The sequence below is a fragment of the Balaenoptera ricei genome, chromosome 5 (assembly GCF_028023285.1).
Source record: "Balaenoptera ricei isolate mBalRic1 chromosome 5, mBalRic1.hap2, whole genome shotgun sequence".
In the NCBI taxonomy this organism is placed as follows: Eukaryota; Metazoa; Chordata; class Mammalia; order Artiodactyla; family Balaenopteridae; genus Balaenoptera; species Balaenoptera ricei.
The window spans coordinates 42,322,818-42,899,533 of NC_082643.1; the positions used below are offsets into that span (position 1 = coordinate 42,322,818).

The window sequence follows — 576,716 nt, forward strand, 5'->3', positions numbered from 1 at the left end:
CTACAAACAACAAATGCTGGAGAGGGTGTGGAGAAAAGGGAACCTTCTTGCACTGTTGGTGGGAATGTAAATTGATACAGCCACTATGGAGAACAATATGGAGGTTCCTTTAAAAACTAAAAATAGAATTACCATTTGACCCAGCAATCCCACTACTGGGCATATACCCAGAGAAAACCGTAATTCAAAAAGACACATGCACCGAATGTTCATTGCAGCACTATTTACAATAGCCAGGTCATGGAAGCAACCTAAATGCCCATCGACAGACGAATGGATAAAGAAGAAGTGGTACATATATACAATGGAATATTACTCAGCCATAAAATGGAACGAAATTGAGTCATTTGTTGAGACGTGGATGGTACTAGAGACTGTCATACACAGTGAAGTAAGTCAGAAAGAGAAAAACAAATATCGTATATTAATGCATGTATGTGGAACCTAGAAAAATGGTACAGATGAACCGGTTTGCAGGGCAGAAGTTGAAACACAGATGTAGAGAACAGACATATGGACACCAAGGGGGGAAAACTGCGGTGGGGTGGGGATGGTGGTGTGCTGAATTGGGTGATTGGGATTGACATGTATACGCTGTGTATAAAATTGATGACTAATAAGAACCTGCAGTATAAAAAAACAAACAAACAAAACAACTAATACTAAACTTTCATTGGGTTATTTGTATGGAAATATGCTAGTATAAATGTTTCAGACATTACATGAAATTTCTAAAACTCTTATATGTTCTGGTATAATGTTATGTCATAATCCTAGTTATTACTTTAAAATGTATATCTCAGAAATAACTAATTTTCTTGTCAACTGCATTATTATGAACTTTCATCAAGTCTTTAACCGTGGTCATTTTTAAGTCTTTTGTCATTTACAGACAGTTCTGGGTGTACTCTGATGCTTTTGCAAATATGTTCCTATAAAACGGTTTCATCTTCAAGAAATTCATGGAAAAGACTCTGACAAGTACAGGTTTCTGGTAACTGACTGTACTGCTGAACTGAATGAATAAGCATTTTCAGAACTCTAACGAAAAACTGATGAACTCATGAAAGTGCTAACAAAAGATCAAGATGAAAAAAAAGAATTAATTACATGGGACTGAGTGAACTGATGAGGATGATTATAATTTTTGTGACTTTCTGTTTGAATTTAAAAAAAAATCCCACAAGGACTCAGAGGCAAAGAATATACAAATCAATTTTCACTGCAAAGTAAAGGAGCTGCTACAGTGGAGGATTACTGGACTGAACGTCAATATTATGACATAGTATGAGTGTGTTTCATGTTTGGTAATTGCAATCATTGTTGCTTTTGTTGTGGTAATCCACGTATAATGCTTGGTATCAGTCTATTTATCTCTTGTAAAAATAAAATACAGTGTGTGTGTGTGAAAAAAAAAAAAAAAAAAAAGAACATTGATGATCAGGATCTTTGTCTGAGATCCCCAATCCTGGTGATGTTATTACAGACACTGTGAGACTTCAGCAGGATACTTTCACTTAAATTTCACAGTTACCAAAGAATAAGCATGGCTAGAATTAGTTAAATATAGGACAGTAGTCACTGCAGCAACAGTGATAAGCATCTTTATTTCAAGAGAGCTAAAGAAGAGATTACTAGAATCAATGATTGAGTACAACCAAGTGATACAAAATGAGGGTCAGCCTGAGAAAAAAGTACCACAAACTAAAAGAAAAAAAAAACTTGAAAGAAAATTATACAAATACAGATAGACAAGATTCCAAATTACATGTATGTTCATAGAGCATTGGGCTAAGAGATATAATAACTGGAAACAGTGGGTGTCAAGTATCATCAAAGTTGTGCATGAAAAGCATTCTATATTTTTCAGTATTTTTCAAGTATTTTCACACACATTGAAATTAGAATTCTCTCTAGTCTTATAAAAATATGTAAAGAATTTAAGAAAAACTTAAAACTGAAGACCTCAAGAAATTCCTTCATAGAATTTCAGTGCATCTTTGGACAGAATATGCTGCAGTCTTTGTAATTTTATGGAACTCAAAAAGGAGCTCTGAAATGTAAATTGTGCCTTGTTTTTAACAGCAGATTTGTATTCACTTTTACTATATTATGCCCAGTGGTAGCATGACAGTCGCCATCCTAAGAGCTTGTGAATGTTGCCAAAAACAATAACCTGCAGCTTTGTTTTCTCATTAAGAGAAGGGAATTGAAAGACAGCAACTGTAAGATTCCTGTTCTGATAACAAGTGGAACATTTATTAAAGCCATTCTAGAAGTAAACTGGTGTTAAAAAAAACCAAAAATCAATAACGTATGAAGATAATCCAACTCAGCCTAACCTCTGAGAGAGAATTGAGATTACCTGTTGTATCTTTATGTTAATTTTTGAAAAATAACTGAGGATTCTAAAAGATTATATTAAGTAACACCACTGATTTTAATAATTTTAGTACGATAGAAAACATTTATTTTGCTTAACACACCTAGGGTAAGTAACTTTCTCATGATCTCACAGCTGTTAATTAGCAGAATCAAGATTCAACCCCAAGTAGTCAGGTCCCAGAGCCTGTGGCCTTAAACAATATGTTGTTTTTAAAAGAACAGAGTAACTCTGAATTTCAGGAAATGAAAGTGTTTCAGGACCTCCCTTGAGGTATTCTGAGGCTGGATTCCTATTTTCCTTTAAGGAAACCTTACTGATTTTAAGTGTGGAGCTGTCAATATTCCCTGAAATACTCAGATTGATTCTGAGGATCTCATAGGAAGGACAGGAGTGAAGAGAATGCATAGTCACCCTTCATGGGAACAAGCATTATCTACTGGACTTTTCACCCTTACTTTTGGTACCTCATTAAAAGGAAGAAGCTGGACTTTCCTGCTGGCTCAGTGGTTAAGAATCCACCTGCCAATGCAGGGACATGGGTTTGAGCCCTGGTCCAGGAAGATCTCACATGCCGCGGAGCAACTAAGCTTGTGTGCCACAACTACTGAGCCTGCACTCTAGAGCCCGTGAGCTGCAACTACTGAAGCCCATGTGCCTAGAGCCTGTGCTCCGTAACAAAAGAAGCCACCTCAATGTGAAGCCCGTGCACCGCAAGGAAGAGTAGCCCCCCCTCGCCACAACTAGACAAAGTCCGTGCTCAACAACAAAGACCCAATGCAGCCAAAAATAAATAAATAAAATTTTTTTTAAAAAAGGAAGAAGCAAATTAATGTAAAGTAGATGTTAAAAAAAATGAGTAGAATTTGAATGGATAACAGCTGGTCCAATGGTCCAATGGTCTAATATCTTAGGCTAAACTCTATTTAGCCCATATTTCAGGCACACCTGAGAAGTTCATTCTGTATTTCTTGGGCAATACAAAAGGTAAAATATTTCATAATGGACCAAGTCACACAGTGGACTAAGATGAGGTTCAGAGGACTAAAGCATTGGGCACAGAGCCCTTAAACTCTTGCCTGTTATTCCTTCATGTGTTAACAACTCTTTGGAATTTTCCTCTAAGGTGAGTAATGGCAGGTAAAGCTAGACAGAAGGCAACAAATAGGATGCCTGTAGGTCAAGTCACAATTACTCAAATGTATCTTCTCTTCCCTTCTCAAACTTAGGTACCAGCACTTGTATATCTTATCTTCAACCACATGTAGTCTAAAGACCTTAGAGTGATGATATTCTGAGCCTGTGTGGTAAGAAAGCGGTGATGACATAAAGAAGAGAAAAAGTCCCCTTGAGCAATTTGATAAATGAAATTAATGTGATAAATTATTTTCAAAGCTATAGCTAATGCAAATATATTTCTCATTCAAAAATATAATCTGTGTATATTTATAAATATATTAGAGAATCCTTTCCCTTTGAGAAATTAGCTTAAGGTATAGTTTCAGTTTATATGAGTTATATGCCTTCTAAAAGTCAACACTTTTCAACAGTTCTTGGAGAAACTCAGGTGAAGAAATGGCCTAGAATCACACCTTTAACACACTTTACACAGTCAGGTAACTTGGGAGCCCTGAAGAGTCATTTCTTTGCTAGTTGATTCTCTATCCTTCTGCTTTCACAATAACTTTTTTTTAAGTCACTAATTGAATCAAATGCAAACTATTATATATAGGATGGATAAACAACAAGGTCCTACCATATAGCACAGGGAACTATGAATATTCAATATCCTGTGATAAACCATAATGGAAAAGAGTATGAAAAAGAATATAATATTTATAACTGAGTCACTTTGCTGTACAGCAGAAATTAACACAACATTGTAAATCAACTATACTTCAATAAAATTTTTTTTAAAGTGACTAGTTGAGATTTGTGCCTGCCCCCTTCAAAATCTTCCAACAGAAGTATCTAAACACTACCAAGTTAAAATGTTAAAGCTTTATTATTTTCATGAAGAAACCTATACGTCCCTGAACAGGAGATTGTCTCTGATAGAAAAGTCGTCCGTTCTGTTGGACTGAAAGATGCACAGTGCAAGTTAAAGGGCCAGTGCAGAGGACAGGAGCACAGACATGCACCTAGCCTCACAGGTTGAATAAGAGAGCCAAAAGTGTTGTCAAAGGCAAGTTTTAGATAAAACAAAGAAACAAAAGTCTCCCTCACTTTATGTTCTAGTGGCAGAGTCCAACATGTCTTTATCATTCATTTTTCCTCAACACAGAATACTGTATTTCACTAAGCTATGGACTTGAAGCTATTCTATCACCATCAAAAACCCAAATACAAGATTGGTGGGTTAGAAAAGGTGCTGTCAAATCTCAGAATTTCCAGAAGAGTTCAATGTAAAGTCCACCTAAGAAAACTGTCACAAGAGGGGATGAGAGGAGACCCACCCTAAAACTGAATTTATTTCTTTGTTTGTTTGTCGGGGAAGGAGCATCATAAAAAACGTTAATAGAATCTTAGAACGTAAATGTGTGCGACAACTACAGCAGGATCATCTTTCCACTTAACTTGGTCCTTTGGTTCCTCTGAAGCACCAAGCAGGGAAGAAACTGGCTATGAATTGCCTATAAATTCACAAACATAAAAATGCAAAGCCTTTAAAGTCTACTTCTGGTCATAGCATTTTTATTTTCAGCAGCCACTAGACAAGTGGTTGGGCCTTCTATTAAAATATAACTTAATTTTTTTTCAAAAATAAAATACCTTTTTTTTTAAGGATCCTAATGACTTAGAGGTAGATGATACCCTTATCAGATAATGAAGTAATGAGATGTAAGATATAAAAATGATGACACATAGGGAAAGAAAGCACTAATTTGAAGTTCTCTTCCTTTCAATTCAGATGGAAAAATTAAGATCACTTCCAATTCAGATTTCTAAACACGAAATCCAGGTATGTCCTGTCATGATCTCGCTTCCTTGATTGAAGATGAACTTGGCACCTGATGGAAAGAATCCACACTCTCCTGGAACAGCAAACCACAACATGGTTGTCCCCGTGAAAAAGCCAGTAACTTTGCATTTGATTTTTCCACCTTGGCTTATTTCCGGCTGTTCAGGATTTGGATTCCTAAAGTCTTCTTCGGCAATTAGCTAACTCTTTGTTGGTTGAAGGGGCTGGGACTGTTTCTTTACACATAAACTGATCTTTGTCATAAATCATGGTTATAAAGAGAGCGCAACTCAGATACATTGCCATGCCTGCCCCATTCTCCAAATCGTCATCAATGATGGAGATGTCATCCCCACACAGGTGAGGATAGAAATAAGTCTCTGATTCCTCATCATGTTGGAAGTCCTCAATCTCTATCTTGACATGAAACACCAGGCCAACAAAGGGCTGTCACTGCCTCTACTACTCAGTAGTGAGTAGTCACTGAGTGTCAATGACACTACTCAGTTGATCTAACCTCCCCATCAGGGGCCAAGCCTGACGTAGTCGCCATGCCCTGGCACAAGAACTCTAAAGCATAAATTTAAATAGAGTTATGAAATACTGAATAGACGTGGAGACTATGAATTAGTCAATCATCCTCTTACTATTTAATTTTTTTAAAAATCGTTTGCTAAGCTGTAAATGTTACAAGAAAAATTTCACTTTATCAACAAACATATATAAGGTAAAATACATCTGGCTTTCCATGTTTCTGGCTCCAAAGCCAAAACAACTAAGCTAAGAACAACTAAGATAACATCATGGTTTAAAATTATGTATATTCATAGATAGCAAAGTCACATCTTCCTGAAATTGAAATCTCATATTAATAATTTAGTCAGGACCTTACTCCTTTTCTCTTATAATGTTGCTAAACCATGCTTTCTCCACCTTTTATTTCTGCTAGTTAATCTTTTGGACACCAGTTTGACCTTAAAATTAAATTTTATTTAATTTAGTTAACCAATGAAATTTAATTTTGTTTGATTTGGCCCATCTCTAGCCTGCCCTCATACTTTGCAGTGCTGGGTCTGCCATCCAACTGAGCTAAGGTCTCCCCCTTAGCTTTTGGACCATCCATAGGCAGGCTGTGCAAATTCTGACAGGGTACGTTTTACTTATGCACTAGGAATGGGTTCCTTGGAACAGTGGAAACAACATGCAGATGTTATAAAAACAGAACCTTACAAAGTGTGACTATAAAGTAAGGTTTTGAGTAGCAATGGAATTAGGATATCTGTATAACTTCTCAAGATTTGTGCTATCATTTTTTTCTCCTATCTTTATTGAGATATTATTGAAAGATAACTTTGTGTAAGTTTAGGGTGTACAACATGATGACTTGATGTATAAATATATTGTTAAATGATTACCCCAATAAGGTTAGTTAACACAAGATTTGTGCTTTTGAATGCATTTATTCTGGCAGGTTTGCTTTAAAGTTATTTAAATTAACTTAATATATTTGCCTCATTTATTGATATGCCAGTCAGCCAATGTGTCATTAAGAGGCAGTCTACTTAGTATGGTATAGTAACTCTGAAGTCTAAATCTGGGCAAGTAAAAAATTAATAAATAAAAGACAATTACTTGCTAGAGTCCAGTCTCAGTGGTAACAAAGGCTGTTAACATTTGGATTCAACTCAAGAAGTAAAACCAGACCAGTGGCAGTGAGCTCACAGCCAACAGGGATGGGACACTGTACATTCAACGAGGAGGTGGGCTTGGGGAGACACAGCTAATGCAGGATTTAAGAGAAGGTCATTACAAGAAAGTCTTAACTAAAGAGATGAAAGCAGAAACATGAAGTCAGACAGTAATTAGAGCTGAAGACTGGGCAGGATGATCAAAGAAAAAACCAGACAGAATGTGTGAGCCATCCTGAATTCCCGTGATATAAACAACCAGTTGTTAGGGAACCTAATCCACCACGACTAATTAAGAAAAACAGCAGAGTATTTTCAGGCTGCTAGCCCTTTAGTACCACACATGTTCAATAATTCACCTGAAATGGGAGGACTTGACCTTTAGCTGTATATGACCTTACAGGAGCCCTTGGAGGATGGGGAATACTATAGGCTCTCAAAGCCCTAGCATGTGTCAGCTGAAGGTAGGCAGCATGCTTACCTGGCACAAGCGTAACCACTAAGGTCATACCTTCAACTGAGTGGCTCCTGACACATATATAATTTTTAATTTTTAAAAGGTGATATTAATTTTAATATTTTATTTAACTTTATATATCCAAAAAGTGTCATTTAAACATATGATCAATATTAGGGACTTCCCCGGCCGTCTAGAGATCAAGACTCCACGCTTCTACAACCTTGGGTGTGAGTTCGATCCCTGGGGTCGGGGGAACTAAGATCTTGCATGCCACACGGTGCGGCCAAAAATAAATAAATAAAATTTTTAAAAACATATAATCAATATTTAAAAATTAATAAGACATTTTACGTTTTCATACTGTCATAAAATCTTGTGTGTATTTACATTTATAGCCCCTATCAATTTGGACTAGTCACATTTCAAGCACTGAATAGCCACATGTGGCTAGTAGCTACCATACTAGACAGTGCAGAGCTGAACCATCACTCAAATATGGCTGTTATATCCTTCAATCAATATATGAGGAAACAAAAATAATGACAACTGTCTTTTGTAAATCATATTATAGTCTAAGAATTGTAATCCCCTAGGATCCAAAACAATAATTTATGGTGTTAGTATGACAAATATTACCTCTAGCTGACAGGTTAGAGAATATAATAACTTAAAATCTTCATAAGTTAGGATCACAATCCTTTAGTTCACAAAATTTGAACACAAATTTTCTTCTATCCAGGAATTAGGCTGCCTCAGAGAAATTAAGTGAATTGCCAAAGGCTAGCCAGCATGTCAACTGCAGAATATAAGTGAAAATCTGGGCCATTTTGCTCCCAAACCAATGCTCTTACTACTATAACAATACTGCAGAGGCCCTCAGACTTATATATACAAGTATCTTAAGACTCTCTTCCCCTGCAATTGGTCTGAAAGTCGATACTAATCACATTACTAAAGTTTGGGTTCTTCTTCGTTGACCAAGGGCTATTCAGAAGTGTAATATAATTCTTCAGCCCTCTCTTCTCACTTATGTGACACAACAGTCACAGGAGTGTTTAAATGGGTTCTTATTTTTTTAAATGGCAAGAATAGGCACCTGCAATTTGTAGAGGAAGGATTCGAGACAAATTGCTACAAGTATTTTTTTATATAGTAAAATACACATGACTAAGCATAATGTGATCCCATTTTGTAAAACAATCCATGACAAAGTGCTCCTCTATAATTAAATAATTGAATAAATATAACACATATGTAGCACATGCTCTTATAATTATAATAGCATGCAGAAGATAACACAGCAGATTATTACTTTGGGGTTGGGAAAACTATGTGGTAGAGGGTGAGGTACAAGTAGGGAAGAGAGAGGCAAATGAAAAATAAGAAAGGAAAAAAACTGCATCTATAACATGACCTTGTTTATGTAAAATATAAGCTTGTATGCGCATACAGATGTATACATATTTTGTGTGTGTACATATATAGATGTATACATATTTTTGTGTGTGTACATATATATATATACTATATACACACAAATGTGTATATTTTTAAATAATCCCTTTATAGTCATGTCATATGAATAGTTTATAGCTGAGAGCTAGGTACCAGAATGATTGATTAGCCTTTTAAAATTGGAAGCAGAAAACTAATTTGATTGTTGGGATTTTAGGAATACAAATTTTTAATAAATCCCATATAGTTTAATAATTACTCTGAAAGACAAATTCCACAGACTGAAATATCAGTCACTAGAAAATATTTATTGGCCCCTACTGTGTGCCAGTTACTGGTGCTAGGGACTCAACAGTGAGCAAGACAAAGTCCCTGCCCTTGAAGAGTTTATATTCTAATGTGGGGGAGAAGACAGTAAACACAGAAAATTTAATTACAATAATTTCAGGATCTTTTAAGTGTGCATAGTAACAATTTGTTTTTGGTTTGCAACACTGAAAATGATGAGATGTGGTCAGATTCAGAATACAACTCAGAAACACAGGCAACTGGACTTGCTGGTGGATTCAATGTGGGCAGTGAGAGAAAGAGAAGATTTAAAAATAATTTCCATGTTTTTGGTCTGAACAACCACTGGTTGGATGATGGTACCATTTACTAACATTTGGAAGGATTGAGAGAGGATAGATTTTTTTTTTTCTTTTTGAGAAAACTAACAGTTATGTCTTGACCATGTTAGGTTAAAGAAGCCTAGAAGACACCCAAGTAAAAATGTTGAGTAAGCAGTCAGATGTATTTTTCTGATGCTTAAGACAGAGTTCAGGGTGGAGTTGAAAATTTGCGAGCACTTAGATGGTATTTAAAGCCATGGGACTAAACAGGCTATCCTGAGAAATATGTAGCTAGAGAAGATTGGAGGGCTGATAAAATAAACTCTGGGGCACTCTAACATTTAGAGATGTGCTAAAGAAATGGAGATGACAAACCTAAAAACAATTTGAGAAAGCAAACTGATCAAGAATACAAGCCAAGAGCAATAGAGGAGGAAGGCAGAGTATGTGGACATAAAGACAGGCAGATAGTAGAAAAAATAGGTAATTCTTGTTGATCGCATCTATTTTCTCTAGGAAAAATAAGGCCAAGTCATCAATTGAGAGTAAGAAAGAATAAGCAGCATTTTGAGGTTAGAGGGGAGAAGAGAAGGTGTCAAATAGTCACCTAAGGAGGATGAAGGTGAATTTACTAGAAAAGGAAAACAGGATTTTCTTACAGTGTTCAGTGTTTTGAGATCTGGGGTCAAAACTTTGCAGCGAGGCCAACCAGCGTTGTAGTGTGATTGTTAGCCAGCACTGTTCAGCTGCTCCAGTATAGGGCCAGGATGCACAGATAACCAGGCTTAAGGAGGGCTGAAGTTTGGTCAGGTGCATACAATGGAGGGATTAGGGAAGTCAGGAGAATTAAAGATTTTAGCAGAATGGTTGTGGTGTCAAAATATGGAATCTAAGTTGGGTAAAAAGGGGAGGGAGGACATTAAGGGGTTATGAATAACAAAAATGTGGAGGGTCAGTTGATAAGAAATCTTTAAGGGGTAGAATTACCAAAGTGGAAGTACAGGAGTTGGGAGTTAGTAGGCTGGGAGACAAAGTCTGAAGGGAAAATGGGATGTTGGAGGTGGTACAGTCAGTAGTGATACCCAGTGTGCATATAACTGTAGGCATGAGTCAGGAAGTTGGAGAGGAAGGAGAGATTCCTGGAGCTAAGAAAGTCAAAAGCAACTGATCATAGCCACAAGAGAAGTGGAAGAGAGAAAGGAATGAGCCATGGTTATGTTCATCCAGGAGTGAGAGGAAGCAGCTGCAAGGAGGGCTATAGTAAAACCTGAAGCCATGAGCTAAAAAGGAAATGAGAAAGAGAGGAAGGTTTGCAGGCAGTGATGAAGAATAAGAGGCCATCTACTCACCGCCAGACCCTAAAGTTCACACTGAGTATGAGAGAAAACACAGTTGCCCCTGAAGTGATTGCAGAGGAAGTACAAGCTGTTGTCACTTGAACAAGAATGTGATAGGAACAATCAGACAAGGGCTGGAGGATGTTGAGCAGTTTCCAGATGACTGATAGACCCTGGGTTCCTGAGGGAAGAGTGGGAGGGTTTGGATGGACAGGGAAAGGCAGGAGATGGCACCAGACCAGGGTATGTCCTGAGGAAGAAGAGGAGAATTGTCTTGAAATGATGGATAATCTGGGAGACCTCATCTTTTAATGGTAAAGCTGAAGGTAAGCAGGGATGTAAGGCTTGTTGGAACTAGTCCTGGCACTCCTGGAGCCTTCAGCTCATGCCCATGGGAAGAGACGTTGTCTTCCAGGAGCTCTCAGTGGTTCCCGCCCACAGCTGGAGAGGTCGAAGTAATGTCTTCAGGTCTGGCTGTCCTTTTATAGATAAATGCTATCTTCCCCTCATCAAAACAGCCAAGGACTAGGCTGAAAACTAAACAAGGCAATAACCTAGGGCCTGAGAGGCTAAAATAGAAGTAAGGAAATACTAAGGAACAAGTCCTAGGACACTATTGCTTTCTAAATGTACAAATTGATGTAATTTGCAATTTAAAGAAAAAAGAAGAAGAAAAGAACAAGACCTCCTAAAGCCCAAAACTGTTCTTCTTGATAGTTAAGTCTGGGAGGAACTTGGGCTAGAAGGTGAATAAATCATGTTCTCTCTCCAGCCTATACCCATTATAACCCATTCGCTGCTAATTTCCTGGACATTATTACTGCTTATATCTGGAATCTTTAAAATCTCAAATGCAAAAATAAGTATCAAAAACATATTAAATTTGGGAAGGAGGAGGCAAAAAAATAGAATGAATGACTGAAAGAAAACACAGAAAGATATGTTGTGCATATTTTGATTAAGTAAACAATTTCCTTTTATAAGAGACTAGAGACTGTCATACAGAGTGAAGTAAGTCAGAAAGAGAAAAACAAATATCGTATATTAACGCACATATGTGGAACCTAGAAAAATGGTACAGATGAACCAGTTTGCAGGGCAGAAATTGAGACACAGATGTAGAGAACCAACATATGGACACCAAGGGGGGAAAGAGGCGGGGGGGTGGGGGGGTGGTGTGATGAATTGGGAGATTGGGATTGACATGTATACACTGATGTGTATAAAATGGATAACTAATAAGAACCTGTTGTATAAAATAATAAATAAAATAAAATTCAAAAAAAATTTTAACAGTAAATTCTCAGAATACTCAGGGGAATTGATTGATTAAAGCTTAGTAATTACAAACGAAAAAAAAAAATTAAATTGACCATTAATTCTATGTGTTTTAAGTGGCATGATGAGAGTTCCTATATTTATGTCGAACAAATTAGTTTTCCAAATGTAAAGGTCACTTATTTCAATAGTTGAATTTTCAGACTTTTTCCACTTATAAGACCAATGTATGTGGAAAATAAATAATAAAGTCCCATTATGGTAATGTTATAACGTGTTACAGGAAAAGCCAGAAAAAGTCTCCTGGGAAAGTCAAATAGGCAGCCTAATTAAATGATATTACACTTGTGTTACTGTCTAGGCAATTTTTTTTAAATTTGGAAATGCGAAAACTAGCTCTAAAGACAGTTTATTTTCTAAATATGATTTTACTCAACAATTGCCAAATAATTATATCTACAGTGATACATACTTACCCAAATGTTCTTTAAGCTGGAGAAGCCCACCATCTGCCGTACACACCATCTGGAATCAGAATGGCTATTCCCAAAGGCTTCTGGCTATACACTGCCAGGCTCACCTCCTCACTCCTGCTGTTGAAAGGCAGGCTGATGACCTCAGAACTGATTCCTCCTTGAGTCACAAAGGACCTGACATCCTTAATACCGTCAATAGTTTGGGTCAGAGGATGCTCACATTGTAACACACACACACACACACCCTTAGTTTTTCCAATAAATAAAACTTTAAACGGGATTTATTGAAAACATGCCAATAGTTAGTGCTAGGAATATTGTTCCCTTATGAGAAAGCATGTTCTCACAAGTTAAGTTTACTACAGCTCAGGCAATGCCCAATTTCAAAAAGCAGTTACCCCCCTATTATATGAAACAATTCAAGAACTTCACAATCGTCCGAAGGAGACAGATAAAACCCAAGTAATTATGGAATTGTGTGATTGCAATTAACTGGGCATTCTCTAAACATATATTAACTGGTCTGCACGTGAGTCAGCCTTATTGCTGGGATAGAAAAATTGAATGGAATAATGAATGTGAATTGACTGTTGAAAGGATAGATCCCACTCAACCTATGGGGATTGGAGGGTATTTTAAGTTTACATCCTCAAAGTATCTAAGCAGGTCAGGATTCCTATGAATAAGAACTGGATTTGAAAAGCCAGTCACTATCACACACTCCATCAGGCAGCAGTCACACAAGCATTAGCTTAGTCTTTCCTTCTTTCTTCTGCTCCCTCCTTCTCCATGACTACATGTGGCCAACAAGGCAACAAGTCCCAAGTTTACATGATCTCCTGGGTCCAGTGCCTACCACTGTCTATCTGAATCAAGCTCTGTTTCTCAACTCCAAATTCCAGGCTCAGTCTGGGTCAGAGGTCCATCTATGGTCCAATCAGCCACAGCATAGAGAATTAAGTCATGTGGTACAGAAGGCTACCCCTTCCAGGGATTAAAGGAAGGCAGATTCCCTAAGGAAGGGGATGTGTCATTCCCTCCCTAGGGAGAGGATGATTGGCATCTCCACCATAAAGGCATTCATTCTTCATGTCCCACATGTTCCAGACTTTGCACTTGGACAGGTCTCAGCACACCACAGCATGTGCCAATGATTAACTCAGGGGTGAACACACAGTGGTAACAATCAGCCTTGGCATGGCCTTGGAAATGTAAGTAATAAAACACCTCCATCATACGACTGTGTGTTAATTAACGTGTGTGAGGTCACATTAGACTCTCTTTTGGACTCTTGGTAAAATTCTTGCCACATCCTCTATAATTATCTCAATGGGAAGCAAATATCCCACATTCATAAGTCAGGCTTCCTAAAAGCACACAAGAGAAAATAAATAACTTTACTACAAAAAGAAAGAATCATACAGTTACCTGTATGCAGAATAAAAACAAATGGGTGTGTGTTGGTTAATGAGTGATTTCCTATATTTTTTGATTCTTCTCAGCCACCTGAGGTCAGTTTCACTTCCTGTCATGCTGAAGTCCACAGTCTCTCAAAACCCAAAATATTTCTACATCTGATCCAGGTTGACTTTCCCTTTCCCTGTCCCTCTTGGACAATTCTAGCTAATGTCTTTTTTGATTTCCAGATCCTCATACAGATCCCCAAGTTCTCTTTGAGCCATTTCTCAGGGTCCAGAACCATCTGTCTCCACTATATAAACCAATCAGTTTATTCCCTTATTCACTACCAGCTTCTATTCCTATTGGTTATATATATATTCCTATTGGTATATATACCAATATATACCAACAATAATGCTGGGAGTAATTAAACACCTGATTTTCCTGGTCTGGATAGTAATTACAATGGGAAAAATTCATATTTTGTCCTTAATTTATTGGTACTAGCTGTTCTCAGGTCAAGATCATCATAAATGGCTCTGAAAGTATTTCATTATAACAAATATGAGCATCATATTCTACTCCTCCTCCTGAACAGCCAAGCAACAAAATCCTTTAAACTATTGGACCAAATGAGAGAATAAAAAAACAAAAGATCTTTTTTTTCTGAAATAGAGACAGGTCATAAAAAAAAATCTGAGAATAAATAATAGATATATCAAAAAATGGCAACTAAGGAAATGTTACTTTCATACATTTCAAAGCAATGCTATTTATTCAGCACTTCAAATAATTATGACTTAAAGTAGAGCAGAGTCCATGTATTCATAAACACCATTCATAAATGCCTACCTTATGCAGATGTTATGCAGGGCAAATTAAAAATTAAAATTCTATGCCTTGGGAACCATAGAGTCTAATTGAGGCTGGGAATGCATACTAAAGAGAAATGATCACTCTCAACTCTCAGGGATCCTGAACACATTCTATCACATTTTAACCAGCTAAAAGCACTATGCCTTTTTTCTACCCACTTGATTCATAGCTTAGCTGAACATAGAATTCCAAATTGGAAATCATTTTCAGTCAGAATTTTGAATATGTCACTCCATTACCTCTTAGCATCTAAGTGTTGCTCATGAGAAGTGTGCAATTTTTTTTCCTTCATGGAAGCTTTTGGGAGTTTCTCTTTATTCCTGGTTTTCTGAAATTTCATGATGATGTACCATAATGTGGATCTTTGCCTCAACCTTTGTTCTGTGGTCTCTTGGTGGTCCCTATCAACCTGGCAATTCATATCCCTCAGATATATTTTCCTGATATTTTTCCCCAGTTGTTTATTCCCCTCTGTCTTCTCTGTTCTGTTTTTTCTATTACCTAGACAGGGAACCCCTTGGACTTACTTTTTAGTTTTCTTATACTTTCTCAACTATTTCTCACCTCTTTGTTTTACTCATAAAATTTCCTCAAATATACCTTTCAATCATTCTATTGAATTTTTAATTTCTAATTCCATAGTTTTTATTTCTAAGAATTCTAGTTTGTCTACTCAATGTCCCTTTTTGTTTCATGTATGGAATATATTTTGTCATGTATTTAAAGATTTTTTTTTTCTATTTGGCAGTGCTGGGTCTTAGTTGCAGCATGTGGGATCTAGTTCCCTGACCAAGGATCAAACCCGGGCTCCCTGCATTGGGAGCGCAGAGTCTCAGCCACTGGACCACCAGGGAAGACCCCTATTTTGGGATATTAATTACAGTTTTCATCTTTCTTCTTTACATTTTTTATTTACCCTATGTTCTTTATTTCTGCTTATTTGGTTTGGCCTCTGCATGTTAAGAGCTGCCTCAAATGTCTATCAATCCTTGATTGCCTGCTCATTTTAAGAGTGAGGCACTAAAAGCTGAGTAGACGCTCTGTGTGTAGACGGGACTTGTTGACTGCTTCATTGATGTGGATCTGATGGTGTCATTTCACTGGGCCTCCAACTGTCAACATCTGTAGACATTTTCTCTTGGACTGGTAAATTTCAGCAGAGAGGAACTTTCCAGTTCACCTAAGAGTCTGGCAGTATTATCAGAGCTGATTTAGGAAATGAGAGGAAGGGAATGTCATGGCACAATATGTAGATTTTAATTCAATGTATTTGTTTTCTGTATGCTTCCCCTGCTTTAAATTGTGCCCAAGTCCAGAGTCTGTTTGGTTCAACCTCTCTGGAAATTAAACCTCTAGTCTTCTGTCAGCATGGAGAAGGGGCTCAGCAAACTGTGAGAGGGGATCAGGGGATCTAACTGTTTTTATATGGACTTTCAACCAATCCTTATATTTTTGACCCTACTTGTACCCCTTTCCTCTTTTCAGAAGTACCTGAAATACCTAAACCTTTCTAGGGCTCTGTGGCAGACTCAGCTGACCCTATGTTTCCATCACTGCTACCTTGGGTTTCAGATTCCTCTTGTCTCCTAAGTCTGTTATTATTCATATATCTAGGTAATAGATTAAAGATGGTCATAAAGTTTTGCCTCATTGTTCTATTGAGACTACTACTTCGACTAACAAAATATGGCAGAAGTGGAGCTGTGCCACTTGTCAAACACAGGCCTTAACAGTGTGACACCTCCATATCCTATCTCTTGGAAACTTATTGTAGGTGCCCTGAGCTGCCAGGTGAACAATCCAACCACCCTGCAGAGAGGCAACATGCAAGGCCCTGACTGAGACTTCATGGAGAGGGAAAGAGATCCAGCTGAGCTCAGCCTCCCAGTTGCCTCTGCTAAGGTGCATGAGTAAAGTATCTTGGATAGTCCAGATCAGCCCTGCTGCCAGATAAATACCCCTGAGGTATCACAGTCTTGCTGTATGAAATGGAAGAATCACCCAATTGAACTCTGCCCAAATTTTTGACCATAGAAAAGTGTGAAGTACAAGATAGTTGTTGTTTAAATCCATTAACTTTTGATATAGTTAATTTTGCAGCCATAGATAACCAGAACCATCTGCTTCTCCCTTCCAGACTATGTTGTACTTGTCCCTTCTCTTAGTCTTTTTGTCCTTATGACTTACAACTTTTTTTTTTAATCTCTACAAAGTTTTTAGTGGAGGTGGTAGTGAATGCATATATGCTATCTATCATGCTTAATGAGAAGTTACCTCATTTATTCTTCCATCTCTTTTATATTCTGAAGTATGATTTATTTTTGGCATATTTCATTGTTAGGTTTTTGGTAGATTTTTAAAACCTAAATGGGAAATTCTGATGGTATAAACTATCCCTTCCATTAATTATACTTCCACAAACCAATGTCATTCTGATAAAACAGTTACATTCCTTCTGGTCTACCAACACATTTGTGATATTACGATTGAGCTACATTTCTAATAAAGTTGAGCATTCATTATTCTTCCCAGAAAACCCAATGACAGATAACAGCCATGAATTTAATGCCACATGTCAACTCATTTTAGAGAATAAAAGAGAGTGTCCTTTTTTTAAATCTAGTTAAAGAAATGTCTAATCTCATCTTTTAGCCCTATTCCTGACAGTATCCATCAGCACATGGTAAAAACTGGATCAAATTCATGCTTTCTGGCATGCATTAGCAGCCAGCAAGGTCATTCATTAGTGTGAGAAATACACGAAGCATTTCAAATAGACAGAAGTGCCACTTGAGAAGGGAACACACTACTGCTTCATCCCAATCACTCCTGCACCCCAACCCAAGTTGTAACACATGATCCTCTTCAGGAGTATGTCATTCGGTGGAAGTATAACCAGTAACACGTATTCCAACTGCTATTTCCCTGGAAGTAGGCATGCCACAGACATATGGCTAAACAGCAATTATAGTGATTTAGGGGTTTACTTGAGTCAGTGACTCCTGCTACCAAAAGCCTGATTATAATAGAGAATCAGCGAGTGGGGGAAGAGAAAAGAAGGATAACCCTAGCTATATCTGTATTTCTAGATCAGTACTCAATAGACATTAGTTCCTCCTGCCCCATTCTTTTGTGCCCCATGACACTATCTGATGAACATCATATCTGGAGCCAATTCAGAAGAAGGGAAACAATGATGATTCTGGAGAGTGTGCTGTAGTCCAGAGCTTCTCAAATATAATGTGCACACAAATCACCTAGGACCTGGTTAAAATGCAGATTGATTCAGTAGGTCTCATTGGTGCTGAGATTCTCCATTTCTAACGGATCCAAAGTTATGCCAAGGTTGCAGGTCCACAGAACATACTTTGAGAAATAAGACCATAATCAGTTGTTTATGTATGTCTCTTCCCTCGTTAAATTTCACAACTTATCCTCCCAATGTACCAACAAAATTCAAAAAAGGTTTTGCTGAAGATTTAGGGCAAAATACCACAGCATAGCAACTTAAAAACTAAACATGTATGTATCCCTGAATATCTCATTATTTTGTTATACTTTTTGAGCTTTATAAAAAATGTTATTATCTAGTATATAATCTTCTGAGACTTGCTTTTTTAGTTCATGTTTCTAAAATGTATCCATACAGTTGCCGCTACAACAATAATGATAATGTTCTGATTCTTAGGCGGGGGTGATAGGTCCACAAGTGTTCCTTTTATTATTACCCTTCAAAAATTAAACTATATATCACTGTATATTCTTTTATATGTACCAAGTATTACTTTCTAAAAACATTTTAACTAAATATTTGGCACCTCCATTCTTAAAGTTCCTACAGACATTAACACCTCCAACAATATATTATTTCTTTTTTTTTTAATATTTATTTATTTATTCATTTATTTGGTTGTGCCTGGTCTTAGTTGCGGCACACGGGATTTATGTTGCCGATTGCAGGATCTTTTAGTTGCAGCATGCATGCAGGATCTAGCTCTCTGATCAGGGATCGAACCTGGGCCCCCTGCATTGGGAGCACAGAGTCTCAACCACTGGACCACCAGGGAAATCCTTGCAATGTCTTATTTCTGATCATCCCTTCCATGGAGCCCAAATTGAAGACCACCTTATTTGGTTCCAATCTCCCTCCCTCTCTCCTCTCATTTGCTTTCCTCTAATTCCAGCTCTTTTTTTTAAAATCTTTTGGCCACACTGCACAGCATGTGGGATCTTAGTTCCCTGACCAGGGTTCAAACCCTGGCACCCTGCATTGGAAGCATGGAGTCTTAACCACTGGACTGCCAGGGAAGTCCCTAATTTCAGCTCTTAACCTTTCAATCTCTATCACTGATTTTTCTACTGTATTATTCAACATTAACTTGTGACAGACAACCCCAGTGTCTCAGCAGCTTTATACAACAATACAATATTCTTGCTCTTATAAAATCCAGAGCTAAATTTCCTGGCCAGGAGATCTCCTGGGCGGCTCCTTTAAGCAGTCAACTCAGGATTCAGGATATTTCTATTGTGTGTTCCACCATCTCAAAAGCCTCCTTTTCCTACTATATGGTTGGGGGGAAAATCAAGGCAGATCACATAGGGACTTTTTATGTCCAGGCCTGGAAGTGGCACATCATTTCCACTCACCTTCCATTGGAAGAGCTCGGTGACACAGTCCCTAGACTCAAGAAAATAAAGGGAAATATGTCTTCCTGTGTGCCCAGGGTAAATATAAAATAATTTCATGAACTAAAGAAAAAAAATTACCCATGCTGCCTGCCACTATGCATAACAGTGCTTAAAAGCTAAATTCTCAGCAATATTCATGAAGTGAATTGGCATGGGTAGTTATCCATGAACAGGAAAATAATCTGACTTCATACACTCGGCTACTGAGTAATTGCAAAATATTTAGAAACTCCGTATTGTTTTATTGTTTATTTGTTTATTTGTTTTATTTATTTAATTTTATTTTATTAAAAAAATGTGCCATATATCAATACATACCTCTTAGCTATTGCAGGTTCAGTTCCAGATTACCGCAATAAAACAAATGTCGCAATAAAATGAGTCACATAAATGCTTTGGTTTCCGAGTGCATATATGTTACACTATAATGTAGTTTATTAAGTGTGCAAATAGTATCATATCTAAAAAAACAATATAGGTACCTTAATTTAAACATACTTTATTGCTAAGAAATGTTAATCATCATCTGAACCTTCAGCAAGTCATAATCTTTTTTCCTGGTGGAGGGTTTGAAATATTGCAAGAATTACCAATACGTGACACAGAGACATGAAGTGAGCAAATGCTGTTGGAAAAATGGCCCTGATAGACTTGCTCAATGCAAGGTTTGTTGGCACAAACCTTCTATTTGTAAAGCACGCAATATCTGTGAAGTGCAATAAAGCAAAGCACAATAAAATGAGGTATGCCTATAACTGAAACTCAATAAAATATTCACTGGGCACTACATTAGCACCTTTGGGTAATACAAAAAGGAAACCATAGTCCTTGCTCTCTGAAGGCTTATGATCCAGTTAGAAAGAAAATATACTAGCTGTGCAACAATATCAATACATAATCTAAATATCAATTTTAAAGTAACATAAGACCAATTGCCAAATAATTGTTGCAGGTTTATGGAATATGAGTTTTGATAAGGAAATAGTAAATTATGGCTGGGGAAATCTGAAAGAGTTTGAAAAGATAGATAGATAGATGATAGATACATAGGTAGATAGATAGAAAGAAATAAGAGAATCTTTTCTCCAAGTACAAGGCACTCTTGTACAGAAGAGTACAAATAGACAGAACTTAACATCTTTTTATTTTATTAGCTTGACCTATGCTGCAATAGACCCATTTACTCTGTAGCTCATCTCCAAGTATAGTTTATGCCCCAGTACAAATAATATACTACAATGTTCTTCTCTAACTGTTATGCTTCCATTTTATATTTAAAGTTCCCTTGGTCATAAGAAAACAGGCAGGTTCATTTATTCTGCAGGGCCTCTAAATTCAGTAGACAACATCCTGTTTTCCCCTTAAAATTCAGGCACATCTCAGAGTGCCTCAAAATGAACTTTAGCAAATAGTGCAACTGTGATAAAATTTTCATATCAGATTTTACAGTGTATTCAAAGCTTCTATTTCCCGCATCTCAGCACTTCTCTCCTAAATGAGATTGTACATATCTGGTAAGAACAAAGGTAAAGTGCACAGCAAGGAATGTCAGCCTTAATAAAAGGAACATATATGTGACTTTCTGTCATCCTCTGGGATCACAGTAACAGTGTTTAAGCAGATGGTGAAGCTGCAGTTAGATTCACAGTTGCTGTTTGGGGCAGGACACACAGGTTATCCAGCAAGATCAGATTTTCTCTTACTGGCAGTATCTTCAACAGGATGATGGAGCATTTAGAACTATTGAAGGGAAAAGTTGTGACTCATTAATCAAAATCAATATTATCCCAAATTCTAAGACATCAGGACTAGGCAACGAAAAAATCCAAAGGGAATCCACCCTAACCTTTCAATGGCCTCTCCCATCCCCATGACAAACTCTTCTCTCCTGCCCCTCATTACAAGCACCTAATGGCCTCCAGCTCTCTTTCTCTATCAAAATGTTCTCTTAGAAAGAGATCTGCTACCAGCAAGTTGTCTATCTGTACTTTTCAAGGAAGAACGAACGCGGAGCAGCTGCTGGGGAACAATGTAGCTGTGGGTAGAGAAAGTCTCAGAGTAAAACTCATGCCATGCATTGAGAAAGTCAACTTGATTCAGAGTAGAAGACTTTGCTATTAAAATAAACACAAAAGCAGAATATCTACTTTAAAATTAATTCTAGAGATAAACTCTCAGTTCAGGGCAGATTGGCTTCCTGATCCATACCACTGCTACCTCCAGGTCAGGTCCAGATGGATATATTTACCTTCCTCTACCCTGATGGATGCTTAGGAGGAAAACTTTGAGAAGCGCTATCTCCATACTTGTACTATTTGGGGATGAATTTAATTTTCAGTCCAGTCCTATTACTTTCCAATGAGTCAAGAAACAGATCTGTATAGGAAGCTCTCATTTCCATAGGGCAATGGTTCTCACCTTTTTTTCTGCATGAATACACCTGGGGATAAGACACTCTTCCATAAGGAACACTTACAGAGAGTGATTCTCAGCAGGATATCAGAATCTTGGCAAAAAGCTGACTGATCATTCCCTCAGGAGGGGGGAGGGAGTGTCTCTATTATCTCATTCCATTCTTCTACCTGTTTATTTAGCCAATCAACATTTATTTTATTTTATTTTATTAGCATTTTAGTTCATTTATTTATTTATTTGTTTGTTTGTTTGTTTATTTTTGACTGTGTTGGGTCTTCGTTTCTGTGTGAGGGCTTTCTCTAGTTGCGGCAAGCGGGGGCCACTCTTCATCACGGTGTGCGGGCCTCTCACTATCGTGGCCTCTCTTGTTGCAGAGCACAGGCTCCAGATGCACGGGCTCAGTAGTTGTGGCTCACGGGCCTAGTTGCTCCGCGGCATGTGGGATCTTCCCAGATCAGGGCTCGAACCCGTGTCCCCTGCATTAGCAGGCAGATTCTCAACCACTGCGCCACCAGGGAAGCCCCAACTTTTATTTTTTAATTGAAGTATAATTGATTTACAATGTATTAATTTCTGGTGTATAGCAAAGTGATTCAGTTATACATATATATATACATATTCTTTTCCATTATGGTTTACTATAGGATATTTAATATAGTTTTTTGTGCTATACTGTAGGACCTTGTTGTTTATCTATTTTATATATAGTAGTGTGTTCTGCTAATCCCAAACTCCTGACTTATCCCTCCCGTACTCCTTTTCCCTTTTGGTAACCATAGTTTATTTTCTCTGTCTGTGAGTCTGTTTCTGTTTTGTAAATAAGTTCATTTGTGTCATATTTTAGATTCCACATATAAGCGAGATCATGTGGTATTTGTCTTTCTCTTTCTGATTTACTTCACTTAGTATGATAATCTCTAGGTCCATCCATGTTGTTGCAAATAGCATTATTTCATTCTTTTTTATGGCTGAGTAGTATTCCATTGTATATATGTACCACATCTGCTTTATCTATTCATCTGTCAATGGACATTTAGGTTGCTTCCATGTCTCAGCCAATCAACATTTAAAGTCTGTTCTCTATAAGTGAAGTGCTGTGCAATCACTAAGAAACATATTTTTTAGGTTGGGGATAAAGAAGACAGTGAATAGTCCATTGTAACATAATGCAACAGTAAAAATTTATAGATCTTTGGAAACAAAAATAAAATGTGTCTGAAAACCAAGAGAATAAAAAACACAATCAGAGCAGACCCAGAGATGATTCAGATACTGGAATTAGCAGAAATGTTCCCTTATAGTCTTCAGCCATCACCTCCCCTTGTCTCAACCCAGCCATAAATGAGTTATATGGGAGACTAGGAAACAGCCTATAGGGTTCAGACCCCAGCTTACAACACAGACCAGGGTATGAACGAGAAGGAATCTGAGGACAGATAGTCCCTGGACCAGCAGAGAAATTATATAGAAAAGGACTATAGAGAGAACATTAGGTTTGGCAAGTATGAAGTCAATGATGACTAATCTTGAGATAACTAAGAAGTACTTAGAGTTTGTGGGGAAGAAGGCAGAGAGTAAAGCATATAGTCCTGGAGCAGATAGAGAAAGTGGATTTAAGAACACAAATTAAAGGATTAACCTTGGGCGATAAGGGTCAAAATTTGCACCCTCCCACTCAATTGCGCAAAAAAATTTAATGTATATTTATTTTTATAACTAACTTTATTCTGTTTTGATCCCCCATTCCTATACAGTAGCAAAACAAAACAAAACAAAAACTTTCATTTGACCACTTAAGTTATCTCAGTCTTTAGAATAACTCAGACTCTTTCAGATTAGTCTTCAGGGGTGTCATCTCAGGGATCACTTGTTTAGGTCCTCCCTTTTCTGCTTGATCTAAATCTTGGGACCTTACTTATTATTGTGGCACCAGTACAGGGATGTCTGATATACTCTTGTCTCTGCTTTTCAGATCTTTCTCACCTCCTCGAAAAATGTCCTTCATTTCACATGATACGCAACATCTGCTGCACTGGTATCTGATAAAATATGACTTTTTCTATAGCATCCCTAGCATCTCTAGGCTCCACACTGCATCCGCTTTGCCTCAACCACAGGGCTTTTCTAGGCTACAGCAGACTTCCTTATCCCCCATAGGAAGCCTGATAACATCAGGCTTCTCTCTTAGTATCACACTGAGTATGCTCCATCCTCAGCCCACAATACCCTCCTCAACCAGCTCTAATCTCCCACTATGACAGTGCCATGTCATTTTGGTACCAGGCAGAATGCGAGAAGGGGCTTGAGAGTTTCCTAGTATACACCCTGGAAAGGAAGAAACAAGACACTTTTGTTTTACCCCTTGCTCTCTCTTCCTCTCCCTCTCTACTCATAACAGAGGGTTTTCAACTTCCCTTTTTTATCTGACAGGAACTCCAGACAAGTTCAAAAGTGAACAGATCCTCTTTCCCTTATTGGTAAATAAAGGAGGAAAGTTACAACAACATCGACTCAATTACTAAAAAATAAATGAGACTGTGAAATGGAAATTTTATTAAATATTATTCTTTAACACTTGGAAATCTTATGTGGCAGGTCATGTCCAGGTCTGCTAGAGGCCCAAAACACAACAAAAAATAAAACACAGACATATGTGACTGAGGCACAGGTAGGAATGTCTTTAGTAGCAATAAGTGGACCACTTATGTTTCGTGTCCCCACACCCAGACTAAGTGTTTAAAAGTCAGAGAAAGGCCTGAGGTTTCTCATCTCCTCTAAACTGGTGGTTTTTAAATTTCCCATAGGCAGCACTGATCACAGGATCTAGGTGGCAGATCCTTAAGTAACAAGGGAAGGCATCAGGTGATTGCATACATTCCTTTGTGTACTTTTCTGGTGGACACAATTTACATAGTTCATCTAGGCAATCAAAGTGAAAGTAACCTTGAGCCATTTCCTTCATGGTTCTGGTGGGTCTTTAACTAACACCAACTTTCATAACCTTGCCTAGCTCAGCTTTTCCCTCCACTGATCCTCTGTTAGTCTTTTTTTGTGTTTCTCTTCCATCTTCACCTTGCCCTTTAGGTTTCTTCCTCCTTAAGACTTTGACTTGTCATAAAGAACTCTTCACCTGAACTGCATCTTGAAAGTTCCTTCTTGGCTTGTCCTGATCCCTGCCATGCCAACTTTTCCCTTGGATATCATCCCATAGACTCTCCTCTCACTGGTTCTCCTGGACTCAAAGGTGGAGCAGACCACCTTTTTAAAGATATCTGTATCAAAAGGGAAATAAGAGTGCAATCAACCAACCACCTTAAGCTAAATTTCAGGAATTTCTGGCTTCGACGTGTTTCAAATCAGACTATGCTTGCAATATTCCGTCACTCTACCTGTGTGTAAGACGATTATAGTTTTCTATGGTTGCTGTAAACATAAACTTGATAACTTAAAACAACATAAATTTATTCTCTGACAGTGTTGGAGACCAGAAGTCTGAAATCAGTTTCACATGGCTAAAGTCAAGGTGTTGGCAGGGCTGATTCCTTCTGGAGGCCCTGGGGAGAATTCATTTTCTTGTTTTTTCCTAGCTCCTAGAGGCCATCTGCATTCCTTGGCTCATGACTTGTCCCTTGAATCACTTCAATCTCTTGCTTCCATCATTACATTTACTTCTGCACAAAACCCTCTCCATCTTCTTTTTATGAGGTCTCTTGTGATTACATTTAGGGCCTACCCACAAAACCCAAAATAATCTTCCCATCTGGAGATCCTTGACTTAATCACATCTACAGAGTCCCTTTTGCCATATAGGGTGACAGTCACAGGGTCCAGGGATTAGGACATGGATATTTTTGGTCAGGAATTATTTGGCCTACCACAGCCCGTAGTATATAATAACAGAAAAATGCCATATGTCAATACCACCATGAAAGTGAAAGCAACTACTATAGTCACAATAAGAAGGTAACAAAAACAGTCATTAAAAGAGTCATTTTTTAAGAAAATAACAATATTTTCATAATATTGACAATACAATTCATTGACTACATTTAAAGAGTTTCATAAATTTTTCTTTAAATACCCAAGTGGGGAGGGCTCCATGAAAAGTCACTTTTCTTTTCACTATTAAAAAAAAAATCTAACCTCACCTCACTTACAAAAAGATTAATATAACAATTTCTATGTATACAAGGTGTAATTTAAATAAAGCCATGGAGTAATCACAGTAGGGCAATACACTGTCTAGAGTCCCAGAGATGATAATCTTTTTCTTCATGTCTTTTGATTATAATTTATGATTATAATTTTGATTATAATTAGTATAAATATGGGTGGAAAAAAAAATATGGGTGGATATTATCAAAGTAAAGGTCATCAAAACAGCAAGGGAAAGTAAACAAAGTTTTTAAAACGTCATTCAAAGGTGGCTTTCAGAAAATTATTCAGGTAGTCACATTTTGTTTTTAAACTACATCCTTATTCTTATGGTAGGTCAGCTTGTCAGCAAAATATAGGTGCAAACTTTCATAATGGCATTAAAAGATAGTTTTCATGAGAAATATCATCTGGGATCCTACAAGGTATAAATATGTACCCTCTGTAAGAACTTGTCAAACACTGTGAATAACAGTCTTATCTCCAGAATCATAGGGCATATTCTGACTTAAGAGCAGTATAACCTTTATCTCCTCTGTGCTTCAGTTTCTTCATCTATAAAATAAACATGGTACCTACAGCTTAGCATTGTTGTGCAACTTAAATAATACAAAAAAAAAAAAAAATACTTAAGAGTAGTTCCTGGCAAATAATACACTCCCAGTAAATTTTAGTTATTTTCATTTTCTCAGCTTTTGGATTCACCAGTTTAGTTTTTAAAACATGAAAAACCTGGAATGACCAGAGTGAATTCATTTAAAGTGCATGCACTCATCACTAAATTAGATGACAAAAATAGACTAGTAATAAACACATAGATCAATGAAACAAAATAGAGGACCCAAAAATGCTCCCACATAAATATGCTTAACTGATTTTTGACAAAGCTACAAAAGCAATTCAGTGGATAGCCTTTTCAACAAATGATTATGCAGCAATTGGACACCCATAGGCAAAGAAAAATAAACCTTGATTTAAATTTATACCTTATACAAAAATTAACTCAAAGTAGATCATAGACTTAAATATAATACCTGAAACTGTAAAACGTTTAGGAAAAAATATACAGAAATTCTTTGGAATCTAGAGGTAGGCTTAGAATTGGTGCCAAAAGCACAATCCTTAAAAAGAAAAACTGATAAATAGGACCTCATCAAAATTTAACATTTTTCTCTATGAAAGCCCACGAGAAGAGAATAAGCAGACGGCAAATAGGCACATGAAAAGTTGTTCAACATCATCAGCTATTAGGAAAATACAAATTTAAATTAGGAGTTTGGGGTTAACAGATACACACTACTATATATAAAATAGATAAACAACAAGGACCTACTATATAGCACAGGGAACTATATTCAATATCTTGTAATAACCAATGACCTATAATGGTTAAGAATATATATGTTCTTTTTGCAATCACTTTTGCTGTACACCTGAAAATAACACAACATTGTAAATCAACTATTATTCAATTTAAAAAACAGAAGCATCCAAAAAAACAAAACAAAACAAAACTACAATGTAATTTCACTACACATCTGACACAATGGCTAAAATAAAAAAGTGACAACACCAAAGGCTAGCAAAGCTGTGTTCAGAAACTGGATCATTCATACATAGTTGGTGGGATTACAATCATACATTTTGAAAAACAATTTGGCAGTTTCTTGTAAAACTAAACACTAAACTATCATACAATCCAATAATTGTGCTCCTAGGCTTTTATCCCAGAGAAAGGAAAATTTACAGTCGCATAAAAACCTGTACATGAACATACCTAGCAGCTTTATTCATAACAGCCAAAAAAACGGCATCAGCCCAGATGTCCTTCAGCAGATGAATGGTCAAATAAATTGTGGGATACTACCAGCAATTAAAAAAAAAAAAGAAACTATGCATACATGCAACAACCTGGATGACTCTCTTTCACTGTGTGAAAAAAAAGCCAACTACAAAATCCAACTATGATATGTATGATTCCAAATATATAACATTCTGGAAAAGGCAGAACTATAGAGACAGTAAAAAGATCCATGGTTGCAGGAACTGGGGGAAGGAAGGGATGAACAGGCAGAGCACAGAGGATTTTTAGGACAGCGAAACTATTTCGTGTGATACTATAATAATAGACATATGTCAGTAAACATTTGTCCAAATACATAGAATATACACTACCAAAAGTGAATGCTATGTAAAATATAAAAACTATGGACTTATATATAAACCACGGACTTTGGGTGATAATATGTCAGTGTAGGTTCATCGACTGTAATATATGTGTCACTCTGGTAAGGGATGTTGGTAATGTGGGAGGCTGTGCATGTGGGAGAGCAGGGGGTATATGGAAGCTCTCTGTGTTTTCTGCTCCATTTTGCTGTGAACCTAAAACTGTCCTAAAAAATAAAGTCTATTTCTTTTAAAGGCTACCTAGTGTATGATTCCATTTGTATAACATTATTTAAATGACAAAATATAGAAATAAGGAAGAGATTAGTGGTTGTTTAAGGGGGACGTGGGGGCAGGAGGGAGGTGGATGCGGTAATAAAAGGACAACACGAGGGGTATTTATGGTGTTGGAACTGTTCAGTGTCTTGACTGTGGTGGTGGGTACCAGATGATAAAACTACATAGGACTTAATATGCACGCATTGATTCAATACAAGGGCATGCTATGTGCAAGTATAAGTAAAACTGGGGAAATCTAAGATTGTCAAATTGTATCCACGTCAATGTCTTGGTTGTTATTCCACTATAGTTTTCCACTGGGGGAAAATAGGCAAAGAGTGCAAGAGATCACTCTGTATTATTTACTACAACTGCATGTGAATTATAATTATCTCAATTTTAAAACCGGACTACCTTAAATTCTCCAACAGGTTTTACTAACGCCATAGAAACCTGCCATCACCCTCTTAATTTTGCTGTTTACAGTCAATGTTGACTCTGCAGCTAAGGTCATCAGCAAATGAACGGGACATGCTTCTACTCTTTGAGAACAGAAAGCTATTCTGGCCTTAGAAATTGCCTGTGTCCCAGTATTGGAGTCTTGTGTCACCTTGCCTGCGAGGTTGTGCAGCCCTACCTTCCAGAGATCAAAAGAATCAAAGTCCACACGGCATGCCCTGCCAGTGTTCCGTGGCTCACAGCTTTATTGATGTCACTGAAACATCTGTGAAAGGGATCTGTTTGACTGGGTTGAAACGGCGACTTACGTTCCAAGGAAAAAAAATTTTATGCCATGGAAAATTAAAAAGATGCAGCCAGCCACCAACAAAAATATTCTGGCATAAAGCAGGGGGTAATGAGAATTGGAAAGAGCTGTAAAGAGAATTTCTTTCTCCTCAGTAACCAAAGGGGTGCACTTCTGGCATTCTCTCAGAAATAAAAAGGGAATCAAGCTAGATGCTGGTAAGGTAGCCAGTGCTTAAAACTGAATTTCGTTTGAACCATGAAATTGCCTCTACTATCTAAAGTGTAAAATGTAAAGATTTTGGAGGGATCTAACTCATCCTATCTGACAAGAAATATCAAATTTTAATATCAATAGAAGGGAAATGTTGAATATTAAACTAAGAAACATCAGAGTATTAATGAAAGACCAAGTATGGAAAAACGGAGTATATTCACCTTCTTATTTTTTTTCTTTTTCTCCCTTTTCTCCTTCTCCGTCTACTTCTCTACCTCTTCTCCTCCTTATTGTTTTTTGTGTGTTTGGTTTTTGTTTTGAAGATTCCTCATTCAACCCCATCTCCCAGCTCTTACCTGAATGGTTCATTTCTAGGCTGCAGGCATGACTAAAGGTTCTGACAGACGGGGAAAAGGGTGAAGGAGGGAAATATAGAAATCCATTTACATTCAGGACTGAGAAGAAGCACCTGGGGTAGGAATATGTTCAAAAAACATAAATGATTTGGTCCAATAAGAAAACCTTAGTCATCAACAAAGAGAAAGCAAAGTGTATACCATAAGCCATCTGCCCTGACCCATTGACTCAGTCCCAGCTATGTTTACATTAATGTGTAATCTTTTCACTAAAACCTGTAAGGCACCTAGACCAAGGCAGCACCAATTTGATATCCACATGACGAAACAAACCCAACATGGAAAAAAGACACCCTCCTACTTTGGCAGGGGGAAGGTGAGTGTGGATGAGGGCCCTACATTTCACTGAGGTCTCACATAGCATGGTGCTGCCTTAGGACATCCCAGGGCAGCAGTGGCACCTGGTGGTGGTGCCCAGTGGCAGTGCTGAGTAGGAGGCCATGGGCACCAGAAACAACTAGCCAAATACCTTACATAAGTAGCACTGCTTAAAAGAAATAATTGTGAGGTCACAGGAGACAACCCCTGTTGATGTACCTATACACCCTAGATATGTATAGAAGAGATATGAGGGGTAATGTAAATAATGGAATAGTAAATAGTAAAATATCCAGAAAAAAAGCATAATTTACTGTAATGAACATAAGTACATTTATGCCCTTAAGCTGGATTAACTCAGGGAAAGACAAGATTCATGTACATACAGTATTACTGAATTGGAATAAATTGACCTTGGTCTCCTCCCATATCTACCTGAGTAGCCCCGATGTATGTCTTCCTATTAATTATATTGTTAGTAAGATAAAGCTTTCTCCACTGACAGGTTTTTTTTTATACCAGCATATAAATATGCTTGTAAATAAAAACTTTAAAATGTAATTTCATATTACAATAATTGATTGCATTGAATTAAATGCAGCACGTAACATACTACCAGCTGCCCAATAGACATGACCTTTTACCTCTGAGCAAACTATAAGCTATACTCCAAAATATAAAATAAAAATTCTGAGAGACCATCAAGATGGCGGAGTAAGACGTGGAGATCACCTTCCTCCCCACAAATACACCAGAAATACATCTACATGTGGAACAACTCCTACAAAACACCTACTGAATGCTGGCTGAAGACCTCAGACTTCCCAAAAGGCAAGAAACTCCCTGGTACCTGGACAGGGTCTTGGTGCTCCAGTGTGGTGTCAGGCCTGTGCCTCTGAGGTGGGAGAGCTGAGTCCAGGACACTGGTCCACCAGAGACCTTCTGGCAACAAGTGATATCAAATGGCGAAAGCTCTCCCAGAAATCTCCATCTCAACACTAAGACCCAGCTCTACTCAACGACCAGCAAGCTACAGTGCTGGACACCCTATGCCAAACAACTAGCAAGACTGGAACACAACCCCATCCATTAGCAGAGAGGCTGCCTAAAATCATAAGGTCACAGACACCACAAAACACACCACCAGACGTGCCTGCCCACCACAAAGACAAGATCCAGCTTCATCCACCAGAACACAGGCACTAGTCCCCTCCACCAGGAAGCCTACACAACCCACTGAACCAACCTTAGCCACTGGGGGCAAACACCAAAACCAACAGGAACTATGAACCTGCATCCTATGAAAAGGAGACCCCAAACACAGTAAGTTAAGCAAAATGAGAAGGCAGAGAAAAACACAGCAGATGAAGGAGTAAGGTAAAAACCCACCAGACCAAACAAACGAAGAGGAAATAGGCAGTCTACCTGAAAAAGAATTCAGAGTAATGATAGTAAAGATGATCCAAAATCTTGGAAATAGAATAGACAAAATGCAAGAAACGTTTAACAAGGGCCTAGAAGAACTAAAGAGCAACCAAACAATGATGAAAAACACAATAAATGAAATTAAAAATTCTCTAGAAAGAATCAATAGCAGAATAACTAAGGCAGAAGAACAGGTAAAAGTGATCTGGAAGATAAAATATTGGAAATAACCACTGCAGAGCAGAATAAAGAAAAAAGAATGAAAAGAATTGAGAACAGTCTTAGAGACCTCTGGGACAACATTAAACGGACCAACATTAGAATTATAGGGGTCCCAGAAGAAGAAGAGAAAAAGAAAGGGACTGAAAAAATATTTGAAGAGATTATAGTTGAAAACTTCCCTAATATGGGAAAGGAAATAGTCAATCAAGTCCAGGAAGCGCAGAGTCCCATACAGGGTAAATCCAAGGAGAAACACGCCAAGACACATATTAATCAAACTATCAAAAATTAAATTCAAAGACAAAATATTAAAAGCAGCAAGGGAAAAACAACAAACAACATACAAGGGAATCTCCATAAGGTTAACAGCTGATTTTTCAGCAGAAACTCTGCAAGCCAGAAGAGAGTAGCAGGACATATTTAAAGTGATGAAAGGGGAAAAGCTACAACCAAGATTACTCTACCCAGCAAAGATCTCATTCAGATTCGACGGAGAAATTAAAGCCTTTACAGACAAGCAAAAGCTAAGAGAATTCAGCACCACCACACCAGCTTTACAACAAATGCTAAAGGAACTTCTCTAGGCAGGAAACACAAGAGAAGGAAAACACCTACAATAACAAACCCAAAACAATTAAGAAAATGGTAATAGGAACATACATATTGATAATTACCTTAAATGTAAATGGATTAAATGCTCCCACCAAAAGACATAGACTGGCTGAATGGATATAAAAACAAGATCTGTATATATGCTGTCTACAAGAGACCAGCTTCAGACCTAGAGACACATACAGACTGTAAGTGAGGAGATGGAAAAAGATATTCCATGCAAATGGAAATCAAAAGAAAGCTGGAGTAGCAATTCTCATATCAGACAAAATAGACTTTAAAATAAAGACTATTACAAGAGACAAAGAAGGACACTATATAATGATCAAGGGATCCATCCAAGAAGAAGCTATAACAATTGTAAGCATTTATGCACCCAACATAGGAGCACCTCAATATATAAGGCAAATGCTAACAGCCATAAAAGGGGAAATTGACAGTAACACAATCACAGTAGGGGACGTTAACACCCCACTTTCACCAATGGACAGATCATCCAAAATGATAGTAAATAAGGAAACACAAGCTTTAAATGATACATTAAACAAGGTGGACTTAATTGATATTTATAGGACATTCTACCCAAACACAACAGAATACACTTTCTTCTCAAGTGCTCATGGAACATTCGCCAGGATAGATCATGTCTTGGGTCACAAATCAAGTCTTAGTAAATTTAAGAAAATTGAAATCATATCATGTATCTTTTCTGACCACAGTGCTATGAGACTGGATATAAAGTACAGGAAAATATCTGTAAAAAATACAAACACATGGAGGGTAAACAATACACTACTTAATAACCAAGAGATCACTGAAGAAATCAAAGAGGAAATCAAAAAATACCTACAAACAAATGACAATGAAAACACGACCACCCAAAACCTATGGGATGCAGCAAAAGCAGTTCTAAGAGGGAAGTTTATAGCAATACAATCCTACCTCAAGGAACAAAAAACATCTCAAATAAACAACCCAACCTTACACCTAAAGCAATTAGAGAAAGAAGAACAAAAAACCCCTAAAGTTAGCAGAAGGAAAGAAATCATAAATATCAGTTCAGAAATAAATGAAAAAGAAATGAAGGAAACAGTAGCACAGATCAATAAAACTAAAAGATGGTTCTTTGAGAAGATAAAAAAATTGATAAACCCTTAGCCAGACTCATCAAGAAAAAAATGGGGAACACTCAAATCAATAGAATTAGAGATGAAAAAGGAGAAGTAACAACTGACACTGCAGAAATACAAAGGATCATGACAGATTACTACAAGCAATGATATGCCAATAAAATGGACAACCTGGAAGAAACGGACAAATTCTTAGAAAAGCACAACTTTCCAAGACTGAACCAGGAAGAAACAGAAAATATAAACAGACCAATCACAAGCACTGAAATTGAGACTGTAATTAAAAATCTTCCAACAAACAAAAGCCCAGGACCAGTTGGCTTCACAGGCGAATTCTACCAAATATTTAGAGAAGAGCTAACACCTATCCTTCTCAAACACTTCCAAAATATAGCAGAGGGGGGAACACTCCCAAACTCATTCTACGAGGCCACCATCACCCTGATATCAAAACCAGACACAGATATCACAAAGAAAGAAAACTACAGGCCAATATCACTGATGAACATAGATGCAAAAATCCTCAACAAAATACTAGCAAACAGAATCCAACAGCACATTAAAAGGATCATACACCATGATCAAGTGGGGTTTATCCCGGGAATGCAAGGATTCTTCAATATACACAAATCAATCAATGTGATACACCATATTAACAAATTGAAGAATAAAAACCATATGATCATCTCAATAGATGCAGAAAAAGCTTTTGACAAAATTCAACACCCATTTATGATAAAAACCCTTCAGAAAGTAGGCATAGAGGGAACTTACCTCAACATAATAAAGGCCATATATGACAAACCCACAGCCAACATCGTCCTCAAGGGTGAAACACTGAAACCATTTCCACTAAGATAAGGAACAAGACTAGATTGCCCACTCTCACCACTATTATTCAACATAGTTTGGAAATTTTAGCCACAGCAATCAGAGAAGAGAAAGAAATAAAAGGAATCCAAATTGGAAAAGAAGAAGTAAAGCTGTCACTGCAGATGACATGATACTATACATAGAGAATCCTAAAGATGCCACCAGAAAACTACTAGAGCTAATCAATGAATTTGGTAAAGTTGCAGGATACAAAATTAATGCACAGGAATCTCTTGCATTCCTATACACTAATGATGAAAAATCTGAAAGTGAAATTACGAAAACACTCCCATTTACCACTGCAACAAAAAGAATAAAATGCCTAGGAATAAACCTACCTAAGGAGGCAAAAGACCTGTACTCAGAAAACTTAAAGACACTGATGAAAGATATTAAAGATGATACAAACAGATGGAGAGATACACCATGTTCTTGGATTGGCAGAATGAACATTGTGAAAATGACTATACTACCTAAAGCAATCTACAGATTCAATGCAATCCCTATCAAACTACCAATGGCATTTTTCACAGAACCAGAACAAAAAATTTCACAATTAGTATGGAAACACAAAAGACCCCGAATAGCCAAAGCAATCTTGAGAAAGAAAAACGGAGATGGAGGAATCAGGGTCTCAGACTTCAGACTATACTACAAAGCTACAGTAATCAAGAAAGTATGGTACTGGCACAAAAACAGAAATATAGATCAATGGAACAGGATAGAAAGCCCAGAGATAAACCCACGCACATATGGTCACCTTAGTTTTGATAAAGGAGGCAAGAATATACAATGGAGAAAAGACAGCCTCTTCAATAAGTGGTGCTGGGAAAACTGGACAGCTACATGTAAAAGAATGAAATTAGAACACTCCCTAACACCATACACAAAAATAAACTCAAAATGGACTAAAGACCTAAATGTAAGGCCAGACACTATCAAACTCTTAGAGGAAAACATAGGCAGAACACTCTATGACATAAATCACAGCAAGATCCTTTTTGACCCAACTCCTAGAGAAATGGAAATAAAAACAAAAATAAACAGATGGGACCTAATGAAACTTAAAAGCTTTTGCACAGCAAAGGAAACCATAAACAAGATGAAAAGACAAGCCTCAGAATGGGAGAAAATACTTGCAAATGAAGCAACTGACAAAGGATTAATCTCCAAAATTTACAAGCAGCTCATGCAGCTCAGTATCAAAAAAACAAACAACCCAATCCAAAAATGGGCAGAAGACCTAAACAGACATTTCTCCAAAGAAGATATACAGATTGTCAACAAACACATGAAAGGATGCTCAACATCACTAATCATTAGACAAATGCAAATCAAAACTACAATGAGGTATCACCTCACACCAGTCAGAATGGCCATCATCAAAAAATCTACAAACAATAAATGCTGGAGAGGGTGTGGAGAAAAGGGTACCCTCTTGCACTGTTGGTGGGAATGTAAATTGATACAGCCACTATGGAGAACAGTATGGAGGTTCCTTAAAAAACTAAAAATAGAACTACCATATGACCCAACAATCCCACTACTGGGCATATACCCTGAGAAAACCATAATTCAAAAAGAGTCATGTCATAGTATGAGTGTGTTTCATGTTTGGTAATTGCAATCATTGTTGCTTTTGTTGTGGTCATCCATGTACAATGCTTGGTGTCAGTCTATTTATCTCTTGTAAAAATAAAATACAGTGTGTGTGTGTGAAAAAAAAAAAAAAAAAGAGTCATGTACCACAAAGTTCATTGCAGCTCTATTTACAATAGCCAGGACATGGAAGCAACCTAAGTGTCCATCGACAGGTGAATGGATAAAGAAGATGTGGCACATATATACAATGGAATATTACTCAGCCATAAAAAGAAATGAAATTGAGTTAGTTGTAGTGAGGTGGATGGACCTAGAGTCTGTCATACAGAGTGAAGTAAGTCAGAAAGAGAAAAACAAATACCATATGCTAACACATATATATGGAATCTAAAAAAAAAAAAAAAAGGTTCTGAAGAACCTAGGGGCAGGACAGGAATAAAGACTCAGACATAGAGAATGGACTTGAGGACACAGGGAGGGGGAAGGGTAAGCTGGGACGAAGTGAGAGAGTGGCATGGATTTATATATACTAACAAATGTAAAATAGATAGCTAGTGGGAAGCAGCCGCATAGCACAGGGAGATCAGCTCTGTGCTTTGTGACCACCTAGAGGGGTGGGATAGGGAGGGTGGGAGGGAGCCGCAAGAGGGAGGAGATATGGGGATATACGTATATGTATAGCTGATTCACTTTGTTATAAAGCAGAAACCAACACACCGTTGTCAAACATTTATACTCCAGTAAAGATGTTAAAAAAATTAAAAATAAAATAAAATAAAAATTCTTCATGAAAGAACATCCAGGTCATACTTGCAACACCCTCCAATTTGTTCCATGATATTACCTAACTATCTAATAAATTCCTTCTCCCTAAATGGTAAATTCCATGGTCCTTTGGCCATTATTTCCACATATGAACTGCACTCTCTTAATAACATTCTTTAAATGTCAGTCCGTTGTATTCTATTTCATGCCCTCTTGCTTTTGAACTATTATATCCTTGAAGAGTTTCCTGTTATATACCTTTTTTATACACGAAACTTTATCTGCATTAGTCATGTTCACCTTTCCTTTCCTTCTCAAAAATGAACACTGACCTCATTTTTTAGTCTCCACAAGGAGCTATGACCTGAAGATCCTTTATCATCATGGCGGTCTTTATTGATGATTCGTTACCATACCTATCATATAAGGTTCGGAATCATGCACAAAGTTCCAAGGGGGATAGCTTCCCAGCCCTTTAAAAGGCTTTTATAATGATGTGTACCTGAGTTCCATTCACTGTCCTGATTATTAAGATGCTACTGATCCCTTTTTGTTTCATCTCACCTATAAATCTTGTTACTAATATCCCCTAAAGAATTGCTATTTTGGGCCTCCCTGGTGGCGCAGTGGTTAAGAATCCGCCTGCCAATGCAGGGGACATGGGTTCGAGCCCTGGTCTGGGAAGATCCTACATGCCGCGGAGCAACTAAGCCCGTGAGCCACAACTACTGAGCCTGCGCATCTGGAGCCTGTGCTCCTCAACAAGAGAGGCCACGATAGTGAGAGGCCCGTGCACCGCGATGAAGAGTGGCCCCCACTTGCTGCAACTAGAGAAAGCCCTCGCACAGAAACGAAGACCCAACACAGCCAAAAATAAAAATAAATAAATAAATTTATTTTTAAAAAAAAGAATTGCTATTTTAATATATATTTCTTTGAAAGCCTTGGCCTAATTCTTCATTTTTCTAGAAGTTTTCTACATGGTTTCTAATATGACAGGTAACAAATGCAATGATAAAAACATTTTCTTTAGTACAAAAATCAATAAAGTAATTATGTTCTAATTAAATCAATTTACATAAATGTTTTATCTCACCAGAATACCACGTAAATGGTCTTCTACATGGTATTTGTCACAAAGGGGAAGGGAGCCAGGAGAAAGGAAACAATGGAAAGAGTAGTATAGAACTATCCCCCACTGGAAGAGGAACCCAAGAAACTATATTACCGATCATGGACTCGTACAGCTAGCTCTATATAAAGAGTATATTGTGTGGATTTTTCTGCAAGTATTTACATGACTTGAAAGTGTTCACAAAGCAATACAAAAATACAAAATTTGCAACTAAACAATAACTTAAAAACTCAGAGAAACTGTACTTACTTATCAACTTTGGTTTTTGATACTTTGATTGAATTTCATTTTGGTGTTGCTTTTATTTTACAGTTCTGAGAATTAGGTAGTGAAAAATCCCCAAGCACAAATTGTTCAAGGTCACGTACAAGTTGATTACTCAACTGGAATGAGAAGTCATAGCAGCCACATTCACATTGCGGATAATCTTTTGCCTTAGTACCTTATAACACTTTGCAATTTTGCTTTCCCTGTTTCACATTCCAGGAAAAATGACAATTAGTGAACTCTGAGATGTGTCATCTTTTTCCTTCCTCACTAAGATGGAAGGAAACTAACATGCTCAAAATTACCTATCACAACCATATCTTATCTGCAATGTTCAAAGCAGAGGAAAAAGATCCTTGGGCACTGTCTCAGAAACCTAGAAATAGGCCACTAGTATAGGTAAAATAGGAACCAGTCAGTCAGTGGTCATAACAATCCATCTTCTTGCTTGCTTCTTTTTATTTATTTGTTTCTTTTATATATATTTACATTTTTCTCTTACACTTCCCACCCCAAACCGTACTTATCTAAGAAAGTTCCTACAGAGATGTACCTCTGTTCACTGAAACCCATTTCTGCCATTCTGGAGAAATTTCTGCTAGATTCTAGAAGTGAGAATTGAAAGAGGAAGGGCATATCTTATTCATATTTTTAACCCCAGGATGTAGCAAAATGCTTGTCACATAATTGGTACTCAAAAATGTTGATGAATAAAATATAATGCGGGGCTTCCCTGATGCCAGTGGTTAAGAATCCACCTGCCGGGCTTCCCTGGTGGCGCAGTGGTTGAGAATCTGCCTGCTAATGCAGGGGACACGGGTTCGAGCCCTGGTCTGGGAGGATCCCACATGCCGCGGAGCAACTGGGCCCGTGAGCCACAACTACTGAGCCTGCGCGTCTGGAGCCTGTGCCCCGCAACGGGAGGGGCCGCGATAGTGAAAGGCCCGCGCACCGCGATGAAGAGCGGCCCCCGCACCGCAATGAAGAGTGGCCCCCGCTTGCCGCAACTAGAGAAAGCCCTCGCAGAAACGAAGACCCAACACAGCCAAAAATAAATAAATAAATAAAGTAGCTATTAAAAAAAAAAAAAAAAAAAGAATCCACCTGCCAATGCAGGGGACACGGGTTCAAGCCCTGGTCCGGGAAGATCCCACATGCCACGGAGCAACTAAGCCCGTGCCACAACTACTGAGCCTGCATTCTAGAGCCCGTGAGCCATAACTACTGAGCCCGTGTGTCGCAACTACTGAAGCCCACGCGCCTAGAGCCCGTGCTCTGCAACAAGAGAAGCCACCGCAATGAGAAGCCCACTCACCACAACAAAGAGTAGCCCCCGCTCGCCACAACTAGAGAAAGCCCGCGCACGGCAACAAAGACCCAACGCAGCCAAAAAATAAATAAATAAATACACCTATTAAAAAAATAAAATAAAATGTGGGTATGCTATGGTCCACTTCCAAATCATGCTTACATTTGACATCTCACTGCCAAATTATTGTAAATCATGTCAAATATAGGTAGTGAAATAACTTTAGATGATTTTTTATTTCTCTCTTCAGAGTTTACTATCATGTTTTATCATTAAAACTTCTACCACCTGTGAGAGACAACAAACTCCATAGAAACATGAGCTGCATTTTGCATAGTATTGTGGTTAAAAGTGCTGACTCTGGGCCAGACTGTCTGGATTCAAATCCCTGCTCCACCACTTGCCAGCTGTTGATGTGAGGCAACCTAACTAATTACTCCATATCTTAGTTATTTCATTTGTTATAACACTACCTACTTCACCAAGTTGTATGAGTATTAAATGAGCTAATATTTATAAACCATTTAAAATAGTGTCTGGCACATGCTAAGGATTATATAAATGTTTGTTTTTAAGTTGTTTTCTGAGATACTACCATCAATTAGTCAACCAAGAAGAATTTACTAAGTATTTGTTATAGAAAAAAAAGTCATGGTAGGCTACTAAGGCTACTAAATATTTCTATGAAAATATTTAATGCTAGAGGTAATATTTTAATTCATTGAGCCTATAGAGACCTAAGAATAACTGATTGCATGATGATGGGGATAAGTCATAAAATTAAACTTCTCTTCTCCATCCTCCTCTCCCTGTTCATATTCACACCAAAATTTTTGAGCAATATTTCCTCTTAAAATCTGGAAATGCTCTTTAAAGCAGGTTTTGTTTCTCCTTGCCAAATGAAGGAGGCTTTGGCCTCTGGCAATATGGAGAACAAGATATCCTGAGAAATCCTTCCAGACAAAACGCCAATGCGAGATGACTTGCACTAAAGATTCTTTTAAATACATAGCTAAGAATCCAAAAAGTAAGCAGAAATACAGTGTGATAAATTGGTACTCAAATGACTTCTGTCCTGAGGATACGTGCTGACCCCTGGAACCTAGAGCCTTACGTGCTAAGGCTACATTGGATGGATTAGAAAGAAATTTGCCACAAGACAGCAACTTTTATTATATAGCTAGATAAATATGACTGTTTAGTAATGCTGCAGGGATAGACAAATAGATTATCAATAGAACAGAAAAGAGTGTCCAAAAATTAACACACACATATATAAATGACAGAGGCATTATTACAAATTGAGGGAGAGGTTATTAACAATTGAGGGAAATGGGTCATATGACAGGTGTTATTACAAATTATAAATAAAGGGTCTGGGTACTGGTAACTGGGTACCTTCATTTAAAAAAGCTCTGCCTCCTGCCACAGACTAATGTAACCTCACAGTAAGTTAGAGACCTATGAGGAAAACAAACTAGAAAGCTTTCAGAAGATAATATAGGAAAATATCCTCAAGATTTCAGGAGAGGGAAAGACATCTTAAGATACATAAAATTACTAACTATAAAAAAAAGAATGATACATTTAATGACATTAAAACTAAAAACTCTTCATTAAAAGACACCATAGAAAGAGAAGGAAATGAGTAAAAAAGTGGAAAAAGACATTTGCAACACATATAATTGACAAAGGACTAGTATAAAGAAGACATAAAGAACTGCTACTAGACTGAGTGAAAGAAACAAACTACCTAATAGAAAAAATGGGCTAAAGATATAAGCACTTTAGAAAAGAAGGATCTTAATGGTCACTAAATATATGAAAAGATAATCTGCCTCACTAGCAATCAGATAAATGCAAATTAAAGCGCCGTGAAATACCACTGCATACCTCCCAGATTACCAAAAATAAAGGAAGCCGAACAATATCAAGTGCTGGTGAGAATGGAAAGCAAAGAAAATTCTCATGTGCTGCTGGTGGGAATATAATTGGTAAAGTCATTTTGGAAAACAGTTTGGCATCAGCTAGGAAAGTAATGATGCACATACTCTGGTTGAAAGGAAAGTGGAATTTTTTAAATCTTGATCTATTCAAAAGAAGGTAGGAAAAGAGAAAAGAATCATATAAAAAGGACAAATAAAAACTCTAAAATAACATGGAGGAATTAAATCCAAATATGTCATAAATTACATTAAGTATAAAATTCAAATATAAATATTTAAGTTTACCAACAAAGAAAGATTGTCATGTTAGGTTTATAAAAATTGTTCAGCTAGATGTTGTTTACAAGACATATATATATGATCAACATAAAGATATAGCTTTTTTAAGAATAAAGAACATGTTCCAGATAAAAATCACTCAAAGGAAATCTAGTAAGGCTATATTAATATCAGACAAAGAGAGATCTTAAGGCAAAAAGAACAATCAGGATTCACTACATAATAAGTTTTTTTTATTATAAAGGAGCATCTAATATTTCCAAATATGTATCCTCCCAATAACACTGTTCCTATGGCAGACAAGCCAGCCATTCACCAAATGTTGGACTACAGTCGGACTATATTTTCCAGCCTCCCCTATGTTAAGTGAGGCCATTTGACTAGATCTCACCAATAGAAATATAGTGTTTCATTTCCATGACAAAGGGATGGTTCTATACCACATACAATCATTTATTTAGTAATTCACATTTATTGAATGCTGATTGAATATTAGAGATACTTAGATATTAAGACAAAGTCCTAACTCTCAAAGAGTGTCAGGATTTTGAGAAGACATATATAGAAATAAGCAAGTATAGTGCAATAGTAGTTGCTATAACATATTGGAAATATGTACAGAGTACTATAAGAACCAAGAGACAGAAACTAACTCAGTCATGGCCTCATATCACAGAGGAACTGACACTTATCACAGAGGAATTGAGCTAATTAATGAAAGCAGATAAAATAAAAAGATTGAGAGGCCAACACAAAGGCATGAGAGACTATGGCTAGTCTGGAGAAGAGCAAGTAATTCAGAATGACCAGAGCACAGGACCCATGTGGGGAAATGATGATCTGACCTACAGGCAGTGGCAAAGAGTAGAGGAAAGACTGTTCCAGCAGTACTGAAGAAGTCAAGGGAAATTAGTGACTTACTGAGAAGTAAGGAAGGAGGTGGCACGCAGGATTACTCACAGGTAGATTGTAGTGGCATTATCTGAAAATGAGATTAGGAAGTAGGTTATGAAGCAGTTGTGTTTGAATCTGAGGAGAATGCTTTAACTAAGGATCATTTGTGTATATTTGGTAGCCGGGGCAATGGGCTTACGTAAATTTGCCTGGAGAATGTGTAAAGTAAAAGAATAAGAGTGCCAAGGATGACCTCGTTTTACCTCAGATGCTTAGCAACCTGGAGCTAAGTACCAAGAGAATCTAAGGGTCTAATCAGAGGGTGAATCAGAGGGTGACCAAAATCCTAATCATTTGTACAATTTCTCCTCAGTAAACTAGCAAGCAGTCTGAGGTGGTACAGCATTTCTAAATCTTTGCTACCAGATTCTCTGGGGGCATTCTAATCTTTTCTCATAGAAAAGCAATCTGGGCCAGGGAAAAAAGAACAAGAAAATTCACTTTGTGTTTTAATTATTTTTATTTAAGGCCCAGCAGAGCAGAACTGTCTATTGTATGCAGAATATTGAACTGTGCTTGGGCTCAATCCTTTATGGAATCTTCCATATCAATCCTGGGTGATGTCCCAGGCAAATTCCTCCCTGCTTCAGTCCCTCTCATGGCCCAGTGTTATTTCCGCACTGTAAAAGTGCCAGGACTAATTTGCATGGAGAGAAAAAACAATTAACCTACCAGGGGTCTCAAACTACAACTCAGCCACCTGAGCAAGCTTGAGTTAGCACAGTAGAAATTGCCTGTATTGATATATATATACATATATAAATAAAACATAATCTGGCCTAAAGGTTTCTTACTTTAGAAAAAGTTTGGGGCATAGTGTATAAAAACTGGAATTGTAAAATCTTTGTGGTAAAAAATACATGCTTATATTTGTATTCTCAAGACTATTTTTAGAAGATGGGAGTATATGGCACTATGTTCTTTGATATACTAAGAAACACTAATGAAGGTGGAAGAAAGCACTTCCAAAAAGATCTCTTCTGGGAACCAAATATCCTGATAAATTATCTAGTTGTTTGTTGATGTACAAAGACAATCATGAATAAATAGATATTAGCTATGTGATATTTAGCAAGTATAGTTCACGACTAAAAAAAGGTATATTTGTGGAACTTGAGTAATACATTAAGGCCCCATTTGCCAACAAGCTGATTAGTTGAAATTCCCAACCTGGAGACCCTATCTAGAAAAAGAAGTACTGTTTTCAGAAGTCCCCTGTGCTGGGTGCTTTCATTTGCCCCTCCACAATCACTTTCCAATTTCTCTGCCCCATTCTGCGACCTGAGACGTTGACCTCTATGTACCACATTCACAGGCTCCCTTGACTTTTGGCTTCTGGTTAAGATCTCCCCAGTGGGAAGCAACATCAGGAAACTAGACTATGAAAGGAAAGAAAAACCCGCATATTTAATCCTGGCCCTCCCCCTACACACACCAGCAGCAGCAGCCTGGAGCCTCGAGTGTATAGTGACTGTCTTCTTTTATTTATGTCCGCAGCTCCTCGTGGGATGCCCCTAGACCATGGCAAAGGGAATAGTAATAGTTTCATCACTGTCAGTAGTCCCAGGGTGGGTCCCTACCACTACTTGATGTTCTCTCCACTTACCCCATTGAGTATGCCTTCTGTTTCCTGTTCAAATCTTGACCACTAGAACCTCTATGAAAATACACTTTATCTAAGAGAGGAGAATGAAACAAGCTGAGCCAGCTCTCCCGTTAAAACCTAATCCCTGTTCATACATGGGCATGGGTTTGTTTCTTGATTAGCAAATATATGGAAAGAACTCAAAGTGCTGACTCTAAGAGGATGAGACATAGAATAGGCATGTTTTGATAAATGTACAAGTAAAATGAGTTTGCTGAGTGCCCACAGTGGTGACCATGGAGCAGCTGGGAGAAGGGACTTTCCAAAAGCGAATGGGGAAAATAGAGAACTATCTATTTTGGTCCTACAGGATACAGAGAGAGGGATTAATCCACCACTCTGCAGTTTTGCCTGGGGATAACTTTACTTACCCTATGGTGTCTCCTCGTTTTTTAACTCAATAGTGAATGACTTTGACTAATAAAAACTATAGTTCTTTTTTTCTTTAATTGTTCTTAAACTAAGAGCTTAATGCCTGTTTTCTATTTTCTTATATGTAGTTCATAAGTGAAGATCCAAACAAAATGTATATTCTCCCTGGTGAGAGTTTCCAAGATTAATATACCTACACACAAAGATAAGCTAGGGTGCAGGTAAATATCAGCTATTAAACTTCATATCTGGTAACACTACGGCTTTTCAATTTGCAACTCATGCCACCTAGTGATAGAATTTGGTCTTACAGCTTGACAATACCAAGAATAATGATTTCAGCTCTGAAAAAGACAACTTGAAATTCTTAGGTTCCTACTTAAATTAATGATTCTAAGGAAATTTCTCACATTATGCCATCATATGGTAAAAGTCTTCCACAGAATGGTACTGGATAAAGGCCTTATTTTTTAGAATTAAAGCTAATTGAAAATAAATATTAAAACAAAAACATTTTGTTTTATGAATCTAACTACCTCCTTTCTTTCCTTAAGGTAAGTCCAAGAGCTATTCAAGTAAATTGAAAGCAAACCTGTCTGAAAATCAACATTAAGAATTGACCTGCTTCTATCACAGTTTTCTTATAATAGTGATGAATTCTCCATGTTTCCAGTCAAATCGTTAGCGTCCCCCTTTCACGTCACATACTGCAAAAAAAAAATTTTTTTTTAATATTCTTCAATTCCAAAATACAGAATGAAAGAAATAGACCACATTTTATTTTTCCATGTACAACATTCTTTCAAATTCAATAAATATCTATCATTTTGTGCAAAGTACTGTTCTAGGTTAATGAATTAATGGGGAAAAAACAGACAAAATCTCTGCCTTTACTGAAATTATTAATTATATTCTTGAATACTCTTAGAATTATAGACTTGTATAGTTAGGAAGATATCAATACTTGTATAGTTGGGAAGATAGAGATTAGTTCATTCAACCTAGTTGTTTCATTTGTAATTCATTATTTACAAAGAGGAAAATACAAATGCAAATGGTAGGAACAGAAGTACTCAAAGACCTATCTTTGAGCATTCACAATATTTTGGGTTTATAGCAAAGTTTTATTTCCAACCACACCTGGTACTTGTTATACAAGAATAAGACCTGGGTGTAGACTCCAAGCCACTGCTTTTCCAATTCCCATCCCCGCCTTGTACAGGTCCCATCCATATTAGACTCCTGCTTGCCACCATCCTATGCTCTTCCCAGTGAATCTATATACTTTGCTAGTCTGCCTCAGCACTAGGGTCTAATACTGAAAACCAGCCTGCTTGAGTAAGGCCCTGAAGCCCCATCTGGTTACTGCCAGTCTTCCCTCAGCTGCAGGGTCAGATCCTGCTTCATACCTGCCTTGGGTGGGCTTCCTGATGAGACTGGAAAGAAGTCCTCCAAGTCTACCTGGATTTGAGTAATACCTACCTACTCAGTTATTTAATTCATTTGCCAGATCCAGGTAGCAAACTGACATGAAAACTTAAAATAATCTACTGCCCTTAGAAATAGCATACTCTCCAAAAGCATCTCATGGAATAAATAGATAAATAATCCCCTTTACATTCAGCATTATTCACAATAGCCAAAAGGTGGAAGCAACCCAAATGTCCTTTGAGAGATGAATGGATAAAGAAAATGTGGTGTAAACATGTAATGGAATATTATGCAGCCTTTAAAGAGAAAGAAATCCTGTCACATACTACAATGTGGATAAATCTTGAGGACATTATGTTAAAAAAAATAAGACAGTCACAAAAGGACAAATGTATGATTCCACTCTTATGAAATACCTAAAGTAGTCAAAATCATAGAAACAGAAAATAGAAAGATGGTTTTCAAGGGCTTGGGGGGGGGAGGAAAAATTAGTGTTTAATAGGTATAGAGTTTCAGTTTTGCAAGATGAAAAAGTTATAGCGATTTTTTGCACAGCAATGTGAACATACTTAACACTGCTAAACTGTACACTTAAAAATGGTTAAGTTGGTAAATTTAATACTATGTGTTTTTTACCACAATAAAAATAATAATAATCCCTTTTAAACTGGCATTGGCTCTTAGAATAAACAAGATTATAGATTTCCTTGTTTTCAACTTTCACAGGTAAATATTTTATCTATTTGGTCCCTGTGTTAGTCAGATAGGGCTGCTATAATCAAACACCACAAACTGGGTGTCTTAAACAGCAAAAATTTATTTCTCACAATTCTGGAGGCTAGGAAGTCAGAGATCAAGGTAGCTGGGGATTTGGTTACCAGTGAGAGCTCTCTTCCTGGTGCTGGTTTGCAAAGCGCCTTCTTACTGTGTCCTCACATGTCAAAAGAGAAAGAGTGATCTCTCTCATGTCTCCTCATATAAGAACACTAATCCAATTGAATCAGGGCCCCACCTTTAAAACCTCATTTCACCTTAATTACTTCTTTATTCCAAATACAATCACGTTAGAGGTTAGGACTTCAACATATGAATCTGGGAGGACAAAATTCAGTCCATAGCATTCAGCCCTGGCCCTCAAAAATCCATGTCCCTATCATATGCAAAATACGTTCATTTTATCCCAACAACCCTAAAGGGCTTAACTCATTCCTGCATTAACTCTATAAAGTCTAAAGTCCAAAGCCTTATCAAATATCATCTAAATCAGGTATGAAAGAGACTTGAGATACTATTCATCCTGAGGCAAAATTCATCTCCAGCTATGAACTTGTGAAACCAGACAAGTTATGTGCTTCCAAATACCATGGTGGAACAGGCATAGGATAGACATCTCCAAACTAAAAGAGAAAAATAAGAGAGAAAGAAGGGATGACAGGTCCCAAGTAAGTTCAAAACCTAGCAAATCACATTCCATTAAATCTTAAGGCTTGAGAATAATCCTATTTGGCTCAAAGCCCTGTCTTCCAGTCCTGCTGGGTGACAGCATCACCTCTACAGCTTACTGGGGTGGCCCCACCCCTTTGGCTCGGAAGGGCCCCCCCCCCCCCCCACCTATACAGCTTTGCCAGGGCCTTGTCCTCTGAAACTGAAGAGGAAAGCCTCCCCTGGGCCTGTGATGGGAGTGGCAGCCCTGATGACTTCCAAATTGTCTTCAGAGTCATTTTTTCCCTTTTTTTGAAGAATAGTGCACATTCACACCCAAATAGCTCTATAATCTTGTCCAGTAGAATTCAAGAAGTTTGACAGCCTTCCTTCACTGTACCCCTCTCTGTCTCCTTCTCAAACTGGCAGTGTTTCTGTTTGCATAATCCTATGAGCTCTTCATTGAGTGATAATCCAGCTACACTACAACCTTGTTGTTCTTTAGAGCATACTTTCCCATTTTTTGTAATACAGACAGGCTGAGAATTTTCCAAATCATTAACTTCTGCTCCCTTTTTGCTAGCACATGTTTCTTCAATTCACCTCTCTCCTCTCACATTTTACTACAAGCAGGCAGGAGGAATCAAGCCCCTCTTTCAACACTTTTCTTAGAAATCTACTCAGCTAAATATCCACTTTCATCATTTACAGGTTCTACCTTCCACAAAACACTACAGCAGAGTTCAGTCAAGTTCTTTGCCACTATATAAGAATCACCTTTCCTCCAGTTTCCAATATGTTCCTGATTTCCATCTGATATTTCACCAGAATGATCTTTACCATGCATATTGCTACCAACATTCTGTTCATGATTATTTACATATTCTCTAAAAAGATGGAGGCTTTCTCTGAAGTTCTCTTCTTTCTGCACCCTCACCAGAATGCCTTTCACATCCATATTCCTACCAGCAGTCCCTTCACAGCAATCCAGGGTTTTTCTAGCATGCACCTCAAAACTTCTCCAAACTCTACCCATTACCCTGTTCCAGAGCTGCTTCCACATCTCTGGTATTTGTTACAGCCGCACCTCCACTTCTCGCTATCAAAATCTGTATTAGCCAGCTAGGGCTGCCATAACAAAATACAATAGACTGAGTGGCTTAAACAACAGAAATTTGTTCTCACAGTGCTAGAGGTTAGTAAGTCCAAGATCAAGATGTTAGCAGATTTAATTTCTGGTGAGATCTCTCCTCCTGGTTTACAAACAGCCATCTTCTCACTGTGTCCTCACATGGCAGAGAGAGAAAAAGCAAGCTCTCTGGTGTCTCCTCTTACAAAGACACTAATTCTGTTGGATCCAGTCCCCACCCCATGACCTCATTTAACTTTAATTGCTTCCTTATTCCAAATACAGTCTCATTGGAGATTAAGGTTGCAACATAAGAACTTTGCGAGGACACGAGTCAGTCCGTAGCAGCCCCATTGATTGATATATAAAATTTTCTTACAGATGTGCACCCATGTAGTTGTAGATATATAGTTGTAGAAGGAATATAATTCATACAGCTTGAGTTTTAAGTTTACTGGTACAAACACCAACAGAATTTATCATGAAATCATAGATGCACTAACTCATGACAGTAATTTTAATGTAATAAAAAGTAGAAAATGCACCTGTTTGACTCTTTATAAAAAAGAAGTTCAGATCAGCTGCAACAGGAGACAAGAAAAGCACAGATAAGTAACATAATAAAGGAGCAAAAAAAATTATTTCATTCAATAATTTTGTATTGTCTCCCCTATGGATTTCTATATCGCTTTAATGAAAATGGCTAATCTTTCCACTAAAAGTGTAAAAAAAAAAGTTATAAGGAATCTTACTTTAGTCTCACTTTGAGAGTCCTCTGGTCCACCCACTAAACTTTCAATAAACAACAAAATCAACAGTGTTTAAAGAAAAAAGAAATGACATGACACAGACACAGACATGACACCATAAATCTCCTAGAACATAGGCAAAACATTCTCTAACAGAAATCATAGCAGTGTTTTCTTAGGTCAGCCTTCCAAGGCAATAGAAATAAAAGCAAAAATAAACAAATGGAACCTAATCAAACGTATAAGTTTTTGCACAGCAAAGGAAACCATAAACAAAATGGAAAGAAAACCTAGAGACTGGGAGAAAATATTTGCAAATGATGAGACTGACAAGGGCTTAATTTTCAAAATACACAAACATCTCATACAGCTTAATATCAAACAAACAAACAAACAAACAATCCAATCAAAAAATGGGCAGAAGACCTAAATAGACATTTCTCTAAAGACATACAGATGGCCAATAGGCACATGAGAAGATGCTCAACATCGCTAATTATTAGAGAAATGCAAATCAAAACTACAATGAGGTGTCACCTCACACTGGTCAGAATGGCCATCATTACAAAGTCTACAAATGATAAATGCTGGAGAGGGTGTGGAGAAAAGGGAACCCTCCTGCATTGTTGGTAGGAATGTAAATCGGTGCAGCCACTGTGAAAAACAGTATGGAGGTTCCTTAAAAACCTAAAAGTAGAGTTGCCATATGATCCAGCAATCCCACTCCTGAACATATATCCAGAGAAAACTGTAATTCAAAAAGATATATGCACCTCAATGTTCATAGCAGCATAATTTACAATAGCCAACACATGAAAGCAACCTAAATGTCCACTGACCAATGAATGGATAAAGAAGGTGTGGTATATTAGTGATAACTCACTAATTAGATAAAGCACCTCTGACTATTCAAAATTCACAGTTGTAGTAACATATTTTATGACGGTTATATCAGTTGACTCTCATTTATTTCTATATTATTATTGACTGCTCTAAAATTTGCGCATGACATACCAAAGATGAACAGGGTAGTTTGGAGTTGAGAAACTTCAGGGGATGGGAGGCTATTTACAAACTCTGGCAGAGTTTCCCAGTGGTTCCGAGTGTTGAAATGTCCTATGTTCCTAGGAAACTAATAGCATCACAAAAATTAAAGCACTGATTCTATGACATTTGGCCCTTAATGACCAGTTCATCAATGCCAATATGTGTCATAATGCTTTACTGAGCCCAGAATGTTCAGAGAAAACAATAGACTCTTCCCGGCCCAGGTGCTCCATGGAAAATAAGTAATCTGGAGAAAAAAGCTCTGTGTCAAACATATTTGGAAAACCTAAGCTAATCTCCTTTGTAGTTTTACAATGCCTATTAGCATAGTTAAGACTTTAAGAAATCCCAAATTAATTATTTTAATTGTGTTTAATTTTGTTAACCCTTGTGCTTCATATTATCTGTTAGAAACTCAGCACCATTCCCCACTCTCCTACACAACAGGGGCTGAAGGTCAGGGAACAATATTTCCCAGAATCCCTTGCTGGCAAGGTTCTGGGTTATAATCTACCAGGGAGAGATGCTCTCATGAGATTTAGAAGGCAAAAGAAAAACAGAAGCAACTGTTTCACTCTAGTATTTATGTGGGCAGATACATGAGCATTGAAAGACATGAATCCCTTAGTGTTTGTCTGCAAATTACCCACTTCTTAAGGAGCTGATCAAGTAGTAAAAAGAGACATAATAATAATTTAAAACATTTATGAAGTCTTTACTCTGCCCCATCATTTTCTTAAGGTTTTACATGTATTAACTCATTTAACCCTTACAATAACTCTTTGGGGTAGGTCTTACTATTTAGGTGAAAGCTACTGATATTTATTATATAGGAAATTAAAACTGAGAATTTTATAAAATTTTCATTTAAAAAAATTTAATTCATTTTAAAAATAATAGATCTATTATGTATAAACACAAATTATACTTTTATGAAAATAATTACATTTTCCAAGCAAAAAAAAATGTCTTAAGTGCTACTGTTTTATATTTTTGCCAATCTCTATAGCGAATGACCTAGCAAAAGAGAGTTGTACACTTCCATCTGCTTCTGCATTCAATCTGTTGCAATATGCTGTTGTGGTTGAATATATGAAGAAAATCCATCCTCACACAGATAAGCAGTTGAAAAAAGGAGGCAATTGTGGATACTACCTTAATACTACCAGCAAAATTCAAAAAGTGGTAGTTTCCTAAAGGTTAGTTGCAATGTGGAATCTGAAATCATATCAGTCAATTTTTTTAACTTGAATACACTAAATTTCATTGGTTTGTCTTGAACTTTAAATGGATTTTTTTTACCCATGCATTATTTTGTAACAACCTGCACTAGCCACTTGGAAAGTATTACTTCAATGAGTTATACAGATCTTCCAAATATTGACAATTTTCATTCTACATAATATAAATCACACTAGTTAATATCGATACTGATCTCAACAGAAATGTGTCTAAGTATTGGGAAGCTGTCCATCTCAGTGTGGCAGACAAAAGTTTTCCAAAGTCTAATTTTTACCTGAAAGGTCAAATTTTGTAATTGGCAACAAATGTTGTCAGTTGTCTTCTTTGAAATGACAGGCTCACTCTGTTTGTTTTGATTAACCAATTTTACTTTACTTTTTCCAGCTTTATTGAGGTATGATTTACAAGCAAATGTGATACATAATGTGATGTTTTGAAGTACATATACATTGTGAAATGATTCTTCCAATCAAGCTAACTAACCTACCCATCCATTTTGTCTCTGAGAACATGTCTACCAAGTACCTCCTATGAATGACCATAGTTTGCCTTTATCTCAAATGAAAAATGATGTTTTATTTTCTTTTAAAAAGTGGATAGGGGCTTCCCTGGTGGCACAGTGGTTGAGAATCTGCCTGCTAATGCAGGGGGCACGGGTTCGAGCCCTGGTCTGGGAGGATCCCACGTGCCGCGGAGCAACTAGGCCCGTGAGCCACAACTACTGAGCCTGCGCGTCTGGAGCCTGTGCTCCGCAACAAGAGAGGCCGCGACAGTGAGAGGCCCGCGCACCGCGATGAAGAATGGCCCCCGCTTGCTGCAACTAGAGAAAGCCCTCGCACAGAAACGAAGACCCAACACAGCCATAAATAAATAAATAAACAAACACTTAGGAAAAAAAAATTTTTTTTTAAAAGTGGCTAGGTCAGCTTACCTCAAAGCAAGTGCATTGTCTTAAGAATATTTCATCATATTTCAGTATGCAGCAGTGCTGTATGCATACTTTCCATTTTGTCACAAAGAACATAAAGATGCATACTCAAGAGTGAGACAATAAAATTAATCATTTTTACAGCTTCGTCAGGGACATTCTTAAGCAAAACTGACACTGCAAGTGTGTGGTGACAAAGAATCTAATGACTATTAGCACTATTTGGTGTCACTGCTTTGATTCATGCAAAGATGCCACCCACCACTGTCTTACCCATCACTGCTTTGTATTATCAGTGCAAATGTCAACATAGTGAAAGAGGTAAACAAGATTTTAGTATTATCATGAACATAGATTTCACTTCACAGATCCCTAAAAAAGTCTGGGGGATGTCCAGGGGTCTGTGGACCATACTTTGAAAACTGTTGCTTTAGTCTTCCTGTATCTTGCAATTAGGTTTTCCTAAATGATTGCTTTCTTCCTGGTTGATTGTTCTCCATCACCTATATTACAGAGTTCCAACTGCTGAGCCAGCTTTTAAAGAAGGTCATTCTCTGACATCAATCTATCTTTCCAATGTTGTCTGCCAGAAACCGTCTACAGTAACCAAACCCTATTCTATAAGTGGGTCTAATCTATTTCCTAGATTTCCACTTGCCCTCACTTTAATATTACACAAACTATTTGCTTGTATGAAACGTCGCACCCCTTCCTCAATGGCCATAAAATCACAAGCAGCTGAAGTTCACCTTCCTCAATAATGCCTTCCTGATTTCTCCTACCCACAGTAATTTGTCCATCTTGTACATTCAGGATTTATTGTCTAAATCATTCTTTTAGCACTTCTTACACTATCTTTGTTGAAGATATCCTTTGTAGTTTTCTTTTTAACAAATTAGTCACACTTTTATAGACTGATACCTTGTCTTCCCAGTTCCCTAAGGGCTGAGACCATGTGTTACAAATCTTTGTACACAGTGCAATAGGGGATACATAGGCTCAAAATAATTTTTGAACAAAAGTTGTGGTTGTCCCTGCTGGTCTGCTAAAAGCCAACTCCTGACAGTTTTTAAGGAAAAGTTTGCTATCTAATCATTGATGAATATCTTTTATGAAATGTCAAAATGAAAAAAAATGGGCCATAAATTTCAGCCACAATTATTTGTACTCCTCTAATGTGGTCCCTAGGACTACATTAAGACAAACATTTCTTAAAAACTATAAGCTTGACAAAGAACATGCACATGTTAATAAAATATCTGATGGCCATTCTTGTTGATGATAATTCCTGTTGTCCCAGTGCAATGAAAAAAAAGACTAATTAGTGCTGGTTCTGGTTTGTGTGTTCATGATTAGAGATATTCTTACTCACCAGCCGTCTAAAAACTGTGCTGCGTCTGGACATATTCTGACAGCTTCAACTTGCTGCAGGTTTATCATAGAAGAAACAAACCAAAGGATGCTCCAGCCATTATAAGTGCTGAAAATGTCTTTTCTCTCCTTCTCTAGGCAACAAGATTGCATTGTGTATTCAGCAAATTCTATCAGGAGGCCTTGAATTTCACAATACTTTGAGGTTCTCATCAAGGCTATAACACTGCAAAATGGAAGTGTATTTTTTAGTCATCCAAAAATGTTTTTAAAAGTCTAATCTTTTAAGTGAGCAATTATGAGAGAGATAAACATTCTCCAGCCTGATTTTAGTTTTACAGAAGTTAGCATTAGAAAATCACCATGTTGGTAGTTTGTCATCTCCACCTCAGGTCTATCCTGAAGAATCAAGTGAGTGAGGAGGATTATGTGTGTGAAAGGTAGACAGGATATAGGGGAAGTGGGCAGAAAGGTACTGAGACAAATTTGGAGATGAAAACTTTACATTTGTCTGAATATAATTTAATTTTCTTGATAGCGTACGTACACATACCTAAATCTTCCTTTGTATAGCTACTGTGAAAAAGAAAGGAGGAGGGGGTATCACCAACACTTTATCTGCACTTTCAGTCTCATGTGTAAGAAACATCTTACACAAAATTGAGTCTGGCCCATTTCTTAATGTCAGAATCAATTCCTGAGGATGGATTTTCCAACTTTAAAAAATATCCCATTTAGATATTTTCATTTACCTGTTCTTTTAAAGCCATATTTAAAGAGAATTTATATCATATAAATCTTAAGGAAATTATAATAATCTGCAAATAAGCCTTAAAAGAGCCCAGAGATTATTTACTCAAAGCCATGTGATTTCATGGAGGGAAAAACAGAGGTTCAAAGAGGTTGCAATTTCTCCAGAGTCATAAGGTGATTATATGACTATATAATCAGAATAGCCACATGGTTGTGATCTAATTCCAAATGCAGCTTTCATGTCATTAAAATAAATAGAGCTCGGACTAAATCCCATGCTCCTGATTCTTGGTTCAGGACTCCACTTCAGCGTACTGCCTCTTTCATATCACATTTGCATAATCAAGTATTCCCAGGCATGATGGTTATTACAAATGCTAATATTTATTATCCACATTCTCAATATTTCCTAAATGAATACAAATTTCAAAAATATGATTACTGCAAAATGAAGAAACAAGCTTTTCTCTTTAGCATAGTGATACCTAAATTAAACTAAATTGGAAGAAATACTTGTCTGTATTAATAAAAGGCTGAATGACAAAGTGTCTTGCTTATAACATATCTCATTTCTCACAGAGTATTTGGGGCTGCTTATGGAGTGTAATTGCTAAATATGAATAAACATTTATCATCAGAACCACTGAGAAAAGTTGGAAGAGACAATTAGAAACTGGTGGCATTAAGGGAGGGTGATGTTGAGAAATCAGAATACCTATGATGATCAAATTTATGACTATTTTTCAGTTATCAATTTAATACAAAGCTACCTGAATGCCAAAATGGAAAAGGAAGCATGGTAAGTTACACATTTAACATTATCCACTATGATAAAATAATTCTCCAGGGAAAATAAACATTTCCTACATCTCATGCTAAAATTAATTTCTCACATGGGTCATATATCTCATCTGCACCAATGAACAGCTAAGGTTGTCTATAAGTTTGTAACGTTAGTAGTAATTAGTAAAATTAGATTACGTTTATAATATTAGTAAATGCCACATATATAAAATCTAAATACAAGTGTTTCTCAAAATATGATTGTGGTACCACCATCATCACGACCACCTGCTGCTTGTTAAAAATGCAGATTCTTAAGCACCTCTCTAAATCTAAAGAAACTGAATTTCTCCAGGTGAGGTCTGAATTTGACAAGTGCCAAAGTTGTTTCATGTGTATTCTAAAGTTTAAGAACCACTCATGTAGACCATCTAGAGCTCTGATGAGAAACTCGTTCCATAGGGATCCAGGGAGCCTCTCCATCATGACCACAGGGTTGCGATCTAATTCCAAATGCAACTTTCATGTCATTAAAAATGCAGCAATCTGGGGGCTTCCCTGGTGGCTCAGTGGTTGAGGATCTGCCTGCCAATGCAGGGGACATAGGTTCGAGCCCTGATCTGGGAAGATCCCACATGCCGCGGAGCAACTGAGCCCGTGAACCACAACTACTGAGCCTGCGCGTCTGGAGCCTGTGCTCCGCAACAAGAGAGGCCGCGATAACGAGAGGCCCACGCACATCGATGAAGAGTGGCCCCCACTTGCCGCAACTGGAGAAAGCCCTCGCACAGAAACGAAGACCCAACACAGCCATAAATAAATAAATAAATAAAAACTAGTAAATTGGCCACATAAGGTTAAAAAAAAAAAATGCAGCAATCTGAAATCAGCCATTGGTCAGAGTTTCCCCTTGGGAAAACAGCTGATCATTAGAGTAGTTTAAACAACCCTTCCATCAGTTAGAGTTTTGGCAAGTGTTAGACAGTAGACCATTTAGCTATAGAACAGAAGCTCATGAAAGCAGCCGCTTTGCTTCGTTTACTACTACAGCCTCCATGCCTAGAGCAGGGTTGGGCCCAGAGAAGACACTCAGTTAATATTCATTCCCTCATGATTTGTCAAGGACCGGGAAAATAAGTATTCAATGTTATTGAATGTATATTTTAGCAATCAATTTCCTTTCAGAAAATTTTTGCTCTCCTTTTAGGAAATTCTATCACCATCATATGGAGACTGACTAGAATCCCTTAAAGTGACAGTTGTTTTCATTTAAGAACATGAAGTGGAAAAATTTAGGTTAAATCCTAGAATTAATCGGCAGCTAACAATAATTAATGATGTTTGTAATTAGCATTTGAAGTCATCACCATAACAAGGAGATTTTTCTTATTTTATTATTATAATGTATACATTAAAACTGATTCTAAAATTATGTGTTGCCTTAGGTAAATATTCTTTGTATGATCTTATTTTACTGTAATATTTTATAGCTACCACAGAGGTCAAATTACAAGAGACCTCAGAGGTGAATACTAAAACAAATCTATTGCATATAAATTATTGAGATTTTTTTTTCCTCATAGTTTATCTTTTATGTTACAACAAAATGTGCTAAATTAGATGGCTAGGGTTGGCCACTAAACTTTTACAAAAACAATGATGACTGTTGATACTAATGCTACTAATATCATTATCATTTTCTTGAAAAACATTTTGTTTTCCTGTGGAGATAACATTAAAACCGCTCAGTTAAAGCAATGAAATTAAAGGAATATATAAACCATGATACTATTTTACTACATTCTAAAAGTTTCAAGCAAATTCTAAAAGGTACCGCGACCGTGTAAAAATGGCAACATTGGGGGCTTCCCTGGTGGCGCAGTGGTTGAGAATCTGCCTGCCGATGCAGGGGACACGGGTTCGAGCCCTGGTCTGGGAAGATCCCACATGCCGTGGAGCAACTGGGCCCGTGAGCCACAACTACTGAGCCTGCGCGTCTGGAGTCTGTGCTCCCAACAAGAGAGGCCGCGATAGTGAGGCCCGCGCACCGCGATGAAGAGTGGCCCCCGCTTGCCACAACTAGAGAAAGCACTCGCACAGAAACGAAGACCCAGCGTAGCCAAAAATAAATAAATAAATTAATTAATTATTTTAAAAAAAGAGTGTTAATGATTCCATAAAAAAAAAAAGGCAACATTTCTTCTGCAACATCTAAAGCTAACAACTAAAATACTCTGCATATCACATAATAAAGTAAAAAAAGAATTGTTCACATGAGCCATTCATATGGCTGTCAAGTATAAACCTGGGTGATTACCACCTCTATAAACTGATCACTGGACATAAGTACAGTTTACAGCCTAAAATGCACTGGTTATAGCCTGACAGCAACACAAGCAATTGCATGAGGCTAACAGACATATGTATGACAGCAATCAAGAACACTAAAATCAGGACTTTCCTGGCAGTCCAGTGGTTAAAACTTCATGCTTCCACTGCAGGGGGTGGGGGTTCAATCCCTAGTGGGGGAATTGAGATCCCACATGCTGCACAGCATGGCCAAAAAAAAAAAAAAAAAAAAAGCACATAAACAAAAACAAACCCACTAAAATCACAACCAGAAAGAAAACATCAGCTACTCATGAAATCAAGTGAGATACAGTAACTGGTAAGGACGCAGGTAAACGTGTAACATCAGGAAAAGCTCCATCTCAGTAACTGTGGACTTTACCAACCTTCATTATTACGTTAAGATTACAAATCAGAAATTAACCCTTATGTATGATGATAAACAATTAACATAATGCTCTGAGAATTTAGGACTATTTTGAAAATAGCTGTTACAAGATGTATTCAATACTAACGACTATAGAACTGACCAATGAATCTTGGCCAACATACTAAGAGTCCTGAGATTCAATAAAATAAATATGAAAAGCACTGTTCTAGTTCTACCACATAGCATAACTATACCAAATGAAAAAGAATAATCTCTAAACTAGGTATGGAATTGAGTACTTATCATCTTTAAGGAAATAGTCAAAACTTTTAGACACTTGCATTTTCATCCAGAAATTTCTATCCCAAGAGATTACTGACATGTTAAGTTATGAAGAATTAAAATAACCCACATTTACCTAATGAAAGATTTTGTAAGGTATTGTTATTATTACTTTGTATGGATCTCTTTAAATCACTTTTGCATACATTATTAAATGTATCCTTTAAAGATTTCCATAGGAACTAGCTCAGAAATATATTATTTCTACTTCTTGACAAAAAGGCTAGGAGAAATTTTGCAAAAACTTTGAGTGAGTTTAAATCCAATTGGCATCAGAATGATAGATCTAACTCAGTCTAAATATCCAAATCCTCTAATTTCCAGATTCTGTACTCATGTTTCTATAATCAAAGAAATTTGGAAGGTTATTACAATTTACAGACAATACAAGCCATAGGTCATATTTACAAAACAGACAAAGAAACAAAAAGATTCAGTTAGGGGGTTTGTTCACTTACAAAAACAGTTCTTGGAGGATTCCTAGAAATAGCATTTTAAGAGGGAAAGGAAAGTACCCAAGCTAACTATGAACCAAGTAGGTTTTTAGGCACTTTTCATGTTTTTCCTAATTTTATTTTCCCATTAGTCTGAGAGGCAGGTATTATTACACCATTTTACATAAACTAGCTCAGAAAGCTTCAGCAATGATGAAGTTCAGTGCTTTTTCCATTGGCCTGCTGTTTCTTAACCTCCACAGTGCCTCAGAGGGCAGCGGTAGAGAGAGGGTCCCAACCTACCCTTCCAGCCTTGTCTCCGGCTGCTCCACTGACATTAACACCCTTGTTGTACCCACACACAATTTGTTCATACACATACAAGAGCACTGACGACTCTCACTGTGGTTTATTTACTTCCCGTCTACCACGTCACTAGCCTTTGAGCTCTCCAAAGGTGGAGACCTCTCTGATTCGTTCTGATATCTCTAGTGCTTAGCATGGTTCCTGGGACAAGATAGATTTTCAGTACGTAGCTGGTGAATGGAAGTATCACTCATTTGTAGGTAAAGTAGAAAGCCTATAACCGCTGGGTTGTTTGAATGCAAATATGCTTCCAAATTATTTCTGGGTAGAGAATGAGTGAATAGATAAAAAACAGTGTTGAAACGTGACTTCTATGATCTTCTTTTCTCAACCTATTTACTCTACCATTGATTTAAGACCTGGCTAGAAAAATTTCATCCAGCCTAAACTATGACAAATGGCTAGTGAATGTCATCCAAATTAATGAGGTATGAGTGTTTCTAAGGGGAAAAGAGATACTAAGAACTGGGATGCCACAAAATACATAAGTAGTTGTTTTCTTTTAATAATCAGATTTAACTAATCTATTCCACATTTTTTATCCTGTTACGATGTAAATACATTTGAATAGTCTCGCACAAACAAAAACCCTAATCCATGAAACTAATTTTTATAAAGAGTTTAAAAAGTAGATGTTTTTAAAATTCCAAACATCAGTGTATATCTTTTACAAAGTTTTAACAAAGCATACCAAGTAAAACTTCTATTAAAAGGAAGAAAGAAGTAGGTATCATTGTCCTCTTGTTACTCATTCATCTCCTGCTAGCCTTAGGGAAATATGCATTTTCATGGAAATTACACACATTTTCAAAAACTACAAAGCAATGACAAGATAACAAGATAAAAAAGCTTTTCTCCTTTACTGAAATCAAAAGGCAGTTGATTTCCTATACTTCAATGATTTTTTCTAGCTAAGATTGTTGCTCTAATAATTTCAACAGTAACAACATTAATAATATGTTATAAGACGTGATATTCTTTATGGAGATTTGTTTAATTATAGGGTTCCCCTACCCCAAGAGCAGCAAATGATCCCCCGACCACCTGAAAACAATGGCACTTTTTGAACCAGGCAACAAGTACCACAGAGGGCTCGAGTAGAATTGTCAGTCTTCCTTTGGCCCTCAGAGTCACTTTTATAACAGTAGATGTCGAAACATGAAGGAAAGAACCACCAAAACCATGAAGCCCACAGGAAAAGAAACACACTAGTCTGAGAAATACTCACTGATTTCTGAGTGCGTGTGGCTGAAAGCTATAGCCACCAGCCCTGGCAGAAGGGCTTCTTTGAGGGCAGAGTGAAGGGTCAACCTTTTGGGCATTAACTAGCAAAATCCAAAGAAGGGAAGAAAGGGAAAAAGCAGCCCCCTGAGATTAACTGCAGTAGAAATAGCATCCAGTCTCCAGCTTATGAAACTGTTCCTGTAAACCCACCTGTTGATGCCCCTTCCTTCTCCTTTCATAGGATGTGAAAGCAGCCAATCAGAAGCAGTTGTAGGTGCCACCCATCCCACCACTGATGCCTTGTAGGTTGGCAATAGAAAGTGAACAGGAGCTAAGTGCCACCCCCTCTCCTGCCTTTGCAGACAGGGTTAATACTGACAATCATTTGGTCACTAGCAAATTGCATTGCAATTGCCTTCATGGTAACACCGAAATGGCTCAAAGCTTTGTTTTGCCTGACCTTGTATAGATGACATGCACTTCTTCATAATCAGTCACTACCTACCATCCGTATCATCCTTGAAGAGTGCCTGGGTAATATCCTTTTCTCTCAACAGATGTTCTAAAAATAATCAGGATATTGTTTTAAGCATGAGCATTTATAATATATACATGCAAAATATGTACATATGCATATGTGTGTATACATATATGCATGCAAATTGATTATATGTGCCTTTCTTTATGAACTGTTTGGTTGCTGATCATTCAGCTTTAAATGTTTTTATAAACAGCATATTTTCATGTTGACTAAAGATGAGAATTTTAGCTCCATCTGTAAAGGAAGCTCTCTTTTTTTTTAAACATCTTTATTGGAGCATAATTGCCTTACATTGTTGTGTTAGTTTCTGCTGTATAACAAAGTGAATCAGCTATGCTATACGTATACATATATCCCCATATCCCCTCCCTCTTGCGTCTCCCTCCCACCCTCCCTATCCCACCCCTCCACGTGGTCACAAATAGATAGCTAGTGGAAAGCAGCCGCATAGCACAGGGAGACCGTCTTTAAAGGAAGCTCTTAAATTGCAGCATCTTTATGTGGTGAGGCTCAGTAGCTGGGAAAGTCGAAGTGCGGGCTTCACTAACAAATGTGATTTGCCAAGTACTTTCATAATATTTGAGACACTAAATTAGGCACTTCCTGCAGCCAGAAAAAATGGCAGTCTTTCCCTATTTGGTTTATATTCTAACAGATATCACCATCTGCTATTTATTCTCCTTATTTCGAACATGGCATCAAAGAGACACAATAAATTTAAATATATTTGTAAGATTTCATAGTTAGCTTATTCCAGCCAGGGAACTGGAAAATTTTTAGAGGAAGGAAATGAGGTGTTTTATTTTATTTTGTTTTTTTAAAAAACTCCAAGTGTTTTTATTTTTTAAATTATTTATTGGCTGTGTTGGGTCTTCATTGCTGCATGTGGGCTTTCTCTAGTTGCGGAGAGCGGGTGCTACTCTTCGTTGCGGTGCGTGGGCTTCTCAGAGCGCAGTCTCAGTAGTTGTGGCACACGGGCTTAGTTGCTCTGTGGCATGTGGGATCCTCCAGGACCAGGGCTCAAACCCGTGCCCCCTGCATTGGCAGGTGGGTTCTTAACCACTGCGCCACCAGGGAAGTCCTAGAAATGAGGTCTTTCAAATACACTTTTATTGGAAGACATTCTCTCACTTACACTGGTGATTTAGAGCACAGACCATGAAAGCAGATTGTCTAAGTTTAAATGTTACCTAGTTCTACCATTTGATGATTGTGGTAGCATCCTACTTAACTCTCAGTTTTTCTCATCCACAAAGTGAAAATGATATCCACAGCTACTTCTCAGAGTTGTGGTTAAGGATTAAATGAGTGATTATATATCAGGATCCAGGTTCACAGTAAATACTGTGTCAGCGTTAATCATTACCCATGAGCTGGGAAGCTACCCAAAAGATACGTCCTATAAATTCAATGTTCAAGTCTACATATCCATCATTTCTATATATTTTAATACATTTTCAATTACAATCACAAGTCTAATTTAAATGTGAGTACACACATTTCCTGAGTGCCTACTGTGTGTGTCTTTACCTGTTCCAATATGGTTAGTTGCCTATCCAATATCCAATCTCCACTTTTTCCTTACCAACATGACCCTTTTTATTTTAAGACTAGCAATATGCCCGGCTAAAAGACAAAAAACACATTTCCCAGACTCCTTCCCAGATGGGCAAACGTGTGAAACAGTTCTGGCCAATGAGTTATAAATGAAAGTTTTTGGTTGAGTCTTCTCAGAATCTCTTTAAAGGGAGGAGACTCAGTGTCATGTGGAGTTTGCTTTTGTTCATCTCCTTTTTCCTGCCTAGAAAGCAGATGCAATAGCTGGAGCTCCAGCAACCACCACATGACCATTGTAAAAGGCACACACCAAGGCTGGCTAAAAGAAAAGGTAGAAAGAGCTTGGGTCCTGATTTCATAGTAGACCTGCCATGCAGCCCTGGACTACCTTTCTTCCAACTGACTTACTATTAGGTAAAAAAAGATAAACCTTTATCCTATTTAAACTTCTCTTATTTGGGTTTTCTATACATGCAGCCAAACTCAGATTCCTGACATAACCACTGATATAAGTGGGTATCATTGTCCCCATTCACAGATAAGGTTAAGAAACATCCTGTAATGACACAGCTTGGAGATGACAAAACTGGATTTGGAAACTAGGCAGACTGGTTCTTAATTATACGCTATATATCTCTTTAAAGATTACCAGTAGGATTAGATTCAGGAAACAAAAGTTTACTTCTTCTCCTATCTGTACGCTGCCTTTACTTGATCCACCATTCACTCCTTTGGACAACCAACAACCATCGAATGTATTAAGTGCTAAGTACAATGTGCTAGGCACTGGAGATACCACACTGAACAAGCCAGACAAGACCCCTGCCCTCGGAGAGCCTACAGCTGTGCAGAGATAGAGATGAGAAAATAGACAATCACAATATTGTAAGCGCAGTTATGTGGAGGATACAAAGCACCTTGGGGAAACAATGGAAGGGGCTTACCCTGGCCAGTTTTCTCTCCCTCCTGCAAAATATTCAGTTACTAATTGTCCTGAAGTGCAGGAAAAATTCCACAATAGTCAGCTGGTATACTTGAGTATCTCATAGATGATTTTTCTCCCCAAGGAAAGGAAAGCAGGCTGGACAATTTTCTCTTGCACCTCTTGGCTTGACGTGGGATTCCCAAGGCCTTTTCCACATGTACATTGCATCCACTCTTTCTCCGACTGATAAGTATTTTTCCTCTTGATGTGCAGAGGTGAGAAACGGTTCCCTATGCTGTTACTCTGTTATAGGTTGGTCCTGCCCGTGTCTGTCTACGAGCTGTGTTACTCTCCACACTTAGAAGCCACCCTTAAGTCTATTTTGTTTAGAGCTGTCACCACTCAGCTTGCCCTTGCTCATGCCTATCACTCCTGGATTGGATGGCAATTGATATGGAACGATAAGGACATTCCTTTTGAATCTTCAGCATCAGATCTGAGTAAAATAATTCCCTTCTCCATATCATAAAGCCGGACCTTTTCTTTTGACCCCACCTCAGGCTTCGTCTATGATTAACATAATTAATATGTAAAGACTTCCTTTTGTTTATCACTACATCAAGAAATTGAGTACAACGATAGACCATTCTCTTTTGTTCTCACTCTCAACATTCTTCTCTCTCAGTAGAGCAATATATCTCATAAGTTTCTAAAAAGGAAAGGCAGAATGAGATTGTCAAAACCTCTACTGGATTTTGATCTTATTTTATATTGCACTCACCATTTGCCCTTTGAGTAGGAAGCATGGAAACATCTAACTTCATGGAAACATCAAGCTCTCTTCTATGGTTTCTACCAGTGACAAGAGCCACAGTAGAGTCACTTGACAAACCTAAAAGCAAGGACAGTATTCAGGGAATAGAGACAGCACAAATAGCAACAACAATGAAAAAAAAGCAAATATATAACTTTATTTTACTTCTCCTTAGTGGCTTAAAAGCATGGTACAGACTATGTTTCTTGCATGAAAAATGGCACCTTTTGCCTTCCAGCTTTTTGCATCAATGGACTTCTATGATTGTCTCACCTAACATTTTATCTCTGGTCACTCCATTTGTCACTGTAATTGTGTGACTCAAAGGGCAATAATCTGATGAAACAGGACTGTGAGTTCCTATCCTGACTAAGCAAATAACTTCTCTTATGACCTTGTAGGAGTCATCCAAGCTCCACATTCTCATCTTTAGAATGGCAGTGACGATAACCTACCTCATAGGTTTACGTGAAAACAAGTAGAATTTTTAAATTATGATAAAAACACTTCATAAACAAAGGGCTTTGAAGCTGCATTATCATTCTCAGGCTTGTGCTGCATTTCCAGTTACAGAGTAAGTCAGTAACTGATTAATCATGACTAGAGCAGTAGTCCTTTCCCATGAAGTGCAGCCATGGGGCAGAAGAGAGTCAAGATGAAATATGCATTGAAATAGTGCTCTCACAACTTTAGATATCAAAAGATGCCATCAGCTCTTTTCATTGTCACAAAAAACACCTGAGCTCTTTGCATCCTCACAGAAAACTGAACATGGGGAAGCTTGATAGAGAGGAGTCAAGGATGAGAACGCTGATTTCCATCATTTAACCTTGCCACGTTGGAGGAGAATCAGTAATAAACATGAAATTGGGGCTGCTATCTTCCAGTATACTCACCTGTGCTCAGTGGCTGGCAGTAGCAAAGCTTAGCAGGTTGGGCAGCAAATGCAGATTCAGATGGCAAAATTGTGCTCATCTCCAGACCCTATTTTGCTGACCCTTTTCACCTTCCTTCCAGCATTCTTTGTTCATTCGGGAGTCTCTGACTAGATTTTTGTGCACTCTATTGTTGAGCTCCAGGGTTCTGGACCTTCTCCCTATTCCCAGAATTTCAGGGGAAATTGCCACTTGTGAAAGCTTTATTTGTGGTGAACATTTACATTTATTAGAGGCAAAAGATGGTAACAGCCATTAAACTTAATCCTGCTGGAACCTTCTGAAATTTTCTGTGATTTCTGCCTCAACGTTTCCTGCTTCTCCTGGCCCTCACCACATCTGTTAGCTCCTTTCCCTTTTCCCTTGATCCATAATCCTTTCAGATTCTCAAGTGAGAGCTTCGGGTAACATGAAAACATTAGGAGCATGGAGGACAGTTGCCAAGCCCGTGTGTCCTTGCTTCCAGGCTTGCCCCTTATCCCCCTTTCACGTTTTTCTCCACGAAGCCACCAGGAGAAGCTTTTGAAAATGTGAATCAGATCATCTCACTCGTTTACTTAAAACCCTGCAATGGCTCCCCATAACACTTAGAATGAAATGCAAAGTCCATTTCATGACCCATAAATGTCACCAGCAAAGCCCACAGGGATCCCCAGGAAAAATAAGATAATATCTAGGAAAAATAAGATAAAGTCTAAGCTCTCCTTTTGTGCTTAGTCTGGTTTCACTTGCCTATAGGGACCCCGTGTGCAGAAGCCTTGCACCTAACACATTGGATTAGAGTTCCCGACGCAGAACTGCTGCTGCGACATACCAAATTTGCTGGCTGTGTGCAGAAGTGCTGAGCGTGACACCGCAATTCAAGATGGCAGCAGCAGGTCGTGCGCAGAGACTCTGTGCCCGGCGCTGTGATTGGAGCGTGAGCAGCACAGCTGCTCCAATCCTGTGAGAACACTCCCCACTGTCCCACCCCCACGAGATCCCTATAAAGCAGCCCCGCCCACGGCCTGTGGCGGGGAGTGAGTGCTCTAGAGCGGGAGCGTGCACCTCTCCATTCTCTGATCAAAGAATAAGAATAAAGCGCTCCTTTGCTTCTGAAAAAAATGTGAAGTAGTTGTCTACGAAAATGAGAGACTGAATGGGCCAGAACAATTGCCTGGTAGCATTATGGTTTGTATGTTTAATTTAAAGTGACACTATCATTATAGTTGCAAGTTTTTCTCCAGCAATACTCAGCTGCATGGCCCAGACAAGGAAGGATTTAACCCAAATGTAGTTTCATGAAGCAGTACAAAGAAGGGAGAAATGGGGCAAGGAAGACAAGAGCAAGTGTGAGGGAGATTATTATGATTGCCTATGGATGAATCCGGGTAAGAGGGTAATGAAGATGTCACAAGGAGAGGGACAATTTAGGTTAATGAACTGTAGGTCCCAATGGAGGTCAAGGATGGCTGGATGTGAGCTGGGAGAGGTACTGGTTAGAGAGTGGGGTATAAGAATATTGAGATTGGACATATATACACTACCAAACGTAAAATAGATAGCTAGTGGGAAGCAGCCACATAGCACAGGGAGATCAGCTCGGTGCTTTGTGACCACCTAGAGGGGTGGGATAGGAGGGGTGGGATAGGGAGGGTGGGAGGGAGGGAGACTCAAGAGGGAAGAGATATGGGGACATATGTATATGTATAACTGATTCACTTTGTTATAAAGCAGAAACTAACACACCATTGTAAAGCAATTATACTCCAATAAAGATGTTAAAAAAAATATATTGAGATTATATAGGGTTTGCATTTATGGTAATCTCAAGGTCTAGGATATAACCAAGAGAGTGAGGGGCTGCACTAAGCTGGAGACAAGTTCTTTGAAGAAGAGTCCAAGGAACTAACAGATCAGGTTGTTGCAATGATTCCTTTAGTCTACATTAAATTAGCAAGAATTGTGAGTGTATTACAGATAGCAAGAATGAGCCAGGAGTAAAACTGTAGAAGGTAAGAGGAAAAGGCTAGAGAATCAGTAGATGATAGCAACAATAAGGGGTAATGAACGACATAATATGATGGCATGGGATTCAATGTTAAAAAGTTGTAGGGAGGAAAAAGAGAGAATGGTGTGGAAGCAGCAATGAGGTACAAGGAGACCTTCTCCACTCTCAGGCCCAGAGGTGGGAGAGATGAATAAGAAAAACACCCAACACTTGAGACAGCTGTCAGGGAAGCAGAAACTTCAGGAGAGTTCCAGGTTTCTTTTTCTTTTTTTTTTTTTTTTAATTAATTAATTAATTTATTTATTGGCTGCATTGGCTCTTTGTTGCTGCGTGCGGGCTTTCTCTAGTTGCAGCGAGCGGGGGCTACTCTTCGTTGTGGTGCGTGGGCTTCTCATTGCGGTGGCTTCTCTTGTTGTGGAGCACAGGCTCTAGGCATGTAGGCTTCAGTAATTGTGGCACACAGGCTCAGTAGTTGTGGCTCGCAGGCTCTAGAGCGCAGGCTTAGCAGTTGTGGCGCACAGGCTTAGTCGCTCCGCGGCATGTGGGATCTTCCCGGACCAGGGCTCGAACCTGTGTCTCCTGCAGGCGGATTCTTAACCACTGAGCCATCAGGGAAGCCCCCAGGTTTCTTTTACAGCAAGAAGATGAAAGGACTATTCAGAGGATAGGTTGAGGATACAGGAGATTTTAATTCTAATGGAACTGGGATTCCTGAGGGCATCATGGAAGAATTTTAGGGTAGGGAAAGAGACCAGAATGGAAGTATATGGAACTCAATGGGGATTAGAGTGTGGGAGAGAAGAGGTAACCTGGATGTCTAGGGACTCCTTTGGTGGCTGACATAAATAGACATAAATGGAATATTAGAGTACTCCCAGTAGACATGATGCAGGTGCTGATAGGTTATGAGTATTGATGGGTAGGGAAAGATGGATTTCTAGGTCTTCCTAACAATGAGAATAGAAGGCTAGCGGAAAAATGATCACAATCTAATGTACCATTTCTCTCTTAGCCTCTGTTGGGGAAAGGGCAATTTTATTTTAAGCCTATATCATCATCTTGACCCCTATGGATGGACTTAAGGGTTTTTGGAGTAGCCAGTTACCACACCAAGCTATGCTTGTTCTCCCTTTTCCCCTCCCTAACTTCATTAGCTCACCAAAGTAATGGCTCAGATAAAGAGAATTTTGAGAAAATTAGAATGGAAAATGTTGTCATGGCAGACAAGCATGGATAAAAGTTTAGATCAAAGAGAGTTGCCTTGTGTACCCCTCAATCTATTGTGACTGTGCACTTAACTTTCTAGTAGGATGAACCCTGACTCATCCTGCTCTATGAAGTCTCTGGGATCTCTTGCATTTTTCTCCATACATATAAATTCCATGCTTCCTAATCTTTTCTTAAAATAACCATAGGAATGTAATTCTGAAATGTATCTAGCCCTTTAGAACGTATGTATGTTGTTAATTACAGCAGAAGCAATAATAAAAACTTCCAGTTAAAATTTTCAATGTAAACGAAATTATTTTCTACTTTATGCATTGTAACAACAAACACTGAAGGTACAAAAAGCTGATAGGAAATAACCTAAAATCTCCAAAAATAGAATTCACCTACTTATGAATGAAAAGTCTTCTAAATTAATGAATTACAGTCGACCCTCCATATCCACAGGTTCTGCATCTGTAGATACGGAGGACCAACTGTACTACATCATTTTATATATGAAACTTCAGCAACTGCAGATACCAAGGAACGACTGATTTTATCTAATTTTAAACAAGGCTAATAAGTTACTAAAAAAATACTTCCTATAATACTCAGTTTGAGCTAAACTAAATGTGCTGACATTCAGTTGATTAACTTTTTAAAGTAAATTACTAATATAGGCACTGACAAGATAGGTGAAAATGCAACATGTGCTGCAAAGCATAATCTTGGGTAACCTTATCCAAGCCTCAACTATTACCTATGTTCTGATTCTGATTCACTTATATTCTCAAATAACAGGAGATTAATCAGAAGTATGATCTCTTCTCAATGCATATATTCACCTACCAAGAAAACAACTTGGAGATCTGTATCAGTCAGATTCTTCATAAACATCAAATAGCACCCCAAAAATGGATACTGAAGAGAGCTTAATACATACCTAATTTACAAAAGTGTGGTCAGTGATAAGGGGAATCCAGTACGGACTAATGAGTCTAGCAAAAGTGAGAGACAACTACTATCCCTCTGTCTGAAGGCGCAAGAAGAATGAGCAGTTCCAAGAACCTACTTGTTACGCCTTCTTAATACTTGTTAAGTTTTGCAAGAGCTATGACACTCTGTAAAGAAATTCAACCACTACCCATACATGGCTCAGCAGGGAGGTTTCCATAGGAATAAATACATCAACTGTACCTTCTTCCCACATTCCAATAACCTGCTGATGCCTCCCATTGTTCAAACCCAACTTCTGGAAGCCAGGAAGCTTGTGCTGCCATCTGTTAAAACCACCCTCCTGGGGCATGCAGCAGGAAGAAGAAGGGTGGAAAGTGAATCTGCAGAGACAAATGGAGAATATCTAGCACAGGGGCCAACACATGATAGAGTTCAACAAAGTTATAGGAGACAGAAAATAGATGAAGTAGCGAGGAATAAAAGGGCCAATTGAGTTTCAAGAAGTATGAGTGAAAAAGTACCCACACACAGTTATATCACCTCCCCCCTACTTCATCAGAGATACATCATTATGAATGTTCATGAGACCAAGAATAAAAGGAAAATCCTAAAAGTTTATAGAAGTAGGCTTCTCGTGAGCAGCGCTGGGTGTCAGAACATAATGGTGCAATGTCTTCAAAGTTCTCAAGAAAAAAAATATTTTAACCTGGTGTACTCAACCTAGCCAAATAAAATGTGGAGACAAAATATGGGCATTTTCAAACATGTGAGAACTCAAAATTTATACACACTAAACTTTTTTTAGGAAGTTGTCTGAGGATATGGTCCAACAAAACAGGAAAGTAAACCATGATAAAAGAAGAAATTGAACCATTGGGAAAAAACAACAGTTAAGAGAATTTTCAAGTTGTTCAGCAGGCATAGAAAATAAAGAACTTAAGTTGGAAAAGAAGAGTGGAAAGCTCTACCAGGAGATCTTTAAGGGAAAAAGGGATGGGGGAGAATTCAACATAATTGATAGTATGGATGAGGGTTTGAAAAAGCACAAGACTATGCAAGTAAATAAAGAATGAGAGATAAATCAGCAAACAGGAAGAAAAAAAAAGCTATAAAAGAAAGGCAGCTTAAGTTTAAAGGAAACTAAAACACGACATAAGTTTGAAGAAATGATAAAAAGAAATCTTTTGAACTTGATACTAGGTTTATTCTCTGGTAGGTAACAATGGATCCTGACTTTGTAAACTTAGAGAAGCAAGTATCATGAGAGTGCATTACTTGCTTCACAGAGCAATATTTTTTTTAACAGTTGAAAGACTCTGAATGTTGTGTGTTGGCCTTCAATGTTAAGAATTTACCTATAATATGATTTCTTTCATTTTTAATTTTTCCAAATTAAATTTTATCCATATTTTTTTTTAATTCTAAGAAAATAAAACAGGGTTGATACATATATGGAGGTGAAAGGGAGACAAAGGTGGAGCAAAGGGAAAGAATGACAATGTTCTCACATTACAAGGTTAGTAGAAAAAAACATATACTTTCCTTAGGTAATAGAATAAGAAATGAGAATTAGGTACATAGTTTGACATTTTGCAGAGTGACCAGTGGAGGAACTGAGAAAGGTGATATTTGTATCAAGGGGAGGTGGAAGGGGCATGGGAGAAAGAGAGAAAGCAATGGAAGTGACAGCGGTGGGGGGGTGATATGGAAATACACTAAATCCTCATGATCTTAGAATAACCCATAAAACCATCAGGAAGGCTAAAATGAGAAATAGTAAAAAAAAAAAAAAAAAATAGTTTTAAAAATAGTAAAAAGTTACTGCCTCTGGAGGGTGTCATTAGTTTTGTGAGAAGTAGAAAAGATGTATCAGTCAGGGTTCAATCAGAAGAGAGAAACATCCCAGTAATCTGAAGATGGAAAGTTAAATACAAAATGCTACTAACTATAACAGAATTGAAGTAACAAAAGATTGACTAGTAAGAACTGAAGAGGACTCTGAAGAATATAGGAATAGCGTATAAAAAAAAGAGCAGCCCCTCCGCTTAGGGCTGAGCTAAAGTGCTTAAGGAAAGTCTCTTCCTCAGAGCCGATATCCAGACCTTGCAGGAGAGGGCACAGCTGTGGCTCACTGGATGACAGAGGAGTTGCCATGGTGCCATGCCAGCAGAATTTTCTGGAAATCTGTCACCAGGAGCTGGCTGGAAATCCACCCTCCGAGGTGCCAGAGGAGGGCATTCATAGGTAAGCCCTTTACAGGGAGGTGCTACACCTAGGAACTTGCCACAAAGCTGCCAGAGGAGGTGTCTGAGGAAGCTGCTGACCACCGTGTGCTGGAGAAGCTGTGCACACGGCCAGGCCTGGATCTGCAGAAGGCCACTCAGGCTTTTGGTGCTGGATCCTGCAGAAGCCACCCATGCTGCAGGAGCCGACTGAAGCAACATCAGGAATCAGTAAGAGAAATCCCTTCCTCTTCCGGTGTCCTTCCAGTGCCCTCTGCTGTGAAAGCGTAACACTGTGCTTGTTGCAAAAGGGAAACGCTTCGAGGGTCCAGAGCTGACAATGGCAGATGGATTTGCAGCCGAGAGGCTCCAATCCATAACTGCCACACTGTAATCATGGTTTTTCTTTCTAAGCCATTACTGATAAATTGATGCTTTTAACCACGTGCATGTTTTACTTTGATTAAAATTTTAAGTAGAATTTTATTTTCTAAAACCCTGTTTATCTGTAATGTTAATTCCCAGATTTTCAGGCCTACCTATTGAGTATTTCCTCTTATATTTCATACATAAATTAAATTTATGAATGAGCCATCCTCTTCCATCACTCCCCTCCAGAAATCCTGTTCCTGATTCTCCTCCTGTCTTTCTTATCTCACCTGGTAGCCCTAAGACATAAAGATAGCCGTTAAACTCCCTCTACACAGTTGCAAGCATTGCCACACACACACACACACACCACACACACACACACACCACACACACACATATACACACCTCTACATCAAGTCTGTCACTAAGTAAAATCATTCAGTGTTCTTATCTGTCTAAATTAGTCCCTCCTTTTCTTTCCTACTGCCTTACTTTAGGTCCTCATTATCCTAATAAGTCTCCTAATAGTCTCTCTCACCAACATCCAACACACAATCTATATTGTACACTGCTGCCAGGGAGCTTTTTCTAAATTCGAATCTTAGGCTCTCTCTCAACCCTCCCTGTAAGTCATTAATCAATCTCCTGTATTGCTTTCAGAATAAAATCCAAATTCCTTAGCATGGCATACAAAGGCCTCCAGGATCTAGGTACTCGTCCAGGCTCACTTTTGAAAGTAACTACCCCCAGTTACATTTTGTGCTCCAGTCACACCAAACTTCAGGCATATCTCCAACAGAACAAGCTTTTATAATGGGAATTAGATATAATGCAATCAACTAGTTATGAAACCTACTTTGCACTGTGTAAACTACTATTGATTATAAGTCAATCTCTATTAGGAATTAATAGCTCAGTAGTAGAGGGGGGGAAATTCATGCAGACAATGCATGGAAACACATGACTGCTTTGACTGCACGGCCAGATGCTCTGCCAACATCCTTCCGTGGACTTCTGTTCTTGGGCTGTTTTCTTTACCTTTGGCAGCTGCGATAAGCGTAGCAAGCACAATTGTGAGGCCAGGACTCAGCAAAAAAGGAACTGAGGCTGCGTGGACCAAAGAGTAAATGAGAAACTGTTTAGTTTTGATTTTGCCCATTTTGATTTTTTTGTTGTTGCTGTTTATAATATAAAAATACCCTTATAACAGTAGAGATATCTTTATTACTGAAATTTCTGCAGGAGAAAAAAACCTTACTATTACAATTTTGAAGTTCTCTAGCATCTTACTTACCTTTTTTCATTGAAGAAGTTATAATGTGACTTTTAATAACAAGACGTTTCTTAGGAATGCAGCCAAACTCTACTTCCTCTAATTTGCCTAATTTCTGCTCCTCCTTGAGGTAACAAAAATATCATCACCTTTAGAAAGTTTTTCTCTTATTCTCTTGACCTAAATCCAGTGTTCTTTATCCCTGCTACCATGGCACTCTGGACACATTTCTAAGTGTACTTAGCACTCCATGTTATAATTGTTAATTTAACGTTCTCTTTCTCCTGCCTGTTTAAAGTGGGAACACGAGAGCAGAAGCCCTCCTTTGTTTGTGTATCGCCATGGCCTTAAGTGGTATTTCATATATAATACATTCATGACATGTTTGTTAAAATGAAGTGATAGATTAATTGTACAATGGCTATTGATTGATTATATGATGGTTATTCTTGTTTATTTTGTGAATTTTAAAATGGTTCAGGTGCCCCTTCCTTCAAAATTTTCTCAGGGGCTCCAAATTTCTAAGTTACAAGAATTTGCTCCCAGCAATTGTTACTGTAACTCACATGCAAATTGGGATACCACACTGTGGGAAATCATTCTATTCATTCACATTCAGGAAGCTGGATTACATTCAAACCATCATCCGTCCTACCTGATAAAAAAAGATTAGCTGGCATGGTCCTCTAAGATCTGATTCTCTTGCTAAACTGGGAAGAAGACATTTAGAAATCAATAACTCATAAAACACACTAATAGCATCAATTAGTGGAAGTCGCTGGATAACATGTTCTCTATCCATCCTCTCCCACACACATCAAGCATTAAATCACCAACTGTGTATATTTATTTGTTCATTTGTTTACTTAAGATTTATACTCTACCTTCCTTAACATAATTTTATAGGAGTGATTAGCTAGGAATACCATTAATATCGATATTTTGGGGACCTTATGATGTATATGTGTGTTGTAGTAGCTAATAACAGCTTGGTTCTAAATTAGTAGCTTAGTTTTATGTCTGCTTTCACTGGCCTTTGTATCAGCAATTTTTCAAGAATAGTTTTTGGATCAAGAATACTGTGATATCACACAGCTTGTGTGCAGAAAGTATGGAGGTACTCTGTGTGAGTCTGTGTGTATAGAAAACAAAGAGAACGTATTTAATGCGTTCCTATATAACCAAATGATTGGTAAGTTTGTTTTTTTAATTAATAACTACAGCTGAAAATTCAAGAGAAAAACATATATACAGAGTAATTTTACTTTCTGAAAATCAATAGCTATAGCAAACTGCACACTTAAAATGAATGCATTATCTTGTATGAAAATTATGCCTCAGTAATTTGGAAAAAATCAATATCTGTAGTGACAGAAAGTAGATTGCTGTTTTCATAGGGCTGGGGAGGTGAGGATGATATAAAGCATCATAAAGGAGTTTTGGGGGGTTATAGAAATGTTTTATATCTTGATTGTGGCTGATGATTATTCGGGTGGATATATTTGTCAAAATTTATCACACTTGAAAGAGGGTTTATTTAATTTTATGTAAATTATACCTCAGTGAAATTGAGTAAAAAAAAGTCAGTAGCTAAGCAATGCAAAATTCTTGTTTTGTTCAAACCCCATTAAATTGTTGTGAATATTTATAATAAATTAATGGTAAGTTCTATATCTTATGGCGACTTTTCTTTGCCAGATATGTCACAGACAAAAATAATGCACATAGATCTCATTAAATGAATAACATCATAAAATGTCTTTCTCTATGAAGAGAAATTATTAATGTTCAGTAATGTAAGGTCACTGAGTTGCTCATGTATATTAAAATGTGTATAACATTCCATGTGTATAACAACTTACCACCCAGTTCTGAGGCCTGCTCTAAAAGAAAAGCAAATAGCTGATAAACTTGTGAATTCACAAATATAGTTCATCTAAATATGTTATATTTAGATGGAGAAATTGTCACTTCTAAATGGAGGACATTTAACAGTAACCTTTACTTTATATTTTTTAAATAAATTTATTTATTTTATTTATTTATTTTTGGCTGCATTGGGTCTTCGTTGCTGCGCGCGGGCTTTCTCTAGTTGCGGTGAGCAGGGGCTACTCTTGGTTGCGGTGCGCGGGCTTCTCTTCTGGCAGAGCATGGGCTCTAAGCGCACGGGCTTCAGTAGTTGTGGCGCACGGGCTTATCTGCTCCGTGGCATGTGGGAATCTTCCCGGACCAGGGCTCGAACCCGTGTCCCCTGCGTTGGCAGGCTGGTTCTTAACCACTGTGCCACCAGGGAAGCCCTACAGTAACCTTTATCAATTATATGATATCTGGATAAGAAACTCTCACAGGTATTAGTGAAATGCTGTAATTGGTAAGTGTGCATGGCCCATTATAGTGAAGACTTCTCACACATGGCCTCCCATCATCTTTTCAATAATATCCTCTATATTTTATGTTTCTTCATTGTGAGTTTTGCCCTCCCAAGATAAAATCCAGAAAATCTATTTTGCCACTATCCTAGGCATCTAGGATGCAAACAGATGACCTTGGTTCCACCAGTCAGGGTCACCCACATGAGGTTTCAGTTCATAACAAGAGGATACAGGCTAAATGTTGGACATCTACTTTCCTAATGCCAGTGGCAGTTGAGTAGCTTGCTTTAAAGGGTAAAGTAGAACCTGCAGTAAAGTTGACTACCTGGCATCTAAAGCAATTTTAGAGATATGTAAAGCAATTTGAGAGAAGTTGAGTTCCTGGCATCTAAAGTGTGGGTTGTGGTAGCAATGACAGTGGCAGTTCCCACACTAGGCAAGTTCTGCACCGTGCTTCTGGGGTCAGAGGCAGCTGCAACAATATGCTTATCTGGCCAGTATGTGGTTGGTTCTGGACGTAGTTGCTGGTATTTGACCTGGTGCCTACTTCTTCAGCCCTGCTGAGGATTCTGTGAGCTACCTGATGTTCTCTACTAAATTCTTTGTTAGCTTAAGCAAGCTGGAATGGATTCCATTTGCTTCTTTGACCAGTATGGACGTCCTATACAGGGATTTGATCAGCTTCTTAGGAGGTTAAGAACATGTGGAGAAAATTCTAATCCAGTTTATTTAGAAAACTCAATTTGACTATAGCGGCCACAGAGTGGAAACTATTTCACAAACTCTTCCAGGGGGACATCTGCTTACCCCTAACTGGGCAGTCTTAGTGTTTACTCAGTAACTTAGATTCTCTTTATTGGTAGCTTACCCCAGAACTCCGGGCATACACTGAACCCCATGCTATGTGTAATGGAAATTGTATCTTTCGAGACTTGTCTACTTCTACTCTCTCTTTCTCTCTGAGTGATTTCATAAAGTCCAGGGTTTTAAATATTGGGTTGGTCAAAAAGTTCATTTCTGGTGTTACAGAAAAACCTAAATGAAATTTTTGGCCAACCCAATACTATCTGTACACTGATTGCTCCCCAATTTCTATCCAACTGATCTCTCCTCTAAAGTCCAGACTCACTTTCAACTGCCTATCTCCATTTGGTGTCTAATATATTACTAAAATTTAACGTAGCCATTTCTTAGATATGACATTGAGAGCAAAAATGACAAAAGAAAAAATATAAATTGGACTACATTAAAATTTAAAACTTTTGTGCTGCAAACAATACCATCATAAAGTTGAAAATCCAACCCAAAGAAGGGGAGAAAGTATTTGCAAATCGTATGTCTGACAAGGGGCTGGTATCCAGAATATATAAAGAATTTGTACAACTCAACAATAAAAAAAAAACCAATTTTAAAATGCACAAAGGATTTCAATACATATTTCTCCAAAGAAGACATACAGATGGCCAATACGCACATGCAAACGTGCTCAACATCATTAGTAATTAGGGAAATGTAAATCAAAATCACCATGACATACCACCTCACACCCACTAGGGTGGTTACAATAAAAAATACAGACAATGACAAGTGTTGGCAAGAATCCGGAGGAATTAAAACCCTTATTCATTGTTGAGGGGCATAAAAAATGGTGCAGCCACTTTAGAAAATAGTTTGGCAGTTTCCCAAATAATTAATCACAGAGTTACTACATAACCTAGCAATTCTACTCTTGATTATTTACTGAAGAGAAATGAAAACATATATCCAAACAAAAACTTGTACACAAACATTCATAGCAGCATTATTCATAGCAGCCCAAAAGTAGAAACAACACAAATGTCCAACAGCTGAATGGATAAATAATAGGTAGTATATATCTATGATAGAATATTATTCAGCAATAAAAAGGATTAAAGTACTGATTGATTGATACATGCTACAACATAGATGAGCCTTGAAAACATTAAGTTAAATGAAAGAATCCAGTTACTAAAGGCTCACATATTGTAGCATTTCTTAATATGAAATGCCAAAATTGGAGAAATTTATAGAGACAGAAGGTAGGTTAGTGGTTGCCTAGGGGCAGGGGAATAGGTAAAGGGTTTTTTTCTGAAGTGATAAAATATTCTAAACTTAGATTGTGATGATGATTCCATGACTCTGTGAATACACTGAAAAGTCCTTGAATTGCTTCAAATGTGTGAATTATATGGTATGTGAATTATATCTCAATACAGATATTTTAAAAAGACCTTAACGAGGTTAAAACTGAACCCTTAACTGCTTACTCCCTCAAACCCAAAGCTGGTTCTCTCCCAGTTTTCCCCTAGGTGTCCAGGCCAATAGCATAGAAGTCATCCTTGATTCTTCTTTATACATTCCCACATCCAATCCACCCACAAATCCAATTGTCATTGCCTCAAAATATGTCCCAATTCTGACATCCTCACTCCTTCTCAGCTCTAGTCCAAGTCACCATCATCTCTATGTAGATGTAAATGCATTCTAACTGGTGTTTCAGCTTCTGTATTTACCTCTATGGGTCTGTTTCCTCATTACAGCTAGCTGAGTTTTTAAAACCTGTAAATCAGACCATATCATCCACTGCTTAAAACTCTTCAATGAATTTCTATTGCACTTAAATGCAATTCACTCTCCTTTCTGCAACCCACCAGTCCCTACAGAATCTGGTGTCTGCCTTCCTCAACAAATTCACTGCGTGTACTCTGTACGCTGCCTTCCTCCTTTTCCTTGAATAGGCCAAATCTGTTTGGGTCCCATGACCTTGGCACTTACCATTCCTTCTGATGCTCATGGCTGACACGTGCCATCATTCAGGCCTCAGCTCAAAGTCACTCTCTCACAGGGCCTTTCTAAAGTAGCATTGCCTCTCAGGAGCTCTCCTCTTATCCTGCTTTATTGTCTTAATAGTACTTATAATTAGCTGAGATTATCTCAATTATTTCTCTTTTTTATTGTGTTAAGAAATACAAAGCATAAAATTTACCATCTTAACCATTTTTAAGTACTCAGTACAGTTGTGTTAACTACACGAACATTGTACAAGACATCGACATTTCCACCTTGCAAAACTGAGACTCTAAATCCACTGAACAACTTCCTTTTTCCCCACCCCCTGCCCCTGGAAACCACCATTCTACTTTTTGTTTCTATGAATTTGACACCTCCACATACCTCATATTAAGTGGAATCAGACAGTATTTATCTTTTTGTGATTAACATAATATCCTCAAGGTTCATACACATTGCAACATATTGCAGAATTTCTTTACTTGTTAAGGCTGAATGATATTTCATTGTATGTATGGGCCACATTTTGTTAATTTCTCGGTCAATCTGGTTATCTGTTCCCCTGCTAGTCTGTAAGCTTCCTGAGAACAGAGACATTTTCTAATTTGTTCATTGCTGTATCCCTTACACCTAGAACAATTAAAGGAAGTTCCATAGATATGGCAAAACTGGAGTTGATACTAGGAGCATATGATTAAATAGAGGAATTAGTATTCCCCACCAACAAAGAACAGGAATGTTGGCATAGATGTTGAAATGAATATGGCCTGTTTGTGGCATAAAGAGATTTGTGCAATTAAATAACAATTAGATATTAGTGGGAAATAATTTGATATAGGTAGTTAGAGCCAAACTTTCATGATCTTGACTATCAGGCTGAATTTCTAGATTTTATCCCGGAAGCAACAAAATAATGAAAAGTTTTTAACAGGAAAACGTATTATTAAATATCGGTTCTAAAAATCTACTCTATGCTACATACTCTTGCATACATTATTTCATTTAAAACTTACAACAGCCCTGTTGTTACCTTCATTTTCCTGAAGAATATTTTGGACAAGCAATTAATTAGTGAGGATAATTCAGTCTACAGCAATAAGAGTAGATGCATTTAAATATCAAATTTTAATTTTTAAATATTTAATTTTTCAAAGAGAAAATTAGACAAGGTAATAAATTGTGAACAGAGAAAGAAAGATAAGGAAAAATTATTCCAAAATTCATTAACAGGGTGTTGATTGGGACAGTTCAAAGTTTGTTGGAAGAAAAGTATAAAGTTTTAGCAGAACATCTAAACAGAAAAGTACAGGCTTCCCTGGTGGCGCAGTGGTTAAGAATCCACCTGCCAGTGCAGGGGACAGGGGTTCGAGCCCTGGTCCGGGAAGATCCCACATGCCACGGAGCCACTAAGCCCGTGTGCCACAACTACTGAGCCTGCACTCTAGAGCCCGCAAGCCACAACTACTGAAGCCCACACACATAGAGCCCGTGCTCCACAACCGGAGAAGCCACCGCAATGAGAAGCCCACGCACTGCAGCAAAGAGTAGCCCCCACTCGCCACGACTAGGGAAAAGTCAGCACGCAGCAAAGAAGACCCAATGCAGCCAAAAATAAATAAATTAGTTAAAAGAAAAAGAAGAAAAGTCCTATAGAGATGCAAAAGAAGTGGCACTGGAATATTCACAGAAGATCAAAGCTGGAGATAAAGAATTTCAGTATCCTCCCCACCAAAGATGGTGTTATTTTAAAACTGAATTAATAACTTGGCAAAATTAAAATGTTGCCTTCTTTGTGTTTGATATGTCTAACAAAAGCAAACTCTAACATACTCCTAATGATTCTACAAAATTCTACCCACTTGAGGTCTAACTTTAGACTCAGCCTCTAAAGTTGACTGGCTTGAGACACTCACATGGGAGGGAATTCATATGGAATGAGATCATATAAACATGGAGGAAGGAGGAAAAGGATGGTATGGTTTCAAATTATTGTTTTACAAAGCCACACTTGCTCTGTAGACCCAAGATTACTTTTAGGTTTCCCAAAACCAAACAAATAAAGCAGGAGTGTTCAGGTGTCCCACAAGCCACTCTCTGTTACTGAAACCTTCAATGGTATTTCAAAGATGTTACAACCTGAAGTCTAAAAAGCATTTTCTTTTGTTGTTTGTTGTTTTGATAATCATTACTTTCTTCTTCTTCAAGTGTTTTTCCTATCTGCTACCCCTGGGACATTGTTTCCTGCTTGTATTCACAGCCAGTTAAATGCTAATTACTCTTCAACACCATCTTTCAGATTTTCTTTTCTAATAGTATTGCGTTGGGGAACTTGAGATTTTAAGGAAGCTGTGAAAAGGCTTAACAGCAGTGGATAAAGATAAAAAAATAAGCTTTGTTAAATGTGTGCTCCCATTAGGTTTTTCCAAAGTTGAAATTTGAGTTTTATGTGAATATATGTGAATACATTAAACTTTCATTTTTAAAGTCCAGTTGTCATTTACAGGTATGACCTGTGAGCATGTGCACACACACAACACACACTGGACACTTTTAAATCATTTTTTCATTAATTTATTCAACATTTCTTGAGCCTCTCCCTGTGCAGTAGGCATTGCATTCAATGTTATTCCAGAAACCTTGTTCTTCCTCATAGTATTATCTAATTTAAGGTTAGTCCTTCTCTAATATTCCTTTATGTTTTCTTCCCAAAACTAGCTTTGCTACTAAAAATAACAATATTAAACATTAATCCAGCTGTGATTCTTAATGATGTTCTATTAAAACTTTGTTGTATTGCCAGAGTTGGTTTCCCTTCAAGGATTAATGAGCACCTACTATATGCCAGGTACTGTGCCTAGTGCAGACTAATTCCAAAGAGTGGGGTAGTCCAACAGCTAAAAGCAACACTATTCCAACAACGCTTGCATGTGGGCCATATTACAACTGAGCCCCAGTCTGCCTTTTTGACCACATCTTTATTTCTCTACACACTCATGGACTCTCTATTCCAGCCATATAGAACTATTTTCCAAACTGAGTACATGAAAGACTTTAAGCTTTAGATCTTGTAATCAAGCTCTTAAGATACAAGACTTACATTCAAGATTGGCTCTATTTCTGATTCAAATTAAATGAAATGTTAATATCTAAGAGCTATCACGTACTCCAGAAAAAAATACAGAAAAATCACAGAATAATTGTTTTGTACAGACATTTAAGCAGGAAAACTGTAGATTTCTTCTCAGTAGGGGGAAAAAAGAATTTTAATTATTTTTCACAATAGTTTAGCATCCAAATAGTACCACACTTACAAAGAGTCCTAGTGAATATCGTATAATTGGAATGCCAATATTTAGGAGGACATTGGCCCAGCATAGCAATAGTTTCATAACAGAACCAAATATTTAAACTAGAAAAATTAAGCTATACTGATAGATGTATATAATAGAGATAGAATAGCATAGCAAGTAGGAAGGCTGCCTCTTGAGTACACAGTACAGAGAAAGAATCCGGGGCTATCACTTAACTACCCGTTTGACCTCTGAAATATTAACATCTCAAAGCCCCTCTTTCCCAATCTGTAAAGTTTAGCTAGTCACACAGTGGTGATGAAAGTTAAACAAGGGTGTAATAGAATAAATAGAACATAGAAAGTACTCAATAAATGTTATCAAATGTTTTGTTTCTATATCTTCTCTGAGCATATTTAAATTTAATTGTTATACTTATATATCCTTATCACCTCTACCCTTATCTATCCCCAGAGATTAGAGTCCGGGTTTACTGCTTGGTCCATTACTCTAAGCTTCTATTAAACACCTATGCTTCCCCATTCCCTCTTTTTTCTCTGAAGAAGGCAAGTATGACTTTTCATTGAATTGAAACAGTGAGACTCAAGACTCTGGTTTGAGTTTGGGGGTGGAAATGGACCACGTGAACTTAATTTGAGGCTCTGTTATGATACCAGGTATGATAGTCCATTAAAATGCTGGATTAAAGTATTAACTGATTGGATGCCATTAAGATAAAATTAAGATCCATTATGGTGGTCTTTGCTAACACACACAAATACCCAAACCTTCCTTAACCTACCTCTCCCCACAATGTTGTAAAGGAGGTATATGTGCATATGATGAATCAAAACAAAGTCGCTTTATTACTGCCTGGGTCCTGTCACAGACTCCAATGTTAAGCCCCAATTTTCTAGATTAGACCAAGTACAAACCCCTTTTCTACACTAGATAGGCCTAAGGAGCCCTGAATCAGGAGGTCTGCTTCATTTATTTCCACTCCAAAATCAAGTCCAAGTCTCAGATCTTATTTTGTCAATTTTATACAGAAAGCTGAGAAGAGGGAGGACAAGAGCCTGCTGTCTTATTCATACCTTTCTGATTAAGCTTCACTCTAAAAACGTGGCCTGGATAATGTCTTGATGAATCCCATTCAACTGGGGGAGATAGAAAATATTCCCCAAAAGGTCAGCAAGAGGTTTTCTCATTAACTTTAAAGTGTTTAATAAAATAAAACTATGAGGATCTACAAGCCTTCAGCTCATATGAATTAATTTTAATGTGTTTATGACCACTGCATTTGCAGAAAAATATGGAACAATAGATATCTCTATATAATCCTAAAATAGATAGCGAAGCTCAGGGCTCCAGGAACACTGATGTTAAGTATCAATAAAAATGAAGTCAACCTACTAGATTAAAGAACTAACTGAAACCTTGCTATGTCCACAGTCATAAAGATCTCATTACCTGTTAACGTACAATCCATAGTCCAGCATATTGGAAATGATTCGGCAGTTAATTGACAGCCTTTTCCAAAGCAAAGCATAGTATGGTTAGTGGGAAATGGTGAATACAATATTTATCATTAAAGAGGAGAGGGAAATCCAGTTCAGAAAGGGGCCTTATACCTGTCGTAGACATTTCCAGCTACTGTTATTTTTGCGACATAAAGGGCCTAGGCTCAGCAAGCATTGGCTGATCATATTTGAATTCCTTTTCCAAATACTATCACGTGCCTTTACAATATGATCCTCTCATGTCCAACGCTTCATTTAAGTACAAATATAAAACATAATAAGGTTTTTCTTCTCATCCTATAACATTTTCTCAAAAATAGTGTTCCAAAAATCTGATACTCTGATCGTTGATACGTTTTGAAGGAAATGACAGGAACCAATATACTTTGATTCGTTCAACTAAAGAATTACAGATGGTAAAAACTAATCTCACTGACTGAAATGGGAGGATCAAGCAGGAAGATGTCAGTGAAAACCATACACTTTGGACATCAGCAGTTATAAACTTGTCTCTGAAGGGAGACTGGATCTTCAGCTTCATCAGTAAAATTGTATTAAAACAAAATTAACTTTTGAAACAGAGTGGGAACATGGCAAAAATAATAAGTGCCTAGGGAAAAGAACTAATACTCTCCACCTAGGAACAGGGGCAAGAATAATGAGCTGTGTGTAAAGCTGCTTTATAAAGTTCTAAATAGGTGTTAGCCACCAGTCACATTAGAAACACTTAATAAAAGTTTTTTGAAGGAATAATTGTCAGTTAACTAAATAATTAGTTAAAATTAATGCAAAGTGAACCAGGGACATGAAAGATATTGTACTGAAAGATGATTTGTGCTACTCAGCCAATTTTCTCCATTCTTATGAAGGGTAAAACTATGATTCCCATTCTAACAGATTTTCAGCACAGCTCTCCTAACAACATTACTTTTATGCTCATAATATGACCTATGCAATTCAGTCAGAAGAGCCAAGAAGCAATATTGATATTTTACATTGATCAGAGGAAATGAAGTTAATTGACTCAATTATTTAACTCAGCATAGCAACACGTCCCCTTGAAGTATTTCTCACTTGAGGATCTCAAGGCACTTTATAAACCTTTAGTGCTAAGTATCTCCTCTCCATTTTAATAGGAAGAAGCAGAGGCATACTTAATTTTAATAAAAATTTTCCACAGGAAAGTGATAGGTCTTCACTCTGAATTTAACACATTAGAATGCTGTTGCCCACAGTATTTCAAGTTAGTATTAAATAAAACATTGCAAATAATGAAAAATTCTCCTCTGTAAGGTCAACCAAATGTCTTTTCCCCCTTAAGAGTATACTTCAGAGGAGAGCAGAAAGGAAACTTCCAAAAACGTCTTTGTGGAGCTTTGTGGTAGTTAAGGGCAAGGGCTAATGAGCCAGGCAGACCTGGGTTTAAATTGTAGAACCAAGGCTTACAAACTGTGGCTTGGACAAGTTATTTAACTGTTACAAGTCTCAATTTCCTTGTCGATACAATGATAATAGTAGCAGTAATTCCCTCATAGGGTTGATGTGAGGATTAAAAGGTGTACACTGAGTAGCACAGTGTCTGGCACATGCTAAGCACACAATATAGTGTACCTATCACCATCGTCACCATCATCATCACCATCATCATCATCATCATCATCATCATCATCATCACCATCATCATCATCATCATCATCATCATCATCATCATCATCATCATCACCTGTGATGGATAATTTTATGTGTTACCTAGGAGGGTGTTTTTGGATGGTAACTAGCATTTAAATCAGTGAACTTTGAGTAAACAGATTGCCCTCCAATTAGACTACATCCAGTCAGCTGAAGGCCTGCCTCCCCAGGCAACAGGGAATTCTCCAGATGATTGCCTTTGGACTTCATCTGCACTAACAGCTCTCCTGGGTCTCCATCCTGCCAGCCTTTGGACTGGAACTGGAACATCAGTTCTCCTGGGTCTCTCTCTGCCTGCTGGTCCACACTGCAGATCTGAACTTGCCAGCTTCCGTAATCCTGTGCACCAATTTCTTATAATAAGTCTCTTTCTCTCTATATACACATCCTGTTGGTTCTGTTTCCTTGGAGAACCTTGGTTAATACAGCACCATATACAAGTCTGAGAACCTAAATCATAAAATAGATTTGATGGTATAAAATAGGGCACTAACGTCACTTGGAATGTAAGATTCTTGAGGGCAAGGATCAACCTTTAAGTATTGACCATGAAACACATATTCAGTAAATTCTTCAAGAATAAATTAATCGATCAGTATATTTTAGCATAACATGAAAATATAGTGTCATTTTTTAAAGCATATGTGAACTGATACCATACATTAGGCAGAGCCTTAGGATTATAAAGTTAAAAAGACATAGATGAAGAAAAGCTCAAATCACCAGCTATTCCAGAAGGCTGTTAGAGTGTTTGAGCTGCCCCAAATGTCATCCGAGGGAACAGAATGTCCTAAAAGAAACAGAAAACTAAGGAATGGATGAATCACATCTGCCATTGTCATGGATACTGTTCATCTTATCTATGTGACCTTGAAAACTGAAAGCCCTATAGAATAGAGTGACTGGCTATCTAATTGAAGCCTCACCTGTTTACTAAAAGACCTAGTCCAACAGAGAAATCCTTAATGTTTAATAAGCACTCAAAGTGTAGTTGGCCTTGGGCAAAATGTACAAAATGTACAAACATAGTTTCTTTTCTATTGTACAGTTGTTCTCTACTCTGGGTGCTCATTAGAATCATCTGGAGAACTTTTTTTTTTGACAGTTTCAGATGATTATTTAATTTGTAAATATTGTACAAATTTTAATAGCTTAAATTGTATATACAGCCAAATAAAAACTTGCATTAATGACTGGTGGAACTGGTGTGATAGGATCAGTGTGCCACGCTCCTTTTTCTTAATTCAGGCCGTAGACTCAAGAGTGGCCTGGAATCTCCAGGAGTGAGGGTTTAGTTATACAAGCCAGCACTGTTCTTGGGCACAGTGTTGAATATTAAGGTATTAGGAAGATATACTCATTTTACATATGAAGAAACTGAACCCCAGAAAGGTTAAGTACCCTGCCTTAGGTCAGAGCAAGTAGGGAGCCAGGCTCTGAACCCCGTCTTAAGCCAGCTTGCTGCTGAGTGGGGTGGGAACTCAGGCCTTTGGCCCTTGTGACTCCCAAGGATGGGGCAAGTGTGAAGGTTCCTTAGCTGGGGTGGGATAGGATGGCAGGGACAAAAGGTCAGCATCTTCCTGCCTGCAAACCCCCTGTCCAGCCTTGACACTAGGTCAGCAACCTGGGAAGGATGGCTCTGTGCTGGGCTGCTAGGAGCTCTCAGGGAGCCCCTTGTGGGCAGAACAGCTAAAGCTAACCATTTAATTCCCTGGAGCTGGAAACCCAGTCAGATCCAACTCTAATATGGAATGGAATACAGGTGACTGGCCTTTTTACCTCTCCATGGGTAAAGGAATGAGCCGAGGGGCTGACGTGCACTACATTTGGAACTGAAGACTTCCAGGACCCACGCCTGAGTCATGTTGTGCTCTCTGTAGGCTCTACCAAGTTGGGTCTGACCTAGAGCAAGGGCTCAGTGATGTTTTGCAGCAGACAGGGTCTGCGGGCCTAGGAAGGAATGTGCCCAATGGGTCTGCCCTGTGTTACCCTCCTGTAAACTGGGCTGGGCTATTGCTTCCAACAGAGGGGCAGTCAACAACCTCTACAACTTGAATACCTGAGTCCAAGGAGCTCCAATGAAGGGAAAGCAGGAACACGCCAAAGTTGGGGTGGGGGACTAACGCTCCCTCCTAGCTTGGCTGTTCCTGGTGGGTCTCCAATATTAGACAGCCCTCCCCCAGTGCTGGCACCTATACAGAGTCCCATTTCCTCCTTTATGCAAACAAGGCCTGCCCCAAGGCCCTCAGCCCCGGTCTCTGTACCCCTTTCTCCTAGCTGCCCCGACAGCCACTTCCCCCCTCCTGAGATCCCCGGGGCTCCAGTCTCAGGGGGACGCTGGGCATGCAGGTTGCTCAGCTGGGCTTCAGAAGCACTTCTCCAGGAGCCAGGCTTTGAGCTGCTGGTCAAAGTAGCCCTTGACCCGAAGGGTACCTGTCACCTCATTGACCTGGGTGATAGGGGTCTTCCCCAGCAGCGGGCTCAGAAAATCTTCCACCTCCTTCTGCAGGGCCCAAATGTCCCCCTCCACCTTCCGGATCACAGTCATCTGACGGTTTCCATGCGTGATGTCCTTGTAGACCGGATGTTGTGCATACAAGAGCACCGCACAAAGAAGGGCAGGTTGGGTGGGGGGTCTCTAGGAGTGGGATAATGTTCATGCTTTGGGGGCTTTGGGATGCTGGTGGGGGGTAACAGGTGCTCCACAAAACGGTATTCATCCACAGACTCCACGAAGCTGGGGTAATCAGGAGGCCCCTGGGTCTGGCTCAGTTGCTGTAGCCTGCAGCCCGGTGGGACACCGGTTCTCATCTGAAGATCTTTTAATGAACTTGATGAAATCCCATCCCCAGATATTCTGACTTGGTGCTATGGGGTAGGATCCGAGCCTGGGTATTTTTAAAACCTCCCCAGGGACTTCCCTGGTGGCCCAGTGGTTAAGAATCTGCCTGCCAGTGCAGGGGATACGGGTTCAAGCCCTTGTCCGGGAAGATCCCACATAACGCGGAGCAATTAAGCCTGTGTGCCACAACTACTGAGCCTGCACTCTAGAGCCCGCGAGCCACAACTACTGAAGCCCGCGTGCCTAGAGCCTGTGCTCCACAACAAGAGAAGCCACCACAATGAGAAGCCCGCGTACCGCAACAAAGAGTAGACCCCACTCACTGCAACTAGAGAAAGCCCGTGCGCAGCAATGAAGACCCAGTGCAGGGCTTCCCTGGTGGCGCAGTGGTTGAGAATCTGCCTGCCAATGCAGGGGACACGGGTTGGAGCCCTGGCCTGGGAAGATCCCACATGCCGCGGAGCAACTAGGCCCGTGAGCCACAACTACTGAGCCTGCGCGTCTGGAGCCTGTGCTCTGCAACAAGAGAGGCCGCGACAGTGGGAGGCCCGCGCACCGCGATGAAGAGTGGCCCCCACTCGCTGCAACTAGAGAAAGCCCTCGCACAGAAACAAAGACCCAACACAGCCAAAAATAAACAAATAAATAAAGTAGGTGACTTAAAAAAAAAAAAAAAGACCCAATGCAGCCAAAAATAAACTAATTAATTAACCAAAAAATAAATAAAAGCTCCCCAGGTGATGCTAATATTTGGCAGCAGGGGTCAAGATTTCTCTGAGCTCCAACTGTCTAAGTGATGCACACAAAGACGTGTAACATACACACACATTAAACCCCTTCACATATCAACACTCTTCATGATCGTTCACACTTCTAACTCAAATATTCAGGAAATGGTTAGCTATGACAATTTTCTGTCTTAATGGTTGAGATCCTTGCTATCTTCCAGTTATTTCAATGCTCTTCATTTCCCCTTTCAGAGAGTTTATCAAGGTAGTAATATAGGCACATGGGAGGTAGAGATTTTACTATTGATGAGAGGTTAGATAAAATAGGGGCTTGAAGCTAATGGTTAAAATCAATGGCTCTGTTAACCTGTGAATCTTAGGACAATCACCAAAAAATCCAAAGACTAATACAAGTCAGAGACAAAATAAATTGTGCCTTTTTAAAAAAATTATGTAAAAATAAACTCATTTGTGAAAATATATTTATAATATTATAAATCTCTGGAACATCTGTACTTGTAGGAATTCATAAACTTTTGAATGGCTTTGGAAAAAGTTGTCTTGTTTTGACCATACCTGTTGACTAAGAACTTTAATTTGTAGAACAAGGCACCGTAATATCCCGTAAAAACATTCAATTTGCCATACCTTGTCAAATTTTTTATCTAGAAAATTTATATTTGTATGTTTAGTGATTTGTTTGCTATGTATCCTATACTAAAGGAATTTCTTTCTTTTGACCGGTTTGGTTCACTCATAACAAGTAGAATAGTACTCCTTAGTTTAATTTATTTTCACTTTTCAGAAACAAATGGCAGTGAGCAATTCCACTTCTGAATATATATCCAAAGTAACTGAAAGCAGAGGCTCAAACAGATATTTATACATTCATGATCATAACAGCATTATTCACGATAACCAAAAGGTGAAAGCAACCCAAGTGTCTATCGACAGAAGAATGAATAAACAAAATGTGATATACATATATAATGGAATTTCATACAGCCTTGAAAACAAAGGGAATTCTGACACATGCTACAACATGGATGAACCTTGAGGACATTATGCTAAGTGAAATAAGCCAGTCACAAAAAGACAAATACTGTGTGATTGCACTTATATGAGGTTCCTAGAAGAGTCAAATTAATAGAGACAGAAAGTAGAACGGTGGTTGTCAGCGCTGAGGGAAAAGAAGAATGGGGAGTTGTTGCTCAGCGAGTATAGAGTTTCAGTTTTGTACAATGAAAAGAGTTCTGGAGATGAATGGTGATTATGGCTGCACAAAACATGAATATATGTAATGATGTTGAGCTGTATACTTAAAAATGGTTAAGATGATAACTTTCATGTTATGTGTATTTCACCACAATTAAAAATAATAAAAAGTAAAAATACCAACATCAGTCATTTATTCTGCTCATGAACCCACAATCTGGGCAGAGCTGGTTGTGGATGGCTCTCTCCTGGTCCACGTGGTATGAGTAGGGGCAGTTCAACTACACCTGGAGGATCCACTTCCATCAAGGCTTACTCACATGCCTGGCAAACTGGTGCTGCTGTTGGCTGGGAGCTCACCCCAGGCTATTGATCAGGGGCCTTAGTTCTCTACATAGGCCTCTCCATGAGCCTTTTGGTGGCATAGCATGTTGCTTATTTCCCACAGTAAGTATTCGAAGAAATGGGAATTGGAAGCTAACAATCTCTTGAGATTCCAAAGTGGCACAGGATCGCTCCCACTGTATTTTAAGCAGTGGTCAACTGGTCAAAAAAAAAAAAAAAAAAAGTCTACCTCACCTTTGACAAAGTGTCAAAGAATCTGCAACCATCTCTAATCTACTATACCAACTAGCCCAATTTTTTTCTCTCTTTATTCTGGAACTTTTCTCCACCTGATGACTTCTGCTTATAACTTAGATTGCCCTGACTTTTCATAGACCTAAATCTAATCCCTCATATATAGCTCCAAATCTATCTCAAGGGCTTCTCTCTATGCATCTTTGGCTTCAAACTCACTATTAACTGTCTGATTCTCTCTTTTCTCAGTCATGTAAGTGGGAGTAAGAATATGATTGGCCCAGATCATCATTTCATGCTAAGTCATGCATGTCATAGGTTACAGACAGATCTATGCACTGGCTGCCATTAGATCAAGTGCTCCTAATCCAATACCTGTAGCCAAGGGTGCTATTTTATATTATATGACTGTTTTGGCTTATCTTTTTCATATACTCTGTGAGTATGGGGGTGAGGGAGATGGGTAGAGTTGTGCAAGGGTTGTGAATGCAGCAAGCACCGTAATCCATTTTCCTAGAATAAAGTGGAGCCTTTACTGGTTCTGAAAATACTTATCCACTGCTTCCTCAGTGATTAAGGTATTGAAGATATAACTGGTTTATTGTTTCTCCTTTTTATACCTCCTTCAAAAAAAAAGCATGTGGATTTCCTATAACATTTTCTTTTCCCCTTAAGATTGCCTTTAAGATCCACTTAATGCTATTGTCTCTGAATAAAATCATAGTGTGATTTTCTCTGGACCCTGCATTCTACACAGATTAATATTTCCTATTCGTGTTAGCAGTAAAAAGGTAGCAGTACATATGTGACCACTTCTTCCCGTTGGACAAAAACTCTCTGTTTGGCCAAACTTTAGTCAGGCTCTTCTAAGCCCTCTTCTCAATTAGGCTTTGACCTTGGGCTTCAGTGTCCATCCTGGCTGGGCCTGCATACCCAGTTCAGCAAGAATCCATTAGGTCAGTTTAGAGAGAATCCTCTACTCTCTGTATCTGATCAAATTCCTCATTTCTCACCATCCTCCAGGTGATATCTGATCACCCTAGCCTGTCTTCAGCAAGAATCCTGTCAAGTCAGGTTAACCAGAATCCTTCCTTATGCCTGATGTTGCTTCTTAGTAATTTTCCAGACACTGACCCCCACCTTGCTCCTTGGCTATAAAGCCCCAGTTGTCCCTGTAGTTTTCTTCAAATCATTCCTGGCACCACTTTTGTTAGTTTGGGTCCTCCACAAAGAAAATGCCAAGATGGGATTAGATGTACAAAAGATTTATTGGGGGAAAACCCTGTGAAGGAGAAGGAGCTGGAGGAGGTAGGAAAAGTCTTCAAATCATGATGCAGGTCTGCCCCCTGTGAGAGAGAGGGGATGGAGGAGGATTGTATAGGCAGGGTCTCAGATGTGGCACAGTTCTAAGAAAGTCTCCGCCAGGCAGAACTCAGGGGAGTCCTCTGGCCAAAGTCACCTATTCAAGGACTCCTGTAACTATAAGAATGGGCACGCATTAGAACAAATCCCCGTGCTACTCAGACTTTGGCTGAGAGAAGGCTTTGGGAAACATGGCCTTTACGTGAACACAAGAGTGAATCTAGAAGGACAGCATCTGGGGCCATCAGTCAATTATGCTTCCTGTGGAAGGAAACATGAGTGCTGTATTTTTATGACCACAAATGAGTAGTAGCTACAAATGAGGCCACAAAGTAGGTAGGCAAGGGTCAGATGATAAAGGGCCTTGTATTCAAAGTTTATAATTTATCCTGTAGTCCTATAGTATAAGAAAGGGGATGGGGAAAAGAAAACAGAGTCAAGAGATAACAGTGAAGTGGGATTAACTGGGCATGATGGCAAATTAGACTGGACAAGAAGAGAGCCTTGACTCCCAGGTTTCTGTCTTGGGAGGTGAACTGAAATTCATCACATGTTACCGGGAGGAAAACTGCACCCAGGCTTAAAGCACTGGTATTATTGCTGACCCAATCCAACACTATTAAATACCAACATAAACAATCCATCACCTCTGTGTTCCTTTAACACAATAATAATTGCACACTATTAAAAATAATAACATACTATAGTTAAAAGGTAAACTAAGGTTGATTAAACTCTTGAAAAGTTTCTTTGAGCATACAGTGATTCAAATCAGGCAGCACCAAACTGAAAATGATTAGGTTCCCTCCCCAACAGGAGCCAGGAAAAGGCTTTTTAGAGAGCAGATGAAGAAACAACACAAGGAAATTATTTGATTGGCTGTAGCTTAAACCCTGCCTTATTTGGGAAAGCCTAGTTGGCTCTTTGTGATTGGTTGTCCTCAGGTTTCCATTTCTTGACCTTGAGGCATCTGCAGAAATTGACTCTGGCTTAGGTTTTGGTTTGTTTACATGGGCAGCCCAGGCATTAGAGACACCTTGGTCTAATGGCTTCCTTGTTAATTACTTTAACACTACAACTTTATGAAGCTTAACATGAGTGTCGTATTAATGGGTGTGTATTAGTGTTGTATTAATATTCTTCACATTAGGAATAGATTGGTTTTTGGAAGAAAACTAATATACGTAAAGTATATTTGTACTTAGGTGAATTCTGGAAGAAAAGAGCCTCAGTCATCGTTGGTGGAGAGCCTGAAACAAAGTCAGACATCCCCCAACTCACTGCAGCTCTGCAGGGCGGCCTCCCTCCTACCCCTTCAGACCAGGAGTCTCAAAGCAGAAGTAAGGCCTTTGGCAGATGAAATCTGCTACAGGGGAGCTGATAAGAGGCGTGAAAAGCTCTGGGGCCAAGACCCCCTTAAGATTCTCCCGGCAGGTGGAGAGAGTTGGAGTCTCCCCAGGGAGTACTTGATGAGGGGACTGAGGGCAGGGGACGGTGAGAGGAGAGCAAATTGGGAATGAAGATGAGAATGGGTCAGAAAAAGGCTTCGTCACTCTTCTGTAGACCATAGGAGAACAAACAGTTAAAGTTAAAACTCCCACCTTCCAATGTTATACTCTAGGATAAACATTTCAGCTTAAAAAACGAAACAAAATAGAACAAAACTGTCTTACCGTATGTTGGTTCACAACCTCAGGGCTTCTCCCGGATGAAATTCGAAACTGGCCCAGAACACAGAGGGCAAGGAGAGACAGAAGAATGAGACAGACCCTTCCGTTGTTGGTTGGCACCCTCAGGGGCTTCCCAGGTGAAATCTGAAACTGGCCCCTGTTCACGGAGGTGGGGGAGAAACCCAAGAAAGCGGCAGCAGCGCCAGGTAGGTGGCGAGCTTAATAAGCTAGGGAATTACATACGAGGCTTATCTTGGGCGGCTGCTAGACCAGTACGTCTTCGCACCTGCCCGCCAGAATCTTGAGTTTTTATGGAGGCCTTAACGGGATTCAGTCACATATTCTGTCCAGAAGATCTTAGCAACACATTGCTCTCTCAAGGCTGCATCCTTGAAAACGGCTCCCACTGTGGGAACGGTAGGCAGAAGTTCATCCCAAGGACGGGGAGGGGGCGAGGAGCCTTCCACTGCCCAGGTCCAGTTCACAGGTCAACCGGCAGTCACGTCCTCTCGCTGACCTCCTCCCACACCATGGAACACAAGACAATAGTCAGAAGAGAGGTAGCATTCAAAAAGAGGGCAGTCTGACTCCCTGCTACCTGCTGTCTGGTCATCAACAGCCTTGCCCTTGCGCATTAGTAGGGTCATGGTTTCTGCAAAAGGTATTGAGGAATAGTCTCTGTACTTAATACTACTGTGTGACATGAGAGAATGACTGTCAATTTTGAATATTAAAGTGCAATGATTATTGTAGAGGCTCGATTAAAATAACTAATCAAACGAGTTAGTGTTTTCCAAAGTTCATTTGAATTATGATTTTGATTTAATTTAAAAAGTTAATAAACTTTTTTTACTCAACTGTCACACACTTTGTTTTAAAATATAATAAATAATTTGTGATGCTTTTTCTAGAGATAAGAGTAAAAGAACATGCTTTTACATTATGACAGGAATAAATTCTCAACGTTTACATTAAAATTACAGATCTGATGAACTAGAAAAATGTTGATGGATTATTTCTAAATTATTAGTCACTTACATTGTTTCTAAAAGTATGAGTTACTTACATTTTAGCAATTTTTCTGTATTTACGTTACAAATGTAGAAAAATATCTTATCTTTTTATCCCTTCCCTTTCCTATCCAGCGCCTGGCAAATTGTAGACATTTAATAACACTGGAACAAATCAGAGATATTGCTGATATGTTAAGACTAAATAATAGAATAAGGAAAATGAAATTGACAAAAGGAAATGTTAAAGAAAGATGATTTTAGACAAATTAGACTATCCAAAATTGAAAGCCTGCAAACAAATTATTATTTGTTAATTGTAAGTAATTATTCCCTAACAAAATATATTTTATATCTTAATAATGTCTTCTATTAAACAACATTGCTGATTTGTTCTGGTGATTCTCTAAATCTGCTTTTACAGAACTACAGTTGTGAGAGCTGAACCGAGGTATTATGCTGGTTAACACGGGATAATGGTGCTGATATTTTTATATGTTCTAAACTTGTAGTGCTGATAAAGAATTTATTGTGGAGGCTGAAAGTCTAATACATGATTTATATTGCCTCAGAAGCAGAATTGCTACTGAAATTGCGAAGTGTTAACAGCTATTTTTAAAATGACTTTTCTATATCTTAATTCGTATTCTGATTGCTTTGTTTGTTTTTTTTTGTCTTGCTGTTTCTCTGCCAAAAATATAACATGCTATTTCAGTTGAGAGGCTCATATTATTACCACTGTGGGAGGTTTCATGCAGATTAGGCAAAACAATGTGGTTGTTTTGTGCATATGGTAATCAAGTTTGAAGCCTTCTCATGACAAGTCTCATTCTTTGAGAATTTTCCCCTCTGTATGTTAGAAAAATCAAAGCACAAATGCTACACTGATATCTTTTCTTTTTAATGCTGAATATTTTTTTAAAGATTTATTATTTATTTATTTATTTTATTTATTTTTGGCTGCGTCAGTCCTTAGTTGTGGCACGCCAGATCTTTGTTGAGGCATGCAGGATCTTTCGCTGTGGAACATGGGCTTTTCGTTGCGGCACGGGCTTCTCTCTTATTGTGGCATGCGGGTTTTCTCTCTCTGGTTGTGGCGCACAGGCTCCAGGGCGCGTGGGCTCTGTAGTTGTGGTGAGCGGGTTCCAGAGCACGTGAACTCTGTAGTTTGCGGCACTCAGGCTCTCTAGTTGAGGCACACAAGCTCAGTAGTTGTGGCGTGCAGGCTTAATTGCCCCACAGCATGTGGGATCTTAGTTCCCTGACCAGGGATTGAACCTGTGTCCCCTGCATTGTAAGGTGGACTCTTTACCACTGGACCACCAGGGAAGTCCTGCTACATGGATATCTGATTTCAATACCAAACACATCTTCCTCCAAATCTCCATATCCCTTAATCTCACATTAAGAATTACAAAAGCAAATTAGATTAAAATGTATAAATGATCAATATGTTAATGTTTTCAATAAATCCATAAAATACAGAGCCTATAATTTTCCATATGGTAATTTATCTTCCTTATTTTTTTTGAAGTATAGTTGATGTACAACATTACGTTACTTTCAGGTATACAACATAGTGATTCAACGTTTAAATACATTGCAAAGTGATCACCATAATGTCTAATAACCATCTGTCATCATACAAAATTATTATAGTATTATTGACTATATTCCTTATGCTATGTATTGCATCCCTGTGACTTATTTATTTTACAACTGTAAGTTTGTACCTCTTAATCCCCTTCACCCAAACCTGCACTCCCCTCCCCTCTGGAAACCACCAGTTTGCTCTCTGTGTCAGTAACTCTGTTTCTGTTTTGTTTTGTTTGTTCATTTGCTTTATTGTTTAAATTCCATATATAAGTGATACCATATGGTATTTGTCTTTCTCTGTCTGACTTATTTCACTTAGTGTAATACCTTCTAGATCCATCCATGTTGTCTCAAATGGCAAGATTTCATTCTTTTTTATGGTTGAGTAATATTCCATTGTGTGTATATACATATATCACATCTGTTGATGGACACTTAGGTTACTTCCATATCTTGGCTATTGTAAGTAGTGCTGCACTGAATATAAAGGTGCATATATCTTTTCAAACTAGTATTTTTGTTTTCTTTGGGTAACTATGCAGAACTGGAATTGCTAGATCATATGGTAGTTCTATTTTTAAATTTTTGAGGACCCTCCCACAATTTTCCATAGGGGCTGCTCCAATTTACATTCCCACCAACAGTGCACGAGGGTTCCCTTTTCTCCACATTCCCGCCAACACTTGTTATTTGTTGTCTCTTTGATGATAGCCATTCTGACAGGTATGCAGCAATATCTCATTGTGGTTCTGAGTTGCATTTCCCTGATGATTAGTGATGTTGAAAATCTTTTCATGTGTCTGCAGGGCATTTGAATGTCTTCTTTGGAGAAATATCTATTCAGATTCTTGGCCCATTTTTTAACCAGATTGTTTGGGGTTTTTGATATTGAGTTGTATGTGTTATTCATATAATTCGGATATTAATCCTTTATTGTCTATACCAGTTGCCAATATCTTCTCCCATTCAGTAGGTTGCCTTTTCATTTTGTTGATGGTTTCCTTCACTGTGCAAAAGCTTTTTAGTTTGATGTAGTCCTATTTGTTTATTTTTGCTTTCCATTTGTGGTTCCTCAGTTATGGAGTTCTACTTCTTGTCTCTTGCTCATTTTTCTATCATAGATGTTCAAGGGCTTTTATAGAAAGTGTTGGAACTAGATAAAACCGAGTGAGCAAAATATTGATATCTGCTGAAGCTGGATGATGGCACAAGAGGGATTTCTTATGCTACTCTCTCAACTTTTAGGTATGTTTAAATTTTTCTATGATAAGAAGTTAGCTCTGTCTACTGAAAAGGTCTAAAAATCAGTGACCACACCTAGTGTCAGGTTGTGAGCTCTAAGTATCATTCACCAATAAAAAAAAAACTAGGGGTCCTTACAGAAATGGCCAGATTCAGGTTCAGTTCAGGAAATTTATAAGATGAGCCTTAGATATCTTGTGCCAAAAATCAAAGAAGCCACCAAACTATAATAGGGTTATGTCAAAAGGACATAAGAGCCAGCTTGGCCAAAGATGGAATAATCTAAGCATAAAAATAATCACTTCAATTCACTGAAAATAATTGTATAAAAATGTATGAGTCATAATGATATTCCAAAAGAGAGAATGAGAGAGCAAAAACAAAAAGTTAACAAGAACTCATCAGAAATCATTAGAGGTAGTTAGAGCACTGACTTTTTATTTTGAAAATGACAATTATAGAGAAAGAAATAAGCTTTTATCTCATCAATCCTATGTAATTTATTTAAAATAGCCCTAGCTGATGAAGGAAAGTTACTTAGAGAAAAATTGCAGAAAGTAAATGTAAAAGAAATGGTAGAATGAGAAAAAGCCATTAAGAGAAAAAACTATCAGTTTTTTCTGACAGACCTTAACAATGGGAGGATCAACTTGCCACCACTAAAACCAATGATCCAACTTAAGCATCACTAAAAGTTGGTCAACCACTTACTATGAGTCTTTAAGTATGATGCAATATGGAGTAAACAGCATAAGTAGTCTTGTCAAAAAATTCAGTTTAAATCTAATTAAAGCTTTCATACCAACTTCTAATTTAAGAAATATAGGAGATAGAGACAAGTTAAACAATACCACAAGGAAGCAATACCACAAGGAAATAAGCAGACAAATGCAGAATATTAATCATTCCTCAAGACCTGAGACAAATGACCCAGTTTCTCCAATAAATCAATGGCAAAGGGGAAAAAAGGAGGTGAGACTGTTCTGGATTAAAATAGAGCAAATAATCTAATAAGTGTGATAATAACTGTGAATCTCATGTGCTTCCTGAATCAAATAAATCATCCATGAAAAAAGACTTTTTTATGCAATTGGAGAAACTTAAATGTGGACTACATATTAAATGATATTAAGAAAATATGTTAATTGAATTTAATATGATGTTAGCAGTGTCTTTATGTCAGAAACAAACCCTTATTTTTTGGTGGTACATATTAAAGGATTTATGGATAAAGTTACCTGGTGTCAAGAATTAATCTTAAACATACACAGAAAAAAGAAGGGGAAAGGAAAGAACAAATTGGCAGATAAAACAAGGATGGCAAATGTTGATAATTATTCAATCTGGCAATGGAAATATGGTTCATTATTAAACTTGCTCCACTTTGGAGTAACTTGGAAAAGTGTACAGTCTTTTTTTCTTTTCGGATACCTAAATTCAGTCTGTTGACGTTTGATATAAGTAATAAGGTGCCCAATATAGCTCAATTCTCCACTGAATATGGGTGGATGTTAAAACTTTTTTAATGTCAAGAATTCCCAAGAGTGTAGATTAAAGATCTCTCCAGACAAAGGACAAAGAGTTCAACCTCACTTGGAAACATTCTCTCACCTCCCTATGGGAGTAGTGGAGGAAGGCAGGATAATTATCTATCTATATTATTATAGAGAATTCTCTGTAATGAGATAGATAGATAGGTATTATAAGGAATTTGCTCACATAATTATGGAGGCTAAGAAGTTCCAAGATCTGCAGGCAGCAAGCTGGAAACCCAGGAGAGCTGATAGTCTGTGTTCCAGTCCTAGGGCAGAAGACCTATGTTGCAGGTCAACCAGGTTCCCTCTTACTCGGCCTTATTTTTCTATTCAGGTCTTCAAATGATAGAATGAGGCCCACCCATATTTGGAAGGGTAATCTGCTTTACTCAGTCTACTGATTCAGATGTTAATCTCATCCAGAAACACCCTCACAGACACCTAGAAAAATGGTTGACCAAATATCTGGGCATCCTTTAGCCCAGTAAAGTTGACACAGAAAAATTTTTTTAAATTTTTTTATTTGGTCTACTAATTAGGCAAATATTTTTGTTGAAATTTGAAGGATAAATTTTGATCTTCCATAATTTCAACCAGTAAACTCTTGCAAAATCTATCAAGTTAATTTTTATATTTTTAGTAAATAAGTTCAAAACCATTGGAACTCTTCATATAGGAGATTTTTAAACAGGCTAAGAAAATCTGTTTCCAAATGTTCAGGTGTGCATAGAGGGTTTACTAAGTGATACATTGTGGCAGTTTAGGTTCTCAGAAGGGAGACACTTCTGAGTTTGGGGAGACGATGTTTTTCAGGGACCAAAACCTGTAAAGAGAAGAGAGAAGAAGCCAAATGGGGCAGGGGAAGAAGTAGAACTTCCATGGAGCCAGCAATGCCTAGATTATCCTTTTAACAGGGAAGTCTGGAACAGGTATGTCCTGCATGGGTCAAAGAGAACTAAGCCTTTAAACTCCCACATCATTCAGTTACCAGCTGAAGCTGACCTTGAAAGTGCTCACAGCAGGAGGCAGTCAGCTGACCTCAGTCCTCACAGCTGGGCAGCAGGTCCTTCTTTGATCTGGTCAGCTCATCTCAGAATCTCCCCCACACGTGCATCATGTAAAGATGGAATTATTCCAAACATTCATTATTTTTAAATATTCTCTTCATAATACAACTTCCTTCAAAAAAGTACTAATTTTCTTTCTTGTTAAAATACGACATTTACCTTGAAGGGGCAGATTAAGTAAAATTTTTAAATTATCATTATCTGATAGGAACAGGTAGTGAAACAGTTTAATAGACAGCTGTGCTTGTTATATAAGAAAGGAACCTTTATCTTTTTTTTAAGAAAAGTGTATACTGATCTATAAGTTCAACTCTTTTAAAGTCTCTGATACAAGATAACCAATCAGTCTCACTGCAGTACAAAAGATTTCCATAATCATGCCACCTGTGATTACAATGTTTAGAGCTTTTATTATAGGTTTAAATTTGTTATTTTTATGAAATCGATCATGTTGTGACACCTGCTGTGCATGTGTGACTTCCATTTCACTTTAAGTGTTTATGAATGATAGAGTAAATGAATTTGCCATCTCTGAAACTCATCTGTAACCTAGTAATACTTTTTAATTCCAGGCACTGCAGCTTGGTTATACATAATGCTTGTAGAAAACAGTGTTTTGATTAATGAAGTCATTTATTATTGAGAAAGATCTTTTCTGGTTCATATACCTTAGAGGCTTACACAAAAAGTAGAACTTTTTTGTAGATTTAATTATTGAAATAGAACCTAGCAAATACCACAAGCTTAAACTTTGGAGAAACATTGGTATTTTACTATATATCATGTCCTCCTTTACTGTGTAATTTGTTGTAACTTTTTTCATATCTTCAGCAATGTTCACTCTGCATCTTCTGATAATTCTTTTTTTTTTTTTTTTTTTTTTTTATTTTTGGCTGTGTTGGGTCTTCGTTTCTGTGCCAGGGCTTTCTCTAGTTGTGGCGAGCGGGGGCCACTCTTCATCACGGTGCGCGGGCCTCTCACTATTGCGGCCTCTCTTGTTGCGGAGCATAGGCTCCAGACGCGCAGGCTCAGTAGTTGTGGCTCACGGGCCTAGTTGCTCTGCAGCATGTGGGATCCTCCCAGACCAGGGCTCGAACCTGTGTCCCCTGCATTGGCAGGCAGATTCTCAACCACTGCGCCACCAGGGAAGCCCTGATAATTCTTTACGTAAAAGGAATGCCTGTTGGTTTGGTGGATTCTTTCAGGCATTTTACTGTAACAGAGTGAACTGCTTGTTGCCTTCGCAATTAAATAAGAAATGTTAAAGGAGGCTCTCAATGTTTTTATTAATTTTTAGCGAAGTTTTATAAAGTTCTGGATTGAGTATAACTTCAGACATTGCTGAACAGTTATCGAATTTGTCTTCCTGTTCTAGATACTTAGTGTTAAAATGGCCTGCTGATAATTAACCAGTGTCCCAAGGGAAAATATACACCTCATGTGATATTCATGAATAACGACAGAGGATGTAAATCTCTATTTTAAATATTATTGTCGATTGTTAAAAAACTTTTTGGGAGCCTGCGGAAGGCGGCGGCGGTGGCACCCGCGGGCGGAGGCCCTGTGACAGCCAAGTTGCGGCGGGGCCCGCTGTGCCGGCGGCCCTGACATGGGCGCCCGCGGCTCCCAAGCTCGGGGCCTGTGGCCCTTCGCCTGGGCGGCGGCCCGGAGGCTCTGTCGCTGAGCAAGCTTTGGTGCGACCTCGAGGCTGAGCCGTGGCCCCCTTCGTATTCACGCGCCGCGGCTCCATGTTCTAGGGCGAGGATGGGGATCTGGCTCACGAGTTCTATGAGGACACAGTCGTCACCAAGAACGGGCAGAAGCGGGCCAAGCCGAGGCGGGTGCATGAGAACCTGATTCCTCAGGGCATCGTGAAGTTGGATCCACCACCCGCCCCCCGCCCCGCATCCACGTGGATTTCCCTGTGATCCTCTTTGAGGTGTGAGCCTGGGGTGGGGGGGGGGAGCCATAAACACCCCCTGCCCCAGCAAGAAACCCCCAGGCTCCAGGTGTGGCTTCCATTGAGGAACCTAGGCTGGGACCACAGCATCAATAAACTCCCGTGGCCCGGAACCTTCACCTGTGAGCAGGGCCGTCCCGCAGTGCTGGTTGGGTGTTACTTTGTGTGTGGACGGGAGGTGGCTGGTGGCTGATGGCGGAGTTCCCAGTCTCCCTTTCCCAGCTATCCCTCCGAGGAGCATGGCAGGGCATGTGCTGGTCAGGAATGCCTGGCTCCTGTGCCCTCGCCTGGCCTGCATTCTTGCAAGCTTGCCCAGGGCCCAGCCCTGCTGGAGGCTACGTCACTTTACAAGCAAGGTCTGCCTTCTTCCAGACCCAGGATGTGGGAGCTGTGCACAGTGGGAACTTCCTTTCCCTCTCATTGGAGCATTTCAGCCGTTTGCTACCTCAATTCCTCCTGTGTTGGACCGAAGCTGGGGGCAGAACAAGCCTGATTCTTCCTGCCTACCTGCCCGTCTGTCTACCCTCGCCCCAGATGGATGGACAGTTTGCTGGCTGTTAATAGGTTTGGGAGGCTTCTCCGTCTACCCCGGGCTGGGCCCATCCCCCCACCAACTGCAACTAGCTGTTGACCCCACCCCAAGTTGAGAGGGCATAGGATGGGGATCAGGAAGGGCTCTGGATTCTTGTGCATATGGGGTGTTGCCGCATCCCACCTACCGTGTCTAATCCCCCTTGCCCTTACGCATCCGCCACCCTGTGGTAAGGGACAGCACCCTAGGGCTGGTGCCAGTAGCTCTGAGGAGCCCACCACCCCTTGCCCTACAGCATACCCATCCCTTCAGGATCAGTAAAGGTACTGGAGCCCCTGGGTAGGGACAGAAAGGAGAGAACGATCATAAAGGAATACCTGAAATGTGAAAGCTTGTAAATAGTCTAGTCCGTGATGTTGGGGCAGAGTGTGATTTCTACACAGAAATGACTTTTTTTTTTTTTTTTTTTAATTCCTTACTGTGAAAACTCTGTGCTTTAAGTGTGTGAGAAATGGCTTGGGGAGGGTAGCCCTCAATCTAGGAAGGCTGTTGTGTTATTTGTTCAATAAAATTATTTGTAGACCCTGCCAAAAAAAAAAAATTTTGGCCAACTGTTCTTCAGATTATTATTTTATCTTATAATGTGACTGATAAAAATCTCACATTTTGAGTAAGAAAAATGGCAGTTTTGTTATTTTCTTATTTGTCTGCTTAAACATTGTTAGTCTTCCAACTGGGATTTTCTTTACTGGAAGCTCTGTATTGTTATTTGTTCATTTTATGAGGATGAGTTTAGCCCAAAATTGGTCATATAATCCATAAATCTTCTCAACTGGACACATGCAAGCTGCTTTGTGACACAATACACTGAGAGTGAGCAAACAAGAGAGGGGCACTCTGTGAAGTCATCTTCAGGAGCTCCCACACTTCCTTCTGGACACCTCCTGTACCCAAAGAGCCAGGAAGCATGACCACCAGACATACAGACTGTTCATCATATGAGGATCAGTCTGTATATAAAATATCAGTAAAATTTAACTTCTGTCTTATTTTTAGATTTAAAATATAGAACTTCTCATTGTTTCTCACATCCAGTGGATTTTTTTGTGTGTGTGTGCATACCTTGATTCCATTGATTAGAGACTGCTGGAGCCCATGAGCCATCAGAATAAAAAGAAAGAAGTAAAAAAAAAAAAAGAAAAAACTTAGGAAAGTTACTTAACCTCCTGAAGCTTCATCTTATTCATCTTTAAGATGGTAATTATAGTAATGATAATACCCTGCTGACAGATTTACTATGAACATCAAATTGAATATTATGTAAAAATACGTGATAAAACATTATGTAACTGTTAGTTAATACTAATAAACATTTCAGTGGGAGTTATAAACCTGCAGGCTTATAACTTATGTCTTGAGACAAAAGTTGAGTAAAAAAATTATGTGAGACAATTTGCATAATGTTATTTGTATAAAAGTTTAACTTTCTTAGACTTTTTAAAACATTGACATTAAGATGCCCTGTTATTGCAATAAAACTAGGTGGAAAAAAGACATTCTGATATTATAATATGGAATTCAAAAAAATGGCAAATAATAAATTTTCTCTAAGAATATATGTTTAAAATTTTTATATAAAATACATATGGGAATAGAATAAAATAATAAATAAAAATATCCATGTATAAAATTCAATCTCCCACTTAGAAAACTATGAAGGATGGATGAAGTGCCTTCAAGCATCCTTAGTTCCATCAGTATAGCTTAATTCAATTTAAGACATTTATTTAAAGAGATTACCACAGAGGTCCAAAATGGTGGTGTAGGAAGACCTTGAGCTCACCTCCTCCCACAGATACACTGAATCTACACCTGCATATAGAGCAATTCCTCCTGAAGAAGACCTGAGGGCTGATTGAATAGCTACTGCACATAGAAGGACCACATAGAAGCAGTAGGAAAGAGAGAGATACAGTACCCATGGTAACACCACCGCCCATGGTGACCTGCGGTAAGGAGGATATTGCTGAGGGGCCCAAGTGCAGACTCGCCAACCTGGGACACAGCAAAAACAAAAAAACAAAAAACCCAGCAGTTAAAAGGGCACCTAGAAATGCAGGAAGGAAATGCATTTACTCACCCTAGGTTTTCTGCCAAATGGGCAGGGAACTGCTGGAGCTCTCTCCAGGGTAAAAGGTGCCAGTGAGCACCATTGTTTGACTTCCCACCAGGACTGTTCCAGGCCCATGCCAGCACCAGCCATCCTGCCAATGTTGCCTCAGTGTGGCACTCCCCAGGGACTGCCCCCAACCCACACCTCTAGCTCCAATTAATCTGCCAAAGCAGTCTACATAGGGGACTCTCCCACACAAGGCCACTTTTTCAAGACCAGTAGAAGTAATTGTTTCACCTAATTCATGGAAACTAAATCCAAAGAAAAGGTCATAAGGATGTTCAACAAACTCAGGAGAAGAATGGAGGAACTCAGTGAGAATGTCAACAAAGACTTAGAAAATGTAAGAGAGAACCAATCAGAGTTGAAGAATACTGTGACTTAAATAAAAAATACACTACAGAGAATCAACAGCATTTTAGATCATACAGAAGAATGGACAAGCAATCTGGAAGATAGACTAGTGGAAATCATCCAATCAGAATAGCAAAAAGAAAGAATTTTTGTAAGTGAGGAGAGCTTAAGGGACCTCTGAGATGACATCAGTATACTAACATTCACATTGTAAGGGTTCCAGTAGGAGAAGAGAAAGAGAAAAAGGCAGAGAACTTATATGAAGAAATAAAACCTTCCCTCATTTGGAGGAAAAAATAACCAGACATCCAGACCTAGGAAGTGCAGAGAGTACCAAACAAGATGGACCCAAAGATATCCACATCAAGACATATTATAATTACAATGGCAAAAGTTAAAGATAAAGAGAGACTCTTAGAGGCAGCAAGACAAAAACAACTAATCATATACAAGGGAAACCCCATAAGACTATCAGCTGATATCTCAGCAGAAACTTTACAGGCCAGAATGGAGTGGCATGATATATTTAATGTGCTGAAAGGTAAAAACTTACAACCTATAATACTCCATCTAGCAAGGTTACCATTCAGAATTGAAGGAGAGATAGAGAGTTTCCCAGATAAGCAAAAACTAAAGGAGTTAATCACCACTAAATGAGCCTTACAAGAAATGTTAGAGTCTTTTTTTTTTTTTTTTGGCTGCACTGGGTCTTCATTGCTGCATGCGGGCTTTCTTTAGTTGCAGTGATCAGGGGCTACTCTTTGTTGCGGTGCCCAGGCTTCTCATTGTGCGGTGGCTTCTCTTGTTGCAGAGCACAGTCTCTAGGTGTGCGGGCTTCAGTAGCTGTGGCATGTGGGCTCAGTAGTTGTGGCTCGTGGGCTCTAGAATGCAGGCTGAGTAGTTGTGGCGCATGGGCTTAGTTGCTCCGCGGCATGTGGGATATTCCAAGACCAGGGCTCAAACCCGTGTACCCTGCATTGGCAGGCGGATTCTTAACCACTGCGCCATCAGGGAAGTCCCTCCCATAGGTTTTGGATCATCATGTTTTTGTCGTCATTTGTCTCTAGGTATTTTTTGATTTCCTCTTTGATTTCTTCAGTGATCTCTTGGTTATTTAGTAACGTATTGTTTAGCCTCCATGTGTTTGTGTTTTTTACGTTTTTTTCCCTGTAATTCATTTCTAATCTCATAGCGTTGTGGTCAGAAAAGATGCTTGATATGATTTCAATTTTCTTAAATTTACTGAGGCTTGATTTGTGACCCAAGATGTGATCTATCCTGGAGAATATTCTGTGCGCACTTGAGAAGAAAGTGTAATCTGCTGTTTTTGGATGGAATGTCCTATAAATATCAATTAAATCTATCTAGTCTATTGTGTCATTTAAAGCTTCTGTTTCCTTATTTATTTTCATTTTGGATGATCTGTCCATTGGTGTAAGTGAGGTGTTAAAGTCCCCCACTATTATTGTGTTACTGTCGATTTCCTCTTTTATAGTTGTTAGCAGTTGCCTTATGTATTGAGGTGCTCCTATGTTGGGTGCATATATATTTATAATTGTTATATCTTCTTGGATTGATCCCTTGATCATTATGTAGTGTCCTTCCTTGTCTCTTGTAACATTCTTTATTTTAAAGTCGATTTTATCTGATATGAGTATAGCTACTCGATTTTATCTGATATGAGTATAGCTACTCCAGCTTTCTTTTGATTTCCATTTGCATGGAATATCTTTTTCCATCCCCTCACTTTCAGTCTGTATGTGTCCCTAGGTCTAAAGTGGGTCTCTTGTAGACAGCGTATATATGGATCTTGTTTTTGTATCCGTTCAGCAAGCCTGTGTCTTTTGGTTGGAGCATTTAATCCATTCACGTTTAAGGTAATTATCGATATGTATGTTCCTATGACCATTTTCTTAATTGTTTTGGGGTTGTTTTTGTAGGTCCTTTTCTTCTCTTGTGTTTCCCACTTAGAGAAGTTCCTTTAGCATTTGTTGTAGAGCTGGTTTGGTGGTGCTGACTTCTCTTAGCTTTTGCTTGTCTGTAAAGCTTTTGATTTCTCCATCGAATCTAAATGAGATCCTTGCTGTGTAGAGTAATCTTGGTTGTAGGTTCTTCCCTTTCATCACTTTAAGTATATCATGCCACTCCCTTCTGGCTTGTAGAGTTTCTGCTGAGAAATCAGCTGTTAACCTTATGGGAGTTCCCTTGTATGTTATTTGTCATTTTTCCCTTGCTGCTTTCAATAATTTTTCTTTGTCTTTAATTTTTGCCACTTTGATTACTATGTGTCTCGGTGTGTTTCTCCTTGGGTTTATCCTGTATGGGACTCTTTGCACTTCCTGGACTTGGGTGGCTATTTCCTTTCCCATGTTAGGGAAGTTTTTGACTATAATCTCTTCAAATATTTTCTCGGGTCCTTTCTCTCTCTCTTCTCCTTCTGGGACCCCTATAATGCGAATGTTGTTGCATTTAATGTTGTCCCAGAGGCCTCTTAGGCTGTCTTCATTTCTTTTCATTCTTTTTTCTTTAGTCTGTTCCGCAGCAGTGAATTCCACCATTCTGTCTTCCAGGTCACTTATCCGTTCTTCTGCCTCAGTTATTCTGCTATTGATTCCTTCTAGTGTAGTTTTCATTTCAGTTATTGTATTGGTCATCTCTGTTTGTTTGTTCTTTAATTCTTCTAGGTCTTTGTTAATCATTGCTTGCATCTTCTCAATCTTTGCCTCCATTCTTATTCCGAGGTCCTGGATCATCTTCACTATCATTATTCTGAATTCTTTTTCTGGAAGGTTGCCTATCTCCACTTCATTTAGTTGTTTTTCTGGGGTTTTTTCTTGTTCCTTCATCTGGTATATAGCCCTCTGCCTTTTCATCTTGTCTATCTTTCTGTAAATGTGGTTTTTGTCCCACAGGCTGCAGGATTGTAGTTTTTCTTGCTTCTGCTGTCTGCCCTCTGGTGGTTGAGGCTATCTAAGAGGCTTGATGGAAGGGACTGGTGGTAGTTAGAGCTGACTGTTGCTGTGGCGGTCAGAGCTCTGTAAAACTTTAATCCACTTGACTGTTGATGGGTGGGGCTGGGTTCCCTCCCTGTTGGTTGTTTGGCCTGAGGCAACCCAACACTGGAGCCTACCTGGGCTCTTTGGTGGGGCTAATGGCAGACTCTGGGAGGGCTCAAGCCAAGGAGTACTTCCCAGAACCTCTGCTGCCAGTGTCCTTGTCCCCACGGTGAAACAGAGCCAGCCCCCGCCTCTGCAGGAGACCCTCCAACACTAGCAGGTAGGTCTGGTTCAGTCTCCCCTGGGGTCACTGCTCCTTCCCCCGGGTCCCGATGCACACACTATTCCATGTGCGCCCTCCAAGAGTGGGGTCTCTGTTTCCCCTAGTCCTGTCGAAGTCCTGCAATCAATTCCCACTAGGCTTCAAAGTCTGATTCTCTAGGAATTCCTCCTCCCGTTGCCGGACCCCCAGGTTGGGAAGCCTGACGTGGGGCTCAGAACCTTCACTCCAGTGGGTGGACTTCTGTGGTATAAGTGTTCGCCAGTCTGTGAGTCACCCACCCAGCAGTTATGGGATTTGATTTTACTCTGATTGTGCCCCTCATACCGTCTCACTGTGGCTTCTCCTCTGTCCTTGGATGTGGGGTATCCTCCTTGGTGAAGTCCAGTGTCTTCCTGTCAATGATTGTCCAGCAGCCAGTTGTGATTCTGGTGCTCTCGCAAGAGGGAGTGAGAGCACGTCCTTCTACTCCGCCATCTTGGTTAATCTCCCCTCTACTAGTTATCTATTGCTGCATAACAATATTACCAAAAACTTAGTGGCTTAAAGCAGCACATACTTGTTATCTCACAATTTCTGTGCGTCAGGTGTCTGAGCACAGCTTATTTAGGTCCTGTGCTTGAAAGTCTCAGAAGGCTGCAATCATGGTGTCAGTTGGGGCTGCTGTCTCATCTGAGGCTTGACTGGAGATGGATCTGCTTTCCAACTCAATTTGGTTGTTTACAGAATTTAGTTCCTCGAGGGCTGCCAGACTGAGAGCTCCATTTCCTTGCTGGCTGTTGCACCCTTACCTCCTTGCTTTGTGGCTCTTTCCATATGGCATGGAGCTCACAACATGGTAGCTTACTTCTTCAAAGCCAGCAAGACAGAGTCTCCCAGCAAGATGGATTACAATGTAATGTAATGTAATCACATATAATAATCATATACATCCTATCCATTTACTGAATTCAATTCGTTAGAAGCAAATCATAGGTCCTACCTTTACTCAGTGAGAGAAAGTAACACAAGGGTATAAACACCAAGGGGCAGAAATCATGAAGGCCACCCTAGAGTCTGTCCACCACACTCATGCTGTATGTAATTTCTTGGAGACTGTATTAGTTTCCTGGGGCTGCCATAACAAAGTACCACAAACTGGATGGCTTAAAAAAACAGGAATTTATTGATTCATAGTTCAGAGGCTAAAAGGCTGAAAACAAGGTGACAGCAGGGCTATGCTCTTTCTGAAGGATCTAGAAAAGGATCCTTCCTAGCCTCCTCCTACCTTCTGGTGGCTCCCTGAAATTCTTGGTATTCTTTGGCTTGTAGATAATCACTCCAGTCTCTGCCTCCACTAATACATGACCTTCTTTCCTATGTGTGTCTCTGTTTGTCCTCTTCCCTTATTATAAGGATATCAGCCATTTGATTTAGGGCCCACTCTAATCCAGCATGACCTCGTCTTAACTAATTACATCTGCAGAGACTTATTCCCTAATAAGATCACATTCTGAAGTTCTGTGTAGACATGAATTTGGGGATGACACTATTCAGCCCACTACAGAGACTATGAGGAAATGCATATTTTAACTCTTGGTCTATTTATTAGGTAATTTATCTTGCACTGTATTCTCTCTCTCTCGTAGTTCATTTATCTTCTCTTTGTCTCCTTTTTGTTTTTTTTTAAATTTCTAGATTCCATCCTGCCTTTTTTTTTTTTTTGTAGTGGCAAAAATTGCAGACTCACTCACCTTCTCCATTGTCTGTCTGTACCACAGACACTGTAATAGTTGTGTGTTTTCCCTGCCTTCCTTAGAGCTAGTGGTTGCCATGACACAGAGTACTCATCAATGAGTTATTGGCAAAAATCTGTTTAGGGGTGGGGAGTGATCTGAGATTGCTGGCTCCTTTCTTCCTTTCCTCATTCTGCTTTAGCTCTAGCAATCGCCAACAGGCTGGAGGCTGTAAAGATGTCATGACAGCCTGGTGTCTTCTTTAGTTCCACTTCTCCATCAAACTAGACATTCCACTTTTCCTGAGGCTCTTCCAGGCCCAGATCTTGCTATTCAGATCACAGTTTTTCAGGACTGTTCCTGTTTCTTGGTGAGAAATCTGTGTCCTGCTCAAGGCTAGAGAAGGCATGCTTTGGTTCTCAGCACTCAGCCTCTTCCCACATTTCACTTCATTGCTTGGTAAACCTGCTTCCTGTTTTGTAATTTAGGGCTGTATCATTTCCTTATTTCATTGAAAATGAGAGATTTTTTTCCCCCCTTCTGCATTGTTTCTCAATTTTTTTTTTTAACAATTAGTAGGTATCAAGGAAGGGAATGAAATAAAAATGTCTTTATTTTTCCATCTTGAACTACAAGCTTCTACTAAACTATCTTCAAGAATTTTAACATAATTATTTAACCTTACTTAATATTCAAAGTTCAGAGTAAAATGATATATTTCTAATTCTCTCTATTTGATACAGTGAATTTTGTAAATTTTTCTCTTTTCCTTATCAGTTTTGCTAATACAATATGGAATTTAGATCCAAAGTGTTACTATATGAATATTTTATATCTCCTTTTTAAGAATTATTTATGATATTTGCATTCAGTTTATAAGCAGATTTGCAATGCTTTTTTTCAGATATCACTCTTTTACCTAGTTTCATTGCTTTCAGACAGTCATTTCATACCCTCATTTCTCATTGACTCTCATATTTCAGTTGTTGGAGAAATATTTAAGGCATTCATTCTTAAAACTCATATAAAGATTGTCTGATAGGACTTGCATATCTGAGAATGTCTTTCTGTTGCCTTTGTACACTATTAATTACATGGATGACTGTAAAATTATTTGGTTAAAACTTCTCCAGTCCCAGATCAGTCAGTATAGGCTAGGATTTATTATGTTAACAAATGACCCCCAAATTTCAGTGACTATAATCTTCAGGTTTTATTTTCAGTCATGCCACTATGGCGTCACCTTCATGCCAGCACCTGAGCTGATGAAGCATCTAGAATATTGTTGATTGTCCTGACATAGGGCAAAAAGAACATGGCAAAGTGTGTTCTGGCTCTTAAGTATCTGCTGGGAAGTGACACAGTCATTATGCTTGCATTTTATTGGCCAGAGCAAGTCTCATGGTCAAATCTGCTGTCAATAAGGCAGGAAAGTATGACTGTCCCCCAGGGATCAACAGCAAATACTTGTAAACAATAATGCAATTTACTACACCCTCCATATGTCACAGAGATTGCCCCACTATGCTGGCATTTTCATTCTAAAAAAAAAAAAGGTCAAATGAAGACTATTACAACTGAAATATAGGAAATAGGAATAGAAATAGGTTTAGGGGAAGATAATTTCAGTTTTAGAGATTGAGTACAAAATATCTAACAAGTAATTGGATATGAGACTAAAAGTATGGGGAATGGTCTAGGTTGGGGATATCAGGTTATGTAATCAGTGTATAGAACTGAATTCATAAGAATTACTGACAGGACCAGTGGAATGACAGTGTCAACTTGGAAAGCAATAACTGTAAGGATCAAGCAGAAGAAATAGATTTGGTAAAAGAAACAGAAAGAATGGGTAGAGAATTTGAGAGGAATCCAGAAGCAGTGCCACATAAACTAAAGAAGAAAGTATCAGGGAGAGAAAGTATTGGGTTGGTCAAAGGGTTCATTTGGTTTTTTCCATAAGATGGCTGTAATAGCATCTAGTTGTCTTTAACTTCATTCGAAACAATTCTGTTAGATTGTACGTGACAGCTGTCATAACAGGTGGCATTTAAAAAAAGACTTATCAAAATTGGTGAATTTTTGTGTAGCCATTTTAATATTGAGGATGGAAGAAAAAAGCAACATTTTCAGCATATTATGCTTTATTATTTCAAGAAAGGTAAAAACACAACTGAAACGCAAAAAAAGATTTTTACCGTGTACGGAGAAGGTGCTGTGACTGATCGAATGTGTCAAAAGTGGTTTGCAAAATTTCATGTTGGAGATTTCTCACTGGGCAATACTCCACAGTCGGGTACACCAGTTGAAGTTGATAGCGATCAAATCGAGACATTAATTGAGAACAATCAACGTTATACCACTCGGGAGACAGCCAACATGCTCAAAATAGCCAAATCAAGCATTGAAAATGATTTTCACCAGCTTGGTTATGTTAATCACTTTGATGTTTGGGTTCCACATAGTTAAGCAAGAAAAACCTTCTTGACCATATTTCCGCATGTGATTCTATACTTAAACATAACGAAAATGTTCAGTTTTTATAACAAATTGTGATGGGTGATGAGAAGTGGATATTGTACAGCAATGTGGAATGGAAGAGATCGTGGGGCAAGTGAAATGAACCACCACCAACCACACCAAAGGCCGGTCTTCATCCAAAGAAGCTGATGTAGTGTATATGGTGGGATTGGAAGGGAGTCCTCTATTATGAGCTCCTTCCAGAAAACCAAACGATTAACTCCAACAGGTACTGCTCCCAGTTAGACCGACTGAAAGCAGCACTTGACAAAAAGCATCCAGAATTAGTCAACAGAAAACGCATAATCTTCCATCAGGTTAACGCAAGACCACATGTTTCTTTGATGACCAGGCAAAAACTGTTACAGCTTGGCTGGGAAGTTCTGATTCAACCGCCATATTCACCAGATATTGCACCTTCGGATTTCCATTTATTTAGGTCTTTACAAAATTCTCTTAATGGAAAAAATTTCAATTCCCTGGAAGACTGTAAAAGGCAGTAAAAGACTGTAAAAGAACTGGAACAGTTCTTTGCTCAAAAGATAAAAAGTTTTGGGAAGATGGAATTATGAAGTTGCCTGAAAAATGGTAGAAGGTAGTGGAACAAAATGATGAATACGTTGTTCAATAAAGTTCTTGGTGAAAATGAAAAATGTGTCTTTTATTTTTACTTAAAAACCGAAGGCACTTTTTGGCTAAATCAATATCAGCATTTCCAAAATAAGGATAGAGAACCTCTAGTTTAAAATGGAAATCATTTGATGTTGCACTAGGAGATGATTGGTGATTTTGGTGAGAGTAGTTTCAACAGAGTGTTAAAGTCAGGCAACTGATGACTATTAGGGATTTGAGTGGAGAAATTGAGTATAAATGGAGTATAAATAGGCCACCCCTTTGAAAAATTTGGAGGGAAAAAAAGAAGAGGTTGGGAGATATTCCCCCACATTTGAACAATGAAGAGACTTGGAATTAAAGGACCAAGGATTTTGTGTGTGTGTGTGTGTGTGTGTGTGTGTATTCAGTCTTATTTTATAAACTGATGGATATGCAAGATGACATTGCATGGAATTTAAAACCAAAATCAATCAACATAACTATGTTTAAATAGTGTAAAATCCAGGTACCTATAGTCCGTCTTTAATGTCATGGTATGTAATTAGTCTGGGTCCTCCAGACCAATACAAACAAAACCAGTAGGAGATATATATATGTATAATATATAATATATATATATTATATATATATATAATCTATAGATAAAATGAAGAGATTCAATATAAGGGATTGATTCACACAGTTATGGAGGCTCAGAAGTCCCAAGAGCTTTAGTCAGCAAGCTGGAGATCCAGGAGAGTCAATGGTATAAGTTCCAGTCCAAGTTCCAGTCCAAAGGAGGAGAAGACCAATGTCCCAGTTTGAAGACAGTCACACAGAGAGCAAATTCTCCCTTACTCTGCCTTTTTATTTTATTAAGGCCTTCTACAGATTGGATGAGGCCCACCTACTTTGGTGAGGCCAATCTGCTTTACTCAGTCTACCAATTCAGATGTTAACATCATCCAGAAACACTCTCACAGACACATCAAGCATGTTTACCCAAATATCTGGGTACCTCATGGTTCAGTCAAGTTGATACATAAAATTAGCCATCAGTATATTATTAAATTAAATTTGGTTTATTTAAAGAAAAACTAATATTTGCTATTGCATCGATTGATGCCATATAACCTCAACTGATTTTATATAACCTCAATTTAAATTCAGAATGATTTAATTTCTTGACCAGGCAAGAAAATAGAAATCTATTTATTAGTGATTGGTTCTATCTGAAAACCCAAGCTACTGAGAAAATTTTAAAAATAAAACGAAGAAGCTGTAGGTTGTGTTTTGGTTGATTTGTTTGTTATTGCGTCCCTCTATTCCCATCCCACTGGCTGGAAATTTCAAAAGTACAGTAAAAAAGGAACTTGATTTTTAAAGGCACATAATGATAGCAGAAATGTCAGGAGATAAGAAAGAACAAAAGAGGAAGCACAAAACATTTCAATGATGGAGAAGATCTAGAAAATATTAGGTCCATGTTTTACTTTATTTGTAGTTCCTCCCCCAATATAATAATGTCTTGAAGATAGTGCACCCCCAAATTAGCAAGCATTCTGATTAAGATAACCAGACTCAGTAGGCAAATCTTAAAGAAAACAAATATGTTTTCTAGTCTTATTGTGACATATAGGAAAGAAGCAGGAAAAATAATAAACTAAATTAGTGTTTCAATAAAAGAAAATAGTGTGTATTTGGAATCATCAATAATCCAGCTTATTTTATTCATCCTTTTTATTAGCATACTTTATTGAGTTATGATAGTTCTTAATTGCTTGATTCAAAACTTTTCTATATGAATTGGAAAATTTTTGTAATGAAAAATGATGTTGATAAGTTTGGAACAATAAAGAGCCAAAACAGACACAGTCATTGTCCTCATTGAATTTACAGACGTAAGTCACTTAATAACATATAAAACTATAAAATTGCATCTGTGATGAGTGGTATGAAGGAAGCTGAGTGGTTCTATGAAAGTGTTTAATGGTGGGATTTTGTGATTTAGGTAGTTAGTTCAGTGAAGGCTTATTTAAGGTAGTAAAGAACAGAGTGACAGGGAATAGACTGTGCAAAGGCCCTATGGCAGAGGGAGCATGCCAAGACAGAGGAACTGAAAGCAGGCCAGGGTGACAGCAGCAGAGAAATTGCAAGAAATCATGGTGTGAGCTGATGCTAGAGAGGTGGTTGGTGAACCAACCATGCCAGGTCCTGAGAGGCACTGAGATTTTTAAGTGGGAACAATGGATTGGAAGGGATCCAAGTGAATGTGGGTAGATCAGATAAGAGGTTATTGCAGTTGTGATAGTGAGCCTAGGGTAGTGCCAGAGAAAATAGAAAGAAGGTTAATGTTTAAGAGATACTTAGGGCTTCCCTGGTGGCGCAGTGGTTGAGAATCTGCCTGCCAATGCAGGGGACACGGGTTCGAGCCCTGGTCTGGAAAGATCCCACATGCCGCGGAGCAACTAGGTCCGTGAGCCGCAACTACTGAGCTTGCGCGTCTGGAGCCTGTGCTCCGCAACGAGAGGCTGCGATAGTGAGAGGCCCGCGCACCGCGATGAAGAGTAGCCCCCGCTTGCCACAACTAGAGAAAGCCCTTGCACAGAAACGAAAACCCAACACAGCCAAAAAATAAATAAAGTGAAATTCTTAAAAAAAAAAAAAGATACTTAGGGAGTAAAATTGTACCTGGCAGTAGACTCGATGCAAGAAATGAGAGAAACTGAAGTGCTAAGGATATGTTAGCCTTTTGAGGTTTCGGAGTAAAGCAATAGAACAAAAACACCATGCGGGGAGAAAGTTTTAAAATAAAGTTCTTGCACAAGTCAGAGGATTATTTATAGCAGTTGAGGACAAGAACAAATGCTTATTATATTTCAGTTTATACGAATTGTTGATAATGATTTGTGTGTCTCACTAGAGCAGAATGAGGTATTTCTGTACCATCCTGTATATGCTCTGCTATAGTTCTTAAGACATTATAATTTCAGGTTTACATCTGTCTCCTTCACTAGATGGTGAACTAAATGAGGGCATACACTAGGTCTTATTTATATCTCCTGCAGGCAATGAAGTTCATGGCCTAGCAGTCCCTCACATATTTGCAAAGTGAAATACTTAGGTCAAGAATCAAACTTTAAAATTTTCTATTTTCCAAATTATTTTTAGTGTGATTATACATTTAGAAACAAAAATCTTTATATAAAATTTATCAAATTCAAAATTCCAGGTTAATAACTTCATGTACTCATTTGCATTTTATCCATAAAACTAAATGTGGTTTTAGCCAAATGGCCACATTTACTGATATGATCAGATTTAACTGTTGGCTGGATTTTGAATAATACTAACAATCACAAGCTAGTACAGAATACAATCTGAAATTTCCATATAGGAGGTTGATTAATTTTACATCACCAGCATAGTACTTTTTAGCATGATTAAAAGACATGTGGAGGGACTTCCCTGGTGGTGCAGTGGTTAAGAATCTGCCTGCCAATGCAGGGGACATGGGTTTGATCCCTGGTCTGGGAAGATCCCACATGCCACGGAGCAACTAAGCCCACACGCCACAACTACTGAAGCCCAGGAGCCCTAGAGCCCACGCGCCACAGCTATTGAGCCCATGCGCCGCAACTACTGAAACCCGCACGCTCTAGGGCCCGCGTGCCGCAATTACTGAGCCCGCCTGCTGTAACTACTGAAGCCTGTGAGCCTGGAGCCCATGCTCCTCAATGAGAAGCCTGCACACTGCAACGAAGAGTAGCCCCTGCTCATTGCAACTAGGGAAAGCCCGCATGCAGCAACAAAGACCCAATGCAGCCACAAAAAAAAAAATTAAGAAAAAAAAAAGACGTGGAATAAATTAATACCTATTTCTTGAACTCCTTTATCTTCTCATAGATGTGTCAAAGACCAACTACTTTTTTCATTCTGGTCAGCAGATGGCACTGTTTTACTTTATTTAGCTAATAGAGGTGTTTTTGTTGTTTTGGTTTTTTTTCTCCTGAGTCCTTAGACTCTTACAATTTAGACTCAACCTATTAAATTACACAGTATTTTTGAGAGTTAACTTTACACTTTTTGATCTAAAAATAAATATTATAGAATGGAGCTGGTCCAGATTAAAAAATAATTCACACTTTTTTTTTTTTTTTAGTCAACTTGAACTTTAAATTCTTTTTATTTTTTAAAAATTGTTCTCATTTTTGTAAACAACAGGAAAACCCAGTTTATTTTACTTTGTTCCTTGGCTTTATTTCTGAGAAAGGTCAGTGTTGAACAGTACTTCTGGAAATAAAGTTTAAATTATATTTAAACTAATGTGGCATAGTTAAAAGTTTCATCGGACTTCAGTTTCTCACCTGTGGGATTAATCGTTTCAACTCTGAAGTTTTTGAACTAGAGAGTGAGTCGGGAGATCTTGGTTTTATTCAGAGTACCCCCAAATATACACTAAGTGACCTATAATAAGCCATTTGAATTTTCAGCCAAATTTTTTTAATGAGTTTAATAAATCTAGTCTGCATACTACTATATTTAACTTGTAAAAACATTGTCAAGGTACTGTTTTAAAAGTCTGAACTCTCTATAAAGAAATATTGATATAAGGAATTGAAAGTTAAGAGAACCTTCAAACTTTAAGTAGAAATACAAATCATTAACAATGAAGTGTTCAGAAACCCCTGTTTCTATTATAATCATGATCATTATGATGAGCAAAAGCAAAATTGTTAGTATTCAGTTTCCTCATGTGGTCATGTTACTCTTCAAAATCTGAAGAAGCTTTACCTTGTATCACTTACTTAAGTAAAAATACAAAAACAATATACCAAGCTACAACCTAACCTCCCCTCCACCCCCCCCCGACAAAAAAACCCACAAAACAGTACCTCTTTTGAATGTATGTATAAGAAGAACAAAAAAAGTCTCTAATTAGGACTTTCTAAAAGCATTTCTCCCCAATTAGAGTGCAGTAATGACTCTAAATGGCACTGTCTGGAAGACAGCTCGTCAGTTAATTATAAGGAGTTCTCTAAATTGAGTGAAGAATGATACTAAATTTCAACCAGTGCAGATAAATATGGCTTGCCATTATTCACTTGATGTTTTAGACAGTCCATCTAAAGAGGAAGAGGTGGAGCAGAAATATTATTAACTGTCTTTTCTAAAAGAACAGAGATTATGAGAATAAAACTGAATATTTATCCAAGACTGTATTCTTGTCTGGAGTACGTTTTTTATAGTCATTCGATTCCCATGACCCCCAGAGACTTTCATTTGCTCGCCCTGTTTATTTTCCATTTGGCTCTGTCAAGCAAGGGAAAACAATATGGCATTTCTATTGTTGTACCTAATAGCCTGGGAAAATGGACACATATTTGAAAAATAATAGTTATGTAATTTAAAAATATGTTGATTGAAGTTTCAATTCCTTTTAATTTTTGTGTTCCAGCATAATTTAGCATTCTGTATCCTGGTGATAAACATCTTAAAAATTCTATAACTTACTTATGTTTATCTGTGAGATAATTCTACCTGTTCAACTTTAAATTCTTAGTGTTAAATGCAAATGTAAAGAAAATAATTGTTTAAATAACAAATTGTCAATACATATTATTTATCCTAACAATTTTCCATATTTGTTATTTTCTACTATTTTTTATTTTCTTCCACTTACATTTCAATATTTTTCATGAGCCAAAGTTATGCTTTGCTTATTCATGTTCCTAGAATTCTCAATCATGTTAAAAACAAATATGGGTTTTGTTTATTGTCACAGATATTCTCTTGATCGTTATTCTCCACAGTCACTTTATTCATGAATTGTAAGTTGGGGACCAGACTCTGCTTAGAAATAGCCCTTCGTGTTTGCTCCTCTATTCCCAGAGGGGTTTGTTGCACATGTCTCGATCCTTTTCCATCTGGCCTCTGCACAAAGGGTTTACCCGACTTTAACACAATTCTTTGTTTTACAGAGGACCTTGAGTTTATCTGAGAGTGAATACATATGAAACAATAACCATGTTGCTGGAGAACCTGATCTGACCTTTTTTATTTTTATCCCCGAACCCTAAGATGACAGAGAAACTACACTTAGCCAGCAACAAAGACTAAAGAAGGTAAGGGCTGTAATGATGACAGATCTGAAGCAGAGCTGCAAAAAAGTGAATATGAAGGGTCTGATTTTTCTGGGTACTGTCCATTATTACAGTGCTTATGTTTACATGGCTTCAGTAAAAACAGAAAAAGCTTGCTACATTTTTATCACTTTTTTATCAATATTTTATCTTTTGTCAATATTTATTTATTGTTTATTTTTACACATCTTTATTGGAGTACAATTGCTTTACAATGTTGTGTTACTTTCTGCTGTACAGCAAAGTGAATCAGCTATATGCATACATATATCCCCATATACCCTATCGCACCCCTGTCAATATTTATATCACTGAAGAAACTTTGTGAGATTTTTAGTTTGTAAGACATTAACAAGAAAGGGCTACATTTGCATACTGATCTATCCATGCACTTCATTGTAGTGTATTTTCTTCAAAAGAAAAACGTTTCTAATTAAAGTGTTAATGAATTTAAAAATGTAGAACTCTTCTTTCTTCGGTGTAAATAAAATCACAATAAGTTTCCTGAAACCTCATACTTAACTGAAAATCCTCCTTTTAAAATGCATGCTGCTCACAGTGTTTAAGTCAACTGATTTTCTTACTCTGTGTTCATGTTATCCATTTTATTTTCTCTGAAAATATTCACTTTTATAAGGAAATAGTTAAGAATCAAGAATTTTGTGGTAATTTTGTCTAGTAATAAACTGGAGAAACACAAAATCTAAATAAAGAATAAACACCTAAAGGCCAGAAAGAAAACACACATGCACACACACACACACACACAGAGCCTTACACCATGTAGGTGCTTTGTTTTTAATAATTTATTCTAAAATGTATTATACAAAGCTGTCTCAAAGACTTTATTTGGGTTTAAAAGAGTTTTAGATGTTGATACAGGTTGTTGATTTCAAATAGAAGAATTACTGGTATTGAAAGATGGCAACTGAAATCTGGAACCAAACTAGGTACAGGTTACTTTGTGAGGATCAAAGAAAAAGATTTGAACCCCACCTCCCTGCCCCCCACAGTATACCAATGTTTTTTATTAAAACATATTTTTAGGTTTGTTTTGACATATCCTTTTCAAACAGCTTGAAACACATTTTTATAACATAATTTTACATTTGAACTTAAGAAAATTACTTTGAAGTAGAATATAAAACTACATTTTAAAACATTTCCCTCTATAATTGGCCTACGGAAGGGAATAACCTTTGAACATGTCTACTCATCTTATGCTTCAAGGGCAAGGTGTTTTTTTTGGTAGCCACTGTGATGCTTCCCCAAAGTGCTCACATATAATATCCCCTGTATTTGTCAGCCATGCTGGATCTTGAAGTAATCTGTGAGCGAATCCTTACAAATGGGTCCAATTTGCCAAAGGCCAAGTGGCTAAAAAGAAGCAAACAGCAAGTCCAGCTTGCTTCATCTTTAGTAGAGGAAATTCACAAGCTTCTGTAGCTTGCAGTGTTAGGAAAACCAAGTTTGTCATTAGTACGATATTACCACTTCCCCACTCTAAGCCGGCTTACGGGAGTCCACTCACAATTGCCGGCTCAGCTTGCCTCCATTGCCAGAACTACAGGATGCCCCAAACTGTCCACTGCGTTGATTAGGAACAAACAGAGGGGCAAGCTGATGACCACCTAGCAGCTCTAGCTTTACCAAAGCGTGCTCATTGGGTCTAAACACTTTGTTTGTTAGGACTGCAAAGGTATAAGTAATGCCCTTTACAGGAAGGGGGGGGGAAACCCTAAAATCTTAAGGCGACCAGTTCAAGGTCACTGAGGGAAGGCAACCGAGGCTGGGCTCTTCAATTCCTCGGTCCTTTACTGGGCCGGAGCCAAACACGACACCATCCAGGAGTTTCAAAGCTGCGTAGTAAAAGAGCTAGCGTGGGCAGTCCTTTTGTACTCCAGCTTGTGTAAAATCAACGCAGCCTCCCGTTCTTCCGTCGCTGCCTGACGGCATCCAGCAAACGGGTGTAGGGTTAAGGAGAGCAGAACCCAGCTGTCCTTTCTTAGCTGAGTCTTTTGACTAATTGGGACCGAGGAGGGTGAGAACCACGGGAGAGGGAAACGGGAGCAGCTGAGAGCAGGACGGGGGAAAGGAAGGAAGCTGGGCTGTGTGCCTCTTGGAAGGGAAGGGAGAGAGGGACAAGAGTGAAAAGGGGGGCCAAACTCAGGCTAAGAGAATCGGAGCCCGCTGCCTGCAAGAGGGGGCGAAGCCAGCTAGTAAGAGAAGGGTAAAAGCGGGAAGCAGAAGGAAGGGAAGGAAGTAAGGAAAGAGGAAGGAAAAGCAAGAGGGTTAAGAGGAAGAGCGGTTGCAATTTCTGCGGCCGGCTCAGTAGGAGGAGCAGGAAGGGAAAGAGGAGGATCCAGAGTCAGTCAGTCAGGCAGCCAGCGGGAGGTGGAGAAAGCAGGAGGAGGAGGAGGGGGAGGATTAAAGATGGCCACCAACAGCTGCGGGAGACGGCAACAGCCCCTCACTTTCCGGGATGGTCCCTGCGGGGCGGCCCGGCCTTGATGGAGAAGAGAAGCCCGAGAAGCGCCCAGGCTGAGGCGGCGGCGGCGGCGGGGACCCAGCGAGGAGGAGGACGCGGGGGAGCAGGGAGCGGGGCAGGAGAAGGGAGAGGCGGCGGCGTCGCTACCCCGGCCGCCTAGCGCCGCTGCACGCCTCGGCCGACCGGCTCCCGCACCCCCCGGCCGCAGCATCGATCCCGGCCCGAAACCCCGTCCCCCTCAGCGGGGCTCCCGGGCCCCACCGTGGACGCCGCGCCCGCCGCCCCCTCCCCGTCGCCAGCGCGCCCCCGGCGCGGAGCCCGGCCCGCCGCGGTCCCGCTCCGGGTCAGGCCAGCCCGCGCCCACCCGCCCTCCGGTGAGTGCCCCCTGCCCGCCGCCTCCCACCCCCAGCCCTGCGCCCGGCGCGCCGCGGCCGCTTTGTTCGTAAGGGGCGGAGGCGCTGCCCACTCGCGGCCCTGCGCCCGCTGCCCCTGGGGACAGGCCGCGGCCCAGCTGCCGTCCTCCCCCGGGACCGCGCTGCCCCAGAGCCACCGCCGCCGCCTCCAGGGCTGGCGGCCTGGCCTGTGCCCTCCACCGCGGCCTGGAGAGGGCGCCGTAGCGGACGGGTCGGGGTCGGGGTCAAGGGCTGCGGTCGGTGGGGAGCGATGCTGGGGTGGTTCGGGGGATGTGGGAGGAGGGGGCTGGACGTTACCTCCTGTAAGCAGTGGGGGCGTAACCTGGCGATACAGGAATCGGGGTCCGGTCCGGGTCCCTCAGCCAGACCCCGCGGGGTCTCGGCTTCCGGAGCCCCCCGCCCCCGGGCGCCGTCGAGCGAGGCCTCCATCCCTCGGGCGCTGTCTCCGCAGACTGCGGGCCTCTCCTGGCTTATTCCCGAGCCCTGCTCTTCCTCCCCCTCCCCCCCCACGCCCTGTGCTGGAAACCTTCGTTTGTGGAAGCAACCAGAGATGCTCTCGCGGAGTGTGTTTGCCCTTTTATTCTCTTGTACGGGGGATGTGGTGGCATCGCGAACATTCACGGTTACCGTGGGATTTAAACAGCAGATGTGACCTTTCCGACCAAAAGCCATTTGGCGGACCTGGCCAGTGTGTGATCCTCAGGTGCAGCGTTTCATTGATTTTTACCATTGAATTCCGAGATCTACGGTATTAGGTTTTCCTTTCACTGAAATAATCAGATAAAACCGATTGAAAGGATGTTTACTATGTATGTGAACCCTTGCCTCGACTTCCAGTGCCTTAAAAATCGTTGTTTCCTGTGGGAAAATGGTGCTACTGCATGCGAAAAACTATTTTTTGTTCAGTGATGGGCATGAGTTGGTCAGTGCCAAGTGGTTATTGTAGTATGAAAACGAAACAATTAAAGGAAAACAAAACCTTTTGCTTTGAGATAGCAGCATATTTCCAGGTTGGAATTATTTGATAGCAGGTTTGGAACAGCTTCCACCATCAGACGGGGTAACAAATAAACAACATAAAACAGAAGCAAAAATATGTTTGATTAAAAAAATAAATAGATGTGCTAGTAGTGCGTACATCTAGGAAAATATAAATCTCGCTTGAAAAGAAAAATAAAACTTTAACATGGGACGCTAAGCATAGGAATCAGGTTTTTTTGATATTTAAAAATATATATTGCATTAGACTGACTTGGGAACCCTTCCTATGATATTTGAGCATCAGTGGTGCATGTTACACTATGAACCATTCATTCTCTGGCTGGTAGAAATATAGGTTTCGACTACTAGTGTCTTTTTCTGAGTTGAAATTGATTCATGTAAAAAATGTTATGCTTCTAATTTAAAATTTCTGCAGAAAGGAGATATGAATTAGAAACATGTTCCGGTCTTACTTGCAAAAGAAAAGTTTTTTTTAAAAAAGTAGATGACAGTGTGCTGTTTCAATATTAGTTGCATTCTCTACTTTGACGATTCTTAAAATCCACTGCTCAACTTGGTAATTTTAAGAGTTTACATCAGACATTTTTAATTTCATGCATGAGCTTCAGAGGGTCCTAGAATCCTTGGGAATCATATGAATGTAGCATATATTTGCATTTTTTCTGGGTAAAGGGTCCATGGAGTCAACACATTCTCAAAAAGATCTGGCTACGCAAAGAATTATGAACCACTGGATATATAATTAAAGAATAAATCTGCTATATTAGGAAAATTAAAATTCTTAGGATTAGATTTGATAATTTATATCTTTCACTTCCAATTATGCATAAGAAATGATTGTTATTGATAGTTTAGCACATAGAAGTCATATTTCATGCATTCTTATTGAAACCTCAGGAAAATGTTAATCCCATTTTACAGATGGGGAAATAGATATCGAGAGAAGCTTGTTCAAAGTCACAGCCACTGGCGGGCCAACATTTGAGCCCAGACTGTGTAAAGCCAGAGCCAGCACGACAAGGCTACAGTTGGCTCTAAGTCAATGACAGCATTTGCTTGATGTTAATATTAGTAATTGATGTTTTGTTACAGTTGAAAAGTGGATCTGACATTGTCATAACACAAAATATCATGGGATTTTTGAGCCACTGACTCTGAGTAGTAAGAGACCTTAGTAATACTAACCTCTCGTAATGATACTAGTCTGGAATGGCAAAGTAGGGCCATTTTTACATTATTCTTGGCAGGATTATCCCAACCCTGTTTTTTTACTTCCTGTGATTACAAGTTCACTTTTTTTTTTTTTTTACATTTTTAATCTTTTTCTATTTATGTGCGTTGTCTATTTCCACTGAGTTCCAGTTCTCTCTTTGTATGTGTGATGCCTTTGTCATCCATAAAAGAATTAAGAGATAAATGACTTCTATAATTTTTTTGTAGTCAGGTTTATTGGGTGTAATTTACATGTGGTAAAAGTTTTGGCAGATGTATACAATTGGCTGATCACCACCACAATCAACATATGAAACATTTCTATCATTCCAAAAAGTTCTCTCATGCCCCTCTGTGGCGAATCCGTTCCCTCTACCTCCAGGCCTTGGCAACTGTTAATCAAATTAATGTCCCTGTTGTCTTTCTAGAATATCACATAAATCGTACAGTATGTATTCTTTGGTGTCTTCTTTCATTTATCGTAATCCTTTTTTTTTTCAACATCTTTATTGGAGTATAATTGCTCTACAATGGTGTGTTAGCTTCTGCTGTATAACAAAGTGAATCAGCCGTAGGTATACACATATCCCCATATCCCGTCCCTCATGCGTCTCCCTCTCACCCTCCCTATCCCACCCCTCTAGGTGATCACAAAGCACCGAGCCGATATCCCTGTGCGATGCAGCTGCTTCCCACCAGCCATCCATTCTACATGTGGTAGTGTATATACGTCCATGCCACTCTCTCACCTCCTCCCAGTCCACCCCTCCCCCTCCCCGTGTCCTCACGTCCACTCTCCACGTCTGTGTCTTTGTTCCTGTCCGCCCCCTAGGTTCTTCAGAACCATTTTTTCTTTTAGATTCCATATATTTATCATAATACTTTTGATATTCATTAAGTTGTTGCATGTATCAGTAGTTTGTTAAATGGTATGCTGATAAACATTGTAACGGCCTGCTCTCCAAAAAAAAAAAAAAAAAATCCCTGATTGGTAGCATCTGCTAATTATTGCAGTGTATATACTCTCAACGTGGCCCCTGTTAAGCTACCTAAATCAGCTTGCAAAACTCCTGAAAATTAACAGTGGGCTTTCGTAAGCCGTACCAGTCAGCCCTAGCACGCCACTAAATTTGTTCCTTTGTATTGTTGAGTAGCATTCCATTATATTGAGGTACCACGATTTGTTCATCCGTTCATGAGTTGGACATTTGAGTTGTTCTCCATTTTGGACAATTATAAATAAAGCTGCTGTAAACAATTATGTACAGGTCTGTGTGTACGACAGATGTTTTCAGTTTTCTTGAGTTGTACCTAGGAGTGGGATTACTGGGTCCTATGAAAAGTGTATATTTATCAATATTGGTAACTATTTGAACTGCCAAACTGTTTTCCAAAATGACTACTGTTTTGCATTCTTATCTGAAGCAATGTAAGAAAATTTCAGTTGCTCTGCACCCTTGTTGACACTTAGTATTGTCAGTTATTAGAATTTTAGCTGTTTGTTATATCTAGTGGTCTCCTTTAATGTTTTTGACTTCTTAATTCTTACTTTCAGTAGTATTTGAACCAGCGTAGGAAGTTTATGACAGACATTGCTAAATAATTTTTTTTTTTTGGCTTGGTGATCGGTCATGATCTCAATATGAAGGCAGTAGCACTTAAAGGATGTTTCTTTGAGTTTCTTATTGTACAGTTGGCTTTCATTTATTAAAATTGCTTTTATAAAAGAAAGCATCATTAGAGAATTCTGATACTTAGCTCTTAACATTTTTTAATGTGGTTTTAGAAAAAGCTAGGTAAAGTTTTGTTTCTTTAAGAAAAATTTAGAATTAAAAAATTCTCAAATGATGAAGCATTTCTTCGATTTTTACTTGGACTTAGAGGGAAAACAATAGACTGAAATAATTCAGTCAAGTAGTCTTTGAAGTCATCCCAGATCTTGTAAGGATCATTAATCCATGAATAATTGCAGCATTACTTTTCAATATTTAGAAAGCCAATTTTCAGTTAATATTACAATGTGTGTTCCCCTCTGTTAAGGTGACTTTTGAGCAGAGGTTTGACACATTTAAGGGAGTGAGAGAGTTTTAGATCTGGGAGAAAAGCAGGTGCTGAGGCCCTGAAGCAGGAGGGTGTTGAAATGTTTAGAGAACAGTAGGAGGTTGGCTGGAGGGAGGTGAGAGCTGAGGTCAGGGTAGTGGAGGCCCACGGACCCTGTAGGCAGTGTAAGGACTTCTGATCTCAGTTTAAGCCTAGAGCATGTCCTCTGCATGGACAGAGAAGTGTTCTGTTTCCTGCTTGAAGTTTCTGAAGTGTGCCACCCTCTCCTGCCTGGAAGCTGGTCCTTTTACCAGGAGTAGTGCTTGGTTGTCCCTCCCCTGTGTGTTCCCTTAGCACATTTTGTCATACCTCTACTTAATAGCTGCTTTATTTATCTGTCTCCTCCCCCTAGATGGAGGTCATAGATTTTTCTTTTAAACCTCTGAATTCCTGTTTCATTGGATGAATGCTTGTGGAATTATGGAATTGCTGAAAATGGTGTTAATCGTTAAAAACTGGGTAAGAGATAACCCAAGAGTATTGCTCATGTAGACGTGGATTCTGTCTGTTTTGCTGACCGCTGTACATTTAGTGCTGGGGCAATGAGCTGTGCATAATAGGTGCTCAGTAAATACTTGGTGAATGACTGAATGGACATCCATGTGCCAGCCTCTCCTCTGCTTCCCTTAAACATTTACCATGGGCAAATCCCTTAACGTGTTTCCCTATGGCCTTCCTTCTTCTAACTGCATGCTCAAGAAATGCCAAATACTTAGGAAATTCACTCATTCATTCATGCTAAACAAATGTAATAATAAAGAAATGTAGATAATTTCTCTCCAAGCTAAATAGGGTTCATTGCACAATGTTTTTGTTCATTCACACTTCTGTTTTCCTTTCTTTAATGGGAATTTTTGAGGTTACTTTATAACTGGGCCCCTGAATCTTTAATAAACAAGACACTGATTATTTAATAAACAAGACACAAGGTCTAGAATATCACTTCTGTAAACAACTGAAGCAGAAGCCCTGCAGAGTGAGAAAAGTCTAGTATAGCAATAAAGTCGATATTTTGTAGTGTTTCATTTGGTTGAACAGGCAGTCGTAGCTGCTGTATTTATTCGACTGTACGGATGCAGAGCTTTGGGGTTTTGTGCTCACCACTGAGACTGTAGAAATGTCAGGCTCCAGCACAGATACCCTCAACACTGGAACATCTAGGTTATCATCTTAAGCCTAGAATTGTTAACAGTAACTGCGAATCCCTCCATCCTTACATCTCAGGCTTCCTCGTTCTGTCTGATTCCCCAGTACCTGCATGTCTTTGAACCTGCAGGAGAAGGACATTGGGAGGTGCTAAGTATTGCATCTGCAGAAGCTGTAAGACTTGAGGAAGAATATTTAAAGTAATGTTTTTTAGTGATATGAGTCATTTTCCCTCCATTTTTGTTTAGCCAAAAAATTATTGTGTACAATAGATTGTTTTGTGTGTGACAGATCATAAATATTGGATTATTGATCTTCATAGTGTTGTAATCCATTGTGACAAGTCTAGCAGTGATATGCCTTGTAGTTCTTTTGTATATGAAATACTTTGTATATCTTAGCCTGCTTAATGTAGATACTATTTGTATTTTGACCAACTACACTGTGCTTTCACTAAGTGTGGAAAGGTTGTTTTGGGTTTGGGTGTTTTTTTTTTTTTTTGCTGTTTTAATGGTTATGTGTGAGTAGGGCCTTGGTTTTACTTCTCTAGTAGAACAGTCTTAGTATTAAATTTGCACATTGGTTTCCTTAAGTCAAGGAAAATTATTAACAACTTAGATTTAAGTTTTCTTCCATAAAGTTTGTTTTTAAATTTTTGTCACCTGCTTCGATTTGTGTATAGTATATTAGTATGTGGCTTGGCACAGTGTTGATGCAATTAGTTATTTTAAGTTTAATATATCATTGTTTTGTGATCAGGTGCTGTAGTACCCGCGCAAACTTGAGACTTTGACATGTACTGTGGCAACCCTTTTTATCATTATGCCAACTCAATAACAGATACTTTTAAGTCTTAAGAGAACTGAATCCCTACTCAGTAAAGAGAAGAGACTTAGGCGGTACTTTAGTTACGCATTTTGGTGAGATTGCAAGCTTAGATGAGTAACTTTAAATCAACTAGATACATGTGAAGCCACAATGGATTTAAAGCACTGCTGTACTGATTTTGGAGTTTAAAAGACTACTGAATGAGGATTTAAAAAAAATAAATAAATAAGCTAATTACGGTTGTTTGATTCTTTTGTGTGTGGCCTAATCCCTTTAAAGTATTTGTTATTACTACTTATAAAAGATAAGTGCCTATTTATAATGGTACTTCAGAGGCCCCCAAATTAAGAGATTTGAATTCTTGTTCTGCCTTTGCCCCTTGAAAGCTGTGTTACTTTGGGTGGGTCACCTGTCCTGTTTGCCCTCTGGTTCTTCATCTGTTGGCAGTCCTTTCTACTCCAGGTCCCTTACATAATAGTGATCATTGAGTTCTGACACTACTTCTTTTAGCTTTCCTTGTTTCTTAAGCCACTGGTACCTATGTTGTGAGAGGTGTCATGTTACAGCTTGATCTTTGACATACCTTTGATAGGTATATCTTCAACACTTGATGAATCTGCCAGGCCTAGCTTCCTCTTCCTGTATAATGTTTCTTCCTAGTTGTGTCCCTCTGTTCTCGAGCCAGTATGGACTTCAGGGAGACCAATTAATTTAATATTAGCCTAAGAAAAGTAGGAATCTGATACACAGTCATTATCTGATATTAGAAAGTCATACCAAAATTATTTTGTGTTTGCTATTTTTTCTTCAGGGGCGACAACTAGTTTATCAGCACAGAATCTTTTAGGTTTATTGCCTTGCTCTAAGTAAAGCATCCACTAAAAAAAAGCATGTAAGTAAAATTTTGCTTTATAAATTATATAACTTAGGAGGTGATTAATTATTGTAAATATATAGGACTCAACACTTTGAAAAGAACCCCACGAGTGTCTTCTCAAAATATCCAGATTTCTTAGTACATTTTGAGTGTTTGAGTTTAGAAAAGCAGCTTACTAGTTTTAATTTCCCTAACATTTGTTCAAACTGCATTACCTTACTGATATATTTTTTAAATTTTGAAGAAATTATAAACTCACAGGAAGTAGCGAAAATAGTAGTCCCATGTACCCTTCACCTATCACTCTTGACCAGTGGTAATATCTTACATGACTATAGTACAATACTGATTTATACTTTATTACTAAAAGCACAGTGATCTTGCTAGCCTTGAAAAATGTTGACAAATACAAGAATGTTTATATTTTTGTTCTCCCCAGAGAGTGAAGAGGTTAGATTCTATACTTTGTTTCCATGGGCCAGCAGACCAAGGGTCTGTTTCTTCCCTTAATTTTCTGTGAAAAGGGCAACAGGTAACTAGGCAAATGGCTGATTATTTTCTACCAAGTAGGTCATTCACAGCCCCGATCTAGTCAGGTAAAATTCAATCACATGGCATTCTTTTTGCTGTGCTCTTTTATTTAATCACTACTATATTTGCTTATTGGGAACTTTCATTCTTAACAAGTAACAATATAAAGAAAGAAATATTGGACAGTTAGTCAAGGGATGGTATTTATTAAGTACCTGCTATCATTTTGTTGAATAGAGAGGAGATTTCAGAAATAGAAGGGGTGTTTTTAGTATAGTTGTATAAACTGCTGTAGAACATTACCATATATTGTATAATATATTTCAGCAAATTTTATTCTCTCTCTAAATACACATAGACATGTAATTGGCCTTCAGTAAGCACTGAGTGAATGAATGTAGTTAGGTAATAAGGATGTTGTCAGAAAATTATGTAAGTCTTAAGAAAATAAATGTTTACTGTCACTCCTAGGAATTCTAAGACTTCATTATCAAGTGAAAGAATGATAATATATTTTTTTTATGTTTCCTTATTCTCTTTGTCCTAGAAATCCCTCAGTAAATTCATAATCAGATCTTCTTGATTAAAGCCTGGGTTTCTCTGACTCTAAAGCCCAAGTTCTTTTCCTGTGGCACACTGCTCATTAAAACACAGTGATTTAGATGATAAATTCCACAGTTAAGTAAACAAGTATGAAATAAAAATAAACTCAGTATTTTTAGAAATATCATTGTCGATTGATTGCCTAATAATTTTATTTAATCTGATTTATTTGTTTAACACCTAGTGACTAAATTAGACCAAATATAAGGGATTCAATTTGCTCTGGGAACCTACTTCTTATTTCCCAAAATGATAATACACTGTAAGTGGATTCTCAAATGATGCTATAATGTAAATTAATAATTCTATACTTTTTCCTAATTATTTATTAAATGTTTTATTGTGTGCTGTCCTGAGTACTCTGGTAGATACATTGATGTTTAAGACATGGATAGTTCTGCTCTCAATAACTTTATAATATAATGGAGATAAGATGGATGCATAAATAATTGAACAGTATGTGATTAGTCTGTCTGAGGGGTACAGAAGTTCTATGGATACTTAGAGAGCAGAAAGATTACTTTTAGTTGAAATGCTTAGGGTAACCCTAAGATGAGGTTTGATCTGAATATCAGGTGGATTCGTAGAAATTCCTTGGTGAAAACTGTGAGATTTACTTATATCAGAATTACAGAAAATTATAAAATCAATCGATTTCACCATCAATGAATCAGATGAGGTCTCTTGGGAAAAAATTAGTCTGAATTTATTATTTAAGTAATGAGGAAAAGGAATACGGATAAAGTAAAACATTTAGAAGAAAACATATTTTTAACATGAAAACCTTAGTTTTGCTCCTGAAGCATTTTACAACTAGGTCACCATGAAAATTGTACTAAATATGACTTCCCTAGCATGTATTCTTTTTAAAGATAACTTGATCTGTTGGACTGATGACAGATGTGCTTTATGTATTTCATTTCATTTGCTAAGTCCAGAAATAAATTAGATGAGTTACCTCTTTGGTCAAGATGAAAACTGATTTGTTGCTGTTTTATTATTTCTGAAGTCTGACCAGTGTTTAAAGTATTTTTATTATCTCGGAGTGAAGTAGCATTGAAAAAATTATCTTGACATTGTGAACTTCAAAATTGCTAAGAGGTAGCTATTGGTGGCGGGCTTAGAGCAAAGGCTGGAGAAGGAAGGGAAAGGACAGTGTGGGTGAGTGGAAACACCATTGGGGGGAACAAGGAGAGAGAGAGAAAATAAAGAGTTCCCTGTAAAAGGGACTTGTTCTGCCCAGGGTCATTCAGTCTAGCAGATGCTGACCTGTATCTAGTCAAACCTGGAGCATTTCCGAAAGCTTGTTTCTTCGTCAAACTTATAAAAGAGCAGAAAATGTTGAGTTTGCTTCAGTTATACAATAAATATTAATGAAAAATGGTGTCATAACATGCATTTGTGTTCTCTGCCTCCTCTTCCACAGAGACCTAGATTTAAATCTGAGTCACCAGAGTAAATAAGTTCAGTGATTCCCAGCTTGAGTTAGGTTACATAACCACCACATGCGTTGGCATAGGTGTTTATACTTTAAGGAGGGTATGGGGAATCCTGACACGACATGGCAGCTGCTGAAAAGGCATTAAGACCACTGTAGCACCAACATGCACTTGTGTAGTTGGGAGAGGGCAGGGGGAAAATGTGCTGAATAGCCTTTCTGAGATGATAATACTAGTGATCTCTATTCATAGCTAGGGGTATTGTGTCTTTCTTAGAAAGCTTATTCTTTTTTCTCTTTATGGATTTTCATGAACTCTGATTTTTCTCAGCCTAATGCATTCATCAGAAATGAGCCATTTTTTGACTGTTGTTTGCCAGCATTAAGAGATCTTTAAAAGGATCCCCATATTCTAGCCTTTCTTCTTGCTACTCAGCTTGTTGACACCCACTTTAGTGCAGAATTTAATAGTTGCTTTGCACATCCTAATGTCATCCAACAAAGCATCATACCAGTCCAGTGAAGTTCTGCTCAGCAAGTGCTATTTTAATGGAAGAAGACTGGTTGCATTCCAGGACCTAATTGTTACTTTGGTCTTGTTATTTAACATTAAGCAAGCATACATTATAGATAGTAATCACACCTGGGAGTGCTTTCTTGTGTTTTGTTAAAGTTTAGAAATGCTCTTACATGATTAACATAGTGGTGACACTGATTTGTATTAAAAATTTTTTTATCTCATTTTTCTAAGTAGCAGAGGTAAGTACTATGCACAGGTTTTGAGTTAAGACTTTTGCATTTTGTCATCTATTATCATTAAGAGATCAATAAGAAAGTCCTGTTTTTATTTAAAAAAAAGTTTAAAGATGGCAGAGTGACTAGTAAAGAATGCTATAGCTTATTGGAGTTACAGTTAAAACTAAATTTTGTTATTATTTTCCTCTTGGGACTTCAAATCACTAGAAAATGTCTATGAACAGCAATTTAGAAGATAAATTGGCCAGATGACTGAAATAGAGAAGTCCTACCAATGTAAACAAGTAGTAAGGTGAATTTTTAAAAGATAAATATTAAACATAGTGTTTGAGGAAAGTGTTACAGTAATATTAAGTTAGAATAGAGGGAAATAATTACCTGGTGAAAAGTTAAGAGCAAATGAAATTAATCCATCATGTGAGCTGCATTTTGCCTTGTGTTTATCGACTAGTAGGGAGTGTTTTGGGGGAAATGGGACTTAAGACTCATATTATACTTGGTTTTCTTCGAGTAAGGTCCTGCCTGGCAGTTGTCATTCCACAGTGGCTTTATTACACTGTAAGATGAGTACATTTGACACTGTTTTACTAGCCATCTGAATCCTTGATTTTTTTTTTGTTTGATTTTTTTCATTCAACAAGAGAATATTAACTGTCTACTTTGGATTCTGAAAATAATAAGATGATAAGATACTATTTCTCCATTCAAAGAGCTAGTAAACTAGTTTAGTTTATGAACAGATAATTATTAAATAAGGTGGTAACGACATCTGCTTTGAGGTTTTATTGGCTTTCCTTTCTAGCCACAGTATTTGGAGTTCCTTATTATCCATTGTACTTGTTCTTACTGCAGCCCTCTTGGCTTGTAAGGGGCCTGAGGTAAATACACACACCTTTTCCCTTGAATCTTGGGCTATTTTGCAGTTTTTTGTTAGGTCCATGATGATCCCATTTGTAACTTGATCTTTAGTTAGGAATCAAGGTAGAGAAAGCCAGGAGGGGAAACACCTTTAATGAGGATATACTATTAATAACAAAGCTAGACTTTGGAGAAAATGATGGGAATCCCATTTTTTGGCAATAGATGGAATTAGAAATTTAATCATGTTTCATAAAGAAGAATTTAGCATTGCTCAAAAGAGATACGAATTTATATGGTTAGATGTATATACTTTATTGCTTTGATGTACCTTATTTGTTTTGTGTCAAGAAATTTCTGCTTGAACTCTTGGGAATGAAATGGTCATTTCTGTATGCTATAATAGAATATAGTTACAAAATGTAATTGTTTTTTTCTCTAGTTTTAGAAATTATAATCTGATGATTAAAAAAAAAAATTTTGGCATGTAAATGTCCAGGATTCATATGATGTTATTTTAATATCACTGTATTACAAAGTTTCCAATTCATACCATTTAGAAAAATTTTCTCATTTATTTGTTTTGTTTCTAAATTATGTTAAGTTTGCGTACTTTTACCATATCTCAAGATTTGATAGAGTTTTGTTGTATTTGTGATATGACAGAGCATGGCCAAGTTTTAGAGTAGGGCTGAGCTTACTGTTATACAGGACAGACTAGAATGAGTCCACATTTGAAAGACTGCTGCATGTTAGAGCCAATCTCACCTAAACTACAGGCGTTTGAGAAAAAGTTCTCTTTGGTAGCCCATGTCAGGGATAGAACAGGCAGGGAACAATCTGCACAATCTATTGCTAATGGGAATTCAAGGTGAAGAAACACATAGAATTGAGAGAAAGAGAGAGAGAAATTAATGAGTGAGTTCATAAATTTATACATATATTTATATGATTGGCTGCCAGAGAATTCTGTCTGGGTACTGGACTCTAGATAATGGCCTGATACCAGTCCTTGGGATTGGGACTGGTAATCGAAAGTAGGCATCCCAGTACTAGGAAGACACCAGGCAGGGACCAGACTAGGAATCTCCAGAAGTGTTAGAACAGAAGCCTAGTTACAATAACTGAGGTATAAACAGGGCTAGAACAGCAGAGAGGGTAAGAGTAGAACACAGTGGGTATCAGAACAAGCTAGGATCCCTAGTAATCTAATCTGGGATGTAAGGCTGGGTGAATTAATGTTAATAGTGACTTGATCCAGAATTGAAGATTAGGGCTGAAACTGCTTAAGCGTCCCTTGTCAGAAGTCTATATCTAGGATATATGTGACCGGAGAAGCAAGGCACGTGGAGAGCACAAAGAGACTAGGCTTGAAATTTTTTTTTTATATACTATTGTCTTTTAAGGACAGAATTCATTTCCATTGTTAATCAGTAATCATTCACTTTGCTTTGTTGGCACTAGTATGGGATCACGAGATGCAGAGAACTGCTGACATTTCAGAGTAATGTCTTAACACGGAACTGGTGCTAAAATGAACAGACTGAAGCTTTGGGGTAAATGTGCTTTCTTGCAAAATAGGAGGATATGAAAAAGCACGTTAGGCATGAGAGTTCTAATGTCACAAGTCTGAAGGCAAAAGTACACTATGTTAGTTTAGTTTTTGAGCGGGCTAAGAGGAAGCAAGGAAGATGTACGATTGTGATAATTTGACGTTAAAATGAGAACCTTCCATACCTTTTTACTTCCTAGAAGAAGTCAGTAGCATTTTGGGGTTTCAGTCAGCTGATACTCACCAGCTTAAGGGGGACCAAAAGGCATTTTTGGAACCCATACTGGAAATTGATGAATGGAATGAGTGGGGCTTGAACAGAAGAAACCAGAGCAGCTCTTGGGAGCTCATCAGCAGGAGTTTTTATACCTTCTTTCCAGACCCCTGCCATTAATGTGACTTCACTGTAAAGATTTATTCTCTGCCTTGCCTTTTCAATTTTTATATTCCAACAAGAAATGATTAGATTAGCCCTTTTCAGCTCAGGGATCTGTCTCCTAGAGCCAGAGGACCCACGGTTATGATGTACAGTCATAACCCCAGGAGTCTGCCCTTGTGTGGTGGGGACCATCCCCACAGAAAGAGAAATGGAAAGCCGGGCAGCCCTCCTCGGGGGTGTCTAGAAGATCTCACCCATTAGTGGTTTAACTACCCCTTTTCCTTCCCTTCTCTTCTTTCCCCTCACTTCCCTCCCCACTTTTATAAATGTCGAGATAACCCTCCTATATCCCATCCATGGAGGCAACTTTTCTAGTGGGAGAAAATCTAAATGCAAGCTGAAGTGCCACATTCAGAGGCAGAGGGCTACTGATTCGGGGTGATATCATGCTGCCCCTGGTTCCACTGTGATTCTATCTTGATATTTTACAACTTAAATTTAAATCCTGTTTACTTGCCATCTTCATGATTGGGAGAAAGGAAATAAAAAGAAAATGTATTTAAAGGGAAAGATGGGGGTACTTACCATCTACCAGTGACTAGTAAGGAAATTAATGGTGGCTACAAGCCTTAATATTGTATCAGTGCACACACCCTGACCTGTTTTGCTTCAGATTTCATACCTTCTGCTAGCATCTCGGCTTATCAGGGTTCTTTTCCTCACAGCCTGACCCAGTCCTTCATTCTTTTTTTTTTTTTAATTTTTATTTATTTTATTATTTATGGCTGTGTTGGGTCTTCGTTTCTGTGCGAGGGCTTTCTCTAGTTGTGGCAAGCGGGGGCCACTCTTCATCGAGGCGCGCGGGCCTCTCACCATCACGGCCTCTCCTGTTGCGGAGCACAGGCTCCAGACGCGCAGGCTCAGCAATTGTGGCTCACGGGCCCAGCCGCTCCGCGGCACGCGGGATCTTCCCAGACCAGGGCTCGAACCCGTGTCCCCTGCATTGGCAGGCAGATTCTCAACCACTGCGCCACCAGGGAAGCCCCAGTCCTTCATTCTTGAAAGCGTCTGAGCTCCTTGTAGCTCTGACTGTATGGTATTGTGATAGGCTTCCACTAACCTTAACACTACATAGTACTACCAGAACTTAATCCAGTGGATTCCCCTGAGTTCTTCTCATGGTATTCCTAGCCCCCAAAGGTAGAGTAGCAACCTCTCTCCCCCTTGATAGTCATGGACAGTCATTCTTAACCCATCCTGTAGCCTTCATTTTTGCTTGTTTTTCTACTGTCCTGAAGAAATCAAACTGAACATGATAAGCTCAGCTTTCAGTGGAGTAAAACAGTTATTTTGTCTCCTGGTAGAAGTTTTTTTTTTTCTTTTGGTACTAAAACTTCTAGGTCAGCAGATTCCAGAGTTCATAAGATAAAAAACAAAACTTTGAGAGCAGAAAAGACACCACTCCACTATTACTGTTTGGTTCCCACATCCAATATATTCTGGAGATGGGAGACAGCATATTTTGGTAGATGGTTCAGAGCCCATTTTGTATCCTGCAGGACAGCACCCCAAATTCAGAAGTTTTTAGCTCTGGCAATAACTTTTACATCAAGCTTCTATAATCATTGCTTCCTACTGTGGGGACAGCTGTGTCTGAATAAGAGTCTATTTGATAAGATTAATCAGGCCATGTGCATCTACCCATTGCCATTTGAAGTGAATTCCTGGTTCAGGGGCCATGTGATTTATAGGAAGCATTCAGTTAATTCTGCATAGTGGTGCTGGCAGAGGCAAATTCCAAATTGATGACTCTTACAGCAAGGATCGGCCATCACCATTTCTGTAATCCAAGGGGCTTGATGCCTGCTAAGAGGTAGTGCCTGCGGGGGACTCAGGCAATTGGCTTCTCAATAGTAGAGGCAGTGAGGTCAGTCTTAGTGAGTCAATGTAATTGATCCCTTGCATAACTGCTTCTCCTGCCAGCTGCTTGTGGTTATTTTCACTGAGCAAGGACTAGGCTGGCTAGAGAGGGAGTGTGACTTGATCTATGATGAGGGTCATCTTGTCCACCCGATTATTAAGAGGCTTTATATTTTGATTTGTTTGCATTGATTGGCAGCGGCAGGGTTCTGGTGAGGAATTTTTTAAAATTGCGGTCCTGTTGTGAGAGATTCATTCAAATAGCCATTCCCTAAATCTACCTATTAGTTTTTTCTCTGATCTTTTTCTTCAAAGCCATTGATCATGGCACAGAAAAGGGAAGGGACTGTAGGCACTCCAGCTACTCTAAGAAGTGTCTACAACAGAAATAATAATATATTCTGTAAGTTCTCAAAACTTAAGCAAGATTTCAAGTCACATCCAATGGCTGTGTTAAATTTTAACCTATTTTTGTCTTACTTGACTCAAATCTTTTCCCCTTTTGATTTCATGTTTTACAGTTCCTCAATCATAAAAGCCTCATTTAAAAACTTTAAAAATTTTTGGTTAATAGAATTTTAAAATGTCATATATCCTGTATTTGTGATGGCGTGTGTGTGTACGTGTGTGTACCTATATATACTCATTTGAGCAGAGAAAATGTCTAAAGTGCATACCAGACTGTTAAAGACTATCTTTGGGGCATGGGTTAGGGAAAAAGAAGAGTTGGTGTTGTGGTGGAGAGCAGTTTTATTGTTTTGCTTCAAAAAATGTGTTCTACTTGACATTTTATATTCTACTAAGCATGTATTTTTATTAATACAAAAAATGCCAACATATAATTTTTGTTTCTTATAATGTTAGGAGAGATAATTTTGGGATGATTAAGGACTAATAAATAGTACTTACATATAAAGCTATCTGTGCTGCCAACAAAAGCGTATGTAATTTTTGTTTAAATTGAAGTATAGTTGATTTACAATATTGTGTTAGTTTCAGGTGTACAGCAAAGTGATTCACCTGTGTGTGTGTGTGTATGGATATTTCAGGTTATTTTCCATTATAGGTTATTATAAGATATTGAATATAGTTCCTTGGGCTATACAGTAAATCTTTGTTGCTTATCTATTTTAAGTATATGTAATGTTTAAAATTTTTTTAGCATATGTATTTGACAATCAGATGTTTATTGAAAGTCACTGCATTAATTAGTTTTTTATGTAATTACACTAAAGTTGAATCTCTTTGCTTTTCTCATCAACATAAAGTTTCCACTTAAAACTATAATTGACAAAAAGTATAATATATCCTAATCTGAAATGTCTAGAATTCAGAGGTCGAATTGCAATAAGGAATTGCAGATGAGAGGCCCTCAACACAGTATTTTCCTTTGCTAATTTTAGTTTTCATGCCTGGGCATCTGATAGGACCTGGATGCTATGAAGGGCTCTTAAATTATATGGATATATTTTCTAGTTTTTAGTATTTGCAGACCATTTTGCATCATCTTCAGACTACTGGTTGATGATGACTTTGTCACCTTTCAAAGAACCATCCATTATCTAGCTCCCTCTTTCTCTTTTTAAATAAACCTATTCCTTCAAGTATATACATAAATAAAAGTGAAGAAATTGTAGGTGTACAGCTCAATGAATTTTCTCTAAATGAACATTCTGTACCATTAAAAAAATGAAAAGGCTAGCCAAAGACTGGGAAAAATATTTGCAAAACATATATCCAACAAAGCATTTGAACCAGAATATCTTAAGAACTCTCATAATCTAATAATAAGACAAAGAACCCTGTCAAAAAATGGGCCAAGGATTTCAACAGACATTTCACCGTGGGTATATGAATGGCCAATACATACCACATAGAAAGATATAACTACATAGAAGGATGCTCAACATCACTAATCATCAAGGAAATGGAAAACTTCCCTAACATGGGAAAGGAAGTAGTCACCCAAGTCCAGGAAGCACAGAGAGTCCCATACAGGATAAACCCTAGGAGAAACACACCAAGACACATATTAATCAAACTAACAAAAATTAAATTCAAAGAAAAAATACTAAAATCAGCAAGCGAAAAACAACAAATAACATACAAAGGAATTCCCATAAGGTTATCAGCTGATTTTTCAGCAGAAACTCTGCAGGCCAGAAGGGAGTGGCAGGATATACTTAAAGTGATGAAAGAGAAAAACCTACAACAAAGATTACTCTACCCAGCAAGGATCTCATTCAGATTTGATGGAGAAATCAAGAGCTTTTCAGACAAGCAAAAGCTAAGAGAATTCAGCACCACCAAACCAGCTTTACAACAAATGCTAAAGAAACCTCTCTGGGTGGGAAACACAAGAAGAGAAAAAGACCCACAAAAACAAACCCAAAACAATTAAGAAAATGGTCATAGGAACATGCATATCAATAATTACCTTAAATGTAAATGGATTAAATGCTCCAACCAAAAGACACAGACTGGCTGAATGGATACAAAGACAAGACCCGTATATATGCTGTCTACAAGAGACCCACTTCAGACCTGGGGACACATACAGACTGAAAGTGAGGGGATGGAAAAAGATATTCCATGCAAATGGAAATCAAAAGAAAGCTGGAGTAGCAATTCTCATATCAGACAAAATAGACTTTAAAATAAAGACTATTACAAGAGATAAGGAAGGACACTACATAATGATCAAGGGATCAATCCAAGAAGAAGATATAACAATTATAAATGTTTATGCACCCAACATAGGAGCATCTCAATAAATAAGGCAGATGCTAACAGTCATGAAAGGATAAATCAACAGTGATGCAGTAATACTAGGGGACTTTAACACTCCACTTACACCAATGGACAGATCATCCAAACAGAAAATAAATAAGGAAACACAAGCTTTAAATGATACGATAGATCAGATAGATTTAATGGATATTTATAGAACATTCCACCCGAAAGTGGCAGAATACACTTTCTTCTCAAGTGCACATGGAACATTCTCCAGGATAGATCACATCTTGGGTCACAAATCAAGCCTCGGAAAATTTGAGAAAATTGAAATCATATTAAGCATCTTTTCTGACCACAACGCTATGAGATCGGAAGTTAATATCAGGAAAAAAACTGTAAAAAACACAAATACATGGAGGCTAATCAGTGCACTACTAAATAACCAAGAAATCACTAAAGAAATCAAAGAAGAAATTAAAAAATACATAGAAACAAATGACAATGAAAACACGAGGACCCAAAACCTATGGGATGAAGCAAAAGCAGTTCTAAGAGGGAAGTTTATAGCAATTCAGTCTCACCTCAAGAAACAAGAAAAATCTCAAATAAATAATCTAACCCTACACCTAAAGCAACTAGAGAAAGAAGAATAAAGAAAACCCAAAGTGAGTAGAAGGAAGGAAATCATAAAGATCAGAACAGAAATAAATGAAATACAAACAAAGAAAACAGTAGCAAAGATCGATAAAACTAAAAGCTGGTTCTTTGAGAAGATAAACAAAATTGGTAAACCCTTAGCCAGCCTCATCAAGAAAAAAAGGGAGAGGATGCAAATCAATAAAATTAGAAATGAAAAAGGAGAAATCACAACTGACACTGCAGAAATACAAAGGATTATAAGAGACTACTACAAACAACTATATGCCAATAAAACGGACAACCACGAAGAAATGGGCAAATTCTTGGAAAGGTATAATTTTCCAAGACTGAACCAGGAATAATTAGGTTTCTATCACAAGTAATGAAATTGAAACTGTAAATAAAAGTGCTCCAGCAAACAAAAGTCCAGGACCAGATGGCTTCACAGGTGAATTCTATCAAACATCTAGAGAAGAGCTAACACCCATCCTTCTCAAACTCTTCCAAAAAATTACAGAGGGCGGAACACTCCCAAATTCATCCTCAAAGCCACCATCACCCTGATATCAAAACCAGTAAAAGATATCACAAAAAAAGAAAATTATAGACCAGCATTACTGATGAACATAGATGCAAAAATCCTGAACAAAATACTAGCAAACAGAATCCAACAACATATTAAAAGGATCATACATCATGATCAAGTGGGATTTATTCCAGGGTTGCAAGGATTCTTCAATATATGCAAATCAATCAATGTGATACACCGTATTAACAAATTAAGGAATAAAAACTATATGATCATCTCAGTAGATGCAGAAAAAGCTTTTGACAAAATCCAACACCCGTTTATGATAAAAACTCTCCAGAAAATGGACATAGAGGGAACCTACCTCAACATAATAAAGGCCATATATGACAAACACACAGCAAACATCATACTCAGTGGTGAAAAACTGAAAGCATTTCCGCTAAGATCAGGAACAAGACAAGAATGCCCATTCTTGCCACTCTTATTCAACATAGTTTTGGAAGACCTAGCCATGGCAATCAGAGAAAAAAAAAGAAATAAAAGGAATAAAAATTGGAAAAGAAGATAGAAAATCCTAAGGATGCCACCAGAAAAGTACTAGAACTAATCAGCGAATTTGGTAGGGTTGCAGGGTACAAAATTAATGTACAGAAATCTCTGGCATTCCTATACACTAACAATGAAAAATCGGAAAGAGAAACTAAGGAAACAATCCCATTTACCATCGCAACAAAAAGAATAAAATACCTAAGAATAAACCTGCCTAAGGAGGCAAAAGACTTGTACTCAGAAAACTATAAACACTGATGAAAGGAATCAAAGATGAAATAAACAGATGGAGAAATATACCAGGTTCTTGGATTGGAAGAATCAGTATTGTGAAAATGACTATACTACCCAAAGCAATCTGCAGATTCAGTGCAATCCCTATCAAACTAGTAATGGCATTCTTCAAAGAATTAGAACAAAAAATTTTACAGTTCATATGGAAACACAAAAGACCCAGAATAGCCAAAGCAATCTTGAGAAAGAAAAACGGAGCTGGAGGAATCAGGCTTCCCGACTTCAAACTATACTACAAAGCTACAGTAATCACGACAGTATGATACTGGCACAAAAAACAGAATTATAGATCAATGGTACAGGATAGAAAGCCCAGAGATAACCAACACACATATAGTCACCTAATTTACGACAAAGGAGGCAAGAACATACAATGGAGAAAAGACAGCCTCTTCAATAAGTGGTGCTGGGAAAACTGGACAGCTACATGTAAAAGAATGAAACTACAACACTCCTTAACACCATACACAAAAATAAACTCAAAATGGATTAAAGACCTAAATATAAGACCATACAGTATAAAGCTCTTAGAGGGAAAACACTCTTTGACATAAACCACAGCAAGATCTTTTTTGACCTACCTCCCAGAGTAATGAAAATAAAAACAAAAATAAACAAATGGGACCTAATTAAACGTAAAAACTTTTGCACAGCAAAGGAAACCATAAACAAGATGAAAAGACAGCCCTCACAATGGGAGAAAATATTTGTAAATGAAACAGTGGACAAAGGATTAATGTCCAAAATATATAAACAGCTCATGGAGCTCAATATCAAAAAAACAAACAACCCAATCAAAAAATGGGTAGAAGACCTAAGTAGACATTTCACCAAAGAAGACATACAGATGGCCAAGTGGCACATGAAAAGCTGCTCAACATCACTAATTATTAGAGAAATGCAAATCAAAACTACAATGAGGTATCACATCACACCGGTCAGAATGGCCATTATCAAAAAATCTAGAAACAATAAATGCTGGAAAGGGTGTGGTGAAAAAGGAATCCTCTTGCACTGTTGGTGGGAATGTACATTGATGCAACCACTATGGAGAACAGTATGGAGGTTCCTTAAAAAAACTAAAAGTAGAACTACCATATGACCCAGCAATCCCACTACTTGGCATATACCCTGAGAAAACCATAATTCAAAGAGAGACATGTACCACAATGTTCATTGCAGCACTATTTACAATAGCCGGGACATGGAAGCAACCTAAATGTCCATCGACAGATGAATGGATAAAGAAGATGTGGCACATATACACAATGGAATATTACTCTCCATAAAAGGAAACAAAATTGAGTTATTTGTAGTGAGGTGTATGGACGTAGAGACTGTCATACAGAGTGAAGTAAGTTATAAAGAGAAAAGCAAATAACTGTATGCTAACACATATATATGGAATCCAAAAAAAAATGGTACTGATGAACCTAGCGGCAGGGCAGGAATAAGACGTAGACGTAGAGAATGGACTTGAGGACGTGTTGGGGGGAGGGCAAAGCTGGGGTGAAGTGAGAGTAACATCGACATACATACACTACCAAATGTAAAATAGCTAGCTAGTGGGAATCAGCAATATAGCACAGGGAGATCAGCTCAGTGCTTTGCTACAACCTAGAGTTGTGGGATTGGGAGGGTAGCAGGGAGGCTCAAGAGGGAGGGCATATGGGGATATATGTAAGCATAGGGCTGATTCAGTTTGTTGTACAACAGAAACTAACACAGTATTGTGAAGCAATTATACTCCAATAAAGATATATTAAAAAAAAAAACAACATGGAGATACTACTATACACCCACTAGCATGGCTAAGAATCAAGTCTCAAAATGTTAAGATTGATGAGGATGTGGAGCAACTAGAAGTTTCCTCTCATACATTGCTGGTAAAAGGGTATAGCCACTTTAGCAAATAGTTGGTTAGTTTCTTACACAGTTAAACTTATTCCTTATGAGCTGTAAATTCCATTCCTCGGTATATATCCAAGAGAAATGAAAACATATGTCTGCAAAAAAGCTGGTTTTCATAGCAGCATTATTAAAAATGGTTTTAATTTGCTTTTCATGAGTAAGTAATGATATTTACATCCTTTTATCTGCTTGTTTACCATCTACATCTGGTTTATTTTAGAAGTATTGACATCTTTTGCTCTTTTGAAAATTAGGCTGCTTGGGAATTCCCTCGTGGTCCAGTGGTTAGGACTCTACACTTTCACTGCCAAGGGTGCGGGTTCAATCCATGGTTGGGGAACTAAGATCCCACAAGCCACAAGATGCGGACAAAAAATAAATAAATGAGTAAATAAAATTAGGCTGCTTATTTTATTATTATTGAGTTTTAAGAGTTCTTTATATATTTTGGAAATACCGGTCTTTTAGCTGGTATTTGTTTTACAGATACGTTCTCCCATTTTTAAAATAGTGGCTTCATTTTTAAAACAGTGTCTTTTGAAGAGCAAAAGTTAATTATGATGAAATCCAGTTTCTCAGTTTTTTCTTTTACGGTTTGTGCTTTATATCCCATAGAACTTTTTGCCTAACCCAAAGTCACTGATTTAGCACCATTTTATTCTAGAAGTTTGATAAGTTTAAGGTTTTACATTTAGGTCTATGATCCATTTTGAGTTAAAGGTTGTATGTAATGTGATGTATGGGTTGATTGAGATTTTTTTGTTTTGTTTTGGATTTTTGTACGTGGATGTCCAATTGTTCTAGGACTATTTGGTGAAAAGCTTTTCTGTTCTCCATTCAGTTGCTTGACATCTTTGTCAGAAATCAGTTGACCATGTATGTCTACGTCTGTTTCTGAAATCTTTCTTTTCCATTGATTTACTGTGGCTTTATAATAATCTTGGTATCATGTAATATGAGTACTCCAATTTTGTTTTGTTTTGAAATTGTTTTGGCTATTCTAGTTTCCTGGCTTTTCTATGTAAATTTTAGAATCATTCTGATGGTTTCCAAAAAAAAAATATCTGCCTGAGTTTTGATTGTGGTTGCATTGAATCTGTAGATAAATTTTGGGGAGGAGTGATAATTTAACTATGTTGAGTCTCCCAGTCCATCAATATGGTATATCTCTTCATTTACTCACATCATCTTTGATTTATCTCATCAGTGTTTTATGGTTTTCAAAATACAGATCTTGCATATAGTTTGTTAGATTTATCCTTAAGAATTTCATGGTTTGGTGGTGGTATTATAAATGGCAATATAGTGGGTTGGCCAAAAAGTTCATTCGGGTTCTTCTATAACATCTTAACGGAGAAACCCAAGCGAATTTTTTGGCCAACGCAATATAAATATGTAATTTCCAAGTGTTTCTTTGTTGATATGTGGAAACATGATTGATCTTTATATATTAGACTTTGTATACTACAACCTTGTTAAATTCCCTTATTATATCTAGTAGGCTTTTTGTTGTTGTTTTTGTTTTTTGTAGATTCTTTGGGATTTTCTGTCTATATAGACAGTCATGTTGCCTGGAATAACGAGTCTTATTTCTTCCATAGTAGTGTATGCCTTTTATTTCTTTTTCATACCATATAGCCCTGGCTAGTACTTCCAGTATAATGTTAAAGACAGAAAACATTCAGCCTTTCACCATTATGTATGATGTCAGCTGTATTTGTTTTATTTATTTATTTTTAGTTTTGGCTGTGTTGGGTCTTTGCTGCACGTGACTTTCTCTAGTTGTGGCGAGCTGGGGCTACTCTTTGTTGCGGTGCATGGGCTCCTTATTTCAGTGGCTTCTCTTGTTGCGGAGCACAGGCTTTAGGTGCATGGGCTTCAGTAGTTGGAGCGCGCGGGCTTAGTAGTTGCGACATGCAGGCCCTAGAGTGCAGGCTCAGTAGTTGTGTCGCACGGGCTTAGTTGCTCTGTGGCATGTGGGATCTACCTGGACCAGGGCTCGAACCTGTGTCCCCTGTATTGGCAGGCAGATTCTTAACCACTGCGCCACCAGGGAAGTCCCTGTATTTGTTTTAAAGATGCCATTGTTCAGCTTAAGTTCCGTTGTATTCCTTGTTTACGAAGAGTTTTTAAAATCATGAATGAATGTTGAATTTTGTCCAATGCTATTTTTGCATCTATTGGAATCATCATATGGTTTTTCTTTATTCTGTTGATATGGTGAATTATATTGATTAATTTTTGAATGTTGAACCAACCTTATATTTCCAGGGTAAACTTCAGTTGGTCATGGTGTAATATCCCTTTTATATATTGCTAAAATTCTGTTAAAATTTTTTGCATCTGTGTTCACAAAGGATATTGGATTTCTAGTCTTCTTTTCTTGTAATGTCTCTGTCTGGTTTTGGTATTGAGGTATTGCTAGTCTTATAAATTACTTTGGGAAGAGCTTCCTCCAGTCTCGATTGAGCTGGTTAGTGTAAACACACATATTAGTTTGCTATCTTTTGTGAAAAAATGGCAGGGGTGGGGAGTGATAAAACGCACTCATATCTGCTTAACTTCACAAAAAGAAGGGGCAGTAGAGAACAAAAATTTATGGGAGGGAATGACACTTCTTAAGGCTATATACCTTTTTATATAGTTTTGACTTTTCAAAGCATATTATCTTCCATATTGAAAATAAAGATGGGAATGGGGAAAGTCCTAAACCACCAGAACAAATGAACCTGATTGTACTATAAATTAGTACTATACTTACATTGAAGGGGAAGAAAGAGTGACTGTAAGTAATTTTTTAACATAATATTTGACTGTTTACCCTCATCCTGGGTAGCGGTAAGAGAGAGGGATTGCAAACAAATCCTGAACTCTTTCCTCTAGAGTTTATTTTTTGTAGTGATATGAACAAAGCAACTCTGGGTCATTTTTAGGTATATTATGGATTGAGTAAATGTTTTCAGGTTGTTGAAGCTAGGACCTGAGGAAGGAGGGACATACAAATATACATTTGGAGAAGGGAAAAATGAATCCTGTGGGGATGGATTGGAATTGAAGGTATCAGTGTAAATTTATTATTTTTGAAACCAGTATGTATACGTGCACATGTATATGTGTGTATGAACATATATATATATTTATATGCATATGTGTATATGCATGCATGTATTTCCTAGTAGTTCTGTCCAAGAAAAAGGCAAAGAGCAGTGGGCACACCTAATCCCCCAATCTCGATCTCTAATAGTATTCCCAACACAAAGGGACTGGAGTTCCTCAGAGGAATGGCTGATTGCAAGGGTATATACCAGGTGAATCTGTACCTTTTTTTTAATGCTAGAAAATAAAATGTTTTTGAAAAATATGGGAGCATGTCACAAGCCTGTTGGAGGTCCTACTGGTCTAGTCATCAGATAAGTATGGTAATGAATTATGAACCATTAAAAATAGAAATCCATTATCCATAATGATAATAAACCAATAAATAAATGAACAAATAAAGAAGAGAGCTCTCATGCTTACAGTAGAATTCTGAATTCTAGAGTTGGAAAATCATCATTTTGCAGCTCTTATTAGGCAGGGCAAGAATCATAACAAAATCTAGGGGGGGAAATATTGATGAGGAGCAGGGTATTTCCATAGAGTTAAAGTGTCTCCCCACCGCCTGTGTATTATTTGCAAGGTTTAAAATAGGGATTATGCATTGGTGAAATCCAACAACAACATGGGTACCATGTGAATCTAGATATGATGCCCTGAGGGGATATATCGTCATCTGTGTAGTATTCTGGCCAAGACTACATAACCTGAATCTGGAGGAAACAATAGACAAACCCCACACGAGGAACATTCTACGTAATAAAAAGGGGAGGAGGCTGTATTCTTAAAACAAAACAAAACAAAAAACAATGCCATAAAAGACAAAGGCTGTGGAAGTGTTCCAAATTATGGGAGGCTTAAGAAAGATAAGCGTAGGTATTGCATTAACTGCAATACCTGACCCTGGACTGGATCCTATACTGGGTGGGGGGAAAAATACTACTATGAAATGATTATCATTGGATTAATTGAAATAACTTGGAGTACTGATCCTAAATACAAATATTGTAGCAATGTTCAAATTACTGACAACAACTGTACTGTGGTTATGAAAGAGAATATCTCTAAGGAAATACACATTGAAGCAAAGGCGCAAAGAACCATGATATACATAATTCATCCTCAGTTGCTTTAGGAAAAAAAAAGACAGCTCAAGTGTGTCTGTCTGTGTGAAGGGAAAGAAAGTTCATGAGCACAAATGACAAAATAAAGAAGGTACCGTTAACAATTGGTGACTTTGAGTATAAGGGTGATTCTTGTATTCTTATATTTATAACTTTTCTGTAAGTTTGAAACTATTTCCAAACAAAATAGTTAAAACACTTAAAAATATCTGTCCTTTATTTTTAGACTTTCCTTATTTATAAAGAGCTCAGTTCTTTATCTGGAACAAGTTTGGAATGAACATTTTAATAATATTTTCCTATGTGTGTTGTGGCTCTGCAAACTAACCATTGTTGAATATGGTAACACATGGGAAATAAATGTCACCCTGTGGACAGCCAGAGACTAAAACCTAATCTGGCAGGGGGTTGGGGGGGGGTGGGGAACCATTTATTATAGTGGTTACTTAAAGTTTATGGAAGTATTGGTTACAACATCTACTGAAGTCTTTGAGTTATTGTTGTTATCACTTAACTATTGAGGAAATATTAGAATGATTCTTTTACATCAAGAACCTAGCTATTGTCTCCTGATTATTTATTTTCTTTTGTAAACTCAGAAAGATTGTCATATTTAGCCCTAAGAGTGTAACTATTCATTTCTTCATTCAAAAAATGTTTATTGAATGCCTACTATGTGCTGGACCCCTTCCTAAGCATTGAAGATGTAGCACGAAACAAAACAAAGCTCTTGCCCTTGTGGATTTTATGTGTTGGGGGGAGGAAATACACAAACAGGAATAGAAGTGAAATAAATGAATATTAGTAACATTGGAGAGAAATAAATCAGGGAAGTGTGTTAGGAATGCTGGGAGCAGAATAGTTACAGTTTAAAATAGACCAAATAGGAAAGAGTTAACTCAGACATTTGAGCAAAGATCTGAAGATAGCAAGGGAGTGAGGCAGGTGGAGATAATCATCTCAGAGTAGATTTGAGGGAGAGAGAACAGTAAGTGTAAAGGCTCTGAGGCAGGAGTATGCCTAGCCTGTATAAGGAATAGCAAGGAGGTCAGTAGGAAATGAGGTCAGAGGTAATGGGGGCTAAATTATGTAGGTTCTATTTTGCTATTTCAAAGATTTTGGCGTTTATGAGATGAGAAGCCATTGGGAAATTTTGGGCACAGATGTTACATTATATGATTTATGTAAGATTATCAGGATCACTCTGGCTGCTTTGATGAAAAAGGACTGAAATAGGGCAAGGGTAGAAGTTGGGAGGCCAGTTACTAAACTATGGAAAAAATCCTAGTGAGAGATGATAGTTACTACTACAGTTTCTACGTAGATGATGAGAAGTGGTCAGATTCTGGATATATTTTGTATATAGAGCCAGTAGTATTTGCTGATGGGTTAGAAAGAAGAGTCGGAACTTGAACTTCAGCGATGATGGAGAAAAGGAGAAATAAGCAAAGGAAGCTGAGGAGTGGCCAGTGAGATAGGATGAAACCAGGAGAAACTAGGAGAGTCTTTGTTCTGGAAGCCAGATAAAGAAAGTGTTATCAGGGCTTGATGAGTCATGCCGATTGCTGCAGATAGGGCAAGAAAGATGAGATCTGACTGGCTTTTGGATTTTACAATATATATGTAAGTAACTGGTGACTTTGGAGTTTCAGTGCTGTGTTCAGGAGCAAAAGTCTAATTGGAGTATGTTCAGTTTGAACTGAAGAATACTTGAAGACAGTTAAGGACAACTCTTTTCTGACTTTTCGCTGAAGAGGGAATCAAAGAAATTGGCCATAATCTAGAGGTGTGGGGTCAAAAGCTTTGCTGCTGATGTTGTTTGTTTTCTAATGATTGGAAATATATATATATATATACATACACACACACACACACACACACACACACACACACACACCCACCCCAATGGTTCTGCTTTATTGGGAGGACAGAATTAAGAAATTGATGACATAGGAAAGAGAAGTGGGACTTACTAGAACAATTTCCTTGAATAGTAGGGACGTAACATCTAGTATTAAAGTGGAAGAGTTAGACTTTGATGTGGTTTCAGAAAGTTTAAGCACAGTAGAAGGGTACAGATTCAGGTAAGTGGGTGAGTGTGGTTCTGGAAGTTCTCTTCTGATTGCGTACATAGGAATCAACGCTAGCATTGTAGAGTGACTTCAGATTTTATGTGGCTTTCGATTTTTTTTTCTGTGTGATGCTGTTCATCAGGTGATCTGCCAAGAGTCCTGAGAAACCATAGGAGGGCTATAGCCCTGCTTGTTAACTTTTGTTTTTCAGATATTTAGCTTTTTGTTACTCTCTCCAGTTTACTTAACACTTGGGAAGAGATTCCTAAAACTCTTTTGGGGATATCTGGAAAAAAATTTTTTTCTCATTGATCTTCAAAGAGTATGATTCAAAGGTCCTTAGAATTTACCAGCACAATTTTCATGTTAGGTATAAGAAAACCAACTTAAAGACATAGTTAGGCCAAGGAGGTACAGCTAATTGTCTAGCCAAGCCTGGAATACAGGTCTTTGTTTTTCTAGTTTATATAATTTAGTTTTGAAATTCAGTTTTTATACCTATGTACATATACATTCATACTCAACGTTTTGACAATAAAGCTAACTTATTCTAAATTGGAGGCAACCAAAGCATGAAATAAAAACACTTAAAGTGGCAGGGTCAAAATGTAACTCTGTCTAAAATGTGATTTAAATTTTGATTTGTATCAAATGGATACCTGAAATTATATTATGTTGCATATTGTAATTAGAATGCACTGAAATCATATCAAAGCATTTGCCCTTGGCTAAATTTGTATTAAAAGATTACAAAACAGGATCAGTAATATACCATTTTAAATTTCTGGTACTTTAAGACATCTGTAGATTGTAATAAAATACAAAAATGGGTTGAGAAAAGCATTGGTATTCTAGCCCGCTCTTTCCAGTTCTGTCTGGCTTCCTGCTATTTCTGCTTCTTTATCTCAATACTTGGCTGTACCTGGTAATTCAAAATGGATAAAACCAAATAATCAGCATCCAAAATACATATATAATTTCTATGAAATAATAAGTAAAGGGCAAAAAACTGAGGAGGAAGTGGCCAATAGAAATAAAGAGGCATTTCATGAAAGAGGAAACATGAGTTAGCCAGTAAACCTGAAGAAATGCTCAGTATCATTAATCAACAGAAAAATGCAAATTAAGACTACAGTTAGATGGTTTTACACCCCCAAATTAAGAAGTTGGCATTACTAAATGTTGGAGAGCATGTAGATCAATATGAACTACCTGGTGCTGATGAGATTATACATTGCTAAACACACTTTGGGAAAAAGAAAAATTGGCGACCTCATGAAAAAATTGAAAACACATATATTCCTCAACTCCTAGGCAAATACTTAAGAGAAACTTTGGCACATGTGGAACAGATGTGTATGAGAACTTTCATAACAGTAATGTTCATAATAGCAAAATGAAACAAAACCTGGGGAGAAAATAAGATGCTATCATAAAGAGAATGAATAATTCAGTCATGGTGTATTTACACAATGTAGAATTATTCTGCCCTGAAATGAATGAACTACAACTATATGCAACATTTAGTTGCATATGTATCATGAATACATCTTCAAAACATAATATTGAATGAAAAGAAATGAAAGTGTTGTTGAAGGATATGTACATATGTGATATGCTTTCTAAAAATCAGAGGAATGATAAACACAAAACATAGGATAGCAATTACAGAGGACTGAAGAGATGAGAGAGGTGGGGTATAGTACAGGGAAGAGCAAATCAGTAAAACATTACCAGTAACTTATATTTAGGTTCTTGTGTTGGGTGACAACCAACATGTTTTACGTAAGTTGGTAGTTAATATATTAAAAAAACAGTGCAGGTATATTCTGATGTTTTGATTTAGGAGACATGTCATCACTTCTGCCTACTCTCTCACTGCCACTTGAATCCCTAACATCACTCAGAATTTCACTAGAGGGATCTTGTTTTAAAGTCTTATATCTCATTAAGCATGTGTCTGCCATCTGACAAAGCCACTCAGAAACAACTTGGATGAATAACTGAATTAATGATTTGGGAAAATAATTCAGAATTTTTCTTAGAAACCACCTAAGAGGTAGGTTTTTTTTTAAAAATAAATTTATTTATTTATGTTTTTGGCTGCATTTGGTCTTCGTTGCTGTGCATGGGTTTTCTCTAGTTGTGGTGAGCGAGGGCTACTCTTTGTTGCAGTGCGCAGGCTTTTCATTGCGGTGGCTTCTCTTGTTGCAGAGCACGGGCTCTAGGCGCGCGGACTTCAGTAGTTGTGGCACGTGGACTCAGTAATTGTGGCTTGTGGGCTCTAGAGCGCAGGCTCAGTAGCTGTGGCACACAGCCTTAGTTGCTCTGTGGCATGTGGGATCTTCCCGGACCAGGGCTTGAACCTGTGTCCCCTGCATTGGCAGGCAGATTCTTAACCACTGAGCCACCAGGGAAGTCCCAGAGGTAGACTTTTTAAAATACTTTTTCATAAGTAGTGAGATAGACAGCAGAACTAGGTTATTGCAAAACTAGGTTTTTGAATGAGAACTAACTGTATATTTGAGGGCAATATTATTGATGTTTGAACTATTGTACTAACATGATTACAGAGATTAACAAACATATGACAAAAACAAATAGTTGATCAGTTGATCAGATTAACAAACATATGACAAAAACAAATATTGATGTTTGAACTATTGTACTAATATGATGACAGAGATTAACAAACATATGACAAAAACAAATAGTTGATCAGAAAAGCAGAATGTTGTTAAAAGATGAATCTATTCTTAGGCATAACTTTTTAGACTTAGAAAGCCCATGGGGATTAATCCAAGCTCCTCATTTTTTAAAAAAAATTTATTTTATTTATTTTTGGCTGCATTGGGCCTACATTGTTGCACGTGGGCTTTCTCTAGTTGCGGCGAGTGGGGGCTACTCTTGGTTGCAGAGTGTGGGCTTCTCATTGTGGTGGCTTCTCTTGCTGCGGAGCATGGGCTCTAGGTGCGTGGGCTTCAGTAGCTGTAGCACGTGGGCTCAGTAGTTGTGGCTTGCGGGCTCTAGAGCACAGGCTCAGTAGTTGTGGCACACGGGCTTAGTTGCTCCATGGCATGTGGGATCTTCCTGGACCAGAGATCGAACTCATGTCCCCTGCATTGGCAGGCAGATTCTTAACCACTGTGCCACCAGGGAAGTCCCCAAGCTCCTCATTTTTGAATAAAGGAGCTTTGGAACCAAAGAAGTAATTGATTAAGGGCATAGAACTTGTTGAGAGCAGAGTTAAGAAAGACCAGAACCTATATCTCATCATTCATGTGCTGGTGTTTTCATTTTGGAATATTGAATGGTAAATAAAAGAAACAGTTAAATATCCTATATGAGACATGCTAAATAACTCGAGGTTGGATTATAACCATTGAGTGAGGAAGCACTGTTTTTTATTTTGACTTAGAACATATCAATTCAGCTCTATACCACATTTATCTTCAACTACTCCTAGAGAAATAACATGATTTTTTTTTTCTTTTTTGCTCATATTTGGTTCTCCAAAAAGAGACATTGTGATCTATGATGTACAAATGAATACTGGACTAAAGCAGAAAGAATTAGGTTCTGAACCTGGCTCTGCCACTAAATAACTGTGTTGTCGTTGATTCTTTGCATAACTTTTCTGGGTCTCGGCTTCCTCACCAGTAAAATAAAAAAGCTGAACCAGATGGTCTGTAGAGACCAGTTTTGAATGACTCTATATTCTCCTTTGAAGTTTGAATAGCAGATTTTATCTGTCTTAAATAAAGTGTTGTCATGTGTTCCAGTATGAAGCCATTGGCAAGAAATAAAGAGGTAAAGAGAATTAGTAGGAAATGAACAACTCATAAAAAACATTCTGAAAATAAACTGGGTTTTCTTTTTTTTTTTTTCTTTCATCACAGGTATAATACTTCTCCACGTCTGCTTCAGGAAGAAAGTGCCTGCCACTCCTATTGTTTCTACGCAGGTTCATGCCAGCCCAGAACATAGAATCAGGTCAGTTTTAGGATTGTTTTGTCTGTTGAACAAGAAGCCAGGAACAGAATCATGATAATCTTTGCTGCATTGTGGCACTGTAACTGAACTGTGACTCAGAAGGGCTGGGTTTTATCCTTCTTTACCACTGATGGCTGGGTAAACTAGACAAACCTTCTTTCCTAGATGGCTTTTAGTTTTTTTGCACCAAAAAAAAAAAAAAAAAGGATATATTGGAATATATTTCAGTTTCAATTCTGGCTTTAATGCATCATACTTTTATTGTAGACACCTACATAGAATAAAATCATGTTATTAAAGTTTTTCCTTTTTTTCCTGGAAAAATCTAGTTGTAAGCACAGGCTTTGGAACTTTTTATCGTATTATAGTAACTTTGAGTGACTAGTTTGAATAATGAACTACGTTGTGAGGCACTTGAGAGTACTATGCCTACTTAGTTGCCTGAGTTTTAGTATTTTACTTTGCTCTATTGTTACTGAAAAGTTTATTTTTAAACAACAGAAATTAATTTTCTCAACAATTCTAGAGGCTGGAAGTTCAAGATCAGGGTGTCAGTGTGGTTGGATTCTGGTACAAGCTCTCTTCTGACCTGTAGATGGTCACTGTCTAGCTTTGTCCTCACAAGGCAAAAAAAGGAGAAAGAGAGGGAGATCTCCCTTTACCTCTTCTTATCATATCAGTTTAGGGCCCCACCCCTATGACCTCATTTAACCTTACTAGCCTACTAAAGACCCTATCTCCAGATACAGTCATGCTGAGGGTTAAGGCTTCAACATATGAATTTTGGGGGGACACATTTCAGTCCATAGTAGCCACCTAGTAGTAAAATTGCTGGGTTGTATGAAATCTGCACTTTCAACTTTTCTAGATATTTCCAAATTGATCTCTAAAGTGGTTATAATAATTTACACACCCACTAGCAAGTATATAGATGATGGGATTTTTTTTTATATAAATCTGACTCTTTTTTTATTTTTAATTAATTAATTAATTAATTTTTTTTGGCTGTGTTGGGTCTTCGTTTCTGTGCGTGGGCTTTCTCTAGTTGCGGCGAGTGGGGGCCGCTCTTCATCGCGGTGAGCGGGCCTCTCACTGTGGCGGCCTCTCTTGTTGCGGAGCACAGGCTCCAGACGCGCAGGCTCAGTAGTTGTGGCTCACGGGCTTAGTTGCTCCGCGGCATGTGGGATCTTCCCAGACCAGGGCTCAAACCCGTGTCCCTTGCATTGGCAGGCAGACTCTCAACCACTGCGCCACCAGGGAAGCCCCAATGATGGGATTTTTTTAACTAGAAGAACTAAAAAATCCCAAATGGAAGATAGAGGGTATAGTCTTTTCAAATTGCAACTTCTTTTTCCTGTTTCACCAATGTCTGGAAAGTCTTCCAAATAGCTGTTTAAACCTTGATTTCTGTCAATCAGTTCGTTTGTTTGTAGCCATGGTACTACGTGGAGTGCTCTGTTCTCCTCTTTTTTTTTTCTGAATTACTAGTCATTCGATAATGTTCTTCAGCTGTAGAGAGGGTATCTTTTTGACCATGTTAGTTCTCTATTGATTGCATGTGACTCAGTTCAAATTAGCTTAAGCAGAAAGGGGAAGTTTATCAGACTTTTGGGCACACCAAAGGATCCAGGGCAGAAATGCAGCTGGGTTGTACACGGAGAACCCAGGAATCAAATGTAGTCAGGTCTCTCTCAAGCTCTCAGCGGCGTGCCTCTCCTGTGCATCTGTCTCACTCTCTTTGGCTTTCTCCATGTTTCCATTCTTTGTCATGGGAAGCGTGGTTGCCACCATTGCCCATGATTTATATCTTGTAATTCAGACTCCCAGAGAAAGGCTTACTCTTAAGTACCTAATCCCAAATATTCCAGAAAAAAACTCTGATTCCCTGGACAAGTTTGCAGTGGCTGTCTTGCCATCTTTGTTTCAAGGCCTGTTCTCTGAAAAGGATCTGACTTATTCCTAGTAAAATGCAGTTGACCAATAATATAGTATTACTCCTTCCAGGTGTATTTGTTAAGCTAAAGGTGTTTTTCTAAATGTTAAGCTAATGCTGTTTTTCCAAACTGTGTGGAAGTGAAATCCTGTGTTCTAGTATATAAAAATGATTAACCTAGATGCAAGAAAAGTATTAGGAATTGGAAGGTAGTGTTTTAGGGTTCAGGGAGTGGAAGAAAATGAGTAACTGTGTAGGTGAAGGAGGAGGGCAGATAGTCAAATATATACTTCTAAGGTAGCAGTGTTACAAAGATTGAATACAGCAAGTAAAAGAAAAGCCTTTCTATTTGCCTTTTTGAGAAAAGATTTGAAGGTAGGAGAAAGGACCATTAGGCTTAGTCCCATCTCAACTACTAACTATGATTTTGGATAAATCACTTATTCTCTGTGTACCTCGGTTTACTAAATCCTGGCTCCTTATCAGCTGTGTCCTTAACTCCTGGACATCAGTTTCTTCATCTTAAAAATGGAATTGATGATAGTGGTGCCTCAGAGGGTTCTTGTGAGGAATTAATATATGTTAAGCGTTCAAAACAGTTCCTGGCACATCAGCAGCAGCAGCGTCCATTTTTGAAATGCGTCAATTAGATTATATGATTGCAGGAGTCCCAGCTAACTTAAAAAAAAAAATCTGTGGTCTAAGATTTTCTGATACGACCTTATGTCTTTTTTCAGAATAAAGACTTAGAAGCTTTGGCCATCTACTTGAGTCCTGCATTGAGGCTAATTTTGGTATTGCCAATAAAAGTCATTTTGAATTCAGTGTATGTATTAGTTCTTTTTGCTGTTACATGTATTAATTTGTTAAGGTTGTCACAACAAATTACCACAAACTGAGTGGCTTAAACAGCGGAAATTTATTATCTCACAGTCTGGAGGCTAGAAGTCTGAAATCAAAGTGTCAGCAAGATTGGTTGCTTCTGAGATCTATGAGGGAAGGATCTGTTCCAGGCCTCTTTCCTTGACCTGTAGATGGCCACCTTTTCTCCATAGCTCTTTGCATTGTCTTCCCTTTCTGTGTGTCTGTCTCTTTGTTCAAATTTCTCCTTTTTATAAGGATACTAGTCATATTGGATTAGGGCCCACCCTAATGAGCTCAGTTTAACTTGATTACCCCTGTAAAGGTCATGTCTCCAAATAAGGTCACATTCTGAGGTGCTGGGGGTTAGGACTTCAGCATATGAATTTTGAGCAGGACACAGTTCAAGCCATAGCACTACATAACACATTACCCCAAAAGTTAGTGACTTAAAACAACAAACATTATTTCACAGTTCTTGTGGTCAAGAATCTGGGTGCCGTTTGCTGGGTCCTCTGGCTCAGGGTCTCTTGCAAAGCTGCATTTGACACGTCCACCAGGGCTGGTCTCATCTGAAAATCCTAGAGGAGGATCTGCCTGCAGTTCACTCACATGCTTGTTGGCAGTACTTAGTTCCTCACTGGTTGTCGGGCCGAAGGCCCCAATTTCTCATGTTGGCTGTTTGCCAGCAGCCTACTAGTTCTTGCCGTGTGAGCCTTTGGTTTTTGTAGTGTAGTCTTGGAAGTGGCAACCCATCACTTTTTCCCTGTTCCATTCACTAGGAGTGAGTCATTAGGTCCAGTCCACACTTAAGGAGAGGTCCAGTCCACACTTAACAGGGATGTGTATCCCAGGAGGGGAGGTTATTGGAAGCCATTTTGAAGCTCCCTGCAGTAGACTATAAGAATGAAGAAAGAAGAAAATATGCTAAGTGGAAAAATACATAAATTATTTAATATTCAGGAAGCTTTAGTCTTAAACTCTAAGCAGAAGTTTATCACTTTTGTGCCATATAGCTTTGTAATCAGAAAGTACCCCCTCACCCTTAAAAAAAGGAAAAGTGTAACTCTTATCATTTCCTTTTTCTTTTTTTTAAAACAAAGAGGAGTTAATTTTGTTCCATTTCATCAGATTTGTTATTTTTTTAATCCTATGTAGAATTCTTCAAGTGGTGCCTGACTTTTCACTTTGCTGAGTGAAACCTGCTATTTCTCATAAAATATCCAAAGGCCGACCCTCATTTCCCTAAAATACTTAAGAGCAAGAGGTCGTAGGTTATTAAGAGTACTTTAATTTTATCAGCTTTTCTGTGGTCACTTTCTACAACTAAGTTATAAAGTGTGAGAAATCATCAGACATTTGTGAAGATATTTAGTATACCAAATTGGCTAAGGGAAATGCCCAATTACAGTTACTTTTACAGAATATAGTGGCACAATCATGTATACTTCATTTACCAGCTAGCAGTTCTCAATATTTATATTGATGGAAAGGTAATTGGAAAGTATTATTATGGATTCATTTTTGTAATCTTTGTTTTGGAAGGCAGTATAGTTGTGTTTCTGCAAGCAAGATTTGACCTAGTTGGCATTATCTGTATAAGTTAATCTAAGGGTGTGTGTGTGTGTGTGTGTGTGTGTGTGTGTGTGTGTTTAGCACATGGAATAACAGTGTTTTAGTAAATTTAGTCTAAGAAAATCTCAAATTCATTGAGAAAAGATTGTCTTAACTCCATTAGGGTAGATTGAGCATGTACCTCTAAAGCATCTGATTACATGACTGAATTTTATAAGGAGTTTTAAAATTATAATTATTTGTGGATTACTATAAATATAGATCATACATTTTAGTTTAGTTATTATTAGAAATGATGAGACTTATTTTTAAATCTCAGTAGGTTTGGAAGTCAAAGTCCTCTCATACTGTACAGAAATTAATTGAGTATGAATTCAATAGGATTTCTATGTGATATCCCTTTTAACTTGTTAGGGGGATGTAGTTTAATAGAAACCATACAAATTTTTGATTTAAAACTTCCTTTTGATACACATAGAGTGGACTGGGGAATTCATTCTTATAGTTGAACAAATGGTAATGTTTTTTCTTAGAAAAAAAGCACTGTTGCATTGATATGGCAAAGAGGAAGTTTTAAACTTAAGCTCTTAGTATTTTGCATTACGAGGATGTTGAGCTAAGAGTTTTGTTTATAATTTACTCCCTTGTTTGAAAACTTCTGGGAATAGATTTTGGGCTTTAGACTCTATATGAGAAAAATAGTATAGCATTTTTTGTGGTTTAGAAAACTATTACCCACAAATGAAAGTCTGTAGAATGTATTCTTTCTAGAAACATATATTAAGAGAGTTTAAAAAGTTCAAAGAAGGGAACTCAGTGCAGTATAAAAAGTGCAGATGTACTTAATGTGAAGCTTAAATTACAAGATTTGAAAGGTTTTTATAATCAGAAAAAATAAGTTGAAAAGTAAAGTAGCACTACAAATTGGAGAATTGAGATTTAAAAATTTAATGCAGTTTTTCTTTATTTTAAGAAATAATACTTAAAGTTTGGGACTTAAAAATATGAATCATTTTAATCATATTTTAACCCATGTTGTGAAACTTTTTTTCTTTTTTTTTTCCCCTTAGACTTTTGGTTTATTGTCTAGAGCTTACCGTTTCTATGACTATATCATTGAGTTGATTTTGATCCTGAATATCGCTTATTTGGCTCTTGTTTTGAGGTCAAATTATGCATCAGTCTTTATTGACAAAATGTTAAAAAATTGTATAAAATATTAAAAGTAGATATAAGAGGGGATAACTGCAGTGTGTAATATGTATTAAAATTCAGTTTCCAAACTTAGTCGTACTTCCTGGTTTAAATGTTGGTGTCATTGCTTACAGCTGTTTGCCCTAGTATAAATTTCTTAATTTCTTATGTCCTCATCTGTTAGATGGGTTTATTGATAGTATTTAATGGAAGCTCATAAAGGTTAAATGAGATAATGCTTGTAAAGTGCTTAATATTGTGTCTGGCACATAGTAAGTAAAAGCTAAATTCATGTTAGCTGCCATTTCTTGTTACAAGCATCGGCCTTAAGTCATTTTTACTTATGTTTTTGAAGGATAGAATATAAGCAAACTGATGTCCTGTTAATGATAATATATAGCCCTTAGTATTCGGTTGATTGATTACATATGTTATTAGCATATAGACTTTATTTTTGAAAAGTAGAATAGAGTTTACATAAAAGATTATGAGTTTAGAGCCATCACCAAAATTATTGACTTAAAAGGGGGGAGAAAAAGGGAATGGAGGAGGTAAGTGTGCTGTTTTTGCTGTAGGTCTGAGGAGAGGTTTTGTAGTCACTAACAACATTTTTTTAAAAAAATTGGAAACATTAGAATGTCAGCTTTTCATTTTCATTTTCTTTTTAAACTTAACTGCTAGCCACTCTGTTCTGGTTTTTGTTTTGTTTTGACCTGGGGAAAAGGAGTGGGAGAAGGCGTGCCTGTTTTTTCCTAGTCTTACAAAGGATATAATATCCTTTTGGTCTTGTGTTCCCCGTGGCAGGAATGTCCCTTGCGCCTCAGTTTTATGAAGACCTCTACTAAAAGGCATCTTTAAGTGTATTAATCTGGTCGTGAGATGACTGTGGCTACTTCGTAGCATCCTAAGAAAGCTAAACTCCTCCGTTTAGAAAAAGGATCTATGCCTAAGTTGGGGGAAATAGGGAATTTAGGAGGAAGTTTCTGGCTCAGGTACATTTGCTCCTGATTTGGTCAGACATCAGCTCTATCTTTGCCTGAGGACATTTTTGTTGTGTGTGTGCTTTATGTAAATGAAAACAAAGATGACTGCTGCTCTCCTAAGAGCTTGTAAATGGAAAGTGTTATACAACATACATGATATAGAAGGAAAGGGAATGGGGGAGGGGGATTCTGAAATATAAGTAAGCTCTCAAGCTGTTTTATTATCTTCTTTGTGTGTAGTCGGGGAGGAGCTTTAAAAAGCCTAACTTAGAATCATATTTTGAAAGTAAAGATTCAGTATTTCTTGACTGAATGAAGGATTGTCGTGAATATGTCTATATGCTGAAGTAGAAGGTGAGTTAAAGAATTATTTGATTTCAAAATGTATAGGGAAGGAAGTACAGGTCGTTTTAATTTAAGTTGATTTAATTTTTTGCTTTTTAATTTTTTACATAATCATTTTGGGTCTTTAAGTAAAGATTAGGATATTTTGGTTCTTTCCTCTTCCAAATAGCTGAAATTATTTGAAATAGTCTGTTCTCTCTTCCTTCCACCTTCCTTCCCTTCCCTTCCTTGTTTCCTTCCACATAGTTTTTGACCTTTCAGTTGGTTCTTTTATATTTGGTCTTAACCACATGTTTTGTAGGAAGCAAATCATGTAGCATGTGTTCATGATGCAAGAATTGTTTTTCTCCTTATGGTATCCCTAGCTCTTTCTTAACTGTATCATTGCCTAGTCCAAAAAACCCCACAGGAGTGAATTTTTGTAGTTACCTCTGAACCAATCAGAATTCATACTTTATGAGAGCAGTTACTATTTGGTTTATTTTTTAAATCTTTTATAATTAAAAAAAATCTTTTAAAGATTTTTACCTTCCTCTAACATCAGTAGATTATCCTGTGCTTTGCTGTATCTAAGTGGGCGTTCAGGAAAAAGGGCTTCCTTTTTCGGCCAGAGTTTGTTGAAGGAAAGCTTTTATAAAACTTTATCAGAAGGCAAGCTATATCCCTCATGAAAGAGTAACTCTTAGTTTATTGTTGCAGAAGCCCTACTAAAGAAATTGTAGGGTTTTTTAAAATGTGGGCTTATCTTTATCTGCCCTGTTTTTTGAATCATAGATTTTTAAGTTTTTCATTTCCTAAGCCTGCTAAAGAATGGCCTTGTTCAAGAAATGCAGTTTTATATGTCACAGATATATGAAATATACCTCCTTCCATGAATAATAATAAAAATAAATACTATTAATAACAATGAACATTTATTGTTTCTTAGGGTTTTTGCATGTATTACATCATTTATTCTTCATAACAACCCTATGAAATTGGTTCTATTATAGTAATTTTGTATGTTAGAAACAGGCAGAAGTAACTTGCCCAAGGTTACAGGATTAGGAAATGGCAAAACCAGGATTCAAACGTAGGAGTCTGGCTCCAGGGTTCAGGCATTCACCTGCTCATCTATCCTGCCTCTCTTGTACATGAAGAAAGACATCACTTATTTCTTTTCCCTAAAAGAATGTGAAGCATTCTTATTATATTCGAATTTATGTTTGAAGACAGTAGCCTGTGAATGTTCATTGTATCAAACATGGGCCTCTAATATTTTATTCTATTGCTGAGAAAAGTAATAAAAAATGTTTAGAGCAGAATGATTTGTTCTGTCTTCTCAGGTGACCTTGTGTAAAGTTAATATACTATATCGGGGAAGAATCTATTGATTTATAAGTAATTGAATCCTAGGCTTTGCTATTTCCTAACCATATTTTTGATATTTAGTATGCTAATTTTACTTGTTTATTTCCTTTGTAAGTTTTGTACCTACATAGATGTCCATATGTACCTTTTTTTCAAAAAAAAATAATATTTTGAGAACAATTATCCATTACCAGATACTATAGAACTCAAGTACAGGAAGTATAGCCAGGCTTCCAGGGAACTGAATATTTTTAGGTGTTTATTCTCTACTTCTTTTTCTGGAGTTGCCTGTACTCTTGTTTTTGTTTCTCTTTGCCAAGTGGTTTGCTCTGCTTTCTTAATCAGCGTACAGTGGTCAGTTGTGGGTGTTAGGTTCAGCTAGCTCTCAGCCCCCATAGCTAATTATCTTGGTTCTCATATTCTAAATTTTAACTTGCTAAGGGAGAGAATCCATTTGTCTCACGTTATGAAGGATGTCCAACATTGTTCAGTCAGCGGTTATTGGAAGGACTCAGTTTTGTGTTCACAATAGTGTTGCCTTTTCAGTGAGTGGGAAAAGGACAGATTCTCTAAGGGCTTGTGTGTAGGAAGAAAATAAATATCTTTAGTATAGTAACTGAAGCTAACCATTATCCATGAAAAAATGTTTGAGATTTTAAGTTTCGATACATTTCAAGCTTATTGATTTGAGTTACCTCTTTGCTTTTTCTTACCTTTGTAAGTGTAGGGATTTTGTGGCAAGCATATTTTCCACAGCTCACAGTTTATGAGTCTGGATTGGGGAATTTTAAGTCTAATAGTGGAAAATGGTCTGCTAATTAAGTGAATGAATTTTTCAGTCATATCTTATAACTTAATTTTGAAGAAGCATAGGTGCTTAAAAAATTTAAGGTGTTCTCTTTGACTTGTATTCCAGCAGAAAGAAAAAAAAGCAGTGGCCTTAGCCATTCTTTTTACATTTTCTTTTGGTTTATTATACTCCTTTCTGCATGGTTTGCCTAAGAGCTGGGCCTCTGAGAGTGGTTGGGCCTTTTAAGAATAAGAAAGTATCTATCACAGAATTAACAGAAAGGAGAACATATATGAGGTTGTGTAAGGTATATACAAATAATTCACAGATTTTATTAAAAAATATAGTTTGATCCCTTACCATTTGTTTACGTTGGTATATGACGTTCTAATGGAGACTGTAAACTCCATGGTTTAAGGAAAGATTTGTGCAGTACAACCATAAATTTTCATCTTTGGTAACAAGGGAAAATTACATGGTTTTATGTTTAAAGTATTAATATAAAATACATTTCTTTTTAGAGGAAAAGGAAAGCGTTATAATTTTGCATATCCCTCTAACTCACAACCTGGCTAGAGTAGTAACCCATTCTAATATTTAGCACTTAGCCCTTTGTAGACCAGTGGGAAGTTTCTTATTTATGCTCTAACAAAAATACTAGAAATCTAAAAACAAGGGGTGACTGCCTAATGGTTTTATCCCCCTCCTTTTAAACCAAACTTTGAATTTCGAAATTTTCAAACATACAGAAAATCTCAATGAATAGTACAGTGTAGGGCTTCCCTGGTGGCGCAGTGGTTGAGAATCTGCCTGCCAATGCAGGGGACACAGGTTCGAGCCCTGGTCTGGGAAGATCCCACATGCCGCGGAGCAACTAGGCCCATGAGCCACAACTACTGAGCCTGCGCGTCTGGAGCCTGTGCTCCGCGACGGGAGAGGCCGCGATGGTGAGAGGCCCGCGCACTGCGATGAAGAGTGGCCCCCGCTTGCCACAACTAGAGAAAGCCCTCGCATAGAAACGAAGACCCAACACAGTCAAAAATAAATAAATAAATAAATAAAATAATAATAATAATAATACAGTGTACATCCAAATACCTTCAACCTTGATTCAACAATTACCAGTGTTTTGCCACATGTATTCTCATTGTGTTTATATACATTTCAGGGAGGAGGTGTGGCATCGCTGAACCATTTGAAAGTAATTTGAACCATCATGACACTTCACTTGTAAATACTTCAGCATGTACCTCCTAGAAGTAAGGACATTCTTCTCTGTGACTGCTGTATCATTACCATGTATTAGAAAATAACAATAATTCCATACTGTCATGTTTAAGTCTAGTCCATATCCACATTTTCCAGTTGTCCCCAAGATTTCTTTTATAGCTTTTTTCACACAACGATAAGGTCTACTCATTACATTTGCTTATGTCTTTTTACTCTTTTAAAATCTAGATTAGTTTCCCCTATCCTTTTTCTCTTTCTCTGTTTATTTTTTTTAATGATAGTGACCTTTTGAAGAGAGTCCAGAACAAATTTCTTACAGAAAGCCACATTCTGCATTTGTTTCTTCCTTGTAATGTTGGAAAATATTCCTGTCACAGGAGCGGGAAGCTACATGAGATATATGAGAAAAATCTCTAGGGAAATTAAATAGTGACTGGAAGTAGTTATTATTGGGTTGAGGTTAATAAATGAGAATAATTAAGAAAAGTTTCTTTCAGGTTAATGGAGCAGAAGTTGGGATAAGAAAGATGTTAAAGGGAATGCATATGGTACTGAGGTGAGGGATAGTATCAGGTAGTTACTTGGTAAAAAGAGGAGAGGGTTGGGGAATCACAGTCTTCAGCACCTAGAGGGTTAGTTGTTCAATTCTGTGTTGAGTGGTTGAACAAGCGAAGAAGTCTTTGAATTTTCTGCCCAGGTGAGCCCAGGTCAGCTTAACTGCTGTTGGAAAAGCGAAGAAGTTTGTGTGCATTAGACCTTTTGTATGTTATGAGGTTTTGTATGAAAGTACAGGTGTCATATTAATGGGTACTGCTTCTTGGAAATTTTCAGGGGAAAATATGGAGGCATGATTTTGTACATTGGCTATATCTCTGTGTTTTAGAATGATTGTATAGGTACCAAAGTGGAAAGTGCCAGGTACTATAGTGAAAAGAATTTCGGTATTAGAAATCTTAGGTTGAGATCTTGTTTACCACATACTAGCTAAGCAGTCTTGTTTGAGTACCTCAGCCTCTGTTTCCTCCTTTGTGATGATGAAGCGGCATGGTGTAAGGGAAAGAACAGGCTTTGGAGTTAGGCAGACCTGTTTCTCAAGCAGCCTAGTTTTTCTGGTTACTACCATGTGACCTTGGGCTACTTCTCTTATTCATAATATTCTCTTTGGTAGAAATGGGATTGATAATATCAATTTCATATGATTATTGTTAGAATTAAAGAGATAATGCATGTAAAATGCTGAATGTGGAGCCTGGCATATGGTAAATACTTGACACATGTTGCTATTCTTCCCACAGGATTATTGCCAGGATCCTGTTAAATGGTCAAATAAATGTGAAATCTCTTTGTGCAGAATTAAGACCTATACAGGAAACTTTGCCAGTGCCTAGGAAATAGGATATGGATATGGCATTTAGTTATTTTCATTTATTTTTACATTGAAGAAATCTCTGCAATGATGGTTTCCTAAGAAACATTCTGTAAATGCTATAAAATAACATTAATGGAATCTGCCTTTTTTTTTTTTTTTTTAAAATTATTTATTTATTTATTCATTTATGGCTGTGTTGGGTCTTTGTTTCTGTGCGAGGGCTTTCTCTAGCTGCGGCAAGCGGGGGCCACTCTTCATCGCGGTGCGCGGGCCTCTCACTATCGCGGCCTCTCTTGTTGCAGAGCACAGGCTCCAGACGCGCCGGCTCAGTAGTTGTGGCTCATGGGCCTAGTTGCTCCACGGCATGTGGGATCTTCCCGGACCAGGGCTCGAACCCATGTCCCCTGCATCGGCAGGCAGATTCTCAACCACTGCGCCACCAGGGAAGCCCTGGAATCTGCCTTTTAAGAAAATAGAATAAGTGTAAAAATTTTGTAATTATTTATGTTTTTGTGTATTGTAAAATGATTCATTGATCTCTCAGGTCTGTGAGCCAGAATCAGTGGGGCTAGATATTTATTGCCTGAATGCTTTTGATGTACCTTGCAAGAATTTGTTTTATTTTCAAAATTTTTTATGAAAGAACAAAAATAAGCTGATTAAAGTTTTGCAGTTTGGTAGGAAAAATAGTATCTCACTCATAGAGTTAAGGACTATTAATCTGTTATCCAATTGGAATTTTTATTTTTGATAGGTTGATACATGGTGTATGGAACTAACTGCTAAGAGTATCTATCATTAGCATTACAGATTGATAAGGACTTCATTAAGAATCTGATGATCTTTTCACCAAAAGACTAAGGTGATTTTCCCTTCCCCCATTATTTATAAAATCTAAAGAGGTACACAAACTACCTTTGTAAGCTCAAAGATCTCTAAGCATGTTTCCCAGTGGAATAGAAGATAGGTCAAACACTTCCGCATTTAGCTATCATTTAATTCTTTAAGCAATATGTATGGAGAGTAAATTAAACAACTTTGTGGCATATAAGTTTTTGCTGTACTATTGGCCAGTATATTTACATGCTTAGACCTATAGAAATGCAAGCAAAAGAGCCCATCTGTCAACTGAATTGACCTTTGGTATTACCTCTCTGTCTCTGTCTCTCTCTCCCCCGCCACCATCCCACCCCCTCCACACGCACGCACGCAAGTGCACGCACAGTTAAGATTTTTATTTTTTTTATTTATTTTTTATTATTTTTTTTGACTGCACCACGTGGCCTCTGGGATCTTAGTTCCCCGACCAGGGATCGAACCCACGCCCTCTGCATTGGAAGCGCGGATTCTTAACCACTGGGTCTCCAGGGAAGTCCCAAGATTTTTAAATTAAAGTCTGAAGGACAAATGTTACTTGTTACTGAAAGACTAAATGAGGTGATGAAAACAATATTTTTGTGGGGAGAGGAGACCATGCTGAGACTTATTTAATCTTCAGTACTTCTATTTAGTTTGTTTTCTTCCTTCTTGATTTTGTTTTCACTGCCTAAAAGAACAGTTTCATAAAAATGTTCCAGTTCTAGGGAAAGAGGATGATAATTTCTATAAACTGGAAAAGAGCTATAAGAAGTAAGATTTTTGCCCTGAGGAACTAAATCGTTTAATGAACTCTTTAATATATATTTGCCATCTGTTGTTTTTTATATTTATAAAATAAAATGTTTTATTTATCTTTATTGTGCAGCTTAAAGTGCCACATGAAAGTTATTTGAATCTATTACTGATATCGAAAATCTACAATATGGCTACAAAAGTGGGATCCTAGAATTGAGATATAAATATATATTTCATAGCTTCTGTATATAATATATACATATATATTATAAATGTATATAGTTTTATATAGTATATGGGTCTATATTGATGCCTTGAACTGAGAAATGAAAAAGGGTCTACAAAGTGAAAACAGTAGAAACATGACTCCATATTTGCTTATACTTTTCAGTGCTTATAGAATATTCTTTGATTATGAATAATACTGCTCTCAAGTAACTTCTGATAAAATGTCAACTGTTCATAAAGAACATAGAATTTCATAAAGGAATTGTTCCATTAGGAACAATTAAGAGGGCTAGTTAATTCTCAAAAGGTTGACATCTTACCATGAGACAGATCTATTTTTTACCCTGAAATCCTAGAGAATAGACTTTTTTCTTCTTCTCCCTTTCTTTCTGTTACCTTCTCTATTTTTCCCTCCTCACTTTTCAATACTCGACCCTTCCTCCCTTCTATTCCCTACCTTTTCTTTCCATTCTTTCCTTTTAATGACCTCTTTTTCCAGAGGTCCCATCTCATGTTATTTGTGTGAAACAGGCACTGAATATATTGCTCAATAGCAGTTGCTTTAGGATTGGGTCCAGGATGGCTCTTGCAGTTGTTTCATGACTAAGTTTACAATTATGTTAGACTAGCTCTTAAGGCTCTGGGCAATCATTTTTGCTTATTTGGATCTCAAGGTCCAAAGCAGTGTATTTTATCAATATTGGGATTTTTAAGTTGACCCAGTGCATTCTTTCCTACCGATGCTCAGTACCAGTTGAGAAATATAGAGAGTGACATGATCAGGTTTCATGTGGGGAAGGGCACTCTGTAGCAGTGGTTAGAGAGATTTAGAGCCAAGGCTGGAGAAAGGGTGAGCATTAGTAGATTGTAACAGTAAATCAGAGGAGAAATGCTAAATGATTAGGACCTGAACCAGTTTGGTATGATTGGAGAAAACAGGACAAATATACAAGATAGTCCCTTAGGGTATGTCCCTTTGGGTGTGGGAGTTGAAAGAAAAGAAGGAAATGAATTGAAACCCTTGGGTAATCTAGGTTAACTGCCAAGTTTCTAGCTGGATGACTGGTTGACAGTGGTCCTGTTCTGCTATGTAGAAATTATGGAAGAAAAAATAGAATTTAGTGGACTTCCCTGGTGGCGCAGTGGTTGAGAATCTGCCTGCCAATGCAGGGGACACGGGTTCTATCCCTGGTCCGGGAAGATCCCACATAACGCGGAGCAACTAAGCCTGTGCGCCACAACTACTGAGCCTGCGCTCTAGAGCCCACGTGCCACAACTACTGAAACCCGTGCGCCTAGAGCCTGTGCTCTGCAACAAGAGAAGCCACCACAATGAGAAGCCCGCACACCGCAACAAGAGTAGCCCCCCGCTCGCGGCAACTAGAGAAAGACGGCGCCCAGCAACAAAGACTCAACTCAGCCAAAAATAAATAAACAAATAAATAAAATTTAATTTAAAAAAATAGAATTTAGGGAGAAAAATAATGTGTTAGATTTTGAACATAATGATTTTAGGGTGAATAATTCCAAACTTGCAGAAAAGTTACAAAAATAATATAAAGAACATCCATGTACCCTCACTCCAGATTCGCCTATTGTTAACCATTTGTCCTCAAATGCTTTATTATTCACTTTGTAAATGAATGTTTCTGTGTATGTATTTATAAATACATATATGCATATATGTGTATTCTTTTAATTGGACTATTTGAGAGTTACATTGACTATATCATAGCCCTTTTAGTCCTAAATACCTTAGTGTGAATTTCCCAAGAATAAGGATAATCTCTTGCATAAAGTCTAAAAAATCAGTGGATTTAACATTGTTACATTACTTTTATCTAATCTACCATTTTCCAATTTTGTCAATTGATCAAATAAGTGTCCTTTATAGCAAATTTCTTCCCCTTCAATACAGAATTTAGTCTATGATCTTTTTTTGCATTTAAATGTCATGTCTTTAGTATCTTTTAATCTAGAATTATTCTTCTACCTTTCTTTGTCATTTATTATATTGGCATTTTAAAAGTATACAGTCATTCCCTTCCCTCCCTTTTTTTTTTAACAGTATATTCCTTATCTTTGGTTTATCTGATGTTTTCTCTTGATCAGATTCAGGTTATGCCTTCCTAGATGGAATATTACATAAAGGTTGTGTCTTTCTTAGCACATCTTATCTGGAGGTACACAATGTCCATCTGCTCTTTATTTGTGATACAAAATTTGACCACCTGTTTCATTGTCTGATTTCTCCACTGTGTTACTCTGCTCCCTTACAACTAATAAGCAATCCGTGAGGAGATACTTTAAGACAATTAAAATATCCCACTCTTCATCAAAATTTCATCCGCTATATGTAGGATCCATTGATGATAGCTTGCTTAAACCATGGTTCTAAAATGATGGTTTTTTCTAACTCCAGAACTCCTACTTTTATCAGTCATTACTCAGCATCCTACTGTAATAAGAGCCCTTTTATTTATCTATATATATTATTAGTTATTAAACTCATGGATTCCTATTTTTTTCCTGATGATTAATAATTCATTACTGTCCTTAAATATTTTGGCCTTCAAATTGTCTCAGATCTCACCAGTGGGACCCTCTTGTTTTCATGCTGCCTCCTTTCGTTTTTCATGCCTCCATCACTTTTTTTTAATCACTTCATTATTTTCATCATTTATAAGACAACTCATCGTATATCTTCTCTGCCCAGCCTAGAGTCACTCATTTCTCCTAGAAGCCCTGGTCCCTTTGAGTGGGGAATGGGGAATGACAGAACCAAGATCTGGACACACAGTATGTACGTTGCTACTTGATGTCTTTACTTCTGAGCCCTGTGAGGGGACAGAGCTAGAAAATATGTCTTTATACGTACACATGTATGTATGTATATACACATTTGCATGCATATGCTCATGGATGTATGTTTGAACCTGGATGTATATCTTAGAATATGAGTTCACACTGATTTCTCCAATTCTCCTTTGTTCTGTAGTGAGAACATGGGCTCCTAACAGTACCAACATTCTTACGCATTTGCTCTAAATGAGTATCACCTAAAATAGTTTCAGAATTGTTTCATCTATACCACTACAAAAACAAAACAAAAGCAACACTCCATTTTTGTAGGTAAAAAAATTTATTGGTTTCTTGTTTATCCTTCTGATTTTTCTTTTGGTAATGAGCAGATATGTATGTTTTGTTTTTTTTTTAATAAATTTATTTTACTTATTTATTTTTGGCTGCATTGGGTCTTTGTTGCTGCGCGCGGGCTTTCTCTAGTTGCGGCGAGCGGGGGCTACTCTTTGTTGTGGTGCGCGGGTTTCTCACTGCGGTGGCTTCTCTTGTTGCGGAGCACAGGCTCTAGGCATGCGGGCTCAGTAGTTGTGGCTTGCGGGCTCTACAGTGCAGGCTCAGTAGTTGTGGCATACGGGCTTCGTTGCTCCGCAGCATGTGGGATCTTCTCGGACCAGGGCTCGAACCCGTGTCCCCTGCGTTGGCAGGCAGATTCTTAACCACTGCACCACCAGGGAAGCCCTATGTTTTCTTATTTCACTTTTTCTAACACAAAAGGTAGCATACTGCCTATATAAGTACTTGGGCATGTAGTGATTTTCACTGAAAAATATACCCTGGAAATCACTCCATATCAATTCATAGAGATTGCCATCATTTTTCTGTGTATGTATGCCAGTTTATTCATCCTGCGTTCTGTGTTTGGCTATTCAGGTAATATTTTGCAATTTTAGAGTGCTGCAGTGAAATAACCTTGTGCATATGTCTTTTTCTGTTGTTGGAGGTATATCTTCAGGATTAATATAGGAGCGGGTTTATTGGGTCAAAGGGTAAATGGATATGTATATAGTTTTACTAGATGTCACCAAATTCCCTTTCACTGGTGTTGTACTGTTTTGCATTCCCACCGGCAATGTATATGAGACTGCCTATTTTTCCACAGCCTTACCAAGAGAGTATATTGTCAAGCCTTTGAGTTTTGCCAATCTGAAGGGCAAAGAAATAGTATCTCAGTGTAGTTTTAATGTGTATTTTTCCTGTCAGTTGAGTTTATATCTTTCAGATCTGTAAGAGCCATATATAGATATATGGGGATATTTATACATGTCTTTTTCCATTTTTCACTAGGATTTTTGGTCTTTTTTTCCTTCAGTTATTAAGGTCTTTGTATATTAGGGATATTAGCTCTTTACCTGTAATGTATATTTGGAAATATATCTCCCAGTGTTTTCATTTGTCTTTCGACTTTGCTTATGGTGTTTTTTTTGCCATTAAAAAAATTTTATATAGTCAAATTTATGATTGATTTCTTCTATTGCCCTGGCATTTTTGAGTTATAGTTAGAAAACATAATGCATTTGGTGTATTTCACAGTGAAGGAATGAGGTAGTAATCTATACCAGAGAAACAGAGATAATTCTCTGTGCCCTGTTTCTCACTGACCCACAATTTTACATTTTAAAGCCTGAACCATAATAATTTTATACATAGAATATGGCAATTCATACATAGAATATGCCAATATATTCATACATAGAATTTCATACATAGAATATGCCAATATATTTATTTTACTTTTAACTTTTTATTACAGAAAATTTTAAACATCCATAAAATTAACACTTATATATACCTATCTTATAGCTTCAGTATAGCTTTTAAAGCTACTGGGCCAAATGATCTAGATTTATAGGTTTTCAGTTATTGTGAATTATCTTTGTAAAGAGGAAAGTTTGGACTAGCTTAGTAGGCTTTGGCCAACTGGCCTCCCAAGCTCTCTGGCCTCTTTTCAATGATCTTGACACCAGATCTGACCTCTTTCAGGCTTCTGTAACTCCACTAAATCCACAGATCTGAAGTGTATAGAAAAAAGGTGAGAAAGATAGTAAGTCAGAGAGTAGTAATGTTGCCGTGGATCAGTGGAGTAACTCAAGAGAGGTCCGCTTGATTGATTCATTAGAAGTTATACCTTTCATTTCTGGTCAAAGTAAACACTGTTTACTGTGTACATATATATTTACATATATAGTGTATTTATGTTTTTCGTGGTTCAATGTTATTAGAGTAGAACCAGCAAACATCTTTTATCAGTGCATCTAAAAAGATAACCTACAGACATTTGCTACTAGAATCTAAACATAACACAGAAAACACTCAAAAATTCTAACTTGCTTAATGGAATTTTCTTTGTACTGCAATTATTTTAAACTGAAATTATATTGTTTTCATTTGATAGCCTCCATGGAAATTGTTTTATTAATTCAGTATGTTCATTTTCAGTTTATCAAGAGGCCATGATTAGTGTCAGAGAATGACTGGAGATCACAAAAGCTCTGGGATTTCTTCATTTTAGTTTAAGGGCCTGTATCCTATTTGGAACAACATTCTTGATACATCAAAACCCAGTTGAGTTACAACTTCAGAGTTTTAGAATAGCTTTCTCTTCTCCTCAGGTAGAAGCCAGATAGTCACTTGCCAGTAATCATATGCTGAGAATATCACTGTTCTTTTAAAAATACTTTAACAGAGGCAGGAAGGAAAATCAGTAAATTCTTCATATAATGACTGTAAATAATTTGCATAAGTAAAGTCCACATTTGGTTTCTTTTTTTCACTGAGGATAACAATGGTAGTGATCATGGCAAGACAGAAAGCTTTCTGGCAAGAAGTGGATGAAGAGGACTGATAATAATCACAGGGGAGTGTTGCTGCATGTGTCTGTATTCACTGTTTTTCCTCTGCCCATTTCTGTGAACTTGCCTCGATGGACTAAATGTTATCTTTTGCTTGTATTTTGCATTTCTTGACTTGTCCTTTTTGTCTTTCTGTTTTGCTTTAGTTTATGATGTTTTTCGTCCCTCTTCTAAAATTACAGCTTGTCCACGAAAAGGTGGTCTTCTTACCTAGCCAGCATGATGTTAAAACATTTTTATGATTAATATCTACCCCCTAAATATATGACAAGGCTCTACTTTTGTGAATTAGGAACATCAAATGTAATTTCAAGATTGTTTTTTATTATGAAACATTCTTTATTAGTTTTTGGAAAATAGTAGCATTCCTTATTAGAAAATAGCATGTTAAGTGATTGGTTTTGTGCTGCTTGCCAAAAGCATGTAAGACCTTTTCTCCTACTTTCTGTTAATTGAGGTTTGCACACTTAAAGTTTCTACTACCGGACTTCTCTGGTGGCGCAGTGGTTAAGAATCCGCCTGCCAGTGCAGGGGACATGGGTCCGAGCCCTGGTCTGGGAAGATCCCACATGCGCGGAGCAACTAAGCCCATGCGCCACAACTACTGAGCCTGCGTGCCACAACTACTGAAGCCCGCACACCTAGAGCCTGTGCTCCGCAACAAGAGAAGCCACCACAATGAGAAGCCCGTGCACCGCAACAAAGAGTAGCCCCCGCTCGCCACAACTAGAGAAAGCTCACATGGAGCAACAAAGACCCAATGCAGCCAAAAATAAGTAAAATTAAAACTTAAAAAGTTTCTACTACCAAGAAATTATATAGTTTTGATTATTAAAAATTTACATGCAAAAAAAAAAATTTACATGCACATATTTTTTCTTGGGAGTCCCATTTTTAAACAAGTTTAAAGAGAGAGTTGTCCATGTGGAAATAGAAACAAAGTAAAAATAGACAACTAAAGACTTCAAGGCGCAATGAACTTAGCTTTTATTTCCATGCAGTGTTTCTGAGTTTAGCTTGTCTTGAATGCCAAGTTCTTTCTATAAAAACAAAAATGTGTTTCTTTGGGTTAATTTATAAGCTTCTTTTTTAGTATGGCCAGTGGAGTTGGATGCTTGATATTAATGTTGGCTATATATCTTGAAGGTAGTACTGCATCAGTTTTTCTTAATTTGAAATTTTTGTTGTGATAGGCTTAGGTATAATTAAATTCTGCATTTCACGAATAATATTGAATCTTAAATGCTTTAATTTTTAAAAATTCTGGTAAAATACATAACCTAAAATTTACCATTTTAACCACTTTTAAGTGTACAATTTAGTGCTATTATATATATTCCAAATGTTGTCTAACCATCACCACTATCTATTTCCAGAGCTTTTTCATCATCCCAAACAGAAACTCTGTACCTATTAGGCAGTAATTCCCCATTCTCCTTTCTCTTGGCACCTGGTAACCTCTATTTCTGTGTCTATGAATGTCCATATTCTAGATATTTTATGTAAGTGTGATCATACAAAATTTGTCCTTCTTTTTTGTGTCTGACTTATTTCACTTAGTATGTTTTCAAGGTTCAATCCATGTTGTAGCATATATCAGAACCTTATTCCTTTTTATGACTCAGTAATCTTCCACTGTATGTATATACCACATTTTGTTTATTCATTAATCTATTGACAGACACTTTGGTTATTCCCACCTTTTGCTATTGTGAAATCTGCTGCTATGAACGTTGGCTCACAAGTACCTGTTAGAGTCTCTGCTTTCAGTTCTTCTATACACACACACACACACACACACACACACACACACACCCACCCAGGAGTGGGATTGTTGAGTCATGGGGTAACTTTGTGGTTAATTTTTTGAGGAACTGCCATACTGTTTTCCATGGTGGCTACACCATTTTACATTATCACCAGCACTACGCAAGGATTCTGATTTCTCCACATCTTTGCCAAAACTTGTTATTTTTTTATAACAGCCATCCTAGTGGATGTGAAGTAGTATCTCATTGTGGTTTTGATGGGCATTTTCTTGCTGACTAATTATTTTGAGCATTTTTTCATGTGCTTATTGACTGTATACATTCTTTGGTAAAATGCCTGTTTAAGTCCTATATTTTTAATTGGGTTGTCTTTTTGATGTTCTTTATATATTCTGGATATTAAACCCTAGTCAGAGATGTGATTTGCAGATATTTCTCCTTTCTGTGGATTGTCTTTTCACTCTTTAGATAGTGCCATTTGATGCACAGAAGTTTTTAACTTTGATGAAGTCAAATTTATTTGTTTTTCCTTTTGATGCCTGTGGTTTTGGTGTCATATTTAAGAAACCATTGCTAAATCCAAGGTCATGAAAAATTTCTCTTATGTTTTCTTGTAAGAATTTTATAGTTTTAGCTTTCAGATTAGGTCTGTGGTCCATTTTAAGTTTATTTTTGTAGGTGGTGTAAGGTAAGAGTCCAACTTCGTTTTTTTTGCATGTGGATTTCCAGTTTTCCCATCACGTTTTTTTGTTGTTTTTTAAGTCCTTTCCCTATTGAATGGTCTTGGCCCCCTTGTTGAAAATCAAATGGGCATATATGTGAAAGTTTATTTTGGGGCTCTCTGTTCTATTCCATTGGTCTATATGTCCATACTTAGGCCAGAACAATGTTGTTTTGATTACTATATCATATGTTTTATTTTTAACTGACTTATCATTCTTAATGTGTGCCTTTTAAAAGATTTCTAATATATCTTTAAATTTTGCATTTAATAGTTTCATTTAATTGACAGTACTCCAAAAAGAACTGTAAATATCAATTTTATAATAAGTTCTGCTGGATTTAGGTTACCAGGAAAATTAATATTAAAGCAAGCAAATTTGGGGTTATTTAATTGATATTGCACTTTCTTTGGAAATTAGAAGGAAAAGCATAAAGACAAAAAATGAAACGTTAATTGTATTTGCTCACAGAAAGAATAAAAAGAACGGGAAAAACCAATTATTCACATAATCTATTAAGTGATCCTTTAATTTCATGTTAAATGTCACTTTTCTTTTAGTTCTGGAAGTAATCTACGTAATGAAACTCTTCAGGAATTTCATAAAAGAAAATATTGGCATTTTGTAAGGAACATTTCCAATAAGGAACTTGTAATGACTCTTAATTATTAAGCCAGAACCAAATAACTGTTTATTAGGCTTTTTTTTTAATGTTACAAATACCCAACTTAATTTTGGTCCTTTCAGTCTGCAACAAAGATTAGAAAACTTGAACATCAGCTGCTATTTTCCTTCTCTGTTGATATACAAATTTTATTTTCATCAGTTTTTTCAGATTAGGTTTGTATCCTCTTCCCTTAAAAGAGTATTCTCTCCAATATTTTAACTATAGTTCTAAAATAAATTATTTGGGGTTTAGAACCATGAAGTAAAAATATTTTGTAACAAGAATACTGGGCTATAAATTAAAAGCAAAAGCCTCTAAGAAAGTAAATTTAACCTCTTTAAAGTTTGTTATAAAGTAATTAATTCTGTCCCATACATTAAAAAGATACCCCTCCTTAATAACTCAATTGATTACTTTCACTTTTTTCTAATAGGTCTCACAAGGTTTTAAAAGTTGTATAATGGCCAGTCTTGTTCTATCGATATCCTCATACACTTATTCTACCCCTGAATTATTTTGAAACAAATCCCAAACATCATTTCATCAGTAAATATTTTAGTAGTTGTGTGCATGTGTGTGTGTAGGAACAGACTGCTAGTATACAGTTTAGGGCAAATCCATTCAATAAAAAATTTTTTAATCTCTACTATGGTCAAAATGCAGTGGGGGATAGAAAAATGTTGAAGTCATCATCTCTGTCCTAGAGGAGCTTACTTTATAGCTTAGAGCCAGTTCCTAAGTTGAAAATTTATGGGCACTGAAGTCCTGAAGAATTTGAGTCCAGCCTTAGAAAAACTAAATAGAACTCTTGAGCCAAATAAGAACAGTGAGCTGTATTCTGACATACCTGACTCACATACTCAAGGAGAGGTAATGCCATATCCTTTTATCTTAAAAGGGGAAAAAATAAAACTGTTCTTGATATCAGCAATAAAAAAAATGTTAGAAATATATAGAGTTGGGCTTATCAGTTATAAATGACTTAAAATTTTAGGTTACGTGAATTAGAATGATGCAAAACCACTTACGCTTTCATCATATTGACTTTATAGCTCCTTTTTTTTTGGACAGTCATAATTTAAAAATTCATTTCCATTTTCAGAATGTACTGGTGATTTTTATTAATTTAGAAGGTATACAACATATACCAATTAAGATTTTTCTTTTATTTGTTCAAAATATTTTTATAGTATGGTAATTTTCCTTTTTTAGAGCTCTGAGATGTTGATGACATTTAATTTCAAATATAATCCCAAAGTTCTGTTTTTGTACCTTTTTAATGTCTATTGATTTCACCTACTACTTTTTGTCTTTCTTGTTGCTAACATTTTTCAGGCCATCATCCTGCCTAAACTGAATGGCTGCAATCTCCTTTTTTTAAAATAATTTTTAAAATATTTAATTTATTTATTTGGCTGCTCTGGGTCTTAGCTGCGGCACACAGGATCTTTAGTTGCGACGTGCACGTGGGATCTAGTTCCCTGACCAGGAATCGAACCCGAGCCCCCTTCATTGGGAGTGTGGAGCCTTAGCCTGGGGACCATCAGGGAAGTCCCTGCAATTTCCTCTTAACTGTCTGCACTAGAAAGAGCTCCTTTGGAGCCCTTTTCCATACTGCAGCCAGAGTCCTCTTTGTAGAATACAAATCTAATTTTTTTTACTCTCCTTTTGGAAATTCTCAACGCCTCCCTACTGCCTTTAGATAAAGCCCAGAGTATGGTATATCACACATTTCTTTACCCAGTTGGAGCTTATATGTCCGGTCCCTTCAGGTGTCGTCTCTTGTGCTTTCCTCACCCCTAACGTGTAGATATTTATACCCATAACCATTCTTGCCTCCTGCAACAACTTCTCCTCATCTTCCTCTCTCTTCTTTTGAAATCTGGTATTATGTGCTGGGTATACAGGTAGTGTCTTGTTAGTTACCTTTTAAAAGCACTTTTACCTTATTACCAGCCTATTTAATTTCATCCCCTCTGTGATACATACAGTGTCTTATTTGTTCTCTGTATCTTTGGGGCCTGGTGACTGGGACATAATAGGCACAGATTGATATTTATTGAATAAATGAATGAATGAATGAATGTTACCTATCACTATGATATGTTACCCTAAAGCTTAAAAAAAATAAACAAGCATTTATTATCTTATAGTTTCTGTAGGTCAGCCATTCAGGAGTGGTTTAGCTGGGTGGTTCTGGGTTGGAATCTCTCATGAGGCTGTAATCATCAAGATGTTGATCAGGGCTATTGGTGGTTTGACTGGGGCTCTCCACAGGGCTGCTTGGGTATCCTCATGACACGGAAGTCAGCTTCCTTCAGCGCAGATGATCCAAGAGAGATAACAAGGAGGAAGCCACAGTGCCTTTTATAACATGATCACACATAGTCACTGCCATTACATTCTGTTCTGTCACTAAATTTAACTCACAATTAAGAAGAGACTCAACCTTTGAAAGGAGGAGTATCAAAGAATTTGTGGCTGTATTTTATAACTAACCATCACAGAGTGGAACAGTAATTTATGATTCTCCCTTGGACGTGACCAAAATTGGTCATTTTCCCTCCTTTTGAAATGCATTTGTTCAAATGGAAATAAATTTTAAATGTATGCCTTTAAAATATTTTATTTTTTTAACTTTTTATTTTATATTGGAGTATAGTTGATTAACAATGTTGTATTAGTTTCAGGTGTACAGCAAAGTGATTCAGTTATACATATACATGTATCTATTCTTTTTCAAATTCTTTTCCCATTTAATATTTATTTATTTTTGATGATACAAAGTTAACTAGATTGCACATAAATACAATTATTTAAATGAGCTAATTATTTTCTAAATATTCATAATTTTATTGTAGCTCTTTCACTTAGATTCTGGAAATAAAATAAGAAAGTCATCGAAGTTTTATATTGTCTGTAAAATGAATGTGACACAGTATTCACTGCTTTAAGGCTTATTGCAGGTCTTCAAAAAATCAAACACATCTATCTGTGAGCCATATTTACATACTTTTAAGAGAGAAAATGATAATCTTTTAAACTTGTAGCTTAAAATAGTTTAAGTTAATTGTACAAAAATTAGTCTTTTTAGCCTAATATATATAACTTGCTCATTCAAGAAAAATTGGAGTCCCTAATATGTGCCAGGCATTTTACTAGGTGCTGGGTATGTACTGGTGAATAGAATAGACATATTTTTCCTACTTGGAGTTCATCTTTTGGAGAGCAGATAATAGATAAATAGATATCTATGGAGGAAATAAAGAAAGCAAAGTGACAGAGGACTATGGGAAGACAGATACTTCCACATTGTTAGAAAAAGATTGTCAGGGGAAGTGACCTTGAAGGTGAAAACTGAAGGAGTTATCCTTGCCAGGAGCTTTAGTGCCCTGCAGTGTGAACAGTTGGTGTATGAGGAGTTGAAAGGATGCCTGGAGGTGTCCGGGGGGGAAAGTGGAATGAAGTTTGAGAGGTAGAAAGCGATCATATTATCTAGTTTAAGAGTCCATGATAAGCAATATGGATTTTATTCAGCATATTGAAAACCATTGAAGAATTTTGAAGTTATGATTTGTGCTAACCCCCTCGCCCCCCCAAAGAAAGACTTTTTGCCTGCAAAAAAAGAGAAAAGAGAGGAAGTGGGAAAATGGTAAGGAGGTCATTATATTGATAGTAGTCCGCATGAACAATGATGGAGGTTTGTTCTAGAGTGATGGGAGAGAAGAGGATGGGTTTGAGGTCTAGTTTGTAGGTAGAACCAATGGGACTTAACATGGATCGTGAGGGAGAAGGAAAGTAAGGACAATACTCAGGTTTTTGGCTTGAGCAGACCAGTTAATGGTAATATCCTTAAATGAGATTGGAGCTCAGTGAGAAGGAAAATTGGGTTTATTTTTGACAATGTTAATTTTGTGATGTCTGCAAGTCATTTGGTAGACATGTCAGATGGCAGACAGTTATGCAGTCCTGGAGCTCAGAGGTTTGAGAGGAGATATACAGATGGTATTTAAAGTTGTGGAATGGTTGAGATCCTTTCTAGGGAGGGAATGCCCTAGGAACTCCAGCTTTTAGAATTTGCATGTGTGGGCAACATTCTTGCTTTATTTTGTGAAACAACAAAAGGCAAAACTACAGCACAGAAAATTTGGTTTATTTCTATCTAATATATATTGAAGATATGTATGCTTTCTTTGCTTCAATTTGACAGTAGTGTAGTATATGAGAAAAAAGTTTAAAGCTCCACCCAGCCACTTGTTGAATGAATAACTAAGCCATTTACTAGATATATGACTTTGGAATTTTACCTGTCTGAGCCTCAGTTTCCTTATCTGCTAAAGGAAGTAAGAGGAGAGTTATTTTGAAGATTAAATGAATTAATTTATCCAAAGCATCTAGGACAGTGTCTGGTACATAGTAAATACTCAATGTTCTTTATTTTCCCTTTCCTTGCTTTTAATTTGTTTATATGTGTGTCTGTGAGCAGGCGAGCCACTCTGAAACAGGTGTTGTATTTAATGCCATTCCCCCTGTTCTCATACAGTGTTAGAGAGCAAGGTAGATATAGACATGTAACACATGAATATATGGGCGTGTAGCATAGTTTCTTAAATATCTGAAAACTATTCTTTGCTAAATGTTCATACACTGTTTTTGTCCTGCTTTTCTTAGACTGTCCTAACTCTGCTGCCTTTAAAGAAGGTTATCTCTTAAATAATGAAATACTAAGATAAAGGTTTGTTTTGAAATATGAAGTCTAATGAGTATGAGAATGAATTAAAACAGTATTATAAAAATTTTCACTCTTATGTATTAAAGCTTTGTAATTATTAACATCGAGTTCTCAATTGCATATTAAATTGTTCATTGTCAGATATAAAATTGGATAATCTAATACTTTGAAGGCAAAAATAAAGTGTTAAATTTGAATCTATGAGGTCTGCTTCTAATTCACCCTTTCCCTCCCTCCCTCCATCCTGCTCTCCTTGTCTTTTCCCTTTCTCTCCCTCCCTCCTTCCAAGTAAAAGCAGTGACTCAAACTCTCTTCATGTATGCTCTGCTATGGAAAATTCTCTAGAGGTGTCCTTTTGCTTTGAAATGTGATCATGTGTTTAATATCAAAAGGAAAACATGTATTCCATATGTGTTATTTCAGTTTTCTGTCACCTAAATGTACCCAATACAGCTACCAATGTTTTGGAAAGACCAGCATGCATTGTACAGTGGGGCTTAACAGTAGACCTCCTTCTCTAGTGCCCTACATGTGGGACAGCCTGCAAAACCTTAGTCTTTTGTTCTTTATTAATATTTCTCGGTACTTATAGGTATTGGCACAGTATTACAGAGAAACCCCTTGTGCCTTCAAGTACCCTGTGATAAGAAATCCCGTTTAGTAGATTTATCACAACCTTATTACCTTTCGTTTATGAATTTAAGTCATTGTAGAATGATGTACTTACTATATTTCATCAATTCTAAGATACACTTTTTTCTCATTTGCAGAATTTTGAAACTAGAATCATCTTACAGTAGATATAATAGGAAGTTATGTTTTTTTTTTTTAAATTGGCAGTGTTTTTTCTTGGTGGTACATAAAATAACAGTAGTCTTATAATTGATGGTAACTTGGATTTGATGAAATTTGGTATCCCTTCAACTGCAAGTCTCTAGCCATAGAATGCATTTGATATTAATTAATGCTTATGTAAAGTAAGAATCAATTTTTTAAGATCAGATCATGTTTTCTACATTTGTTTCCTACTTGATTTGTTGAGTATAACACAAGAGGTCAGCAAACTTTTTCTGTAAAAGGCCACAATGTAAATATATTAGGCTTTGTGGGCCATACCGTCCCTGTTGCAGCTGTTCAACTCTGCTGTTCAACAAAAGCAGCTTTAGACAATACATATGAAAATAGTTACGTTGCAATAAAACTTTATTTACAAAAACAGGCTGTGGGCCAAATTTGGCCCATGAGCTGTAGTTTGCCAGTCCATAGCAGAACATTGTAACGATCAAACAACTTCTCGAACGTTCACTCCCCAAAATACGACTTCTGGATCATCTTTGAGCCTTTGCGCCTGTATTCTATACCTAAAATTTTCTTTTTGTTTCTTTTGGTTGTTTGATCTCTTCCATCTGTCTGTGTCTAAATCAGGGTCATCATACTTAGGTTCATGAACCAGTAGATATTTTGTTTTTGTCCATGTGAGTGATCTTTGGTTCAGATTTGTTACCCACTCTAACAAATGATTTGCCAGTTTGTGCAGTGAAAAGCTATTAACAGATTAATGAGTCAGAGATTTTTAAATACTGTGCCTGAGAATAATAGTTTATTTTAATTCAGTCCTCTTCCTTGCTTGTCAGAGTTGGTATCAGAAAGTCAGCTGCATTTGGATCCATGCTAATAAAGTTGAATCTGAGCGGTAACCTAATGAAGTTGAATATGAGAGGTAGCATAATAAAGTCATTAAGAGTACTAACTCTGGAGCCAGACAGCCTGATTAAATCTAGGCTCTACCACTTACTGGTCTTGTGACCTTGGGCTACGTACTTAACCTCTCTATGCCTCAGTTTCCTCTTCTTTAAAATGAGGATAATAACAGTACTTATAGGGTTGTTTTGAATATTAAATGAGTGCCTAGAACTTAACTGTCATAAATAAATAGGATTTTAAGCATAAGATATATGATCTTTAGAAATAATTCCATTACTATTAAATTTGTCAGAATATTTGCAATTTAAAATGATAAATTAAAAGGAGCTCATAATGAGCAGTATTTTCTCCTTTTTTCCATGAACATATTTTAACTATCAGTGTTTTCTCCGTGTTTACCTCCATGGCAACATCCAGTATCTGGCTCTCAGTGAATGTTAATTAAATGAATGGGAATTTGTGTTTTTGTTTCAAGGTGCTGTTTTTCCAATTATTTTCCTAACTTTTATAAGACCCATCTTTTGTCTGATTTGGAGAGAGTAGTTTCTTGCTTTTTGAAAAACATGTTTTATATTTCACTATAATCTAAAAATCTGTGAATTGTTCTTAAGGCATTTCTGTAAGCCATTATTTCCCTCAGTTTCAATGCCTCCTGGTGATATTTCTGATAGAGACTGCTATAACTATATACAAATATATTTAACTTTTGTTTGATCTCAGAATAGGCTGGGTTAATAACTGACATATTAAAATGGCTATGAAAAAAAGACTGACTAGTTCATTATATAGCAATCTTGGCTTCAGTTTTTCTTATGCCATAACTTGTGAGATATAAATTTATTTCAGTTTTTAGTAATAAGAAAATGCCTTTTCCATAATATTTCTATGCCTACCTGTATTTTCTTTATATAACTACCATTAGGTTTAACCATATAAAATTGCTGGTACTCTACCGTTTCTGACCTGACAAAAATCACATTTTACATAACTCAACCTAATAGAAAGCAAGATTTTTTTTCTAAAAGTCTTATGCTGTTTGTAGTTTCATTTGATTTCAGCAATTTGTGACTTTCATTCATTTAACAACATAATAAACATTTTTCATCTTTAACTTTTGATAATACACACCTTCCAGGAGCCTTTGAGAACTATATATAAGTGGTTAGTTAGAAGCTATATGTTAAGCTTTTAATGTTCTGGCATCACGTAAAAGGCTTAACGCACATTATCTCTGATCCTGACCATAGACTTGAAAGAGGAATTAATGTAAATGGCAGAGCTAGGATTTGAATTCATTCTAATGACCTAGTCTTGGAAGTTACGTAGTGTTAACTCCCAGCATCCTGTTTGTTAGGAGTCCCCATTCAAGAGGAAGGGAGATAGGCTCCTGTTTTTGAAGGTATCTAAGAATTTGTTGACATTTTAAAGTCACCACAAAAAGCTAGAGACTTCTGAATGTGTTTTCTGTCATGATGAAAAATTTTTCTTCTCTTTGATGTCGATGTAAATGATTTACAATTAGTGGTCATTCCTGAGTCCTTTGTCTTCCAGATTTTAACTTGAGACATGGTCTGTTAATTATACACAATGGAAGCAATCAATTTGAATGTTCTTACTGGTACAGGGATCTTAATCTTCCAGTTTTTCATGTTTGATTTTTTTAACCTATTTTATTGGATTTACAAAATATATAACTAATTTAAAAGTTGTTTTTATTATTGAGTCTGTGAAAGAACTAATTCCCATACCTCTGTTTTCCCTGAAAATTATTTTGTATTTGCCAGATTTATCTTTTTATTAAATGTGGTTGGCAGTTAGTTTACACACTGCTCATGGGCAGTCTGCAGGTCTGGCTGCCGAAAAGAAAGTTAGAGACCTTGTACAGAACTAAAACATATATGGTAGAATCTTTCGATGTGTGTATGGAATAAGATGTCAGATTTTCTAGACAGCTTGGAGGTGATGAGTGTGGAAAAAGGGCTGACAACTATGATATAAAACATACCTGTATATTTGTGGCTAAATCTGGAGAGCAGAATGGGGGTATTCTGAGATAACTTGGATTGCAGTATTTCTTCATGTAATATGTCATATTTGACAGGGGAAGTATTGCATTGAGGGTTTTATGTTCACCCTCAGATATCACCTGTCAAACTGTGTGCACAAAAATCACAGAGAGTATTTCTCTGTGATGTAATGCTTCATAGTGATTCAATGATAAAAACCAGGAATAAAACCCAAGAGTGTAGCGACCTAGACCACACTTGCTGATCTGATCTTTCTTGGTAAACTCTCATTCTTTGGCCTGAATTTTTGGAGTCTTTTTCCTTATTAGTTTATTGTTTTTCTTTAACCTAACATACTGTTTTATAAAATTTTTATTTTTCTAATTATTACACAGTAAAATTTATCTTTCTTTGGAGTACAGCTCTATGAACTTTGATACACAGATTAGTGTAACCTCTACCACAATACAGACATAGAACACTTTTATCACCCGTAAAATTTCCTTGTCCTATCTGTTTATACACTTTTCTCTCCACCTCTGGCCCCTGGCAACCACTAATATGTCTTCATCAATAAAGTTTTCTCTTTTTAAAAATATCATATAAATGGAATCATGCAGTGTGTAACCTTTTGAGACTGTTTTCTTTCAGTCAGCATAATGCCTTTGAGAATCATTCAAGTTATTGTGTGTATCAAGTTTATTCACTTTTACTGTTGAGTTACGTGTGCCACAGTTTGTATATCCATTAACTGGTTGAAGGACATTTGGGTTGTTTCCGTTTTTCTGGCCATAATGAATAGAGCTGCTATAAACTTTGTGTATAGGTTTTATGTGATCATAAGTTATACAGATCAGCAGACTTTTTCTGTAAAGGACTAGATAGGCTGTATTTTAGGCCATATGATCTCTGTTGCAGGTGCTATGCTCTTGTAGGATGAAAACAGCCATACACAATACAAAAAAGAATGGATGTGGCTGTGTTCCAATAAGACTTGATTTACAAAACAGGTATCGCACATGGCCATAATTTTCCAACCCCTGTTCTATGGTAAATGTCTAAGAACAGGATTGCCAGCTACATGATCAATATATTTAACTTGATAAGAACCTGCTGGTTTATTGATTTTTTAAAATACTTAGTTTAGTAATATTTGAATTATGGAATTTTAATGAACTCAGACCTTATAGTTCACACATCAGGCCTATATAATTTATGGTAAGACAGACTTTGGTCTTGTCCTACATTGAGACTCTTTTTTGCCTTCTACTTTTATTCATGTTCATGTGAGGTCTTTTGCTTAGAGGAATCTTGTCTTCCCAAATAAAGTACATACCCAAATTTCAGTAATTTTTATTTGACTTACTTAAGATATGATGAGATATTGCAGGGAGGTTTTTTTTTTCAGGGATGTATTAAGAGCAGAGAATCATAGTGAGAGCTGCTAGATTTTAAAATCAATCAAACAGTTGACTTTTTTCCTATAAATTGAGTGTGACTGAATAGACAGCCATCACACCATGGCATACAGTCTCTTTATGTGTGTTTGTTCATTTTTTCAATTTCAAACCCAGATTGTTTATCCATAATGGAAGTTAATCTGGGAGTTCATTGTCTTTATTTTGTGAAGTTCCTGATGACAAATTAGGTATTAAATCTTAGGTTTATGCTCATGCCTTGGAGTTCTTCTAAGGAACAGCATTCTACAGTTGCTATTGGAAAGCTGTTGTTTCTGTTTGTTTTGTCTGTGGGATGCAGAATTAGCTTTCCATTAGTAGTATTTTGTTGTGATTCCCATTGCCACAAAGCAGGGGTGTGGGGTTAAAAGGAAGGCAAAGAATCTTGGATATACCACCAGCTAATGAAATTGGAGATGGTGAATAAAGCAAAGGAGGTGTATCTTTCTGGTTATGGTTTACGATTAGTTATACTCTTCTGAAAAAGCAGTGAAGCCCCAGGACCATGACAACATCAAAGAGGTAGGAGAACATTTGGTACTAATCATAGTCCTACTTGTTTTGATGTGATGGGTGAAAGGTTATGTCCGTGGGTGGGAAGTGCTACTGTTTATATATGCTTTTTTTATAAGAGGTAACTGTTATAAAGTTTGGCTAGTGACCACCATATTGGACATCACAGGCTTAAGCTCTTCCATGTCCCCTAGGTTAGAATCCCTATAAAAGAGATGTTGAGTATGCAACTTCTTGGGGGTCTCATTTGTTCACTTCACTGCTGATTTTTTGCAGTCAAGTAGTGATCATTGTCTCTGGCTGTTCGGTTGTTAAATTTTAATATAAGTTTGGTTGTCTCTAAGTGTGAAACTTCTTTGTAAATCAGGGAGATTTAAATGCATTCCCACCTTTTGACCCTGTTTCTTCCATAACGCAGTTACTCAGAGCGGGTTTGTACTGGGCTGTTAGGCTTGTCCAGAGAACGTGAGGTGATGCTCTACTGGGTGCTGCACTGTGAGATTTCCCATCTCACTTTGTCCTGTATGAGGAACACTGATGATTTAGCGCCACCTTTGCCCAAGAGTTTTGTTTTGTTTCGTTTTTTTAATTTCTATTGTTTTTTTATTGGTTGAGTTGGGTCTCTGTTGCTGCGCGCGGGCTTTCTCTAGTTGTGGCGAGCGGGGGCTACTCTTCGTTGTGGTGAGCGCGCTTCTCATCGCGGTGGCTTCTCTTGCTCTAGGTGCGTGGGCTTCAGTAGTTGTGGCACGTGGGCTTCAGTAGTTGTGGCTCACGGGCTCTAGAGCACAGGCTCAGTAGTTGTGGCGCACGGGCTTAGTTGCTCCGCGGCATGTGGGATCTTCCCGGACCAGGGCTTGAACCCGTGTCCCCTGCATTGGCAGGCGGATTCTTAACCACTGCACCACCAGGGAAGCCCTGCCCAAGAATTTTAAAAGTACATTTCCCATACTAGAACATTATTTAGTAACAAGATAAAAAGGTTAAGGGTGCCTTCCATTAAATCTGATCTTACGTTTCTATTCTCAACCCTGGGTGCATGTTAGAATCAACTGGGGAACCTGTGAAGGCAATGCCTGGGCTCCAGCCCCAGAGATTTTGATTTGAATGGGAATCAGAATCTTTTTTCAAGGCCCTTAGTTGATTCTGATTGATTCTGATTGAATCAGGTTGAATCAGATTTGAATCAGATTTTCAACCAGGTTGAAAATCCCTCATGTATAAGGTCCAACCAGGTTGAAAATCCCTCATGTATAAGATAAGTAGTGGACCTGGGCTAGCCATGTCTAGTAAAATATTCTGAATTAGAGACTAATTCATAATCTTTCCCCCGCCCCTCTTTCCAGTTGGAGCCCAGATTTCAAGTCTTGAGTTAAAAATACCGTCAGGGAAATGGGCCTTATTGTGCTCACACATTCAGAACCTGTTATCCAAGGAATCCCCTGAAGGTCACTGTATGGGAAGAGAATTTAGTGGGGTTTTGTTTTTAATCTTTACTACCATTAAGTTTATTGGCAAATTAAGATTGCACACTACTTGTGAGTAGAAATGCCTTTTTTAATTGACTAGATTTTTAGCGCTATCATTATAAATTTGATTAATATAATACCATGTTTAGGAAATACAAATATATCTTCGCATATTGTTTATTTTTAATAGGCTATTTAAATAAGCATATATAGAATATCTATCTATCTATCTTTTTGCTTATACACATGTAACATAGCTTTGCAAAGATATTCAAGAGATGAAAAACAATGATCGATTCTGGGAAGGCCAACTAGGGCCCAGTGGTGGAATACTTACTTTTACTGTATCTCCTTCTTTGCAGTATTTATTTTAACCCAGACATATATTAAATTTCAGAAAATCTTTTTCAATAGATAGAAATGCTTTTTTAAAAAAAGTTTTACAAATATGCTTATAGTTTTTTCTATTTGGAAAATAGAAAATAACATCACAGTCATTTAAATTGAAGATCTCTGCTTATTATTTGTTACGTTACCTCTTGTTTTGGATGTGTTATTTAGGTATATATCTGCTTTTTCCTCTCCTGAGCCCACGTCCTGGGTTTTTATTTTGCTTTACATTTTCTCATGGCTCTTTTATTTCACCATTCTTTTTATCTGTCCTATTAGTTCTTATTACTTTACTCTGTTTCCTTGCTTAGTTGATGACACTACCATTCTTCCAGTACCTCAGGCTAGAAATCTTATTCTTCTTTGTCTGTTCTGTTTGATCCCGAAAGACATCTCATTCCCAGATTGTTAATCCTGTGTTGGTGACGTTTTCCCATACCATTGCTCCTCACCCCCTACCTCCACTGCCACTGCTTTTATCACTGAGGGATAATTAAAGTATTCATTTCACACTTCACACTATGCTTAGAAATATATTGCTCTCCTGCTTAATGGGCATTTATTGTTATCCAATATGAAAGGCCTTTTATGATCTGCCCACGTCTACCTATTCTATGCAAACCTCATCTCCGGCTTTTCCCCATATTCACCCTGTGCTCCAGCTCTGCTAACCTACTAGAAAGACACAGCAGCATATCTTGTGCTTTCTCTTCAGTATACATATGGTCTGTTTGCCAGAAATAAGGTCGGGCCTATTTGTCAGCTGAAGGAACGCCTATTCAGTTTCCAAAACAAAGTTCAAATGTCATTTTCTCTGTTGATCGTCAAATGCTTCTTCCTTTGTGTTCTCATAGCATCTTGTTTACTTATTGTTTGTTATAGTAGTTATCACGTTACTTCTGTATCTTTAACTTAACTGTGAGACCCTAGAGGGTAGAACATGGTCTGTTTATCTTTCTGTTAACTAACACTTAGCAGAGTACCGGGATGTAAGAAGTGTTAGAAATGAACAAGGAAATAAAAGTTAACACATACAAAATTTTGTACTGTTTATAATCGCTTGAACTCACTAATTCAGTGTTTTTAATAACTTAGTAAGAGCTAAACTAAACTTTACATTTATGAAGAAAGGATTTATTTACTAAGTCGAATAACTGAGATTGAGGAAGCTGTTTACCCATTTAAAAGAGCTGACATTTTTAAAGTACCTTTAGATGATTCAGAAGAATACTTTTTATGCAAATCGATTTATGGTAAGTACAAGACATTTTGACGATTATTTAAATCGGAAACCAAAGTAAGCTTTTATTAACATAACCGGAGCTTATATTCTTGAAAGTAATAATGCTATGTTTACTTAACTTATATTCTGTTGTTTCAACGTTTACTTATTCTCTTTTCACTGCATATTCATTTGGATATCGATACCCATTTATTTGCCTTTTATCATTTCTTAGCTTGAATATAAGTATCATAGTAGAAATTTACTATCGTTCACAATTTTATATTTATTTAGATACTTTAGTATACATTTAAAGTTGATTTTGTGCTAATTTTTTTGAACAAGAGTTATCAGTTTATAGATCTTGGTGGTTTATAATTTCTCAGATTTTCAAATAGGAAAATCTATTGACTGAAATAGAAAATGTAGGAATTGAGAAATTTAAGTTCTGCCCATCTATAGATGTACTACTCTTAATGGATGTTTAAATTTATCAGTGGTAGATAAGATAAAGGATTTCCACTTAAAGATAAATGAGTGAAAGCATTTGTATTCTGTTCTGCTTCCTAATGCTAACTGGACATAACTAAAAGGATGAAGACTAGGGAAGAAATCTTTTAACTTTAGTGAAATGAGTAGAAAGCCACAATCCCAATCCTCAGACTACAAGAAGAGCTGTAATCTTTAGAGCAAATTGAGGAAGTGTACAAACATCTTAAACGTGGCACAGAGCTCTCCCAAAGTCGGTGGCATAGGGGCTACAGAGTGGCAGGCTTGGTGAGGCTGCAGGAAAAGACACAGATGTACTTTTTATGCAGAAAACAGTGGGAAGACACAGCAGAGTGGAGGAGACAGTGTACAGAGCTGTCGCCTTGGTGTCAGTTGATTCAGAGTGGCTGAAGAGAAGTAAACACTGAATCACAGTGCAGACAATCGACAGCTTAACACTTCCCCCCCCCTCTCTCTGCTTTAGCCTTACTGGCTTCATTACAGTTATCCAGCCATGCTAAGCACGTTCTTCCATCCAGCCTTTGATTTTGCTTGTCCCTCAGCCTGGAAAATTCTTCCCCTAGAAATCCTTATGGATTACTCTCTCATTCATTCAAGTTTCTGTTCTGGTGTTAACTCCTTAGAAAAGCATTCCTTGACTGTGCAGACTCAAACAAGCAACCTGGGAATGTTCTATTTTCAAAGCTTACTTAGTTTTTCTTCGTAGCCATTACCATCAGACATATATCGGTTTATTTTTTTCCCTCCTTCACTAGAATCTGAGCTCCCAAGGGACACATGCTTATTACTATGCCTATATTCCCCCTCTGTGTTCTGAGGACCTAGAACACTGCCTGGCACACGGTGGTTGCTTAATAAATGAACACACAGGTCTTCCAGTAGGCAACAGTACGTACCCTGTACAAACTGGGGAATCCCACGTTGAGAGGCTTAAAGGACATCATCACCCAATAGCAATAATTGGTCCCTATTTTGATCCTGATTCATATAAAATAACTATAAAGAATGACATTTATAAAGTAATTGAACATTTAAACACTGGATACTTGATATTAAAGAATATATAGTAGCAGTATGGATCAGTCAGGATTTAGTTGCAGAGAACAGAATCCATTCTAGCCAGTTTAAGCAGAAGGATACTTATTACAGGGTATTCGTGGTTTATGAAGGGATAGAAAGGGCTGAAGAAACAGATTTTAGGCTCATGGTTGACCTTCTATAAACACCTCCTAGTGCTGTACCACAGAGCTGGGCCTTCAGGGGAGCTGCTGCTTTCTCTATGGATCAGAATACGGTTGCAAGGGTTAGCAAACTATGGCCAACAGGCAAAATCTGGCTCCAACAATTTATGTGTGTCCCTCCAGTTAAGAATGAGTTTTGCATTTTTAAATGGTTGAAAAAATCAAAAGAAGAATAATAGGGTTTAAAAAAAAATTATTATTGAGGTATAATTGACTTACAACATTTTATTAGTTTTAGGTGTATAGAATGACTCAGTATTTGTATATATTACAAAATGATCATTACAAAAAGTCTAGTTAACATCTGTCACCATGCATAGTTGTATTTGTTTTTCTTATGATGAGAACTTTAAAGATTTACTTTCTTAGCAACTTTCAAATACATAATACAGTATTATTAACTATAGTTGCCATGCTGTTCATTACATCCTCATGACGTAATCATTTTATAACTGGAAGTTTGTATCTTTTGACTCCCTTCACCCATTTGCCCAGTCCCCCCCCAACTGGCCCACCTCTGGCAGCCACCAGTCTGTTCTCTGTACTCATGAGCTTGGTTTTGTTTTTTAGATTCCACATATAAGTGAGATCCTATGGCATTTGTCTTTCTCTGTCTGACTTATTTCACTTAGCATATGCCCTTAAGGCCCACCCATGTTGTCACAAATGGCAAGATTTCCTTCTTTTTTTTTTTTAATGGCTGAATAATATTTCATTGTGTATATATACACATTTTCTTCATCCATTCATTTCTCAGTGGACACTTTGGTTGTTTCCATATCTTGGTTGTTGTATATAATGGTGCAGTGAACATGGAGGTACATATATCTTTAGTTAGTGTTAGCTGGTGTTAGTGTTTAGTTAGTGTTAGCGTTTAGTTAGTGTTTTAATTTTCTTCAGATAAATACCCAGGAGTGGAATTGCTGGATCATATGGTAGCTCTATTTTAAATTTTTTGAGGAACCTCCATACTGTTTCCATAGTGGCTATACCAACTTACATTCCCACCAACAGTACACAAGGGTTGAATGTTTTGTGGCACCTAAAAATTTTATGAAATTCAAATTTCAGTATCCATACATAAAATTTTATTAGAACACAGCCATACTTTTTAATTTACCTGTTGTGTATGGTTGCTTTCACACTTCAATGGCAACGGAAAACACATGGCAAAATATTTATTATCTAGCCCTTACAAAAAAAGTTTGCTAACCCCTGCTCTAGAATACACACATTATTGTGGGCAGCCAAATGTTTGTGTCACACCCTGCCTCTCAGCAAACAGGAGGGTAATTACTGAATACTGAAATCTCTGTAGCTTAAAAATGTAAATGTCACCCGGAGTGTGGTTTCTCCTTCACTTCTGCCTTTCAGAATTTGGGCAAGTAGGTTTGATTGGCTGAACCTAAGTGGCAGCAAGAACCTATTTGCATATGAGTCTGTAGAAACCCTGCTCTTTGCTTTACAGCTTCTATAATGTAAACATTCTGCCTAATTCAGTTCTCAATGCCTTTACAGAAGTTACAACCTCTTGCTTCGTTTCTTCAGTAAAAGACTAATAGACTTTATCCTCTTTTTTTTGGTGTAATATGGATTCATACTTAATGCAAAAGGCCTGTGGTGTTCAACACTGTATAATTTATTACTTTCTTGGACAAAAAACTGTAGAAATATTAGTATTGATATTATATACATTTATGTTTTATGAGGAACATATGCATAAGCTTCAAGCAAAATATTTATATCAGAATAAAAATTTAGTCTTAGCAACCTCACAAGGAATAGACTTTGCCTTTAAAGTAGCAGAGTGTGCTAAATCAGGTCAATCAGATAAGGATTCAGGGAAACATTTCCTATGAGAGTATTTTGGTGAAATAATATTTTTAATTTAGATCCTTAGTCATAATCTTGTAACTCTTTGAGGTTAAGTCTAAATATTTTCAATGGTAGGCTTTGGAAAAAAATTAAATAGAAGGACAAAGTCAGAGTTTAAAGAGAAAAAGAAGAGACATAATGAAGTAAATAAAATATAAGCTTCTAAAGTGCTAGTGAGGCCTAAGCACAGTAGTGTGCTGATAAATGTTTAACAACCAGCTATTCAGGAAAAGACCCCAAGGAACCCCCATTTTTAGTGTTTGTTGATTTCTTTGATATAAATGTTCTCCCCATGGCTGGTTTCAGGCTATTAAGGTTTGACAACTGGCTCTCTACAGTTTCTGAAAATTTGGCCATCAGCTTTCACGAGCTAGTATGAGCTGGATCCACCACACCACTTAGCTTAGCCTAAGACCAAGGTAAGGAACAGTAGAGGCTGAAATAGTTGGCATTTACATTTATAGTGAATATGCAGGGAAAATATTCCATGAAACCTGAATTTCTCTTTACATCAAAAGCAATCATTTTATAAGGATAATATAAAAGTATATTATTTTATTCATAGAAGAATAAGATGAATAGTTTCTGTCGATGTTGGAGTAAATTTTTTCTAAGGTTATTATCTCATATTATTTTTCTTTAGTGGAAAAAATTGCTCAGAACATGTTAAAAGTACATACATAATACATTGTTATTTTTAATGGCTGGTAATATATTTTTATTTGTAATTTTACTTTGAGGAGTTCTGCCAGGAAATTATTTCCTTACTATTTCTAAATATTGTTCCATATTTGGGGTTATGTGGTTGAGTGCATGGTGTGAGGATTGGGAAAGACTTGAACCAAAGAGAACAGGAGGGACTTCGCTAGTGGTCCAAGTGGTAAAGAATCCTTCCGCGATGCAGGGGACGTGGGTTCCATCCCTGGTTGGGAAACTAAGATCCCACATGCCACAGGGCAACTAAGCCTGTGCACCACAACTGCTGAGCCCGCGCGCCTCCACTAGAGAGCCCGCGTGCTGCAAGCTACAGAGCCCACGCGCTCTGGAGCCCACACGCCACAACTACAGAGCCCATGCGCCCTGGAGCCTGCACGGCACAACTAGAGAGAAGGCCACGCTCCGCAACAGAGATCCTGTATGCCGGAGCGAAGACCTGACGCAGCCAAAAAATAAATAAATAAATAAGTAAAATAAATATTAAAAAAAAGAGAGAGAACAGAAAATTCAAAGGAAAAGAAAATATAGTTAGGTGTATATAACATTCCCTTGATCTGTCAGATGTGTGTCGAGATACTAAGAACTCTCAGCCAGGATATTACGCATGAATCATATTTCTTGTTGCCAGTCTGGTTACACCCTCGGTGGGAGATACACAGAGTAAACATGGGTTTTGTGTGTTTTTTTTTGTTAACTTCTTGGGGACAAAAATACTTGGGTTAATTTTGTCCAAATGTTTTTAGAGAAGAACAAATAGTACTATCATTGCTAGGAATAGTTAGAAAATAAAATCACAGTTGCTTTCATAAATAAAATTATTTCATAAAGACAAAGAGACAGCTTCCAGTTAATAGAAGAGCACTGGTCTTCAAGTTCCGTGTCTTGAATTCAAATTTCACGTAATGCTAGTTATTGGATTTTTTGGCAAGTTGCTTTCACCTCTCTGAACTTCAGTTTCTTAATGTATAAAGTAGGCATTGTACCACTTGTGGTAGGGAATAAATGAATACATTTCTGTGAAAATAACTAGCATTGTACTTGGGTATGGATCTTAACCCTGTATTTCCTAGACAAAAACTGACACAGAAGCAAGAAACAAGAGTTCCTTAGGGACTAACTCCAGCCCTGGCTGCTAATTGCTGATGCTGTCCCTTTAGACTCTTAAAATGATTCAAGGGCAGACGGCTGGTGTTTTCCACTTGGAAAAACTGATTACAAATCATGTATAGAAAAGTTTGCGTGTGAAGAGTTAACATACAGAAAACAAAGCTGCAAAAACCTGATTGTCTAGAATAGCCTGTGGATGGGCAGTGAAGTCTATTTGTTTTCTTCTGCTGTTGAAAATCTTCAAAAAATGTGCTTAATCTTCCCTGATACTCTTCCTCCCCACAGCCCGGCTACTCTGCAGCTAGATTAGGTTTCCCTGCTATACTTTCTTTCCCCTAGTGTCTTATACTTCCGTGGTATAACATGCAACACCTATATCACACCATGGACTCTAAGCTCCATGAAATCAGATATCCTAAAAGAGTTGTCATTTCATAACAAATGGTAAATGTTACATTTGCTAGTTGTTGTTGGTATTCACCACTGTATCCCAAGGATCCACCTAGAGCAACAGTGGCTGACATTTTACACTTTACTCTTGATTCAGAATATTATAGTGCAGAAGTCATCATCCTCAACCATAATTCCATAGAAAGAATGGCAGATTATGCCAAAGTTGTAATGACTCCAAAATACTAATTGAAAGTTGCTTTCTTTTATTAAAACCATATCTCAGCTATCGAATACTACAGTACCATCCCCATTGGTATTCCCAATGTGATTTCCTGTTGACGAAAACCATGGGTAGGCTTCTCTGAGGATTGGAAGAAGCTCAGATTTATTTTGTTTTTAAAAACTGCACAATTTATTTTGACATAATAAAGAACCCAGTTTTATTCCCCTTTTTTTCTCCGATAGTGGAAATCTTCCTGAATCTGAGGGAAGTTGACTGGTTTGGCTCTTCCCTCTCTGAGTCAGGTCCTGTTTCCTTATAGCTTATGATAGGTGGCAAGTTATCACTGGCCAACCAAGAGAGTTATTCCCTCCTCCCCAAGATGATGGACGTGTCGATCCCGACTTTATTTTGTTTATACCATTCTAACAGTCACGAATGTTAAAACAAAACAAAACAAAAAAACAAAAAAACAGGAAACTTTTAGCCAAATATTCCTACAGATACCAGTTTTTTTCTTGTTGCTTATGGAGCAGATAAAGTTTCCTTTAAGGAAATTTTTTAAAGTCAGAGGAATAAAAAGGCTAAATTGAGGAAATCGCTTTAGAAAAAAAAACCTACTTGTATCTGATTTAAATATGGTTTCATTGAGAGTCATTCAAGAAATGAAAAAGTTATTATTTAAGTAATTTTAGTTGTCTAATATAAATACATAGTTCTTATATAAAACAGTGATTTGTTGGGCTTAGTTTAACTAAATTCAAAAGTACTGGAAGGTAATTAATTATTTCCTTTAACGAGCCGCACATTTAGTGAGGGACAGGCACAACCCTTCTGAAGCATTTGGTGTTGTCAATCATTCATGTGTGTTCTTGAAAAATACTTGTTTTGAGTGTATGTATATCTAGTATTCAAGAACTGGTATGTAATATATATTTCATCCTATTTCTTAGTTCCTGTCACTCATCATTATGTTTTTCAGATGCATTCGTGTGAAATATATACTTTTAAATGAATATGAATGATTGTACATCAACCCAGTGTTACTTACTCAGTTTGTTAGTGATGGGCAGTGATATGGACCTCCAAATAGCCTACAAGTCCCCAGTCACCACAAATAACAGTTCAGTATACATCCATTTACAAGTTCTCACCCTTAAGAATTTCTTTGGGATATATGCTGAGGAGCAGAATGCAATACTGAGTAATACACACTGCCCTTTAGATCCTCTGTCTGTTTTCCATCAGTCATATATGTGGGTCCTGTCCACATCTCCAAGAACACAAGGCATTTTCCAGCTTTCTGCTTGTTGCTAATCTAATAGGTATAAAGCGGCCTTTCCTTATTTTATTCTGCATTTCTTTGATTATCAAGTAAATTAAAATATCTCTTGCTACGTTTGATGGCCTTCCATTTTGCTTGTTCATATCTTTTTACATTGAGATTGCTATATTTTTCTTGTTGATTTGGGAATTCCTTATAAATTCTAAGTTATAATCCCTTCAGTTTTAGACATTTCAAATATCTTCTCCCATTGTGTTATCTCTCTTTTTGCTTGGTTCACAATGTTCTTTACTGAGCCAAAGTATTTAATTTTGATGTAATCACATTCATTTTATTTTTGCTTATGGCATGCAGCTCTGAAGTTATGCTTAAGAAATTTTTACGTGATTCATAAAGATATCCTTATATATTTTCTTCTCTTAACTTTGTAGTTTTACCCACCTTTGTGTATGGCTGTAGGTGTGAGTCTAATTTATTTTATTCTAAGAGTTTGTCACTTTCCCAATACCATCTACATAACAATCACACCCTTTTCCTGTGACCTTTATCATGTATTAGGTTCCCAGTACATATAAGGATCTGTTTCCGAGCCCTCTCATCTGTACTTTGGTTTGTTTGTTCTTATGTCAATCAGCCACTTGTTTTATTACCATGGTTTGGTAGAGGACTGTCTTTGACATTTAAAATTATATGATTTAATTTTCAAGCTTCATGAAGTTTCAGCAAGTTTCACTGTTACCTCTTATCTTCTTTAAAGACATTTATGTTATGTTTAACAATCTAATTAGTAACTGTTATGATCCTTGAAACGTGTATTGGAAATTCTTGATCAATTTCTTTAAATATTATTGTATTCCAATTCAAAATCTACTTAAAAAATATAATTAAATATAATTGTTTCATGGGTCTCTTTTTTTCCCATTTTGTTTAAAGTGTTAAATTTTGCTTTTTAGGAACAATCAATTTGAAATTAAATGAGTTGTTATCTGAAGTTTGAGAGTATATTAAATGGTATAAAAAATTTTTAATCATTCAAAAATTAAAAATAAGTGAAGTTTTTTTAAAACCTGGATATATAATAGCAAGTTTCACTGTAGGAATAGTTACTTTGAAAAACCAGTCCAAATATTTCAAGTAATCAAAGTTGGTGTAGCTCTCAGTATTTTTGAATGAATTAATATATGTTCTACTAGGAACATAAATGTATGCATAAACGAAAATGTCTTGGGATGACTCAGTTTTTTTTTTTAATAAATTTATTTTTATTTATTTATTTTTGGCTGCCTTGGGTCTTCGTTGCTGTGTGCGGGCTTCCTCTAGTTGCGGCCAGCGGGGGCTACTCTTTGTTGCGGTGTGCGGGCTTCTCACTGCGGTGGCTTCTCTTGTTGTGGAGCACAGGCTCTAGGCACGCGGGCTTCAGTAGTTGTGGTACTCGGGCTCTAGAGCGCAGGCTCAGTAGTTGTGGCACACGGGCTTAGTTGCTCCATGGCATGTGGGATCTTCCTGGACCAGGGCTCGAACCCGTGTCCCCTGCATTGGCAGGCGGATTCTTAACCACTGCGCCACCAGGGAAGCCCCTGATGACTCAGTTTTGACCATAGGATAACTTTCCTGAATGTAATTTCAAGAAGAAAAATAAATATGAAAAATAATCTATCTTTTCTTGAATCTCAAGTCTTTGCCTGCTGCTGTTCCCTACCTAGTAAATTTTGCTTAAAACCAATTGTAATTTTTAGAATGTCTTATGTACTTTGTAGGTGGAAGGTGGTTAACAAAATGAAACTCTGTACCCTTTATTTATTGAAAATTTTATTTCTTATAGCTTTTATTTTCTGTTTTAGCAACTCTTCTATTTAGGCTTTTGGATTCAAAAGCCCAGACGTTGGAGATAAGATAACTAGATGATGTATTTAATTTTAACCTCCAGTGCTAAACCTGCTAGCAAATATCAAAACTAGGAGATTTTAGTTGTAAGGTCTTTACCCTTGTCCCCCAGCTCTAGTTGAGATGTTAATTGTGAAATATAAAAGGAGCAGAATGAGAAGAATAGCTAGTGTGCTTGATCCTCCAGTTCTGAAAGAAAAATCAGTGCTTTTTAAATTGTTCCCCCAAATAATGAGAGTTAGGCTTTATTATAGAATGTTTAAAATACATAAACAAACCTAGGAAATAGCCATCTCCCCATTGTCAGGGGGTCAGTTCATTCAAGGTAGTATTTTATGTATTTTATTACATGGCATTCCTTCTAACAGGAAGATGAGACTACTATAAGAAAAATATGGTAAACTGGGTTGTACTATGCAAGGTTATTCACTTTAGTAACTTACTTCCCAAGAATGACAGTATATTTTAAATATTATTGTTAATATTTCAGATGGATTTATAAAATCTATTAAATAACAAACTGATAAGAATAGCATTTTTCCTCTCATTCTTCCCCAAAGGCATTTTTAAAAATAGGCTATATGTGAACAACAGTGAAATGATATAATTGGGACATGGCTATTTGTGGTAATCATTCTTATGTTTTGCTCTGGTGGAAGAATAGAGAAACATAGCTTTCTTATTCTTTTCTCTCCTCCTTTCTTTTCAGCCTCTTCAGTCTTCAACCCCCATCCTTCAACCCCTTTAGTGAGAATGCACCTGTACCCCTTAGCCATGGGACATTTTTGTATTTCATTTGTAGAAGATCTAATGCCAGAATTATAAGGAAGCAATAAACACTGATTAGCAAAGGGTTATATCTGGTAACACATAATTTTTTTGTCCTTAAGATTTTTTTTTTTAAAGTTTAATTTTTATTTATTTATTGATGGCTGTGTTGGGTCTTCATTTCTGTGCGAGGGCTTTCTCTAGTTGTGGCAAGTGGGGGCCACTCTTCATCGCGGTGCGCGGGCCTCTCACTATTGCGGCCTCTCTTGTCGCGGAGCACAGGCTCCAGACGCGCAGGCTCAGTAGTCGTGGCTCACGGGCCCAGTCGCTCCGTGGCATGTGGGATCCTCCCAGACCAGGGCTCGAACCCGTGTCCCCTGCATTGGCAGGCAGACTGTCAACCACTGCGCCACCAGGGAAGCCCTGTCCTTAAGATTTATATCAGTACCACCTTTGATATTTTAAAGTATGTTCTTTAAAGATTTCATAAGTTTCCTGATTGTTTTCATTCATATACCTCTATTAAGTGACTAAAGAGTGTTTAAAATAATTATGATAGAGGAGTTTCTGGAAAAGTTAACAAATAAGTTGTCAGCAGGAAGATTTCCTGCCTCACTCCATCCATCCAACTATTCACCCAGCCATCCATAATACATTTATTAATTATCTTCAGTGTTTCAGGTACTGTGGCAAATACTAAAAAGTTGAATATAAAAAACACAGGTCACTGACCTCACACTAGGTTTATTTTCAAGGAATGGTGGAAAGGCTTCCTGTTCACTGGAAATACCCTCCATAAATCCTAGGATGTTTTTACTGTACCTGGGGTAGGTTGAGAAATACCCTTATAGGGGGTCAGACTAGGTTATTGGCTGTTGACTGTTAGCATAACCCTTGTGGAGAGGCTTGATGTGGATATTAAGTGCATGTTTTTCTAGGGGATGAGAATGAGTATTTGTGGATTTGGGGTGGGTCAGACATACACACAGGGTAAATGAACAAACATCCTTACAACAAGGAGCAAAGAGCAGACAGAAAATTGTGTATTGATTTCCATTTCCTTTATTTACTGATGAGGTTATGCAGCCTTTGAAATATTTGTGGTCATTCATTTTACTCTTTTTGTGAAATGCCTATTTGTCTTTTGTCCATTTTTATATTGGATGGTTTGCCTTTCTCTCATTGATTTGTAGCTATTCTTTACATATTTTGGATCTAATGCTTTTTTGTTATTTATAGGTGTTGCAAATATTTTGTTCCCAATTTGTGGCTTGTGTTTTCTGTTAATTTTTCATGTACAGAAGTTTTTAGTTTTGATAAGGTCGTGTGTGTTTGTGTGTGTAGTTCTTTTTTTTTAAGACATTCTTCCTTACCCTGAGATTATAAAGATATTTTCCAACATTTTCTTCTAAATGTTTAAAAAGTTTTGTTTTTCAAATTAATGTCTTAATTGCTTTGGTGGCAAGGACATGGTGAATATAAGCTACTGAAAGCAGAGCTATGTGGCTGGGGCAGAGAGAGATTCAGGTGGGATGGGGAGTGCGTTGATAAATATTTCTTTGAATCAGTGATCAAGTTGCTACTATAGAGTTAGGTTTAAATTGTTTTAGAATTAAATAAGGTCCTGAACTATTCATGATAGGTTGCCAGGAAGTAAAAAAAATCTGAGTAGGCCATTTCCGGAAGAGGAAAGACCATGTGGGAAAAGCAACAAGGGTTTGAAATTGCATGGCCTGTTCAGGGAACAGCAGTTAGGTGATGTGGTGTGAGCCGAGGCTGAGAGGAGGGATATTGCAGAAGATAGAGCTTCAAAATTAGATGGACAACAGATTTTGAGGAGCCTTTTATACCTTGCAAAGGGTTTTGACTCTATCTCATTGTAGGTGATTGTGTCTTTTTTAAAATTAATTAATTAATTTATTTATTTTTGGCTGCGTTGGGTCTTTGTTGCTGCACGCGGGCTTTCTGTAGTTGCGGTGAGTGGGGGCTACTCTTCGTTGCGGTGCGCGGGCTTCTCCCCGCGGTGGCTTCTCTTGCTGCGGAGCACGGGCTCTAGGCATGCGGGCTTCAGTAGTTGTGGCGCATGGGCTCTAGAGCGCAGGCTCAGTAGTTGTGGCACACTGGCTTAGTTGCTCCACGGCATGTGGGATCTTCTCGGACCAGGGCTCGAACCCGTGTCCCTTGCATTGGCAGGCGGATTCTCAATGGCTGCGCCACCAGGGAAGCCACGGATTGTGTCATTGTTAAGGAAAGTTATATACTGATCTGTTTGGAATTTTAGAAGAAATACAGCCACGCCATGGAGGTGGTTAAAAACTGGAGTTGGTACTCCCACAGCAACTTGCATACAGTAGGCAGACACTTAAGAAATTAAATTTCAACAATGCATTGCTCAGTAACTATTTAGAATTTTTTCCCCATAATCAGCTTCAGAGTCTGCGATGCATTCTTTTGATTATTAGTGGTGAATTTTCAGTCTTTTTGAAAGGATTTGATATTTAGTAATCTGCAAAAGTTATTTGGGGGAAATTTGGAAACTAAGACAAATGAGCAAGCTGGGTAATTCCACTTTTGGTAAAACATGATATATGATGACACTAAGTTTCAGATATAGCTTATAAAATGACGTGAAAGCAATCTTTTTTTTTTTTTTAACATCTTTATTGGAGTATAATTGCTTTACAATGGTGTGTTAGTTTCTGCTTTATAACAAAGTGAATCAGTTATACATATACATATGTTCCCATATCTCTTCCCTCTTGCATCTCCCTCCCTCCCACCCTCCCTGTCCCACCCCTCTAGGTGGTCACAAAGCACAGAGCTGATCTCCCTGTGCTATGGGGCTGCTTCCCACTAGCTATCTATTTTACGTTTGGTAGTGTATATATGTCCATGCCACTCTCACTTTGTCACATCTTACCCGTCTCCCTCCCCATATCCTCAAGTCTATTCTCTAGTAGGTCTGTGTCTTTACTCCCGTCTTGCCAATAGGTTCTTCATGATCTTTTTTTCCCTTAGATTCCATATGTATGTGTTAGCATACTGTATTTGTTTTTCTCTTTCTGACTTACTTCACTCTGTATGACAGACTCTAACTCCATCCACCTCACTACAAATAACTCAATTTTGTTTCATTTTATGGCTGAGTAATATTCCATTGTATATATGTGCCACATCTTCTTTATCCATTCATCCGATGATGGACATTTAGGTTGCTTCCATGTCCTGGCTATTGTAAATAGAGCTGCAATGAACATTTTGGTACATGACTCTTTTTGAATTATGGTTTTCTCAGGGTATATGCCCAGTAGTGGGATTGCTGGGTCGTATGGTAGTTCTATTTTTAGTTTTTTAAGGAGCCTCCATACTGTTCTCCATAGTAGCTGTATCAATTTACATTCCCACCAACAGTGCAAGAGTGTTCCCTTTTCTCCACACCCTCTCCAGCATTTATTGTTTCTAGATTTTTTGATGATGGCCATTCTGACCAGTGTGAGATGATATCTCATTGTAGTTTTGATTTGCATTTCTCTAATGATTAATGATGTTGAGCATTCTTTCATGTGTTTGTTGGCAATCTGTATATCTTCTTTGGAGAAATGTCTGTTTAGGTCTTCTGCCCATTTTTGGATTGGGTTGTTCGTTTTTTTGTTATTGAGCTGCATGAGCTGCCTGTAAATTTTGGAGATTACTCCTTTGTCAGTTGCTTCATTTGCCAATATTTTCTCCCATTCTGAGGGTTGTCTTTTGGTCTTGTTTATGGTTTCCTTTGCTGTGCAAAAGCTTTTAAGTTTCATTAGGTCCCATTTGTTTATTTTTGTTTTTATTTCCATTTCTCTAGGAGGTGGGTCAAAAAGGATCTTGCTGTGATGTATGTCATAGAGTGTTCTGCTTATGTTTTCCTCTAAGAGTTTGATAGTGTCTGGCCTTACATTTAAGTCTTTAATCCATTTTGAGTTTATTTTTGTGTATGGTGTTAGGGAGTGTTCTAATTTCATACTTTTACATGTACCTGTCCAATTTTCCCAGCACCACTTATTGAAGAGGCTGTCTTTTCTCCACTGTATATGGTTGCGTCCTTTATCAAAGATAAGGTGACCATATGTGCGTGGGTTTATCTCTGGGCTTTTTATCCTGTTCCATTGATCTATGTTTCTGTTTTTGTACCAGTACCATACTGTCTTGATTACTGTAGCTTTGTAGTATAGTCTGAAGTCAGGGAGCCTGATTCCTCCAACTCCATTTTTTGTTCTCAAGATTGCTTTGGCTATTCGGGGTCTTTTGTGTTTCCATACAAATTGTGAAATTTTTTGTTCTAGTTCTGTGAAAAATGCCAGTGGTAGTTTGATAGGGATTGCCTTGAATCTGTAGATTGCTTTGGGTAGTAGAGTCATTTTCACAATGTTGATTCTTCCAATCCAAGAACATGGTATATCTCTCCATCTATTTGTATCATCTTTAATTTCTTTCATCAGTGTCTTATAATTTTCTGCATACAGGTCTTTTGTCTCCTTAGGTAGGTTTATTCCTAGATATTTTATTCTTTTCGTTGCAGTGGTAAATGGGAGTGTTTTCTTAATTTCACTTTCAGATTTTTCATCATTAGTGTATAGAAATGCAAGAGATTTCTGTGCATTAATTTTGTATCCTGCTACTTTACCAAATTCATTGATAAGCTCTAGTAGTTTTCTGGTAGCATCTTTAGGATTCTCTATGTATAGTATCATGTCATCTTCAAACAGTGACAGCTTTACTTCTTCTTTTCCAATTTGGATTCCTTTTATTTCTTTTTCTTCTCTGGTTGCTGTGGCTAAAACTTCCAAAACTATGTTGAATAATAGTGGTGAGAGTGGGCAACCTTGTCTTGTTCCTGATCTTCGTGGAAATGGTTTCAGTTTTTCACCATTGAGAACGATGTTGGCTGTGGGTTTGTCATATATGGCCTTCATTATGTTGAGGAAAGTTCCCTCTATGCCTACCATCTGCAGGGCTTTTATCATAAATGGGTGTTGAATTTTGTCAAAAGCTTTCTCTGCATCTATTGAGCTGATCATATGGTTTTTCTCCTTCAATTTGTTAATATGGTGTATCACGTTGATTGATTTGCGTATATTGAAGAATCCTTTCATTCCTGGAATAAACCCCACTTGATCATGGTGTATGATCCTTTTAATGTGCTGTCAGATTCTGTTCGCTAGTATTTTGTTGAGGATTTTTGCATCTATGTTCATCAGTGATATTGGCCTGTAGTTTTCTTTCTTTGTGACATCTTTGTCTGGTTTTGGTATCAGGGTGATGGTGGCCTCGTAGAATGAGTTGGGGAGTGTTCCTCCCTCTGCAATATTTTGGAAGAGTTTGAGAAGGATAGGTGTTAGCTCTTCTCTAAATGTTTGATAGAATTCGCCTGTGAAGCCATCTGGTCCTGGGCTTTTGTTTGTTGGAAGATTTTTAATCACAGTTTCAATTTCAGTGCTTGTGATTGGTCTGTTCATATTTTCTGTCGCTTCCTGGTTCAGTCTCGGCAGGTTGTGCATTTCTAAGAATTTGTCCATTTCTTCCAGGTTGTCCATTTTATTGGCATAGAGTTGCTTGTAGTAATCTCTCATGATCTTTTGTATTTCTGCCGTGTCAGTTGTTACTTCTCCTTTTTCATTTCTAATTCTATTGATTTGAGTCTTCTCCCTTTTTTTCTTGATGAGTCTGGCTAATGGTTTATCAATTTTGTTTATCTTCTCAAAGAACCAGCTTTTAGTTTTATTGACCTTTGCTATTGTCTCCTTCATTTCTTTTTCATTTATTTCTGATCTGATCTTTATGATTTCTTTCCTTCTGCTAGCTTTGGGGGTTCTTTGCTCTTCTTTCTCTAATTGCTTTAGGTGCAAGGTTAGGTTGTTTATTCGAGATGTTTCCTGTTTCTTGAGGTAGGCTTGTATTGCTATAAAGTTCCCTGTTAGAACTGCTTTTGCTGCATCCCATAGGTTTTGAGTCATTGTGTCTCCATTGTCATTTGTTTCTAGGTATTTTTTGATTTCCCCTTTGATTTCTTCAGTGATCACTTCGTTATTAAGTAGTGTATTGTGTAGCCTCCATGTGTTTGTACTTTTTACAAATCTTTTCCTGTAATTGATATCTAGTCTCATAGCGTTGTGGTTGGAAAAGATACTTGATATGATTTCAATTTTCTTAAATTTACCAAGGCTTGATTTGTGACCCAAGATATGATCTATCCTGGAGAATGTTCCATGAGCACTTGAGAAAAATGTGTATTCTGTTGTTTTTGGGTGGAATGTCCTATAAATATCCATTAAGTCCATCTTGTTTAATGTATCATTTAAAGCTTGTGTTTCCTTATTTATTTTCATTTTGGATGATCTATCCATTGGTGAAAGTGGGGTGTTAAAGTCTCCTACTATGATTGTGTTACTGTTGATTTCCCCTTTTATGGCTGTTAGCATTTGCCTTATGTATTGAGGTGCTCCTATGTTGGGTGCATAGACATTTACAATTGTTATATCTTCTTCTTGAATCAATCCCTTGATCATTATATAGTGTCCGTCTTTGTCTCTTGTAATAGTCTTTATTTTAAAGTCTATTTTGTCTGATATGAGAATTGCTATTCCAGCTTTCTTTTGATTTCCATTTGCATGGAATATCTTTTTCCATCCCCTCACTTTCAGTCTGTATGTGTCCCTAGGTCTGAAGTGGGTCTCTTGTAGACAGCATATATATGGGTCTTGTTTTTGTATCCATTCAGCCAGTCTGTGTCTTTTGGTGGGAGCATTTAATCCATTAACATTCAAGGTAATTATCGATATGTATGTTCCTATTCCCATTTTCTTAAATGTTTTGGGTTTGTTATTGTAGGTGTTTTCCTTCTCTTGTGTTTCCTGCCTAGAGAAGTTCCTTTGGCATTTGTTGTAAAGCTGGTTTGGTTGTGCTGAACTCTCTCAGCTTTTGCTTGTCTGTAAAGGTTTTAATTTCTCCATCAAATCTGAATGAGATCCTTGCTGGGTAGAGTAATCTTGGTTGTAGGTTTTTCTCCTTCATCACTTTAAATATGTCCTGCCACTCCCTTGTGGCTTGCAGAGTTACTGCTGAAAGATCAGCTGTTAACCTTATGGGGATTCCCTTGTGTGTTATTTGATGGTAGTCTTTAAAGAGGAATTTTTAAAAGTATTTTGAACCATGTCAGCATCATTATGTGAATATAACCTTCTAAGATAACTAATGGGTAGGGCAAAATTTATCTGAATGTATAAATGTTAATTTTTTTTTTTTTTTTTTAAAGAGTAGTCTCTTTTTTTTTTTTTTTTTATAGCTACTTTATTTATTTATTTATTATTTATTTTTGGCTGTGTTGGGTCTTCGGTTCGTGCGAGGGCTTTCTCCAGTTGCGGCAAGCAGGGGCCACTTTTCATCGCGGTGCGGGGACCGCTCTTCATCACGGTGCGCGGGCCTTTCACTATCGCGGCCCCTCCCGTTGCGGGGCACAGGCTTCAGACGCACAGGCTCAGTAGTTGTGGCTCACGGGCCCAGCCACTCCGCGGCATGTGGGATCTTCCCAGACCAGGGCTCGAACCCATGTCCCCTGCATTAGCAGGCAGACTCTCAACCACTGCGCCACCAGGGAAGCCCTGTTAATGTTTTTATAAATATAAAAGTATAGGAATTCACAGTTTAAACCCTCATTAACAGTATTATTTTTGTTGATATCATTGTTTTATTACTTTTTTCTTTCATTTGTGAGGTTTTACTAATACAATTCTGCATAATCTTTTGCATTTGTCATTTTCCTTTCATTGCTTTCAGACCACAGCATATATTCCAGCTCATTCCGTGATGATTTGTTATCAGTACTGGGGAGCTGACTACTTCTTTTGGATATTCCTTTGTTGTTGATGCACCAGTTCCCTGTGGAGGATTCCACTTATTGCCTTTTGTTTTTTCATCCTCTGCTTACCAACCAAACCTAACTATTAATAGTGATTTTTTTTTTTCTGCTTCTGCCCCTGCATTCACATTCATAGTTCTTACTTTCCAAATTTATACCAGTTTTCCCTGAATACTTTTATTTCTATGCGGTACTTAACACCTCCCAGGAAAAATAGTCATATGGTAATGGTTTATTATTTTTTCAAGTAATAAAACTGAATTTAAACAAACCATAAAGAACAAAGTAGTCATCTAAGGCTTCTTGTTTTAAAATAAACAGGCAAGGAATTTAGAGAAAATTCTTTCTCTTTGGCCTATTTTAAATTAACCTTAAATTATATTTGGCTTGAGCTGCCTCTAATTCATTCATTGTCTAAACTTTTATTGATCACTTTTTACTCATTTGTTAATCATGTATTGCTTGTATCTTTTTTGCCAGGCACTGTGTTAGACACTGAGGGAAGAAGTTGCATAGGACATGATCTTTGCCTTCCATAATCTTATATTATTTGTCTAGTGTTGGAAAAAGATAAACAAAATAACAGTTACATAACAAGGTGAGAAATGCTATAATAAAGATATGCCCAGGATTGTATGGGAAAAGAAGGGAGCATCTTTATTAAACTGAGAAATTAGGGAATGCTTTCTAGAAGAGGGGACAGTTGAGCTGAGATTTGCAGGATGATTAGTAATTAGCTAAATGTATAATTGCATGGGGAGAACCCACCACTCCCACCCCAGGAAGGGTATATGAAGGCACAGAACTGTGAAGGCACATCAGGGAGATGTGCAGGAGACAAAGTATGGGTGGAATAAAGAGGAGGATTAGATCTAGGGGCCAGGTAATGAAGAGCCTTGAAAGTTGTACTTTCCCTTAAAGCTATGGGAATTGTTGCTACATTCATTTGTTCATTTCTATTCTGCACTAAATCCTCAGCTAGTTGTTAAGGATTTGGAGAGCATAGCCTGCTTTTAGGGAATTTGTAATTTAATGAGAGATACTGATAATTAAGCAGAAAGAAATGATCTTTATTTAAGCAACTTGGTAACTTTTCAATTAAGAACAAATGGTTGTCAATGTAATTTTCTCCTGGAGATGTTTAAGAACTTCAACGTTTATGAACTGTGAAGACTTTCTATACGATGAAAACTAGGGCATAACTTTTTAGAATTTTTATGGGTAATATGTAATTTTTTGTGAGGAATAGTAAAAGCACATCCGGAATTCATAATGTCTGCACATAAAATATGATGCTACCATGTAGTAGGTGTATGACCGTATGTAAGTCTTTTAACATTTATTTACCCACCACCTACTATGAACTAGGGATACAAAGTTAAATAAGATTTGGTTCTCACCACTGAAGACATGATAAATTAGTGGGAGTAAATAACCACTAGTTGGTATATGTTTGTTACAGTAGAATAGCAGTAAGAATAGCTGTCGCTTACTGAGCACCCGTGCCAGACATTACCCTAAAGCGTTTTCTGTGCAGTACCTCATTTGGTGAATTACACTACACCACCACTCTGGCCTAGGTTCTGATAGTTACTCTCTTCTTGCACTTGAGGAATCTGATGCACAAGGATGGTGACTGACCTGCTGAAGTTACGCAGCTGGTAAAATGGTGCAGCTAGGATTTGAATCCAGGCAATTAGTTGCAAAGCCTCTGTAACCACTATACTATACTGTCTCTCTTAATGAATATTTTATGCCAGACTCTTAAAGTACCATGGTAGGATAAAACAACAAGTTCTGCCTGGAGGTTTGGGAAAGACTTCTCTGAGAAGGCGAACTGAGAGCTTAGCTGCTAGGAAAAGTGGAAGAGGGGCCTTCCTTGGCAGAGAGAACACCATACACAAACACACAGAGGGCTAAAGAAACCAACAAGGCTGGGAGGTACTTTCAGTGGAGCAGAATTTAGAGCAAAGCAGGTGTCTTAGTGAGAGAGAAGGCTAGAAATATAAATGGGGCCAGAGTGTCTAAGAATTTAGATATTAGATTAAGGTGCTTCAGTTTATTCTTAGGCAATAGGGAATCAGCAGAGGATTTAAATCAGAGAAGTGGTATATCTGCTTTGTTTTTCAGAAGAAAACTGAGGAGCTGTAGGGAAGATACACTCAAGACAGGGGCACCGATCATATGGTAGTGAGACTGAGACTAATTTTTTCCATCGTTTCAAAGAACCAGGCTTTGGTTTTTTGATTTTCTCTGTTTTTCTCGTTTTCATTTTCATTGATTTGTTGCCCTCATTTATTTCTTTTCTTTTGCTTCCTTTAAGCTTAAATTGCTCATATTTTTCTAGTTTCCTAAGGTGGAAGATTAGGCTATTTTTTATATCTTTTGTAATATATGTTTTTAGTGCTACAAATTTTCCTCTAAGAACATCTGTCACTGCATTTTATGCATTTTGATAAGTTATATTTTCATTTGGTTTAAAATGTTTAAAAATTTCTTTTGACACTTCTTTGGCTCATGTTATTTAGATGCATGTTGTTTAATTTCCAAATATTTGGGGTTTTTCCAGCTGTCTTTTGTTACTGATTTTCTGTTTAATTCCACTGTAATCTGATACCATATTTGGTATGATTTCTATTCTTTTGAGTTTGTTAAGGTGTGTTTACAGCCCATTATGCGATCTGTCTTTTTTTTTTTTTTTTTTAATTTATTTTTGGCCGTGTTGGGTCTTCATTGCTGTGCTCAGGCTTTCTCTCATTGCGGCGAGTGGGGGCTACTCTTCGTTTTGGTGCACAGGCTTCTCATTGCGGTGGCTTCTCTTGTCGCGGAGCACGGGCTTTAGGCATGCGGGCTTCAGTAGTTGTGGCATACGGGCTCCAGAGTGCAGGCTCAGTAGTTGTGGCACACGGGCTTAGTTGCTCCATTGCATGTGGGATCTTCCCGGACCAGGGATGGAACCCGTGTACCCTGCATTGGCAGGCGGATTCTTAACCACTGTGCCACCAGGGAAGTCCCTGTGATCTGTCTTGGTGAATGTTCCATGTGAGTTTGAGAAGAATGTGAGTTCTGCTGTTGTTGGATGTAGTGTTCTGAAAATATCAACTATAGTTCTAGTTGGTTGATAGTACTGTTCAGTAAACTGTATTGATTTCCTGCACACTTGATGGATCAATTATTGTATGAGGGCTGTTGAAGTCTCCAACTCCAAAGTGGATTTGTTTTTTTCTTCCTTCAGTTCTATCAGTGCTTGCCGCATATGGGATTTTCATGTTAGGCTTATACGTGTTAAAGATTGTTAAGTCTTCTTAGAGAATTGACCCTTTTGTCAGTGTGTAATACCTCTAACTATCCCTGATAGTTTTCCTTGTTGTAAAGACTGTTGTCTAACATTAATATAGTTACTCCAGCTTTCTTTTGACTGGAGTTAGCGTGGTTTACCTTTCTCCATCTCTTTACTTTCAGTCTATCTGATTATTTATATTTAAAGCGGCTTTCTTATAGACACCATATAGTTGAGATGTGTTTTTTAATTCACTCTGACCTTCCGTCTTTTAATTGGTGCATTTAGTCCAGTCACATTTAAAGTGAGTTTTGATATAGTTGGATTAATATCTGTCTTGTTTAAAACTTTCGTATTTGTTGCATTTGTTATTTGGTTCCCCCTACTCCTCTTCTGTCTTCTCTGGTTTTAACTGAGCATTTTACATGTTTTCCTTTTATCTCCTCTCTCTGTGTATCAATTAAACTTTTTAAAAAAAATTTTAGTGGTTGCCCTAGAGTGAACATTTTTTTTTACTAATATTCATCTACCTTCAAATAACACTTTATTACTGAGGTATAGTATGGGTATCTTATAAAAGTATTCCCAGTTCCTTATGACATTGCTGTTATTCATCTTACTAATTCAGAAACTTTAAACACCCAATGCATTATCACTATTATTACTTTAAAAACAATCTTTTAGATCAGTTAAGGATAATAAAACAATTTTATTTTACCTTCATTTATTCCTTCTCTGACACCCTTCTCTTTGTTATGTAAATAGAGACATACTCTGGAGATATTCCAGACTACCTCAATAAAGCAAGTCCCACCAATTTTTTGGTTCCCCAATGCATATAATAGTTATGTTTACACTATACTGTAGTCTTTTGAGTGTGCAATAACATTATGTCTTAAAAAGTATACATACCTTAATTTAAAAATACTTTATTCCTAAAAGACCATCATCTGACCACACAGGGTTGCCACAAACCTTCAATTGGTAAAAACAAAACAAAACAAAACAAAACAAAGAAAAAACAAATCTCAATTTGTGAAGCATAATAAAACATAGTATGCCTGTACAATTTTCTGACCTATATCATTTTTTTCTCCCAAAACAACTATAAATATTTCTGGTATGGCATGTCACCTCACAATACCTTCACATTTTTTGAGTGTCTGAGAAATTCTTTATTCTTTCTTCACCTTTTTTTTTTTTTTTAAGCTTTATGTATTATTTATGTATTTATTTTAGGCTGCATCAAGTCTTAGTTGTGGCACGCAGGATCTTTGTTGTGGCACACGGGATCTTTGTTGAGGCACACAGCCTTCTCTCTAGTTGTGGCACATAGGCTCCAGGGCACATGGGCTCACTAGTTGAGGTGCGTGAGCTCAGTAGTTGTGGCGTGCGGGCTGAGGTTGCCCCGTGGCACGTGGGATCCCAGTTCCCCGACAAGAGATTGAACCCATGTCCCCTGCATTGTAAGGCAGATTTTTTTACCACTGGACCACCAGGGAGGTCCCTCTTCCTTCACTTTTGAAGGATAATTTCATTGGATATAGAATTCTAGGCTGGCAGGTTTTTCTTCCAACACTTTAAATATTCAATATTTCCCTTCATTCTCTTCTTGCTTGAACGTTTTGGATGAGAAGTCCACTATAATATTCGTCCTTGTCCTTTTATAGGTAAGGTTTTCCTCCTCCTCCCACCCCCTCACCCCACTCCCTTTCAAGAGTCTCTCCTTATCTTTGACCTTCTATAGTTTAAATATGATATGCCTAAATGTAGTCTTTTAGGTATTTAATCTTGATAATCTCTGAGCTTTCTGTATCTGTGGTTTGGTGTCTGTCATTAATTTTGCAAAGTACTTAGACATTATTACTTTAAATATGCCACTCCTCCCTTTTCTCTTTCTTCTCCTTCTGAAAGCTTCTACTGATTTATCTTCAGGCTCACTGATTCTTTCCTTGGCCATATCCAGTCTACTACTGAGCTCATCAAAGCATTCTTCATAATTGTTACAGTGCTACAGTGTTGATTTCTTGCATTTTCTTTTGATTCTTTCTTAGAGCACAGTTGGTGGTTGTAAAGTGTAGAAGAGGGGAACTGTTTTATAATCCTGTGATTAAATCTCATTGTTTTAGTGGGCCTGTAACTCTTGGGCTGTGACCTTCACAAGTATTTCCCCAGGGTTATTTCTTCCCTCAGCTCCCTTAGGTGAGACTGGAAGGTTGGTGGAGGAGGGTGGGGAGGAAGAGGTGGGGTGAGAGAGATGCCCTTCCCTCAGGTGAGACAAGGCTAAGATAGTCTTTTACCCTGGAAAGTCGGCCTTTGTTAATAGAGTATCCTCTGGGAACATTTCAAAGTGATTGTGCTTCCCTTCCCTCTTGCCAGAGCCAGGAGGAGTGGGTCTTTCCCACATCTCTGTGAGAAAGAATCTGGTGGGGTTCCTAGAAGTGCAACCCAGGAAAGTTGTGGTGAGAGCCTGAAGACTGTGGCCCCAGGAGTTTCTCCCTCTCATGCTAACCCACTGTTAACCTCTAGCAGTTCTTCATACTCATCATTTAAGTGTTCCCACCAGTTATGGCTCCAGGGGTTTCTGTTCTAGATAAGCATATTTCATCTGTGAATTTCTGGATTTGCTTGTCTCTCCAGATTTCAGGGATTAGTTTGCCCTGCAACCTCAGTTCTCTGAGGGTTCCAGAAAAATCCTTGGTTTCCAGTTTATTCAGCTGTTTCTTGTGTAAGTACAGGAGTGATGACTTCTAAGCTCCTTACATTTTGGTGCTGAAATCCTGATTTTTTAAAATTTAACTTCTTTTTCCCTCCTAACTTCTAAGAATTGTACTGTTCCATAATACAGGTGTACCATGAGTTGCCTATTCATCTATTAAAGGACTAGGCTATTTATGATTTTTTGTTATTATAAACAATTATAGCAACATATAGTGCAGTAAACTGTCTTGTACTGTGAGTATTGCTCTAGGACAGCTTCCTGGAGGAGGTATCACTAGAAGAAAGAGTAGGTATGTTGATACTATGAGATTGCCCTAAAAAAGGCTGCTAATTCAACAAGGTGTGTACATTTCGATTTTTTCTATTCTTACTATGTATATATTTTGTAAATCCTATCAATTTTTTGCCAAACTGAGAAAATAGTTGTATTTGTTTTTATTTGCATTTCTCTGATTATTAGAGATTTTTAAGTGCCTTTTTATATGTACGTTGTGTTGCATTTCATATGTATAGTATTTTTACGGGGGATTGTCTATTTCTATTCAATTCTTATTTTGTTATCGTGTTGTTGATTTTAAGAGTTCCATGGATAGTCTCGTTATTAATTCTTTGTTATAAGGTTGCTATTATTTTTGTTTTTTTTGTTGCTTGTCTTTTAACTTTGTGGTATTTGTAGCTATAAATCTGTTTTTTTTTTCCTTTTAAGAAGAATTTACCCTAAATTATAAGTATTTCCTTTTATATTTGCTTCCAATGTTTTACTGTTTGTTTACATTTAGATCTTTAATCCGTTTGGAATTATTAGTTTTTATTTATGAAAATAATAATTTTAGAAAAATCAAAATTTATGTTGTAAGCAGTCTGCAGAATTGTAGCATTTTCTCCACAGTATCCAGCAACCCAAAATTAGAAATGGAGAAATTGTGTGGTTGAATTCATCCAGGCATGGGTACTAGTTGGAAATAGGTATAGGCAGCAGTACAGGAGAACTGAAGGTACAGTTGTTAATGTCTTGAAGAGATTGAACATCATCTGAGGAGCAGAATTGGGAAAAGCTAAGAGGAATAAGCGATTTCAGTGAAGACCACAGATTTAGGGAGTGGGAAAGGCTGGTGGATTGAAAGTTAAGATCTCAGAGTAAGATTTCAAAACTTGAAATTTCAGAAATAGAGAAATTCCTAGTGCTGATAGGTCTAGGATATGGCCCTGAAAGTTCTAGGCCTACTTATATGCACTTCACTCCTGAGGTTAGTCTCCCTGCTTTGTGCCATCCGTCCACCGAGGATACTGATACATTCACAGAGCTGAATGACTTGAACTAGAGGTTAGTGGAGATACAGGTATAATGCAAAATGTGTCAGTAGTACGCAGTCACAGCTTACAGGAGCATCGTGCTACAAAAATTCTTTTACAGGTCTTTCATACAAAATTTTGAACACATTTTCTTATAAAGATACACTTTCAGAGAATGCTGGAGAATCTCTGGTCAGCCTACAAAAGTTTATCCTGTAATATAATTTTTTTTTCTTTTAAAGATTATTGATTGATTGATTGATTGATTGATTGCTATGTTGGGTCTTCGTTTCTGTGCTAGGGCTTTCTCCAGTTGCGGCAAGCGGGGGCCACTCTTCATCGCGGTGCGCGGGCCTCTCACCATTGTGGCCTCTCTTGTTGCGGAGCACAGGCTCCAGACGCGCAGGCTCAGTAGTTGTGGCTCACGGGCCTAGTTGCTCTGCGGCATGTGGGATCTTCCCAGACCAGGGCTTGAACCCGTGTCCCCTGCATTAGCAGGCAGATTCTGAACTACTGCGCCACCAGGGAAGCCCCCGTAATATAATTTAATTGTACTATTTTAATCATATCAAATAACTGTCATGTAACTATTGGGGTAAATGTGCCTTTGGGACTCCCAAAACATCAGCAAGGGCCCTAGAAGGAGGGGTTTGAGAAAGCTGTCAGGGAGATGTCAGTAGTGGCTACTCATGATTGGAAATCATATCTAAATGAAGTGTCCTTAAATGGAGGCAAGTTGCTTTTGGATTTGGAATATCCTTTCCTCTGTGAGGAGAGAAAATTAAGCACACTGAAAAAGATGTTTTGAGAAATTGTCCAGTTCAGTATATGTGTAGGATGATGAGTTCACCGATGGGGTCAGAAGGGTGAAGGATGTTGGGAATAGGTCTTAAGGAATTGTATTTTGCCATAGAAATGAGGTAACTGATCTTGTCATATCTCATAGGTGGGGCTAAAATCTGATATGACTGTTCTTGAAGGCAAATACAATGTTTCAGCAGGTAGAAATTTTAAATTCTAATTCAGGACTGTATTAGTAGTTCTTTTTCAATGTATGGGTTAGATTGCTGGGTTATATACACAGTTTTTTGGGAGCCTCTCAGAGTTCTGCCTTCATTCTTCAAAAGTGTAAGAAGTTTTGCCTTTGCTCTTCACAGTGTAAGAAAAAAATAGGATCTTTTTCCGCAGAAAGTTTAAGAAAAAATTAAAAACCTGAGTAATTACTTATAATTCTTTGATGAAACTATATAAGATTTTCCCTAAGTCCTGTGAGCTATTTATTTCTTCTCTTGTGGAATTAAGGAGTTACTTAGAAAAGCTATTTTAAGTTTTTAGCTGAGCTACTCAAAGGCCATTAGTTACTTGGCAAATATATTTTTACAAATTTAGGCTATTTACTTGTTCTATAATTTAAATAATGGCAGACTGTTTAAAGGACTTAAACAGCTTTTCAAGCATTTCCAGAGGATTTTTAAGCGTTAACACAAGAGATTAGAATAAGAAATACTGTCTGGGCTCATTGCAATAATTATCTCATTGCTATTTAAATAACCCCCTGTTGGCAGTACAAACACTTTTCTCTTGTGAAACAAAATAGAGTTTGCATTAGAAAACTAGTTCTTATGCACAATAATCTTTGTAAATATTTTGAAAATCCCTGATAACATTACCCCCAAAATAAACCTTCTATGATTTGTCCTCAGTATTATTAAATTTTGCCTATCTCTTCTGTATTGCTTTAGAAACCTCTTATCAATCATCTAACTAAGAAATAAATTTTCCCTTAATTTTTTATTGATCATTTTGTAAGTCTCTAAAACATAGTACTGTAAGGGCCCACACTCTTTCCTTTGCCTTACTTGCTTAAATAACGAAAAATGTAAATGAAAAGAAATTAAATGTTTCATGATCAAGCTGAAGGAAGAAATTTAAAAATTGTTGAACATAATTAATGTGTTTGGCACTTTATAGAAATGATGTTATTTTATGTATGCATTACAAAAAGCCTATGAGGAAAGATTTTACGGGTGAGAAAAACCCAAGATTCAAGGGAATTAAGAGCCTTTCACCTGAAGTTACCTATCTTAAATGGACGTGTTGGTACAGATTTCACCAAGAAGTACCCATTCTTTTCTGCTCTTTCACTGCTGAAGGGTACTTTAAACATGATAGTTCTTGGTCTGAGTTATACTTTAAGTTACAAACATTGAAGTTCAGACAAAGCAATGAGTCAGCAATCTGATATGCTTAAGTGCTTCTTGGTAAATTAGGAGAAAAGGAGGAATCTGAATTTTTCCCCCCATTACTGAGATTATCTGAGTAATCGAGAAATACCAGTAAACCCATTTAGCTGATTGATATATTGGGTTGGCCAAAAAGTTCGTTCAGGTTTTTCCATACCATCTTATGGAAAAACCCAAACAAACTTTTTGGCGAACCCAATATATCCCTTTGTATCTGACAAATATAAAATAACGGTGATACGATAGCTTGATTTACATCTAGCGAATGTCTGTCTTTGTGTGATTATGTGTGTGTTTACTGATAAATGATTAGTGTATCTTCAGAAAAGTCAAACAGATTTCTTTTGCATTCTAACTGCAACTTGATGCTAAATAAATAAATATTCTAGAGTCACAGTTGCCAAAAATTTTGTAATTTAAAATAGGCACATGAATATAAGTAAGCAGGAAGGGCTGAACCAGGAGGTGGGAGTCCTGGATTCTCATTCAGTTCTTTTTCATTGTGAGATTTTGAGCAAATTGTTCTTGTCTTGAGGCCTGACAAAAAGGTAGAATTAATCCCCTCCTCAGTCCCCTTGCTTAAGTTGGAATGAGGACCAAAGGAAAAGGTCTGAAAGTGCTTTGACGCTCTATAAATAAAGATTGAGGCTTGGCTTTTTAATGACATAGACCCCTTTGAAAGCTGGAGATCTCTATAAAATGTTTTTTGAAGTGTTAGAGGATCATGAATCCTGTAAATCCTGTACACACGCTTTAGATTATGAACTGAAGCTATGGGTTAAGGAAAAAGAGCAGATCTATGTATAATCTAAAGTGTTAGCTAATTTATGCAAGTTTTATAGTTAACTTCAAATTTTATTTTTGTCCTGGGGGTTTCCAGGGCGAAAAATACCAGCATATAGTAGGCTGTTTGAATGTATTTGTTGAAATCTTTATAATTTATACTTGGAGAACTTACACATTTTTCCGAGAACGAAATATGAAACAAGTTTGAACCGGACTGACTTTCACTTGTCATTCTGTAATTCAGAGGGTCTCCTTGGCCCTGTGCCTGTGGTCTGAGCACTCTTCCCCACTACTGGACACCTTAGCAGTATTGAGTGCTCCTTGCACAGAGGTCCCTTGGCGCAGACCAGCCTTTGGCAGGGTGTTTTCCTGCTTCTCACCTGTGATGAGTCGCAGGTGGCCTCCTGTTGCAGTCAAGCTAGAATGCATAAACATGTGCCCGCAGGCAAACATGGAATCCACTAAAAATTCTCAGGGACAAGCATATTTAATATACTAGTTCTTCTTAATGGTTTTAAAAAATCAATAGACAGATGTTTAGTAAATAAACCTCTAGCTTTGCAGTGGTCTCTCATTTCTTAAGAAATGCCATGCTGGCTTATGTGGCAAAATTAAAAATTAATTTTCAGATTATTCCTGCCTTTCTACAGATTAGAAAGCAAAATTGCCTTTTACTCAAGCTCAGTATATCCATAGTGTTGTCTGAACCAGCCTTCCTGGTTCCTTTTGTAAGATATCCTGTTTTTGTGTCTGAAATTAGCTAATTGCTGGCACAGTTCATGGTGGTTGAAAAGGGCTGATGATGCTTTCTGAAAGCTTAGTGTTATTGATTCTGGTGTATGTTCTCACCCAGTGATCGGTTTACTTATTTCTTAACTGCAGCTCTAGCCAGGGATACATACATTTTACATTGTGATTCAATACACATGAATACACCCTTACCTAAAATAAGTTTCATGAAATAATAATTGCCCTTACTACATGTATTCCAGTATCTTCTATTTCATTAAAAATATTTTTATTGAGGTATAGTTGATTTACAATATTATATTTTACTTCTTTTTTTAATTGCTTGTCATGATCTATTAAATGAATTAACAGGACCTGCCAAAGGGTTTCAAACTATAGTTTGAAAAAAGTCCTAAGTTATATGACAATTTTCACTTTTTTTCTTATGATTTATAATATGTTGGAGGGTATCATTTCATTTAATTTGCATGTTTCAAACTACAGCTCTTCAGTGAGGACTATCCCAAGTGTAATCCTTCATCTACAAAAAAAGTTAAATAATTAAAAACAGAAAACTTTGTGGGGGTTTTTGTTTGTTTTTTTCAGTTGTTTGGGTGTTTTGAAGTGAGGGTGAATTTTCTGTTCTTTTATTCTTTTTCCATATAGTCAACTATTAAACAACATATTAATTATAAGATTTATGATCCCTTTATTTGTTGAACTTGTTATGACTAACTTGGAAATGTTTGTTGCTCATCCAGCAACAATTAATTTTTTACATTTAATGTTTTACATTTTATACAAATTGTGGCAAAGCCGGTAAGGAACACTGAGTGGCATAATTCGTAACTTGTCATCTAAGGAGATTTATCAAAATTAGCTTTGCCTCTCTACCTTTTCTGTTCAAAAAGTAGAAAAAATATTTTAGGCAGAATTTTTTTGTTTTACTGGCTTTTAATGAGCTCCGTGCGTGCTTGACCTGGTCAAGACGATGACATTTTGACTGTATGAACATCTTCCTACAGAATTAGAAGTGTTTATCACCAACCAGCCAAGATGAATATGGTGAAGAGGATCATGGGGCGGCCGAGGCAGGAGGAGTGCAGCCCGCAAGACAACGCCTTAGGACTGATGCACCTCCGCCGACTCTTCACGGAGTTGTGCCATCCTCCCCGGCACATGACTCAGAAGGAACAAGAAGAGAAACTGTACATGATGCTGCCAGTGTTTAACAGGGTGAGTCCAGGTTGCCAAGCACATGCCTTCTGTGATGGGTGGTACTACAGGAATCTTGAGGTTATAATTAGTCACAGATGGGAAAAGAAAAATGATAGAATGAATTAATTTTTAAGAAGCTTGATTCCTTCCTTTCAATTTGCTATAAGGTGATTTGATGTGAGATCTGGTCAGAATGAACTCCTCTTAGTTCTAGCAGATAAAAGGAAGATTGCGAGCATTTTGTAAAATGTTCTTCTAATGGTTGACACTTGGAAGAGGGATAGGTTGTAAATTACCACTTATGTTATTTCTATTATCTTTTTTTTTTTTTTTTTTTTTTTTTAATTTATTTATTTAGTTTTGGCTTGTTGGGTCTTTGTTTCTGTGCGAGGGCTTTCTTTAGTTGTGGCAAGCGGGGGCCACTCTTCATCGCGGTGCGCGGGCCTCTCACTATCGCGGCCTCTCTTGTTGCGGAGCACAGGCTCCAGACGCGCAGGCTCAGTAGTTGTGGCTCACGGGCCTAGTTGCTCCGCGGCATGTGGGATCCTCCCAGACCAGGGCTCGAACCCGTGCCCCCCGCACTGGCAGGCAGACTCCCAACCGCTGCGCCACCAGGGAAGCCCTCTATTATCTTTTTAAGTGATGATTTATGGCATCAAATGGTGCAGTCGCCCAAGTGCTTTTTATGCTTTGAAGAATCATCTCAGTTTATTTTGTTATTTGGTGGATTTTCTATAAGAGAACTTGCAAGAGGATAGTTATAGGCTCTAGAGAGTCAAAATTGAGCTAATGTTTTAATGCATTTTGTCAAGTTGATCACATGTAGCAATCTTAGTGGGGATTTTTAAAATAATTTTAAAATTTTTATCAAAGATGTATATGTACATAGTTTAAAAAGTCAAGTACTTCCACAGGCTTATAGGGCCCTGCTGCTCTCCACTGCTAATTGTTGCTGCCACTTTTAGCTCTTTCAGCTTTTATATAACATACAGTACTTTTACTGCTGTCGTGATTATTCAGTTTTAATTGACTTCTTACTGAGAAATAGGAGAATTAGCTTTTTTTTTAAACTTCCCATCCCTCCAAAGCATGCACACACATACATTCACTCATACATGCTACCCTCCTCCTTATCCTTTCCATACAATAATACCATTTGTTTAAATAAGATTCAGTGCTTACAGTCTACTGACCCTGCTGTAAATATTATTCATAGATGAACCTTATAGCAAACCACCACTATTTTGCCACTCTTATAAAACTTGTTTTCCCCAGACTTTGTAACATAACTGTCTCAATTTCTGTCTTTCCTCCTGTCTCTTTCTTTTTCTCCCCCATCTCTCTTTTTCTCTCCTTAGACCTATCTCTGGCCTTCCCCTATCTTTCTCTCCTTCCCTTCCTGTTTCTGTCTGTTTCTCCCCATCTCTGCCTGTCTCTCCCTGTGTCTCTTTTCCCCATCTCTCTCTCCTGTCTCTCTCTGTTCCCCTCTCTTGGTCTCTGTCTCTCCCTCTGACCCCCCAGTTCTCTTTCCTTGTTTCTCCCCTCCCATGTGTTTCTCTTTTCCCTGCATCGGTGACTTATTGTCTCCCCCGCAGAAGTCTCACTTGATCTCTTTATTGTTTGTTCTCTGTGTCTGTTAGTCTTTCTGTCTGAAATTTTCTAGGTTCTTCTTCTCATTATTTTGAAATTTTATTGAGGCTTCATGATGAACCTTCTTAATCTGCAAACTTGTACTTTTCAATTCTGGGAAAATATTTTGAAATATTTCTTTGTTAATATTCTTCCCTTTGTTTTATATGTTCCCTTTTTCTGCAACTCTATCAATCAAATATTAACTCTTCTGGATTAACCTTGTGCTATCATATTTTTAACTTCCTTGAATTCTTCTGTATTAATTTAAAATTCTGCAATATCTCCTCCTCCCTCTGAAAATATTAAAGCTTTTTCAAATTTTCTTATGCTTCTTTCATTGTTATTTGCTCCAAATTACTGTTTTTTCTTTGTTTATATTATTTCATATTAGAGTAGTCTCCAGATGTCTGGTGATAATTGTCTATACACTGATATTTAGGAATGAGGTATTGAAACACTAATTGGAAAGTACGTGTGCAGGGGTTAGACTTTTCCAGTGGTAAGATAATCTGGCTGGATAAAATGCAGAGATTCGTTAGCCTAGGATATGTTGATATTCCAGGAAGGGGTGTTTTCCAGTCTCCTGCCTGGAGCATATATACTCGCTAGTGTTTTCTTAAAGCTAAGTTGAGGAACAAGACTGATGTTTCATATTCAGTAGATAGACTTCCACTTAGTCTCCAATTTGCACCTATCAGTGTTCTTGGTTGTTCCTCTCTAGGGGTTAGACCTCCAGGTGTGTACTGCACTTGGGAGGAGCAGTCACCTTCAGTTTCTGGGCTGTAAAATAAGAATATCTACCTTGTGGGGTTGGTATGGAGATTAAGTAAGAAAATGTACTTAAAGCACTTAACAAATGCTTGTCTTAGGGAACTTGTGTCTATTATTGTTACTGTTGTTATGGCATTAAAAATAAAGATATTACAAGGTGAAGCAAAGATTATAAACTATTTATGCTGAAATAATTTCATATTGAATATATGCTGAAACACATCTAGTTTATGTGTTACTCACACCAAGCCAAAGGCTAATTTGACAACAGAGAGGAGGGATAGACTCTACATATTCTATGTTTATTTGTTTGCTTGTCTTTTTATTTATTCTGTTATTGTGCATTACTGATTCATTCAGTAAATTTGTGTCAAACAAATAGACATTGTGCTCTACATTGGAGTTCTGAGATAAGATACAGTCCAGTTTTGTGAATCAGAAGTGTCATGAGGAAGATAAACATGTATTTCTGTTGGAGAAGAGATAAACACATAAACAGATAATGGAATAACAAAGAAATGTAGTATTAGAGACACAGCAGAGTATTATGGCACCCCTGAGAAGAAAGTTATCTGAAAGTCTGTGGGGATCGAGGAAGGGGAGTCTCCCTTGAGAATGTGATGTGATTCTTGAGTCCTTAAAAGATATGCATTAGCCAGCTTGGAACTAACTGAGCTAAATTAACCAAGAAGGTAATTAGAGTAAGAAGTTAAAGCATGAATCAAGGTAAAGGCTACAAACATTTTGATGTGTGCTAGCATCTATAAGTGGTCCAAGAAGTTGACATTATGTCAAAGAAGGGTAAAAAAATAAAAGACTGTCAAGTTTGATAGGAGGCACATCATGACAGGTTTTATATCATATTAAGTGCTAATATTTTTTCTCAGAGGTGTGCAGAGCCAATGAAGTATTCTAAGCAATAGAATAAGAAAGGAGAAGGGACCAAAGAAAGGCTGTCCCTTGGGTTTTTAATTTGGGAAACTGGGTGGATATTTTTCCTAGTAGCTGAGAAGGAGTGGTATAGGGGACAGATTCAGTTTGGGGCATTGAGTCCAAACTGTTGATATTTGTGAGCTTCCCAGGTGGAGGTATTCAGTAAGCAATTAGAAGCTCCAGTGAGGGACTCTGGGGACTACTGCAGAGATGAGGTAGTTGGAACCCTGGAAGGGGATAAGACATTACTCGTGCCTCCTGCCGCCCCATGAGTAGTATGCTAAGGATGAACCATGGAGAATATGAATGTTTAGTGAAAGAAGGGGAACCCATAAAGGATACAGAACAGGAATGGGTCAGTAGCAGTACAGAAAGAATCAGGAGAGGCTGGTTATGGAACTCAAGAGATAAAAGTTGCAAGAAGGAGGAGAGCAGTCAACACCGTCCTGTACGTTAGAGAGACCCAATAAGATGGAGACTGAAAAATGTGCATGAGATTTGCCAGTTTGAAAGTTACTAGAATGGCAGCACCAGAAAGCAGTGAGTTGAGCAGTGAATGGGAGATGAGAAGAGACAGTATGGACTCAGCTTGTAGAAATGTGAAAGAAGAGAGGACAAAAGAGATTGATGGAGGTGAATTTGGCAACAGGGGGTTTGTGTTTGTATATTTCTGGTGTTTTGCTTTGTTTTTAAAAATGGGAGAGATCCAGGCATGCTCATGAAGAGAAGGAAGGAAACGAGCAGAGGGGGAAACTGGAAATTTTTAAGACAGTGAAATTGAGCATAGAGTCAAATTACAGGTAGGTGAGTGAGCCTTGAACAAGAGACACCGCACGCTGCAGGAGAGCATGTCTTGTTGGGTGTGAGCACAGATTTGTAGTGAAGGTAGTGGAAAGTTGAACAAGATCTTGCTTGATGACCTCAGTTTCTTATAGTTATCAACAGAAGATGTGGTCTGTTAAGAGTCTGGAGTAAGTAGGTCGAGTAGGAGACTTTAGGGAATGGTGACGGTTTGGAATATTAATGAAAGAGAATCGAGAAGGATAGTTGAAAGGGACAATAAAAGACTTAAAGAGAATTGAGGGCTCAGTGAAGGTTGGAGATAGTAGATTTGTACTGGATCTTATCCATGCAGGCGTGTGATTTTTCTCATTCAGTTACAAAGCAGCATGTGTGTAGAAGTAGAAAAGACAGATAGATGGGACTGAAATTTGCTGGGCTGGTAAAGCAAGAAGGGCAAGAGTAGAGAGACAGAGCATAGTAAGAGAGACTAATTCACATATCACTCGTGGAATTGGGTGGGATACCATAGGAACAGAGCAGAGGATGTTCACTTTTTAATCTATGAGATAAAAGGCTGAGAGTGAGGGAGGGGAGGGGATGATAGAGTAGGAATATGAGGAGAGGTAGGGAAAGGTTTAAGATAGCTGTTTTGAAATTGGGAGAGAACTGATTATGGACAAGCTATTTTTTCAAGCCCTGTTGAGGTAACAGTCATTAATTTTTATTGCAACCAGTTCTAGGAAGTTGGTTTTGTTTTGTTTTTTTAATTTTAATGTTTTTGTTTTACTTCAGTGTCACAGTGTCCTACTGGCTATTAAGTAGTTTGAGATAAATTCCTTCTCTCAGATTCATAAACACTGACAAGATGATGATAATGTTAAGAGTAGTTAGGACAATTGTTATTCTCAGCTATTAATATAGATTAATAACTAATATCCTGCATATGTGTCCCATGTATTTCATCAGTTAAGCTTCCACAGTCAATTCAAGTGAGTCTTAGACTAGAAGAATCAAACAGATACTTGAGGGTTTTGGGGTTTTTTTTTTTTTTTTTAGAAGATTTGAGTTGCTTTAGTGATTATTCTCTATTGCTTAGACTGTTTGTCTTAGTTCTGTTGTGTTCTGTGTTGCCATGAGTCTCTATTCTTTCAGGTCAGAAGTTTTTAGTTCGCTGATTAAAAGCATATACATATGCATTGCCTTAAACCTCTAATACAATGAGTGATTTAAATATCATAAAGGTTCATTCAACTCTTTTTTTTTTCTGTTTTATTGTGCTTTACTTTATTGCAGTTTTTACAATTTAAAGGTTTGTGGCAACCCTGCATTGTCAGATGGTGGTTAGCGTTTTTTTAAATTAATTAATTTTTTTATTGAAGTATAGTTGATTTACAATGTTGTGTTAGTCTCAGGTGTACAGCAAAGTGATTCAGTTATATATATATTCTTTTTATACATATATACATATATATATTCTTTTTCAGGTTCTTTTCCTTTATCAACTTTTAACTAATGAAAAGAAAGTTATTTCTGGACTATTGTGACCAATTTAAAACATATATAGATTATATTCATTGGCCTATCATTAACAAACTAAAATTGTCCTTAGATAAGACACCACATCCATTAAATTTTGAAATAGATAACCATATTTATTTAATGTTTGACAACTTATACTTGAACATTCTCCACTAGTAAGAAATAGCTTGGATGAATGAATAGCTCAGTATGGCTCCAGACTTCCTGCCACGATTGCCAAAAATGAACCGTACTGTTGATTTTTGAGACTTTGTTTGATTCATGCCAAATGGCAAATAAACCATATTACAGTTAGACATGGACATCCGTCTACAGAATCGTTTTTAAAGTGTGCTCCGTACTGTTATTTCAGTGTGTGGTTTTGGCCTGTAAGAGACACGAGGTTGAGAAGTGGCGCGTGCTGAGCCCCTTTTCTGGGCCAGGACCCATGCTGGGCTCTTCGGCTGCCCCTTGTGCTCTGCATCACAGTGCTGCACGGGCGCTGCTGGCGTCCTCCTCCTCACCAGCTCTCTCAAACAGAAAGTTGATGCTGAGGTCTGAGAATAGCTGGATAATATTTAATCAGCATTCTTAAAAATAATTAACCTTTAGTCCCAAGAACAAGAGCTTACAGAAAAGAATACTTCATTTAAATGTGTTAAAAAATGAATAGCATTTTAGTCATCTAAAAGTTAACTGCCATTGTTAATTACCTTGGTGTATGTTATCATACTAAATTGTGTATGTTAAAATATAATCTTTACTAGCTGGATCTTCTTTTAGAGACTCCTCTTGTTTTTGAATTTGCTTCTAATTTATATTCAAGAAACATCTCAGTTGAATCCAGTGTCTCTTTTTTTTTAATCCCTCACAAGTAACCTTTACTTTTTAAATTGTTGGCTTTAGAGGAAGGATACTCAAGTTCAGAACCAAATGTGAGATAGATCAAGAGTCAGACAGATGAACTCTTTGCATATATGAGGCTTATGTTTACAAATATACAGCTTTGTTACTTATTGCATAGTACCAATATTGGAGAATGGAGCTTAGGTCTGTGCAACAAAGGACTTGCTAGTTTCACCCTTGATATGGTTAAGCTTACTTACCCAGTCATTGGCAAAAGTGGGCAAGCCACACTCAGAGCAGATGAGAGTACATGTTCTCTTGAGGCAGGTGTACCCTAGAAGGAGAGAGAGGGACTGAGATACACCTTCTCATTGTCTTCTCCTGCAAGTTCGTGGTCCTTAGGAACAAGAAGACTGTAAGTGTTAATGTAATGATTTATATTAATTGGTAAATGCAATTACATCTTCACTGTCAATTTTCAAAATCTGTTAGATATATCAAATTATTCATATACTCTGTAACTTAATTTTAGATATTAGTATATATAGGGGAAAAAAGACACCATTTTAGAAAACTGTGTAAAAATTCCTACCTCTCTTTTACTAATATTTAATAAAATTTTACTGAATAGCTTCATTCGGTAACAAATATATATTGAGCTGCTGCTTCCTGCATGCCATTATACAACACCATTCATTTGTTCCCCCTGAGTATACCAAAAATATTTTAGTTGAGGAGCAGCCAGGAAATTTTCTGAAATTTATTTAGGTGGATATTTAAAATGACCCTTCTAAAAACAAGTGGAGCTGTGCTTAATTCCCTCGTAAAGTGAACACTGTGCAAAGGTATAGAGATAGGGTTCCTGCGAAGTTTAATTCAGACAGTATATTACTAGGTGACTAAGAGCACAGCTTGGAATCAGACAGACCTAGTTTTGAATTCTCTCTCCACCATCTCCTGGCATCTACCTTCTCTAACCCTTAATTTCTTTTTCTGTAAAATGGGAGTAATGTGTAGGATTTCATGAGATTAGAATGACATTACATGTCAAGTATTTGAATAGTGCTAGGCACACTGTAAAGGCTCATTATATGATAATTGTTGTTATTTTTATTAAGTTTGCTAGAAGGCTTTTTGTTCCTCAGCACTGTTTTTTTCATCTGGGTAATGAATGTCACATGTCTATTATAGAATCATCCCTCTGAGTTGAGTGTATTACCGACCAGTTCTCTTGCTCAACTCTCCCCTTTAACAGATGAGGGAACTAAGAACCAGAAAATTTTGACCAGGGTCCCTGTGGGTGAGAAGGTGAATCCCAGCTCTGTGCTCCATCCTCTGTGGTGCACATTTACATGCATGATTGAAGCACTGTCTGTTTCCCACTATTTGTGGAAGGTGGTGAATACATACCTAATATTTTTAGATTTAATTGTTGAAGTCAGTCACCAAAAAATCTCTTTTCTTTACTGCCTTACACATTCAGTATTATCTAAAATGCCAGATACGTGTTTTAGTCCCTGTACTTCTCCAGCCTTTTCTTGCTGCATTTCCCCTCTCATTGGAAACACTCCAGCTTCATCCCCGCCTTTTGATCTCTCAAGCTCCCAATCTCTTGCCCATGGTGAGGTCTTAGCACAGTTCTCACTGCCCGGAATCCTTGTTCCTTGGCTCTTTGAATTGTGACCTTTTTTCATTATTCAGTATCATCCTTCCGGGTCAGTGTCATCTCAGAGAGCGTTTCTCATAACCTTTTCTCACTCCAGGCATTCCCTTTCAGTTACCCTGTTTACTTCCTTTATAACGCATCACTATCCAACATAATTTTCATTTTTAAAATAACTTCACTTTTGTCTCCTGTGCTAAAATGTACATTCGTGAGAACTGGAATCATATTGGCTTTATTTGCCTTTGTATTCACAATTCTTTATTTACTTTTGTATTCAAGGTTCCAAATATTGCCTGGCATATATAGTAGACCAGTAAATATTTATGAGTGAATAAATGAAAGAGTGAATCAATCAGTAGTGTTGGATCACTAGATTAAAGATTGTTTATGTTAAAGAAGCAGTAAGTAGTTGTTCATTTCAGATTAGCAAGGAGGACATGGTCCTTTTTCTGTAACATTTGGCTTGGTCAATTCAAGCAACACAGCTTTTGAAAAAAATTTCCTTATGAAAATAAAGCTGTAAATATCAGGATTTGTATGAAAAGTTAGTTGCATTTTTAACGTATTATCCACCCAGCATGAAGACTGCTTGAATAACCATATGTTTATGCTAAGAAAAGAGCTATTTATTTTATGAAGTTGTCTTACTCTTAGGGATAACATAGTGCTTAATAATTCTTAGGAGCAAAATATACGTCACTATATTCTGAATAATAGGAATACTTATCTACTTTAAATCAGTTTGTCAAAAGGCTTAATAATTGCCTGAGCAGAATATACAATTGCTTTGTAAACACCTTCATTAGCCAGTTACATATTCATCTCTGGGTGAAAGTAGAATGGCTATTCAAGCATGTGTCGTTCCTCTCTAGAAACCAAATGGTGTAGATATTTTATTTGATAAAGATAGTTGATGGTTTATTTTAAAAGATGCACTTTGAGTTGCAATATGTTATTTTTATATGGGCCAAAAAAAAAAAAGAAAAGGAGGAAAGAAAGGAATGAATAAACTTTGTCGTAATCAACTGTGAACTTCAAGCCAGGTTGATTTTAGTAACCAAATTGCTTTGATTTGATATTAATGTGGTCTTACAGGGCTGTGCTTACTGGGCATACTTTTTAAGTCTGTGAGATAATTTTGGTTCAATAAATTGGCCATTCTTTTTATTTTTCTAAGACACAGAAATGTATTTAATAAAAACTTCAAGAGAGAGTGACAGGTAGCATCTCTCCTCCTTGAAAGTATGCTCGAATTTAAAATTGAGGCTTCTCAATTTCTAATCTATCTCCAATTTGTTTGTTAAAGACTATGGGTATTTAGCAGGTGACATAGGTTAACTGTAAGCACATAACATTTATCAAAATCTCAGCAGAAAAACAATTTATTGAGGAGTTCCTGAAAAGAACAGTTTGTTTGTTCTTTGAGATAATTTAAAATTGTGTGTCAAGTTAAAGAACAGACTACCTGGCTAAAAGTATAACCTGTAGAACTGATTTATCATTTGTTTGGTACTTTCAGCTCAATTTGAGGGTGATTGTAAGAAACATGGTGTCTATTGTAAGAGTGTAAGAAGCATTCCTATTACAAGGATATTATACGTTGTATCCTGTTATTAGGATCCTTGGAGAAAATCTTTACATTATGGTATGAAGACTAGAGGTACTTCGTTAAATATACGTTTTCCTTACCTAAGGACATTGTGAACCATGTAATTCACGAGGTTTTCTCTCCTGTATATTTGAGCCAAAATTCGTGACTAAAATATGGCAAGTATAGACTTTTTTCCCCCCAGTTTACCTCCTTAGCCTTGGTTTTATTATTTGATTGTTTTTGGTTTTTTTCTTACTTTTTGTTTATATTCTCATATTATAATTTGTGTCCTTGCATGCTACCTAAACATTTTCTAGAATTTGGTTGTGGGGGCAGGCAGCATACAAACAGCCATATAAAAGGCAGGGTGCTAGCTTGGCAAGGAACACAATGACAGGTAAGATACGTTTCCTCCCTTTGCAGTGACATTTGAACAGATAACAAGAATACAAAATATTGTTAATATTACAATAGAGGGCTATCATAATAGTTTTAGGAGACACAGAATTCTCTTTTAGCTATAAAGAACATTTAAAAAAAAAATTATTTATTTGGTTGTGCTGGGTCTTAGTTGCGGCAGGCGGGCTCCTTAGTTGTGGCAGGCAGACTCCTTAAGTGTGGCTTGCTGGCTCCTTAGTTGCCCTCTGTGAACTCTTAGTTGCGGCATGTATGTGGGATCTAGTTCCCTGACCAGGGATCGAGCCCAGGCCACCTGCATTGGGAGCATGGAGTCTTATCCACTGTGCCACCAGGGATGTCCTACTATAAAGAACATTTTTTAAAACAATATTCCAGGATGCATCCAGTTATATAGCTATTATAATACTATTTCTTTTTCTATGACAGTCTGTCCAGGTTTTATTTTTTTCATTCTCTTTGCTGAACCCATGCCAGTTTAAGAGTGATTTATTCTAAAGTTCATCTAGTGTAGATTTTTGTAAAGACAAGTGTATTTCATGACCCTCTCATTCATTTTTATTCTAGTCTTTTCGTTAACAGCCTTGTTTTGGGAGTTATTATGGTTAGAATTCAGAAATTCTGAGGTATAAGATGAGTTTAGTAAATTCCGTATTCAGCCCAGGACTTAGCATTAGATAAGTCCCTGCTTTTACCATCTGATATGTCTTTTCGCCATCAAAGGAACTTACCACTTTCCTCTAAATTCTTAATTTAGATTTCTTCAGAGGAACATTATATTTTGTAAAGTTTATTAGTAAGATTGATTTAAATTTTATAGATAACTGGTCTTTGGCTTTTAGATTTTGTTTATTTAATCATTCATTCAACAAATTATTTTACATGTATAAGAAAATGTGGTTAGATGGGATTTATTGAAAGAGTTATGTTTTAAACTTATTCAGATTGAAGTAACTATGCAAGCATACTTTCTTTTATTTGATTTTCAAGTCACACCTTGAAAAGCACATAATAAAAGAAGAAAGTTGACAATGCTGTATTAAAATTGTTTTTCTCATCCACAGGTTTTTGGAAATGCTCCGCCAAATACAATGACAGAAAAATTTTCTGATCTTCTGCAGTTCACAACACAAGTCTCACGACTGATGGTGACAGAAATTCGAAGGAGAGCATCAAACAAATCCACAGGTATTTTTACAGAAACCAGCAAAAACTAATTTATTTGAATGGACAGTTTGGTAAAAGTGTTGTCGAAATCTAACAGAAAATTGACCTGATTTTAAGCACATGGATTTCAGTACCAGTCCCCATTCCCATTCTTACTGGCACATTCTTCTGTTGGTGTCAGCACCTTTTACTCTCAAGTGGAGTAGTTCTACCCAAGGCTACTTTCCTTGGACCACTACCACCCCTGCCCTAACCCTTTTAACAGCACTCTGTTTCCATCTGAACAGAATCCAAATTCCTAGCATGACGTTCAACACAAACTCAGGACCTGGAAATACATATATATACCCACACATTTTTGCATACCCTTTTTTATTTCTTGTTTCCTTTTTCTATATTTCAACCAAATCGCGAGTTACTTATGGTCCCAAACATGTCTGTGCTCTTCTTTCTATCCTTGTGATGCTTCATTCAGGAAGGAGCGTCTCCCCCCATCTTAGTACATCTGAGTCTTCTCAGCTTGGATTAAGTCACACTGCCTAGATAGAATGTTTCTTGATTCCCTTAATCAAAGGAAAAGTTTTCTCTTCTTAACTACTCAGCTTCACGAGTGGTGTTTATGTATGTATCTTTATCTTTCTATTAGACCATAAACTATTTACGAGTCTTTATATAACCTACAGTCTTTACCACAGTGCTTTACACAGTAGGCCTTTTATAAATGCTGCCTGAATAACTATTCTTATTCATAATTAGGTAATTTTAAAGTTCATAAAGTATCATCCCATTTAATCAAGATTAAAATAAGATTTTTTGATTTTAATTACCATTACTCATTTTCTAAATTAGCAATATGTTTGAAGGATTTTAATTTTTATCTTGTTGCTTTGGTTTTTAGTGGTTGTTTGAGTGATAGCTTTCCTACTGAAGCATTAGACCAAGAAGTCAATAATTTAAGTTTTGTTTCTATTGTCTCTTTGAAAAATCACTTATCGTTTCCACCCATTGAATTATTATCTTACCAATTGTAACAATAATGCCTGTGTTATATAATCCTATTTTTTAATTTAGTTTTTACTTTTAGTTTTAAAAGTATATAGGTGCATGGTTTTAAGGGTCAAATAGTTTATAGGTTTATTAAAAACAGTATCTCCCTTCCATCATCCTGCTTCATCCTCATTTTTCACTCCTAAGATACACTGACTTTTTACGTCTCTTAACTTTTTTTGATATTTATCTCTGTGTCTCTAACTAATGTGCTTATACTGTGTGCCCTTGATTTTTCATATTTAGATACTATCTCCAGGCTTACCACAAGAGAAGTGAGACCTTTAAGCTCACCACCACTATCCCACAGATTCTCACTTCTATATCCCCATATCATTCTATCATAATTTGATTAGATCAGTATTCATTATATTATTGTGACTGAAAACATTATACAAAGATGAGCCATATGGTATACTCTGATTACTCTTCCTTTCTTGAAAACTTCTCCACATCTATCAGAGTTAACAATTGCCTTTTTTTAAAAAAACTAGTTTTCTACGTTTTCATTATGCATTCTTCCCCTACTCCTCTGTTTTTCTGAATTTCCCCCCAATATCATTGAAGACATCAGATATTCTGTCAGTTTCATCTTCTTGCAAATAGCTCTTCCAGAACCTTCTGGTCTGCTTTAATCTGTAGTAGTTGCTCTCTAGGCCAGCTGGACAGCTGTCACTTTTTCATCTTCACTCACTTCATCCTGGGATGTCTTTCCACTTCTTTGGGATAGAGCCTCTGTTTCCAGAATCTCACGTCATCTTTTTTCTCAAATTAACTTCCTCATTTTTGGTAAAATATCTTTTCCAGCAGCCTCCTGAAAAAGGATGCAGGGCAGTTATTATTTTGGTTTTTGGATTTTGTTTTTGTTTTTAGAAATCTGTGAGTGAAAATTCCTTTGACTCTTGCTATGTAAAATGAGTTCCTTCCCCTTAACCAAGGAAGGTGACAAGCTTTCAGGTACCGGGGCTTAGAACAAACTTTATCACATTGTACAGGGTGGCTTTATTGCAGAAAGGGGAACTTGTAGAACCAGGCTTCAACAAGAGAAAAGAAGGCACAGATCCATCACCCTCGTTATCTCACAAAAGTGTGCTTGGGATATTCCCCCCCTCCCCCCCGCCAGAGCATGAATGCAGTCTTAATGGTGAAGAAACACCGTTTGTGATCTAAGCTGTTTGAGTACTGAATCTGAGTTCTTATTGAATGTTTCTAGGAGTTGTTTGAGAATGCCAGCTGTTTAGTTCCAGGAGACTTGGGGGCCCAGGGGAAGCTACAGGCCCTCCCACAGGGAGTGGAAGCTACGAGTGTCATAGAAAATTGAGCTTGGGTACAGCACCTCTGGGAACATGGTCAGTGGGTCCTTCTCCAGGCAGCCTAGGTTGAACTCTCAGGGTTATTTTGGAAAATCTCTCAGCTCGCATTACATTTATCCTCCTTTCAGTGGATGTAAGGTTCTAGATTGGAAATCATTTTATCTCAGAATTTAAAAATCATTTCTCCATCATATTTTAGATTCCTGTACTCCTAGTGAGAAATCTGAAGCTACCTAAATTCTCCATTCTTTCTCTGTGGCCTGTACTGTGTGTGTGTGTGTGTGTGTGTGTGTGTTTTATAAAAGCATTTAGAATCCTCTTGTTGGCCCTCCTCTTCTAAAATTTCATGATAACATGCCTTGGAGTGGACCTATTTTTATACATTATGCTGAGTACTCACTGGACCTGTTTAGTCTGGAAATTCATATCCTTTAATTTTGAGAAAGGTTTGTGAATTGTTTATATAATAATATCCTCCCCTCTGTTTTCTCTTTCTTATCACGTGTACCCCTAAGACTGTCCCTCTCATTCTCTTATCTTTCCTCTCTTATTTTCTATCTTTGCTTTTTTACTCTCTTTGCTAGGAGAGCTTTTCGGTTTTACCATCTGTTCCTTCCGTGGGTTTTTTTTTTTTTTCCCCATTTGTGACATGATACTTTTAATTTCTAAGAGATTTTTTTTTCTTTTTTATTGATGTCTTTTGTTTTCCTTTCATGGCTTCTCTTAGCTCTCTGAGGTTTCTTTTTCTTTTCTTTTCTTTTTTTTAAATTTCTTTTCAGATTTTTATCTTCCTCCACAGTCTGTTTCTTTCAGATAGTCTTTTTTGTTACTTTATTTTTGTCTCTGTCTTTTATATTAGAGAATGTACTCACGTGTCTCATCCTTGGCCCTCTACTGCTGTATAAGAATGGAATCTTGGAAAGTTGCTGGGTAGCTTTGTAATTGTGGCTGGAGCTTGCCTGGGCCTCAGCCTAGGGTCATTTTGTTGAGCCATTCTGTTGACCATCTTTCCCTTGAGCTAGACAGAGTCCCCAGAGAAGAATGTCCAGTCTTTACTTAGACAGTATATGCCTGACTCTGAACATTTTAGAAGCCAGTGTCTGAGGACCCTCAACATTTAGTATCAATACATAAGCTTCTATTTTATCTTCATGATGAGCCCACAACTGTGCCTGGTGTAATGTCATTGTCCCCCCTCCACCCCAATCCAAACATCCTCTGTTTTTCTTTTTAGTGAATAAATCGCTAGTCTAGTACCCACATAGTAGTGGGGATCTGGGGGTCTAGCTGCTCTTACACAGACTTCACCAGTCCTGTGTACAGTCCCACATTTACTTCTGCTTCTAAAGGTACTTAGTGCCACCAATTCCTGAGCCTCTTGGAGGTTGTGTTGTAGTTAGCTGCTTTTGTATTTTCCTTGTACTTGCTTTAAGTTAAGACTTTTCTAGAGTCTGCTAAATCAGTTCCCACTAATTTCTCTGCTGTTTTAGTATCCAAAACGTTGTTGTTTTCACCTTTCCTATTTTCTTTGTTCTTATGGGTTTATGCTTTTTAAAAAAATCCTTAAACAACAATTTTAGTGGGTGTATTAGTCTGCTTGGACTGCCATAACAAAATACCATAGACCAGTATAAAACAGGAATTTTTCTTCACGATTCTAGAGGCTGAAAGTCTAGGAGCATGGTGCCAGCATGATTGGTTTCTGGTGAGCTCTCTCTTCCTGGCTTGTAGATGGCACCTTCTCAATGTGGCCTCACCTCCAGGAGAGAGAGCTCTCTGGTGTCTCTTCTTATAAGGGCCTTAATCCCATCATGAGGGCCACACCCTCATGACCTCATCTAAACCCAGTTACCTCCCAAAGGCTCCATCTCCAAATACCATCACATTAGGAACGAAGACTTCAAATATGAATTCTGGGGGGACACAATTCAGTTTATAGCAGTGAGGTTTCAGGACAGAGAAGAGATAAATGCATGTGCTCAACCTTCCATCTTTAACGGGGGCCCCATTATGGAGTCTTTGGAGCAACAGCCATTAAAGTATTTTTAGATTGAGGGCAAAATCTCTTAATCAGAAGCTGTACATTATATGGATTGATGTATGGATTTTAAAGTGAGGCTGTTTTAATTATATTTGTAGTCCTTGAAGCAAGTCTGGTGAGAGGTGGTTAAGATAGTTTAAGGTAAACGTCCTGTCTTTTCCCTTCTCCACCAGAATGGGATTGCATCCTTTTTTTATCTTTATTGATTTCAGTTGTTCCTATACAAGTGAAAAGTTTGTCTTAAATATAAGATTTCTGTGTTTTATGCCTTTTTAGCTATTTTAAATAGGTAGTATGAAGGGAAATTTCTTTGTCACGTGTTGACTCCTGTCATTGCATTTTCTTTTTTGAGTGACATCCCTAGATTAGAAAAAAAAAATTCCAAAGCTTATTTATACTCTGTTCGCTGTTGCTGTCTTTATGAATACCTAATCTGCATGTTTGTAGAAAAACATTTTTCTACATAGGAGATTTGTTTTCCTAAATCTCTTTACAGTTTTATATCCATAGGGAAATAATGAAGAGTATCTTAAATGGAGATGTCTCATTGTTAATTACAGTAATAGTTACATAAGTTATTTTTTTTTTAAACTTTCTATTTTGAAATAATTTTGGACTCACAGGAAGTTGCAAACATAGTTAGAGCCCCTTGTGCCCTTCCCTCCTCCATTGGTGACATACTGTTTGCCAGGTATTTTAAGATATATTTTTTCATATCTTGTAATTCCATGTAAGTTTTAGTTTTAAACTTTTAAAATTGGTTAACTTCAGAATCCAGTGAGATTCAATTCAATTTTGTGTAAGTTTTACCTCCACAAGAGAAACCTTTCCAAATCACCCTATCTCAAATTGATCTTTTATCCTCTATCTCCACACCAGTGAGTATTTATTCAGTCACCTTAAATACTTCCTTTAGAGGTTTGTTGTCATCTGAAAGTATCCTGTTTATTTACTTATTTAATGTTATTGTTTCTTGTGTTCACCCCTGTATCACCTAAAAGAATGCTTGTTACAGATTAGGTGCTCAAAAAATTTTTACTGATTTTGACATAGGATTTTTCTGTGCTCCCCCCCACCCCATTATGCTTTAAGAGTTAGAAGAGTGTTAGAAAAGCCAGCTTACTGATGTTTAAGAGAGAAAAGCGTAGTTTTGGAGCATCTCGTCTGTCAGCCTTGAAGAACTCTGGCTTCTGGAATCCTTGTTCTCTTCTTTCATTTTTAGTTTTGAACATTGGAAGTTTCTTTTGATCAGTGCTGTTATCAAAAGTACTTTCATGGAGATTTTTTGATATTTTGATTTTTCTAGTAAAGAATTCTAGATTTTGAGCATCTAGGTACATCCTGAATCATCTTTCTTCTTGCATATCCCATTCTGGTTTTCTGATTGATCAGTTGATTTCTGTTGTGGTAGAAACACTAACATGAGATCTGCCCTCTTAAAAAACTTTTACATGTACAGTACAGTAAATTGTAAGTACAATGTTGTACAGCAGATCTCTAGAACTTTTTCATATTACACAACTGTAACTTTATACACATTTATCAGCAGCTTTCCATTTCTTCCTCCTCTCAGCCTTTGGCAACCACCATTCCACTTTCTGCTTCTATGAGTTTGGCTGCTTTCAATACCTCACATAACCTTTTATTTTATAGGAAGTTATCATTGAAAGTAATTTTTGTTATGATTTACATGCACATAATTTTTCTCCAAAAGAAGCAGGTGGAATGAGTCCTCTATTATTCTTTTGAAAATTGGCTCTATCTGTTGTGCATCAGAGAAAGATTATTTTTCCAGGACTCCTCTGAATTTGGTGTGAAATACTTGTTATTTTGTTTGTTACCTAATCACCATTCACATATCAAGTCTTTTTACCACATCACTTCTAACATTCATTGTAGATATCTCAGTAGGAACCGTGCTTATTGGCAATTCTGTTGTTTAAATCTATCCATCAGAAGTTAGTAAAAATGGAAAATTTTAGGTAGGTCAGCGTGCAAAGTGGGTACATGGGCTGATTTGTAATACAGTACTCCTCTTCTCTCTGTCTCTCTTAATTCTCTTGGTTTATAGCCTCCCTGTGGTTTTGTTAAAAATATGTAGTGACTTTCAACTAATTTGAAAAAATATATAATTTTGTAGCCATATTGTGTACAGGACACGGCTTAAGACTTTTCCCTATCTCTTCTCGTTTTTTGTTAAGTTCAGCCATGCAGTCTGCTTAATTCTAAGGTCAGTCACATGGTCGATTTTACATCATTGAAAGAGAAAATTCCCACCTGTGTAAAAATAGTATCTTCAGTTTATTGTTAATGACTTTGCTGCATGCTAGGTGCCACTGTTAAGCCCAGTGCTGTAATCCCCACTGGGCAGCGGCGCAGTGATAGAGAAGCCAAATGATGCTGACCACAGTTGGCATCTGGTGCAGCATCTTGTGGTGGGATTAGTATAATGTAGTGAATCCCCAATTAGACAACCCAGCCTTTTTTTTTAAACAGAAAAACAGTGTGCCCCGCTGTCCTCCAAGGATTTCAAAGCCACAACACCTTCAGGTAATTTCATTCCCAAGGTGTGAATGTATTATCAAATTGAAAGAAGCATGGAAGCTGTGAGTCCTAATACTATTTTTCTCACTAATGTGGAAGTGGTTTTTTTTGGAAGGGAGGGATGGGAATGGGCGTTTAGGGCTTGGTTTCTTCATTAATGAAAAAAGTGTAATAGTACTATTGATGTGTCTCACATTATCATCCTGAAGCATAAGTTTGAAAATGACTATGCTTTAAATAGACTTTGCAAAAGGAAAAATTATTGTATTACACTTATTATTAACACGTTTTGCGTTCTGGTTGTTCTGAATGCAGTCTAATTGAATTTACTTATACTCTCTCAGTGTAGACTGGGAACTTAACATTTCCTTTAAAACTGTCTACATTCTATTCTTACTTAATCTAATAATGAGCTCTACTAACTTCATTTCTGTATTTTTTTGGCCTAACTATGTGTACTGAAATGCAGCATGAAAGCTAAAGCTTAAATCAAAATGATTGGCAACTCTCAAGATGGGCTGATATTAATATGTTCTTTTCATTATAATCTTATAATCTTAAGTTAAATCAGTGTTTAAATTTGTATTTGTTAAAAATTAGTGAAAATAAAAGATCATAATGCAATATTTTTTGACTAGGAGTATTTTTCAAAGTTTTAAGAAATTCTGTGGTTTATGGAGGTTTACTACGTTGTCTACATAATTTTTTAAAGATAGCACTAAATGTTACATACTTTTACAATGAGCTTCTTGATTTATTTAAAATGAAAACTCGGAGATCCCATCAAGTTGTTTTGCATGGCAACCTACTGAAATTAGTAGGTGAAAGTAAAATAGTTCTTCTGAATGTTTGTTATGTAAAGATAGTCTATTTTATCCATGAGAGTTTCCAATTCAGCCACAACTATTGTCAAGACCTCTTTGTATGCACCTGTAATTCAAAGCCAGATAACGTAATTATACATTATTGCTGATGTAACTGAAGTCTCTATCTTCTTCTCAAAAAGAGCAGTTGTTATTATAAAGTTGGTAAAATTGTTAAAGGGACACCATGAATAATTATACTGTCTTGATCCTTTTCAAGGTTTATTTTCATACGTATTATCTCATTTAATCAGCTCAGCAATCTACTGAACTGTTGTAATGTTTAATAACAAATAGGACATTTTTGAAAATACATTGTCTTTTCTTATCTTGAGGAATATCTTAATGTTCATTGTCAACCAAAACGAAAGAAACCGCACAGTTTTGTAAATGCCATTGATCAGATAGATATATGGAACTGTTTCAAACCAAGAGTACATTTTTGGTGTTTTGGTTCTCAAAATAACCATTGGCATTCATTGTTCGTAATTGGCAACTTGTTGAATAGCAGTGAAAAAACATATTTGTCCAAACTTCTTTTAATGTTAATAGTGTTAAGTACTATGGGTGGAATCCGGAGTCACTCAAAATGTGTCTCATCTGTAGGTTTCTAGATTCTGTATCAGGGAGATAAATTTGTTTATCTTTTAAAGTAGGTTTAGTTCTTCAAAATATTTTTTTCCCTCTGTGAGAGACATAGGTGGTATTGATCAGTTGATTTACCAATCAGTGTTTCTTTTTTTAATGAAATAGAAGTTTATTACATTGGTTTAATTGTAAAATAAGCAATTTGAAGACTGCAGGTATTTTTTTTTTAAGATGTTGAGTTACGAAATTGGAAATGCACAATTTAAAACCAAAGTTGCCTGGTTACGAAGAAGCCTAGGAAATGAAAGCATAGCATGTCAGCCTTTGATTAAGAGTTTTAGCCAACTGGTAAGGAGCTGTTTTCCTTACGTGAGCATTTAATTCCTATCAAGGAAAGACTGCTCATGTTATATAGCAAATGGCTGGGGTCCATTGTAGGCTTGCAGGAAAAATTTGCAGGTTAGTTTTTACCAATGATCTTAAACCGTGATTGCTAAAGATGGTTTCTCAATGGTATTCTTTTATTTGTTTTCTTCTTTCTCTATTTAATCAGCCTTGAACATTGCTTTCTTTGTATTACTCCCCTTTCAAAACTTTCAGGAATCTCTGTTACCCATAATAAATGCAAACCTACTGATGTTCTTGAGAAGTTGAATTCAGTGTGTCCTTCTTTGATCTCCCTGGGTTGATTTATTCACTCATTTAACAAGTGTTTATTGAGTGCCCAGTTAGTGCCAGTGATGTGCTCCATACTGGGGATCAGCTCTGAACAAGGCTGACAAAGTCTGCTCCCATGGTGTTTATTTTCTAGAGAGGGGCAAGAGACTATAAATTAGTGAGCATGAATACAGTAATTTCAACATTTACCAGATACTGAATACCAGAAGTAAGCCAGGGTTCTGTTGACTTCTCTTTTCCAGTAAAATTTTTTTATCACTATCTTTATCTTTTACAGGCTAAGCAGCCTGGATTTGAATATAAGTTCTGTCCCTGACTCTAGGCAAATTACTTATCCTCTCCATTTCTCAATTTATATTATAATAAGGGGTCTAAGAATAGAAAATAACTTACAGGGTTCTACATAAAGATTAAATGAGTTGAATCTGCAAGCACTTAAAACAGTGCTTGTTGTACAGTTAAGACTTAGTAAAAATAAGCTATCTTAAAAAATTTTCCTTTAACATGTTCTTTCAAATGGAAGTATATGAAGATGAAATATGCCCAGCACAGTATCATATGTAAGTTTTGTATTATTCAATTATTAAATAAAACACTTTTATCTTGATTGTCTTAAATGTCTTAAAGGGAAGAATACCTCTAAAATAATCTAAATTCTATTCTACATACTGTGTCTTTATGACATGTGTTAAGTATACGTTAGTAACTTAACATGTTGGTTTACAGTGAACAGATTGGACTTATTTTCTGACTTTAATTCATCTCCTATTACAATGTAAAAATTGATGAACCTCTGTGCTGATAAAATTAAATGCATGGTTAAGGATTTATCCATTTTCCCTTATCCTTAAAAACATAATCAACTAAGTTGACTTTCAAAGATTCTTCCAACACTAGAGTTCTATGAATGACTCCCTCACTGTTTATCTCTTCCTAATGTCAGCTGTTCAGGTCACCCCTTGTGTGTATCACTGAGCCAACCTCCTAATTTGTTTCCCCCATCAATCTCTTTGCCCTTGCAGTTTGTCATACACATCACTCTAAATTAATAGTCTTAAAATAATCCTTTCATCATCTACTTTGCTCAAGAAACTACATTTGCTCCCTCTTGCCCAAAGAGTCAAATACAGACAGCCCTTAGCTTACCTTCCTTCGTAAGTAGGCATTTTCTGTCACTACTATTGATATTAGACTTTAATTCTCAACATATGCTCTTCTAGAATGTGAACCCTATGTTATTACAGTTGTTCCTCTTGATCATTCCTCTAGCCACACTTTTGTTTTAATACAGTGTGCCTAATCTCTCTGTTTCCATCCCTCCCTCACAGTTTCTAGAGAGACTTGTTTTCCAGGCAGGTTTAACTCAAATTTCCCCTATTCCATGACTCTTTTTGACTAGTTTGTGACGTACCTTTTCCTAAAATATATAGGTTGACTTTTACATTTCTGTATTGATATGATGACATCTACATATACCATTAAAACATTGCTCTCTTTAACATATTTTGTATGTGATTTCTCTCCACCTAATGACTTTCCTTTGGTTTTATAGAGGCTGCAAGTCGGGCCATAGTCCAGTTCTTGGAAATCAATCAGAGTGAAGAAGCCAGTAGAGGTTGGATGCTTCTGACAACAATTAATTTGTTAGCATCCTCTGGTCAGGTAAGTTCTTGGTTTTCATATTTGAAACATCTTTTTATCCTCTTGGGATTTTGTGAAATTAAATTTATCATCCTATCCAAATAAGATTTTATGATAATCTGTGTATTCTTCTAATTCTTCTTACACATTATTTCGTGCTTCTCACAACATCTCTATAAGGAGGTTATTAATGTTTCCATTTTACACATGAGGAAATGCTTAAATTAGAACAGTGTTTTCCATCTTTGTCACATCATAGCACACATAGAGCATGGTACCATTTGTACAGCACACTGGGCAAAAAGATGGGCTACCTGTGGCTGGAGGGAAGTAGCCCAGGAACTGCATTTCTGTAACCCATGTTAGGGAAACTTTGACTTGGAAGAGTCATCTAAGATTCATCTAAGGTCACTTAGCTAATAAGGAATAAGTGACATGGAAAATACTTTAACATTTTTCTAACTTTTATGCAAAATAAGGAAATATTGTCATTTTCAGGATAATACATATTTCCTTCCTACTTGATTTTTTCTGGAGATTGCTTTTTTTCCCTTTAAATCAGCTTTAAGCATCTGTCATGATACATATGACAAGTAGTCATTTATGCTGTTTGAATACCCGATTTGTGACCTGTGATGTTTTGGGGATGAAGGAAGTTTATTCAGCCTTCTAAAATCCAGAGTATAATTACCTTCAAAGTCCACACCAATCTTGAGAATGACTATTGTCTAAATTACTATGGGCTTTCAAATACCTCATGGAATTTACAAAAGTAAATGTGACACCAATCATACTACCGTCACAGGCCACAGGAGAAACAATGCATTTCTTAGTAACCATATCCTGAAACCAGTTACTAGCCTAAAGTAAGCAGTACTTGAATTTTTTTTCTTTGGAATGGCCTGTTTCCTTTTTCATTTGCTGGGTTTTTGTTTTGTTTTGTTTTTTATTTATTTTATTATTTTATTTTATTTAAAATTTTTATTTTATATTGGAGTATAGTTGATTTACAATATTGTGTTATGTTTTGTTTTTTAAATCAGAAAACGAATAAAACCAACTTGTCCTGATTTACCTGGGACTATCTGAGTTTTGGCATAGAAGGCCCACATCCCAGGAAACCCCTCAGTCCTGGGCAAATGGAGATGTTTATTCACCCTGAGTACTAAGTAACCTTCAGATAGTCCTAAAGTAGACCATTGTTTTCATGTATCTGTGGCCATATCAAGTGACTATCAAAATACCAATTCTACTTGCTATCGATGGTAGCTATAAATGCCTCTACGTTACTGTACCAAAGTTTGGTTTGGCTTAGAACAATACATAAAATAATAGTGTTTAATTGGAATATTTCTAAGTTTTATTCATATTTTCTGTAGATGCACTATTTTTCTTTCTCTCTTGTGAGCATAGACTGTGCCATACCATAACACCTAGAACATGGTAGAAAATCAGTAAATGTGTATTAACTTAAATGTGCACAAATGGATAGACCAATTTAAAAGCATAAGAAAAGAATCAGGAGAAAAGAATCACTTAAAAAAATTACAAATGTTGCCGATTACCAGTTTGGATACCCATTTGTACTTTTAATCTATCCGTTATAAGATGAAAATGAAAAATCATATCATTTTTCTTAATATGAAGGGACAGCTAGTAATAATCTAACTGGAAAAAGACATTTTAAAAAGAAAACTCAGTGTTATGTTTTGAGCTGACTTTCTTGTTTGCATGCTATCTTCTGTTGGCAGCAGTGAGATAGATATGACAAAAACATGGTCCTGAATCAACATGTAGATGACAGAGACGAAGTGGATGAAGATAATACCATAAAATGCAATAATGGGCTATATGTAGTACTATGAAAATAGAAATGGAGTTGTAAATTTTGTAGGTGAGGGTAGGAAGAAAGATAAGGAATTAAAGTTTCAGACATGAACAGACATTTAAATTGAGAGTCAGATGGAGACATGGGGTGTCTAGAAACAATAAATGGTAGATGAGAACTGCAGAGAGCTTTTGAGTATTAGAGGAGGGAAATGATAGTGGATATGTAGAAAGGGGCCAGATCTTGGAAAGGATTGTTGCTTAGGCGCTCTCTCCTCCCCGTCTCCCGGCTACTGCATTAGTTCAGGCCCGGCCGCTCTTACTGTTTTCTGTACTAGTTTCCTAATTGCTCTCGCCTTCCTGCTCTTTAGTCTGTGGTCTATACTGTCACCAGCTAATTTTCTAAAATCTGATTCTATGACTCCTTTATAACACTTCATTGGGTCTCCAGTCCCAGCAAAATGAAAGTAAAACTAAAATGGGAGACCACACGCATAGGTCATTGAGCATGTATAAACTGGTGGGGCACTTAACCCGCTCTCTAACCCCAGACAGGGTATATGAGTGATGAGCCTCAATTGCTCCCTTTGTACAGTAAGGAGCGTATAGTAATAAAATCTACCTTGTAGGGATGACTTGAGAAATAGGTGAGAGCATGTATTTAAAGTGCTTAGCTTTATGCCTGTTATATAATAAACACTCATTACAGATTAGACATTATTATTGTGGCTTTTCAGGAGTCAGCAGTTTTGGACTCAGGTTCCTGAAACATTCTGTACCATATGGCCTGAGCTCCTGTGTATCTTCCAGGTGATCTTTCCCCTGTTGTTTTAATTCCTACACTTTGCCATTCTACTCCTGGCAGCGGTGATCATTCCCTTTTATATTAGCCTGAATGTACTGCCATTGTTACACACAAGAGATTAAATCATAGTTATTAACAAACCTGCCTCTGCTCTAGACTGCAGTCTTCTGAAGGGCAGGAATCCTTCATCATTGCATGCCAAGCTCCCAACACACTGACTGACATACCCTAGGCATTCAGGAAATGTTTAATGTCAAAATTAATAAACAGATCAACGGATTATGCTAACCTGTTGATCGCCAGCATGGAAAAACTTTCTATTCCAAACTGTACCATGGAAAGATTTTTATAATTATTATAGCATATTTCTTAACAGTGCTGAAATGTTCACCATAAGAATGTCTAAAATTTCTTCCTTTAGTAATCTTTGAAAATAATGTAGAAATTTTTTTGTGTCAGTGATGGCTATATCCTTCAAGTGCCCTTCCAACCCTAAGAATCTACAATAAAAATAAAAGTGATAGTAAAGCAACTACTAACATATAGTTTAGTACTCAGTGTATCCTTGCATTTGTTATATAACCCTCATATTAACCCTAAGCTATATGTACTATTATATCCATTTTATAGGAGAGAAAGGTGAGGTGTAACAAAATTAGTTTGCCTAATAAGTTCATGGTTAAAATCTTTTCTAAATCCTAAAGTTTATGTTCTTTGAAACATGCTGCCTCTTAATAGTCAACCTAATACATACCTTACTAAATAACAAACTTCTCAATATTTGTTTACAGCAAATTTGTCCAAATAGGAAATATGTATTTGTCAGCATGGAGTCATTTTAATTTTTTTTCAGACATTTAAAAAGTTATTTTGATATATAATTTTCTGGCTTAAAATTTGAGCTTACTTAGCTGTACCAAGTACAGTTATGTCTATCTGTCTATCTGTCTATTCACTTATTTACCGGTTTGTTTTCCAGAAAACCGTGGACTGCATGACAACGATGTCAGTGCCTTCCACCCTGGTTAAATGTTTATATCTGTTTTTTGACCTTCCACATGTGCCTGAGGCAGTTGGAGGTGCGCAGAATGAGCTACCTCTAGCAGAACGTCGTGGACTACTCCAGAAAGTTTTTGTACAGGTATGGAAGGTGCTATTTGCCTGGCCATCTGTACCAGTCTATCTAAAGTGTAACAGGTACACTCCTTAAATAGATGTCCTGCCTATTCAATTTTCTATAGTATTTCATACTGTTTATTATAAGTTCACTTTATCTCATCTGTCACATTTCTGGAATCTGCACATTTCTTTTGAAGAATATTCGGATGAGGGATTAACAAGTTTGTTTCTCTGAACAGAGGTTACCTTTGATGTAGCAAAAACATCTCTAAAATGAACTAAGCAAGGAAAACTTTTATTGACAATATAATTAAGTTTTGCATAATATTTCTTCTAATGTCAAGAGATTCTGTTTTGTTGCTGTCTGTATATAGGAAGTCCTTAGCCTATAAATATTTAGCTTAGAAAAGACAGTTTATTTTTAGTGGCTGCTGCCATCTCCTCTCCTCCCTGCCTATAAAGCCCTTCTTTCCCACCGTTGCCACTCTTCTTTTAATAGCATTAGCAGATTAAGTATACCTTTGTTAGCTGGCCGGGAAATATTGTCATCATTTTGATATCCTTTCTTGGGAGAAAATTTTCAAAACAAGCAAACTACAAACATTTAGAATATAATCTGTCCATGTAAAAATACATGTTTGACACAAGACGATAGGTACTGCATGGTTCCATTTATAAGTAAAGTGGTCAAACTTTTAAAAGTAGAGTGTTGGTTGCCAGGGGCTGGGAGGTGGGGAAAAGAAAGTTGTTGTTCAGTGTTACAGAGATTCAGCTTTGCAAGAGGAAAATGTTCTAGAGATGTGTTGCACAACAATGTGCATGTAGTTAACACTACTGTACTCTATATTTGCAAATGATTTAAGATGGTTAAATTTTGTTATGTGTTTTTATGCCTCAATTTAAAAAACCAACACCTGTTTGAGTCCCATTTTCTGAAATAAGATGCCAAGGATTTTGGGAAAGATTAAATGAATAATAACCAGAGCTATGGTTCTCTGCTTCAGACATAGTAGACATGAAATAAAAATATTTATTTTTTAATAAATAATTGTGATTCCTGCTGTTGCCACCACCAGCGCCATAACCTGTGAGAGTAGGAAGAGAGAACAGAGAGGACAGTGGATCTGCAGTAGGTGCGGTAGAGTTGGGGACCCATGTTGATGACACCTGGTGTAACTGGGGTCGTTGCTCCAGGAATGCTCCAGGCTTTGTTGAGGTCTAGCAATGAAGATCGGGAAGAGGGAGACCCAGACAGTTTAGAAAGGAAAAGACAAGATTATCAATAAAATGCTAATTCAAAAAAACATTTATTGAACACTTGATTTATTAGATACTTTTGTGCTGGTGTTTAGCATCCCTTATCTCGTGTTAATTTACAAGACAATCCATGACTTCAGAGCTTCTGTTTTCCTCAAAAATGATGATGTGAGTGAATGGCAGAAACGGGATTAGACCTGAGGTTTATCTAATCCCTCAATTAGATTGGATGAGAAGAGCAGTGGGAATAAATAAAAGAGTAAATCACATAGGAATTAAAGCTATTTTAAGACACTGATGAATGGAGTGGGTTAGTCTTTGCTAATCAGACTAGAGCCCTATTTCAATAAAGCCCTTCTGTAGAACTAATTAATACCTTAGGCAATAAATGGCAGCTGAATTTTTTTTTTCTTCCACTTTTATTGAGCTGTAATTGCCTTACAGCACTGTTGAAGTTGAAGGTGTGCAGCATGGTGATTAGACTTACGTACATCATGAAATGAGGACCACAGTGTTTAGTGAGCATGCATCATCTCGCTTAGACACAACATGAGGAAGCTGAATTTTGTATATTTAACACTAAATAAGTAGCAGAGATTTTTTTCCTAAAACTTAATTTTTTCTATATCTGAAAACACTGGGTGCTGACTTTGAACTAAATGTGGGATTCATTTTAGCATATTGGAATCATTGAATGTTAAAGGCCAAAAGGAACTCAAAAGAAAATGTAAAGGAAACGCTTCATTCACAGTTATGGAAACCGATCCACAGCAGGTGCGTGGCAGTGATTAGAGCGCAGCTCTCCCGCCACCTAGTCCAGTACTCCTTTAGTGCATCACTTACCTTTTTTACTTCCTCATTGAAGGCTGGACATTGTTTTCATCATTTTGTCTAGAAAAACAATGGACACAACTTATTAAATGTTTTCAGAACACATAGTGTTTATGATAGATGAAATCCCTATGTTTATATTTTGTGACAGATGGTTTCCTGGGACCTTAGCAGTTGGTACTGCTTCATGTAGGCTTTTTTTTTTGCATTTGCATTGATGTGGCCAATTACTGCTCTGCCACAGTTGGCTGAACTTTATAACAGAGTCCCTACAAATAGAAGTGGTTAGTGTAGGGGCCGAAGAGGAATGAGTAGACTCTTCAGTTTTCTCTTCTGTAAAATGAAAGGATTATACTAGATTATTTTAAGAATCCTTTTGCCTTTGAAGATTAAGAACTAGTTATCTTAAGAGTCAACATCAAGGAATTAAATCCAGCTTATTTTTGAGAACAAAGATTTGATTTGGAAAAAAGTATTTTATTTTCAGGTTTGTTTTTATGTTATAGATTAGAGAAATGACATCTGTCCCTCTAATCACATAAGGGTAGTGTGAAAACCAACAAAAAGTATAATCAACAATACACTCTTCTGAGCTTTTTTTTTCTTTTTTTGCTGCAATTGATTATCTTTTTTTCATATATCTTTTTTGTTGCATTTAACAGATACGGAAAAAGATACACATGTTACATGTATGAATGGAAATTCGGTATCCAACAATGTCTCCAGACATTTTTTTGGTGGGGGGGATTGCCTGTACTTACAGATTTTATAAATATTTTGTTTCTCTGAATTCTTAATTTTTTTCCCTGATATTTGGCAGCTATGAATTAGAAATTCTTGTATTTAAGTAAAATTTTGCATTGAAGGAAATAGGAAAAGGAAGATCTAGCTTTCTCGGAAAAAACATGATACTTCAAATACATTTTTCTGTTTAGTAGTTTCCCCACAAATATTAAAATACTCCAATTTTATTTTATTTATTTTATAAAGTTTAAAAAATATTTAGATGAGAAAATTTAGCACAGAGAAGAAAAATTAACTTTTTCTGACACCAAATCGAGATTAGAAGTAAAAGGTCCATTGAGGGCAGAAACCATAGCTGCATTCCCCAAGTAGCAGGCCCTTAGGGCTGTAAACACTTGTGCAGTGTGTATTTTGCAAACCATAGGTAAGGAATAAGTTCTTATTCCAGGGTTTAAGAAGTGTTGAATCATGCTTTAGAAGATTTTTGGCAACTAGACATAACTGATACTTCTGAATTAAAATGATTTTTTAGTTCTAATATCCCCTTCTACTTGTATAGAAGTTGGAACAATTTGAGAATACTTTTACTTTTAAAAACCTATTTTTACTTTCTTGTCTCCGTAAAACTGTTCCTTTTAGAGAAGAAAATTACATTTCACCTATGACAAACTAAGAATTAAGGAACCAAATTATCAATAGAAAACTAGAATGCTGATCTTGAAAGTTAACCTTTGATTTATTCCGTTTCATGGTAGGGTGCAACAATGCAAAAAAAAAAAAAAAAAATACCACGGTAAAGAGAGGATGGTAAACATAGAACATTTAAAAAAAAAAAATAAGCTGATAAAAGTAGAGGTGATTAACTGTCTTAACCATAACACACTTCTAAATTGTGGGTGTCTTTTTTAATGTTGCCTAAGTTAGAACACTCATCATTGTGGCTTTAATGATATCGCTCAGGACTAACCCTGAACTTTCAGAGTTTTTAATAATCAGATCTAGTCCTTTTCTAGCTCCTCCCTTTCCCCAACCATTCATTTATTTATGTACATATTTTGTTTGTTCTTTAGATCTTAGTGAAACTCTGCAGTTTTGTTTCTCCGGCCGAGGAGCTGGCTCAAAAAGACGACCTCCAGCTTTTATTCAGTGCAATAACCTCTTGGTGCCCTCCCTATAACCTGCCTTGGAGGAAGAGTGCCGGGGAAGTCCTTATGACCATATCCCGTCATGGTCTCAGTGTCAATGTGGTGAAGTATATTCACGGTGAATATCTCATAATGTATTCATTTTAGGTGCTTTGAATTTCCTCCACTTTTCTCTCCTCATATGATGGGAAATTTGTTTTTATCTCTCAGTTCTCCAAAGATTCTATTTTAAATTAAAAGTATGTTTGCCAGGAGAAAAAAATTTATTTTTTGTTTGTGAGGCATTTCAGGTGTAAGAAATTCTCATGTTCCAAATGATGGATATCTACAAGAGTTAAAATAACTGCTTTGTTATGTAAATGATCAATTGTAATATAATGTAAGTTCTATGTCATAACCTATTCTTCCCTCCTTTTTTGCTGAATAGAAAGAGTGTTTTTGAGAAGCTATAGTTAAAGTCTTTCTGAAGATATTTCATAAGTAGACAATCTGTCCAATGCAGCATAAATAAAATTAGGTAGATTGTTTATCAGCACTGAGGAGAAATTGTCCATTCTGTTTTAACTCATATATAAATATGTCAGCTATCCCTTAAAATGTCTAATTAGGAGAAATAGGAGACAGTTGTAGCGTCTCAAATAGTCCATTTACGTATATATATATATATATATAGATGTGTGTATATATATCTATATATATATAGATACAGATATAGATACACATAAACTGAAGAATCTTTCAAAATAATTTTTAGTACAACTATTCACTTACCTGAGGTCAGTGAGTCATTCAGTGTTTCTTACCTCCGTTCTTATGTTAAGTCTTGTTAGTTTTTGTTACGTGACACTGGGTTTCTTAAGACAAATAAATTTCATTAAAGGTAAGAGAGGGAATGTCTTCTTTGAAACACCTCCAATCCCAAAAGTCATTATGGGGTATAACTGTGTTTTAAACTAGTAAATATATACTACAAACATAATTTTTAAAATTTTATTTCCTTAAGTATTTCTGTATGTCAGTAGTCTATATTCACTCTAATTAGAACTTTTAACTAATTAGTAGATTTTTCTTCTTAAACTTAGAAGATAGTTTTTTTATTTTTTCTACTTTTTACTATATTGATAAAGATCAAAAATATCATATGGCAGCAGGCAGTCATTTTGTTGAATAGTAAAACATCTAAATATGATGCAGAAACTGTAATAAATGTCAACTAATTTTTAACATTTCCTGTATTACCCTTTGTTTACTACTTAGAGGCAGAGCTTCCTCAATCAATTTGAATCTTACATTTGCTTTTAGAATGTGTAACATTTGTCTTACAATATTTTATAGATACGCTAAAATTTAATGTTTCATTAAACACCAGTTAAGAATGAAGGAAATTTTCTTAAGCAGTTGACAAATTATACATATATATACTTATTCAATTCTTTATTTTTACAGAAAAAGAATGTTTATCTACGTGTGTTCAGAATATGCAGCAATCAGATGACCTGTCTCCCCTAGAAATTGTTGAAATGTTTGCTGGGCTTTCTTGTTTCCTCAAAGATTCCAGTGATGTTTCCCAAACTCTTTTGGATGATTTTCGGATATGGCAAGGATACAGTTTCCTTTGTGACCTCTTGCTTAGGTAAAACCCCATAATTTAAGAATATATTTTAAATTTCTACTCAGTCTTTTCATCGAAGGAAACAATGTAGTTTGGGGTTATAGGGAAGAAGAAATCAACCAATCACTTTTTTAATGTATACTTTATCCTCTTAGCTTTAATCACTTCTTTTTATTCCTGTTCTGTCAAGAGAGTTCAAAGAATGAATTTACAGTTAATTTGGAAAATGTAGGCTGCAAACATGGAGTCAATGGTTAGATGTGAAGAAGAAATCTGCTCATCTTTAGTAGCTGAGGGAGAAGAGTTTGAACTAATTAACATCTTCCTGAAGTATAAATTCTTCTTGCTTAATTATATTTTTGATTTTCCTTATCAGTACCTCCAGTGTTATTATTAATGTAGTTAATAATAAGAATAATGTTGTAGACTGAATGAGACATTACAAATGTATATATAAAACAAATGTCAGTCTAAAAATGTTTCACTAGCCTCCTTTTTCATCCCAAATGTTCCATGTATATACTGGGAAAATGGCTGGTTACAAGTTTATTAGGAAGAAGATACTCCTGTCTTGCTACTTGTTCCTGGGCCATTAATTATTTTTAAATTATTTGATCTACTGTAAACCAGCACTATTTTCTAAACTTTTTATTTCTAACACCAGTTTGACCTCATTGCCATTACTTAATACTAGGCAACCCCCAAGAATATAATCTTGCATATATATCCTAATTTCCAAACGAGGACATATGAAAGTTTATGAAATAACTAATTCACATTACTAATTGATGCAGTCCTTTGAGAATTCAAGAGCCTTAAAAATGTTGACACTCTTTGACAAAATAATTTCACTTATGTTTATTGACCCTAAAGATATAATTCTAAGGCACACAAAGTTTTATGCATGTTAGTGCTCCTGAATTCTGGTATCTACTAGCTGTCCCACCCTCCACTCCCCAAATCTACGGTTGGCTCTCCATAGCCATTAAAAGCATATCTATTGCGAGTTTATACTAACACGGAGAGGCATGTGCATAACACTAGTTAGTGAAAAAAAACAGGTTACAACATTCTGTGTATGGTATGAAAATATTATTAAAACAAAACTTTTCACATTAAAAAAAGACAACTTTAAAGGAATTAAGACTGTTTTCAGAAATTGTTAGAGACTCTCAGAAGTTTATTTAAATGTACTGTAATGCGAGTATTTGAATTAATTAATGAAATACAGATAAAGTCTTACAAATCTTCCCAAGGAATTCACTTTTTAAAATTAACAGAGAAAAGCAATTATACTCCAGTAAAGATGTTAAAAAAAAAAATTAACAGAGAAAATATCTTAGGAAAGAAATGATTGATAAGGTTTTTGGTTATAAACAGTGAAACTTTTATAACCTTAGAGCCTTAAGGAACTTAAGCGATATTTAATCTAATCCTTTTATATTATAGAGACTTTCTATACCAAAGATTAGTGATCTACCTAAAATAATACTGTTAGTGGCAAAATCAGCATTTATCAGGTGTCCTGACTATTGGTATAATTTCTTTCAAATGCACCATCGTATCTTATAATAAAATTTGTAGATTTATAAAAATAGTATGTTGTCATATAGGAAAAAAATGTAAGAAGAAACTTCTTGTAGTACTCTATACATTTATGTATTGCATATAAAATTGAAATTTTCTTTCTGTATTAAATTTGAAAATACAACACAAGAGAAAACATATTTGCTAAATCATACTTTTCCTAGATTGGAACAAGCAAAAGAGGCAGAATCCAAAGATGCCTTGAAAGATCTGGTTAATCTGATAACTTCCCTAACAACATATGGTGTCAGTGAACTAAAACCAGCTGGTATTACCACAGGGGCACCTTTTTTATTGCCTGGATTTGCAGTACCTCAGCCTGCAGGCAAAGGTGAGTCTTTTTTTTTTTTTGCCCCCATTCTGAGCCACTCAGAGAAATAGAGGAAGAATGAATTAGTCAGATTTTGATTGCTCTTTATTTATGTTATTTATAGAAAGGTAATATGCTGTTTTTCATTAAAGTTGGTGCTTTCTATGGTGTAATTTCTTGAGTGACAGTCTTTAGCAGATCAAATACTTGAAAATAATATGAAAATATTTTAAAAAGCAGTAAGATTTATATTTTAGTATTTCATTTTAATATTCAAACAGTTTAATAATCCAAATATGCCTCTGTCGAATGTTGACACTCCACACATTTCCAGTTTATGTGGATGGAACTTGATTCACACTCTGATCTCTATACCTGTCTCTATATAAGAGGTATATAGAAAACACAGGGGTACATGCTTATATTTTATTTAAGCAAACCTACGTACAGAGAAGTTACATTACATATTTTTGGGTCAGAGAATAAATTTTATAGTTCAGATTTCCTAACTTTGGTTCTTCATCTAGTGATCTTTTACTAAGAAAATTTATTGTATAATTAATAACAATTATGTAAGAGTGCAAGCTAGTTTTATTGTTTATTTTCATTTTTTAAATGCATAATAACCATCTGAAAGAATCTGAGCCCACAGGCCTCTAATAGTTCCTTTCACATTATTGTTACATACTAAGTATTCAATACAATTATGATATTTGCATGTAAAATTTAACTAGCCAAAAAATATCAGAATGTCTGGTTATTTAAATTTCACAGTACGTTATCTATGTATTTTATGACATAGAAGCTAGCAGTTATAAATTTTTAAGTCAGTGAGAATAAATAGATATACTAGAATATCCTAAATTTAATTTACTGGAGAAAATTATATTGAAAAGTCACAACTTAGATTGAAGTTGTCAAACTAACTTCCATAAGATGTACCCTCAGTGTATAGGTTATACAGAACTTTTTAAATAAGCAAAATCTGGGAATATCTTACTGAGCAGTTCAAGGCTTCATTTTATTTAATATTAAGGAACAATATTAAATTAACTCTTCTAATTCGTAGACTCTAGCTTGAGTATTCTACAATTAACTCTTTCTATGAGTTCAAACTAAAAATAGCTCAGCAATATACATCCTATTTTAGATTTCATTGTTTCATTTGGTTACTCAGTCTGCTTGTAACACTCATGTAATATTTAGTTACAGTAGTATAATTTTGTAATTACACTACTATAATGAGATAATTAATGCATCTAAATTAACCTTCCTCATATGTCTGCCTGATTTTGCCTCATCCATAACAGGGATGATATGTACATAACCTAGCACCTCTGGGGGTTATTTTGAGAATTCAGTGGCATGTTTATGAAAACAAGGTTAGCTAGAAAGGATGTTGCCCTAAGAGTCAGAATTCAGGTAACCATGAGTAACCTAACCTTTCTAGATATCAATTTCTTCTTCAGAAACTTTGATGTAATATTCTATAAAATGAATGGGTCAAGCTAGGTCATTTTGAGTTTCATTTATAACTTAAAATTATCTCTTTCCCATGACCTACTTTGTAGAGTTATTATACAGGCTAAAGTAGATAGTTCTATTCCACATAAAGGGAATATGGAATGTGTTTTATTTTTTGTCAGCAGTATTGAGGTATAATTTGTATATATTAAAATGTATCCATTTTAAGTGTTGAGTTTGATGAGTTTAGGTAAATACATGTGGTTGTGCTCTCACCACCATAATCATGATATGGAATATTCCCATCCTTCTAAAAGTTTCCTTGTTCCTTTTTGTATTCAGTGCCCCCCTCATTATCCCCTTGCCCTGGTAACCACCGATCTGCTTTGGTTTTGCCCTTTCTAGAATTTCATAAACTAGACTCATAAATTATGTAGTTTCTTGTATCTGGCTTTGTTCATTTTCAACATTTATCCATGTTATTGCATATATCTGAAGTTCCTTTTTAATGCTGGATAGTATTTCATTGTTTAGATATCCTGCAATTTGTTTATCCATTCAACAGTTGATGGTGTTTATTTAACTGTCATGAATCAATGTACCAGAAACTTTCGTATAAAACAAGTCTTTGTGTGGACATATGTTTTCATTTCTTTGGGGTGATACCAAGCAGTGGAATTTCTGATTCATATGGTAGATGTATGTTTAACTTTATGAGAAACTGCCAAACTATTTTCTAAAGTGGCTGTCCCATTTTGCATTCACATCAGCTATGTATGAAAGTTTGCTTTACATCCTCAGAAACACTTGGTGTTATTAGTCTTAATTTTAGATATTCAAGTATGTAATAGTATCTTATTCTTTTTTATAATTTGCCTTTTCTAAAATATTTCAAGCATCTTTTTGTGTTCTTATTTGCTGTCTGTGTCTCTACTTTGGTTCAGATCTCTGTGTCTAATGTTTGATAGGATTGTTTGTTTTATTGGAATTTTAAAAGTTCTTCAGATATTCTGGATAAGTCCTTTATAAGATAGATACATTTTGTAAGTATGTTCTCTTAGTCTTGATGTGCCTTTTCTTGGTAGTATCTTTGATGATCACAAGTTTTTAATTTTGATGAAGTCCAAATTTATCACTTTCAAAATATTTTGTGGGTTTTGCCTCATACTGAAGAAATCTTAACCCAAATTCACTGAGATCTCCTGATTTCTTCTAGGAGTTTCATATTTTAACTCTTACACTAAGGTCTATGATACCTTTCAAGTTAATTTTTGTATATGGTAGGAAGTAAGGTTTGTTTGTTTGTTTTCCTGATACGGATATGCACACGTGCTAGGACTCTTTATTGAAAAAGATTATATAACGATACATCTGGAACTCTTTCTCAGTTCTGCTCCATTAATGTGTCTGTCCTTAAGCCAATACTGTATGGTCTTGATTACTATATCTTTAAAGTCTTGAAATAGAGTCATTTAAGTTGTCCAATTTTGTTCTTCCTTTTCAAGATTATTTTGGCTATTCTAGGTCCTTTGAACTTCCATATGAATTTAATAATTTGTCAATTATTGAAAACAAAAAAAAAAGCCTGCTGAGATATTCATTGGGAGTACATTGAATCTGTAGATCAGTTTGGAGAGACTTGACAGCTTAACAGTATTGAGTCCTTCAATTCATGAGCATACAACTATCCCTTATTTGGGTCCTAGTATTTTCTCTCAGCAATGTTTTATAGTGTCCATTGTATAGAACTTCCAGTTCTTTTGTTAAATTTATTCTTAAATATTTTATTCTTTTTGATACTGTTGTGAATAAAATTGTTTTTTTAAATTTCATTTTGGATTACGTGTTGTAGTTTATAGAAGAGATAATGGACTATTGCACAGGAATGGAGATGAGGAAATCCAGCTGTGATGAGGCCATGTTTATTTAACATTGATAGAATGAGGCAATGATAGTCCTTTACAGATTTTAACTCTTTGGTCTGGACTATTTATGAGTTGGAGCTGTGTATATTCTGATATATTTGACACTATCATACTTTTTGTCAGTTATTTCTTAGGGGTACTTTGGGGAATATTTTCTTTGACTTCACTGGTTTCCCTTTCATTATCTATGAAAAGAAAATTCCTGTTACCAAGGAATTTTTACCCATTCATTGATAATTACATTTAAAAGGGAAAACATAAATATATCTGCCTTATATTGCTCTGTACATAGAAACAGTTTACCTACCTTATTTTTACTGCTGATTTTAGGTCAAGTGAAACAGTATAGAAATATAAAATTTAAAAGGAAAAGTAGACTGAGTTATTAGTGAAGCTGGTAAATGTATCTGTGTGTGTATGTTAAAGCTTGAAAATGACTCCTGTTTCTATATTATATAGCAAAAGCTTTTTATAAAACTTTGTATCCTCACCAGCAGATAGATTTTTCTAAAGAAGGAAATTAAAGAAAAATGTAGCAGTCCTTCTGTTTAATAACGACTCCATGGTGGTTTTTTACCTTAACTATGCTAGAAACATCTTTGCAAGGTTGTACTCTGTAATTCATAGCTCTCCATAGCTTCCAAATTTGTTCCCTAAACACAGCGAGTGCTTTTAATACATGTTTAATAGAGAATATATCTCTTCATAAAAAAAGACCATACCTGTCTTTTTCAGAACTCTTCTGTGGCTTCACCTTTACAAACATTGTCTTGTAACACATTAATTCTCGTAACACATTAACCTATATAAAAGGATAATGTATTTTTTCCTTTCTCGTATTTTTGTTCACGCTAGTAACCAAAGTGCCTTGCATCGTTCATCATGGGTTTACTTTTGAGAGCTTTTTATCTCTTCTGGTTCACTTTGTATTGGATGCGAATGTGGCCAGGGCTGATGTTCAGCTGGCTTGCGGGAGTATATATAACCCTGAGGATTGTCTATAGCCAGCTGTCATTCTGATTGGTCACTCACATGTGTAATTCATTTGTTACTTTCTGTCTTATACTTCCTAAACATTTATTAATTTCCTCCCTTCTGGTAACAGCCCTACTGCCACTACCTTAGCTGAGGTTGTGCAGATCACTCACCTGCATTACCAGAGGGGTCTTTGTAACTGTTCCCCTTTCTATTCGTCTCTTCTCCTCAGAGCCATCCTCTGCAGTGTTGTATGGAATCTAACTCTGGTGACTTGGAATCTGAAAAACAATATTCAGTGTCTGTTTACTGAATGAACGCTTGCATTTCTTTATTTAGACCTTTATTCTTACTTCATTTTACATTTTGCTTATGCTTGTGTCATGTATAGGCTCTTTTTTCAAGCGTTCACTTTTACATTAGATTCTGAAAATAGGAAAGCTCTATTCTTTGTTGTATATACACTTATTCTTCTAAACCTTAGAATAATTCGTTTCTTTTGTTCCTGCTTATATAGACTTGAGAGTAATGAGATGGTGATTGTCATCTGTTAGAATGATTTCCTTACTTTACTCTTATTTTAGTTATTTGTGTGCTAAACAGATTTTAGTCAGTTAATGCAAATTTTGAAACTTATACAGGATACATCTGTTTAGTTAAAATATTAGAGCATTTATGTGTCAATATTTAGGGGATATTCCTGTCTCATATAGAGCAGTCTTTTAATTATCTTTTAGATTTAATTATGCTCCCTTCCCAATTAAATATTGTAGGAATTTAATGGCTATGACAGTCCTGAATAATTACTCCTGATACCGTCAACACTTCAAATGTGTATGCCACTAATTTTGGAATTAGAGTTCTGACATTCCTTTAGATCGTTTTTCCTGATAGAAATCCAAATTATTAGATTCTGTTTAGTTTCATTGTATATAAGGTGTACTAAATTTGGAAATAATATTACAAAATCTGTTTCTGCATTAGTCACAGGAATGATTGAATTTTACATGTTAGTATAAGACTGATTGGTTATTCCGTTGGTTAAAATGCTCTGCTCTTGAAGCTGGTCTTGGAGACCAGTTAGTCTTGATGTTCCGTGGTCATTTACTCTGATCAACCTACTTTAACTCCTTGCTAATGGCCCCTAGATGAATTGGATAGCAAGGGGGATTAAGGAGTAAGTAATGAATCAGAGCAGATTCATTACTGTAAGTAAAAAGAAATTACAAAGAGCCAAAATTCCTCTGACCACTGCATTTCTACTGTTATCTTTATAAGCAAGGATTACCACATTTTACATTTGACTTTTAATTGTGTGTATTTTTACACATTGTGTTCGGTTCAGCTCTTGGGGGTTGGTGGTTAATATGCCTTATCTTTTGTCAGTGACATCACTTAAAACCAGATCATGAAGATTAAACTCGGAAAAATCTAAATTTTCCCACATTACCCTAAGTTCAGCTCTTTCTAACTCCTTTCTTTATGGTGAGAATTGATATTGTCATATAGCCCAAAGATGCAAAATATTGATTAGAGTTATTCTTTAACCTTATTAGTCACACGTAGTCAGACTTGTACATTTGTATGTTCATCAGTCTATCAAAGCTTGGTTTTTGACTACCTGCAGGTAATAAAAAGTAAAGATGTACTCAAAAAGAGCAAGCATCACATTAATAAGGAACTGGAAGTAAGGATTTGACATTTGGCACACATGGAATAAGATTGTATGTTATAAACAAACAGAAAGTTAAAGTCACATATAAACTGAAGATTTTTAAAAAATCTTTGCATTATACAGATAATGTCCAAACCAGAATTTCTGAGCAGTCTTTCTAACCCATTTTATATTTTTCCTCATTCTGTGTTTATCCTCTTTCTAAAATGCAGCTGATTCTGTAAGGCTCTGTGTTAACTGTTTGGTCACTATTGCAAATGCTCTATATTCCTAATGGTTGTGAACCTGGGGACAGTTTTTACAGACAAACGCTTGTTTTCATTTGCCTCACATATTTCCTATGTTAATTTCTTTATAATGATTGTCACTAATTTTCCTCACAAGAGCTATTATATACAGATTTTTGTTTTTTCCAGTTGGTGTGTTTGAAAATCAGATATTTATAAATATAGCTAGTAGCTGGCCATAAATTGCTTTAACAAATACGTATGTAAACAAATTACACTTCCAGCTTGAAAACAAAATAAATTTCCGAATTAAAATTTCATGAAAGTTCTAATGTTATACTTAAAAATGTAAAACTGGAACTTAGAGAATTATTTTCCCCTCCTGTTTTCCTGCTGCCATTTTTGCTGTTCTTATGCCTGTTATCTCTTCAGCCTGAAAGCCTTTTCACATTGAGAGGTAACTGTTCTTACAGTCAAGGTCAACCTTACAGATAATAAAAATGACACTCCTGCACATTTCCAAACTCTGAAGCCTAGACCTGTATAATTTGCTTTATGTTTTCTAAAACAGTCTGATGTTTCAATATATACTATTCTGGAATCAGAATATTCATAATACTGCATTAAAAGCTTAAGTAGTGTTATTTATTTTTAATTAAATGACTGAACCTGAACAAAGAAGACCTTTTGTGAAAACAGGATGTATTCTTAGTAAATAGTTGATAGATGTTACAATTCATAATCTGTTTAAATAGACTTGTTTTGGGACTTCCCTGGTGGCACAGTGGTTAAGAATCTACCTGCCAGGGAGATCAGCTTGGTGCTTTGTGACCACCTAGAGCGGTGGGATAGGGAGGGTGGGAGGGAGGGAGATGCAAGAGAGAAGAGATATGGGGACATATGTATATGTATAACTGATTCACATTGTTATAAAGCAGAAACTAACACATCATTGTAAAGCTATTATACTCCAATAAAGATGTTAAAAAAATTAAATTAAATTAAAAAAAATAAAGATATTATTTTGCTTACCAAAAAAAAAAAAAAAAAAGAATCTGCCTGCCAATGCAGGGGACAGGGGTTCAAGCCCTGGTCCAGGAAGATCCCACATGCCACAGAGCAACTAAGCCCACGCGCCACAACTACTGAGCCTGCGCTCTAGAGCCCGCGAGCCACAACTGCTGAGCCCATGTGCCACAACTACTGAAGCCCGCGTGCCTAGAGCCCTTGCTCCGCAACAAGAGAAGCCACCGCAGTGAGAAGCCAGCACACTGCAATGAAGAGTAGCCCCCACTTGCCACAACTAGAGAAAGCCTGCATGTAGCAACAAAGACCCAACGCGGCCAAAAATAAATAAATAAATTTATTAAATTCCATATTTTAAAAATAAATAAATAAATAGACTTGTTTGCCACGATGAAAATATCACAAAGCACTGACTTTTGTGTTCTTGTTTTCTATTTTAGGTCACAGTGTGAGAAACATCCAGGCCTTTGCAGTTCTTCAGAATGCATTTTTAAAAGCAAAAACCAACTTCCTTGCCCACATCATTCTTGATGCCATCACAAATATTTACATGGCTGACAATGCCAATTATTTCATCCTAGAGTCACAGCACACACTGTCACAGTTTGCAGAAAAGATTTCTAAACTCCCAGAAGTACAAAACAAATACTTCGAGATGCTGGAGTTCGTCGTTTTTAGCTTAAATTATATCCCTTGTAAAGAACTTATTAGTGTTAGCATCCTCTTAAAATCTAGCTCTTCTTACCACTGTAGCATTATTGCAATGAAAACACTTCTTAAGTTTACACGACACGACTACATATTTAAAGACGTGTTCAGGGAGGTGGGCCTTCTGGAGGTCATGGTAAACCTTTTGCACAAATATGCTGCCCTCTTGAAGGATCCAACTCAGGCACTAAATGAACAAGGTAAAGCACTTTCCATAATTTTATTTTTATTTGACAAAGGGGTTTGAGCAGGGTGTTTTGTTCACGTTTTGCCTGTCATTTTTTTATTGATTTGAATTACTTAGTAATGTGCATTATTATGAGATCCTTGTGAATGTTTCCCACAAGTTAACTTGTTCATTCAACCTCTATTAGGGAATTGGGGAAAGGCAGGGGGTTGGGGGGGACAGAAATATGTTGTGGTGGAAGAGAATTTAAGGTAAAAACTGAGGAAAACATTTATGATCCACGTGACCAATGTCTACTACTTTGTTTCTAAGAGGGAATAAAAAAAGCTTCTAGAAACAGTTGGGATGTTTAGGTGCCTTGAAACGTTTTTTTTAATTATAGAGAGCAAATAAATACATCTCTTTAGTGATATTATGTATACACATATGAATTATCATTAGGTACCTTAAATTTGAGGTTTTTCGTCCTTTCTGATAAATCTGTTTAAAGCATAGTAGTATCTGCCACTTAGTATTAAACGTGTTGAATGAATTAATGCAAGTTGAATAGACAGCGCTATTCATAAACTTTTCATTCTCTTTGGTGCATTAAAAATCTAGCATTCTTCCGTTGACCTCCTTGATTAGGAAAGCACCTGTGAGAAGGATACATTTTACTTTGATTGGCATTTTCCTTTTTAATATTTGTTAGGTAGCTCTAGCTTTCTAGCCACACCAAAATGAAATCTATAAACATTGATTTTGACTTCACTTTTGGTAGCTGGTAGACATGTGTATCATTTTTAAAGGCTGTATTATGTAAGTTGTGTTGATGGTAAAAGTGATAGGAATTATTTTTTAAATTATTTAAAAAATCCTAAATCCAGAAAAAAATAAGCTTATAACTTCTGTGATTTGGACCTTTAATTCTTTTTTCCTAGGGGACTCAAGAAATAATAGTTCATTTGAAGACCAAAAACACCTGGCTTTGTTGGTCATGGAGACCTTGACAGTGCTTCTTCAAGGATCAAACACAAATGCAGGTAATTAGAAAATTTTCTAGCAAATGCTTTGGGAGGATATTACCTCTGGTTTGTCTTCTGTAATGATTCTTGCTTCTGAAATGCTCCTGTCACTTAGAGGAAAAACTATTGATTCAGTGATGGCACCATCGTATCTCTAGAAATGCAATACTTTTGACCTTCCTAAGTTTATGAATGACAAAATATATAACATTATTATTACTTCAAAATATATTCTTGTATTGTATGCCTTGTGTTTGAAGTATTCTTTTTCTGTTTTTTTACTTATATAGTGCAGACTCTTCATCAAATAACTTTGCTTATTTAAATATTTTCCAAAACATGGTGATTCTCTTAATTATTTAGTAATTCAAGTCAGAGTATTATAATGTTACAACCTTAGGGAAATACTGAAAAGAATAAAACTTGCCTCTCCCAGGTAAAAATGGATTCAGAAAATCTTTTGTTTATCTTTAATCTCAACTTTTCTTCAATCTTTTTCTACCTGTCATTAATAAACGGTCCAACTGTATTTATAAAATATCACACTTGCTTTTGAAAAAGATTACTTAAAATTTTAGCCAGTGTCAAGAACCTCCCAGGCACCAATGTCAATACAACTTGAAAGGAATAAGTGATGAGGAGGTGAGTTCAGATGAGTAGGCTGAGCCCAGATCATATAGAGCTTTTTTAGGCCATGCTGAGGAACTTGAATTGTATTTTAAGTGTTATGGCAAGCTAGAAATGAATGAGTTAATGAACAAATAAATGAACTAGCAAACACACAAATGCATGCCTATTTGCCTGAATGCGGAGGAGCCCAATATGCAACATATTTAAAATATATCGTGTGTCCTAGACACCATGCTAGGTGTTCAAAATGCAGAGATAATTCTTAGACTTACCTGGTGGTACAGTGGTTAAGAATCCACCTGCCAATGCAGGGGACACGGGTTCGATCCCTGGTCCGGGAAGATCCCATGATCCCTGGTCCGGGAAGATCCCACATGCCACGGAGCAACTAAGCCCGTGCGCCACAACTACTGAGTCTGTGCTCTAGAGCCCGCGCACTGCAACTACTGAGCCCGCACACCACAACTACTGAAGCCTGTGCGCTCTAGGGCCTGCGTTCTGCAACTACTGAGCCCACGTGCTGCAACTACTGAAGCCCACGCGCCTAGAGTGCATGCTCCGCAACAAGAGAAGCCACCGCAATGAGAAGCCCGTGCACCGCAACGAAGAGTAGCCCCCACTCGCCACAACTAGAGAAAGCCCGCGCGCAGCAACAAAGACCCAGCGCAGCCCCAAAAAAAGGATAATTCTCGCCCCAAAGGAATTACAACCTGATGAAGAAAGATGTAAACACATAATTGTATAAGTAATTATTTAAGTACAGTTTTGGTAAATGCCAGTACAGAATTGAATGAATTTAGAAGGTAATACAAGCAATAAGTATGATAAAATTTAATGGGTATGATACTAACATTTTGTCTGTGGTATCATAATCTCCTTATTTCCACTAAGTTTAGTTAGCTGAAATAGTCAGAAATGTAATGAGGATGTACTAACAATTTATTTGGCAAATTAGCTTTTTATGACATGATCTAGAGTTACATAGGAAGAGACTGAACAATTCCACTGAAGAGTTGACCCTATAAGACCAAATGCCACTTAATCCATCTCCCAGCGTGCCAGAAATTTTCACAAAGTTCTTTTCTTATTGACTGTCTTTTCCTTGTTAAGAAAGGTGTTATTAGCTGTGTGATCTCAAGCACTTAAAATAGTATTTCGCTCATAGTAAGTATTCAAAAAATTATTAGCCATTATGATTGTCTAATGGGCACTACCTGACAACCAGGAAGTAAGTAAACCTGGCCTTCCATGTGCTAAATCTCAAGCACATGACTTACATTCACTTCAAGGTTATAGAATTCTTATGAAGTTAGCAAATAGAAAGTCACTAAATAGAACAGTGGCCACTTCCACAAAATATACTGACATTTATTCCTTCAGGAAACATTTTTTGAAACACAGGCCAGAAGGAAATCAAATTCTAATGGGGGACCAAATATATAAGCAAATAATACTAAGACTGATACAAACTATTACAATTGTGGCATATACAAGGTACTCTGAAAGCATAAAGGATAGAACAATTACTTTGGAGGAAATGCTAATTGATGATTTAGATCACTTGGTCCATTTTTTTTTATATACTCAAAAGATGGTATTTGACATAAGAATAGTATCATTCATGGTCAAAAGCACAGGCTATAGAACGTGCCTATATAGGCATAAATCCTGCTGGCTGCTTGCTAGCTGTATGGCTGACCTTGGCCACTCAACTTCTTGAGGAGTTACTCAACTTCTGTGTGTCTCATATGTTCATCTGTGTAGTAGGGGGTGAGGATTAAATAAATCAATCTACATAAAGCCTTTGGGACAGTGCAGTGACTAATGCTTTCTGTTACAGCGTTTGTCTTCTTTCTGTTTGTGTGCTCTACTAACTAAAAAAGTTTGGTTCCTTGTAATTTTTCTCATTGCAGAATAACTTATTCCATTGTTTTCTTGCTACTGTTTTAGAAGCCTTGTTCAGTTTAAACCTCATTTATTTGGGATATTGTTCATCTAAAAGCCTTTTAGTAAACTGATTTCAAATATTGTTCAGTAAAGCCTCTACATAAAAATATTGGCCTCTTTGGTATCTACCTATGAAATTTCCGAATAGTCTAGATTTGGAGAAGTTGGACATGTTGACCATACCAGGACATGCTTTTTTTTCTTTTCTTTTCTTTTTTTTTTTTTTTTACAGTTCCTCCCTCTCTCTCCTTTTTTTTTTTTCCAAATTTATTTATTTTATTTTTGGCTGCGTTGGGTCTTCGTTGCTGCGCTCTGGCTTTTCTCTGGTTGCAGTGAGCAGGGGCTACTCTTCGTTGAGGTGTGTGGGCTTATCTTGTTGCAGAGCACAGGCTCTAGGCACACGGGCTTCAGTAGCTGTGGCGCGTGGGCGTAGTTGCAGATTCTTAACCACTGCACTACCAGGGAAGCCCCAGGGCATTCTTGCATAAAGGAAATCTACAGAAAATTTGTATATGCCTTTGCTGACAACCCACAGTTTTGTATTGTATTGTAATTGTAAATTTAAAAGGAGATTTTTCTATTGTAATTTAAAAAGTGAAATAGCTGGGTGGGTTTTATGTGCATTCTTTTGAGTTACTCTGTCTACAAAAAGATCAGGTTTTAATTCATTCGGCTTAGAATGTTTTAAGTTAGCCCATATTGTTCTTTTTTCTCCTTCCTCCAAGGAATTTTTCGAGAATTTGGAGGCGCAAGATGTGCGCATAATATAGTAAGGTACCCGCAATGTCGGCAGCATGCCCTGACGATGATCCAGCAGTTGGTGCTTTCTCCAAATGGGGATGATGACATGGGCACGCTCCTGGGGTTGATGCACTCAGCCCCACCAACAGAACTGCAGCTGAAGACTGACATCCTAAGAGTAAGTTTGATAAGTGTGTTGGTATGATTTTTGCTACTACAATCTGTGGCTGTTTTTAAATGACTTAAAACTATTATGAACTATTCTTGCAATTTTTCTTCAAGTCTAAAATTATGTCAAAATAATAACTGAAGAAAGGCCACTGTCTCTAACCTGGCCTCCAAGGGCCCTGGGGACGACAGCTGTCTCTTTTCCCTCTGACTCTCTCTCCTGAGACCCTCACCCTGTTCCTGCCACAGACATGACAGGAAGTATAGCTCCCTTCTAGAATCATGTATTTCTTTTATTAAACTTTTGCTTTATTCAGTTAATTTCTCATCAATAATGAGAAATTTGTGTGTTTTTCTTTATGCTGTTGTATGTTTCATCCTGTTTTGAGTATAATGACATTTTTTTTTTTTTTTTTTGGCCTGGCTGCATGGCTTGTGGGATCTTAGTTCCCCGACCAAGGATTGAACCCAGGCCCTGGCAGTGAAAGCGCGGAGTCCTAACCACTGGACCGCCAGGGAATTCCCATAATGACAATTTTGAGTGTGCATTTTAACTTAAAAGCAAGAATAATCTGACCACAATTTATCTCTTAGACAAGGAAGACATCTACATGCATATCAATATTGAGGAACATTTGTATATTTGAGGGGATTGTTGGGGTAAAAACAAGCGCCTTCAAAAGTTGTTAAGGTTGCCAACTTTTTAAACATACATTTTCCTCCTTTCTTGGTACCTTTGTAATTGGATTTGTAAAATATTGGTAGATAAAGCCAACAAGAGGCGATTAACTGACCTGTAATTTTAAAACAGTGCTGTTCTGATAAATGGTGATAACTGACTCTGAGACAGGAGGAAGACAGGAGCAGGTCCTGATATTGCTGCATTTACTGATTTCCATGGTGTCAGTACTCCCACTGTGACCTGTTTCAGGCAACTAATGTGTTACTGAATGTGGCTTGGGAAGAGGTGTACAGTAGTTCCCCATTGTATAATATCTCAAGGCCACAAATAATAATAAAATATAGAAAATAACTAAGAAGTACAGAGTTTTGAGTATTTATTACTTTTGTTTTTAAAATAATTAATTTAGTTTTAAATTTATAGAACTTAATTTTTAATTATGGTTATGTTTTTAACAACTGGTATGCAGAATTCCAAAAATAAAACTGTTGGCTCTCATGACCGGTATGAGCTGGCTCCAGCATTCCACTGCTTTGAGGGCATGAAGTAGTGTTGGAAGGCAGCGAGGAGGATTTGGGATTCCAGTTTCAGTTTCCATTTTTGCTTCATTCAGAATTGCTTCTCACGGTCTCCATTCAGTTGAGACAACCACAGACCTATGTAGTTTAATTTGTAATATGTAGTATTTTATAATTCTGCCAATGTACAAATTTGAATTGTAAGCATTAGATTTATGCAAATGGAGTTAATATGTAGCTGATGGTTTTGCCTAATTAACCACCTAGCATCTACATCTCCTTGTAGCTTTGGCATTTGCTACATTATCATTAATTATTGATTTAAGCAGGATATTAAGTTATTCATGGTATTTGAAATTTTCAGATACTGAGATTATGCTGTGATAATGTCACAGTGCCAACAGAGTAACCAGTTTTGAGGCAGTAGGAGGTGAACTTATCCAGAAGCACACAACATAGAGTACTTTTGGACTAAGGATTATTAAGCACTGTTTTTCTGACCCCTATCATAATTCTGACCAGCGATACGATTTTGTACATATTACTTTGACTCTTAACTCGTGCTTCCTCATATATAAAATAATACATGTCCAGTTTTTCCCCAGTGTGTTTTTGAAGATGATGATGGTTATGGGTTTTTATGCCAGGCACTTTGCTAAGGGTTTTACATGTATTTCCTGTAAAGTAAGTTCTTATTATTGTCTAGATTTTACATAAGAGGAAACTCTGGCACAGAAAGGTTAAGTAACTGACCGTAGTGAAATGCTTTTTAATGTTGGGGTCAAAATTTCCACCCAAGCGTTCTAACTCTAGCCCTTGCATTTAACCTTCAGGCTAAGTTATAAGATGCTTAAAAATAACAAAAAGTTATGAAGTCATGTTGTAAATAGGAGTTGATATTACAAGTACAGTTTATTAAATTTGAGAAGATACGGAAACAAAATGGAAACTTACTGCTTGCAGAATAATGGAAGGAATACACTGTATTTCTAAATTTTATTTACATACACAGATTGTACATTTTCTGTCTTTTAAAATAATAAGGTATAGGTATGTACAGTGGAATCTCATAATTTCTAAAGTATCAATAGTATATTTGAAAAAGATAATTATATATATTAATATTTAGCTTTTCCCTTTTGCAAATACTATTAGAAATGTATGAGATATTTTAATAAAATGGCCTTTTCAAATGTAATGACTGGGAAGATTGTAAATTGTGTCTTAAGCAAAATTAGGTTCTCATGGTGTTTCAGTTGCTGAAACAGGGAAAAAGAGCCTGTGTATCTGCAAACAGATTTCGAATTGTTCTTTGGGGCAGTATAGCTTCATGGTTAAGTGCATGAATAGGGGAATCAGACTGCCTGGGTTTAAATCCTATCTTTGCCATTGTATAAGCCTTTGGCAAATTATTTAACCACGTGGGGCCTCAATTTTTCATCTCTAAAGTGCGGATAATAATAGTGTCCAATGCATAGGATTATTGAGAGAATTAAATAAGCTAATGTATTAAAGCACTTAAAGAAGTACCTAATACATAGTAAGTGCCCCATAAAATGTTAAGTAATTTTATAATGTGTTATTTTTAATAATAAACTATGTTAAAAGTATGACAGTTCAGAAGATAACTGATAGTTATAAAAGATTGTTTTACCTGTTTGACCTTAAGAGCTATTCTGGGAAAGAGCATGCTTTCAGCCCTCAAGCCACAGTTCACTTTGCAAGAGAGAATGTCTAATAACTCCTCTGAAGTGACTGCTCTTTCCAAAGCATCGGGATATGGTCATTTTACATGAATCGGAATACTTCAGCCCTTGGCTTCCCTGATCGTCTCTCTAATCCTTTCTAGAATAAATCATTTTGTATACACACAGTTGTAAGTTTTCATGATTGTGTAAAATTATACTCGAATATGTATTTTACTTATTTAATAAAATTACTTTGTAAAAATCACTGAATTCATTGATGTCATTATTCATCAAATATATAGGGAAAGCTTTTCAGCCAGGATTTGGATATATCCATTATTCTGTCAAAAGCAATATGCGATAGTGTTTTCTAAAATGATCTTCTGCTTTTAATATGGCACTTTTTAATTAGCAAAATATTTGGCATGCTTCATAAGACTGCTTATTCGGTAAATGACAAAAATACTCATATCAGATGTTCACAGAATGGCATTCCCCTTTGACATTCATGTACGGTTATTTTTCTTTAATTTGAATGATAAGTTTGTTTTTGTTTGTGTTGTTTCTTTGTCCCCTGTAGGCCCTCCTGTCAGTCCTTCGAGAAAGCCATCGTTCAAGAACAGTTTTTAGGAAAGTTGGAGGATTTGTGTACATTACGTCCTTGCTTGTTGCTATGGAAAGATCTTTGAGCTCACCACCCAAGAATGGCTGGGAGAAAGTGAACCAGAATCAAGTGTTTGAACTTCTCCACACTGTGTTCTGCACATTGACTGCAGCAATGCGCTATGAGCCGGCCAACTCTCATTTCTTCAAAACAGAGATTCAGTATGAGAAGTTGGCAGATGCCGTTCGATTTCTTGGCTGTTTCTCAGACCTAAGAAAAATAAGCCCCATGAATGTCTTCCCCTCAAATACACAGCCATTTCAAAGACTTTTAGAGGAAGACGTAATCTTGATGGATTCAGTGTCACCCACTCTACGGCACTGCAGTAAACTCTTTATTTATCTCTACAAAGTAGCCACAGATTCTTTTGACAGGTATGGCTCTGCTCTGTGCTCTGAATTAAAGGGTATACTATGTATGACTTCAACATTAAGGCTTAAATTATAATTTAACCTGAAAGAAAATGAAAACAAATGAATCTTCTCTCTCATTTACTTACCACTTTATTTGTGAATATTACTATTGCTCTGATGTTAAGCTTTTCAGCATGGACATCTGTGTGTTATTTGTAAAACCAGGTTAGAGTTAAGCTGTCAATGCACTTAGCAGAACAGTTTCAATGAAGTTTACTTTTCTTTTTTTTTCCCCCATGTTGGGTCTCAGTTGCTACGCGTGGACTTTCTCTAGTTGCGGCGAGCGGGGGCTACTCTTCGTTGTGGTGCGTGGGCTTCTCATCTTGTGAAGCACCGGCCCTAGGCACACGGCTTCAGTAGTTGCAGCACGCAGGCTCAGTAGTTGCGGCACGCGGACTCTAGGGTGCGCGGGCTCTAGAGCACAGGCTCATTAGTTGTGGCGCATGGGCTTAGTTGTTCCACAGCATATGGGATCTTCCCAGACCAGGGATCAAACTCATGTCCCCTGCATTGGCAGGCAGATTCTTAACCACTGCGCCACCAGGGAAGTCCCTGAAGTTTACTTTTCATGGGGGTGTTTCCTATGTTTTCTCTTTCCTCTTTATTCTCAAGAACATTAGGTACATCCAGACTTATTGATATTAGTTATCAATAGAACATAGTTATGATTACATGTATTTTCAGACAGATGATATAGTCTCAACATTCATAATCATTCCTAACATTTTATAATCCTCAAAAAATGATTTATCTCCCTGGGAGACATTGACAGTTCAAGAGTCCATCAGATTAATTTACTCATTCCTTCATTAAACAAGTACTTAACAAACACCTATCGCATGCCAAGTCATCGTGCTAGGCGTTGAGGGTGCAACTCAGCACAAGGCTACTTTGGTTATATCCATCCTTTACCTTAAATACAAACACATAAATAAACGATAACATATCGTGATAAAATCTATGATGTGGAAAACCCAGGGTTCTGAGATCGTAAGTCTGCTTTACCTAAATCACTTATTTTCAGTTCTTAAAGTGTGTTTTCAATTAAGCTCTCACTTTGAAAATAATGTGAGAGTGATCATGCTGATCGTGCTGCTAATTTGCCCCAAGCATTATCACTTTTAACCATCACCATAGTTTTACTTCATAAAACAAGTGAATTGTTTCTATAATGGCCCCATAAATAAAGCAAGTAACTCTATTGGGTAGAGCTAAAAGCTTTTATATCCTTAACTGTGAAATTATCTACTTTGAAATGCCTACTGAGATGTTTCTTGTTTCTTAATATTTCTTTGGCCTTAGTATTTAGATAGAAAACACAGGTAATGTAAAAAAGGTTTTCAAATTTTCCCTGCCTTGAAAATAAAAATGCATATATATCGTTAACTTATAGAAACCATGGGAGAGTGTAGTGTTGAGGGAATAAGATGTTTTTTAAAATTAAAATTTGTGTATTTAGATTCAACCTCTTTTCCCTTGTTTTCTAACTTATCCTGGTTAGTGTACCTTATTTTTAGTTTGCTTCCTCAAAAAACAAGGCCTATAGCACTCTGTTTAACAAATATGTTACGTGTTAACATGAATGAATAAGCATCTGCCCTAAGCATGCTTTTCTGTTTCCCTCAGTGCATGTGTTGTAGTCTTGTTCCTTGTTCCCGCTGAGTAGGGAGGATGTTCCCTATTAAACTTTTACTGGTATTTCTTGTGAAACTAACCAACTGCCAACCCGGTGTCCTGTTCTGACCTTTCTAAACTGCCCTGTTTTGTCGTCTGTAGTCGTGCAGAGCAGATCCCTCCTTGCCTGACAAGTGAGTCTTCTCTCCCCTCTCCTTGGGGTACACCAGCTTTGTCCAGGAAAAGGTACTGATCTAATAACCGAAGTCAGTCTTTACTTGTATGGGTTTTTTTTCTTCTGTGCTCAATTATATGTTAATGTGGATTTTGTGCTTTGTAACGTTAATTATTTTCTTTCTATTTGATATCTTTGTTTTTGCTTTCAAAACTGTCAACTTCTGCTGAGTATATTTATGAGAGTAAAATGTGTTGATGCTATGAAGATATGAAGGACATGTAGACTTTTGTCATCCAACCCTATTATTTGGACTAAAATATGCATTTTAGAGCCAGCATGTATTTTATTAAAATTAATATAGAAATGAGGATGTAATGCCTCTCTACTCTTTAACTAGAATACTTTTCTCCTTTTTCTTTTCACTTTAAATGTGCTTGGGATCATTCTTTGGTTTTTAGTATTACTTCAAAATGAACATCCCAGCACTGGCTGAGGAAATGTGTATTTTCTCAATCGGGTTCAACCAGTTGAAATATGATGCTGTTATGAAGACTCAGCAGGCTAACCTTTGAAAAAGCGAATAAAAAAAATCTCCCCTAGCTCCTGTTTTCATCAGTTGTGTGTAAATCTCTTTCTAAACTGATGTAGTCTACCTCATATATAAAGCTTATGACTATAAAGAACCAGCAGTTGATTGACAAGAGTACAATTAAGATCCATTTGAGATTCCATTTGCGACCTGTACTTAAAAGGATCATAGTCTGTGCACTTGGCACCAAATACTCTTCCTGCCCCTGTTTTCCTCATAAGCAAGTGCAAGTCCTTAAGTCTTGTATTAATTCTCTTCCGCTGTGGCTTTTTAAAAATGAACCCTGAGGTTCTGCTATGTTGTTGTTTAATTTTATTTCTGTTGTTCAGATTTTGAAACTTGAACACAGTTGTGGTTAATTTAGTACTAAATTTGAAGTATTTGTTATAAATTTGGTATTTCAATATATTTTAAGAGTAATATTCATTAGGTATATAGGCTTATATTTTCCTTTTTCTTTTAAATTTACACTGGGGCTTACAGCTCATTTTCTTCTAGTAAATCATGGCATAGTTAAATGAATTTAGTATTGTTCAATGTATTTGTTTTTAAAAACTACTATTTCTTTTTTGTTTTTGTAAGAGCAGTTCTTGATTCAAGATATTATGAAATCAATTTGAGTTGACCTAGTGTATTTTTCTGTTGCTAAAATGAATAAGGTAAAAGGTATACTTTGTGTTGGAAGATTCATGTGTGCTTACTATCCCAGAGAACTACTGGATGTTAGAAAAATAGTTTCAATTACTAAATAATTTTAATCATTAAAAAAATCATATTTATGATTCTATCATACATGGTAAAGGCTCAAAAATTGCTGTGTTTAAATTCATTAAGTATTAACCAAAAATTACAGAACACTTTCAATAGGGATCTACAGATTAAGGGGACAAATATTTAAAAATCTATCAGAACCTACTATTTATTTAAATAGTAGTTTGACAGAGGGAAAACAGCATTTTATTCCATATCATAGTTATTTAAGGCCTTCGATCAAAAACATTTTTTCATCTTTTGCAACACAGCTACATGTAAGGATGTCCTGTCTTTGACCTAAGGGGAAACTGTCACTGAATCAGCAGTTGTAGTTGAGTGTATCTTACCCATGGGAATTCTAATGAGGCTTACAAGTTGATGTTACCCCAAGGAAGCTCCCAGTGCTGTTCCTGCTAATAATAAGATCAGTGTTGACATTTTCAGCTTGCCATTCTGGTCAGGTTACATACATTTTGCTCAGTGATAAGAATCATAAGCTAATAAAGAAAACTTTTTTTACTTCACAGTATAGTAATTTTTGAAGTTAGAATATCTCAAGAACATCTCAAATTACATCAGCTTATGGGCATCTTTTTTCTTGTGGCAAAACATGTTTTGTTTTGTTTTGTTTGCAAAAGGAAAAACCCAACATTGTGTTAGTTTTATGGCTTGTGGAGATTAAGGTACTAAGGAAATTTCAACTTGTGATACTTGTCTGGCAAGTAAAATCTTGGAGATTCTTCTCTATTAGAAGAATTGGAGGAAAAAGAACTAGGAAACCTTATTTTGGAAAACTAAAACTCGTAATTTTTTTTCATTATTCAGAAGGAATAATGGAACAGAATTATGCTGAACAATATTCAGTCACAGTTAGAGGAGGTGAAAACAAAATACAAAATAGTAACCAAGACTCTCAGAATATATCTGCAATAGCAAAAAACGTGGCGAGTACTAGTTATCGTTCGAACATGGGGTCCATTACTTAGTGCCTATACACACTTGATAATTAAGGCAAAGCAAATTCAGAATTTAAATATTTAAGTATATATTCCCAAAAGAGGTAGATAAGTATATATAAGAAGTTAGATTGAAATATTAAGTAGCAATTTCTTTAAGCTTTAAAAGTAACTGCAACATAAAAATTAACTAAATTTTGCAATGTCATTTTATCCTATCTTTACAAATGATTAGGTCTTGGTTGGTAGCTACCAATTTAATAAGCTTACCACAGTCTCTAAATGTAAAAAGTGGTAATACCTGTGGTAATACCTAAGTGACTTAGTAAGAGTTAATGTTATATAATGGCTGTTAAAATCAACCTAATTTTACTTAATAAATACCATGTTTTAGATTTCTACGATGCTTGCAGTATTTTTCTAGTTTGAGAAGAATAATGTAATTCCTACATTAGAATATTTTTCTATATAAGATTTAAAAGTTTACTACTATAATAGTTACATATTAGTAGAGTTCAGTTTCCAAAGACATAAAGGACTTCTTCCTAGCTATACATATCAATAATTTAAGTTCAAATTTATATTAAATCAGGCAACTAAGAAATAATTTCAGAAGGCCTGTAACTAGAATATACAATTAGAATTGATGTTTTTTCTCAAAATTGCGTTAGTTTTTATGTGTAATGAAAACAATTTTTATGAAATTTCTTAATGGTTTGGAGTTCCTATTACACAATAGAGGAATTAGGAATCTTTTTGTTTTTCTAGTTAGGTCAAAATATTTTAAAGAATAAAGGGAGAAACATGGGAGGAGGATACCTGTTGTTAATAAACAGTTAGAAAACTATTCTAGTAATATTTAGAAATTAAATCTTTCTGAACAAAAACAGAAAAAAAAAAACCAGGGAGTGAAAAAAATGAGTAGGTGGAGGATATGCTGACTTTAAACAGTAGAGCACATGTGTTTTTTTTCTTTTTTTTAAGTGAAGCTGAGTACTTTCCTAGAATCTCTGTTAAAAAGAGAATGGTACTTAAAAAAAAAAAAAAAAAAAAAAATGGCAGTGCCAATTCTTTGCTACTAAATCAGTGACTTAAAGCATCTGTTTCCCAAGCTGCTCTTGTGCCAGAGAGCTGAAACTGTGCTGCTCTCAGTGACAGAGCTCAGCATTAGACAAATTATGCTGAAACCAATTCATTGGAACAAAGAGCTCCCATAGGCTGAAGCCACAAGCATCTGTTTCCTTGTGCCAAGATACAAAATGTGCAAAACTCATGAATTGCAGAAGAAGAGTATGCAATAGACGGTGGAGATCATTGACGAGAAGAAATGTTGTGCATTCAGGGCATGGCTAGGCTTTCTAACTCATGGAAGCTTGTTACGTAAAATATCCCAAGTTTTTAAAAATTGTGAATATTCTCAGTGGTAGGGAGGATAATGCAAAAGAGCGTGAATGTTGTTCCAAATAAGCTAAAGGAGAACTCCTTGATTCTTAATACATTTATTGACACGTGGCCAGGATTCTGAGCCAACTCTGACTCAGTTGAACCAGTTACAGCATAGGCCGCTTTGATCTTGTTTGTTCTTGATTATATTACCCATGGTTTAAGGAAAGGTTAAAAACACATAGGAAATTTCAAAGAAAACACTCTCACTGAGGCACTTAATATAACTTGTACGCTCATCACAAATTATCAGAACTATCATCTTTCTTAGAGCTTTGACTCACTGTAATTTCACCTATTCTTTATATCTTCTGTCATGTATGTTATTCTTTTTGTTTTTCTTTTTTTCGGTTTTACTGAGATATAATTGATATACTGCGCTGTATAACGTTTAAGGTGTACATCGTAATGACTTGGCTTACATGTGTTGCAAAATGATTACCACAGTAGGTTTACTTAACATCTATCATCTTACATAGATTCAAGGAAGAAATGGTTTTTTCCTTGTCATGAGAACTTTTAGGATCTACTCTTTTAGCAACTTTCAAATACACCATAGAGTAATGTTAACTAGTTATCATGTGCCATTCTTTAATGAAACAATCCAAATAGTAAGTGGTAAAAACATATAAGAGCCTAAAAGACTTGATAAGTTGTCTGTATGTGACTCAAGAATTGATAATATATTGTTTTTTAATTTCCCAATGTTAAGGTGTTTTGTAACCCAACCCTTAATTATAAGGCTTTTGTTTACTCAGTGGAGAAAGGTAGTAGAAGATGAAGCAAATGAACAGAGAATGTGATTGAAATTAAATACCCAATTACCCTTCTTTCTTTTCATAGGCATGCATATCATTCTGTTTCAACTCCCCCCGTCTACCCTCCTAAAAATGTTGCTGACCTGAAACTACATGTGGCAACTTCATCTCTCCAGAGTTCTGATGCTGTCATCATCCATCCTGGAGCCATGCTTTCTATGCTGGACCTCCTGGCCTCTGTTGGGTCAGTGACACAGCCAGAAGTAAGCTTGGATAGATTGGTTCCTTCCCATCTTTAATGAGTGGAAGGTGTGACTGCATGAGCAAGGGAGTGGGACCAAGAAGGTGACATGGAACCTTTCTATGTCACATACTGAAGTAGGTAAAGGAAAAAAACAGGATTATCGTGTTTGAGTCTTAACTTTCCTAATGAGTAGTAGATACAACTCATTTGTTAAAATGCGGTTACTTCTGGTACTAAAATAATTCTCTTTCTCCTTGTAAATCCTGCTCAGCAGTGGAAATTGTTAATAAATAATACAGGAAGAAAAATGAAGTTACCATTTTCAGGCTACTTATGTATTTTCATTTGTAACACTCAGGAGTTTGGGTGACTAGTTTTGTTTAAAATGTTGTATGGTTTCGAAGGCCTAAAGTGTCACAAATGTTAACAATAGGTCATTCTTTAAACTGGTTATTTACTTACCGTGAAAAATATTTACTTTATACCCACTATTTCTATAAAAAAAAATATTATTAGTTATGTATAGTCATGTAATACGAAAGACTTGAAAGAAAATGGAGTCGAGCTAGGTATGCTTCTAGCAGAATGAAGACCAGAAATATTTCCCTAGCCCTGTTCTGGAGTTGCTGTGTCCCTCTAAGTCAGCTACTTAATTCATCTGAATGTAATCTGAAGCATGTAGGGACCTCATATTAAAAGGTGTGCTTCAACTCTTAAAAGGAGAGAACTATCACCTGTCTTATTAAGAATGCCCCGGTGGCATGAATTTCTTTGTTAACTCCAGCATGCTTTGGACCTTCAACTGGCCGTGGCAAATATTTTACAATCACTGGTGCACACAGAAAGAAACCAGCAAGTCATGTGTGAAGCTGGTCTCCATGCGCGACTGCTGCAGCGGTGCAGTGCTGCACTGGCTGATGAGGACCACTCGCTGCACCCGCCCCTCCAGCGGATGTTTGAACGATTAGCCTCTCAGGCTCTGGAGCCCATGGTGCTGAGGTCAGTGTGTTCTCTTCTTCACATTCAAATAAGCCACCATTAGTAATGGCCGTTTCTAGAGTCTTGATAGTCAAAGAGTTCTTGCTTTAATAAACATATATTCAGTTATCTGTGGGCAAAACCAAAGCACCACAAAAATGGGCAAAATGCCCAAAATATCGCGCTTAGAAACAGATAAATCTAGTTATTAGTAAACAGGATGTTTTTGTCCATTGGTCATTTCTTCTGCTTGAATCCAGCAAACTCTCACTTCCCTTTAAAAATGAAGTCATGTTATATTTGTATGACTTGCATCTACTTTATAGATAAGAACATTTTATGTGTACGAACTCTTTTAAGAAACACTTTTTAAATTTTAAAATAATTAGAGATTCAGAGGAAGTTGTAAAGGTAGATCAGAGAGATTCTGTGTCCCCATCATCCAGTTTACACCAGTGGTTACATCTTATGTAACTACAGTACAGTATCAAAACCAAGAAACGGACATTGGTACGATGTATCCATGTATGCTACAGTTCCCCCATTATTGATCACTTGTGTCAGATTGATGTAACCATCACACAATTAAGATGTCACAAAGATCTCCCCAGTGCTCCCTCTTTATTATCATATCTGCTTCCCTAACCCCCACCATCTCTAACCCCTAGAAACCACTCTGTTCTCCATCTCCATAATTTTGTCACTTTGAAAATGTTATGTGAATTGAATCATACAGTGTATGACCTTTTGTGATTAGCTTTTTTCACTTGTTGTAGTGCCTTTGAGATGCATCTAGATTGTTATGTATCAAGAGTTTGTTTCTTTCTATTGCTGAGTTGTATTCCATGGTGTGGATATACCTTGCACAGTTTAGCCATTCGAGAAATAGGTATATTTGAATAACCTTTTTTAATATAAGAGAAACAGTGCTCTGTGTTTTAGGGATAAAACAACATTAAAAAAAAAATACTTTCCTTGAAATTACCTAGCCAAACAGATTTAATGTTTAAATCATCTTGTCCCTCCTTAAAAAAATACTCTCACGTATCTTGTCACTTTCAGCCGCAACTAAGGGGCCCGCCTACTGCAACTAAGGCCCAGTGTAAATAAATAAATATATATATATATTTTTAAATAAATAAAATAATTCTTTTCTGCTGTTAAAGTACTCCTTTTTCATAAAACTTTTGGAACTTTCTTAAAAATGATTGGACTCTATTTGTAATTTATATTTTTTAACTGACCCCAAGCTAAGAAAAACCTCTGTGGTTAACATTTGTTAAACAGTATTGTACAGGGCAGTGTGCCAGGCCTTAGTAATACCAAGATGAATGAGACAGTCTCTACTCACTTTGTCACATTATGAATATATTCAGAGACCTAAAGTTTTGAAAACAGCATGGAGATTTTCCCATGATCCTTTTTGATGATCTGCTACTTTAAAAGTAGAGAGGCTGAATGAGAAAAAGAGACTATCTCATACCTAATACTTGTATTTTACTAAATAACTTGTACTACCTACCTAGATAAACAGAGGAAGCCAACCATTGGGACATGCTCAGTTTTCACAGTGCATGAATTAGGTGAATGCAAAGGTCACCTGATGGTACAGGCACCTATTTGCTGACAAGCCATAGATTATGAGCTAATTGTGTATCACACTCTATGTGAAAAACTGGCAAAGGGTACCTGACCTTTAAATATTTGTTTTTTCTGCTGTAGGGAATTGGAACGTCAGAGAAGTATTCTTTTTTTAATTTTTTCCCTTTACATGATGCTGTAAATGACTGCATATAAAGGGCTTCTGTCTTTGTCACCCCTGACAGTTCACTGTATTTCTGCCCGTCACATTCCAGGAGAGCGTGCTCCTCAGGTTTCCTTTGTAACTTTTCACAATACTTGGTGCTCTTTTCACTGCTTGGTGAATTGAAACATAAAATTAGCATTGTATATTATAATAACTGTTCAGATTGCTTTAGTATTTTTAATTAGTCTGTGATAATTCATTAAGTCACATTTTTTGTGTGTTTAGTTTATGAATTACACGATGTTCCCAATCAAGGAATAACTTTGCTTTGTCTCTTCTTTAGGGAGTTTTTACGTTTGGCAAGTCCATTAAATTGTGGTGCCTGGGACAAAAAACTGCTAAAACAATATAGGGTCCACAAACCAAGTTCACTGAGTTATGAGCCAGAGATGAGAAGTAAGTTGACCTTTGAAGTTCCCTTTTTTTGGTTTATCTTATAAATGAAAATCATGTAGGGGAAGAAAATTATTTCAAGAAGTTTGACTGTAAAAGAAAAGAAAGGGAAGTGTTTGCTGTTGTTGTTTTTTGTTTGTTGTTATTTAACTAGAAAAACTAAGATCTCATTGTTTGACTGGAGAAGCGGGCAGATAGGGGTGGCAAAGGAATCAGTGATACAAGCAAGATCCAGAGGAGGTGAGACCTATGTGCAGGATAACCCTTGGCTTGGAAGGGGGAATACCTCTTTCTCAGAAGATCCGTAATTTCTTTACCTTTCTCAATTAGCCTTTGCTGCCTGAACTAGAGTGGTTGACTGGGCTATTCACAGGCTGTGGCTTTGCAGGACAGCTGGTGCAGGAGGACATGGAGGACAGGACATTTAAAATACTAATAAAAGTGGTCGAAGAGAAACACCAAGAAGTATAGGATAGATGGGGGAAGAAGTAAAGTCAAGCAGCTAGTGATAGGCTGGGAGAAAAGGTATCGATCACTGGGCTGGAGAAGAATGGCTAGGCTAAAAAGCAAATGTAGTGAGAGAAAAAGAATGGGTGGACTGAGGAATGAGGTCGGGTAATGGCAATCAAAATTGGAGCGGTGAGACAAGCAGAGAAAAGGACTGTGCCCAGAATTTGGCTCTGGAGTAAAGTAGAGGTAAAGCTCGTTGGAGGAAAGGTGATCATAGAAGGGAGGTGTTAGATAGGTTGTTCATGTGGACCTTGAGATCCCCCAGTGCACTGGCAAGAATTAGTACAGGGAAGAGGTGAGAATGAAATGCCAGCAATAGTAGATGGCAGTTTCATAGAGAGGTGTGTGATAGGATTGCTGATGCAGAACCTCCAAGGAAGAGAAATTTTTGCATTAGTCTGATGCAAGGATGATGGAGAGGGGGGTGTTAGAATGTAGGTACTGTCTACCCATCCGGCATAGACCATGGAGGAGCACCAGATTCCATCCACTCAAGAGCCGTGGGGAAAGAGTATTCTCAATAGAGAGCTCAGATGCCCTGGATTTCCTCCCAGTGTTAATTCTATAGTTTGGTGGGTTTTAACTTTACAATTTATTTTGTCTTGTTGTTAGCCATAGTTAAGGCATCTGTGTTAATGGATTGAAATAACCATTACTAGTGAAGCAGGAAAGAATGGAACCTAGAAGAGTAGAATGCCTGTTCTTCAAGCATATAGTAATCATTTAGTTCAACCTTTTTTTTTTTTCAGGTGAGAATCAAAGAGATTAAACAACCTTCAACCATTATTTCAACCTTACTATTTCCTCCTACAATTTATTGTCAGTGATTAGTGAATACTGTGTTTTGGAAACACTAAGATCTTTTGAGTTCCAACACAGTTTTATTGGAAAACAGTATTTCAGTTTTTCTTATCAATTAATACACATCCCCTGCATGTATATATTTTTGTTGTTGTTGTTGTTTTTGTACTTTACACAGTTCCTGAGAATTGACAAAAAATAGTTCCTTTCTCTAAGAATATTGAAATATTTTTATGGTTGCCTGACTGCTTAGCACACTTAAGAGGGAAATAATTAAATTCATGTGGTTTATCTTGAGAGGGAATATTTTCTCCATTATATTTATAACGTATTCCTGAAAGAATAGAACAGCTTGCTTAAATTTTATTTTTTTGTTCTTAAAATCATTACCATTTGCATGCATATAGGAATTTTTAAATTCAAGTATTTTTGTGATCACTTGTCTAATTTTAATAGCTACAAGGGAAGAATTAAAAATGGGGAGAAAATGGGAGAAGCAAGTTTCTGCTATTTAGCTCCGATTTTTTTTAATAAGAAAGATGACCTGTTTCTTTCCATGATAATACTTCTCAAATATTTTGTTTTCTTCTCAAAGAGAAATAATAAATTACTTTGTAAAATGAAAGTATAGTCTGGTTTTTATAAACATCATTAAGTGTAGCTTATAATTAAATTTTACTGTAGCAGTGGCTTGGATAGGGGTCATTGGTGATTTTTATTCTTTTTCTATCTGATCTTTACTTGCACTCTGTAGTTTCCAACATTTCTGCAATGTGTTTGTTACTTTAGTAATAAATATAAAGTAAAAACGTATGCTATGTAAGTTTTTAAGTGAACATAAAGTACATTAAAACTGGATAATAGCTTTGGAGTTTAAAAATAAAATTACTGTATATATTGAAACTGAAGAGTAGTATTTAAAATTAATCAGCCTTGTTAAAGTCACTATTTTAGAAATCTATATGATATTTTTCCCAAGAGCTTTTCTTTGACTTACAGGTAGTATGATCACATCTATGGAAGGCCTGGGTTCTGATAATGTCTTCAGCTTACATGAAGATAACCATTACCGCATAAGCAAGAGCCTAGTGAAATCTGCAGAAGGAAGTACTGTACCCCTGACCAGGGTGAAGTGCCTGGTCTCCATGACAACCCCACATGACATCAGACTTCATGGGTCATCAGTTACTCCGACTTTTGTTGAATTTGACACATCCCTTGAAGGGTTTGGGTAAGAAGTTTGCCAGGTAGCCAAGCTACTGTATTTCATGCCTCAGTCTTGCCTTTGAGAAATAGATCTTTGGTTTTAAATCTACTTGATTAAAATTTAGTATATGCTATATATTTTCAAATGATTGAGTTCCTTGAGCATGTTAAGATTTGTGGATTTAATTGTTTTTAATTATTTATTATGCTAAATAAGTTGATATGGTATAGGAGTCAGCAATCTAAGGTGCACGGTCCAAATCTGTTTTTGTAAATTTTCTTTTTTTCTTTTTTTGTAAATAAAGTTTCATGGTAACATAGCCACATTAATTTATGTATATGTATTATCTATGGCTGCTTTCATGCTAGACTGCAAAGTCATGATGGAGGCTATCTGGTCTGCAAAGCATAAAATATTTATGCTCTGGCCCGCTCTAGAAAATGTTTGTCAACCTCTGATTTAGTGCAATAAGTTACAGATAATATGCAAATTAAAATTAGATTAAAAGCTCTTTGGCTAAGTTTTGTCCTTTTTTCTCTCAAATTACTTAACTTAGTATCTTATACATTATAAGTATTAGTATTTTATACATTATAAGTATTCAGTTACCATCACATTAAATGAATAAATACTTTGAAGTGGCAGAAAAAACTTTAATAACAGAAGTAACAAATAAAGAATCTAGGGAGTTCCCTGGTGGCCTAGTGGTTAAGATTCCTGGCTTTCACTGCCTTCGCCCAGGTTCAATCTGTGGTTGGGGAACTAAGATCCCATAAGCCACATGGCCAAAAACAAAAAGAGAGAGAGATTCTCCTCTGCTTATAAAAAATAAGTTAAAAAAGTTCTATAATAAAGTATATTAATCATTTAAAAAAAAGAATCTATAGTGAATCTAGAAGAGTATATTTATAAAGTCTGTCAGCCTCAAAATGGACATAAATGCTAAGAGAAAAAGCCTATGTCTATACTGGTTGTTTGTGGGATTCTTCTACATTGATCTAAAACTATAAATTGTATTTTAAGAACATTGTCGTGGGTTAGTATCGAACAATGAATTAAAACATATTTGGGACTGGGCAAAACTAATCAGGACAGTGTAACAGAGGAGAGTGACTCACTAGAAAGGGGCACAGGGGAATTTTTCTGTGGTGATGAAAAATTTCCAATGTCTTGAACAAGGTTATACTTTGGTGCATTTTACCACGTGCAAATTATAGTATGATTTTTTTTAATTTAAATTTTTAAAAATGGAGATTTTTTTAAATACATCTTTTGGTATTCTCACACAATTGAAAGAAGGGAAGGACTTTGTTAGGCATCCAGACTTATTCCATGATCTCTTATCTCTGGTTACCCTTAAATAATGGTAGTTTATTTCACTGTGGTAAGTACATAGTAATAAGAGAAGAAAACAGTTGCTCTCTAACATGTACGTTTTCTTTTCTTTAATAGCTGCCTGTTCCTACCCAGTTTGGCCCCTCATAATGCCCCTACAAACAATGCCGTCACAACAGGTCTTACCGATGGGGCCGTGGTCAGTGGCATTGGTTCCGGTAAATATTACCTTCTCTGCTTATGAGATTCTTTTTTTTTTTTTACAGTACAAACTCTTTCATTGTTATTTTTCTATTTTCACTTTAGGTGAAAGATTCTTCCCTCCTCCATCTGGCTTAAGCTACTCCAGCTGGTTTTGCATTGAACATTTCAGTTCTCCTCCAAATAACCACCCTGTCAGACTTCTTACTATTGTTCGCCGAGCGAATTCTTCTGAGCAGCATTATGTGTGCCTTGCCATAGTTCTATCAGCAAAAGACCGATCGCTGATTGTCTCCACCAAAGAGGAGCTACTCCAAAACTATGGTCAGTATCTGTCTTTTTCTTTTTGCTTCTTGTGCCTATTAAAAGTAGCAAACTTCATTTTAATGGTGGGTTTTAAGGTCCAGCTGGTAATTCTTTTCTAATTTAAATTATTACAGAATAGAACAGGTTATATAAAATCTTGAATATTGTTTACCAGTGAAATTTTAAGGCACCTTCACTTTCAAAAGAGACTTAGATAGAAAACAGTGGAGAGAGTTCCTAAAATAAGGATTCATCTCTACTTGCCAAGAAATCACAGCTTTTACTAGGAATGCAGGATGCTTGTTTAATATATTTTAGTAGGGATTTTCATTGGCTGTGAATTCTGCTTAACTAATGAATATTCATTGAGCACCTGCCTACCATATGTGCCACTCTGTGCTAGACACAATAACATTTTAATTACTTTATTCATCACTTACCTTCAAGACTTAATACACTCCATTTAATAATCCTAATTCCCTAATTCCCTCCAATATGCCATAATGTTATGTTACTATACAATAGAACTTCAAACTCAAGGCATTCATGAATATCTTCCTAAATGATATAAGTAACATAAAATAGAAATCTCCGTTCACTTAATTTTCTTTGCTCTGGATGTAAGCATTTGTGTATGTATGTATATATATATATATGTACCTCTTTTTTATCATCTGACTTTGTCTTTTAACTGACTAAATAAAATAATAGCACATATTGCTTCCCTTGTGGTTGGCATTCACATATTAATTGAATATGAATGTTAGCTCCTCAGTTTGATTGTAAGGCTTTTTGTCTTACTTAGGATTCTTCATCATGATCAGCACAGAGTTAGGCATCAATACAGTAAGTGCTTTAAAATCCTAGTGGATACTTTATTTGCCTATTTTGTGGCATTTGATCCTATTGATGTTTTCTTCCTGATTAAAACTATCTGCAGTCTTCAATTTGAGATACCCATTCCTTGTTCTTTCACTATTTCTCTGACCTCTCTTGCAATTTCTTTCAACAGCTTTCTCTTCCATCTTCCCCTTAAAATTAGTATTCTTCAAGCACTTATGTTTAGTCTTTGTACTCAACCTGTTCTTCATGAGAAAATGTCAATTTCTTTTAGCATTAGGTCTTTTTACCCTCAGGGACTCTGAAGTTAAAAAATTTTGATATGTCTGTGTCCCAGGCTTTGTCCTCATATTTTCAACTGCATATTAAGATACCTTAATATGAATAATCCTCCTGAAAAAATTCAAACTGTAATATTTGTTCTTAAAATCTGTATCTCCTTCTATTTTCCTGTCTTGGTAAATGACACCCTCACTAGCAGTTATCCCATCTAGAAACCTCAAGTCATCCTTGAAAATACCACCCCTTCTGCTAAGTCTTACTGTATTATGCCTCCTTAACATGTCTTGAATCTTCCTTTCCTCCCTATGTCCGCTGTCATAGCCTTTGTTTAATATTCTTTATCACTTATCTGGATTTCATAGATTTTAATTCTTTGTTTTTGTCTGTCTACCTTACCTTACTAGAACTCTTAAGTTCCCACACACAGTGTTATTATCTTTGTAATCTAGGCCCTGCCACCAAAAATAGTGCCTAGCATATATTAGGCCCACAAATATTACATAGAAGTATAAATGAATGAATCAGAAGGAAAAATAAAGAAAAAAAAAACACAGATGACTCGAAAGGGAAATAATGAGAAAAGTGAATAATAATGGAGAATTTGGAAAGAAGATAGAATTTAATGGAAAAGTTAGGATTAGATCTAGGGATATTTCAACGAAAAGTGTTTTCTAACTATATCATTTTCACTAAATGTAATTTTCAAGACTACGATAGTATGTGTATGACTAGAAATTATAGTAACATATACCTTAGTAATACAAACGATGTTACTATTACAAGCATCCGTCCTCTGAACAACTGTAGTCCATTAAGATGCCTAGGTAACTAAGAGCTGTCAGAAACCAGTTGGCTCACCAAATATCCTGACACACCACTGAATGCTGGGTATATCTTAGTTTAAGCCTGAGTCAGAATGTGAAGCTCTCAGAAAATTTTTATAAGTAATATCTTCTACAGTTCTCAAGAAGAGTAAGTCTAATAACCAGGGAAGGGAGAGGGAACAGTTCTTGGTTTCACCCATAACCCTTTTATCTTTTCATTCTCATCCCTTGGTCCATAACACTAGACCTTTCAAAGCTATTTGACCCTGCTTTTTGCCTAGTTTATTCAAGTCTCTTCCTAATTAGGTCACCTATGGATAAGATGCTGTCTTTGTAGTGGTCTTAACTCATCAGTAGATGTATCTTCTGAATTGTCATTTAAAAATATAATCTTGGGGGACTTCCCTGGTGGCACAGTGGTTAAGAATCCACCTGCCAATTCAGGGGACATGGGTTCGATCCCTGATCCAGGAAGATCCCACATGCCGTGGATCAACTAAGCCCATGCGCCACAACTACTGAGCCTGTGCTCTAGAGCCCGTGAGCCACAACTACTGAGCCTGTGTGCCACAACTACTGAAGCCCGCACACCTAGAGCCCATGCTTTGCAACAAGAGAAGCCACCGCAATGAGAAGCCCGCACACCGCAACAAAGAATAGCCCCCGCTCGCCACAACTAGAGGAAGCCCAAGCACAGCAACGAAGACCCAACACAGCCAAAAATTAATTAACTAATTAATTAATTAAAAAATAATAATAATCTTGTCATTTCATTATATGCAAATATTAAGATTCCAGAAGTAGAATATTTTATTTGTAATTCTTTCTTCAAATAATTTAAACTTTTAATTTTCAGTATATTATATGTGCTTGTACTGAAAACCGGTGGGTCTGCTTTAAGATACATGGTTAACATAAGCTCTTTTTAAAAATTTTTCTTGGGGTGGGGGAAGGAATGAATTTTTAACATCTGGATTTCTGCTGCTGTCCCACCTTCTCTTGAATTCTTATTAAAGATAAATTAATTTTTAACTATCTTAACATTAAGTTAATACTTAACCCATTATTTCCTGGCATGATTTGGCAACATACAGGGTAGCAGAGACAAGCCAGATTAGAGTCAAGAGTGATTGCAAATGTTAGCAAATCACCAGAGTTGTCAGGTAAAGCAGGAAACTTGGACCAAAAAAATACCTTTCCACTCCATAAATCACCTCCTTACTACCAGCTATTGTTAGACAAGGGTCAGGGCAGTACAACCACAAATTAAAAACAGATAGTTGCCCCCTTGTGTCATTGAGAGCATAAAGCAAGAATAAAATTTTTAATTTTCTTGGTTGTTTTTCTAACCAGTGCTATAATCAAATGCATCTCAAACTAGGATTTTAAAAGACCTTTTATAACAGACCATGACAGGTAATAATCAACAAATCTCTTTTTGTTGTCTATTGTAACTTTACTTTACTGTCTATTTTATTTTATTTATTTTTTATTTCATTAGTTATTATAACTTTTTTTGATTATAACCATATGTATCTTGAACAGAACAAAGCACAATGTATCCTAGGTTTTAGGTAAAGTTATTGAATGAATAGGGTATTTTCATTTACATCATCACCATATTATTTTAACATAGAGTCAAAGTCTAGATATGAATAATTGTTAGAATGAGGATGATGTTAAGTTTTTAATTTCTTTCCCCTCTTCATTGTAGTTGACGATTTTAGTGAAGAATCCTCTTTTTATGAGATTCTGCCATGCTGCGCTCGCTTCCGCTGTGGAGAGCTGATCATTGAGGGACAGTGGCATCATCTGGTTCTGGTGATGAGCAAAGGGATGCTGAAGAACAGCACTGCAGCCCTCTACATTGATGGACAGCTTGTCAGCACCGTGAAGGTGAGCGTACTCGTGCTTATAAATCTCAACCTGCTTTTATAAGGTAGTTTAGGGGTGGGTGTGCTTGCCTGTATGTGTGTTTGCAGGGGTGTTGTTTTAAATTGCCGTCTTAATGTTAAGTTGACCTCCAGTACCCATTTAAACAATATGTGACAGTCATGTGGCTGGTTAATTCAAGTCACTTTATTAGGAAAGACTCAAAAGGAGGGGTTACAGGGTACTAAAGATGTTAGTGAATATGTCAGTGCTTGAGCCAGATTGTTAAATGCTTTTTCACCAGAGAGAAACCAGTTGGATGGTTGGAAACCAGATGGATGCCTAAATTAAATAAATTATGAACACAGTATTTTGTCACTTCATTGTTATTACTGTATGCAGTCCAGTAGACTCTGTGCTCCTTTAGAGCTGGAACTGTTTTTATTCATCCTTGTTTTCAGATCACCCAGATTAGTCCCTGATAATAATAGTAATAAGGTGTTCCCTTATTGTTTGTTGAATAAATGAATGTATAAATATTACTCTAGATAGCTGTACTACAGTATTCAGAGGAGAGGCAAGAGAATTAAAGCAACCAGTAAAGAATCAGAAGTTCCTTTTGTGAATCAGAATGAATGCTTCTAGTTACTTTCTAACGAATTGAGCTAGCAAGCTCTTAAAATTCTTTAACTTCTAAAAGATGGTATCCATTTTTATAGTGATATCACTTAAAAGAAGCAGCAAAGGTCTACCTTTTGTGTGAATTGAAGTTTAAAAAGCAGTGAAATGGGCAGCCTTTTTGAATACATTTCCTTCCTTAATGATATTTTATTGTGACATTGTGTTTCAGTATGATAAACCCTAAAATGAACTCTGGGAATAGTCATTTATTTTCTTTGTATACAGGATTGCATTTGAAATGGGCTTGTAGATTCTTTAGTAGGTTGCTCCTTCATTATTTTTAGTATCATTGAAAATAAAAGTGTCCTCAACTTCTAGAATTGAGAGGTAGGAGATTTATTATTAATATATTTACATCGTCATCATTACTGTGCCTGTGAGAAGTCACAGTCCTGTGAAACCAACTTTAGGTCACATGTTGCTCTTCATACTCATACTGTTAACATCACAGGGAGTTGTTCTTTAATATATGGAATAATAGATATGATCTGAAGCTAGGACAGTGTTACGACAAAACAATCTATGGGAATGTTACTCATTCTGTCAAGTGATGAAAGCTGCCTGTACTTCAGGAAGCAACTTGAGTTCCTAACCTCTTACACTCTAATTATATATTTATTGTAATGAATTGAATGATAATTTAAGCATCTTGTCTGTGTAATTTCAAATCTGAGAATATGTTTTTCACTGAGATTAAACCGTGTGTGTGTAAATTATAACATAGACTATTTTTCTAATACTTTTATAGCCCTTTACCCATTGTAAAACACTTTGCATGAACAATTTTTTTTTTTTTTTAATTTTTATTATTTATTTATTATGTTTATTTTTGGCTGTGTTGGGTCCTCGCTTCCGTGCGAGGGCTCTCTCCAGCCGCGGCGAGTGGGGGCCACTCTTCATCGCGGTGCGCGGGCCTGTCACTATCGCGGCCTCTCTTGTTGCGGAGCAGAGGCTCCAGACGCTCAGGCTCAGTAGTTGTGGCTCACGGGCCCAGTTGCTCCGCGGCATGTGGGATCCTCCCAGACCAGGGCTCGAACCCGTGTCCCCTGCATTGGCAGGCAGACTCCCAACCACTGCGCCACCAGGGAAGCCCTGCATGAACAATTTTATTTAACAGACTCACACTGAAGGTATCAGAACTAATTTCAAGACTGCCTGAATATCATAGTTGGAAAGCTGTTTTTATATCAACCTGAAAATTTCATAGCAACATCGTTAATTTGGTATGCAAACCAACCAGATAGTAACAGAATCCCTATATTTGACTGTTGCCCTTTCCAGCGTTAGATAGTTTATCTGTATTACAGAGTTGGATTACAAATTTCCAACTTGCTGATTGGGTTCTAGAATCTTGGCCTGCCCTTATGTTTCTCTGCTCAACAGCTTTTGTACATTCATAAAGTTGTATGGCCTTGGGATAATGAAAATATACACAAAAAGTGGTTATTTTCCTGGTGAAAGTGTTTTGGGTTGAATTTCACACATTTGCTTTCATTTTCTTTATAGCTGCATTATGTTCACAGTACTCCCGGGGGCTCAGGCTCTGCCAATCCTCCGGTGGTTAGCACAGTCTATGCATACATTGGTACTCCGCCTGCCCAACGCCAAATTGCTTCATTGGTTTGGCGCTTGGGACCCACGCACTTTCTAGAAGAAGTTTTACCTCCTTCAAATGTTACTACCATTTATGAACTAGGACCAAATTATGTTGGAAGCTTTCAGGCCGTATGTATGCCATGTGAGTAACATATTCTTTGTTCATATAGTTGTATAAAACTTAACTCCTGTGTTATAGATGCTGCATGAATAAGTGCATATGTGTAGATTAGGTTATACATTACATTTATCCAAAAAAAGGGCCTTCTCCACTTTTCTTCAGCATGATACTATTGACCACTCACTCCTATTCAAAATGCTCTCCTCCACTGGTCATCCTATGCCTATGCTTTCTTGTTTCTTGTCTTCATGCCTAGTCACTAGTTTTCCAGTTTCTCTTGTTGGCTCCAAGATGTGGGTATATACTTTCTAACAGTCTAACCCCAGCCTTCTTCTCTCTGTCATTTCTCCTATTACATGAAGCAGTTTAAAGTATATCTACTCTGGTTAAAGGAAAGAAAGATGGGTCTAGAAAACACACACGTGTATTCTTTAGGTTAGACCAGTTCATATCAGTTGTCCTCGTCTCTTTCTGCAGTCCACTCCTGTTATCCTTTCTCCCAAAAGGAATTTAGAATCAGAGAGTTGATGTTAAGCTACAGTTCCTTTGTAGTACTCTTTCCAAATGATGTCTTCCATTCCCTTGTTCTCATTCTGCCAAAGTTCTCAGAAGAGTTGGGACAAATATGTTGTAAATGGTAATAATCTTACGGCTAAGTAATTTCTCTTTCACTCAGGTTCTTGATTCAGATAGTGTCTGATAATAGCTAACACTGACTGAGCACTTAATGTGTGCTGAATAAGTTAATATGCATGAAGGACATAGCTGCTCTGAGCCCTTCACAAGTATTTATTCATCACCTCAAAACACTGGGACTTAGGGGGCTGTTGTTTTCATCCCCATTTTACAGATGAGGAAACTGAGGTGCAGCGATGTACAGGTCACACAGCTTTTAAGCGATAAAGCAGAGGTTCAAACTTAAACCATCTCGCTTTAAAACTACTTTGCCATGTTGTCTGGAAGAATAAAGAGAGGCATATATGAGGGCTCTCATTGGGAAGGAGACCTAGTGCTACAAAGCTCATAGACATTCCACTCATTTTCATTCCCTTGTTCCTTGGAACCAAGGGGAAGTGTTTTGTGATTTGTTTGGTTAACAGTTAAAACTCTTCCTCTTCCTTTACATTATGCTGTATATTAAGTATATTTTAAGAGTAAAACTTAGGATGTAAAGCTTTATGACTGGATGCTTTTCCTTATCTTCTAATTAAAGAAATAAATGAAGAGCTGGAAATTAAATAAAACAGTTTTTGAATTTAGCTCCCTTGTTCCACTTTAAAAGATTTTCAAGGCTACCCATTTGAAAATGATAATAAGAATTAAAAAGTTGTGTTAGGATCAGGAGAAAAACTGACGATTTTGAAAAGGATTACTCTTCTTTTGAAGGTAAAGATGCAAAATCCGAAGGTGTGGTCCCGTCTCCTGTGTCATTAGTACCAGAGGAAAAGGTGTCATTTGGCCTTTATGCACTGTCTGTGTCCGCCCTAACAGTGGCAAGAATCCGGAAAGTGTACAACAAGTTGGACAGCAAAGCGATTGCTAAACAGGTAAGCAGATTGATTCCCCAGTGGGCTGCTGCAGATTCTCACTGGGAAGATGTGCCAGAGCTTCCTTCTGGGCACCACACAAGTATGAGTGGTTGCTAAAAACAGTGCCTTTCATACATTGTTCGGTTTATTTGCCTTTGAATTTAAGCCAAAACATACCTAGATATTTAGTTTAATTTGGAAGAGTGAGAATTCAAGTGCATAGTTTATATTAATTCTTATATTTTTATTGGCAATTAAGAAATCAAACTTTAGGAAACTAAAGGAAACAATTGCTATTTTTAAGGCTGTAATTTTTTTCTGGATAACCTACTAAATGCCAGGCACCATTTTGTTCATGACATAGCAGTAGATAAAGAGAAAATCACTGCCTTTATTAAGGTTCTTAACATTCTAGTGGAAGAGGCATACGATAATAACTAAAGAAATAACCTGATCATAGAGTATGTTAGAAGATGAAGAGTGCTATGTAGAAAAATAAAGCAGGAAAGGTGAGAGAAAGAAGCTTATAGTTTTAAGTAGGATGGTCAGAGGAGGCCTCACTGAGAAGGTGAAATTGGAGCAGCCTTTTGAAAGAGATGAGGCAGCAAAGCATGAGAATATGGAGCATAAGATGCATGTATGGGCAGGTGGGGTTTGCATTCCAGAAATACAAGTGCTAAGGCCCTGAGGAAAGTGCATGCCTGCCACAGAGGCAAGTGTGGCTAAACAAAACAAGAGAAGGCCTGTGGGGTAGACGAGGCAAAAGTAGAGTCACTTTTTCTGATATGGAGAAAACTATAGGAAGAGTAGTTGGGGGGGTGGGGGAGGTATTGAGAATTAAGTTTTGCAAAAGTTTGAGAAACATATTAGACATCTTAGGGGGGGGGACATCATTGGAAATATGAATCTGAGTTCAGGGGAGAGGTTCGAATGCCACGGGTGTTCATAGGTGGTGTTAAGGCCACAAGACTGGGTACACTTACCAAAGAGTAGATGGAGATGGAGATGAGGAAAGGTTTACAGACGGAGACCTGGGACATTCCAGTGTGACAGCGTTGGGAAGATGATGCAGAAAAGACTACAGAGCCAGCAAGAATGGAGAAAAACTAGGAGAATCTGGTGTTGTAGAAGTCTTATTCACTGTGGCAGATGTGTTAGAGCAGTCAGAAAGATGAAGGCTGGCCATCGGGTTTAGGAAGGTGGAAGTCATCAGTGAGCTTGACAAGACGTTTTGGCTGATTAGAGGAGGCAAAGCGAAGGGGAAGGAAATCAAGAGGCTGGAAGGGAAAGGATTTGGGAACAGTAAGTATTGACAAGCTCTTGTGCAGAGGTTTGCCTGTGAATATATATATATATATATATAAAATCTTCTAAGGAATATTAACTACATAAATTTATTCTACCGCTAACAACAGAATTAAGTCTATGCCTTATATTTGCTTTAAAAGCACATTGTGTATGTATGTGCAAAATTTAACATTTATTTTGTGTACAGGGCATGTTTTATCCATAAACTTTTGGATAATCTATGTGACATTTACTTGGCTATGGAGTAAAGCAAGTATTATATTCACCAATCAGAAATACTGTGAGGCAGCGAGTGATGAGAACCTTTAAACCACAGCAGAGTCTCATTCAGAAGGACTCCTGAGGCTGTTTCCCAAGACCCCCTCACCATCTTTCTCTCAGTAGACTGTATTTAACTGAGTCTACTCAGGTACCTCTGAGTTTCCACACCTTTGGAAGTATTTGCACATTTAAAAAAAAATGAATACTCATGTTTTTAATATTCTGTTATGGAGAGAGAGAAAAGATATGTTCCCCATCATGTTCTTTTTTCTTTTCTAGTCAAAATGTTCAGACTGTTCCTGTATAGTTACATTTTTCCCTTTCCTATTCTTCAGTTAGGCATCTCCTCCCATGAGAACGCCACTCCTGTGAAGTTGATACACAACTCAGCAGGGCATCTTAATGGACCAGCACGGACAATTGGGGCTACTCTGATTGGATACTTGGGTGAGTCAAATTGCCTTTGTCTTTCAGACTTCTTTATTTGCCTTCACATCCGCGTTCACTTTCTTCACTTGAGTGTGGTGTTTAAGTTCATATTCGATAGTGCTGACCTGTAGTGTTCTTACAATATTTAGAGATCAATGTCAATCCCAAACTCCAGTCAGCTTTAAAAATTATAATCTTTTATAAAATTCCATTAACTTTTCCCCTCTTTTGTCAACACTGATGAGCACTGACTGTATGCTTCTACATAATTTCAAGGTAAAGGTCACACTACATTTAGGGACAGATGTAAAGACTTGGAAATACTGATGATTGCTATTGTTACATGGTTTGGTGCTGCAGTGGTGACACTCATGGTGCTTTTTATTTGGAAATGAGCTAGAAATAAGAGCTTCAGAGTAGGAGCACTGTGGATCCAACTATAATAGAAGTCAGAGCTGCAGAGCCTCTTACCCGATGTCTGCTTAGAAAGAATTGATTGTTTCGGTTAGATAGAATTTTGAGACATAACCCAATCAGACCATCTAAAATTCAGAACTAGCAATTATGTATTTTAGTGTGCAAATCAGTACAGAATATTGGTTCCTTTTAAAATAAACAAAAAGTGTTGTGCTGGTCAGCGTCCTACATGTTTATCAGGCGATTATTATTGTCCCAGCAATGTGCACATCGCTTAACTTTGTTTTTCTTTTTTGGCTATGTTGCATTGATAAAAGTTTCCTTTATGCTAAGGCACATGGTAGTTTTTCTTTTTTCAATTCAGCAAATATCTACTGAGCACTGCTCTGTGTCCTTTGCAAAAATACAGCGGCACTGTGGTATAGTAGAAAGAGCAGTGAATGAAGAGTTCAGAGATTCAGGTTCTAACCCCTGTTCGGTCACTGTGTGGATTTAAGCCAGACATTGAGCTCCATGGATGTCAATTTTCGTATCTACAAACCAGTAATACTGGCCCTAATTACCTTAGAAGGTAGCTTTCAAAATCCAGTGCCATAGTATATGAAAGTATTGTGGATACTACAGAGCACCCAGAAATATAAAATGCATATTAGCTTTATTTTTTAAAAACTCAATCTTGATCAGTAGGCAAATGACATTCAAACAATGTCTTTTTTAGAAAACAAGGTTAGGAATGAAGATGTGAATTTTTTTTTTTTTTTTTTAATTGACAAAGTTAGTTCCAGTACTGTGTTTCCACATACTTAACGCTCTTCAGGGTCACTGATGTACTGTTACTCAGATTACATAACTAAGAGAAGCTTTGAGCAGTGGTCAGGAATGTGCTTTGTTTGGCTTTTCTATAGGGAATACTTCATCCTTGCCAGGGTGGCTTCTCCATCCCATTCCCCAGTTCACAGAGATGAAGTGCTTTTGCTCTCTCCCCAAGTTTATTCTCCAACAGTACCTAGTAAGGCATTCTCCCTTACTTCAGAAATATATTCCCAAGGCCTCTGTACTTTTGAGTTTTTACATTGCCCAAAGCTGTATAGTAGAAACACTTGTGCTGGCTCTCAAACCCTCTCTTCTCTACTCCCTCCTTTACTCCCAACTCTTCTCTGAAAGTATATATATCAGCATTTATTGCCTTCTCCCAAATTCTACCTTGAATTTTTTTTTTTTTTTTTTTTTAGGATAGAAGGGTTTTTTGTTTTTAGGTATAATTTATAATTAATTAAATATTTCTTAAGATGATTTATTCAGTTCTTGTTTACAGTGGGGAATTTATTTTAATTATTTTTCACTGTCTTTTAATCAGGAGTAAGAACATTTGTTCCTAAGCCTGTTGCCACTACTTTGCAGTACATTGGTGGAGCTGCAGCCATCCTGGGCCTGGTGGCCATGGCTTCTGATGTGGAAGGGCTGTATGCAGCAGTCAAGGCCCTGGTTTGTGTGGTCAAGAGTAACCCACTAGCCAGCAAGGAGATGGAAAGAATCAAGGGCTACCAGGTTTGTAACCATAAAGCTTGGTCCTCACTTTACTTTGCATTAAAAATCTTCTAATTTTCCTTGTAGTTCACGTAGTTTCAAACTCTGGAAGAAGAGTACTGTCCAAGTAAACTTTAGAAGTTGGTAGTTTTTATTAAAACTAACATATTTCGAGTGAGAATATAAGTTGTTAGGTTGGAGTTATTTTTTTTCTGTGGAAACAGGAATTAAATGAAATAGGGTCATATTACCACCTGCTCTAGAGACTGCCAAATTGGTAATAGATCCAGAGTTCTCCTCGCTAACCCCGTCTCTCCCCTCCACATCCAGTCATCTTTTACTCCCCCCGCCCCCTTACTTCCCTAGGGCACGTGAGAGCCACTGTGTGCCATTACTAGTCCTGAAAACACATGTGGGATTAAAAATATGTTGTGTTCATGTATTTACAATCTCTACTAGGTTTAGGCAGAAAGTTACTTATAAGAAGAGAAACAAGTATTTGGAGCAAGATTAAATTCCTCTAGTGTAGATGAAGTACAAATGCCTTCTCTAACTTTAGCCAATAGTTCACTGGTAGTAGATAAGCTGTTTACTGTAGTGTTTTCTGTAGATTTAATTATCTAATTTGATGTTTTGTTTTACAAAACTTTCAAAACGATAATTGCAGCATTGTTTATCATGAAAAAATAGGAATAATCTAAACGTTCCAATAGTACGAGAATGACTAATAATACTATAACCATCTCACATATCATTCAACCTTTTAAAATTGTAATTACAGAAACTAGGTTGCAAAAGAAAAAAAATCCTTTGGATAAAATGTTATGTAGAGAACAAGAGTAGAAAATTGTATACACATGATGGCAACAATTTAAATATTTCTGTGTGAATAGAGTTTATGTAAAAGTGGATATTTTTACACTACCAAATGTAAAATAGATAGCTAGTGGGAAGCAGCCGCATAGCACAGGGAGATCAGCTCGGTGCTTTGTGACCACCTACACGGGTGGGATAGGGAGGGTGGGAGGGAGGGAGATGCAAGAGGGAAGAGATATGGGAACATATGTATATGTATAGCTGATTCACTTTGTTATAAAGCAGAAACTAACACACCATTGTAAAGCAATTATACTCCAATAAAGATGTTTAAAAAAAAAAGTGGATATTTTAATAAGAGGATGATGGGATTACCCTGCTTTTCAGATTTTCTCTGATGTTGCATTGTCATAGTAAAAATTTAGAAACCAGCGTAGAGGTCTCAGGAATTGCTCTACTTAGGGTTCTCCGGTGTATGTTTGTGTGTGTGTATGTGTGTGTACGTATATGTGTATATGATGATTGACCAACAGGCATTTGGTGTTGCTTTCTTTTAGCTGCTGGCAATGCTGCTTAAGAAGAAACGTTCCCTTCTTAACAGCCACATTCTCCATCTAACTTTTTCCTTGGTGGGAACTGTTGACAGTGGACACGAGACCTCCATTATTCCAAATTCAACTGCTTTCCAGGATCTACTTTGTGATTTTGAAGTATGTATATAAACACTAACTGGTAATATATAATCAAGGAACTGATTTCTTATTCTGTATATTGATAGAGTTAACTGTTAAACAGTTTTGTCTCTAAGATGTGTTTATGTTCTAAAATTTTATGATGCTCATGTTAATGTCATTAGTAAAATATACAAAATAAGGTAGTGATTGGGTTCCTTCTTCCCAAAGATATTCCATTTTACAGGTAGTATGGAACTGAAATGGTGCAACGCATATGCCTAACTATAGGCAGTTTGCTGTTGCCACTGGCATTACAAGAGGCAAACATATTTTCATCAAAAAATTTTGATAGTAACTTTTCCTCAATAAATAGGAGCTAGACCTGAAATTTTGGTTACTAGTAGCTGCATAGTAAAATATTCTTTTCGCCAAAATAGCAAAATTTTTATTTCTACTGTCTTATTATCATAACAGCTTCCACTCTGGCCTCTCAAGGCACCACTTAATCTTGCGTTTTTCTTTTCATAATCTTTCTCCATTTCATTTCTTGTTCACAGCACTTTGCACACTCATCACTGTATAAAATCTCCCCCTGTGAGGCTGAAGTCCTTATGAATGCAGAGATCATGTCTATCTTCATCTTTGTATCCCTACCACCCAGAATGGTGCCTAACACTTGGTGTTTGCTGTGATGTCTGGCCCTCACTCTTCTTCTTTGTAACTCTTATAAGCTCGATCTTGTCAGTTATTGTAAATCCCTAACAAACAGACTGTGTGCCCGAATTGCTTTTCTGAAGCTTTATTTGAAAGCTTATTAGGAGCCCTCTTCTAAATAAAAATCCATGGCTTCTACTCAGTTCTCAGTACCCCCAGCTCTCAGCAGCATCTGATGCAGTCCATTTCCCTCTTCTTGCATCTCCTAGTTCTTTTACTAGCTTTTAGGCATCACTCTCCTGATTCATATATCTTGCTCACTACTTTCCTCATAATTTTCTGGTTATGGAATTTTCATTACTTTGTATAAAAGTGTCCACCTTTGCTGCTTTATCCTTTCCTTTATTTGTTTTTTTTTGTTTGTTTTGTTTTTAAAGATAGTAGTCATTTTTTCTTTTTAAATTTTATTTATTTATTTATTTATTTTTGACTGTGTTGCGTCTTCGTTTCTGTGCGAGGGCTTCCTCTAGTTACGGCAAGCGGGGGCCACTCTTCATTGCGGTGCGCGGGCCTCTCACTATCGCGGCCTCTCTTGTTGCGGAGCACAGGCTCCAGACGCGCAGGCTCAGTAGTTGTGGCTCACGGGCCCAGTTGCTCCGCGACATGTGAGATCTTCCCAGACCAGGGCTCGAACCCGTGTCCCCTGCATTGGCAGGCAGATTCTCAACCACTGCACCACCAGGGAAACCCTATTTGTTGTTTTCTTTCCTTTAGATTCTCACCCAGTCCCACATCCTCATTTCTACAGAGGTGACTCACAAACCTAAATCTTTAGCTTGATATCTGAATTCCAGGCTTATTTCTAACTTCTTCCTCAACATTTCCATTTTTATATCCCAGCAACACCTACGCCAAACTTAACATCCTTCCCCAAGTTAGTGCTTCCTTTTAACTTCTGTTTCTATTAATAACACCACCATTCCCCCCATTCACTGAGGCTTGAAATTGAATAATCAGCTTCCTCGTTCCTCACTGTTTATAAACAGCCCATATTAAGTCATATAGATTCTGCTTCCACATTTCATGTAGTCTGTGTTTTCTCTTTCTCCTGCTACATCCTAATCCAAGCCCTAATCAATTCTATTCTTACTAAAATAATGATCAATTCTTTCTCCCTTTCCTCAATCTATCCTATATTTTTTTAACCTCATTCTTTCTAAGATATAATCATATAACTTATTAAAAAACTTTCAGTGCTTTTTCTTTCCTACACAATAAAATACACGTATCTCAGCCTGATATGCAAAGTTCTGATACACAGACCTCTCATTCTGTTAGAAAATAATTATTGAATATGTTTGAGCCAAGCACTGTATTAGGTGCTAAGGATGTGAAAATAAAAGATAGAGTCCACGCCTCAAGGCATTTAGTGCATTAGAAGAGAAAAGCAAATAGACAATAAAAATTTCGTGAAAGCACAGAGATAAAGGTATGCAGAGAGGATTATGAGAGTACTAAGGAGACCTACTTAATAAGCCTAGCTTTGTATACATCTGGTAATTGACACATTATCTTTAGTTTCAGATTTCTGACTGAAATTCAATATACAAACATCAGAAATATAGTTGCTTTACAAATTTTGGCTTCATTTTATAGTACTCTGCTCCCTTTGTGGCTTCATATGGCATTCCTAATAACCCCAAACTGTAGTGGTCAATAAATACTTAATTTACCCTATTTTTAGAACAGCTATTTGACAATATAAGTAAAATAATTGTAATAGCATCCAAGCATTTTCTTTTTTAATGGTTGTCCTAGAATTTGCAATATACATGTGTAACAATTCAGTCTGTCTTCAAAGTACATTATACCACTTCACCGATAGTGTAAAAACCTTGCGATGGTACCCTTCCATTTCTCCCTTCCTGTCCTTTGTGCCATTGTTGTCATACATTTTACTTCTATATGTTTATAATCCCCGCAATATTTGTATTATTTTTGCTTTAAATAGTCGATTATCTTTTAAAGGCATTAAAAATTTTTTATAGTCGCCCACATAGTATATGCAGCAAATAGTATTTATGGCATTCTTTATTCCTTTGTGTAGATCCAGATTTCCATCTTGTAATGGAATGATATGTCTGCCTGAAGAACTTGCTGTAACATTTCTTGTAGTGCAGGTTTACTGGTGATAAATCGTCCCATCTGAATAAGTATTTTTCCTTCTTTTTTGAAGGATATTTTTGCATAGAATAGAATTCTAGTTGATGATTTTTATTATTTTCATACTTTAAAATTGTCAGTTATTCCCTTGTCTTTATGTTTCTTCTGCCTGGGGTTTGTTGACTTTTTTAAGTTTGTGAGTTTGTCATTTTTATCAGATGGGAAATTTTTTAGCCATCATTTCTTCAGCTGTTTTCCCTGGTCGACACCCACACCCCCTCCAGCGCCACCACCTACACACACCTTTTTTGGGCTGCAGTTACACGTACCTTAGGTTCCTGGCTGTTGTCTCACAAGTCACTAATACTCTGTCTAGTCATTTATTTTCAGTATTTTTTTCTCATGCTTCATTTTGAATAGTTTCTGTTGTTATGCCTTTAGGTTTACTGAACTTTTTTCTGCAGTGTCCAATCCTCTGTTAGTCCCAGAGGATTTTCATTTTATGTTTTTCATTTTGAATATTTTATTTCTCATCTGTAGAAGTTCATTTTGGATCTTGGTTATCTTCTGTTTCTCTCCTCATCATTTTCATATTTTTTGTTACATTCTTTAGCTTATGGAGCATATTTAATAGCTTTTTAAAGGTCTCAATAATTCTATCATCTCTGTCATTTCTGGGCCTATTTATAATGATTGGGTTTTTTCTCCTACTTATGGCTCATATTTTCCCTTTTTTTGCATGCTTGGGAACTTGATTGGATGCTAAATTTTACATTGTTGAATGCTAAATTTTGTTTTATTCTTTTAAAGGGTATTAAACTTTGCTCTAGTATTGCAGTTCTCTTGATTCTTTTGAAGCATGCTTTTAAGCTTTGTTAGGGTGGACTTTGATTAATCTTTAGTGGTAATTTAGCCCCCCTTCTAAGGTATTACACTTCGGAGACCTCTACCCAACCTTCCCATGTATTATGAAGTCCCTATACTGGTTGGTGGGAGTGCAAAGTAGTTTCAGCCCTTTGTGAGTTTTAGGAATTGGTTGCTGTGCCAGTTTGCAGTGGTTATTTCTAGTTTTGGACCCACACAAGATTCCTGTCACTCAGTTTTTGTATTCCATATTCATTCTATTCAGTATACTGTATTCAGTATTCGCTAATAGTATTCAGTCATTGATTCCAGAGAAATTTTCTATAGATCTTGCCTTTCTAGTTGTTTACTCTAGGAGGGTATTTTCCACAGCAATTATCTCTTTATGAACAGAACAGAAGTCCTATATACAAGCAGTTTTAAAGGGCTACAATAAATAAAAACTAATAAAGTGGTTATATTCAATTAATTAAGTGAAATAAGTTACATGTGCTGCATTTGCACTTATTGGATTGGGACTTGGGGTATTTTTAACCCTAAATATACCACTGTTCTTTATTTTATTATAGGTCTGGCTCCATGCACCGTATGAACTTCATCTTTCCTTATTTGAACACTTTATTGAATTGCTCACGGAGTCCAGGTATTAGTTGATACCTAAATTGTTAGCTATTCAGTTATAGAAGAGATACTAGTACAGTGTATAAAATCTTCTTTCTCTTATAGTGAAGCTTCAAAGAATGCCAAGTTAATGAGGGAATTCCAGCTAATCCCAAAGCTACTACTGACTCTTCGAGATATGTCTTTATCCCAGCCTACCATTGCTGCTATTAGTAATGTGCTGAGCTTCTTACTGCAAGGTTTTCCCAACAGCAATGATCTGCTCAGGTAGTGAAAACTTCTGTATTTGTTTGTTTGTTAACTAAAAGTACCAATGAGGTTAAGATGATTGAGATGAACGTAATTGGTTCCTATGCCTAGGTAACACGTGTAAAGTTAATACTATTCAAGATATTTGTAAGGCATGGAAAACATGAATGTATCTTGCAAAGCCAGTTGTTGCCACTAGCGAATAATAGAATTCTGGTGAGAAAAGTTGTTAAAATTAGCCCAGTGAGGCTGATTGTCCTGGACATAAAAATGTTCAGTGTAGGAATTCTTGGTCCACAGCCCTCTTCCCCAGGCCTTGCTACTTCTCAGGTGTACGTGCAGAAGCACATATGCACATGCACGTACACCCAAAGCGGACATGCCATGTCTTTTGTATTTGTTCTCTATCACCCAAACTGATGGTGGTATTTTATTGTTGTATATTCAGACCTTTTTTTTTTTTTTTTTTTTTTATTCAGACCTTTTATATGAGTATCATTTTGCTGCCAATGTGAAATATGGCTTAAGACATATTTTATGGAGTGTATGTAGAAGTGTTCTAATAGGCACATGATAATTCTCATCTTGACTGAAAATGGAAGGAAAAAAACTACCTAAGATATTTTCCAAGTAGAGAACTGCTTAAATTAGACTTAATCACTGCTTGTCCTGTAATTGCTCAGGTATCACAGGTAAAATCACACATTATTGCTAGAGTATTCCCAGTAAACTAATCTCTAATTGGTGTAGCATATAAATCACTCATTTTATATACAGTTATCTTGAAAGCATTTTTTTTTAACTTGGTGACAGATTTAAAACTGGAGTTTAAAAATTATTTTGGAGCTTGTCATTATTATTAATATTTATTTAGGTCTTATCCTGGTGTTATGATGATCACTTTGCTGAAATTATCACTGAAACCTATCAAGGCTTTTATTTTTCTCTACATTACAAATTAAGAAATTAAAGCCCAGAGAGGTTAAGCTACTTGCCCCAAGTAACATGATTAAAAACTGTTAGAGCTAGGATTTTAATCTTACCTGTGTTTCCAAACCCCAAGTACTTAACTACTAGGCTACAGTAGATCCATATAGATAATGTTAGGACATTTTAATTTGTATCATACCATTTGGTTTTTGAAATTTGGATTAGTGCATTAAAGGACTCATATTTCTGATGAAGTATATTTTTCCCTATACGTATTTTAAAACATTATAGCATATATAATGTTAACTGCAACAGTTTGAGGGGAAGCAAATGAAATACAATCATGTGAGGTCTGTAAAAGATTAGTTAAAATAAGAAGTACTATTTTGGTTTCCATTTCTTCGCTTTTTGTTTCTTAGTGTTTTGTTGTTCGTTTTGGAGAGAGAAAAAAATAAAATCTATAACCTCTTTCTTCTTGTATTTAAAGATTTGGCCAGTTTATTTCTTCTACTTTACCAACCTTTGCAGTTTGTGAGAAATTTGTAGTTATGGAAATAAACCATGAAGAGAAGCCTGACACTGGTGAGTCAATTCTGGAGCTTGGAACCTAATTACTATACCCTGTTTTCTTCTGACACAAGTTAGACCTGAATTATATGTGACACTATTATATTACTTTTCTCCTTACATTACTTTTTTTGGTCTTTTCACAGATGTATTTGTTTTAGACCAAGCCTCTACAGTATGCAGAAGTACAGAATTACCTACAAATTGAATAGGGTGTGAATTTACTTTAAAAATAAAACCTTTCCTATTTTTACAGGATTTATAGCAATGTTCCTTTAAATAATAAACTCTTCCAGTTAATTTTTGAACATTATTTTTTTTAATTTATGTAAAACTCTTCAGAAACATCGATTCTTGCTAAAGTGAATTGTATCTATATTGCAGTTATTTTTATTTCCCTGTTAAATATTTAATAGTCATTGAGGGAAAGAACATTTTAGTAGAATCACTTTATGTAAGTGTAGAATAAAATTTTCTTAAGTTGTAGTTCCTGGGCCCATGACAACCACTTTAAAAAAAAAAAAAAAAAAAACTTTCCTCCCTTGAGGCATATTTTTCTCTTGTTAGAATGTTATTTTTCCGGTTGTGTATTATAGAACAGGAGATTTGCTTGGAAAACATCAAAAGGACCTTTAGATTAACCTGTAATTAAATTCACAATATTTTATATTTGTTCAGGATTATTTACATTATTATCCTGTTACATTATTCCCAAATTATGTCACATAAATGATTTCCTTTAAAACTCTTACGACCCTATCCATCTGGGAGTTCTCTTCCACGTTGGCTGTATCAGTCAGAGCACAGCCCCTCTGGTGCTTCATGAATAAGAGGAGAAAGTGGTGTAATTATGTTTTTCAAAGGAGAAACTGAGAGGTTTGAGAGGCTGACTTCTACAAATCATAGAGCAGAATATAAGGCCAGTAACCACTTACTTCCTACCATTTGGAAGAATGTTGATATTTCTTTGGTGAAGCAAATTAGCAGTGGGTGAGAAGCATATAGATCAAATCAATGGATAACACTTATTTAGTGCTTAATATTTGCCAGGCACTGTTACGTGCTCTATATAATCTTATAACAGTCCTGTGAAATTGGTCCTGTTGTTATCACAGTTTTACAAAAAGTGAGGACACTGAGACCCAGAAAGTTTAAGAGAAACTTACCTGAGATCATACCACTGCATTTGAACTCAGGTAGTCCAAACCAACATTCTAAGCTTTTAACCACTGTGCTATTCTACCATATACAAAGATTATTTCTAAGTTCTGAATTAATATAAGGCAAGTAAATAGGAATTAAAAAGGAAAGTCCTGGGACTTCCCTAGCAGTCCAGTGGTTAAGACTCCACACTTCCACTGCAGGGGGCTCGGGTTCGATCCCTGGTCGGGGAACTAAGATCCTACATGCCGTGCCATGCTGCCAAAAAAGGAAAGTCCTTTTAAAATCTTTAGAACTGTATAACATGTTTATTTCAAGTATAAAAAAAATATATAGGAAAAATATTTCTCTAGTCTCCGTATTTCTTGCTGGCTATAAAAATATATAGGAAAAATATTTCTCTAGTCTCGTATTTCTTGTTGAATTCAGTAACTACAACTAGTGCTGTAAACTTTTTCTGACAAGAGCACAGTAGCAGGGATGTATAAATTAGGAAAATTTTCTCTTGATCTGCCAAGTTGATTAGACTAGTCTTCTCCTCATCAATTTATTGCCATTTGAAAGAATAGAGAAAGTCAGAAGCATATTGCTGGTCTTGTTAGTATATGACCTTGATTGTTTAATTGTGTGGACTGGACCGTCTTAACTATAACAGGATGTTCCAAAAAATTAAAACCATAGTTTTTTCTTTCATGTAGCTTACATAGTATTCAGGATACACCTACCAAAAAAATGGCTTGAATAATGCTGAACTGTGATATAATAATTAATGCAAAATAAAATAAGTTGCATGAAAGGACAGTGCAATGTGGAGTAAAGCATCAGTTCGAATGGAAAGAAGATAACCTGGAAATTTCTTTCAGAGTTAATTGTTTTTTTTTGTTTTTTTTTAATTTTTGGCTGTGTTGGGTCTTCGTTGCTGTGTGCGGGCTTTCTCTAGTTGCGGCGAGCAGGGGCTACTCTTTGCTGCAGTGCACGGGCTTCTCTTGTTGTGGAGCATAGGCTCTTGGTGCGTGGGCTTCAGTAGTTGTGGCACATGGGCTCAGTAGTTGTGGCTCGTGAGCTCTAGAGCACAGGCTCAGTAGTTGTGGTGCACTGGCTTAGTTGCTCTGCGGCATGTGGGATCTTCCCGGACCAGGGCTTGAACCCGTGTCCCCTTTATTGGCAGGTGGATTTTTAACCACTGCACCACCAGGGAAGTCCCAGAGTTAATTGTTTTAAACTGTATTTGAAAATTAGCGTGAAATAACTGACAGTGAAAAAAATAGGCGTAAAGACTAAGGAGAATTCTTAATTTCTATGTGGATTGTCATTTTATTGGAAGGAAGTAATTCGTTTGTCAATTTAGGTTGTCCATTCCATTTGTCAGCAAGGCAATTTGTAAATTACCAGTCCTATGCCTGTTAGCTGGGGAGGGAATCTTGAGTTCCCCTTGGTAAGCTTAAAGCACCCTTCCCAATGATTAAGGCACTAAGTTAGCATTTTAAAAGATACTATTTAAAGGTGAAAATAGTCCCTTGCCCAAACAAGTAAAAGCATATAATCATGGTCATTAAACTTTAGCCTGAGCTTCAATTCTAGATTAAAGGAAAGCAAGCATGTGGATTGTGACTTATTAACCCAGAGCTCTTAGTGGCAGAGCTGGGCCTGCAACGCTAGGCCATTGATCCCAGTCCCTTGTGCTTCCAGTACTATCCATTGAGAACCGTAAGCTTCTGTCTTCCTTCCTTTCATCCCCAAGTTCTCCTGTGCATTTGTGTGCCTTTCCCTCTCGTCTGTGCTATTTAATTCTCACTTTACTTTATGTATTATAATTATTGAATGATTTATGCTTCCTCTTTTCATTTTTAAATCTGGAAATTTTAACCATTTAAGTCCTTCAAAAAGACTAGAAATTAAGGGTTTGCATTGTTATTTTTGTTCATGTGATCCTCGTTTGATTACTTCACCCCTGTTGGTAGGAGAAGGGAATATTAATATAAAAAAGCGTTCACAGTCTTTATTATCACTTGTTTAGATAATGTCTTAAGTAAATGAACAGTTTTCAGGATTCTAAAGAGAAATGTTGGACCCTTTTTCTTGTTCACTTGAATGGAAAGTACTCCTAGAGAAAATGTTTTCTGAAAGATGTGTTTCGGTGAGATTTCCTAGAACAGTGTTGGATATTTTATCCTAGTTTATCAACTAGGGCAATTTAATGTATTTATTTTCATTGTAGGAACTGAAGAAGAGTTTGGAGGTCTTGTATCTGCCAATCTTATACTTTTGAGGAACAGACTTCTAGATATCTTACTAAAACTGGTTTACACATCTAAAGAAAAGACAAGCATTAATTTGCAGTAAGTAAAATCTTTTGAGCATTGATGGTAATAGTTGCTACTACTAGTTAATTCATAGTAGACAAAAGAAAGATTTGCCACTGACTTTTTTTTTTTTTTTTGCCACTGACTTTTAATAGATTTTTTTTAAACCCTGAAGTTTATCGTATCTCAAGAATGAAACTAGTCTTATTTTTTTTTATTTGACATCATAATCCTTTAAATTAATGTTTGTTTTGTTTAATCCATCTATCTTTAAATAGAGCTTGTGAAGAGCTGGTCAGGACGCTGGGTTTTGACTGGATTATGATGTTTATGGAAGAACACTTGCATTCCACCACAGTTACGGCAGCCATGAGGATTCTTGTCGTCCTACTGAGTAATCAGTCTATTCTCATCAAGTTCAAGGAAGGACTCAGTGGTGGAGGGTGGCTGGAACAGACAGATTCTGTCTTAACCAATAAGATCGGAACTGTATTAGGTATGGGACTTTTACAGTTGGCTGCTTTGAAATAAGCTGTTGTGTTTTGTTTTAAAATCTTATGTAAGCTTATACTCTTCAGTTTGTCTAACAACCATTGAGTCATGAATTGTAATTAATGATAGAGTAAAAAGCATAATAAGTTTCAAATTTGGCTTTTTTAATTGCAAATCAAACTGAAGTGAGAGACAGGATAATAAGATGTGAAAACTCAAGTAAATTTCTTATGATTTCTTTCTGTTGTATAGTCCCCTTTCTGATCTATAAATAATTTGCAAATTATCAGAACTGAATTAATAATAATATTTTGAGTGTTTATTCTGTACCAGTTACAAACACTTTTCAGTTTCACAGTAACTTATTTCATTTTCGCAGTAACACTATGGTATATAAATACCCATTTTACAGATGAGAAAGTCAAGGCATAGTGGTGAAGTCACTTGTCAGCTAAGAAGTGTCAAAATCTGAATCCAGGTCACTCACTCCAAAACCCATGCTTTTAATAGTTATGTTATATTGCCACACAAAGATTTAAGCTCATGGAAGTTTCAGCCAAAGCTCCTTATTCTCTGCTCACTGGTTCTATGCTGTTTTCAACACGGAACTGAGCATTTAAACAATATTAGAAAATTACAGTTTCCTGTGTTAGATTTATTTGAACTGGTATATATTTCTGTTCATATTAATGATCTTATTTTGGAAAATATATATTTAAGATAATGTTTTTATTGAAAATTATAGTCATTCAGTTCTTAAAGTATTTAAAAAATATATTTGTCTTTATAACATTAAAATCATATATAATTGTGTTCTGCAGTAGCATTAAGAATAACTATTTACCCTGTCAGGTGGAAAAATTAGGGATCAGAATTTAACATGTAATTTACCTGTTAAAAAAAAAATGTTCAAGTATCAATACCTAGGTGCAACCTGCACTACTTTGTCAAATGTTAAAGCAAATGGTAGGAAGACAGAGCTTACACCATAGGATTATTTTGTTATTTCACATGTGAAAAACGTCTCAAGGAACTTTGTGATGAAGAAAGAAATTCACTGTGAAATGTTTTCTCAAGAAAATTGTCTGCTTTAAAATAATGCATTTTAAATTATTATCATTATAGAGACTTTTATGATCTGAAAAATAGATTGCTGTTTGCATTGACTCTGGGAGAAACATATAGCCAACAAGTGTCATAAACAGTTTCGTAGCAAGAAATTTAGCTTTTTGACCTTAATAGTAGCTAGTAGCTACTAAGAGAATAAACAGTGAAAGGCACAATTCAGCGTGAGTTCGGAGAATGTAAGAGTTTTAAATGCTAATTGACAGCACTGCTTCTCACTGAAGGCCAAAATAATACCTGAGTTTCACCTAGGACTTTGCAGTTTGCAAAATTATTTAAAATATGTCACCTCACTTGCCTTCAGGATTCCAGACACGGGTGTATGTATTTTATGGTATATAAGTTATATATTATAGGAAATAAACCTAATGAGTATACATTAAGAATTAATTTCTCTCTAATTAGGAAAATAATACTGTTAAATATATAAGGTTCCTGCGTCAGACAGTAATATGTCTGAGTATCTGTCTTCTGACGGTCAGTTCTGTCCTTTTTTCTGTCCTACATCACTTCAGTAATATCAGGAAAAGGTGCTTTTAACTTATCTGACCTACCTGACTTCATGTCTTAGAATTTATTTGTGCTTCATTGATACCTGCTTGTACATTGCATATGCTGCTTTGGTTCTAAAAGAGAAATCTAGGTATTTAAGTTTAATTTAAATTTGATTCAATTTAATATAATTTTCCCTGAATATCTATCTGATACATACATACTTGTGTATATATATATGGATGTATATCTATATCTACATATATATAGATATATCATCTCATTTGATTCTATTTCTCTTTGATCTGATGAACAACCTAAAGTTTTTGAATGTTTTATTCATATTTGTTAGTTTTTTGTCAGATTTTTCTTTATAAAAATACCTTCCATGTAGCTGTAACTTGAATCTAAATTAATGCTTAATTGCTAATAACATATTAGATATTCCTTAAGATCAATTATGTAGTGGAAATAGAGTGTGAAAATTTGGAAAGGAAAATAAATGCTAGTATTGGTTTTCACTTAGGACATATAGTTTGATCAAAATTTCTTTTCCTACTTAATGTATAAAATACCACTTTATGTTTTTTGATTTCTTAAGGCTCAGACTTTTTTATATTCATGATTTCATTTAGAATTTACTACAAACAAAAATCACCCAGCATCCTAATGCAGCCAGTTTTTCAGAAATGTGGCAATGTCATTGAGAAGGCCAACGGAGACAGTATAGCTTTACAGGCTCCAAGTCCTACTGCCACCACTCATTAACTTTATGACTTTGAACAAATCGCATATTTTCTACATTATAAAAAGGATAATAGCAGTTTCTTACTCACATGCTCATTGTCTAAGAAATGAGATGATACATGAAAGAGGTTGGTAATTTGCTGTCCAATTTTTTGTTAATTAGAAGAGCATGCTTTAGAAGATTAATTCATATCACACTGAGCAATTGATTTGGATGAACTATTTAAAAACCCACCTAGATACAAATTTCTCTTTCATTATTTTAAGTAGTAACAAGTATGTGCTTACTTCATCTTAGAAAAAAGAACTTGGAAAAAAATGTGAATATTCATTTGAAATAAAAATTGTTTCAGAGTAAAAGTCCATCTTTCATCTTGCTGTTTGCAAAAGTTTTCCATTGAATCTCTAGCCAACATTTCTTCTGTACTGAGCACTGTACTAGGTTCGGGGTGGCAAAAGAAATAGATGTTTGAGTTGTTTCCCAAAGTTAGTTATGTAACGGAGGAAACAGGATTGATAGAAAGGCTGGTGCTATTAGCCACATTAATAAGCAGTGATCATCTCCTGGTAGAGCTGTGGTTCTAGAACGGACTTTGGATGTTCAGATAACCACAGTGACAGTGGGTTCAGACTTGATATCCCACTGCCAGACAGCTTTCCAGCAGAGTTACAGATTATGTTGTGAGGAAAGATTATTTTGCATATTCATTTTGTCTTGTCTCTTGATTCATAGATCATTTAAGGTTATTAGTTTATCATGATTTTCAGGACAAATGAAATATATTAACTATATTTTGGTGCATTTTTAAGTTACATTTTTTGGTAGCATCCTAAATTCTGGCTGTTTTGAATATTACTTTCTTCTTAAGGAAATGTTAGAGCTCTTTGGAGGTCATTCTTTTAATGAGTAGAATTTATACTACCTGTTGTATCTGACTGCCTCAGCTATGTTTTGAGACCTGTATCCTAATAGACAGGCTTGCCAAAGTCACAGAGATAGTAAAGTAAAACTTTTGACTGAAAGATTAATTCAACAGTTGAGTAGTTAATTACTTATATTAATGTGAATGTTCTGGATGGAAATGTCACATACGCTGAATTACTCCTTTCTGTGTTAATGTAGCATGGTAATCGATTATTAATTTTGTCCTTATCGTTATTTCCTCTTCTCTCAGGATTCAACGTGGGCAGGAGTGCTGGTGGGAGATCGACTGTCAGGGAGATTAACCGGGATGCCTGTCATTTTCCTGGTTTTCCGGTTCTTCAGTCATTCCTTCCTAAACACACTAATGTCCCTGCCCTCTATTTTCTCCTCATGGCATTGTTTCTGCAGCAGCCAGTTAGTGAGCTGCCTGAGAACCTGCAGGTCAGTGTGCCTGTCATCAGCAGCCGATGTAAGCAGGGTTGCCAGGTAGGAATTATCTAGTAGGGTGTAACTGTAATTACATTTGTCAGAAAGTCACCGCAGGGTGATGGGTTAATCACATTAAAACCAACTGGTTCCATCCCTTTCTCACGTTTGGGATTTGATTTGGAACATAAAAATTGGAAAGTACCATAGAAAATTTTCCCAAAAAGAAGTCCTTTGTACCTATTTGGTCTTTTTCTCTTTATGGTTACTCTATATGATTATATATGCGTGAAGACTTTGGATGATATTTTAATGGTGATCAAAAGAATTCTTTTGAGTAACATGATTTTATCTAGAAATATAATTTCTGTAGAATTAAAAATGGAGTAGTGTACATACCATAAATTGGGTGGGTATGGAAGGATTCTTAGTACAAGTCTGATTAGAAAAATGCTTTTAAATTCTTAATGATAGATCATGTCCACGTTAGGAAAACAGTAAGGCTTTACCTGATTTCTAATCTGAGACTATCATGGATATCTCTATATAGTTCATGTTTGTGGCACTGCAAAGACATAGGAATTTAGTTTTAAACTCAGTTATACTTCCATAATAATGCCAAAATGCTATTCAAATCAACTCTAGTCATTGACAAAACCTTTTAAAGGAAAATGCTGAGTCTGTACCCTTACATTAAGTCACAGTACAGATTCATGCTTAGCAGAGTTTGGTTGGTTATGTAATTTTCAAAATAAGCATGACACCATAGTCATAAAGTGTTATATAAAACTACTATGAATAAATCTCCTCAAACTGATTTTTATTTTGTCAAATCTTCATCTGTATGTAATCTAAAAGTGAATTAGAACATTGCTGAGAGTGGGGGAAAGAGTAAGTTCAATGTGCTTTTTAAAAAGATCCTGCTTAAAACCATCAGTTCTTTAATTTCATCGCCTAGCTAATTAGCAAGTATTTTATTTTTGTTTGTTTTCCTTAGGAAAAAAAAAAAGAAAATGATGTTTTTAACATAGATACCTAAGACAGGATGGTACATAATATTCACTTTGTCTTGTAAATGTAAAAATGAGTTTTAAAATATAGGAGGGAGGAGTGCTAGGTCTCTATCTCTTTGTCATCGCTCACTTTGGGAAAAACTAATTAATTTCAAAGAAATTTTAGAATATTAGAACTTTGGAGGGTCTCTACTGAAAAAAATTGGCAATAGCTAATCTTTATTCACTTTCACCTCTGCAGTTTGATTTAGATTCCATTTGGACATTTATCTTTGGAGTGCCTGCCTCCAGTGGAACTGTGGTCTCTTCTATCCATAACGTATGCACAGAAGCTGCTTTTTTATTATTGGGAATGCTCCGCAGCATGTTGAATTCAGTAAGTTCCCTGAGATACTGATACCTGTCGGTAGTTCCTCCTGCCTGTGATATTTTTTAAAATAGAAGAATCCTTTGCTGTCATAACTCTTTATTTACTACGTGTTCTCTGGAACCTCAGCCTCTGTGTTTTGTTATCTTTAGTGTAAGGAAAGACCATGCAGTTGTTAAGATCCTGAGCTCGGGAGCTGGGTTCAAAGTCCCAACTCTGGTACTTCAGACATACTAACCTCATGTGCGTCAGTTTCCTTATGTATAAAATGCTGGTGATAATAGAATTTATCTCTTAGGACTGTCGTGAGGATGTATGAGTTAGTATATACACAAAGCACTTACAGGAGTGCCTGGTGTAGAGTTAGCACTTCATGAGTGTTAACTGATGCTGTTAGCACTATGAAATACGTATTTCAATGTATAAGTGTATATAACGAATATGTATTGTACTGTATGTCATTGCAGTATGTTGTTTGAACTTTTAAAATCACTCTCATTTAGAGATTTAAAATGTTATCAGTGCAAGTTTTATTTTGTATTTGTTTTTATGTTTTCTATTCTAATTATTTCTAACTTAGATATGAAAAATTGAAAGAGTAAATGACAAAATGTATGTTCCTACCTTTCTTACAGGGATACCGTGAATAATGATTTAATTTGTTTACACGATTTAGGATCACATTGTAAGAGGAATTATTAACTAGACTCTTTGGATTACAAGTACCTGATAAATCTGATTTTAGTCAAAACTATTCTTATGCCATCTAAGAAAAGAACATTGCTATTAAATGTGTTAATTTAGAATGCTTTGGGATTCTTGTTTTGGTTTTTATTCATAAACAATTATAAAAATCTAAGCTGAAAAAGAAGCCACTCTCTGGGCAAGTATCAGAAGATAAGCATTGTTGAAATATATTCTTTTTTTGTTACTCTTTTATCATCATCATCACTGTTATTGTTTTAAGGAAAAACAACTCCTATGTGTCCACTTTATTCAGTATTCTACTACAACGCTACTTTACTTTTGACACTTCTGGTCACCAAGTATGTGGAAGGTTTCGCCACACTAGCTGGGTGTTCGACAGTTCAATTCAGTTCTGACACTATCTACTGGGAGGCAGCGTCGGGTACCACAGGTTAAGGGCTCAGTCTCACAAGATACCCCTCCCCCCCACCAACCCTGCCCCACTTCAAATACCAGTCACAAGTCGAGGTTGTTACCTGTGTTTCTGACTCACCAGTTACAAATTGCAGGTTCCCGTGACTGAGGAAAACATTTTACTTCCCAGGTTACCAGTTTATTATAAAAGGACGTATCTCAGGAACAACCAGATGGAAGAGATGCATAGGGCGAGGTGGGAAGGGACACGGAGCCTCCACGCTCTCTCCGTCCTGCCACTCTCCCAGCACCTCCACGTGTTCATCAGTCCAGAAGCTTTCTGAACCCCGTGTTTTTTATTTTTATGGCGCCTTCATTACACAGGCATGATTAATTAAATCACTGGTCACTGGTGATTGAACCTGGTCTCCAGCCCCTCTTCGTCCCTGGGGGCTGTGGGGAGCAGGTTCGGTTCACTTCCAGCCCTCTACTCCCATGGTTGGTTCCCCTGGCAAGACAGCCCATCAACATAAACTCAAGTGTGGTGGAAAGCGGCGTGTTATGATTAACAAAAAGACACATTTATGGCTCTTTTATCACTTAGGAAATGCGAAGGGTTTTAGGATCTCTGTGCCTGAAATGGGACAAAGACTAAATATATATTTCTTATTATAAATCACAATATCACAGTTGCATAATGTTTAAGAGCACTATTCTCATTGTTTATATGACAGTACGAGGCTCAGAAAGGTCAAGTAACTTCCCCATTTTTATCTTAATCCTAACTCTCTGGTGTGATGGAGGATGGGGCAACTTTGATGGGAATAGAGCCACTACTGGCTCCAGCCATACTCATGTTGGTAACGATGAATAATCAAAACCATTGATCCAGTTACTGAGCTGCGAGTACTCAAATGAATAGAAAAACATCCTGTCAGTTTCTAGGGGTATCACCTTTGTTTTAGCTTATTTCTAGATTTGTCAGCCTGTCTGTTTGCTCCTGTGTGTGGTTTACAGGAGTTCTGGACCATCAATTTATCCGGTTTTAGAAGAGTAGTGAGTAACTTTTAGTAGTGTCAGTTTTTCTAACATGTTATTTCCTCTCTTTTCCCCATGACAGCCTTGGCAGTCAGAAGAAGAGGGATCTTGGCTCCGGGAATATCCTGTGACCCTGATGCAGTTCTTTAGATACTTGTACCACAACGTCCCAGACCTGGCCTCCATGTGGATGAGCCCCGACTTCCTGTGTGCATTAGCAGCCACGGTCTTCCCCTTCAACATTCGCCCTTACTCAGAGATGGTAGGAAAGGGGGAGGAAAATATCAAAACTGGAATTAGTCTGCTCCAATGGTTAGCAGATTTTTTTGGCCAATCTTTTAAGCTTCTCACCAAGTTACAGTTTCATAACTTTCTGCTTCATCTCTTACGTCATTATCTGGTATCTGGCTCCCCACACTCTCCTTCTGGTTTCCCCTAAAATAACAGTGAATTCTACTTCCTGTTTTCATTTACCATCTTCTTGTAAGTCCCTCATTAGTGAATTCCCTCTTCGTGTAGTTGTTGGTCCATTTCTTATTCTATGTAATGATAGCTGTATAGTTGTAAAATCAGGTTACAGAACTCTAGTCAGACCAAATTTATTTCCACTTCATTTGTCTCAGGAATTAGGCATCTCCTGGATTTAGTCTTTACAAATTAATTACAGGATTGATTGTCTTTATAAGAGATGACATGTATGTTTGTCCTTTCTGTTCAACTTTTTCTATTTTGTTCAACTGTTATTTTTCATATTTTGCACTAACTTAAGAGAAAGTTATTAGACTATAATCATATGTAGTATAAATACTTCTTTTGTCCTTTAAAACGAACCCAAAAGACAGTTATTCTTCCATAGAACTTCAGAATTTCATGATGTTTTGTCTTACTTCTACCACTTACTCGAGAGCCTAGAATAAGGTATCTTCTTCATACTAATTTTTCTTCATGTATAATGGTGAAATACTCGTTCTAAAATTGTGGCGATTTTTAGGAGAAAGGCAAGTATAGCACGTGACCTTAACACCATGGCTTGTTTATAATTTTAGAATCCACATTTTTGGTAAAAAAAGGATTTTAGTAATATTTCAGTGTTTTTTCCTTGTCGGCATCTTGTAATCTGTCTTCTAATCCATCTTTCTTTTTCTGTTGGTTCAAACTTGGTACTAGTTTTGTTGTTGTTTTGTATTGTTTATTTATTTGGGTTTTTTTTTTACCTACAAAAATGGGTCAGCCCTTGGGTGCAGTCATTATGCCAGATCTTTATCTGAAAGTCTGTAACACTTGACTTCTCAGTAGGTATGTTTTAAATATGCAAATATAGTCATTCTCATTTTATTATTTCATTTATTTCAAGTTCAGTTATCCACAGTAAAGATAAAATTCAACATAAAGCAGTTTATATGGTTAGTGGCCAGTGAGTAGCTTAATATTAGAAAGAGCATGTGTTGAGTAATTGTGACATGTGGTGCCCGATTACCACCCTGAAAAGAGAAAATAAGTAAAGCAAAGTGAACGATGTAATGCACTGAATAGCTTAATAGGAGGTAAACACTGAACAAAAATACTGTTGCTGCTACAATTTGGTGGAAGTAAAAATATCAAATGAAATTGAATGTGACTAGGATATATTTCCACTTGATTTTATTAGGTGACTGATCTTGATGATGAAGTTGGATCTCCAGCGGAAGAGTTTAAAGCCTTTGCAGCAGACACAGGGATGAACAGAAGCCAATCAGAGTACTGCAACGTGGGCGTCAAGACATACCTGACCAATCACCCAGCTAAAAAGTTTGTTTTTGACTTCATGCGGGTCTTAATAATAGACAACCTCTGTCTTACCCCTGCCAGCAAGCAGACTCCACTAATTGATCTTTTGTTGGAGGTAAAGACAAAGAAATGCATTTACATCTCTTTCAAATTGTTTTTATAATGAGAGCGTTAATAACCAAGCAAGTTTTATGCTACATATCTTTCAGATTTCTAATTCTTTTGGGTTGTAAAAGCAGAACATATCATGGGCTATGGGAATTTTTTATCACAAATGTGCTAATATACACCCTATCGATTTGTTTCTCTTCTTTCTATTCCTCTTGACATATCCTTAATTTAGTCCTTTATCACCCTTCCCCTGGATAGACCAGGAATTGACAAACTTTTTCTGTAAAGGGCCAAATAGTAAATATTTTCAGCTTTGTGGGCTGTACAGTCTCTCACAACTACTTCACTCTGCCATTGCAGTGAGAAAGCAGCCACAGGCAATACATAAACGAGTGAGCGTGGCCGTGTTCCAGTACAACTTTATGTACCGTAACAACTATAAGCTGAATTTGGCCCATGGACCTTAGTGTTCTAGCTCCTTCCCTAGTCATTTACAGCAGCATTGTCTCCTTAGCTTATAACTCCCTACTTCAGTCCCTCTTATTTATCACTTCCGGTATTGCTTTTAGTGTCCTGTGGGGCTTAAGGCGTGGTGCATTGCACATAATAGGTGCTCAATATGCCCTTACTGAATTTTCCCCAAGGCAGCAAACTTGTAGGTTGCTTGGTATCTGAGCTCAGGCTCCTGTAACAAAATACCATAGACTGGGTGGCTTCAGTAGCAGATAGTCATTTCTCACAGTTCTGGAGACTGAGAAGTCTGACGCCAGGATGCCAGCTTGGTCAGGTTGTGGTGAGGGCCCTCTTCCTGGCTTGCAGATGGCTTGCCTTGCTCTCACATGGCAGAGAAAGAGCTCAGGTGGTAATTCCTCTTCTTATAAGGGCATGAATCCCCTCCTGTGGACTCCCCATGACCTCATCTAAACCTAATTACCTCCAGAAAGCTCCACCTCTCTAATACCATCACATTGAAGGTTAGGGCTTAATTTATGAATTTTGCGGGGGGACACAAACATTTAGTCCATTGCACTTGCTAATTCTCCTGATAAGTGATAAGAACTAGCTGATGCATCAGAAAACAAACCCTAAAGTGGTCACACTGCTGGCTCTAGAAATTGACCGTCCCTGAAAACCAAATGTTCACCTAGAAAAATCTCAAGAAAAAATAAAAGATCATTGAAGGGGATCTAATATATAATTAGTTGCCTATATGTTCATTCTTTTGGCCAATTCATATAAATAGGGTCAAGCAGTACATGCCAGAGCTCTGAAAATAATGTTTCATGAAAGATTCAATCAGTGTAAAAGACTAACTGCTTCTCTCTGAGCTTCCCACATGCCGCCCTCAGCAGTTTGACAACTGAACCTGCACTTTCGCTGCTCCCTCTAGTGGCAAAAACAGTTAACTTTTTATTTGAAACCTTAAAATCTCAGCAAATGTTTTATCTTATTCATGTGAAAATATCTCAGTTTGGTCAATTAAAAGAAATCAGTGTAATTTAGGTACCAGCCACGCTAAGCACTTTAAAGCATTTTTTAATTTATTTATTATTTATTTATATATCTTTGGCTGCGTTGGGTCTTTGTTGCTGCGTACGGGCTTTCTCGTTGCGGTGAGCGAGGGCTACTCTTCGTTGTGGTGAGAGGGCTTCTCATTGCGGTGGCTTCTCGTTGCAGAGCACGGGCTCTAGGCATGTGGGCTTCAGTAGTTGCAGCACTTGGGCTCAGTAGTTGTGGCTCGCGGGCTCTAGAGCGCAGGCTGAGTAGTTGTGGTGTACGGGCTTAGTTGCTCCGCAGCATGTGGGATCTTCCCCGACCAGGGCTCGAACCTGTGTCCCCTGCATCGGCAGGCGGATTCTTAACCACTGCGCCACCATGGAAGTCCTATGCAAAGCATGTTAACCAGGACCACAGTGTTTAATATTGGCAGAAAAATAATTGATTTCATCAAGAATTCATCTGGTAGAATTTAAAAGCCTGCCTGGTGGAGCTTGTCCTCTTTGGAAACTTTAAAATAAGAAGAGAGATGGCTAGTATTTTAGTGCATGGGGTAAGAATTTGAAGCATTCTATGCAAAATAAAATGGTTTTCAGAAAATAACAGGATAAAGTTAAGAATAGGTGTGTGTAAGAAAGCATAACTGAGCCAAAAAATAAAATACACATATGTAGAGGAAATGGGGTAAGTGTATGTATTCAGTAATAACAGTCTTGTAGGAATCCTAATAGCTAATTAACTAGCAATGGGTAAATTGTATAATTGTCTTTTATTTTGGTTTTCTGTATTTTTCAGTAAGGAAAGTTTGATATGACATGTATTAACCTTGAGATAACATTCTCATTATTGTGGACACTAATTTGCCCTGAAGTGGAATTGTATCTGATTGCATTAGGGAGTCAGGGGCGGTAGGGTGGTATTTTAGGAAGAACCAGGGAGTGTCAAGGTTGAATTTCCCAAATAGATCATCAACTCTTTAAAGTTAGGGACCAACTTTCATGTGTCCTTTTGTCTCTCACAAAGTTAGCTCAGTGCCTTGCTGTGTTCTTTAAGTTTTTTTGAATTATTTAACTATAACTACATCCCTGGCAGTTCCCAAACAGGAAGATATGATACCATCTCATAAGAGAGAGATAAATTTGCTTTTAAAAATCAGTGCTTTGAGGAACTTCAAATCTAATACACAAACACAGAATACACATACCAAAAATATTTAGTGGAGATGCTGTTGCACTCCATGTCTTCCTGTGGTGTAAAATAATAAATTACAAGCATATGATTCTGAATGTTACAATTATGAAGTCTGTCTCTGAAGAAAGTCAGCAAAAGAACTATCCTATATATTTACCATTTACCGACGTGAAGGAAGGTGTTTGAACCAACTGATTTTCGGGCTGATATGCTCAAGCCAGGCCATTTTCAGTCTCATGATTGTTGGGATGTCATCGTAAGAGTGTCTACTTACTTGATTGTGTCTATAAAAGAATGTGTGAAGTTATCTTTATTAGCAGTCTATAAAAAGAAAAGCTTCCCATTCATATAGACTGGCTTGAGTGTGAGTCAGGCCAAATACAAGGGAAGCAGTGTGGTGCCATAGAAGGAGCTGGTTTGGATTCTGGCCCTGTGGTTTATTATGTAAACATTTTAATCTCACTGAGCTAAATTCATCCTCTGGAGAATGATCTTATATACTGTCTCCCCTGCATGATTGTTGTGAGAGTTAAATATATATAAATCACCCAGCAAAACTATTTTGAGAAATTAAACATGTGCTGCTTATAGCTATGTAACCTTGGCCCAGCTCGGTTCTCTTCACCCCTTACAGTTTGCCCATCTGTAACGTAGCATAAAAATAGAACCTGTCTCTGAGGACTGTTGTGAGAATTAAGTAAGACAAAACATATAAGATTCGTAACACAGTGCCTGGCACGTAAGACCTGCTCCAAAATCAAGTGGCCTGCGGTGGCTTATACAATCACCAGCGTCCTCTGCTGTCACCACCAGGCATCTCATGAAAGGCCAAATGAATTTGCTGCACGTGGCCACGGAAGGAAAGTACCTGAGAACAGATCAAAAAGTCCTCGTATATACCTGAAGGAAAGAAATATGATGAAACGAAGGAGGCTGATTTGGAGTGTGTGCCTGTCTGATACCACTTTTCTGTAGTCTGAGGAGTTCACTGCTTTCTGCTCCCGCCATCTGCTAAAAGACCTCCCCGTGCCCATCAGAGTACAGCGCCCCCTGCGGAGCAATAAACAAACCAAACAAAGTGGCAAAAGTGGGCAAAGAGAGTGCTGTGAAATAACTGGGAGAAGAGAAGCCAGTCAGGAGGAGTACTGCAGTCAGAAGCGCAGAGCGGAAACCCCTCTTCCTTGAAGGCTTTGCCTGTTACGGAGCACTAACGGCCTCCCCGCCAGAGCCAGAGGGCTCTCAGCCACGGGCAGCACACGCGCCCACGACGACTCGGCACGGCGTTCCCAGGCCTCGAAAAGGACGCCTTGCGTCTGTGAAGACTCGTGTTGTTGACTGGCTTCACTGTCTTCTCTGGGAAGACAGATCTCGCAGGCAGAGCAGAGCATAGGGCTCACCCTGTCTTCCTTCGGCCCTGAACTCATCCTGGTTGTCTGGTGGGCCAACCAGGTTTATCTAAAAACATGATGGGGAGATTGTGGCTGAATTGCTCTTGTTGTGCATTTGTTAACTTCAGTATGGAGATTTTTAGTAGGGCTGGAAGAGTACGGAATGGCAGGTGAGGTGGTGAACTTTGGCGTCAAAGAAACTGACGTTTGAAACCTAGTTGTGACTTGACCAAGTGACTTGACCTCTCAAAGCCTCAGTTACCTTATCTCTAAAGTGGAGATGATAGTATCTACTTCGAAAGGATATTGTGCAGAATGAGATAAGGTACATAAAACTAAGCACTGTGTAGTTACATAATTGTAGTCCAGCGAATTGTTTAAAAGAAAGAAAAAAACACCCAAGAAAACTACGCATGCACTCATAAAGTCTTAAGTCCGTTAAAAGTTAGGCTACTATGAGTCTCAGCAAGAACATTTGAACTTGGCAGTTAGAGCCAGTAACAGAGTTAATTCTGGGTCATGATCATTCAAGAAACAGCTTCAGTGAGAGGAATCAGAGGATTAAGTATGCCTCTTGGTGACTGAGCCAGCCTTAAATCCTTATAGAATACAAAAGAATACTTTCTAATTAAGTAAAAATAAATGTTGTTGACAGATCAAGCTACTTCTCTATGTTCTATGTTCCCTGTTTTACATACTCCAAAACTTTGTCTAGTTAAGATTTTATAAACCCTACTCATTATTACTTATCCCATTAGCCACATTCAGTTGATTATAATCCTGAATGAGTATTGCCATCTTCAGGGGTGTTTAAATCCTCCTGTGACTGGAGAGCCTTACTCCTTAGTAAATTTTGATCACTCATGCTGTTTGAAAATGGTCTCTGATCTGATTGCAGGGTAGTCCTCATAGACCTATCAATCTGCCACTTATCACTTGAAGGTTCTCACTTTCCCTTCCGTTAACAGGGGTGGGGTCTTGATGTACTGTCAGCATGAGGAATAGGCAGGCCTTGGCCCCAGCTCTTCTGCTGACCATTGTATTAGTTTGTTCATCTACACAGGAAAATGTATTAAGATTATAAACAGGGACTTCCCTGGTGGCGCAGTCGTTAAGAATCCGTCTGCCAATCCAGGGGACACGGGTTCGAGCCCTGGTCCGGGAAGATTCCACATGCCGTGGAGCAACTAAGCCCGTGCGCCACAACTACTGAGCCTGCTCTCTAGAGCCTGTGAGCCACAACTACTGAGCCTGCGCTCTAGGGCCCACGAGCCACAACAACTGAGCCTGCACTCTAGAGCCCACAAGCCACAACTACTGAGCCTGTGTGCCACAACTGCTGAAGCGTGCACGCCTAGAGCCCGTGCTCTGCAACAAGAGAAGCCACTGCAGTTAGAAGCCCGCACACCATAACTAGAGAAAGCCCGCATGCAGCAGTGAAGACCCAATGCAGCCAAAAATAAATCAATAAATAAATTTTCTAAAAAAAAGATTATAAACAACATGTCATGACCTTCACTTTTTCCCAAATTATTCTAATGCCAAACCAAACTCCTAAGAACTAATATTCTTTTAACTGTTACTAGGCCCATGTTTTGTCATTTTAAAACAAAATAAATATGTTTTATCAGAAAAACAGAGAAACGTTCATTACAACTTTGGTTGGTTTTTGAATCCTTAGAATAATATCTTTGATCTGAATATAGGATTCCAATTTTAACTGCTTTTTTAAAACCTTCATCAGCACCACTTTGAAAATCAGAATAGAAAGCAGTGGGTTTTTCCCCAGGGGAACAGATTTTAACTTTAAATGCATAAAGCAGAACAGTGTTCTATAGCCCACTTCTGCGGCATGGTCATAAACATAGTCCTGGACCTGTCTGTGCGAGAAGGAATAGATTCTTTACCTTCACTTGCAAAGCATCAGTACGCTGCTTGTAGCTACAACATCCAGATCTCTTTTTAAGAAACAGCTTTATGTCAGTTTATTGAATCGTTCAATATCCAGCTCCTATCCAAAGCCAGCTAACACGACTGGCGTTTGAGAAGAATGACAAAAGGATCTTTCCTAACTTTCATCCCTGTGTTCCCAGTGCTTTGCCACCTCTCAGGCTAGAGACTTGAAAGTTATGCACCTGGATCATACCACCCTAATTACCAAAAGAAATGCCATCAGAGAACTATAGTTTTAACTTTGTGCCCTAAGCTTTTATTCAAGATAATTTTAAAAATCATCCTTGTACCGTGTAAAACCATTATCAAGGGTACAACCTATAGGGCTGTTCATTGTCCTCTTTATAAAAGCCCACAGGGAACATTCTTCTCAGAACAATCTTAGGAAAACATCCTTGCTGACTATATAGTATGCTTCCTTTTTTATAGATAATTAAAGGCTTTGTAAATCATATTATTTTTTTTCTCCTTCTTGACCCTAGGAAGCTCAAAGCAAAATTGTGTGCTTAATTGATTTTTTTGATATAAATACTTGCCTCCCCATTGACTTTACCTTCTTGGTTACTAGACTCCTGAGCTTTTGTGTTTGTTGAAATGGCTTTATAATTTATTTTATCTGTATCTCATTAGAAACTGCCAGATCTCTTTCGGAAGTGAGGTAGATAGATAATAGATATCAAATATTTATTAAATACTTAAAATGTTTAGAATACTGCTTTTGGAGGAATGGATTCAAAAGAAGGTATTGTTTCACCTTTGCTTCAATTTGTTTTTTAATCTATGGTCAGAAAAATAAGAGAGTATAAGCATACATACCATCTCTCGTGACATATTCTACTACTTACCAGTAGTTTTTTTTAATGTAACTATGGTTGAGCCTTACCTTTGTTTACTGGGTTCTGTTTCTAATTCTAAATTTTATTGATTAGGCTTCCCCTGAAAGATCGACAAGAACTCAGCAAAAAGAATTTCAGACTTATATTTTGGATAGTGTGATGGACCATTTGCTTGCAGCTGATGTTTTATTGGGTAATATCATGTTTTCTTTTCAGTCTGTTAAAAGTACCTATAATCACTTCCCTTCTCTATCTAAACCCCAAGTATACCACTTTTTTAACGTCATCTTTTTCCTTCTTTTCTGTGCATTTTCCCCTCTTATTGGTATTTTCCTATAATGAGGAAAAGGCCCATCCAGCTCCTTCCTTTGAACCTGGGATAAAGGATCAACAACAGGGAGTATGAAGTTGCTTGTCCACGTTCATATGCTCAGAGGTGGCAGGAAGAGGACAAGGAAAGAGAAAAAATGTTTTTAAAACCATATTATGTGAACAGTATATTTTTATGAATTATCTAATACTTTAAAAAATTACCGTAATATACTTACAAATAAATTACAAATGTAGCACTCTGTGAATTACCACCCAGGCAACATGCCTGTATAAGAGCACTCAGATAGAAATGCATTACCAGCACCCTCAGAAACTCTACCTATTAGTGGAATTATTCAGTTATAGGTATCTATGTTATTCTTTAGAATGGCTTTCAGGATGTAAATTCAAAGCACATTAAAATGTTTTTCCTGTATGTCTCTAGTTACAATAAAACTACAAAACTTGATACATTTACAGTGGAGCTAACATTTATATGTAAAACAATGACAATTTAAAGGAGAAGGGAAAGTAATGATTTAGCATATTTGCTACTTGAATTTCTGGTAATTATATAAATCATAGAACCTCCATGCTATTACATTATCATTTCTTTTTAACAAAGTAAGTTTGCCAAGAAAATCTTTAGTGTTGTCATAACATGCAACTCTCAAAGCGTGGTGTCAAGTCAGACTTTTGTATTTGTTCTTATCACTTGAGAATCTTAAGTAATATCAGTCTTACTACATAAAGACACAAAACGAAGAGTTTTGCATTGTGTAGTGATTTAGAGTTAGGTGGGAATAATAATTACAGTCAGTTAAGGCTCCTAATTTCTAGAAAGGAGGGAGGGGCTTAAAGGGGGCATTCTGTTGGAGGAGGAGCCAGGAGGATTAGTGCTGAGGCAGTGTGTACACAGCGAGCACACTGAAGCCACCGGGGCAGCTTGTAGAAGAGAAACAGTGCTGATGGGAATCATGGAAGGGGCGAGAGGTACCCCATGGCACCACCACCACTGATGGTACTCTGTGTTTTACAGTTCTTCTGGACCTCTCTTCTGCCTCCATTACTTCGTTGTGCTTAAAGTTTTGTTTGATGATTTGTTTTGCCCTTTATTAGTTAGACAGAATCAATTTACAACTAATAAACTGACTTATTTTTTCTCTCAAAGGGAGGCTATGTGTCACTGACAGTTGAAGAACTGTTTGCTTATCACAGACTGTCTTAAGGCAGTAAGAAACTTCCCAGTCTCCATCCTTAACACTTTTATCCTGCAGAAATTATTTCTTCCAACATTTATCATGACTTCTGGCCATGAACATCATTTTGCTTAAAGTAGTACATAAGAGCTAATGGTCCTATTTCTAACGGTAGTAGATGTACTCATCTTGCCTTAGCCTGATTTGTTGGAGGGTCTGGTCTTAGGCTGGTGGACATCAATTTTCTTAGACATTTTTTTCCTGCTGGAATTTAGGGGAAGATGCATCTCTGCCTATTACCAGTGGAGGGAGCTACCAAGTATTGGTGAACAATGTGTTTTATTTCACACAACGTGTGGTGGACAAGCTTTGGCAAGGCATGTTCAACAAAGAATCTAAACTTCTTATAGATTTTATAATTCAACTAATTGCACAGGTAATCCATTGTCACATTAGTTGTAGAGTACATGTTTTCCTATTGAAAAACTTTGCCTCGGGTGTCAAAATTGTTGGAAATAAGTGTAACTAATAAGATAATGAATGTTGACATTTTAATGTAAAGCTCAGCTTATTAAAAGTGAATAAAACGTAGATCTGTAACCATTCCCCCCCTTACCCGTGGCCCGGTGCCAGTGTGTCCAGTATGTAAAGCTTTCTCATTCTTTCAAGCTGTGGGCGCCCACTGCCTTCCCCACTGGCATTGCTCTTTGCTAACCACATAGCTGGATAGCTTCCTGTTGGTTTAAAGACCTTAAGTTAATACAATTTGATAGATTTCCATAGTATGATGCATCAGTGTGTCAAGATTTACAGAGCATGAAGAGTTGATATTAGAGGAGTATTCTCTTCTTGTAATTGAATCTTTACAAAGTTCACTGTAGTCCTTGTTCCTTTGAAGATGTCATATTAGTGTGTGTTTGTGGTACCTTTTCCGGTTTGGCACAAGTGATAAATCTTATTCAACACACGATGTAGAAAGTAGGAAATACTGTTGTCATGTTATTAGACACACACATGTCACCCAAGAATTTTTTAAGAATAAATTTGTATTTAAGCCAAAGAGAAAAGTTCTCATGTGAGATGAAACAAGAATGTCAGAAGTTCTTTACTAACATTTTAGGTAATTTTTTTTTTTTTTTTTAGTAATTTTGAGTAGCGATTGATCACCCTTAGAAAACTTGTGGGGTAGGAGTCTCTACCCAGATGGCACTTCCCCGTGTTCTCAGGGAAACTGCTCTGCACACAGATGTGTATACACACAGCACTCATCTCATTACATTTATGTGTCTCTTGGGTTCTGAACCTCATAATAGCAAGAGCTTTGTATTTTTTATCTTAGCACCCCAGTACTTAGCATGGTGTCTGATACATAATAAACCTAATAAATGTTCATGTGTGAATGATAAGCAGACTTTTTTTGTCCATTTTACTAAAGTATCTCTCATATCTTTAGTCAAAAAGAAGATCCCAGGGATTGTCACTGGATGCGGTTTATCACTGCCTCAATAGGACCATATTGTACCAGTTCTCCCGGGCGCACAAAACTGTCCCGCAGCAAGTAGCTCTCCTTGATTCACTCAGGGTCCTGACTGTAAACAGGAACTTGATCCTGGGCCCTGGGAACCATGACCAAGAATTCATTAGCTGTCTGGCTCACTGCCTCATTAACCTGCATGTTGGAAGGTAACTCTTTTAGGTTCAGTTTGAATTTGTCTTTGATAGTTTTCTACCAGAACTCTTTGTTCTACTTTTTTGATTATAACATTTTTTTCTTTAATCTCGGTTTTACTTAAAACTTCATGAGAAGGGAAAAGACAAGGGTTGAATTTCTGCAGTGAAATAATGAGTATATTTTTGCTTTAATTTTCTGTATCTTTAAATTTTTTGTTAATCACATGTCACATATATAATTTTTAAAAAAGAGTTTGCTTTTCAAGTAAAGTAGATACACACTGTTGGAGGTTAAGAGGGGTAAAAAGATAAGAATGCAATAAATAAATGCAATATATGTTAAATGGGTAAAATTAGTATTTTGCCACTGATTGCTTTGCAAGATATTTCTTTGGTGTCTGCTGGGGGCCAGGCATTGAATTAGGGACTGGGATGAAATGTGAATGAGACAGACCCTGTGGCAGGTCTTGGAGCATGCAGCCTAGGAGGGAGGACCCATAGCTAAGCAATGTGCTCTGCTAGAAGCACGGTGCTTTGGGAGCACATAACAGGTGCCCCTAGCCTGGGAGAGGCACCTGCTGAGTTACAGCTTGAACCTGGTTGAGGAGGAAGTTAATCCTCCAAAGAGAATGGGGAGGAGTGGTGTGGGAAGAAAGAGTCACCTATCCGATCGCCCAGAGGGCAGAAAGAATATGGCACATGTAGGAAACTGCAGGTATTTCCCTGCTGCTGGAGCAAAGAGTGGTGAGATAAGATATGGGAGAGGGGGCATATCTTAGGATATAGGAGGAGAACATGTTCTTATGTTTAAGAACATAGGAGGAGGACGTTCTTAAATGAACTTTTCGTAATTTTTAGGTAAAAATGTTAATAGTGATCAAAAAGCGTCTTAAATAGTAAGATGCTCCTCTTAATGCTGTCATTTAGTTTAATTACATTTCGTCGAGTGGATTTGTGACGTCATCGCTTGAAAATGGCATTTTCATGATAAACTCTAAGTTCTGTTCTGTGCATCTGCCAAATGTCTGTCTGCCACTTACGGAGCTCTGTGACAGAACCAGCGTTTCCTTGTGTCTGCAGAGTAGTACTTAGTCATCACAGTTTCCAGCTGCAGTAACTTTCTTCATGTAGTTTAAACTGACTGGAATTTTTCAGCAGTGTGGATGGGTTTGGACTGGAAGCAGAAGCCCGCATGACGACGTGGCACATCATGATCCCCTCGGACATTGAACCAGATGGTGGTTACAGCCAAGATATTAGTGAAGGTAGCTATCTCAATTTTTTCCCGCCTTTTCTCTCCACTCATTTCTGATTTTTAAGATATAACCAAAAACACCGACTTGAGAAACTGCCAACATTGACAGCCGACCTCTCCATAGGGCATACCTGAACATACACCGGTATGCCCGCCAGCATGTACCAGCGTGCTAGCTGTATGTCTCCTTGTGCCAGGATGAGCAAACCCCTGAAATTGCTCGCCCTCCACATTTCATCGTAACACCAGGAAACTTGGTGATACTTACATTTGCACAAGCAGCAGTGCAAATATGATACTAACTTGGCACTTACTCTTAAGGGAGCTGGCTATTGGTAGTATTAGGCCAATCACAGTAGAGGCAAATATTGCTTGAGACAGATTGTCAGTACTACCATTTTTATTCTTTCTCCCTTTTTTAAATCTAGTTTTCCCACTGATTTTGTAAGTATCATGCATATGAGAGTCTTTGGGTGGATTGGTTTCTAATTTCCAACGTTGTTCAGTTGAAAAGATTAGATAATTACAGAAGTGCTTGTCTCTCCAGCAATATTTAGTGTGGTAGTTTTGCGTATGATTTTATCTTTTGTAGGTCCAGCTCTCATTCCTTCATTCATTTAAGCATTAATTTGTTCTCTGTTCTTTCGCTAAAATTTCTTGAACCCCAGACACTAAGGACACAGTGATTGTTTTCACCCCCCAAGGAACTAACAGTCTAGAACACTGGTTCTCAAAGTGAGGTGCTCAGACTAGTAACATTGGCATCGTTTGGGAACTAGTTAGAAAAGCAGATTCTCTGGCCCCATTCAGGTCTACTGAGTACTCAGTACTCAGATACTCTGGGGGGTGAAGACCAGCAGTCTGTTTGAACAACCTCCCAGGTGATTCTGATGCTTGCTGAAGATTGACTGGCCTAGAGCGTGAGTCGGACAAATTAGCAGGGAGTCCAAAGCAAGATGGAATTTAATAGTAAAAACTCTAAAAATATTTGTTTACTATTTCTTTCCTTTTGCAAAATCGTCAAGAACAATTAACTCATTTGTGAATATACCTTAAATATTTAGATCTAAAATTTACTTTTAAGTGGAGAATAAGTTCTTTTCTTTTATAGAAGAAGCTAGACAATGAAATATATATGTAATTTCCAGTTTTATAAATAAAAATGTAGTCTTTTTGCTTGATATGAAGTTTGTTATTTTTTTTTTTAAGTTTTCCAAGTAGCCAACCGCATTTTTGGTTATCTGAATAATCCTTTTTTACTGAGCTGGCTATGATGTGAAGCATTTTTTGGGCAGTTAAGTACTATACATCTAAGTTGAAATTCTTAGATATAAAAGAAGAAAAAAATACTAACTACCTTTATATTCTTTTTGATCAGTTGCTGTTTTTCATTTCCTAGGGCGTCAGCTTCTCATAAAAGCTGTCAACAGAGTTTGGACTGAATTGATTCATAGTAAGAAACAAACCTTGGAGGAGCTTTTCAAAGTCACTCTACCTGTGAATGAAAGAGGCCATGTGGACATAGCTATAGCAAAGCCGCTCATTGAAGAAGCTGGTTTGAAATGTTGGCAGAATCATCTGGGTAAGAAAGTTTACAGATATCATGTGACCAAGGGACTTACATACAACTATCATATTTGGGTGCACTTTAGATATGAAATTAAAACTTTCCCCCAAAGATATTATGATGACAGTAGAAATGAAAATCAATACAATATAGCCCATTCTAGAATGATTATGCTGAGATTAGGCTTTTCTTCTTAGATTTAAAAAAAAATTTTTTTTTTAAATGTGTTATACATCAGGCATCTATGAGCTTGGTAAATAATACATTGCTCGCAACTTTAGTATGGTCACCATCTTGGTTATGAGTCTACATCCCTTATCTATAATTCTGAAATTCAAAAAGCCCTGAAAACCCAAGGTGTTATTATTAATTTGATGCCAAAACTCACTTGGTAGCAAAATCTAACCTATCTTTGTTTATCCTACTAGGCATTAATATTCATACATTTTGCTGCAGAAATATTAATGATTATATTATTAATTATGATTTATTACCCTAGACCTTCTGGTGGTCTAGGGTGATACAGTACATATAATATACAGTATATGTACTGTATCACCTTCTTAAAATTCTAAATTCCAAAGTATACACGACACCAAAGATTTTAGGTAGGGGACTGTGAATTGTTATTAACATAGAAACTGATTACAGTTAAAATAAATTTGCATATTATTGCAGAGCTATGAGGTTTCACCCAAATGTGAGTTCAACTAGTACAATAATTGTCAAGCAGCTATCCTTATACAAGATAAGTAAATATAATATCTAAGAGAGTGTCTGCATCTGTAACATAAGCTGCTTTTGATAACTACAGAATTGTGGTTTGTAACCATTATGCAAAAGTATTAAAAGTAAGGCTAATAAGTACATGGAGAAACTGTAAAATACTCTAATTTTAATTTTGTAGCCCATGAAAAGAAATGCATAAGTCGAGGAGAAGCTTTAGTGCCCACCACACAATCCAAATTGTCCCGTGTCAGCAGTGGCTTTGGTCTTTCCAAGTTAACGGGATCGAGAAGGAATCGAAAGGAAAGTGGGCTTCATAAACACAGTCTTTCCACCCAGGTACATTGTTTAGTTTTATTAATGATATGATTAGAAATTTGTAATTCAAGGTTTAGTTGTAGTGTTTTATATAATACACTTAATACATGCAAGCATATGATTTGAAATGGAAATTTTCTGCATTTTTGCTTTAGACGAGAGAGAGAAATAACTCAGGTTGTGGAGCCTTCTCCCGTTTTATTATGATAAAATTGCACTATGAGTGTTGTGTATTTACATCCATTTCATAACTGGACATAAGATGAGATTCAGATATTGATATACGATAGACTATGGATAATTTTTTCTCAGCTTTTCCAAACCCTCAATAATTTTATTAATAGTTATATAAATTTTAAAGCAACAGCAGACAAAATAGCTTTTTATTTTTTTATAATTTTGTTGTACATGCCTGAGATTGATTTTTTTTTTTTTTTAACTCCTCTACCTCCAGCATTAATTTCTTCCTCATCATACTGTCTTTGCCATCCCAGAATCTTAGTGGCAGCTGTGAAAAGGGCCTGGGAGAAACCATGTGTATGAGTCATTCCATGTGTCAGGTTGGGTTCCCCAGGAAGCACACTCTGAGAGGGGGTTTAGTGTGCAGGATGTTTATTAGGGGTGCCCTTGATATTTGTGGATGAGAGAAGAAGGAAGCAGGATTGGTCACAGGGAAATGTCAGGCTACAGTGCAGGTCTGGCGACAGACCCAGCTGTGACCCAGGTGGAGCTTTGGTACCAAAATGACCTGTCAGAGTTGACCTTTACTGAGCTGAAATGGCTGAGCCTGCTTGCCTCCAAATCAGCCAGTGATTGTGGGGTGCCCACAGCTCTCTGCAGCTGAGGTGATCCCTGAAGTACTGACAGCGCTCCCAGAAGTTGTGGCCGTGAGCCCTTCCTTGAAAGGTGCGCTGGGGGATGGGGGGGTGTATGGATCTGTGTCCGTCACATAAGCCTCCATCAGATTCATTATATAATTAATCTTTCAGAGTTTTCTGTGGGGTTTTTTGGGTGTTGTTGTGATGCCTTTAATAGAATTTTAACTAACATGGGGGCATTATTTCAAGGCTAGTTAACATTTTTTTCCAGGAAATCCATGAAATATTAAGACTCTTTTTCCACTCATCGTTAGGAGATTTCTCAGTGGATGTTTACACACATCGCCGTTGTTCGTGACTTAGTAGATACACAATATAAGGAATATCAGGAGGTAAGAATCATAACCATAATAATGGTTTGTTTTGCATTCCTTGAGTGAGAAAAGACTGCTTCCCTTGATATCTTCCTCCTGCTTTTAAGAATAAGTTGCTGAACTGAATTTATCATCAGATAATGTTTTTGATTATCCCTGCCAGCAGCTACTTTGGCCATTGGTTTTAACATAGAAAGACTGGAACTTCCTATAGGCAAACTGCATTAAAAAGTGACAGACTGGAGATCAGCACAGCTGAATCCTAATGACATTCACTACCAACATATTGCATGTGTTTGTTCTTAATAAAAATTAAAATATTGGAAAGATCCCTTTCTTTCATACTTAACAAGGAGACCATGAAAATGTACATCAAAATCTCTGAGAAGTCTCTTAAAATTCTAAAAAATTAAAAGATAAAGTTATTTTTTATTACAAGTGCTTGGTGATTTTGTCAATAAGAAATATCTTCAGTGAAATCCGCTTGATGAATTCATAATTACTCAACAACTTATTCGAAATATTTTATTTCCATGGCAGCTGAGTTATATCTATTAAAGATTTCTGAATGATAAGCTGCTAATATTTTATGGGCATGATACTAGATACTTAGTTGTTACAGGGGATTTCCTCCTGCCAGGAACACATAAGTACTATGATGGTATCAGTATAATATCAAGATTACTCCTTCAATAATCATTAGTGTTAGTTGTACAGTATAAAGGGATCTTTACTCTTAAATTGTATACTTATATTCCATGAATTATTAGATAAGCATCTAATGATTAGATGCTTAGTTTTAAGCATCTACTGTTGAAATGTTACACATTTTGACATTTGACAAATAGAAGTTATTCCAAGTCATAAATTTCCATTTAAGTAAGGTGGTTTGGATCTATCCCAGGGACAAGTAAAAATGGTTTTCCTTTAATTTTTATATGAATGTTAAGTTCCCTATCAGGGATGCATGTGTATATTCTTTACCTAAAATTATTGGAAATGTTACGGTGATTACCAGGAATCTAGTGTGTTGGCAATATTTCTTGATGTGGCTTTCTAGATTTTCTTTTATTCATGTTCTAGTAACTGTTTTACAGTTGGGGGTGGGGAAGGGGATTCATCCTTAAATTACTGTCTTTATTAACTCACACTGGACAAACCATTTCCATGTATTTTCATAAGTAATATTACCATCTTCCCTGTGCCCGAGCTACAAGTTCCTTCAACACTCTGGTCAGGTGTACTGCACACGCTACCCTGTAGGGATCTTCCATGTATTGTATACTTGGTGCTAAAATAATCGCCTTGGGCCATCACTAAAACCCCACCTTCTCACAAGATCGGCAGCTTACTTTAACCATAAATAAATGTAACTTTACTTTTATAATATTGCCTGAAATGACCTGGATTGGTTTTTGTTTCCAAAGAATAACTCGGTTTTAAGGTACTTGTAGACTGTTCATTGTTGCTCGTGCTTTTGCTTGAAAACCAACCTGGACTCTCTCTTGCTAGCGTCAGCAAAATGCCCTGAAGTACGTGACGGAGGAGTGGTGCCAAATCGAGTACGAGCTGCTGCGGGAGCGGGGGCTCTGGGGCCCCCCCATCGGTTCCCATCTCGACAAATGGATGTTGGAGATGACGGAAGGGCCCTGCAGAATGAGGAAAAAAATGGTGCGGAATGATATGTTTTACACCCATTACCCTTACGTGCCAGAAACGGAACAAGAGACAAACGTGGCGGTGAGTGCGCAGAATTCAGCGTTTGTACTGACGCTTCCAAGTCTTCCTTCTTTTTTGTAAGCGTTTTCCCTTATTAGGTCAATTATGAAAAACACCTAATTTAGGAGATTCGATGAACTATAGTAAGTTGATAATGCCAGGGTGCCAGCAGTGGAATGAAAAGGTACAGCAGGGAGCCTTCACAGTGAAGTGGTTTGGATCTTAGACCCTGGAGCCAGCTGCCAGGTTTGAAACCTGCCTCTGCCCCTTCACTAGCTGGTGACCTCGTACCGGCCACGTTAACCTCTTCAGCTTCTGCTTTCTTTATGCCTAAAATGGAGAAAATAACAGTTCCATCTTAGAAGCTATTGGGAGGATTAAATTAATTAAAATTAGTAAAGTACTTAGAATAGTGTCTGGCACAGAATAAGCACTATCTAAGTGAGTGTTAATAAAATAAACATTGCCACTAAGCAGTATTCTTTGAAGAAATACAGAGCACAGTTAAGGAATAATAATAGCCTGAGTGTATAGATCTTCCCATTTATATTGAGAAGCTTCATCACTGGCTCCACGGGTATAAAACGAACAACATTTGCCCCTCAAGTTCCTTTTTATTCAGACAGGTTACCCTTCCTAAAGCCTTCATTCAGATTTTTGCACTGACCATAAAAATTTTGTCTAAAACAATCATGATCCAGGAATCATGTTTTAGCGTTCGGGAAAATACAATCTTCCCCAATAAAGTCACTGCAAATTTGGAAGAGAAACCCTTCATGGTTTAAGTACTTTCACATACTTGACTTTAATATGATTCTCTCAACAATTGAAGAAACTAAGATTTATAAAGAAGACTTGGCACATGTGTCTTCTAGTAAGTAGTTCAGATCATATAACATGAGACAACTTGCATTGTTCCAGTGTCTCTTTTTTTCCCAACCAAAACCCGGGCTCCATTTATCTTGTGCTAATTGACTACACATTTGCCCTGATGCTACTTAGAATATAGGCCTTAGATCTGCTAATATATAGTTATTTAAGTTTTTTTTTTTAAGATAGCTTCCTAAAGTTTACTTTTCTCAAAGCTATTCCGTTCTGTCAAGAATGCCGTACTTGGGGGACTTCCCTGGTTAAGACTTCACTTTCCGATGCAGGGGGTGTGGGTTGGCTCCCTGGTCAGAGAGCTAAGATCCCACATGCCTTGTAGCCAAAAAACCAAAAGATACCGAGACTTCTCTGGTGACACAGTGGTTAAGAATCTGCCTGCCAATGCAGGGAACATGCATTCGATCCCTGGTTCAGGAAGATCCCACATGCCGCAGAGCAGCTAAGCCCGTGTTCCACAAGTACTGAGCCTGGGCCCTAGAGCTCACGAGCCACAACTACTGAAGCCCGCATGCCTAGAGCCCGTGCTCCTCAACAAGAGAAGCCACCGCAATGAGAAGCCCACGCACCGCAACGAAGAGTAGCCCCCGCTCGCCACAACTAGAGAAAGCCCGTGCGCAGCAACAAAGACCCAATGCAACCAAAAATAAATAAATAAAAAATAAAGTAAATTTTTTAAAGAACATAAAACAGAAGAACAAATTCAATAAAGACTTTTAAAAAATAATAAAAATAAAATAAGAAAAGAATGCCATACTTGGTAAATTTTAATTTAAAGCACTGTAATTTCTAATACTAGCATACTATGTAGAAAAAAAAAATCCACCCGTATTTTTTTTAACTTTGGGTTTATTTATTTATTTATTTATTTGCGGCTGTGTTGGGTCTTTGTTTCTGTGCGAGGGCTTTCTCTAGTTGCGGCAAGTGGGGGCCACTCTTCATCATGGTGCACGGGTCTCTCATCATCGCGGCCTCTCTTGTTGCGGAGCACAGGCTCCAGACGCGCAGGCTCAGTAACTGTGGCTCACAGGCCTAGTTGCTCTGCGGCATGTGGGATCCTCCCAGACCAGGGCTCAAACCCGTGTTCCCTGCATTGGCAGGCAGATTCTCAACCACTGTGCCACCAGGGAAGCCCCACCCGTATTTTTACAGAGTCCACACTTACAACCTTAATATCATTAGCATTTTACCTAAGCAAAGGAGTTCACCAGTCTGTGAAATCTAAACAGACAGTCTCAGAAATAAGTATGAACCATACGGAATTTTTTTTTTTTTTTAACCAGATGGGTTACATATTGGGAAATACAAGGCAGTCAAGAAATGTTAGAGATACGTTTACAAAAAAGGAAAAAGCAGGTAGGAAGGGGAGATGATTACAGATTGTGGAATTCATGCTGCTGCTTAAGTTCATGCACAAGTCAAGGTTAATCTGCTATGATGAAGTTTTCTGAATGAATAATGATTTTGGTGTTGCTAGTTCAAAATCTTTTGTAAATTTGAAACCCCATTAAATGTCCACTTTTTTTCTTATGGAATATGCAATCTGGCAATATCAACAGCAAAGAGAATTCCCAAAACTAGAGCGGCTGCTATCCCACTAACTTCTATTGTGAAATCAAAAAAGGAGAGCAGATACTTAACGAGCTTGATGCTCTGCAGAGCGGTCACTTGCAGTTTCCTGTATGTCTCATGACAGCCCTCTGAAGTATAGTTATATTATTATCCCAATTTCACAGATGATAAATAGAAGCCTAGAAAATTAAGGAACACCTTCTAGGTCATGCTAAGTACTGGAGCAAGATATAATGACTAGATTGACAGTTCCTCAGAAGTTCCTCACTCTTGAAAAAGGATTCCGATCTTTGGTGGTTTTGAGAAGTTGTCAGTGGACAGTGAATTTCTTCCAGACAGAACCACATATTGGGTTGGCCAAAAAGCTCATGCGGGTTTTTCCGTAATGTCTTATGGAAAAACCCACACAAACTTTTTGGCCAACCCAATACTAGGTTTTGTCTCTCTAATGCTAAAGAATATCTAGAACTTAATAAATGTTGAGTGAATGGACTTACCAGCACTCTTTCTTCCTAAGTTAGAGTTTATCCATTGCTTCCCATTCAGCATTCTTATAGAATTTTCCTAATTATTTTTCCACTAAAAAGGGCTAGAGTCAAATTTTATGGGGTGTGAAGTTTATATAACTTGGGGAGGCGCTATAAGAAAAAGTACAAAATTATGAATACAAAATTACTAGGGCCCCACTTCCAGGACTTTGAAAGGAACCCATGGGAAGTGATGGCTGTTGAGGTATATGGTTCATTAATTTCACCATAAATCCTCCTGTGGTCTGAGCTGTATTAAATACTGCCTCCCAGAGTTAGAGATCAGTCACGTCTTCCCTTTCAGCTCCCATAAACGTGTTGCCCTCCTTGCACCCATGTTTATAAAATATAGGCAGTACTTTTTGTGACATTACAGGTATTTCAGGTATAACAGGTGCAAACTGAAAATTGCTTTTAAGGCCTCTTGATAGGTAAAACAGGCTTTGCCTGGAGTAAGGACAAATGATTTGATCTTTGCCTTATTTATTAAGAACAATTATTGTCTTAAGTAACATTTAAATCTTTAGGCCTCTTAATTGAACTGAAGAAATATAGTGATGATTTAAAAGTTATTTCTTGTTTTAAAATCTTTGATATGTTAGAAATGAATCAAGTGATTATTTCTTTAGTCATTAAAGTTTTATTCCTTAAACCTGGATAATGCTACATACTGTATTAAAAAGTAGCTTACCTTTTATTATAAGTCTTGAATTTTATTTTTAAATTCGTTGTTTATTTATAGAATGTAGAACATATTTGAGTGTTTCATTTGCCACTGACTTAAAAGCTTTGAAAGTTTATCAAATAAAATTGTTTTAATGAGAACAACAATAATTTTTTTGTCCTGAGAAAAGTTATGTACATGTGGAAAATTCTCTGATCTCACATAAAAATAATTTATCCCCTTTGCACAGGGACTTTCCTTAGGGGACCATTTTCAAAACTAAAATAGCTATACTGAATTGCACTGTAATTCTGTATTTTAAGTGGTAATATTAGTTATAAATATTAAGATGTGAGCCTGGGATATGATGAAAATACAAAATATGGTTGTTTTTAAGCAGTTCTCTAATTACTCTGAATCCTAAGGAATGAGAATAAAATTCCATATTTTGCCATTTAAGAAGTTATATTTAAGTACTAAAACCAGGTTTTAATTCTGTAATCCCCTTATTTTCACAGAATAATAATCTCAAACAAATTTACTATTCTTTGCAAATATCATTCTGGCGAAGACCTCACCGTTTCCTATTAATGTTGGGCTGCTTGGGGCAGAAGGGTAAACGACTTACCTCAAGTTCCTTTTCTAATTAAGGGAGTCTCATGTGGGTGCCTCCACATATATTTTTATATAATATATAGATATCACAGGACTCATAGGAACTAAGCGACTCATTCAAGAAATTCCACTGCCAGCAATATAGAAAAATTGGAAGTAAAGGGAGTATAAAATTATTTTCTACAAATTCTGACTTTGAAAAATTTAGGTTTTTATATAAACATAATTATAATAATTTAGTTATAAAAGTTTAAAGAGAGCTATGATAATACTAAAATTATTAGTATAACATGTATCTTCGCTAATGAATGCTGTACCTTTTAGTAAAATAAGATCCTCAGTCAGTAAGTGGTTCAGTGAGCAAATATGTATTAAACCAGCACTGTGCCATATGCTGCAGGGAGAACACGATTGTGTACATGTCAGACCCTGCCCACATTCTGGTTGGGGATATATAGTGGACATCAGAATTGGGTTTGACAATAGTAATTGGTCATTTTGCTACATTGGTTTATCACATATCTATCCAGTGATCTATCTTGTTTTTTTAATTAATTTCAAAATGAGTTGCAGAGTCAGTACCCTTCACCCCTGAATACTTCCCCATGCATATCAATAGAGTTCAACATTTGTTCATAATTCTTTTTTATTGACATAAATTTTACATATATTGAAATATATAAATCCTAAGTGTACCGTTCAGTGAGGTTTAACAAATGTGTAGTAATACTCATGTAACCCAAATCTTTACCAAGATTGAGAACATAGATGTATATTTTCAAGATTATCCTTCAACATAAGGTATGCTTTTAAAAGTTTGCTTTTAAGGAGAGAGGTATATTAAAACCATATTAAGTATTTGAAAGTATGCCCAGTAGTTCAATGTTTGTTTTGCCAAGGGAAGCAAACATTTGTAAAAGCATTTTGCTTGCTCATATTTACTCTAGGGAAAGGTACTAGAAGTCATCTCCAGGTACAAACTGTGAAAAGGAAGAAAAATTGAAATGATTCTTGGATGTGTTACTGTCTGTCTGTAGCTGTCTGTGTGTTTACACGCACAGGCCACACACTCCAGCTCAACAGATACTGCCGCCTTGTTAGTCGAGATTTTATTGAGAATAAAATATAGAGTAATTACCTAATTCTTTAGAAAGTAATTTTTACAAAAACTTTTGGTTTGGAGGCTGATGATCCAGGCTCCCTTCTGCTTTCAGCCTTTCTGAGGTCATAGCTGTGAAGGTAGCAAAGGAAATAGGTCCTTGGGCTTTTAGGGAAAGGTGTTTTTTCACTAACAAGCGCTTAGTGATTTCTGTGGTATGGGATATTGTAGATAATAGTTTAAACCAGTTGCTTCTGTTACAAAACAGATCTAGGGATAAACACAGTAAAAGGTAGGTGGAAGGTGATAGCTAGCACTAGATTCTATTATCTGGTTTTCTGTTTTTTTCCTTTGAAGCCATATAAAGAGTTGCCTGTAAATCATCCATGACACTGGCAGCCTGTGGTGAAGTTTTGTGTGTGTGATTTTTAAGTTTGTCCTGTTCAGTAGCCTTGAGAATTTTAGTGTAGTTTCTTTTACTTTAAAACTACTTTGGATAATTGAGAAAACAATCACACGATGCTAAGTGATTATTTCAAGCAGCTTAGGCTGTCATATTAATTTTGTGTGAGTGCATCTTCCATATTCCATACAGTCCTCAAGAATATTTTATTTTTGTGTTGTTCTTTGTTATTTTTTTCTGATGTGTCTATACTTAATACCCTGTTTTCAGTCTGAGATCCCAAGTAAACAGCCTGAGACACCCGATGATATCATTCCTCAAAAGGTAAAACACAAAATACCATAAAAGAATGCAAAATACTTGCAGTTTTGTTTTTTTTTTTCCTTTGTGTTATTTTGTTTTTGTTTTGTTTTTTTATTTTAGTGCATGGTAGACTAGACTAACCTAAAGAGTTGACTTTCAACTTGTTGTTTCTGTAAGTTCCTTAGTGTTGAAAAGTGAATTTCATTCACGCCGAGAGGTGTCCTCGTCTCTCTCGCTTCGTTCTGATCAGCTTTCTAGGGTCTGTATGCTGCTCACTAACAGGCTGAGTATTCACTGCTCTCACCGTGAAATGTGTACTGCTTCACACTTACACTAACAAGTCCCAAGGCATGTTAGTAATGGGCAGCCTGACACTACCAACTTGTTTTTTCAATTACTCATTTAATTCTTCTAGATATTAAACAGTATATATTTTGAGAATGCAAGTGTATTCTCTTTTAAAATTACTTTTTCAATCAGAAGAAACTAAATGGAAACTAAGCGTATATGACCACTTTTTAAAATACAATTTTAGTTTATTTTAATTAATTTAAATTTATGTAATTGTTTTCTTTTTCCAGAAGGATTCAGTACATAATTCAGTAAAAAAAAACAAAAAGAAACAAAAAATGCAGTTCAGAAATGTCACAGAAATATACCTCAAAATATTTAAGGGAAAATGCTTATAGTTCCAAGTTTAAGTCAGATATGAAGTCAGTAACCAAGATGTTGTCCCACATCTGTTAATTCATTGTCTTGCCCATCACTAACTATGCTTTCATCTTTTTTAAAATGAACAATTATGAGTTGAAGATAATTGTTAGATCTCATGTAGAGAATTGTTATAGTACAAAACTTACTACCCTGCTTTCATTTCAAAAATATTGCAGTATTATTAGTTGGTTCATCAGATCCTTCCTTCCATAACTGTAATATTTTTTTACATCATTTCAATACTTTCCTATGTTATATATTTCAGTTTTCATTTGCTGCATATCATTCATCAGTTAGCTTGCAGCTCTCTTCATTCCCTAACTTTATACCTGAAGTTAAAAGAAGGGTAATGGTGGCTTGAGTTAGGCATCTTTTCATCTCAAAATTGGTTCAGTATTTTAGTCTAAATATTCCTGTTGGACACTTGTTTTCTACTTTAGTTGAAAATCATTTTTTTAAAAAGGTCTTGCTTAAAATAAGCATTATTGTAGACAATACATATAACTAACTGAGTCGAAGAGTTAGGCTGATAGAATACTTTCAATTAGACGTTCATAGGAAAGGAAAGGTAAGATTTTTTTTTTTTTTTTTTTTAAAGCAAGCAAGTTGAAAAAAAAAAGATAATGTTTAGAAAGGGAAGGTCTTTAAGCATGTTTCAAACCCTGTCTTTTTCTTAATTGTTAATTTAAAGTCTGGGTCTCATTATGATCAACCTGTATACATATAAACTTTTCCCTATGGTTTTACATGTTTGTAGGAAACTTTAGACCTTAATTTTTCATTATCTATTGTTCTAAGAAAAAAAAAAGTTTGGGTTAATCGGAGAACCTGTTTTTAGGATAAATATTAATTATTCTGAAAAGGAAATGCTCTTGTATCATACACCAAAAAGGTAAATCTTTTCTAATGTTTCTACATAATTAATTTCTTCTTCAAAATGGACTTACATGTTCTTGATATACTCATTTAGTTAGTAAGTTTATGGATCACATTCTTTTACACAACAAACAACAGGATGTTTTAACAAATTAGACACACCAGCTCGGAGTGGCAGGCCAACCAAACAGTGTCATCTGGCCTGAAGCCGGTCGATTCCATATTGGGTCAGGACTCTCTGAAGGTCTGGGCCATTTCCAGAGTTCCAGAGAGATATGGGAATATGGGAACAGGGCAGTTCTGGGTCCCTACCTTCAAATATCTGAAGTAAGCACTCACACAGGTAATTCCAACTGAATGGATGGCCCTTTAGGCCTGTTTACTTGGGGTAGAAGAAAAGTTTCAGGCTCCTCAGAAACTAGACACCCCTTGCAACTTGATGCTCTCTGACACTGGGCATTCTCTCTACTGTACTGATGCATCAGTGAGGCTGTACTATACTAACCTGGAAACATTTGGCTAAAGATGATGTGTTTCTTTTTTCGGGAGGAACAAAACTGCTAATATTGTTGTTTTATATATATTTTTTTAAATCAGTGCAATTTAAAAATAGAGAAACTTAACCCAAAAGACTGTGGATTTACCCTGTATAAATAGTCTATTAATTCTTGAAGATAAATTATGAGTCCTTTCCTTTTGTTGTTTCTTAGAAACCTGCTCGATACAGAAGAGCTGTAAGTTATGACAGTAAAGAATACTACATGCGACTAGCCTCTGGCAACCCAGCCATTGTCCAGGATGCCATAGTAGAGAGTTCAGAAGGTGAAGCTACTCAACAAGAACCAGAGCATGGTGAAGACACTATTGCTAAAGTCAAAGGTCAGCCTTCCTCTCTGATTTTAATTAAAAACCATTTGGGAGCATTCCTTTTACTTGAATCTATATGAAAATATTAGCAACTATAAACAGTAGGGCCAACCTAAAAGTATCTGTACATATTTTACTATCGCACCCTTCTTAAAGATTGATTTCTGTATGAGAACTAAAGAGACTGGCTCTTCTTTATTGCCTACAGATGAATGTAATGTGCCGTTGGCTTGATAATTTTTTTTCACTGTATCTGGCAGAATTCTCAGTGGTACCTGATATTTTAAGTTAAGGCCCTGAAAGCTAAATAAATATGTATAAAACTAAAACAACCACTAAATGTGTCATTAGTGCATGTTAGCCAACAGTAAGAAATAATGGTCTTTCTTCCAATGAGCTAAGACAGATTATTCCAAAGCTATACTTTATGAGCCTAGAAAGACATGCTTACGGTGATGAATTGGACTAAAATGGCCATGGACTTTTTGATTCTGTACTTCTGCATATGTGTGCCCTCTGCCCTCTTGCTACAGCTTCTCTGTGATCTGGACCTACCCAGTCTTGAAGATACTGGTCAAACTGTCCTACTCTGAAGGCTTTTCCAACTCCGCTGTCCTCCAATAGCACTTTGCTCATATCTTTTATAGCAATTTCAGTGATTTCTTTCACTGCTTTATGTTTTCCTAAATTATAAGTTTCTCAGAGGCAGAGATTATTTCTCCTCTCACTTTATAGATTTTGGCACATGCCTAGCACAAAATGGGGATTCAGTCAATATTGAATAAGTAAATCAGTCCATTGTTTTAATTTTTTAAGCCTCTGATTTATCATAAATTCAAAAGTCTTGGCGTAGTCTATAGATAAAGCCCTAGAATATAAATTAAGAACTGTAAATTAAAAATTATTTTCAGATCTCATTGATAAAAAACTAACAGTATATGACCATGTCAACAAAAAAATTTATCTGTAATTGTGATAGGTTTCTCCTATTACATTATACCTGTTCTCTCTTGTGATAACTATGAATTACTAAACATTTCATAATCCATCTAACATTTTCATAGAATCACTGAAATTTTATTAGTTGAACAAAGTTTTCAGCCTTATCATTTCTTGACACTGCATCAGCAAAGTTATTGAGATGGGTCCAAAGTTGTATTTCCTGGCTATAACCAAGGTGTATAATTCACAGAGTTTGTGATGTCTTGTGTTTGGGTCATTGGCATTAACTTCTCATCTTGGCCTCATTTTCCTAATGTCTAATCGAGCTAAAACCACAAATATTGGTGTCACTACTGTGATATGCAAGATGCTATGCTAGACATAGAGTTGGAGGTTTTGATTCGTCAAACTAAAAATAAAGCAGCTGGAAGCTTTTCCCCTTGTGGATATCTCAGCAAGACTTGATCTTTCTTGTTTATTTATTATACTCTTTCACATGTGAAAATGAGGTTCTTCGCAAGGCAGAGCAGAACCTCTGATAACTTGTGTTCAAAGGATAGGTTTCTAACAGGCTGATTTACGTTTTTCCAAAATTCTTAGTGTAACTATCATTGGTAGATACAACATTACTTTTTTTGGTACAGAACTAAAGAATATTAAATTAAATGTGAGATTTAGAGTTTGTTTTGAGTGCTTCCCATACTCTGGGTTATCAGTGGTTACTTTCATCAGCTGATTTTAATTTCATCTCCTCTGATTATCAATAAAATTATCAAAATGTAGGCAGTAGAATGTTAACTTATGTGGCACATTAAATTGTCTGGCCCTATATTTTTAAAAGAATTGTGTTCTTATTCTTTATGGCCTGATGATTTAATCAAATTCATTCATGTATGAGTGACCATACTGCCACTTGTAATATGAGTCTTGAAGTAATCCTCATGGGCCCTCCAAGTAGGTGGAATCTCTTATAATCATGTTTATAACGTGCTGTCCTATTTTTGTTTCTGATAATGACTGATCATTTATTGAGGGTATCCCCTCAGTGACACCTGCCCATTAGCACCACCACTTTTACCATTAATTATGCTAAGCCCTCTGTTTATCATCATCATCTGACACTTACTGAGAATTTACTATTTATTATGCGTGATACTAAGCACTTTACATGAATTACCTCATTTAGTCCTCCAACAATCCTCCTGGTATCCATGATAGGTAGTATCCTTGTCCCGGTTTTATAGGTGAGAAACTGAGGTTCAGAGGGGACAAATAATACTCCAAGGTCATGCGGCTGTTTAACTCCAGAGCCTGTGCTGTTGACCACTGAACGATGCTGCCTCCCCATACCTTCCAGAACTCTCTCAAATTGGAAATGTAGAGGAGGGACTAAATGGCTCCCACATGACCCCAGCAAGACCACATGACCCTCTTGGCTCTTATCCTGCAGGACTGGTCAAGCCGCCTCTAAAACGGTCTCGATCTGCACCTGATGGAGGAGATGAGGAGACCCAGGAGCAGCTGCAAGACCAGATTGCTGAGGGTAGCTCTATAGAAGAGGAGGAGAAGACGGACAACGCCACCCTGCTGCGCCTATTAGAAGAGGGAGAAAAGGTGCCTTACTTCTGAAAAGGAGGGATTGTATTAAGTGGTTTGTCTCCATTTTACAAGACTAGTTGAAGGGTATTTATCTGGCAGCCAAAGATAAATATTTTAGCCTCTGCAGTGAAATCAGTATTAGGCGCCCCTTTGGGTTCAACACTCTGCGTCTTTCATCTGTAGGGTTTTCTGACCTCTCTGAACACACTGAACAGCAAGAAGTTGCATCAGATATAGTATTAACAGTTGACACCTAGTTCACTGTCTTCCTCTAAACCCTTTATTAGGCTGCAACTCTTGCCATGATTCTCGTTTCAAACCCATGTACACAACCCATTCAGTAATTTGGCCCTGTATTTTTTCCTATACCTCTGTAATTCCAGTAACCACACAAGCAACTTCAACTAGCCCATCATCCCCAGCCTTGTACTTAACCCCTCCTGTGCTTCATTCACAAAAGACTACTTTGCCTTCCTGTTTCTCTCAGCCTCTTACACCCTGCGACCCCTCCAGGCTCACTTTACTGACTCTGCCATGTAGCCTGAGCCCCCTGCATTTTGTGCCTTGCCGTTCACTACATCCATGATATTTCTTTACTCTGCGCTTTACTCATTGTGTTCTCTGCCTAAATGCCCCTCTTTCCATCACTTGCATAACCTCTATCCTAGTAACTCCCATTTGATGCAACATCATTTATCTGGATGTCTTTAATGCTCACACAGAGGAAGCTTTCCTTCACTGTCTTGCCAGCTCAGGCTTAGTTAGACCCCCTCCTCTATGCTTTTATAAAGCCTTATATATAGCACTCACTTTATCATGTTATTATTATTTGTTCCTGTGTCTGTCTCTTCATCTAGATAGTGAGCTCTTTTGAGGCAGGCACTGTTTCTTATTTCTATCCCAGTGCCTTACACAGTTCCAGTCACCTGATAGAAACTCAGTAAACCTTGAATGAAGGAGTGATTGGTTGAATAAATAAAGGGATAAATGAGTAAAGGAATGAATGAATTGAATGTGTAGTGAGTATCACCTTTTTAAAGGTTGTTTTGCCTATTATATTAGATCTTGGTATAACACTTGAAATCTTATCCACTAAGAAATAGTAACTAGAAATTAGGGTTTAATTTTTTTAATTCTGTTCAAATATATGGCCTGATTAATCTTGAATGAAAACATAAAAAGAAAAAAAGTATGTAACTATAAAAGTACATTAGATCTGAAGGAAGCACAAGAGAGGCTTCTAGGGCCTTGGGAATGTTCTGTTTCTTGATTTGGATGCTGGTTGCATCATATTTTAAGCATTTGAAAATTCATCAAGCTATGCATTTATGAAATAAACATTTTTTTGTGTGTGTATATTATACTTACAATAGAGTTATTTTAAAAGTATGTCAGCTTTTCTCCTGTAATATTCTAAGTTTTTATTATTGAAGTAGTTCAGATGTGGTGATGAAAATTAACTTACATTTGCATATTTTAGAAAATCTATTTTCTGATGCTGTCATTTTTTAAACTTTTTAAACTCATGGGTACAGTTTTTCCTCTAATTGCTTTAAGTTTGAATAGTGCAGGAGGTGTATTTAGACTGACATTTATTTGACATTTGTTTGACTCTGATTTAATTGCTGATTTTTTTTTTATTCAGTCATAAATTTTATACACATCAGTGTATACATGTCAATCCCAATCGCCCAATTCAGCACACCACCATCCCCACCCCACTGTGGATTTCCCCCCTTGGTGTCCATACGTTCATTCTCTACATCTGTGTCTCAACTTCTGCCCTGCAAACCGATTCATCTGTACCATTTTTCTAGGTTCCACATACATGCGTTAATACACGATATTTGTTTTTCTCTTTCTGACTTACTTCACTCTGTATGACAGTCTCTAGATCCATCCACGTCTCAACGAATGACTCAATTCCGTTCCTTTTTATGGCTGAGTAATATTCCATTGTATATATGTACCACAACTTCTTTATCCATTCGTCTGTCGATGGACATTTAGGTTGCTTCCATGACCTGGCTATTGTAAATAATGCTGCAATGAACATTGGGGTGCATGTGTCTTTTTGAATTACGGTTTTCTCTGGGTATATGCCCAGTAGTGAGATTGCTGGATTATATGGTAATTCCATTTTTAGTTTTTTAAGGAACCTCCATATTGTTCTCCATAGTGGCTGTATCAATTTACATTCCCACCAACAGTGCAAGAGGGTTCCCTTTTCTCCACACCCTCTCCAGCATTTGTTGTTTGTAGATTTTCTGATGATGCCCATTCTAACTGGTGTGAGGTGATACCTCATTGTAGTTTTGATTTGCATTTCTCTAATAATTAGTGATGTTGAGCAGCTTTTCATGTGGTTCTTGGCCATCTGTATGTCTCCTTTGGAGAAATGTCTATTTAGGTCTTCTGCCCATTTTTGGATTGGGTTGTTTGTTTCTTTAATATTGAGTTGAATGAGCTGTTTATATATTTTGGAGATTAATCCTTTGTCCGTTGATTCGTTTGCAAATATTTTCTCCCATTCTGAGGGTTGTCTTTTGGTCTTGTTTATGGTTTCCTTTGCTGTGCAAAAGCTTTGAAGTTTCATTAGGTCCCATTTGTTTATTTTTGTTTTTATTTCCATTACTCTAGGAGGTGGATCAAAAAAGATCTTGCTGTGATTTATGTCAAAGAGTGCTCTTCCTATGTTTTCCTCTAAGAGTTTTATAGTGTCTGGTCTTACATTTAGGTCTCGAATCCATTTTGAGCTTATTTTTGTGTATGGTGTTAGGGAGTGTTCTAATTTCATTCTTTTACATGTAGCTGTCCAGTTTTCCCAGCACCGCTTATTGAAGAGACTGTCTTTTCTCCATTCTGTATCTTTGTCTCCTTTGTCATAGATTAGTTGACCATAGGTGCATGGGTTTATCTCTGGGCTTTCTATCTTGTTCCATTGATCTATGTTTCTGTTTTTGTGCCAGTACCATATTGTCTTGATTACTGTAGCTTTGTAGTATAGTCTGAAGTCAGGGAGTCTGATTCCTCCAGCTCCGTTTTTTTCCCTCAAGACTGCTTTGGGTATTCGGGGTCTTTTGTGTCTCCATACAAATTTTAAGATAATTTGTTCTAGTTCCATAAAAAAATGCCATTGGTAATTTGATAGGGATTACATTGAATCTGTAGATTGCTTTGGGTAGTATAGTCATTTTCACAATATTGATTCTTCCAGTCCAAGAACATGGTATATCTCTCCATCTGTTAGTATCATCTTTAATTTCTTTTATCAGTGCCTTATAGTTTTCTGCATACAGGTCTTTTGTCTCCCTAGGTAGGTTTATTCCCAGGTATTTTATTCTTTTTGTTGCAATGGTAAATGGGAGGGTTTCCATAATTTCTCTTTCAGATTTTTCATCATTAGTGTATAGGAATGCAAGAGATTTCTGTGCATTAATTTTGTATCCTGCAACTTTACCAGATTCATTGATTAGCTCTAGTAGTTTTCTGGTGGCATTTTTAGGATTCTCTATGTATAGTATCATGTCATCTGCAAACAGTGACAGTTTTACTTCTTCTTTTCCAATTTGTATTCCTTTTATTTCTTTTTCTTCTCTGATTGCCATGGCTAGGACTTCCAAAACTATGTTGAATAATAGCGGTGAGAGTGGACATCCTTGTCTTGTTCCTGATCTTAGAGGAAATGCTTTCAGTGTTTCACCATTGAGAATGATGTTTGCTATGGGTTTGTCATATATGGTCTTTATTAGGTTGAGGTAGGTTCCCTCTATGCCCACTTTCTGGAGAATTTTTATCATAAATGGGTGTTGAATTTTGTCAAAAGCTTTCTCTGTGTCTATTGAGATGATCATATGGTTTTTATTCTTCAATTTATTAATATGGTGTATCACATTGATTGATTTGTGTATATTGAAGAATCCTTGCATCCCTGGGATAAATCCCACTTGATCGTGGTGTATGATCCTTTTAATGTGTTGTTGGATTCTGTTTGCTAGTATTTTGTTGAGGATTTTTGCATCTATATTCATCAGTGATACTGCTCTGTAATTTTCTTTTTTTGTAGTATCTTTGTCTGGTTTTGGTATCAGGGTGATGGTGGCCTCATAGAATGAGTTTGGGAGTGTGCCTTCCTCTGCAATTTTTTGGAAGAGTTTGAGAAGGATGGGTGTTAGCTCTTCTCTAAATGTTTGATAGAATTCACCTGTGAAGCCATCTGGTCCTGGACTTTTGTTTGTTGGAAGATTTTTAATCACAGTTTCAATTTCATTACTTGTGATTAGTCTGTTCATATTTTCTGTTTCTTCCTGGTTCAGTCTTGGAAGGTTATACCTTTCTAAGAATTTGTCCATTTCTTCCAGGGTGTCCATTTTATTGGCATAGAGTTGCTTGTAGTAGTCTCTTATGATGCTTTGTATTTCTGCGGTGTCTGTTATAACTTCTCCTTTTTCATTTCTAATTTTATTGATTTGAGTCCTCTCCCTCTTTTTCTTGATGAGTCTGGCTAATGGCTTATCAATTTTGTTTATCTTCTCAAAGAACCAGCTTTTAGTTTTATTGATCTTTGCTATTGTTTTCTTTGTTTCTATTTCATTTATTTCCGCTCTGATCTTTATGATTTCTTTCCTTCTGCTAACTTTGGGTTTTGTTTGTTCTTCTTTCTCTAGTTTCTTTAGGTGTAAGGTTAGATTATTTACTTGAGATTTTTCTTGTTTCTTTAGGTAGGCTTGTATAGCTATAAACTTCCCTCTTAGAACTGCTTTTGCTGCATCCCATAGGTTTTGGATCGTCGTGTTTTCATTGTCACTTGTCTCTAGGTATTTTTTGATTTCGTCTTCGATTTCTTCAGTGATCTCTTGGTTATTTAGTAACGTATTGTTTAGTGTCCATGTGTTTGTATTTTTTACGTTTTTTTCCCTGTAATTCATTTCTAATCTCATAGCGTTGTGGTCAGAAAAGATGCTTGATATGATTTGAATTTTCTTAAATTTACTGAGGCTTGATTTGTGACCCAAGATGTGATCTATTCTGGAGAATATTCTGTGCGCACTTGAGAAGAACGTGTAATCTGCTGTTTTTGGATGGAATGTCCTATAAATATCAATTAAATCTATCTGGTCTATTGTGTCATTTAAAGCTTCTGTTTCCTTATTTATTTTCATTTTGGATGATCTGCCCATTGGTGTAAGTGAGGTGTTAAAGTCCCCCACTATTATTGTGTTACTGTCGATTTCCTCTTTTATAGCTGTTAGCAGTTGCCTTATGTATTGAGGTGCTCCTATGTTGGGTGCATATATATTTATAATTGTTATATCTTCTTCTTGGTTTGATCCCTTGATCATTATGTAGTGTCCTTCCTTGTCTCTTGTAACGTTCTTTATTTTAAAGTCAATTTTATCTGATATGAGTATAGCTACTCCAGCTTTCTTTTGATTTCCATTTGCATGGAATATCTTTTTTCATCCCCTCACTTTCAGTCTGTATGTGTCCCTAGGTCTGAAGTGGGTCTCTTGTAGACAGCATATATATGGGTCTTGCTTTTGTATCCATTCAGCAAGCCTGTGTCTTTTGGTTGGAGCATTTAGTCCATTCACGTTTAAGGTAATTATCGATATGTATGTTCCTATGACCATTTTCTTAATCGTTTTTGGTTTGTTTTTGTAGGTCCTTTTCTTCTCTTGTGTTTCCCACTTAGAGAAGTTCCTTTAGCATTTGTTGTAGAGCTGGTTTGGTGGTGCTGAATTCTTTTAGCTTTTGCTTGTCTGTAAAGCTTTTGATTTCTCCATCAAATCTAAATGAGATCCTTGCTGGGTAGAGTAATCTTGGTTGTAGGTTCTTCCCTTTCATCACTTTAAGTATATTATGCCACTCCCTTCTGGCTTGTAGAGTTTCTGCTGAGAAATCAGCTGTTAACCTTATGGGAGTTCCCTTGTATGTTATTTGTCGTTTTTCCCTTGCTGCTTCCAATAATTTTTCTTTGTCTTTAATTTTTTAATTGCTGATTTTTTTTTCCTTGATTCATGTTGAACTGAGTGTAAGCAAGAAAGAATTTTTACTAAGGACTAGATCCTGCCTGTTGGAAAGAAAACACTGCTAACATTGAGAGATTTAGTAAGTCCTTCCTTCTATGAGGAAAATGCAACTTCTGCCAAGTTTGGCTTTTTACAATGGCACAACAGGCTGCCAGGCAGGCAGACTCTAGTGGAGAGCAAATAGAGACAAATTCCACAACTCCAGTTCCAGGGATTGTTATGGAAAAAGAGGAAAGTAAGCTATGTGGAAGAGAAGACAGCCAACAATTCCCAACATGATTTTGTATGTCTCACTAACTCTCATGACAAGCCAATGAAGTATATTTGAAACTTATATGAAGACACAGAAGCCCAGAAACATTAAGAAATTTGACCAAATCTATAGTTAAACAACAGAACTGGGAATTCACTCAGGATTGTCGGGCTCTGCATACCTTTTTCACTCTGTATCATCCTGCCTGGCCCAGGGCACAATCCTCATCTCCTCGCATGTATGCCTCAGTTCCCTTTCCTGCAGAATTTGTGTCTGTCTCCTTCCTTTTCTAACTTGTTTATGGACTGTAGAGCCTAGTACACATGTGCCTGGCACGGAGTTAGTACACAGTGAATATTAGAATAAGTAGATTGGATGGATGGATATGAGTAATGGTTGTTTCCTTTTACTGAAGTCAACTGCAACTCAGACTGCAATCTTAGCTATTCTTTTTTAATATGCTTAAACTCTGGTTAATATGCTTAGCTCAGGGGATGCCATCACAGAGTGACATCTTCATAAAATCTTGTTTGCCCATTAAATCCATGTTTAAAGACATTTTGCTTCATTTATATCAAAAAAAGAAATTACCTGATTTTTAAAAACTATATTAATGAATGTTTATGGTTTTCTTTATAGATCCAACACATGTACCGCTGTGCTCGAGTCCAGGGCCTAGATACCAGTGAAGGGCTACTTCTTTTTGGTAAAGAGCATTTTTATGTGATTGATGGATTTACAATGACAGCAACCAGGGAAATAAGAGATATTGAAACCTTACCTCCAAAGTAAGTAAATGAATGAAGAGACACAAAGTACAGCTATCTTTAGAAAGCAATATATCTACATGGGTTTGTTTGGTTTTTTTCTTTTTTTTTTGGCTGCGTTGGGTCTTCATTGCTGTTCTCAGGCTTTCTTTAGTTGCAGCGAGCGGGAGCTACTCCTTGTTGCGGTGCGCAGGCTTCTCACTGCGGTGGCTTCTCTTGTTGCAGAGCACGGGCTCTAGGTGCACAGGCTTCAGTAGCTGTGGCACGCAGGCTCAGTAGTTGTGGCTCGCAGGCTCTAGAGCACAGGCTCAGTAGTCGTGGCACACGGGCTTAGTTGCTCTGCGGCATGTGGGATCTTCCCAGACCAGGGCTCGAACCCGCGTCCCCTGCTTGGCACATAGATTCTTAACCACTGTGCCACCAGGGAATTCCTACATAGTTTTTCTTAATGCAAAAATTGTGTTTCAAGTAATGTTATCTCTCAGTTTTTGTGCATCCATCATTAAATATTCACCAGAGTAATAGTTATTTCAACGCTATAAGAGACAAATTTGCCTTATTTATCAAAATGAAAACTAAATACAATTTATTGCTATGCATTAATAGCACTAGATATAATACAAGTTCCTTGTATTATAATCTATATATTTATAAAGTTATTCTGAATTTGTAAATTGTTCTTTTTTTCAAATTTCAGTGCAAACACAGTTGTAGAGAAAATGCAGGCGGCTGTATAATACTCTAACAAACGTAAGAGCATCCATGTCCTCTGAGTACCCTAGAAGCAGTGTGACTGAAGCACAGGCAGGAATTAACTGCCTGAGTTTATCCATCTTCCTTTTCTTCTGCCAGCCCTATGATGGACGTGATAGTGGGTAATGGAAAACCCAGAGACAGACAAAGCCCAAAGGGAGATGAAAAAGCTTAAGGCTTAGAAAACACGCTCTTCTCTTCCTTTAACATTTTGAACACCTAACATGCACTGTGAATGTGGACATGGTCATCTTCATTGCTAGGAGATACTTCAAATAATTACTTTCAGTAGCAATCAGGGCCACATTATGACTTTTACGGGCCTCTTCCTACATATAAAGCTATCTAAAATGATGTTTTTCTGACTGTGTTGGTTTAAAGATGAATATATTCATATTATATATTAAAACATTTTCTTCTACCTAAAAGTTCAGTTTTTTCTTTTGATTTTAAAAGAAATTAAAACATTTTCTTGGACCCCCTAAAAGAATATAGACTTTGGCACTTGCCAGCTGTGCCTGATAGATAAGCCCTGACAGCATGAATAGGATTTTTTTTAAGTTATATTCATCAAAGGGGGTTTCTGGTATACTGAGTAGCTACCAAATTATTCTCTTAAAGGTGTGTCTTTTTTGAACTAAATATTCAGATATATCGATTCCTGCTTCTCTTCACATGTTGAAAATAACACACTCTTTATTGAACAGTGAATTTATCTCTTGCTGTGTTTTTATCTCCTTTGTCTGGGCTGCCTATAGTATGCATGAGCCAATTATCCCTAGAGGAGCCAGGCAAGGCCCCAGTCAACTCAAGAGAACATGCAGCATTTTTGCCTATGAAGATATCAAGGAAGTTCATAAAAGGAGGTATCTCCTGCAGGTGGGTTGATTTAGTAGTAATAAACGTTTTGTCAGGTTCCTTTACTTAGAGGATGTATACATGATAGGATCCACATTATTCCTTAGAGTATTAGATTTGGTTGTATGATAGACAAGCTCATGTCACATGAGTGCATAACTTTATAATACATCCCCCTTCTTAAAAAAACAAACAAAAAAATCACAACCTAAAACTGAGTGATATTTTGTTGTCCATCTTTCCCTATAGCTATCCAAATTTATATTATAATTTTCTTTTTACATAAAAATTGCATTCTCACTATAAATTTACAAAATTATAATTTTATAATTATTTTACCATTATTCTGTTAAAAATTTTAGAAACAAATTGAGCAGAACAAACTGGCGCTGTTTATTGTGTAATTTAATCTGCTGGGAATTCATGACTGTAACAATGTTCTTCAGTCAACAGGTTAATTTCTTCAACATTATAGAAATTCATAGTGGAAAAGTTAATATATAACTCTATTTGTGTTTTTTCTTAATGTTTTTCTCTCTGATCATTTCAGCCTATTGCTGTGGAAGTTTTCTCTGGAGATGGACGGAATTACCTCCTTGCTTTTCAAAAAGGAATTAGAAACAAAGTCTATCAAAGGTACTGTTTATTAGGAATACTTCATAATGCTGTCATGGGAAGAAATGGGAGGTAAAGCATTGCCAGTTCAGCTAGTTTTTTAAAAATCTGTTAAATCCATGAATTAACTTCTTTGAAGAAAATGTTTGTTTCATTTTTGCCAGCCTCTTGAAATGTGATTCTTCTTATGCTATTCTATTTTGAAATCACATTTTTCCTTCTGGTAACTTGTAGTAGATATCATCAAAAGCCACCTTAGTGATAAAGTCCCATGTCTCTAAGTATAAAAGGATGATGAAACTGGAGCTTAAAAAAATAATACTTCAGATTCAAAATAGGCTTCTTTCATATTAGCAAAAAGAAGACAGTGTCATACCTTGCTATTGAATGCAGAGCCTGAGTTTCCTTAGAATTTGTATTCATATGAGACTTTTCTGACTTTGGAAGAGAAGTTGGATACCTTCATCCCTGAAAAAGTAGCATAGCCAAGTAAAGCAGTTGATGTAATCTAACCATATTTCATTTTGGGTAAACTGTGTTTAAATTTTATCTTATAAAAGAAAAATAGTATATGTCCATGTGCTTGAAAATACTTCTGTTGGGCATGTGAATAGTAAGGCTTTTATGAACTTATCATAATATAATATGAGAGCCCTCTTATTCTTTGAAGAGTGGTGTAGATCCTGGCAATCTCTCTATTAGGGAAGTTTTGTATTTCAAGTGAGGAATGACTAATACCAAGCAACATTGCTTATCATTGCAGTACAGTAATACTACCTGTGAGCATGAGGGAAATGAGGGAGGGAGGTTCTTCAAATAAAGTGCCTGTGGATGTTGATTGGGAAGAGCTAAGTAAATGACTGAAATTTTAGTTACCTATCTTATGAATTTCTAAAGGTGATATTGTTTTCAGTGTTAGTAAATTATCTGCTCTTCCCAACTAGAAGCTGTGGCAAGGAGATGACATTGTCTTTATCTGAGAAATGTCTGTGTATATGCCAAGTTCAAGGTCCACATTCATTCCAAGAATTTTCCCACAATTCTTTTTTACCCTTAAAAAATGTATGTTGACATTATGAGCAACTCTGGAAATATTTATAATAGTGTCACATAAAGGTTCTTATCATGTATATATTTTCATTTGTTAGAGATGTCTCTGTCCTATCACTTGTTTAGCTGTTAGCACTACTGTCATGTGAATATTTAGCATTTAATCACTCTTTAGGACATCATTAAGTTGACTTAATTCCTGTGAATCAGTGTGTCAGGCTTTTTCTTCAAGTAATGTGGCAGCATATGTAAAAATCCAAAATGACAGATTTTGCTATGGATCTTTATATTTGGCTTTGGAAGCCATCATCCTACCCTTTTTTGTTACAGAATGTTCTAATTATTGTATATTCCCTTTGCCTGCCATTTACTGAGTAGTGGAGGGGTAAATGCAGCAATTAAGATCTAAATGAATCATGCTTTTGTAAGTTCCCATTAGATCCTGACTGAAACGTCATTTCCAATTTTATGCTGTTTTTAAATTTTCCAGGTTTTTGGCTGTAGTGCCATCTCTAACTGACAGTTCAGAGTCTGTGTCTGGGCAGCGACCAAACACAAGCGTGGAGCAGGGGTAGGTTGCTTGCTTCTTGCACATTATAGTTTAATACTGCAGTTTGATCATTTATATCTGGACAGTATTATTTAATATTTTTAATGAATGTTCCCCCACCCCACCCCAACCCCCAGGGGTTTGCAAAAAAAAAATTTAACTACTGAAAACTAGAAAAAAAAAAGAAAATGTATGCATGATCACTCATGTCAGATCAGTGTCAAATTGATCACATTTTGATCAATTCCCTTTAATCTTTTAAGCATGCATATATTCCTATATGCACAATTGAGTCCATACTATAAACACAGATTTTTATTCTGCGTCTTCTATTCAGTCTTATATGTAAATATTTCCTCCTGGTTTAAAAAAATTCTTTAGAAACTTTGCCTTTATTTACTAGCCCTTCATCATATGTAGAAAGCATTCTCTTGTTTTTGGATATTTCATCTTTATCAGGTTTCCCTGTTATAATAATGCAAATGTGATACCTCATTATTTTTTTAGGATAAAATCCCCTTAGTAAAATGGTACGAATTTTAAGACTCTTAATATACCAAACCAACTAGATTTCTATAAAAATTATACACATCTATATTCCACCGATAGTAGATAAGTTTGCTTATCTCAAAAGATACCAGCTTTTTATATTTACTTTTTCATTTTTACCAATTTTTAATGATGCTTTTTTAAATGTGCATTTCTTTTCATATTAGAAATCTTGAGCTCTGTATATATTTGTTAGCCATTTAAAATTATCATTTATGAGTTATCTATAACTTTTGCCCATTTTTTTCCACTGAGTTCTTTATTGGTGGTGGTGGTGGTTTGGTTTTTTTTGTAGTTTTTTTTGTTTGTTTGTTTGTTTTGTTTTTTCAGATATAATTGACATTACATTAGTTTCAGGTGAACAATATAATAATTTACTTTTGTATATATTGTGAAATGACCACCTCAGTAAGTCTAGTTAACATCTCCTCTGAGTCCTTATTATCAATGTGTACAAGATTTTTCGGTAATAGCATATTATCCCTTTGCTTGTCATATTTGTTGTAAATTGCCAAGTTTTTCTCTTGATTTTTTTCTCTTACATTTAAATATAAACTTCTGTTTTTGTGTGTTCAAACCTATCAGTGGTTCCTTTGTGCTCTTTTCAGCTGCTTTTAATCTTAGGAAGTCTTTTGGATGATACAGCCATTTCAAGAATCTGTATACCCAGCTTCATTTTCAGGCACTCAGGAACTGGTAGCCCTTTATAATCCATGAGAAAAGAAGCAGTAGACAGCAGAAGCAAGAAGAACTACAATCCTGCAGCCTGTGGAAAGAAAACCACATTCACAGAAAGATAGACAAAATGAAAAGTCAGAGGACTATGTGCCACATGAAGGAACAAGATCAAACCCCAGAAAAACAACTAAATGAAGTGGAGATAGGCAACCTTCCAGAAAAAGAATTCAGAATAATGATAGTGAAGATGATCCAGGACCTCGGAAAAAGAATGGCAGCAAAGATCGAGAAGATGCAAGAAATGTTTAACAAAGACCTAGAAGAATTAAAGAACAGACAAGCAGAGATGAACAATACAATAACACTAGAAGTAATCAATAGCAGAATAACTGAGGCAGAAGAATGGATAAGTGACCTGGAAGACAGAACGGTGGAACACACTGCCATGGAACAGAATAAAGGGAAAAGAATGAAAAGAAATGAAGACAGCCTAAGAGACCTCTGGGACAGCATTAAATGCATCAACATTTGCGTTATAGGTATCCCAGAAGGAGAAGAGAGAGAGAAAGGAACCAAGAAAATATTTGAAGAGATTATAGTCGAAAACTTCCCAAACTTGGGCAAGAAAATAGCCACCCAAATCTAGGAAGCGCAGAGAGTCCCAGGCAGGATAAACCCAAGGAAAAACACACCAAGACACATAGTAATCAAATTGACAAAAATTAAAGACAAAGAAAAATTATTAAAAGCAACAAGGGAAAAACGACAAATAACATACAAGGGAACTCCCATAAGGTTAACAGCTGACTTCTCAGCAGAAACTCTACAAGCCACAAGGGAGTGGCACGATATATTTAAAGTGATGAAAGGGAAGAACCTACAACCAAGATTACTCTACCCAGCAAGGATCTCATTTAGATTTGATGGAGAAATCAAAAACTTTACAGACAAGCAAAAGCTAAGAGAATTCAGCACCACCAAACCAACTCTATAACAAATGCTAAAGGGACTTCTCTAAGTGGGAAAAACAAGAGAAGGAAAGGACCTACAAAAACAAACCCAAAACAATTAAGAAAATGGTCATAGGAACATACATATCGATAATTACCTTAAATGTGAATGGATTAAATGCTTCAACCAAAAGACACAGGCTCGCTGAATGGATACAAAAGCAAGACCCATATATATGCTGTCTATAAGAGACCCACTTCAGACCTAGGGACACATACAGACTGAAAGTGAGGGGATGGAAAAAGATATTCCATGCAAATGGAAATCAAAAGAAAGCTGGAGTAGCAATACTCATATCAGATAAAATAGACTTTAAAATAATGTTACAAGAGACAAGGAAGGACACTACATAATGATCAAGGGATCAATCCAAGAAGAAGATGTAACATTATAAATATATATGCACCCAACATAGGAGTACCTCAATACATAAGGCAAATGCTAACAGCTATAAAAGAGGAAATTGACAGAAACACAATAATAGTGGGGGACTTTAACACCTCACTTACACCAATGGACAGATCATCCAGACAGAAAGTTAATAAGGAAACACAAGTTTTAAATGACACAACAGACCAGATGGATTTAACTGATATTTATAGGACATTCCATCCGAAAACAGCAGATTACACTTTCTTCTCAAGTGCACACGGAACATTCTCCAGGATAGATCACATCTTGGGTCACAAATCAAGCCTCAGTAAATTTAAGAAAATTGAAATCATATCAAACATCTTTTCTGACCACAACGCTATGAGATTAGAAATAAATTACAGGGAAAAAACACAAACAACACAAACACATGGAGGCTAAACAATACATTACTAAATAACCAAGAGATCACTGAAGAAATCAAAGAGGAAATCAAAAAATACCTGGAGTCCACTGACAACAAAAACACGATGATCCAAAACCTATGGGATGCAGCAAAAGCAGTTCTAAGAGGGTAGTTTATAGCAATACAGTCCTACCTCAAGAAACAAGAAATATCTCAAATAAACAATCTAACCTTACACCTAAAGGAACTAGAGAAAAAAGAACAAACGAAACCCAAAGTTACCAGAAGGAAAGAAATCATAAAGATCAGAGCAGAAATAAATGAAATAGAAACAAAGAAAACAATAGCAAAGATCAATAAAACTAAAAGCTGGTTCTTTGAGAAGATAAACAAAATTGATAAACCTTTAGCCGGACTCATCAGGAAAAAGAGGGAGAGGACTCAAATCAATAAAATTAGAAATGAAAAAGGAAAAGTTACAACGGACACCGCAGAAATACAAAGCATCATAAGAGACTACTGCAAGCAAGTCTATGCTAATAAAATGGACAACCTGGAAGAAATGGACAAATTCTTAGAAAGGTATAACCTTCCGAGACTGAACCAGGAAGAAATAGAAAATATGAGCTGACCAATCACAAGTAATGAAATTGAAACTGTGATTAAAAATCTTCCAACAAACAAAAGTCCGGGACCAGATGGCTTCACAGGTGAATTCTGTCAATTATTTAGAGAAGAGCTAACACCCATCCTTCTCAAACTCTTCCAAAAAATTGCAGAGGAAGGCACACTCCCAAACTCATTCTATGAGGCCACCATCACCCTGATACCAAAACCAGACAAAGATACTACAAAAAAAGAAAACTACAGACCAATATCACTGATGAATATAGATGCAAAAATCCTCAACAAAATACTAGTAAACAGAATCCAACAACACATTAAAAGGATCATACACCATGATCAAGTGGGATTTATCCCAGGGATGTGAGAATTCTTCAGTATATGCAAATCAATCAATGTGATACACTGTATTTACAAATTGAAGAATAAAAACCATATGATCATCTCAATAGACACAGAGAAAGCTTTTGACAAAATTCAACACTCATTTATGATAAAAACTCTCCAGAAAGTGGGCATAGAGGGAACCTACCTCAACCTAATAAAGGCCATATATGACAAACCCACAGCAAACATCATTCTCAATGGTGAAAAACTGAAAGCATTTCCTCTAAGATCAGGCATAAGACAAGGAAGTCCACTCTCACCACTGTTATTTAACATCGTTTTGGAATTCCTAGCCATGGCAATCAGAAGAAAAAGAAATTAAAGGAATACAAATTGGAAAAGAAGAAGTAAAACTGTCACTGTTTGCAGATGACATGAAAATACATACATACATAGAGAATCCTAAAGATGCCACCAGAAAACTACTAGAGCTAATCAATGAATTTGGTAAAGTAGCAGGATACAAAATTAATGTGCAGAAATCTCTTGCATTCCTATACACTTAACAACAAAAGATCAGAAAGAGAAATTAAGGAAACAATCCCATTTACCACTGCAACAAAAAGAATAAAATACCTAGGAATAAACCTACCTAAGGAGGTAAAAGACCTGTACTCAGAAAACTATAAGACTCTGATGAAAGAAATCAAAGATGACACCAACAGATGGAGAGATATACCATGTTCTTGGATTGGAAGAATCAACATTGTGAAAATAACTATACTACCCAAAGCAATCTGCAGATACAGTGCAATCCCTATCAAGCTACCAATGGCATTTTTCACAGAACTAGAACAAAAAAATTCACAATTTGTATGGAAACAAAAAGATCCTGAATAGCCAAAGCAATCTTGAGAAAGCAAAACAGAGCTGGAGGAATCAGGCTCCCTGACCTCAGAGTATACTACAAAGCCACAGTAATCAAGACAGTATGGTACTGGCACAAAAACAGAAATATAGATCAATGGAACAGGATAAAAAGCCCAGAGATAAACCCATGCACATACAGTCACCTTATCTTTGATAGAAGAGGCAAGAATATATATAATGGAGAAAAGACAGCCTCTTCAATAAGTGGTGCTGGGAAAATTGGACAGCTACATGTAAAAGAATGAAATTAGAACACTCCCTAACACCATACACAAAAATAAACTCAAAATGGATTAAAGACCTAAATGTAAGACTATACAGTATAAAACTCTTAGAGGAAAACATAGGAAGAACACTCTTTGACATAAATCACAGCAAGATCTTTTTTGACCCACCTCCTAGAGTAATGGAAATAAAAACAAAAATAAACAAATGGGACCTAATGAAACTTAAAAGCTTTTGTACAGCAAAGGAAACTGTAAACAAGACGAAAAGACAACACTTAGATTGGGAGAAAATATTTACAAAGAAATCAGCAGACAAAGGATTAATCTCCAAAATATATAAGCAGCTCATGCAGCTCAATATTAAAAAAACAAACAACCCAATCAAAAAATTGGGCAGAAGACCTAAATAGACATTTCTCCAAAGAAGACATACAGATGGCCAACAGACAGACACATGAAAAGCTGCTCAACATCACTAATTATTAGAGAAATGCAAATCAAAACTACAATGAGGTATCACCTCACACCAGTTAGAATGGGCATCATCAGAAAATCTACAAACAAGAAAAGCTGCAGAGGGTGTGGAGAAAACGGAACCCTCTTGCACTGTTGGTGGGAATGTAAATTGATACAGCCACTATGGAGAACAGTATGGAGGTTCTTTAAAAAACTGAAAATAAGGGCTGCCCTGGTGGCGCAGTGGTTGAGAGTCCGCCTGCCAATGCAGGGGACACAGGTTCGAGCCCTGGTCTGGGAAGATCCCACATGCCGCAGAGCAACTAAGCCCGTGTGCCACAACTACTGAGCCTGCGCGTCTGGAGCCCGTGCTCCGCAACAAGGGAGGCCGTGATAGTGAGAGGCCCGCGCACCGCGATGAAGAGTGGCCCCTGCTTGCCGCAACTGGAGAGGGCCCTCGTGCAGAGACGAAGACCCAACACAGCCAAAAATTAATTAATTAATTAATTAATTAATTTTTTTTAAGAAAGGTGGTTGAAGGTAGGACAGCTAAAAAAAAAAAAACTGAAAATAGAACTACCATATGACCCAGCAATCCCACTACTGGGCATATACCCAGAGAAAACCATAATTCAAAAAGACACATGCACCCCAATGTTCATTGCAGCACTATTTACAATAGCCAGGTCATGGAAGCAACCTAAATGCCCATCAACAGACGAATGGATAAAGAAACGTGGTACGTATATACAGTGGAATATTACTCAGCCATAAAAAGAAACGAAATTGGGTCATTTGTAGAGACGTGGATGGACCTAGAGACGGTCATACAGAGTGAAGTAAGTCAGAAGAGAAAAACAAATATTGTATATTAACGCATATATGTGGAATCTAGAAAAATGGTACAGATGAACCAGTTTGCAAAGCAGACATAGAGACACAGATGTAGGGAACAAACATATGGACACCAAGAGGGCAGAGCAGGGGCGGGGGGGGGGAATGAATTGGGAGATTGGGATGGACATATATACACTAATATGTATAAAATAGATAACTAATAAGAACCTGCTGTATAAAAAATAAAATTCAAGAAAAAAAGAAGCAGTGCTTTGGGGCTACAAATTAATTATTACAACATGCAGGAATATAACTTAAAACTTCTGGGGATTCTGTAATTTGTAAATAAAATTTTATTTCAATCTGTATGTGTCTAAATATGTTAATTTGTGTATTTCTCTTTAACTTACTGCTTTTATTTTTCTTTAGCTGAGATTTACAAATGCTGCTTATGTGCTTTTGTTAACCTCAGAAACATGTTCTATTCCTAATCATTTGTGTTGCTGTTAAGATAAATATAGGAAGTGAAAGGCTCCCTTAAAGCATACTAAGCCTTTTTTCTACTTGTAAGCAAATTGCTAGTACTTTTTCCTGCCTAGATAATCTTCAGCTTGCTATTTCATTGTTCTTACTACTGTCTGTGCTGAGTTGGCAGTTCTTGAAGAACTGTTGAAAACTCAAAGGCAAGAAATAGAAATTTATTCCCAACTTTAATCTTCTTTTCAATTGTTCCCTTTCCTACAAAGTTGAGAAATGATCATAGCTCTTTTTCCAGGGAGAGTACCCTATACGTTCAATTTGCCTGAAGGGAAGAATTTATCTGGAAGTGAAAAGTGGTATCTGTACCCTTGACCTAGATATGTTTATGAACTAAGGTTTACAAATCTCTTAATTTCCTTTCAGACAATAAAATATATAGTTAAGTGCTTTCCTACTGGTTCAGTGATCAACTCACAGTCTTCAGATTAATAATTATCAATAGTATAACCTTAAGGTTTTATAGCATTCTAGAAAATCTGCTATAGAAAAAATTCTATAATATAATTTTCTGAACAGCAATGACTTTCCTGTCATAAAATATTTATATTTTCATTCACTTTTTCAACATCTCTTTTCGGAAATGTACTGTGCACCTACTATGTACAAAATATTGTATACTCTTATCAGTTATTCCAACTTAATGTCTTTAGATCAGTTTATATAGAAATTATTGTAAAGGTTAGAAAGTTGAACTAGATCAATGTTTTTCAGACTCATTTTCTATAACCCACAGTAAAAAATACTACATTGCATCCCAAGTCACACAAACTTAGTTACAAATACTACAATAAAATTCACAGAAAATACTTTTCCTTCCTGTATGTAGTGCCTTCCGATGTTCTCTATTTTCTTCAATTTGATTGTTATTTCATAATTCAAAATGCTGATCACAACCCCCTAAACTGATTTCATGACCCACTAATAGGTTGTCCTCCATAGTTTGAAAAATTCGTGGACCATTGACTTAAAATTTTCAGCTTTGTAATTACACAGATTTTTAAAGTTATGTTGCCTACAATTTATTATTTATCATTTTTAGATCTGGGTTGCTTAGCACTCTGGTTGGAGAGAAGTCTGTGACTCAGAGATGGGAGGTAAGTTCAATGAAAATGTAAGCTTCCTTCGTAATTTGTAGCTAGAAGGTATAAGTCATACAGTTAAAAGTACTTTGATAATTTATAAAATATATACCATAGAAAAAAGTTTTGTTTTTGTTTTTAGGGGAAAAAAATGCTTTATTGTTCTGAAATCTGCAAGAAACTGTCCTTTACCTCATTTTGCATATAAATTTTTTAAATTGAATGTAGCAGAAATAATTGATTGCTTTAAAATGAATCTATTTATCTTTCCCAAGAGAGGTGAAATCAGCAACTTTCAGTATTTGATGCACTTGAACACTTTGGCTGGCAGATCATATAATGACCTCATGCAGTATCCTGTCTTCCCCTGGATCCTTGCAGATTACGACTCAGAGGTAAATTTCAAATCATTTTGTGAAAGTGGAACACATTCTCGAAAGTAATTAAAAGATACTGCAGTGGCTCAAATGATTTATATGCTTTATAGTTTAAGTTCTCAACGGGCACTTACTCCCAAGAAGATGAGAAGAGCTTTAGCTTAGACTTGTACAAAGTTTGGATACTTGATGAACTTCTTGGATTCACGATATCTATTGAATTTCCTAAAGTGCTAATAAATTTGTATCCACTGGAGGATGTCACTGTCCTCTACACAGCAGCCAGCAGGAACAAATCTAATTGAGTCGTTCCTCTGTTTTAAATTATTGCATAAATCATCCTCACAATTTGGAGAGAATCTTAAAACCTCACTATAGCACCCTTCACAAAGTAGCTGATACGTAGATATCCCTCCTGTTCTTCGAGGACCGCTGTCCTGGGCTACCCCGTTCTCTCTCAGCAGCTCTGCGTGTGCTGCTCTCCCCGCTTGCACTTCTCCCCATGCCCGTGCACATCTTCTCTCCCGCTGACAGGTTCCTCTGGCTAGCTGTATTTCATCCTCCAGGACACACTCCAGTATACCTCCAGGGAGCCTTGTGTCCTTTCTCTCCTCTTCCTTCTTCCTCTCTTCCCACACTGCCTTGTAGCTGTATCATGCTGCTTTCTTTTACAGCATGTTGTAGTCATGATTTTTGTCTGACCGTACTCAACTGTGAGGTCCTTAAAAACAAAGACTATCTTAACATAGCTCTTAAGTCCCAACCTCTAGAGCAGGGGTCCCCAACCCCCAGGATCTGATGCCCAATGATCTGAGGTGGAGCTGATGTAATAATAATAGAAGTAAAGTGCACAATAAATGTAATGCGCTTGAATCATCCCAAAACCATCCTCCCACCCCCGGTCCTTGGAAAAATTGTCTTCCATGAAAACGGTCCCTGGTGCCAAAAAGGTTGGGGACCGCTGCTCTAGAGCAATGCCCAGTACTTAGTAAATACTTTAATCTTTGTTGAAATAACCAAAAAAAGTATAAATGAGGTATTTTGCATGTGGATTTTCAGAGGACAAATACTAACGACTTATATTGGTAAATGTGGATCAGTTTCTCCTGTTCAAGACTTTTAAAATATAAGTTGGCAAAATTGGTGGGCCATGATGCCCTGTAAAAAGGACACAAATTACGTATCCCATGGGTATGTACTTCAAATTTCTACTTTTAAAACCCTCAGGAGGTAAATTTTGGTTTCCTTTTAAATACATGAATTAGGTCAGCTAGAAATGAGCTTTTAAAATAATCTCTGGTAGACTGAAAGAATCCATCTCATTTGGAAGTCACTTGATCTGGTATGATGTTGTCTTTTGGAGGTGAACAAATTACTGAGTGCTCTAGTTTATTTCACTTCCCTTTCACCTCTAGGAAGAAAATGCTCAGAAGTGAAGTTGGAGTGAAATGGGGGAGAGGGGAAGAGAACAAAAAGGAGATTTGATCCTCCAGTTATGTGGGTGACAGAGGATAACGATGAATTGGAGCTTTTGTGTCCACAGTCTCCTGCTGTGCCCTTGCCAAGACTGGGAAGGGTTTTCCCTCTTATTCCTCATCTCCAAACCTGGATCCTGAGTGCCTTCCTCTGTGAACACTTAATTTCCAAAACAGTTGTCTTCAAGCCGAACCAATTAACAAACTGCCATGTGCCCGTCTGTAAAATATGGATAACCAGTAGGTGCATGGCATTGTCTTGGAGTCCAGTTCTGCTGGTGTGACCCCATAGATACTAGCACATTTACAGATCATCATTGCTGTAGCCATTGTGTCTACTACATTGGTGAGAATAGAGGATGTATAGTAATTTGGAATTGGGTTTCGTTTTGTATTTTAGGAGGTAGATCTTACTAATCCCAAGACATTTAGAAACCTGGCTAAGCCAATGGGAGCACAGACAGATGAACGATTAGCTCAGTATAAGAAGCGATATAAAGACTGGGAAGATCCTAATGGTAAGTAACTTTTCTTGTCATGGGACTTTGTACCCAAGTTTCAAAAGTAAGCCATTATTTAGTGGTCTGACACCCTTCCGTCTTTCCCCAGATTGCTTATATATCATTATATCTATATATGTTGCATATGCACACTTATACACAACTATCAGAGTAGAAGAATGAGGTTTTGCATGCCAACTGATGGCCATGCTTAGAAGGCATTTTTTAGGTAGCTTGTCAGGTACTGGCAGAAAGCGAAGTATGTCTGCTTTGTCTAGGGTAGAAACTTCCCATCATAATATGCCATTATCTCTAATCGTGTTTAGGCCAGAAACTAAACTTTCCTTTATTGACTCTTAAATTTTTTTATTGAAGTATAGTTGATTTACAGTGTTTCAGGTGTACAGCAAAGTGATTCAGTCATTCAGTTTTTTCAGACTATTTTCCATTATAGGTTCTTTTAATTTTATTGAGGCACTTTTTAGAACCCTTTTGCATTAAAAAATTATAGTTGACTACCTTCTAAAATACTACAGTTTACCTACTTATGTTTTTTTATGTTTAATGTTTATCATGTATCCCCTTCAAACAGGCAAAACAAACAAAAGAGAAAAAAACTAAGACTAACTATATTCCCTGTGTGGAATCCTTTCTTTTTCCTGCAAGGAGGATATGTAGTAAAAATTGCATAATATTCGAAGACAACAATTTAGAGAAATTTATACTATTGCAAAGCCAGAACCTAATAAAAAGTCGCTGTATGTCAATATCTTGCTTTAGTCAAAGATGGTTTGCTATTAAGGATTACCTGTTACAGTTAGCCTCAAAACATGAATTGCTAGATGTGCTCAGTTTGGGGGAAAGGCACAGAATTATACTAAACTGGATAACTGCCAAATATATAAGTGAGAGGTTACAGTGTCATCATAAAGTTTTCATGCTGCAAATGCCAGTGCTAATTGCACTTAGTGTCACAGTTACCACATACGATAGCATTTTCAAGTCTATTGATGAATGCCAATTTTATTTTTCATATTACTCTTTCATTTTCAATTATGCTTTAATTTTCTTGGCAAGGAGAAACTCCAGCCTACCACTATGGGACCCACTATTCATCTGCAATGATTGTGGCTTCGTACCTAGTAAGGATGGAGCCCTTCACACAGATATTCCTAAGGCTACAGGTAAAACTCTTAAGTTTAGAATTTTTGCATTTTATTCAAGCCTTTTATTTAAGATTGTTGCTTTTTTCTTTAATGTTGTTATCTTGCCTGACAAGAAGCCCTGTGAAGTTTTTAGTCACAAAAGTAATCAAAACATAGTGAAAGTGGAATTTCATTGGACCAAAATTGATAAATAAACTAGAATTTGTTTACACTAAACAAGTGCCAGGGTCCTTTAGTCAAATAAGCAAGTAGCATATGCTTTCCAGCCAGGTGTATGGAATTCAGCCTTAACTGGTTGAATTCAGCAAACATTTAAAAAAGAGTAATACTGTCTAACTCATTTGCTGTCTTCCGTATTATAATTGCCTTTCTCCACATTCTCTTTCATTTATTCAGCAAATATTTATTGAATACTTACTGTATTATAGGCACTGGTCTAGGTGCTTAGAGATATCAGTGAATAAAGACAAAAGTCCTGCCTTATGGAATTTATATATTTTAGTTGAGGGAGACAGACAAACATCAATAAGTATATTGTTAAATGTTTTAGAATGTGATAAGTGCTATCAGAAAAATGTAGATCAGGGAAACGGAAAGGGAAGTACGGGAATGGGAGGTGGAGGAGGACATGATGGTCAGAGTAGGTCTCCTTGAAAAGGTGATATCTGAACAGAAACTTGAAGGAGGTGAGGGAGTTACTGGTGCAGCTATCTGGAGAAAGTATGTTCCAGGCAGAGAGAATGGCCTGTGAGGGGCCCTGAGTCAGGCATATCCCTGAGTTGCTTGAGGAACAGCAAGGAAGCCAGTATGTCTGGAGCAGAGTGACTGCAGGGGAAAGCAATAGGGGATGAGGTCAGAGAGGTAGCAGGGGCCAGATGGTGGTAGGCCTTGGTGGCCATTGTATGGACTTCAGCATTTTCACACAGTGAACTTCATTGTAAAGAAAAACACACTCAAACACAGCATAGGGAGTTTGATTGAGGAAGGGAGTGGCGTTATCTGTGAGGCTGTGTAAGCAAAAGAAATCCCTTTTCTATTTAAATTTGTTTTATCAATCTATAACTTTTTGATCACCTTCCAAGTTCTCCACTTAATTCTCATTGGTGTGAGAACCTGAATGTCATGTTAATTTACAAAATTAGTCAAATACATGTATAAACTGAATATTTCCAACTGTAGATGGCTACATTAGAATCTTTTCTTTTAGGAGAGCATTATCAAACAATGGAGGAACTCCTCTATTTCCTTATAGTCTTGCCCTCTCTAAAAACTGATCTTTTTTTTAAATGACTTTTTAAAGTCTTCGTACTTGGATTTCACTTTGATACAAAGCAAGAGCACCCTTGGTAAGGAGTACCCCGAAAAGAATTAGATTAATTTTCTTTCTGTGATTATTTAAAATTTTGTGTATTTAACGTAGGATGATGGGAAATTGAATTGTCGCCAAACACATTTACTTGGGTTTCAAGCCCTTGAGCTTGGAAGCTGTGAGGTGGGAGTGGTTCTCTAACAGAAAGGTGCCTTCTCGTTCTGCCCACAGGGAGGCCACTTTGACCTGGCTGACCGGATGTTTCACAGTGTACGCGAGGCCTGGTATTCAGCATCAAAGCACAACATGGCAGATGTAAAGGAACTTATCCCAGAATTTTTTTACTTACCAGAATTCCTGTTCAATTCCAACAACTTTGATCTGGGTATGTAGCACGATGGCACTATCTTAGGGTCATTAGCCAGGAAAAGACCAACAGAAATAAGTCAGTTTTCTGATGATTGTCTGTAGTACACACTGACAAGAAAAGATTTTGTTTCCAGACCAAGCTTGGATCCACTCACCTAACATGCAGCAAAGCCAATCTACTGACACTGGGTCGGTCATGGTGAAGGGAAAGCACAGCACTTATTGCAGGGCCAAGCAAGGAGAATGGGCAGCTCATACTGAAAAGGCCTGAACTCCCCAGTGATGGCTTTCAGAGGAAGGTTTTTAAAGAGTGTGAGGGAGAGGGTCACACGATATGCATTCAGCTTGTGCACAAGTCTACGAGTGGTTGACGGTGAGGGTAACAGGGTGATGTTTCGGGAATATCAGTCATCAGCCTTCTGGTTCCAACTGGTCTGGGGTCTGTGTGCTGGTGGTCAGCATGTAGTTAACTTCGTCCACCTGGTGGGGGTTTTAGTATCTGCAAAACAGCTCAAGGACATGGCTCAGGTTATTGTCTATAGCCCTTGAGGAGGAACTAAAGGTCCTTGGCTTTGCTTTATTGCTAAACTAATATTATTTTGTCTTGCTTGAGTGTTTTCCTTTGTTTCTGCATTTTCTTACTTCTCTGATTAAATTTACGCTTTGGAACTTGGGGTAGACCTAGGAAGCTAAAGCTTTTCTGCAAACAAGAGGCAGGGGACATGTTGGGGGTCAGGGGGGTATTGTTCTTGGGAAGGCCTTGCAGGTTCCTGCTTGGTTTCTATTTCCTTGTGAGTTTAGCTGCTGCTAATTACAACTGGATGTATGAGAGTAAATATAACAAAGGAAAATAGATTTATGCCCCCAAATAAGCTGTTTCAAACCTATAGTTTTGGGAAAATTTAAGAATTAACAGATTACATCTAATGGTCAGAATATCATCATTTATTTCAGTGAAAACAAAGGTGAGGTGAAATTTTGTTTGAAAATTAATATGATTGAAACTCACAGCCAAGAGTGGCATATCCAAATTTTTCATGTATTGTTTAAATCTTTTGTATTGCCTGAGGCATTCTCAGCTTACATGCTAATAAAATTTAAAGTTAGAATTTCAGAATAACTTTAGGTAAATCCCTTTCTTCTTCCTGTTAGGGCACTATTTTCTAGAAAAACAGAACCAAATCAACACTTATAAAAAGGAGAGAAATTTCCTTGGTGCTCTGCTCTCTTTATATTGTCCAGCAGTTTCAGGAAGTAGATTTGACTTTGGCTACAGTTTCTTGGAACACAGTTTGCTGATCTATGTTTCTGAATATTTATTTTTACGACATATCAAAATTCCGTTGTTTCACTTTAGAATATTAGTGCCAGATATTGTTCTGTTTTCATACTTTTTTCATGCCCTGTATCATACTGTATTTAAGAGTTCAACATATAAACCATTACTATACTACCTCATAAAATCATTAATGGAAAATTCAGGGAATATTCATATCCAATATATTTGAGTGTTTTTTCTTTGTAATATAATTTTTATTAATTGTTCATCAGCAGCTTGAACCTTGTGAAATTGTAGCTCTAGGTGCAATAGGAAAGGCAGTAAGACTCTCAATAGCCCCAGCAAAAGGCCTGAAATTGAGTCTCATTACCTCTGATTGGGCTTGGAGCTCACCCTTGAGCAGCTAAAGACATCAAGTTCTAGCACTTAGAGTCGGAGGGAGTAGCAGTTCCTCAAAGAAATAGAGTAGATGGTGAACAGGGAAAAACAACAAATGTGTGCACAGCATTTGAATATGAATGCACGTTAGTGTTTTATTATGTTCACTTATAATTCACCTTTAGAGAATGCTACTCTCTTCCCTAGGGACACCACTTTCAAAGAGACAGATACGGAGAGGTGCAGAAAGAGATACCCCCAATATTCCAGAAACACTCAGTCCGTTATAATAATCTATGTCACAGAAATGTTCTAGCCAGACTACTTACAAACCCAACCAAATCATCTATTTTTAAATAAGTAAATAAAAGAAAGGTCATGTATGTTTGTCATGCTCACCTTCATAACAAATCATCTTCCCTCCTTGAAATCACACACTTTAAAAAACACTATTTGCATGTAAGAGCTAAAGCTATAAAACTCTTAAAAGAAAACATAGGAGTAAATCTTCATGATCTTGGATTTGGATCAACAGCATAAGCAAAAGCAACAAAAAAAGATAAATTGGACTTTATCAAAATTTAAAGCTTCTGCATCCAAGGGCATTATGAAGAAAACCTACGGAATGAGAGAAAATATTTGCAAATAATGTATCTTATAAGGGTCTAGTATTCAGAATATAAAGAACTCTTACAGCTTAACAGCAATAGGATAAGCAACCCAGTTAAAGGGGCAAAAGACCTGAATAGACATTTCTCCAAAGAGGTTATACAAATGGCCAATAAGCATATGAAAAGATCGTTAGTCATTAAGGAAATGCAAGTCAAAACCACAGTGAGGTACCACTTCACACTTCACATTCGCTAGGGTGGCTGTGATGAAAAAAAAAAGCACACAAACAGAAGATGACAAGGGCTAGTGAGGATATGGAGAAAGTAGAACCTTTATATGTTTCTGGTCAGAATGTAAAATGGTTCTGCACTGTGGGAAGCAGTTTGGTAGGAAATGTTGAATTGCCATATGACCAAGCAATTCCACTCCAAGAACTGTCCAAAAGAACTGAAAACAGGGACTTAAACAAAGACCTGTACATGCACATTCATTGCAGCATTATTCGCAATAGCCATATGGTAGAAACAGCCCACATACCTATCAATGGATAAACAAATTGTGGAATATACATATAATGGAATATTATTCAGCCATAAAATGGTATGAAATAATGATAAATGCTACAACATGGATGAACCTCAAAAACATTGCACCAAGTAAAAGAAGCCAGACACAAAAGGTCACATAATGTATGATTTCCACTTACATGGAATGTCCAGAATAGGTAAATCTAGAGAGACAGAACACAGATTGGTGGTTACCAGGGGATGGGAGTAGGGGTGGGGAGGAATGGGGAACAACTGTTTGATTCGTTTAAGATTTCTTTCTGAGATGATGAAAATGTTTTAGGACTAGATAGAAGTGGTAGTTGCACAATATTGTGAACGTACGAAATGCCACTGAATTGTTCACTTTAAAATGGTTGATTTTATGTTATGTGAATTTTACCTCAATATAAAGAAAATCAGACAAAACACTGTTGGTCTCTCCACCCAGAAAAGATGGTAAATGATATAAAAGAAAGAGCACTTAGGTTTTTTCCCCTGGCTCTGGAACAATTAGGTTTTTTTGTCTGGTCTTATCTTTGTACCCTTGGATATACATGGAGGGGAACTGCAGAGTATCAGAATCAGACCAAGACTTTTCTACAGACCGTTCCCTTTAAATGACATTTTAAAATTATAGATAGTGCTGATAAAATAAAATTATATCACACAGTATTTAGGGATTATGAGCAAAATTTTGAAAAGTAGATTATATCTCAAGTAGCCTGGGGATTATTATTTGCTTCTTCTTATCAAAAAAATTATTACTTGCTTCTTATTCTTATTAGGCCTAGAGGGCATTTCAAGGAAGGTGGGGTAAGGGCCTGAGAGAGGGGGGAGGGGCTGTAATAATTGATTGTTTTATTTTTTTCTTAAGTTATATGGTAATTTTTCCAACTAAGTCAAGACATTCCTTTAAACAATAAACTGATTTTTGTATCTCTCACATTTTTATATCACATTGTACAGAAGCCGTCAAATTGCAATGATGAAAACAAGATTATTTCTAAAGGAAATATTTTTACTGGCCCTTACTTGGAAACTGCCTTTTGTGTTCTAAAATGTGAACAATTATACTTCCCTATGAAGATTTATAATTCAGCTTTTTATCTAACCAACTGCCATTAAGCTAATGAGTCAACATTATTTATAGAGTCATTTTTTACAGTGATGGTCTGATTTGTGCCTAGGAAAACTCTGTAAGCTAAAGTTAACTTTTTGATGTTATTTCGAAAAGAAGAAAAAAGCCTATTTCCTCAGATGCCAGTCCCATTTAATGTGTTTTGTTGTCAATAGATTTCATAGCAAAGGGTTTCTTTAATATTTTAGAGATTATCTGGCTATGATTTAAATAACAGTTTACATGGAATAAATTACTTTGTTATAAATTATTAAGACTCCCTCCGCCAGGTAGCCACATAGTCTTTCCAAAATTTTTTTTCTGTTAAATGATATAACGCCAAAAGTTATATTGTTTCAGATTTTATTTTATTTTTTTAATGAGAATCCTTACAGCAAAATACATGTGGGTTCTACAGAGCTCTCTCAAGAATTTAAGAATCAGAAATATGAGCGAACACATGTATTGCAAATATTTCTAGGAGACTGTGGTACTTTTATTTTCTCTTAAGCCAAGAGAGCATTCAGACTGAAAATGGCCGAGGAGTTAGATATCCTTTCAATAACCTCTTCCATGTGAATGGCAGACCAGACAAGAAATTCAGTACTAGGTAACTGCTATTGACTTACCAAGCTTAAAGCATTCTGGAAAAGCTAAATGAACAGTTTTTGAGAAATTGCTAAGGGTCTTACAAATGAGTGGTTTTAAGGGGCTTAAGCATTGATTTGAGCAGTTTTTCCAAACTCAAAACAGTAGACCCATAAAATGTTTCATTCCTGTCCTCAATTAAGTTTCAGAAATGTTGTATCTAATATCCTTCCTAGAGAAGAGCAGTGCCTCCAAGGAGTCTTGCAGGAAAGAAACATGTTTGAGCTTGCATAACTCAGCATTTCCTGAAGTCATTTGACAGCGTAGCCCCTCAGTTTTGCTAACACTCAGTAAATTTCTCCGAGGGAGTGCCCTGAGGAGTCCTCTTGGGGAAATACCAGAGTAGATATCTCTGAGGGTCCTTTCTGTGGTAAAATTTTATAATCCTGGTAATGAAACTAACCCACTATTTCTCTGTTACTTTACTATTTTTCTCATTCTTTTATTTTCTTTTTAATGTATCCAATTACACAGGTTGTAAACAAAATGGCACCAAGCTTGGAGATGTTATCCTTCCACCCTGGGCAAAAGGGGACCCACGAGAATTCATCCGAGTGCACCGTGAGGTAATGGCAGTACACTCTGCAGTTGAACTGAGATCTCACTGGGTCACTGACCACAGTACAAAGAGAGGACCTTGAGCAATGTATCCCCCGTGTGTTTAAGTCACTAATGTTGTTCGTATGAATTTTAGTTATTCTGGTTCCTATAGACCACTGGCGAATTCTTTTACTTTCTAAGGAAATAATAAAAGCCAGCCAGTGACTGAACCTGTGTTTTGAAATTACAGGCTTTGGAATGTGACTATGTGAGTGCCCATCTGCATGAGTGGATTGACTTAATCTTCGGCTATAAACAGCAAGGTCCTGCTGCAGTAGAAGCTGTAAATGTCTTCCATCATCTTTTTTACGAGGGTCAAGTGGATATCTACAACATAAATGACCCACTAAAGGAGACAGCCACCATAGGGTTCATTAATAACTTTGGTCAGATCCCTAAACAGGTATGGATGTTTTTTCCTTATCATTGATGTTTTCTGTTACATTTTTTTAAGCTCTGTAATATTTCTATAGATGGTAGATGACCATATAATAATTAAGTTTAGACTGAGTTTTTAATTAAGAACCATAAATATCACCCAATAGTTTCAGTAGGTCCCTAGATGATTACTTTCTCCTCCCTTTTACAGTCCAGATAAACAGAAATTTTGCTGGTCAAAGAGCATTTTTCCTCACAGGCTAGTGCTTTCCTGTACCCACACAGTTCCTGGCAGGAAGACGGGAAGAGCATGGTCAGGGAAGCAGATGTGGCCTTGGAGGCCGCAGGATACACAGAGATGGGGTTTCATCCCACGGCCAGTAAAAAAACCAATGCTGACTTTAAGCATTGTCATATAAGGTCGTATTTAGACTTTAAAGATCCCTCTGGTCACAATCTTACACATGCACATACTGTAGGGGAGCCAGATGAAGAGCAGGAAGCTCTCATAGTGGTTCAGGGAACAGACAGATAGCGGTGGTTTGGATTCGATGATCGGTGTAGGTCTGACAAGTGCTGGGGTGTGAGAGTGCACACCATGATTACGCCTAGGCCCGGCCCTGCACTAGCTCCTCCAACCACTATCTGGAACCTGGTGAGGAAGACCCAGACCCTCTCAGCACCCAGATGCTGTAGATCTCTCACCTTCGGCAATGAGCGAACCTCTGTTAAGGGAGTTCGTCCCTTCCTTCATCCTCATTGTCTCAGGCACACCAGGAGAGCAGAGTGCACCAGAAGAAACTGCAGCACAGTGGAGAAGGCTGGCTTTGCCGCCCCTTCACACCACCACCTTTTCCCTAGTGCCCTGACCTCTGCATTTTGGCCCTGGCTATCCTTCTTTGTTCCTGCTTCAGATATCTCTCCTGGGATCCCTTTTTTTTAGGTTAACCAACTTTGAGGTTTCCGGGGTTGACAGTTGGGAACACAGAACAATGGCAAGTCTTTGTTCATGGAAAAGCCGTGATAGACAGCGGGACACCCTGTAACTGCACCACTCACAGTGTAATCTGATTCCCCAATGCAGGAACCATGTTTACTTTTAAAGTGAAATGCTTGTTGATAAACTCTAATCATAGCAGAAGAACCTTAGCCATTTTTTGAGGGTTACAAGTGCGGGAACCGTGTTTCATACCTTCTGGGAAACAAATACTCTGAACAAAAAAATCTAGACACATGCACTGTTGCAGTATTTTTGTTCCACTTTTGAGTTTAAGAGGCAAATAGTCTGGGAGATAGAGTTTGGATACTAACATATTTCTAGGACATTCCAGGAACTAATAGAGAGTACTTCCAAGTGTAACGATCCTAGAAACAGCTAAGCTTTGTGATCACCATATTGATATATCCTTATATACGCTAGCCTGGCCTGCTCTGTCCTCAGGTCCTTGTAAAGTTCTTCAGTAAATGTTCATTCATGAACATGCTTTAAAGTATGTGGGTCTTTTTATAGAACTTCAGAGTCTTATCTCATTATTAACATTTATGAGAAATAACAGAACCCTGATCCTAAGCCCTGTATGTAGATAAAATGGGAATTATATGTTTAAAGTTTGGGGAGCCTAAAAAGTATATCTTTCTCTATACAAAGCATTTTTTCTATTTTTTTCTCCTGGAAATCCAGAATGTCAAATTCACAGAGTGTGATGGTGTTGTAGTCATCCTAAATCTCATTTCATCTAAGGTTTTCCAGGTATCTTCTTCAAATATCAGTTGTCCATCAAAAAAGAGTCTGCCTATTTTAAGAACAGTCATCTTAAATGTATATTAAGACTTTTCAATTCTTTTAGAAATACTGAACAGAAATGCCAAAGATCTTCTTTTCTTTTTTTCCTTTACAACATTGCAAAGTAAAAAGAAGACAACCATGCTCACACTGTCAGCAAATTAGTAGCACCTAGACGATACAGAAATGATGTCACATACAGAAAGCCCATGTTGGAGCCAGAAGTAACCCAGTTAGAGAGAATGGCTGCCTGCCCTCAGTGGCACAGAATGGTATCGTGCTCTAAGAAACTGGTTAATTTTTAAACATCGCTGGAAAATAGTTGTCAACCTACTGTCATTTGAGGAGATTAATTTCCTTCTGAAAAATTCTCCTGAGCTCAGTGTAGCACAGAGCATGCTGGTAACCCAAGCTTTTGTGTAGGAGTCCTGTCCCCACTGACTGCGGCATGAGGTCTCTGGCAACCTTCTGAGCCTTTTTAAATTTCTTTCCTCAAGTGTCAAATGTGATAATGTGATACCTAATGGTTGTTGTGAAGCTTAAGTGAAATAACAGCAAAATACCTGGCATAGAAAAGGGCTTAATAAATGTTAGCTTCGGTATAAAATGTGTCATCTTCTCTCATACCAGTTATTTAAAAAGCCTCATCCACCGAAGCGAGTCAGGAGTCGACTCAACGGAGACAATGCAGGGATCTTGGTCCCACCAGGATCTACCAGTGACAAGATCTTTTTTCATCATCTAGACAACTTGAGGCCTTCTCTAACACCTGTAAAAGGTAAAATGACAGGAAATAAGCTTTTGATTCATGATTCTGTGGGATTATTTAATAATCCTAGTTTAGCAATAATAAATTTGCTTCTCAACAATAGCATAATTTGTAATAAGTGCTAAATCACCAAATACTTGTTAGATTTTCCTTTTCCGTTTCTTCTTTTGGCCTATTGGATTTTGCATCAAAAAGAACCCAACAAGTTTCTCCTCTCTGCTAGGATAGTGAAAACTCTAATATACCAAACCTTATAGTTCAACTTTATATTCTACATGTAGAAAAACTTCTGTCATCTTCATTTACCCATGTTCCACCAATTTAGATCAGTAAGAAAACTGTGTTTTTAATATGCCAGCTAAAAGCCTCTTTTATCTAATGTTATCTTAAGTTATCTTAAATTACTTTTCCAAGTAGATTTTTTTTCCCTTGTGTTACCGAAAGTGGGGTCCAGCTGCTCGCCTCTCAAAAGCCAATAAAGAGGCAAGGTTGGTGGAAAGGGAAGTTTGCTTTATTTTGGATGCCAGCAACTGTGGGGACCCCGGGGGGGGGGACTCCTGTCCAAAGGCAACCCCCCAACCCCGACACTGACAACCAGTGGGCAAGAGCTTTTGTAGATGGAGGGAGGGGGCTGCGTGCAGAAACAGCACAGTCACCCCTGACAGTCATCTTGAAATTGCTCGTGCAGTGGCCTGACCAGCATCATCTAGATTGTTTTAAGTACAGTTAATCAGTTCAGTTCCAGGGTTGGTTTGTTCCCGTTTCCTTGGGGCCAGTTCTCAGAATTTTGGCAGCTTATGTCATGGCTACAGTCTGGTCATCGTGTAGTTAACGTCTTCCACCTGGTGTGGGTTTCAGTATCTACAAGACAGCTCACAGGACACGGCTCAGAACATTATCTAGAGCCCTTGAGGAGGAACTAAAGGTCCTTGACTATGCTTAATGGCTAGACTATTAATATTTGGTTTCCTTTGACTGTTTTCCTTTGTTTCTGCATTTTCTCACTTCTCTAATTAAACTTATTCTTTGGCTAAAGTTTTTCCACAGACAGAGGCAAGCGGAGGACATGGGGGTGAGGGGGAGGGACCACAGGGCCCTGCTCCATTTCGCTTAGAATGAAAAACTGGTTTACAGAGTCTTGAAGTTGTCACTTAACTCCAAAAATTGGAGCATCAAAGTCTGGTTCATTGGATTGGCTACCAGCTCTCTGCCATTTGTCTCATTCCACAGACTCTGCCCCGTGCCAGCTCCAGCCACTGCCCAGAGGTGGTTGTGGAGCACTGGTGTGGTCGGTCGGCAGAGTCCTCGGGCAGAGCCGGGCTTCTCGGGGAACGTCACGGCCTTCCTTCAAGAAGCCTCAGGCTGAGAGGTCCTGCAGGCCTAGCTTGGTTGACGGTCTGTACAGCATTCTGGGGAGCGCCCCACATCACTCTGGCAGTCCTGGAGATCAAGAAGGCGGGCCTGATGGCTGGGAACCAAACCCAAGCAAGTGTCCAGAAACAGGCAGGCTGCAGACACCAGTCAGGGTCGATGTCCGCCCAGCAGGTCTGCGGAAGACTCAAAAGCCAAGCCCTACTCACTTCTAAGGTCATTTTTTCTTAATGTAGGTGTCAAGGTGCTTAATTTGTATGAATATTTGAGATCCCTTTACCATCCCCTATGGGATAATGAAGTTAGTTTTCCCTGTCCTTGTTCTAATGTGTTGATTGTTTTTTATAGAACTCAAAGAGCCCGTGGGACAAATCGTCTGTACAGACAAAGGCATTCTTGCAGTAGAACAGAATAAGGTTCTCATCCCACCAACCTGGAACAAAACTTTTGCATGGGGCTACGCAGACCTCAGCTGCAGGCTGGGAACCTATGAGTCAGACAAGGTTTGCATTGTTTCTTGGCTCGCTCATTTAATCTTGCTCTTCCGTGGTCTGGATATCCTGCTAAATGGGGATGGGGAGAGCCCAGGCCAAGGGCTTCTCAGCTGTTCCTCCACAGCCCAGAGGAAAGGAGCGCTTCACTGCATCAGGTCAGGATAAAGGAGCTAGTGGCCAAGTCATGTTTCCTGCAGAAAAGCCTCTCTTGGAAGGTTGTGTACTAGGGGCTAGCAGTTTCCCCCCACTCAAAGAATTCCTCCAGGAGGTCCTAGCCAACCAGGTATTTAATATTTCTGCCAACCAGAAGAGCTTCCTTTTGAGTCACCATCCGGCCCACTAATCATTTCACTACTCTTAAATGGCTGGCAGAATACCTGTCCCCCTTCCCCCAAGAAGCAGCAGCTACTGTTTTGAGTCCCATAAGCATCTCTTGGAGAGGCAGCATGTAGTGACCCTTTGGTGCCCTCTGTTTGCCCTTGACAGTCCTCTCCTGAACGCACGAGGGGCATAGTCTGTGCAAGTCAGTAACAGTTGTATTTAGCCATGCTCTCATGAACAGCAGCACTCATGCTTTCCTTTTGCATTCTACCTGGCTCCAGCAGACTCATGCTTTCACCAGATCACCCCCTGCATCTCACAGAGCATCATACAATCTGAACGTCAGTTTCCCAGACAGGAGAAACTGGAGACCCCCATTCTGAGCAAAGTTCTTATTATGGTTTTTAACAGCAACTATAGTTAGCAGGCTGTAGGGAGGAGTTCAGAGTAGAGTTTCAGTAAAGTGTTGCTAAACTGAAGCCAGTCCAGCACATGCGCAGCTATTTGCCTGGGGGAGACCAATACAGAGGTTCTCCTTCACTCGGTATGTCCGTTGTGTCCCAGGAGTTTGCAGTGCTTGATGGCATGCATGTCTCACATCTGTTCTATTTTACAGGTAGTGACAGTTTATGAATGTTTGTCAGAGTGGGCCCAGATTCTCTGTGCAATCTGCCCCAACCCCAAGCTGGTCATCACAGGTGGAACAAGCACGGTCGTGTGTGTGTGGGAGATGGGTGCCTCGAAAGAAAAGGCTAAGACCCTCACTCTCAAACAGGTAACAGGATGTGTAGGAGATGGACGTAGCCCATCCCAGCTGCCCACACTCTAGAGAAACTACAAAGTGTCCTTAATTCCAAGGTGATTTAGACATAAATGGACAAAACCAAACAACGTATGTTCTTTTGCTAGAAATGGGTCTTAAAAAAAGGAAATGAAATCAGAAGATAACTATTTCTGAAAATGATCCAAGCTGTCCTTTTTTAAAATCTGAAGTAAGTTGTCTTTAGGTAATTTTTATTTTAATATATTTAAGTAATATAAATATTTCTCAGAAGTTATATGTAGGTTAAATTTTTGCAAACCAAGTTGTATTTGCTACTGATTCATAGTAACTTCTTTTCTGGATGATTTTCATTCATCTAGACCATTAAATCTTTGATTCTTTTGTTCTTCTGTTTCTTCATTTATCATAATGCTTAAGAACATGACAAACTCATGAATGTATTCTGAAGAAACACTGATGATATTATTAACATGTATTTTTGGTCACTTGTTATGTACTGACTATTATAAATTTTTAATCAAAGCAAGAATCCTTTTATAATTAAGCTATCATCTTTTTTTTTTTTTTTTTTTAAATTTATGGCTGTGTTGGGTCTTCGATTCTGCGCGAGGGCTTCCTCCAGTTGCGGCAAGCGGGGGCCACTCTTCATCGCGGTGCGCGGGCCTCTTCACTATCGCGGCCTCTCTTGTTGCGGAGCACAGGCTCCAGACGCGCAGGCTCAGTAGTTGTGGCGCACGGGCCTAGTTGCTCCGCGGCATGTGAGATCCTCCCAGGCCAGGGCTCAAACCCGTGTCCCCTGCATTGGCAGGCAGACTCTCAACCACTGTGCCACCAGGGAAGCCCCAAGCTATCATCTTTTAATATTTGATATGTGAATTTACCATAAAGGTTTCTATCTATCTATCTATCTATCTATCTATCTATTTATTTATTTATTTTTGGCTGCGTTGGGTCTTTGCCACTGCACTCAGGCTTTCTCTAGTTGCATTGAGCGGGGGCTACTCTTTGTTGCAGTGCGTGGGCCTTTCACTGCAGTGGCCTCTCTTGTTGTGTAGCACGGGCCCTAGGTGCGCGGGCCTCAGTAGTTGTGGTGCGAGGACTCAGTTGTGGCACGTGGGCTCAGTAGTTGTGGCTCATGGGCTCTAGAGCACAGGCTCAGTAGTTGTGGCGCACGGGCTTCGCTGCTCTACGGCATGTGGGATCTTCCCGGACCAGGGCCCGAACCTGTGTCCCCTGCATTGACAGGCAGATTCCCAACCACTGCGCCACCAGGGAAGCCCCAAGCTTTCTTTTTAATGGAGTTTACATCTAGGTGTTTTTTTGATACACATTTGAAAAGTAGTGTTAACAATATCTGCCATTCATTGAGCACCTGCCATGTTCAGGGCACTGTACTAGGGTTTTAAAAAACGTAAAAACTCCAATCCTGAAATTCTCCAAGGTCGTTATTAGCCCTATTTACACCTGAAAAAACCACAGCTTACAGAGGTTAAGACACATGTCCACATCACACTTTGTGGTAAAGCCAGGATATAAATGCAGTTCTTCCTGACTCCAAAGCTATTTTAAAGCCAGGTTCAAACAAACAGTGGTGTTTTAAGTATCTGTGGAAAGAACTAAGCCCCTCGTACTTACACCAACGACCGTCTCTGTAGTCCAGAAGCTTCACTGGTTGCTGGGTCTAAAGGTGAGCCTGTAAGAGACACGGTCTCGACGTGAACAGGTAAAAGGCTGGCATGCAGTTTGCTGATCCAAACGCTCCTGCTTCCAGTGTTTTCAGTTTAGAAAATGGACTTCGAAGCTAGTGTGCCTGTAGCCCCTCAGTAGAAAGTACTTCTTACTTAAAACAGCCTTCTGGCGTTTGCTAAGTATACAGTAAGGGTGTCTGCATCACCAAAATTTTAAGCCAGCTCATTAAGTAAATAGTAAATACTCAGGAATTCCTAAAAGTAATCTGAATCTTTTCCTTCAAAATGTTTATTTTCCCACATTGCCATTTCCCTGGATCCTGTTTCTCTTCATATTCCAGCAAAAGAGAAAAGTTTTTATTCTAGTTTGAAGAAGGGGTCCCTCTCAGGCACAGGAGAGGTCCAGGTGTCTCCAGTTCAGTAACAGACGCCCAGCAGACACATCAGGACTGCATTTTCCTGTGTCTTTCTAGGACCACGTACTACACCCATGCACTAGGATTTTTAAAAATCCATCCAATTGTAGTTCCTTAGAATGGACTTAGAGGAGTTGATGGCACAAAAGAATAGATTCCGAATTTAAATTCTGAATTTGGGGGCCATAATCGATGCATCTCCACGTGGAAAAGGTATGAAGAAACCCCAGCTGGGTTGCAGTTGCCATCTCTCCTTCTAAGGTACTGGCCCGAGTCCAGGAGAGAAGTAATATAAAAATGGAGATTAGAGCCTCCAGAGTCCTCCAGACTTCTCTCTTCCCCCTGGTGGGATGAGGCAGGGACAGTGGCAAGAAGAGAATGAAGACCTTCCAGATACTGCTGTGCAAGGCACCCCCTCCCAGCATGTGCGCCTGTCATCTCCCAGCGCGTCCGGCCCTCCTGGAGTCCCGTGCAGAGCACTGCCACTGTGGTCAGCTGGTTTTGTCTGTTCTCCTTTTAGGCCTTACTTGGCCACACTGATACTGTCACCTGTGCCACCGCCTCATTAGCCTATCACATCATCGTCAGCGGGTCCCGTGACCGAACCTGCATCATTTGGGATCTGAACAAGCTGTCGTTCCTAACCCAGCTCCGAGGCCATCGGGCTCCCGTGTCTGCTCTCTGTATCAATGAATTAACAGTAAGTAGTAAATTGGCCACTTGGTTTCTGTGTAGGAAGACAAATAGCTCTGGCCTACATAAATAAAAAATGGCTCTAAGTGTTTTCTAAGTTGATAAGCATGCATTTTATAAAAGCCACTTGTTTTAGATGTTGTTTGCAAAAGCGAATGGATATTAAAGTTTGTAACCCAGAGAGCAGTTTTGTCTTAAAATCCAGTCACTGCAGCATACTTTAAAGAGCAAGATTTGGTTCAAAATAAAATATTCTAGAATACGCTTTTTTTAAAAGCAAGGAATTTGTGGGATTTGTTAAAATTGTTGAAGTTTTATGAAATATACTCAAAGTATTTATTATATAAAGTGGAAAGAGTAACATTTGGGTACCCAAACAAGAGAAAAATTCTCGTAAAACTGTTTTCTAAACAGATTCCAAAGTTATCAAAGAAATTATCTTTTCTCAAAAATACAATGAATCAGAAGAAAATAAATGCACCGGCGTAGAAGCCCCCCATGCAGACTGAGCAGGGAGGGGAGGATAGTCATTGCGGAGTCGTATTGGTAAACAGGGGACACTAACGGTAGGTTTTGAGAGACTGAGGTCTCTGTGTCCAAGGGACAGATGATCCCATAGGCGGATCAGTCCTGCAGATCAGCCAGCACCCCCGCAGCCTCATCACTTCTTAGCTCTAAACATCCATTCCCACTCTTCCCCTCAGCCCTGCCCGGGATCATCCTACATGGCGCAGGGTAGTTCTAGCCATGTCGTACCATCACCCACAGGCAGCTTTCCTTCTGAGGGAGGCTACATCTTTAATTTCTGCCAGAAGTTGCTCAGTACTATGCTTTTAGTCAGATACCTTGTAGCCACTCAAAGGAAAAAGGAAGTTACTCAGTTCTAGTTAATGGCACTTGGAATGTCTCATAATAATAAGGGTAATCAGAGTTGGGAATGAGTGGGAGCGTGTGGGGATAAAAGAGTCAAATTTGCTTTTGGTATATTTGAAAGGCTTAAAATGTCTTTAGGACAGCACCTTGGGCTGGTCCTACAAGCGCACTAAGAGGTTTATGGAAATGTCAGCGCAACAGAGCCACTCTGACCCCCGCTGTGTTGCTCTGAGTCAAGTGCTTAATTGCACTATTTCAAGCACTCTGTTTTGGGGTTGTTCTTCACTCAAATGCTGACAATTTTATTTATAGTTAGTTGTTATTTGAGCCAGCATACACCCACTGGATTGCAGTAGTTGCTGCGGACACTACGGATGTGTTTGATTTTTCCCTTTTAAGATGCTTCTGTAATCTCTTCATAACTCATGAAAAGATTTCTATTTGTTATGTTTTTTCAGCTATTGTCAAGCCTACTTTACTTCATTCTACACTTTGGGCGTAAGCTACATTGCAGCTGCCCTTGGTTCTTCTTCTTACTCTCAGCCCTCATAACCACAGGGTTTGCTCTAATGGAGGCACCCTGGAGTAATTGCAGAAGGTCTTGCATAGTGCAGCGTGGAGTGGCTCTCCCCTGTCTCCTGCAGAGACTGAGGCCATTAATTAAAACTCAGCTGCTGACACGCATTGTCAGAGGTGGTTCAGGGGCTGATACAGAGGTAGACACAGCAGTGCTTTGCTAAGTATTATTTTTGTTTGGGTTTTGGTTTGGTTCTTGCCACTTTGGTAGACTAAGAGCAGAGGGAGGAAGGGGGCGGGGGGGTGGGGGGAGAAAACAGTAGCAAGACCAGCAGAGACAGTGGTTTGGAAAAGCCCCAGGCCGCCTTATCATGCCACCCCTGCCTCCCCTTTACCTTCTTTCTTGCGTTAGTACTGCTGTTCAGTTTCTACCTTCCCTCTGCTTTTGATGACCATCTGTCAATTTCTGTAGGTTCTCATGTGCCTACTGCCTGTACTGAAACTCACCACATCATTTCTGAAGCCACTACCTAGCATCAGGCCAGTCAGGCTGTCTCAGGGGTAAGGGAGGCCGCATGAGATGGTGAATAAGCTTTGGGATGTCTAAAGGGTCCACCACACTAACTGACACAGAGTAGATGCTTCAGGAAGTGTCTTATTTCCTTTAACAGTAGTGGATTGTATTCTTACCAGGTTGTATTCCCCCCAACCTGGTAGAATTTGAAGGAAAAGGTTAGTTTTTTCCCATCCTTAGAACTCATGAAAACCTGAGTTATCAGCTCAGAGAGTCTTAGGGTTTATTCAGTTTGCCAAGAAATGACCTATATCCTAGTTTTCTTCTTTTTTTCCTCATTCCCCCACTCTTATTGTGAATAACAAATTTTTAAATAGGGTGTTACAGCGTTACCAGGACTTCATCTTTGCACTAATTGGAGAGAGTTACAGCTGTGCATGGACTGACAGATTTCTCTTCTACCCTATGGTTTCGGTGATTTGGCTCATTTGATAAAACTAAGTGGATTCCTACCTCTCCGTGGAAGGTATAGATAGATTTTGTAAATAGCGGGAGGAAAAAGAGCAGTTCATCACCCCTCAGGTTACCGACAGCTTTGACTTGGAATGAAGCGGGCTCAGCACTGCGCGGGGGCATAGGCTGGGAGCGTGCAAGGGCTCCCGCCCCGTCTCCACGCACGACCACCTTGGCCGCAGCCTCCACGCGACCCCAGATCCTTAAGGAGGCCGCTGTTTGGGGTATTTTTTTTAAGTCGGCAAGCACTGGATTCCAGGCTACCTCGGAAATTCCCCAGTCACTAGTCAGAGGACTGAGAGGGTTCCAAAGAGCGAAGCCAAGGATTCCGTTTGCTTCTGAAATGAGAACGTCATCTGGAGTGAGTGAAGTTTCTCTTCACCTTCTCAGGGGGACATTGTGTCCTGCGCTGGCACGTACATCCACGTGTGGAGCATCAATGGGAACCCCGTCGTGAGTGTGAACACATTCACAGGCAGGAGCCAGCAGATCATCTGCTGCTGCGTGTCGGAGATGAACGAGTGGGACACACAGAATGTCATAGTCACAGGACACTCAGACGGTGTGGTCCGGGTAAGTCGGCTGTGAGGAAACGCATTAGGGTATTTGCTGCCGTGGTTCGCCTGAAACTTCTGAAGCTGTCCACAGTTGAGGGACACCTGGAGGTTGTCGTATTGTTCAGCAGACTCTCACTCAGATGCAAACAAACCTTGGCCGTGGGGTTATCAGACGCGGAGAACACCTGTGACTCGGCTTCTCTTCTTCCCATTAGGTAGATCTATTAGTGCTGCTAGCCACTTGACAGCTTGACACAAGCAGATCACTTAAACACGATTTCCATGTCACGTCGGGATTGCTAAAAATGTCGGTTGCATAAGTATTGCCTTTTCAGCTTGTCAGATGGCTTCTTAGGGAAAACGGGGACTGTGTCTCCTCTGCAGAGAATCACTGAGCTAGAAGATGCTTCCAGGGGCCTCAGGTCATCCATTCATTCCCTGTCTAGGATCCTGTATGATTTCACCTGAATCCTAGATACTTTATCCTTTTCTTAGTTCTCATGCCTTGGGCCTCTACCGAAAATGAAATCCACAGAGTATTTACCTTTGTAGTCTGTTCTAATATTTGGGTTTTTCTCTCAGGAGATTTTTCTTTGTGTCTTTCTTCATTAATTGCACTCTATAAAAGCAGAGAGCCGCTGGCCGCTGCCCTCGTAATCACAGTCACATGCTGAGCAACGATGAGGCCATCGGCCAGTCCCACGCCACACCCTGCACCTCAGACAGCAGGCACACCCTAAAGCCGGCTGTCTGCAGAGCAGCATTCCACGTTAACCCATCTGTGGGGCATCGTGAAGAGCTCCGTAGCCAAATATGTCTGGGAATCCTGCTTCCTGTATGCCTTCTTGGAGATCTAGAGTATATATTAGTATATGCAGGGTTCTCGGGGGGTTTTGTAAGAACCAAAGACGTGTACTTAGTTGAACTATGTTTTTGAAATCTCTTTGACCCCAGTCCTTTTCCGTCGACCATCAAACACCCACTCATATCTCATGGAACACGGTTTGGGGAGAACTGTTTATTTGTAAGCAATCCCTGCCACATTTTTCAAGATAACAGGGATATTAACTATACACAATAACAGGAATTAAGTTATCTGTTTAACCCTGCGAACCAATCTTCATCCAGTAACTGGTAAATTGTTTCTGTAATCAGTTCAACTGTTTTTCATTTCCATACTTACTTAAATTCAGTTTTGGAGAATGGAGTTTTTGCAAGTTCCTGAAACACCAGCTCCTGAGACTGTTGAAGTCCTAGAAATGCAGGAAGACTGTCCAGAAGCACAAATAGGTATTTAATACTTTCTAAAAAGTTTTTCAATAGTTTTCATGTTTCTTTTTTTTTAAGTCATTATGCGTAAACTTACATCAACCGAGATAAGCAAGAGCCTGACGTTGGGCGTTGCTGTCAGAAGCAGGATCACTGCCTAGCGTGTAAGGCAGCTGGGCCGGCATGCACAGTTCTGTCTGGTTCACCAGGCAGCACCCCTGTGGTCGTGTCTTTGTGGTCGGCTCCCACATCCCATAATAAATAACAGTTACAAGCTTCCTGGAATACCAGAGGCTTGGGCTTTCGGTTCTGAAAAATACAAAGCAGATCCAGAGGGCGCAGTGTTGGATGGGTCAGAGGGCCACTTCTCAGTCCCACATCTGTCTCACCCTTCACTTGAACAGCTCCCTGTGAGTGACAGGGCAGCATCGTGTTTGTAAACTATTCACAGAGGCAGACGAGGGTCCACGCCCTGGACCTGCTCAAGAAGAACATTCATCAAACAGAAGCTTGGTGATCTGTATTCTGCTATCTGCTATTTGTGAAGCACTTTAAAATTTTCCAGTGAAATAATAGAGATAGATTATATTTATGCAGAATGTTTGGAAACAGTGCTAGAGAATCAGGCTAAGATGTGCTTTGGGTTACTGAATCTCCAGAGAAGTTACCCCTCATCAATTTAGAACAGTTGGTGCAAGACACTTCATAGAAAGGAACAGGGTTTTTTAAGTTCAACCTCTAAATCGTCTCTCCATGGTTACTTTTTATACACTGAGAATTCAGCGTGAGTTTGACGATGTGAGGGAGTTGTTAAGGAAAAAGGCTTATTATCAGAGAGACACAAATCCCCTGTCCTTGTAAGCTGAAAGTAGTCTTTACTTTCTTTGCCAGAACCGGTGGACAGAACATTTTAAAGATTGTATTACTTTAATGCATGTAAATTTCCATAGTCAAATGTAGCTCCACTGAGGAAGTCATCTGGGCATTTGGAGACCTAAAAATTCAGTTCAATTCAGTTAGTATTTGGGGATTAATAACTATAGTGTGTCGGACATTGGATTGTGTGGTCCAGTGAGAAGTGGGTCCCTTCCCTTCCTTTTAACAAAGCGTGTAAGTGGATAACAGCGAAAGATGAATAAGAGAGATAGAAGAAGGGGTTGGATTTGGGGAGGAGAGACATTTGTATGTCTTCGTCTTCCTTATGTTTCATACTGTGGACAAAGTTTGGCAGAAGCGGCAGAGCAGCCCACAGGAAGGACTGACTTGGGACAGTGTCGAAGTGGTGGGACTTGAGGGCAGTGGCCTGGGTGAAAGGGAAGATAAGCTAGTGGTTCTCTGGAAATCAAAGCTGCTTCAAAGACTGCTGTTTGAAGACTTTCATGATCATAAGCCAAGTTAAGTATCTGTCTTGCTAAAAAATATTTGTAGTGGGCTGGTGCTTGCTCACTCGTTCTTGCTCTCCTTTTTTCCAGTTACATATATTTATTTCCCATAAATTTTCCCTGCAGTAGACTTTATTGCAAGGGAGTTGAGATGAAGAAATGCACAGTAACAATGGAAAGAGGAGGAAGAACAAAGCTCTAAATTAAAGCTTTCATCCACAGTTCGGTCATCTGTGTTGGCATTTATATTGACTGCTATATGGAAGGCACTGTGCTTGGGACCTCTTCTCTCCAACTGACCACTGTGTTGTAGAAAGAGTGACGGAAAGTAATAGCGTGGGGTGAGAATTTTAAATAGGTGAGAGCCGTACAGCTGTTAAAGGAGTCCGGGAGAGAGAGTTACTTTCTGTTGCAGGAACCAGGTGAGATTTTAGAGAAAGAAGCATTTAAGCTATGCTTTGGAAGATAGGTAACATCGGAACACACAGAGATTGGGAAGGTGAGTCTAGGTAGGGCCAACCCGAGCGCGCAAAGTTAGCTCTACGGAGGAGCAGACAGCCTGCGTGGAGAGCAGAGTTGGCACCACCCAGCTGAACTGAGGCAGGTGGCGAGAATCCACAAAGGCAGGTTTGGACCAGGTTGTGAAAGAATGAATGCCAAGCTAAGGATTTTGGTCAAAAGCATTCTGTGAACTCTACCGAAATTCTACCGTTTTGATATCTGTACCTAGCTGGAAATTCTGGCAATTTATTTTCTCTTACTGTAATATTGAGCTTAAGATAGTATGTCTCTTGTGTCTTAACTAGTAGAGGAAAAATACCAGCGGGACAAAGCTGGGTCTCGCTCTAACGTGTGTGTGTTCTCTGATTCTCCCACCGCAACACCCAGGGCCAGAAGCGCAGGACGAGGACAGCAGTGACTCCGAAGCAGACGAGCAGAGCGTCAGCCAGGACCCCGGGGACACTCCCAGCCAGCCCAGCAGCACCAGCCACAGGCCCCGGGCGGCCTCCTGCCGAGCCACAGCCACCTGGTGTAACGACAGTGGCTCCGATGACTCCCGGCGCTGGTCCGACCAGCTCAGCCTCGACGAGAAAGACGGCTTCGTATTTGTGAACTATTCAGAGGGCCAGACCAGACCTCACCTGCAGGCTCCCCTTAATCACCCCCACCCCAATCCCGCTGAAGCGCGGAATTTCAGCAGATTGAAGCCCGGTAACTTGAAGTCTGGTGTCTGTTTCTCGCCTCTTGTGGGTGGCGCGAGGGTTGGTGGACGGAGGCAGTGGGCTGTAGCTCTCCCTTGCCCCAGCCCTGTGACCAAGACCCCCCAACAAAGAGGGCCTCAAGTTTCTTCTTGTGTAAGGCAGACTTAAAGGCCCTTGGGCATTCTCTCCTGCCATGGTGTTTGCAATACGTTGGGCATTTTTTAAAGAAAAACACCTCAAACCAAAGCTTCATTCATTCACAGATTATGAAAGCCTTTGAAAATGGGCAAGCTGTTGATTACAGATAGATAAAATTGTATTCACGGGTATCTTTGCCTATGATAGAGTTGGGGCAGCGTCCTCAACCGGAGAAATTGTGTCGTCTTGTACTGAGGATTTCCCCTTCTCCGTGTGTGTCTTTGTGAAGGCCTGACCTGGTCCATGGTCAGTGTCAAGCCAGACTGCTGTGCCTCTAACTGAGGCAGCAGCTGCCGAGAACAGAGAGGCTGCCGGAGATGTGTTGCAGCACCCTGACGTGTTGAGGGCAGCGGGATAGGGTGCACCTACCAAACGCTGGCTCCCCTCACTTTCTCAGTCACACGTCGCACTTTTCCACCCCAGGGTACCGGTGGGAACGGCAGCTGGTGTTCCGGAGTAAGCTGACGATGCACACGGCCTTCGACCGGAAGGACAACGCGCTCCCGGCCGAGATCACTGCCCTGGGCGTCTCCAAGTAAGTGTCCAGGCTCTTCCGGCCACTCTTCCCAACGGGGCCATCGGCTCAGCCTGGGCGCACGCACTCAGGCAGTCTCTGGGAGCACAGGTTTCATCTGCATCATCATGTGTGGCTCCAACAGACGAATGAGAAGAAGAAACCTGCCGGTGTGTGGATTTCACTTCCGAATTTCAAAAACCAAAAAGCTTTGCCTTCAGAAAAAAGTAAAACAAAAACGAAAACTTTACCTTCTGTGTTCTTCAAAGGTACGGCACGGTTCGATTCCAGGGGAGCTGAAACGGAAGCGTACATTCCGGCTCAGTCCCATTTTTGTCCCTTTGCACGCACGACCCCCTCCCCAGCGCACACACCCCTGGGAACCGGCGTCACCGGAAGCTCTCGGGCCGCATGGCGGTGCCGGGGCCGAGGCCTTCCATGCGGTGACTCTGCGTCGTGTCTCCTGCAGGGACCACAGTAGGATCCTCGTGGGCGATAGTCGAGGCCGGGTTTTCAGCTGGTCTGTGAGTGACCAGCCGGGCCGCTCTGCCGCTGACCACTGGGTGAAGGACGAAGGAGGGGACAGCTGTTCGGGCTGCTCCGTGCGGTTTTCTCTCACGGAAAGACGGCACCATTGCAGGAACTGCGGTCAGCTCTTCTGCCAGAAGTAAGATGAGATACAAGCTTCCTGAGTGTCTGTGGGTTAAGCTCTGAGGATGTGCGTTATGCCCGGCAGTTAGGTCCTGAATTGCCGCGGGCTCCCCGCTCCAGTGCGCTGTGTCTGTCTAAACCAGCCTTCACTTCCTCCTTGTTCTTTTTTATTGCCATTGTGAAGTATTTGTCACATTGGAAAATACAGAGGTAATCATCACAAACACATGGCCACCCGTGACTCAGGCTGGGAAGGTGCTAACATTTGATCACATTTGCATATAAAACAGTACAGATTCATTTTAAGTCCTCTCTTCACCCTCACCCATCACACCCTCTTCTCCATGTGTTTTTACTTTGAGTGCATACGTTGTGTTCATAGATAACACTATATTACTGTTTATTGTGTTTTCAGTGTTACATAAATATAGCATCCTGTCTGTACCCCTCCGTAACTTGTTATTTTTCTTTTTACTCAACATTGTTTTTGAAATTCATTCACATAAGTAACTATTATTCTAATAATTTCATCTTAACTGCTGTCATTTTTTTTTTGTATGAATATATCAGTATTTATCTCCTTCCCTTTTGACGGACTGTTAAGGGATTTTCTTTCATTTTATCAATACTTCAAACAATGCTGCAATGCACACCCGTATAAATGCTCTCTTAATACACAAGCTAGAATTTCTCTAGAGGAGATAACCTCAGAATGGACTTGAAGATGGTAGACATACTCGTGAGCTTAACTAGATATTCAAAATACTCTCCAGAACAGTCGTGCTAGTTTACTCCACCGCCAGCAGTATATGCAGGTTCTCCCAGTTCTTATTCACACCTGGTATTGCCAAACTTTTCCACTTTTGCCAATCTGATAGCCAGTATTACTTTGTTGTTTTAACTTGCAGTGCTTCTGAGGTTGAACATCTTTTCATATGCTTATTGCCAGTTTGAGTTTCCTCTTGGGTAACTTGGCCCATTTTCCTTTTGCGTTTGCTCTTCGATTTTTTTCCCCCTACTTGAGGAGTTGTTTTATGTATTCTGGGCTCTAATCCTTTGTCTTTCATATGCCTTGCAGATATCTTCTGCCAGTCTGTGGCTTGTGTTTTAACTTTACGTATGTTTTTTCTGTCACACAAGTTTTTAATTTTGATGTAGTAGTATGTATTGCTTTTTATGACTTTTGCTGTTTTTTGGTCTTAAAAAATCTTTCCCTATCCTGTGGTCATAAAGATAGCCTTATTTATTTTCTTTTAAAAGTTTCAAAGTTTTGTTTTTCTTTTTTTTTTTTTTTTTTTTTTGCTAATATATGCAAAGCACCTGGTATTTATTTTTTCATTTTTATTATTATTTTTTAAATTTATTCTTGGCTACATTGGGTCTTCGTTGCTGTGCACGGGCTTTCTGTAGTTGTGGCAAGCGGGGGCTACTCTTTGTTGCAGTTCGCTGGCTTCTAATTGTGGTGGCTTCTTTTGTTGTGGAGCACCTGCTCTTGTCACGCGGGCTTCAGTAGTTGTGGCACACGGGCTGCTCAGTAGTTGTGGCTCGCGGACTCCAGAGCGCACGCTCAGTAGTTGTGGCGCACTGGCTTAGTTGCCCTGCAGCGTGTGGGATTTTCCCGGACCAGGGCTCAAACCCGTGTCCCCTGCATCGGCAGGCGGATTCTTAACCACTGTGCCACCAGGGAAGTCCTCAAAGTTTTGTTTTTCATGTTGAGGTCTTTAGGTCCAAATCCATTTGGAATTTATTTGAGAGTATGACATGGGGTGGGGATCACTTATATTTCCCCAGTATGAAGACTCAGCTGTCCCATCACCATTGATTTGGATGCCATGTCTTTTATACCCTGGGGTCCCACATATGCATGTAACAGTCCTTTCCATGGCAGACAACAGAAAAGATCCCATGGGCAGTACCCTCTAATGCTTGTATTGCCTTACTAGAGGGATGCTTTCACAGAAAACACAAATTGTATCATTGCTTCTGAGTTAGTTATTGAGGGGCATTGGCTTATTGGAAAGGGGGTGGCCTTGGGTTTACACTGACAAATGCTCCCTGGGCTGCTGTCCATTGTGCCATCTCAGGCACGTTACTAACCCCTCTGAGCTTCAGTTTCTTCATCTGTAAGATGTGAATAATTACACCTGCTCAATAGAGGTGTTGAGAGAATTAAATGAAATCGTGTATGAGTTTTGTAAAGCACCAGGTGCAAAGTCTGGTAATATAGGTGTTCAGTAAGAAGTGTTATTATAATTATTAATTTTTTTCAGACTAATGTCTTCCTTTTCTCCTGGGAAGTCTTATTCAAGATGAAGCAGCAGAATGTTGCTGCCAGCCGTTTCTTATAGGAATTTCTATGAGGCTGGCAGAGGATTCTGTCTTGTGGTTCTGTGCTTTGAGACACCCACTCTGTAAAGCCTAGTGATCTGATAATTTCTTTTTTCTTTAATGTTTATTTAGTTAGTTAGTTATTTGATTGCGCCGGGTCTTAATTATGGCAGGTAGGCTCCTTAGTTGCAGCACATGGGCTCCTTAGTTGCAGCTCACCGGCTCCTTAGTTGTGGCATGCATATGGGATCTAGTTCCCTGACCAGGGATTGAAGCGGGGCCCCCTGCTTTGGGAGCGCAGTCTTAACCACTGTGCGACCAGGGAAATCCCCAATCTAATAATTTCTGATAGTCAGCACCTCCATTTATATGCTGGCACACACATCTGTTCTTTGTAGAGTTTAATTTTTAAAGTACTGTTTAAATGTAGGTAATTCTTTAAATTATCTATTGCTCTCAAGTGTGGGAGGGAGGCTTTATTTGAAAAACAAACCAAACAAGTGATTGATTTTGACAGAGCAGGCACAGAAGGAATGCTGTCCAGGAGGGCGCGGCTCTACCGTGATCTTTGTGCCCTTCTGTTGCTGAGGGAGCTTGCCAGCCTTCATTCCTGAGGGTCTCCTCAAAGTCCAGTTCTTTAAACCCCCTCGGCTGGTGGCACTTCATGTATTCTCTGGGTACTTTTACTGGTCTAATGGAAGAAATAAAACTCTGTTTCAGTCTTGTGAAGAGCCAAGGTCAAAGTGATGAAGTGCCACACCCAAGGTCATACCCTGCCTTAGGCCGGGAATAGGAATGCTTTCTATGAAGGACTCTGACTTCGATAAGTATAGTCCACTTCAGGGAATTCTGTCAAGGTAAACAGAAAATGAGAAAATTTGGACCAGACAGAAAAGCCAAACTACCTGTTTAAGAAATGACTGAGGAGTGAACCAAAGTGTTTAAAAGCCCAAAGGAACTTGATAGTGACCAAAGTGTCTTTTAAAATGGGTGGTAAGTCCTCTCTTGCCAAGAGAAAAAAGTCAGGCTCCAAGTAAAGACATTGGCATACCGCCCACGTTTATAGGGCACGAGGAAGAATGCATTTCCATCTTGCACAGGAAGAGTAGCCTCATAGATGTTCACTTCCTTGGCTTCATCCTGTAGGAGAATCTTTTTTTTTTTCAATTCTCTGCAGTCAAATAAATGGCTTGCCTTGGTTTAATGTTACTTTTTTTCATAGAATGACACAAGTAATACAGCACTCATTTTGGTCCTTGGTCAAACCACATGACCCAAACCAGTATGGCTTTGGGCATTCTTCTGGCCCTGTACGGTCTTGGGCGTTATGCCACAAGCTGTCCATTCAGATTTTAAATTCGTGTTTCTGAGCCCAGTGATCAAACATGGAGAAGACCCATAACTACCTCATTTTGCCTTTCCTTTAGGTGCAGCCGATTTCAGTCAGAAATCAAACGCTTGAAAATCTCATCCCCGGTACGTGTTTGTCAGAACTGTTATTACAATTTACAGCATGAGAGGGGTTCAGAAGATGGGCCTCGAAATTGTTGAAGATTCAACAAGCCGATTGGAGACCACGGTCTGTAGACCCCCTTCCCTATTCCCCTGTCACAACTCGCAGCTCGGAAGGCATCAAAACAGTCTCCGTTTACACATCTCTTCATACCGCGTGTTTGAAGTGTGGGATTCAAAGGGAACATTGAATAAACGGGTGTAGAGTACAGTCATGGGGCAGACACTATTCAGGTGAACAGCACAAGAAGAATACAAGGTGGTTCCTAGGAGCAACATTTCAATATCCGATTCTCCCTTAACAATAGCTGTCTCCAAGAGAAAATCCTCACGTATTAACTGTCCTTTTCTTGCGTCTCATTTTTGTAGAGTTCCTCATCCTTATTTGGAAAAACCAACGACTACAAAAAAAAAAAAAAAAAAGGCTTTTAGAAAATAGTTGTAAATCTGACTTCTTTGCAAGTAACTGTGTATATTGTAAATAGGTACAAAGGCCTTTTTTCTAAATAAGGACTTAACTGCCTGTAACATGAGACTTCAAACTAAACCACTAACTCAATGAAATACTTACGGTTTGTCTGACATCGCTCACCAATTAATTATAAATATGTTTTATTTTTTAATCCTCAAAGACGTTATCTGTGGTCTTTCCCCCCCCCTTTCAAACCCAGCCCATGTGCCTGATGTCATTTCTTTCAAGTTGCCCGCAGTATCTCCACTTAACCTAAGCTAGTAACCAAAACAGTGTCATGTGGACCTTCTTTAGGAAACAGTGTGGGAGAATAAGAGTCTGGTCATGAGATACCCTGGAAATCTTTGGGCATGTCATACGTTGCTACATCTCACACATGGCTACGCACCACCTCAGTGTTGTTCTAATGTCATAAGGCCCCTTGTAAGCTTCTCTTTGGACTGCCCTTTGGTCACAGCATCCCCTCTTAGCACTGCATAGCGGTGGTCGGGCAATCGACGCAGTTCAGGAAACAGCCCTGCCTCAGCTAATGGAAACATATTTGCATGTAACCCATGTTAGCTTCTCCTGCATAGAACATAAGAAGTATGTGTCTTTGGTGACACTAATGTTCTACTATAGCTTATTTTCAAAAAAGGGTTAAAAAAAGAAAAAAGTGTACAGAATTAACATATAAACCTTGTTGTAAAACTGGATCATGTCAGAACTGCTTATACTTAACCTTTACCATTTAATGCCATCTACCTGAAAACCGTGAGATTTATACTGTATCAATGTCTATTTTTTTGTTTTTGCTATGAATATAATTACAGTATTTTAATATTTAGTTATTTAATTTGTTCTACTAGTTGGATACAGAACACACAAATCCAGGGAGACTAAAGCTGGTGGGGGCTAAGAGATAAGTTTAGTTTACAGAAAAAAGGCTTTGGTGGTGGGATTTTTTTAAATGTGTGTTATGTACATATATAAATATATATATAAAACAAATGAAACAATTAATCTAGATTTTAACATTTTCAGATATTTAGCGATAATATTATGAACAATTCTAAAAGCCCTGTGATTTGAAAAATGTAGAAGCATTTATGGCCCAAGAAAGGAAGGAGAGGCCTTCACACCTCATGGAGTTATCATACGAAGGACAGCGGCTTTGGCTTTCCCGATTTTTCATCTTTAGGCCCTGGTGACAGGCACACTTATGCACTAAAATGCACATATATGCACATGCATTCAAAAACAGGCATTGGTACAATAGTAATCTTGTACCTAATGGGCTGAAACCAGCTTAAGAACAAATTTGTTCTTCCTGATAACTAGGTCTCCAAGAGAAAATATAAAGGCTGCTTTAGTGCCTTATGCTTACTAAATTTAAACCTTTATTTACCTAGGTTTGAGCCTACAGTCTATTTATGATTACATATCAAAATTGATTAAAACACTTCCATTTCTAAAAGTTCAAATATACTTGTTAATAAAAGGATTATTGGCATTAATACTTTAACTTGAAGAAAAGTTGTGTTCTGTTTTCCTTTCTGTGTCTCACTCCTCCCCACCTTCCTCTTCCCCCCCGCACCTTCTTACTTCAATTCTAATAAATAATGCTGGATGTTCAACAGTTGCAGGACTTGTGCTCTCACATAATCATGGGCTTTGCCCCTGTCCGGCCCTAGAGATGAAGTTGTAGCAGTGTTATTCTACACTTTTTAAAAGAGGCGTCCTCCTTGTGTCCACAAACCATGTTTACCCCAAACCCAATGGCAGAGATGTTCTTTAAAGACTTGAATATATGAATGTCTGTATGTAGTTACTTAAAGGTTATTCCTCTATGTAATATGAAGTTATATGGGATGAACACTTTGAAACTTTCCGACACAACTTCCATAACTAGAAGGTGGAAACCAAAACCCTCATGATAGTATTTCCTCTGGCAGCTGGTGCTGTGGGCAACTGTTTCGTTCAGTGGGTTTCTTTTCTTTTTGCTTTTAATGTAGAAATCACAAATCACTCACACATACAAGTACACTCACTTACGTAAACTAATCGTTCCTCTGGATGTCCTTCTGTGTTCCATGTAAATCTGTTTACCAACATATATTCTCAGCATGTACATCCACCTTTGTGTGGTCCGTATTCTTTCTCTGAGAGTACCTCACAGGGCTTCTGCCTGCTCTTCGTAGTAGTTTGTCCACCCACCCACCCATCCATCCATCCATCCATCCATCCATCCATCCATGTCTTCTAACATTCGTGTGTAGTGTGCAACTGTAATGTCATGCTTTTGAAGAGAAGAATAGCTGCCCCTAGCAGCCATCCGTCTGAATAATAGCAAAACACTCTAGATAAGTTATTTTGCACTTTCTTATGTATAAAGTTGGTAGAAACTTATTTTTCCTTTGTATCATTTAAATACATTTTGTTTTGGTAAATGAACTGTGTATAAAATATTTATGCCATTAAAACTGTTTTTAGAAAGTATTTTTAATTTCAGCAAGTTTGGTTACTTGTTGCATGACTATTAACACAGCTGACTTTTTGTGTCAGTGCAATGTATATTTTTTGTCCTGTTATTAACTTGTAAGCCCTAGTAATGGCCAATTATTTGTACAGCAACAGAAGTAAATTGAAGTTACTGGCTAAGACTGGATTGATTGTGGACTTTTGTACTATATTGCAGAATCCAATATCTGTTCTTTGGTGGTTATGTAAAAGGCCTGAAGAATTACTATCTAGTGTGCAATCTGTGATAACTGAATGTTCATTGTATATCTGTCTCTGATGCAAAAAGGTAGAGTAACACAATTACAATACATGATTAAATGCAATAGTCCAGATACTTTTTTTTTTCGTTTCAAATAAATACCTACTATCTACCACCACCCCTTCTCATCACCCCCCCTCAAAAAAAAAGAAAAGAAAAAAGAAAGTTTTTAAGCCAGCTCTTCAGGGGAGGAAAAACAAAACAAAACTGAGGTCTAATAAAACTTTGTGTAGATCTTTTCTAGTTGTGAATATATCTTTCAGAAGTGCCTGCTTAAAGTCTCTGCTCGCAGAGGTGTTGGCTGCTAGGGTCTGGTTCCAGTTCTAGTGCGATCCATCTTTAAAAACCAGGCTTTCTGCATCCTGAGCTTCCCAGTTGTGCTGGACTCCTGGGGCTGACTGTGTGCCCAGCCGCAGGGAGAGGCAAGTGGCTTCTGGGAGACACGACCCTCAGACTTGAATGGACCTGTGGAAAAGGACTACATCGCATGGTTTGGGCTCCTTTTCCCTGAGCCTATTCTCTACCCATCATATTGTGGAAAGTAAGCAGTAATAAATTATACATCTGTTATCTCCTGCCCCTGCCATATTCACGTCAGGAATACTCTGGTGTCCTGCCCCCCTTTCTGGAAGCACAGCGCCCACTGTCATTAGCTAGATAACTTGCCATTTCAGTCTTTGAAAAGTGTTAGCAACTTACATCCGTTTTTATAGTTACTTGCTTATTTGGTTTGAAAACTGACTTCCCAGAACAGGAGAATGTAGAAAACACTTTTTAAGTTTATTTAGGGTGCTTTAGTGACTTTTCTTCTTTCTAAAGATACTAACAAAATTCCCAGTTCATTTTAAGTATGATCAGCAGAGTTCCACATTTGAGGATATTGTGCTTATTACAAATTCCACTCCAGTGCAACTCCACTTCAGAGGCAGAAGATAGGGAATGTTAACAACTTCTACAACAATAGATATTTCTTCAAAAATAAGAAGTCAGTGGTAAGAGAGAAAACCTAGGGCAGTTCTCATTGTTTTAATGCAGTACTACTCATAATTCTAATGACCTCAAGAAGAGTTGCTATCAAATACGGGCTTGCAAAAATTCTTTTCAGGGTTTAAATGTGCAAATGATCTTCAGTAAGTCCCTTTTCTGCCATTTGCTTCTCATCTTTAATAAAATTTCCTCTTCACCCCTCATTTTGGCCCATTTGGAGTGTTGAAGAAGCAGTCCAATGGAATTGGCTTAGCACTAGCTTAGTCTTTTTCGCCTTATCAATATTCTCATTTTCTCCCACCCATTGCAAAGCTCCTTTTTATTTATTTATTATTCCTATTGACTTTTGCTAGAAATGCCACCAAACCAAGCTACCACACTCAAGAGATAGCATGGTGTTGGGAGAGCCCTGGCACAGGAATTCAGAGATGGAGCCTGTAGCTCTCCCCAGCTTGTGGACTTCCGAAGCCCCTCATGTAATCCCTCTTGGTGCACCAGGTTTCCTGTGTCAACACTGACCCTGAGAATGGGATGAGGCTAAAGTAATGTTTTTTCAGCTTTCTGGTCTGAAGACCTTTTGATCCTTAAAAACTTGAGGACTCCACCCACTTTTGTTTATAGGGGCTGCATCTATTAGTAGTCACTGTATCAGAGATCAAAACTGAGATTTTAAAAATATATTAATTTATTTAGAAGTAGCAATGATGAAACTATTACGTAATAACATGGATTACATGTTTATATGAAAAAAAAAACTTTTCCAAACAAAATATTAGGGAAGAGAGTGGAATGGTTTTACGATTTTGCAAATCTCTTTTATGTCTGGCTTAATTGAACACAGGTGGATTCTCATATCTGCTCCTACATTCAGCCTCTTGTGATTCTTCGTTTTGGTTGAAGCATATGAGGAAAATCCAGTCTCACACAGGTATGTGGTTAAAAGGGGGCGGGGAGAAGGATATTTTAATACCTTATGCAGGTCATTGTTTCTGAATAGCTTTCAGTTTCTTAAAGATTGATTGCTATGTGGCATTTGAAACTACATCAGTGAACTTTTTATACTCTATTACTTTAAACTCCATTAGTCTATCTTGTACGTTGAATCTATTACCAATATGTAATTTTATAGCACCCATTGGCCATTTAGCACTACATCATTACTACTACTACAGTGTGTGTAGATCTTCCAAGATGTTTTATTCTGTAATACATCAAAAAAATCACATCATACATAATATCAAAATATCTCCAGCAGTCTCAGAAAATTCTAAGTCAAACAGTGGTGGATATCACAAGTTTTTCAAAATCAGAATTTTTGCTTAAAACCTGACATTTTTTCATCGGCACCAGTCACTGTTTGCTGTTTTCTTTGAAGCAATAGGCTCACTCTGTTAATTTCAGGAATATTTCTGTCAAAGAACCGTGGTTTGTCAGCTGTTCTTTCAGGGCGAAAAGATGTGCCGTGAGAAAAGCAGCAGGCCAGCCGCAACTCAATTGCACGAGTGCTTTTCTTCGAGACAAACATTGTACTTCAGGATGCAGACGCCTTGTGGGTACCTCTCATTTTGTGTCACATAACTTAAGGTTCAAGGTTCAATAAAAGTAGTAATTTTACTGCTTCTCCAAGGACATTCTTAAGCGAAACAGAGCCTTCTTTCTACTGGGAGTGCTTGATAATGAATAGTAGTAGTTTGGTGCCACTGCCTGATTTCATGCTTGGATTCCAGCAGTTTTACTCACCGTTGCTGTTGCACCTGAATTCTATACAAATATCAATGCAGTGAAAAAGGCAAACAACATTTCAGTATTATTATGAAAATAGTCTTCAGCTTGTAGACCCCATGAAAGGGTCTTCAGGACTCCCAGGGGTCTGGGACTCCCAGACTTTGAGAAGCACTGGTCCAAGGAGAAGATACGTGAGATGCTCCCTAAATTGTAAAGCAGCAGGTCTGAATCTCATCTGGGAACAGTGTTCCTAATCACAGACCCAGGGCTTTCAGCGGGGCTCCTGTTGAAACCTGCCAAGTGCAAGACCAGGTCCTGCCTCGCCACTGGGGCCATGGCCATCTGCTGGAATACTGCCTCCCCAGCCCAAAGCACACAGGGACCAAGAGTGCATCTCTGAAGTGCTGGAGTTTCTAAGAAGGTCTTTTTATAGTAACATTCGTCTAGTCAAGACTCCAAATTTTTGATAATGTAAAAAACAAATTGTAATCCTTTGATACTGGATACTGTTCTACCTAATATGGTGCACTGATCAGGAGACTGATGACCAAGAGTCAGTCTGGGGTTTAAGTTCTCGTTCTACCACTTACTGTGTGACATTAGGCCACTTCACATCTGAGCTTCCTCATAAGTAAATTTTGTATTATGGTACCTGCCCCCAGAGAATTGTTACAAAGACTAAATCAGGTAATATATGTAGGACATGTAGTGCTTGACCAGATGTTCTCAATATATTGTAGCATTAATTTAGAAATATGAACATAAAAGAAATGGTGCACTAAAACATTTCCTAAAGCCTAAATATTTAAAGCCACTGATGGGGAGTTCATCTTCAGTCAGATACACAGCAGGCAGGATGTTAGCCTGGAAAGAGCCCTCGGAAATCATGCCGCCCAAACCCTCATTTAGCACAAGAGGAAAGGGACTCAGAGAAATGTTTGACATTCCCAAAGCCCTGTTGCTTGTTAAGTTTAACTCCCTGCTCTACCCCTAAACTTCCGACTCTCAGGCCTAGGATCTTTACAAACAGCTTCCAGGTCCCATTTTCCTTTTTTTTTTTTTTTTTGTAGGAGTGGGGACTACAATGAAAATGTACTTAGGATATCATTTCCCTACCCTCCTGCCCTGCTTTATCATGAAGATAAAGGGTTGGAACTTCAACCTTGGCCTTCAACTACAGTATTACACTTCCGGCTCAACAAAGACAAAGGGAAGTTGCAAGCTGCATTCCAGAGCAGAGGACCCTTAAAGGAAAACAAATCCTTCTTGATCTTGCTCTCAAGCACTGCTATCCGTTCCAAACAAAAGATATACCCTAAAAACACGTTCTGTTCATAAAAGCCAGCCACTCCTTTGCAAACTAATTTAGACAGAAATAAACCAGGGAGCAAAGGTCAACCTAAGAAGCCTGGCTGTAAACTTAAGGGTCATTACAGTCTGGCCCCGCGGGCTGATTCTGCAGAGAGGAAGGAACACAGACCTATTCCAGCAATGTTATCGAGTATGCTTGTGGCTCAAGTTTGGATCCACCCACATAGATTTATTTTCCCTTCTCCTAAGGTAGCAATTTCCATGTCCCTGATGATATATATTACACTGATCCTTGAGGATGATATAAAAATGACATAACTACCCTCTTCAAGAACTTTCTAGCCTATAAACCAGGGGCTTGCCTTCATGTAGGTATAGTATCTGTAACCGAATTTTCAGCAAGTCTATTCCATTTCTCACCGTGTCTAATTCAGTAAGAAGGACACTGTCACCACAACTGGTTTTCTTAGCTCCGTGATCTTCATTTTCATATCATTGTATTTTTCTATCATCTCATCTTTGATCATTTATTGAATTCATATATGTTTTCACTAAGTTACATAATACAAAGGCTTCCCAGAAAATTCTCTTCTTTTAGGGTTGTTTCCCCCCCAGACTGGGTTCTTGGTCATGTGTGAATACTTTCCTGCCTTCTCGCCTGCCTGTTTGTGTTTTGTGTTGGTGTCGTAGCATTAATTTGCATCTTCCTCCTTTTAAATGTGGGTACTCCAACCCAGGCTTTGCATTTGCTGACATACAGTGTGAGTGAATTCATCCTTAGTTTGGGGGCTGGCTGTGGGCTTTTTTTTTTAATTAGTCTTTATTGGAGTATAGTTGATTGACAATGTTGTGTTAGTTTCTGCTGTACAGCAAAGTGAATAGTTTTCTACCTCTGCCTTTGCCGCCATGGTCCATTCTCAACTCAGCGGCCAGGCAAGCCGACTAAGACACCCGATCCCGTCAGTCCCTGCTTAAAACCCTGCAGGGCTCCTCCGCTCCTCCCCTCTTTCACTCTGCTGGAATACTTGCCACACCTGCACCCGCCCCCGCCCGTCACCTCTGCCCTGTGGCTCCTAATCCAGCTGTGCTCTGCTTCCCCCCCTCACCCGTTTCAGTCATGTCTCAATGGTCACCTTCTACGGGAAGCCTTCCCTGACCACCCTGCAGTATTGAGCCACCCACCCCTCAGCGCTGCCCATCAGATAGCAAGGATGGGAGCCTGAACAAGCTGTGGGGTCCCCAGTGGTGGAGTCAACTGGCAGCCCTTTCCCGCCCCTCCCCAGACCCGGAACACCTTCCTCTGTAGATCCTACCATTACAGATTCTCTAGTCAGATTTTTAAACAACTTGATTGAGATATAATTAACATACTGTAAAATTCATCAAAGTATGCAACTTAATGGGTTTAGTATGTTTAGAGTTGTGCAACTATCACCATCGTCTAATTTTAGAACATTTTCATCACACCAAAAGAAAGCTCACACCATTAGCCGTCACACCCCATTCTCCTCCCTGTCCCCACCCCCTGGCAGCCACTAATCTACCCTCTGTCTATAGATTTGCCTATTCTGGACATTTTGAATAATGGAATTGTGTAATATGTGATCTTTGGGAACTGTCTCATTTCAGTGAACATAGTATTTTGGAGATTCATTCATATTGTAGCATGTATCAGAACTTCCTTCCTTTGTATTGCCAAGTACTTTAGTCCATTGTATGGATATACCACATTTTATTTATCCATTTCCCACCTGATGGACATTTAGTTTGCTTCTACTTTCTTACTATTGTAGGTAATGCTGTTGTAAACGTTCATGTACAGGTTTTTGTGTGGATGGGCATTTTCATTTCTCTTGGGTATATACCGAAGACTGGAATTGCTGGATCATATGGTAAATCTTCAGCATGTTGAGGAACTGTCAAACTGTTTTACATTCACTCCAGCAATGCGTCCAACTGGCTTTTATTCTCAGGGAACAGCACCAACCAACCCTCACTCCCTTCTCTGTCACCTACAAGCCCTCTTTAAAATGTTTCTTTGATTTAGAGACAGGCCACTTTTGGATATACTCTCAAGAAGGTATCTGTTAAGAAAGTAGCTGACAGCAACAGCCTGCACTAGCACCCTGGGAATGATGAGATAGAACTTCAAGGAGAAACAGATGGATACACTATCATAGTTGGAGACCTCAGCACCTCACTATCAGAAATGGACAGATGCAGCAGACAGAAATTCAGTACAGACATAGTTGAACTCAACAGCACCGTCAATCAACTGGATAAAATTGACACCCAACAACAGCAGAATACACATTCTTCTCAAGCTCCCATGCAATTCACCAAAATAGACCACATTCTGGGCCATAAAATACATCTTTTTTTTTTTTACACACACACGCACATATGCACATAGAATATTCATGCACGAACATCATAGCCACTTAATATTTTCCCAATTATTAAATTTTAATTTCATATCCTTTGTGTGTCTGTTCCTCCTCAGCAGTTATGATTTTAATCAGCTAGGAGCCATAGACTAAGACCTTCCCCACATTTGCAGTTTTTGTCATTCCCTCTTTGTTTCACTCTAGCAATTAGAAGGGAAATCCTGCAAATGAACTGAGACCCTGTGTTATCTTTTTTTTTTTTTTTAATTAATTAATTTATTTATTTTTGGCTGTGTTGGGTCTTCGTTTCTGTGCGAGGGCTTTCTCTAGTTGCAGCAAGTGGGAGCCACTCTTCATCGCGGTGCGCGGGCCTCTCACTATCGCGGCCTCTCTTGTTGCGGAGCACAGGCTCCAGACGCGCAGGCTCAGTAACTGTGGCTCACGGGCCCAGTTGCTCCCTGGCATGTGGGATCTTCCCAGTCCAGGGCTCAAACCCGTGTCCCCTGCATTGGCAGGCAGATTCTCAACCACTGCACCACCAGGGAAGCCCCATAAAATGCATCTTAATTTAAAAGGAATGAAATCATATAATGTCCACTCTCAGACCACAAAGGAATTAAACTAGAAATCCCAAAATATATGGAGATTAAACACCACACTTCTAAATAACACATCAGCCAAAGAAGAAATCTCAAAAGAAATTTTAATATATTTTGAGCTAAATGAAAATGCAACTTACCAAAATTTGTAAGTGAAAGTTGTGCTTAGAGGGAGATTTATACCATTGAATGCATATATTAGAAAAGACGAAAGATCAAAAATCAGTAACCTAAGTTTTCACATTAGGAAACCAGGAAAAGAAGAGCAAATTAAATCCAAAGGAAGCAGAAGAAGAGAAATGATACGAATTAGAGCAGAAATTAGTGAAACTGAAAATAAGAAATCAATACCAAAAAATCAGTGAAACCAAAATCTGGTTCTTTGAAAATATCAATAAAAATCAATAAGCCTCTAGCCAGTCTACCTTAAAAGAAAAAAAGGAGAAACAGAGGGAGAAGGAGGGAAGACACCAATTACTGATATTAGAAAAGAAATAGAGGCCATCACTGCAGATCCTGTGAAATTAAAAGGATAATAAAGCAACACTATGAACAACTCTATGCCCACAAATTTGATAATCTAGATGAAATGGACCAATTCCTTGAAAGGCACAATTTGCCAAAGCTCACACAAGAAGAAATTGTCTGAATAGGCCTATATCTATCAAAGAAATAATAACCTTCTAAAACAGAAAACAGCAGGCCCAGGTGGGTTCACTGGTGAATTCTACGAAACAGGGAGAAATTAAACCAATTCTCTACAATCTCATTCAGAGGACAGAAGCAGAGGGAATACTTCCTAACTCATTCTATGAGGCTAGCATTACCCTAATACCAAAACCAGACAAAGACATTATAAGAAAAGAAAACTACAGACCAATCTCTCATGAACATAGGTGCAAAATCCTTAACAAAATATTAGCAAATCAAATCCAACAATGTATAAAAAGAATTATGTACGATAACCAAGTGAGATTTATTTCAAGTGTTCAAGGCTGCTTCACCATTTGAAAGTCAATTAATGTAATCCATCACATCATTTAGCTGAAAAAGAAAAATCACATGATCATATGTGCAAAAATAAAAAAGCATTTGACAAAATCCAACTTATTCATGATAAAAAAAACTCTCAGTAAAATAGGAATAGAAGGGGAACCACCTCAACTTGATAAAGGCTGTCTTTAAAAAACCTACAGCTAACATTATACTCAATGGTGAGAAACTCAAAGCTTTATCACTAAAATCAGCTACAAAGCAAGGATGTCTCCTTTCACCGCTCCTCAACATCATACTGGAAGTTCTACCTAATGCAATAAGACACAGAAAAGTATACAGCAGGGAAGAAAGACATAAAACTGTTTTTGTTGGCAGATGACAGGATTGTATGTAGAAAACCCCCCCAAAAATTGACCAAAAACTCCTAGAACTAATAAGCAATTATAGGAAGTTTGCAGATTATAAGGATAGTATTAAAAAGTCAATCACTTTCCTATATACCAGCAATGAACAAGTGAAATTTGAAATTAAAAACACAATTCCATTTACATTAGCAACCCCCAAAATAAAATACTTAGGTATAGGGACTTCCCTGGCAGTCCAGTGGTTAAGACTACACTTCCACCACAGGGGGTGCGGGTTTGATCCCTGTCTGGGGAACTAAGATCCTGCATGCCAAGCGGCCAAAAGAAAAATAGTTTATTGCTAAAAATGCTAACCATCACCTGAGCCTTCAGTGAGCTGCAATCTTTTTGCTGCTGGAGGATCTTGCCTCAGTGTTGATGCTGCTGACTGATCAGGGTGGTGGTTGCTGAGGTTGGGGTGGCTGAGGCAATTTCTTAAAACAACGATGAATTTTGCCCCATCGATTGACTTTTCCTTTCATAAACGATTTCTCTGTAGTATGCAATGCTGTTTGATAGCACTTTACCCTTAGTAGAACTTCTTTCAAAATTAGAGTCAGTCCTCTCAAACCCTGCCACTGCTTTATGAATTGCTTTATGTAACATTCTAAATCCTTTGTGTCATTTCAACAATCTTCACATCTTCACCAGGAGTAGCTTCTATCTCAAGGAACCACTTTCTTTTGCTCATCCATAAGAAGCAACTCCTCATCCATTAGTTTTATATTTATAACAAATATAATAAGGAAAAAGTTTAAAATATCACGAGAATTACCAATTTGTGACACAGAGACTCCAAGTGAACAAATGCTGTTGGAAAAATAGCTCCAATAGCTCCAACCCTTGCTCAATGCAGGGCTGTCACTAAACCTCAATCTGTAAAAAAAACACAAAATCTGCAAAGTGCAATAAAGTGCAATAAAACGAGGTGTGTCTGTATGTGAAATCAAAGAATAAATAAATGGAGAGAGATATTCCATGTTCATGGATAGGAAAACTCAATATTGTCAAGATATCACTTCTTCCCTACTTGATCTGTAGATTCAATGCAATCCCAATCAAAATCCCAAGTTATTTTGTGGCTATCAGTGAACTGATTCTAAAGTTCATATGGAGAGGCAAAAGACCTAGAATACCAGGACCAATACTGTAGGAAAACCAACTTGGAGGACCGACACTACCTGACCTCAAGACTTACCATAAAGCTACAATAATCAAGACAGTGTGGTACTGGTGAAAGAAGAGAGAAATAGATCGATGGAACAGAATACAGAGCCCAGAAATGGAAGCACATAAATACGGTCAACTGATCTTTGACAAAGGAACAAAGCCTATACAATGGAGCAAAGATAGTCTTTTAACAAATGGTACTGGAACAACTGGTCATCCACATGCAAAAAAATGAATCTAGTCACAGACCTTACACCTTTTAGAAAAATTAACTCAAGATGGTTTATAAACCTAAATGTAAAATGCAAAACTATAAAACTAGAATTTAACATAGACAACCTAAATAACCTTGGGTATGGCAGTGATTTACAACATTAAAGTTGTTGTTACATCATGGTTACAACATCAAAGGCACAATCCATGAAAGAAAGAATTGGTAAAGCAGACTACATTAAAATTAAAAACTTTTGTTCTGCAAAAGATAATGTCAAGAGAAGAAGACAAGCCACAGATTAGTAGAAAATATTTGCAAAAGACAAATGTGATAAAGGACTGTTATCTAAAATATACAATGAACACTTAAAACTCAGCAGTAAGAAAATAACCTGATTTTAAAATGGGCTGAAGACATTAACAGACACCTCACCAAAGAAGATATACGGATAGCAAATAAGCATATGAAAAGATGCTCCACACCATATGTCATCAGGGAAATGGAAGTTAAAACATTACATATCCATAAAATGACCAAAATCCAGAACACTGACAGAACCAAATGCTGACAAGGGTGTGGAACAATAGGAACCCTCATTCATTGCTGGTGAGAATGCAAAGTGGTACAGCCACTTTGGAAGACAGTTTGGTGGTTTCTGACAAAACTGAACATATTCTTACCATGTGATCAAGCAACCACAATTCTTGGTATTTACCCAAAGGAGTTGAAAAAGTATGTCCGTCAAAAAACCTGCACACTGATGTTGACAGCAGCTTTATTCATTTTTGCCAAAACTTGGAAGCAAGCAAGATTCCTTCAGTAGGTGAATGGGTAAATAACTATGGTACGTCCAGACAATGGAATATCATTCAGCACTAAAAAGAAATGAGTTAAAGCCATGAAAAGACATGGAAGAATCTTAAATGCATATTACTAAGTGAAAGAAGCCAATCTGAAAAGGCTGCATACTGTATGATTCTAACTATATGACATTCTGGAAAAGGCAAAACAATGGAGACAGTAAAAAGATCAGGGGTTGGGGGTGTGTAGGAGGAATGAATAGGGGAAGCACAGAGGATTTTTAGGGCAGTGAAAATCCTCTGTATGGAACCATAATGATGGGTACATGTCATACATTTCTCCAAATCCAAAGAATGTACACTACCAAGAATGAGCCATAATGTGAACTACGCACTTGGGTGACTTTGATGTGTCACTGTAGGTTTATCAGTTGTAACAAACGTACCATTCTGGTTGGGGATACTGACAGTGGGAGAGGCTCTGCATGTGGTAGGCAGGGCTGGAGGGTGGGGCAGAGCAGAGGGTATATGGGCAATCTCTGTGCCTTCCCCCCAGTTTCCCCATGAACCTTAAACTGCTCTAAATTGTCTTTTAAGAATGAAGGAAAAAAACAAAGCCACAGCCTTGGAGAAAATATTTGTAAGTCATATATCTGATAAGGGATTTATATCCAGGATATATAACAATATCTTACAACTTAAGAAAAAACATCACATGTAAAAATGTGCAAAGATAGGAACAGAGATTTTATCAAAGAAGGTATACAAATGGCACATGAAAAGATGCTCAACACCAATAGCCATTGGGGAAATGCAAACTAAAACCACCTTGCACACCAGCTAGAAAGGCTATCTTTAAAAAGACAAAGCTGAGTTTTGGTGAGGACGTAGGGAAACTGGAACCTTGTACACTGCAGTAGGAATGTAAGATTGTATAGCCACTTTGGACAGTTTGGCCATTTCTTTAAAAGTTAAACATAAACTTACTATACGACCCAGGAATTCCACCCTAGAAATCTGACAGAAATGCAGACATGCCCACACGACATGTCCACAAATATTTACAGCAGCATTTTTCATAAGAACCAAAAATTGGAAATAACCCAAATAATCAACAGGTAAATGGATCAGCAAAATACAGTATTAATAAAAAAGAACAAAGTACTGATACATGCAAAAATATTATGCCAGACACAGAACACTACATAGTGTATGATTCTATTTACATGCAATGTCCAGAAAAGGCAAATTTATAGAGACAGAAAGCAAATCAGTGGTTGCCTAAAGCTGGGGGTTGGACAGACGATTAACTGCAAATGGGCATCAGGGAATTTTTTGGAGTGATGGAAATATTCTCAAATCCGAGGTGGTAGTAGTTGCACAGTGTTATGGTACATAAACTATATCTCAATAAAGCTATTGGGGAAAAAAAAACCCAGAATTGCTAATGATTCAAATGCGTCTATCTTACCTGTACTAGCTGAAGCCTCTGGTTCCTTCACAAAGTTTTGAGATTTATTAAAACTGATCAAAAATATACTTAATAGATTACTCAAGAATGTTCTCCAAACTTATCACTTTTCTAGGTCCTGTCTGAAGTTTGACAATGAACCTTCTTGAATAGAAAACCACCTGGATCCATTAAACTCAAGCTGGACACACAGTGGAAAAGGAGGATATAAGAGCTTAAACCCCAAATCCATAACCTGTCGTCCTGTAAGTTTGACAGAGCAGTTTGACATTTCATTCTCTCCCTAAGAGGACACCTTTGGGCGGGCTGTCCCTCAATGATTTTCTCTCTCTGGGCAACAAGGCTGCTTTACCACCCATGTCCGTTGTACGCATTAGAGGACTAGACTGTATTCTCTCAGCTCATTTTGGAAACTCAATTTGCCATCAACAGATAACATTCCGTTTTTCGGCCCTTACTAAATGACTCTCCTTGTTATCTGATGATTCAAAAACATTCTCCCCTTCTGTGCAGGAAAAGGAAGACAATGGAATTAAGGTAGGACAGGCTTTTGATTTTGGTTAAATTGTCTAGATCTGCTTTTATTTGCAGCCACTACATGCAGATTCCCAAATAGAGCCCCCCACCCACGGAGTGAATTTTAAACTCTTAAGTACGTTTCAGGAGCCAGTGGCAAGATCTGGCTGTGGACTTTCTGCAGGACAGAAATCTCCTCCATGGAGGTCAGAATGATGGTGTCCATTCAAGGAACACTTACATTAACACTACCTAAATCAGATGTGACCATACACGTGGTTACCTTTCTGTTTGGTCCCATCAATCAAACTGTCTCTTCCCAGTGGAGACGGACAACAGGAGAGGAGCATATTAGGAAGAAGAAAGGAACTCAGGATCAACTCCTGTATGTTGAACACAAAGGCACATTCATATGAGTTTTCACTTAACCCTTAAAACAACCCTAGGAACTAAGAATCATGAAGCCCATCTTAGAACCACACAAAATTGAAAACTGGGATGAGTGTGGAGGGGCTGTCCAAGAGACACAAATGGGAGCGTGCACAGTTGGTTCTTCAGACCCCAAACCTTTCATTTGTTCAGAAGCTTGAGGGCCTAGGGAGTTGCCGGCATTGAGCCAGACACTGGGAACACAGTGGCCATCAAAACAGACGCCACCCACTGTCCAAGTAGCTTAAAGCTCTAGTGGTGACTGGATCAAAGATTCACAAAAATAAATAACGTAATTATAAACTAAGAAGTACCCTAGAAATTCGGTGCTCTTTCAAGTAAGAGGACATCACCTCTCGACAAACACACATGTTCAGTGATCACCAGAACTTATTTATTCCCAGCCCTGAAGATGTCACTGTAGGTATCAGTGATGAAATATACACAGTATACAATATTTCTGTAGTTGTCATTTTGTAAAGACTAGTTGAATGAATGTTTCCTCTCCAAAGAGAAAATGGCACAACAGAGTCAAAATGTGATTTGTTTCAGTTTTATTTTCCTATCTATCTCAGTTTCAGTAAAAGGTTCAGAGAACTGATTGACACATATCATAAGCTATCTATCTCCCACCCATATACAGTATATATACACTGTTTCCACTTTTTCTTTTCCCCTGAACAAGGTGATACTATCTTTGTGCAAACCAAATTACAAATGAAGAGATACTATAAATGAGAATAAAACGGTGGTGTGTGTGTGCGTGTAGGTGTGGTCTTTTTATTCTCAGACAGTAAAATGTATACCCACCACCACAAGGGGAAAAGCACGGAGGAAACATTTGTACTAAGCAGTTAGTACCATTAGAGTACCTCTCCAAATAGCAAATTTGGAACAATAAGCCATTACTGTAACGGAAGTTCCTAGTCTTTCATTTTTCTGCCATCACATTGCTACACTGGAATTTAAACCCTCTTCAGAGTGCAAATATAAAAATGATCAAAGTCAGGGTTTTATGGCAATCTTTGCTAAAGTATATTCTTGATAAAATATATTCTATTTTAATATACATGCTATAAAAGTACACTAAAAACGTCAACCTTTAGAGCGCTGTTAAGATTAAGAATTTACTTTTTTACATATAGAATAATATACACCCAACTCTAAATGTATTTGAGGATAGCTATTACTGTGACCCCAAATATTTCTAGCTTCATATTTTGTTTACCATAATATTGATTTTATAATATATATTCAGTAATGTGCTCATAATTCTGTTTTGCAGTGCCTCACTCATCACTTTAAAGAAAAATGCAGAGGGAACTGCGTATCTCCAAGTTCTTATGGTGCAATTCACCAAGTTTTCAACATAAGTTCCTATTACAAAATTTTCATTTTATTTTTAAAATTTTGGTAAGTAAATTCTTTTATGATCTACATTTGGAGCTTTTAATGCAGCAAGTAAATATGAGCAATGTTGAAAATTAACTTGAAGGTAGCCTGATTTTAAAAATGATCACTTCCTTCTGTAGTAACACCTCCAATGCCAATTCTAAATTTTTATGGAATAGTGTGAAATAATGCTGACTGCACACATCCAGTGGCGATGAACTGAGTGCATGCCAAACCAAGAAATGAGACTCTTGGGACTGACTTTAACTGTATCCACCGTAATCATGTAGTACACATGAGGCTGCTAGTTACAGATTACATCTGTGGAACCCAGGCATATCTGCGATTTTTTTTTTTTTTAAGTAGAGTAGTAGAACAGAAATATAAAAGAATTGAAATTTGTTTCTGATTTAAACAAAACTATTTACTCTTTTCATTAGCAAAACATTCTTTAAAATATATCTATCTATCTTTCCTCTGAACATTTAGCCAAGGAGCATTAGGCAATATTTGAAGGTTTCACTGCTGACTGTTCAATACAATAAATACAGCTGTAGAGAGCACACAGCAACAATAGCTTATTTACATCCACTGAGAAGAAATTTATTCTCATCTGGTTACAGTGTCCAGTCCACCAAAGGAAAGGTTTGGCATTCGTGTGCTTTTTGTTCTTGGTGGGAATCACTTCTGCTTGATTTTCATTGTTGAAAGAAAAAAAAAAAAAAATCAGCTGATGGCCTCAGATTTTCTGACATGATGTGAAAGAAGAATGCGACAAAAATTAGCTGCTACCATGCCATGGAGTTAGTCTGGGACTGGGTTTCCAGGCAGATCTCGCTTCTTCCCAGGTGAGTGTCCAGTGGGCTTCACGGGAACCAAGAGGTAGGTGCCCAGGACCCAGGCGTGCTGAGCCGCATCCAGAGACGGGTCACTCTCGCTCAGCTGAGCACCCCCTGCTCTGCCTCAGTCACCACCCCTACTCACTACCCTATGTACTGATGCTCGTGGCTACAGAACTTATGGAAACCAGTTCACAGGGAAACAAAAGCGGAGAACTCAACCGAGAGGTGGGCTATGCACGTGTCATCGTCCAGTGCTGCCTCCTGAGTTACTGTCTGTTGCGATCATGGGTGGAGGATGGGAACATGTGTTCTTCATAGCAGAATTCTCCTGTGTTTCTCTTGAAAGTTTTTGAGAAGGTTATGTTTTTCCAAACAATTCGATCAAAGTAGAGTGTGATGTCTGCTCTTTCTGGCAAACCAATAATGGTAGAAAATTCAGCCTCTCTCTTTTGAATTTCAAACTTACTTACCTAAAAGTGGCATGTTTTTCCCTGGCAAATGATTACTTACTTCTTTGAAAAGTGGACAGTCTTTCTTTTTTGGATCCAACTCAGCCCTTCAGAAAATACTTCAGACTGGAAGAGGAGGAAGTAGAGGAGAACTAACTTCCTATTGTGCCTTACATAAAACATTTTGCTGAAATGAAGAGCAGCTCCGACTACAAAAGTAAATATTTGTGCAAAGGGCACACTGCCAGGTGCAATCTCAAGACATCCTCAATTTACTCATAGTGTTATGACTCTTTAAAACACAAGTCTTTTAAGTGATGAAACCTAGCAAGTAATGGGAAGGAAGTTAACATCAGAAAATACACTTAGAAAAAGTACAGGATATTTTGCCTGGCATTTGCTACTTATTTCATAACTTAGATCAAGTAAGTGTTAAATATTCACAGTAATTTCAGAGAAGAAACATTCATGTCTGTAAAACTTCAATCTATTGCATTTTCAACATTTTTCTGTACAATTACAAAATTTCATCTGTCGGTGCTTTCCTGTAGAATTCTTTACTGTCAGTCCTTCCCTCTCCAGATCCAGTTATACCTTCAAGGTGGGCTGTAGGATTCCCTTCTCAATGAGATGAGTCTTCAGCACTTTGTATACATTTAACTGCTGTTCTGGTTGAAGCACCAACAACTGCTGTAGCACTTTGCTGGGATTTGGACCCCTGATAACAGAGCAGAAAAGACAAAGTTCACACTATTATTTTAAGAGAGCTAAAGGAAGCATATACTTGTAATTTAAAATAAACCATGCATTTAAGTGCAGAGGATCAATCTTTACAGAATTGAAACAGCTCTTGATCAGAGCCCACTTTAATGCCCAACGTTAGTGTCAAAGGGAGAAAAAAAAACCCTAGAACTATCTGCATTGAGAGGCGTACAGTCTAGATGTGGGAAGAATGCACAAACACAGAAGATGGGAACAGTATGAGGCAATTTAGGGAGTGCAAATCTAAGTTCCACAAAAAGGCAAGATTGGACAAGAGACACGGAAACCATTCTGTAAAAAAAAAAAAAAAAGGACCATTCCTGGTAGATGAGGATAAACCAAAAGAGAACATGAAGACATAATTTAAGTCTTTAGCTTCAAAGAAACATCAGACAGGGAAAGTACTCCGTTGAAGAAATACTGTTGGGAAACTCTTCCTGAGCCCAGCCCTGAAGCCCCCACCTGGGATCTACAATGGGAACAACAGCCTTTTTTCAAAGAAGGTCTTAGGTAAACCCCAATATAGGAAACAAAATAAAAGCGGATCTGCTTTAGCAGGTGGAGAGTCCTGCCCGTCTTCCCCAGCAGCCCCACTGGGGAGGAAATAAGCCCAGGCAGTGTTAAGTAGAGTATCCACTGGGCAGTGACACTGCTCTCCAACAGGTATCATACCAGCCTGCACAGGGGCCTCTCCCTGGGTGGCTCCTCCAACATCCCCATGCCAGCCCTTCTCTCTGCACCCTCTGATGGTGCACTCTGGGTCAGAAAAGACCCCAACCAGGATTCCCACCCTCCAGAGACACCATGACAGTCAGGGGATTGCAGTTTCCTACCTTTTGCACTCTAGAACTCAACCCATTTATTATAAGCTGGAGATCACTTGTGTTTCTGAACTTACACTGCTAAAGTGCTATTTTGTTAAATTCAGAATGAACCTAATTCAGACTGTGATTAGATGTATTGTTCTTTGCAATTTCTACAATCCACTTGAATAGGAAAAGCAGAGTGGCCTTACTTTTTGTGGAGAGGGATTAGGGAAATCCAATGAGAAAAAACAAGATGGAGAATGGCGCAGAATTCTGAGAAAGACATTTACATGGGTAATTAAATTTATGACTTATTGCACAATAGCATGGATTAGCCGTCCCATAGGTCACTTTTGTACATGTGGCTCAACTCATTTGCCAAAAACCTGAAGCCATATGTCTCTCACAGCTACAGTCTACTCAAGTCAGGACACAGCTTGCCTTACATTTCTTCAAAAGATTCAGCAACTTCCTAACATAAACCCAGAGTAGGGCCCACAGAGAAAAGGAAGGCTATTCTAGCAAGTTCAGCTAAATGCAAAATTGTCAGCAGGGGCTCCCAGCTAGTTGCACACTGGCTCTAGCACTGTATTTCTAATCGTCTAAATGTGTACTTTCAAATGGAGGACAACATGGCTCGGCAAGACTTTTCCCTACTGAGAGAACAGCAGATCCAAAAAAAAAAAAAGTATGAGTTAATGCTCTAAAAGCTGCCATCTTCTGCAAATAAAGAGTTCTAAGGATTTAAAGCCACTAATTACTAATACTCAAATATATCAGTAAATAAATCATATGCAAATGGATTAAATACTCCAATTAAAAAGACAAAGATTGTCAGCTGGGTTATAAAAAAACAAAGAAAATCCTTGTGAGAAGAGAAAAGAGAAACACTTTAAATATAAGGAAAAAGGCACGCAAAAAATAAAAGGATAGACAAAGAAATATTATGCAAACACTAATAAGAAGAAGGCTGATGTAGCTATACTTATATTCAACAAAATAAGCTTTAAACAAGTAGTATATAAAGATGGACATTATAGAACGATACTAAGAGTGATTCAACAGTGAGACACAAGGTCTAAATGTGTGGACACCTAATACAACCTCAACATATACAAAGCAGAAACTGGGAGATTCTGACAAAGCTCTCTTCATAACTGATACAGAACAAGCAGATGGAAAAACAAACCAAAAAATCAGTACAGAAGATTTAGCTAAACTTCACCCAGTTGACTTAACAACACTAATCCTGAAACTGCACAATGCATATTTGATTCATGTGCACATGCAGTGTATATCTGAGTAGACAATATGCCTGGGCACAAAGCAAGTCATGACAAATATTAATAAATACTGAAGTAATAAAGAGTATGTTTTCTGACCACAGTGGAATTAAAGCAAAAATCAATAAAGGAAGGAGAATGAGAAAATCTCCATTTCTTTGGAAGCAAATCAGTACACTTCTAAATAATCCCATGTCAAAGAAGATATAATACTGGAAATCAGAAAATATTTGTATCTGAATAATGAAACTACACATATAACATGTGGGATGAGAATACTTGAAAGTACTTAAAAAGAGCACTCAAAAAGCAGTAGTTAAGAGGAAATATATAATGTTAGATAAATATATTAGACAAGAAAGCTGAAAATCAGTAATCTAAGCTTTATCTCAAGAAGCTTGAGAAGGAACAGAAAATTGAACCTAAAGAAAGATAAAGGATGCAAAAACAGAAATATAGATCAATGGAACAGGATAGAAAGCCCAGAAGTAAACCCACACACCTATGGTCAATTAATCTATGACAAAGGAGACGAGAATATACAATGGAGAAAAGACAGTCTCTTCAATAAGTGGTGCTGGGAAAACTGGACAGCTACATGTAAAAGAATGAAATTAGAACATTCTCTAACACTATACACAAAAATAAACTCAAAATGGATCAAAGACCTAAATATAAGGCCAAACACTATAAAACTCTGAGAGGAAAACATAGGGAGAACACTCTTTGACATACATTGCAGCAATATATTTTGGGATCCACCTCCTAGAGTAATGAAAATAAAAACAAATAAGTAAACAAATGGGACCTAATTAGACTTAAAAGCTTTTCCACAGCAAAGGAAACCACAAACAAAATGAAAAAATCCACAGAATGGGAGAAAATATTTGCAAATGAAGCGACTAACAAGGGATTAATCTCCAAAATATACAAACAACTCATGCAGCTCTATGTCAAAAAAAAAACACAACCCAATCAAAAACTGGGCAGAAGATCTAAATAGACATTTCTCCAAAGAAGACATACAGATGGCCAAGAAGCACATGGAAAGATGCTCAACGTAATTAATTATCAGAGAAATGCAAATCAAAACTACAATGAGGTACAACCAGAAAAAGGAACAAAATTGGGTCATTTGTAGAGACGTGGATGGATCTAGAGACTGTCATACAGAGTGAAGTAAGTCAGAAAGAGAAAAACAAATACCGTATATTAACGCATATATGTGGAACCTAGAAAAATGGTACAGACGAACCGGTTTGCAGGGCAGAAATAGAAACACAGATGTAGAGAACAAACGTATGGACACCAAGGGGGGGAAAGTGGCGGGGGGGTGGTGGTGGTGGTGGTGTGATGAATGGGGAGATTGGGATTGACATGTATACATTAATATGTATAAAATGGATAACTAATAAGAACCTACCGTATAAAAAAATTAAATAAAATTCAAAAATTAAAAAAAAAACTACAATGAGGTATCGCCTCACACCAGTCAGAATGCCCATCATCAAAAAGTCCACAAACAATAAATGCTAAAGAGGGTGTGGAAGGGAACCCTCCTACACTGTTGGTGGGAATGTAAATTGGTAAACCCACTGTGGAGAACAGTACAGAGGTTCCTTAAAAAATTAAAAATAGAACTACCATATGATCCAGCAATCCAACTCCTGGGCATATATTCAGAGAAAACCATAATTCAAAAAGATACATGCAACCCCAATATTCGCTGCAGCACTATGGTACAATAGCCAAGACATGGAAGTAACCTAAATGTTCATTGACAGAGGAATGGATAAAGAAGATGTGGTATATACATACAACGGAATATTACTCAGCCATAAAAAAGAACAAAATAATGCCATTTGCAGCAACACGGATGGACCTAACCTAGAGATGATCATACTAAGTAAAGTAAGTGAAGTAAGTCAGACAAGGACAAATACCATATGATATCATTCATATGTGGAATCTAATTTTTAAAAATGATACAAATGAACTTATTTACAAAACAGAAACAGACTCACAGATTTCAAAAACAAACTTATGGTTACCAAAGGCAACACATGGTGGGGGGGCCGATAAATTAGGAGCTTGTGATTAACATACACACACTACTATATGTAAAATAGATAACCAACAAGGACCTACTGTATAGCACAGGGAACTCTACTCAATATTCTATAATAACCTATATGGGTAAAGAGTCTGAAAAAGAATGAATATTTGTATAACTGAATCACTTTGCTGTACACCTGAAACTAGCACAGCATTGTAAATCAACTATAGGGCAATACAATTTTTAAAAAAGATAAAGGAATGAAAGATGAGAGTAGACATCAATGAAATAGAAAACAAATACACAACAGAGAAAGTTAAAGTCAGAATTTGATTCTTTGAAAAGATTAATGAAATAGATAAACTCCTAACAAGACTGCTCAAGGAAAATAAAAGTTAATGCAAAAATGCTCACACTACTATGGGTATATATTTAAAATGCATATTTAGGGACCTATAAATATGAGTTTCAATCCACATAACTCTAAAGGAAATACAGGTTTTCTAGGCTCAGAGACCATGGCATATAAATTTAACATGTGGTTGATGTGGTTAGCTTTCACACCTCAAACTGGCATTTCAGGGCAGATCCAAAACATTAAAGTGTAGTAATGAGAATAAAGCACCCCATATAAAACAGCAGCACCCTCCACCTAGCCCCTCCCCGCCTCTCCACTCCCCACCCCCACCCCGTACACACCCATAATCCCGCAGACTGCTCTGTGTTTCTCCGTGGCTCTTATAACCACCAAGCAAGCTACATTTGTTTGTTCTCCACTTCTGCCCCTTCTCCCTCCAACTCCCCAGTAAGAAAATAAGCCCTGAGGACAGGAACTTGGTTTGTTTTGTTCTCTGCTACATCCGTGCCCAGAACATTCCCCAACACATAGCAGGCACTCGAGCAATAACTGGTGGACCGGACGAATCATTATGTCCTCCTCCTCTTTAAATAACTCTTAGGGTTCACTGTCACCACAATGTCCACAGTTGAGAAATTAAATCTCCTGCTGTTCCAAATCTAGTACCATTCACCCACTCTAACTGAATCTTAACTCAGCCCTATTAGACTATGACATATACTAATACTATTTTTTTAACTTGTTGAAATGTAAGGGAAATAATTATAATCATACTGCCCAAGGCTACAGTGTGACACAGTTCCAGAAGCCACCATTCCCTTCGCGATTATAGATTACCAATGACAAAAAAGTAACTAATTCAAACTAATGCCTATCGAAATGAGAACTCCAAGAAATCATCTAATAAAACATTTTTTAAAAATCTAGAAGTACCTTATAAAACTTGTGATGTACACATGCACAAAAGTTGCCATCAAATACTGACAATCAAATCTGTCCATTATCCCGCCATGTCCAGGAATGGTGTTTGCAAAATCCTTCAGAAAAAAACAAACGTATGAGTAACTTTTCAAAAAAATCACCTGCTATGAAATTCCTATCTGTAAATGTCTCCTTGACATCATGGACTTGAAGGAAAATACTTTACTATTGGATTTTCCCACTAAATACAAACTTATTAGAACATGTCCAACAGATTAAAACTGTATATTTGGAATATGTGCCCATGTTAGAATGATTACTGAACTGACCCACAGCTTTCAAATAACACTAATTAAATATTATTTAAATCTAGCACTAACATTTTTTAGTTAATAAAACTTCTTCTAAATCAAAAATGCTGTCAGCTATTACTAATCTAATCTTATAGCCTGCTCTTCTGTTTAATCAGAAACTATTTGGGGAGCTATTTTAGTGTTTTTGACAGATATACAACTGGTTCTAGCTCATGTTTATCCTAATGGTTCTTACTCTGAAATAAATATTTTACTACTGTGATAAATATTTCTTTTTTTTATGTGTTGGGGTAAAAAGGAAATCAAAATAGACAGTTCATTTGGGACATGTTTAGTCCATTAAATGGCCAAATTAAGGGAATGGTTAGTAAGCCTCTGCAGATTGACCCTGTATAGATCCATCCACACGTGTCAGGGCCCAGGAAATGGAAATGACTAATTGTCCTTCTTGTTTACTCAAGCAGCCTAAAAACCTCTAAAATGCAACCTTCATTTCAGACATGAAAAGAAACCTCACCATTCACCAAGAAACCTTGGACTGGAGACCATTAAAGATCATTCTAAACATAACATTTCTCTGTTTAAAACAATTACTGAAAAACTCTTTGGTTAATTTTTGCCAACACATTTCCTTCCTTCTCTTCCCTACTAACCCAAGCACAATAGAGCCGTGGTAACTCCATCCCGCTTTGCTGTTTGCTGCCTTTACAGGCCTCTCGTCTTGCATAGCTACTGCTACGGTTCTTTGTGGATGTGTATTATCTCCCCTGGTAGGTGGTGAGCATCATGAGAACGGGGACAACATCTTGTACACTTTTGTATACTGCATTCCACCTAAGCTAGTATCTTCCCCATTGCAAGTGCTCGCTGAGTTCGCGTATTTATTTCCCTGGCCTCTGGGATCTGGCCACCACTCTCTGCAGTCTGATTGCCTACTCCCTACCATGGCCACAGTGTTCCTCTTCCCCTTCCAGCGGCTTATCTCCTCTACTCCTTTGCACTTGCTGGAACTCCCTTCCTTCGATTTCTCTGCAGGACTCATTCTCTTCCTTTCCTGATATCCCTGCTCAAACGCCACCTCCTCAGAGAAGCCTGCCCTGACCACCCCACCTTCAGTAGCCACTCTCTAACTCCCAATGGCACACATTCAGTCTTAACTTAGTAAAGCCATGTGAGGAGAGTTGAGATAATAGGCCAAATATATCTCACTTTACAAGAATTTAACTTAAACAAAACATAGGGCTAATTTTAAGTATCTGGAACAGGGATCAGCAAACTATGTCCCACAGACCAATTCCAGCCTGCTGCCTGTTTCTCGTAAGTAAAGTTTTATTAGAACCCAGCCACACCCATTCATTGATGTATTGTCCACGGGGCTCTCACACTACAGTGGAAGACTTCAGAACTGAGTAGTCTGCAATATTGCTGCTATTAGCGTATGATTTGGCCCTTTACAGAAAGAGTTTGCTGACCCCTGGCCCGGCAGAATGGACAGTTACATATCCAAAGGCTCTCTTGCACTTCCCTTCACTTGAGACTGTGACAGGACACTAAACTTAGACAATTCATAGCTGGATTCTTGGATCAACACTTGAAGGACCAAGATTCTGTGTCTGTCCCAGCATTAAGTGACACATGCCATTTCTAGAAAAGGGGTGATATAACACTTTAAAATGTATTAACACGGCATGACCAAAACGTAACAAGAAAGAACATACTCTGTGAGGCTGACACAAATAGGGTGGAAAAGTTTTTGCCCAGGGGCTTAATGCCGGAGACCAAAAGAGAACCAAATTCCAACTATATTACATTCTCTAATTATATTCTGTAACACTGTAACAAAGAATCTAAACACACACCTTGATTTTGAAAGCTCTTTTGAATCCGCTGGCAAAGAATCCTCCAAATGGGCCAATCAAAGATGCAAATGTGGAAAGAGCAATGCTGTGTATCTGGAAAGGATACAAGCTTACTGTTTCCTAAAGAGGGGAAAAAAAGGAGAGGGGTTGGGGCTAACTGCATGAAAAATGTATTCGAGCATGCCACCTAAACTCAGAGCCATTATATATAAACACTAAGTCAAAGCACATGCCATATTTTTGTTAATTTCACAAACTTTCAAGATCATAGGAAAAAATAAATGTGTAAGCTCTCTTAACCATTCTCTGCTTATTCAGCCAGCACTCCCTATTCCCTCTGTAAGCATACTGAAAGCGCCTGGTGTGCTAAAATCTGATAGGCTACTCTTCTAATTTGTCTAGAAACTTCTACATCACTTGGGTCGTAGGCTTACCAAGAATCAGTTAATTTCTGACAATGTTTTTTACCAGTAGCACTTTGTTTTTGTAATTATATAATGTATTTTGTATTTGTATTTTATTTCACTTTAATTTTATATGACAAATGAGGGAAAAGTTGGTCTTTCTCTTAAAATTAAGTTAAATGCTGTGGAAACACCTGAAAATAAAATGCTTAAAAAGACTACCAAAATTAGCATCAGCAAGACAATTATAAAAGATTTGGGGAGGAAACCATAAACATTGAGAAGGATTCTTCAGTCAAATTATTTTGTAAATTCTTAGTTCTTACTCCACTTTAAATAAACTGAAACTACAAATTGTAGAGAGTGCATAATGGGTGTGGTTTAAGAAAGATCGCTCCAATCTTTGGACCTGTTCGCAAAGGAGCGGCCTTGCCCCAATCAAAGATTAGCAGTATCAAAGAGTTTTACAGTAGATAATAGATGGCTTGGACACTGAAAAAATTCTTGGAATCAATGTACTGAGCCCTCAAGTAGAGAAATAATTTGTTGGTTAACCTTCTTCTCAAAAATTAACTTTAGTTAAAAGTTAAATATTTCAGGGAATTCCCTGGAGGTCCAGTGATTAGGACTTGGCGCTTTCACTGCCAGAGCCCAGGGTTCAATTCCTGGTCGGGGAACTAAGATCCCGCAAGCTGTGTAGCACGGCCAAATAAATAAATAAATAAATAAATGTTTCAGATACATTCATGTGTACACACACACACACACAATTATTTGATTCCCCACTTTAACCAACCACCCACTAGTCGTGGTAGCGTAGATCAGCAGGGATCTACTGGACAGCATGTCAACATCCTTCAAGGTTGCCTTTAAATGGCAGCAGTGTGCTTCTGGAAGGGAAACTGATTTTTAGAAACAGCAGCTTTCTGTACTAGTAAAAGTCCCCTAAAAATCAAGTAATTCTTGAGCTGGTGAATTTTAATTAAGTTTTAAATTGAGTCAATTTATACCAGTTACACGTGAAACTCATTATAACTCGTTTGATTTGTAGAAATCTAAGAGACATTTAAAAATGTTTTCAGGATAAATTACCACCAGTATTCAAACCATTAGGCAAGTAAGTTTCTAACAGACAACTGGTTTGTGATAGTAATATTCACTTTATATACAAAAAAGGGAAATCACAAGGGGATAGAATAGATGATTGATGCCAAGCAGACAGTGATCTGTATTAACAGAGTTAAAAATTCTGCAGAAATCGATCTCTTGCAATAAATGAAGCTTAATCTTTGGGAGGGAGGATCCTCACCATGTTTATCTTACCCGTCTCAACAATGCCTTCAAAAAGGGAGGAAGTGAATAACTCTGAAGCTGGAAAAGTTCTGAGGGTTCACATTCTGTAACGAAGGAGTTTACATCACTTCGGTATTCCACCGGGCAGACAAAGTACTGGTATTTGGATAGCACGTAAGCGGCCTAAATAACAAAGCAAGCGTTCGTAAAACATTGAATGAAAATATATGTATGTATGTGTGTGTGTGTGTGTGTGTGTGCGCGCGTGTGTGTATATATATAAAATTTTTTAAACGTATATATGTTATGTGTCAGAAAGGCCAGAAACAGAATGCCAAATTTTCCTCGCATTCACATCCTGCCATGTATTTTCAAAGTTAAATGACCATAACCGATGGAATTAAAAGACTTTAAAAAGCCAGTAGAAAACAAAAGTTTTTGGAAATCAGTATGATTATAATCTCAGTATAACCACAATAAAAAGAGGGAAGGGGAAAGTGAGAAAAAGAAGCCGATTTGAACATTTAGACAAGCATTATAGCAAGGTTTTACTTTTTTTAAGAACACATATTTAAAATGTCAGCAGAACCTAACAATTATAAAGGTATGGGAGAGTACAGGACTAAAGTTTCTTGCATAAAGGTTATATTAATTTCATCAATTAAAAAAATAAACAGTGATTCAAAATTACTAAGAAAACAGCACAGGTGAAAAACACCATTGTTCTTAACCAACCCAGACAATGTTGACTAAATTATTCTTTCCCTGGACACATCACTGCAATTTTTAAAACTAGCTGTCCTCAGCCATGGAAGAAGATACATAAAAACAAAATATCTTATTATAAATTTAAATTGCTAGACAATAGTTCATTTTCTTTTTTTTACAGACATTCACACCATTATACTGCTCAAGAATGGTTAATAGAAGTGCAAATATGACACTAGAAATGGATATAAATTGATTTTGCTTCCAAACAACCAGTTTCCTCAAAATTACTTATTAAAAAAATATATAAGCTCCCCCCTCCTTATTTTGTCATGCTTACATTCTTATAGGATAGCTCTTTATTTTCTTCCAATGATATGGCTGTTCTTGTAGTATTTCTAAATTGTCTTTAATGATACCAGATTCTTGTAGTATTATTTAACTTAATAATCCCTTCTTCATAATGTATAATCATTGGACAGGACCAGATCCCTTTTCATTATTCTGTTCATCAGTTATTACTTCATTGATATTCTACCAAATAAACACTGGAATAATTTTAATTCTATTGCAATTTTCATTGAGAATGAACTACACTGATAAACAGGAATTATGGTGGTTTTCCCATCCAGCCTGGCCCATTTCCATTTATTTGTATATTTGCTCCCTCTCAAAGCTCCATGTTGTTATTAGTCACTCTATATTTGGCTATAGAATATATTCTAGAACTGTAAGGGACAAGACTCTTAAAAAATTAAACTTCCTGACAGTAATTTTTTTTTGGTATATTTATCTTATATCCAGCCATTTTTCTGTGCCTTTTTTGATTTCTCACAAGACACCTTTGAATAAAAACCTAAATTCCATAATTGTACACTAATTTTTAAAACATTAACAATATCCATTATTCACAGCTAAAAGTAAACATCAATTGTTTTCAACAAGCTTCTTCTGTAAACTGGAGTCACAGCAGGAAGCACCCACCAGGCCAAGCAGCTGGCATGTGTTAAAGAGACAGAACTCTTTAATATCATTTGCATTCTCTGCTTTTACTCAAAGCCACCACCTGTCCCAGCACCTGTGCACCCACAAGGCAGAACAGCTGTTAGAAACTACCAAAACACAAGAGCGGGTCTTAAGCCTAGCTTTATATGAGAATCAGCTGAGGGAGTTAATTGACCTGGGAGAGGGCTGGGACATACGTGTTGTGTCAGCTCCCCAGGTGGTTCTGATATGAGGCCAGGATGAGAGTTACTGGGCTATAGAATACAGGCATACCTCGTTTTATTGCACTCACTTTATTGTGCTTCACAGGTATTGTGTTTTTCACAAATTGAAGGTCTATGGCAACCCTGCCTCAAACCAAGTCTAATGGCACCATTTTTCCAACTGCAAGACTTCAGTGGCGGAAGTAAACTACAGATGTGGTAAACTAGCAAGAGAATTAGAAGTGGAGCCTGAAGAAGGGAATGAATTGCTGCAATCTCATTATAAAACGTTCACAGATGAGGAATTACTTCTTATGAATGAGTAAACAAAGTGGTTTCTTGAGATGAACTCTATTCCTGGTGAAGATGCAGTGAAGACTGCTGAAATGACAGCCAAGGATTTAGAACATTACATAAACTCAGTCAATAATTCAGCCGCAGGGTTTGAGAAGACTGACTCCAACTCTGAAAGAAGTTCTACTGAGCAGGGTGAAGTGCTATCAAACAGCCTTGCGTGCTACAGAGAAATCCTTCATGAAAGAAGAGACAATCGATGTGGCAGACCTCCTTGCTGTCTTATTCAAGAGACTGCCTCAGCCACCCCATCTTCAGCAACCACCACCCTGATCAGTCAGCAGCACCAACATCAGGGCAAGACACCCCCCGCCGGCAAAAAGATTATGGCTCACTGAAGGCTCAGATGACGGTTAGCATTTTTTAGCCATAAAGTATTTAAAATTAAGGTATGTACACTGTTTTTTTTTAGACTTAATCTAGTACACACTTAATAGATTACAGTATAATGTAACTGTAACTTTTATAAGCACTGGGAAACCAAAACATTCACGTGACTTGCGTTATAGCAATACTCGCTTTATTGTGGTGGCCTGGAACTGAAGCTGCAATATCTCTGAGGTATGCCTGTGGATTCTGTCTAGTGGGTTTCAGTTAATACATTATTAGCATTTTCTGGTTTAATTCTTTTAGGTTCAGAATAGACTAATAAACTTGCTACCACTTTTCAAAATATAAATAAAATAAAAATCCTAGTGAAACTCACAATGAATCCAAAGATGACTGTGGAAAAGAAACCGCCAATGAATCCTTCCCAAGTCTTTTTAGGAGACAACTGAAAAAGGCCAAATAAAATTAGAAAGAGTTACTGCACTCACAAAACACACAGATACATATGTTCAATAAATTCCCATAATACCTTGTACCTCTCTCCTTCTTTTTTTCGTATTGGAAAGGCTTTGCAACCCTTTTTCCTTCAGTCCATGATGGTGATTTATTTGTGCAAATCTCTCTAGTAGAGTCGAACACATATTAGGCCTTCAGACATCCTACATACTGTGAATATGTTTGTTTCTGTAAATAGCCTCAATTTGCTTTTTTCACTCAAAGGACTATAAACTCTATGCTGAAATAATTGTCCCATGATGTTCATGCTTATATAAACCCCCAGAATAATGTAATAAGGATGAGATATATTCATTTATTCAAAGTATACATGGTTTGTGTTGACCTACTACTGATCAAAAATAGAATGAGTATAACAAAACATGGATTCTGCAGCACCCCAGATTTTCATATATTCCCAAATGCCAAGCTTATAACAGTCCTCTTTCTAAAATGGCAAAAAGCTCCATAGCCCTAGGTACAGTATTTGCCTCACAAGTATGCACATATCCTCCCTCCTTTAGTCACTATATATGTCTTTCTCGATGAAGAAACATATTGGGCTTCTGAGAATACTGTTTGTTTCAGATTCCGGCTATTGTTTATTAGTCCATGGAGCATTCAGGGAGAGAAATCTGGAGGAAAGTCTGGAACTTGGTGAAGCAGGGGCAGGAGAAAAAGATTTAGGAGTCGACAGTGCTAACTGGCTGAGGCGCTCTGTAAGAGAAGGACTCAGGACGGGGCCATGATCATCAGGAGATCACTGACGGCCTCTGTGACATTCCTTTCAGTGGATCAATGGGAACAGAAGCCAAATAAATATCAGAGGGAAGTTTCTGAGATAGAAATGGGTGATATGCTAAACTACATGAGCTCTTGTCCTGAAGTTCATAAAGCACCAAGCCTTTCTTGACCAATCTGACAACAATTCCGCCATAGAGAAGTGACTGATATACACTGTCTCCTAGGATAATTCAGTATTACTGTCATGAAGTAGGAGTTGACTCAAATTCAGAAGTGCCTGCTGATTATTTTAAAGATAGCTCATTGAATTAAATTGACCCATATCATATTGATTTAGGGGTTAACTTGCTTAATTACATCTGCATATATTATACAACTAATCCAGCCTGGTAATTCACTAGAAATTGATGTTCAAAATCAGACAGTGAGATTCTTCTACAGCCTCTGAGGGCTCCTAAGCCAACAACTTCTCAGCTGGTATAAAAGCCTTGACTACTTCACCACTTGCTCTTGTGCTGAAATAAGCTTTAGAGGCTTTAGAAAAGTATATAGCTTGTTGGCCAGTATCCCCACAGCTCAGCTTAATGCTGTGTGCTGGACTCCTTTGTGGGGAAGAATTTAAGGAAGGTGTTTTTGAAGGACAGGCTGTCCACGCACTCCTCTAGGAATGATAAACTATCCTTACATCGCTCTGAACAAAACAGGTTTTCTATCTGAACAATTGTCTCAGTCCCTCCATAAATGCCTTCATGTGATAACATCAAAATAGCCAATTAATGCATTTGTCAGAATGTTATAAAAGACTTTGCCCAATATCTGAACTGAGTGAATCCTATATGTAGCCCCAACGTGAAAAGCTTTTTTATTTTTATTTTTAGAAGAAATCAGTTCTAGAAAAAGGCCTGTTTTTCCATGAGGAGTTGGTTTCTTTCTTTCTTTCCCAAGATGGGAACTGTATAAATTACTTCATTTTCTTCTTTGCCTCCATTGACTGTAAACAGAACCAAATCTAAGGCAAAACCACATGGTCTCCTCATGTGTACTTTCCTGTCCCTTATCTTCACTTTTCCTTATCACTTGCATCATTCATCAGCGTTTTATTGTAGGACCTCAAATTTTTTTTTTAAACAAATTTGGGTATAAAAGTCTTACAAATGGACATGAGTATGTGACGATGGTATAATATACACTCTCAAACAATCTGGTGAAGGAGGAGATAAATGAGATGGCTTGAGAGGAAAGCAGAGTCAAGGACAGGCCTGTTTAGAGGGTTGTTGGGAAGCGGAATAAAGGACCGCACGACAGCCAAGGGAAAGAAACCAGCAAAAAGATGACATGAGCCTTCATGGGAGAGGGGAAATGACCGAGGAGCCAAGAGAATACCTGATGAAGAACCCAGATGGAATCACTGGGAAATACAGATCACTGCCTCTGCACTGTGGCTGCTGAGGGCAACTAAGGAAAATCAAAGCACCTCGGAAGTCAAAAATGTGCAACAGCGCCAAATTGTTGGGAATTTCTCCAGTGGCTAATCTTTTAGGTTATGGTCAGGGTTTGCTTGTGGTATTTTTCCATTACCTTAATTAATGGAGTTCTTCCAAAAAAAAATCCAAAAAGGTAAGCAGTTATGTCATTGCAAATAACACTTGATATTGGAACAAGGAACCTTAAAAAAAAAAAAAAAAAGCAGAAGAAAGTCCATATGATTAAGTGGCAACTATTTCTACAGGTTATGACTCATAATGAACCAATGCAATAACCCTTTGGATTACATTGCAGCCTAGCCCAGAACATAGCATGTACTAAAAGATTAATTAATAGACACAATAAATACCAACCAAATTTGCCCATTTAGCAATTAAGCAGAGCAAAATCTATAAACATACGAGAAGAACATTGCTAATGAAAATATTCAATAATCAACTTAACTTTAAAATTAAACAATCAATTTCTATAGCTATGGACTTTCAAATTTCAGTTTTATGAGGAATGCCAACCAAAAACTGTCACTCGCCATCTGGCTCTACAAGGATTAGGTCACTAGCCACTGCAGTCGCTGACCTCCAACACACCCTGAAAGGAGTTCAGGGTGGAGATCAGGAATGGGGCACTGTGTGCTCTGGGAAAAAACTGGCAGAACAGGCCTTCAGAGAGTTAGATATTTTTGGAAGATGATTTTATGAGCCCCATTTCTTACATCTTCTTATACCTAGAAAAGCACTAAAATCATTAACGGAGGCATCTGGTCCTCGTGACCAGCAGCAACCTTCTGCCAAAATGTGTGCTTGATGGCACGTGCCCCCTTCACTAAAACCATGTATTACTGACCTCCCCTCCGACCTCTCCGCAGCAGTCCCTCAGAGCTATCTGAGACGCTGTCTCCCAGGCTATAGTCCTCATTTGGCTCCAAATAAAACTTAACTCACAACGCTCACGTTGTGCATTTTTTTCAGTTGACAGGAACAAGTTACAATGGTATAGAGAATTTTTTAAAAACAGCCTTTCAAAAGAGAAACGAATCATTTGTTCAGACAGAGTATAATCTGATAAACTTACACCAAGCTCTTAATACAAACTCTTTCAGGAAAAAGTATCAATTTTAATACTATCTTAGCCTGTAGTTGCATTAAACCCTACTAACTGTACAGAACCTACTAATTTCAGTAACTGCCTCCCATCAACTAAAAGTTTGTATATGGAAAACGATCTTAAAATGATTCCAGTTGTTTACACACACATACATATCTTGGTTAAAAAAACACAAACCTGTCAAGGGAACAAATTTATCTTGAATAAACCCATCAATTATAGAAGATTTTAATTACTGTATTTTAAAAGAATGTGGAGAAAATATAGTCAGATTTCTTAAAATCTTAAGTTTTTCTCCATTCTTATTTTTAATTTATAATAATTGTTACAATTTAAGCTAATTTTTAACTGATAAAAATGCTTTCTGAATCTGCAACCCACTGCTTATATAGCAAGTAACTCCAAATACCTGAAATCTGGACACCAACTCCTATTATAAAGGCAGAGTAGAACTTACCCAACTTTCACATTGTTTGCTAAAAAGCAAACTTTCCCTTTTTTTCTTTTTTTTCTTTTTTTTTTTTGCATCCCACATAAACAAACACTCTCTTTAAACGCAATTCTTTGTTTTTTAAAAAAAAGTCATATTAAGGTGTAGTAACACCTGAAAATGTAATTAATTGTTTGGCGCTTTTATGAGGACTTCCTGCATTTTATTTGAAACCCGAATAAGGAAGTTTTCAGTTGTTAACAAAGCATTTGTCTTCAGTTGTCAAATAGTAAGCAAAACTCAGTAAGCTATTTTAATGGAACAGAGCAACAACAAATAGTACATTTTAGTAGAAATCTGTAAGACATTGTCCAATGTAAAAGAGCTTTAAAAGTGCTATGACTTAAATATAAAGCAGCATAATACTGTCCCCTTACCATATCATGCCTTCAAACAGATTTTGGATGACAAGATGTGACTGAGTAACTGTTATCAGTAAAGTGACATGAGTCCATGCGAACTGTTAATAGCACAACAATACAACAATTAGTGAACACAACGGATCAATGCAGCCCACGAAGCAATTTTGAAACACAAATTTCTAGCATGACTGTTGGTCACATTTCATAAGATAAGGTCATACAAAATAAATGCCGTTAGTAAATTACATTCATTTTGGTGCCTACTGAGATCTGAAAACCATGAACACATTTAACAAAGTAACCTTAATTTATACACAAATGGAATGCTAATAATACTGAGATACACTAAGTTTAAAAAAGACAAATTAAAAAATAAACCATAATCTTGAATCACGAGATTAAAATGATAATGAGAAGTTTATGGTGTTGCTATGGCATTTAGATAGAAGCTAAAACTCTACTCTGGCTGCATTCTCTAGTTATTAGAAATGCTAAAAACGATTTTTCTCTGAGTTCACTATGGTACCATTTTCCCATAAAGAGTTATTTCTAACTTCAAATGATTCAAACCAGCAGGGATCAATTGCCCTTAAACTCAATCTTTTCATACTTGAAAGTTGATCTTCACAGCTCTGTGCAATGACAGTACTCCATTTCAGATTTTCAAAGGCCTCTGTGTTTCATCAATTCCATCTAGCCTGAGAGATGGCCACTTTAACTACTTTTAGCATCATTAGTATGAGCAAATTGTGAACAAAAAGCGCTAATATTCCTATGTACTAGTCTCATAATTTTTATTGGAAGTTACGACTTTTCAAAATTCTTAGGATTTTGATTTATTCAAAATAAACCTATTTTCCATTTCAGCAAAAAATACATTATATTGGTTGGTTTTTTTTTTAATTTTCATCTGCTTAAACAATCCAATTCTCTTCTACCCTGATTGCTTCCAAATGCATAAATGATTTTTTTCCAATAGGAACCATTTATATTTTCATAGCAGATTCTATTATTTCTAATTTGTCTTGATGGTTTCTAGATTTTCACTGAGAATTTCACTCTTCCCTCTCAAGACCCCCAGAAATTAAAAATGTAGGAAATACTACAATTTCCCAGCTATGGCGCTCAGCAGGATGTCTTAATGGGAAAAAGCACAGCATGAAAAATAGGAAATATACCCCAAATCCAAAACAAGCCTTACTAATACATGAATTCACAGATCTAAATACTACATTTTGCGTTTTACAGTCTTATAATTAGCTACTTTTAAGGAAATAGGAGAAGGTCATCATGTACAATGATAAACTTCATAAAACACTGAACACTGTTCAATGATACACTGAATGAAATATCTTTGGCCACAAAGAATCATGTGACTGTATAACTAACCAAGCTGTTATAACTGTATAACAGCTGCCAAGAAAATGTAAGCTCTGTTCCCCTTATGCCCAGGCTAAGAGCAAGTAAACATAGCTACTTTCCATACAAAAAAGATGGTAGATGTTTCCAAGACTTACTAACTGTTCAGGAGACTGTGGAAACACCTCAAATTTCTACAAATTTAGGGAACCCAAATACTTGAATTTAACTTTACAGCCTTTGAAAATATTCAAAGAAAAAGTTTTTAGGAAAACTTTGGAAACAGTTAAAATTTTTAAATCCTCAAAAAATTTTCAGCTTCAAATTTTATATATAATAGTAATCCAAAATTCAAATATCCCTCACATTTAGGCAACTAGCAGATTAGATTATATCCTCTCACTATAGAAAAAAATAAAGGTGAAGGTTTTTATTACATATAGTGACTACAGAATAATAGTTAATACACACCATATAAAACTGCAGACGATAATGTTTCTTCACCAAGCTCAGCACAAACATGCAGAAACCTGTTCAAGAACAAAAAAACATGGCTTGTATAATTTGTTACAAAGTTTAAGATTCACTGAGCTCATATAAGCCAAATTTCTATACCACATCTAGCTATACTTTAGCTACTCACTCATACGCTCTCTCTCCTGCTCTTCTATTAAGCATTTTAAGTAAAAGTTTCTCGAGGGAAATGATCCTGTATTCTCCAGAATGCCTAATATAGTCTGTGGCATAAATTCAGTAAACATCTCCTGCATTAATTAAGTGAATTAGTCCCTTGCTAATGTGTGGACATGGAAAAACAGATCCTGAATTTCAGTTCACTAAAATTTATTTGCTAGTCAATCCATCAAATGTCTGTGTAGAATGTTTCAATCTCTATATAATATAAAAATTAATAATAATTATTATGGCAGCTGACATCTACTGAACACTTACTGTGTTCCAGGCTCTTGTCTAAGCATTTGATAAGCATTAACTCATTTAACCCTTCCAACCTTCCTATGATGTAGGTACCTATTATCATCTCCAATTTACAGATGAAGAAAAATACACAAAGGACTTTATTAATTTACTGGGGATCACGGGGCTAGAAAAGAGTTAAACCCTTAGATCCTAATGACTCTCAAGAGTCTCGTGGTTCCATAAACTATCATCAGCAAGACTCAGGTTAAGAGTGATTTGAAATTTCTCAGACCCATGTTATAATAATTATAGTAAAACATAATACTGTTAATAATTTCATGATGTACAAACAGTATTTGTGTTTCTGTTTATATCCTACAAATTTATTACCATAAAATTTTACTAAATAAAAATTCTACCTAATGAAATGAAATCTAATAATTATATACTAAATAATGGGAGGCAATATGAAGCACTTTTTGCCTAATATATCAGTAAAGTTCTAAAGATAATTATTTTTTTACAGAAGTAGATACTGGAAATGCATAAGCCAAGTTTAATTTCAGCTAAACAGCTACCCATGCATTCTGTTCTGCAATATCTTTAGAGAGTTCTCTAAGATAGAAAACGAACTGTCACCTAATCTATCCCATATGAAATAAGTACTAGACTTTGTATATCTAAGTTATACTGACCAAGGCAATTCTACCCACTAGAGTAAGCAAGGTTGATACTACTCTGACCAGAGCAAAGAATCAAACAGCAGCTGCTGGCAGCTATTTTTTGATGACCGATTTGTAATGTCAGTGTAAAGGATGATGATAAAGGAAGAGAATGCACACTGGCTCCCAGATCCTACCTCACCTCCTATTTGTCACCTATAGAATCTAACTGACTGAACTGCAAAAGAAATATGGAAACATTCTCTGAGTAGAGGCAAACTGACAGCCATATGTCACTTTCTTGAGAAAAAGAAAGGAAGCAAGGTGGGGCAGGGGGAGATTAAAACATGGAATTCATGGCACTGAAATTACCAGTAGCATAAAAGACCTCTTTAAAAATCATTGCCTTTAAATTTCTCTTCAATAGCAGGTAGATTTATTTTTTGGCTTAAGGAATAATGAAATTTCTATGCTGCTTTATGCCATTGGTCCATGGTTAAAGGTGAATGTAGATTGGCCTTGGTTCAGAGGCTAATGGGGTAAAAGCAAAGCAGAGGCAAGACAGATGCCTCTGGAACCTCCCCTTCTGTCCAGACGGACCTCTCTGGCTCTCCCAGCGCAGCCTCGGGAACCTCTCAACATCATTAACTATGAATTACCTCTTCACAAATACTAGTACAACACGTTTGGTGTGTCTCTTTCTTGAAATTATATAATACCATTCACCCTTAAGCATTTCTTCAAATAAAATAACCAGCAGACTTATTCAATACTTTCCTAATGATGATTTTTATCCAGGACAGTCTTGGCAACTCACTTTTACCTGATCCAATTTCACTGTTAAATCAACCAGTAGCAATGCAGCTGTTTAGGGTGCTCTAATAAAGGATATAATTATCTGACTCCTAGATACATTAAAAGAATACAGTTCTCTGAATGTGGAAGAGGAGGATGTAAAGTGTTTTCCTAGCATATCTAAGGTTAAATATTATTTTCAAAGAAAAAGAATCCAAGAAAGAAACATAAGTTTACTTTTTCATTCACAACCATCTAGCTATGTGTATATTTTATGTTTAACCGTGTAAAAATACATACACGCTATATTTCAATAAATCTATGGAAAGGATAACTTTATACATTTAGATCCATAGTTTTACTTTTTCCCCAATTAACAAAGAACATTTGTACGGTTATATTTCCAATTAAAATCATAGGATTTGGGCTTCCCTGGTGGCGCAGTGGTTAAGAATCTGCCTGCCAATGCAAGGGACACGGGTTCGAGCCCTGGTCTGGGAAGATCCCACATGCCGCGGAGCAACTAAGCCCGTGAGCCACAACTACTGAGCCTGCGCGTCTGGAGCTTGTGCTCCGCAACAAGAGAGGCCGCGACAGTGAGAGGCCCGCGCACCGCGATGAAGAGTGGCCCCCGCTTGCCGCAACTAGAGAAAGCCCTCACACAGAAACGAAGACCCAACACAGCCGAAAATAAATAAATAAATTTTAAAAAAATCATAGGATTTGTTACAGTATTGTAAACAAAAGTATTCACTGAAAAAGTTTCCTAACATACAGTTCTTGATATACAATTATGTTTAGTTACACTTACTGATCACCATTTATATAAACAGCACTGTGCTGTCCATGCAAAGATGTGTATATCCCGTTGCCCAGTATCAAGGAGTTCCCAGGTGGTTAGGGAGAGCCAGTTACCCAATAGATTACAGACAATTATATTCAAAAAGAACAAAAAAGAATGAGATTTCTAAAGCAGTCAGGAGAAGTGAAGGGAAAAAAAAGACATTGAAAAGTCCAAAAGATGGGATAGAGGAAATTTCCGAAAAAATGGACAATCAAAAAATATTCATGGAGCACTTTAGATGCACCAGACACAAGATACAAAAAAATGGATAAGATAGTCATTCCACTCAAGGAGCTCATAATCTAGTTGAAGAGACAGGAAGATATAAAGAAACAATCAAGTTATTTTTAAAATTTCTTATTGGTGATTAACCAATTCAGTAAACACATGCAGTCCTTAACTCAAAAAACAAACTAAGATGGACCCAGGATTAAATACTGGAGCTTACTGACTCATCCTTTACTCTTTCACATGGCTGTATTTTTCATTACACTCCCCTAACTAATCAAACTCCAAAACATTTCAAACATCATGTTCAACAAATTCAGAAGCACACTGCATTATGTGTGCCCATATTCAGCCACTAGAATACAACTGAGTTGTTTTAAAAAAGTTTGAACATGCACTGTAGAAAGTCACACAAACCAACCATTATATTCGCTAAGATAGAGAAAAGTTTTCTCTTAATCTGCATGGTGAGTTTAAGGTATAGAACAAGACTGATATGTGTATAGATTCTAATCATCTTAATTTAAAAACTGTAAGTGGTTTTGAAGATACAGTCCTTTATGAACAGTTGTTTGTGACATCTTTCAAAGATTTCATCAACATCCTTTGAGATAAAAGATATTCAGGATATTTGGGAAAAAATTCTTAATCATGCATTAATTTTAGCTATAATTTAATCTTATATGTCCATTGATTTTTCTTGAATTCAAAGTATTATATTCAAGTCATAACTTACCCTTAAGGGTTTTTAAAAAGAAGTCAGAACAGTTAGCTATGCACAAATACAAGCAAAAACAAAACAAAGCACTAAACTTAATACGCCTTTAATATGCCTATCACTGGTTGGATAAAGAGATCTTAAGGTGATGATATTAAGGGTCCAACATCTTAAGCTTATTCACCCATCATTACTAGACATGTAATCACATAGTTGCTCTGGTTTCTAAAGAGCCCCAAATCCAAGGCACCAAGATCTTTTTAAAATATATCGAGACTCTAGAGAAAATGTTGTTCCTATAATTTTCTTTTTGCTATCACTCAAATTCATTTTACAACAAAATTATCTAAGTGTCAGAATGACTTCCAGGTCCTAGTCAGTGAGTCATCTGGTATAATATTAAACAAGTCATTTAATGTGGTGGGCCTTGGTGAGTGGGTCAGACAAGGATAAACATACATTTTATTTTAATAAAATTCAACGTCAATGAAAGCGCTTGCGTTGTCTCTGCTTTTTAAATCTGCTAAGACCTATAAAAGTCATTTGACCACTGCAGAACTAAAATTTGGACAGGACCCTTGGAATGCTGTTTAACGAGAAGAATTCCACAGATTTTTATCAGCATAATTTGAGAGAAAGGTACAAATATCTCAACAGAGCACACTTTCTATTTCCTCACTCCTGTTTTAAAGTCTACCTTCATTTGCCAGACTAAGCTCATGAATGTTGCTAATCACTTCAAGAATCACCAGTAAGGCCTCAAGACCCAAAAACCAAAACACTGATGCTGAAAAAAAATCTCTCTAAAAAGCACTGTGCGTGGATGTACATGTTCTCAGCCTCTTGATCATTCATCTAGTAAATGTGTGTTGGGAACCTAAATGCCAGGCCCTGTGCTAGGCACTGGAAATTAAAAACACAAGAGAAACACAAAGTGAGTGCTTATGGTCGTTTAACAGGACCATATTTAGGACACATATAAAATGATAACAGATATAGAATACTATGAATAATTTATATTGGAAGTTTCATCTCTTATCCCAGTAGCTCCTAGCTTACTACAAAGTTGTGTTTTACAGAAACAGACTCACAGACATAAAAAAAAAACTTACAGTTACCAAAGGGGAAAAGCGGTGGGGAAGGGATAAATTAGGATTTGGGGGTTAGCAGATGCAATCTATAAAATATATATAAAATAGATAAACAACAAGGGCCAACTGTATAACACAGGGAACTATATTCAATACCCTGTAATAAACCAAAATGGAAAAGAACATGAAAAAGAATTTATATATATGAATCACTTTGATGTATACCAGAAACTAACTCAACATTGTAAATCAACTATACTTTAAAAAAAAAAAAAAGTTGTGCTTTAAAAATACATTTGTAAGACTGTAATAATGTCAATATCCTGGTGGGATCTTACACTGTAATTTTTCAAAATATTACCATTGGTGGAAACTAGGCAAAGTGCATAAGGGATTCTCTATTATTTCTTAAAACTACATGGAAATACATAATTATCTCAACAAAAAGTACATTTCAAGCCAATAATTTGGGATACAAAAGCAATTTTTCATAGACTATCATAAATAGCAGTTGGTTTCTAAGATCAGCCCACAGTATTTTAATTTTCTTAAAAGAATTTTTTGGCCATGCCATGGAGCATGTGGGATCTTAGTTCCCCAACCAGGGATTGAACACCCGCTCCCTGCAGTGGGAGCTCGGAGTCTTAACCACTGGACCGCCAGGGAAGTCCCGTAATTTTTTAAAATTTATAACCCTCTTGGTATTAAATATAAACCTCAGGCAAGGCCTACATTATATTTAGTATGAATTAGAGCAACAGGTTCCTATCTTGTCACCCTATTAACGTTACCCAACTCATCCTTCATTTAATTACAAATCTGGTTATATCATCTCTTAGCTTAAAATCCTCCAGTGGTTCTCCTGGGATAAAGCCCAAACTCTTCCCACAATACACAAAGCTTCTCAAGATGGGGCTTCTGCCTACCTCTGCAACCTTCACTGCCTCTCACTGGTCCCGAACATGCCACCCTCTCTCGTTCTCAAGACTGTACAGCTGTTCCCTCCTCCTGGAATGCCCTTTCATACTGTCCACCTGGCAAACACCTGCTTGTTCTTTGCTTCTCACGACACCTGTCATCTCTTCTTCAAGGTGTTCTATGGCCTTCCCACCCCAGCAAAGCAAGGCCCTCCTTCCCCTTCTTTATGCTCTTAGAGGTCCTTGTTCACATTCCAGCAATGAACTAGGGGACATGTGTCTCAGCAGTTGCAAGACCCTGGAAGGCACGCTACCAGCCTATTTCCCTTTGTATCCTCAACACCATGTACAGTACTGGCACTTGGAAAGCACTCAAATGTTTGTTGAAAGAACAACACTGATGACTTTCAATAAGCTTCCATGATTCTATAAAAGAGCAAGTGGTAAGCTATGTCCATGGTGGAAATCAGTTAGAAAAAAAGAAGAAATACTGATTTTGTTTTATAAAAGTAGAGTCAGAAATTTTAGGGAATGAAGAAACAATGACTGAAAAGGGTTGGTTGGGAGGCTATCATGTATACAATGTTATAAAAAGAAACAAGAAAGAAAATAAATTACATCGTCTTTACCCTCTCAATTGAGAAGTCATTTTCAAGTATAAGTTAGAGCAAATGCAAAGCAAGGAAACAGTAGTTGCCTTATTTTCTGACACGCTACCCATCAGATTTTGCAGTATGCACATCAACACAGATGTAACTGCAGATACGGAAAATGTGAGATAAGTTTAGATGTGCCAATATAAAACACAAATAAGCTATATCAAGTGGGAAAAAACAGGTGCAGGATGGTCTGCTCTCATTTGTGTACAAAAATGAGGGAAGGAGGATATAAACATATAAGCTTGAATACTCAAATAATGTCTGAATAGTGGTAGGAAGCCCCTGGAAAAAGTAAGTAAGGCTCTGAGCGGGGAGGGAGATATCACGGAATACTCCTTTTCAGCCCGAATTTTTACTGTGGGAACGTATTATGTTTTCATTTTTAAAAACTAGTTTTAAAAAACCATCCTAGGTAAGGACTCTTGAGATGCTTGGCTTTTGGCGCCCTCCCTATTCAGAACTCAGGCGTGGTACTGAGAGAGCCAAGCCCCATGGAGAGCGCACACTCGGGTGCCTGGGTCACCAGCCAGCACTAACCATGCCCGTGAGAGTGAGCCACCTTGGACGTCTAGCCCACTTAGGACACGCATGACCAGCACTACCGCCATCTGACTGCAACTGGAGGGGAGGCCCTAAGTTAGAACTGCCCAGTGAAGCGCAGTCAATCCACAGGACCAGGAGAAAAAAATTAGTTGTTGTTTTAAGCCAAGGGAAAAATAAAATACTAATCAAGGATTTCTGTTTTTAAATGGCCGATTGTTCATGTATTACATTTCTTTCTCTTCCGTCCTGGTAGCCCACTAAATCATGTTAAAAGAAATTAAGGCAAAAACCTACAGAGCAAAGAGAATTGAAGAAATGTCAAGGAAAAAAGAAGAAAAATGGCTACAAAATTTGGAAGCTGGAAAACCGACTGGATGACTTTCAGCAGATCTGAGAAATCAGGGACAAGTAGTATTTTCTAGAGAAAACTGAACAGGAAAGACTCACTGGAAGGCAAGGTTAAGGCTTGGGCTTCTAAACTAGAGGACTAAGTGCAAGTCTACTACTAGTAAGTGGAACCCTAGCCAAAGCAGTCAACTGTGAGAACAGAACAAAGATATTATTAGAAATGTATGAACATAAAACATTTACCTTCTAAGCACATTTCATAGGAAACTATTAGAGGCTATGCTGCAGCAGAATGAGGGTGTTATCCTAGAAATTGGAAGACAGAGGAAAAGCCGAATCATGAGGGGACAGCTGACAGCAGGCCTACAAGCAGCCAGTCCAAACAGGAACAGGAGCCCAGACGTCCCTGGGATAAAGGTCACCAGGAAAAACGGGAACTAATCAACTCTCTGATTTCTGTGAACATCTGAAAAAATGACCAACAGACACGGGACAGACTCAAAAGGAAAATTAAGGATTCCTACACAGAAATTTATGAAGGTGGAAAAGAAAAGGTAAAGAGCAGCTATTAAGGGCAGGAAAAGCAAAAAGTTGTAAAAGAATGGAAATGTAATCAAAGATACTATTTGGCTCTATAGGAAGTGATACTTTAGGTACCTATTTAATAATATAAATAATGACAATAAAAAACTGAGTATGGAGAAGAGAGAGAGGTTATTACAGGAAGTCAATAGATAATGCCTAAATAAATTAAGAAACAGGCATTTACTTAGAAAAATGAAAACAATCTGCAAGTGTTGGGGTGCAGGGTTATTGTTTACATTAACAATAACATTATCAGATTCTTTTGACATTATCAGATTTTTAAACTAATGGACATATGTTAATGATTTATATTTTAATTAATCACAATTTTACTATTAAGTAATTATAAGAATAATTATATACGAAATAAAGTTATTGTTATTACAGATACTTTTCTTGCTAATAAGAAGTCTTGCCAGTAAAAATACAGACTAAGAAGGTAGAGTACGCTTCTCTCCTGTAATAGTAAAGAATCCATCCCAGAATTTACCTTACATTTAACAAAATGAATCAAACTTGTTTGTTTGATAAGAGAAACTATGCAAAGTTTCTTTCTACCATGAAAAAAAATGTCACAGATGAGGTTTAATGAACATAAAATCAGAGTCAAGCATATTAGTCTCCAAAATTTTAGCTGTTAGCAGTCATAATTAATCTCTCTATAATCATGATTCTTCTAAACAGATTAGAATTTAAAATGAAATAACTATCTTAGAATGAATAACTTCTTTTGCCCTTGAAAGAACAAAAATACTTTTCAATATCTATTTCCAAGAATGAAGATATCTACATTCAATATCTATCTCCAAGAATGTATTTTAGACATATCATTTATAATTTAAAAAAATTAAGTAATGGACTGAGAAAACTGGACTTAACAAAAAACCTGAATGTAAAACAGGCAATTTCTTTGGAAAATGTAGGTTCCCCTGCCCCAAAAATGATTCTCTGAAAATTACCATTATCATTTCAGATTGTATTTCATTCTCTGGCTTCCTAGAATCAGAAATAAAATAGAGACCAAGATCTGCCGGGGTGTTTATTAAAATTGAACACCATGAAAAAGATCATTATTACTGAATATAAATGACATACTTTTAAAGGACTGGACATTCTTCCCCACATACTCTGTATATTTTTTTGTTTAATGAGAAATGGAAGTCATCCATAGTGTATTCAGTTTCTAAAATTGTATTAACTGGAGAAGAATTTATTTATGAGAAACTCCTAACAGCTAAAACAGTAACTATTAAAAGCTAAAGTGAAAACTCACATATAAATTTCATTTCCTCCTTTAAAAGTGGAAATAATGATAATGATAAATACTTAAATAGTACCAGGTACTGTTCTAAGTGCTTGACAAAGAAACTGAGGCACAGGTAAATTAATTAAATTTCCCAAAGTTTATTCAGCTAGTAAGTGGTGGAACCAGGATTCATACTGGCAATCTGATTTTTAAACAGTACATATCTAAATCAATTTCTTAGAAATGTCTTTTATGATTGGTAAACTTTAATGGAAAACAAATCTATTAATTCTAATGTTATCCTAAGTATCTGATTTTTTCTTTTCCATAGGATTTAATTTATTTATTTTCATTTATGGCTGTGTTGGGTCTTCATTTCTGGGCGAGGGCTTTCTCTAGTTGCGGCAAGCGGGGGCCACTCTTCATCGCAGTGCGCGGGCCTCTCACTATCGTGGCCTCTCTTGTTGCGGAGCACAGGCTCCAGACGCGCAGGCTCAGTAATTGTGGCTCACGGGCCCAGTTGCTCCGCGGCATGTGGGATCTTCCTCACATGCTCGAACCCGTGTCCCCTGCATTGGCAGGCAGACTCTCAACCACTGCACCACCAGGGAAGCCCCTAAGTATCTGATTCTTAATCTAAAATCATAAAAACATGTGGCATAGCCTACTATAAACAAATATGTATATTATATATATATATATATATATAAATGAATATATAATAAACCATGTCAGGAAAACTAAGTACCCCGAATAATTCTATATGAAAACTCTATTTCCTAGGAACAAATAAAGCAATATATATGTGAAAGTTTCTTTGTAAATTATACTTGGTAAATAACCCATATATTTAAAAGTGCCTTTCCTATAATTTGTGAAGAAAATTTTCAAATATATGGAGTGACTATTAAGCAAGTACTTTTATTTAAACCACCATTAGGGAGTGACTACTGCTTAAGACTGTGATGAAAGAAATAGCTTTATATATGAGACATTTTAAAAAGAGAAGCTGGATTAAAATGTAACAAAGGATATTATAAATTTAAATAACAAATAAAAATAAGCATGTAACATATATTGGCTACATATCAATAAAGACTTTTTTCCTTAACTTACCTGCCAGATAGAGGGCAAATGATATAAATCTGTGGTAGCGAATGAGGAACTGAAGTTGCTCTTCTCTTTGAACAAATGTAGCAAAATAATCAGCTACAGTCTCTCCATAGAAAAAGTAGTTTACACACAGTAAAAAGTACCTATAATTTTAAAACAATTAGCTTCTTTAGATTTGAAATTTTTTTCCCCTCAAACTCAACAAAACTATTTTCTACAGTTTGATGATGACACAAAGTTCAAAACCAAGTTGAGAAGACCAGTTCATGATATATTCCACCAAAATGCTTTTTTTCCTGTTTTAAACTTAATTTCAAACTTATCAGTCAACAAAAATTTACTGAATAGTTCATGCCTTTATTTAGCTCAATATCTAAATGTCAGAGACAGATAATTAGGAAACAATGTAGAAAACAATGTAGAAAATACTAGACATACTCACTCTCTCTCACACACTCTCAGACACACACACACACACACACACACACACACACACAGCATTAAGTTTATAATGAAAATTCACTCCCAGCTACTCACAGCTCTAATGCTTTGTAAAGATCCTAAGCCAAATTCCCACCTGCCCTAGGGAAGATCAACAGGAAAAGAAGGTAGAGGTAATTTGACCTCTAACCTCCACCCTCCTGCCCTGCACACACTGGGGTCTTGCCCCCTCTTCTCAATGCTCCAGATGCACTCTAGTTGAGCAGTGACTCAAAAAGGGTAGCTGTGGGGAACGGAGCTAGCAGCGGGTAAAAATCTCTGGGAAAAACTTTAAAAACTTGATAAATGGCCTGTCCCTTCTCCCAGTTCTGGTGTATCTTTGTCCCCGGGGAGAAGTTGAACCCATGAGATTTTGCTGATGGGAGCATGTGTGAGCCAGAAAAAAAGGCTGAGAAACACTGCCTTAGGGTTCCTCCTTAGAAGGGCAGAGTCCTAGGCCAGGAGGGCAGCAGAAGACGAAAGGGGTGGTGGTTTCCCTCTGGTTCTCATGAATGGAATTACACCCCACTGTTCCCAAAGGGAAGTATTTTAATATTTATCAGCTGTAGTTTTCTCTCTCCTACAATGGAAACTGACTGTGTCGCCTCTGTAAGGCTGTCAAAGCCTACTCCAGCCACCAATCCAACTTTTTGGCCACTACTCCCTAATAAATACACACCTTCTGCTCAGGAGGGCCAGGAAGATCTCACCATCTGTGGCACATGCCTCCTGGGTCCCACATCTGAAACCTGATGGGTGCTGCTTCCCCAACCCAGAACACTCTTCTCCAGCCAAAGCCTGTCTTTATTTCAAGTAACAGTTTCTCTCACACGTTCTCCATGAAGCCTCTACAATCACTGGAGCCCATCTTGACCTACCTTTTTTTTCTCCTGCGCTTAAAATCAATCCTGCACAGTTTAGCTTTTAATTACTCTCCGACTACTTAATCTACCTAACACTCCCTGTACACATTGCCACTCATGAGGAAACTTTCCAGAAGGAAAAATTAAGTGTTAACAAAACCAAGAAACTGTTTTCAACTACCGTAAACCCAAAAAGTGATTTGTTTGTTACACTAAGACACTGGCCCCTCTGGCTGATACTAATCAAACAACTATATTCAAAGACATGGCCTGTTAGGTTAATTATGAACTATCATATTATCATGTTTCATGGTCAAGGTCCTGATAACTAAGAAACCTAGAAAGTTTTTAAAATGTATAAAGCTTTAAATATTAAAATTATTTGGTGATTTTTATTTACTAATTTTGCATGCATTTGTACATATACAATATTTCAGAGGCTGGTAACTGCCCTGAAATATTTAGCAGGGTGCCTTACGCACTGACCCCAGAGTCCTCCTCTTCCCTCTGACTACCCTCCTTGTTGCATGTCACAGGGCCCAGGGCCTGGAGGAGACCAAACCAGAAGCAGCAAAGGTAAGGCCATCCCTCCTCTCACTGCCCTGTCCCCCCCCCGCCCCCCTCCTGGCATCCTGGGGCCTATGGGGGCTTTGGAGAAGGTGGGCCAGCCTGCAGGGGCGGGGATGGGAGGGGAGGAGGGAGACAGACATTCAGCTTGGGCTTTCCCGTCCTGAATAAACCACTGATCACTCAAAAAAAAAAAAAAAAAAAAAAAGACAAAACAAAACAAAAAAACCCATAACTATTTTCATATCTCATCTTCAAGTCCTTGTAGAAATATCAAATTTTGTGTGTGGTCTCATATCAACTGAGGGGAAATAAGGCAAAAGATTACACATTTTATAAAATGAAACTTTCTGTTAAAATTGTAATTATAAAGGATATAAAAACGTGTCGAATATAATGCTGAGGTCTTTAAAAAGAACACAAGAAGAGTGTTTATATTCAATTTAAATCAGGTATCTCTACAAAGAGTGAAAGATGAGATATGAATATAGTTGTGTTGAAATGGGAGAGTTACAGGTAATTTCCTTCTTTCAAAATTCAATTTCATTCTTTTAATTTATATTTCTTTAAAATCAATCTATAAGGTCAACCGTATAGATACTGATTGATCAGGATGCTTCCTTACAAACTTTGGAAAAGAATCAGATTTTCATATCGGAAACAGTTTTAAGTCACTTACCAGCTTAGTGTTCTAAACCAAGGTAGGTCATAAGAACGATAGACTCTGTACCCTATAGTGATAATTTCATGGAAGCACTTCACTTGGATGCCTAGAACCTGAAACCAAGAGAAAACGTTAACATACATTTCTCAATATTTACATTTATGCTTAGTTATTTAATAAGTAGCTTGTTGTCACATATATTTTAAAAATCTTCAGCCTACCCACTTTCAGTTAGTCTAAATATCAGCAGCAAAAATTCAATATTCAACTTCTCTATAATCAAGTGATATCCCAAAGAGGCAAGCAAAACAATGTTTTATTCAAAAAGTTTGAGAGATCCTTCCCGGGGTAGGAGGTGGCATTGTAGTTTAGAGTTTGAGGGGTATAGTCTGATTGGGATCACAGCTGACTAGGCTTTATCCCTCATTACTGCTTCATTTCTTGTGGTTGTCCATCTCAAGATGGACAGTCTTTCTGTCCATTTTGTTTCTTGAGTTATCCTAGGAAAATGATCATAAGTGAAAGTTTGGGGGATTCCCTGGTGGCGCAGTGGTTGAGAATCTGCCTGCCAATGCAGGGGACACGGGTTCGAGCCCTGGTCTGGGAAGATCCCATATGCCACGGAGCAGCTGGGCCCGTGAGCCACAACTGCTGAGCCTGCGCGTCTGGAGCCTGTGCTCCACAACAAGAGAGGCCGCGATAGTGAGGGGCCCGCGCACCGCGATGAAGAGTGGCCCCCACTTGCCACAACTAGAGAAAGCCCTAGCACAGAAATGAAGACCCAACACAACCAAAAATAAATAAATTAATTAATTTTAAAAAAAAAAAAGTGAAAGTTTGCTTGTATATATTTTTAACCATACAACCTGGTATTCTTGCCACGGATAAAGATACTATCAGGACAAATGGCTAAAATATTTTTACCCAGTCACCCAGGGGTTTGGGCATGAGCTTTTCATTCTCCCCTCCAGGCCAACTCTCCCACAGCCAGCTACACACATCTCTGATCAACCCAAGCAGTGCTTCCTTGACAACTTATAAGCAGCTTTCTACATCTGCAGCCCCACTGGCCAGTCAAGTGAGTCCATGCGGTTCTGTCTGCCTAGCGCCCAATACACATGCCTAGTAAATGGGTTTATATTCAAGAATCCCTTTTTGATGGTCTATGTAGCTGTCCTTCAAACTGCTAAACCCACCAATCTGGGTAAAGGTAATTTCTGAGACTGTAGCATCATATCCAGTGTTTGGCTTAAGACAATTCCAAGACTCAAAGAGCAAATGGCAAGCTGAACACTCATCACCATAAACTAAGAGATTCAAACCTTTGTGAATATAGCAGACTAACTTTTTCAACCTCTAGAGAATATACCCAAGGGCTTGTTTTTGTACAACCCTGGAGTTAAGAATGGATTTTATATTTTTAAAGAGTTAAAAATAAAAAACAAAGATTATATGACAGACACATACATATGTGGCTCCTTAAAGCCTAAAATACAACAATCTGGTCCTTTACAGAAAGAGCTAACCAAGAGCTGCCAAAGAATATACTTTGGGATTTCTCTTTGAGATCGCCACAAATCAGCTTTCCCAAACCTACTGCCCAGGATATTCTTAAGCTCTTTTTCCCCACTATACCTAGTACATGTCCAATGACATACTTAAAAAAAGTAGTTGTGTCCCCTCAGCCATACAGTAAGAAAATATTATGCCAAACTATTACAAATAGTTCTTTTAAGAAAAACTCATAAATGTGTTATAATGTAAACACAAGAGGAAATTTAAATACTGTCCTTCAGGGGCTTCCCTGGTGGCGCAGTGGTTGAGAATCTGCCTGCCAATGCAGGGGACACGGGTTCGAGCCCTGGTCTGGGAAGATCCCACATGCCGCAGAGCAACTAGGCCCGTGAGCCGCAACTACTGAGCCTGCGCGTCTGGAGCCTGTGCTCCGCAACAAGAGAGGCCACGATAGTGAGAGGCCCGCGCACCGCGATGAAGAGTGGCCCCCGCTTGCCACAACTAGAGAAAGCCCTCGCACAGAAACGAAGACCCAACACAGCCAAAAATAAATAGATAAATTAATTTAAAAAAGAAAAAAAAAATACTGTCCTTTAAATAGCCTTTGTGTATAACATCAAGTCATTTTTTTAACAATAATAGTCCGAGAATGGGGACAATGCTAGGTGATAAGATAAAATGGCAAAGTCAAGCTATTTATAGAACCAAGGGCTTTTAGAATATCAAATGAACTGATGCTACTTCTATGAATACATTTGTTCAAGAGCAACCATTAGCACTATATATGGTGTTTCACTGAAAGAAGAAAGAAAGAATCTTTAATATCACACACATATATGTATATGGTTGTCACTTATAGCTTACCAGTAGAATATGGAACTGCTCGGAAAATAAAAAACAGGGAATTCAAAATAATAGACTAAGAACTGGGTGATCACACAGAAACTGATACACCATGCCATCAATACTGGCAGCAATTCATTGGGAGGACTCTGTTGGCCCGATTAATGTGTTATGAGCATTAAAAACAACAATCGATATGTAAATACCTACTCTGCTAGTTACTGAAGATTCAGAGAAATAATACAGGGTTTTTGTTCTCAAAGAGGCATAGTCTTTCAGGGAGAACACACACAACTACAATACCATGTGGAAACAGCCACATGGATATAAGCACAGGCAGACAAAAAACCTGTGGTAAGGGTGGGGATGGGCCAGTTGGGATGAAGAAGAAGGATGTACACAGTCATGTACATAGGAGAGGAGGAGGATGTTAAGGGAACTACAAGTAGTCCAGAGCTGCTGGAACACAAAGCTGGGGTGAGAAGTAGAGAGAGATGAGTCTGGTCACAGTGCCACAGGAAACAGCATGAAAGGCTGCACAAAGGAGTTGGTGCCGATCATGAGAGGACATGATCAGACGTGAATGTCTGGGGATAACAGAGGTAGAAAGAACTAACTGGGGAAGCAGCAAGAGAAGAGACAGTAAGGCAGGCAAGACACCACCATCCAGATGAGTACGGATAAGTGGCAGAAGAGGGTGAAGTATAAGGAATGAGAGACGTCAAGAAGGTAGAACTGACTGGATTTGGTGCTTGAGGAAACTGGGGGGCTAAGGGAGAGAGGGGAACACAGGACAACACCAGGGAAGGCTTGGAGAAGTAGATAGAGTTATGCAGAATGGCTGGTGATAGAACAGAAGTTCAGATTTAGATATGTTGAGCTGGAACTATGTGTTATGAAGATAAAAGTGCCTATTTTCACTCTGGGAATCTATTTGAAGAAAATAATCCTGCATATGAAAAAGCTTTATATTCTAATATGTTTAGGATAATGTTATTCACAATAAAGAAAAACCAGAATATAACCTGAGCGTCTAAAAATAACACACTGCTTTAAATAACTTACGATGTACTACATTTCACTGAGTAGATGAAGGTATTAAAGCTGATGGCTATAAAGACCGTGGAGCAACACAAAACATTCAATATTTAGTTTAAAAAGGATACAAAATTTTAGTCACACTATAATTACAATCATGGTTTTTAAAAGAAAAAAAGATGAAAGAAAATACATCAAATGGCAGTATTAATTGAGTTTTGGTGGTTGATGATAGAGTTGGGGTGATTTTTTTTTTTAATTATCTATTTTCCAAAGTAATTTCAATATACTTTTATAACTCTCACAGTGGGAAAAAAACTAATGCACTATTTAAAAATAAGTTAAATAATGTGAATTAAAACAGTTATTATAGGAGTTCCAGGAAGGGGTGGGGGAACCTCTTATATCTTTTATATGTTCACATCTACCTTTAAATCAAGATATGCTTTAGCAACTCCATCACTTAGAAAGTGTGATTCCAAGCTGTGACTGCAACAATTAAAGCACTATAAATAGAAGGTTGAAGGAAAAAAACTCCTTTTATTTTAAGGAATATGAGTATGAGTTCCATCTTAAAATAGTAGCTATCATTTGGTAGAAGTAAGTTTTTAATAAAACTCTCTTGAATTCGTCATTTTTGAGTGCTGATATTATAAGGCAAATGCAAGCTAGGTACAATGTGTACTTCTCAAAATATAAATATAAATGACCTAGTCAGGGTTGTGAATGTAAATAATACTTTAAAACACATAAAGGTAGTGTCAATTGAGTACCAAGTGTGTGTATATCCACCCCTGTTCCCTTAACATAAACATCATAAATACAATTGAGATGGATGAAGACAAATAATAAAAAGGAGGGACACTGTACATATCCCCGAGAGCAGGCCCTCGCTGTTCATTGCTAAACCATGTTCAGCACCCAGGAAATGCGTGATGTTCGTCACGAATGAATTTCTCCTTCTTACTTCTATCACTTTGGGCTTCAAGTGTTTCATACTTCTTTAGATATAAAGGCTTTTATACACAGGGAATCCTTTGCTGTGAAAATCCTTCCTCCAAGGTCTCCCCTTCACCCCAGTGAATCCTACTCAACTTTCAAGATCGCAGTGCAGACGCTGGGCACTGGATAAAGTCTGGAAAGTCTCCTGGCTCCCCCCTTTGCTCTCATAGCATCCAATTCTTTTTTTCAAATGCTTATTGCAGTTTATGATTACATATCTGATCAATTCTTTAATATGTAGACAGTAAGCTCCATGAGGGCAGACACAGGTGCATTTTTCTCAGCACGACTGCATCATTCCCCAGAACTGCCTGGCATGTAGCAGGCATCCTGAAGCATGTGTTAAATGAATGAATTAAAAGCTGAAAAAATGTGTCTGACTTCATAACTTGTTGGGCTTCCCATACACAACAAAATCCCAAACTCCCAGAATGGCTTTTGCTTGCCCCTCTAGTCTCATCCCTAGACACTCTCCACATGTATAACTCACAAATCCCCGAACGGACCACAGTCTCTCCTTATTACACCCCTGCCCCTGATATCCCCAACTTGGAATGCCCTCCCCTGTCCAGTGCTTCTTTCTGACTCAGCTTTCGCATCACCTCCTCTGGAAGTCTTCCCTCATCTCTCTCTCAGACTGGATGAGGTAATTTTTTTACTGTGCTCTTCCAACAAGATCTATCATGGGGTTTATTCCACTCATTTACTACACCATTTATTCATATGGTTACTTACATGTCTCTGCCATTAGAATGAGTCCCTGGAAGTCAGGGATCTAGCTAATAGTCATATACGTTGAAGTCGTGTGTGTGTGTGTGTGTGTGTGTGTGTGTGTGTTTCTGTTCTACCTAATGCTTGGTGCAATGTCTGACACAAAGTTGTGTATCTACTGAATATCACGTATACTTGATACACACTGAATGGCCAATTTGCAAATGGAAAAGATTAGTCCAGGTCATTTCATGAACCAGAAGATGCTTAAAGGAACTAAATTTGCTGCTGTCAAGTCTTGAACCACCTTCTTTTTCATGACATGCTCAAATTTACTTCAATATCAATGCTGAAAAACAAAGCAAGAGACACTTGGGCAAACACTTACAAGAAGCATCAGCATAAAGGATCCCATATAGATGATCAGGAAAAACAATGAAATCATAGTTAGAGTAAGAATTCCACGAATCCACCAGTTTTTCCACCTAAAAAGGAAATATTTGTAGAGTTAGCATTCACGTGTTCTTAAATTTTTGTGTGTTGTTTCAGTAATGAGTTGCCAGACTTACAGTTTTCCCTTAACTATGTTTTAGGAATCCCCTATACTTTACCTTATACAATAACAACAGCACAAACCAACCAAACAAACCAATAGCATTCGCTCACTCACGGAGAGCTAAAGGAAATGTAAAAATTATGTTTGCCGAAGAAAAAAACTAGTTTTTGTTGCATGTGAACGAGGATGAATCGTGAGGCTCGGAGGCTCGGTGGCCAACGCAGACGTGTGCACATTCCACCCGGGGTCACTCAGGTGGGAAGGAGGAGTCAGGTGCACAGCCCTCCCAAAGGGTGTCTGTCCTTCCGTGTGGTGGATAAAAAAAGTACTGATTTTAAGGTGGTGTAGAACAGAGAGCATGGCCTTGCAACGAGAAAAAGTAAAGAAAGGACAATGCGGAACTGAAACTGGAGAGCACCGCGATTTCAGGGAAATGAGGAAGGTGTGGGGAGGTCCGTCATTGAGGGCAAGGCCAGACAGAAGATCAGTTCTTTCTGTTGCTCAGTGTGTGCTGCCTGCTTTCCTGCGGGACAGAGCCTTTCGTAGAAAAGTATTCTCTTCTCCTTGGGCCTCTGCTGGTGCTGAGAGCAGAGCTTCCCTGAGGCACACCTGGCTGGTCCCTGGTAGACTGAGACTTGACCTCCTCAACCCTCTGCCGTCAGTAAGGGCCTGGGAAGCCCATCTGCCTGCCCCCCATCACCGCAGGAGCCTCACACTTCACTCCCAGTGTACCTTACAAATATTTGCACTCTTTATTTGGCTACGTCATAAAAAATGTCAGCAGCCACTGTATGAAACACCTCCAATTGTTCTAACAACACCTATAGAAGGATGATGCTTTCTGAATCTAAAACTGCTGCCCTCTGAGTTTATTCATTCTACACTCATTTTACGTTATACTCACAGTAAAGTTTTTAAATAATTTTCTGATTTCTATTAATTCAAATGCTAACATTTAAATTATATCACAAGAGATTCTGACCCAACGTATAGTAACATATATGCACTGTATTCTAAGCACAAGCCCTCGTTCTCCTCTCTGTAATAGAAATATTAGCTGATTTCATCCATTTATCTAATACTGATTACACTCCCTGCTTTCAATCACTCTCCTATATAGTCTAGATACCCCTAGCTACTCTTCCTCAAATATCCCTTTGATCATGTCCTTTCTGCACACAAGACCTAAAATGCCAACATTAAGTCCAAACTCTTTTATATAGTTTCCAAGGTTTTTCACAAGGTGGTCAAATTGTACTTACCCAACTTTATTTCCCTCTACTGTTTAGTTAAGTATGTAGACTCATACATTTTTCATGAGACTGTAAGCTTTGAGGCTGAACTGAAATGAATGCAGAATCAAAAATGCTACAGCTGAAAGGTTCTATTTGACTTAATAGAACGAACTCTTTGAGGATGAATGAATGGATTAGGAAACTGGGCTAGGTCGCAGAGCTAGTCAGAGGTAAATAAAGGACCATAAGCCAGTCTCCTGATAATAATCCTGTCTTCCTTGCACGAACCTCAGAAATGTACTTAGACCTCCTTCATAACTGATTCTCAGACTCAGAATTACTGAGAACCTCTTCTAGAGAAGAGGACACTACCCAAGTGTCAGAAATCAGTCCTTGGTGGGAGTTGAAAGGTCCAAGTGTACCTCTAATGTTAAAGGGCTGGCTCTGAACGGCAGAGAATGGTAGCTTCTGAGAACCAGAGATTTAAACAAAGACCTACTCTCTTTTATTATACAGATGTTACTCCAGCCAGAAAAATTCCCCTCCCCAACAAGATCAAAGACTTAATTGCCTTATTTTAAGTTAAGTGACTCACCAAATCTCCCAAGAATACCTAACAAAAAGTTAAGCACATAAAAGCACATACTTAATATATATATCCATTGATACAGTAACCCAAAGTTATCTCTCAGGGGAGAAGCACTGAATTTGAAACAGAGCATTGATATGCAAAAAAATATGTACCACTGTTACTAAAATCCAGAGGAAAGTCTGGTTCCGAATTCAAAATTCTTGATTTCCTTTACCATGCCACCATGATCACATTAGAGAAAGCCTTAACTTTGAGTCCAAGTCATCACCTCACAGATTGTTTTACATAAAGGAACTCAGAATCAGTAGAGAATTCCATTCAAGTCTCATGTTTCCAGGACCTATATGAGCTAGAAATGAAATTTCTAAAAAGTATATAATTAAGCAGTGTCCTTTAAAGTGATTATCTAAAGTGGTTACACATTTATTGCTCAAATCAGTTATGTGATGCACAATGTCTTACTGTTACTACAACTCTTAAGGGGTTTTTATTTCAAAAGTAATAAAAATTTATTTTCCTTTTTTTTTTTTTGGCCACGCCACACAGCATGTGGGATATCCTAGTTCCTCGACCAGAGATCGAACCCATGCCCCTTGCAGTGGAAACGCGGAGTTTTAACCACTGGACTGCTGGGGAAGTCCCAAAAGTAATAAAATTTTTAAAAAAAGTTTTCCTAATGGTACAAGCATAATGAGAAAGACCTAGGTTGACAAGGCAGCTCACCTGAGCCAAGAATTAGGGCACAGAGGCACTCTTCAAGAACAAACAAGAACCTGGTGGGCCATCTAGCAAAGAGCAGGAGTTTTGAGAAAGCCCATCTACCAGGCTTAGGAGGAAGTTGACAGGATGTGTGCAGGTTCCCAGGGAGAAGGAAGATGGCATTACAGAGTACAAGAGCACCAGCAAGACTGTGCCTGGGTATTTCCACGGTTTCTCAACCTTCACTAGTAACGTTTGAGCCAGCTCATTCTTTGTTGTGAAGAGTTGTTCTGTGTACTGTAGGATCTTCCCTGGCCTCTACCTACTGAGTGCCAGCAGCACCATCTCTTATTGTGACAACCTAAAATGTCTCCAGACACTGCCAAATGTTCACTGGTTGGCGGAAGGTACAAAATCCAAGGTATTGCCCCTGGAGAGAACTACTAAGTTAGACTCATTGCTGAAGAAGCTCTTCACTAAAGGATAGAGCCAGACCTCACTGGCTAATGAATATTCATTTTCACAGACCCATACACGGGTCAAGAAACAGACTGCTGACAACTTGCCAAGTGACTGAAGACCTTTCACGCTCTTTCCAATTTCAATGGCTTATGCTCGTTTTGGCATTATATATTAGAGCCTTAAAAATGAACATAAATCTTGACCAAGGAATTTCACTTTTAAAATTTTATACTAAGAAAATAATTATAGATGCTAAATAAAAGTTAGCTATAAAGAAATATATTTAAAGCAGAGTTGGTTTTAATTGTGAAAATTTAGAAATTGGCTAAATGTCCAGCAATAGCTGATTCAGTTAAGTAAGTTGAACTATAGCTGTACAAAGGAATATATCATACAGCCATTAAAATATTTACATATATTTAAGGATGTTGTTCCTAATACCATGGAATGAAAATGAAAATACCAAGGCAGAAAACAGTACAATGCTATTTTTACATTACACACACAGGCACACACACGCACACAGTGCAAAAAAAAAAAAAAAGTTTCAAAGATAAACATCACAGTATTTTAAATATTAATGTCTTGGTAGGAGGATTATAGGGTTTTCTTCGGCAAACCATGTACATTCCTTATGCAATTAGTATTTTTAATCCTATGCATCTACAATTTCTAAATCTTTGCAAGGCAGACTATTTGGGGTATTAAATAAAAAGAGGCTAAAATGTGTAAAATGTAGATTTTAAAACATTTATTTAATCTTTACAGAGAAGTTTCTCGAAAAGATTGAAACTAGTCATATATCATCTGCTGTTAAAACCAATTCTTTCATAAATAGAGCACAATGCCTAGGTTCAGAATGTGGCTCTGTCACTTGCTAGCTACACGACCCTTGATATAAAACATTTCTGTGCTTCAGTTTCTCCATTTATACAACAGGTATATAGCCATACCTGTGTTACAGGGTTGTTGTGAGAATAAATTAGTCAACACATATAAAGTGCTTGGAGCAGCACCTAGCAAATATACATGCTCAATAAACACCAGCTACTACTACTTGCCACTGTTGCTTTATGCCAGGAAAAAAAAATTATTAAGGAAAATCTTGTTATGAATGACACACAGGAATCCAGCATTATTCTTATATAACGTCAATATGAAAAAAAATCCAGATCTGAGAAAGACCAGGTGAGATTTTTAAAAAAGGTACATCTGTGAACTAGGTCATGAAAACAACTGGGAACAAGAACTACTAAAATGATAACCATGCTTTTAATAATGGACAGCAAAAATTTATTCTATTGGCTAAAAAATATGAAAACTTTGTTTTGAACCAATTTATTCTACTATGGTCATCCTCTAAGAAATTAAAAATCAGAAAAGCTCATATTAGATTTACTAGATATGACTAAATCAGTATTTTCCAAACTCCAATTTATGACCCATGGGTAGTAAAATCAATTTAGTAATCCAGCGTATTTTTGTTCAATAACATAGAACAGCTATCAAAAATAAAAGAAATCAGAGAGCATCACACATAGCAATGGCAAGAACTGCTTTATAACATTTTTACAGCAGTTAAAATATACATTTGTGTGTCTCTTGGGGCATGGTGTAAAAAGGACCTCTTACTGTGTGTCACAGTATTAAAAAGTTGAAAAAAGAGTGTTCTGTACCACTATTTAAGGTTTCATATGTTAATCTGGATAAAATATTATATTTATTTTGCTTTTATAAATTTTATAATTCCTATTACAAAGACTACAATGGAGGGCAATATAAAATTAGCTGAAATTGGGTGGTTATTAAACATTTAAAAGTATAGCACAAATATAAAATGGTAAAGGGTTGTAGAGTTTTGAACAATGATTTTTAACTCTGTTAAAAGGAAAAAACTTACCTATTTCCATCTGGCATTTGAAAAACAGGGAACAGAGAATATAGAATTTTCTTTTTTAGATGTTCCAATACCAGAAAAGGCAACCTGATGTGGTAAATGGGTCACTGGCTTCAGAAACCTGGCAGACAAGGGCAGAAATGCCAAGTCCACAACTTACTAGCTCTGTAACCTTCACCAGTTAACCTCTCAGACTTGGTTTTCTCACACTTAACAAGATTTTAAGGATTTATGAAAGGATGTACATCAAGCCTCTAATACTGTGCTCATATATGGTGAAAAAGTGTAAAGCCTCCTCTCATAGCTCTAAAACTCACCAAAAGTGAAATTTATTACATTGGACATGGTCCAGGATAACCTCACAGCTTATCTCGTGTACCCATTAGCTTCATCTTCAACCAACCATACCTTGAAGACAAACCAGATAGAGCTTTCTTGAGGATCTCAGGGGTTCTATCTGAGGATGGTGGAATTTCTGGAATATCAGAATCTGTTCTGGAATCCAAATCTCCATATCTGTCATCAATATCTGTTTCCTAAAATTAAAGAAAAAAGAAAATCACTTTGCAAAATAAAAGGAAGGAAAAGCACATGCTTGCCAATGCATTTATTTATTGCTCAGTGTGCCAACTCTCATTTATATAACTTAAAACAAAAAATATTAACTTATCTTGAATATCCAAGCACTGTTGTACATCCTAGTTAGGAAAGTTTGATTATCTTTGCTAAAGTCTATCAATATAAAGGATTAATTTAAACAAAAGACACAAAAAGAAACTCCTATATTATCTAAATCAGAAATTTTCCACAGAATCAAACATTTATTGTTTTTCTACTTAACAGAGAATATGGTGTTAATGCCACATAGATTCTGATCAACTGTACATAGTCTCTTTTTTTATTTGATTACAACCAAAGCATCAACAACAAGAGGAATGTCTTACACTGGCATAGCATTTTAGATAGATAGACAGATAGATAGATAGATAGATAGATAGATAGATAGATAGATAGAGAAGCCGAATCCAGCCTCTGTACCCCGACACCGAGTTAAATCTCAGAGAGTTTTGGGTGAAGTAGAAAAGAATAGTTTTATTGCTTTGCCAGGCAAAGGGGGCCACAGTGGGCTAATGCCCTCAAAGCCCATGTGTCCCAACTTGGAGAGGGTAGTAAGAAGTTTTATAGTACTGAGGTGTGATCAGCTTGTGGACATTCTTCTGATTGGTTGGTTGGTGGTGAGGTAAGTGGAAGTCAGCATCATCAACCTTCAGGTTCCAACTGGTGGGTCTACGTGCTTGTGGGAAGCATACCATCAATAATTGTTAACTCTTCCCACCTGGAGGGGGTTTCAGTATCTGCAAAACAGCTCAAAGATATTGCTGTGTGTATCCATTGATGGGGAACCAGGACCTTGCCCCAAGGCTGCACTATTGTTTCTCTTGACTGTTTCTCCCTTGTCTCACATCCCCTCCGTTCCCTAATTAACAACTGCTTGAATCTGCCCATTGGAACTCAGAGAAGGTCATGGAGGCTGAATGAAGGCTACTTTCTGCAATCAGAGAAATGGGGGGACACAGAAAGCCTTTGTGCCCAAGATCCCCACAGGGCCTTGCTCGGTATCAATCCCCCCTTTTCTTTGATACTCCTCAACCTTGAGAACAGATGTTGGATAAGGAAGGGAATCATTGTTTTGGATAGAGACATTAATCATAAACCCAGCAGAGGAACTCGGTTTCAGGGGACTTGGTTTTAATCCCCCTTTTTTAACTTTTCCCGAATCTTTTAGGGAATAGGGTGACAACCACTCTGGCTACTTCCAGCTGAAATGGGGCATAGTCCTGCCTCAATTTGGGACACTGAGTTGGAAATATTACTGAGTTCCAAGTCCTGGGTCTGAGTTTAGTATGATTAAGGTCTCAATCCCCTGGGAATTTAAGCCTGAAACCCAGTCTGGACCTGGCTCTTTAAGGGAGACTTGTAGCCAGGTAGCCAGTTGTCTAATTTTATCTAACTAGGTTTTAACTTCTGATATGGTATTAAGATATATATAACAGGAGCTATTGGCCATTAAATATGTCTCCTCTTTTGTTGTTAATATCTGATCTGAAGCAATTTTATTGTCTAAAAAATTTAATAGTTACAAGAGGATACCTTGAAACCATAAGGTTGCAGTTACCAGTGGACACTGTTTTGAGATTGGCTGGTGCCATCCCCTAGGTCTGACACAGCTCAGAAAATTCGAGTTCTCCACAATACAGGAACGTGTCTGAAATCACATCCATATGTCTGAACCAACAGCTACTCCATTTTGACTTTCAGTTGCATTTCTCTTAATGGCCAAAGCAGATGTCACTGTTAATGATTTCAGTGCTTTTCTAGATATGAGAAGATGCAAGAATTTGGGCTCATAAAATCTTCTGAAAATATCTAACTATCTAAAGCCCTGTTCTGCCAGTTTTTCTCAGAGCAGAGTGCCTCATTCCTGATCTCCACCCTGAATTCCTTTCAGGGGGTGTTGAAGGTCAGTGGCCACAGTGGCCATTGACCTAATCCTTGCAGAGGCAGATGGCAATTTGCAGTTGGCAGAGGCCCCTTCAGGATCATAAATTTGACCATGGTTTGGGGGGCATTTCATGACCATTTTGTCCCACGGTGCTAGGAATGCTCATTCCCAGGTCTGGCAAAGATTTCGCTGATAGGCCAGTGTGCTCTTACTTACTGGACTAGGCCTTATTAGTAACCAAAAGTCTCTGGGCCACCTGTCTTACTACTCTCTTATGGTCCAGGAAACTATTCCCTCTTGTTTCTTCTTCCCATATCTAGAGTTACACTATTACAATCATTGATCTCATATGGAACTATACATCATCATTTTATCAGAGGCTCAGTCACACATTTGGTAATGCAAGAAACAACAATTTTGCAAAACAGGCAATATAAAAAACAATATAGCTAGCAGATTAGTAAGATCGTAAGTCAGAATATAAGTCAAGAACTTCCATTAGGTGCAGCCCAGTACATCCCAGGTCTTCTGACCTAGTCTGTTCTGTACCAATCCTTATCTTTAAGGGAAATTATATACTGGCATTGTCCATAAGGCACCCAGCCCAGTTTCCTAGTGTTACTAGTCTGGTTATCCCTAGTATGGGTTTAATTGTCCCCAACATAAGGGAGCCTTTAAATTTGAATGAACATAACCTGGTGTTAATCTCCTGGTTGTAGATCATGGAGCATCTGATCTTTATCCAAAGACTGATTACAAAGTTAGGCTTCAGAAACAAACTTAGAGTGTTCTTCTGACAATTTAATTAAATTCTGGAACAATATAACATAACCACAAGGAACTATCTGGGAAGTGAGTCTTGGTAAGCACAGACATTAATTAACAAAACTAGAATTTAATATTCAGTGAAACATAATTTTTTTCTAAAATTGCCCCCATGTTCATCAAGTACAGCCAAGACTAATTTGTTTCTAAAATAAGATTGGTCCATTGACCACATAGGTCCTTCCACATTGACTCTGGTATCTCAGAAGAAGTCTCAGACTAAATTTCCAAAAGGTCTCTCAAGGCCAAGAAAGCCATATCAAAGGCCTGCCGTCAGATTTTGCCTAGGTGGATTTCTCTCTTTTAGAGGTCCCCCAAATATCAAGATTTCTGCACATGCCAGGAGACAGTTTTTCTCATTCGCCGGATAAGGCTGCTCAGAGTCTCCAATTTTTGAAGGGAACAGGCAGAGGGAAAAGAAAAATATCTCAATTTTACTCACAGAGGTGTAATTTACCAAATTGTTGCAAATCATAACCAACTTGAGGGGAAGTTTTTTTCCTATATCTGGAAAACACAGATCAAAGCCAGTAACATTTCAGACAAAATCCGTAAAATTTATAACCATATTCACCAGTTCATTTAGTAACCAATCCTCTTGTTAACTTTTTATGAAGCCATCAGGTTTTCCCTTAGGATTTTTTTTTTTTTTTAATTTCTTACCCAGTTTCCCAGTACAACCTGAGATTTATCAAAATACAATAATAACTGTCTATAAATCACAGAGACTTAAAAAGTCATGGTTAAACATTTGATCAAAATGGGATTGACAAAAGACAGTTATTGCTGTAATGTGCAACATTTTAAAATAACTAGAATTATGACTGATAACATTTTACAAGGACATACTAGATTTTTAGGAATGCCATGTAATTTAACATACTAATTAAATATTTCTCTCTGAGAAACTCACGAGCTGTTGTCAAAAGCAGTAGTCCAAGAAAACTTTGAAGGGAGAAACTGAATCTGAATTCGGTCTTGCCCTAGCCCACTCCCAACAAAATCCATCTACCCAACTAGATTTAATAATCCAATCTTAGAAAATCCTGACCATGCACAATTCTAAAAACATGTGCTTTCTTACGGAGAATATCCCAGGGTGGCACCAAATACCTTTAGATTCCTAAATACCTTTAGTCTCTCTCTGCCAAGGGAAGCCAACATTCACTAATTAATGTTTCAGTATCTTAATATTTTATTTGGAAATGACCTACCTATTCAATAAACTTCCATCATTTAACTTAACTCTAAATTTTTAAGCTACCAAGCAGCTGAAGAGATTATTCTTAAGTACACATTCCTAAAACAATTATTCCTAAAGAGTTTTACCCAAAAGCTCTTATCTCACTTGAATTACTTAACAGTGATAACTCTAAAGAAATGTCTATATTAATCAAACCAACAAGCTTAAGCCACCTTCAATAGCAAATATCAGTTCAGTACTGAATATTCCCCAGATCATGTGGTCCCAAAATTTATCTTGGCCATTTTCTACACATTTAGATTTAATTTGTAAGTGCTTAATTTTAAGTGAATTAAATAGAGCTCATTTACAAGTTAACTTTTACATAAAGACAGAACCAGAAATCTCAGTTTTTCCGCTTGATTTTAAAAAGGCTTCCCCCCTCCGCCCACCCCCCCACACCCCCCCCCCCCCGCCTTTTTTTCTTTTTTTTTCTAGAGATAGTCTAGATAAGATAAGTATTCGTGAGGGTCTGGGCACAGCGGGGAGAAATACCAATTCCCTTTTCATGGGAGCATAGTTGAAGATCTCGCAGTTTTGTAACAATACCCTGGGGGGCGGGGGGCGGGTTAGAAGATGGAACAGAACTCTGGTTACCCATAACAAGGCTTGTCCCAAAGGGAAAATCCCAACCAGCATTCCGCCACAGGCAAAGCCTGACACAACAGGGAAGGATTCCCTAGTATTGCCGCATGTGAGCCCTGTTATTTAGCAAAGACATCTCGACCGGTCAATATAGGTACTGACACACATACATACAAACAACAAACACGGTCCCACAAACAAAAGATCAGACAAGGTGTAGCCCAAAGATTCCATTCCTGCTCCCAGACTGAGGACTCAAAATGGCTCGCAATGATTGGGTAGAATTTTCCCATCCTGTGCAAGCCTGAGTGGCTTACCCCAAAACAATATCCACACAAACACAAACAACAGATAAACTATGGCCACACAGACAGAATATCAGAGGAGGTATAGTTTAAAAATTCCACTTCCACTCCCAGAGAAAGGCTTCCAAATAGATTGGGTCAGTTCTTGAAAGAGAACAAACCCAGAGTTGGCTCTCAGGAATCCCAGAGTGGCTAGCCCAGATGGAGTGGAGAGAATTCCCAGCCTTTCCATTCCTGTGACAAAACAATTCTACCTGAAGAATAGTATAATAAGTTAGGCCACCATGCAAAGGCCACCTCTCCTCACTTTTAAGAATATACTTTGGCCAAACAGAATTACAATAGAACCTTATTCTTTTTAGTCATAGATTCATAGTTATAGGTCGACCCATCTGCCAAAATTTTCCCAGGGGGCTATCAGATGCAATACAAGAAGAAGCGCTTCCCATGTTGAGTCGAATTAAACAGCCGTGCACACAAAATGGAAAGCAAAACCAGAATCCTCACCAGCCAAACAGAAGCCACACACACACACAAAAACAAACAGCCCAAGGCTCAAACTGGCTTCCAACTCCCACTAACCCGGTGGCCTTGGATCTTCCTAATGGAAAAATCCCCAAACGGGAACCAGAGGTTCGCCAAACAGACCAAACCAAGTGGCCTCAGCATGCAAGCTGAGGGGGCTTACCAAAACACTGGCAGAGGTGTCGCAACATCCCAAACTCTACTTTTCTGCTTCCCCAAAACAATTCCTTGGAGTAGGAAGTCCAGGGCAGTCCAGGGAGGAGGAAGAGAAATGTCCTCAAGGCAAAGATGGCCTTGGCAGCTGCTAGGGTGGTCCCTCTTCCGCCTTACTCCCGCCTTGGAGTTCCAGCTGCCAGGATGGCGGACAGGATATGACTGGGGCTTGGCCTTTCCAGGCAAGAGTCCCAGGCGATCTGGCCTCTAAAGGAATTCTCCAACCCTCCGCTCTCTTGAAAGAGGTTGGCGTGGAGAAAACCTCGGAGTGTCCGATCAAGCCAAGGGACCCCCCCCCCCACCTGGGACTGTCCCTGAGTCAGCCCCACGCTGTGCACCAAAATTGAAGCCAAATCCGGCCTCTGTACCCCAACACCGAGTTAAGTCTCAGAGACAGAGTTTTGGGTGAAGTAGAAAAGAATAGCTTTATTGCTTTGCCAGGCAAAGCGGGCCACAGCGGGCTAATGCCCTCAAAACCGTGTGTCCCAACTTGGAGAGGGTGGTGAGAAATTTTACAGTAATGGGGTGTGATCAGCTTGTGGACATTCTTCTGATTGGTTGGTTGGCAGTGAGCTAAGTAGGAGTCAGCATCATCAACCTTCAGGTTCCAACTGGTCTGGGGTCTACGTGCTTGTGGGAAGCATACCATCATTACTTGTTAGCTCTTCCCACCTGGAGGGGATTTCAGTATCTGCAAAACAGCTCAAAGGTATTGTTGTGTGTATCTGTTGATGGGGAACCTTGCCCCAAGGCTGCACTGTTGTTTCTCTTGACTGTTTCTCTCTTGTCTAGCATCCCCTCCCTTCCCTAATTAACAACTGCTTGAATCTGACCACTGTAACTCAGGGAAAGTCATGGAGGCTGAATGAAGGCTATTTCCTGTAATCAAAGAAATGGGGGACTCAGAAAGGCTTTGTGCCCAAGAGCCCCACAGGGCCCTGCTCAGTATCAATCGATAGATAGGTATAGATATGTAGATATATAGATATACACACACATATATATGTATGAATATATATATATTTTTATACACACACACACACACACACACATATATAATTTTTTTAAGTGTTTAAACTTCCATCATTTTATTAGATCCTCAAGAGACAATCACAGCCAAGACAGTGGAGTACAAAAACCTTGAGCTCACCTCCTTTCATGGGCACACCAACTTTACAACTATTAACAGAACAACTACTGATGAGAGTGATATAATCTACCAGAAAAGATCTTCTACAACTAAAGATCCAAAGAAAGAAACACAGGAGATGGGTAGGAGGGGCAGTGCTGTGGTATAGTCAAGAGCCATACCACCAGGTGGACAACCCACAAACAGAAGAATAATTACAATTGCAGAGGTTCTCCCCTAGGAGTGAGGGGTCTGAGCCCCACACATTAAGCTCCCCAGCCTGGGGGTCTTACACGGGGAAAACGAGCCCTCAGAACATTTGGCTTTGAAGGCCGGGGGACTTACTCTTGCGAGACCCAGAGGCTGTGGGAAACAGAAACTCCACTCTCAAAGAGTGCACAGAAAACTTCTCACACTCTGGGACCCAGGGCAGAAGCAGTAATTTGAAAGGAGCCTGGGTCAGATCTATCTGCTGATGTTGGCAAGTCTCCAGTAGAGGCAGGAGACAACTGGAGCTCACCCCGGGGAAACAGACACTGGCGGCAGCCATCTTGGGGAGCTCCCTCTACCATGTAGAAGTGTCCATCTAGAATTCTGATGCTGTCAAGTGATGCTGGATGATGGCAAGTGTCCATCTGGAATTCTCCTTCTAGCTTACTAGCCTTGGGACCCAGTCTGCCACCCCACCCCACCCCCACCCACCAGACTACAGGCACCAGTACTGGGATACCTCAAGCCAAGTAACTAGCTGAGCATGTTACTTGCAGCCCCACCCATCAGAAAGCAGGTTACCTTAAGAACCTCTGAGCCCACAGCCACCCCTGGACACAGCCCTGTCCACCAGAGGGCCCAGGCCCTGGCCCCATACACCAGTGCCCAGGCACTAGACTCAGAACCCCCATGGTCCTACAGCTAGAGACCCTGGAACCCAGCTCCACCCACCAGTGAGCAGGCACTGGCCCCCAAATGCCATAGGTTTAGGCCCCGCCCACCAGTGAGCCACCTCTAGCCTCAGGACAAGCCACACCCACCAGCAGGACAACACCAGCTCTGAGACACCCCTCAGCCAGTCACTCCAGGATCTGGCCCCACTAACCAGGGGGCTGACACAAGCTTCTGGACACCCTGGGTTCCACACCAGCTATGTCAGGAGCCAGTCCCACCCAATAGCAGTCCGACAGCAGTTCTGATGCCTAGGCCCCACAACCACCCACCCCAGAATCTGGCTCTGCTCACCAGTGAGCCAGCACTAGCCCTGGGACCCCCTGGGGTTCTGCACTCAGTGACCTTGTGACCCAGCCCTGCCAAACAGCAGCTGGCAGCCTGTGCACATGGCAGGGTCCAGCAACCAACTGGATGAGGGGTCAGCCACGCCACCCAGACCACCCACGTTAGACAGCCCTCCATGAGAGAAGGTGTCATGCAGTGCACGTAGGGGGCATGCTTATAGCATATAGCTCTGATGACCAGAGGGGAGTGTGCTGCTGGGATGCATAGGACATCTCCTACAAAGAGCCACTTCTCCAAGGTCAAATGTAACCAGTCTACCAGATACATAGAAATAAAAACAGCAAATTAGGCAAAATGAGGCAACAGAGGAACATGTTCCAAATGAAGAAACAAGATAAAACCCTGGAAGAAGGCTAAGTGAAGGGGAGATAGGCAGTCTACCCAAGAAAGAGTTCAGGGTAATGATCATAAAGACTATCAAAGAACTTGGAAGAAGAATGGATGAGTGAGAAGTTAGAAGTTCATAACAAAGAGTTAGAAGATATAAAGGAGAACCAAAAAGAGATGAAGAACACAATAACTGTAATGAAAAATACACTAGAAGGAATCAACAGTAGATTAAATGATACAAGGGAACAGATCAGTTTACTGGAAGACAGAATAGTGGATATCACTGAAGCTAAACAGGAAAAAAAAAAACAAATAAAAAGAAATGAGTACAGTTTAAGAGAGCTCCACTTCAACATCAGGCATACTAATATTTGCATCACAGAGGTCCCAGAAGGAGAAGAGAAATAGAAAGGGGCAGAGAACATATTGGCAGACATAAGAGCTGAAAAGTTCCCTAACCTGGAATAGGAAGCAAACATACAGGTCCAGGAAGCACAGGGCATCCCACACAGGATCAACCCAAAGAGGAACACACCAAGACACATCATAATTAAAATGGCAAAAATTAAAGATAAAGAGAATATTAAAAGCAGCAAGGTAAAAATCAACAAGTTATGTAAAAAGGAACTCCCATAAGTTTATCAACTGACTTTTCAGCACAAACTCTGCAGGCCAGAAGGGAGTGGCACGATATACTTAAAGTGCTGAAAGGGGAAAACCTAGCACCAGGAATACTCTACCTGGCAAGGCTTTCATTCAGATTTGATGAAGAGACGAAAAGTTTTGCAGACAAGCAAAAGCTAGAAGAGTTCAACATCACCAAATCATCTTTACAAGAAATGTTACAAGGACTTCTCTAAGAGAAAAAGAAAAGGCCACAACTAGAAACATGAAAACTACAAAAGGAAAAAGCTCATTGGTAAAGGCACATATATAGTAAAGGTAGTAAATCAACCACATACAAAGCTAGTAGGAAGGCTAAAAGACAAAACTAGTAAAATCATCTATGTCTGTAATAAGGAGTTAAGGAATACACAAAACAAACAGATGTAAAATATAATGTTGAAAACAGTCATTGTAAGGGTTGGCGAGAACAAATGCACAGTTGTTAAAATGTATTTGAAATTAAGAAATCTGCAACTTAAGACAATCATGTATGTATACAGATTGCTATGTATAAACCTGATGATAACTATAAACCAAAAATCGACAATGGATACACACACAAAAAAGAGGAAAGAATCCAAACATAACACTGAAGATAATCATCAAATCATAAGAGACAACAAAAGAAGAAAGGAACAAAAAAGAACTGCAAAAACAATTTAAAAAATGGCACCAAGAACATACATATCAATAACTACTTTCAATGTAAACGGACCAAATGCTCCAATCAAAAGTCACAAAGTGATAGAATGCATATAAAAACAAGGCCTGTATATATGCTGCTTATAAGAGACTCACTTCAGATCTAAAGACACACACAGACTAAAAGTGAGGAGATGGAAAAAGGTATTCCATGCAAATGGAAATCAAAAGAAAGCCAAGGAAGTAATAATTATATCAGACAAAAATAGACTTTAAGACAAAGACTGTTATAAGAGACAAAGAACAATATTACACATGATATTATCAAGTGATCAATTCAAGAAGAAGATATAACAATTGCAAATACATATGCACCCAACATAGGAACACCTAAATAAATAAAGCAAATATTAACAGACATAAAGGGAGAAATTGACAGTAACACAAAAATAGTAGGGGACCTTAACACCCCACTTATATCAATGGACAGATCATTCAGACAGAAAGTCAATAAGGAAACACTCGCCTTAAATGACGCATTAGGCCAAATGAATTTAATAGATATATATAGAACATACCATCCAAAAGCAGCAGAATACACATTCTTTTCAAGTGCACATAGAATACATTCTCCAGGATAGATCACAAGCTGCACGTGTTAGGGCACAAAACAAGCCTTGGTAAATTTAAGGAAACTGAAATCATATCAAGCATCATTTTTGACTACAACACTATTTCAATTACAAGGGAAAAATGCAAAAAACCACAAACATGTGGCTAAACACAAAAGACTAAACAATACGCTACTAAACAACCAATGGATCACTGAAGAAATCAATGCAGCCATAAATAAATAAATAAATAAATTTATTTAAAAAAACTCCAACAAAAAAATGTCCAGGACCAGGTGGCTTCACAGGTGAATTCTACCAAACGTTCAGGGAAGAGTTACCATCTATTTTTCTCAAACTATTCCAAAAAGTTGCAGAGGAAGGAATGCTTCCAAACTCATTCTATGGTACCAGCATCACCCTGATACCAAATCCAGAGAAAGGTATCACAAAAAATGAAAATTACAGGTCAATATTGCTGATAAACATAGATGCAGAAATCCTCAACAAAATATTAGCAAACTGAATCCAACAATATATTTAAAAGATCATACACCATGATCAAGTGGGATCTGTCCCAGATGCAAGGATTTTTCAATATCCACAAATCAATCAACATGATATAACAACAAATCAACAGACTGAATAATAAAAATCATATGATTGTCTCAATAGATGCAGAAAAAGTTTTTGACAAAAATTTTTATGTAAAACACCCATTTATGACAAAAACTGTCAACAAAGTAAGTATATAGGGAGCATACCTCAACATAATACAGGCCATATATGATAAGCCCACAGCTAACATCATACCTAACAGTGAAAAGCTGAAAGCATTTCCTCTAAGATGAGGAACAGGGTGAGGATGCCCACTCTTGCCACTTTTATTCAACACAGTATTGGAAGTCCTAGCCACAGCAATCAAACAAGAAAAAGAAATAAAAGGAATCCAAACTGGAAAGGAAGAAGTAAAACTGTCACTGTTTGCAGTTGACATATTATACACAGAAAACCCTAAGGACGCCACCAAAAAACTACTAGGGCTCATCAATGATGATAAAGTTGGAGAATACAAAATTAATATACAAAAACCTATTGCATTTCTGTACACTAACAGTGAACTACCAGAAAGAGAAAATGAGGAAACTATCCCATTTACAATCACATCAAAAAGAATAAAATACCTAGGAATAAACTTTCCTAAGGAGGTAAAAGACCTGTACTCAGGAAACTATAAGACACTGATGAAAGAAATTGAAGATGACACAAACAGATGGAAAGATATACCATGTTCATGAATTGGGAGGACTAATATTGTTAAAATGACCATACTACCCAAGGCAATCTACAGATTCAATGCAATCCCTAACAAAATACCAATGGCATTTTTCACAAAACTAGAACAAATAATTTTAAAATTTGTATGGAATCATAAAAGACCCCAAATAGTCAAAAAAAATCTTGAGAAAGAAAAACGGAGCTGGAAGCATCACATTCCCTGACTTCATACTATACTACAAAGCCACAGTCATCAAAACAATATAGTACTGGCACAAGAACAGACACACAGATCAATGGAACAGAATAGACAGCCCAGAAATAAACCCAGGCACTTATGGTCAATTAATCTATAACAAAGGAGGCAAGAATATACAATGGAGAAAAAACAGTCTCTTCAATAACTGGTGCTGGAAACAGGGCAGCTACATGTGAAAGAATGAAATTATAATGTTTTCTCATACCATATACAAAAATAAACTCAAAATGGATTAAAGATCTAAATGTAAGACTGGAAATCATAAAACTCCTAGAAGAAAACACTGGCAGAACACTCTTTGACATAAATTGTAGCAGTATTTTTTTGGATCAGTTTCCTAAAGCAAGGAAATAAAAGCAAAAATAAACAAATGAGACCTAATTAAAGGCTTTTGCACAGTAATGAAAACCATCAACAAAACAAAAAGACAACCTACTGAATGAGAGAAAATATATGTAAATGTTATGACTGATAAGGGATTAATATCCAAAATATATAAACAGCTCATACAACTCAATATCAAAAAAGCCAAACAACTCAATCAAAAAATAGGCAGAAGACCTGTATAGACATTTTTCCAAAGAAGAGATAGGAATGGCCAAAAGGCACATGAAAAGGTGCTCAACATTACTAATTATCATAGAAATGCAAATCAAAACCACAATGATATATCATCTCACACCTGTCTGAATGACTATTGTCAAAAAGACCACAAATAACAAATGTTGTCGAGGATGTGGAGAAAAAGGAACTCTGTGCACTGTTGGTGGGATTGTAAATCGGTGTAGGCACTGTGGAAACAGTATGGAGGTTCCTGAAAAAACTAAAAATAGAACTACCATATGATCCAGCAATTCTACTTCTGGGTATATATCTGAAAAAATCAAAAACACTAATTAAAAAAGATACATGCACCCCAATGTTCAAAACAGCGTTATTTACAATAGCCAACATATGGAAGCAAGCTAGGTGTCCATCAACAAATGAATAGATAAAGAAGATGTGGTGTATATATATATATACACAATGGAATGCTACTCAACCATAAAAAAGAATAAATTTTGCCATTTGCAACAACGTGGATGGACCTGGAGGGTACTATGCTTAGTGAAATAAGTCAAACAGAGAAAGACAAACAGTACATCTTATCAATTACTTGTGGACTCTAAAACAAACAAACAAAAACAAAACAAAAAAAACGAAGCTAACGAAACAGAAACAGACTCACAGATATAGGGAACAGACTAATGGTAACCGGGGAAGAGGGAAGGGGAGACGGGCACAATAGGGGTAGGGGATAAGAGGTACCAATTACTGTGTATAAAGTAAATAACTACAAGGATATAAGGCACAGAAAAAAAAATATGCTTTTTTAAAAAAAAGAGACAATCCTAATGAAACAAGTCAAACAGACACTATCAATGCTGTTTTACTTATAGGTAAACTATGATCAAAAGCATTTGCTCTGGGGCTTCCCTGGTGGTGCAGTGGTTGAGAATCTGCCTGCCAATGCAGGGGACACGGGTTCGAGCCCTGGTCTGGGAGGATACCACATGCCGCGGAGCAACCAGGCCCATGAGCCACAACTACTGAGCCTGCGCGACTGGAGCCTGTGCCCCGCAACAAGAGAGGCCGTGATAGTGAGAGGCCCGCGCACCGCGATGAAGAGTGGCCCCCGCTTGCCACAACTAGAGAAAGCCCTGGCACAGAAACAAAGACCCAACACAGCCAAAAATAAATAAATAAATAAATAAAAATTTAAAATAATACAGACATACACTTTATAAAAAAAAAAAACAAAAAACAAAACTCAAACTGAACTTCATATTTAAAAAAAAAAAAAAAGCATTTGCTCTGGTGGTGTGATTTTTTATAAAGTTATTTAAAACCCAAACTGACTTCTAAGAGTGCATGAACAAGAACTGTGTGTGTACGCTGGGGCCGTTACACAAAGATGGTCACTGTAGAACCTCCAGGGATAGAGTGGCTAAGGAATTTTAAGAGAAGAGTTGCCTCATGCTCAGTTTTGAAGTTGTTCATTCTGCTGTAAGGAACAGCCTCCACTCCTATGTCCTCCCCTCTCCTCTACCCACCCCTAGCAGCAACCTTCATTAAAGAGTGCTACACACACAAATGCTTTGGGAGAGTGGTTTACTGAGGGGGGAATTGGGGGAAGGGGACTGAACTGGGTCAGAGGGAAGAGAATATCCACAGGAGGTGAATACACGCAGAAGGAGCATTGAGCAGAATCTTGGGCCAGAAGTGATACTAGGAGTGAAAGCGCCTAGGGATTCAAAATGTTTAGGAATCTCAAACCAAACTCAGTCTTTATTAGCACCAAAGTTTTGGCAAATTTCACCACCCCTTCTAACTGATTCTTTATCCGTAAAATGGAAACATTTAATATAATGCCAAGGACTCAGTTAAGTCAATGAAATAGTAAGCTATTATTACTATCGAATCCAATTCCTCATTAAGTGGCTTAACAAATAAAATGTTAGCCTTGGGGGAGTATTATCAGTTTTCCTAAAGCAATAGTAAACTTTTGTTTATTAACTACAACTTTCTTACTAAACAATTACGAAATTAAATGTGACATTATACCAAAACTGACAAATGAAACAAATGTCACATTCCCACTGTGACACTGAGAGTCAGTTGGCCCCAGAGCAACTTAAACAGAGAGAAATGTTGACTAGTAAACCACCAGACAGGACATCTCCTGAAAACACCAGGCAACCTGCTGTTAGTCTGATGTGCCAGCAGGTTTTTGACATCTAGAATGATGGAACACATCACATTTTTTTCTTTGCTTTGCTCTCTTTTTTTTCACCTTCAGTAACCCAGAGCGTTGCAGGCATAGTGTGAGTGGTAGTCGAGGCAGTGACTAATGGAAATGGTTCCATAAGGGCACATCACCAGGTTGCAGAACGAGCACCAGACTAGGAGTCAGGAGTCGCAAGTACAGTGATCACTCAGTACCTGGTGGGAGTGGGGGAAGGGGGGTGGGGAATAGTTCCTGGACACCCTCAGATACAAAAATCAGAGAATATAACCTACACACATCCTCTCATACCCTTTAAATCATCTCTAGATTACTTATAAAACCCAAAACAATGTAAATAGTTGTAAGTACAATGTAAACAGTTGTTGAGTATGCAGCAAATTCAAGTTTTGCTTGTTGGAACTTTCTGGGATTTTGGTTTTTTTTTTCAAATATCTTGATCCACAGTTGGTTGAATCCATGGATTTGCAACCCACGGATATGAGGGCTGATGGTACTGATTCCACCTCTAATTAGCACCATGACAAAAGGCAAAACACTTAACCCTAAAGAAACTCAGCCCTTGGTTTCCTTAAAAAATAAAACCATTGGACTTTCAGCACACCACCTCAAAGTCCACTTGGCAATAATGGTGATGTGCCACAACCCTTCCCAGTAGTTCATAAGCTTTGTGAGAGGAAGAAATACTATTGGCCCCACTTTTGACTCGCAAGAGGCTGGCAGACGACCTTGCACAGTGGCTGGCATTTATTAGGCACTATGTAAATATGTGTTGAATGAACTGAGCCTGTCAGCTCATGCTAACATTTAAGATTAAAATAGTTCTCAACTGTTCTTGCTAGGCGAGTAATCTTGGCCAAGTCACCTTGAAGAGTAGCCCCCGCTCTCAGTAGCACTTATGTAAAATGAGGGCTTCTGACTATGAAAGACTACTCTTTTCCAAATATAAAATGATAATGAAAGTATTTCTGGTAAATGGTGGATGAAAGTTGAAAAACTTAAATTTTCTTTATTACCCTGTAAATCTAATTCCTACAAGTGAAATGTACTTAGAAAATAAGAACAAAAGTACTTTACAAATATTGATTTATTTATACCTCACATTACCTTACAGATAAGTAAATAATCACATCCTTTTTATAAGTGAAAAAATTTAGGCTCAGAAAGGTTGAGTAAAGTGCCCAAGTTTACACAGCTCTAAGCAATGTAGCCAGAATGCAGAAAGGAATTAAAATGACAATTTTCCTCCAAACTGATCTACAAATTCAATGCAATCCCAATCATCTCAATAGGCTTTTTGTGCGTGTGGAAATGTACAGACTGATTCTAAAATTTATATGAAAATGCAAAGGACCTAGAAGAGCCAAAACCATCTGGGGAAAAGAACTAAAACTGAAGGACTTACACTACCTGTTTTCAAAAGTTATTATAAAGTTGTAACTGTGGTACTGGCATAAAAGAAAACAAATGTCAATGGAACAGAAGAGAGAGTCCAGAAATAAATTCACACTTCTGTGGCCAACTGACTTCAACAAAGTTGAAAGGTAAATTCAATACATGATGCTGGAATAATTAGATATCCATATGTGACAGGAAGGAAGGAAGAAGAAAAAACTTTGTACTTCACACCATTTACAAAAATTAATTCAAAACAAATCATAGACATTTACATAAAGATATAAAAATTCCATAAAATCTTTGGGACCTAGGGTTAGGCAAAGGTTTCTTAAATATGACAACAATAGTATGATTCATATAAGAAAAACTGATCTGCTTTTCAAAAGACAGTGTTGGACTTCCCTGGTGGCACAGTGGTTAAGAATCCACCTACCAATGCGGGGGGCATGGGTTCGAGCCATGGTCCGGGAAAATCCCACATGCTGCAGACCAACTAGGCCTGTGTGCCACAACTACTGAGCCTGCGCTCTAGAGCCTGCGAGCCACAACTACTGAAGCCCGCGTGCCTAAAGCCCATGCTCCGCAACAAGAGAAGCCACCGCAATGAGAAGTCCGTGCACTGCAACGAAGAGTAGCCCCCGCTCTCTGCAACTAGAGAAAGCCCGCATGCAGCAACGAAGACCCAACACAGCCAAAAATAAATAAATAAAATAAATAAAATTTTAAAAATAAATAAATAGTAAATCCTAAAAGATTTCCAAAATCATTATTAAAAAAAAAAAAAAAAGACAGTGTTAAGAGAATGAAAAAACAGCTATAGACTGGGAAAAGATATTTGCAAATCACAGGTCAAATAAAGGTCTTGCGTCCAGAACACATAAAGAATTCTCAAAATTCAATAAGAAAACAATCAACTCAATTAAAATACATGGGCAAAATATTTGAACAGACATATCACCAAAGGCAATACACAGATGGCAAATTAGCATATGAAGAAATGTTCAACATCTTAGTTACTAGGGAAATGCAAATCAAAACTGCAGTAAGATACTATGACACATCTTCTAGCATAGCTAAAATGTAAAACTGAACATACCAAGTCTCAGAGAAGATGTGTTGAAACTGGACCTCTCACACACTGCTGGTGGAAATGTGAAATGGTACAACCACTTTGGAAAGCAGTTTGGCAGTTTCTTAAAAAGTTAAATAATACATCCACCTTATGACATAGTCATTTCATTCCTAGGTATCTGCCCCAAAGAAATGAAAGTATATATCCACACAAAGGCTGTACACAATGTGCATGACAGCTATATTTGTAATAGCTCCAAACTGGAAACAATTCAAATGTTGAAAAAAACAAATTGGGCTACATCCATACAGTGGAATACTACTTGGCAACAAAAATAAACTATTGAAGTATGCAACAATACGGATGAATTTCAAAATTATGCTCAGTAAAAAGAAGCCAGACATGGACTTACCTGGTGGGGCAGTGGTTAAGAATCCGCCTGCCAATGCGGGGGACACGGGTTCGAGCCCTGGTCCAGGAAGATCCCACATGCCACGGAGCAGCAAAGCCCGTGCACCACAACTACTGAGCCTGCGCTCTAGAGCCCACGAGCCATAACTACTGAGCCCGCAAGCCACAACTACTGAAGCCCATGCACCTAGAGCTCGTGCTCCGCAACAAGAGAAGCCACTGCAACGAGCAGCCCCCGCTCACCGCAACTAGAGAAAGCCTGTGCGCAGCAACAAAGACGCAACACAGCCAAAAAATAAATTAAAAATAAATAAATAAATAAATAAAAGCCAGACAAAATGTACATATAGTATGTATATGTATACATACATATGCAATGTGTATATGCATACATGTATGTATGTATAGAATTCCACTTATATAAAATTCTAGAAAATACATACTCAACTATAGTGCCAGAAAGCAGATCAGTGGTTATCAAGGTGTAGAAGGGGAATTACAGAAGGGCAGGAGCAGACTTTTAGTGGTGACGGGGTTTGTTCATCATCTTTACTGCAGTGATGAACTCATCGGCGTTGCACATGTCCAACTGCACAGTGTAAGTATGGTCACTTTAGTGTATGTCACTTGTAGCTTATGGTGACTCCTGAAGAGTGCGCAGGAGCCAGCGGACAGGGAAAGAGGACTGAGGTGCTTCTCAATACTAGAGACTGGAAAGCAGGAAGAACAAGGGCATGGGATTCCAGACCATTCAAGACGATGGCTCCAAAGTCTCTAAACTAATGAAGGTAAGCAGCAGTTTAGAATGCAACAAAGGATAACGTATTAAATCAATCACAATTTCCACCCCTTTTACACCTGGTCCCCTAAAAAGTGAGTCAATCAGGGTCAGCTTCTCCACTACAGGTCCCTTAAGGTTCACACTGATCCCTCCCTGTACCTAGTACAGCATTAAAATTGCAAACAAGCAAAAGGAAACCCTCAAGTGACACAGAGCTCTGTGCCTAAAAGGAGGGGGCCTTTTAAAAATCTTGAAGCTAAACAGGTCTTACTTGAAAGAATGGTAGGTTATACTACTGATTTCAGCATTTTCTCTCAGTCTCTTCATTGTTTCCATGTATTTTAAAGATGTGAGAAAGAAACTACATGCCTTCACCCCACAAAGCTTACTGCCTCCATGAACATGACTTTAGAATCCAATCGTCTTCATTACCATAGCTTTACTATTCCCAGATACTTGCTCTGGAGCTAACTGTTCATCACAAGAACTTCTGAAAAATATCAACTCTTTAATAGGAAGCACCAACGAACAAGTTTCCTCCTAAAACTCTTTGAACCCTTGCCTCAAAATCCTTGCCTGGCTATTGCCACCAATCCCAAACTGTTACATTGTGATCCGTACCCAGTCCTAATCAAGACCCTGCATTGAAAGACCTGCCTTAAACCAAACTTCCAATTCTCAATAAAATCCAACCTTGCCTTTCCCCCTCCAAGCTCTGCCAAAGCTTAGTATTGAGGTGGTGTTTTTCCTCACCACAGGAAGCAATAAACTCAACTTTGTCTTATCAACTGGTGGTAAAATGAATATGCTGCAAATGACAACATGGAAACTTATTTGGGTGATAACAGTGACTAACAATTGATGAACAATTGGGGAGTACCAACTTATATTCTATTCTGGATATCTAGATCTACATATTCATATTTTATTAATGGCCTATATTTAGATGGAAAAAATATAGAAAATGTTTAGCACACCTTCAAGTGACACCAAGACAACTCACAGTGAAGGGTGCCAAAGTGAAGAATTTATGGAAACACAAGTTCCAAAATTAAAAGTTTATTTTTTAAATATTAGAATATTTTTGAAAGAAACTACACCCATCTCAAATGAGGAAGGACAGAAGTTAACTGACCTCCAGACTGTTTCACCCTCAACTTCACAAACCCAAATCTATATCAGAGTAGCATCCCCACATACGACCCCACACGGGGTCCTCGCCTGACCGTGCACTGTTCCACCGGTGCTCCCCGTACTGGCCACGGCTTCCCTGTGCACCCCCTTCTCTCCCACTTCCGGTCCAGTCAATTAGGTCTAGGCTTCACTTCAACTGCTCAGTGTCTCTCAATCCATCCAGGGCTTCAACAGCCCTCTTTGAGCTTCCGTCCACTTTCTTGCCTACCCTAACTGTGTTCAATCCTGGCCCCCCCGGCTCACTCACTCCTCTGGCATCCTTGTCCTGGCATTCCCGACCACAATCACTCCCAGTACCTTTCTTATTCTCAGCTATTAAATGGGAAATATTCCTAACCCATATAGCTGAGGAACAAAAAAAGAAAGATGTAAAAGTACTGTTTTCTCTAAATCACTCTACAAGCATCAACTATTATGACTACTACTGCTACTGAGTTAAGAACTATACTAATTCAATACACAACAAATCTGTGTTATTTTAGTTCAACTGAATCTTCACTGAGTTTGATAATTCTGCCAGTTGCCTCTTGGTCATCTTACATCACACTCTCTAAAATGACATTCCAAAGGTGTCCCAGTCAGAGATGAGATCTAGTTCCAGCTCTGCTACCCGCTTGAGGTCATTTCGGGCAATAACAAACACAGTCTAGGGCAAGTTTATTATTTAAAAATACACACACACACACACACACATATATACACACACACACACATATATGTATGGTTGAACTAAATTGTTCCTAAGATCTCTTGAAGCTCTGTGGTTCTCAGACCCTACTTAACTGGGAAAATTTAAAGCGTCAAACACTGATCTCTCCTCTTCTGCTTTTCAAAATGTTTCTGTATCTAACCTCGATTCCTTCTTTCCTTTCCTTGAATACTCCAACCACCTGTACTCTCCACACCATGTCTACTTTCTTTTCCCTAGGGACTGCCCACCCTCATCAGCATCTGCACTCCCATTTGACTTCTTTCTTTCTTCCTTCCTTTTTCCTTCCTTCCTTCCTTCCTTTCCTTCTTTCTTTCTTTCCTCCTTCCTTCCTTCCTCCCTCCCTCCCTTCCTTCCTCCTTTCTTCCTCCCTCTCTCCCTCCCTCCCTCCCTCTCTCTTCTTTCTTTATCTTTGGCTGCGTTGGGTCTTCGTTGCTGCACACGGGCCTTCTCTAGTTGAGGTGCATGAGCTTCTCATTGCGGTGGCTTGTCTTTGTTGTGGAGCACGGGCTCTAGGCACGTGGGCTTCAGTAGCTGTGGCACATGGGCTCAGTAGTTGTGGCTCGAGGGCTCTAGAGCACAGGCTCAGTAGTTGTGGCGCACGGGCTTAGATGCTCTGTGGCATGTGTGTTCTTCCCGGACCAGGGCTCAAACCCGTGTCCCCTGCATTTGCAGGCGGATTCTTAACCACTGCACCACCAGAAGTCCACTGACTTCTTTATATAAATACCTACCTTCCCTTCTTTGAAAAAGGAAATTTTCACTTGATCCTCCAGGTCCACTCTAACTGCTATTCTGTACTCCCTTCCACCGGCACTTCCTACAATTACTACCAATATTTTACGTCTCACATTCCTCGGCCTAAAACGTGGCTTCTCTTAAGATCTTTTGCTGGGACTTCCCTGGTGGCACAGTGGTTGAGAATCTGCCTGCTAATGCAGGGGACACGGGTTCGAGCCCTGGTCTGGGAAGATCCCACATGCCGCGGAGCAACTAGGCCCGTGAGCCACAACTACTGAGCCTGCGCGTCTGGAGCCTGTGCTCCGCAACAAGAGAGGCCACGACAGTGAAAGGCCCGCGCACCGCGATGAAGAGCTGCCCCCACTTGCCACAACTAGAGAAAGCCCTCGCACAGAAACGAAGACCCAACACAGCCAAAAAAAATAAAATTAATTAATTAATTAATTAAAAAAAAAAAAAAAAAAGAATCCGCCTGCCAATGCAGGGGACACGGGTTCGAGCCCTGGTCCGGGAAGACCCCACGTGCCACGGAGCAACTAAGCCCGTGCACCACAACTACTGAGCCCGCATGCTGCAACTACTGAACCCTGCGTGCCTAGAGCCCGTGCTCTGCAACAAGAGAAGCCACCGCAATGAGAAGCTTGCGTACCGCAATGAAGAATAGCCCCCGCTCACCGCAACTGGAGAAAGCCCGCGCACAGCGACAAAGACCCAATGCAGCCATAAATAAAAATAAAGAAAGAAAGAAATTGAGAGGGAAATTAAATGAATTAGTATTATAAAAAAATAAAAGATCTTTTGCTAAATTCCATGTTCTCCGCCCCTTCCTCATTTCTAAATACTAGTGTTGATATCCTCTAAGCAATTCCTCCTCCTTTAGCTCCCAGGACCTCATTATCTTGGCGCCTTCTTACATCTCCAACCCTACTCTAAACATGGGCACCTCCCAAGGCTCTGTCTTCAGTTCTCTGCCCTCTCTATCCTAATCAAAAGTCTCCACACCTGACTGTTCATTTCAGTTCCCAACACCACCTTGAACCACTTCTCTGTTTTAGAGAATGCCATTCCTGCCCCACCCAACTCACCCATCTCGCTCATAACCTGAAAAACCCTGCAAAACTGCCCAATCATTTTTGCTTCTTTCCTAAGTCTCTTAAGTTGTGCATCAAAATGTGTCTCCCAGCAGGCTCTTCTTTTATTAGTCTTACCCTGATCACCCTTGTCTAGGTCCCATCACCATTATCTAATATACGCACGCTTCCTCTCTCTCAACCCCTACTCCCCAGCTCCTACTAGACTTAGTACATGCCCTCATTATTTCATATACATAGCATTTGCAATATACTCCTATCTGGTTTCTTTGTGGCAGGTCTCTCCGCCTCCCAACACTTTCTCCAGAGTGCTGCTAGAATGACAGGCTAATGCCTCTGCAAAAGCTTTCCAGTGGCTTCCAGGAGTCCATGGAAGAAAGCCTAACCTCCTTCACAAGACTCTGAAACTCTCAACCCCTCCTCACAAACACATACAGTTTATGCTCCAGGATTATAAAACGAAGCTCAGTTCCCTGTGCCTAGAATGCTGATTTATGAAACAGTTCCACATGCCCTTTGCCTAGAATGCCCTTCCCTAACACTTGTCCACCTGGTGAGTCCCCAGGCATCTTTTAATTCCAAGGCTCAAACCCTCACCTCCTCTTAAAGCCTTTCCTGTTATCTCCATATAGCATCCAGCTATGCCCTCTTTGCTAACAATAAGCCTTGTTCAGACTTATATTAAATCTATCTCATATATATCTCCTGGGGGGTTCCGTGAAGAAGTGGTCTTGTTATCTTTCAAGTATTACTGCAGCATTTAGCAACTGGGAACATTCCCCTGCAGGTAAGAAGCACCTTTTCACGTGTTAATGCTCTGCCCCACAGAACTTTCTCTCACTATGTCTCCAGGTCCTGAACAATGAGAAGGTCATGTTAATAACGCCGTTATAAAAAAGACTACAAAATGGCACGGGAGTGTACCATAACAGCAGAATATAACACACTTCCTGCGCTTCTTTCATTAATTCCATAAGAGTTTTGCCTTTACTGCAACTTGAATGGAGAAGACACTTAAAAGAATTTCAATGGACCAAATATTAACCAGCCTCCGATGTGCAAACTGACTTTATAATGGCCCTTGACCTGGAAATACAGGTGCATTCAAATATACACCCTGATAAGAAAGGACATACAGAGGATAGAGTTCAGTGACACAAAGCTTGCCAAGTCAAAAGTTCCTTGCAATAAACTCTAAAAGTATGCAATATTTTAGATATGGTTTAGAAAATGCTCATCCTTGTCTAAGAAATCTTAACATAACAGGTTACACATGGCAACACCTACTCTCAGAAAACAAAATCCCGCTGGGTATGTATTAATGAAAACCAATAGTGTGGCATTTATAAATAAATATGCAGTGAGGTAACCCACTCACAGATAGCTAGAGACAACAGTTCTAATGAGTCAAATCAAACCAGAGAAGTAGTTTCCATTTTAAATATATTAGGGTGTTAAGAAACGAATTAATTCAAAAGTTATTTTATGGATGGCTTCCTTGAACATGTTTTTTTCTTATTAAAAGCTTGTTCCAGTTAAGGAAGTGAACATGGGGAAGCTGGTATTTCCTTGATTCTAAACTATATCAGTGCTAAAACAAAACAAACCCCAACCTAATTAATTCTATTTTTGGTCTAGTTTCCAAGGCAGTCTTCACAAAAACTATTCTTTGCCCACTCTATTTAGCTTTGTAACATCAACCTTCAGAAGCTAGAAACTGTTACACTTTGTATAATTCCTTGATACAAATGTTCTATCACAGACTCATTTTATTCCACCTGCCTATCAAGGGTAGGGGGGGAAAAAAAGGATCTGTCTTCCCATTGATTCCAAAGTCTCATGCCTAAAATCACTGTTAAATTTATTATTTCATGATGTTGTCGGATATGTTCCTGCCAGAGCTTTATAAGGGGTTACCTCAAGTTCATCAACGTCAAGTTCCAGGTGGAACCTTCCCCAAATCAGAACTGTGAGTGAGTCTCAGCAACAGTGCAAACCAGAAAAAAGGGAATCAGGGAACAGTTTCTAGTTCCAAAAGGCCACTGACTTGACCTTGAGCAATCTACTTCACTTCTGTAATTCAAACTGCAATACCTGCTTCCAAAAAAGAATGCTTCTAGGAATAGCTTAAGTGCTTTGAGTTTCTAAGATAAAATGGAATTTTATAAACAGAAGATTTTATAAAACAATCTATTGCCTGGCCCAGTTTCCTAAACTTATTACCAAATAAGCTGAACTTTGACTTTCTTCTACCTTTAAAAAGAATAGTGGCATTACATCTACTTATTCTTAAATGTGAAGCAAAGGCAATCTACAGAAATGGGAATTTTAAAAGTCCTCATGAATTAACGTGTCAGGTAAAATGAAATCTACTGCTGCACTGTCGGCCGTGGAAGGTCACAACTGGGTCACGTGTAGGAGCCTCTCAAACCTCCAAAATCTATTATACTGAAAAAGGATAGAGGAAACGAAAGTGCTGATGGGGGAGCGCGAGAAGCCAAGCCTCCAGCGTCAGGATCCAATGGCATGTTAGAAGCGAAGGTGCATGACTTAAGTTTAGTCCTTACTAACTGTGTTCCTCTCCCGAGAAGAGGTGTGAGGTGGCAGCTACTAGAAAGCTGCAGCTCTTAGGGAGGCAGGCTCCATCCCGATTCTAGCGTCGGCCGCAGACCCCGGGGAGGGGGACTCGAATGGGCAGAAACTAAATTAGAGTCAAGTTGAATCATCCAGCTACCCTGGCAGCGGTCGAGGTCATCCTGGGAAACGCACCATCGCTGGGGTCCGAGTCCCACGTGAGGAAGAAGGAAACAAAGCCAGGCCGGGAGGGGGACGCAGCCCGCAACTTCATCTGACATTCCGTGGGGCCCCACCCTCCCTCCCAGGTGTCCCGGCCCCAACCAGGACGCAGCCGGGGCGCGGGTGCGCGCCTCTACTTACTTTGTCACTGGTGCTCTCGGTTTCGTGGTCGCCGCCGGCCGCCTCTCCCTCGCGGGGTGGCGGCGCCACCGCTCCCCCGGGACCGGGGCAGCCTCCCCGTTGCCTGAGCTCCCACATGTCCCGCTCCCGCGCGGCCGGGGCGCTCTCCTCCAGCGTCCCGAAACCCGAGCTGCACGCGCGGTCTCGCCGGCTGGCCGCCCTGCCGCCCCGCAGCTACACACCCGACGTCCCGCAAAGCCGCGGCCACTAACACGCCCCCACCGTGGAGGCGCCGCCGCCGCCTCCGCCGCGCCGGGTCACCCCCAAAACGGCATCAACGAGCGAGCGCTCGAGGCCGCCCCCAGGGAGCGTGGGGCCGGTAGAGAGGCGAGGGGCGGGCGCCGGGGGCGGGCTCGGGGTGCAGGGCAGGCTCGGGGCGCCCGGCCAGAGCGGAGAAGGTGGGGGCGCGGCGGAGCGCGGCCGCCGGTTGCCAGGTGCGCGTCCCCACGCAGAGGCCCAGGTGGGAGGAGAAGAAAGGACTGGGAGGGAAGGAGGAAGCGTGACCCGCTTTAGCGCTTCACCGGGCGCCAGCCGCCAGGGCCCTGCCACTCCCCGCCCCGCCCCCGGACTCAGGAGTCGGCAGGTCCCGGCCCCCCTACACCTTTCTCCCGGTTGCTGCCTCCCGCAGCCAGGTCACGCGCCGCAAGCCCCACCCCGCCCCGCCCCTCTGCGCTGCACTGCGGTTCCCACAGCCCCGCCTCCATCGCGGAGGGGTGACGTCATGGGTCCGGACCGAGGCTCCGCCCGGGTCTCTGGGAGCACACAGGTGGCAGCGTTGAGAAAATGTGCGGGCTGGAACAAAGGTGAGGAGCAGGGAGGTGGAGGAGGGATGAGCAGCTTGCTTGGAAGTGAGGCGTGAGAACTTGTGGACTCGTCACGGAGCAACTGGGAGGGCTGAAAGAACTACTCGAAGACGCCTGGTCAATATTGACAGCACTCAGCACTACCCCTTCGAACGGCTCCGCGCCCGCCGAAGCTTGATACACCGCGGAGTGTCGGAGGTTTAGAGGCGTCCAGAAGCAGAAACTTGTCTGGCAGGAGGAACTCGACGACTTCGCGGCATTGTGACCCAGTGGCATCGCTTGCAAAATAGGAGATGCCTTTGCCTCACTGGGCGTCCCGGGTTGGCCAGTTTCAACCACATACCCAAACTCTGTCTCCAAGGAGCTCGAGTATTGAAATCTCTCAAAATTCACTGCCTAGGGCCTGAAGAGAGAACCAGGACCCTGAGGTGCCACGGGGTGCAGTTGCCAACCAACTAATCTCTAAGCAGTCATGGACCTTGGGCTGCTAAAGTTGGAACAGGAAGGGCACAAGATCCGCATTAATTCTGTTCCAAATCCTGTTAGAAGGTGATTAGTTTTCTTGACATGTATGTACCACCTGGTCATTACTGACAAGCTGACAAATGGGGGGCGGGGGGAGGAGACAGGCCGTCATACAAACAGGACAACGTTCAGGAAAGCACCCTTAGAGAAATAAATCATCAGTAGAAATTTCTTCAGGTCATTACTGACACCCTGAAAATAAGTAAGGTTGTTTCGAAAATTGAATAACAAGCAAAAACAGAAAGTCAAAGTAGGATGCATTGAAAAGCAGAGCACAAAGACATTATTTTACTTCATCAAACCTTTAGAGCTCTGAGTTCAGATTACGTCGCCATATTTTCAAAGGGATAGAGAGAAAAATCAGTCAGTCTTATGGGAAGAGTAATAAAAATGACAAAAGATATGAAAATAAGTCCTTTGAGTCACAGTCATGGTGTGGTTTTCCTTAAGGAACAGAAGACTATGGGGTGACTAGTTTAATCAATTGTTCTTCATTTCTTTGGAGGACCAGAGATGAAACGCTGCCTGATGGTCAGGAACATAAGGTTGAAGAGACTGCTGAAGGCAGTGGTGGAGTTTCCCACCTGGGTCCTAGTTCCACCAATGCCACTAATTGGGTGTGGTCTTGGATAAGTCATTAAGCCTCAGTGTCCCCACCTATAAAGTGGATAGTAAGGAGGATGGCCTCTGTGGTCCCTTCCAGCTTACACATGGTTCTGCAACTAAAGCCTCCCTTTATCAGACCCCAGTCCTTCCTTTCTCCCAGGCCTCAAGAAAAGGGGACCTAGCATTGCACCTGAATGGTTTCCTCCTTCCCCTTCCCCTAGTAAACCCAATAGCTCCTTTGACTTTCTTCTCCCTTTGCTGCAGGAGAAAAAATGGTAATGAGAAAAGTGGCAGGAGGGAACAACAGAGGACAGGAGTGCACGCCAGGAGAAATAGTATTCCCTGACCCAGGAAATGTGGGACCAGGGCAGAGACTGCCAGACTAGAGTGGTTTACTACTTTATCTCACTCTTCTTTAAGCTCTGTATTTCAGCGGAAATGGTCATTTCTTTCTGCCTTCATTATAGTTATTGCCACTCGTTGAGTGATTACACTGAACCCAGACAGAAGGAACCACTGTTTATTCATCTTCACAGCCCAATCCCTTGCCACAGGGCTGGCCCCCACTCTCATACAGTCAACACTTTTGTTGAAGAAGTGAACAAAGAAATGAATGAATGGCAGAGGTATAGCATAACCAGGGAAAGGTATATAGTATTTGTATTTTTTTTTAACTAAAAAGGTCTATATTAGCCTTAGAAAGGTACTCACATGTCTTTGTTTTTCACTTTATGTGAAAAGGAGAAAGATTGATTTTAAGATGTATTAAAAGGGGGTTATAACAACGACTGGTGCATTTTACTTAAGGTATATTATGATATAGTCAACCAGAACTGGCCTTACTGAGCCCTATAGTCTCAAACTTTTTTAACGTTCTTCTTTTCTTTTTCATTTTTATCTTTCATTTTTCTTCATTCAGAGAGCTTACGTTCTCAAACGTTATTACATTTATGTTCGATGACACAAAATCTGGCACGTAATGGTTTCTAAGGCCTCACCTGTTAGGTTTATAAGAATTTAATCTGCTAAAGGGCATCATGTAAACTCAAAGCACATGCATAGGCTAATCACGGGAGACACTTGGCCAACATTTCTTGGTTGATTTATAGATTTTCTACTTTAGTGATATTGAAATGATTGATAACTCTTAGCGAGGCGTTTGCTAAAGAGGAAAGAGAGAGTCCTATTTACATGATTTTTATTAGATTTTTCTTTTTACCTCCGCTTTTGCCCAAAGATGGAGGGACTTTGCCCGAAGTAGTAAGCTTATGAGATGGAGAGACCCCTTATCACTCTCTTCCCTGAGGACCCTCAAAATGTTCCCGGACTGATAAACATTCCCCTCTTGTGTGGGGATTTGAACTGCTTTCCACATCAGAGGCTCAAAGGCGCTCAACTGGAATGTCCCCAGCCTGCCAGGGAAAGAAGAAATCTTCCTCAGCCAAGCGTTTCTGGTTGCTTGGACACCTGCATTATAGTTTTTGTCGCTTGACCTATCTTCCTCTGTTGCCCTCCATCAGTTCCATCTGTAAGTCAGAGATAGAAATTTATGATTTAGGCCAACCAGAGAAACATTTTGTGGTAAATTATTGAAGGACAATTTATGTTTACATTCTTATTTTCAATGAAACTGCACAGGAAAACAACAGTGTACCATCAATTACATCTGACTATCAGAGGAGCAAGTACAGGGATATAGTAGGAAGCACGGTTTTATATACGGGTGACCCTGGTTTCAAGTCATAGCTCCGCCATCTTCTAGCTGTGACCCAATTAACTTTATGGAACATTTCATCACACACAGCTGAAGGTACATCCTAACTGACGTGCTCAAAGTTTAAGTAATAACTCTTTACGTAACACTTTAAAAAGCATTTTCACATGATTTTATTGATTCTAGTCAACAACCTATGAAGTAGGCAAGACAAGTATTATTATTCTTATTTAACAAGGAGGAAAATAGGAGGTTCAGCGTGTAAACTACCCAGGTTTGCCAAGGAAATTTGGAATTGAAACCTCGGTTTTTGTATTTTAAATTCTGCCAGGTTCACTATGTACTGCAAGTAAGTAGTAGCAAAAACAAGTAAATTCTAAGAGAGGGCAACTTGTTATAACAATTAAGCACAGGAATTCATCAGCAAACCTGCCTGAGTTCAAGTCCCAGCTCTGCCACCTACTGGCCCGCGTCACCAGTCAGGTAACTTAACCCCTCTGTACCTCAGTGTGCTCATGTATAAAATGAGGATAAGGGTGATACTATTTTCCTCCCAGAATTCTTATGAAGATTGAATTGGTTAATATACGTCAAGTACTTAGTACAATGCTTGGTCCTAGTGAAGCACTATACAGGTGTTACCTATTATTACCGTTTATCAATATATTATTAAAAGCTGCATGTCTCAAGGAGAGCAATATTCAACTTCTAAACTCACTAAAGCTGCAACACCCCAGAAGACTCTGAAGAAAAAGGGATATGCTGACGTTGCTTTGGTAAGGTGCATAGAAATTATGAAATGAGGTAGGGCAACTTGGCAAATAATTGCAAAGAAATCATCAGCCTATCAAATTAATTAATTTTTGCTTTATCCTTCAGCAGTAGTAAGATTAATGAAATTGGCATTTCCTATTATTAACTAGAATCAATTTACTACCATGTAGTTTGCATATGTATGATGACTGCAGAATTCCTTCCATTTCTAGCTTCTCCACTGAATCATAGTAAATCTGAGCAAATTATATTTTGGTGATTTAATTCCTTTGTAAAATAGGTAGTATATTCCTTATTTTTTAATTAATTAATTTATTTTTGGCTGCATTGGGTCTTCGTTGCTGTGCACGGGCTTTCTCTAGTTGCAGGGAGCAGGGGCTACTCTTCGTTGCAGTGTGTGGGCTTCGCATTGTAGTGGCTTCTCTTGTTGCAGAGCACAGTCTCTAGGCATGCAGGCTCAGTAGTTGTGGCTTGTGGGCTCTAGAGCACAGGCTCAGTAGTTGTGGGCTTAGTTGGGCTTAGTTGCTCTGCGCCATGTGGGATCTTCCCTGGCCAGGGCTTGGACCCGTGTCCCCTGCATTGGCAGGTGGATTCTTAACCACTGCGCCACCAGGGAAGTCCCTATTCCTTCTATAACTTTGTAAGTTATATTTTAAAAGAATGGGTGTATGTGTGCTTTTGATACTGCATGATTCAACTACTTTTTAAATGTTGAATATGGCTGGATTTATATCTTTTTTGGAGATGGTCATTTAGAGAAGTGGAAGAGAGTGGTAACTGTCCTTAGAAGAGCTAAATCTCTGATTTGCTTCAAATTATATCAATTATCTCTGTTCAACAAACGGCTGAAATCCAGAAGTATCATCAGTCAAGGTTCTTAGGTGCAAGTCTGGCTGACTTAGGCAAAGAATTTATTGAAAGGTTAATAAGAAGGTCACAGAACTCTTTGGAAAGCTGGAGGACCCAGCATAGAAAACTGGTAGAAACAAAGGACGCCCAGCAGCAGCAAGGACCATAGTCAAAGCCATACCCATACCAGCCAACTAGGACCCACATTGCTAGACCCACTGGCACAGACGACCACAGCTTGCACCATCACTGTGAGGGCGCCAGCCACTGGGTGCCACCGTTGCCATAGCTGACCTTTCCCACTTCTGTTTTATTTTACAAACTCTTGTATACTTATACTTTTACAATGGACTCATTTCCTTATAAGATGCAATAATAGCCATAAGATCTCTTTGTGAAAAAAGCCTTACTGATCAGAGAAATAAAAGCTGTACGATTCATGTCTGTTGAAGCCATATCAAATACCATATCTCTTCTAAGACACCCTTTTTAATTTACATTTTAACCTCTCTGAAATCATAGTGTGTCTTACGGTTGATAAGAATAATAAGTAATAAGAAAACATTGTTTTATATTTTAATTGGCCATTTAATTTTTCTTAGCAGTACATAAAATAATGGTGAGTTTTTTAGATGATGGTTTAATTGAGTCAATGAAGCACAGCACTTTAAAGATTGACTGTTGTTGGTCAGGAAGATTACACATCTTGGATTTTTCCAGATCGTCCCAATTATATGTATTTTTTTTTCAGTAAGTGTATTTATTAAATATATAACCATGTATGATAATCGTTTTAAGAAATCTACAAAACTTTCCCATGTCTTTATATTCTCATAGCAAAAAACAAAAACAAAAGACACATTTTGCTAGACTTTATGAAGCCTAATTTTTGGTTTGGAAAATATCAGCAAGCATGTTTAAAAGATTTTTTCAGTAGTGAATCTATTTTATTCCTGCATATTACAAAAGGCTTTTAAAATTAGATGTATTTCTAGTAATGCCTATTGTCTGTTGCCCCTCTTTTCTCACAGTTTGATTTAGAAAAAATATATTTATCATATATTAAGAGATTTAATTGATTTGCTCCCCGAATTAATATTAATATCCTAAATTATTATGGAGACTAAATCAATCTCATCCATCCTCTTAACAACAATAATTTGTGCCTTGATCATTTAGTATCTGATGCATTTTCTGCATTTAACCGGTATGGGTTGATGTATGGGAGCGGGAAGGGGCTGTGGCCTTCACTGTGCCCCCCAGGCAGTTGGGAAGAGCCTAAAGCAGGAAATCGATTAGAGTATCTTTGGGTGGACCAGAAGGGGTTGTTAACCTAATATGCTTAAGAAGGACCTAATACTGCAGTGTGTGTTTTTTTCTCAACAAACCTGGCTTCAGCAACATACCACTCAGATGGTAAATACTGTACTGCTGTGTTTAGGGAACAAATGCCAAAATGACTTACTAACTGGTTCTGCCAAGTTATTTCCAGTATGTTTGAGGAGGAATTAGTGGTGCAATGAAAACATTTTATTGATTTAAAAATCCAGTGCAAGGACACTGAGATTTTTATAAGGCAAAACTTTCAATTAGCTTACTTGCAGAGCAAATTTATTTATTTATTTAATTTTTTTTTTTATCAGTCATCAGTTTTATACACATCAGTGTATACATGTCAATCCCAATCGCCCAATTCAGCAGACCACCATCCCCACCCCACCGCGGTTTCCCCCCCTTGGTGTCCATACGTTTGTTCTCTACATCTGTGTCTCAACTTCTGCCCTGCAAACCGGTTCATCTGTACCATTTTTCTAGGTTCCACATACATGCGTTAATATACGATATTTCTTTTTCTCTTTCTGACTTACTTCACTCTGTATGACAGTCTCTAGATCCATCCATGTCTCAACAAATGACTCAATTTTGTTCCTTTTTATGGCTGAGTAATATTCCATTGTATATATGTACCACTTCTTCTTTATCCATTCGTCTGTTGATGGGCATTTAGGTTGCTTCCATGACCTGGCTATTGTAAATAATACTGCAATGAACATTGGGGTGCATGTGTCTTTTTGAATTACGGTTTTCTCTGGGTATATGCCCAGTAGTGGGATTGCTGGGTCATATGGTAATTCTATTTTTAGTTTTTTAAGGAACCTCCATATTGTTCTCCATAGTGGCTGTATCAATTTACATTCCCACCAACAGTGCAAGAAGGTTCCCTTTTCTCCACACCCTCTCCAGCATTTGTTGTTTGTAGATTTTCTGATGATGCCCATTCTAACTGGTGTGAGGTGATACCTCATTGTAGTTTTGATTTGCATTTCTCTAATAATTAGTGATGTTGAGCATCTTTTCATGTGCTTCTTGGCCATCTGTATGTCTTCTTTGGAGAAATGTCTATTTAGGTCTTCTGCCCATTTTTGGATTGGGTTGTTTGTTTCTTTAATATTGAGCTGCATGGGCTGATTATATATTTTGGAGATTAATCCTTTGTCCGTTGATTCATTTGCAAATATTCTCTCTCATTCTGAGGGTTGTCTTTTTGTTTTGTTTATGGTTTCCTTTGCTGTGCAAAAGCTTTGAAGTTTCATTAGGTCCCATTTGTTTATTTTTGTTTTTATTTCCATTACTCTAGGAGGTGGATCAAAAAAGATCTTGCTGTGATTTTTGTCAAAGAATGTTCTTCCTATGTTTTCCTCTAAGAGTTTTATAGTGTCCAGTCTTACATTTAGGTCTCGAATCCATTTTGAGTTTATTTTTGTGTATGGTGTTAGCGAGTATTCTAATTTCATTCTTTTACATGTAGCTGTCCAGTTTTCCCAGCACCACTTATTGAAGAGACTGTCTTTTCTCCATTGTATATCTTTGCCTCCTTTGTCATAGATTAGTTGACCATAGGTGCATGGGTTTATCTCTGGGCTTTCTATCTTGTTCCATTGATCTATGTTTCTGTTTTTGTGCCAGTACCATATTGTCTTGATTACTGTAGCTTTGTAGTATAGTCTGAAGTCAGGGAGTCTGATTCCTCCAGCTCTGTTTTTTTCCCCTCAAGACTGCTTTGGCTATTCAGGGTCTTTTTTGTCTCCATACAAATTTTAAGATGATTTGTTCTAGTTCCGTAAAAAATGTCATTGGTAATTTGATAGGGATTGCATTGAATCTGTAGATTGCTTTGGGTAGTATAATCATTTTCACAATATTGATTCTTCCAATCCAAGAACATGGTATATCTCTCCATCTGTGTCATCTTTAATTTCTTTCATCAGTGTCTTATAGTTTTCTGCATACAGGTCTTTTGTCTCCCTAGGTAGGTTTATTCCTAGGTATTTTATTCTTTTTGTTGCAATGGTAAGTGGGAGTGTTTCCATAATTTCTCTTTCAGATTTTTCATCATTAGTGTATAGGAATGCAAGAGATTTCTGTGCATTAATTTTGTATCCTGCAACTTTACCAAATTCATTGATTAGCTCCAGTAGTTTTCTGGTGGCAGTTTTAGGATTCTCTATGTATAGTATCATGTCATCTGCAAACAGTGACAGTTTTACTTCTTCTTTTCCAATTTGTATTCCTTTTATTTCTTTTTCTTCTCTGACTGCCGTGGCTAGGACTTCCAAAACTACGTTGAATAATAGTGGTGAGAGTGGACATCCTTGTCTCGTTCCTGATCTTAGAGGAAATGCTTTCAGTTTTTCACCGTTGAGAATGATGTTTGCTGTGGGTTTGTCATATATGGCCTTTATTATGTTGAGGTAGGTTCCCTCTATGCCCACTTTCTGGAGAGTTTTTATCATAAATGGGTGTTGAATTTTGTCTAAAGCTTTTTCTGTGTCTATTGAGATGATCATATGGTTTTTATTCTTCAATTTGTTAATATGGTGTATCACATTGATTGATTTGCGTATATTGAAGAATCCTTGCATCCCTAGGATAAATCCCACTTGATCGTGGTGTATGATCCTTTTAATGTGTTGTTGGATTCTGTTTGCTAGTATTTGTTGAGGATTTTTGTATCTATATTCTTCAGTGATATTGGTCTGTAATTTTCTTTTTTTGTAGTATCTTTGTCTGGTTTTGGTATCAGGGTGATGGTGGCCTCATAGAATGAGTTTGGGAGTGTTCCTTCCTCACTTGCAGAGCAAATTTAGACAACCTCGTTATTTGGCAATCCAGTCAAGAGAATGCATGAATAGTATCACTCGGCATAAATATAGATTAAAGAAATTACTCAAAACTATGCAATCATTGACATATACTAGAAAAGAGATTTATAAGTGTTTCAAAACACCAAGAAAATTGTCAATATAGCAATGTCAGGAAAAACTGACAAAGCTTCAGAAATGAGCAAAAGGGTCCCTGGCTGTCCTTGCAGTAGGCGTTAGGCATTACCTAGCAGTCCTGCTGAGGATTATCTGATACTAAAGAGGGATGCACCTTTGTTGTCTTAGTCAGATCAGGCAGCCATGACAAAAATACCATAGACCAGGTGACTTGTAAACAACAGAAATTTACTTCTTGCAGTTTTGGAGGCTGGACGTCCAAGATCAGGGTGCCAGCATGGTTGAGTTCTTTTGAGGGCCCTCTTTCATGTTGTAGACTGCTGACTTCTCCTTGTATTCTCACATAGTAGAGAGCAGAGAGAGAAAACCAGCTCTCACATGACTCTTATAAGGTCACTAATCCAGTTCATAAAGACTCCACCCTCGTGACCTCATCTCATCCTAATTACCTCCCAAAGGCCCCACCTCCTAATACCATCACATTGGAGGTAGGGGTTCAGTATTTGAATTTGTTGGGTGGGGTGAGAGTGGACACAAACATTGAGTCTATAGCAATTGCCTTTGATCCAATGAGGCTATTTTACAACTCTGTAGGGATGAAAGTTAATCTGTGGAAAACTAATAACCATGCACATGGTTCTTGTTCAAGGCAATGTAAGTGAATTTTGTCTGATAGAGAAGTCCTGCTGTCCATTTGCTCTCTGCAAGCTGGAAACTTAGGGAAGCTGGGTGTTGTAGTTCCAGTACAAACCCAAAGGCCTGAGAACCAGGGAAGCCAATGGTGTAAATCCCCATCTGAGTCTGAAGGCCCAAGAACCAGGAGTGTGGATGTCCAAGGGTAGGAGAAGATGGATGCCCTAGCTCAAGCAAGAGAACAAATTCACTCGTCCTCCACTATTTTTTTCTATTAGGCCTTCAGAGGATTGAATGATGCTACCCGCATTGGTGAGGGCAATCTTCTTTACTCGGTCTACAGATTCAAATGCTAATCTCTTCTGGAAACACCCTCACAGACACACCAAGAAATAATGTTTTACCAGCTGTCTGGGCATTCCTTATCCCAGTCAAGCTGACACATAAAATTAACCATCACAGTAGTACAGCCGGGACCCAAGCCAGGTCCCACTCTTAGTGGAAGAGTTTGTCAGCACTACTTCTGTTTTCTCCTGCGGTTCATCTTCAGCTACGAGCTGCTGAAGTGGTCTCCTTAGCCTTCCCTTGCAGCATCTCTACCTCCCCATCATCACCTTCTTGACCCCCTCATCGCTCCTCCTTTTCATACAGTACAATTTAGCTCTGTCCCAGCTGTCTCAGTTGTCCTTCCTACTCCTACTATTTCAAATATGCAAAAGCCTTTATCCTGAAGATGACAAGCAAAAGATACTCCAATTGCCAACCTATATTCATCCTCCTGGGAAGGGTGGTTGGAAGTGTGTGTATGGAGCAGGAGGGTAATTTTAAATAATAACTAATTTTGTTTTCCTATCAGATGTGTCTTTGTAAGTTAGTTTTGTTTTTGTTTTTCAAGGATTTTTACTTCTCTTTTCCTGGTATTTGGTCGGTGGCTTAGTGCTTTGGTAATGGACTGGATATGAAGGATGATAGGAATGGATGTGTCAAGGATGACTACAAGGTCTTGACATTGGGGACGACAAGAGAATGGTCGTGTTTGCCAAAAGCAGGAAAATTGGAAAAAGCTGCTACTTCCTCCCTAACCCCAATGGAAATTAGTGGTGGGTGGGAACCGAGAATTTTATTTTGGACATGCACATTTTGAGATGATAGTAATACTCTGAAGTAAAACATTGAGGTAGTAGAAATTGTGTATGAGTGTGGTATAAGTGGAGGAAAAAAGATTGAAGATAAAAGACTTAGGAATTGACAGCATATAGGTGGGGGCTGGAGCAGAGAGACTGGAAAGACTCCCTCAAAGAATACATGCAAAATGTTGATTGAGTGAGGCAGGGCAAAGGGAAAGAATCCAAGACAACAACAAGCAAAGAAAGGACGGAGAGGTAAGAATCAGAATGTTACAACAATATGGAAGCCAAACAAGAAAAACATTCAACAAAAACAGTAGCTAACGTTTATGAGCTTTTAATAATAGCATGCATTATTTCAGTTGAAATTCTCAATAACTATATGATTGAAGTACTGTTATTACACCTCTTCTCACTAATGAGGAAACTGACTTAGGAAGCTTACATAATTTGTCTGAAGTCATAGAGCTGGTAGTCAAATCAAGACTATAGGACTCTAAAAATCCAAGTTCCTACACACTACTCTACAGGATGCATTTGAGAATCCAGAGTTTCTGTGCAATTATTTAATCCTCATTGCATACCAGGCTCTGTTACGTGTCTTTTATATACTTACTGAATTTTCCACACTCTGCAGATCTACTATCCCCAAATAAAATATAGAGAAGTGTTATGTAACGCACCCAAAACCACATGGTTAAGTAATGGAGCTGAGATTTGAACTCTGTCAGTCTGTTCCAGAGTTTATACAAAAAAAGGTTAAGGGGGTGGGGGGAAGCCATTATTCCATTTCAGCAGTTAAGAAACATCAAGCCCTTTCTCACTCTGCAATGTATTCCACGGGATGAAACTTTGAAAGCCAATGTCTTAACCTGTGTCAGCTGTCTCCTTACACTGTGTCCACCTTGCAGGCTCAGCCTCTCAGAAAATCCTAACATCTTATCCATTCCATGGTCTCCTGCTGCCTTTTCTCCTTTTTGTTCTTCTCAACCACTGCAGGAAACTTGAAGTTTCTGAAGGGCCCAATAGTCTTCGTTGAGCAGATTTTAGTTAATATTAGAAAATAGCTGACTGTCCTAATGTGGCAAAAATGTTAGTCATGTAGGTATTCTTTACTTCTTTCCTTCTCTATTTCTTTTCTCTCTGCTCAAAGCTGGACAAATAGTAAATATTTTCCATCACCTCTTAAACTAGTATTCTCTCCTCCCCTCACCAATGAATGGATAGGGGAGCAGTGGTTAAAGGGAAATTTTATGTTCTTATTATGAGCAGAAGGTAGGGTGGCCAGATTTAGCAAATAAAAATAAAGGATGCCCATTTGGATTTGAATTTCAGTTAAAAAATAATTTTTTTTTAGTATAAGTATGTCCCATGCAGTATTTGGAACATACTTATACTAAAAATAAATATTCACTGTTTATCTGAAATTGAAATTTAACTAGGCATCCTGTATTTTATCTGGCAACTATACCAGACTATGAATTCAGATCATTATTTTTGGACTTGGCAATTCAAATTAATTCAACCCAGTAACTCATGGTACAAAATGAGAAATGGTGCAAAATGTTGCTTCTGAGAGGCTGTTCCATTTGAACTCACCTGGAGATATTTATAAACCACATTTCCTGAGTACTCTGATGCTATGGGCAAGGACGCCCACATTCCCCAGGCAAAGGAGCATGGAGATGCAGCTAACACAGAATGAAATTTTATTTGTGCTGTAATTTGAATCTGGGTGACTTGCAGCTGTCTGGTTTCACAGTGAATTTGAGTATTCACTGGCTAAATCTATCTAATCAAAAATTAGGGTCATTTCTGAAATTTTCAAATTTATTTAAATCAAGTAAATAACTATTTGAAGTCCCTCCAGAGCCTTTCCTTTTTAGTTTTAAGCATCTGGTTTAAGTCTTGAGGTATCCTAATTGTCTACTCGGTTACCCACTTTCTCACTTTCTATATACTATACTAATTTCAGACCCTTTTTCTTATCTATAAAACTATTAAAAATATCTAATCAGAAAGAAATGTGATTGCAGAGGATCAGCCAAGATGGCAGCATAGAAAGACCCTAAGTGCACCTCTTCTCATGGGCACACCAAAATTACAAATATTCACAGAGCAATCATCAATGAAAAAGATTGGAACCTGCCAGAAAAGACTATCTACAACTAAAATTATAAAGAAGGAACCCCAAGACAGGTGGGATGGGTGGAGTTGAGGTATAGTCCAGTCCCATACTGCCAGGTGGGTGACCCACAAACAGGAGAATAACTACAACTGCAGAGGTTCTCTCTAAGGAGTGATGGGTCTAACTCCACATCAGGTTACCAAGCCCAAGGGTCCTGCACCAAGAAGATGAACCTCAGAACGTCTGGCTTTGAAGGGCAGCGGGGCTTACTTTTGAAAGACCCAGAGGGCTGTGGGACATAGAAACTCCACTCTTAAGGGCACGCACAAAATCTCATATGCTCTGGGACCCAGGGCAGAAGCAGTAATTCGAAAACAGCCTGGGTCAGACCTACCTGCTAATCTTGGTGAGTCTCTAAGAGAAGCATGAGGCAACTGGAGCTTAACCTGGGGACACAGACATTGGCAGAAGCCATTATTGGGAGTTTGTTCTACCACATGGACACTGGGGCTGGCAAGCACCATTCTGGAATCCTCCCTTTAGCATACTGACCTTGGGACCCAGCCCCACTCCCTGCCTACCACCTGTAGGCACCAGTACTGGGGTACCTGAGGCCAAGCAACTAACTGGGCAGGCACACAGCCCCACCCACCAGAAGAGAGCCTGCCTTAAAACTCCCTGAGCCCACAGCTTCCCCTGGGCACAGCCCTGCCCACCAGAGAGTCCAGGACCTGGTCCCACACACTAGTGTGCAGGCACTAGACTCCAGACCCCTAGCACCCTGCAGCCAGAGACCCTACGACCCAGCTCCATCCACCAGTGGGCAGGTATCAACCCCAAAATACCAAGCCCCAACCACCATGAAGCCTGCCTAGCCTTGGGACCAGCCTAACCCACCAGCAGGCAGACACCAGCTCCAGGACAACAATAGCTCCACAGCCTGCAGACCCAGCCCACCAATCAGCAGGCCAACACCTGCCCCAGGACTGGCTGGGCCCTGACCCCACCTACAAGAAGGCCAAAACAAGCTTCAGGACACCCTGGACCCTACAGCCAGCTGCGTCAGGAACTGCCCCCCCCATCAGTGGTCCAACACCAGCTATGGGACCCCTGGGCCCTGCAGCCAGACCCCGGAACCTGGCTCTGCCAGTGGGCTGGCACTAGACCCAGGTCTGGTTTTACACTCTGGTGGGCAGACACCAGCACTGGGATCTCCTGGACCCTGAATCAGCCCATCAGCCAGCAGCTGGCAGGCTCCACATGAGGCATGCCCTGGCAACCAACCAGACCAGGGGCCAACCAAGTCTACCAAACCAAACACAATTGTCAGTCCACCACAACAGAAGGATCCACACAGCCCAAAGAGGGGGCACCTATAGCATATAACTCTGGTGACCAGCGGGGAGTGCACTGCTGGGATGCATAGGACATCTCCTACAAAAGGCCACTTCTCCAAGGCAGGACAATGTAACCAACCTACCACATATATATAAAAAAAAAACCCAGTAAGTTAGGCAAAATGAGGCAACAAAGGAATATTCCAAATGAAGGGAACTAAGTGAAGAGGAGATAGGCAATCTACCCAAGAAAGAGTTCAGGGTGTCGATCAAAAAGATGATCAAAGAACTCCAGAGGATACACAGAGCAAGAAGTTAGAAGTTTTAAACAAATAGTTGGAAAATATAAAGAAGAACCAAACAGAGATGAAGAATACAGTAATTGAAATGAAAAATACACTAGAAGCAATCAACAGTAGATTAAATGATACAGAGGAATGGATCTGCAAGCTGGAAGACAGTAGTGAAAATCACTGAAGATGAACAGAGAAACGAAAAAAGAATAAAAACAAATGAGGACAGTTTGAGTCCTCTGCGACAACATCAAGCGTACTAACATTCACATTATAAGAGTCCCAGAAGAAAGAGAGAAAGGGGCAGAGAACATATTAGACATAAGGGCTGAAAACTTCCCAAACCTGGGAAAAGAAACAGATTTCCAAGTTCAGAAAGCACAGAGTCCCATACAGGATCAACCCAAAGAGGAACATGCCAAGACACATTGTAACTAAAATGACAAAAATTAAAGATAAAGAGAGACTATTAAAAGCAACAAGGAAAAGCAGTAAGTTATATAAAAAGGAACTCCCACAAGGCTATTAGCTGACTTTTCAGCAGAAACTCTGAAGTCCAGAAGGGAGTGTCACAATATACATAAAATGATGGAAGAGAAAAACCTACAACCAAGAATATTCTACACAGCAATTCTCTTGTTCAGATTTCATGGAGAGATCAACAAACAAACAAAATCTAAAAGAGTTTGGCACCACCAAATGAGTTTATAAGCAATGTTAAAGGGATTTCTCTAAGCAAAAAGTAAAGGCCATGAGAAACATGAAAATTACAAATGAAAAAGCTCATCAGTAAAGGCAAATATACAGTAAAGTTAGAAAATCAACCACATACAAAGGTAGTAGGAAGGTTAGCAGACAAAAGTAGTAAAATCATCTATATCCAGGATAAGCAGATAAGGGATAAACAAAACAATTAGATGTAAAATATATTGTCAAAAACTGTAATTGTGAGGAGAGGAGAGTACAAACACAGTTTTCATAAAATGTGTTTGAAATTAAAAGTTTATCAACTTAAAAAAATCACAGGGCTTCCCTAGTGGTGCAGTGGTTGAGAATCTGCCTGCTAATGCAGGGGACACGGGTTCGAGCCTTGGTCTGGGAAGATCCCACATGCTGCGGAGCAACTAGGCCCGTGAGCCACAACTACTGAGCCTGTGCGTCTGGAGCCTGTGCTCCGCAACAAGAGAGGCCACAATAGTGAGAGGCTGGCGCACCACGATGAAGAGTGGCCCCCGCTTGCCACAACTAGAGGAAGCCCTCACACAGAAATGAAGACCCAACACAGCCAAAAATAAATAAATAAATAAATTTAAAAAAAAAAGAAATCACAGAACTATATATAGATATGATTGTTATAACAATCATACATATGTAGATAGATAGCTAGATGGATAGATAGATATAAATATCTGTGATTTTTTTATATCTATGTATAAATCTCATGGTAAACACAAGCCAAAAATCAATAATAGATACACACACAAAAACGAGAAAAGAATCCAGACATAACACTAAAGATAGTCATCAAATCATACAAGAACAGAAGAAGAAGGGAACAAAAACGAACTACAAAAACAACCCCCAAACAATTAACAAAATAGCAATAAGAACATATGTATCCATAGGTACTTTCAGTGTAAATAGACTAAATGCTCCAATCAAAAGACACAGAGTGACTGAATGGATACAAAAACAAGGCCTGTATATATGCTGCCTATAAGAGACTCACTTTAAATCTAAAGACACACACAGACTGAAAGTGAAGGGATGGAAAAAGGTATTCAATGCAAACGGAAATCAGAAGAAAGCCAGGGTAGCAATACTTGAATCAGACAAAAGAAACTTTAAGACTGTTAAAAGAGAAAAAGAATGACATTACATAATGATATAATCAAGGGATCAATCCAAGAAGAAGATATAACAATTGTAAATACATATGCACCCAACACAGAAACACCTAAATACACAAAGCAAATATTAACAGACATAAACGGAGAAACTGACAGTAACACAATAATAGTAGTGTGTTAATAATAATAACCCAACTTACATCAATGGACAGATCATCCATACAGAAAGTCAATAAGAATACACTGGTCTTAAATGACACATTAGGCCAAATGGATTAATAGATAATATATATAGAACATTCCAACCAAAAGCAGCAGAATATACATTCTTTTCAAGTGCACATGGATCATTCTCCAGGATAGATCACATGCTGTACATGCTAGGCCACAAAACAAGCCTCAGTAAATTTAAGAAACTTGAAATCATATCAAGCATTTTTTCCAACCACAACACTATGATACCAGAAATCAATTAGAGGAAAAAAATTCAGAAAATACAAACACGTGAAAGCTAAACAATATGCCACTAAACAACCAATGGATCACTGAAAAAATCAAAGAGGAAGTAAATAAATACCTGGAGACAAATGAAAATGAAAACACAATGATGCAAAAGCTATGTGACACAGAAAAAGCAATTCTAAGAGGAAAGTTTAGAGCAGTACAAGCTGACCTCAGGAAACAAGAAAAATCTCAAATAAACAACCTAAACTTACACCTAAAGGAACTAGAAAAAGGAGAACAAAGCCCAAAGTTAGTAGAAGGAAAGAAATCATAAAGGTCAGAGCAGAAACAAAACAGAGACTAAAAAATCAACAGAAAAGATCAATGAAACTAAGAGCTGGTTATTTGAAAAGATAAACAAAATTGATAAACCTTTAGCCAGACTCATCAAGAAAAAAAAGAGAGAGAATCCAAGTCAATAAAATCAGACATGAAAAAGAAGTTACAACCGATACCACAGAAATACAAAGGATCATAAGAGACTACTATGAAATACTCTATGCCAATAAAGTGGACAACCTAGAAATGGACAAATTCCTAGAAGTGTACAAACTCCCAAGACTGAACCAGGAAGAAATATAAAATATGAACAGCCCAATTACCAGTAATGAAATTGAATCAGTAGTTTTAAAAAACTCCTGATGAACCAAAGGCCAGGACCAGATGGTGTCACAGGTGATTTCTACCAAACAATTGGAGAAGAATTAACACTTATCCTTCCCAAGCTATTCCAAAAAATTGCAGAGGAAGGAACACTTCCAAACTCATTTCACAAGGCCAGCATCACTGGGATACCAAAATAAGACAAAGGTATCACACAAAAAAGAAAATCATAGGCCAATATCACTGATGAACATAGATGCAAAAATCCTCAATAAAATATCAGCAAACTGAATTCAACCATACATTAAAAGGATCATACACCATGATCAAGTGGGATTTATCCCAGGGATTCAGGGATGATTAAATATCCACAAATCAATCAACATGATACATCACATTAACAAATTAAAGAATAACAATCATATGATCATCTCAATAGATGCAGAAAAATCTTCTGACATTCAACATTCAACATCCATTTATGATAAAAATTCTCCACAAAGTGAGTATAGAGAGAATATATCTCAACACAATACAGGCCATATATGATAAGCTGCAGCTAACAACATACTTAACAGTGAAAAGCTGAAAGCATTTCATCTAAGATCAGGAAAAAGACAAAGATGTCCTTTCTTGCCACTTTTATTCAACACAGTATTGGAAGTCCTAGCCATAGAAATCAGAAAAGAAAAAACTAAATAAAATGAATCCAAATTGGAAAGGAAGAAGTAAAACTGTCACTGTTTGCAGATGACCTGATATTTTACATAGACAATTCTGAAGATGCTAATAAAAGCTACTCGAGCTTATCAGTGAATTTGGTAAAGTTGCAGGATACAAAATTAATACAGAGGAATCTGGTGCATGTCTACACATTAACAATGAACTACCAGAAAGAGAAATTAAGAAAATTATCCCATTTACAACTGCATCAAATAGAATAAAATACCTAGGAATAAACTTTCCTAAGGAGGTAAAAGACCTGTACTTGGGAAACTATAAGGCACTGATGAAAGAAATTGAAGATGACATAAACAAATGGAAAAATATACCATGTTCATTGATTGGAAGAATTAATATTGATTAATATTGTTAAAGTGGCCATACATCCAAGGCAATCTACAGTCAATGCAATCCCTATCAAAATACCAATAGCATTTTTCACAGAACTAGAACAAATAATTTAAAATTTTTTATGGAAACTAAAAAAAAAACCCAAATAGCCAAAACAACCTTGAGGAAAAGAACAGAGCTGGAGGTGTAATGCTCCCAGACTTCAGACTATAGTACAACACTACAGTCATCAAAACAGTATGGTACTAGCACAGAAACAGGCACATAGATCAATGGAACATAATAGAGAGCCCAGAAGTACACCTGTGCACTCATGGTCAATTAATCTATGACAAAGGAGGCAAGAATATACAATGGAGAAAAGACAGTCTCTTTAATAAGTGGTGCTGGGAAAACTGGACAGCTACATGTAAAAGAATGCCATTAGAACATTTTCTCACACTATACACAAAAATAAACTCAAGATGGATTAAAAATCTAAATGTGAGACTGGAAATCATAAAACTCCTAGAAGAAAACATTGGCAGAACACTCTTTGCCATAAACCATAGCAATATTTTTTTGATCTGTTTCCTAGGCAACAGAAACAAAAGCAAAAATAAACAAATGGGACCTAATTAAACTTAAAAGCTTTTGCACAGCAATGGAAACCATTGACAAAATGAAAAGACAACCTACTGAATGGGAGAAAATATTTGCAAATGTTATGACCAATAAGGGATTAATATCCAAAATATATATACAGCTCAATATAAAAAAAAACAACAACAACCTGATTAAAAAATGGGCAGAAGACCTGAGTAGACATTTTTCCAAAGAAGACATACAAATGGCCAGCAGACACATGAAAATGTGCTCAACATCAGTAATTATCACAGAAATGCAAATCAAAACCACAGTGATATATCACTTCACACCTGTCAGATGGCTATCATCAAAAAGACCTCAAATAACAAATGTTGACAAGGATGTGGAGAAGAGGGAACCCTTGTAACTGTTGGTGGGAATATAAATTGGTGTAGGCACTGTGGAAACAGTATGGGGTGTCCTCAAAAAACTAAAAATAGAACTACCATAAGATCTAGCAATTCTACTCCTGGGTATATATCTGAAGAAAATAAAAACATTAATTTGAAAAGATATATTCCCATGCTCTTGGACTGGAAGAATTAATATTGTTAAAATGGCCATACTACCCAAAGCAATCTACAGATTTAATGTGATCCCTATCAAATTACCCATGGCATTTTTCACAGAACTAGAACAAATAATCCTAAAATTTATATGGAACCATAAAAGACTCAGAATTGCCAAAGCAATCCTTAGGAAAAAGAAGGAAGAAAGCAGGAGGAATAACCCTCCCAGACTTCAGATAATACTACAAAGCTACAGTAAACAAAACAGCATATATAGGCACAAAAACAGACATATGGATCAATGGAACAGAATAGAGAGCCCAGAAATAAACCCACACATCTATGGACAATTAATCTTCAACAAAGGAGGCAAGAATATACAAAAGGGAAAAGACAGTCTCTTCAACAAGTGGTGTTGGAAAAGTTGAACAGCCACATGTAAACCAATGAAGTTAGAACACACCCTCACACCATACACAAAAATAAAGTCAAAATGGCTTAAAGACTTAAATACAAGACATAACACCATAAAGCTCCTAGAAGAGAACATAGGCAAAACATTCTCTGACATAAATTGAACCAATGTTTTATTAGGTCAGTCTCCCAAGGAAATAGAAATAAAGGCAAAAATAAACAAATGGGACCTAATCACACTTACAAGCTTCTGTATAGCAAAGGAAACCATAAACAAAATGAAAAGACAACCTACAGACTGGGAGAAAATATTTGCAAATGATGCGACCGACAAGGGCTTAATTTCCAAAATACACAAACAGCTCATTCAACTCAATAGTTAAAAAACAAACAACCCAATCAAAAAATGGGCAGATGACCGGACTTCCGTGGTGGCGCAGTGGTTGAGAATCTGCCTGCCAATGCAGGGGACACGGGTTCGAGCCCTGATCTAGGAAGATCCCACATGCCGCGGAGCAACTGGGCCCGTGAGCCACAATTACTGAGCCTGCGCGTCTGGAGCTTGTGCTCCGCAACAAGAGAGGCCGCGATAGTGAGAGGCCCGTGCACCGCGATGAAGAGTGGCCCCCACTTGCCACAACTAGAGAAATCCCTCGCGCAGTAACAAAGACCCAACACAGCCATAAATAAATAAATAAAATTAAAAAAAAAAAAATGGGCAGATGACCTAAATAGACATTTCTCCAAAGAAGACATACAGATGGCCAATAGGCACATGAAAAGATGCTCATCATCATAGGGGTGAATGAATGTTTTCGAATTATAGTTTTGTCTGTGAAACAGACCTGCATTGGTCTCTGCCCTGATGGAGCTCACAATACTCTCAGATGCTATTTCCTTTAATATATAAATTATGTGCAAACCCCAACATTGATTAATAAAAGGCAAATGTAGTTGCCCCTTGAACAACGCAGGGGTTAGGGACGCCCACCCTCCACGGAGTCAAAATCCAAGCATAATTTATAGTTGGTCCTCCATATACGCAGTTGGGTTCCTCAGTATCTACTTACTCTTTTTAAGTAAAATGATCTCCATTTCATAATAAATCCAATATGGTTCTTTAATCTTGTTTTCATTCTATATTTCCCGACTGCTCAATTCTGGAATGTATTTTGTAGGAGTGTGTTCTACCTACCCATCAAAACTGAATATCAAGAAATCCAAATCTGGGACTTCCCTGGTGGCGCAGTGGTTGAGAATCCGCCTGCCAATGCAGGGGACATGGGTTCGATCCCTGGTCCACGAAGATCCCCCATACCACAGAGCAGCTAAGTCCGTGCGCCACAACTACTGAGCCTGTGCTCTAGAGCCTGCGCACCGCAACGAAGAGTAGCCCCCGCTCACTGCAACTAGACAAAGCCCACGGGCAGCAAAGAAGACCCAACGCAGAGAAAAATAAATAAATTAATTAATTAAAAAAAAAAGAAATCTAAATTTGCCCAAATAAACATGCATGTGCACACGTGCACACACACACACACACACAAACACAACTATTGCCTTGGAATTGATTTATTTATGGTATTACTTTAAAGAGCAAGTTCAGGGGAGCGGGGAGAAAAAATAAAAAAATAAAAAAATAAAGAGCAAGTTCTTCCTGGCTTGTTTAAAATCTTATTCTAAAATACACATTCTTTCTGACCTCAGTCCTTCTGAGCTCAGGAGAGTCAGACTTTTCAATAGTTCTAGATTTGCCCTGGCAAATCACAGTGTCAGTGTGTAGTAGGCAGTAGTGGAGACAGTGGAGGGAGGGGATTGGGAGACTGAGAGATGGGAAGGAGAGGTGACCTGACACTTTAAGCCGTTTTGGGTGGTTGGCTGTAGCAAGGCCATGTCATCCTTTGGGCAAGAGCCTGGGCTTCCCAGGCAGGCTGCCCTAATTTGTCATTCTGGCTCTTTTACTTCCTGACATGTGAATAGCTTTAGGCAAGGTATTTAATCTCCATAAGCCTGTTTCCTCATCTGTAAAACTGAACAAATAATACTATAAACCTCATAGGGTTGACGTGAAATTTATAAAATAAGAAATACTTTCTACTTACATTAGTTTTTAAGACTTGTTATCATTCTACTTAGCAGTTTTATTCAGGCATTCCAGTTATTGAAAACCATTGGCTCAGCTGGGCAAGGAAAAAAGAGGTTGTTTTTGTTTTTGTTTGGTCATGCGGCATAGCTTGTGGGATCTTAGTTCCCCTACCAGGGATTGAACCCGGAACCACAGCAGTGAAAGCACCGAGTCCTAACCATTGGACCACCAGGGAGCTCCCACAAAAAGAGTGTCGTTTTATTTTATATTTTGATTAAGGAGTGTTATTTTAATTATAGCTAGTAGGATATTACCACTTAAAGATGTTATTCCTGTTTCCACACCTGCTTATAACACTGAAAATTATTTGCTGCTCTGAAATATCCTTAAGCACAAACGGTATCTCTTTCCAGGAGGAAGTTAAAAGCAGATAATGACAGCCTAACTTCTCCAAGTGTATTTCAATATGTTAATCAGGAAAAGATTTCTTTGTTTTCTTCTGCTTGAGCCCTGCAACTCAAAGGAAAAGACTGAACACAGAGTATCAGCTTTCTGTGCAAAGGAGAAACAAAAATAAGAATTGCAGGGCTGTGGAGTTCCAGCTTTCACTACCCTGCTGGCTTCTTCCGACACACCCAGAAACAATCTTAAAGATCATTATCTAAACCAAGAACCAAAGCCCACAAATCAGCATGCCTCTAGAGCAATGAGATGAAAAGAACACCAACAACCTAAGGGTTATTTATTTCATGTTGATAGTATGATTACTTTGATTTTTTTTTTTTTTTCTGGCCAAAACTGAAGTGAATTATATGAGGTTTGGGTTGGTTTGTGTATTAACTCTTACCCTTTAAAATGGTTATATTGTTTTTCCAGGATTTGGATTTCTCTGAAATCTTCCTTTAAACTGTAAATTATTGCTGACCTTTTGGTATATTCCCTTCTAGTCTTGTTTAGTTACAGACACAAACACACACACACAGTCAGCTCTCCTTATCGGCAGGTTTTACATACACAGATTCCAACAACCGTCAATTGAAAATATTTTTAAAAATTCCAGAAAGTTCCAAAAAGCAAAACTTGAATTTGCTGCACGCCTGACAACTATTTATATAGCATTTACATCATACTACATATTATAAGAAATCTAGAGATGACTTAAAGTATACAGGAGGATGTGCATAGCTTATATGCAAATACTACATCCTCCTATAGAAGGGATTTGAGCTTCTGTGGGCTTTGGTATCCACAGAGGGTCTTGGAATCCATCCCCCAGGGATACTGAGGGACGGCCATATACACACATACACACACACAAGCATCTCTACACACTGCATTTTAGTCTTTTTTTTTTTCCCGCTTCGCTTAATAGTATAAAGCATTTTCCCAAGCACAACTTTTAAGGCCTGGATTTCACAGGAGTTTTTTTCTCCTAATTCTACCTCTCTGTGAAGTAGAGCCTCAAACAGCTGGCTTGATGTGGCAGTGCCACACCTGTGACGGGGCTGGGGGGGCGCTGGTGGTGCCTACTCCTTGCTGGTTTCCCAGCGTACCCACTACATTGCCATCCTAAGTGGCACCTAGCCTCACACAACCTCAAGCCTTGATGGCTTATCTATTCAGTCGTCATTCTCCCAGTCTCGCATGCCTACCCACTCCACTGGTTAGCACGTCCATTTCTAGAGCCAGACCTTGGGGATGAGGGAAATGGGGGAAAAGGGATGCCAGCCAAGTTTCTGTTCTCATAATGCTAAGGTTCCTCAGCCCAAAGTGTAATTGCCAATGATCCACACTCTGCTTTAATGCAGGATAGACAACCAGTCCATTGTCTGTTCCAGCCTTCCTCCACTTCCCTCGGACACCCCACGATGTGAACCAAAGCAGGGTTTAGGGTTTCCCATCCACGTGGTAAGCAAGGGGGGAGCACCACTAGGTAAGTGGGTACCACTTCCTGAGAGCCTGAAAGTGGCCAGGCACTATACTCAGAGCTTTACCACCATCTTTTTAAATTTTTACAATGATAGCACCAGATATTGCCATTATTTTACATGTTTCCAAACTGAGCTTCAGAGAAGGTAAGGATAGAGATTTGTCAAAGACTTAATGGCCATTCACTGCCAAAACTAGGGTTTGAACATAGGTCTGCTTTATATTAAGGTTTTGTTCTTTCCACAATGACGATCTGACTCCCCATATATGGTGATATTTCAGCATCCTATCAAGTTAATATATTTCAGTGACTCTAACGACCCTTATATTTATTTATTTTGAATACTGCACATTGTTCTGCACCTTTTCTTTTTTGTTGTTTAACAATATACCTTGGAACTCTTTGTATATGAGGACACGTCAGTGAACTTCATAATTTTAATGTCTGGGTAGCATTCTATTTTTCATTGTATGGTAATTTTCATGATTCTTAGTCGTGCACACCAGAATTTCCTCTGGATGATTTAAACAGACGAGAGCAGTTTAAGAAATCTCGGGGACAATCAGAGAGCAATTGTCTGGAGCTCTGCAGCCAGCAACAGGACCCCTAAAAAGCTGCTAGGAATTCCTGTGCATTGTAGGCCTTGCCGACTGGTGGTCTTCATCACTGCATGATCAAGTGGAGGCCCCTGAATATCGATATTATTTTTCTCTTTTTTTCCTGATTTAGTCAGTTTCCTCAGAGAGAAATTCTCCAGTCTTCTGCCTATGGATTTATCGCTCATGTTTTGGAAGCCATAGGGAGGTTGGTGGTGGACAGCTGTGGATTTAGAAGTCTCACTTTTGAGGATGTAGATTTCTATACTTGCCTTCAATTCAGTCCCGTACCACCACTTTCAGCTGTATGTAATGTTGTTACTGAATCCAAGCTCATACTGCTCGCCGCATGACAGGTCAATAAATTGAAAGACAAGTGTTGGGGCAAGGAATAGCAACTTTATTTGGAAAGCGAGTAGACTGCGAAGATGGTTGACTAGTGTCCCAAAGAACCATCTTATCCATGTTAGAATTCAGGCTCCTTTTACACTAAAAGGTAAGGGGGTGTGGCTGGTTGTTGCACAGAGGGGATGTGATAATCCTTTATTCTTGCAGCTGCCCAGATAGGTCTGGTCACCATGTTCCTGTAAACCTCCCATTTTCTCTTCTGCAACTTTTTAGCTTTAAAGCGTTATACCTTTAAGGGTCAAGCATGGGAGCCAGAGCCTTGAGAAAGGGCTATTATGTACATTTCAGGCTATAGGCAACACTCTTTTACAAAGGCGCAGAGCCAGTTGACTAAGCATAGGCAACAGAGCACAAAGGTTAGAGCTAAAGGAATAGATTCAATATGGAGTCAGGTTTGCTCTTCTCTGTTACAATGTCTCTAGCTCCGGACTGCATGGTCCCAAGAGAATCAACCAGAGTGGCAGAGTCTTCTGCCAGAGTGAGGAACTAGCCTGGCTACCTAGGGTGTGCATGGGGATCTTGAACTCTTTATAATTAGTATATTTGTTCCTTATATCAAATTTCAGTCAGTCCTCCAATTTTTAGCCCTAATCCTAACATCCACCTGCAGGTGGGCCTGGTGCTTCCACAACTTTTCAGTGGCAGCCGTAAGAGGAGGAGGTGCACTGTAGTAGGAAATACCTTACTTTTTATTGGTTTTTCTCCTGGTAACAATTCAATTTCAGCTTTATACATCAGTTATTATTCATCTGTCTACTTTCTAGTTTCTAAAATGTTGACATTTTACCTGCTTTTTTCTCATTTCCTCTTTCTTTTCTTTTTCTTATCTCCATTTTTCTTTATTCTTTTGGCTTCATATCTTTTACATTTCCTTACTCTAGTTTTAGTGAGTCTTGGTAGGTAGTGGAGATAAACATGGTATTAAATACACCATGTTTAAATGGAGATCCTTATTGCAATATGACCTACAGTAATATTTATCAAAAAGAGGATCTCCAGCCCTGCCCTGATTTATCAAGTAATATTGTTGTCAGGGTTTCTAGGCATATCATATGAAGTTACTTAACTAGTCCCTGAGGAAACTCAGGTCACTGACTTCAGCATTCTAGGACTTTTGGCCAAGCTGTGCCTCATAATAGCTTACTTAAGTGACAAATGAGAACCCTGCCCATAAAGAGACATCCTGGTACCAAAGAAAATATGATAATAAAAGCATGGGCTTTACTTACTTCCTAAAACATCTTTAAGGGTCATAAGAAAACTTAGACACCATTTATAGAGTTTTTTTCTCTTTCAGAATTTTTGTAAATTATTCACTTTGTCATTACAATGGTCATGACATTTCCCAATTTTTACAGAGAGATTTTGTTTTGAGAGTATAGAAAAAATTAAATTTGGAGGTTGGGAAAGATGGAGATACTGTGGATTTAGGGAAAAACTATCCAAAAATTTTAGACATAAAACAAAGAAAGCTAAAGTACTGGCACAAAAACAGACAAGTAGATAAATGAAACATAATAGAGAGCCCAGAAATAAACCCATGCAGTTATGGTCAGTTAATCTATGACAAAGAAGGCAAGAATATACAATGGAGAAAAGAGTTTCTTCAACAAGTACTGCTGGGAAAACTGGATAGCTACATGTAAAAGAATGAAATTAGAACACTCCCTCACATAATATACAAAAATAAACTCAAAATGGATTAAAGACCTAAATGTAAGGCCAAACACTATAAAACTCTAAGAGGGAAACATAGGAAGAACACTCTTTGACATAAATCACAGCAAGATCCTTTTTTGACCCACCTCCTAGAGAAATGGAAATAAAAACAAAAATAAACAAATGAGACCTAATTAAACTTAAACGCTTTTGCACAGCAAAGGAAACCATAAACAAGACGAAAAGACAACCCTCAGAATGGGAGAAAAGATTTGCAAACAAAGCAACTGACAAAGACTAATTTCCAAAATATACAAGCAGCTCATGCAGCTCAATATCAAAAAAATAAACAACCCAATCCAAAAATGGGCAGAAGACCTAAATACACATTTCTCCAAAGAAGATATACAGACTGCCAACAAACACATGAAAATATGCTCAACATCACTAATCATTAGAGAAATACAAATCAAAACTGCAATAAGGTATCACCTCACACCGGTCAGAATGGCCATCATCAAAAAAATCTACAAACAATAAATGCTGGAGAGGGTGTGGATAAAAGGGAATCCTCTCGCACTGTTGGTGGGAATGTAAACTGATACAGCCACTATGGAGAACAGTATGGAGATTCCTTAAAAAACTAAAAATAGAAGTACCATATGACCCAGAAATTCCACTACTGGGCATATACCTTGAGAAAACCATAATTCAAAAAGAGTCATATACCACAATGTTCATTGCAGCTCTATTTACAGTAGCCAGGACATGGAAGCAACCTAAGTGTCCATCAATAGATGAATGTATAAAGAAGATGTGGCACATATATACAATGGAATATTACTCAGCCATAAAAAGGAATGAAATTGAGTTGTTTGTAGTGAGGTGGATGGACCTAGAATCTGTCATACAGAGTGAAGTAAGTCAGAAAGAGAAAAACAAATAAAAACAAATACCGTATGCTAACACATATATATGGAATCTAAAAAAAAAAGAAAAAGAAAAAAAAATGGTTCTGATGAACCTAGGGGCAGGACAGGAATAAAGACACAGACGTAGAGAATAGACTTGAAGACATGGGGAGAGGGAAGGGTAAGCTGGGACAAAGTGAGATAGTGGCATGGACATATATACACTACCAAATGTAAAACAGATAGCTAGTGCGAAGCAGCTGCATAGCACAGGGAGATCAGCTCAGTGCTTTGTGGCCACCTAGTGGGGTGGGATAGGGAGGGTTGGAGGGAGATGCAAGAGGGAGGGGATATGGGGATATATGTATACATATAGCTGATTCACTTTGTTATACAGCAGAAACTAACACAATATTGTAAAGCAGTTATACTCCAATAAAGGTGTTAAATAAAAAATAAATAAATAAAGCACTGGCAGAAAAACAGTCAAGTAGATAAATGAAACATAATAGAGAGACCAGAAGTAAACCCACGCACTTATGGTCAATTAATCTATGACAAAGAAGGCAAGAATATACAATGGAGAAAAGAGTTTCTTCAGCAAGTACTGCTGGGAAAACTGGATAGCTACATGTAAAAGAATGAAATTAGAACACTCCCTCACACCATACACAAAAATAAACTCAAAATGGTTTAAAGACCTAAATGTAAGACCTGAAACTATAAAACTCCTAGAAGAGAACATAAGCAGAACACTCCTTGACATAAGTTGTATCAATATTTTTTTTGGATCTGTCTCCTAAGGCAAAAGAAATAAATAAAGCAAAAATAAACAAATGGGACCTAATTAAACTTAAAATATTTTGCACAGTGAAGGAAACCATTGACAAAACAAAAAAAACCCTACTGGATGAGAGAAAATATTTGCAAATGATATGACCAATAAGGGATTAATATCCAAAATCTATAAACAGCTCATACAACTCAATTAAAAAAAAAACAACCAAAACCAAAAAAATCAAACTCAATCAAAAAATGGGCAGAAGACCTGTATAGACATTTTTCTGAAGAAGACATATAGATGGCTAATAGGCACATGATGCTCAGCTCAACATCACTAATTATTAGAAAAATGCAAATCAAAAAAACGAGATATCACCTCACACCTGTCAGAATGGCTATTGTCAAAAAGTCTACAAATAACAAATGTTGGTGATGGTGTGGAGAAAAGGGAACACTTGTACACTGTTGGTGGGAATGTTAATTGGTACAGCCACTGTGGAAACAGTATGGAGGTTTCAAACTAAAAGTAGAACTACCATATGATTCAGCAATTCCACTCCTGGATATATACTGGAAGAAAACAAAAACACTAATTCAAAAAGATACATGCACCCCAATGTTCATAGTGGCACTATTTGTAATAGCCAAGACATGGAAGCAACCCAAGTGCCCACCAACAGGTGAATGGATAAAGAAGATGTGGTGTGTGTATATATATATATATATATATATATATATATATATATATATATATATATATATAACGGAATAGTACTCAGCTGTAAAAAAAAAAAGAGTAAAATTCTGCCATTTGCAGTAATGTTGATGGACCTAAGGAATATTATGCTTAGTGAAATAAGTCAAATACTGTATGGTATCACTTATATGTGGAATCTAAAAAATGATAATAAAATATAATGATAAATAATAAAAAATAATACAAATGAATGTATATGCAAAACAGAAGAACACTCACGGATACAGAAAACAAACTTGTGGTTACCAAAGCGGAAAGGGAAGAAAGGAGGGACAAATTCAGACTTTGGGACTAAGAGATACAAATTACTAACTAACATAGATAAACAACAAGAATACACTGTATAGCACAGGGAATTATAGCCATTGTCTTGTAACAAGTTATAATGGAGTATAATCTATAAAAATACTGAGTCACTATACTGAATACTTGAAAATAATATAATATTGTAAATCAACTCTATACTTTAATTTAAAAAAAGGCAAAATACAAGAAAATAATTCATGTCAAATTAATTCACATGATTAGCTTACATGACTGAATATGAAGTTATTCTGAAATTTTCATTTTTAGCTATTATTGCATAATGAGGAAAATGGTGAGGACTTTTGAAATCTTATGTTACAGTGAGTCTCTGCTATGTTTGGTTCAGTCTTTCTCAGCTCCTTGTAATTAACCTGGCTTGATGAGATGGTTTGATGTCTGGGATTTGTTTCAAAATAACCCAGTGGAGTGAGTGGAGGGAAATGAATGGGTGTATAGATTAAACAAGATTGGCTGTGTGTTGATAATTACTGAAGCTGGCTTGATGGGTTCATTCTATTCTTTCTACTTTTGTATTTTTGAAAAAATTTGTAAAACCTTAAAAGGAGAAAAATCACTTAAAAAAATAAACCTTATTTTTTAGAGCAGTTTTGAAGCACAATAAAATTGAGCAGAAAGTACAGAGAGTTTTCATATACCCCTTGTCCACCCCTCCCCCAGCCTCCCCCACAAACAACATCCCACATCAGAGTGGTTGCAATCAATGAACCCACATTTACAGATCATTATCGTCCAAAGTTCATAGCTTAGATTAGGGTTCACTCTTGGTGTACATTCTACGAATTTGAACAAATGTATAACACCACATACCCACAATTATAACACACAGAATAATTTCACTGTTCTAAAAATCCTCTGTGCTCTGACAATTCATGCGTCTCTCTCCACTAACCTCTGACAATCACTTTTACCATCTTTGTAGTTTTGCCGCTTCCAGAACGTCATATAGGCAAAATCAGAAATCACTGTTTCAAATCATGACTCAAAATTAAAATCAATATCTTGCCACATAACATTTATTTATGTAAAAATAAAAAGAATTCAAATAGAATAAAAATTAAAAAAAATTTAAAACCTGGCTTTCCCACAAAAGCATGAATGAGGAACATGGAACAACTGTCCCAGAGAGTAATACCCCACCTCAGGGACAAATAAAAATCGATCTTGTATTTGCCCACTTGAATCTGCTTCTCTTCTCTTCATCTCCCAGGATGCCCCCTGATATTGTCTTAGACTCCTTTCAACTGGAGTCTTGCATTGGACTTGCTTTTCTGGCTTGACCTAACCCTCTTCTTAAGCCTCCACTCGATGTGACTGACCCAGGTAAGGTCCTTGCTCAGCTGTCCCTATAGAGGAGCAAACACCAGGCTTAGAAATAAGCCAGGCCACAAAAAATAAATGCTGGAGAGGGTGTGGAGAAAAGGGAACCCTCCTACACTGTTGGTGGGAATGTAAATTGGTACAACCACTATGGAGAACAGTATGGAGGTTCCTTAAAAAACTGAAAATAGAACTACCATATTACCCAGCAATCCCACTACTGGGCATATATCGGAAGAAAACCATAATTCAAAAAGATATATGCAACCCCAATATTCATTGCAGCTCTACTACAATAGCCAAGACATGGAAGCAACCTAAATGTCCATCGACAGAGGAATGGATAAAGAAGATGTGGTACATATATACAATGTAGTATTACTCAGCCATAAAAAAGAACGAAATAATGCCATTTGCAGCAACATGGATGGACCTAGAGATTATCATACTAAGGGAAGAAATCAGATAGAGAAAAACAAATATCATATAATATCACTCATATGTGGAATCTAATTTTAAAAAATAATACAAATGAACTTATTTACAAAACAGAAACAAACTCACAGATTTCGCAAACAAATGCACGGTTACTAAAGGAGAAACCTGGGCAGGGAGGGATAAATTAGGAGCTTGGGATTAACATACACACACCACTATATATAAAATAGATAACCAACAAGGACCTATTGTATAGCACAGGGAACTCTACTCAATAATCTGCAATAGCCTATATGGGTAAAGAATCTGAAAAAGGGCTTCCCTGGTGGCGCAGTGGTTGAGAATCTGCCTGCCAATGCAGGGGACACAGGTTCGAACCCTGGTCTGGGAAGACCCCACATGCCACGGAGCAACTAGGCCCGTGAGCCACAACTACTGAGCCTGCGCATCTGGAGCCTGTGCTCCACAACAAGAGAGGCTGCGATAGTGAGAGGCCTGCGCACTACGATGAAGAGTGGCCCCCGCTTGCCGCAACTAGAGAAAGCCCTTGCACAGAAACGAAGACCCAACACAGCTAAAAATAAAATTAAAAAAAAAAAAGAATCTGAAAAAGAATTAACATATGTATATGTATAACTGAATCACTTTGCTGTACACCTGAAACTAATGCAACATTCTAAGTCAACTATAAAATTAAAAAAAAAAAAAAAAGAAAGAAAGAAGCCAGGTCATATACTTCCTTGTTAAAGAAGGACCTTGTTTGCTCTTTTTACATTTGCAATGGTGGAAAATATAATTAGAAGTATCATTTTTTAAAATGTTAACTTATACGACTTGACTGTTTTTATCCTCAGAACAGCCTTAACAAGATAGGTTTTAATATTACCTCCATTTTATAGATACAGACAGTGATGCAACAGAAAGTAAGTGGGTCAAGTTTGCCCTGTTGGTAAGAGGTGTGTAAACTCTGGGCTGGGAATTTGGAGATGATGTTCTCCTACTGCCTCTGCTATAAACCAGTTATGTAACTTGAAAAAGCCTCATAAACTCGGTCTGCAGGCACGGGGTTGGACTAGCACTAGATTATCTTCTGGATCCTGTTCAGATTTGTGATTCTCTGTATGGTGTTCACGCAAAAGAAGGCACCTCAAAAGGAGACATGTCCAGCCTTCAGTGAATCTCTTCTGGAGTATTGGGTTTTGTCAACTTTTCAGCTAAATGGAATGTGTCCAAGTAGTACATATTGCTTTACCTCTTCTTTCATTCTTGCATCCCCAAATGGTTCCTCAAAGTATGATTCATAATTGAGTGGCATGGGCAGTTTGTTCTCATGTAATGTCTTCTTTCTCTAGGATTTCAAAAGCTTAATGCAATTCATCAGGACTCTTTGTTCTTCTTCTCTTGTTCGTTTTTTAATATTTATTTATTTATTTGTTTGCATCGGGTCTTAGTTGTGGCTTGCGGGCTCCTTAGTTGCAGCACGTGGGCTACTTAGTTGTGGCTCCGGGGCTCCTTAGCTGTGGCTCGCCCGCTCCTTAGTTGCAGATGCAAACTCTTAGTTGCAGCATACATGTGGGATCTAGTTCCCTGACCAGGGATCAAACCCAGGCCCCCTGCATTGGGAGTGTGGAGTCTTATCCACTGTGCCACCAGGGAAGTCCCCAGGACTCTTTGTTCTTAATGCAAATGTTTATCTAGAATCCACTTGTCAACCATTTGGTAATTCCCCTGCTTTTGTTATACTTTTGAGGCGAAACAAAAGCCCAAACAAAACAATTTGCACCTGTGGTAGCCATCCTCCAAGGTGGCCCCCATCCTTGCCTCTTGGTATTCACACACTTATATGGTTCCCTTCCACATTGTGCCAGTTGGTCTGTGTGACCAATGGTGGATGGCAGAAGTCGTATTTATCACTTCCAAGATTGGGTTATAAAAGCCACAGTGGCTTCTATCTTGATGGCTCCCTCTGTTTTTCTCTTGGATCATTTGTTCTGGGGGAAGCCAGCTGCCATGTCAGGAGTAACTGTACTGAGAGGCTCAGGGAGGGAAGAGCTGAAGGCTCCTGGTTGAAGGAGATCCTCCAGCCCAGCCAAGCTTGAGATGACTGCAGCAGCTAACACCTTGACTGCAACCTCATGAGAGACCCTGAGCCTCAGGTCTGCCCAGTTAAACTGCATCTAAGTTTTAGGGTAATTTGTTATGCAGCAATAGGAAATTAATTTTCCAGATGAGGAAACTGATGCACTGAAAAGTTGCGTGTGTTATCCAAGAACACTCAGCCAGCAAGTGGTATTGCTGAGTAAGGTTCATAATTGTGTTTCCTTCTCATTTTAACGTCGTTTATCAGGGGCACATTTTTTTGGTCACTTTATGAAGGAATTTTTGTTTGGGTTAATGATATAAAAATGGTATAAAAAAGACTCTTGTTATACCTTTAACTTACAAAGTTACATTGTTTGTTGAACAATGAAGGACCGATGTGTTTTCAATTTTCTTACAGCGTTTATTCTAAAAGAATAGTTACATAAAAACTGCAAAAAATGAAGGTAAATTTAAAATGACTTTTGTGTACTTATACCACACATGGGGCTTGATTAGCAGGCTGCCCCAGTATGCTCAGCACCATCCTGCTTTTCGCCTGTTGTCTGGTGTAATTATTAGTAGTGCTCCCTTTCACACTCAAAAATGGACTGCGAACTATAGGATGACTAAGTCAATGAATTAGTCATTGCTCGTCTCCTACAACATCAGCTCCTATTTCAACCAGAGCAACCTGCTTGGCCCCTTAAGGCTCATTCATCTGCGTTCTCGGGTCAATTCTGGCCAGGTCAGGCCCTCCTCAGTGAGTCCTTGTCTAGGACACATTTAGCTCAGCATCAAGCAGATTCTTGCTGTCCATTCTCCTGCTGGTAGAAAGAGCAGGCTTTGCAGCCAAACAAATCTGCTCTCAAACACCACTCCATGACTTACCAGCAATGGGATCAGGTAGAGTAACTTAGATTAGGTTGTCCAATGGCACTTCTGCAGTAACGGAAATGTTCTATAATTTGGCACTGTCAAATAGAGTAGCTACTAATCACATATGCTTACTGAGCACTTGCAGTGGGACTAGTATGAAGGAAGAACTTGATTTTTAGTCCTATTTAATTTAAAGATAAATAGCCACATGTGGCTAGTGGCTACCATACTAGATAGCAGAAAAATTCCTAAGCCTTAGTTTCTTCTCTTAAGAAATAGAGAAGATACCTACTTTTCAAAGTTGTAATAAATTTGAGAAAATGCTTCACAAATATTTGACACTCAAATAATTGTTATATTCACATACACATGCCAGATTCTGTTCTCCAGTTGACCACACTATGACTCTATGCCTTGACACCTCCTTCCTCATTGCCTCCATATGCAGTCAGTCACCCTCCAGTGTTACTGTACCTCCTGAAAATGCAGCAAGTGTCCCACACCTTCCTTTCAGGGCCACCATCCTAGCCTGAGCTAACTTCATCTGGTCGACTTTGGCCTCAACAGTCCCTCTGCTTCTTTCTTGCTCCTCTCCAACTCATTTGTGACATTGAAGCCCAAGACATATTTTAAAAACACAAATATTGTCATTCCCTTACTTAAACTCCTTCAGTGGTTTCTCAATGGTTAATTGAAGTTAAAGACCAAGACGCTTCTGGAGACATAAAAGCTGTGCATGATCCTGCCTCACCTGCCTTTCCAGCTCTCCTTCCTCATTGTTCTCCAACCACACCAGTCTCCTTTCTTATCATCTAGTACAGCAAGCTCCTTCATGCCTTCGGGCTTTCACAAATATGGTTCCTTTTGTCTGCACTGCTCTCAGTTCCTCCCTTTGCCTGGTTAACTCCTTCATAGGATTAAGATCTCTGCTCAGAAATGTCTCCTTCTCATGAGAGAACAGACTTCTGGCCAATTAAATTAGAGGGATCAACTCTCACTCCACCCTACCTTGCCTCTTCAAGGCACTGATCACAGTATGAAATTCTCTATTTATTTACAGATCATTTTTTTAAACAACTACCTCCCATGCCTGACTATAAACTTCAGGCGCACAGGTACTGTTTTCTTCTGCTCACCATTGTATTCTTAGCACCTAATACAACACCTGGCTCATATCACATGCTCAATATGTATTTGTTAAGTGAAAGAGTGGGGCCAGGAAAATGATAGATTTTGCAATAGGTAAATGAAAACTGCAACTAGGACAGCAGCAAAACAGAACACATAAACAAAAACAGAGAGACAGAGTAGGATGAGAAGGAGAGAGAAAAGTTCAGCTTCAAATTAGTGCTTCAGAAAAATCTAGAAATAACCTATTCAGTACCAACATATATGTAAGTTTTGAGTTTTGTGATTAAAAAAGAATTATGCTGAGAGTTGACAAGCAATTTTTTCAACATTAAAGCTTCTAATGTTCATAATCTGGCTCTAATTATGGCTGATTTTTAAAAACTTGTAAGTATTTTTCAAATTAAAAAATGAGCTGTGGACTTCCCTAGTGGCACAGTGGTTAAGAATCTGCCTGCTAATGCAGGGGACACAGGTTCGAGCCCTGGTCTGGGAAGATCCCACATGCCGCAGAGCAAATAAGCCCGTGTGCCACAACTACTGAGCCTGCTCTCTGGAGCCCGCAAGCTTGCAGCTACTGAGCCTGCATGCCACAACTACTGAAGCCCGTGCACCTAGAGCCCGTGCTCCACAACAAGAGAAGCCACTGCAATGAGAAGCCCATGCACTTCAACAAAGAGTAGGTCCCCACTTGCCGCAACTTGAGAAAGCCCATGTGCAGCAATGAAGATCCAACACAGCCAAAAATAAATAAATTAATAAATAAATAAATAAATTTATTTATTTTTAAAAAATGAGCTGTATTACTTTTATTTTTAAAAAAAGCTTTGTTTAAAAGCTAGGTTAAAAGATGTTGTTGTTTATATTGATAAATATTTTAAAATCCAGCATTACCACTTTATGATTTACATAGTATGAAAAATGAAGTAGAGTACAGTGAACTTGCATTGGATATATCCATAATAATTTTTTACTCTTACTTTCAGAATATTAGGCTGAAATAATTAGGAATGAACATTGAGCATGTGCTAATTTATGAAATAAATCCATTTTGTGAGCACAAATAGACACAATCAGAAAAAATGGCAAAAGCAAATACAGATCACTTAAAGGTAAAGGAACTCACATATTCTGTTATCAAAAGGGGCATTCCAAGAATACTTTGTTTTCCCGGCAGAGAGAGAGAAAACCAAACCCCAGTCTTGTAAGAGTTTACTTTTTTTTTTTGGCCGCGCCTCCTGCGGCATGTAGGATCTGAGTTCCCCAACCAGGGATCAAACCCACACCCCCTGCATTGGAAGGGTGGAGTCTTAATCATTGGACTGCCAGGGAAGTCCCGGTTTACTTTTAATAACAAAATTTACTTAAATTCAATCTAATCTTAGTCAGTCTTCATCAGGCACAAAACCCTTTTCTCAAGGTTTCTTTTCCACAAACCTACCATCACTTTCTATATCCATATTAGTTTGTCCCTTATTTTTCTATGCAGAAACAACCAACTCTAGGATAAAATCATCCTTTTTTTCCACAACAAATGCATTTCCATTCTTTCCATTCTTCTAAAAACATACATCCTGCTTTCCTTGAACATTGATATGTTTCCCTTATTATTTCTAGTAGCTTTTAATTACATGTATATTATAACTTTTAACCCTTAAAACAGCTTAATCTGTAGCAAAAACCAAGAAGCAAGCAACTGTGAACTGTTTATCATACCAGTATTTCCTGATTGGCAGTGTGAGGGAGGGGGGCTGCAGGATGTGTGAGCAGCTCATGCTCACACAACCAATTCTTGGATTGGTTGGCATCAAGGTGAAGTTCCAAGCACCACCAATCTTCTGGTTTCAACCTATCTGGGGTTTACGTGTTTGTGGTCAGCAGTTTTAATCTGGTAGGGGTCTGGTTCCTGTAAAAATGACTTAGGAATGTGTCAGACTTTTATATATATATAAAATATATATATATATATTTCAGGGAACTGGGAGTTTAGTGACTCTGCTATGTGGCTGGTTTATAGTCTAAATTATCACCAGTTTCCTGGCCCAACAAGTATTCTTTGTTTTTCCATCTTCACATTTCCTAATCATTAACTCTTGCAGCAGACTTCTGAGATTCAGAGGAGGCCTGGGAGGCTAAAGCAAAAGTCTTTTACTTCAAAAGACAGGTACACAGCGGCTTGTATGTGGATTCAATCCCCCCCTTTCTTTGATACACCTCAATCTTAAGGGGAACAGGTGTCGTACAAGAAAGGGAATAATGTTTTGGATAGAGAGGTTAATCATAAACTCGGCAGAGGAACTCAGTTTTAGGGGGACTCGGTTTCATATTCAGAGTGAGATTAACATCATATTGCATATAAAATACATTAATATGATATAAAATCATACTAGAAGAATGTCATTCATTGGAAATGTCCTTAGGCAAACATATTTTTAAAAAATTCTTAAGGTTAAATAGTAGGTGAAATAGAAAATAAGACCACAGAAAGTATGGGAAAATACTTAAAAGGGGCTGACGTTTGCCTATCACATATGGAATGCTTCAAATAAATTTTAGGTGACTATGTCAAGAATTTGAATATTAGTTGAATTAGATTAAGGGAAGTTGTTTTAAGGTCAATTGGTCTGTTTCTAAGGCAAGAACAATAAGGTTGGTAAGGAAGGGTGATATTTAGAAGGCAAAAACGCAGGACTTGGGAACAGTTTAGATATATGAAAGTGACACAGAAGGAGTCATTGATTCTCACATTCTTTCCTTGAACACCTGTGTAGGTACTGATACTGTATCCCATCCTGAGAGGATGAGAACTTGGAAGGAGGAGCATATGTCACAGCAGAAATTAGTTCATTTTGGAGCATGCTGAGTTTTGAGATACTTCTCAGATGGCAGTATATGTTCCATTTGGCAGTTAGATATATAGGTGTGGAACTCAGGAATAAAAATGAGGGTGATAAAAACATTTAGGGCTTATTCATATATAAGTGAAATCTGATGCTATGGGAGTAACAACAACAAAATCCTCCAAGGATATTTTGTAAAGTCTTGCTCTTCCGAGCATGGCCCATGGACCAGTGTGAAAGCCAGCGTCCAAGATGGTCCCCACCTCCAGGTATTCATGACCTTTTGTGGTCTCCTCCCACATTGAAAAAGGCTGACTTGTATAACTAGCAGGATGTCGTATAAATGACAGTGCGACTTCTGAGGCTGGGTCATAAAGGACGCTGTGGTTTTCTTTTGATCTCCTGAATCACTGGCTCTGTGGGAAGTCAACTGCCGAGTCCTGAGGACATTGAAATAACCCAATAATTAGGAACTCCTTCCGACAGTCATGTGGGTGAGCTATACTTGAATCAGATGATCCTCCCCTTGAACTTCAGATGACTACAGCCCTTGCCAACATTTTGTCTATAGCCTCACAAGAGATCCTGAGCCAGAACCATCCAGCTCCCAGGTTTCCTGACCTTTAAGAAATTGTGTGAAATAATACATTTGCTATGTTAAGCTGCTACATTTTGGAGTAATTTATATGCAGCAATAGATAACTAATACAATCAGCATCAAAGCTGTAACCTGAAAGCTTGTTGACATGCAGAATCTCAGTCTCTACACAGGACCTATTGGACTAGAATCTGCATTTTAACAGAGCCCCTGGTGATTTGTATGCATGTTAAGTTTGAGAAGTCCTAGTACAGAGTTAAAAAAAGATAAGAGAGCCCAGGACAGTAAGTATGGGAGGGGGGAGGGTTAAAAGTTGGGCGGAGAAAAAGAAGTGACAGTGACAGAAGAAGAGTTGCTAGCAAGGGAGGAGGGACATCAGGAGAAATTAAACAACATCAGGAGAAAGAACTGATGAGGAAAATAAAGGAGGAAGTTTCAAGAAGAAAGCGAATGTCAGTATTATCAAAGGATGCAGTGAGACTGAGTGAGAGAAGAAAGAGAAAAGAGCCATTAATGTTTGGTTATGCCTTTCTAAAAGTATTTTAAAAATAGGTTAGAAATAGACACTGACATAGTTAAGGATGATATGACATAATTTCTGGGATTTGCTTCAAAATACTATAAGAGGGTAGGAAATGGTAGTATAGATGAAGCATGCTTGACCATCAACTGATAATTGTTGAAACTGGGGGATGGGTACATGGGACAAATAGTATATTATACTAGTTGGTCTGTTTTATGTACGTTGGAAATTTCTCACATTAAAAAGCTTTAAAATGTCTATAAAATTGCTTTAGAAGATTATGGGTGACTTTCATCAGGGTGAATTTATTAGAGTTTCAGAGCAGAAGCCAGGCTACAGTGAGTTGAGAAGAAAAGATAACAAATGAGGACAGGGAATGGAGATTATTTTTTTCAGAAATTTGATTTTGAAGGAAAGGAGAGAGAGCAGAAGCTTCAAGGGGAGAAAAGGTTAATGTGGGGTTGTTAGAATGAGAGAGCCAAAGGCTCTCTATAAAATAAAGAAAAAAATTCTACTTGTTATGACCAAGAAAAGTCATCAACATCAGCCTCAAGGCTGAGTCTTCCACTTGTTGTTCTTTAGTTTTGTTTGAAGACATTGTAAAATTTATTTGAATTGCCTTAAGAGTCTCCAAACCTTTTGATAATTCAATGACCAGAACTGTAGTTAAATATTTTCATAAACAGCTATTTATAGTGCTATGTATAACACTCAAGTGGTGAAGGTATTACCTGAGTTGAGAATTTTAGGATTGTTTAATGAAACCTCAAACAGAAATGAGTGGCCAAAGTCCAGTAATACCAGCCATGGGGTTGTTATGAAGATTATGTAACATGAGTAACAGTGCTCCATAAGTGTTACTTTTGTTTCCTTCATTATTATAAAATGACATTTTCCAAAATGTGTTTCAAGGACATGAATCCTAAAGGTTGTTAACAAATGTTATAAAAGTGTTCCATGGTTACATAAATTTGGGATATGTTGGGTTACCAGAGACATATCTATCCTTATCACTTCTTATAATCAGTTGCATGCTGAAGTGCATGGTGAATATCCAAGAATATTAAATATTTCCCAACTGTATTTAGCCAGTGAATCCTGTTGGAAAGGGGAATCTCTCAGGATTACTGTTCCGGAGAACCTACTTTGGGAAGTAATTGCACTAAATCATGTGAATCATGTAATCATCACATGACTCTGAACACATTTAAACACTTAACCATGACAGTTCCTTGTAGGGAAGTGCTCACTTTTGCTTTTCTGGTCTTATCAGTTACTCAAAAATACCTTATACATTCTGAACAATGAAACACATCTTCCATGAGTCATTCATAAAGATTCATAAGAATGTCAAATTCCCTTCAACTCAACTGGAGTTGTTTGTTTTTGTATACTATTCTTCCATAGAGTCTTAGGAAACAGTTTTCAGTAGTGGTTAAGAATATCAGCTCTGGAATATGGTAGCCAGTACAGAATTAGAACCCAACTGTGAGACTTACAGAATTAGATTTATAGAATCTGATAGTCTATACAGAATTAGACCCAGCTGTGAGCAAATCTCTTGGAGAAAACTCTGAGCCTCAGTGTTATCATCCATAAAATGGGGATAAACTATAGTCATCTCTGTTATACTGTTTGCTTTATACCCATATAAATACTTTAGTGAGCTGTCTAGTAAGTTGTATTTTATTCATATCCTCTTGTTGGCTTAGCTGTCTACAAGTAATATCTTTATTTCCTTTATAAAAGTCTCTACACATATTTTTATTTATTTATTTATTTTTATCTTTTGGCCGCACTGCACGGCATGTGGGAGGATCTTAGTTCCCCGACCAGGGATCGAACCCACGCACCCTGCATTGGAAGCATGGAGTCTTAACCACTGGACCGCCAGGGAAGTCCCTCTACACATATTATTAAAAAAAAAAAAAAAAGAGCCCAGGACTGAGAGGGCCTCACCAGCCAAAAATGAAGAAAGACTCTGCTGCTAAGATTAAGTGAGCAGGTATGAGTCTCTCCTTAATAAATGGTCAACATCCTAGGGATGCGGCTAGAGATTGGGACCTGTTTGGAGAAATGTCACAAATGGATAAAGCTAGAGGAGACATGTCACATCACATCCATGGAAGATCGCCAAGGGTGAAGCTGAAGAAACCAATTCTATCATCAGGTAGTAAGGATGTTGGTGATGATGAGAGATGAAGTGAGAGGCAGGGATGGAACCAGAGCTGATTTGTGTAGGGGTTCAGAATGTCACCCCAAAACATGCCACTATGATATATTATTTTGAATTAAAGGTGCTTGAGAAACAGCCAGTGCAAGAAGGACCCTCTGAGCCTTCTTGGTTTCCCTAAAAGAAGGAAATAAATCTTCTACATGAAAGGTACCAGGAGGGTGAAACAGATAGGAAATTCAGGGCCAAGAAGGCTTACTTAACAAACTTTGTTACCTCTTCACCATTTTACTACCCCTAGCCCGAACTCCTTTGTCTTGTTAATTCTTCACAAATGTATTGTTTCTTTGTCTAAAAGGCATCAAAGCTTCCTGCTCTGGTCACTCCTTTGAATCTCATACCTTTGTGGAGCTGCCATACATACTCATTAGTTTTTCTTCTATTAATCTTTTTACTAGAGAAAGGTCTCAGCCAAGAACCTAGAAGGGTAGAGGGAAAATTATTTTTCCTCCCCTGCACTTCAATACATGCAAGAAATAAAGCAGGAACAATTTGGGAGGGTTCAAACCTTTGTTGTAAACAGGGCTGTGTCACCCTGAGCTCCCTCTTAAAGTGTGCTGGCCGTATGGTAAGTGAGTGGTTTGTTCTGAGTATAAAGCATGTGTCACAGCCAGGAGGTGCCTCAGCTGGTCTGTGTGGTTGCCCAAGTCTTTACAGATACTTAAGCTGCTTAGTGAGTCATCTCTTCCTTCTTAGGCTCCTTCGTTACTCACTCCCACATTCCTACTTCCAAACGTTACTTGCAAACCCCTACTATTTGTATTAGTCAGGGTTCTCCAGAGAAAGAGAGCCAGTAGGATAGATATAGATGTGCAGATATAGAGAGAGGAAAAGAGAGAGAGATTTACTTAAAGAGTTGGCTCATGTAATTGTGGGAGCTAGCAAGTTCAACATTTGCAGGCTTGGCCAGCAGGCTGGAGACCTGGGGAAGAGTTGATGCAGTAGTTCAAGTCCCAAAGTAGTCTGCTGGTAGAATTCCTTATTTGGGGAAGGTCAGTCTTTTTCACTAAGGCCTTCAACTAACTGGATGAGGCCCACCTGCATTACAGGAGAATAATCTGCTTTAATCAAAGTCTGATTTAAATGTTAATGTAATCTAAAAAATACCTTCACAGAAACATCTAGAATATCTGGGTACCATGGACTAGCCAAGTTGACACATAAAATTAACATCACACTATTCTTTCTTCTTCTTTTACCAAAAGCCTAGCTTCTTCTACCAGTTATCATATTAAAAAGAGAATTAGGTTGATTCTTGGAAACTTGAAACTCATCTTAGAGCTGTGTATTAATTTTTATGCTCTCATTATAGGGCTCTCACATTAGCATGGCCTAATTTCCACTACCAGGAATAGGATGTGTGCTGTGCAAATGGGAAATGATATATTTAGTGTTTTGTATGATCATTCTTTAGTGTCTGTGTCCCTTTTATTGGATGAGAGCCCACATGGAGTAGCTGGATGAAAGTGTCCTTTCTGCTTACCTGTGCATTAGGAATAAAAGAGAGAAAAAATATGCTTGTACTCAGGGAGAAAATCCATTACTTTACAGTTATTTATGGTATTATAATCAGTATAATAACTTTCAAGTACCTTCTAGTTAGTAAGCTCCAAAGACAATAGAATAATTTCATATTAACGTGAAGCTAGTGTCTTCTCCCATAGTGGGTTCAATTCCAGTTATGCTTTAAGTGACATATGTTCCTCCATAACATTTAACCACTAAGTACTAATTTTTGAGGGCAATGTAATTAATGAAATAATGATAAAATAGAATTTTAAAAAGGGCAATTCTTTTCAAACCTTATATAACTATATTATGGTTAGCAGATAGATAATATTTTTTGAATTAGAGTAATTTTAATCAATTCAGTGTCTAAAGACCACAATCAATTTAATTTTCACAACATGTTAAATAGCCATATTTGGTTTATATTAGAATAGCATAAAGGTGTGAAACCAATTTTTTGAAGCATCTAGACATTTTGCTTTGTGTACATATGGAGAAAGATAACATTTTCAAGTCAGTCTATTGGTACCCAAGATTAAGAGAATGACAGATAACATAGACTCCTTAAAGGTGGAGACCAAATCTCCTAGTTCTCCAAACAAGGAGATTTAACACGATGTTTTGGTGTAACTGATGAGGAGAAGCTTGTTGTTGTTCTCAGAGTGAATCAGGGAACAGCCTGGTATACTTCAGTTAGGAATGGCTACACGGTCTCCTTGATGTCTTGTGGCTTCTTTAGCAACAATAAGGGCACGTGATCCTGGAAATGGGTACCCTTTGTTTTATTTCTGTAACTCTTTCAGTGGTTTATGAACTTAGGTGGAACAGCTTACACTCTTGACAAAGGAAATACACCCCGATATCTGAAAGTAGAGCATTCCTATGAAGCTTTTTTTCAATGAAATCTTTTATAAGTAAACCAAAATGACGTAAAGCAAAGAAGCAATTACCTTAGAACACATCTTGCTAACAGATGCATAAAATAAATTGAGATAAAGCACAGATACTCACGGACACAGTTCAAAGCTATGGCGGCTGATGCTGAGTGTCGTTCCCAGGGAAAGAGCTTGGCGGTGCTGCTCTCGCTGCTAGGGGTGTGCTCTGCCTCTATAATCACTGGCTGCAAAACAAATGCTGAACATTAGTTTTGCTTTCTGCCTTTGTGTGTGTGTGTGAAAGGGAAAATCCTCTTCAGATTTCTTTCAGTTAGTGAAAACAGGTATTAATGTAGGCCTTTCCTAAAACTGAAGAGGCCTAAAGCCAACTTTTGAAAAGCAGGGCATACCTGTAATGAAAAGCTGTATATTTTACAGAAAATTAAATACAAAGGTCCCTAAACCCATGAAGAGAACATGCAAATTAAAACTATACTGACATACCACATTTCACCTTGATAGGCAAAAATCCAAAGGTTTGACAGTTCATTCTGTGGGTGAGACTCTGGGGAAACAGTCACTATCACTTGTTGCTGTTGGAATTGCAAAATGTCATAAGAGACACTGCAGGGAAATTGCTCATATCTTCAAACAGTGAAAGGCATTTATCTATTTTTTGCCCTTCTCTTTACTTCTCTGTACCATGAGAGGCTAACCCTTTTGGAAGGCCTCACCCACATTTCTTCATTAGCTGCTTTAAACCACTACAACACCTAAGTGGCTTGTTAGAGAGAGGTTGGCTCAGTGGCACCACAGACAAATCCACTAGACATGCTGGGTTTCTAGCCTGTCTCTCCGTCTCCCCTTAAATCTCCAAAGTTCACATAAGCTGAGGGGAAAACACTTCCTAGAGTTTTGAAATACAGGCCTTAAGAGAGAAGTGTAAAGAAAGCATTGTTATGATTAGTGGACCCCAAACCTGATTGAGCATCAGAATTATCTGAGGTACTTATAAAATTAGTGCAAATTCTTTGACCCCATCACAATCAATTGCATTGGAATCTCAGGTGGGAGGGCTGGGAATCTGTCCTTTGAAGACCCATCATGTTTGGTAACCACTGACCTAAAGCAGTTTTTCAAGTTGCTGCATCTGATCTAGATCACGGAGATGTTAATGTGTAGTCGTCTAAAATAATCATTGGAATACCACTAGCAATACAACAACAACAACAATAATATACCAATAGCAAACACTTTTCTAGTGTTTACTAGGAGCCAAGTACTGTTCCAAATATTTCACGTTTGTTAACTCTTTGAATCTTCCTAACAACCCATAAAATAGCTGCCTTTATTATTTCAAATTTTCAGATTCAGAAACTGAGGCACAAAATGATTAAGTAATTTGTCCAAGATGGCACAGTTACCAGAGACATAGTTTGAACAAAGGCCATCTGGCTCTGGAGTCTGTGTACTAAAATAAGGGTTCTATGGTCAGACTTTTTTGGGAAATTCTGCTCTCTCTCAGATTATAATCTAACAGCATATTGGTATAAATCTTTGAGAAGTTTCTGTAAACAATCCTGCTTAATATCAAATTGTCTAATATTTTATAAATTTAACTCGGGAACCCTTTTATTTATAACATGTATTAACATCTTGAAGAACTTGTATTCCAAGGGATGCACAAGATTATCACAATCTGATAAACAATAACAGAGATAGGGTGTCTTGATTACTCTTGATTCCAGTATTTTTTTCTTCTTTTTAAGATAAGAATGTTGTGGACCTTGACCTGGAGTCCAGAGACCTAGATTTCAGTTCAGGCTCTCACCCTACCAGCTGTATCATCTTGACCAATGATTCATCACCATGGATGTTAGTTTCCTCATGTGTGAAATGAGAAGGCTGGACTGATTGGCAGATTCCCTTCCAGCATAAGCATGACTGGATCTGTGGTTCTGGATAGGATGCTCTGTGAGTGATGTTGAATGGACCCATTTATTGTCACTAAGAAGAGTGGACTTTAATTTTAACAGGAGGAATTTGTGTAAGTTTTAAGAAAAATGTTCTGAATATAAGTATTACATGACTTTGAAACATTTTACCATGAAAATATTCTTATAATAATAGCAACAACAACTGTCAATAAAAAGTCAGACTGCTACAGTTTACAAAGCTCTTTCACCTCCACATGCCACATTTGGCATCCCCATAGGTGGAGATTACTATCATTTCCATTTTAAAGATGAATAAGGTTCAGTGAGGTTAGATGAAGTGCCCAAAAACAAGAGCCAGTAAATAGTTGAGCTATTTCAATCCATTACTTTTAGCTCCAAATCCCAGATCTTTCACATTTCCTCACGTGACCTTCAGTTTACATAGTGACTTGCACCCTACTAATCAGGCTAGATGGTCATCCATGTAGCAGAGTTTGAATATAGACCTTTTGGAATGCGGGGTATGATCTTCTGGTTTCAGGGAAGTCCTGATAGTTTTTAAGAATGTTCTTTCACTTTTTTTCACCTTTTATTTTCCAGATTTCTTTTTTTTTTTTCCAATAAGGATATAGGTACAGTTAAACACTGTAAAGAGCATAAAGCAATTCAAAGAGCAGTGTCTACTAAGGTGTTGGGATTCTAGCTGTAGTGATAATGGTGATGATGCTGTTTATATTTGTGATAAATTCTTATCATCATCATCACCATTGTCAAGCCCTTCTTTTCTCTTTGTTAGCTCTAGCTAGGGTATTTTTCTGGATTATCTATCACCATTATATTTCTGTAAGTTGAGTCATGTGATTTTATCTATTAAAACTAGACCTGACATTTGAATATATATTATAGAATTAGAGAGCTGCAATTAACAAGTCTTCTCAGACAGGTGTTTGTCACCTTAGAGTTACAGGGAACTTTCCCATTATTATATGGAAAATTTCCAGCATATATGAAGGTGGAGAAAATAGAATAAATGAACATCCATGTAGTTATCCAGCTTTAATAATTATCAAGTCACAGCCAATTTTCTTGCATCTATACCCTTACCCACTACCCTGCCACTCCCCAGATAGTGTACCATTTTTTCAGGACACTTTTTGATAAAGCTTTCCTGATATTTTAGTTAGAAACATCAGGGGGGAAATGAAGAAGAATTAAAGACTTACTTAAATTTTTAGCTAAAAGGGTAAAATAAAATTATTTTGAAGAACAATAAATGGACACCAATTATCATGACAAAAGAATAGCCAATATATCTCTCCTTGGAATAAGCCAAAATAACACAGTTGGACATTATAACTTACTTTTCCAGAACGCTTTATAACTCCCAGAGGACTTGCATATAGATTTCACATTTGATATATAAAACAGATCTGTGAAGTAAGTAGGATCTTATTCTATTTTAAAGATAATCAATAAGGCTCAGACATGACTTATCCAGTGTGTCTTAGTTCATTCAGGCTGGTATAAAACAAAGAAAGAGCCCCACTCATCAGCAGACAGGCTGCTTATAGTCTTCCTAAGTCAACAGCTGCCCGATAAACACCTCCTGACATGGTCTTGTCCACCAGAGGGACAAGACCCAGCTCCACCCACCAGTGAGCAGGTACTAGTCCCTCCCACCAGGAAACCTGCACAAACCTCTCAGATAGCCTAATCCACCAGGGGGCAGACTGCAGAAGCAAGAAGAACTACAATCCTGCAGCCTGTGGAATGGAAACCACAATCACAGAAAGTTAGAAAAAATGAGGCAGAGGAATATGTCCCAGATGAAGGAACAAGATAAAACCCCAGAAGAACAGCTAAGTGAAGTGGAGATAGGCAATCTACCTGAAAAAGAATCAGAGTAATAATAGTAAAGATGATCTAAGAGCTCAGAAAAAGAATGGAGGCACAGGTGGAGAAGATACAAGAAATGTTTTAACAAAGACCTAGAAGAACTAAAGAAGAAACAAACAGAGATGAACAATACAATAACTGAATTGAAAAATATACTAGAAGGAATCAATAGCAGAATAACTGAGGCAGAAGAATGGATAAGTGACCTGGAAGACAGAATTGTGGAAATCACTGCCACAGAACAGAAGAAAAAAGAATGAAAATAAATTAGGACTGTTTAAGAGATCTCTGGGACAAGATTAAATGCACCAACATTTGCATTATAGGGGTCCCAGAAGGAGGAGAGAGAGAGAAAGAACCTGAGAAAATATTTGAAGAGATAATAGCTGAAAACTTCCCTAACATGGGAAAGGAAACAGTCACCCAAGTCCAGGAAGCAGATAGTCCCAGGAAGGATAAACCCAAGGAGGAACATGCTGAGACATGTAGTAATCAAACTGAAAAAAATTAAAGGCAAAGAAAAAATATTAAAAGCAACAAGGGAAAAGCAACAAATAATGTACAGGGAACTCCCATAAGCAAGGCTCTCATTCAAATTCGGAGAAATCAAAAGTTTTACAAACAAGCAAAAGCTAAGAGAATTCAGGACCACCAGACCAGCTTTGCAACAAATGCTAAAGACGCTTTTCTAGGGGGAAAAAAAAAGGCCACAACTATAAACAAGAAAATTACAAATGGAAGAGCTCACCAGTAAAAGCAAACATAAAGTAAAGGTAGGAAATCATCTGATCACCAATAGGATATCAAAACTAGCAAATTGTGAGAAAAGGAGAGCACAAATGCAGGATATTGGAAATGCATTTGAAATTAAAAGACCAGCATCTTAAAACAATCTTGTTTATATATAGACTGCTATATCAAAACCTCATGGTAACCGCAAACCAAAAACCTACAATAGATATACACACAAAAAAGAAAAAGGAATCCAAACACAACACTAAAGTTAGTTATCAAATCACAAGAGAAGAGAACAAAAGAGGAAGCGAAGAAAAATCACCTACAAAGTCAAATCCAAAACAATTAACAAAATGGCAATAAGAACATACATATTGATAATTAACTTAAATGTAAATGGATTAAATGCTGTAACCAAAAGACATAGACTGGCTGAATGGATACAAAAACATATATATGTTGTCTACAAGAGACCCACTTCAGACCTAGGAACACACACAGACTGAAAGTGAGGGGATAGAAAAATGTATTCCACGCAAATGGAAACCAAAAGAAAGCTGGAGTAGCAATACTCATATCAGACAAAATAGACTTTGAAATAAAACTGTTACAAGAGACAAAGGACACTACATAATGTATCGATCCAAGAGGAAGATATAACAATTGTAAATATATATACACCCAACATAGGGGCACCTCAATATAAAAAGCAAATGCTAACAGCCATAAAAAGGGAAATCAACAGCAACACAATAATAGTGGGGGACTTTAACACCCCATTTTCATCACTGGACAGATCATCCAATCAATAAGGAAACACAAGCTTTAAGTGACACATTAGATCATAAGGACTTAATTGATATTTATAGAGCATTCCATCCAAACGCAGCAGAATACACATTTTTCTAAAGTACACAAAGAACATTCTCCAGGATCACATGCTGGGCCACAAAGTGAGCTTCAGTAAATTTAAGAAAATTGAAATCATATCAAGCATCTTTTCTGACCACAATGCTATGAGATTAGAAATCAAATACAAGAAAAAACATACAAACAATATGCTGCTAAAAAAACAATGGATTACTGAAGAAGTCAAAGAGGAAATAAAAAAATACCTAGAGAGACTTCCCTGGTGGCACAGTGGTTAAGAATCTGCCTGCCAATGCAGGGGACACGGGTTCAATCCCTGGTCTGGAAAGATCTCACATGCCGTGGAGCAACTAAGCCTGTGTGCCACAACAACTGAGCCTGTGCTCTAGAGCCCCCAAGTCACAACTACTGAGCCCACATGCCACAACTACTGAAGCCCACACACCTAGAGTCTGTGCTCCTCAACAAGAGAAGCCATTGCAGTGAGAAGCCCGTGCATCTCAACGAAGAGTAGTCTCCGCTCGCCGCAACTAGAGAAAGCCCACGTGCAGCAGTGAAGACCCAACACAGCCATAAATAAATAAATAAATAAATAAATAAACAAATTTATTTTAAAAAAGATACCTAGAGACAAATGAAAACAAAAGCACAACAATCCAAAACCTATGGGACACAGGAAAAGTGGTTCTAAGAGGGAAGTTTATGGCAATACAATCTTACCTCAGGAAACAAGAAAAATCTCAAACAACCTAACCTTACACCTACAGCAACTGGATAAAGAAGAACAAACAAAACCCAAAGTTAGCAGAAGGAAAGAAATGATAATGATCAGAGCAGAAATAAATGAAATAGAGATGAAGAAAGCAACAGAAAAGATCACTGACACTAAAAGCTGGTTCTTCAAAAAGATAAACAAAATTGATAAACTTTTAGCCAGACTCATCAAGAGAAAAACCGAGAGGGCAAATCAATAAAATTAGAAATGAAAAAGGAGAAGTAACAACCAATACAACAGAAATACAAAAGATCATAAGAGACTACTATGAATTACTATATGCCATTAAAATGGACAACCTAGAAGAAATGGATAAATTCTTAGAAAGGTGCAACCTCCCAACACTGAACCAGGAAGAAATAGAAAATATGAACAGACGAATCACAAGCACCGAAATTGAAACTGTGATTAAGAAACTCCCAACAAACAAAAGTCTAGGACCAGTTGGCTTCACAGGTGAACTCCATCAGACATTTAGAGAAGAGTTAACATCTACCCTTCTGAAACTATTCCAAAATATTGCAGAGGAAGGAACACTCCCAAACTCATTCTGTGAGGCCAACATCACCCTGATATCGAAACCAAACAAAGATACCACAAAAAAAGAAAATTACAGACCAATATCACTGATGAACATAGATGCAAAATTCCTCAACAAAATACTAGCAAACTGAACCCAACAATACATTAAAAGGCTCATACACCATGATCAAATGGGATTTATCCCAGGGATGCAAGGATTCTTCAATATACACAAATCAATCAATGTGATACACCATATTAACAAATTGAAAAATAAAAACCATATGATTCTCCTAATAGATGCAGAAAAATCTTTTGACAAAATTCAAAACCCATTTATGACAAGAACTCTCCAGAAAGTGGGCATAGAGGGAACATACCTCAACATAATAAAGGCCATATATGACAAACGTACAGCTAACATCATACTCAATGGTGAAAAGCTGAAAGCATTTCCTCTAAGATCAGGAACAAGACAAGGATGTCCACTCTCACCACTTTTATTCAACATAGTTTTGGAAGTCTTATCCATGATAATCAGAGAAGAAAAAGAAATAATAGGAATCCAAATTGGAAAAGAAGAAGTAAAACTGTCACTGTTTGCAGATGACATGATACTATACATAGAAAATCATAAAGATGCTACCAGAAAAATACTAGACCTCATCAATGAATATGGTAAAATTGCAGGATGCAAAATAAATACACAGATCTGTTGCATTTCTATACACTAATGGTGAAAGATCAGAAAGAGAAATTAAAGAAACAATCTCATTTACCATCACATTAAAAGAATAAAATATCTAGGAATAAACCTACCTAAGGAGGCAAAAGACCTGTACTCCAAAAACTATAAGACGCTGATGAATGAAATTGAAGATGACACAAACAGATGGAAAGATATACCATGTTCTTGGATTGGAAGAATTAATATGGTCAAAATGTCTATACCACCCAAGGCAATCTACAGATTCAATGCAATCCCTATCAAATTACTGATGGCATTTTTCACAGAACTAGAACAAAAAATCTTAAAATTTGTATGGAGACAAAAAAGACCCCGAATAGCCAAAGCAATCTTGAGAAAGAAAAACGGAGCTGGAGGAATCAGGCTCCCTGGCTTCAGACTATACTACAAAGCTACAGTAATCAAAACAGTATGGTACTAGCACAAAAACAAATATTGATCAATAGAACAGGACAGAAAGCTCAGAAATAAACCCGTACACATATGGTCAATTAATCTACAACAAAGGAGGCAAGTACAATGGAGAAAAGACAGTCTCTTCAATAAATAGTGTTGGGAAAACTGGACAGCTACATGTAAAAAACAAAAAAGAAATTAGAACATTCTGTAACACCATACACAAAAATAAACTCAAAATGGATTAAAGACCTAAATGTAAAACTGGATACTGTAAAACTCTTAGAGGAAAATGTATGCAGAACACTCTTTGATATAAATTGCAGCAATATCTTTTTCTTTTGTTTAAAATTTATTTTATTTTATTTTTTTAAAATACTTTTTATTTATCAATTAATTTATTTGTTTATTAATTAATTAATTTTTTGGCTGCATTGGGTCTTCATTGCTGCACACTGGCTTCCTCTCGCTGCAGCAAGCAAACCAGGGCTACTCTTCATTGCAGTGTGTGGGCTTCTCATTGCAATGGCTTCTCTTGCTGTGGAGCACGGGCTCTAGGTGCATGGGCTTCAGTAGTTGTGGCATGCGGGCTTCAGTAGTTGTGGCACACAGGCTCTAGAGCACAGGCTCAGTAGCTGTGTCTGGGCTTAGTTGTTCTGCAGCATGTGGGATCTTCCTGGACCAGGGATCGAACCTATGTCCCCTGCATTGGCAGACAGATTCTTAACCATTGCATCACCAGGGAAGTCCTGCAATATCTTTTTCGATCTGTCTCCTAGAGTAATGGAAATAAAAACAAAAATAAACAAATGGGGCCTAATTAAACTCAAGTTTTTTTCACAGAAAAAAACCTAACAAAACAATAAACTGTACGAAAAGACAACCCACAAAATGGGAGAAAATATGTGCAAATGATGTGACTGACAAGGGATTAATCTCCAAAATTTACAAACAGTTCATGGGGCTCAATATCAAAAAAACAAACAACCCAATCCAAAAATGGGCAGAAGACCTAAATAGACATTTCTCCAAAGAAGACATACAGATGGCCAACAAACACATGAAAAGATGCTCAATATCACTAATTATTAGAGAAACGCAAACCAAAACTACAATGAGATACCACCTCACACCAGTCAGAATGGCCATCAAAAAAAGTTTACAAACAATAAATACTGGAGAGGGTGTGGAGGAAGGGAACCCTCCTACACTGTTGGTGGGAATGTAAATTGGCACAGCCATGATGGAGCACAGTATGGAGGTTCCTTAAAAAACTAAAAATAGAGCTGCCATATGATCCAGCAATCCCACTCCTGGGCATATATCCAGAGAAAACCATCATTTGAAAAGATATATGCACCCCAGTGTTCATTGCAGCACTATTTACAATAGCCAGAACATGTAAGCAACCTAAATGTCCATCAACAGATGAATGGATAAAGAAGATGTGGTACATGTATACAATGGAATATTACTCAGACATAAAACGAATGAAATAATGCAATTTGCAGCAACATGGATGGACCTGGAAATTATCATACTAAGTGAAGTAAGCCAGTCAGAGAAAGACAAATATCACATGATATCACTTATATGTGGAATCTAAAAAAATTGATACAAACGAACTTACTTACAAAACAGAAACAGACTCACAGACTTAGAGAATGAACTTATGGTTACCAGGGGGGCAAGGGTGGGGGAAGGGATAGATTGGGAAGTTGGGATTGACGTGTACATACTGCTATATTTAAAATAGATATATCAGACACTGATGAAAGAAATTAAAGATGATACAAATAGATGGAGAGATATACCATGTTCTTGGACTGGAAGAATCAACATTGGGAAAATGACTATATTACCCAAAGCGATCTACAGATTCAATGTAATCCCTATCAAACTACCAATGGCACTTTTCACAGAGCTAGAACAAAACATTTCACAATTTGTATGGAAACACAAAAGACCCAAAATAGCCAAAGCAATCTTGAGGAAGAAAAACGGAGCTGGAGGAATCAGGCTCCCGGACTTCAGACTATACTACAAAGCTACAGTAATCAAGACAGTATGGTACTGGCACAAAAACACAAATATAGATCAATGGAACAGGATAGAAAGCCCAGAGATAAACCCACGCACATATGGTCACCTTATCTTTGATAAAAGAGGCAAGAACATACAATGGAGAAAAGACAGCCTCTTCAATAAGTGGTGCTGGGAAAACTGGACAGGTACATGTAAAAGTATGAAATTAGAACACTTCCCAACACCATACACAAAAATAAGCTCAAAATGGATTAAAGACCTAAATGTAAGGCCAGACACTATCAAACTCTTAGAGGAAAACATAGGCAGAACACTCTATGACATACATCACAGCAAGATCCTTTTTGACCCGCCTCCTAGATAAATGGAAATAAAAACAAAAATAAACAAATGGGACCTAATGAAACTTAAAAGCTTTTGCACAGCAAAGGAAACCATAAATAAGACCAAAAGACAACCCTCAGAATGGGAGAAAATATTTGCAAGTGAAGCAACTGACAAAGGATTAATCTCCAAGATTTACAAGCAGCTCATGCAGCTCAATATCAAAAAAACAAACAACCCAATCCAAAAATGGGCAGAAGACCTAAATAGACATTTCTCCAAAGAAGATATACAGATGGCCAACAGACACATGAAAGAATGCTCAACATCCTTAATCGTTAGAGAGATGCAAATCAAAACTACAATGAGGTATCATCTCACACCGGTCAGAATGGCCATCATCAAAAAATCTAGAAACAATAAATGCTGGATAGGGTGTGTAGAAAAGGGAACACTCTTGCACTGTTGGTGGGAATGTAAATTGATACAGCCACTATGGAGAACAGTATGGAGGTTCCTTAAAAAACTAAAAATAGAACTACCATATGACCCAGCAATCCCACTACTGGGCATATACCCTGAGAAAACCATAATTCAAAAAGAGTCATGTACCAAAATGTTCATTGCAGCTCTATTTATAATAGCCAGGACATGGAAGCAACCTAAGTGTCCATCATCGGATGAATGGATAAAGAAGATGTGGCACATATATACAATGGAATATTACTCAGCCATAAAAAGAAATGAAATTGAGTTATTTGTAGTGAGGTGGATGGACCTAGAGTCTGTCATACAGAGTGAAGTAAGTCAGAATGAGAAAAACAAATACAGTATGCTAACACATATATATGGAATCTAAGAAAAAAAAAAAAAGGTCATGAAGAACCTAGGGGCAAGATGGGAATAAGGATGCAAACCTGCTAGAGAATGGACTTGAGGCTATGGGGAGGGGGAAGGGTAAGCTGTGACAAAGTGAGAGAGTGGCATGGACATATATACACTACCAAACATAAAATAGATAGCTAGTGGGAAGCAGCCGCATAGCACAGGGAGATCAGCTCAGTGCTTTGTGACCACCTAGAGGGGTGGGATGGGGAGGGTGGGAGGGAGGGAGATACAAGAGGGAAGAGATATGGGAACATATGTATAGGTATAACTGATTCACTTTGTTGTAAAGCAGAAACTAACACACCATTGTAAAGCAATTATACTCCAATAAAGATGTTAAAAATTTTTTTTAAATTAAAAAAATAAAATAGATAACCAACAAGGATCTACTGTATAGCACAGGGAACTCTGCTCAATACTCTGTAAAAACCTAAATGGAAAAGAATTTGAAAAAGGATAGATATATGTATATGTATAACTTGTATCACTTTGCTGTACACCTGAAACACAACATTGTTAGTCAACTATACTCCAATACAAAATAAAAATTAAAAAATAAGAGAATAGTCAACTGACACCAATTTTCATGACAGAAGAACAGGCAATATATCTCTCCTTGGAATAAGCCAAACAACACAACTGGATATTAATAACTTACTTTTCCAGAATGCTTTATAATTCCAGAGCACTTGTAAAGAGATTTCACATTTTATGTATAAACAGATCTGTGAAGTAAGTTTGGTCTTATTCCATTTTAAAGATTATGAATAAGGCTCAGAAGTGACTTATCCCATGTGCCTTAGTTTGTTCAGGCTGGTATAAAAAAAATGACACAGACTGGATGGCTTATAAGCAACAGAAATTTATTTCTCACAGTTCTGGAAGCTAGAAGTCTGAGATCAAGGTGTCAGCACTGTCAGTTGAGAGCCCTCTTCTGGGTTGCAGATTTCTCATTGTATCCTCACATGGAAGAAGGAACAAACACATTCTCTGGCCCTCTTTTATAAGGGCACTAATCCCATTGATGAGGACTCCATCCTTATGACCTAATCACCTCCTAATACCATCATCTTGGGGGTTAGGTTTCAACATATGAATTTGGGGGAAATAAAGACATTCAGACCATAGCACAATGTCAACTCAACTGATAAGTGGCAGAGCTTGAAACTTAAATTTTAAATTCCAGTCCCTCTTTTCTTTCCATGGCACACTGCAAATGTAGTCTCAATGAAGGACCAAATTTATATGTAGCTTTTATTATCAGTGATCTTTTGTTGTAAATGACAGAATATCAACTCAAATAAGTTTAGCCAAAAAGGGGAATTTGTAGGTTTAGGAATTAAAGGTGCAGGGTAGGCCATGCTCAGATGCTGCAGGATCCAGGTGCTCAGACAGAAATCTGTCTCTTGATATGTCTTAGTTCTGCTCTCTTTTGCTTTGATCCCATTCTCTGACAGGTTCTTTCTATTGGTGGCAAAGTTGGCCATGAATAGCTCCAGGCTAACATTCTACCAGTCACCAACCCCAGCAAAAAGAGATTCACATTTATTGGCTTCAGTTGAGTCAAATGCCTACTCTTGGAATGGGTATAGTATTAGCCCCACTAGTAATGTACTGTGCCCACTAATAATGAGGAGAACCTGCATCTAGAAAGGGACATTTGAGTGCCAGTACTAGTAAAAAGGGAAAAAGAGTGCTGGGTAGATTAAAAGCAGCAGGTATCCTCAGGACAAGTCCTTACAAAGGAGCAAGACATTCAGAAAAATATGTGGAAAGGGGGCTGATGCTCCCAGTTCTCTCAGCCAATCGATCTGCCCACTCCCCAAATCAATAAGGGGAGATGATGTTGCTGTAACATAAAGCTCCATAACTGGAATGCCTTCATGGTTTTACCACTGGATGGTTCTAGATTGAAGGGCATTTTCATGTTTACAAAGCATTTTTATGTACATTATTTTTGTAACGTTCACAGTATTTTGAGTTAAATACCATTAGCCCCAAGGCCTGGAAATGAGAGCCACCCATAGGAATTTGAGGGGTAGGCTCTCAGCTTGGACTTACCACTCACTCTTTTCTAACAATAGCATTTGAACCCTTCCAGTAGGACCAGAGGCTCACAGGGTGCTTGGCTACACCAAGCAAAGACCTGGGCACTGAAGAGCGTTCCACTTGGGCAAAGCAAGTCACTAAGTACAAAAGGGTACGGCATGTTATCTATATCCACTTATGGGGGTGAGCAGAGTACCTGAGCAGTACAGTCACCCCAAAGGGCTAGTTAGTTGTGAGGCTAACAACTTCTGAAAATCTAGTTAGTTAAGCAGAAGGCAAACTTGAGAGGTTGTCCAGAGCTCAGAAGAAAAGGGCAAAATGATGAAAATTATGAAAGCTACAAGTGGCACAGGTGGAAGAGATCCAATTTGTTAGTAAGAAGAATTTCGGAAAGGGATGACAGAATCACGGCAGAGCAGTAATCAAAGAAGATGAAAAAAGGCTATACTGCATTTATAGTTACTATAGAAGATGAGCTTCTTGAGCCAAAGAAAGATTTCAATCTGAAAATTAAGGGCAAGTACCATGTACTGGGCAAATTATTAGAAAAAAGGATACCTGAATGTATTCTGATAGAATTTTAAAACAATAAGGAAGAAATTCTATGAGTACTCAGAAATGGTAGTTATTCACAAATAAATGAAAACATCAGGCAGGTCTCAGTCTTCTCTGTAACATCAAGTGTTGAAAGGAGTCTCAGACTGGCTCCTGCCAGATGCAGAGCCTGAGACCAGGACTTGAGTGCAGGCAGTTTATGTGGGGCACTTGTTAAGCGACACAGTATAGGATAGCAAGCCAAGGAAACTAGTCCCATATATAAACACGAGGGACACTAGAAGAGAGAATGCCCTTGCTGCCCCCCAAGGTGGGTGGAAATGGCAGATCCCGGCCACTATCCTTTAAGGCAGATGGTCCAAATAGATGAAGAATAATGGGGTCAGGGAGTTCCTAAGCTGGCACTTCAATTGAACTCTGAGTCTCGGATGACATTGGACATAGGGGGAAAGCCTATTGAATTTTTAGTCAACACTGGTGTCATTTACTTGGTTCTGAACACCAGATCAGGCAAACCTCGGTCACAAGAGTTGTAAAATTATGGGGGTATCAGGGTAGGCCCAAGATTGGGTATTTACAGAGCCACTAGAATGTAAATTCGACAAACACATACTCACCCACTCCTTCTTGTATGTCCCTGAATGCCCTGTACCCCTGCTAGGAAGAGATATCTTACATAAATTGGGGGCTACTATCTACTTAATGGGAGACAAACTGGAGATTGGAGTCCCCTTAGACAAAGAGCAAAGATGATAATGTTAATGTCTGAGGACACACCTCCCAGGACAGAGCAAGTTGATCTCCCTGGAGTAAATCCTGAGGTCTGGGCCCAGGGACGGGTGGGACGAGCTATAGGAACCAGTCCCGTGAGAGTCCATCTAAAACCCAGACATACGTGGCCAATAGAAAACAGTACCCTCTCCATCAGGAGGCCCTATTGGGCATTGCCCCTATTATACAGGGCCTAATTGACCAGGGCCTTGTTAGACTATGCCAGTCAGCCTGGAATACAGTAAGTCCCCTACATACGAACGAGTTCCACATGAGAGTACATTCGTAAGTCCAATTTGTTTGTAAGTCCAACAAAGTTTAGCCTAACTAAAATAATTGGCTATATAGTACTGTACAGTAATAAGTTTATAATACTTTTCACACAAATAATACATAAAAACAAACACAAAAAAATAAAGAAACATTTTAAATCTGACAGTACAGCACCTTGAAAAGTACAGTAGTACAGTACAGCAGCTGGCATACAGGGGCAAGTTCGCATCTTTGAAAGTTCGCAACTTGAAGGTTCGTATGTAGGGGACTTACTGTATCCCCCCATTCTTCACGTAAAGAAACCCAGTGGGGAATACTGGATGGTACAGGACCTGAGGGCAGTCAATGAAGCCATCGAGGATATGCATCCAGCGGTCCCTAACCTCTATACTCTTCTGGCCACTCTACCATCTACCAGGACTTGGTATTCTGTATTAGGTTTAAAAGCTGTCTTCTTCTGTATTCTATTAGCCCCAGAGTCACAAAAAAGTTTTGCTTTTGAGTGGCAGGACCCAAACAAGCAACAAAAACAATACTGCTGGACAGTCCTGCCCTAAGAGTTCAAAAATTCCCCCACCATCTTCAGGGAAGCTTTAGCTAAGGAGCTAAAAGATCTACATCTGGAGGAGAAAACCCTCCTCCAGTATGTAGACAACATTCTGATCACCAGCCCTACTAAGGAGGCCTCTGAAAAAACACTGTAACCACTCTGAACCACCTAGCTGATAAAGAACATACGGTGTCCAAGAAAAAGGCTCAAATATCACAAACTAGGGTGACCTACCTAGGCTTCATTCTCACAGAAGGTCAGAGAAACCTACCCCAGGAAAGGAAAGAAGTCATTTTTGGCCTTGTCTCTCCTAAAACTAGAAGACAGCTTAGGAGTTTCCTGGGGATGGCCGGGTTCTGCCGTGTCTAGATCCTTAACTATGGTCTAATAACAAGGCCTCTATATGAAAAGTTGAAAGGAAAGGATGATGATTGTTTTGAATGGAATTCAGAATGCGGAGGGGCCTTTCAAGAATTGAAAGAGCAATTATTTCAGGCCCCTGCTCTGGCCCTCCCAGATTTAGCTAAACCCTTTGACTTTTCTATTCACGAGGGTAGGGGACTCACCCTTGGAGTATTAACTCAAAAACTGGGACCCTTTACTCAGGTGGTTGCTTGTTTCTCTAAACAATTAGATCAAACTACTAAGGGATGGCCTCCTTGCCTATGGCAGAAGCATCTACTACAACCCTGCTAAAGGAGGCTGAAAAGTTAACGTTTGGTCAGCCAATCACTATAAGGACTCCACACCAGGTTCAGGCTTTAGTAAGTTCTAAGGAAACAGAGTGGCTCTCCCCCAGAAGGTTGATTCAAGTTCAGGCTATGCTTTTAGACAATCCACTGGCTACCATAAAAAACTGTCACATGCTAAATCCGGCCACCCTGCTACCTGCTGAAATGGGGCCCCTGGAGTGTGATTGTATAGAAACCATAGACACGATCTAGACTAATTGCTCCTACCTAGGAAGTCTCAAATGCGGAAGAGGAAGGGTTCAAGGACGGGAAGAGTTTAATGAGAGAAGGAAAAAGGCTAGTGAGATATGCAGTGACCTCCCAGACCCAAGTCATAGAGGCACGAAGCCTAACCCCTGGGACTTCTGCCCAAAAGGCAGATCTGATAGCCCCCATCTGAGCCTTAGAGCTTAGGACAGGGAAGATCTTAAACGTTTACACAGATTCCCGGTATGCGTATGCCATCCTACAGGCACAGGGGCTATTTGGAAGGAAAGAGGTAGCTTACTGTTGAGAATTAAAACGGACCTTGCACTCAGCCTGGAGACTCCAATCATCATGAAAAGTAGAGAGATCCAATCAGGCCTTTAAAGCTGTGTCAGGAAACTCACAAGAAAATTGGATTAAGCTGCTTCTGATTGCCTTGCTCCCGCATGCAATTAGCCCCAAGGGATAAGTTAAAGTGCGTTTGACCTTTTGTATGTAAACCCATTCCCCAAGCCTGAGAGAAGGATCCTATATCCCCTTGAAATGGAACAACTCAGGTGTGCTCTCCAGTTGGAGAAACCATAAAAGCTCTCAGGAATATGGTGACCAGGTGCTGCTCACACCCACCGACCTGGCCCTTCACCCCTTCTGGCCAAGAGACCAGGTGAACCTAGAAACCTGGAAAACTGGCAGCCTGCAAATCAGCCTCCTCCTAAGGGGGACGGAACTCAGTGAGCTTAACCACCCATTTCTCCCTGAAGTTGCAGGGATCGCTCTGTGGGGACATCACACTCGAATGAAGAGGGCCCCCGAGCCTCAACCTCTGGAGAAACAACCTGGGGCAACGGACACCCCTGACTACTTGTGTGAACCTCTCTCTGGCCTGAAGCTTCTCTTCTGAAAAACAACAAAAGCGTGACCAGGGATACTCAGGCCCCAGCAATGAGCCTCAACATCAGGGCACACCTGTGCCTACAGGCAAAAGACCTAGATACCTTCATTTTTAGGAAAAATTTGACATGTGACCATTGCTCTCTTGCTAATATTTGGGCCATGCATCTCAAATTGTCTGATGTCCTTTGTCTCCAAAAGATTAGAGTTTATAAAACTCCGAACAGTGGTTGTTCGGGGATGCAAAGAGTCAGGGCTGAGGCACATCTACAGGCTGCTGGGGAGACGCTCTGCTCCTTCACCCGGGGTTATGACGACACCCCAAGTCAGCAGGAAACAGTTACAGAAGACGGACCTGTACCCGTTGGCGCCCCTCAAGAATGAGGAGCGGGACAAAGGACAGAGGAGGAGTTTGTCATCGGCAAAGCCCACTGACAATTCCCAAGAAATAAGAATAGAATCTGAGTAATAAAGTCTGACCTTTTAGTGCGTGTGCTTAGTCCAGTTTCCCTTGGTCACAGGGGGCCACATGCAGAAGCCTCGCACCCAGCACTTCAGACCAGAGTTCCTCGTGTGAAACAGCTGCTCTTGGTGGGCCCCAAGCAGAAGCTCACTGCGCGCTACCCTCAGTTCAGGATGGTGGTGGTAGGCTGCGTGCAGAGATGCCGTCCCCGGCGCTGCATGATCTGGAGTGTGAGCTGTGCAGCTGGGCCAACCCCGTGAGAACTCTGCCCTCTCCCTGCAGACGAGATCCTATAAAGCAGCCCCGCCCACGGCCTGTCTGGGAGAGCCAGTGCTCTAGAGCCAGAGCTCGTACCTCTCCATTCTCTGATCAAAGCATAAAGCTTTCCTTTGCTTCTGAACCAAACTCAGTCTCGTTCTATTGGTTTGAATGACACTGAGCAGGAAAACTCTTGCTGGGGACTGATTTGGGAGGGTTGGTAGCAGCTACATCTCTGATAGCTGCATGAAAGACCTTATAAGCATAAAAGAAATGGAAGAAATGCAATAGAAATATATACAACATAATATTAAAATGCTGTGTTGATATTTTAAAAAAGACGGGCACATATTACCCAAGTACCAACCACGCCCACCTAATGACATATCTCTCCTGGCTTTGCTAACGATCAGGGACTTGCCTGTAAGGGCAAAGGAAAGAAATGCCATCTACCAGGGATGGTGGCAGACCAACTTTGAAGTACATAAAGTAGTGAGATTTTTAAATAGTTCTGTGGTTTATCTTAAAAACTCCTTATGTACTTGCTAACCTATTACATATATTTGTTTGAATATAAAAATGTATTGGGCTTCCCTGGTGGCGCAGTGGTTGAGAATCTGCCTGCCAATGCAGGGGACACGGGTTCGAGCCCTGGTCTGGGAAGATCCCACATGCAACTAAGCCCGTGAGCCACAACTACTGAGCCTGCGCGTCGGGAGCCTGTGCTCCGCAACAAGAGAGGCCGCGATAGTGAGAGGCCCGCGCACCGCGATGAAGAGTGGCCCCCACTTGCCGCAACTAGAGAAAGCCCTCGCACAGAAACGAAGACCCAACACAGCCAAAAATAAATAAATAAATAAAGAATTATTTTTAAAAAATGTATTAAAGTGTCCTTGAAGATGTGCCATTTTATCAGGGGCTTCTCAGACCTCTTGGTATACTCCCAGACACTCCTTTGAGAAGCAAACTGCTACATAGAATGAACTTTTCCCTCTGCTTGTCATACCCTTCACATCTGCCACCAGCTTCCCACATGACAACCCCAAGAATATATATATATTCTTACCTTCATGAATCTCGGGTGCAGAACGCTGAGTTGATCATACTTCTCTGTTCCTGGGTGGTGAAGTCTTCATTCATCCTTCAATACTCATCTCAGTACAGAGGCTTCACCTCCATGTGGCCTAACTGTACAACTCTGCAGAGAAGAGGGCCTCATTCCATTTCTGTCTTGGGACACACCACTGTCAAACATTACTTTAGGACATATCTTTATGTCTTCCTCTCCCCCCTAGACAATCAGCTCCTGGAGAGTAGATGCTATCTGGAAACTGACAGTGTCTAGCACAGCCGTGATTATTGAGTAAATCCTTGTTACCGGGTTCGTTTTACCTGGCACACAGCAAGCCAAAACGCTGAGGCACTGAGATTTGTAGCAAAGAGAGGGTTTATTTACAAGGCAGCCATGAGAGGAGATAAAAGAACTAGCCTCAGATCTATCTCCCTTAGGCAAGGGGCTCGGGGTATTTATGGTATGAAGAATAAAGAAGCAGGGTGGTCTGAGGTGTGGGGAGCATGGGAAGCATGGGATAAGGTGATTGGAAAAAGGTGTGGTAATCGTAGTTTTGCACAGCTGTAGCTAAGCTACAGGCCTCAGCATGTTCAAAATGGAGGTGCTTAGCACAATCTAAGTGTGGAGTTTTCAACCCTCTGACGTCAAAAAGGTCACCAAGCGGACACTGGTGCATGCCCAGTTGTAGGAGCAGTGGTCCTACTCAGACTTAGCCAGGTCAGCTTGAACTAGACATAGCTGACTTCAATTTCCCGAACAACAACTCAGGCAAATATCTTATTGTTTAAGCTACATGATGCTTGGAGGACATACAAGTTTTAAAAAACCTTGATTTGAGAAGGAAGGTGAAATGGATTTGACTCATTACCCATGTTTCACTTTCTCATGTAAAATAGCACCTGCCAAAATAGGCCTTCTCCAATCATTACTTCAAATCAAGGCACCTGTTTTTGAGCTCACTGGTAAGTACTAGGCACAAGAGGTCACAGTTGGTCCTGTACATGTACAGGATATTTCCTTCCAATCTGACATATGTCTGTGAACATACACCATTGTTTGGTCAAAGTATTTTTAAAAAAAATTTTAAATTTAATTTTATTTATTTTTTTATACAGCAGGTTCTTATTAGTCATCAATTTTATACACATCAGTGTATACACGTCAATCCCAATCGCCCAATTCATCACACCACCAAACCCACCCCCCGCCCCCTCTGCTTTCCCCCATTGGTGTCCATACGTTTGTTCTCTACATTTGTGTCTCAATTTCTGCCCTGAAAACCGGTTCACCTGTACCATTTTTCTAGGTTCCACATATATGCGTTAATATACGATATTTGTTTTTCTCTTTCTGACTTACTTCACTCTGTATGACAGTCTCTAGATCCATCCACGTCTCCATAAATGACCCAGTTTCGTTCCGTTTTATGGCTGAATAACATTCCGTTGTATATATGTACATCTTCTTTATCCATTCGTCTGTCGATGGGCATTTAGGTTGCTTCCATGACCTGGCTATTGTAAATAGTGCTGCAATGAACATTGGGGTGCATGTGTCTTTTTGAATTATGGTTTTGTCTGGGTATATGCCCAGTAGTGGGATTGCTGGATCATATGGTAATTCTATTTTTAGTTTTTTAAGGAACCTCCATACTGTTCTCCATAGTGGCTGTATCAGTTTACATTCCCACCAACAGTGCAAGAGGGTTCCCTTTTCTTCACACCCTCTCCAGCATTTGTTGTTTGGAGATTTTCTGATGAAGCCCATTCTAACTGGTGTGAGGTGATACCTTATTGTAGTTTTGATTTGCATTTCTCTAATAATTAGTGATGTTGAGCAGCTTTTCATGTGCCTCTTGGCCATCTGTATGTCTTCTTTGGAGAAATGTCTATTTAGGTCTTCTGCCCATTTTTGGATTGGGTTGTTTGTCTTTTTAATATTGAGCTGAATGAGCTGTTTATATATTTTGGAGATTAATCCTTTGTCCGTTGATTCGTTTGCAAATATTTTCTCCCATTCTGAGGGGTGTCTTTTCGTCTTGTTTATGGTTTCCTTTGCTGTGCAAAAGTTTTTAAGTTTCATTAGGTCCCATTTGTTTATTTTTGTTTTCATTTCCATTACTCTAGGAGGTGGATCAAAAAAGATCTTGCTGTGATTTATGTCAAAGAGTGTTCTTCCTATGTTTTCCTCTAAGAGTTTTATAGTGTCCGGTCTTACATTTAGGTCTTGAATCCATTTTGAGTTTATTTTTGTGTATGGTGTTAGGGAGTGTTCTAATTTCATTCTTTTACATGTAGCTGTCCAGTTTTCCCAGAGCCACTTGTTGAAGAGACTGTCTTTTCTTCATTGTATATCCTTGCCTCCTTTGTCATAGATTAGTTGACCATAGGTGCGTGGGTTTACCTCTGGGCTTTCTATCTTGTTCCATTGATCTATGTTTCTGTTTTTGTGCCAGTACCCGATTGTCTTGATTACTGTAGCTTTATAGTATAGTCTGAAGTCAGGGAGTCTGATTCCTCCGGCTCCGTTTTTTTCCCTCAAGACTGCTTTGGCTATTCGGGGTCTTTTGTGTCTCCATACAAATTTTAAGATTTTTTGTTCTAGTTCCATAAAAAATGCCATTGGTAATTTGATAGGGATTGCATTGAATCTGTAGATTGCTTTGGGTAGTGTAGTCATTTTCACAATATTGATTCTTCCAATCCAAGAACATGGTATATCTCTCCATCTGTTGGTATCATCTTTAATTTCTTTCATCAGTGCCTTATAGTTTTCTGCATACAGGTCTTGTGTCTCCCTAAGAAGGCTTATTCCTAGGTATTTTATTCTTTTTGTTGCAATGGTAAATGGGAGTGTTTCCTTAATTTCTCTTTCAGATTTTTCATCATCAGTGTATAGGAATGCAAGAGACTTCTGTGCATTAATTTTGTATCCTGCAACTTTTACCAAATTCATTGATTAGCTCTAGTAGTTTTCTGGTGGCATCTTTAAGATTCTCTATATATAGAATCATGTCATCTGCAAACAGTGACAGTTTTACTTCTTCTTTTTCAATTTGTATTCCTTTTATTTCTTTTTTTCCCTCTGATTGCCGTGGCTAGGACTTCCAAAACTATGTTGAATAATAGTGGTGAGAGTGGACATCCTTGTCTTGTTCCTGATCTTAGAGGAAATGCTTTCAGTTTTTCACCATTGAGAATGATGTTTGCTGTGGGTTTGTCGTATATGGCCTTTATTATGTTGAGGTATGTTCCCTCTGCCAACTTTCTGGAGAGTTTTTATCATAAATGGGTGTTGAATTTTGTCAAAAGCTTTTTCTGCATCTATTGAGACGATCATATGGTTTTTATTCTTCAATTTGTTAATATGGTTTATCGCATTTATTGATTTGTGTATATTGAAGAATCCTTGCATCCCTGGGATAAATCTTACTTGATCATGGTGTATGATCCTTTTAATGTGTTGTTGGATTCTGTTTGCTAGTATTTTGTTGAGGATTTTTGCATCTATATTCATCAGTGACATTGGTCTGTAATTTTCTTTTTTTGTAGTATCTTTGTCTGGTTTTGGTATCAGGGTGATGGTGGCCTCATAGAATGAGTTTGGGAGTGTTCCTCCCTCTGCAATTTTTTGGAAGAGTTTGAGAAGGATGGGTGTTAGCTCTTCTCTAAATGTCTGATAGAATTCACCTGTGAAGCCATCTGGTCCTGGACTTTTGTTTGTTGTAAGATTTTTAATCACAGTTTCAATTTCATTACTTGTGATTGGTCTGTTCATATTTTCTATTTCTTCCTGGTTCAGTCTTGGAAGGTTATACCTTTCTAAGAATTTGTCCATTTCTTCCAGGTTGTTCATTTTATTGGCATAGAGTTGTTGGTAGTAGTCTCTTAGGATGCTTTGTATTTCTGCAGTGTCTGTTGTAGCTTCTTTTTCATTTCTAATTTTATTGATTTGAGTCCTCTCCCTCTTTTTCTTGATGAGTCTGGCTGATGGTTTATCAATTTTGTTTATCTTCTCAAAGAACCAGCTTTTAGTTTTATTGATCTTTGCTATTGTTTTCTTTGTTTCTATTTCATTTATTTCTGCTCTGATGTTTATGATTTTTTTCCTTCTGCTAACTTTGGGTTTTGTTTGTTCTTCTTTCTCTAGTTCCTTTAGGTGTAACATTAGATTGTTTATTTGAGGTTTTTCTTGTTTCTTGAGGTAGGCTTGTATAGCTATAAACTTCCCTCTTAGAACTGCCTTTGCTGCATCCCACAGGTTTTGCATTGTCGTGTTTTCATTGTCATTTGTCTCTAAGTACTTTTTGATTTCCTCTTTGATTTCTTCAGTGATCTCTTGGTTATTTAGTAACGTAGTGTTTAGCCTCGATGTGTTTGTGTTTTTCACGTTTTTTCCCCTGTAATTCATTTCTAATCTCATAGTGTTGTGGTCAGAAAAGATACTTGATATGATTTCAATTTTCTTAAATTTACTGAGGCTTGATTTGTGACCCAAGATGTGATCTATCCTGGAAAATGTTCCGTGCGCACTTGAGAAGGAAGTGTAATCTGCTGTTTTTGGATGGAATGTCCTATAAATATCAATTAAATCTATCTGGTCTATTGTGTCATTTAAAGCTTCTGTTTCCTTATTTATTTTCATTTTGGATGATCTGTCCATTGGTGTAAGTGAGGTGTTAAAGTCCCCCACTATTATTGTATTACTGTTGATTTCTTCTTTTACAGCTCTTAGCAGTTGCCTTATGTATTGAGGTGCTCCTATGTTGGGTGCATATATATTTATAATTGTTATATCTTCTTCTTGGATTGATCCCTTGATCATTATGTAGTGTCCTTCCTTGTCTCTTGTAACATTCTTTATTTTAAAGTCTATTTCATCTGATATGAATATTGCTACTCCAGCTTTCTTTTGATTTCCATTTGCATGGAATATCTTTTTCCATCCCCTCACTTTTAGTCTGTATGTGTCCCTAGGTCTGGAGTGGGTCTCCTGTAGACAGCATATATATGGGTCTTGTTTTTGTATCCATTCAGCTAGCCTGTGTCTTTTGGTTGGAGCATTTAATCCATTCATGTTTAAGGTAATTATCGATATGTACATTCCTATGACCATTTTCTTAATTGTTTTGGGTTTGTTTTTGTAGGTCCTTTTCTTCTCTTGTGTTTCCCACTTAGAGAAGTTCCTTTAGTATTTGTTTTAGAGCTGGTTTGGTGGTGCTGAAATCTCTTAGCTTTTGCTTGTCTGTAAAGCTTTTGATTTCTCCATCAAATCTGAATGAGATCCTTGCTGGGTAGAGTAATCTTGGTTGTAGGTTCTTCCCTTTCATCACTTTAAGTATATCATGCCACTCCCTTCTGGCTTGTAGAGTTTCTGCTGAGAAATCAGCTGTTAACCTTATGGGAGTTCTCTTGTATGTTATTTGTCATTTTCCCCTTGTGCTTTCAATAATTTTTCTTTGTCTTTAATTTTTGTCAATTTGATTACTATGTGTCTTGGTGTGTTTCTCCCTGGGTTTGTCCTGTATGGGACTTGCTGTGCTTCCTGGACTTGGGTGGCTATTTCCTTTCCCATGTTAGGGACGTTTTTGACTATAGTCTCTGCAAATATTTTATCTGGTCCTTTCTCTCTCTCTTCTCCTTCTGGGACCCCTATAATGCGAATGTTGTTGCGTTTAGTGTTGTCCCAGAGGTCTCTTAGGTTGTCTTTATTTGTTTTCATTCTTTATTCTTTATTCTGTTCTGCAGCAGTGAATTCCACCATTCTGTCTTCCAGGTCACTTATCCGTTCTTCTGCCTCAGTTATTCTGCTATTGATTCCTTCTAGTGTAGTTTTCATTTCATTTATTGTATTGTTCATCTCTGTTTGTTTATTCTTTAATTCTTCTAGGTCTTTGTTTTTTTTTTTTTTTTTTTTTAGGTCTTTGTTAAACATTTCTTGCATCTTCTCGATCTTTGCCTCCATTGTTTTTCCGAGGTCCTGGATCATCTTCACTATCATTATTCTGAATTCTTTTTCTGGAAGGTTGCCTATCTCCACTTCATTTAGTTGTTTTTCTGGGGTTTTATCTTGTTCCTTCATCTGGTACATAGCTCTCTGCCTTTTCATCTTGTCTATCTTTTTTTTTTAAAATTAATTAATTAATTAATTAATTTTTGGCTGTGTTGGGTCTTCGTTTCTGTGCAAGGGCTTTCTCTAGTTGCGGCAAGTGGGGGCCACTCTTCATCGTGGTGCGCGGGCCTCTCACTATCGTGGCCTCTCTTGTTGCGGAGCACAGGCTCCAGATGCGCAGGCTCAGTAGTTGTGGCTCACGGGCCTAGTTGCTCCGCGGCATGTGGGATCTTCCCAGACCAAGGCTTGAACCTGTTTCCCCTGCATTAGCAGGCAGATTCTCAACCACTGCGCCACCAGGGAAGCCCCTCATCTTGTCTATCTTTTTGTGAATGTGGTTTTTGTTCCACAGGCTGCAGGATTGTAGTTCTTCTTGCTTTTGCTGTCTGCCGTCTGGTGGATGGTCAACGTATTTATAATATTTTCTCCTAACCTGTTGCCCATTCCTCTTCCTCTGGGCGTAACTCCATTTTCGATTTTTGGTATTGACCCATTCATGCCCTTTAGAGCAGGGGTCCCCATCCCCCTGGCTGCAGACCAGTAGCGGCCTGGGGCCTGTTAGGAACCAGGCCACACAGCAGGAGGCGAGCGGCAGCCCAGCGAGCGAAGCTTCATCTGCTGCCCCCCATTGGTCGCATTACCGTGGTCCATCCCCGGGTCGGTGGAAAAATTGTCTTCCACAAAACGGGTCCCTGGTGCCCAAAAAGTTGGGGACTGCTGCTGTACAGCATTCGTGCCCTGCTCCCCCCCAAGAACGAAGTCTAGAAACAGGTATTGCATTTAGTTGTCATGTCTCTCGAGCCTCTTTAATCCAGATTGTTTCCACAGCCTTTCTCTGTCTTTTGTGATTTTGACTGTTTGAAAGAATATACTCTCCCCATTTACAATAGCAGAACATTAATCATTTTGTCTTTTTCATCCCTGTGGTTGCACTCAGGTTATGCATTCCTGACTGGAATTCTACACACTTGATATGTTCTTCTGAGGGTCTCCTATCTGGAGGCACATGATGCCCAGCTGTTCCCCACTGCGATGTCAACGAAAATAATCAATAAACAATCTATAACAGGAATAGAAAAGAGTTTTATTTGAGCCATACTGAGGACTATAGCCTGGGAGACAGCCTCTCTGAGGAACTGCTCCAGAGAAGCATGGTTTCTGCTCTGTTTTATATCTTGTCGGAACAAAGAACATTAAACAGTTCAGGGATACATTCCTTCAAGTTTCAAACAACAACAAACAAACAAACAAAACCAGATCAGCATGTACACAGCAAGTCAGTGTGGTTTTGGTACCTGGGAAGGGAGTGTCATCATTGAAGGAGTACTAGCATTGGCATCCTGGGAAGGGAGGCACTTAATCTTTATTTTTAGCATGGACATCCTTTACTTCTGGTCAATGCACACTTTTCTTTAATGATTAAAGCAGATGTACAATATATGTTTGTTAGGCTACAAACAGGAGGTTTTAGTTAGCATAAAATGCAAGTTAAATCATGTATAAGCCAGAATGACTTCCCCATACCTCAATATGTGAAAATTTCATCCATTAGTGATGTACATTTGATCACCAGATCACGGTGTTATCTTATTTCTCCATTGTATAATTACTATTTTAATTTTCCTTCCTTGCAACTAATAAAGAGTAGGTGAGAAGATACTTTAAAATCATGCAAGTATCATGGTCCTCATCAAAATTTCTCCTTAGATTTGGAATCTATTGATGTTTCTTGCCTTATTCAATCTTACTACCATGGTGGCAAAATGATCATTTTAAACTCCTGCACTCCCTCCACATGTACCAGTCTGCCCTCACATTCTCCTGTCAACCAGAGCTCTCCCTTTTTCTTATCTATCTGCCTGCCTATCTATTTACCTGTCTATCTTAGTATGAACTCATGTATTCTTAATTTTTCAGTGGTTTAAAATGAATCATTTTGGTGCTCAAATTGTCCCAGATTTGGCAAGGAGAAGTCTCAAGGTAGCACCTGGGTCCTTGTGACATGCTCCTATCCTATCCTAGCCTTTTTGTTTTTATTTGGAGGACTTCCTTACTTTCTGACATAACAAGCTGTTTTGGGATCATCTTGTATCTATTCTGCCCCAGCCCTGGAATTAATTAATACTACTTCTTATCTAGGTGGCAGTTGTAGACTCCAATGCATAGCATAAAGAGGGGAATTACAACCCTGGGGCAGGAAGACTTTGAGCCTTCTGTGATATAAGCAACGTAGAATGGATAAATAATTAAGTAGTCTGGTGAACACGTTTGCTATTGTGAGAAAGACCACATATGACACATAAATTACTCTGTGGCTGTGTCAGAAGAATAGAATAGTGGCTTGGCCCATGGACCATGATGTCAGTCTACCTGAATTCCAATTTCAGCTCTCATGTGCTGACTCTATGTCCTTTGGCCAAAGACTTAGTTTCTTCATCTGTAAAATGAGAGTAGTAATACTATTCACAGCATAAAGTAATACAAGGACTGCATTACATAACTAATGTAAGTGCTGAGCAAAATCCATAGCACATAGTGAATCATCAATAAATCACAGTTGTTATCATCAATTACATTCTGTGGATTCTTCTTTTTCATTTTTCCTGTTTCAAGTTGAATGAAAAAAATAACACTACTCTTTTCTAGTTGAAAGCCATTCTGCTAATAGGGTTAATTCTTTTGAGTGTACGTGGAACTGAAAAAATCATTTGACGACAAAACTTTTGTTTTACGTATGATAGAAAGAAAATTTCTAAGAAACTATATAACAAGCATTAAAATAGCCCTCAAGGGTGTTCAGAAAATAATAGTAGGAATGTTCGCTAGGGGGAGCTCTTATAACAGGTTATGTGGTGTTCCTTTTCAAAATATTTTTTGTAGTTTGTTGATAATGAATCTTTGCTGTGAAGTGAAAATTGATAAGTATTATGCTGTACCTTTGTGCAGACTATAAATATGACAGCTGACTGTTTTAAAAGATAAACATTAATGTAATTTGTAGAGAATAAATATTTGCCAAGCTTTGAAAACTACACTAGGATCCTATTCCATCTTGGCCAGAAAGATCTCATAAAAACTGTAAGAGCTAAATAATGAATAGGGCTATATAGTTAAATAAAGTTCACATTAAATAGTGAAACAAAATCAAACCATTTAAAACAGTTGCCAACATTCTCTGAAATGACTGTGGAAAGTAAAATAAACACAGATGACAATTTCAAAGCAGTTCTCCCGAGTCTTTCTCCAACCAGGAGTGAGGGCAGACTTTTAACAGAAAAGAAGTGGCTTTGAATCAGAAATAATCTGGCGATTTGGGACATAGTGTGACACAGCAGCAGGGCAAAGGATCGGTCTGGTAGTCAGGTGACCTAACTTTCCTGCTGTTGGACCCCAGGTGAGTCATTCAGCCTCAGTTGCCTCATCTCTAACGGAAGGGGGCTGGAGCTCCAAGGTTCCTTTGGGTTCTCACACTCTATGATGGTGACATTAAAAGCAGAAAGTTAGTGTAATTTTGTTTAAGGTAGTTATTTGCTTAACTTTTAATATTTTATGTGTTGTAGTCACCTGGTCCATATTTTACTCCAGCCAAATCCCCGCTAACACCAGAATCAGTCATAATTTATATATGTAAAAATGTCTAACATGGAATTACTACTATTGTTTTTGCTTTGTTTTGGTTCTTTTTGGAGGGTAAGAGAATACTAGTTTCTAAGGACTAGACTGAGCTGAAGAATGTTTAAGCTGGCTACGTTAGTACAGTTGGAAGAATAGATGGGCTATAGTTCACTGCACAAAGCCAAATCAACCAGTAGAAGAAGTATATATTTATTTAAATAAGATTTTGTATTTTCAGTGGAAAAATTCCATATCAATTGTGAATGTATTTGTAATTGGCAGACCCAAATCATAGTCCTACTTTTTTTTTTTTAATTTTTATTTATTTATTTATTTATGGCTGCATTGGGTCTTCGTTTCTGTGCGAGGGCCTTCCCCCGCTGCAGCAAGTGGGGGCCACTCTTCATCGCGGTGCGCGGGCCTCTCACTATCGCGGCCTCTCTCGTTGTGGAGCACAGGCTCCAGACGCGCAGGCTCAGCAATTGTGGCTCACGGGCCTAGTTGCTCCGCGGCATGTGGGATCTTCCCAGACCAGTGCTCGAACCCGTGTCCCCTGCATTGGCAGGCCGACTCTCAACCACTGCGCCACCAGGGAAGCCCCATAGTCCTACTTTTAATTTTGCTTGAGAAAATGCCTTTCAGTATTTGGAAAGATTCCTTACACCTTATAGAATTATATTTAAAAATACACTGTTCCCATTTCATTCAATACTGATTTTATACTGTATACCATAATACTAAAGAGCTTCTGGTAATTTGCAAAACTGTCTATTGGTCCCTTTCAAAGATGATGCGTCCATTTGTAGACCTTGTTGGGATCTTGATTCAAATAATCTACATGTAAAAAGACATTTATGGTACATTTGAGGAAATATGAACCCTGAAGAATATTTGATGGAGTTAAGAAACTAAATTTTAGGTGTGAAAATGATAGTATAGTTATATGGGTTTTTTTTTTTAAAGAGTCCTTCTCCTCTTTTAGACACTCACATTGAAGTAATTATAGATGTAATATGATGTCTGGGATTTGCATCAAAACAGTCCAGTGCTTGAGGAGAGACAGGTGAGTGAGGTTATAGATGAAATAAGCTTAGCCATTAGTAATTTTGAAGCTGGGTCCTGAGTATATGGTGGGGAGGGTCATTATCTATTCTACTTTTGCATATTATAAAATTTTTCATAGTAAAACATTAAAAACAAATTGTAGGCCAAAAAACTCTCAAACCCAACTGCCATTATTTAATAACTTTGAACTTAGTGTGGACCTAAGAAGACATCTTTTACAAGAGAAATTTGCAGTTCCAAGTCTTTTTCTTGATGATTGGGTCTGAATGTGTTCATCAGCTCTACCCTGTCATAGCCCCTGACATAAGGAAAATGCTGAAATGTGATTTTCAAATCATAAAAATGTGCCCATAGTAATAGCTCCATCTTTTGCATAATATTTAAATCAATTCATGGATTTCCAGTTGCCTGATATGCTTATTTCAGTAACAAAATAAACGATATGTAGTTCAGTAAAGTTGAATCCATTTGGGTTCATTTGTGCGCAAAGTCTGAAGCCAATTAAGATCTGCATCTTGGCTGCATATATGGGCACAGGGCATCAGTTTCTTTGTAAGGCTTGGTATTTTTGCTTTCTTTATTGTACAGTAGTTCACCATGTTCTCAAAAAGAGAAATCAAGAGTAAAACGCACCCATGTCCTGCCTTGGCTCTTTGTATATTTGCCTGTAAAGAGATAGCGTCACAGTGAGTGTCTATAAACTCTTATAAATATCTCCATAAGAAAAGCAAAACATCCTCAGAAAGCAAAACTTCCCAACCCCATATTCTCCTTCTTTCTCTATGTTTCTGTTTCCCTTTCCAGCAGAACTCCTCAGATGTCAATAGTTGCTGTGTCTCCAGCTCCTTTCCTCGTACGATTTCTTGAATTCACTTCATCTGGGCTTTTTTTGCCCCTACCACCTCCCCGATCTTGTCAAGGTTATTAATTGACTTTTCTTTTGCTAAATCCAAGTGTCAGTTCTTAGTCCCCACCTGACTTGACCTATCAGCAGCATCTGACATGGTTGACCACTCCGATACAGCTTTTCACTTCACTTTCAGATCACAACAATCTGCAGGTTTTCCTTATGCTTCACTGGTCACCCCTTCTCAGTCTTTCTTGCTGGTTCTTCCTCAGATTCTTGATTTTAAAGTCTCCTGTCTCACTCCTTGAAATCCTTCTCTATCCATGCTCATTATCTTGATAATATCATTCACTCTCAATTTAGCTTTAAATGCCATATAAATACAGATGCTCCCGAATTTATATCCTCCCAAATTTCTCCCAATGAATTTCAGACTCACGTTTGACTACCTCCTTGATCTTTTGGATATAAAAATGCATCTCACAGTTAACATGTCCAAAACAACCATTAATCTTCCCACCCACCTGAAACCTGGTAGGGATGATGACGATGGAAGGGAGAAATAAAGTGACTGTATCAAATTCCTTCTTGGCTCTGTCATTTGCATAAGGCAACTTACAGTTTATCAAGAGCCCTTTCATATGCATTATTGTTGGATTTGAGCCTCACAAACAACCTTCATGGATAGGCATCCCTATACCCAAGAGGTAGATGAGGAATCTGGGGCTGTGAGAGGTTAAGGAACTGTCCCAAGACTGTGTAGCTACTTGGTGACATAGACAATAAGAACGGAGCCCAGTGTTTGCTATGGAGGACATGGAATTGAATTCTACCTCCTTATCTGTGCAAATGCATTACTAAAATACCATAGGGTCTTGGTAAAGTCACTTAGGGTTTACATATCTGATATTAAGAAACCTATTGAAAATGAAAAATCCTGCTAAAATATTGTCTGTACTACAGCTTGATAGTTTCACTCTATTGATCCATTATGTTATTATGATGTGGAGACAGCCGTAGACTTTTCAATCATATTGTTGCAGGGGCACTTGATACATCGTTTAGTTTACCCTGGACATTTTTTTCTGACAGGCCTGCAACAAAAACAGTAACAACTAAGATAACTAAGCACCCTCAATCATACAAAGCACATTGGGCCATCACAGAAGAATAGGAAACTAGTCTATATTTGGAGGCCTCCAGAATGAGAGGAAATTCCACAAATTCTTCCTTGGTGACCTGTTTTGGTGTTTAATAATGCTCTCTGTGGTTGATCTTCTACTTAACAGCTGAGAAATATAAAGTACCTATCAGATTCCCTGGCACAAGATTGGCACTCAATAAAAAGTATATAAGAAGCTGTGGTTGATGAGTGTGTCACTTGCATACATGATCACCATTTAAAAATGGGACTTTTAAAAAAAAATTTATTTTATTGAAGTATAGTTGATTTACAATGTTGTGTCAATTTCTGCGGTACAGCAAAGTGATTCAGTTATACATATATATATTCTTTTTCATGTTCTTTTCCATCACGGTTTATCACAGGATATTAAATACAGTTCCCTGTGCAATACAGTAGGACCTTGTTGTTTATCCATCTTATATATAATAGTTTGCATCTGCTAACCCTAAACTCCCAATCCATCTCTCTTCCGCCTTGGTAACCACAAGTCTGCTCTCTATGTCTGTGAGTCTGTTTCTGTTCCATAGATAAGTTCATTTGTGTCATATTTTAGATTCCACATGTAAGTGATATAATATGGTACTTGTCTTTCTCTTTCTGACTTATTTCACTTAACATAATGCCTTCCAAGTCCATCCAGGTTGCTGCAAATGGCATTATTTCATTGTTTTTTATGGCTGAGTAGTATTCCATTGTATATATATACCACATCTTCTTTATCCATTCATCTTTTTTTTTTTTTAGAATTTTTTTTTAAACGCATTGTTTACTTTGTTTATTTATTTATTTTTGGCTGTGTTGGTTCTTCATTTCTGTGCGAGGGCTTTCTCTAGTTGTGGCAAGCGGGGGCCACTCTCCATCACGGTGCGCGGGCCTCTCACTATCGCGGCCTCTCCCGTTGCGGAGCACAGGCTCCAGACGCGCAGGCTCAGTAATTGTGGCTCACGGGCCTAGTTGCTCCGTGGCATGTGGGATCTTCCCAGACCAGGGCTCGAACCCATGTCCTCTAAATTGGCAGGCAGATTCTCAACCACTGCGCCACCAGGGAAGCCCTCCATTCATCTTTTGATGGACATTTTGGTCGCTTCCATGTCTTGGCTATTGTAAATAGTGCTGCTATGAACATTGGAGTGTATGTATCTTTTTGCATTATAGTTTTTTCCAGATATATGCCCAGGCTGAGGGGTGGGCAAACTCTCCAATAAACAGTACACATTTAAAGATCACATATTCATTTGTCTCATTGGAAGAATTGTTACTCTAGTGTATCAGTCCTCAGACATTTTCCTCTCAGAACTCCTCTCCATCCTTAAAAATTATTGAGAACCTCAAAAAGCTTTTGTTTATGTGAGTTATGTCTATCAAAATAAATCATATAAGATATTAAACTGAAAAACATTTTAACTTATTAATCCATTCAAAAGTAACAGTAATACACCTATTACCCGTTAACATGGATAGCATATTTTTATGAAAAAACCCATGTTTTTAAAAAAAATTAGTGAGAAGAATGTCACTGTTCTACATTTTTGTAAACTGCTTTGAAGTCTGGCTCTTTGTAGACAGCTAGATTCTGGGGACTTCCCTGGTGGTGCAGTGGTTAAGAATCTGCCAGGCAATGCAGGGGGCATGGGTTCGATCCCTGGTTCAGGAATATCCCCCATGCTGTGGAGCAACTAAGCCTGTGCACCACAACTACTGAGCCTGCGAGCCACAACTACTGAGCCCGTGCACCACAACTACTGAAGTCCGTGCACCTACAGCCCATGCTCCACAACAAGAGAAGCCACCGCAATAAGAAGCCCACGCACTGCAGCAAAAAGGAGCCCCCACTAGCCGCAACTAGAGAAAGCCCGCGCACAGCAACAAAGACCCAACGCAGCCAATAATTAAAAAAAAAAAAAGACAGCTAGATTGTCATATGTGCTTCTGCATTCAATCTGTTGCGATACATTGTTGTTTGGTTGAATTATATGAAGAAAGTCTGGGTTTACATGGATACATGATTGGAAAGGAGTATTTTAATAGCTTTTTCAGATAATTGTGTGTATTCTTCTTTGATAGTACATCAAAATTCAACAAATAGTAGTTTCTAAAAGGTTAGTTGCAATTTGGAATCTGAAATTTTTGTAGTGTGTAACATTAAATCCATTCGTCATACACTTTGAATGGCTCTTCTACCCATGCATGATTTTGAACATTAAACACTTGTCATTTTGAAAATGTAGGTTCACCAAGTTATGCATATCTTCCAAATGTTGACACAATCACTTAAAAAGATATTTTTAAAAATCACATTTGTTAATATCACCACCTGTTGCAGGCAGAATAATGGTCCCTCAAAGATGTCCACATCCTAATCCCCAGAGTGGGTGAATATGATAGGTTACATGGCAAAGGGGAATTAAGGTGGCAGAAGAAATGAAGTTTGCATATTGGCTGAGCTTAACATAGGGAATCAGCTGTGATAATACAGGCGGATGCAATGTAATCGTAAGGGTCTTTAAAAGTGAGAAGCTGAAAGAGAGGGTCAGAGGAAAAAGATGTGATGACAGAAGCGGAGGTCAGAGAGATGTTATGTTGTTGGTGTTGAAAATGGAGGAAGAGGCCAAGAACCAAGGAAAATGGGCAGTCTCTAGAAGCTAGAAAAAGCAAGGAAACTGATTTTCCCCTAGAGCCTTCAGATAGTCCTGCTGACACATTGACTTTAGCCTAGAGAGAATTGTGTCAAATTTCTAGCCAACGTGACTATAATAAGATAAAAAAAAATTGTGTTATTTTAAGCCACTAAGTTTGTGTAATTTGTTCTGAAAAGAGATCATTTTTCTGACCATCAATGTCATCAGAAAAGTTTTTAAATGCTGGGAAGTGGTCAAGCTCATAGTACCAAATACGAGTTTTCAAAAGTTTTGCTTGAAACCTTACATTTTATCATTGGCGACAAATACTGTCCAATATTTTCCTTGTAGTGAGCAGCTTACCTTATTTATATTTGAGAAAATGCCTGCCAAATACCCAAGTCTGTTTGTTTATCAACTGTTCTTTCAAGTAAAACTGGTTTTCTTTGAGAACTACTGCTCTACTACACTTTGTAACAAAACTATTATTTGTTACATAAAGTATTATTTGTTGAAAAAAGATACCCTTAAATAGTTTGGAAGACATTGAAATGCTGCTTACTTTTTAGATTTCTTCTCTCCTATTTTCAGGTGATTTTTCAGTTTTAAAGTCATATTCCAAAAATTTCTGGGAGGGACTCCCTGGTCTCCAGAAAGGAAATCTTTCCCAGCATTAAAAATACCTGGAGTGAATTTTAAAAATAAACCTTGTGGTTGAAAAATGAAATCATAACTTTAGAGTAGAACTGGCCCTGCCATCCTGAGTGAAGTATAACTTCTCTTAAAACCAAATTTATTCATTTACTCACCAAGTATTTACTAAATATACTAGGCACTATGCTTTGCATTGAGAAGGAAGAGAGGAAGGTATTGTCTCTACCTTTAAGGAGGTTACATTCTAATGAGGAAGCCCAGGAAGCTGACACTTTCAGTAACCAAAGGATAATACCATGCGAGCTGAGCACAGGGTGCCACGGAAACAAAGAAAGGGCACCCAGCCAGACAGAGAGGGTGTGAGATGGGAGGCTCTGGGAGGCTTCCAGGCGTTGGAGCAGGAGCTGGGCCTGAGAAGGTAAGGAAGGAGTGGATTCTTGTTCTACGGAGTAGCATGTGTGAAGGCTTGGTGGTGAGAGGGCTTAGCACATTCCGAAAGCTGCGGGTAGACAGCTGGGAGCACTGAGTTGAGTGTGAGGGTAGGGCAGGGCTGGCGCGCCTGGTAAAAGGCAGCCTTAGAGAGATAAGCTGGAGCCAGAGCAAGAGTACACGACCTTGCCATCCGTGGCAAGGAGTTGCACTTTGTGCTGAGGATTTACGGAAAAACTGTTACGTTTCTAGAAGGGAGGTCATCCAGGGCTGGTCCTGAGTGCCCCAGATCCTCACATGGCCTTTCCCTCCCACTGCCCTGTCTGATCCCTGCAGGCTGCATTTCCCAGACCCCAGTATCTGCTGGCTTCTGGCTGGGTTTAGTGAAAGGGAGGTACTGTTAGGAAACTGGATGGTGGTGGGAAGGCAGAAATCAGGGTGTTTCTCTCCGACTCTTTCCACCTCAGGCAGCATCGCCGCCTGCAACTCTATCTGCCCCGTGGCCTCGTCTCTCTTTGCACAGGCTGGATGTAGTTCCCACTTACACTGGGTGACTCCAGACTCTGGGGTCCAGTAAGAACCCTATTTCCCTTTGTCCCTCCCCACCTTGGGTGGCAGTGGCTCTTTCTTCTGCCGTTGCTAATCCCTGGGTTGCCTCTCCATCCTTTCGTTGATTTCTAAGCTATTTCGTCACCTGTGCAATCAGTTTTCGGTATGAGATTACATCTGCTTTTCAGGGTAGCTGGTTTCCTGGCTGGACCCTGACTGGTAGAAAAAGGATATAATTAATTGACATTTGGAAAAGATCACTCGAACTGCAGGGGAAGAATGAATTGCACGGAGGGAGGTGGAAGCAGGGAGACCAACTGAGGTTGCTACGGTAACCTTGGTGACAGGCTGAGAGGTTGAATGTAGGCAGTGGCCAGAGTTTCAAATGGAAAGGGGTTAATCTGAGAAATGTTAAGAAGGTGGAATCCACAATAGTTGTGCCTGATGGGCTGTCGGGGAGGAGTTATAGTGATATCCATGTTTCTAGCTTGGGCAAATGGGTGAGGGCATTCCTTTAGGTGGGAAATATTGGAGAGAGAAGGAAGGTGATGGGTTCTGCTTTGGACCCATGGGGTTTGAGGAGTCTGTGAGATCAGTTATTGGACAGGTGAGTTAGAGCTCAAATAAGAGATCTGAGCTAGAGAAGTCTATGAGAGAATCACCAGAGTCTCCAGGTGTTTACAACCACAAAAGTGGCAGAGATCATACGAGGTAGTATGTGGAATAAGGACAGAGAGGGGATAATAGATGAGAAGAGAAGTTTTTGAGGCACTACAAAATTGTCAGCAGCCTACTTTCAGATTTATAAGAATCTGTGGATTCTTTATTTATTTATTATTTTTGTCTGTTTGTGTGGTTTTGGCTGCGTGGCTTGCAGGATCTTATTTCCTCCGACCAGGGATTGAACCCGGGCCCACAGTGAAAGCTCCGAGTCCTTACCACTGGACCGCCAAGGAATTCCCCCGAATCTGTGGATTCTTTCCTGGCCTGTTGATTCAGAGCTTCTGCTTACCTCAAGAGGAGGCTGGCTAGAAGAAACCCTTGGAAAAACTGGTGTGAACAAAGGAAAGAGGTTGGCAGGTAGTTGCCAAGGTGCTGACTCACGCTTGTCAACCAGGATCTGATACTTGAAGCAGCCACTTCATCAAGCTTTATTACACGAGAAGTTTTCCTAAGCACTAATAAATATGGGCCAGCCTTAATTACTATTTAGCACAATGTGTTACATGTTTTGAGAAGGAAGGGCTTGCTCTGCATTGTTTGGATCAGAAAATGATTTGTACAAGTGAGGAGGATCTGGGCCTTTAGCACAGGCTGGGTTTAGCCAGCTAGAGAGGAAGGGCAGACAATCCCACTTTGCAGGACATGTCAGCAAAAAGGCAAAGACAAGGCTATATCTGTTCAAGGGACTGAGAGAAAATAATCTGAAAGAAAACAGAGAGTTTATAGGAGACAGTTGGGACAAATATGATAGCCCCAGAAAACAAATGTCTGGTTGAAAAACTGTCACGATGAGGAGGAATTTGACTTCTCTTTATGATTCCAAAGGACGGCAGTTGAGCTGTAGGGCAAAGTTACAGGAGTCATACTTTAGCTGTGCCAGAGACACCCAGAGATAAAAAACCCCACCTTGGGAGGTAGTGAGTTCTCTGTCGCTGCAAGTGTTCAAGGTGGACAGAAGATGCTGGAGAGGGCAATAGGACCAAATTCATTTTTCCCAAACTGCTCTTCAAGGCCCACTAATGGGTCATGAAATCAATTTAGTGTGTTGTATTAATTTGCTGGCTGCCATATAACAAAACACCATAGGCTGGGCGGCTTAAGCAGCAGAAATTGTCTCAGTTCTGGAGGCTAGAAGCCCCAAATCAAGGTGTTGGCAGGGTTGGTTCCTTCTGAGGGCTGTGAGGAAAGAATCCGTTCCAGGCCTTTCTCCTTGGCCCATCTTCTCCCTATGTCTCTTCATATCGTCTTCCCTCTGTGCACGTCTCTGTGTCCAAATTTCCCGTTTTTATAAGGACACCAGTCATATTGGGTTAGAACTCACCCTAATGACCTTATTTTGACTTGCTTACCTCTGTAAAGGCACCATCTCCAAATATGGTCACCCTCTGAGGTATAGAGTTTAGGACTTCAGCACATGAAATTGGGTTGTGTGGAGGGGACACAATTAAACCCATAACAGCTTTCTTCATCAAAATTTAGAAAGAATGAAATTGCATAGAATAGACTAGAAAACATTAGAAGACATCATCTCTACGCGTATGTGCATGTGTCCTGGGTTGTCATGTAAAATGTCACAGTTAAAGTTTCTAAAGCTGAGAATTTGGACTTTAGATCGAGGGAAAGCTCAAAGGAGGATTTCAGAGCAGTTTCCCTTCCCCCACCGCCTCAGAAGTGGGAGAGATGAATCTGAGCGACTCTGCCTTGCTCTCTGCTACTCACGGGCCATCGCTCTGTGTGCACAAGGTGGGTCCCAGAGTTATCTGAGCAGTTCACGTCTGCAGGTCTATGTAGGCCCTGCGTGGGCCTTCCTGAGCCATGCTGGTCTGTGTTTGTACTGTCTGCTTTTCTTTTCCTGTGTGTTGTGCACACTTGTCTTTATTAAATTTTATTCCATTGGTACAGGAATCTCCTTGTGCTTCTTTTTTTTTTTTTTTCCACAATGCTTTTACTCTTACTTAAAATTCCATTTGTAGAACGGATTTATTCTAAGCCTAACTTTAAACCGAGTTACGTGGGATGAACTATATCTTATCTTTGTTAAGGGAAAATACTGGTTATAAAAATATAGCTGTGTGGAAGCATACCATATTTCAAGTAATTGTGGCATTCGTTAGGACTGAACATATAAATCACATCACTCTCTGCTCGGGGACGCTAGCAAGTGCCCCAGGTGAAATTTCCAGTGACGGTTCTCTACTTATTGACGGAAGAGATAGGACTGGTCTTGGCTGTTTGGATTTTATGCCTGAAAAATGCTCCACTTCACTCAGAATGTAATCAAATTTGTGACTTGGCATCTGTAGTCATCTGGGTGACTGTATTTTTTATGCATTTGAATCAATTGACAGGAAAATATGTCCTTTTACATAATTGCAGGTTCTTCTAACTGCAGAAAGGAATGCCCATTGGTGGGGGCTACTTTGGTAGTCAGGCCTCAGATACAAAGGTCAGGATGCAAAAGTCTGAGATGTAAACGGACAGCTCAGAGTAAGTTGCCTGAGTCACAGAGAACGGATAAATCTGTTTCTCTTCTGCTAAAAAAAGTTCTGTGCATCTAGATCATGCAGTGCGTAAACATAGCACCAGGGGCGCGCTCCTGCAGGTGAACTATTAAGGGCCACCTTAAAGAGTAAATAAGGGTAAATTATGCGACGTGTCGATTAAGTCTGGAGGGGAAGGCAACGCGAGTCCGCTATAGTGCTGTTGTTTTACGTTTCAACTTCTTTCCTGTTAATTGAATCTTGATTAGGAGTCAGAGAGGATATTATGAATTTCTATCTTAATTCAGCACTATAATAAGCTCTCTAGGAGGAACCAATAGGTATTTTCCCTGAGTAATAGGTTTAAATGTAACTCCTTTGTCAGCAGTTCTGAATTTAGGGCATTTAGTTTTACTTTTTAAACCATACTGACATAATCGAAGTGAGAAACAGGAACTGTATTTTACCTCGTGGAAGAGATGATCATAGCCATAAGCTACTTACAAAATATCTCTTAGAAGAAGTGCAGATAAAAATGGTCACACTTACTGAGCCCTCTCTAGGTTCTGCAAAGCCTAGATATGGCCAGGCTGGCACAGAGAAGGCAAACCCTCTCGCAAGCCCATGTCTCCACCCTAAAAATATAGGAACCAAGTAGTGCAAAGGCAAAGGAAAAGAATTCAAAGGCCAGCCTCTTTCTCTCACAGCATCAGTGGCATTGCTCACCATCTACAAATCACTCACTGCCCAGATTCCAGTGGGGGATGAGTGATGCTGGAGGAGCTGCTAGAGCAGATCCATCCATCCTGAAAAGTTCACGCAGCCCATTGGGTAGCTCCACCCTATGACTAAGTAATCCTTTATTCACCTCTTCTTGATCCATTCATGCATTTATCTTGGAAACTTGCATGAATTTTCTTTCTTCTCACATTGCCTGCTCTTCTCTGAATCTTTCCATCAAGGGGACATTTCCTGCTTACCTGACAGAAGTTTCCTTATCCACTCTACTCTCCTACCCTAAACATCTATGTTTCTTTATATCTAGTCCTGCCTCCTTCAACCTGAAAGAAAGGCTTACCTTTCTACCTATTTTCAGCCTCTTGGACAATTCTTATTCAATTATCCCCTCCTTCTTTAGACTTTCCAGTCTTTTCCATTGCATTTTCTTCCTTTTGGCTTTTTACAAAAATGCACAAGAATATCTGGTCCAGGAGAGAACACACAAACACACACTCAAAAGTGAAAAGGTCCAGCTTAGATTAGATTCTGCCTCATCTGCAGCTTTCTCTCTGACCAGAGGCTCTCTTCTCCATGAACTCAAGCCCTCAGTTCTTGCTGACCAGGTGACATGTGGTACTTATCAGTTAGTCTCTGCCTTGTATTGCCAGTATTTTTACATGTAAGAACAAAGTTATAGGTAGGCTCCTATAAGAGGGACTTAGTGGTTTTTGTTATACCTCTCAGCACCCAGCTGATTTGAGATCAAGACTATATTCTCTGTCCTAATGTCAAGAGAGAATTGATGTTCTGATTATCTGGACATATCAAAGAAAAAAAAATTTTTTTTTAATATTAGGATAATTCAAGCAGAAGTAGATTTGTCATGTAGTGTTTAAGTAATACCAGGGACCCTCATAAGGACTTTTTTTACTGACGAGTCCCAGGGTCCCTTCTCAGACCATGGAAGTCCTTTGTTACCTTTTTCCATTACGGCAGGCCCCAGAAATTAAGTTTACTTGCTTCTCTTCTTAGCAGCTGCCACCACCCATGCCATTTCGTAGAATCAGAGCCTCTCACAGGTGCAGAGGGACCCAAGCTACTTCCCATTTTCTGAAGTTCCTGGTATATTAAAGGATACATAAATTTCAAAATAGGATAATAAAAATTCTGGTCTGTTTAACAATTAAGCACTTTTAACATATGCATTGTTACTATTCATAGGATAATTATGAGATGTATTAAAAATATTAATGTAGATCCTATAAAGACCGTGTGGTTGGGTAATGGGACACAGGATTGAAATTGAGACATCTTTTTCAAAATTAATTTTTATTGGAGTATAATTAATTTACAACGTTGTGTTAGTTTCAGGCGTACAGCAAAGTGAATCAGTTATACATATACGTATATCCACTCTATATTTATTTATTTATTTATTTATTTATTTATTTATTTATTTATCTTTTTGGGTCTTTATTGCTGTGCACAAGCTTTCTCTAGTTGTGGTGAGCAGGGGCTACTCTTCGTTGTGGTGCGCCGGCTTCTCGTTGCGGTGGCTTCTCTTGTTGCGGAGCACAGGCTCTATGCACGTGGGCTTCAGTAGTGGCCGCATGTGGGCTCAGTAGTTGTGGCTCGCAGGTTCTAGAGTGCAGGCTCAGTAGTTGTGGCGCATAGGCTTAGCTGCTCCGCGGCATGTGGGATCTTCCCGGACCAGGGATCAAACCCGTGACCCCTGCCTTGGCAGGTGGATTCTTATCCACTGCACCAACAGGGAAGTCCTATCCACTCTTTTTTAGATTCTTTTCCCATATAAGTCATTACAGAGCATTGAGGAGAGTTCCCTGTGCTCTACAATAGGTCCTTATTCGTTACCTATTTTATATATAGTAGTGTGTATATGTCAATCCCAATCTCTAAATTTATCCCTCCCCCGCTTCTTTTTTAAAATTGAAAGGTCTTTTTCTTTCCATTGGTCAGTGTATGTGATTGTCTGTGATTGTGTGCATAGTCTTTCTTGGAGGTAACTTCCAACGTCTAAATTTGAGGCCCTTTGTGTGTTGAAGTGCTCAGCCAAATAGCTCTCCTGCACTGCCTACCTGCTTCCTCCAGGTACCAGACACACAGACAAATGGTCCCACAGTCCAAGTGATATGTCTCCTTGGAGATAAGCTCTCCTCAAGACCTGCTGAAGAGTGGTAGGAAGTCTCCCAGGTATCACCCTGTCTTGCTGTCCCTAAATATAAGCACACAGAACCACTAGGCTTTGAGGAGAAAACAAAAGACAAGTATCCTTAAGTTATTAACTTTGGGAAATTTTACAGAGGTTTGATATTCCTAGTTCCTTGTGTCTGCCTCCTGACTCCCTGGGCTGAGATGGCACCTGAAAGCGCTGTGATTACGTCCCCCACCACTATTCTTCTGAAAGTTCAAGCTTATTACAGACACTCCATTATTCTTACTCCATCTTCTGTGAATCCCACTTGCTCCAGGATGTACAGGGAAACCATGCAATCCCACACCAGCTCCTGTCATTAAAACTTGCTCTTAGGTAAGGATCTGCTAAATTCATTACACCGGGACTTATACGATTGCTAGGACATACTTCTCGGTCTTCCCAAGGACTTACAGTTTTAACCAAAGACAAAGCATTATTTTTAAAGAGCAATAACTGAAAAGCACCATAGTGCTATATAAAATGTAAACTACTCTTGTTGACTATTTAGGGATTTAAGCTTCTTACCTGATATTCTGCTGTGAGGCATTTTCAGTTTTGATCTAGAGATCTAAACAGAACTGGTTAGTTGATAACTAGTGTTTTGCTTCTTGCTCCCATGTCCTTAATGTATAGAAATTATGAAACGGGGAAAATTCATCCACTTGCTCTGTACAACAGCCTACAAAGTATATTTATCTATAAAAGAACGAACATGGTATTCAAGCATTCTTTTGCAGAATACTTAATCCTTCAGGGAGAAAAGATACAGTGCCTAGCATTCCTGCTCAGAATTTTAATGATAAACTTTATTATAGTTTAGTGTATCATTGGCTTGCATTTTTGTAATCTTACAAGAAAATTTCCGTTTCCACATAGCCATTAAATATCTGATTCATTTTCTTGGCCCAAGATAATGCCTTTCAGCTATACCACCAGCAAACCAGAGTCTGCATTGCACAATATAAGACTGAGGGTGATTAAGCTATTAAGTATTTTAATTACCTTTTACTGTTCTTTGGATATAGTATGTTTTTGAGGAAGCAGAAGCAGAATTGGAGTACCTTGATATTATACAGCTTTATAGAACAAGCATATGGACTTGGCTTATTCATCATAATTGGCAGAGATTCTGCTGTACAGAATCCTGCAACAACATCTCAATTTTCTTGCTCTAGTGAATGTCATGGTGAGCACATTTACAGCATGAGTTATGGAGAGAGTGAAAATATTTAAATCTTTATAGCATTTTTATGTTCTCTCTTCCGTTTTGGTAATCAGATCTTGATTAAGAGGTAGAATTAACACTCAGTAGGACATCAGTTTCTTGGCTTGAATCTTCTGCTTATCTTTTCCTTGTCCCTAGGACAGATAATGATTCATGGACTTCGTGATTCTGAAACACTAAAAAGTATCTGAATGCATATTTGCTGTTTCCTACAAGCCAATTACATCTTGTTTACAATACAAAATATAAAAGAAACTTGGAAGGGAAAATAAGTAAATTGGTGTCATTTTGTTTTCGTATTGCCTTAGTATGTTTTAATTTTCCATTTATAGGGCAGTCATTCCCATGCCCTTCCTCCATCAGTATCCATTTCTTTAGCTATTGAAATTTTGTCACTTCCTCTCTCAGCAGATTTCCTTAGGTGAAGACAACAGTAGGCGTGTTTTGCTCTTTATGGAGTGCTTTTGCCTATACTCTTGGCACTTTTTCACAATCTCTCTCTTAGTTTAAAATATTTTATTGAGATATGTTTCATATGCCATAACAGTCACTCATTTAAAGTGTACAGTTCAGGGCTTTTTAGTATATTCACAGAGTTGTGCAACCATCACCAGAGTCTAATTTTAGAACATTTCAAAATCCCCTAAAGAACCTCTGGTAACCATTAATAGTCATTCCTGTTCCTGTTTCCCTCACCATGCTCCCAGCCCCAAGGGGCCACTAATCTATTTTCTGTCTCTGTGGATTTACCTATTCTGCACATTTCACATAAATGGAGTCATACAGTATGTGTGGTCTTTTGTCACTGGCCTCTTTACTTAGCAAAATGTTTTCAAGGTTCATCCATATTGCAGCATGAAGCAGTACTTCATTCCTTTCTATTGTTGAATAATACTCCATTATATAGATATATTATGTTTTATGTATCCATTCATTAATTGATGAACATTTGGGTTGCTTCTACTTTTTGGTTTTTATGAATAATGCTGCTGTGAACGTTAGCATAAAAGTTTTTGAATAGACATATGTTTAGTCTATTTTTTTTAAGGATGAGGAATATCAGACTCTGAGTGTTAGAACTTAGGCTTCTGATTCCTAATAAAGCTCTTTTCCTACTCACTGTATTCCAGAAATTTTAGAAATACAAGTTATTTTTAAAACTCTAGTATCACATATTGCTTCTATTTCTAAACTTGATTTGCATCCAAAATGCAGGAATATGTTTTAAATTTTTTCTCAAAATATTTTAAATATCTTTGCATCTGCCTATATATCTCTTCATAATCCAAATTGCAGTTAGGCAGTGATGCCAACCTTCTAGTAAGTCTTTGGGATACTTTGCCTGCAATATAATCCTTTTAAATAATAAATAATTGTGAAGGAATTCTGTTGAGAGTACTTATGGAATGAACCACCCCTTGTTATGGGCCTTAGAATGCTGAGGAAATGAATACTGTGCAGAACGACCTGGGTGTAATAAATCAACCTAACGTAAACTATGTCAAATTAAAATTGAGTGCCTAAATGAGCTGTGATCATAAGTGTGCTGCAGTCTCCAAGTACAGAAACTGCATACAGCCAGCTTGTAGCAACCTCCTGGAAAGTCAGTCCTCTGGAAACCAAACCACGGCAGCTGGTTAATGATATTTTCATTTGTACCCTCCTTCAGAGTGCTGGGCTTCCTCGCTAGTTTCCTAGTTCTCCCCACAGTCTGGTTTGTGTCTGCCTTTAGGTTGGCCTTTTGCATACACCTGGCTGTCAGTCAACTCTTAGGCCCATAGAATATGAGCATCAAAAGGCACCATAGAAATGACCTAAATCAATGCTCTCCTTCACCCATCAATACGTTAAAGACGAGAAAAATTAGGTCTGCCAGGGTCAAATAAGCTGATGACCTAAACCCATACTATTCTGGAACTCCTAAATCCGAATCCAGTCTAATCCCAATCTAAGAGAGGCCCCAAAACCTGAGAACTGTGATGATTATAAGACATGACATTTGTTCCTTAGCTGTCTGAACAATTCAAGATTAATTGTGGTTACATCCATTTTATGTGGGAGCACACATGTTTTCATTATCAGTCACACAGCAAGATCAGGACTAAAAAGAAAATGCATGTGAGGCAGCGTTGATTGGTGGATATTAGGCACGGACTGTGTGCCAGGTACTGTGCTGGGTACTGGGGATGCAAAGATAAATAAGGCATGGTCCTGCTCTCACGAAGTAAGCAAGTAGGTTCAATAGTGAAGTAGTGGGATAGTCTAGGCACAGAACAACATAAACCAAGGTACAGAGAGAGAGCTGAGCACTGTGTGTGTGTGTGTGTGTGTGTGTGTGTGTGTGTGTTGTGTTTAAGACTGATAGCAGCTTACAGGAAAGAGTGGGTCATACGGAGGCAAACTGAAATAACCTATCAGTGCTCCTAACAGAACTTTCAGCAATGGTGGGAAAGCTCTATACCTGCGCTGTCCAATAGGGTAACCACTAGCCACATGTGGTTATTGAGCATTTGAAATGTGGCTGTGTGACTAAGGAATTATATATATATATATACATATATATTTTTTAAATAAATTTATTTATTTATTTATTTATTTTTGGCTGTGTTGGGTCTTTGTTTCTGTGCGAGGGCTTTCTCTAGTTGCGGCGAGCAGGGGCCACTCTTCATCGCGGTGCCCGGGCCTCTCACTATCGCCGCCTCTCTTGTGGCGGAGCACAGGCTCCAGACGCGCAGGCTCAGTAGTTGTGGTGCACGGGCCCAGCTGCTCCGTGGCATGTGGGATCTTCCCAGACCAGGGCTCAAGCCCGTGTACCCTGCATTGGCAGGCAGATTCTCAACCACTGCGCCACCAGGGAAGCCCAGGAACTAGATTTTAATTTTCATTTAAATTAATATAAATTTAAGTTGCCACATACGGTTAGTGGTTACTATATTGCATAGCTCAAGTCTAGATAGCCAAGCTAGATGCAATGGAGTTTTCTGGGTTAAAAGCAGAATTATATCCTTCATTCCATCTCTCTATATGCTCCAGACTGATGAGTCAAGGAGATGATAAGGATGTGCTCTGGTGAATGACTTTGACTTTTCACATCTCCTTTTGGTGCCTTAGTTTCCTCATTGTTGAAATGACAGTAATAATGTCCTTCTCATGGGTTTTGAGGAGAATTAAACGAGATATTATATGTGAAAATGCTTTGCAAACTTAATATATAGGAAAACACTTTCTAAACTGTCTGAAGTTCTAAAACAGTGATTCTCAACGGGGACTTTTGGCACATCTGTGTGTGCTTTTCCCTTATCAGATTGGATAGGGGCAACACTGGCTAACAGGCAGGGCTCAGGAAGGCTTGACGTCCTGCATTGTGTGGGACATTCGTGCCAAAAGTAAAAATTTCAAATCTCCCAATGGACATTTACGTAGATGAAAAACCTACTTATTATTATTGAGCACATAATTTAGTCCGTTTTATATATAAACACAAAGCAATTTTATATGGTTTCAATAAACACTGAATTATCCAGGAGAGTAACTTCCATGTATATTAAAGGAAAAACATAGTGTCTCATTCAAGAGTTATTTACCATTTCTGAAAATCGACACACAAATGTTAATGTCACTAATTATATTTGAAACTCCTTAATCAGCCTGCATTTGCAGTGGTTGCATTTATCGTGATTATATGTGCATGTATGTCTGATTATTTCACTGTCTTCAGTGTAGATAGCCCCCATTCATTTACATACTGAATTGCACATCATATTATTATAAAGTATTTTCCATTTATTTTTCCTTTATGTTATAGCTCAGGTTGTATATTGATTGTTTTGGAAATTATGTGTGTAGTTAGATATGAATATCGCTTCAGGGCAGTAAAAGAGCCATTATTAAATATTTGTTATAAAAGGGTAGCACTCATTCTAATAGGGTTGAGAACCACTGTTTTAAACCAACATGGCCCTTGTTATCCCTGTTTGCTGTAGTCTCTTAACCCTATCAGAGAACTTTCTATGCATGTGAAAAACACAAATTGTTACTTCTGAGAGTACACTAGTGCTCTCCTTTCCAAGGTGGGGCAATAGCTTTGTGGTGGAAGGGAGAAATAGCTGGACAGCCAACCTAGACAGCCTAGGAGGGGCACAGATCTCCCTCTAATATTGTGTGCAAATATGGACAGTGGATTTGTACTTTCTGGCAGCAATTCCTAGACCACGATTGAACATTTCAATAAAGCATAAGGAAAATTAAAAGGAAAAAATGAGTATCATGAAACTAGGTAAACTAGTTTATACAATGTACTCATCATCAGTTTGGGGTTCCCTTCAGGATTTTCTTCTTCCTAGATCAAATTTTGCTTCCATGTGATAGTGCTTAAATTTAACCTCTATCTTAAAAGCACCTTGGACAGCTCGAAATCCAAACCAAAACAAGGGACAGTCCGAGTGAGATAAACATTTTCTCTTTTCTTATCGTATGATGTCACTTATATGCAGAATCTAAAAAGAAATGATACAAATGAACTTATTTACAAAACAAACACACTCACAGAATTAGAGAAGGAACGTACGGGTTACGGGGGAAGGGGGGGGAAGGGATAGTTAGGGAGTTTGGGATTGACATGTACACACTGCTATATTTAAAATGGATAACCAGCAAGGACATACTGTATAGCACAGGGAACTCTGCTCAATATTATGTAGCAACCTAAATGGGAAAAGAATTTGAAAAAGAATAGATACATGTATATGTATAACTGAATCACTTTGCTGTACACCTGAAACTATCACAACATTGTTAATCAACTATGCTCCAATATAAAATAGAAAGTTAAAAAAAATTTTTCTCTTTTCTAATTATTTAAGGGCTGCCTTCAAGTATATCTTTCCTTCCCAAGGACCTGCTCTTTCACTGATGATTGAGACCAAGAAGTTCTACTTCATTTGAGTAAACTTCACCCCTGTATACATAGGGCCCTACTTCTGCAAGATTACCTCTACCAGCCAACTCTAGGAAAGACAATACACTAAGTCTAGAGACTCACTTATTAGCATGACAAAGTGCCAGTTTTAAATAAGAGTAATTAACTTGTCCAAGATCACAGCTAGGAGGGAGTAGAGCATGAATCAGATAGGGTTGCTGAATTCTAGGCTGATAAACAGCACATTTGTTCTAATAGACAGGGTATCACTTCTGGTTGGTTGATAGCTGTGCCCTGTAGATTGTAAAATAGCTTTAGTACCACTCCTATTCCATCATTATTTCATGATACCTAAAGTATACCAAGTAACTGGAGATTTTCTCACTGGGATAACCCACATCCTTGCAATTTTGCAGGGTAAAATGGCCAGGTTGACAGGTTTATTTAGAAGTCTACCTGGCCCGTGAATAGCTAGTTAGAGCTATAATCTAGACCATCTGTGAAGCAAATCTATGATTAACCGCTCCCCTGGATTCTGGGAACAAAAATATGAAGCTGAGGTGTGTGTTTGTTAAAATTAAAAATTTAAGTTAAAGTAATTAAAATGCCTAAAACTACTCTAAAATAAGGTCTATTTTTTTAAAAAAGTAACTAAATTTAAAATTATTTTGAAACTGAAATACTTGTGTGTAAACCAAGGCCTAATATTATTTTCAGGAATTAAATTTTTATCTGAATAACTCAGAAAAGAATTCAATAAGCTCTATTATCCTTTTCAATGTTTTTCTTATCTAAGAAAATGTGAATTGTGTTTTTTTTCTGTAATAGAATATGCAAAGATTCACTTTATATTTACTTATCAATTTATAATATTCAGATTGCTTTCCTATGCATTAATTTTTTTTCAGTTATCAGCAGAGCAGTTTAATATACTGGTTAAAAGTAGGGACTCTAGAACCAGACTACCCGGGGTTTAAATCCCAGCTTCCCAAATTAGTAGCTGTATAATCTTAAGCAAGTTACTTAACTTCTCTGTGCTTTAATTTCATCATCCTTATAATGGGCACAGCTCTTGTACCTAATTCAGAGATGCAGAGTTGTTGAATTAATGCTGTAAAGTACTTGAAAGAGTAAACACTCAGTGTTAGCTATTGTTAATATTACTATGTCATAACATTCTGAGAACTAGTGGCAAAGTGTCTGAGGGGGTTAATGGTAAGTGGCAGAACCAGGGCAGGAACCTTGGCATTGGGGCACTTAGCATCCCTGCAGGATTATGGTTTGTGGGAGTAGGCTGGACCCAGGCCTCTGACAGTGTGCAGGGCTCTAAGAGGAGACTAAGTCTGGGAGATTTCAGTGCTGATCTGTATCTGCTTCAATAAGTGAATAAAGCAGGTTATAAAATAAGCTTGAGGATACACTATTATATACTCAGTGTGGTCTCAACCATTAAAACAAAACATAGAATAAGGATGGGAGAAAAGACAGCAAGCAAATATGCCAAAATATCAGAAGAGTTTGTCCCCTGAAGATGGGATTCTGGGTGACTCTTTGGGTTTATAATTCTCTCTACTTTCCAAATATTCTGAATGAATTAGAGTATTGTTTTGATAATTAGGGAAGAAAAGTAAAAAAATAAAACAATTCCAATAAAAATTGAAATTCGTTTTATCCCAATTGAGTCAAATAATGGAGTGCAACGAAATGTAGGTGAGGAAAAAAGATTAAAATCGAAATGTTCATTTTAGAGGGCTTTTACTATCTGAATTAAAGCAAGAACTGAAACCCACGCTTCATTTTATGAATTTGGCATTTCAGATAAAAATTAAGCACATGTTAATCAACGAGCACAGCAGTTACACAAAGGCAGACCTCTTTGAGAAAATAAATCCTTCTAACACAATCGGGCAGGTTTGTCTACTCTAGACCGAATTAACCGCTAAGTTTTTTTCCACAAGAGGGCGGTAACTGCTCAGGATTTCTTCAAAAGGGCCTGAAGGACCCAGGAACTGTAAGCAAAGCAGTGACGCAAATAAAACAACTTTTTCTCATCGAAGAATAAGGAGCCTCACGCGTGAGGCGGCTGAAAGGACCAATGCTGACACACTCACTCACATGTAACGACTTTTAGCAGGACAGAAAGAGGAACTAGTTCACAGGCTCGTTTAAAATTACTTAAATTATGTTCAGTGGACGTCATTTATACAGGTGTAAATTTTTTACCGCTGTTCACATCAGATATTGTTTAATCTGGTGGTGAAACTGAACCAGCATTTTATT

At 38.0% G+C, this 576,716-nt stretch overlaps 2 protein-coding genes and 2 pseudogenes across 11 annotated transcripts; 2 read left to right on the forward strand and 2 right to left on the reverse strand.

Annotated features, from left to right (window-relative positions):
• Positions 1–87,636: 87,636 nt before the first annotated feature.
• Positions 87,637–88,090, reverse strand: LOC132366217 (large ribosomal subunit protein mL49-like; annotated as a pseudogene).
• Positions 88,091–101,734: 13,644 nt separating this feature from the next.
• Positions 101,735–102,070, forward strand: LOC132366406 (tumor suppressor candidate 2-like; annotated as a pseudogene).
• A 19,712-nt stretch (positions 102,071–121,782) lies between these two features.
• Positions 121,783–395,256, forward strand: WDFY3 (WD repeat and FYVE domain containing 3). 9 transcript variants are annotated; one of them, XM_059922695.1, is made up of 68 exons: positions 121,783–122,254; positions 154,348–154,441; positions 220,241–220,451; positions 231,655–231,778; positions 238,655–238,708; positions 242,384–242,493; positions 246,084–246,245; positions 250,126–250,318; positions 251,647–251,833; positions 253,564–253,730; positions 261,442–261,909; positions 262,817–262,918; positions 266,203–266,396; positions 269,855–270,312; positions 272,128–272,211; positions 276,728–276,905; positions 277,671–277,885; positions 279,955–280,067; positions 282,375–282,606; positions 284,035–284,135; positions 284,224–284,442; positions 288,085–288,266; positions 290,430–290,661; positions 292,027–292,187; positions 294,074–294,185; positions 295,942–296,132; positions 297,485–297,637; positions 301,852–301,925; positions 302,009–302,170; positions 303,570–303,664; positions 307,029–307,149; positions 307,392–307,609; positions 311,145–311,380; positions 312,575–312,709; positions 314,922–315,101; positions 316,488–316,721; positions 323,676–323,775; positions 325,369–325,529; positions 326,547–326,776; positions 327,920–328,029; positions 329,419–329,601; positions 330,494–330,651; positions 331,763–331,840; positions 333,335–333,562; positions 339,577–339,630; positions 341,910–342,078; positions 344,459–344,622; positions 351,532–351,680; positions 353,171–353,291; positions 353,821–353,906; positions 355,426–355,506; positions 363,482–363,536; positions 363,797–363,916; positions 365,774–365,891; positions 366,951–367,057; positions 368,580–368,733; positions 373,774–373,865; positions 374,090–374,302; positions 376,691–376,838; positions 378,549–378,703; positions 379,632–379,790; positions 382,424–382,603; positions 385,403–385,585; positions 386,763–386,859; positions 389,109–389,432; positions 390,044–390,155; positions 390,604–390,801; positions 394,541–395,256. In XM_059922695.1, the coding sequence occupies exons 3-68, from the start codon at positions 220,272–220,274 to the stop codon at positions 394,662–394,664; spliced, it is 10,638 nt and encodes a 3,545-aa protein (XP_059778678.1). In that variant the 5' UTR covers positions 121,783–122,254; positions 154,348–154,441; positions 220,241–220,271; the 3' UTR covers positions 394,665–395,256. The 9 variants fall into 9 exon arrangements, with proteins under 9 accessions (XP_059778678.1, XP_059778679.1, XP_059778681.1 ...); XM_059922696.1 differs by having other exon boundaries at positions 327,923–328,029; XM_059922698.1 differs by having other exon boundaries at positions 311,145–311,335.
• A 16,022-nt stretch (positions 395,257–411,278) lies between these two features.
• CDS1 (CDP-diacylglycerol synthase 1) lies at positions 411,279–482,225 on the reverse strand. 2 transcript variants are annotated; one of them, XM_059922705.1, is made up of 13 exons: positions 481,560–482,225; positions 456,445–456,572; positions 450,984–451,080; positions 445,502–445,599; positions 442,916–443,055; positions 432,717–432,775; positions 430,902–430,984; positions 429,024–429,111; positions 426,583–426,651; positions 423,637–423,789; positions 421,910–422,029; positions 419,749–419,852; positions 411,279–414,268 (listed from the first exon to the last, which is right to left on the reverse strand). In XM_059922705.1, exons 1-13 carry the CDS (start codon positions 481,674–481,676, stop codon positions 414,139–414,141), a joined length of 1,386 nt encoding a protein of 461 aa, XP_059778688.1. In that variant the 5' UTR covers positions 481,677–482,225; the 3' UTR covers positions 411,279–414,138. The 2 variants fall into 2 exon arrangements, with proteins under 2 accessions (XP_059778688.1, XP_059778689.1); XM_059922706.1 differs by lacking the exons at positions 419,749–419,852; positions 421,910–422,029.
• Between the last annotated feature and the right edge of the window lie 94,491 nt (positions 482,226–576,716).

Coding starts and splice junctions, on each gene's coding strand:
- CDS1 (XM_059922705.1), bottom strand. CDS start 481,676: ATGTGGGAGCTCAGGCAACGGGGAGGCTGCCCCGGTCCCGGGGGAGCG. Junction 432,776..442,915: donor ATTTGCCCTCTATCTGGCAG/GTAAGTTAAGGA, acceptor GTTCTTGAACAG/GTTTCTGCATGTTTGTGCTG. Junction 429,112..430,901: donor CTGTTTGAAGGCATGATATG/GTAAGGGGACAG, acceptor TTTTTTTTTAAG/GTTCCTTGTTCCAATATCAA.
- WDFY3 (XM_059922695.1), top strand. CDS start 220,272: ATGAATATGGTGAAGAGGATCATGGGGCGGCCGAGGCAGGAGGAGTGC. Junction 284,136..284,223: donor GGTCAGTGGCATTGGTTCCG/GTAAATATTACC, acceptor TTTTCACTTTAG/GTGAAAGATTCTTCCCTCCT. Junction 303,665..307,028: donor TGAAGAGAAGCCTGACACTG/GTGAGTCAATTC, acceptor TTTTCATTGTAG/GAACTGAAGAAGAGTTTGGA.